General features: G+C 41.2%; 2 protein-coding genes and 1 long non-coding RNA gene across 15 annotated transcripts; all 3 read right to left on the bottom strand.

Moving 5' to 3' along the window:
• Positions 1 to 19,343: 19,343 nt before the first annotated feature.
• On the bottom strand, positions 19,344 to 27,855 carry PPIF (peptidylprolyl isomerase F). Its single transcript, XM_064717089.1, has 6 exons — positions 27,537 to 27,855; positions 25,442 to 25,472; positions 24,499 to 24,587; positions 22,247 to 22,343; positions 21,447 to 21,522; positions 19,344 to 21,032 (listed from the first exon to the last, which is right to left on the bottom strand). Exons 1-6 carry the CDS (start codon positions 27,723 to 27,725, stop codon positions 20,897 to 20,899), a joined length of 618 nt encoding a protein of 205 aa, XP_064573159.1. The 5' UTR covers positions 27,726 to 27,855; the 3' UTR covers positions 19,344 to 20,896.
• An 8,941-nt stretch (positions 27,856 to 36,796) lies between these two features.
• ZMIZ1 (zinc finger MIZ-type containing 1) lies at positions 36,797 to 383,169 on the bottom strand. 13 transcript variants are annotated; one of them, XM_064716344.1, is made up of 23 exons: positions 383,152 to 383,167; positions 323,596 to 323,727; positions 256,274 to 256,356; positions 191,429 to 191,538; positions 174,685 to 174,798; positions 161,666 to 161,771; positions 87,745 to 87,889; positions 72,609 to 72,723; positions 70,192 to 70,409; positions 68,563 to 68,761; positions 67,296 to 67,586; positions 65,089 to 65,271; positions 62,657 to 62,831; positions 61,198 to 61,339; positions 57,783 to 57,993; positions 56,469 to 56,574; positions 55,775 to 55,935; positions 55,425 to 55,492; positions 53,997 to 54,065; positions 53,229 to 53,476; positions 50,295 to 50,458; positions 44,811 to 45,059; positions 36,797 to 41,243 (listed from the first exon to the last, which is right to left on the bottom strand). In XM_064716344.1, exons 4-23 carry the CDS (start codon positions 191,486 to 191,488, stop codon positions 41,136 to 41,138), a joined length of 3,132 nt encoding a protein of 1,043 aa, XP_064572414.1. In that variant the 5' UTR covers positions 191,489 to 191,538; positions 256,274 to 256,356; positions 323,596 to 323,727; positions 383,152 to 383,167; the 3' UTR covers positions 36,797 to 41,135. The 13 variants fall into 13 exon arrangements, with proteins under 13 accessions (XP_064572414.1, XP_064572413.1, XP_064572411.1 ...); XM_064716343.1 differs by lacking the exon at positions 383,152 to 383,167 and adding an exon at positions 373,781 to 373,879; XM_064716341.1 differs by lacking the exon at positions 383,152 to 383,167 and adding an exon at positions 373,292 to 373,384.
• Positions 383,170 to 415,359: 32,190 nt separating this feature from the next.
• On the bottom strand, positions 415,360 to 421,664 carry LOC135449590 (uncharacterized). Its single transcript, XR_010440778.1, has 3 exons — positions 421,536 to 421,664; positions 416,298 to 416,515; positions 415,360 to 415,482 (listed from the first exon to the last, which is right to left on the bottom strand). It is a non-coding gene; the product is annotated as an uncharacterized LOC135449590 (long non-coding RNA).
• Between the last annotated feature and the right edge of the window lie 58,848 nt (positions 421,665 to 480,512).

Genomic DNA, 480,512 nt, shown 5'->3' with positions numbered 1-480,512 from the left:
GCCTGAGATGTGTGTGATTTGCTCTCTCAAGGACTGAAGATGTGAAGCAAATTTAGATTTTCTTTTTTTTAATAAAATTTAATGCACTTCACAAACATATTCTTTCCTTCAACACCTTACCAGTAAATCTGGCTGATTTCAAACAGCTTTCTAAATATGATAAGTTGGAGAAATTGGTCATCTGGGTTCTTTTTGTAAAGATAGACAATACAGCAGGTAGTGATGGGCATTTAAACCTCACTTGCACCCTGCACATATTCTGGTTTTCTAAGAGTTAAAAAAGGCATCTTTTCTTAGCGCAGATACTGTCTAGTCTCCAGCATCTAACCAATCCCCTTTGGGGACGTCTAAGAAAGAAAAAGAAAAGGAAAAATAAATCTGCTATGAATTCACTCTAACTCTGCGTTCTGTTACCCAGAACAAGCAAACAAACAAACAAAAAACTCCCCAAACTAATTTCCTAAAAAACTCATCTGGGTAAAGTCTGCTCAGTGACTGGAGTGAGACATGTAAGTTTAGATTATAAAATTGGTGAACTTCATCAGAGGCTCCTTCACCTATGGATACAGGTTGTGATTGTGCCCAAAACAACTGGAACTGTAAATTTCAAGTCCCTCTATGCCTTGTACCTCCCCACTTTCTCTTGCCTCTCCCAACTCCTCCCCGCTGCCTGTATCTTACAGTTGTTGCTCATTTAAAGTCCAAAGTTATATTACATGCTTTGCACCATCCCTGGTTTTTCAAAAATAAATTTGGAATTACATTAATATGCTGTCCCCTCCAAACATCCTTAATTGTGTTGCCACACACATTCCAGCCCTTGCCCCACACCACCTGCAGCACAGACAAACACCCTGCTGCTCTCCACTGCCAGTCATACTCTTAAGAAACTCTTTTTTTCTGCTGAGGGATGCAGGTAAGTGACCACAGCCACCTCCCTGCCCTTACAGGAACCAAATCAAAGTCTCTGGATTCCAGTCACAATTGTGATTTCTGGTCTTTCTCACACAGTCCCAGTCACTGGCTTAGCAGAGAACCAAAAAAGTCTCTCCAAAAAAATGAGGCAGACAGCACTGCTTTCTAAGGGCTGTGAGCTGAGTTCATGCTTGCTCTACCAGTCCCAGGTGTGGCCAATTGCAGCTGGGTTACAGCCAAATAATCCTGGCTTTTCTTCTCCCCAAAGCTCCTTCTGTCAAACCTCACTGCAAGAGCTCCAGGAGGATTTCCCATCAGGGATGAATCTGATTTTTCTGTCCCAGGAATGGCCTGGTTGGAGCCTCTTTGCTTGTTTTGGTGGAGCCCCTGCACAGCTCCTTGGGGGGGAGCACTTTGCTGCCCTAAGCTTTAGGGAAGACACGTTACACAGTGCAATGGTTTTGCAGCACAGCAAAAACCATCCCAACCAGAGAATGCTGGGAATGAAAACGATCCTCCTGATTTCTCCTTTCAGCACATTTTGTTGCCTAGCGAGAAGGAGGCCGAGATGGAATGAGCAGACGGGTCTGCAGGATCGGTGCTGGCAAACGTGGAAAATTTTACAGCTTCTGGCTCCAGCCCCAGCTTGTCCCCACTTTCCACGAATGCCTAATTGAGACTGTCTGGCTTTTTCCGCAGAGGTGGGAGCCAGTTTCCAGGCAGGGCATATGGGTGTATTCTCTAAGCCTTTGCCTTGTAAAGTGTTAGCACCCAAAAAAGCCTCCTGTCTCCAGGATGATTCAGTTGGCTGGTGAGGGAGTAGCTGCCAGGCAGGGGTGAGGGTTGCTGCTGTTGACAGGAAAAAACAGAGGGTGGAAGAGGGGAAAGAGCAGCTCTCTTGTAAAGAAATGATGCCACAGCAATCCCCTCATTTTGTATGGGGCATGGGCCTCATTCAGGGTACTACACTAAAGTCCCTGCAAGACAGAGAACACATCTACAGGTGCATTGAGGAGCAGGGTGAGGGTGTAGCCACTGTGGCTGTTCATCCCTTGACAACACCTCTGGTGCTTCTGGCATGGTCCATGAGCAGGGCACTCTCTGCTGTCCCATCCCCCAGCACAGCATGTGCCAGAGACCACCTGCAGCAGTCCTGGGACTCACCTGGCCCTGCACCTTCACCTCAGCCTCAGCACCACAGCAGCTCCTGCAGCTGCAGTGCTCTGCTGTGGGTTCAGGGACACACAAAAGAAGAGGTGTGTCTGAGTAGCACTGGGGATGGCAGCAGCTCCCACACCAGAACCACTTGAGCTGCTGTTTCCATTTGCAGAGCAGCAAAGAACTAAGCAACACCATAGCTCAGCATCCAGAGCAGGACGGGGCTGTCCGTGCCACGAGCTTTGCCCCTCACTGGTGTCCTGTAGGTGCCTGAGTCAGTATTAACTCACACCCAGCCTAGAGAGGCAACAAGCAGATAACACCCAGCTAGGAAGCAGTCTGGGCTCCCCAGCGTGCTGTGTTCACACTATTCCTTTCTCAGTGGGACAGACCCTGCACCTGCCAAACATAACTTGGATGATGGAGTGGCCTGGCCTATCATGGATGTTGGGGGTTTATATTAATCACATGGAAATAATTTTGGACAATTAAGCATACAGATGAAAGGCCAACTGGCTGCATATGTTCTGTGGGGCACGACCTAAAAGCAGTCCCAGTCATTGAAATGATGTAGTGTGAAAGCTGGATTAAACAGGTCAAGTAAATTTGGAGCAGCTAAAATAAACTGAACTCTCTTCCAAAACATATGTTGTGCTTGCCATATAATATTTCTGTACTGTGGTAGCATGTCCCACACATGCCAAAATTGTGATACGCTTGTTCCAGGGTCACAGTGCCAGAGGGAGAGAGCGAGGATGGTTACTTTGGAAAAAAGCCGCTCAGAAAGTAGTTCTGTCAAAGTCATAAACTCTCCTGACTGAGCTGCCTGATAAAGATTTGCACATCTTCCTTGCAGCCTACCTGCCCAAATAGCCCAAGCCCAAGGAAGGAATTCAGTCTTACACTGAGAAATCAAACATAAATGAATGTTCTGGCCTTTTGGTTCCCCCTATAAACATTTTCCAGCCAGTGGTAAGCTGTTTTGAAAACCCCCAGCAGCTTGGCTGGGAGCTGGGGACATTTTACAACATCTGGGAACGATTCCTGAATCGCTTCCCTGCATACACCTGTACTGAACTCCATTTGCAGCAGATCTGCTGTGGAGAGACAGCCTGCACTGCCCACCCAGGAGCAGGGCTGGGAGGGCATCACCACTGGCCAGGATGGCCAACTCCTCCTGGCAGGGACCTGGGGGTGGCTGACAGTGTGACCTGCTCGCCATTCCCTTGGGCTGACCTTGCTTTAAACATTCACCAGCAACACACACAGGGTAAAACACTTTATTGGAGTGATGTGGCCACGAAGGAAAAATAAATAAAATAGTCCTCAGCCACTCACAGGCAGGTTAACAAAGCTGGGCATTAATCATTCTGGGAACACAGAGAACCCAAAGTGAGTTACAAAAGGGCTTTGCATCAGCTGCACCCTTTTTCCATCACATGGTTCTCCACATCAACCCTTGCCCAGGTCAGTGCTACCCAGACTTCCACACCGCTCTTGGGTTTTTTCCTACCATTTAATTGCCATATGTTTTGTATTATCTTTGTTTTTACTTTGTCTTGGTCATCCCTATCCTTCACTGCACCAGATAATCAAGAGTTGACAGCAGTAAACAATTAGACAGTAAAACACAGCACTTGAAAGATAGGAAATGTTAAGGGTTGACTTCTCAAATTCTTCCTTGCTTGGAGCCCTGTGACCTGTATTTTATCCATCTTGAACTCATCACTGGAAAAGCGCTTTTAGTCTGTATGTGTGGTTCTAGTAATGTTTCTTTGAATGGCTGTATTTCAGTTTTGTTACTAATTGCCAAAGCCTCATTTTTGGAGCCTTGATGAAGAGTGCACGTGGTGTGAAGTTCCCAGGGCTAGAGAAGGTGGGAAGGGCATGCTGCCCCAGAGACAGCTGGACAACACACTCCTTTTTTCTTATTTCTCCGTGAGAATCTCCAAATGTACCAAAGTTCATGAGTTTGCAAGTAATATTCTATAAATGAAACCTAAAAAGCCATGGAAAACTTTATGAATGAAGAGAAAACTACTCAGAGAAGGTAAAAAAGCTGACTAGAAACATAGGGATTCCCAACTAGCCACGGGTGACCTGAGTGCTGGCCACACTGACTGGCTGGTTGTGTGCAAAATTCCTGGTGCCAAGGTGCCTGCTTGGAGGCAGAGAGAAGGGAAAAGAGAAGGTCAAAACATGAAGAAATTCTGAATCCTAAATGTGTGTGAGTGTTCCTGGAGTGCAGAAATAGACCCTGAAAATAGGAGAAGAAATCAACTGCTGATATTCAAATCATTGTGTTCTGTGTTTTATTTTCTATATCTCTTCTTTTCTAGATCTATTTTCTGTCAAATCTTCATCTGAAGGCTCAATGAATAACTATTTGCTTTGGTTCAGTGCCAGCCCCACTAACCTGTCAGAATAATATAGAGACAAGCACAGCCTGCAGGCAGCTTGGTGCCCACAGGAGCTTTTGGGCAGTGTGTGGGAAGATGTCCTTACCCTCTGCAGAATCCCAGACCAGTTTTTTGCCAGCATTTAGAGAAATGCTCCTTGGCTCCTTGGACACAGGCATCCCAGCCATAAGCAAGGGTGACAGTAAAGCACAACAGATAAAATCCAATCTTTGGGGTTTGTCATGTAGGGATTAGAAAGCAAGTGGGGGGCCAACTGCAGCATAACAACCCAGCATGATTCTCACAAGTCCCCAGACAGTTTCAGCAGCTTGTGCTGGTGCTGGGGGGCTGCAGGGCTCCTGGCCAGCTGCATTTCCAGCCTTTCCAGCCCCCCCCCCGGTACCATGGGCCATCCTGCACACCGACTGCAGCTGTTATTCGCTGCTGTGCTGGCAGTGAGCCTCTGAGGGGGTGTGTTCACTGAGGCCTATTTTATATATGTCCAGAAGGATCTTTGGTAAAATCAAACATCTGAACTATGTCAGTGCTGCATGGTTATTTCTGAAGGCTGTCTCTGGGCTGTCTGTCATGTTTCTCCAGAAGACTTTTGCCAGATGGCTATACAGGGCTGTGGTGTTACTCAGAGCTAAATGAAGACCTCATGCAGGAGCCCCTTAAAAACATTCATGTATTTAGTTTGCCAGAAAAACAATGATTTTCAAGCTGAACCAAAGTTTTAAAGATAAATCTGGATTTTTCTCAACACATTAGAGCTTAGAGCTCTTTTTTCTGAAAAACAAACAGAGGCTGGTGGTTAAGTACTGCAAAATACACTGACAGGCTGCCTGGCTTATGGCAGGATAGCATCCATCATTTTGGTAGGGCTGACAGAACCTGAGGGGTAACACTGCAGCGTGAGGTCCAGCCAAGGCTGAGCACTCCATCCCACCAGTGCCTGCTGGCCAAGAAAAGGGGCCAGGAGGGAAATAAGGGTATGTCTTTAAGCTCTCCTGTGCTGCAAAAAGGAGGAGAGAGAAACCTGTATGCTGCAGACTGGCAGAGCAGCGGGATTTACCTCAGATGGCTGCCCTGTATCAGGTCATCTGGCTGGAAGCACAGCAGCACTTCCCAGCAGCCTTGCAGGGACTGCTGGGTCTCTGCAGCCCAGGACCCCACACAGCAAGGGCTCAGGTCCCCAGGGTGCTCCCTCTTTGCTGGCGCTGAGGTGACACTGGCAAGAAGGGGATTCCACTCTAGGCACCTGGCCAAGGCAAAATCCTCTCCCACTCTGCTTTTGCTTGGCTCTTCCTTTGGTAGAGATTTCCGCTCCCAATGGGGCTTATGGTATGAAAAAGGAGTGCTCTGTGGTTGAGTACCTGCAGCTTTGACAAAGACCAGATTGCCACCACAGCTATTTCCTCTTGCATGTAAAAAGGGAAACTGTGGCATCACACACATCTCTGGGCAGAAATAGCTGACAAATACCAACTTCTTAATGGCAAAAAATGCTGCTAATGGCATCTGGACACCTCTTTGACATGTTAAACTACTAATTTCAAATACCACCCTCTGATGTGAAACATATTTTTAACTGGAGGAATTGGGGTGTTTTGGGGTGTTTTGCCTTCATAAATAACCCCCTGGCTTAGATGTTGACTTCAGTTTTACAGCTGCCACCCAACTCCCTGAGCTCAAGGACAAGATCAAACCAGAGCCCTGCTCACTGGTCAGCTACTTGAGCAACACAAACACACACAAACTAACATCTCTGGACATTTCCAGGAGCAATGGAAACTAATAATTCTTTTGGACAGGATGGATTTCCTGCTGAATTTAATAACAACAATTGGAGACAACTGTCTGGATACTTGCTGCTTTGAGATAAAGAGCCAGTTAAAAACTGTAGTGAATTTCCTTGCAGAAAATTGGTGTGTGACAGCCAGACGTGTGCTTTCTTATTTCTAGTCATCAGTGTGTATATTTATAGAACCCCCACCAGAAAAAATACTTAAGATGAAGGAATAAACTCAAGACAGCCCACTATCAGCAAGCTTGCTTTTTACGAGGTTTTCAAAGCTATACCAAATTTCAGGGCTCTGGGTAAAGGCTTTCACAAGGTCTTTGTTTGGCACCCATTTCCCTTTGAATTCAGATGAAACTGGGAGACTAACTCCCTTCAGGACCTTTCAAACTGCCAGTTTTGTCTGCAGTGGTATAATAAAAACACAAGTGGAGAGAAAGAGAGAGAGGGAGAAACTCCTCCAAGAACAGACTGAGAACAAGAGTAGAAAGAAATGATAAGGAGTGCTGGGAAGCCAAGATTCACATCAGGGAAGGGGGGTTTAAATGCAGTCAGAGGCCACAATGGAGTGTTAAAGCATCTATTGTGCCAGCTCATATGCTGCAAGTCATTATATTTCAGCCAGTGACTCCAATATTATATAGCATAATAACTCTTCCAGCACATCTTCAAAGAGAGGAACCTATCCTCATTTCCTAGATGAATTTGCACACCTCAGATTCCAGGTGAGTGCTTTCATACAGTAAATTAAGTACCTGGTAATTTTTTTCCACATTCCACCTATATGATGTCACTCAGATATTTCTTTCCCTCACTCCCATTTTATTCTCCTCTAAGCTAAAGAGTCTCTTTAAGTCATTTTCTTTCACTCCAAATAATTTCTGTTGCTCTTTTCTGTCAATTGCCTAATTTTCAACAGCTTTTGAAAGCATTCCCTGAACCACAATGAGCATACCTTTGTTTGTCTCTCCTGTTTAAACTTCCCCTCTTTCTGCTTCCTATTCCCAGGAATTCCTGTAGGCCTTTTGCCACAGCACCATAATGGAAGCTCGTGCTGGGTTTTGACTCCACAGCAGCCCTTAACTCCTTCAGATGGGCAGATTTTAGGGTGCTAAGCTCATTCTAAACGTGCTGCCTCCTTGCTTGCAGAAGTACAACTTTGCAGCTGGCTGTGTAAAAAACATCAAGTCACTCTCATTATTGTCCCGGATTTTCCTGCCATCAGCATCACCTGTTTATCATCATTCTGTCCCTATGTTTTACCAGCAGTGGTTTTCTGTTGGTATTGATGAGAAGAACTGATTGGAATTGGTTAAGATGTTTAATCCTTGTGAGATGCCCGTGACTGCCTGCAGGGAGCATCAGCCCGTCTGTACCTCAGCATCGCCCAGGCCTCCAGGGGCCCAGGGTGGAGGTCACTGCCCTGGGACACAGCTACACTTGGGTGGGTGTGAGGGCAGACAAGCCCATCTAGCCCTGGATGTGGGACAAGCATGAGCTCATTAGGAGAGACTGCAGTTACAGCCCAGCCTTCCCTCTCCACGGAGACAAAGTCCAGCAACACGATGTGCTCGGAGACAAATGAACTGGCTTCCCCTGGGAAAGCTTCTAAAGACTAATGGTGTTTGAGGGAAAGCATAGCTTGAAGGAATTAGACTTGATTCCAATCTGACCACAATCCAAAGTGAAAATTAATTCCATTTTAAATACTAGATTTCTTATTATTTCTTTTTAGTTACTGAAAAAGACTCTGAGTTGGATCATCATATCTTTTACTGGGTCCTCATCCACTAGAAGCAGGATCCTTTTACAGCCCTTTTTTATCTGACAAGGATTAGTTAACTTCCCCACTGAACTATCCCAGGCTGCTCCTCTGCTGGAGCAGACTATGGAGAAAGAAAAAAAAAATAAATAAATACCAGCCCAGGCTGGCAGGAAATCCCAATAACACAGCACATTTTGCTCAAAAGCCAATACTTCTGCCAGGTCATTTATAGGCACCTTTGCCAAACTACAAACTCTTCAGGAAAACTTTGGGTCCATGAATGCTCTTTGGTCTTTAGTACAAAAGGGTCTCACAAAATGAGGTCAAGAGAAAACATTGGTATTGCAAATCAAAGTTTATAGGTGCCATTTCAATCACTTCAAACCCTTCACTTTGCTTTATAAAACTCATGCAGTAATTCAGCCCTATCTGTCAGTGGCTGCTTTTAGTTGAAGCCACTCATTCACCAGTGGAGATTTCTATCCCATTCACTTATCCCTAGAGAGTCCTCTGTCTCCCCATTAATTTGTCACTAAGGATTCCTATCTCTCCTCCAAACACCCCTGCACCAGCCTGGAGATAAGCCAGCAGCAGGGGATCTGCAGGAAGAGCAGGCCAGTCCCTACTCTCCCAGGGAAGCCTGGCACTTATCCCAGTGTCCTACCATGGGACAAGATGACAATATCTAACAGTGTGGGGCTGCATTACCTCCTCTGAACAAACCCTCCACAGGGGCTGCCAACATAAAAGCCAGCCATCACTCCGTGCAGTCCTGGATGCCCTCACGGTGCGGGTGTGAGCTGTGCCCAGGGGCAGTCGGGGCTGTCACAGCCCCCTCCCAGCTCTTGGTGGAGATGCCACCAGGAGCAGGATCCAGGGGACAACGGGCCAAGCTTGCCTGGCCAGCAGCTCGTGGGCAGAACCAGCAGCCACCAGGGTGGAGTTACCCTCAGAGGGCAGCCCAGCAGCACAGGCAGCTCCTGGTCTGGCCACGGTGCACTCTGGAGCTTGGCTAACCCCTGGCAGCTACAGCAGGAACACAAAGCACAAGGAACAGCTCCCCAAAATGCCAAGTCAGCAGTTTTCTTATCAGAGGGGACTGAAATACACTGGGACAGTTTCCCACTAAACATCAACTACTAGGCCTTTATTTATAGCTTATAAAAGTAATTGCATTTCAAATCTGTCCAAGGGAAAGAGGGCCTGCTTTGTTTTTTTTTTAATCTATGAATTTTGTTACCAGAAAAACTGCTATATTAAGCATGAATACTGATTTTTAAAAAGCAAAGCCAATAAAAATGATCTAGAGGACAACATTCCTTAATAGAGACCATAAACTACAAGGACAGGAGAATAGCAATATGCAAAAAAGTGATAGGAAATGAATACTTTTTACTGCCAGTTGGTCTTACAAACAGAACAAATCACATCCGTGGACCTAAAATAAATACATATATACTTTCAAACTCAATATTGATCATATATGCTTGGGAAGAGTTTCAGGTGGCATTGAATTTAATCCTGAGACACTGCTAACCACACTGGGCATTTTGCCTTTAAGAGAAGTGGGTAAGGAGTTACCCCATGAACCCAAGAGCTTTGTATGTCCAGGTCAGGGATTCTTGTTCAGGGAGGAATCTAAGGGAGGAGAAATGAGAAGCTGTTTGCTGTTGTATTGGGCTTGGGTTTGTTTTAAACATTGGAGACCAGTTTTCAAAAGGTGCAGGGTTTGGATGCAGCCATTCAGACATAGTTGGGCAGTGGTTTAGTCTAGGTCCATTTCCAGTTTTAATAAACCAGTGGCTGTAAAAAAGGACGAGGAACTTTAAAGTGTGCAGGGCTAGGATATAATATTTTATAGTTCTTTCTGCAAGGCAGAAAGTTGATATCTCACTAATGCATACTAGAGGTTGTTGGAGAGTTTCCTAAAATAAAGGACCTAGTTATTTTTTTTGTTTTTATTCATTCTGCTCTATAGACTGTGGTTTTGTTTTTCCAGTTTTCCACTGCTCTTTGCCAGAGAGTACATAATCCATGTAAAATACTCTCTGTCCTCATTTATGTCAATGGTCTATTGGTATCAATGAAACCACTTCAGCACTGGGACCCTAAAACTGGGGTGCCCCAGCTGTAAGACTATTGAAAAAAAAGCTAAGAAATAACTGCTCATAAATTAAATGCTTCACCAGGAGGAGAGAGTCTTGTCCTAATGAGTTACACTGGACTGGAATTGGATAAAAATGTCACTGACTATTGCAGGTCTGTATCAGCTTAAGGATCACACCACATGGCCACAAGTCAGAGAATCACAGAATCAGAATGGTTTGGGTTGGAAGGGACCTTAAAGACCATCTAGTTCCAAACCCCTGGCCAAGGGCAGGGACACCTTCTGCTAGACCCGATTGCTCAGGACCCCATCCAGCTTTGCCTTGAACACCTCCAAGGATGGCACATCCACAGCTTCTCAGGACAGCCTGGTCCAGTGCCTCACCACACTCACAGAGATGTTTCAAATCATTTCTCCTGGTGTTTTTCCCCCTTTGGGACCACTGCCATTTCCCAGCACATCCCACTTACATGACTAGACAGAAGGGAATGAGTAAGAGACATCTGGAGAGGGGACAGAATCCACCTCAGCACTCTGATGATCAGCAGGAAACTGGCTCACCAGGTGAATGATGTCAAATACTGACAAGATCAGGACTGGCTTATCATCCAACTCACATTTCTGCCAGCTTTTGAGAGAACAACTAAAGAATACATGTTGAAGCTGTGACTTTGACATGGGAGTACTAAAATAATAAAAAGGGTAAAATTCAGGATAATGAATTACATCAGTGGAACAGGAACAATTTGGGGTTTTGTTAAGCCCAGGATCTTAGTCAGCAATGACACACTTGGGTAATATTATTTTAACCCTTTGACTCCTTGATACAGAGTTCAGCCTGCTCTTGGAGGGGCCCTGCTCTCAAAGAACAACAGGGTACAAACATGTGTTATCTGCAGGCTGTAAGGAGCCATTGAAAAGCTGTCAGCTTCATTCCTGAGGAAGCAGCTTCTGGAAAGGTGGAATGGGCCATGTCCCAAAAGGGGAAAAAGAAGGAACTGAGTTCTCTTAGGTGGGATAACAATGGCTGCAAAATTCCACTGAAAGCAAGGCAGAACCCTCACGCTATAAGTTTAAGTTATATTTCAAGGCTTGGGAGGCAATGCTGACACACTCACCAGTGCAGAAGATGTCAGCTGGATGGGAACCACCAGCCCAGCTCCCAGAGCGACCCCCAGCCATGCTGGAAGATTCTCACTGCCATGCCTTCCTCCCAGCTCCAGCAGGCAGAGGAAAGGGAAAGGATCAGAACTCAGATCTGCAGAGCCCCTCACTGCAGACAAGCAGGATGGCTCAGGCTCAGGCAGTGTGAGGACACCTGTGAGCCAGCATGGACAGGAGGAATGGGGATGTGGGGATGAGAAGCTTTATAGCCCTGCAGTGTTGCAGGTAGCTGTGTGCCCTGCTTGTGTCTCCTCTGCAGCTGCAGGTTCAGATACAGCTGATTTCCAGGCTAATGCCTCACTGCTCTCATTTTTTAATTTTCATGGCTCCTAAAGTACATTTAGTTTGGCTTGTCTCAATGGTTTTTTCCTTAAATAATGCATCAACTCTTCTCCTATGGATATAAAATATTTTCTTCTATATTCTAATGTACTGTATCCATACTGAACCCTTTGTTTCCAAGTTTGTTTCACTGACCCACCTGGCACTCTGGTGTAGGTTACTGCAGCTTTGTTCCTCTTCCATCTGACACCCTTGCTCTTTCACTTGTGTTTGAGTTCAGAAAGCAATGAAACAGAAGGTGGAAGGAAAATGTTATTTTGCCCTTGCAATGCAGGGTGCTGCTGACACGGCTCAGGTGTGACACTGGCAGCAAAGGACATTCCCTCCTGTGCTGTGGTGGGTGGAGGTGCCCCCTCCACTCTGCTCCTCAGACACCCTCTGGAACAGCTTTGGAAGGAGATTACAAACTTCATTAACTGAGGCAAGTCATTAAATAGGAGTAAAAGTATCATCAGCATCTGGGAAGTGCTGCTGTGCTGTCCACCTGCAGAGGTAACCAGCCCCTGCCTCCCTCTCTGTGCCTCCTCCACCTTGGCCAGGAGTCAGAGCATCACAGCAGAGAGAAGCACTGGCTGCAAACTGCACCAGCCCCATTTCTGAGCATGGCCAAGAAGGGGGGTTGTGCAAACAGGGGCTGGCCACGGCTCTGGGTTTGCGTTCAGCAGGACCCCACAGGAAGGGCATGTCAGCCAGCTGTCAGGGTACAGTCTGGCTGTCCTCTCTTGTGAATTGTGTACTGAACCAGATGCAGTTTTATAACTCTGCTTAAGGCAATCTGGGCCAGGATGGTTTCTGGAAAATTATTTCATATTATTGTGAAGAGAAAAAAACCATTCCCTTTCATTTTTTCATGAAGGGAATGGTGCTGAAAAGGTGGAGAAGAGCAAGATGTGATTGTCTTGCCCACTGTCCCACACCAGTTTCTATGCTTTTTGTAACTAACCATCATACAATCCTCCAGTTCACCCCAGAAATGAAGCCATTCTTACAACTAAAAGAAACATCTAGCTTTCCTTTTTTATGTGCACTACTTCATCTGTGCTCATGAATACTATTTCAAAAAATCCATGGGCATTAAACCACTTTTACAATTAATTTCAAAACAACAGTCAAAGAAACAGAATTAATAAAAGCACTAGGAAAATGAACTGCTGTGCCTTGACCCAACATGACAGACTAAGTCCCAACAAGTAGTTTGTAACAGCAGCCACCCCAGAGACAGCCAATCCCCTGATGATCTCCCATTTGGTGTCTCATGCTTCAAGTTTTCAAGCTCTGTGTGATCCTGCTCACGCTGCAAAGGAAAACATTTAACTCTCTGAGTGGATGTTTTTTCCTCCACATATTAAATCCTTGCACCTTTTTTAGCTTCAGTGATTTGGGATTGATGCTTTCAGACAGACAAGCCACCCTGACACAGAGGGGAGCATGCCTGCAATTGAAAGGGATGTGGGAGCACAGCTCAAAGCCAGGGCAGCTGCATCCACTTTTGCCCCCCAAAGATGTGTCAATGACAAAGGTCCAAGAGCTGCAGCCATGCCAGCAGAACTCCCTGCAGAATGCAGACACCCTGGGCCCCACTGGGGGCACAGCTACGGCATGAGGGGCACAAACTGGCAATGGTCAGCAAACATTGCGCATGCTGGGAGCTGTTTGCATTTCACTGTTGCATTTAGTTGCTGGGCTGACTGGAAAGAAGATGGTATTAAGATGTGATTTCAGGCTGGTGATTTACAGGCAGCCAAAGGAATGGTGTGCTCTTGCTGCAGACTGGGGGAGTTACTTCAGAACAGGGCAAGTCCAGCTGGATGTCAGAGGGCGTGCATCTGCAGGCATCCCAAGGCCCAAGTAAGGAAAGCACAAGAAGCAGCACATGCGTTAGCTGTGTGACAACCAGCAGCAGTGACAGCATTGCCACCATAACATCCCTCTGAGCACACGGCGCTGCCTGGCCCCAGGGCCAGCCCCAGCTGGGGAAGGACAGGCAGCACTGGCCGCAGCCACCATGTCACAGCGGCCCTGGGGAGCAGCACCTGCAGGGCCCACAGCCTGCACTCTGCATCCAGCCCTAGCCCAGAACTCGGGGTGCTCCGGAGGTGGTGGAGGACACTCAAGCTTTCAGAGGGCACATCCGAGCACACTTTGTGCTCACAGCGCCCAACACAGCTCTGCCTGCAGCACAGTGACCCCAGGGAGCCACAGCACAACCAGGAGCTCCAGCAGAGCACTGACTGGCAGCTTTCTCCGGGTTTCTGCTGCGGGGTGGAGGCAGTGGGTGCCTCAGGGACTGATCGGTGTGGCCTCACAGCAGGAGTCTCCCTTGCAGCTCCCTTGCTGGACATCACCGGCCGTACACAGAGGGAGAGGGCGGTGGCGAGCAGGGAGCAAGGAGGGAGCCATCCCAGCCAAGGGGTGTTTTTCAGGCGGCTTCCAGCCAGGAACTGCTTGACCTGGAGTACGCACACTGTGCCCTGCAAAATTTGCCCCAGCTCTCGATGCGAGGCGCCTCCACAGACCCGAGAGTAATCTCAAAGCCCTCTCTTGTCATCCCCGGTAACCAAGGCTGCCGACACCCACCCGGGCAGCACTCGGCATTGTTTCCCAGTGCTCAGGGCCAGCAGCCAGCAGTGAGTCAGGGGGCCCGGGGTTAGTGGGTTAACAGCTCTGTAACGTCGTGGTCAGCTCGGGCGGGGACCCGGGCTGCGGCCAGGGCTCGGGTGTAGCTCTGTGCTGGTGCAGCTGTGACCCTTCCACCCTGTCCAGCCAACCCTCTCGGGGCGCTGCACGCTCCTCCCATGAGCTGTGCGTGTGCGGCCCCCTACCAAGCAAGAATCAGACCAAAGAATGCAAAGCTTGAGCTTCTGCAGTTTAGGCAAGGAAATGTCCTTTTAAAAACTGCAGAAAAGCGTTTATAGGAGCCTGGCAACATCAGCAAAGCACGTGAGAGGCTGCAAGGCTGAGACTGCGTGCTGGCATCCCCCAGCTCTTATGCACAGAATCACGCAGCTTTCTCAAAGGACACTTCGCACTCTGTTTGGCCTTGGCAACCATCAAGTTAATAGCAACGCTGCTTCCAAAAAAATAAAACTCTAACCAAACACTTACTTTTGTCAGGGAAGAAAAACCCCAACATACTGCATAATTTGGAGCATGCACTGTTTAGTACTAATGCAAAATTTATTGCTCTGGCAAAACCTAACCATTAGCAGCTGCTGCCTCCTCCTCGCACTCCTCTGCATCTCCAAGGGCCTCGTGTCAGCTGTGCCAGGGGCGGGGTCGGAGCAGCGAGCGAGTCCCCCCAGGGCTGGAGCCGCGGCCAGGGCTCCTCCCCGGGCCGGTCCCGGCGGGGCGGCTGCCGCTCATCGCTGACAGATTGCTTGGGCTGGCCGCTCTGCCAGGGACACCAGCGACACGAAAGCCTCTCGGGAGGAAAGTGCAACCAGCTGGGGATGAGGTAGGAGTGGAGGGGGAGAGCGTGAGCAGGAAAACCGCAAGACTCTTGTGCCTGCTAAAAATGATTCCCACCTAGTAATTTTAGCAGCTGTTGTGTTCTTCTGCCTACCTTCCCGGATGAATTTTAAGTAGGAGGTGAGTGAAAATGAGAACGGTGACAAAATTTCCCCCCCCACACTCCCCCAAAACCTCTGTATCTGCACATTTTTAAGTTCCCCTTGATCCCATCTTAAAGACACAGTCAGCTATTTTCCCTAGTTAAGTAGTTTTCTTGTCCTGGCTGGTCAAAAAGGAATGAAAATTCACACCAGTGTTTCTCAAGGGTGATTAAAAATAGTGACCTGTCAGGGAAGGATGAAGTGACACAATACTTGCACAACACCTCAGACCTGCAGGGCCAGGATGTGGTTGTGAAAAGAAATGTGGCTTTCTAATAAATAAGAAATGAAGGGTGCTATGAAGCCATGGCTCCCTCCCACCAGGTGAAGGAGGGTTTCTCTCCAGCATGTGCCAGCATGGGTCCCAGCAGTGCCCTGCCTCTGCATAGAGCTGCCCCAAGGAGCAGTCCCCCAGGGAGGTCACTGTGCCTGTCCCCTCACCCTGCTGCTGCTCACTCCCAGGTGCAGTGCCCGTGCTTTGTGAGGATGGGGGAGGACACCTGGAGAGGCCCTCCCAGAGCCCTGTGGTTAAGCAGGTGCTCTGCTGAAACACACACACACACCAAAGCTCTCACAGCAAGGGCTGCCGGAAGGGAACTGACATTTACACACAACCTGAGTTTTAGTCCCCCAAAACATATATCTGCATAGTGAATGCAGGCTAGCACCAAGCAAAGTGCATGGAGTGCTACCAATCCAGATGTTGAGGTGCTCCCTCAGGGGGGAGAGGTAGCCTGGAGCAGCAGTTCTAGAGCCTGAAATTCAGTCACCTGCTCATTTATACTGCTCTTTCCCAGGACCTTTGGGGCCTGACTACTTTGCTGAATTCCTGAGAGATGATGAGGTGTGCCTCTGACTAAGTTATCCTCCACTCTTCTCAAACTCTATGAATCCCAACAATGATTGAATTTTAGGGGTTTGTTCACTTAACCAGCTAATAAATAACAAACACTTTGAGTCAGCATTATCCTCTGATATGATTGCACAGAACTTAAGCCAAAACCACCAGCAGTTTTATTTCCAGCTATGCTGCATCTTCACCACCAACAGAGCAAGCAGCAGGTACTGACAGCCCTCTGCAGCAAGGTCCCTCAAACCTTCCTCACATAGACATGGCATCTACAGACAAACAAGCTTGTCTGCATTCAGATCCACTGTAACAGAACCAGTTCCCTCTCCTACCTCACAGTTACCTGCCTTCCTGTTCCACCATTTAGAGCTCACAGTGAAGGTCCTCCTGCACCCCACAGCTCTTAAATCACATCCTCACCAGTTCCTGACACCCTTGGCCTCAGCTCTGACAAAAGTAAAAAAAGCACCTCTCTGCTCCTGTTCACCTCCCAAAACAGGGAACACCTGCCTCTGCAGGAGCAGCTCTAGTGTGCTACAGCTCCCCCAAGCCTTCCTCTCCACCGTGCCAGGCACCATGAGTGACCTGTGCTGGAGCTCCTTCTCCTGGAGTATTTGGGGAGAGGTAAAAATCACTGCTGATATCCACGTGCTCTCACCCAGCTGGCTACTGCTGGGAAACCAGTTTTGGTACAACAAGCAAAGTGTGCTCAGTCCCCTCCCATGAGGATGGAAATGAAGAACTGGGCTCTTTTCTCCCCCATGGGTCTGGCAGCTCACCCACAGCACGGTGCAGGCTGGGGGTGGTCACAGTCCCCCATGACAGCTGTAGGGACCACATGGAGGCAGGAGAGCAAGGAAAAGGCATAGCCAGAGCTGTACTGGAAAAATCAGAGCTGGTACTGGAAGAGTAATGTCAAGGCTCAGGACAATTGTTGCCAAGCTTCAGTTTTCAGTTCAATAGTGCAACAAATTGATGTTTTGGGCTGTGAAGATCCAGGGCAAAAATCCACCCGTGACCAGCTGGTCCATACAGTGTTTTTAACAGTCAAACCCAAATAAGAAATCTGCAGATCAAGATGTGAAACTTTTTCACTTGAAGGTCAACTGCTTTTTAGCCTGGTTACTTCTAAATTGGGTAGAATGTGCTTGTTCAGCTACAGTTTCTCAGCTATCAGCAGGACATGCAGATTGGCCTTGAAATGTCATGTAAAATGATTTTTACCCTCAGTAATTCACTTCTTTGAGGTTCTGATTGTTGATATATTACTACCAGCAGAGTATACAGCATTACAAAAGAGAACAACACTTTGTACCTCAAATGTCTTGACTTCAAAGCATTTACACTTTATAAACAAAGAGATATAGCCTCAGTCTAGCACCAAAGAAAGCAATTTATGTAAGCAGAAAGTCTGGAACAAATAATTAAAACACGAGACTAAACAAAAACATTTGTGAGTTTGTTGAAACAACTTTGAAATATAAACTAATTTTTTCTGTGTATATTTACTTGCACTTTACCTAAGGGTGTGCTTTCTAACTTGTGTTGCATCTGGAAGCACATCAGTGGTAGCCACGTGAAGCTCTCTGCAGGCTGTTTTCCTGGAGTGCCCCAGTCTCATTCCACAGGGGGGCTGGATGTGCCAACCTCTCTGACAGTGTACAGATGTTTATTCTAAACATCCAGGTGAAAAATGGCAGTAGCACACCTGCCATCCCCCTGCTTTTCTCAGAGTCACTTCTCCATAGTGAGTACCTCTGTCCTCTGTGACCTATTAGAGTTATACAGCATTTCTAAACACTAGTTCCCCAAAAAACTGTACTGGAAGATGCACTCAGCATCAACATCTTCCATCACACTTCAGTAAGCTCACAGCGATGTACAGCCGCGGCTGGGAAAGGCACTGCTTTACTTTTTGTCTCATCCCGAGGAGCTGAAGCAGCCGCTCAGGGACAGTGGGGGCAAGACACACAAGGGCAGCGTTGGGGCTTCAGGAGGGCGGGAGGGCCGCTCAGCGCACCCGGGCGGCGCAGGGAGCCCGCGGGCACCCACCCGGCCCTGGCCCCGCAGGCACACGGCCCCGCAGGCACACGGCCCCTCACGGCGGGACGGGCCGGGCCGGGCCTGCCACGGGCGCGGGGCGCCACCTGGCGGGCAGCGGGGCCCGCACACCGAGCGCTGCCCCCGGGCCGGGCAGGCACAGAGATGGAGCGGGACCCCGAGCGCTGTGACCCGGCAGGACAGGGACACACAGGGATGGAGCGGGACACCGAGCGCTGTGACCCGGCAGGACAGGGACACACAGGGATGGAGCGGGACTCCGAGCGCTGTGACCCGGCAGGACAGGGACACACAGGGATGGAGCGGGACTCCGAGCGCTGTAACCCAGCAGGACAGTGACAGACAGGGATGGAGCAGGACACCGAGTGCTGTGACCCGGCAGGACAGTGACAGACAGGGATGGAGCAGGACACCGAGTGCTGTGACCCGCAGGACAGGGACACACGGGATGGAGGGGACACGAGCGCTGGAGACCCGCAGGACAGGCAGAGAGGAGGACAGCAAGCGCTGTAACCCAGCAGGACAGTGACAGACAGGGATGGAGCAGGACACCGAGTGCTGTGACCAGCTGCACATGGATGGAGCAGAACACGAGTGCTGTGACCAGGCTGCACAGGGATGGAGCAGGACACCGAGTGCTGTGACCAGGTAGGACAGATATTTTAGCCCAGTAGTGAGAGGCAAAGCAATGCACCATCACCCACTCTCTTGCTGGCTGCACCTGAATGACACCATGGCTTCTCAATACCAGCAGATCAGACCTGTTGTCATCTTATCACAGGGGTTCCATACTGTTATCTCTGTATCACAAAAGTTCCATACCTTCTTGGTGTTCCTTGTGGGCAGCTCCTCAGAGCACTGACTCTTTCTTCTTCACAAAACAGCCACTGACTCCAGCTCCCCTCTCACCCAGTCACCCCACTCTTTTATAGCATCTTCTTCTCCTCATTGGTTACACCTGTGGCCTGTTAAAGTCAGGCCTGCTCCTGATCTTTGCTAATTGGCCCAGCTGCAACCCCTTAGGGGTGAGATTACTTTCTACACTACCTTTATTTTCTTATATTCGATCCCCCTACACATACCCATCACAAAGTCAACAGCATTGAACAGCCCAGGTAAGCCCAAGAGGTTTCAGCTTCTCATATTCCTGCTTTCAAGAAAGAAGCAGACTTTTTTTTTTGGTGGCAGAAGTGTATTTAATAATTTTCATATACAAATTAAGAGAATGCACAAAAAATTGTTTTGTATCCAAGTGAAATAAGCCAAACCAACACAATTTAATATTTAAAAAATACTACATTGATTAAGCAGCTACAGTGGAAAGAATGAAAAGCTTTTTCAATTCCATTTTTTGCAAAATTACATTCTAAATATTACCTTGCATACACAAGTGGAACCCCGAGTGCAAAAATCATCCAGTACAAAATAGTTTTAAACCCACATATTATCATCCTGCAATGAAAATAAATTCACATTTGAAGAAAGCCATCACAGTTTTTCTCTAATGAGATTATTGCACAAAACAATCATGTGCTTTTTCCCACATTGATACTTTACAGCCTTAGTGATTCCAAAGGCAATGGTGTGAAATTCCAGCATTTGTTGCTGCCACATAGAACAAACATCCTGCTTTATACAAATGAAATGTCTTGAGCTGATCTGCTGAATTCTTTCCTTCTTGTGCATAAACCCCAACAATAACCATTTTGCTGCACTGATTAGGCCTTGTGATTCTGTGGTGACCAATTTTGACTGATGATGATACATAAGAATCATAATGCAAGTAATACCAAAGTTGGGCTGACTTCACAGGATCAACATGACAGAAAGGCAATCAAGCCTATTTCTCACTCAAGAAGCTCACTATACTGATTATATTCTCAAAGTACAAAAATAGGCCATATATTGAGAACCGAGCTGTATTCCTCACAGAACCGGATCCCAGAGCAGAAGCACACTTTAAGTTCACAGTTCCCTAATAATAAAAGTCCTGAGATCTTTGGCTGGATTGAGTTGAGGTCCTATTGCCAGGCAGAGCTTCAGTAGTAGCCTAACTCAACCTAAAGCAATTTACTTAACCCAAAAGTCAAATTGCTCCACTGAAGCAGGTAAGGTAGAGTTTATTTTTAAAAAGTAGTCTGAGACTGTAAGAAACCCTAAACCAGAATTAATTTTTAAGAAACCCACAGTCGCTCATTAAACCTCTTGGATAGAATTTAACTGAGACACAAAGAAAATGCCAGTGCTGTTGCAGACAGCCTTGAGAGCACTGGTCAGTAGTATTGCTTCAAAATGATGAGACAAGCAACAGAATAAGAATTTATTAGCACCAAAGGAAACACCACATTTCTCAATTTATACCTAACCCCCAACTGCAGAACCCCAGCTATCAACTCCACCACCCATTGTAACAGCTGAAACATCCAAATACTAAGGACAGTATCAACACTGCAGTCAGGTACACCCTGGGTGACTTCAGCACTTGCAAAACACAAGGGGACTCTACCAAACCAGTGTGACTACCATGGTGGTGCACTTACAACATGCTTCAGTTACTATTTTATGGTTTTAATCAATATTATTCAATATAAGTATAAAAGTTGGACCAAGTTAAATAAAAAACACAGTTCTATAGGTGCTACTTGTGAGATAAGAAATGTTTGGGTGTTTTTATGACTCATTTTTCACAGCATCCAAGTTGTCATGAAGAGTACGGCAAAAGGTTAGGACAGCTGGCCACAGTCAGTAATGACAATCTTTTTGGAGGGTTTTCCACTCTTGGAACCAAAGCTCTCAATTTTTTTCACTACGTCCATTCCTTCCTTTACATGCCCAAAAACAACGTGCTTTCCATCTAGCCTGTAAAACAAATACACAAAGGCAGTTTTACTTAAAACATAAAGACAGTGTTAGCAGATCTTCATAGCTCTCACCTGCTGACCAAGTCTATGACAAAAGCTCAACTGCCCTAAAAGTGACATTCTGAAGCTTTCTAACAGGACTTTAGCTCTGGACCTTAGAAACATTCTGAGGGATAGCAGCCTTGATGCTGTCACAGCTCTTCCTCCCCCAAGTAACAAAACCAATTTATTTTTCATTGGAATGAAGTAATCCGGAAGTAACAACAAAACAAAGAACCAACCAATCAAACAAACAAAAAAATATCAACCCACAAGCAACAAAAAAAAAAAAAAAACAACCCCTAAGAAAACCCCAAACCCTTCAGATTCAGGCATCAACTAATGAGGTTAATCTGCAGGGCTGGGAACCTACCAGTCAGTTTTTGCAGTGCAAATGAAGAACTGGGATCCATTTGTGTTGGGTCCTGCATTGGCCATTGAAAGAACACCTGGAACAGCAGCAGCAGCTCGTTAGATTGGTGTAACAAGTATGCAGTGCAAAAGACACTTTTCCTCTGCACGTTTAGACTAAATGTGATAGTCTCACAGTATCTCCATATAATTTCTAATGCCAGCTTCCTGCCTTGGATTATTCCCTCCTGCCCAGCCCCCCCCCCCCCCCCCCGGTTCCAGAGCAACAGTGTTAGTAAAGTAATTAGCTGTACACGCCCTGAACGCAATTAACACCAGCTAACCTCTCCTGTGGTTCAACAGCTGCAGCCTCCTGGGACAAGGAAGTAACAATGCAAATAAGAGAGACTATAGAATGCAATCAGATATTCTTCTGTATGGCCTGTCCTTTGCTTTTTCTGGTGTTAATTTGAGTTTAAAAGACCATACCTGCGTTACCTACTAAATAAGAAATTCCAGATTGCTTTGTTTTACTTCTGCAGTAATTTTCAAGTAGAAATTGAAGTCTATGACTTATGAAAGCAGTAATTTCACCTCTGAACAATTTTAAATCCCCTTATTGGCTGGCATATTTTTGTAGAGCAGTCCACACAAATAAGCATATGCCAGGGACAACACACTGTTAAATTTATTTGATACTTCTGTAATTACCAAGTGACCCACAAATCTAAAAACCCTTATTTTTTTACAACCACATCTTCATAAACAATGCTTTATTATTGGTTATAGTCTTCAGAAGGTAAAAAGAAAATGTTTATTTACCAGGTCCTACATGCTTAAGTATGAAATTTTCATCTGGAAATCTACTGCCATAAATGGATTTTCCACCAGTTCCATTATGATTTGTAAAGTCACCACCCTGAAACACAAAAAGGTATTAACTCTACTAACACACATGGACTATTTCATATCAAAAGTGATGCTATTGCAAATACACACACTTGCTCTAATTTAAAAGTGACAAAATTAACAAATTTTCTTCAGGTTAAGGATGAGCATGGCCACTCAATTTAGAACCAGATGAAGGTATAATCAGGCTAAAAGTAGATTTCTCCTCCAGATATGGCTGATATTCTCTATCTCTATAACTCCTACAACCATCTCTCTGTGTTATCAGCCTTTCGTCCAGAAGTGATGCAACAAACAGCAGTAGTTTTAAGAAACACCTCAAAGGCCTCAAAACCAAATCGCCAAGTTCATTACCACAGGCAAGACCTCCCAACTCCTTTTTCCCCCTCCTTTCTTCCAACAGGTATAAGCACTGGTCAGGATCTCCATTATTACCCTTTACTATTTCTAGGTTTTGCTGTTTGTTACACCAGAGCTGTTAAGGTTATGTTAGCTGACTCCATGCTGCTGGCCAGAAGAGATGTGCCACCTGTCCCAGGTTAAGCACAAAAAACCGGTTCAAACAAAAAACGCAGCCACGGTGACTCGCGAAGGTGGCTCCCAACCACTGCTCCCAGGCACATGCCATCTCTGCAGGAGTGACACCACCTGTGCCAGAGAGAACTCATACCCAACAGGGACTGCATGTGACCCTCAGCTTCCCCTTGTCACCCTGAGTAACCTCCTACAGGTGGTGTCACACTGGTCCCACACAGCCCCAGAGCTATGAGCCGCATGCCGTGTGGGGCCATGGAATTGCAGAGTCCCGGATATGATGGCCCTCAATTAGGCCATACCAACTGCCTGAATCACACCAACAATCCATCTCAGCAAGTGCAGAAGTCACTACTGTTTTCTCTCACTTGACAATTGCTGAAACTCATGACAGTATTTCCACTTCAGCAATGACCTCTGAGTAATTCCTAAACATCAATTCATTATCTCACCGTACCATAATCAACCATCTAGCATCCTCATTTCCAGTCCAGCTGGGGGGCCAAAGCAGGGCAGGCAAGCAGAACAGACTTACAGGGAACTTCACAAATTCAAAGTAGGGTTTGTATTTTTTTTTTCATTTTTCTGTATTTCTGATCCCAGAAAGACTTCTAAACTCTATCCCTCTGTCAGTATCACAGAACCTTAGTTTGCATATGAAAGGCAAGGAAAATAGGCCCTTTACAGCACACCTGTCCCTTTTTTTCATCTTAAAAACAGGTCATACAACTCGGGCCTCTTGTTCCAACAGATGTGGTTTTTGCTTAAAAAAACAGTTGAGGATGGGAGACTATCACATTCATCAGTTAATAAATAAAGCATGCTTACTTATAACATTCAAATTCTCTTAAAATTTTCTCAGATTTTTTACAAAGCCATTCAACAATGCAATGTTGTTGAAATGTGCCCTTTTTTAAGGTAAAAGAGGACCACCAGAAATTCCATGCACTACAGCAGCTCCATCCTGCTCATCTGCCAAGCACAGTACAAAAAGAAGCTTTCAAAAAGCCTGGTTGTTATTTTAGTTGCTGCTGCTTAAGAAAAAAGATGCATGGGCTGTTGTCCAGAATTTCAAAAGATCTGTTCTTTAAACCAAAACAAAATCCATCTCAGATGCATCACCCCAAAAATCAATCCCAAGCAACCCTTTTGGTTTCCTTGTCCCCTCCCTATTACAGAGACATTAAAAAAATACTAAAACACTAAAAATACTAAATTGTCTATTGTGAACAGATTATTCTGCTGGGAATAAGGAATGGACACGCTGTTTGTCAGCTCACAGAGAACAGTAAGGTGATTGTCATTCTACCCACAAGTGCTTCTCCCAAGCAATGCCATGTTGTCAGCTCTGCCCCACACTAAGGTACACTGCTCTACTACAGCAGAAAGCCTTCAGACAGGCTTCTTCTGACCATCTACACATAACTTACATTTATCTGTACAAAAGATGAGCTAAGCAACAGCCATTGCAAAATTATCAGAAATGCAAGTCATACTGTCAGTTCTTTGTTGTTTGTTAGCAAAGGTTAGAGCAGAGCCATTTCAAATGTTACTACTAGTCTTTTTCTAGAAATATCTAAACAATATAAAATTAAATTTAATAAAAAAATGTTTAAAACCCCAAACATTACCTGGCACATAAATGAAGGAATCACTCTGTGAAAAGTGGATCCTTTATACCCAAATCCCTTCTCACCAGTACAAAGAGCTCTGAAGTTTTCTGTGGAAACAAAGCATAAAGTATTATATTCAGCATCATATGTGGCAATACAAACACAACTGGATTAACCATGGTCCAAGATTATACACTTCAAAAACTTGATTGCATCTTTAAAGTGTTATCAATCTATCAGTTACTTCCATACTTCAAAAAACCCTGGGATAAAGCCAAGAAAAAAAACACCTTATTTAGCCTCAGGACAGGGTACCAACATAAGTCTTTTCCATCTCATCTCCCTTTTATTTTGCTGTGACTCCAATTCCCCAACTCCCCCCACCTTTGCCTGTAGTCACAGGTTTCATTTTCTGACGTTTATGCCTTTGCTTTTTATAGCAGTTGTGAGGATTATGTCTTTTTTTAAGGATATTTGTCTACTAGGTACTAAAAAGTAAAAGTTTTTTTCAGAACCACTAAATAATCAGATGAGGAAGGAAACAAATGTTAAAGCACAAGAACTTTCTAAAATTAATTCACTAATCAGCTAGTGACCAGAAAAATAAAACCCCATATACTCTTTGGAAACTCTAAGAAAGACTACCCCTTTGATTTGCCCTTCCCCATTTGCTCTGGGGTTTGATTTTCATGTCAGCTACTGTGGTTTAAACATATTTACTCAGCACCATTAACCCAGTATATGAACTGTACTGTCTTGGTGCAAATTGCAAAATGAAACTACCTGGAAAAACAACAAATTCCATCTCCTCACTAACACTTCCTGTCATATTTCTCCATATAACAACTGGGGATGGAACATGGAAAAATAGTTGTAAAGGGTAAAAGGACCTTCTCATTCCTGAAAATCACAATCTATAACTTAAGTATTTAAGTATGAAAATCTGAAGATGCTGCCTCACCTGCTGTCTTTGGGACCACGTCAGCTTTCAGCTGTTAAAGAAAAATAAACAGACAAATTCATAAGTCAGCCTTTTCAAATGTACATAAAAAACATTTACATGGGAGACTGCTACAACTGAACTCTCCTCCCAAAGTGTTGAGTTATCTGAAATCACAAGCCATCCAAAATTCCATGAATACCTCAAAACTTTCCAAGCATTTGGCCAGCAATGAAAAATATCCCCTCAATGAAACCTTTAGTCAGCTATTGAAGAGCCACTTGAGCAGGGTCTAATAATTTCACTGATCAATACATAATTGAGCAGTACCTAAGAAGAATCTTTACAATAGACCCCAAGGATCAGAGTTTGGATACAAGTAGAGAGATCAAAGTGCTCCCCCATCCCCTGCACAGAAGCAGCTGTTGAAAATGACAGTAAAGGAAACAGAGCAGCAGAAACTGTACATCAAAAACAACTTATGATGTTACACATACATTTGCAACCAACGAAAACTTCTGATTTTGATTACTGTACATATTTTTACTAATCTTAAAAAGGGACATAAAACTGGCCATACCAGCCAGACCAGTTTTACCTAGCTGGACATCCTGACTGTGACCTAGAAACAGCATGGCTGCGGTAAGAATTTAATATTCCTTCCCTAGGCCACTCTTCTCAGATGGCTATAATTTGAAGCAGAAGACCACCACAGCTCAGCCAAAGATTCAAGGTGATGCTGCAGTGCATTCAGACTTTCTCTAAACTGGGCACACTGAAAAACTTTAGCATAGAAATTAAATGCTACCACAAGAAATACAGGAACATTAATGCTATTTTTTTAATAATACCACCCAGATTTTTGATTAATGAATAAGGAACTTGAAGAGTAATATTTTTACCTATGACTCCCTGAAATGCTACCTCCTGAGAGCACAACAGCTGCAACAGTCCAATTTATTAATATGCTAACACTATCGATAAATAAAAATATACTGGGCTCTCGTCTCAAAGGAACCTCTTTTAGAGAGAGCTCTGATGAATTATATTTTAAAAAAATTCTACAAATACAGACCCAAGGTGGGTGCTGGAGGCAGAAGGCCACACTGACTTCCCTCAGCAGGCAGCATTCCTAAGAGCTTCGTTCGCTCTCCAAGCCGTGGCTCTGGAGCACAGCCCTCGCTCCTTCCCATACACACCGCATCTATCTGAGGCACATCCCGGCCCGAGGGTCGTATGTACATAAGGTTGTACACGGAGCCCACGGCGTTTTTTTTCCTTTAAGAACAGATATTACAGAAGTTTTCCTCTTCAGGCCTTCTTTACATGGCCAAACGTTTCGGAACCGGGATTTTTCAGGACGGAGCCAGCTGGTACCCGGCTCTTGAGCTCGCTGTCCGCAGCGCGGTGCCCTTCGCTGCACGTGGAGCCGGAGGCTCGAGGAGGAGGCAGCTTCAGGGAACTGACACCCTCAGGATGGCAGGAACCACACAGCGAGCACCCAGCAAAACTCAGGATGAACCCGGGGGCGCGGCTGAAGGGCTTCCCGGGCTGGCTGCCCCAGGAGCAGCGGCCGCCGGCGGGAAGGCCAGGGACCCCGGTGCCGCTGGGACACTGCCCGCCCCTCTCAAGCCAGCGGTACACGAGAGCAGCGAGTTCAGTCTTGTTCAGTATTTCTGCTTACACACAATGCAACTTCCTTCGAGGCTCCCAGCCACACCAGGGCCGTGCCCTCCGCCCCGGCCGTCCCGTGGGATGGCCTTAGGGACCGCCACAGGCACAGGCGCGCCGCGGCTCAGCGAGAGCCCCGGTCCGAGCCCAGCCCGCCCCTCCTGGAGGAACCGTACCACCGCCCTCTCACCCCGGGACAGGAGCCCCAGGGCAGCCAGGCAGCGGCTCCGGCAGGCGGGCGAGCCCCGCCATCCCCGGGCCGCTCTCCCGTCCGCACCGGGGTTGTGTGTGCCCCCGTCGCGGGCCCTGGAGCCGGCGCAGCCCGCCCGCCCTGACCTTGCCCGCTGCCCAGCCGCCATGCCCGGGGCCAGGCCGCCCTCGGCTCCGCAGCACCGTCCCCTGGGCCCCGCGCCGGGCCGGCTTCCCACAGCCCCCGCGCCCCTACCTCCAGCACGACGCGTCCCAGCGGCTGGTTGTCGGCGCCCACGTCCAAGTACACCACCGGGTTCGGCGAGCCGGCGCCGGCCCCGCTGCAGCCGCGGGTACCGGCCGCCCATATGCAGGCGAGCCCCGGCGGCGGCAGCAGGTCCCCGGGCGGGCGAAGCAGGCGGCGGGCGGCGCTCAGCGCCAGCATCCCGCGGGCAGACAGAGCGCAGAGCGGTCGCTGCGAGTCACAGACAGACGGACAGACACAAGGACACGCCGCCGCTGCCCCGCGGCCTTTATGGGCTCCGCCGCGGCGCCGCAGCGCCCGCTGGTGGCGGCGGCAGCAGCAGCGCAGGGCGAGATGGCGGCTGGGGCGGCGCGGGCTGAGACGCCCTGGGGCAGCCCAGCGGGCTGAACGCGGGGCCCGGGCAGTGCCCAGCGGGCTGGAAACACAAGATGAAGCTGGAGGTGCGGTAGAAGGGCTCCACGGGCCGGCCGGGGAGGAGCGGGCTGAAGGCGGGGAGCCGGTGGCCAGCGCCGGGGACCCCTCGTGCTCGCCCCGGCTGCCCTCAGTGCTGCCCCCTCCCCGCCCACCATTGCCCCGCGTTTGTTTGGGGATGTTTGTGGGGATCTCGTTTGTCCGTTTGCGTGTGGGGTTTTTTAGGGTTTTTTGCACATTTCCTCACAGCTCCCTTACCCCAACAGAGACGGGGAAATTTCTAAAATTTCATCATTCCACACAATGACTCCGGAGAGCACCTTGGCGGGGAAGGCGGCGCAGCTGTCACAGGTGCGGGATAATTGGGATCGGCGGGGACACGGGAGTCACGGGCAGCACCCCAGAGTTTCGGCACTGACGCGTCTCGAAACGCGGGTGTCCCTGAGTCACCCCCAGCGCAGCCCCGGCCGTGCCCTCAACATCGCTCCGGAGCGGAGCCCGCCTGCGCTCGGGCCGCAAACCTGCCCCAGGGAATACAGTAATAGCAGTCCCGGTGAAATATAGTTTGTGTTTCATATGAAAATAACACCACATATAATTTTACCTTTTCTTAGTTTAGCTACTTAGATGAAAGTACTCAGTACATATTGGTATTACTTTTTAGATATTACTTTGAATTCTCCAGTTTCCATCCTGATTTCAGGTATAAGTACTTCCAAAAGTTCTTCAAATTCTTAATGCCATAAGATGTCTAAAAAAAAAAAAGAAAATCAAACATTATTCTAATAGTTTTCAAATTTCTTTGTAGGGGGATAGAAAATAAGAAAATAGTGTGGACAGTAATCTCACCCCTAAGGAGTTGCAGCTGGGCCAATTAGCAAAGATCAGGAGCAGGCCTGACTTTAACAGGCCACAGCTGTAAGCAATGAGAAGAAGATGCTATAAAAGAGTGGGGTGGCTGGGTGAGAGGGGAGCTGGAGTCAGTGGCTGCTTTGTGAAGAAGAAAGAGTCAGTGCTCTGAGGAGATGCCCACAGGAAAACCCCAAGAAGGTATAGAACTTTTGTGATAAGGAGACAACAGTATGGAACCCCTGCAATAAGATGACAACATTTCTTGCATTATAAATTAGAGTTATTTTAATGAAGCTTACAGTAATGCAGCAATGTAACACAGTATAACAGAATGATAACAGAAACAAAGAGAGCTTGTATGTGAGGGATATGTGAAAGTAAACTTTCAATCCCACCTAAGTTCTTTGTGTCAAGCAGCTAAAAGAGCCTTCATTGGTAGCATTCACTGAATGAACAGAAAGCTGTCAATCAAGGCACTGCCATGACCACAAAGATCAGGGCAGAACTATAATGTGCAATTACAAACAGCTGAGAAATCCTGGACTAACACCATTTTTCAGGCACATGCTCCAGAGAGGCCCTTAACTGCTGATGCTGTAGGGATGACTATAGCACATACCACACTCTGTAACTACAGAACCATATAATCCTATGTAAAAAGGTCCATTTTGTCCTGAGGGGTCACAGAAATGCCTAAGGAGAAGTGAATATCGGGGAGAGGGGTGTATTATAGGCCAGTATACTTTCAACCTGATACTGCTTTCACTCCAGAGAACTTCCTGAGCTGGCTTTGCTATGTGGCCATCTTTTTTTAATTCTGTTACTCCTCCCATGTACTTATCCACTCATTGGACTGGTTTTAAATCAGCAGCTTCCTTGGTGATGAACTGGAAGCTGCCCTTCCACAGGCCTGCTGCCCAGAGCATCAGGGATCTGTTTGAATATTGCTCCAATTGCCTTCATCAATGTGCCTTACTTCTTGTGCTGGAGGAGACAAATTGTTTGTTATCTATATTTGTCATACAGACCTACAGCTCTTCTCTCATTTCAAGACTGAAGAGTCACAGCTAACTCAATTGTTATTTATAACAAAGCTCTTCCATGTCTTTGGATCATCTTTATTATCCTTCTCTGAGCTGTTCCACTTTTACAGATTTTTGGGATAAGAGGAGCTTTGCACAGTATTCAAGATAAGGATGAACAATTACTTACTTTGTGCATACATTGCCATGCTGGTATTTTCTGTTTCTTTACCAATAACCTTAAGGTTTTTGGTTTGGTTGGTTTGTTTGTTTGTTTTTTTAATAGGAGCTAAATCAGCACTTCTACCTAGCTTGTCATATCTTTTCAGCGTCAAGTCCATTTTTGGTAAATTTTGACTTCTGTTAATGTAATCATCAACCAATTTTTTAGTAAAAAACCTCACACTCCTTTTTAATAATGTTTTAATTGAAGTAGCCACTAGAAGCCCAAATCAAAATTGTTCTGTTTATACCTAGAACAACGGACAGCTCTGGCCCTGAGGGATTTATTATTTAACAAGACAAAAGATGAACAAAAGAAAATACCATATTGTTTTACATTTAGGAAACACAGTGAGACAGCTTTGACCTATTTTGCTCAGAAGAGTTCACAGACATCTTTGGTAGAGCAAACAATAGAGTTTTGCTCATTTGCAGGCCTTGGTGAGAAGACAAAACAGCAGTGATTCTTGTATTTGAAAATATGGACTGAATTATTATCTCTAGGTTTATGCAATAGAGCTACTAAATCACTGGTTATGGTCTACTCCTGCAGAGTCAGATGAATTACAGCTCATTCAGACAGTTTGACTAAGAACTTGTGAATTACAGAGGTCACTTTCCAAGAAGGACAGAGAAAAAGGTCTCCAAAAACTGTCAAAGGCCACTATATCACTGCCAAATGAGGGTTAGAGCTAGCTCAGCAAACTGATACGGTTTTAGGGGAGCTTTGAGCACATCCATTTGTAGACTTGTTCATCACTGAAACTCTGCAACACGTGGCAGGGAGATAAGTGCATTTAGCTGGAAAATGAGTGCACCCCACATTAACTAGATAGGCAACAGAGCTGCTTCAGCAGAGCTCTCGTGGATATGGGTACCCGCCCTTACAGGTTTCATCAGCCTCTCTCCCTTCCCCCAAAACTACAGAGAACTTAGATATGGATAAAGAAGGAGGGCCCTTTTGAAATTAGTTTCTAAATTTTAAAAACCACTTACCAAAGGACCCTTCTTATGTTGTAGCAGAGAAATTTCTGCACAGGAAAAAGAACCTTGAATGATACAATAACAGAATTTCATGCTGATATGTTACTTACAACTTGAAAGTCTTCATAAATGCTGTTCAGTAACTGGTTAAATATTACCACCACTGTGCCAAGACAGCCGGGAAACAGTAAGAGTGGTCAAGTGGCTCTTCCAAAGAAACAGAAGGACTAAATGCTTGAAAGCTGACCTAAAATTTAGGAATTTTGATTTTAAAGGTCTTGAAATGGTGTTACCCCAGCAGACAGTGCACAGATAAAAAGGTGATATGCATTCCTGATTCTAACTGTCCAGCAGCATGCCTGCTCATTTGTGGCACAGGAATGTGGGTTAATTGTTAATCATGGATTGATGCTGGTGGCAGATGTGATAAGATAGGATTTTGCAATCTACCTACTGCAAGAATCCAACTACATGGAACTCAGCATGGTCTGTGGCCCATTTTGATATGCTCTTCATGGGGCTGTGTACTTGGACCATGCCAATAAAATCTCAAATAGAGGCTGCAGCAATCCAGCATTAAGTGCATTGCACAGGAACATCACTTGATACTGTGACACAGGGAGTTCCTATGATACTGGTTCTGACACTGACAAGAATGAATGCACATATGGGACATGGTTATCTCAAGGACTCTGCTAATCAGGGCTGTTAGAATAAGGACAGGTCATACAGGTACTCAGCTTGATTTTAAGTGAGGAGAGCAGGAATTTGCAGTGGGCATTGGCACTCTCCACCTGCAGAGCCTGGATGTGTTGCACTTCAAAAGACTCGGCCTAATTTTTTCTTCAAGGTTTTGGCTAAGCTAGAAGATGAGTGAAGAGCTGGAAAGCAACTCTGTGATCTCTGTCTGTGATATGCATTTATTTATGAATGGGGACTGGAGTGGGGGAGATGGTGAAACACCTCCATTACACTCAGTGATTGCAGTGTGAAATTAAACTATACAAGAGCTCAAAGGGCATAGAGTGGCCACATAGGTACACTTAAGGATAAAAAGAAAAAATGCTAATAAATATTTCCCCCGATCCAGGTTTCCTCTTAGGAACTTGTAGTACCTCAGCTCACGACGTGAACATTCTCTCCAGCACACGTTGTACTTAAAGGAGCAGTTTCCCCACATGACTTCATTCTAATTACCTACAAATAGTCATACAAGAAAAACCTCAATCCACTCATGCTCTTTACAGCTGTGATTAGCATTTTCATTTCAGAACTTCTGAGTGGCATTGCTTGCCCAGAATTCATTACTCAATCTCCCTGCATAATGCATGACAGCCCGCTGCTGGTGTGTCACAGTGCCTCTGTGCAGTGCCCAGAACACTGTCCATACACTGCAACAGCTGCCAACAGATAGATCACATCAGCCTGGCAAAGCACTTAGGACATTTAATTTGCCTGGTTTTAGTTTCTAGGGAAAATGCAGTTACTATACCCAGTGGCCTCACAAATCTTCAGGACATCAATAGGTGGTTCTGCCTGTGGGTGGCAGAGACACTGCATACTTACAAAGCAGTATTAAGAGTTACAGGAGCCCTTCTACCTCTAAAACCACAAAAATTTCTATTGCAAACACAACTTGAAATTTACAGGGATCAGTTAATTTACCACCTCTGCTTTGAGGAACAAGTAATTAGGGAATAGTATCAGAAATACTTTAAGAATTGGTTAGTCATGATACTTCATGCTGTATGAGTAAGATAGCACTGGAGCTTTAATCAGCTGCCTGGTAAAGACTTGAGTTTTCTTTGCATTTGTCTTGTGTCCAAATCTATAAATATATATCTAATATATACATATATATACAATACAGATCTATACCTATATTTATATACATAATACAGATATAATATGCATTTTGTATAGCATATCTTTGAGGTAACAGCTGTCTCTGTACCTTGTACAAGATAAATTATCCTGTCTGCTCTAAACTATTTCTAAAATTCCACCGGTTATTCTGTAACAAACCACTCTGCTGGAGCAACCTCACTACAGAGGATCTGAGATTCCTCTCTGCTTTTTTGCCATTTCCCTACTGAAAGCTTTGCTTCCTTTCAGCATGTACCAGCAGCACTACCTGAGTTAGCATGGAACCTGATGACGTCCTTGTATGACATAACTGCATGTGGCCATCACCTGAATACACAATGTGCCACCAGCTGAGCTCTCAAGTTGTCATATGCAAATTAGCATGTGTCACATTTACAGTTCAAGAACATCACCTCTGGATAATGAAGTGTTTGTTGAATTATTCTGAAGCTAAGGGTAAGAAATTCTCTTCTCTGACTCAGTGGCACTTCTGCACGTTTTGCCATCAGTTTGATAGTGGCCTTATGGAAGCCATGCTTCTTCCCAGAAGAACTTGGAAAACTGCTGGGAGTTATTGTGAAGGAATGTATTCTCAATGACTTTATGAACTGGCTGTTACAGCCAGTCACTAACTAGGAAGCTCACCAGATGTGTTAATGGGTAAAATTCACTGATTTTCCATCTCTTGAAAGCATACATTCTGAGAAACACAGAAGTAAGAAAGGGAGCACTGATTATAATTCTGAAATATAAAAAAAATTGAATAAATTTAAATATGCATTAAAAACATACTCAGACTTCAACTCCAGCATTTGTTAAATAAATATAGGAAATTTAAATTGTTTTTGTGAACCAAAAAAAAAAAATATATTTCTCTTTTTCTAGTGTTTAACTAGTTGAAATTTCTTAAAATTAGCAACCTGTCTCTGTGTTCACAATAATCAATGTCTTCATATGAGACCAAGGTGATAAATTAAATGTGCCAGAATATTTTTAGCAAAATCTAAAACAACCAGCATCATGAAACAGCTATGGACAAACTAGAAAGTCTAAACTAAAATTCAATTAAAAATAACTCTGACCTAGGGGAAAACCATAACTGATAATCCTAAATCTAACTCTTAGGATGTCTAATAGTCCCAAAAAGGTGCAGAGAAGCCAGTGTATTTAGGAGTGGCAAATACTAGCATTAACTTTGCTGTGTGTGACTGGATCTATCAAAAAGAATATGAGTTCAGTATTTGGAAAGATACTGGACAAACCAAGCAGACATATTCAACAGACAGGGGAAAGAGCCTTATCCCATCTAGTCCACAAAAGGGAAGGGTTTTAACAGAAGGCTGTACTTACATAGTAGGAAAGCAGTTATGGTCTAGGCAAGGAGTACCTGGCAATGCAGATGAACTATGTAGCAAACCAGCCTGGCAGCCCAGCTGTGCCACACCGTGTGCTAATGCCTGCACGAGCTGTGACCCAATTGCTGGCTGCTTGCTTTACAAAGAAAATTGAATGATTCATCAGGTTCCTTGGGGGCCACTTTTGTATTCCCCTGGAAAATTCTGCAGACTGATGGAAACAAGATATCTCAGCAGAAACTTTCAGTGGTCTGCGTGAGACAAGAAAAATCTCGTGTTCTTTTTACACATAACAAATATGAGTAGTGCATTGATGCAATGACAGACATTAGGAGCAACATCCTACATAACAGTCAATAGCATTTTGGTGACACAAAATGGAAAACTGTAATAAGATGACACATTGGTAATAATTAAAAATGTAAAAAAAAAAGGTTCATGACTGGAAGTTCATAATGCAGGAAGATTTGTACAGATATGAAATTTAAGCAGATAGAAGTCAATTCTGGATAATTACACATACAAATATAAGATTAGGTACACAAATGTAAAAACCACATGCTTTAATTTTAAAGGGAAACAGAGGATAACAAATTAAAGAATTATGTATAGAATATCAGGTGAGAGTTGTACAGCTGTTTTATATGCTGACTAGGTTACTTTAAATGAAAACAAACAGCTCTGTGCACAGGACTCCCATCCCCAATGTCCAAGCAGAAAAGAGACAAGGGGTCTGTCCCCCTTCCATGTTCCTAATTGTTTCCAATGTGTTACTCCTGTAAAAAGCAAGATCAAGTGCATGGCAACAGAATACAATATGCATAACAAAATAACATGAATCAGAGATCCATACTGATGAGGAAGAGGAGAGAAGAAATGCAGGGAAATAAGCTTGTTCTGAAGTTGTTCAACAATAGATCAGCATGTGGATTAACACAGAAGTCACAGACAGATACTTGTGTAGGTGGCTCTCTGGAAGCAGAGCGCACGACACACAGAACACACCACCAGGACATGGGACAGGAGACACCAGCATCAACTGTATACACACATCTTACCTAGCCTGGGGTCCTCAGGTGACAGCTGGGAGAAATTCCACTTTCAGGATTGTTGCAGCCTCTGCAGACTTCAAAGTAAGCTTGAAAAATGTACAGTGCTTAGGGACATCACGAGCTTTCCTCCAGCTGTACAGTACCAAAGTCAGTTTGCACAATGTCTTGTTGACACTTCTGGGGAGCTTCCAGGAAAACAGAATACCAAAACCAAAACAGTTATTAATTATGGGCTGAAATGGATAAATACTTTTTGATTCATTGCAGTGTACACAGTAACTCCATTCTATTATGTTATCCTAAAAAACTCTACTGGAATGGGTAGTGCCACCCAGGAAGGCAGAAATTCAGAGTCAGAAACAAATTATTTTTCCCAATTTTGAGAAAATAAATCTCTAGTCTAGATTTACACATACATACATACATATATATACACACATATACACATACTTGTGTGTATCCCAATCAACAAAGACTAGTGCCCTTGTGGAGGTGGGGAATAATTGCTATAAGTGCTTGCATAGATAGATACTCCTATTGTGAAATAGTTGTTTGTTCCCAGGCATTTGAATGTATTTCAAAGGTGGGTTCTGCCTAAACGCCTTCAGAAATGCCATCTGCTAATCCAGAGATACTCAGTAGATTGTTAACCCAAGTTCTCAGATGCAGTGAGTGATGGCTGTGGCTCCATTCAGTGCAGAACTCCACCAGGACAGGACCTGTGTGTGTTTCTGCTATCCTGTGAGTACTCCTTGTGTCACCATTCAGGCTGCTTACAGCTGGACAGGTAAGTAAATTGAGCAGATTTGTAACTCAAAGGTTGCATTTAGAAGCCAAATGCTTCAACTTTAGGATGGAGATGCATTAAGAAAAAAAATTGTCTAATTTCACTTTAGTAACAGGTTCCAATTGAAAGAAAACTATCAAATTTGGAAGAAGTTAAAACAAAGGTGCTAGTTGTTCAATATCTCCACATGTGCCAATTCCAGAGAGAAGACATCTTTTCCTCTTATTCATATCACATAAAGATGTAATTTCAAAGTAATTATTACTTGTCTGAGAGAGAGGCAGTGCCCTGCATACTGAAGAACAAGTTACCAATGCCTTGCTTGGCAGGGACTTTTTTCTGTGTGGTACCTTATTTGCATTCATAATCTTTTCTTTTATCTTCGGTCTCCAGGGTGGTTCCCACCTTTCCCTTCCTGCACCAAGTCCTGCTCTGATAAAAGGTACACCTCATGCAACTGACTTCCACATTAACTCAAACCAGGGAGAGCAAAGGGGAAGTTCATGGTTTCAAAATGAAACTCAAAATTTACAAAGCAGCTGCCAATTAGTCAGACCTTAATTTTGCAAATTTATTTAGGAAAAAAAATTTAACATGAGCAAATGAGAATACTTCAGTGTTACAACAGAGTATATAAATGTCTAGCAATAGTCAAATAATTTGATCTTTAAATACAAAATAACCACATGAACACCTAATATACAGGTTTCATCTGAATACATATTTATTAGATAAATATTAGGTTGTCACATCATCTAACTACATACAGTTTTGCAAGACTAAAAATCACAATTATTTTTTCTGACCAGTTTAAAGTATGAAATGATTGCATTGTACTGTACATACAATGTACAAACAAAGACAATGGCCATTTTTGCATGTTACCTCAGATTGTACTTTTTTTTTTTTTAATTCTCCTCTGATCGTGATATCAAAAATTGTACAAAGTATGAATTTGGTTACAATTTTTTTTCTTTTTTTTTAATCCCCGTATTTTTCTTCATTATTTCTGTAGCACCCTAAAAATACACAGGTGATAGACTAGTACACGTAAGCTAAATATTACATGTAGATAAAACAAAACAAAACAAAGGATCAGAGTATATTACAGAAGTGAAAGTGGAACAAATGCTGAGACTCCACAAACGCTAACAAACAGGATTCATTTTCCACATAAGATGGAGCTTCAAGCTTTTTTTTCCTGCGAAATAAAAACAATGCACATTCCAAGGAAAATGAATGCATTTCTGTTAACATGTCTCTATTTGTCATTTACATATGTACAGCTGTCCCTTGAGTCTCCGCTGCAGACACTGGCGTGTACTGTCAGTCCTATAATAATGTCTTGGCAGCAGAAATGTAGATCTCTGTGGGTTCTTTCCCAGATGAACTTCCATAGGGAAACGATTAAAAGGTAAACCAACAAAAAAAAAAAGAAGAAAAATACTACTGGAATCTCATATAATAATTAAACTTTAAAAGAAATTACTGTGATTACCCTATTTGCTAGGGTTTTTTTTCTCTAAACTTTAGTACGGCAGTGAACAGATAAAAAAATAACTAAATTTTCAGAAGCTTTTTCATAGTGACTTCACTATACAGTACCTGATTTTAGGTGACAGATAAATTTTAAAACTGTCTCAAATGTCCAACATTTGGGTGATGGGTAAAAATTGTACTTTCTTTTTTAAGTTCTGCTTAGAAACCAAACATTTCTGTAAGTTTAAAGATGTCAACTGTCCGCTTTAATTATCTACTACTGTACAAAGCAGATGCCAACACTGCTTCAAACATATTGCTAATATCTATGGGGCTTTTTTTTCCCTTTATGCTTTCCAACAGGTACTTTTAAATGATACATTTTAAATACTAGCAGTTAGCAAAAGGTCAATCCTTAACATACCTGGCTTAAAATACTAATATTGTATTTAAGAGAAAATTCATTTTAGGTGACTAACTTAGCTGCTCAGGAATCAGTGGAGAATGAAACATGAAATAGAATCAATTAAAAAAATCAGAGCAACCAGTTCCAACTAATAGTGAGAAATCTTCTTTATTCCCAAACCTATGGCTTAAGGAACTTACCCCCCAAATAGAAAAAAACTAACTCTAATGGCGTAAAGTCAGTTTATCATTAGCCACCTCTGCACATGACTTCCAGACCTATATAAAAAATGCAGCAAAAAACCAGGGGGAAACTACTACAGGAAAATGGCTACACAACACATCTGTATCAGTAACTGAACAATGGTCTTTCCTAGGAATTGTGTGATAGCAGCACCACACCACAACCATATTACCATGTATTACACCAAGGTATCTTTAATATTCTGCACAGATCCTCTACAGGTTGTCAAGCCTACATAAGAAAAAAGACATTTCTAAGCAGAATAAAATATACTATACTGTTTCCCTCCCCCACCCACCAACATCCCTAAGTGTCTTTGCCCCAGTTTCAGAGACTGGAGCACCAGTACAGCGATATAAATACGGTACCATACAGATTTGCTGCTTGCCTTAGTGCAAGATCTTTACCTGGTCAGACAGCTGGTCCTACGTGTTCTGCTCATTTGGGCAAATGAACAAACTCTGCCATTACCAGCTCATGATCACCCACAGTCAATGAACACTGGTTGATCAGTTGGGGTTACTTTTTCCCTAGGCAAACACAATTATGTTTCCATGACAGAGCTGGGCCCTGATTATCCAGGTACTGCCTGATGTATCAATTCATTCATCACATAAATGGATATGAAATTTGGGCTAATTTACCAAAAGAAAATAGGGGAGAAAAAAACCCAAAACCCAACTCCCTTATTCTGTTAAAGAACCCTCAATTTTCTTTTTTAAAAAAGGACCCATATTTTTCTTCAGACAAGGTATTTAAAAACACCAGCAAAAGTATAACCAGATCATGAAAATGTTGAATATTATCAAAGACGATACTAAAATATTCACAAAGATATTTACAATAGCAATTCTTAAAATAATTGATTTTGCATAATGAACAGCGCCTTTCTTAAAAAAACTTGAAAGAGGAAAAATATAAGTGTGGGACCATTTCTACATAATACGTTTGACAGATTCAATACTCCTACTGGAAAATAAAAGAACTAAACCGCCATTTCCTTTAATATCTACAGCAAGGTGCTGCTGACTAGCATATATATACCACAACGCATGTACAGCAGTAGTGGGAAATGTTAACAAACAGAGCAAAAGAAAACAAAAAATGCAGAGAATTTACAAATATGACTTTGGTGAGGAAAGCAAATCCAGAGTCGTAAGCACAGAGCATGCCATTTACAGCATTGCAAACTAAACACAGAGGGCTAGGAAGCTAGCTAGTCAAACTGACAGGAACAAACAAAATTTTGCCTGGCACTTCAGTTTAAAATGCATTGTGGCGAGCAAATGAAGGGTGTTTGATTGGATTTGGGAAGAGGAAAAGGAGTAGGGTCAAATATGCTTTAGTATCAAAAGAAACAAAACCAGTAACTGTACAGTGGGGAAAAGCTGAAATGTTGCACCACGAGGGCAAAGTTGGCACACATGCACTTCTTACACAGCTACTGTACATCATTTATAAGAGAGAGAGAGAGACAAAGAGCACAGAAATGGGCACAGAAGCAATAGGAAGCTCATGCAGGAGCAGCAACCACACGAGAAGCAAAGATCACAGGGGCAAGACAGTAATTGTGGCAGCAGGGTCTCTTGAGGGCAGTAGCAATCTACTGACAGGTACTTATTCTCCACACACTCGGTCCTTCAGAAGAAAGAGCTCATCCCAGCAGCCAAAGTTAACAAAAAGAAACTGAAGGAGAAGAAAAGGAAAAGGCGGAAGTATCTGTAACAGTCACGAAAACAGAATGCAAAGCAAAACTAAAATGAAGCTGTAAGACGTCTGTCCAATGTCAATGCCCCCTTCTCAAGCTGATTATTAAAAATAATTATGCAGAAAGTGATGTTACTCTCCCTCCATCCTGCAATGATTTCCTCGCTGCCTTCAACCCAGCTTGTCTTACTATGCATTGTGCAGTACAGACAGTGACACAAACTCTTGGGGCACCGAAGGCTGTAGGTAATAATCAGGAACAGTTTGGTTTGCATCCCCCCTCCCTCTCTTTTCCATTATGTATGGCATACATGGCAAAAAGATCTATGACAGCAATCTCTACAGCTGGATGTTAACGCAGTCAGAAACGGTACTGATCTGAAACCAAATCACGAAAATCCCTAAACATTGCAAACTTTAAAAAAATTTTTCCTGGGTGCTTCCAATCTGTGTGCTGGGCCAGAGGAATCCTCTGCAAAGAGATAGTAAAGATCCCTGCACGTGCAGAAATCCCGACACCCACGGCTGCGGCCTGCAGAGCTCAGGCCGTTACTGAAGTGGCATTAGCTACACTGCTGGCTCCCTCTGACAGGCCTGTGTGTCTTCCCTAACTCTGCCACTTGACTGCAGGATTTGTGCTTTTTTGAGCTTTGTAGGTGGTTTTTTTTCATTTTGTGTGTGGCCAGGACAATTATTCCAACGCAAACCCATGGCTGGAGGGGGGTAGAGGAGAGGTGGGGTAGAGGGAGATACAGTTTCAAAAAAATGGAAGAACAAGCATTGTAAAGACACTCTGAGACGGGTCAATTAAAGACAGTTCCATTCTGTTGATTTTTCTTCCCTTGCCAAGATCCGGTTTTGCCAAGATACTTCACACTATGTTTATCACAGAACTCTCTCTCTAGAGGATGAACACCAAATGGGGTTTCCAATAGCTGCACAACTGTCTATGCTTCTTTGTCACATGTAGCATGGCAGACTCAGAGATTACTGCACTTATTTAACTTTTGTATTATTTTCTCCCGTCACTTTCGCAGTCTTTGAAGCTAACAAAAGCAGTTCTGAGATGAAGAAAGCGGGGAGTGCACCATTGGATCGAGTTGTGAGGTTTTTTCTTCTCTTGTGGAAAAGGAGTGTTAAGATTCCTCGCTGTGCAGCCACACACGTGTGAACAAGTGAAAAGGATGGGAGAATACACATGGTTTCAGTTGTTCTCAAAGAGAGACAGAAGGTCATCATTGCTATTGCTTGGCAAATCAGGAGGATCCAGGTATGAAAGCAGCTCATCTGGATTTGTGAGTTCTGGAAGCAGCTATAAAATACAAAGATAAAATAAAAATTACAGATAACAGAAACACAACTGAGAAAAGAAAGGGATTAAACACCACACATTCCTGGAATCTGATTTTCATAACAATATAGCCAAATAAAACAGAAGGCAGTGTCACAAGCCTAACACCCTCAGATGATGCAGTATCCAATTGCTTGTGAAAGTCTCTGTGACTCAGTTTTCACCTGTGAATTACATTATCATCTCAGTTAGGGTTCCTCAATCCACCTCCCCATCATATTTCCTGGCTCACGATGCCGACAGAATCTTCTGGACAAATGCTCATTATGGATGTTTCCTATAAAACACTGCGTAAACGTTTGAAACAAGCACTTGGAGTAATCCACATTTGAGCTTCAAGGTAGATGGGCAAAGGCTGGTCTGGCCCTCACACATCAGTTTGATGGCCACTCAAAGCCTGCAACTCTACAGAAGGAGGCAGCCCTGTCCTTTCCTCACCCCAGTAACTCCTCAGTGCACTGATCTAAGCTCTGGGGCAGTGACCTGGAGCAAGGAACTCACCCAGGGTGTTAAAGCAACCAGCAAGTCAGGAAAAGTGGAAAAAAAAAACAATTTAGGAGGAGAATGGAGAGAGGAGTGGCAGGGTAGCTGGGCGAGTCCTTCTCCTTTCTGTGGCAGGAATTTACAGTGGTTGGAAGTACTTACTTCACTACAGCATTACATGCAATTCCAGACATTTTAAAGGGTCACAGGTGTAACACTCCATCCAACAGAAGATGACCTAATCTGCACAGTGCTTTAAAGTATCAAAATGAATAGCTATGGGACTTCAATTTGTATTTCCATGAAAATGGAAATAAACCATCACAACACATTCTTTTTGATCTGACAGATGACAAGCACATTGTAACGCCTGGGTTGTGCATTAGGCAATGTTTTCTGCTCTGTAATGCATCTTGCCCTTTCCTAGGCAAATATAAAAGTGTCATATATAAAAAATTGCAGGGAACAGTTTGTAATAAAGCCCTTTTATGTTCTGCATTGTTTTAAATACAGAAATATATGGACTGTTTTAACAAACTTAATAGTAGGTACATGAAATTAATTTTAAGTTGTTCAATGTTTTTCAAATATTATAAAACCAAAAGCTTGACCACTTCAATTTAACAAATAAATACTGTATTTACATGCTTCTATTACTCTTGTGCAAATGAAACTTCATCTTCTAATATTATATGGATAAACAAATTTTTCAATAAGCTAAACATGAAATGCCAAAAAAAGTTTACTGCTTTCTAAGCATTTAGAAAAAACACAATGTCAAGTTTACATAAACAGAATCTCCCAAAAGAAATCTTCTTCTTAAGCTACCACCTCATTTTACTCATGGCAAAAATGCTATTGTCATTGTATTGAGATGTGAGACTTTTAAATGTACTTCACCTCCTATTAGAATTTTTTATGAGTATATTGTAAAAAAATCCAAAAAGAAAAAAAAAGTCCAAAAGCAAACAGCAGCCCCACCAAGTGTGGAGAAATAAAAAAGTTATTAAATCTGTCCTACAATTTTACAACTTGTTCTTAAAAATTTGAATCATCTATGAGACTCATTCTTGTATGTCGGGGATTTTTAAAAAAGTTTAAGAAGAGTGGAAATTTTAAGTAATAAGCTCAGTATGTGAAGTTGAAGTCTTCTGAGTTGTGAAGGTGAGCTCAGCTTCCCTCGGCCAGAGGGGTCAGGCAGCAGAGCTGGCCTCCTGCCCCACTGGTGGGAAACCCAGAGAACTCAGGAAGGACTCGCTGGGAACTGAGAGTGCTGTGCTGGAGCAGCGACAGAAGAGAGAGGAGTGCCAGGGCCTGTGAGGGGGTGATGGGGACAGAAGCTACAGGAATGTGCCAGATTTAGGGTAGAGTTTGGAGACATGTACCCTGTGCTCCTGAAGTGCAAATGGAGAGGTCTAACCAGTGATTTCAGCCTTGAGCCTCTGCTGTCTGAAGTACCCGTGCAGATCTCCCCTGTCTGTGCCTGCATCCATAGGAGGTGGATTCTTTAACCCAGGTTAAACCTCAGACTGCATCTCACTGAATTCCTGCAGAATGACTGTGACTGTGCCAGGAGGGAGTGGGTCAAGTTGCCCACAGTACAGTGCCCTGTTTGCTTTGCTGCATGGGACTTAATTCAGCCACAAGAGACCCATTAAAATAATCCATCTGATCAGGATCACAGGTATTTCAAGTAAGTTTACTTCCCACACTGTACAGCACTTGCCTCCTGTTAAGAAACCAGCAATCCTTCATCAGTGATAACCACAGTACTGTATAAGTGTACAGATTTTTGTACTTTGCTTCTCACCAAGGAATGGGTGCCTGACCCATAACAAAATACTGTATGTTTCTTAAATATTAGAAGAAAAAAAAGAGACATTTTTATTTCACCTTTCAGTATTGCTCAGACAGGATCCTTAAGGGTTCAGAACTTGAATTGCCACATGAACTATTGTTCCCAAAGCATGTGCACACAACCATATTGTGTGAAATAGCAGAATTTGCCTCACTGATCACTGTTCCTGCAGCACCCTGAAGCCTCTATCTGTCCCCTAGCCCCTTCCCTCCCCTGTGAGGCTACCTGCCAGCCCAGTGCTCCTGTGTGACAGGGGAGATGCAAGTATACAGCAACAGCAAATACAGATATAAATCCAAGGCACAGAAGCAAACACATCTCTAAGGAAATTAACTGTGCAGCAGCAGACTTTGGAACAGACAGAAGATACACATACAGGAATGCACGACTCAAACAAAAATCCAATCCTAGTGCTGAGGATTTATATTTTGGGAGGTAGATGGCTAACCAGAGAGATATACCTCAAGTAAGTCACTTACAACTCCACTGAATCGATGTTAAGAGATGGAAGACTACTTTTGGCCTTAAACTAGACCTCAGTTAGTTGTGAGCTGCCTCCCATGGTGGCTAAGGAGGCAGCAAATGTCCGTGTTGTTTATGTCCCTGTGTGGTGTACTGGGAAGAGGAACTTATGCTGCTGAGCCACCCACAAGAGTGGGTTTGGAAGGGCACAGATGGTTTCTGGCTGCAGGGAGCACGGACTGTGTCATAGGGTGGGCCAACACAGACCCCACTCCTGCTGGCCAGGACATGCTGCAGGGCTCAGCACAGAGCTCACGTGGCACAGCAATGCCACGGCCAGAACCTCACACAGCTGTGGCTCTCCTCCTGTCCAGGCACTGCAACAGCTTCAGGGTCCAGGAGAGCACAGTCCAACCAGCGCCGAGGTGGGAAAGGAGGAGATGGCTCCCGGCCTGGTGCCCGAGGTGCTGCCTAAAGAAGCGCCTGCCTCGGTGCCAGGAAGAGGCTCATGGCTCACACACCACACAGCTGCTCCAACAGAGCCATCCGTTCTCCCAGCAGGTCAGGAGTGCCCTGTCACCTTGGCTGCAGCACCGGTGCCCATGTACCAAAGCATGAGGGATGGCATGTGCTGTGGAAGCGGCCCCGGCCCCTGCCCTCCCCGCCCTCCCGCGCGATGGAAGCACACGCTATGGCAGGCAGATGAGAGTATGACACAGACTTACATCCAGCGAGGGCTCCGGCATGTCGGGTGCTCCCTGTCCACCAGCCTGACCCTCTAAGGCTGAGGAGGGGTTAAAGGTCAGGTCACTGTGTGGATGGTTGCTAGAAGCGGCCGGGGGTGGCTGCCGGGACTGCTGGGTAGGAGGCCCGCTGTGATGTAATGGCTGCCCTGACTGGCTGCTGGGGTGAGGGACGTGCAAACCTTGCTGCATGGAAGTATGGGACTGATCAGTGCTGCCGGGATGAGGGATCTGCGGAGGAGGAAAAAAGCAGGAAAAGAAAGTGAGGCCACAAGGTACAGTGCTCGCAGTGCCTGACTCTGTAACTGCATGTTATAAAATGAAATAAATTAAAAAATGACACACACAACAAAAAACCCCAGCAAAACCAATCAACAAACAACAACAACAACAAAAAGAAAAAAGCGCCACTGGAAAAGGAAACTCCATATCCCAAAGCTGGAGGAAATGTTCAGCTTTTTGAAGGTTTTCTGCAAGGGGAAAAACCACATTGAACTTGAGCTGTTGGTTTGCTTCCTTGTAATGTGGAAAACTGTATATGAAGATGCAAAACAATGCACCACAAAGAGAAGGGAAGGGGGCTTATGGGCGCTGCTCAGCATTAGTAAGGCAGATGCTTTTGCCCTAAAAAATGTTATGAATGAACAGAGAATTTGTTGAATGATCCCTATGCCAGGAAACTCATTACCTGAGAAAATGCATCACTTCTGCTCAGCTCCCCTGTTCGGTAGCTTCCTGACACTGCAGCCTATTCCTGTCTCAGCTCTTTACAAACATCTTGCAAACACCAGCTCTTCCCCACTCCTTCCCTCCTTTTCCTCTCAGAATGCCCTGTTAACCCCTGTTAAAGGCTGAAGGCTTTCCTTGCTGCCATTGCTGGGTTCTGATGGCTGACAGAACCAAGGCACTCAGGAAGCACATTCCCCACCATGAGCTGAGCTGCTGTGGGTGGCTGCACGCCTGCTGACTGCAAAGTACACGGCCTTAGCTTCAACGAAGCCAACAATCACACTCTGCTCTGTATTTGTGCTGTGGATGAATTGTCTAGCAAGAGCTTAGTGTTTTTTATGTTTTCTGTGGGGAACAAGCTACCAATCCACATGTGTCTTCCTAACCCTATTACTGAATGAGGGAAAAGTCTTTCTCACATGACAGAGAAGCAATAAAAATGCACAAGTCCAATTCTTCCTTCTGCTGCATGTCACATTTAATGCTAGTGGAATCTCTGGGGCTTGACCTTGGTGCCATGAGAAAGTAGTGTCTGCTTCAGAATGAGGTATCTCATGTTAATTGGGCATATGGAGAAACAAAAAATGCAAACATTTTTTGAGGAATGCTACGTATTGGACAAAGTGAAGCTGAAATAAAGGAACAAATACATACAACAACAGCATGAAATTCATCCAGCCAAGCCAACAGAAACCAGCAAAATGCTATGTCAGTATTCACCCTTTCATATCACATAAACTGCAAAGTTATCTCAACTTCAGCCTTCAGCTTCAGAAAGCAAAAGGGAGGTTATTAGAAAACTTAATTAAATATTCCCATAAAAATTAGAGAAACAAATATTTTAAAAAATACTTTTCACCACTCTTAGGAAAACTGAAACTTGAATACTGATCCATTGGGACAGTCACACTCAGCTGCATGGAGGTACTTTTCAATACTTTGGTATTACAAAGGTTTGTGGAAATGGTTCTACTTCCATGATATTTGGCTTTCTGTCCATATGAGATTTGTACAAATAAGCAGGTCAGAAACACTACATTGTGTTTATACATGCAAGGATTTAAATACATATTTAGCTGATAACACAGTCACTTGGGTCTTTAGACAATGGGTGTATAGGGACTAATTGTTTATTGTAAGACTGAAGGCAATCACAGTCTTTGAAGAGCCATTGCAGATTCCAAATCCATCCAACTTAGGCCACTACTCCACCAGCCCCTCAGAGAAAGCAAAATGCTCAGGATGGGAACATTTTCTATTTGCATTCAGCTAACTGATTATAATTTTGCTATGGTGCAAACACATTGTAAGCAGCACACTTTGGGTATGTTTAGCTTGCACCTGCAACTCCCATCATTTTATTCTGAAAGCACTGACCCTCACTATGAATGCAGAGTCTAACAAAGTTGCCTTTGCTTGCACAATAAGATAATTCCAGAGCTGTTTTTAGCAGCAGAAGCTTCGGCACTCAAAGTATTTACAGTCTATGAAAGAAAAGCTTTGAGCAGACAACTACATCTTCAGCTTAACAGCACAGAGCAGCACAGCTCTACAGCCCAACAGTGACCTCTAGGAGTGCTAAGATGTACAGCTGTGGAGCAACAGGGCCTGCCACTGCACAGCAATATTCTTTCTGTCTCTGAAGAAAATTATTAGTGGAGAAAATATCACCAGGTTAAGTCAATGGTTTATATCTCTCTCCATGACCAGGGGCACAGTTTTACCAACTCTTCTGCTGTGTTAGCTACCAAAACTGTTAAAAGATGCCATCCTGCCTACCCTGCTGATGTTCTTGGCCACTTTTCCCATCCACCTGTTTGCCATGTCTGCAAGGTGAAACCTTGTAGACATGCACTGAATTTCCCCACCCTGCCCCTGAATTAGTTTCCAGTCACATCAGTACCTGGGTCCAGATCACTTCATGGCTTCAGTAACACTTTTGCTGAGAGGGAGCAAAAGTGAAAATAGAAACAAGGGCAATGACTTTTTACAGTAGCACCAGCTCATATCACCTCCCTGAGTGTATGAACCTATGGTGTCATCATCCATTGCTCAGTCCCTCCTTACACTGTCTGCAAGAAACACTAAACTAGACCTAACTGAATTCCCTGTTGTCTAAAATGTGGTTACAATTTCTGAAAACAAACAGGAGCTGCCATGATTGTGGCAGCTGTTCTGCAGCCATCTTGCACTGCTGCAATGTGGTATCTGTTCCACAGCTTTCACAACACTGTGCTGGGGAAGAGGTATTCTGTTCATGTTTCAGATCCTGGTTTTTTTCCTCTTCTATAGGAGTGGAACAGCAGTGTTAAGGGAAGGAAATTCTGACTGATCCATCCCTGGTTACCTAGCCCTAAATACACTGGGCAAATATCTGCATTTCCTGGAGTGACCTACACAGTATGTCTGGAGGGATCAAATTTCTCTGCCTACCAACTGTGTAAGGGCCACCACAGAAATCTTCAAACTAGGACTGCTAGGAACTTCCTCAGCAGCATTCAGCTCCAGTAAGAGAGACCTCAGGTCTAAAAGGACAGAACATCCAATCCCAACTCACCTTATAAATGGCCAAAGTGAATAGCATGTGCAAACTACAAAAAGCTGCTAACTTCGTAAAAGGAAAGACAAAGCCAGAGAACAGCACAGGAGATACCTTAAAACCTCGGTTCAATCACACAATTTGTTTATAGTTGTTTTTGTATGAAGTGTTTCTTTAAGGACATGCAACTGCACAATTTAGGCATGTGTTAAAGGCATGTAATTTCTCTAAAAGCAGTCATTTTAAAAGATGTCTTTTCTTGAGTGTCTGCTACAGACAAACAGTTCATTTTGAGAGAAAAGAACAGAGGATAACAAAGAGAAAAGCAGAGATTTTATAACACTGAAAAGGCTGTGCAGGAACACTAAGAGTCCTCAAATGTGTACTGAAAAATGCACAGCCACATTGACAAGGTTAATCTAATTCTCCTCTGCTAAAAGACCTGAAAACTGATTCTCATTACAGAAAACCAGCCACTGACATAATGTAGGAATCTGGTTTAGCACTGCTTGCTATTCCCAAATGATATTGCTTGAGTAGCATGATAGATGAGGGAGAAGTGAGGCAAAGGTTTACTTTAATTGTCAGCTATCATAAGCAAGTATTAAATTTGCTACAGATTGGCCCACAGAACTGGAAGTCCATTAACATTTGCCTAGATACACCCCCACAGCTCTGGAAAAGCACAGCCTTGAGGAACTTTCACCTCTGCTATATGTAAACAGTGCCGTTTTCAGAAAGCTACAAATTCTTCACTTTTACATTCAACTACTTCATATCCTACCATTACAAAAATTTACCAGGGCAACAACTACAGCAAAGGTATGCCTGATGAAGTCAGGAGGCAGGTGCCAGATAATGGGAAGCAAAGAATAGTTCCTTGTGACTTTGATTTGAGGGAAAGCAGCTGTGAGTGGTTCAGGCTGGTTCACCCATTTCCTCTCACTACTGTACTCTGATAATGTGTGGTTGATTCTTGTGCAGAGAATTCTGACCATTCTGTGCTGTGTATGCAGTATTTGCCAATGCGAAACTACAGCATGTTTGTCCTCATGTATCAGCCTGTAAAGTGGTAAAGTCATTACAGTTTCTGGACTCTTCCTCTGCAGACATCTTGGTACCTGGACTCTCTCCAAACTATACTAAGAACTCTTTCTCCACTCTCTTCTATTTCTCACCATCCTCCTTGGAAAACCCACTGCCAGCTAGAGGAGACATTGACTGAGTAGGCTTTTGCTGAGCATCTGCTACCACATTTCCTCATTACATTCTGAAATTGTACTTTCTAGGATTCACTAAAGACACGGCACATATGACTTGTCAAGTTAAACATCCTTCCTGTGCAGTAACAGTGCACTTTAAACCCCCTGCTCTGCAACTTAAATGAACATAAAAGGATGTATACACACCCCACACACAGAGTTAAAATAGATGACTAACCATGCCTAAGAGCTAAATGCTGCTGGTAGCTTTTCTATCACCTAGTTGCTGCAGTACTGCATTTTCTGAAGATATATAAATTTCTGGAGATATATAGAAAGTACAGAAAACTCAGTGCTCTGAGCAAGCTGCTTTTCCAATACACAGTTCTGCCTCACCATCTGAGACCTGAGGAACCTCTACTTTTCAGTCTCCAACATTGATATTTTCAGACCAGTGGCAGTGTCTCTCCTTGAAATCTGCAAGCTTGTCCTATTACCAAAAGTTTAAAAGTGCCTTTCATGCTACTTGAGTAGAATTCCCCCACAAAATGCTTTGATGCAAATTTTGCCCTCAGACAAAAAGCCAGGGAAGATATTGTCCCTGCTCTGAAGTCATCCAATATCTTGCTTTAACAAGCTGTCTCTTGGAGATGGATATTCACAGTCCTGCTGGCCTAGAGAATGAAGTACATTTTTTTTCATGTGTCAGAGCAAAGCACAATGATTAATACAAGCACACTGAGCCAGGTTCTTTCTTTCAGATAAACAAGCTTAAATGACAAGTCAAAAAGTGCAGAAATGCTTCTCCAAAAACTCAAAATGGCCAGAAACTAAAAACTGGCATTTCTGGCATTTCTCAAGACTACTCTATTTCACCAACTTCCCAAGTGAGGAACCCACAGAAAGTAAAACCAGTTCCTAAGGTGAGTCCATCGGCTGGATGAGAGCTCCTTACCCCCACCAAGGAGAACCTGTGTGCCCAGCACCATTACTTACAGATTCCTGCATGGGGTGACTGAGAGGTTTGTCCAGAGCTGCCATGCTGCTCGGCATGTCTGGGGGATGTGACAGCTGCGGCCCATGCATGAAGTCATTCATAGATGTGCCACCAGGATTCCCATGCGGGAAGTCAAAATTGCCATGACCTTGGTAACTGTTGCCTGAAAGAGAAACAGATGTGATTTGTTTCCAAGGTTGATCTCTGAGTATCTTGCAGGAGCTGTGTGATGTGTGCCCTCCCTGCACAGCACAGGGAGCTGTGACACTGAACTTGACAAAGCTGTGCCCCCAGTGGTGAGCGAGTGGGGACAGGGCACTTGGCTTCCAAACACTGGCTGCTGCAATAATTCATTTATGAGTTGGAACTAATTGAAAACTGCTGACATTTTGAAAAACTATTGCCAAGTCACCACATAAACTTAACCATGCTGAGAAGTAAACAGGATATTAAATTCTATGGGATATTTGTATCTGGAAGCATCTCAGTGTAACTGAGACTGACTGCCCAAGTCCAGGATTATTTATAGGACACCTGTGTTATTTATGGCTGTGCTTCACAACACTCAGTAGGACTGTAGCATTGCTTCAGCTTCTGATGAAAATAATTGACAGAAGAGAATCTGGAAGATGCCACAATACCAGTTCATAGCACAATCTCTACTCTATCCCTTCATAAAAGGCATAGAAGAGGTGTTCTTATCTAATTGGGGCTCCCACAAAACTTACAAAATTCACTTGACTGACTGGATTTACACACACATCTTGAAGCCTGGAGTCCCCTGCTGCTCTGCAGGACAAGTACTGTATGACCACTGTCCATAGGGATCCAGCCCACCTCAGCCCAGGGATCTCCTGAATTCTAAAGCAAGCACATATCCCAATACAAGGATTTTACTCTTCATATTTTTTGTCAAGATTCCTCTCTTAACACTTCTAACTCAGATATCCGCCCTAGTGGCTTGTTTGCTATGAAAAAGTGAACTAAAACCATTCACCTATTTCATACAAGCAACTGAAGTGGATGATACTGAGCTCTGAAATAACAGAACAGCTTTGGAGCTTGCACAGAGCGCCTGCAGTTTGTCAGCAGAAGTACCACAGTTTTAAATATTCAACTCAAGAAGGGAGTTTGACAAACTGAAGTAGTTGCATCATTTGCTCTTTAGCACAGCTTCACAAACAGAAGTTTAATCTTGGAGGAATAGTAGTCATTAGCCATGTAAGAGTACTTCTCAAAGACGTCAGGACTTTGATCTATCATGTAAATACTGCAGAGCCTTACTAATTCTCATTTTGTTAATCTGCAAACTGGATGAGTCTCACAGAACATAGCTGGTCTTGCCTTGCATCAGGAATAATTAATTAGCAGGCAGCTGGAATGTGGTCTTGTAGCACTGAATATTTGTTATGTTTGCAAATTAAACCTCAGTATGCTTCCTGTCAAACCCAAATAAACAAACATAAACCACAGTAGTAATACTACTACGACTATATTGCTCTGAAGAACTGTTAATCAGAGGACATTATGTAATTGCAATCACTAAGTTTCAGTGCACGTATTGATGGAGAATAAAGATACAAGGCACTGTGCCCAGGGGTTACAGCCATGCAGCAGCAAGCTCCTCTCTGCAGCAAGGGCAGAGCCACGTGCTGAGGGAGAGACCTGTGAGGCATTTGGGATAATCTGGCACAGTGTGTGACATTCCTACTGCAGGGCAAACAGGTGGGGTTCACCTGCCACAGGGCACTCAGGGCTCCAAGGAGCAGTCACTGCCTCTGCTACAGGACCCATGGGGGAAGGCAGCAAACTAACAGTCTAGGCAGCAATGCTCACACCAAGCCCAAACCCCACATGTGACGTGGCTATCCTGTCTGCTCCTGAGCATGAGCTGGAAATATGGTGAGGAATAGACAGCTCTGTTCTCAGGCTCTGACTGCACTTCACTCCTACTAAATGGGGGGAAAATATGTGATTCAGTGCTCTTGGCTTTGTTATAGTAATCATTCATCTGTTTGAAAACCTTCTAAGTTTTATCATCTGTCATCAGTTTTGCAGTCACTGGAGCAAATTAACCGTATTTTGCACGCAATCTATATTTTTCTTCAACGCCTGCAAAAAGCACATGTATCACCTTGTAATCAATTTGGGGATTCTGATAGTGTGAACAGTTGGTCTTTTCCCAGAGCTGAACTGACTCATATAATGTTACTTGCAAAAGAAACAGTCTCTGGTTTCATGTTTTCAGAATTGTCACTATAATTGAGTTATTCACAACATACCAGTAATTTGAAAACCTATCTCCATTGCCTGCATTTAGTTCCCTGTTCCTCAGTCTGGCAGCACACAGGCCGAGGAGCTCAAAAGTAATTTTCTAATGCAAAGGTGTTTGCAAAGCAGTTAAAAGCTTTTTACAAGTTGTCCCTTTTCTGGTGGCCTATGGAATGTCACTCACCTGGCCACAAGTTAACCTAGTGGCCCAAGTAGCAGGGTTAATGGGTCAGGTTTTCTACTTATGCAGTACCAGATGTTTTCACTTGAGAGTGGAACAGAAGGAAAATGCACAGAAAAAAATTTGCAGAAATATGTCTATTATGGCAGGCCATGAATAAAGAAGGTAATATACAATGTTTCTTGATTCAGGGAGGGCTGCATGACTATGAGTATGACAAGCACAAATATTTAAAATATTAAATAAAATAATTAATACTATAATATATAACTAAAATATAATTCTTACTAAAATATACACTCCATTGAACAGATGAACCTTAACTGAAAAGACCTACTCAGAATTTCAGAATTGCAGCCATATCATTTACTGTCCTCATGTATCACTCTGAGAGGATGCACTGACACACCTGAATCACAAGGCTGACTGAACCCCTGAGGGCCAGAGAGAGCAGCTGGGTGCACAAAGCCATAGCACTAACCTTGGTTACCATATTCAGTGGAGTTGTTGCCTCCTGGAGGAGGGGGTAGGGATGGGTAAGGTGACGGACCAGGACCCAAAGCTGCAATCATCTCCATTACATTTGGCATGATCATCTGGCTTGGACTCATTGTCTTAAATCTTTTTGAGGGAATGCCATCTGGGTCATCTTTGATGTGAATATCTGACTTTATAGGGACCGGCCTCCAACTGCAAGTTGGATCAATGGTAACTTCTTCAAACTCGGAGCTGTAAAACAATGTGAAAATTTAGCATTCAGTTGAATATTTTTAAATCAATTCTGCTGAAGTTTCCATAAGAATCTGCATGGTAACCAATGTTCCAAAAAGCTCTGGTGTAATACAACATTAAGATCTCTTACTCCTCAAGAGTGTGCTAAAAGCAAATTTAAAATAAGGCAACCATGAGAACACATTTCTGTGTTTATCCACACAATGAAATCCCAACATCTCAATGTGGTTTGTCACCTCTGAATCAGAGGGACTGCTTGTAAATACAAGAACGCATTTAATCCTCCATTCTGGCTCTTCCCTCTGCTTCACTGGTGAGGCTGCCATTAAGAAATAACCCAAACAACATCTACAAAGAAGATGGAAACTGATTCACTCTGTCCCCTGCTCCCCCAAGACACCATGCAATGGAATATTCAAGTTCAATCACCAAGATCTATTTTGGTGTGACTATCTCAGTACTCATTGCCATAACTCCTAGTTGCTTAGTCTTGGATATCAGCAGGGAGATCACTTACTTTTGTATGGCGTTCAGAATACCCCACATATACTGGTCAACCTCCAAGCCCTCCAAAAGAGCAGTTTTACTAAAAAGTAAAAAAATAAAAAAAAACAAAACCAAACTTCATGTTAGAATATTGCAAGGGAAAGAATGATTTGGGGAAACAGTTTTAGTTCTACATCTACATTACCAGGATATTTAAACCAAATAGATAAGGATACATCTACTTGTGTGTGTCCACAAGCTGTTCACATTCTTTAAGTAATTTTTATTAGTGAAATACAATGCAAATTTGAAGTATCTTCAAACATAGCAGATCTCTCCTGTGAACATCAGTTAGCACGATTTTTTTAATTAGATCTTTCTCTTTTTTGAGGTCCACAGTACTACTGCAAAGCAACTAAGTGTTACAGCTACTCTACTTAATGGGTAGCACAGATGGGGACAGAACAAAATAAAACTGGAAATGACTTAGCTATGTAGACAGATCTGAATGCAGGTGCTCATGCTCAGAGACACAGGACAAAAATTTAGCCTAGATGCATGGATACATGAATTAAGAAGGCAAGATAACCAACTCTCATGATATTTTTAGCCAAATGTAGCAGACAGAAGAGATTTGGGCAATTTGGAGAAAGCACTTGTGTGTTAGGGCACAGATCAGCCGTGGACAGTAATGGAAACGAGCTCATCTCCAGCCTGCCATGTCCTCAGAGCAGCCAGAACGGGCAATCCCCACTGCTGTTTGTACCTAACACTGGCTGGCAGAGCAAGGACCCAACTGGAGATTGTGCAGGGCCAGGCCAGCTGTTACAGCCACAGCTGCTGGAGCTGAAGAGCCCTGGCTCCTCTGCTGAGGCTGGAGCCCACTCCCAACCTGCGCAGGGAGCACAGGAGGTGACAGACACTGAACTGGCCTGCAGACATTCTGCTGGGTTTTCTGCCCGGTTAAACAAGGATGGACAACCTGTAACCACTTACAAGTTTTTCTTCCATTTTTTCTGCAGTACACTAACTCATTGGTCAAAATATTAGCTTGAAATTATACCAAGGTATCCATCCCTCTTTTTCTCTAAGCAACAACTCCAGCTTTTGCTCCTTGGAAATTTTTTACTTTTTTAAAAAAATCAGCCTTATTCTGGATTGTAGATATCTATCTTATTAATGTAAATATCTGATCCTCTTTTGAACCCCACACAACCCATTGATGATCTGTAATGAAATCTGGTGAGAAAATATATTGTTACATGTTTTTTAAATTTCTAATAATCCAGGGTGGTAAAATATTGCAGGAATTCTCATTGGACTTTATGCCTTTTAAGTACATGTGATATATAACCTTATTTCCTAGAACTTCCTTCTTCTCTCCTTTAAGATCTTAAATATGATCTGAATTGGGTCAAAGTGTGTACAACTGCATTTTATGTAGTATGGATGCACTTACTTGCATACTGGACACCGCCAAGTTCCTCTTTCACAGTTCAGTTGCAAGTAAGATTCCAGATCAAAGCACTAGGTATCATAAAAAAAAACAAAAAAGGAAAAAAACAAACCAGACAAAACAAAAGGAAAATACTGTATTAAATGAAGCAGTTAGACAAAAGTAAAACTGACATGAAAAAGCCTCCTAGCACTGAGAACTAAAACAAACAGCTTACTTTTCTCCTTTACATTAAGCATCATACAGTTAACTACTGAGGCTTACAGACACAAATGCCATGTTTAGGTGCTCCCACACTGAAGGTACTGCACCACCACGTGGCTGAGGGACCCTGCAGGCACTGCCCCCCTCACCTGCACGTGCTTGCAGTCGTGACCCCTGGCCGGGAGCTGGATCCGCCGGAATGTGATTGGACACTTGAGAGACACTTTGATAGCAGTCTGCTCCACCCCATCCTCCCCATTTAGTGTTGCATTGCCAGAGGAAGCTGCTACGCTGCTGAAGTTCCTCTTGACTGTTTAGGAAGAAGGTGAGAAAGCACAAGTGTATTCCAAGTTCTAACACAGAAATCTGAAATTTCTTCAACATTTAAGAAATTACTTCAACATCTAAGGGACAATTGAATGAACAACAGGCCCACAGAGGTGTCTTCTGAGTAATTTAGAACATTCTCCTGAACAGAAAAACCATCATACATGCATATCAGCTATATTGTTAATCAAATTAAGTGTCATACAAGTACTGAAAGCAGCCCTAGATAAATAAAGAATTAATCTTTCTTTATTGGTGAGTCAAAGACAAATATAGGGGAAAAGCCAGAGAGATTCTTCTGGAATAGGACAGTCCTCTTTAGGAACTAAGCTTGTGTCCTTGAAACTTTGTTACCTCCACCCAAATAGCCATTCATCTATCCACACCATGTTCTGCAAATTCCTTAAGTACAGCTTAAGGTTATCAGCAAACAAGTAAATCTGGCGTAGAGATAGCTTATCACAACTGAACACAGACATTCTGGGAAATCATCCCCCCCACAGAAGGCAAACTCACTCTTGGTGATACAATGCTCTGCTGGGAGGAGGCGTTTCTTTAGTAGACCTTGGAGTACGGAGCGGACTGATGGCCGGTGCACCAACTGCAACACGAACAAGTGCGACTGCAAGGAAACACTTCTTGTTAGGAAGGGAATCCAGCACACAGGTTAAACGTTTGGGAGTGTTTAATGCACTCCCAAATTGAGCAGCACTCTTCCCTTGGACACTTGGTTTCTGTGAGAGCCTGAGGCTTAAACATAAAAGCTGGTTCTGCTCTGCTGAGCACACACGCTCCCTTATGGATATTCTGCACACTGTGCACTTACTCCACACTTAATGTAAAGAAGGGCTTTAAAAAAGCAAGGATTTTCTGCATTTTCTCCCTCCTGAATATTCAGTATACATTCAGCTGACATATTAATCTCTGACTTCAGGGTTTATTTTTAAAACCCTGGACTGTCTGACACAGCCTTGCCTACCTGCCTGCCCTCAGACTACGCTGGAAGTTATGAAAACAATTTGCAACTGATGTGCCTGGAATCAGCTGAATCTTCTTACCCAACACAGAGCTCGTTGTGGATTCACAGGATGCTACCCCCTGCTCTTTGCCACCAGATAAATGACATTATGCAGGCAAACATCCACGTGAAGTAAAGAAAAATGGGTGGATGGCTTCTTGTCAAAGTGCCTCACACCATGACCTTGTGAGAGCTAGCAGCTTGCTTTATTGTCAGTGACAAGAGAACAGTCAGAAGCTCTGACTGGATTTGCAGAACCGTCTGCATTAAAAATATAGTACTCATCCCCAAGAGTAACTAACCCATGGAAAAGGAGAAAGGGGAAAGCTGAATGGTCTAGATTGCATCTTTGAATATGAGTTTTTCATCTGAAAAGGTACTGAAAATTCATCACCAGCACCAATGTTGATGTTTTCATGACAAACCAAAGACTGTATAGTTTAATACACTATGTAAATGAAATTAGTACCATCAACAGTCTTCATTGCAATCATCTACTTCTACATCAACAGACTTCAGCTCCCTTGTTACACAGGCACACATGAGAAGGCAGGAGATAAAACTCCCTCCCCTAGACCATGAACCTTGTCAGAGACATTGGAAGGACGCCACTACATTCTGCAACAATTAAGCAGCAAAAATTTCCATATTAGCACTCTGACTGTGTCAACATCATTAAGTAAAAACCTTACCAGAAAAAGGCATGGAAAAAAAATGAGAGTAAGGCTCTTTCAGCTAAGGCAACATTTGCAAACTGCTGTAAATAGCAGAGTCAGCATGAGCAGCTGCGGCCCTGAGCGGAGTGTACTTACACAACAGCACGCTGTGACTGTGATCTGAATGGTGTTTCTCCCTGGCTGGCAGACGTGCTTTAGGTGCAGAGGTTTATGAGATGTCTTGTTGTCACCACGCTCGATGGTAAGTGGGGTTGCATTAACGCTGACCTGGACTGAAGCTGGCCAGTTTGTGTTCATTTGTCTGTCTTCATGGTGATAGCACTTAAATTGCAATTCCAAGTCAGACCTGCACAACAACCAATAAATCTTCCTTTAACTTTGCTTTCACACTGCACAGGATGGTGGTTTTTATGCTAGGAACATTTTTCTTGATCAATCAGATTATTTTTCTTGAATTATTGCCATTAAGAATATAACACACTTTCTTCATAAAAGCCCTGAACAAAAGCAAGTCACGATGAATTAATGATGCAAGCATGACCCTAAGTTGTTCCTATTTTACAATTTTAAAGGACTTTTCAAGGAAACATCTCAAACCTCTTTGCAAATCCAGACCATGGAGTGATCCTGCAGAAAGAAGAAGGTCAACATCAGGTAGGTCCTTTCTGTCTTAGGAATTAAGAATGAGAAACCAATATGCTGCAATGGTTGTGCTGGAAGTCTGGATTCTTCACTACCTCAGAGCACTCAAAGAAGCATTTGAATGAATACATGTCAGACAAAATACAAATACAGCTAATCCTGCCTTAGAACAAGTAAATTAACTAAGATAAAATGGCTCCTATATCTTACTCCCCACCAAAATCAGTTTTCTGTGATTCTAAATTAACATGGCTGTGGACTAAATCTATCCAATTTGGACCTTCTTTCAGGGCATGAATTCCTCCCACCTTCCCTATGATAACTTCCACTCACTATTTAGCTCCTCAGAAATTAGTTCTATAACACCTTCAAAAAATGAAAAGGCTGAGATGAAGTTAATTAAAAATTAAGTGGGTAGAGACTATGACTTTAGTTTCATAAGTGTATGTTGACCTTGTGTTAGGAATGAGTAATTTCAAGAAGAAATTTAAAAGAATACAGAAAACTGAACTGAAATGTCAGAATTCTGCTGTTCTTGACAGCCAAAGACATGTCAAAGTTTATTGTGCTAACTTTAAATGTACATTCCTGAACAATGTATGTTGCCTGAAAGAAGATATCTTTATAAGATCCAAGAGGAGCAGCTCATTCAGGAGATTAACATCCTAACTGCCATTTTCCTTACAAAGATTTCAATCTGACTCAACACCATCTTTTCTGGATTCCAAAACATCAAGATTTAGCAGTGGACACAAACATGTGTGTTTTTTAAAAAGCAAGTTATAGAATACAAATTACCTGAGCTTTCAACATAAGCCATCTGCATGAAGTTTTTTCAGGCTTTTTCTCATTCTTTTATTAACCATTTTCTGAAAGCTCAGTGTGCAAGTTCCACTCAGTTTCTCACCTCAGGAGACACAGCGCAGTGATCCTGGAGGGGAGCAAGCCTTGGTAGCTCTGATACACGAGGCAAGCAGGAAGGTGAGCAGGCCTGCTGAGTGTCACAGGGTGACAGAGCTCAGGACAGCCCCGTGCCCCCAGCACACAGCATCTCCACCATGGGACATTATTAACAGCACAGCAGTGTGAAGGCTGAACCAGCTTCAAGGAGATATTTTCCCTGCCTTCAACCTTTCTGTTTCTCGTAACCATGAGAGGTTCCCATGGGGAGAAACACACTTGCATTGCTATTCATTATGTGTGTGCACGTGAGAGGTTTTTCCGAATATTTTAACTAGCAGAAAAATATTGAGAATTGGCTCGGTTCCACCATTCTCTATAAAAACCAAAATCCATCCACACATGTGACTAATTCATTTTTCTGGCATCCATCCAGCCCTGAGCTTAATGTGAAATGACTTCATTACAGGACTATCCATTCTCCCCACTATTAACAGGCTTTTCAAAACAGCAGACCTGAGCACAGTTTACCTATGAGTCTTCATTAAAATAAGTTTAAATAAAGGCTATGTGTTTGGTGAGGGAAGGAAGAAAGAACAGATATTAAGAAACAGCCTCATGCCTCAGTGCAGCACTATAAATCTACTGAATGAGCCAGCACAATCCCCAGTAGTGATTACTTATTAATAAGAACTGGCAAATAACTGCCAAAACTCCCCGTGCTGCGAGTACTCCACAATAATGAAATGCAAGTAAGCAATAACTGACCTCAAAGTTAGGTGTTAATTATTGGATGTGGTCTGCCTGCAGTCTCCCTCCCTCCCAGCCCCCAGGCTCCCTCAGGGCACAGGGGCACTGTGGTAGCAAGGACTCCTGCATCCTGCATCAAGCCTCAGCTTTAGAACCAGACTCTGTTCCTGGCCAGGGAAGTAAGCGCATCTCTCTGCCCACCTCACACTCCCCACACCAGGAAAATACAAATCTCCAGTGGATTCCAGTGAATGGGATGAAGATCCTCACAGGAAAAAAACCCAAAACCTGAAGTTACACCTGTAAGCAACCTCCATGCAAGACTCCAAGCAACTAACCAGCCTCCACAAGGCACACAGAAAGGCTCAGACAACACAGGGTTTATCCTGGCTCAGCAAGGAGAAACACAGAGACACTTTCTGAGAAAAACCAAACAAGGAGACAAAATTATTCTGTAGTATTTGAAAATATATAAATTTTTAAAAAGTTAAGGCTCTGATTGTCGTTTGATCTAAGGCCCTTCGATGAACATGGTGCAATCAAAACATACCCAAGAATCACTTACACAGATCTACATTAAATTCAGGAAAGTTCCACCAAGGAAAAATATTCCTCTGTACTGGAAATAAAGACTTCACTGCAAGCGAAACCCAGAAGCCTTTGTATGAGGAAACCTATGCTCTCACATTTCTGAGCTGTGCTTACTTGTGGAGTCAGAGAACAGGGGAATTTAGGAAGTTAGCTTCTCAGGTTTGGAGGATTTAAGCACTTGTCTTTCCAAATTATTTTACCAAGCCTCTAAATCAGGTCCTTACTCTTAGTGGGTTATTCTTCTTTATCAGATAACTCTGCTCTATTTAATTTAGGCATAAGATCTAAGAGCCCTGCAGAGCTAACACTACAGAGGTCACAAAGCACCTGGGTCACTTCAGATTCCCAGATGGAAGTTTGCAGTGGTGTGGGTCAGGGAAAACCCCACTCCTGTTCCAGCCAGAGCAGGAAGGATGCAATGGTTGCAGTGGTTTTTCAGACACTGCTAGGAGCTATCAGCAAGGATGTGCAATACATGTTGTGAAGCATTTTAGAACGTGTTGTCTCTGGAAAATGACAGGTGAGAATGCCTGTGAGCTGAAAGGACATTCTTCCTACCCAGGCTACAATTTTGAAGTGAAATTCCTGGCACACCTAAGCGCAGTGCCTGTGGGCTGGCACTGCTCCCTCAGGGATGCCTGAGTCCCCTGGGCAGGGCTGAGCTCACCTCCACATCAGAGTCTGGTGCACGGTGGGGCGCAGGTGAAAGACGTGGTTGCTGACTGCCAGGTTGTGCTCCAGCCGGAAGGGCTCCAGGACAACCCCGTCCCGCACGGGGAACGTCAGGCGCAGCTCGTCCGTGTGGTTGGCTGGGATCGGAGAGGGAGAGAAGGCGTGAACTTTCCCTTTAGCATCTGCAGTGCAACAATAACGTGTGTATTTATACAGAACGGTGACAAAGGCACAGTGATCTGTACTGGCTCTAACTTAGCAGGCTCACACACACACACACAAAAATACAATCAGAAGTAACTCTGTCGTCTAACTGATACAAGTGACAAGGCTCAAACTGAGCCTCTCCTATTGTCACCCACTTCACATTAGGGCCATAGCATTCCAGCCACCAACAGAAACCAGGCATGGCAAGAATTCCTGGTTTTTATTACAGTATAGGCTTTGTGTCCAAGCTTACTCTGTTGGCAGAAGACTGAAACAAATCTCTTAATAATGTCAAACTGTGATAATGTTTGTTTTCCCTGCTTTGAACAGGGATCAACATTACCCAATTAGTTTCAACAGTTTCATCAGCTGAAACTATGTGATGACCAGACACTGGTATTCAATTACTATCTGAGCCCATAAGAGGAGATTTTGAGGTAACTTACAGCTGATCTATGAAGTCCAAATGGCTTTAAATCCTGTGTTCTTGCCCAAAAAATACTGCAGCCCATCTTCTTCTACTTGATTTCTCAGCTATCCTGAACTCCAGAGCTGCAAAGTGCTAATGCAGCAGCAGTTATTTTATAGAAAACATAAGGTTCTCCCAGCTCCCTAGTAAATGATAGCTCCCATTGTTCATCAGTCACTTCAAAACCTCAAACATCTCATGCTAGTATCCAGTCAGAGAGATCTTGTTATTCCTGCCCTGTTCCCAGCCAAGTGTAGCGGTGACGTTCAGTGGCTTTGAAAGGAACATATATCAATTTCTGGCACAGTACTGAATATTCCTAAGAAGCCTGTATGGATCACAATAGAGATCACTGCTATAAATATTCACGTTTTATCCTACTCTGCAGTGTTGTTCAATGAATGGCTTTGCCCTTGAACAAAACAGCCCAAATGGAAGTTCATACAATAAACAAGCCTACAAAGCACACACAGCAAAACATGAAATCAAGTGTTTTCTCCTCAGGAAGCATATTAAAGGAATAATTCTGGAGTAACATCCTTACAAGTTTAACCTGGAAGAACTTTTCTGATATTCTATTTTAGAAGAGCATAGCAGGGTTTCTCTATTCTGTCCACTGGCTCAAGTGACCCTACACTGTGCATGCCACCTGTTACCAGTTAACAACTCCAGCCTCTCCCAGAGCAGCAAGCAGAGCTACTCTCCAGACTTTGAAATGCATGTGGCAGAGAACAGAGGAACAATAAATTACTGTAGGGGCTTTCTGTTTGCTACTCACTCGGAGGTGGTGGTAAAGCATTGATATTTGGTTTAATGTCAGGTGGGAATGGTGGTTTGACATCCTGGTTGGGTGACAGGTATGGAGGAATATTGCTCCCTGGTGTCATGGGTGGCGTGGGGTTTCCTGGAACAGGTGAATGAGGGTAATTTGCCACAGGTACAGGCCTTGATGGCTAGAAAATAAATAACATCACATTGTTATTGCAGTCTTGAAATAAGAACAATAAGTCTTGTGAACATCACTGTTATCAAATATCAAAGACAACAGACAAGGGAGGGAGGCCCCTCTGTTTCTGGAGAAGAAACCACAGAATGTCCCAGGAGGCCTTCAGGGAAGAGGCACACTAGGAGAGCAAAGCAGGAACTGAAACCAGCAGACCAGCCAGCTTAACTCAGGCAATGACCAGATACAAGCAAGGCTGCTAAAAGGTTTACTGTGTTCCTCTGAATGCTCTCTTTCCAAAACCAGCCATTTGCTTCAGTTTTTCCACTGAGCCACAGCCCACCCAGCCCTTTGTATCCCTCTGCCTTCCTCACAAAATAGCCCTGGTGCACAGAAGCCTACACAAAAAAAAAAAAATAAAAATCTAAAGACACACAATTAGCCAGTCTGTGTCCTTTTTACTTCCATCTGTCCTTTCTTCCATCCTTGTTCAACTTCTCTACTCAGAGTTAAAGCTCTGAGGGTCAGGGGATGTTTTTTGTTCTGTGCACCTACAATTTGATTCTGTTCCTAGTTTGCTGCTAGCTAAGAAAAACTGATAGAAAAAGGACAGTTAAGTATGAATAGTAGCTATGTATTAAAACACCTTTGCTTTAGTTTATAATAATTAAGGAGATGGTTACAGTCAGCAGAATAAACCAATAACCCTGATGTGAAGGAAGCTGACATTAAATAGAATTGCAGCTGCATGGCTCATGTACCATAAGCAGAAACACAGGAGAGTGTCAGAAAACCAAAATCTTCACAGACAGCCCAAGAACTGTGACTTCAAATCTGACTCTGTATCTAAATGCTGCTCTGCTAACCTAAGATACTTGAGACTTAAACATTCAGGTTTCCAGCCATCTTTGGTTTTTATATTTGGCACACACAGTTACTGTCTGCACAATCACTACAATTCAAAGGTTCAGGTTTTGATTGTGGAATTTTCCCCCTAACCAGGATAATCTGCCTTTTTAACAAGATCTGTTTTTTTCCTAACTGTTTCCAGAGAAGTCAATATTGGAATACAATACAGGGGGTTCATTGTAAAGAAACAAATACCCTGTCAGGAGTATCCGGCAAACAAAAAACTTAAACCCCATCTAAAATAAATGTACATAAAATATATTTAAAATCTGTCACTTCAAAATTTGACAGAGATCTTCTGCAGCTACTTTAGCATAAATGACTGCACTGGAATGATTATACAGAAGATCTGTCTATTCCTCATGTTTTTCCTGACAGTGACCTGCAAAAGCTGCCATGGTCCAACAGGCATTCCTTTGGGTACCACAGTGGACAGCACAGCTACACACAGAACAGATGCTCTACAGAAAAGGGTTTTGCTTTCTCTCTTTTTTTAATGGTGTTTTCTGTGTGAATCACACCAAACAATTCCAATTTAACAACAATGTGCAAGTTAGATTCTTTCAGCCTACATTCAAATTCAGAATGCAGTCCAGATACTTCAACAGCTAACGCTTTAAGCAGGTCAGAAGATCAATGGTCCTCCCCATTTTTATACTCACTGGAGTACCTGTGTGCAATAGGTCATTTGTGGGCATTTCAAAGGTGGCAAAGCTCAGCAGGCTCTCAGTACAACCTCTGTTTGGAGTATACAAAGTGCTCTATCTATAAACAGGTTTTAGGCAACATTTTAACAACTCTAGTTCTTGCCCAAAACAAGAGCACAGAGGGAACAAACTAAGAAAAAAAAAGGAGGAAGAGGTTGGAAAAAGTCACAGAAACTTCAGTTCAAAGGTGAAACCCACAGCTGGAACACCTTTTAAGTTTGGCCTGGCTTAATCCAACAGTGACCACTGTAGGTCCAAAACTGGAATGCTGCAATGTGGAACTTGTTTATTACAGATTTCCATGCTTGCATTCTTGCAGGGGACCACAAATAGGTGAAAACATTACACCTGAATTCCATTAGGTACTTCTTTTTACAAGCTACTTTAAAAGCAAACCCAACATTTTCTTGTAAAAGCCTCTAATGAGATGCAGCAACATTCAATTTTGTTTATGAGCTGCTCTGAAGTTGCAATGCAACTTGGCCAATTGACTGATTCTGTGATACCCAAAACACTAGTAAAAACTTGGGTGTTTTTTCTTTTCTATCTTTCCCTGAACTACATAAAAGCAGTATCTATGAAACCACTAAGGTGACTTCATTATTCAATGGCCTCCAGAACAGACCAAGATGATAATCTCAGGATTCCTACCTTGTAATACTGCCCCATGTTGACTGTTGGAGGAGGGTACTGCCCTGTGTTTTGCTGGCTTGGCATCCTCTGTCCAGGATAGTTGGGAGATGTGAGGGGTCTCGGAGGGTTGGGCGTGGGGTACTGACCAGGCTGGTTTGGAAACTGACTGTTTGGTCCATACTGCTGGTTTCCATAATTGGGCTGTTTCAGGGATGCAAGAACACAAAGCCATGTTTTATACAAACAGCTTTCTTGGATGGATTATTAGCATACGTTCAGAAGCACAATCAAAACAAACAAAACAGATGAATACTTCTTAAAAGCATAAAAATCTTGCAAACCAAAGGGGGGTAAGACACACACACTCAGCCTTGTAACACTGGCAAAGGGCACTGTGCTTGAAGAAACCAGAATTACAACCAGATGCAAAGTTCACAAAAATTCTGTGTTTTTTAAGTGCTACCACATCCAAGCCTGGGGCTCCTTTTTCAGATGTAGAATGGAAGTACAAAAAGAAAAAGTTAAATAAATAAATAACTAAAACAAAACCCTGGAAGGGACAAGAGCACAGAAGATGTGCTGTCCACGCCTGCCTTTTCAACCCAACTGCTCTGCTGGCCTCTTGCCAGAGTGTTCAGCAATACTTTAACAGCTAAAGAGAAGTTCTTACTAGACATAAGCACTTTGCTAGTGCTAGCTAAGACTGCCCTGCGGTTTTGGAATTGAAGTAATGAAAATTGGAACTCCAAGGGTAGTAGAATGTCAATTTGAAAAATAAACTTAATGATAAGGCATTTCCATAAATGAACCCTACAATAAACAATAGGCAAACATCATCTGCAAAATTCCAGCCCACCAGTCAAGCAACATTTATGGGACTGTTCAGAACTGACTTGTTGGAAACATGAACATACTCACTTAGAATTAAAAACCTGATTCTGAAGCAACAAAAAACAGATTTAAAGCCATTCTTAAAATATGAAATCTGAAAAATCAAGTGAATAAGCTACATTTTGTGTTTTCTTCACTTACTTGCAAACAAGTTCTCTTAAGAGAAGCAACTCCAGCAAAAGCACATCTCTTTTTTATTTCTGATTAGTTTTTTATTTAGAAAAAACAGTTTGCAGAGCAGGAAAGAAATGTAGCTCTGTAGAGCAGGCAGAAATGTTTTCTGTATTTTCTGCATGCCACGGTCCTCTTTGCTATTTCTATAAACTTTATTTTCTATAATCTTTATTTTCTATAAACTCTTAGTACCATAATTATTGCCAGGGCAGTATCATAATATTCAGAGCTCTACACTTGCTGCTGAAGTCTCAGCTGAATATAGAATTTCACCAGGAAATGATCTCTGAAGCTACTAAATGATGGCTAGATTTGTAAAAACATTTAGGTGTGGGTAGATGCTGGGAGCTGCTGGAATCCTAAAAAGCCTCTACTGCCCAATTCATGCTACCTTGAAGAATAAAACACATTAGTGCTTTTCAATTCCAAAAGCTCATTTGTCTGCATCTTCAGTTTTCTAAATTTCTCTAAAAATCTGAGCCTAAGTGTTTTGCCCTGTCATAATACAAGTCAGTGGCAATGTAATTTTGCCTATAAAGCCAAGCAGATCTCCTGTAGCAGCATGGGACCTTATCACACTCCACAGAAGCTGGTATTAGATAAATGCTGACAGAGAGGGATTTGAGTTCAACATTATTTATATTTATCTTAGTGACTATGAAAATCAACACTGAAAAAGTTTAGAAAGCAACTCTTCTCTAAAAAATGACTGCTATTACTACTGGTGTTACAGTACAATGTCTGTCTTGTATTTGATTAAAAAAAATAAAATCATCCAAGAAAATGCAGATCAGATATCTACTGGGCTAAAATGAACCATTTCACCCTCAGTGTCTCTTCTAAGTTGCCACATTAAAAGACTCCACTTATGTGATGGAACCCTGCTTAAGATCTATGAAGTCAGCATGAGAATCTTAGAATGATATTCTGGTTTGGGGCCTTTCTTGGACTTAGTGACCATCATATGGACTAACACAGCAAGGGGTAACCTGAACACTTCAGATGCTAAAAATGAAGAGCTGCTCCTGCTAATATTTTAATGGCTGCACTCCTACCGAGGCTGGAACAAAGATGCACCTATCTTAGAGGGATGTGCACCACACCTTACCCAGTATGCTGCCACTTGAACAGTGTTCACAAAAGATCATTTCTTTTATTACCTCTCCTGGGTATGGTCTCTTTATGCCCTGTATAGGCAAAGACTGGGGGCGTGGGCCTGGGTAGGCCTGCTGAGGCATCCTCTGCCCATGGGTGCTGAAGGGGCTCATTCCAGGAGGCCGGGGCTGGTTCATGCCCATGGGTGGCCCGCTCATGCTGGAAGGTGTCATCCCTGCTCCCATGCTTGCTGGGTTCATGTTGCCTGGCATGGAAGCAGGACCACGAGGACCAGGCTGGTTCATAAACTGGTTGTTGTAAGCCTGAGTTGGACCCATCTGGAAAGAGGAACAAACCTTCAACGGAAGAAGAAGAAAAAAAAAAAAAAGAATAAAATGCGACATGCATTTATAAAATGGAAAGAGGGAGCTGAACGTGCTTTTGGGGAAGGGAAGAAGGGGAGGATTTATGTCGCATTTTCCTTCAATGGTCTCTAACATTTGATGGGCGGTGAAGTTATTTATAATAAAATTATAAAATGCCTAAGAGTTGAAGACAGATGTAAGCCTAAGGTGACAAATTAATTGTTTCAACTGGCTGGTCTAGAACTGTAAGGTAACAGATTGGCTGTGCAAATAGAGCACAACACGACAGTTCCTAAGACCTTGTGCTTTTCATCACCTGGCATATGGACTCTTACACTTCAGAATTCAGAGAAGTAAAAAAGGTAAGAAGGAAAAACCTGAATGGATCAAGACCCTGTTGATTTTAAGAAAACAATTATTCCATGACATCATAACAGGCTAGAAGTTATGGATCACTGGAAATGTATCTCTCACATAGCTGCCCATATAGACAACATTATTACAAACCAAATTTCTCTTCTGTTGTTGTTTCCCTGTTTGAAGGGAAATAACCCAAATAACCAACTGCAGTTAGCAAAATAAATAACTGTCCAAGAACTACAAAGCCTATCGCAAGATTCTAGAACATTTCCCTAGGTACTTAAATTTAGAGGGTTGGCAAAGACAGCAATAATGTATCATGTCAGATGCAGCTGTAACTGAGAAATCTTTCATTATTTTCAAGAGGCAACTCCTAAACTTCAAAATACAGTTAGGCAAGTTTTATTGGGAAAAACATGGGGACTGACTCATACCTACATACAAACATTCCAGCAGTTTCTCATAAGCACTTCTAACCATGCTCATGCACCAAAACAAAGAAAAAAATACAGTAGGCACCCTAACAAACACAACAGTGAGAAGGAAGCCAATTCCCTGCAATGGTCCAGATCAGGCAGGTATGGAGACATAAGGGTTACTCTCTTACCGGTCCATACTGGTTCATGTCCTTATTCTGTGTTTCCTGAAGGGCTGCCACAGTGGCTGTAGCTGTAGCTGTTGCTGTAGCAGCTGCAGCTGCAACTGCAGCAGCGGCAGCAGCTGCAGCTGGCTGGGTGAAATCAGCTGGTGGCCTCGTGTGGGGGGGGATCCCCATTCCTGCAGGAGTATTTGGGCCTCCAGGGTAACTAACAGGGAAGAAGAGAAGGGAGGAGAGAATTAAGATGTGCCTGCTGGATTTTGTTCTGAATGTTGGTGTGATCCTCACCTGGAGCCATTCCAAAAACACATATCAATGACTAATGGAAGCCAGCAGGCCAGGTAATTAGGTGTGTACAGGAGACATGGATGGCATCTACAGGTTACACCTGCCTCCCAGGCGCAACAGTCACAGGGCTGCCACTGGGATTGCAAGGCATTGCCAGCAGTCATTTTGGGGGCAGTGAACTTCTTTGCAGCTCTGTAGCTTCCTGCAAAGTAGAGCTGAACTGCTGAAAGGAAATGCTCTGTTTCTCAGTAGTGTAGGGGCAAATGCACAGGAGCAGGAACAGCAAACTTCCTCCAAGACAGCACATTAATCTGCCTCAGTGGTGAATTATGGCAAGTGGTCAAGACAACATAAAAGCATTTCTCCCTGAATCTTAGCAGAAAGGCCAGGAGAGACCCAATGCAATCGACTCCACTGGATCCCACTGTGTGCTCTGCAGTTCCTGCCCATCTCTTCTATTGATCCTGAGATAAACCAACCTAAGCCAAACCACGCCTTTCCCACTTCAAATATCTTTGTAAATATGGGCCAATATACTGTGTCCATTTCAGAGATGCTAATACAAAGCTGAAGAAACTTTTTGGCTTGTTCAAGGTCACTCAGTAGATCAGTGGCAGAGATGAAGGAAGAGATAAACTCTCTCTCTCTCTGAGTCCCAAGCTTATATTCTTCACACTAGACTGCCTATGCTAGCAGCAGCAGTCTCTTCTGCAGCCTTTGCACCATAAATAGTGGTTTCAGTTAAGTGCCCTCACCACCCCTGTTTACAAAGTATAGACACAGAAAATCATCATGTAACTAATGCCAGGCTATTACTTTCGGATTATATGAGTAATGCAGCATTTACTTCCCCAATATAAATACACAACACAACCATATTTTTTAACAAACATCTTCATTACTGATTCTTTTCAAATTCCTGCTGTGGAGTAAGTCTTTGGGCAGAAATATTCTGTTGCATAGCAAACTACTTTGCCCAAGCTTACTCCTCCATATGCACATAGAAATTATACCATCAATACCTTTCACATCCTGGCCTTATTAAATGTTAATCATTCCTAAGCCTGTGGTCTGTTTAACAATCTCTCTTAATTAAAACTTTATTTTGGGGGTTTATTAGAGCTAATTGATTGACCTAAGCCATTTCCATTTACTGTGATGAATTTCTTTGCAGTTTGGGTAGCTGATTTCCAAAGCTATAAAAGCAGTGTGTGCTTCAGTTAACCAGCAAAAAATAGCTACTGAGACTTTATATAATTAAAATAAGCCCATGACACTTCTTCCAGGTCACTAAAACAAGCTTTATCAAGTATTTACATCCATTTTCCACCTCAGAGAAGTACATCTTACCTGCCACCAAACCCTCCACTTCCAGGATAATTGGGTCTGCCATACATGCCCTGCTGTATGTATGGCTGAGTGGAGCCTGCCTTGGCTGAAAATTGCTGCTGCTGTCCAGCAAACTGAGGGGAATTGATTCCAGGGTTGCTGGTTGTCATCCCAGAAGCCATGGGATTTCCTGCTGGGTTCATAGGGTTGTTAGCATTTGCCATTGGATTTCCCAGCACCTGCAAGAAGGAACACGAGAGTAAGGGGCTGTACCTTGAACTACTTCAAGCAAATTAAGTTGATTTGCTGCAGTTGTTAAATTAAAACATAACCACCTGTACTCTGAACTCTAATGAGCACAGACCTCGTTGACTTCTAGGTGCACATTCCTGGTGATTTCTACTTCTGCCATTTCCAAACAAACAGGCGATTTTCAACTAGATGGAACTCAAATTAATATGCTTATTAAAAATATTTATGAGAAAGATCTGCTACAACCATGCTGTGACCATTCATCTGAGTAAATGAAAGGACATAGCTTTTTTTTTTTTTCAAATGGGGGTGTGAAGGGGTGAGAGATTTTTTGTTTGGTTAATTGGTTGATTGGCTTGTTTGATACAGGACTTTGAGGTAACTTGGAAGTAGTCAGTCCCACTGGCACAATGCAAATGGTACTACAGATAGAAAAACTGTGAAAGAACATATTTCAGTAGTTTAACCTATTCTTGACTCCCTAAAAGACTACTGATTGTTTTTATTGCTTCTTATAAAAGAGTCCTCTGTTCTCTGTATAAAAGGACTTGTTTTGCTTGTTAAAAGGATTGGTTTTCCCAAATTGCTATGATTTCCATGGAGATGTAAGTGTGGCTGTCCATGGATCACCTGCATAAGATTTCCTGGAAAGTCTCCTACTTGGGAAGAAACTCAGGTTTTTGCGGAAGACTAACTCAACAGCTTCAGGCATCTGACAGAAGGAAGAACCCAGCTCATTCCTTTCCCTCGGAGAGCACAAAGACTTACATGAAACCCTGACATTCATTTCAATCTGCTCTGAATAGCTATAACCAAGCTTCATGTTCTAGAGTCTCACACCACTCCTTTGCAGTGACCTTCAAAGTCACTGCATTTTCTTTCTTCATGCAAGAGATCTTTTTCTTCTATTGCACCTTCATCTGAAGTACCATGAAGAGTTCAAGTAACATTACAGTACTCCTATGACAGACAAAACTCAGAGTATTTTTTTATCTTTCCTTTTGCCTTTTTAAGTGTAAAAGAAACTATATTTTCATTTTCTGGCAAATATAGACCAATATGTTTACTCAGTTATTTCTCTCCCAGATGGGATACCTTTTCTTTCCAGTTGTTAATCAACAAAAATAAAACATGTTTTAGATCCTGTAACTGTTTCCTCTTCTTGTTTCATTGAAGAAAGATTTTACCATAACCAGTGCTTACATAAATGCTGTGTGAATATCTATATGACTTGGCCTCTGAATAATTTCTTTTTCAAATGGCTCATTCCATTACAATTTCATTTTTAATTTTCTTAGCAAAATTAAAATAACAAAAAAAATCCCCAGAAAATTTTGTATGGAATCTAGCACCACATGGTTGGAAAGAAGTAGAAAAGACAGGTTAGATTTATGTACCATTTGCACTCATTAAAGATGGTAATGTGTTTTTTGAGCTTTTCACCTATGGTGTAAGCAAAAGCCAGACTGTCTGCATGCTTAATTTATACCACATCCCTGGGAGTGCACTATCACAAGTAATTGGTAACTTCTTCATAAAAGCTGCTTCTTTTTGTATAGTGCAATTCAATATACAACACAGAAGAAAAAGAGAGTTAATAGTGGAGAGAACCAAATGAAAATCCAGGAAGTAGGACTCTCACCTGGGAGCCAAGAGCCCATGCTTGTGCTCCAATGCATGTTGAAACATTTTTACCAAGTTAGCACTAACAGGAGAGACTGGAAAGAATACAGCCTAAAATTGGTAGTTAGCAACTCAGTGTGGGGTAGACTTGGTATTGAATTTCACCAGCCCACAAGTACAACACAACCCCAGGTAAAAGCAACAACTATCATTTGGTGAATCAAGCTAAATTTTTTACTAGAACACAAACAATCTGAATTCCCAAGAGGTTTGGGAATACTCAAATCCCATGTTTTTAGTGTTGAAACCATGCAGTGTAAAATATGAGGTAAATCCAAGCCTGACATCTGCATGCAGCCAAAGGAGTGACTGACTCAAGCTCTCAGACACCTCTTGTTCAATGCCACCAAAGAGGACATGACTGGGAAAACAATGCATCATATACAACAAAGGAGACAGACCCTGCTATTGATCCCAAGAGGATTTTCCAAAACAGCTTCCATTTTACAAACATTAGCAGAAATGCATATTTGGAGGGAAGGAGGCATAAAAATGAAGCTTACCTGGCTTTGAGAGGTGTTAGTCACACCCCATACTGTGGTGACCACTGACAAAGAGCCTGGAGGCTGGTTGGTATTTTGTTGCCAGGGAACAGAATCATAAGGGAAAGACCCATCACTGCAAAAACAAACATTCAGAAGGGTGAGATTTTGGAAGTTTAAACTGTGCCAAGTTGCAGGTGGCAACAAAGGAATGAACGTCTGACATTACCTTAACTCTCCACACTTCCTCCACTCTTAGCTTAGTATTCTCAGAGGCATGAAGTTTCTTTAACAGCAATGGGATTGTGTCAAACCACATAGAATGAATGAATTCCTTAGCTATATTGAAGCACAGGGCTTTTACCACAAAAAGGTCTGTTAGCAGTGAAAGTAAATTCAGGGGCAGAGTTTCAAACAAGGACACCAAGTTACTCAGAAGCATGCATTTTTTTTGCAATTCATCTCGAACTCTTCAACAGTCACTGCTTCAGCTGCCTTACATCAATTCAATTAGATTTTGAGACCAGACTGCAGCTCCGCTGTCTGCAGCGGGTCCCCAAATGGCCAGAAAAGCCTTTAAAGCAATAGCAGTTCAACATCATTTGGAAAAGTAAATTGAAATTCAGATAGTGTTCTCCCACACGATGGATAAGCTGCATGCCAAAAACGGTATTAGCTAATCAGCATTCTAGAAAATCAACTGCAGATATACAACACATCTTTCAGATAAATATGTGGATGAGAGGATTGGGTTTTTCCATTAGCTTTGTCCACAGATACAAGCAAACATTTCTTACAGTTCTTTTCATACAAAAGCGCTGGTGGTTTCAGAATGAGCCCAGGATAGGCACGCACTTAGCGTAATTAATGAAATATCTTAAATCCAGTGAAAGTAACTATCAATCCTATGACCATAAAACACATTCCACTTGAAATTTACTCATTCTTGTACTATTAACTTGTAAATTAGATTTCAATTTGCATATACATACACATACACTCAGGTGATCCTTCCTCGTCTAGAGATATATATATATATATATTAAAAAATACTGTTTAACAGACACACATTGCTCTTTCATTTTCAAACACCATTCATTTGTGTTTTATATCAAGAACTGCATTTTTGTCTTGACTACCAGCTATCACCAAAAATTCTATTGAGGGCTAACTTGCCTAAAGAATCTCTCCAGGCTCTACATGCACTCTATCAATGTGCTTCAAAGCCTGCTCACTCTCCCGTGACCCCAGACAGTGCTCCAGGCTTGGACCACTCCTTCCTTTTGTGCTGGGAGCCAGAATCAAGGACTACCCCTGCTCATTCTTTAGCCTGTTCATAACGCCAGGTGTGAATCATTTAAGAAAGGAATTGCTCTGCACAAAGTGTGCATGTGTGTGATAAAAACTGCCTCTGTCCTGAGTAACAAATAATGCAATAACAGCAGCAGCAAATGTGTAAATGAAGCAGTGAATACATTTCACAAACAGCTAGGAAATTTCAAACAAATTCCACAATTCGTCTGCCAGCACACCAGCAATGTATTAGAACATAACTGTGAATTCGAACTGACCTATTTGCTTCAAAGTACCCATATTCAATCAAGGAATAAAATGACACAAAAATTTAAATTAGATAAAAGAATAATTTCCCTTAACAGATTATTAGAGAAAACTAATGGTAAACCATAATTCTCTGTAAGATGTGTGACATGTCATGTTCACACTGACAGCATCCACATAAACCTGTGTGTGAATAAGGGCATACTGAACACCTGGCAGCCACTAAATCCTGCTAGCCCATGTTTCTTTAAAATATTTTCTCTCAGAATCTTGCCCCTCTCACTCAGAGGCTCAAACAATGGCTTCAGTGACTAACATTTGCAAGTGACGCAATGCAAGTCCCTCCACCAGCATGGAGACAAATGATGACTAACCCAGAATTTGTGACTGCTATTAAGATTTCCTCTTTTATCCTGCTCTGAATGATGCCTCCTACTTTACTTCCTTCTCTGATGATGTCTGCTCTGTGATTTGTTTGGATATTTATGGCACATATGAGTGTTCATGCACTTCAGTGACTACAAAGGAGCTCTCTCCATGACATAAGCAGTGAAAGGGCTCACTGCAGACATTCCTCTCTATTCCCCACTGATGTGCTGTGGACAGGTAATAAAACCTGAGGAGCAAGGCAAATATTTTGCAAGTGTATGAGTAAATAAGAAGGGTAATGACAGGCAGGAATCAAACCACGGAGTCACTAAAGATTCTTCTAATGCAAATATGCTGTACAGTTTGTAAACACACTCCAACTTAGAGCAAGCAATGCTTCAGCCTGCTTTTAAGCAGTTATAATTATTACTTCACTTTCTTTGCCTCCTGAGCATGTTCCTCTTAGCCATTCCTCTCCTTTAGAGTATGCAGAAAGGATTTAATGTATCATTCCTCCATAGTTTTCAGTGATAGATCATTTGTTCAGTGGAAGGCCACACTGGGTTCTCAAACACTATATAGTCACTTAATCCTAATTATAAATACTGAGTAAATCACTCAGTTTTTACAGTATTACAGTTGAAATGGGTGACACCTCAAGAAATCGTATTGTTGACAAATAATAAAGCCTCCAGCACCACACAAAAAAGCCAGGAAAAGAGACCAGCTATAGATTTGTTGAGAAATATTCATTATGCACATTGAACCACATGACTACCACATAATCCAACACAGGACCTAGTGTTACATCTCAAACATTATTAATCACAAAAATTATACAACACTGAACTAGTGATAGGTGTGCCTCGCAGAACATGAACTTAAATAGCCTGATATCCACTCACTGCCCTAAACCTCATCCCTCAAGTTTCACCTCAGTCACCCCGTGAGAAATCCAAGGCAATCTCATGGCTTGCATTCCCCAGCATTTACTCTGGCCCATCACCAATTACATGCATGTCAGAGTACAACTTTTGCCATACTGGATACAATACCTCCCCTTTCTCCATCACATGCAGACTTCCTTGGCTTCAAGCAGTAAGAGATGCTGAAACTCATGCCACTCAACTAGAGGATTACTTGTCCCTCCACCTCTGCTCTTTCAACTTCCATTTCTGTCCTTAAAACTACCCAAAGGAATATTCCCACCATCAAAGGAAAATCCATGTAAGTACTGTAATGAAACGTGACCAATCCAATTCTCATTTGCAAAGAGCAGTGCTTTTCCCCTGTTATTACACAGAGCTGTGAATTATCCTGAAATCCCTCTCTTTAAACTTGAAAATGGCAGCCAATAAAGAAAGAAGCTTGAACCTCTTCAGCCAAAGCGAAATGCTGCCCATGACATTGTTCCTGTTGAACTGTACAAGGGTAATTAAGTCTCTCACTGCACCCTGGAGGGCAGTGAGTCAGTTTGGACTCAGCTGGAGCCCACTAAAAGAGTATTGACTAAATTTACAATAGTGCTAATGAACCTATACATACTACTGGTCAGCATTAAAGGCCAAACAGCAGAGGAAGGCACAGAGCAAAGAGGAAGAGAGGGAGGGAAACTATTTCTCAAAGTAATGTTTCACTACTCTGAGCTAGTAAAACTGCTATAAAACAATGAGGAAGGATTTCTTAGCTACTGGAAGATGTACTGAACCCACCAGTAATATAACACTCATGTTGAAGAAGTACATTGGTAGTTAGGTCTAAAAAGCTTCTCTTAATCCCAGTACTAGGCAGACATCCAGTCTCAAGGAAAAGTTACAGACTTCATGTCAGACAGAGACTGATAGATAATTCTAATAAAAGTTGCTTAATAACAAGTGACCTTTGTAGAATAAATTAATACAAGTGAATTGCTGTAATTTGTACATGATTTGTGGCATTATTTGATGTGTTTTAAATATGTTTATGTTGTCACTAGAGCAATTGTATATGTATCTGATACTCTGTTTACATGTCTTCATTCCTTGAGGAAGGAAAGATTCAGATGGTTTAGTGAAGTATGCATCCCTAGAGCATTGGCACTTTACATATAGTGGAGGAGAGTGAAAACTGGAATTACACATTCCTGGTGATTTTCCACATCACTTTTTGAGAGGGCCAGGTCTAAAACACTACCTTCATAAAGCATCTACCTCTGTTTCAAACACTGTAAATCTGCCAACTACTGCACCAGGTGCTGACTTTCCAAAAAAGCCTTTTCAGTCCAACCACTGACAACCAAGTTTCCCACAACTGGGCCTCCAATGGCTACTTTCTGTTGCTTATCCTCAAGCCAGCTTTGCAGTTTTGCAGGGGTCCCCAGCATCTCTGAAGTGCAGTCATCCCACATGAAGGGTAGCTGACACACAGAGAATTCACTCACACCTTTAAATCTACCAACTCTATCCTTTCTCAGTTGACACCAAGATGAGCAGGTAATTGCCACTGGAACACTGATTGTCATTTCTCCCACATCATCTTTTGTCACCTATGGACACCTTGAGAGGAGAGCATCTCATGACAAGGTGTCAGGTCTCAGAGAACAACAGAGGCCAAACACGTCTTTGCAGTAACACATGGCCAAAAAGCAGAACAGGCCAAATACAACCCAAAACTGGGGCTGCTGATCTGCTCCTGCCTGATGGCACCTCTCTGTGTCTGCACCTTGCTCTGCCTCTGGGCAGGTGTGTGCTCAGGGTGCTCAGCACCCCCTGCCTGTATTCTTGGTTGGAGCCTCTACGAGACACTACTTCAATACAAACAAAACCATAACAATTTCCAAACAAGCTCCTTGCTCCCCTCTTTCCACCCTACAACCTGATGCATCTGCAGTGGAAAAATATCACAAATCCCACAATCAGAACGGGCAAGAAAGCCCCAGATAATTGAAGCACCAAGACATGAGTTTCATGTCTAGGTTGTCTCACAAGTTAGGCAGTTCAGCTTCTTTCATTCAGGTTTAGTTTTTGTTTTATTTGGATTTCTTGAGAGAACACCACTCCTGTAGCTTTATTTATTAATATGGATTCAGTTTGTAAGCCTTCTTGGTTAGGACACCACCATGAATCTAACACTAGAAATTAGGAAAAAAGATTGGGAAAAAAAGTAGCCTAAGTCCATTCTGGAGCATTTTAGTATTTCATACCAAAAAGGCAGTTCAAATTCAGTATTTGCACTGCAACATGCAAACTTCAGTATGACTTTATAAGCTATGAATCCCTGACAACCTATTCAGAAATTACAGAACAAATGTATTTTTTTTTCCTTTTGGTCAAAGTTGCACCGAAAATATCCCCAGCCTTGAGTATTAATTCAAGAAAACCCCACTGTGACAAGTGAAACCCAGAATTTATTTTCACTTACTGCCAATCAAAAACATTTTGGAGATCTGCTGTTATTTTCTTTGTGAAAACTACTAGATATTTAGAAGGAAACTGACCTGTCATTTTTCATTGAGATTCTTTTCCAAAGAAACAAAGCCAGCATCTCCTCACCTGAGATACATGCACCATCTTCATGCACCTACAGTGCTTGGCCAATGTGTTTCAACTCCTGAGATGAGTTTAAAGCCCAGGCGACAGTTACTATAAACACATTACTATTCAAAAACACAAATTGCAAAATTTAACCGAGTTATCCCCTGTCCTTTTGTGCTGTGTTTTCCATAGGTTCTGTAAATCACTCTATGCAATCTGCTGTCTGTTCACACAGAGGAACATGGCAGAGCCAGGAGACACCAATGTGGAAGAACATGAAGACCACTCACAGTCAGCAAGGATATTTGATGACACATTGTAAAGGAACCAAAGACTAAGTACCTCTGCACATCACACGTGGTGTACAGAACCAAACTAAAAGCTGATGTGTGCAGGTACCATAAACTTTTTGCATTCAAGACGAGGAAAGCAAGAGGGTGGTGTAGTCAGTCTGTATACTAATCACTGACTTCAGATGGCTAGCAAGAACTAGCTTTTGATTGATGCCATCTATGTGATTCACATGTTCCTGAAATACATTCCTCTATTTTGCATTATTATCTGAAGATGTTTACATTGTATTGGCATAAATCAGGGCACCATCCTGCATTTCACTAAGCAAACACCTAAAACACAATCCCATCCAAACCACTGGGTGTTTTTATGTAATTTTAAAATGAAAAAAGCCAATTTGGAAGTACTCTACAAGACTTTATTTCCCTCTACTACTTAATGATGTGACTACAAACATCCAGATTTTACAAAGAAAATACACAGTTCCAAAAAATATCTCATCATGATTTCTCAAGTCTGTTGATTCCCTCCGCTCTTTCCAACTAGATGAGTATTGTTCTCTAACTCTTTGCAAAGCTTTGATTCTCCCAACTCCAAATGTACAGCAGATCCAGACCTAGTCCTTGACTACCAAGAAAGAATTACCTCAAGTGTTGTTTCAGTACTGGATGAAAAGGAAGACTGAAGGCAGTTAGAAATTTCATAATTCACTGTAAAAAGAAGGAGGCTGTTTTCTGGCAAACTGTATGCAAACACTGAAGCACTCTGAACCTCTTCTAGGTGAGCAGATGCAGGCAAAGCAGTCAAAAGGTGAAGGCAACAAGCCATTTATCAGCTCAGTGGTTTGGATGGCACCTGCTGCTAGCAGGTGGCTATCACCCCGTGCCTCTGCTCTTTTAAATATCCACACACACATTGATAACAACCATTCATGCAGCCACACACATATGCACAATACGGGCGTTTGCATGGAGACTGAGACAGCAAAACCGAGCTGCAGTTCAGCAGGTGATACAAAGTACCTCTGGAAACTGAAAGACCTTAACTTTTTTCTTTACATTTGTGACAAGGCCTGTGAGGCCTGCATGACTTATGACTGCACAAGGCGGGAATGCTGCCTTCCATTTCACACTGGGTTGCTACAGATTGGGCTGTGACACGCTCGCTGCTGTGCTTCCTTACTCTACACTCAGTGTCATCACTTAGAGCCATGCCTGCAAGTCTCATGCTGCTCAGCAAGAGTTACTGCATCTGATTTTAACTCTTGCTGAAATTAGAAAAATGCATTAGGCCAAATAATTAGATTAATTCTTAAGTTTTTGAACCTGCAAAACCCCACATTTCCCCTGCATGCACACACAGTCCTGCTTCACTACAGATTTCATACATGTCCACGCACACGTGTGTGCACATGCAAAGATACAGAGATAATGCCACTTATTTCTGTCCATGTGGAATAAACGATCACAGCTATGCAGGTAAGAAACAAAAATATTGCTGAGACCCACTCCTGTCTCTAAGAAGCAGAGGGGGTTACATTGTCTGACATGGGGACTACAGCATCCATCTGATAAAAGGAAAAAAGATTAAACCATCACGCCCAGCTCTATTGTCACACAAGTAGACCATGCAATGCATTACTACAGCCCAGATTACAGTTACAAAATCCACCGGTAACAGCCCTGCTATTAACATGCCACCTGTTACCTTTTACAAAATGCTGAAATTATCTTATGATCGTTTTCAGCTTGACAAATGCAGTTTAATCTTTATTGCATCTCACAGCACAGACCTGCTTCATCCATGTCTTATTTATCTCACGTGTGTCGGAATGCAACCCCGAGCCCTCAGTCCCCCCCTGCCACCAGGCATTCCTTCTGCTCTGCTTTATCAATATACCTGGGTTTCCATATCCGACTGCTCCTTTACAATAAAAAACACACCCACCCAGTATTCTACCATTGCCTGTTGCCTTGGTAATCCAAATGCCTGGGTACTCGCTGATTATCGGCGAATGAGACTCGCATTGTTCACACCGCAGCGCGTCTGCTATGTTAATGTGAGATAATGGCAGCCAGAAGACTCCTTTTGTTCCCAGCTTTGCTGTTTATTCATAGTGCCTGGAGGTCAGCGACTGCTACAACAACCGGGGAAGGAACCGCTGAGAGCGTGAGCAGATTCCACTTGTGCTTTTGCCTCTGAGACAGGGGGAACACGAGCAGCCCCGCACAGCGAGAAGGGCACCGGGAGCTCTGCAGTCTGACTCACGCAAGGTGTAGCAGGCGGCTCGGAGGAAGATGTGATGGACTTGCACTTCCGAGATTTTAGATGAAGCTGATTTACGCTCCCCGACAACAGAAAAAAACCCGCTTTCTTCGAGAGGCACGGCGGGAAGGGAGGGAGGAGGGGGCAGCACGGCACCGCCGCAACTCACGGGGAGCGAGCCGGGCTGGGGGCTCGGGGCTGCCCGGGGAGCAGGGACAGCCCTGCCCAGCCCTGGGGCAGCGGCCGGGCCAGCACCGGCACCGGACGGGGGGAGCGCCCGGAGCGCGGCGGGCGGGGACGGAGCGGCCGGGCCGGGCAGGGCAGGGCAGGGGCAGCCCGGGCAAGTGACCTGGCCGGGGAGGGACAGCGCAGGGACAGGTCTGAGGAGCGTCTCCCCGAGCCGTCTCCGCGCTCTGCCCGCCTGTCAGGGTAGTTTGGGAATGCTGTTGGAGACACAGGGACACGGGCAAACAAACAGTCACATCGCATCTCCCCTGACGCGTTAAGTGGAGCTGAGAGCACGAACAGGCTGTGGTACCTTCCCCGCATTCCCAGCTCGGTGGAGACGAGGACATTGAAGACGGTGCCTGGCTGGTGCGCTGTTCCCCAGCCCCGGAACAGCCCTTTCATGGCAAGAGACCACCGACTGCTGCTAAAGGCACTGCCAGTGTCTAATTAATGTCACCGACCCATCTGCCCAGGTTGCTGATGCGCTCTGTCTGCCGAGCAGGCTTTGTTGTCATATCTAGTGAAAACCAGCCGAGAGTGTCTTAGCTCGAGTTGCTAACCCCTTTTTCTTTTTTAGGGAAAGCATTAAAAAAGCCCTCCACCACTGCAAATAGTAATGACTATTTCCTTCTCAATGCGATTCTGAGAGATTTGAGAATCCAAGTGTACGGGAGTAGCAGGAATACAACAATTGACAAAACTGAGCACCGGGAATTCACTCCTTTTGTAATCTATTTACAGAGAAATCCTGTGGAGGGTGACATTTTCATGTAAGTGAATGAATAACAGATACATGTAAAGAAAAGGCATCAAGAAACATATCAAGACTTAAACAAAATATACATCTGTGATCCTGCTGCCAAATTATCCAAAAATACCCCCAAATCGTTTAAAAAGACAAGGTATTTGCTGTAATTTATGTCCGTAATTGTTACGTGCCAGACTGTGAGCTCCCTCCCTGCTTAGGAGCCATGTCACCTCCTGGCAGGCAGGCTGGAGCGCGATGCTCGCAGCGCGGGTACCCAGAGAACAGAACCCACACTGAGCTCCCCTGTGAGCTCCCTCCCCGGCCCTTCTGTGCCTCAAAGCACTGCTGCACCTCTCAGGTGGGGCTGATGCTGTGCAGGTTGAAGGGCACCGACTTGATTCTGCTGTGCCCTATCCAAAGGCACTCAATCCAGTTAAAACACTCCCAGTGATTTCAATTAGTTTTGCAACAAAGGGCTAGGCAAAGTGTAGCTTTCAGTGTCACCACATGCTTATCGTGCTGACAGTCAAAATGGTTAAAAACCAGGGGTGCTGCCACAGTTAAATGATTTTTAACCCTACTGCCACCAGAAATCAGTTGGTTTCACTGAGAACAAGTGACAGAAGGTACCTTTCCAATATGCTTGAAAGGGAAAATCATGTACGCTCAGCACATACCACCTGCTTTTGAGAGCAGACCTCATGCAAAGAGCCATGATACCCCTGTGATAATCACTAAACAGAAATGAGCAGACGTTTTCAGGAATTTGTTGTTCAATATGGCCCAAACATGAGAATGATACCTGTCTATTCTAAGCTGTTGCTGTATTTTAAAAATTAACATAGCACAAATCCTGAGAAGATCAGATTTTGCCTCAGTCAGCAGACAGACCTTAATATTTGCCTAGTGTTTACTTATAAAAATATCAGCTGGCATTTTATAATTAAAAAAAATCACAAACTAACACCATAAGACTACAACATCTACAGGAAATATACAGAGTATACAGCCATTTATATGTACTTATCAGAAAAAAATCCCACAAAATTATAGTAGTCCTGCTACTATTAGTTTTATTACAACAGCACTCACTTTGACTCATCAATCAATAGAGAAGACCTGTTTTCACATCTGTGCAAGGTGGTGTATACAAAAGAAAACATGATCCTTATCCTATACCTTTTACCAAGCATGCAAAGAAGACATATTTGAAATCAAGTTACCCATTGCTGTTTCCTGTTACCACAAGAAATGACCACAAACTCATCTAAAATGAAATGCAGATTTCCCACATGAAAATATGAAAATATTCAATATTTAATTATCAACAGCTAATGGTTACACTTACCAGTTTTCAAGGAGAAGGCAGTCATAATTTTCTTTTAGCTTCAACAGGCTCAAGGTTTTTTTCCACCTCCTCCCCATTAAGTGTATGTGATAAAATGAGTATCAGTAGTTTTACTTGGAGGATGAGATGGGCAACTCTTGGGACATTACTTTGGAGCAATTCCTAACTAGTTTCATCTTTGCAATGCTTAGAGCATAAGCAGATTATTCTGAAGAAATTTTTCTGGGGTCTTTTTCTTTAAGGAGTGACTCTTCTACAGAAACATTTCTTGATTCTGAATTCTTCCCTATTCTCTCCTGATGGTAAATATTAACATTTCTTGACAGAAAGGAAACTGGAAAAACCAGCAAAGCTACTTTTGCAGAATCAGAAGTAATATAACGTTTATTTACTGGGTATATTCTTTTATATTAGGATTTACCATCTGTTCAGTCCCTAATTATATTTATTTCACAACTCCACAACCAGAAAGATGAAAAGGCTTTGAAACAATTTTATCTTTTACCTCAAGAGTTATGAATTCTTTTGCAAAGTTTGTCCCTGCAGGCCAGAGACACGTGACATAATGGAGCAACCCCTACTTCAAACTGATGTATAAAACATGCACAATGTGCCTGTTTTCATACAAGTGTGCACTGGGGCTGAACCTGACCTCACCCAGACTTTTTTGAAGTGACTATCACTGTTGGTCAAAACAGCCTATGATGCAAAATTGAAAAGGTAGCAGCCTTTACAGAACTTCTGACACTGTTGGTACTAGTATGTTATAACCAGTTCACTCCTGATTGTTAACAATGCAAGAGCCAGTCCTTATCACTCAATAAAAACTTAGACAGAATTACCATTCTTTTCCAAGAGCTCCTATGAAAGTTTGAAAGTTCAGCTCTTAGGTTTAAATTGGAAGAAAAAAAGGACAAAACAAGCATTAAAAACAATCACTCTTTTAAAGCAAGTCTAGCTACTAAAAGGTATTTATGATTGCCTGAACATAAAACATTAATGGTAATAAATAACACATCTACTGTATGATTGAATTAATGCTTCATTTCATCTACCGTTCAATTTTCTCTAAACGTTTGGCACTAAGTAATTTGTGATAAAAACAACATTATCTTCATATATTTCATCAAGCATCACTGCCCTATAGAGGCATTACCAGCCTTTGGTCACTAACTGTGAGACAGCTGGCAATTAATGCATAAGACCAAAATTTGGAGCCAGAGTGAAGACAGTAAGAACCCTACAGATGCTCATGGCAACACACTAAACTGCAACTAACAGCTGTCTATTTCTAGGTGGTTTTGTTGACAAATAAGCTTTATTACAAGCTGTGCAAGAAATGAGAAGCCCCCCAGAGCTTGCCTGAGTCAGACTGACGTGAAAATGAACCAGGGTGCAATTCCTGCTGGGACTGATTGGAACTGTACCCATTTCAACCAAGATTCAATTTGATACACACACAGAGGTCCACCACTTAATGTAATGGAGTTAAGTAGGAACTTCATCAAAGCATTGGAAGGTGTATAATGACAATAATTTATACTTATATAACAGCATTTGCCAAAGACCTTATATTTATTCAAAAATCAGCCACCTTGAGTAGTATCTGTTATTACAGACAGTTTGTCAGATTGGAAAACTACAACACAAATAATTACCTGCAAGCTAGAAAGCAGGAAATTTCACGCCCGTGCAGAAGGGCTAGCCTGAAGACTAACAGCTCTCCTTAAGTCCCCCTAAATCCATTAAGTAGGACTTTAATTAGAAGTTATACAGGATTAAGGAGGTGGATAGGTCTTACATTGGTCCTTCAATACAGGAGTAAAGTTTACTCACATTAATCAATAAAAAGGTCTAAGGTGAAAATAAAATCTCACACTCAAGTTTGAGCTGACTATTAGACTGCAAAGACTTAAAAAACCCCTAAGATTGGGAGGTTCTTTTTGACAGCCCAGTGCTCATTCTGTTCACAAAGCACAGGAGTTTGCAATCCAGCCAACTGGCCTACATTAGACAGTAGGTATTTAGCTGACTTTTTTCTGTATGCAACAATTGATCATTCTGTTAATGAAGAACTAAATTTAGAAAGAAATTAACAAGACAGTCTCTACTCTGAAAGCATTTATTGCATGTGTGCACATCCTCACATGGCTTTCATTCTGCTCTCTGTAAGTACATTTAACCAACAGTAACACTGGGAAAGCCCTCCTTGATCAGTCTACTTCAGTTTTCTTTCACAGCTCAATTAACTTTTAAAAATCAAAGATTGTTCTTAAAAACAGGCCAGGCCTGAATTACTTCTAGTGTAAGTGCCCACAGTTTATTAAATATAAATCCTTAGATTTAGATTCTGGTGATACATTATTGAGTCACAATTTATTTTAAATAGCTGAGCCCCGTTTCAACTTTGAAACTAAGCAGCTGTGTTTCTGTAGTGCCTGCTACATCAGGATTCTAGTCCCCTGACTAGAGTTGTGGGTAATTTTGTTGCTAGTAAAAGGAACAGCAGAAAAAGCTCTGTGTGGAGTACTCAAGATCGACTGATGACAGGGAGGGATTTAATTGTGTGTCTCATGATAATCAGCAGCTCACATATATCTACATTGCCTTTGTTAAGTAAGGTTCTTGCATATGGTCTTGGTTGTTCTAATTTAATATCTAGCTCTTTTACAAAACTTGAAATAGCTGGCTACATTAATTGTTTAAGGAAATACAAAGCAAACTTTTTTTTTGTTTGAATTAACAGAAAAGTCTTGTGGATTAGAGATAAGATACTGTGAACTTTAATAGTAAGCTTTTGACCCAATTGTAATCTAATGCAAATACAAATGGTGCTTCATCAACAGGTTCATCACTGATTGTAGTTAATACTGTACTTAATGGCTTTTCATCTTTTGTTTAATTAAAACAAATAGAAGACTCAATTCTTCTTCACACCATACTTCACTTCTGTCTTACAGACTGATTACAAAACATGCATGAAAATAAACAGTTCCAGGTGGAAAAAGAAGTTGGAGAGCCACAGGATGTCTCATTCTAATGTACCACCTGAGAGACTTTGAGCAGTTACAATAAAATTACAGACAACAGCGCACACCAAAGCAGTGATGCAAACATTCCAAACCCCAAAGTGGCTGCTGCAGTTATTGTATATAAGAAGTGATGCCACAGAAATTTTGTTTCTAGAGGGGCATCTCATAGGTAAAGAGGAGTAATTTAGAAATTGCTCCCCGTGTCTTCCCCAGTAGGGCAATTCAAGGGCAACACTCGAGAGAAATATGCAGGGACTGCCTAACACTGATCAGGCTGCTCTGCTACAGGCAGGATATTGTATGACTCGGTGCTGCTGGAAATGCTGGTATTTAGGTTTAGTAGAAGAAAGTATTTCTTTTTTGACATGTGACAGTTTCTGTGGAAAATTGCCATGAAAGAAGTGAGTTGTGCCTATCTTATCTATTATCTAGTAATGTAGCACACAGCCCCTGTGAGATAGTCTTACTTTATAGACTCTAGAGGAACAGAGGCTAAAAGGTCAAATGAGAATCAGGCATCTAAAAACTACAAAACTACACCTAAGAGAGCACATATAGTGCACCACACTCTCATCAGACTAGCCACTAATTTCACTTTGTCTTCTTAAAAGCTGCTCCCAAGTGTAAAATTATTTTAAAATATTAAGTTTTCTTTGGTTTTTTGGAGTTTTTTTGTTAAATGTGTTTACAATCAGTCGTTTCATAAGCAACTAAAAAAGAGGAAATCTAGGTACTCTGAAAAGCCAGTGATGATATATTAATTATACTTCAAAAAAAAGGTCTTCATTTATTCTCAAGGGCTGAAGTAAAAGACATACTTATTGCATGGTTTTCCCATAAATGCAACAAAAATAATGAAAAACTATCCAACCCAAACCCCCAAAACTGTTTGCAAACAGATTTGCATATGCAAATGCACTGGTACAAAGATGTCCCTAAGCTTCACTCTAACACAAAAGTTCAAGTTAGTTAGGCTATCACAGAACTTAGGTACAAGGAATTTAGACTCACTGCACTCTCATAGTCCTTTACTAACAAAATAATCCTACATAAAACAAATTTATACTATTTGTGATTTTTTTTAATGTGATGCTGAGGTAAATAAATCCTTCAAAAAAAACTCCCAGAAACATAAAGCACTGAATGGATGCTCAATCCTGTCTACACTTTGTTTCCAGCTTTTGCTTTGACCTAGGTTGTGCAGACAAGAATTACAAAGAGTGATCCTCTAAATAATTTGGTAATCAAAGGCTTCACATCATCTTCTTTCAGTGTCCTTTAACATCCATGTTTTCTCTATATTAACACAAGTGCTGTCTGATCCTCACCTGATACAAGACTGTACAGGACATCCTCTGATCTATGGCTACACCCACAGGACAATTGCTTTGCATGTAATACATTTCCAATAATGGTTAAAACACAGAACATCAGCGAAATGTTTTCAACATCAAGAAAAGCCAATTGTATTTAAATAAACATCGGGCAGATGTCTGATGAGAGACACGAGGTACAAGTTCATCTCTAGGGCATGACTTGAAGCTTGAAAGCACACCCACTTCATCTGAGCACAGATTTGAAGACAGAGGTGTCACTTCACTATGCATGGGGCAATAGCAAAGGGAAAATTTGAGTTTCTTTAGTGCTTGCTGTAATTACAGATACCCTGTTGTCCCTAGTGCTGAGCAGTGCATGAAACAGCGTCACTGCCCCCAGCAGTGGTACCAAGCATTTCGAGGAGCAGATCTGTCACACAACACGCTGTCCAGCCTGCAGTGCTGTGGGTTGGGCCCACACTCACCTGTGAGAGAGGGTGGGTTTCATGGAGCTCATAGAGTTCATGGGGGGTTGCATGGGGAGCTTCCCGGGAGGGTCGTTCTGCCGGCTTTTCTGGTGGCGAAGCAGCAAGAGCCGTCCCAGCTCCTCACACCACGATGAAAGCAGGGCTGTGCAAACAGAACAAATGGCAGTGAGCACATATCTGAGGAACCAGCACAGCCCCCTGCAGGTGCAAGCCACTGTAACAGGAGTCATGACCTAGACAAACACCATGAATGCAAAGCTGGTCCATGAACCACCACTCAGAGTTTTATCCTACCAAAGTGAGTCTCTAATTGCCATACACTATCATAAGAACATTTTTACCCAAGTTACAAACATTCTGCATAGCTCAGGAGGCACAAGACAACTTTTATCCTATCAAACTCAGTCTGTAATTGCCCTACACTACCATTAGAACACTTTTACCCAAGTTACAAACATTCTGCATAGCCCAGGAGCACAGAGGCGAAGAATGGATGAAGCAAAAGGACATGGGATAGCTGTTACAAGTAAAGCAAGATGCAGAATAATTCATTTCACACTAACAGAAACATAACAAAAACACAGAGAAGACATCATTTGCAGAGGTGAGCAAAGAAAAAAAGACCTCTTTTCTATTCAGCTGGTTTTTTTCTTAAGATTAATTGGAGAGAAACCCATGCGCACAAATTAATTTCCAAAACTGCTATGAGCTACCAGTCTTGAATAGATAAACAGGAGAATGATGTATGGATACAAAGTTAGGCACTTAAATCTATATCTGACCCAACATAACCCCTAAATGTGTATTTCCATTATGTGCCTAATCTTGTAGTCAATGAGGGTAATTCTGTGCTTACAGGAAAATCATGCTTATGAACTATGAAGATGCAGAGATCTCTTAGAGGGAAGAAGAGCTTGCAACTCAAGACATGAAAGGGGTCATTATTCCTGAAAATGTGGCCTCTCCCTTATGCACCCACATTCAGAAAAGACCAGGCCCTGTTATAGAAACCACCTACTCTGCAGTAAGCAGAGCCCCAGAAATTGACTGCACTGCTCCGATGAGCGCACCCAGCCAAGACACCCCACCGAAGTCCCCAGCAACATCCACCCGAGCCTTAAAGCTGCCTATTTAATTCCAACATCAGAAGTGGCTCTGTTAAAAAGTCATCCAGGTATGAGAACACACTGAGGAGTTTAACTGGAACAAAGTGCAGACTAATTGAAAAATCCTGCAGTGGAAAGAAATCAACTTTTCAAGTGGAAGTGCTTGGGCTTTTTTCTTCTTTAAAGGATGATTTACAAAACCCTCAGAACAAAAAAACGCTTCATGTTTAATTTTTAACTACGTGCCTTCCTGAGGTGTTGCAGACTGAACACAAATCAACAGATTATATGGGTGGGTGAGAACCAGAAGACTACTGAAAACCCAAGCTGCCATAGCGGTTTAGGGTAGTAACAAACTCTAGATGCAATTTCAGGCTTGCTCATTTAAAAGAGACAAGTGCAGAATCCTCTGAAATTGAGGCTCCTGTTTTCATGTCTTAATTTTCTAATGGTTTTCTTTTCACCAAATAACAATCATAAGCAGTAGCTAACTATCATTTCTGAGTACACCATCTTCTTTTCCCAGCAGCTACTCACATGCACTGTTAACACAGAATAAATTCCAAAGAGACTAACTGTAAAGTCATATTTGTGGGGCAGAAAAAAGAACCTGCTTTACCAAAAACACACGCAAGTATGGTAAAAGAAACAGTTGGATTTTCTCAAGTTAAATGGCCACATAAGAAAAATACTTATCGCCTGGGCCACTGCTGTGAATTAATCACACATTAGCACAAAGAAGGGGTAGTAATTTTATTGCATTTGGACAAAGAAGAGGTAGCAATTTTATTGCATTTATCAAGCAGAAGGTCAAGAGAGGTGTTTAGGGAGGCATTTTAGAGCTCTGCTGTGACAAAAGGGGGCCATCGTTTCTTTATGTAACTAAATATGGTCACTGGGAAACTGTCAGCCTCACACGGAGCCTACAAAAAGCATTCCCTCCAGCTCTGTGAAGTATTCCAGCAACGAGTGTCAGTCTAAGCTGCTTCTCTATTAGCCAAGGAATCTGTCAACAAGCATTTGATCAAATTATACTCACCTTTTATCCCTGGCATATCATTACTAATGTGCCAGTGACAAAGGCCCCCCTCCCCCTTTCCAGCCGCCTGGAAATACAAATTCCTGCCTCACAGGGTTTCTTCCCTTGCCCACAGCCACTTGAGCTCGGGAAACACGAACAAAGTGTTCTGCCGAACACTTAACGCAGCCATCACCGAGTAATAGTGGATGAGTAATAGTGGATGCTGAGCACTTCCACAGCCGAGTGTAATTACTACAGAATCATCCATCTTGGACGAGGCTATGATGGGAGAAGGGAGTTGCTCCTTCTGCACACCTATGTGCACTTGACAAGTAAGATAAAAAGCAACAACCCAAAGGATCTGAGGGCATGAATCTGCAAACAAAACCCAAACCTGCTTGGAAAAAAAGCAGTGTAACTCCCGGAAAAAGAATGTGCCAATGAGAGCATTGCTTTGGTGAGGTGAAGGTAAGAAAACATCTTAGTGAGTTGTTATTATTACCAATATCCAGTACACAGATTTATAAAGGGAAAATGTAAACCATCAAAGAAAAAAGAGGCCCTCAAGATAAGCTGGATGGTTTTATTCTACAAGTTATCTGGAGAGGACTCATGTTTTTAGAAACTTAGAGACTGCAGGTAAAAACCTAGGAAATTTACTCATCCCTATCAGCACTCATTATAGTTCAACCTTTCCTCCCTCAGGACATTTCAACTCATGTACCATGTATAATAATCACACTCTTCCCTGCGTTGGTATTTGTGTATGGAATGAAAACAAAGCTGTTTGTAGCCACCTTAGGAGTTAGCAATTCCCCTCTGACCTGCTCTATCCTCCTCTAAAGAGTCTGCTCCCTTCTGCTGGAACACACAGGGCAGCCTCCCATCTCTCCTGCCCCATCCACCTCCAGTGCTCTGCTCTCTGCTCGGTAAGATGAATATATACCCTGCCAACACACATCTGGTACAGCTGGCTTCTGGAGAACATCACTTCCTGGGCTATTCAAGCAAGATAAAACAAACTCAAAATGAATTTACAGATTACACTATTCATCTTTAGTGTACTTAGTTACTGCTTTTTATGCTGACAGTATTAGGCGTATCTCAACTCATTTACACTCAAAGCACGAGAATTTCAGTATCATACTATAATGAACAGATAAAGCAGCAAGCACAAAGGACAGCTACAGATGGTGCCAACAGTCAGTCTCACCCTCTCATAGCACAGCCAAGCAGCTGCTTTTTCTCCCCCTCGGCCCCTCCTCCTTGTACAACAGGAGCACAGATTTTGCAGATGGACCATCCACACCGTCTCTCGCAGCCCCTTGCTGCGGCAGTTTAATGATCAGATTTAAATCGAGTTCCTCTGCTGCATTGCTACAATGTCCCTTGCATACAATGATGTGCCTTTCCTGCTTAAGTTGAACTCAACTCTTGCAGCGAGAGGAAAGGAAGAATGCTTGCATGTGCACACAGCCCCCAAGAAGCCCTGTACACAGCCCAGGTGTAAAATACAACCTGGTTAATACACCAAAATTGACATTTTCCTTCAACTCCTGTTCAGTCATAGAGGGCTCTGCTAGCTCATGCAAAAAGATACAGAATAATGGCAATCAAATAACGTACTGACAGTTTAAGTGTATTCACACATTTATTTGGCTTAAAGGGACACTCTCTGGCATGATTGGTGTAATATTTGACCTACTTTTCTCCATCTGCAAAACCTGTATCATTCTTAATGGGATTGCATTTCACTTTTAGCACTGATCTATTTCCATAGGAATAAATCAATACCGATTTGCTAATGACGACTGCGTTAAGAAACCAGCACAGACAGAGCAGCCTCAGCTTTCACATTTGTGAAAAGCAGAAATACAGATTTAAAAACAAGAGAAATTTCAATTACAACTAGCCCAAGGGGTTTCCCTAAGGAAGCAAGAGAAAAAAATCAGTTCAGATATATTCAGCTTGCGGCTACCCGGTCACATTTTTGTTTTTCTATTCTTTGAAGAGGACCAGACATCGCAGAGTGGGTCTCAGCACAGAATGTGACTGACCTCTCCTTAAAAAACTCATAAATACTCCCACGCACCCAAAGTTGGCAACACTTTATGTCCTTCTGGATGTGTCCAATAATCTTAAATTCTTTCATTGAAAAAAAATCCTAAGACATGGCAATGTATCCACATTGGGATCCTGGGGACAAGGAGGGGAAAGAAGGCTGGAAGGCAATTTTTATTTTTTTTCCCAGTCAGCCCAAGTCACATTTTAAGCATTTCTCTGCAACCACAGAGCTAAGCCTTACTTGAAAGAGAAAGGAAGCAATTGTTATTTAATCCCCTGCCTCTAGGAGCCAAGTCTTTAAGAACATGCCAAATATCACAAGATTTGCGACACAATTATTAGGACCGGCCACATCCCCTGGTACTGCTCCTTTCCTGTAAGGGCCCTTTTGTGCCGAAAACCTGCCAGGCAGTACAGAGAGCAAGGCCCCCACTGCTCGCTCTGTGGCACCTTTCCATCCCTTACAGCCACGACTGCCCATCACCCAGCAGCAGCACAGCTGCTTGGTAAGTGCTGGGGCCCTTCCATTCGGAAAATCAAGGAGCTTGAGCTGGGTAAGCCACAGATCATGCCCAGGCTGCTTGCCCCACTTAATACTTCTTGACAACAAATGATGCTGGTATACCTGTAAACATTACATGATGGATGCTGAAGATGCAGGTCAAACATGATTTTATAGCCATAGCACAGAAGATTGGTACAGCCCATGACAGCCCTTTTTGGGCCAGGGACCAGAAAAAGTAAAGCAACCAGGGTGTGCAGCCAATACTGCCCCAGAGAGGCAGTGCTGCATTTCCCCAGCTGCACCCAGCCCGGCCCTGGGAGCTGCAATCTCTGGCACTGCAAAGTGCCACAGTAAGCACCTCGAGTGCAGGAGCTGCAGCTCCCTAGAAAGCAAAATACAGAGAAGCACAGTGCTAATCTATTTACCCATTATGATACCCTAGTATTAGTTACAGCTTATCACCTCAGTAAATCGCTGCCTCTTGTTAGGGAACGTGCTTAAAGGTGCAGCAAACTGTTATTTACAGGCAGACACTATATTTACAGCCACAAAGACAGGTGAGGAGGGGATAGGACAACAGCTCAGTAATTTCAATGCCTTCTGCTTCCCGGGAGACTGCTGGAAGAGCACAATAGGATTACTGCTTCCTTGCTGCAGTTAAGCTGCAGTAGATAGTTCAATAGGCAGACTGGCAGATCCGTATTTCTTATTTGCTGCAATGAAAATATTAGGAAAAAAGGAGGAGTTTGATTTGGAGAACTATCTGTTCAGCACCATCTCACTAGATTGGTTTCATGTCTCAGAAGGAAATGCATTTGGCTGAAAAGATATTTACAGCATAAGTAAGAAAATACATCATTTTTCACCAATCATATCCATTAATTTTATATTGCTTTTAGAAACAAGTCTGTATTTTTTTACATGGAGAATTCCAGATAAGTAGAACACAGAGCTACTGAGTGCTTTCTGCTCTCTCCTCTACAGACTGCAATCTAAATACAGTTTTCATAAAGCATCCAGTGAGGTAATGTGGTAGGGAGGAAAGGGAAGCAGCAATGAGAAGAGAATGAGAGGAGTGGAAATAACTATTGTGTTGGTTATTCAGAGCAGTTATTCTTTCTACATAGAAAAATGGAGACTATATCATGTTTGGAAAAATACACTGAAAATGTTAACTACCTAAAGCTGAATGTGCTGACAGCATTAGAAAAATAAGGTCAATTGCATTAAAAGGATGGAATCTTTGCAATTTTGTGAAACCGAAAATCAGATGTTTCCCATGTGTTTTAAAAGCCATTTTGCTTTTAAAGAGCTAGGAGATGGAGAGAGGGAGAAACCGCTAATGTCAAACTATTTCAAGGACTGATTTTCCTGCAGCTCTCCTCCCTGCATAGCCCAGCAGAGCCTGGCAGTGGCTGGCTCACCTGTCGGTCAGGGCAGCAAAGCAAGGCCACAACCCCAGGATGTGACAGTCCATTAGCAGAGATTTGTGTTTGTCCCTCCTCTGCAGTTCTCTCAGGGTACTGCTCCAGGGCCTAACCCTGTGACAGAGGAGCCCTGCCTGTCATTACACCAGCTTCTGCTCCTCTGTGTGTCTGCCTCAACGCTGACAGCACAAAAGGAGTACACACAAAGCCAATTACAAGGCAAAAGTACGAATTTCGCAGCAGTCTGGCTGTTCAGCATGGACTCAGAGCAGTTCCCAGGGAGTCCATCCCTCCTCCCAGGCCTGTCTCTCTAGCTGCCAGCAGATGCCCACTTTGCACACAGCAGCTCACAGCACAGAGCCAGCGCTTATCCCAGGTGTTTGCTGCCACCTCATCCAGGGAGGCATGCACCCAGCTGGCTGCTTTTATGGAGCACCTGAGGATTGTGGCTGCTCTTCTTCATCAGGCAAAACCAGTGATGTTCGCCTAGAAGTCCAAGTAAGTTGGATTAAATGGACTGATTTTATCTAAAAAGTGCCAACACAAACCTGCCCCCTGTAGGGAGGAGAACCCCCTCCAAAGGCACACAGATTTAACAAGTCCTCGTCCCAGCAAACTGCATGGAACTGAATTCCCCAGCAGAGCAAGGGGGCAGCTGGCACAGATCCTCATTCAGGAGGCATGAACTGCCCTGCTAATGACAACAGGAACACCAAGTTGACAGCCACAATTCAACGCTGTTGAACAGGACATGATACACATTTCCACCCCTAATATCTAAGTAATGCCTTTTATCAAGAATGCCTCCTTCATTACTATAGCTACAGCTGTGTCCTGCAGAAATATACAACTCTGCCTCAGTAGGATCTATAATGCAATTATGTATTACAATTAAAATACAAAAAAATCATGCAGGTTTGTAGGAAAATAGCTAATGAAGGGAACACCTAATTAAACTGAATGTAGTATCACATTAATTAACAGAGGTTTTATTCAATAAAATCCTTACTGCAAACCTGAGAGTTACTCAGCATGTGCTTTCAGGACTGCTGCACGAGACTGACACCATGTACAAAGTCTGGTCTTGAATATGGGTCCAGCTTGCCTTGGCATATCTTCAATTCTCCACAAATACCTCTCAAGACACATCTATATGTAGGCTTCCCCAAAGGCTCTTGCCAACTGGAATAGTACATGCTGGAGACACAGATTTCAATTCTGCTATCCTCACCCCATGCCTTCAGTGGAACTGGGATTCCCTAATTTCCTTCTACACTTGCCAAAACTTGGCAGAGGATCTTACCAGATTCACTACATTAACTTTGAAGTAATACATCACAAAACATAGCAACAATGGCTCAATTTGGCAAGCACAAAACACTCTGTACAGATCCAGATAAAATACGCAAGCATCTCATTGAGGCTTAGCTCTGCCCAAGCTGCTACATCTGAAAATACAGCCCATTATATAAAGAGAAGACAACACTGGTGAAAGGCTACCAGCAAGCGAATCTTGGATAAGGCTTTTCAAGGAAATGCACTCCAATAGCATTAGACTGCTTGTTTTCTTACTCATCCAATTGTTGGTTTCACTGCTTAGACTTCAAACAACAGCATCTTTCATTACTGCTGTATGCTTTTGTTTTGTAATGCCAGTGCTAGTCATCAACAGAAATCATACATAATCCAGACATCTGAAAAACGAGACTGACACACTTGAACCCATCTTTGTCTACAGATAAAGCAGTGACCTACAGGTGAGAGGCTCAGTTTCATTTAATCCATCTTCAGCCCTCCAATTACTACTGTAAACAACTCCTGAGCTAATACCACTACTGACATCTGAAAGTGCTAAGAAAAAACCCAACAGATGAATTTAACAGGAGCTGGAACACAAGGGAGTCATGCACGACCACCACAATGATGGAAGTCTGGAAGAGGGAAAATCTGGTGTCTATCCTTAAACGAAAAAAAGGAATAACTGCAGAACTGGAGGTTCAGCTTCTTGTCATGGAAACCTAACCCAAATAATTCACAAGGACCAAGAGGAAAGTAAAAAAATGAGTAACAACCAAAATTGACTTCTCAGAAACAAATAATGCCTTACCTCTGTACTTTCTTTATGTAACAGACAACAGACCCTGAGTATAGATTAGTTTGATTTCAGTCAGGCTTTAGTGCTGCTTAACATGACATTCTCATAAAAAAACAAGGGAAATTAGGTCTAGCTGAACACAACACAACATGGCAGGAAACTTAAGGCTTACCAAACTATTAAACCAACAGTCACTAATAGAAATGAGCATTACCAGATTGCTCAGAGGGCCGACGAAGGCAGTAGCTGTGCTTCCAAAGCACAACCAGCCAGCCTGTTTGGCTGCATGAGTGGGACTCAAGCTTGGGAGGAAATGCACAGTTCTCTCTACCCCACCACAATGTATAGCCACAGAAGGAGGAGAAAAGTAACCAGAATGATTAGAAAAAACCCTATCAATAAACCCTGCAAGAAATGAATCAGGGCTTTCGGTGGGTTTGGTTTGAGTTTTGTTTTTTTTTTACAAGAGGGAAGACTGATAGCAGTGTTATGATTTACAGAGTAACAGAGCATTAACTGTACAAACACCAACAATACAGAGATAAAAAATACACAGGTTAGATATTAGGAGCATTATAATGCTTTAAAATACCCTAAGGGGTAAGGTGAGGAATTTCCATAAATGGAGATGCAGAGCAAGAGTCAGATACAGATCTAGGGAGAACGGATTCTTCAGCTAAGGGGGCATGGCACAGATCACTTTTTGAAGTCTTCTAGAATAAAATAAAATCTGTGTTTGTGAACAGAGGAAATTCAATCAGTCTGCATTGGGAAAGTATTTAAATCCGGCTTGTATTCACAACTATCCCAAAAAGACATCTTAGCTACAGTGTGGGGAGCTCCTGTAGAGACTGCTGAAGTGGCCATCCAGCTACATAGCTTACTGGCTAAGTTTTAAAGATGAAAGAAACTGAGAGCAGGTGATGGTCACATCATTTGTGACAGAACAGAGTCCCAGAACAGAGGGGATCATACACCTTCCTCTCTTCACAAGGAAAAACCACAACCACCACATCAAGGGGTTACTGCTCTGTGCCCGCAGTCTCTGTGCCTGCCATGGAACATTTTCAAACAACAATTGTAAAACATCTGGAGAGGCTTTCAAGGAGAGGAAAAAAATTACAAAAACCACACAACCAAAATTTATAGCAGAAACGTGTTTCCAAAGTTAACACTGCACAGCCAGAAGTCTGAAGGACCAAAAGCTATTTTCGGAACTTTAGGCTTTTTGGTTCTGCCATCTTGCTTTTTGTTTTAACTTTACATGATTTTAGTTTTTTACAGGAAAAGAATGTTTTATCAGGTGTCCTCGGTTTTTTTTATTTTTGTATGACTAGTATAATACAAACTTTGCCAACTTCTCTATAAGTGCTGAAGGAACAAAACCGCTTGCTTTCAAAGCTGAGGGTTACAGGACCATTTTTCATATTATCCAAACTTTGTAATTGAACAGAACTAAGCTAGAAGTACCCTGACCCTATCCTTCCACTCTCTACGTGCTGAACATGAAAATAGTTAAGGACAGCATGAAACAGAAACTCAGCCTAGAGCAGTTTTTAGCTTAACTAATTTCTGCTCAAAAATACAAGGCAGACAGACGTGGGCATGCACTGCAGTTTCAAGGCATTGCTTCCCATCTCACTGCCCAGTTGATGAGGTAGTTTTGTAACAGAGTCATTACTTCTCTTTTTTCCCTCTGAGTCCCACCAACCCCACAAACCTTGTCATCTTCCTTTACTAGCAACCTGCTCTGCTCCTCTGGTACTAATCACCTTTTCTTGACAACTGCCTAATTAATTAACATTCAATTAATATACTAAAGTCAAATACCAAATAATTGTTCCCAAGCTGCACTGGGAACTTGGTAACTAATCTGAGCAAGAGGAAGGCTTCTGTATCCTTAAAGTTTCATTTTCTCTAGCTGTGTCTTCTGGGCCAATGAACATTTCCCACCTGAAACACAGTAATATTACAGGAGCAGACTTTGTGAGCCATGGATGCTCTTGCTAAGGCATTCTGATACCCCTAAAGACTCCACATACACTATGTTTATTTCATTTATAACCAATAAAGCAAAAGTAGTAAATCATCAATGCTCTGTTACAATTAGGGCCACAGAGCAAACCCGAGCTGGCGCAAAATAAGAAACATCTAAACAACCCTACCCCAATCTTCAGATTATTTTAGTTGTAGTTTCACAATACAAAGTGTTCAGCAACAGCACTGCCCTGAGGCAGCCCCATCTTCTGCTGTCTGTGCCCATGCTCTGCTGCAGCCTGCACACTCCCAGCTGTGCTGAAGCATTTCTTTGTGTGACCACCCTGTCAACCCGACAGCTTTTTCTTTCATATTCATCTTTTTTTTTTTTTTAAAAAAACTTCTTTTTCCTCGTCTCCCTTAAAAATATTTCCCCCCGACATGTATTTGGTTTTTCCCCAGCCACATGAAGCCCCAGGCTCGGGCGCTCAGCAGAGGCGGGAGGCGGCAGCTGCTGCCCCACGCCGGGGCTCCAGTGCCACGGAGCAGCCTCAGCTCAATTAGCCGAGCTACAAGCACGGAGGGCTGCAGCAAGAGACTTTTATTTAAAAGCCTAACGATGAACATTAGTTTTAGACAGATTAGAAATTGCTGTTTCCTTGTCTTCAGGGGCATGTTTATCATTTTACACAGGTAGAGAGAGGTTATCTGTGTAAGAGGGGAGAGGTGTAAAAATGAATGTGGCTAATTGCTTTTTACAAGCATCTAGGGAAAGAAGCCAGTAGAAATCATAGCCCAGACTGATTTTTCAATAGCTTTCGTTTCTCTGTCTGAAAATTAAAAGAATTGGAGGAGAGGGAAAGGGTTATTTGTGACCACCTTTTCTTCTGGACATTTGCAGAAGAGCAGCCTGCCTAAATTCTCACAGAGGACACCTGGCCACCTCTCCCTGCACACAAGTGCCATAATTTCAGGGCTGGAGTGCTGTAAGATAATGTCATCACTGCTCCTGCCATCTATAAATAACTGCATTTGGATCTAGCCGAGTCACGTGGAAAAGCTGGCCAGCAACACATACATGTATGTGAGCGTGCCTTTGGAAACCCAAATAATTCTAATAATATTGCATGGAATAAGCTTTAGCCTTCCAAATTTAGCTCTGGTCCATGCACTCAAAGCAGCTCACAGAGGACTGCTATTATTTCTTTTTTTAAATACTATTCTTCCTTTGCAAGCTGCTGACTAGGGCATTAGCGGGGTGAAAAAAAAAAGCGTGCAAAATCGTCTCGTGTGCTGCTGCGCAGACAGACTGCTCGGAGAGGCAGACAAGAATCAATTGCTCCGGCAGCTCGGCGAACCCGCCCGCCCCTCTCATTGACATCTCCTCTCAGCCCCTGAAAAGACGCATGGGCCCGAGCGCGGCGGCGAGAGCAGTGGGCGGGCGCGAACGGCAGGCAGACAGCACAGCACGGATGGCACACGCTGGAGCTGCTCCTGATGCAGCACAGCACGGATGGCACACGCTGGAGCCGCTCCTGATCCAGCACAGCATGGATGGCACACGCTGGAGCCGCTCCTGATCCAGCACAGCATGGATGGCACACGCTGGAGAGGCTCCTGATGCTGGCTCCTGGCCCAGCCCAGCCCGGATCCCAACCTGGAGCACCCTGCAGCAGCCGGTCCACCTGAGGCTCCGATGGCGGCCGAGCTGCAGCTCCAGCCTGCTCTGCCTCCAGGATGGGTGCAGGCTGGGGAGGCAGTGGAAGTAACACACCCTAATCACACACGGAACCAGATTTTAGCATCGATTTTTTAAAGCAAATCTGTCAGAGCAGTGCAAAAGGATGATTTCAAAAATGAAACAAATTTTTGGATGCTTAACAATCCCATGGCAGTAGTAACAAACACGAATAGGAAACCATTTCCAATGAGCTGTATGGAGCTCCTCGGGGCATTTTCTGGGAAAATGACTGGAATACAACCTGACATGACCAACAGAGCCTGCAGTTTAGGCAAGGCTGTAATACCCACAAGACATTATCGGCGGAAGATTTTCATCTTTGGAAGCTAAAACTAAGGAGAGCATGTACTGAGGAGGAGAAGATACAGGAAGAAAGAGGGCGGCAAGGGACACTGAGTATTTCCCAAGACTTCAAGCACTGTTAATTCTGTCCCTAGAGCATTTTCTAGGGACAGAGATTCTGTGACACTGCCTGTAGAAAAGCAGCAGTTTGTAAAAAAAGCACTGAGCAAACATCCTATCTAAATAGCAACCACATCAATTTCATGTTCCCAGAACATCTGGAAAGAAGAATCACAATCAGAATGGACATCAGAACATCAAATATTACTGTACAGCACACAGTAAGATGCTGTCCAAGCACATGGTGAATAAAATTCTACCTTCTTGGTCAAAATAATTTTGGATTAGATCCTACTCCTACTGAAGTTGGTTGAAAATATTCCAAGTAATTTTAGTGGTCTGAAGCTCAGTCTCTTACATTACATTTACACAACCTCTACCAATACAATCTTTTCTCCTTCAATACACTATTTCAAGTGCATGATACAAAATGCAATTTCTCCTTAATACATTAGGAAATACTTCCATGTTAGTCTAGCAGATGATATTTTTCATTTTACTCATGTAAACTAAGAAATGTGGGGAAGTGGCTACAATAGAGGATAAAACCCAAGAGAAATTAGAGCAAAAGATAAGATAGTATGTTAAAGATCAGGTTTCTCAAAGGTTACAGATATATTATTGCATACAGACTGTGCCTGGCTACTTAATGCCTGGGGCCTATATAAATGGCCTTTCACAAACACATAAGTACTGGTTCCTTCCATAAAGAACTTGAAAGAAGTGCAATAAAATTTCAAAACCAAGATGCCATGGACAAAAAATTCTCATGGAAATTATCACAGGAATGTTTTCTGAAAGGAGCTGGTTGAATGAAAGAACAAATTTGTAGTCAAGTAATAAGAAATTTTCTCCAAAGGGAATAGATTGTGGTAATTTTGAAAACATAAGGGTGGTGGAAGAGATGAGGAGAACCCTCAAGAGTAACAGAAGCCCAGGGAACAAGGACCAGACCTGAGGGTGCTGTTGACTTAATGAGAATAGAGAAGGTAATTAATGGGCTTCAAGAAGGTGGAATTTTATCATGTACTCCCACATCCTCCCTCTTGCTGCATACTTTTCATCCTATATTTTACTTTGAGAACAAGTTTCTACTACATTTTCTTCCTGATCAGAGGTTTTCCATGTAAGAAAGGCCTCCAAAAGCCAGATTATCTAAATTTGGCCCAATTCAAATAATATTTTAATGCAATACTCATCTAATCTGGCCTATTCCAATATAAAACAACCCATATTAGCAATCTGCAGTTTGATGCTTTGAAAACTAGGAATTATAACAGTTAAAAATATCACAGTGTTGAGAACATCTTGTTTGCTCTCTCTTAGATTTCTCATGGATTGTTAAGATCAATTCAGGATACCAGCTCCAGTTCCACTGGCTGTCAAGAAGCAAAAGAAACAAAATCAAAAAGGCAGGCATTGCAGCTTGACTGTGGTGTTGGCCAAAACAAAATGGTAAAAAAATCCCTTTTTTTAACTTCCTACACAACATAGTTGTTCTCTCTCTGAGTCATATCTGTTCGTGTTACCAAGAAAGCCCCACAGAGCCAATATGGCCAGGGAAGAACAAGATGTATTTTCAACAAGACTGCTAGCTGATTCCAGTTGCTGCAAATCCTTTTTTACCAGAAATTATAAAAGATGCAGAAGAAACACTCTGAATTTCAGCTTCCAGCTACTATAATTAATGAACTAGGGATATTTGGTGTTGAAAGCTAACAGCAGACATTGACTGTCTTTATAGGAAAGTAACTTTTGAAAGACCTTTCAAAAGGTTTCCTTCTACCTTTAGAAGTACTTACTTAGGCCAGAAATATTGTTTATATTTCCACAATGTTCATGAAAATCCTACGTGTCAACACTAATAGAAAACATTTTAAAGATAGCAATAATAATAATAATTAAAAAAAAAAGAGAACAGGACAGAATATTTTCAAACTGTAAAATGCTTCAGTTTTCAAGAAGCGGTATTCACTTCTAAATATCTGCGCACATGTTAATAATTATCTGTATCTGTATTCTACATCAGATGTTTCTCTAATGCAGAGTTGAGCACTACCAAGTGATCAAGACCACACATTCTAAAAGATATACATGTAAACAAAGCACTTCTTTTATCTGCAAGTTGCTGATAAACACTGGCTAATCCTCACCTAATCCTGTGAAGAGAACATCATCCCAGCTTCACAAAGGGGGAATCTAAGGCAGTGAACTAATCCTTTGGGGATAATACTCAGGTTAGAATGCCAGGGAGACAAGTGAGGGTGAGGGACACTGACATACTGACTGGTAGGCTATGTGAAGATTTCTGCTGCCAAGACTATCTCCACTTCCTGAGGAACCTCTCCGAGCAAATGTTTACAAAAAGACCAGGAAGGAGAGAATGAGTTTGAACATCAACACGGAAACAAGATTTTCACATCTATACACCAGGGTGTCTTGAATGGAGAGAAGAACTTCTCCGGAGGAGGATAATGTCAGTCAACAAGGACATACATTCACAGCATCCTGAAGGGAAGAGGATCAATGCACTCAACATCAGATGAGGGATTAAAGGCTCTTTTCCTAGCCTGGATGCAGACCACTAGACCATGCTAATCTGACAGGAGGAGTTTCTGCAAGGCAGCTGAAAACACCACAGATTCATGTAACAGAAAATAAAACAGGCATTCTAAAAACTCACTGGAAATTCTTGCCCAAGCAAACACACCACTGAATGCTGGAGAATAAATAAAAACAAAGTGGCAAAGCCTAAAAATCTTCCTTTTTAAGTGGCCTTACATGCACATGCATGTTCTGGGAAAGCATTCCACTCTGCAGCCTGTGTGACACCCAGAGCAGTGATCACAGACAACTCCAGCACCACTCCATCAACACAAGCAGATCATTAAACAGAGAGGAGAGCGTTCAAAGCTGAAACCTACCATCAAGCAATCAAAGCTTTAAAGTGAAATAGTCTAGTTCACTGCAGTATTTATAAAAGGTACTATCTCAAAAGCTTTCATGGAGTAGAGACTTAAGCCCCTGCTATTACCGACTGGAATAAACTAGTAGAGAAGGTACATTTAAGAAAACCTTGTAAAGCAAAAATGTACTTCATCCTGGAAAAATCTAAGAATCAAAAAGGATAGCGGAACACAACATGAGTAAGCCAAAATGAACAGCTTGGTAAGATAAAAGGGATGCGTTAAAAAAGGCATAAAGACTTCATAAGAGAAGACTGGAAGAATGTTACATGATTTACAGCAAACATTTCAATAGGTATCCTGATGAAACAAATGACAACTTTCTGTCAGGTTCTTGACTAAAAAGTTTCTGCAGATAGACACTGATTAAGAAACAACCAGCAAAATCCACAACTGGACCCCTGTGGGCTAAGGTGAGGGAGAAAGAGTAGAGGGACTACAGGCACTGCACTAATGAGCAGCAACAAAAGACCAATTAACAAAGACAGTTGTTATCTCTTGGAACTGATACTGCTGTGTTCCAGACATGCTACAACTGGAAGTCATAAGGTCTTTACTAGAGACCTCTTTTAGTAAAGATGAGAAACTGCAGTGGATGAACCAATGGTCTCTTGAGTTCACAGTGTATTTTCCTCTGTCCAAGGCAACGGAAAAAGTATTTCCAATATGCTTTCTTCATCAGATGCACCTTATAGGGGTCAGAGAAGACCCTTCCAGTGTTTGGACAGGCAACATCAGCTCAGAAATTTAAATAATAATCTAGCACACTTGTAGAACTGAGAACACAGCAATCTCAATCCCAACATACATGCAGGAAACTTATAATTAACTCCAGATTCTAACCCAACCTTTACAAAGCAGGAAACATTCCTTTTTTAGACAAGCTCCCAGCAGGGTCTCACTCAACACAAGTCTTTCAACATCTTTATTCAATCTGATGATATACTGGGGTTTTTTTTGTTTTTTTTAATGCTTTGGGAAGTTGCATTTAATCCAGATAAAAACTGGCTATCTCATTATCACTTCCATTACTACAGAAAGGAACGAGCGGCATAAACATCCCTTAGATAAATGTAGCCAAAGTGCAAAAAAGGCAGCATTAAGTAGTAAGGTGAAAAAACTAAAGTATTAATCTGCTCCACTCTTTGGAGAAGAGATTGTCTCTTCAAAGATGTTTGCAGAGTGCTCAGCACAACAGGCACTCTGATTTAGATATGAGTGCTAACCAAATAATAATACCCAATAACAGCAAATACTTTAACCTCAAGTTCTTTTGTACCTGGTACTAAAGTAATGGTGGAAAGAATGAGGATCATACAAAGAAACAGCCCAATGAAATATTAAGATATAGTGCCTATATCTGGTGAAATCTTTTAGCATTCTAAATTATTATCAAAATCGTTAAAAATACTATGTTATCATGTATTTTTATGGTGCAAGTCATGTTGGCTCATGACTTGCACCATAGGGACTTCTCAATTTTGTGTTTATCTTGCTCAGTTTAAAACTCCATATTAAGAAATATTTTAGTTATTAATAGTAAAGTACACAGAACATGGCATAAGAAACTACTGACAATGGCTACAAGAAAAAGATTAGCTGCTTGTTACCTTGCTCAGAACATGGTAAAAATGAGTAGCTAAACCAAAGCCTTAACAAAAAACAATGTGCAAGAAACAAAAGAGCAAACAGAAGAAAGGATGGACACAGTATGAGAGAGTGTGGCTTCCATGTACTTCCATGCACTTAAACCCCTGACAGGAATGGACACAAGAAGCAGGAGGTCACTGCTTGTGTTTGGAAACAGTGCACAAGACAGACCAGACCTGCAGATCAGCTCAGGAAAGAACAGGAGAAAAGGGAAGGAAGCCTGGGGGAAAAAAAAGTTTGTGTGAGCAGTGGGAAGTGAAACAGTCTCATGTTTCATGAGCTCTCCCATTATTCCCTTGCCCACCTGCCATGTCCCAGTGTAAGAACAACTTGTCTACCAAGGCCCAGAAAAAAATGAGCTCCCAACAGGCACTGGAGGATGCTCAATTCCCAGACCTGCTAACCCCTGCAGGCTGAAGGAAGCCGTGAGTCAAGTCAGCAGTGCAAGCAGCAATTCAGAACACTAACTGCACAACTCTTAGGATTTTATTTTAACTAGCCCATGGTATTTTTACATGCACAGAAGTTATCTACAGTGATTTCTTTGCACAAAGAGTGATTAAATTGGTTTTTTTTTTTTAATGATTTATAATTAACCTAATTTTTCAGTTCCAAACAAATTCAAATCTAACTGGTGATGACTGAACTTGAGAAAATTTTTGTATAAAAATGCTCAAGCATCTTGGATATTTGAGCAAAAGTGAAGATACGAGCCTCACTCCCCCTTTCTCTAAGCAGTCACTGTAGTTCAGAAAGCAGATGGACCCCATTTAGATTTAATTGAGACTTACTTCAGTAACTGCAAGTCAAGCCAGAACAGAGGTGTACCTGAGCTGACCCTGACTGCCTGTGTACCCATAGGAGCCAGAGCCTCAGGCAGGGATGTGAGGTGTGCACACCTCTAACCAGGTAGCTCAAGGAGCAGACAGGGATGTGATGGAATAAATGGCACCACAAATATTTAACCTTTAGAGGAAAAATTGAGATACTATGTCATGTTATTCACATGAATTCCAACATCTCTATTGCTCACAATATGATTTCAGGTTTTACAGCTTGCTAGAAAAGTGAACTATGAAGAATAATAACAAAAATTCATGTAACTGAACATTTAAGCCGTGTATTACTCCACTATCTGTAAATTAGTATTCCATTTTGAACAGCTACACTAAAATAAGTTGCAGTCAATTTAAATTAGATCAGTTCAACAGTAACATATTCAAAATAATCCACTTCAGCAGTCTCTGAGCTTCCATATTTTTTCAGGTGGGAAATATCACATACTTTTGATAGCAGAACACGCAAACATCCTGACAGGAAGCACAGAACAAGGGATGCAGTAGAGGAAATGCTGTGATTTTTCTGATAGATACAGCATGCAGCTGGAATGCACAGCTCTGTGGCAGACCCTGCTAACACGGCTGATTTCTGTGTTGCTGTGCCTGGCACTGCTGCAGGGCTCTGGCCTCCCTGTGCTGCCTGGGCTCTGCCTGCTCAGCTGGGAAGGCGAGCTGGCGCCTGAGCACGCTGCTCAGCAGTCAAAGCTGGGAGCACTTCAAACGTGGCCAGACACGAGGAGAACTTCTGAGATTTTCTCTTCTAAAGCCAAGGAGGTCCCTTGTGAGTACTTACAAACCACAGTTATTCAGCTGCATATCAGCTTAGCCAACACTGGGGAGATTGTTTTTTAAAGACAAAAGAATCCTGATGACTTTGCTACTCAAAGGCCACCATCTTGCCAACTGGGAAACACTGCTCTAGAAGGAAAAGATCAATAATTTTTCTTCTTCATAAACGAAGTCCTAGCCTGCTCTCTGAAGTACATATATAGTTTTAAATACACACAAACACATTCCTTCTTTCCTTCCTCATTTTTTCCTTTCCCTCTTTTTTTTCCCCCTTCAGTTTTAGATGCCTACTTCATTAAATTTCAGCCTGAATTGTTAAAATCCAACAAAAGAATAAGTCCCAAAGCCAGTCTCATGATTAGTATGATGAGCCCTAACAATCCTGCCTTTATTAGAAATATACCTAAAATTCAGCTCCAATGTACTGATCCATGTAGGACTAATTAAAAAATGCTCTGACAAGCACTTTAATTCCACAAAGACTGAGTGGTAAAATTATCTTTAGAACTGCTGAAATAAGTCTGGTGGTACAATATTGGTTAGAGTATATGACAAAGATTTTCTTTTTACTATTGCTGGTGATTCTGCCAAAGAGACACTTAAACCAAAGAGTCAATCCATAAACCAAGTGCCAGAGGAGTCTGTCCATTTTAATATTTTTTTTTCTCAAGTTACCTCAACTTGTTGAACTGCAATTTTCACTTTTAACTAGATACTATAGTTTTTCATGAGACATCTTTTGATTTTTACATGTCTGAAGACTGGACTTTGCAATGCAGATATCCTGAGAAACTATCAGAAAGGGCTACATAAAGCATTTATTTTAATAGCCATTGCAACACCCTGGAATTAAAAACACAATACATCACAAGTTTTTTTATGATGGTCAATAAATGTTGTCATCTCATTAGATTTTACTGCACGTGTGTTTTTAAAGTAAAAAAAAAGATGAATTCTCTCAAAACCTGCAACAAAATTGGATTATTCTCACATGAAAGGCAGGTAGGCAAAACCACAAAGGTAGCAACTGATACCTGGAATAAGTTGTAAGATGAAACACAACTGAAGACAATCAAGGTACATTAAACTAGATTTCCACTGGCTTCAGAAGCTGAAGTTAGCATATTCCAAACTGAAAGATATGTCCTGAGGTCACAGAGGCCCCTATACTCAGAGGAGGTGAGCATGTGTATTATATTTATGCACTTAATGAAGGATAAAACCGTAATTTCATGGCATTATTTGCAAGGTGCAGCTAAAGGTAAACAATAACAGGCTGAAATCTGAATTTGATTCTGCTTCTAATTTCCTCTCCAAGCATGAAGCAGTTCTCAGTAGAAAGATGAGATGCCAGAGAACAAAATTCTCCTAAAACAGAGACACACTACTAGAGAGGCTCAATAGAGCCTTGCTGGCCAGGAAGATGGTCTGTGGTGCTATCACAGACAGGGCTAATTGGACACTGGATGTTTGACTCAAGCCCTCAGATTACTTTCAAGCAATCAATCATTATATTTTTAAAATAATAACAAAATAAATAGAATAAACACAGAAAGTGTGCTTTGGAGAAAAGCTAGTTATAGCAAAAGTTGCTTTATTGGTGAGTCCAAAAATACAGCTTCACTCACTCAGAAGAGAAACTCTTCATGGACAGAAAGAACACTGCATAATTTGTAGGTCTTTGCAGGGCTCCCCCCTCTCCACCCCAAGACTCCCTTTTCCTCAAAACAGCATGAGCCAGACAGAGCTTTTTGCCCCCCTACCAGTCTTGAATATTTTAGGTCTTGTGTGAGTGAATCGTAAAGAACTGGGACACAAAGTTCAGTTTAGCCAACTGCCAAACAGGAAAGCACTCATTACTCCTTTAAAAGCATCCTTTGTGCAAATGACTACAGTAGAGCATGATGAATCAAAACAAGAAAAAAAATCCACACAGGCAACATGACCAGTCCATCTCTCCAGCCCAGTGCAAGCAGCAGGCAGACAATACTGCCTCCTTCAGCTGCTTTCTCAAACTGACCTCCTTGAGTGTGAAGCCCCAGTACCATATTTATAAAAACAGCGTGCAGGGGCAGACAGCTGGCTTGCACTAGAATGTCAGCAAAACCCCTGCTTTTATTGCTGATGTGAAATTTGAGTCTTATGAACAAGAAATTTGAAAAGCTTGTTCAAGGAGAGGTGAAACAATTAATATCTGCTAATTTCAGCAGTTACAGCACCAGATCAGAGCTCCATGAGTTTTATTTACCATGTGCCTAACAATTCAAGAGGGTGTAGGCTAATTGCACTCTGCACTGGCAATAGAAACAACAACAGAAACAACTCCTTCATGGTGCTGAGTTTAGCCCATTGCTTTCTTCAACAGTGAAACACCTGAGGTGTGCAGAGCCCCAGTTCAAAGGGTTTCAGATGAGCTCACTGAGAACACTGAACTGACCATAGCAGAGGCAAAGCAGCACAGACCTTGGGAGGTGACAGTGAAGCCAGGCCTGAAGTAAAGCTTATTCATGGAGCTCAGCTGCCCTTTTGGACAAATCCCCAGCAACATGCTCTCCAGAAGCTTGTTGTTCATGGGATCTGCAGCAAACTGCACAGTCCCCCCTTGGAGCTGCTTAACAGGAACACAACCAGAACCAGTCCTGAATACAGAAACAATGAACAGGCCATGGGGGACCAAAATCACACAGAAAATGAAAGATGTTTAATGCATTCATCCAGTCTCTGGAAAGAATTTAATAGTAACATGAAAGAGTTGCAGATGGCATATTTCTGGGTTAAAAAAAGACAATATGGGAAAAAAAAAAGGGAATGGAGAAGTGGATGACACACTACATTTTGTTTTGATGAATATTGACCATTTGTACAAGGTTAAAATATGAGTGGATTTTAAATATGTACAACCTTTCAGGATAAGGCACAGCACTGTAAAAATTACTCAAAATCATCAATTTATGATAATGAATAGAAACATGGGACATAAGACGTAAACAACAATAGTACTTTAATTACTGCTACTAAAGTCAAAGGCTCATCGTTCAATGAAATGGTTTTTGTTTCTCTGTCTTAAAAAGCTAAGCAAGCAATTATAAGATTCAGAGATCAGCAAACACAACTGAAGAAACACAAAGACACCTGAGTGAGTAAACAACAAATAACTGCATTATTGCTAAACACCGAGAATCATGGAGAAGTTACACTTGATAGAAAGGTTTCAAAATTATGTTACTGGTATTCAGAAAAGACGACATGATTTTTTACTACTGCTAGTTTTTTCCTTCACACAGTCAAGTGCATTGAAATACCTATTACAAATATTTATGAAGCCAAGAACAGATTGAAGCTCAAAGTAAAATTAAGCATTTATATGCACACATGGTCACTGACATTGGAAAATATAAATGATATAAATGACATAAATGGACATTTAACATTAGCTCTTTATAACAAGTTTCACACATTTGTCACATGTGACATCCATAATCAAAAGTGCAAGAAAAAAGTAATTTTTTGAAATGTAGGTTACTAACTTCAAAAAAGACCTAGCAATTATTCTTACCTAATGATTCCATTCAATGTTTACCTCTCCAATGAAAGCAACAAACATAAACTTCATGTATTAGCTAAAAATGAAACAGACTTAGCTAAAAAAAAAAGTGACAAACTGAAAAATCAGGATTAGCAAACTGAAGGCCAGAAAATAAGAACTGAATCATACTGATGCCTATATAAAGCGCTGGAGCAGTGCATTTTAAATCAATCTGTTCATTCTAGGCAATATGTATAGTGGGACAATTATTTGTTTTCTTTTCTCCAATGTTTAGTCACCATAAAAACCCTCTACATGAAAACAGCTTGTGCTTTACAGTTCTAATGAAGCTCATAAAAAATTAATAGAATGCAAAGAAGGAAACACGATGATGCATAGAGATCATATGGCCAAAAGAGAAGTATGTGCAGGTCACATTGGTAATATGCTTATCTTACATTTGCATCTAAGGCAACATTTGAAACCTAAAGGCTGAATTATAGAATGCATATCAGGAATTGGTAGCTATCATGTCTAAAATGCACACGAATTGCAGAGAATGTATTCAAGTTTCTATATTATAGGCAATGGGAGAAACAAGTACAAGAAAATGAACTCCCCTGGTGAAATCTTCAGTGTGCCCAGAAGAATGGCAAAACCGACATCAATTGCTGCAAGGATGGGATTTTATCTGTTAAAAATTCTGTTTACTTTTCTAGGACCATGGATGTTGATCTTGCCTTCTCCATCACAAAACAACAAGCCTTTGGTTGCTGGGGAGAGTGGAAGGTACAGACCTGTGTCAGGCTGTCAGCCTCACTCCACACCCCAGTCCCACATGCACACACTTCCCATGGTGGGCATTAGAATTCCAGAGAGCCACTCAACCACAGCAGCTCATCAAGGAGGAGACAGCAGTGCAGAGCTTATTCCAGTCCTTTACCCTGGAAAACCAAGTGACTCATAAAGGACAGAATCCTGCAGTAAATTTGCTATAGAGTCTTCTCTGCTCACCTGGCATTTCTCTATATCCTCCCTATATAAACTCACACAGGGTTGCTCTTTCAAAACCATGTTGAACTGGCCCAGTAGAATTATTTTCTGTCTTCCTAGCAACAAATGGTAAGGTTGCTAACATTTGCTTAGGCTAAATTGCGTTCTTATGTCTTATTTATGATACACTATTTCCTCCTGATACCTTAAGAAAAAGTGTAAATACACAAGCAGCAGCAACAAATCAGATTAAAAACAGTATTAGAGAATGCAGTTCAGAACTGCATTTGATTCATAAATCCTTAGCTTATGCTATCAATCAGGGAATCAAACTCTGATAAGCAACTCTAAAGAGGCTTTTTTAAGGTTCCTCATTTATCCTCTTCAATCTTTAGACTGCCTGTTGTAAAACACATGATGAGAATAGGAAACTACTGTGAACTAATGTTCATTAACCAGAGGTTGGGGAAGAAAGAAATCAGGTGCAGGTAGCAAATAATGAGAATCCCATTCATGTTTAAGAGCTGTGTTTGTTCAGAACTAGATGTGGTAGATTGCTGACAAGGAAAAGAAGATGATCAGACATAATAGTAGGCATTGTTTTCAAAGATGCTCTTCTCTAATAAAACAATAACCTTCTAGACTTCACTATTCAGGATAAAACTGAAAACAAAAAACTCCTCCCTGACAGAGGAAACTACATCTCTCCACTGCATACGCTGACACACTCCTAGTATCTTTTTGAATGAAGTATGTGCAACTCAACAATATATCTTGCTATAAACTGTCTACATTATTACATTTGCAGCTGCCATTTCTCTGTAATTTAATGCTAATTCCTTCATGTTTATATTTGGTGCTTTTAATACTATTGTTTTCTAAGGCATTTCAAAAAAGTATTTACCTCAATGAGTCTGTACTGACGAAATTAAATTAAACAAAACAAAAACAGTTGCATGAGCCTCTCTGCTGTCGACACTGACTAGACTGTCTACAAAACCAATCTGCAACATTCCTCAAGCATATTAGTAAGCAACAGGCAAGTTGCTAAGCTCAAAAAGGATGACATTACAAATACTAATGAGTCATAAGAAGACAGATAGACAATTTTACAAACTAAAATTGTAAGTTGATTACAGATATCCTTCCATTGACAGGAACAGTGAAAGCAACTGTAAGGCACGTACTAATCCAGTTCTACCATAAACTGGTTAAGACTACTGGTGTCAAGATCAATCATTTCAGTCTTGTTTCAAATCATTCTTCTCTTATGCCCTTTTGCTACTCACATCTGTCCTAACTATTATATACCTGTTTATTTAAAGAAAAGGAACATATGGCAGCAGAGACAGAGATAGCAAATGCAGACTAATGGGTGCAGCTGTCACCCAGGAAAGGCAGGCAGGTACATTCGCCCATCTGCCTTTGCACATGCAGAGAGCAGAACATTGGCCACTCCCTTCCCTGAGCAGCAGAGAAACCTTGAAAACCTGCTCTCAAAATTGAGACAAAATGCTGCTATCTCCTTGTACATCAACTCTTCATAGGTTTTGTTAGCTGAACTTTTCAAAGTAAGTCACAAACACTCTTGGCAAGTATAAGCATCTAAAGCAAAAAAGCACATCTGAACTTCACTACTGCTACTAGACACTTGATTTTCCCCTCACTTGTTCCTCGTATCTTCTTTAACTTAAGGAGTCCTTCCTCAGCCTGACTAACATCAGATTCAGGTATGTTGCCTGTCACTTTTGGTATATTAGCATTTGTTATTCCTGTGCTCATGGACTTCAGCTATCCTGCTTAGGTTTTGGATGTTATGACTCTTTACTCAGCTGCCTTTATTCTGGAACTGGATTACTAGCAGCAGCTTTAGTTATGCAGCCCTAAAGGAGCACACACAATATCTTTGTTGCTGACAGACACAACCTTTCTGCAGAGAGAAAACACACTATCTCTGGGGGAAGGACTGCAGGGAGAGTCATGTCAGTGAAGGAGTGTGCAGGGATCAGGATCACCATGCTGGCTGCTTGCAACAGCATGTCCCAGTCCTGAGTGCATTTCACTCAAGCTGAGCTTTTTGTAATACTACAGCTGTCAAGTTTTGCCTGAAGTTAAATTCTCCCACTTTCTCCGTTCCAATGAAAACAGAAATTTTTAATAGTCATTAATAGAAATTAAAGAATTCAGTTTGAGATTAAGAGCTGAATTATACAATTACTGAAACCAAATCAAATTACTGAATTGTTTTTACTCTAAATTGTTAGTTCAATAAAGGAGCATGCAGATGAAAACACGATTCATTTTCAAATGGAAAAACTACCTACAGCATACAATCAAAGTAATCTGCACCGTGGCCTCCTCCCTGCATGCACACAGTGCACAGAACAGGTGAGAACTGACAGGTTACATTCCTGAGTTCAGCACAGGCTTCCTCAGGTAGGGAAAGGACACTGCTCTGCAAACAGGCTCCACACAGGAACCAATTTCAGCCCCACTTCGGGTAACACCTTGGTTTCACTGAACTGTAACATCAACAGTCAACTCCTCCTAGATTAACAAGATTTTTAGAGAGGCTAAACATGAAATTCCACACAAGTGATTGTCAAATGCTAGAAAGAAATAATTATCACACCTAAAGTGCTAGAATATGGGGAGATCCAAATCTTGATCTATTTGTCAAAACCTAAAAGACTTTGAAACCAAAATACAAACACATCTCTACAGAAGCAAATCGACATAAAGAAGACCAGCAGCAATACTATCTTTGAACAGATCTTTCAAACACAGTTAAAGACCATTTGGCTGGAAAAAAGGACCACATCAGTTTTTTGGACCACACAATCATTTTAATTCATTTACAAAAAGCTTACAGATGTGGCTTAGACAGGAGTTGCTCAAGTTGCAAAAATGCCCTGCTCTGGCAAGTCTCAATTTTTTCCCAAAGGGTAGGTCACTGCACAGAAGGACAAAAAAACACCCAACCAAACAGCCTTGGGAATACATGAAAAACACTTTTCACTCAGAGCTAGAATTGAATATTTTTATACTGAAACCAGGCTAAACTGCTTCTTGAGGAAATTATCAAAGGCAACATAGCTGAGGTTGCTGAAAGAGCAAGAGGGGTTGGGATGCATTTTGGGCAACAGTTTTGGGCAACTGCAAATTCAGTGAATATGGAAGATGTTGCTATCAATAATGACAAACCCATTTAAATTGAGTTCATACTTTCTTTGATAGTCCTTTGAACCTGAAACTCAAGACAAAACTTAGGATGGGATTAAGTCCTCCTGGACTGAAACCTATGAATTACATACAGAGCTGCACCAGACTGATCCTAAAAACCCCTCTCAAGGAGTAAAGCCATATTTACATATCTCCATAATGCTGAGAAGATCTCCTGAGTGAGTGAATAACATTTTGGTGTAGTTCAAATGATTGCCAGTCTTTTTACCAGCCAGCCTTTCTTTGTCCCTACAGAATTTGTAGGCTCTGAGGCAGGTTTGCCATTATTCACAGATGATCCATGACAAAGAAAATGATGCTGTGGGCAAGGGGACTATTTCAGAGAGATATACTGATGTGCATCCAGGAGAGATTCTTTGGAAATACATTTGTTAGAACACACACCTTAACAAACCTTGTAAATTAGCATTTTCGTGGCAACTACACTGACCAACAAAACACACAATTCCAGTCTGTATGCACAGTATCAGATAGCAACAGAGCACGGGCCAGAAAATAGCACCCCAGTGAAAACCTCAGAAAATCCAAACAGGCAGTAAGAGATAGTTACTTCCAGAAGCATGAGTCTTGTCCCTTCCATTCCTTGGGACCATTTCAATAGATATTCTACCAGCACAACACCCCTCAAAAAGTTTAATAGGTGTGCCTGTTGTAAATATGGGTTGTATCAGCAAAGAAAAGTGATCTGGGTAGTTTATAGCTAATACTGATTCCTTGAGTGAAACAAGCAGCATCAGCAAAACAGCTTTTTTATTGTAGAATGATACCTATTCTAGCATTTTTGCCTGTATTGAATGTTGTAAATAATCACAGTCCTTAATGGCATTTTCATGCACACACAAGTTTTATGTGCAGATCTTGCTCCAGGTGATTTCATCCTCACTCCACAAACTCCTTATCATTTGTACCTAATGTCTTTCTTCCAGGTTTCAGAGAAATCACTGAAATCAGGTAATAAACTATCTCCCAAAAGGTACATGTCTTTCACATCATGTAAAATGGAAATTCAGTGGAGAGCAGATAAGTTCTCAGAGCTCAGTCTATAAAAAGGGAAGCATATGCAGTTCTGTAGAAAAACATGAAGGAGTAGGGTAAGGTAGGCAGAAGTTACCAGTCTGACAGCTAATTTCTAGCAAAGTTTAACTTGAACTTATGACTTTAGTAATTCTGTGACTATCAGAGAATTGTTGACATGGTAGCCTTCTCTTCCCCTGCATTTTCCCTCTTTTCTCTACTTATTTGGAGGTGTGTTAAATCAGAACACAGGTCTATTCTATTTCCTACACAGATGGAGTTATCTTCCTGCTTTTGAGAGAGAAATTTCCGTTACTGGAGGAAATCTGATTATGGATTATTTCACTGCTTGAGTCACTACTTGTGTGTAGATGTTAGTACTCATGCAGTATGAAACACAATCTTCAATCTCTACTGTAATTATGAAGAAAAAGGAGAGTTAAGGACAGACCACAAATATCTTGATCATCAATGAAATCTGCAAGAGAAGCTTCTGGAGACACTTAGATATTTTTTTCCCCCTTGGATGCTTTGATTCACCCAAAATTGATCTCAAAACAGATTACAAAAACAATGAAAATACATATGGGAAAACTCAGCTGTAGACTCCAGTTTTAGATGGTGACAACTGGTAACATTTCTTTAAAATGCCTCAGTCTGTTAACAATCTAAAGCCCTCTGAAGAAGACTTAAAAAAATTGCCAAATACTATGAGTGAAACTGTACAATAGCTTGAAATAGCATTAATTAGAAGGGTTGTTCACAGTGGTTCCATTGATAGAAAATTGAGAGCCACAATCACCCTTCACTTTAAAGGTAACAAGCACTACTCAGGGTTAAATTTTTGAAAAATTATCAGCTGTTTGACATGCTTTGTGAAGATCAACAAATACAGAGACATTTCAGTGCAGAGACAATGAATAATAAATATTACTTTCACACTAAGACATTAGCTTCCATACTGCAGTCAGACAGACATTTTGACAGTCAAAGTACTGCACAAACACAGGCACAGGAGCTAAATGTTAGGGGAAAGTGCCATTATGTAAACACAGAGCAGAAAGAAGGCAGAACTGAGCTGCACTGGGAATACTCAGGCTACTACTTAGGACTCCACTGAAACAAGAAATGTTGAATTCTCATACAGTGTTGTTTTATCAGCCTCTACTTCATTCAAATAAATTCCCTCATTTCAGTCTCCCTGATGCTTTGTGCAATTTGTACATCCTTGAAACTGATGAAATGGCTGGAAAGACAGATGCCTATTTCAAGTGAAGTGTCTGTCACCCATTATTGTGGATGACTTGGCCAAAGTCTGTATGCTCACAGGCTCATGTGCTCTGACTACAGGAGACATCCAATTGAGAAGTAGGATCCCCAAAGTGAAGCAACCAGTAACAGAAACCATTGCAACTGGGAACCAACACGGAGGATTAAGTAACCTAAACATTGTCAGAGCTCCCATTTTTCAGTGCATCAGCTTTACTTCACTTGACACTGAGAAGAACACAGCAGACAACCAGGACTGGTGAATCTGGCCACTGTGGAAAGCTGCTTGTCTGACTGCACAAACTGTTTTCCTAGTTGTTTACTAAAAATTTATTTTAAAATAGGCATGATGTCTTTGCAATCCAGCTAAATAAACCACAGTAAGTACTGAAAGAAGACATTCATTGCTCCTCATTTTTTTTTTTTTCACACCATTATCACACCTTTGCCATGACAGCAGAAATAGCAACAGTTCAGGTACTTGCTCTTAGAACAATTAGACAACCCTTAAAACATCAATTTCCCAGGAGGCAGAAAGAATCCCAAATTTTCATGAAGAGGCATTTGCTGTCTGAGACAGGTCCTTCTCCCCTCCCTCCACTAAGAAACAATTTCCAAAATGCTGTGGACAATTACATTCAGAAAGAAAAGTCATTCATGCCTGATACTCATGTCCCAAGAGAAGCACAGAAAAAATTCCTGTCTTGCTACCACAGGCGCATCTTTTTTTGCATCTGCTAGCAACAACTGATGAGATCATTCACCAGACTATCATGAAGTAAAAATATTAGCCATCAATATACTCAAGCTCCCGGATCAGAAGAGACAGCCCATCTCAAGACACTCACCAGGGCTGCCTGATGACAGCTTTCATTCCTACATCTCCATTTCTTCTGCTTAGTAGTGGGTGTCCTGGGAGATTCTTGAGATTTGTATACCAAAACCAAAGAAAAAAGAGAAATACACCTGTAGGAAGGTCACAATTTCAGAGCATTTCAACTCAGGATTTAGTATTGATGCAATTGCTCTAAAAACTGTAACAGGAGTTACTTTTTGGGGGATGGGTATTTGTCCTCCTTACCCAGGAGGCCAATTTATTCCAGCATCTATCCCAATTAAAGTCACCGCTGAAAACCTAATGTATTTTTTAAAATTAGTTTTATTTATGGGGCTAACGCCTGCATGTAGCCACATTTTTTTACCTTGCTTGATTATGCTATATGGGAAGAGTAAAAATGTAAAAATAAACTCCAAAACTGCTGTAATATAAGGGCTTTTCCTTGCAAAAGAAATGGCTGCTCAGTGTTTCCCTCTATCACTTATCTGATAAGTCACAAATAAGACAGCATTTTATTTGCTTTATTTTGGAATAGCATTTTATTAGCTTTATTCTCTTTCCTCACCTTGCATCCCACCCTGCTGGTGGTAAGAAACTGAGTCTGCATGGAACTACTTCAGAAGCCAAAGTTGTATCACTCCTCAAAAACAAAACAGTGTTTAAAATGCTCAGTAACTTAACTAAATGGCTCACATACAACCACTTCACAAAGAAAGGAAACTACTACGAAGTGAGGATCAGGCTCAGAATAGGTGGCCTGCCAGACTTGGCCACAGGCTGCAGGTGATACTGTCAAACTGCCTCTCTATGGTATATTTCAATTTCTGTTGGATATGATACGTGCAGTATCTCTCTGCTAATTAACTTGTGGTGCTAATGATCACAGGGACACCACTAAAATGCTACAAAATTACTTTCAGCATTTCACAGGTAACTGAAAACGAACTAGCAAAAGGTAAACCATCTCAAATTCTCGTACTCTCCTCTGCTCAGATTAAAGCACAAAGGTGGTAACTGAGTAACTGCAGTGTTACTGCCCTTCCTACAGTCACTCTGCAGAGGACACTCATTTCCAGAGGTGTCGGTTCAGCACCTTCTGTGAGCACTTGGTTGAGTCCAACCTCCCTCAAAGCAAGCCTGACATTCCCTCCTGCCTTGTGCCAGCCCTCAGTGAACATTGGCTAAGGCACATAATGAAGCATCCTTATGCCCTTACTCAAAGGAACAAGTTCCCACAGAAATATCTCCAGACTTTAATAAGAGGAAAAAAAAAAAAAAAAAAAAAAGGTTATCTGGGACAGAACTGAAGAAACTCCTCATAAAGATGCCAAGGAAATGAATTTTTTTTTCTCCCCTTGCCCTCCCCCAGTTTAAAAAATATTAACAGGAAGTAAAAACAAAACAAGCAAGTAAAGCCACTTCAACCAGGTCAAATGTGTGTTGAAGCAAAGGTAAGAAACCACTTAAAGCTCTCACAGGATTATAAGCCCCTTTGACAGGTCTGATAATTTTAAAGGCTTAATTCCATTACAGTATCTGGCAGCCTGCAAGGGCACATTTTACTAACCATAGGCCACCAGGTCATAATAGATGCTGACAGAAAACATCAAAGGTTAAGTAGGCTGTAAGACCATAAAGCATTTCAAGCTGCACAGTGCCAGCAATGTTAACTGTGGAGCTGTTTGAGAGGAGAAAACAATGGCTGAGTCCTGCCCCCACCTGCAGTCCCAGGGAAGCCCAGCAGAATGAGCTGGCCAGGATGGCCAGCACAGACCATGCTGCTGTGACATCAAAGTGTTTTTGGCTGTATCAAAGCCCAAATTTTCTATCTTACTTAAAACTCAGAGTGCAAGATCAGATTAATTAAGCTGAAGAAAACATATCCACACAATAGATTTGTCCTCTTCATCTGGCAAACCCAGTGAGCAGCTGCAGCTGGAGAAGCGGCCAAGCCACAGAGGAGCAGCAGAGCTGGAGGCATCCTGGCAGCCCAGGTCAGGCAACCTGCAATCGCCTCTGTGCAACACTGGAGCACTCTGACTTGGAAAAGCAGCGCTCAGATTCTTGCTGCCATGAAGATCTAAGCCAGCAGTTAAAACAATTTAGCAAGAAACAGTAATTTTGCCTTCAATATCCCACAAAACTTACTCAAGCACTGCAACGTAACCACTGCAGGTGGCAACGCTTGCTTCAACTCCCCCTGAGAGTATTTATGCAACTTACACATGCAGTTAAAGCTCCAATATGTAATTTGGATTGCTCACTCTTGAGGGGTGTCTAGCTACAGCAACAATGGCCATAATCACAGACTTAATCTTATTTCAGCCACTAAATATGAAACCTAATATTTGACATTCCAAACTAGCGGAAAGAAGGGCAATGCATAGATCATTGCCTGTGTGCATGGAAGAGGCTTGGAAACTGCTCTCTTCTGCATACTGGCTTTCTACAAGGCATTATGATAATATACACAAACAGATCTTCTGCTTTTTCTCTTCTCTATGCAAAAGAGCTCTCCTGAATGACATCTATCTGGATAATAAATTGCCAATACCACAAACAATTAAATTAGAAGCAGTTCAAAATGTAAGGGGGTGGGAGCTGACTACTGACCAGATCTGACATACAAATAGCCTGCTAATTTGTCAGCAAGCCAAAATAAATGGAATGGGCTGGCTACAGGTGCAGGTAAACGCCTCAGAAATAGACATCAATAAATCATTTAGCTCGCTATAACATTTTAGATTACAGTCATTTAACAAGAAGGACATTTTTGCCTTTGCAACATGATTCATGAGTGCTTCAAGTGAGTCATTTAAAGTCAGCACTTAAGATGGGACTTTAAAACTTCCATTTTTTGATCTCCTCTAACCTACACTTAACTTAGCAAATATTATAAACTGTATCCTCTGTTCTGCTTAACACAAAATCCAAAATTCAAGATTATGGGGTATTGCACACTAATGATCAACTCTCCAAACCCCAAACTCTCTCTGTGAGAGAATTCATCTCCCTGATATTTTTTGCAGATGTAGAGACAAAGAGGAAGGTTGCTGCATGTCAGGCAAGCCAACATCCTAGTTTTACTAGATGTGTCTACACAGACAGAAACATGATAAAAAGAGTGGGTCATCACATATTATAAATGTGTTGCTTGCAAGTAAAAATTACTTGGTCTTCATAATTTTCCATCTCAAGTACTTCTTCAAAAAGTCAGCCTGCAAATAACTGTTCTGTCTGCTCAAATACCATCTGTGGGGCTGTGTTTCTAGCAAAATGATACAAGGTGTCATAAACAGTAACAGACAGACACTTAACTGCATGTTCTAAAGAAGGTCAGTCTTGTACTAAAGCCAGAAACACAAAATACACAAGGACTACCTACACTTCCATTTTGCAAAGACCTTAAAAGCACATTTACAAGTTGTAAAGTCATTAAGTAAAAAAAAAAAAATTAAATCTTCTATTACTAATGGACTAAGACCATATATAAACTCACATGAACATTTGTTTCTAACCTGATTCTACTGCAACTTTGCTCTAATGAAGTGAACATCTTGACAGACACAAATGACTTCAAGGACCTTCCAGGTAAATAAGGCCATTAAGGAATTACAGTATTTCCACCCCAAGGAATAGACAGAAAGCACATATAACCATTTGTAAAGTGGGCTGAAACAGGACAATTTAATAGTACTCGTCTATGTGCAAGACAACTGGTTTCTAAGTTTCTTCCAGACTAACCTCTCAATTGCCCTGTTGCTGGAAAAACAGAAGGAATGCAAAGGTTATAGGAACATGAAGAACTGCTGGTTATTTCCCAAAATGTGGTATTTTATTACACCTAGCATAGGAGGAGTTTTTACACACTTACAACCTCACATGACAGCCAGGCACATTGCCAAACACACATTACAAACCTGAGCTAACAGCCAAATCAGGACAGAACCCCAGTTCAGCACCATAGCTCATTAAGGTGCTCCCAAACTTCCTGAAAAACACAAGCAGTGTGACACAATTCTGCAGACTATCTGTCTGAGCAGGAAATCTGGAGTTAAAACCACTGACAGCAGCAAAATGAGAAGGCTGAGAAGTACCCGTAGCAGACCCCGCTAACAGAACCAGAGAGACCTACAAGCTGCTCAAGGCAGTCAAATAACAGCCTGTGATCAATAGAAGCAAATACTGCTGGCAGATCAAGCAGGATCAAGACTACATAAGCCACTGCAATCTGTATGAATAAGTAAATCATGACAGGCTCCTCTGAAAGCCATGCTGCTAGGCTGATGCTTGAAAACCTTAACTTTCTAAAACAGTTGGATAGTGTCAGTAGATAAGACAGTAAAAGTACTGTTAACACCCTTCTTTCAAGTCTGGCCTGCTATACGGATAAGTAAGTGGCACTAAGTGGCACAACAACCCCTCCCCAGTATTTTTTTTCCTTTCCTACTACATATTAATGCAGAAATAAGGTTGTTAGTAAATGTTAAATATACTAAATCACAAAAGCAAACAGCAGGTCAGTAAAACTGGTTAGCACAGCTAACTGAGAACTGAAGTGAGTCCGGTGACAAATTCCTCTTAGTTCTCCCTGTTACCTTCTAAGGCTGACCACAAAAAGGTAGTCAAGAATAAGTAAAGGAGTGCTTTTTGTAAGAATCCCAGTCCTTCCCATCTGCCCTAGTTCTGCTTCTACTGAAGCTCTACTCACTTTATTTGTAACTAAGTTAGGTCAGAATGATTTTGAAAATCCAGTACAGATAGTTTTAATGATAAGATTGTGAAAGAATGAACCTCTCCAGGTACTGTAACACTATATCCGAACAGCATTCTAACAAGCTTATATTCAAGATTTTGTCTTTGTGAGATTTTGTCTGCTTCCAGGATCTCAACAGAGAGTCCAGCTTGCCTACTGTCTGAAACTTAATTTAATAGATGCAAGGGACACTGAGCAGGCATAAAAACCACAAACTACTAACGACAAAATTCAGTTTGAGGATTAGAAGTTTATAAACAAACATTAAGGATTACCCATCAAAATGTTGAGAGCTGTACTTTAGTCACAATAAACAACAAGAATCAGAAGCTTAGCTGGCTGTCAGAACATTTTATTGGTACCAATAAAGACAACTGAGAACAAAATTAACTTTTTTTTTTCTTTATGAAATAGGTAAAACTGTCATTGGTTGCACTGGATTACTGTCAATAGAATGATCCCAAACAACCTAAGACTCAGGATTAGTAACATGCAAACTTTCCAGAGAATATGAAGAATGATCCAGGTCAAGAACTGAAGAAATGTATAGTATTTATTAGAGGTGGGCTGAGTGGCAGCCTTCCACACTACTGAAGTAATTACTGTCCCAATGCCACCAATTTTTCTTTATAACTATACTTTTTCTTGATTTTAAGGAGAAAACTCCTCAAGTAACTTCCAATTAAAAATAGAAATAAAAAAAATCTTTCTGGGTTTCTCTTGTTTCTTTCCCGGATTGTCAGTGAAAGCCAGACTGGCTGGCTGCTTTCTCCCCGATGATGAATGGATACACACTCTTCCCCATGCCTTGAAAGCTATTACTGCTTTGCTGCACATCTCACAATTAGTGAAGCAGCCATTTCATTTGAAGGCTAGCTCAACATTTTACATGCTGGTTTAAAAGGCTTTGCTCAGTAACTTGAAATTGTTTTTAGTTACTTCCAAAGCAACCGTTTTATATACCAAAACATTGTTTTCCTTCAGCATTTTAGAAGAAGGTATACCCTGTGGAATTTTGGTTCCTATCCTGCTGTTAGATGAGCCAAATGGTATTAACTTAATATAGTCTTTTAAGTGTGTTAACTTCTAGTTATTTTTAATTAATTTATTTTTAGTTTTGCTTACTTCAAAGAAACAGCCAGTACAGTGAAACAGATGTCATGTCTACTGGTTTATTTCACAGAACTTTCTGGTTACCTCTGGAAAGGCAGTACAAGGAAAACAAACTGTAAGAAATTCAGGGGACACACAGTGGGGTCATTTGTTACGTGATTTTTTTTAAGCCCTCTGGATATGTCTCTGCTGTGTCTTGCAGGGTACCAGAAGTAGTGAACCATCTGCTCAGCCTGCACAGCTCTCCACATGCCCAGCAAGGCTTCTGAGACTTCAATTAGATCACCCAGCTCCACTTGCACTGAACAGCAATGCAGCGGTAGCTGAGCAGCGCTGGGAGGAAGCAACTTTTCCCCACCTTTTTTTTTTTCCTTGAGCAAAAACCTTGCTGTCCAGCTGCTTGCAAGCAGTTTCAGGGCAGTCTGTTAGGCACAGCTTCTTCTGCTGTTCCACCCTAGAGAAAACACAAGTTCCCCTAGGCAGAGCAGCCTCAGAGGAAGGTATTTCCTGTGGCCCTCTCTGTTCTCCAACTGAGAGGAACCAAACCAGAGAGCACCTTCACTGAGATCTCTGAAACATAATTTTAACAATGTATCACAAGATGAAGTGTTGGGGTTACTTATTTTCTGCTGGTTAGCTCCTTCCCTGGTTAGCTCTTTTGATATTTTTAAATATAATCTACAGTGTATTCTTTTGTTATGAATATGAGAAAAAAAAAGTTATGGTTGTGCCATCCCATAGAGTGACAGTTTCCTGATGGCTTCACTCTAATGATTTTTGGTCACTGTTGATCAGCAATATCCCTTTTGCTGATGTAACAGTCATGAGAAAGCAGCCTTGCATTGTCACAGTTCCAGTGACAACTGAGGATAACGTGGGAACTTCTGTGTCCTCAGCTTACCTCGTGACATAGAAAAACACTATTCTCTTGTCTTAGTTACACATCTTGTAATTGCAGGGGCTTGGGGCATTGGATTCAGAGACTCTCTTGAACTAATTGCTGCACTAACTCTTATGGCAACAGCAAGCCTGTTTTGCCAGACTATTCTCTCTAAACTATCTCACTGTAATTAATACAGCACCTGTTACTACAACAACAAATTGTTTATTCACTGAGCCTAAGTGCCCTCTGTTTTCCTCTCATTGTTGGTTTGCATGCTCTGCTTCTTTGCTTTGTAATCAAAAGCTGTCCCCTGTTCACTTCATGTGCACAAGCTTTCCTGGATGTTCCTGGAGCATTCATCCTGCATAAGGGTCCCAGCACTAAATGCTGCTTTCAGCACAAGTAACACCAAGAGAGTGCCTGTGTTTCACTGAAATATGAACACAGCAACATGTCAGCCAGGATCACAGAGACACTGACACGCACAGCTGTGACATTTGTACCCATTCTACTCTGATCTACACAAGATTAAAGGCTTATGACTACATTTCAAATCTCACTTACGATCAGTATTTTCAATTGCTAACATGAAACTGTACCTCACTCATTCAGATGAATTCTTTACTAGTGAAATTTCACTGCACTTGCAGACGTATTTCCCCAGGGATTTTCTGATGGCTCCTCCAGAATGGGGTAAGGGTGATGTTAACTTAAAAATGTTAAGTAGTTGTTTAAATCAAACTTTGACCATAAACTTGATACCAAGCCTTTGGTAACACTCTTCTGTTCACTTAAACTGGAGCATTACTGACTGAGTTTGACTGAAATAAATTCACATAAACCCAATTTTTTTTTCCCATGTTCTATTGCACTTTAGCTGCCATATCAGTTTAAATGCTAAGCAAAAAGAGGAACAAAATTCTGCTAAGTAGATTGGTGACAGCATGGAGAGAAATGCTTCTGCTCAACTTAGAGGCACTTCCACTTTTATGCATGATTAGATGCTGATGATTACTTTATTACCAATATATCTGTAATAAACTTCTAACTTGAACAAAAACCACAGGAAATAGTAGGCAACATAGAGCAATTTTAGCTGGATCTTAGTTTTATGTACTTCCATTTCCAAGTAATGCTTCAGTCACGCTAATTGCTTTTCCTAGGTCACCCCAGCCTAATGACCTGGTTAGCTTAACCTGAGACATGGCTTCTTGAAAGAAACTGTCTCCACAGTACCTTTAAATTCTAAAATCTACATATTTGCAGAGTGAACACTGTCTTTTATAGTATTATGAGTCAAGGTAAATTGTCATAAATGTGGGTTCAATTTAACCAGTTCACCCCATGAGATGTCTACAGAGAGCATTTATTTCATCAAAAGATGACAGATAGTAAGGGATTTTTAACTGGGTCTTAAAATGGGCTCACCTGAACTCAGGACAAGCAGTTTGTATGACTGAAGTCACAACTTGTTTTGACAGTGGCTTTAGTGGCTCCAGAATCACTGATGCTACTTTATGCAAAGTCTATTTTACCTTACACAGCGATTTTACCCATTCAAAGAGCTGCTATCTACAATAGCAACCTCTCTTCCCCCAACAGACCGTGCTGTCAACATCTGAATTGCAAACACTGAAGCTGTATAGATCCTTTGCATTTTGTTTTTGGCATACATTGATATATGCTATTTTATTAAGTTCTAAAACACTATTTGCATTAAGCCGACTAACTAAACTGAACAATAAAACTAATGTCCCAAATTCCAGTCTGGCATCACTAGTTTGAAACTTTATGATAACTCCTTAAACAATATGCTAATTAAGTAACCTTTTCAGTTTTTTGCACAGGAAACGAATAAACAAGACACTTGCTACTAGTCAGCATAAGGGGCAAAAAACTTGTCAACTGGAATGCCCGAGACTGTCACTGATACTCATACTACTTTGAGATCTTCTATGAAAGCACTCGCCACAGATGTGAGTTCTGCACGGCAAGGTCTTTATAAAGACGGCAAAAATGAAATGGTGGCAGCAGTATTGTCACTGCTGTTTGCAGAACAGCTTGTCACGTTCTGGCAGTGCCAGGCAGGCCAAAGTTGCGGGAAAGGCCGCCGCTAACCGGCGCTGCCTTTGGGCGGTGCGGGCGCAGCTGCAGGCAGCAGGGCGCGGGCCGAGCCGCAGGGTGCGGGGCAGGGCACAGCCCGCTGCCATCGCTGCCAGCCCCGCGCCGCCGCTCCCACAATGCACCCGCTCCCGCACACACACACACAGACAGACACACAGACACACACGGGCACGGGCTCTCCCGGGGCCAACACGCTCCAGCACACGGCCCCGCTCCCGCACGCACGGCCGCCGCCCCCCCGGAACCAACTTACCCCCGAGTTACATCCCATTCACCGCCCGGCTTCCTCTGCCGCCCCTCCTCTGCTGCTGCAGAGAGGCCACATATGTCTGCAAACACTTCTAGGCAGAAAGCAGCCAGTGCAGAACAAAGACAGCCGGGGTTGCCTTCATCTCAGCACAAGGCAGCCAGTAGCTATTTTCAAGCTTGTTCGCTCTCCCCCTCTGAGGGCACCCTGCTCTGTTTCTCCCTCTCTCTCTTTCCTCTTTGCCTGTCCAGCTACTGCACAACACGCATCAATTATTCATTGCTTGTCTCCCGGTTTCCAGGCAAAACCAATCACAGATGGAGTCTTGCTAATGGGCTCATGCCGTACTTGCCAACAGGCTATTTGTGCTCAAGCTACAACCCTCTAGAGACAATAAAGAGAATCAGGTTAAGCTTTAAAACTTCACACGTACGCGAACAGACCTAAAACGGCGGTAGACATGTAAGCATCCCTATGACATTGCTTAGGAGTACGTCTTCGGCATACAGCATGGCAGAAGGCTGCTGTAAATCTTCCGAAAGGGCTTTAAGAAAATCAAACACTCAGAAAAATCTCACCTCAGCTGCATGTTACTGATATTGATGGTTCTCTTTTCTGTCTCTAGTGATCCATGTCTCGCTTTCCCATTACACAGAGAGGTATGTCCTTCTCTCATTCTCGTGCACACACGCGCACACGCACGCACACACACACACAGCCACAGCCACTTTGCCAGAAGGAAGAGAGAGAAAGAGAGGAGGAAAAAAAAAACCACCCAGGCAGCTCACATTTCAAACTTGCAAGGAGGGGTGGTGCTTAAAACGCTAGGACAAAGCCTCTGTCTCTGGCACCCAGTCAAAATACTAAAATAAATCCCCTCGATCAATTAATTGGAAGCAACACTTGCTCGAGCCCGCGTAACAAACCATTAAGGGCACTGGGGCTGAAAAGTCTTGAGATTTGGGAAATCTCGTACCCTCGCTTCCCCCTACCCTGTTTGCTGAATGCTGTTGACTAAATCCATCAAACTAGTCATGCTAATTAGCGTCCAGGGCAGCCTCGGCGGCGGAGCAGCGCCCGGGCGGGCGGTCCCGCCGCCGGAGTTTCCTTCCGGACCGGCCGCCGCCCCGCGCTGGGCACGAGGTACGGGCGGGCCGGGCAGGAGGCTCCGGCGGGGGAGGTCGCTGGAGCGGCGGCGCCGGCTGCGGGCCCCAGGGCGCCCCAGCGCTCCCGCCCGGCGCCGTCCCTCCGCCGCCAGGGGAAACTGAGGCAGGCGGGCGGGCTGGGGCTGACACCGGAGCCGCTGTCACCTGCGGGACAGCCCGGCCCGGGCAGGTGCCTTGGGCTGTGTTTGCGAGTTCAGGTCTTCAGCTGGGCCGGCCGCACACCGCTCCCCAGACAACGCCCGTTCCCACGGCACCGCCTGCTCGGGGCTGCCCATGGAAGAGTTTTAAACACGTCCAGCTGTGCCTGCGGTGGTCAGCGTTTCAACTGACAGCGCCGAAGGGAAAAAAAAGGCAACAAACAATCAACCCCCAGGAAGCTAATGTGACAATTCTTTGCTGCCTGTCAAAGGGAAAACTGGCAGTTTAAGTTGTGGCCAGCCGAGCACCAGCCTTTTCCTGCCACCCTCCGCGGTGCAGAGCCACTTCCTTCCCCGCACAACCTGCACAAAGGCACCTCCACCTCTTAAAGGCGCACCCGGCCCCCTCGCAGTGAAGCAGCCGGCAGGTTCCAGCGAGAAACAAACAAAATACAAACAATAGAAACAAGAGCACTTGAAAAAAAATACTGTCACTCCAGCAAAATTCCTTTCAGTGGAAAAATGGCCCCAGCTTCCCTTGCCATGCTTACAGTCACTTAACTGTGCTTCCCAAACACCTTAGCAGAGAGTTGGCAACATGACAGATCGGAGCAGCAAACTATCACAGATATCAAAGAGCAGCTCTTCTCTGAAAAATGATTCCACAAAAAAGCATTGTCAGATTTCATGTTCTTTTTTTTTCCCTCCAGGGAATCCACTGCAAACAGCTAAGAGTAATGTGTGCTCTCACTTAACTTCCACTCCTGATGCAGGATCTCAAGGTCAGCCTGTCAGACAGGGTTATTGCTTTCTCTCCACAGCCATCAGACCAAGCAGAACTGCAAACCAAACCGTCCACACTTTGTGCAATCTCAGAGCTGCTCAAGTGTGGCTGAAGGAACACTTCACAACAACACAGCTGCTACAGGTGGTGCAGGACTCAGTGCTGGTTTAGTGTCCAGTCTGTACAGCCTGGGCAAACCTTCAGCTGGGTCCTTACAGATGCAGGTGGACCCACGGGGCTGCTGGAACCAACTCTTACACAAAACGTAGTTTTCACTGCAGTTGGTCAAATTTCAGATTCAGTCACTTGGAAGAAAAGTACAGAACCTTATACAATTTTTTTAATTGCCTTTCAGAGTAGACAGATTGTTAAGGAGGTGTAAATTATAGAGCTAGACTGGCAGAATAGGTATAGAAAGCACAAGTTTTAGGAGACTGTCAAAGAGTTCAGACTTGGTGGATGTGAATGAAATTGATAATTGCTCTAAAGCTACATGACTTCTTGATCAAATGAACATTTCCATACTTGTTTCAGGTTTTACTGCATTTACAGAGTTTTCACACAATTACTAAGCTATGATGGTGTTTTGTTGTATTTTGAAAAAAACATAAAACAGCAACAAGAACATATTAGGTGGTTGCGAGGTCCCAGATACTGAGACTGGCTCCTTCCTCATAGAAACCACGATTAACTTAATTTCTGGGTGAAAAGCAATTTTATTTTTTCTGTAGAGAAAACAGAGTCCCCAGTATCCTATGTTTTTTTCTCTACCTACCATCATAAGTAGTATCTCCCCAATTAAATTGCTCTTTCTAGTGCAACAGTGTAAGTTTCTCTTTTAAAGCTGCCTGTCTTTCAGAGGAAGTGGTTTAGAGTAGACAAATCACTTATCTAAAAATTATGTACTTACTTCTCCTTTGACAAATCTTTAGCAGGTTTCTAATCCCACCCTGCCACTTGAAATATCACTTTCTGTGATGACATTTGAGTCACAGTTGTCAGAAGCATCAGGCTCTGTAGTCAAATGGATTAAATCACACTTCATAGCATGCAGTATTTTGAAGGAGGAGTGGTTTATCATTTGTAGAAATTAATCATAACAGTTTTTTCTCTAGGGCAAATTCCCAATCATTTTTAAAGATTACTATGTTTAAGCCCCTCTGACAGCAGTATGTCAAATTACATCACAAGGAAGGTTATCTCAGGCAATGATAACTATTAACACAACTCACTGAAGACACATACTACTGGGAGAAGCAGGTCTGTACTGGGAAGCACCTTTTTATATGCAGGGGTGGGAGAGCAGGCTCTTGGCTGTGCTTTGGCTCTGCTGAGGCCCCAGGATCTCAGTGTCTGGGGGTGTGCCTGCTGCTGGCTGTTGTCCCAGCTCAGCCCCACAAGGGAGGGGAGACAAGGACTTGAGTTCTACAGGGGGGGAAAGAGGAGACCCTTACCTGGACCACCTCTAGCTGATTAAGGGGAAGAGTTGGAAGATTTTCAGAAAAGTCCTGTTTATCTCAAAGTAGGAGGCAACCTTTGTCTGTTCAGCATACGCTGTCAATGCACAATAATATTACTGACAAACTTCCCAAATCTCAATCCTGTCAGTCACTGCATGGCACAGAAGCAAACCATGTTCTTATGTACTGCTCTTTGCTCTCCATGCCAAGACACCTCTCTGAAGAGTGAGTTTTTAACAAATCAGAAGCCTGTCCCTTAAGCTGCAATGATGCAACAGACATGCCTATGGAACACGAATTTTTTATGGTGAACAAGGTAATGATGTGAACACGTTCATAAACAGCATGATGCTTATCTTCAACTGCTTCAAGTGAGGCAGCCTTTGGGCGTAATTCTCACTTCTCTCCTGCCTTGCCTCTCTTTGGAAATATTGCAAAAACTTAATCAAATAGATCAACACCTGTAATAAAAATGCAAACCACCAACAGCAAAAGAAGGAGAGGCTGCAGAAGGGTGGTGAGAAAATCACCCATTTGGATACTTCAGTATCAAGAAGACTACAGGAGAGGCAGCATCATGTTCTACTGTAACAGCATTGTGAGAGGTTTGCTGAGAAAAGAGCAGGGAAAGAAAGCATAAATGGGTAAGGAAAATCTCCTCAAGCAGCTGTAATAGCAGTTATTGCCCACTGAGTCATAATATAATCCTTTAGCAATGCAAATTTTCTATGACCAAAGATTTAAAGGTTTATCTCAGGGGCCAATCTTTATTCATCTGAGTTTTGCTGCACTGCTGAACACAGCAGGGTAGTTCCTTACAATATTTGTCTAGAGCAGGTTATTTGCCCAAGAATTAGTTCCCTGGATATGTATATATTTTACTATTGATTTAAGGGATTCAAAAAACTCTTTAGAAGGCTTACAATTACATAGTTGAAATACACAGAACACATGGATCAGTGGCCTTGTCGATTTTTCCTGATGTTTCACAGTAGGTTCAATCACCTGAAGCTGTAATAAATCCAAGGGCTGCATCCCAATAAAAAAACAACCATGTACTTGAAAAAACAAAAATTAAAATCCTTTGACTCTGCATCAAGTGTCTTTCATGCATAACCCATTTTTACATAATCAAATAAACTGCTTCCAAAAAGAGGTGTGGAAGGAAAACCCAGTATTTAAAAGCACAGTAAAAAAAGACCCTTTCACATGATTGAATCCTATCCTGTATAAGATTACTATACTGCAAAGAACTCTGTGAGTAAGGTACATACCCTTTGGCCACCTTCTGCATTGGGATTTATAAAACAAAGGTAGGAAGTTACAAAAGGTAGTAACACAGCATCTGCTTTTTTCCCTGGTGCCCATGACCACTGTTTGCCTGTAGCCCTTGGGAACTAAATGTTTTAGTTAACATGTAGTTAACTCTGATCTGAACCTGGAAACACCAAATGCTGTTTGGATGCACACAGCAATTGGACCAGAACACTCAAAATCCTCTCAAAGCCCTTATGCCCTATTAACTTTCAAGGGCCTGGACATGCTCATGTTCTTGTTACCCCATTACAAAACAATACTCCTTCAAGCCTCTGCAAAGACTCAGGATAGACTTTTAGGCACTCCAATGAACACCTCTGTCAATTGACAAAATATTTGGAAAGGGAGATCTACCTTAAATCCATCTAATAATGTTGCAATTTTCTAATCTCTATTTCCTTCATTCTTTCTTTTCATGTCTTTACCATGTGCAGAAAATAAGGTGCTCTATAAAACTACAATGGAAAAAAACCCTCAGAAATACACAGAGAAGCCATTCATTATGTTTGTACCTTTGGTTCTCTTCACAGCTATACTTCTATGGAAAACTGCAAAGCAAAAGTAACCAAAGCATGCAGAAATCAAGAGCAAAGCACATGAAGGAAAAATCACATCTGTAATGCAGTGTGGCAGTCAGAAGAGAGGCTTTACAGACCTAAGGTGTCACTGTAGTATGGCATCAGCCCAGAGTTGTCCCCAGCTCTATTTCACACACAGCAGAGCCACTGCAGCTGCCCCCTCACTACCCAGCTTGCTCATCAGGCAATTTTAAAGACAGATACAACATACCTCACCTGTGATGCTCTGCCCTTATTTTAAGGTGTCTAATTGCTACAAATGCCAATGTATGTTTTAAAATCTGCTTTTCATGACATGGGAGCTTCATTGTTTTTCTAACTTTTGGATGCTTCTAGTGGAATTCCTTGGTAAACTGGAGCATGGCACAAATGGCTTTCAGCGCCTCTTGATACCTGGGCTGGAGCTCATAACATCTCTAGCAAATCAAAAGGAAATCAAAATTAAGTGAAGCCTTTTCCATTCAACATGCATTTTTTCAGCATGATCGAGTGGATTTCTAAAACATCCTGATTTTTCACTAAGTTTTGATAAAATATTTCTATACCACATCTTGCAAACTGCTTGAATGTCCTCATAGAGTTTAGACATTTTTAGCCTTCTGCCACTTTGGGGGAACATCTGATGAACTGTTCCTTAGATTTCAAACAAACCTTTCAGCATTCATATGTTCTGCAAAGTACTAAAAACTTTGTTATAATAAAGCAAGACTCTCAAGTGTAATGAGGACTACTACCTCTCTAAGAAAATTTTAACATGCACTTCACTAAGACATTTTTTCTGCTGCTTTTCAAGATGGTTAAGAATATATTCTCCTGAAAAATGTTTGGTTTTACTGAGCATTTAGCAGAAGCCCCACCTCTGGCAAGCTGTGGGTTAATTAGAGCTAAGCTTTCTCTCTCCCTGATTAATTGTTCAGGGGAATAAGAAGGCAGCTCTGAAGACAGCAACTTAATCAGGCCTCCCTGAAAGAAGATAGAAAACTATTAGAACAGCAGCTTGTGAGGCAATGTAGAAGTAATGGGATGCAAAACAGTAAATGAAACTGAAGATTGGGAAGTGGAAGCCCTGCTAGGGCACCTGAACATTTAGCTTTTCTGGCTTCTTGGAGCTGTCTTCCCCTCCACATGGAGACTCCTCTTGGTCCCATATCACTCAGCTGCCTCTACTCCAAAAATCAGTTTGAGAGGAAATCTAGGCTCTTTACTTATGTCCTTTTTTATTACTACTTTTTAAAACCAATCCACTAATATATGGAAGGTATCAGCTGTGAGAAGGAATGTGATACAAACATCCTGAGTGGGACAAAAATGCAGTAAGAAAAGATGTAAAGAGAAGACAAGTCCTTCATTACCCTCACAATTTACATTCTATACACAGGAAAGTTCATGACAGAACAACTTCTCTGTGCTGTGAGTGAACTGTGAGAGCATTAAAGTGACAAAGTTGAGATGCAGCGCTTTTTTATTTTTATTTATTTTCAAAAACTCTATAAAAACAACACCAAATGTCACTTTCTTCAAATCAATTGTGGAGTGTAGAAAATCACTGAAAGTGCATTCAGATATTTCATGCTGCCATATCAAACATATGAGGGGTTATATGATAATCAAATAGATAAGAGTCCAAAGTTACAAATTAAAAGATAAGTTATAAATTGGTGGCCTATGCATCACTGTCTTGGAAAGCATCCATTCTGGAATACAAAGACATTTATCATTTGGAGGCCAGCTCATGCTTCTAGCTTTGTATTTAAACAACCCCATGTACCATCATCATAGACTTTTTATATCAATGTGCCAGAAAGCCATACAGAGCTATTTTTAGAGGACTCTGAGATGAAGTACAGTTTAGCTTGCTAAGTAGCCTAATAAGGCAAAATGCTCTTGGTGAAGACCAAATGCAGTCACTGTCACTCTTCCCTCATGCTGTAATCAATTTCTAAGAGCATCCCTTAATTTTTCCCACTTCCTGAGGATTACTGTATTAGCAGCAGGATAGAACTAGAGGGAGAGAGGCATTCTTTATAGTTTTCTCCACTTTGATAATCAAACAGAGTGATTGATGAAAAAATGGAATGGTCTGAAAAGAAAGTGGGTTTGCTCAGAGTTAAAGAAATCTCTTAGTAAAAAATCATTTTAAGAGAAACAACAGCTTAACATCAGTTTTTGCTTTCAGAAACTAGCAAACTCAGCTCTCAGTCAACTCCAAATACTTCAAGGCCTCAAGGTTTCCAAGTGGACATAAAGGACTCTCAGAGAGTATTGGTGTGCTTAAACACTGGCAAGAATTTTAAAACTAAAAAAGTTCCCAAATCTACTAGATTACTTATGATCTGAGAAAAATACTCATTTTGACATGTTAATGCTAGGAGGAGGGTGATGGTTAATGCTAGAGGGGGTGATTCTGTAACAATTTATGAGAACAGGATTAAACCCAGCAATTAACAGAGGTTTCTATCTTTAGTAATTATTCAAATACCTGTTCAGTTGATTATAAGTCATAGCTCCAGGCTGTCTGCCTGCTCTGCTAGGACACAGACAGCAACCTTTGCTAAATTGACTCCACTGGCTACGCTCATGCTGCAGGAGCTGTTTTCAAGGACAGATCTACAATGTTATATGGGTAAAGAGAGGAGCAAATTAAAGATGGGTGTTCTGTCAGGAAAAGGACTGAAGAACTTGTGTCAGCATTTCTCTACATTATTAGGACCATAGATTTTTAACCAGTCACTGCCTAATACTTAGATTTAACAAGAACTTTCCTTATTATAAAGATAGCATAATTGCATCTTCTCAAATAAAATAATGAAAATATAATAGGAACAAAATGCAAGAGCCCTCAAGATAAATAACCATATGCCTACATATAGATATAGAGGAATTCCAGTAAGTGAATCCCTTCTTAAACTGTGCTTCATTTTAAAGCATTATAGTTTGTGAGTTAAATAAGCTGAGTACAGTACAACATGAAGTTACCAAAACAATTACTACACAAAAGTATCACTCACTTTGACATCACCAATATATACCTTGCACATTACTACCAAATAGTTACACTCATGTTTTTGTTTTTCTTATTACCATCTTCTGTATATTTCACTTTAAAGCAGTCTATGTATTTCTTGAAAGGATGCTGAAAGACTTCTAGGCCTGAGAAATCTTTAGCAGTACAGCCCTGCTGCCAGCTCCTACCAAGCACAGACGCAGCTCATACTGACAGGAGGCTGTGCCTTATACTGCCCTTACTGGGCTCTCACTGAAACCAAATTTAAAATTGAGGGTTTCTGTGATACCACAGAGGTATCACAGAAAAAGAGGACTTCTGGCATATAAAAATATCCTACTTTACTAGAGGACTTGTAGCATAGATCTATCCTACTTTGAGTCTAAGAGCAAGTCTACACCTTGGAAAATTCACACTTCAAGATCTTCTAATAACTACATCCATCTGTTAAATAATTTACATTCTGACAGAATATAAAGCAATAGTATAGCAACAAAAATATATATATTCTGGAAATATATCCAACAGTATTTAATGCTGTTTCTTACTTCTCTCCTGCAACATCACATGGTAAGTTTCACAGAAGTTGTGCTTTTATGATTTACAGGCACCAGAACAGAATCTTGTCCCAATAGATCCTTTGATCAAGTCTAGAATCCTTCCTCTGTCAATGACAGAAACTATGCCTCTTTTTAATCAATTTGCATCAGTTGAGGCTCTCTGTCCACTGTCACCTTGGTGGGCTGACTGTCCACAGTCAAAAGACTGAGTGTTAAGGATTAAATATTTCACAGCAGGAGCTTTAAAATGGGAAGTTTGATGGCAAGCTATTTTTAATGAATCCTTCAAAGTAAAATCAGGAAAATTTTGCATGTTTCCTTAGGCCATAAATGTGGTTTTACTTTTTGTTTCATATTTAAATCTTCTGTTAAGTAAACATTACAGTTGAACATGTTCTTTGAAAGCTTAACTAGACAACCGTATTTTAATCACTTAATTTCTTTTAATTACTTAAAGTATTTCAAGAACACACACTCAAGTATCTCCTCTAACTTCAAAACCTGAAGTGAAAGTTCAGGTGCAGTGAGACCAGCTTAAATAAGAGAGTACAATCTGGAGAAGATGAGAAAATGAAATTTTGGTACTTCAGCTTCAGAAAGCACAATTGGGTCTGATTTTCTAAAAGTGCTAAATCTCCTGCTGCTACAAGCATCTTAACAGATTTTCAGTGCAGCACATCCATGAACTGAGAAACCACAGGTCACTACCACAGCTTTTAACTTTTGGCCAAACAGTCAATGTCAACTCTTCAAACTATTTACTGGCTAGTGCACCTTTATAATCAACATTTTCAATTCAAAAGTGCTGGCAGGTTATTTAAGTGAGGCATAACACACTTTGTTGTTACTCTGTAGGCCACTTATCTGGGTCTGGAGGACTTGCTGATGGAAAAATGCTGTATGGAGTTAAGAATGCAAACTCATGTTAAATTTTTTTCTTAAAGGAGATGTCATATACTTTCATACCTACAAAGAAAAGCTAGTAGAGTGAAAGCAAACTGGTTTTTACTAATGTTAACAGAAATAAAGCTACAAAAGTTACATTTCTTTTTACTTCAGGCAAGGCATGATTAGACATATTTACAGAAATCAACATTAATAGAAAAAATTATTCTGCTTTTGCTTAAAGATGATTTCTCTGATGAGGTATTAGAAATTACAAACCTTTATGAGGCAGGGACTTTCCAGAAGGAAAGATGAAACTTCTACAGTGCCTCAGATCTCATCAAAACCATTTCTATTTTCTCACGTATAGGATATCCTCTCCAAATTGCCTCTCTCTTGCTTTGAATCACCTTTACCTCTCTGAAGACATTCTTCTGAGTGAAGACCTATGATTTTAATATTTATAGCCCTGACAAAATTAGGGTTTATATTCCAGAGCTATCTGCACTCTCATCTGCTGTTTCTTTCTGGGATTTAATGGTAGCTCTTATCTCTACTGAAGGAGCCAAGTTTAGTGACCTGAGTCTCCTCACTTCAATCAGAATCACGGGGGTCTGCCATAAACTCCTGTATCAAAGTCACAGAGGGGGAAATGGAAGTCAGCTTTACAAAGCCCAAGCAAAGAAGTTAATGAGCAACTTTCAATACCACTCCTCAACAGCTTCCTCATTTAGTAGAGGGAAATGACTATTTCAGCAAGCTGAGAAGACTTATATGCCTTCTAACTCTCTTGGAAATCTTGTCATGCTCCTGGGACTAAGGGGGAGAAAGAGGCAAAGTTTGTCACTTTTTTTACACTGGTGCAAAAGGGCAGATGGGAGAGAGATAACCCTGGTTTCTCAATAACCCTCAATATGTCACTTCTGTGCTCCTACTCCCATTCCAGATACATCCCACTGACTGCAAACCCTGCCACACTAGAAGCAAATTATTTCAAGTCTACAGCACAAATTTGTTTTTCCACATGAGGAAAACAGACTTTTGCTTGGGTTTTCTATGAAAACAAAAAGCTTTCACTTAATTTTTGTTAGCAATACCTCTACAGAAAAGACTTTAGGAAGTAGTGTAGATGGGTATAGATGGTTATTCTTGCTTCAGTCTTTTTACCGGCTTACAGGGAATGTCATATATGATAACACTTCTCACCCAGTGCATGCCTATTCACCGGTGCTCTCTCCGTTGGCCTCCAGATTAAAAAAAAAATAAAAAATCCACATACACACATTCTTGGTTTGCTTTTTTTCTGTTGCAGCTTAAGTTACATTACGGAATACCTTTTCCAAAATAAAGCAGAGCAATCACGAAAGAAACCCCATGTATCTTTAAATTTCAAGTTATGTAAAAGCAAAAGCAGAAAACCCATGCAAGCAGTTTCTGTACTCTGGGAATAAACATGCAAATTCTGTCAATTTATGATGAGAAATGAAGAAAACAAAATCACTGATCAAATCAACATTTTGTTTTAAGTATCAGCAGTGCTTCAGGGAGAGATGAACTAAACTGAACATGTATGGGTCCTATGTAAGTAATTTTCTTATGACTAGTCACTGGAATTACACTACTGCCCAGAGACACAAGGAGGATTAGAATCTCATCATAACAGAAATGATCAGTACTTTTTATTAACTTTTAGTTTTAAAAGTACACTGAATTCTTAAGACTTTGACACTGCCTTACACAACAGCAGGAATAATTCATGGGCATAAAAAAAAAAGGTCTAAACCCCTACAGAATGCCACAGGAAGGCAAGTAACAACCTTAAACCTACCAAAATGTGTGACACAATTTACATGATTCTGATAAAATATTTATATTGCTTTCAGACAAAGTATTGACTGAGAGATCTTATTTCATCAAAAACATGAAAACATTCTCTAAATAATTACATCAGATTAAAGAGCTGGTATTTAAGCAACAATGCTCTTGCAGGGTACTCATCCTGCAGACAGAGGAATGCAAAGGTAAGGAGAAAAAAATCTGTGGGAAAACAACAGTTCTGTAGTGTGCAGAACACTGCTGAAGACGACTGTGTCAATCAGCTGCAATGCAAGCTAGCAAGTAAGCTCCAACATGGACTGTAAATCTGAAGGAAAATCCATACATTCTTTTAACTACCAGAGCAGTAAGTGGTGCCCTTGGGAGGAGCAACCAAGACAGAGGGAGCAGCCACCCCTGTTACCTTCTGGGAGGCAGCAACAAGGAGAAAGAACAGCTTCTAAGACTGAGGTGTGCTCTGGGGAGGCAGCCACATCGGGGCTTCCTCCAAATTACCAAATTAGACCAAATTCTCCCAAGCAACCTGGCACACTTTGCTTTCTGCATTTAGAAATGAAAGAAAGACGGAGAGAGAAAAGAAGGCGTTTTTGCCCAGCATCTTATGAAATAAAAGCAGTATCCAACCCCAAGTACAATTGGTCTTATTTACAAAGACAGTAAACAGAGAGGTGAACAAGGGAAGGAGTCACTGTGATGCCACTTGAGCCCTGTTGGGAGGAATTCAGCACATTAATGTAATCGATTACAGCAGTGCTTAACAGCAAATCCAGGGCTCACCTGTATCCTCAGTGCAGGGAGCAGCCACTGACTGCTGGTACATCCCACAGGCAGAGCGTGAGGAGGTCACTGCTCTGGGGGCACTGAGCCAGCACTGACACAGAGCACTCAGTGCCCCATGGCAAGGCTGGCCCCCTTCTGGCACTGACTGCACTGCCCCATAAAAACATCATCCTTAAACCGAGATCCTCAGTTAAATTGGGTTCTGACTGCTCTCAGACAAGACCTCACAGTGGCAAATTGTAATTAGTGTAAAAGCTCATGTAACTGAGTTAACACTGTCCATTTCCACAGGAGGTTTCTCACTTTTAAAAGGACAATCTCAAATACAGGAGGAAAAGTCATGAGCATAAACTCTGTAAATTCTTTATCTTCTTTCTCAGAAAAGGCATCAGCAGAAAAACAATGGTGAGACAAAGGCAGGGGGGAGACTCAAGACAGCAGTTCCCAGTTCTCTGACAGGGTTAACTCAGTTCCCACCTCTTCTGTTCCAACCTTTGCCTTCCTTTACTCTCTTTCCTGGCTATCTCAGTAAAAGTTATTCATAGCAAGGCCCTTCAAAATGTGTGCAGAGTTTCTTAGCACAAACGGCAGTGACCTCATATGGGACCTATGAGAGTACCAGAGAGTAACATCTACACTAGAACTACACTACAACCAGTGCTGCATCAGGGCACCAGAGAAACCACAGATTACACCCTTAGAAAATTCTGCACTTTCTTCTTTGGCGACTGCAGCGCATGATGTCACCTCCTTAGGACATTGACTACAGCTGGTAATTGGTGTAACAAATGTTTAGCTCACTAATAAACACAGCAATGCAAGAGCTAATTTTTTCAATAATTCGTTTAAGAAGGTAATGTTATATATTTAAGAACACTTTGAGTGATATACTTCTTTCTTTTAAAAGGACATATCATTATAATCAAGAATGTGACTTAAACAATTGAGTTTCAAACTGTTCACTTGGCTACGTGGTCTTTTGCTACAGTTTGGGTTGTGATAAGGCCTGGGTTATCTTGTTACCATCAGGAGCTGTTCAGCTGCACAACACAATGAGCACACTGGTCACAGCTCAGCTTTCATGCCTATGAGATGGTCAAATTTGCCATCTTGAACTCAGAGATTCTTGCTTAGGGATTCTGCTTTCACAAATGTTACGTTTATTATTTCACTTTACATTTGTCATTTAATGCTTAGTCAGGAGGCTGCATCCTTAAAACATTATGCCATAGATGCCTGCAGACTCAGATGTAACAAAAGGAGTAACAACCTATAGAAAGATAATATCTAACAGCATAGTGGCTCAAAAACATGCATACACAAACTCTTGTACGTATTTTAAGTTCATTTTCCATATAAGTGTTAAGTTAGTCATAAACTGACCAATTTCTATCAGCAAAGGTTTTTTTTTTTTTGCTACTGCTTCCTTTTTATTGGTTTCTCCCCTATGGCACAAACCCATTATTTTTCTCTGACATCTTCAGAAATTAATCTCTTCTAATCTTTTGTTACCTTTACATAATGTCATCAATATTCAATATTCTACCTCTGAAAACCAAATTTTAAAAAATCTATTATTTTCTCCATTCCTCACCCGGTTACAGTACTGTTATTGCCATTTATTCAGTCTCTTTTCTCTTGCATACTTCTACCCTGCCACCAGTCCAGGAAAAGACTACTAGGCATTGATCAAAGACTGACACTGGCTACATTAGTCCTCATTTCGTACAACACACATACTGCACCAAATTTTAAAAATAAGATAAAAGTAAAATATAAATAAAATAGAGGTTTTATAATATGAAAATAATGGAGTTTTTAAATATTCCCTCTAATTAAATAGTGAAGTCACCATATCAGCTCAAATCACTACTTTTGATCTAAAAAGAGCCTAAGTGGACAGCAGATAACCCTTTGATGATAGAGCAAGTGACAACCTTGAACAAGAAGCATCCAAAATACTTACACGGAAGATGCAGGGCATTTTTAAATGTGTACTTAAAACCAGCAGCAGTCTCCCCCATGGAGGTCAATAAGTGGAGCAATTTCTCACTGTCTGTGCATTAAAAGCTCAAGCAAAGGAAACGTTTCCATCATATCTAATAACAAAAACTGTTGCTGTATACACTGGCCTTTAAGACGTATGTGGTCTTACACTTTGTCACTTTGGAGCAGATATTTAATTGGGAGGAAGTGATTTTAAACATCTGGAGACAACATCTGAGAAGGTGGATGAAGACCACACAGAGCCTTGAGGAAACGAAAAGTCTATGCAATTATGTCACTTCCTAGTATGAGTATTTAGGAGAATTTAAAAAATAAACAAGACCAGAAGTTTCAATAGAGAATCTTCAAAATGCTTCCGCTCCTCTCACTTGCCTTCCTGTGCCTTAGAAAATAATTGGTAACTGAGGAGATATAAAGTCCATTAAGCAAGGTTTGACCAATAAGAGATACTGCATTCCTTGAAGGAAAAGAAGTGGGAAAATCCCACCAATGGAGTACCAAGTCTTTAAATTCCTAGGGGAACTAAGCAAAACAGAGTAAATATTTGAAATGTAAAACATTACTCAGTTGTAGTGGGTCTCAGGTGTAGTGCAACAGCCCAGGTTTAGCAACGACACCTGCAGCACAGAGAGCAGCAGAAGCCTTCCACTGAGCAGAGCCAGGGGACACTGCCCAGAGCCCAAGTGTCCCACCTGCAATGGCAGTGCTGGTGATGGCCCCAGACCTGAGCAACTGGCTGCCTCCTGATTTCCAGCTACATCTTCCAGAAGCCAGGTTAGGGTCTTCACTTCACAGAAGAGCCCAGATAAAAAAGAACATCCAGCTAAGGTTTTTCTGTTTGGAGACATGATACACTGGGAAAAAATGAGGGGACAAACAGATCAGTTCCTATCACTGTGAGTGGAGGTGGCCATGAAATTCAGTTTCAGCAGACATTCAGCAAGACTTCTATTTTTCAAAACTGCTTTCCTTAAACACAGCATCATCTACAGAAATCAGACAGTTACTACATCTCTGAAATTCCAATTTCAAATTGCAAACCTTAAAAAAATTAAAATAATGTTTAAATAAAAACACAAATTCAGCCTGGTTTTCCTACCCCTCCTTTCTAGAAGTCTCTTACTGTTGTATTGTACACAGGCTGGGACTTTGCACTATCAAACATGTAAAAATAAATGTTACTTTGCTAGGAAGATTACTGATTGAAAACCTTAAATTTAATTAGGATCAAGTCAACAAAATGGTAATAGTTCAGCTCATGCAGAGTTCATAAATCAAGAGGAAAATCACAAGGTTTCACAAAAATTATATGACCAGTAGGTATTTCTCTAAACTGACAAAAATCAGTCTTTAAAAATCTTCCCCAAGCGGATGCCAGACCCGACAGCAAAGAACTGCTACATAAGAATCACTCTAAGTAGCATTAGTAAACCAATGGTGTCAAGGAACATCAAAAGACCTTGTCATAATTTACAGCCCATAAAACTGCTGGAGTAGCTCCATGGCAGAAGTGAAAGACTTGGAAGAGGCCAGTATGGTGTGTTGTGCCATCACACATTCACTCATAGCTGACATGCTTTGGCTTGACAGTAAAAAAAAAAAAATCTTTCTTAGAATTAAGCTACAGACTATGGCTTTATGAGAATAAAAAGGCAGCTCCAAAGAGCAAGATGCTATTGCACAACATACATTGGGGAGGGTACAACTCTGCTGTTTGCAAGCCCCCTGGTGTTTAGCCTTCAGTGGGAAGTATCTGTTCACCTGGAACAGCAGGGAATGCACACCTGACACTGACAGCTTTATCAGGGGTTTCTGGATCACAAGATTGTCTGGAAATTTCTGTGTACAAATCAACATATTCAAATCACCAAATTCACATGCCCTGAGTACCAAAACCAAATACCACTTCAAAGTACTGCAGTGTCTTCATTCCAGTAGAACTGGAACACAGAATGAGCCCCAACACAAGTAGCAAAATTTCCAAGAAAAAAAAGTATTGTTAAAAGCTCCATGAAAAACTCCCATTTCTGTCCTGCATGAAAATGTTACCTCAGCTTTTTGTATGTATTTTTTTTATTTAAAAAATTAATTAATTAGTAGCTATTAATTAGCAGTCAAAGACAGAGAAACAAGAACGCTCTCTCATCTCAGAGGAGTTATGATGGTACCCCTCAAAGCTGACTCAGGAATTAATGTAGTTGTTTCAAGAAACAAAATAGCAAAAGACTCAGTCTTTGGCAGCTTTTAAACCATCTGTTCCACACTATTTTAATCACTTCTGCTCAGTACAGAGATTACAAGTTTCAGTTCATTTGTGACGGAAAAACAAAGAATGCTGCATTCCTTCAGCATGTGGGGGGAAATCCAGAATCCTCCCAGCTACCCTGAAACTGGGGTGTATGAAGAAAGTGAAAGGTTTACTGGGTTGCATGCTTGAGCATGATAAAGCCACCCTCCCCCTCCATGTGGGATTCCTCCCGTGCTTCCAAGCAAACGCAAATTACAATGTGCCACACTGACCTGAAAAAAGGGGGATGTGGGCAAGGAGCTCTTATTAGCCACTTTATTTTGGCAAAACAATTAGTATCATTCTTTCCAATGAAGAACCCAAAAGTTCCCATTGCTATTGTGGGAAACTGCTTATTAATGTGAAGAATGCGTTTCCTCTTCTCAGAAGTTACAGACTTACAATGACCTCCTTGTAACACTAGAAGCTCTGCAGGGTAGAAGCAGTAGGTGGGTTGGAAAGGATGAGCCTATCTTTGTAACACAGTGATTTCTTGTCCCCTCTCCCCATCCCTGAAGAGAAAACAGTTCTCCAAGATGACAAACAAGCACAGAAGTCTGGTCCCACAGTGCAGCTGAAGGATCTTCAGTTTTAGGTCTGCTCTGTGCGGGTGACTGCTGGATGAACAGGGCACTTGTGTTTACCTGCCCAAACTACAGAAATGACTATTCCTCTACACCATTTGCATCTCCCCCAAGGAACTGTAAAGTGCAATGCTTCCACTGTGGTGTTTCCTCAGCAGTTTGAAGGGGATCAGACACAGCTCTTTGTGCTGCAGTTGAAATGATATGTCAGTTCCTTCTCAGGGCACTGAGGGCGTTCTCCCCAACATCCAAAGCCAACGTGGTCCTCTTGAAAACATCAAAGACTTATCCAGACCTAAAATGATTGAGTCTGTGATTTGATTAAGATGTAAGTAGCTGAACAGATTTACGAAGTGGGAACTTGACCTCCACCTAAACATGTCAGCTTGCCCAAGCTCAATGTCCCACTGAAAAGGCTTCTTCTATTGTAAAAATTAATTTTTAGTATTCTCGTGATCAGTAACTCCCATATGTTATCATTTTATACTGATATTAAATGAGAAATTCAACTACATAAAGGCCAACATGAATTCAGCTAAACAGGATTGGTGCATTTGTTCTGCATGTCCTTGGATGAGTGACAGTGTTGGCTGGAGAATAAATAACTGCATTATGCAATATTTTATTTTCCTCACCAGTTTTCAACCAGTGCAGTGTAAATTCACATTTACTGCCTTTTACAGTCATCAAAACTAGCAAGAAACTGAATATATTCCTAAAATGCTTGATTTCTGCATATAGACAGAACATGCTCAAAAAAAATAGAATCAACAGTTTACCTTCAGTGTAAAAGAGAAAGCATTTATTATGGTGCAGAATACACCCCTATGCTTGTAGTTAAGACTATAATAACTCTTAACTATGTAAATCAGGGAGATAGAAAAGATTCCCTGGTTTGCACAGATTTGTGCAGCCACTTCCCATTGCTGAAGGATCCTCTAGGTGGATTAGTCATCTCTGATCTCAGCAGACTCAGATTAAGCTGTAGGTTTCCACAGGAATTATGTTCTATTCTGCAGCAAACAAAAACACAGTGAGGTACTTTCCTTCCTCTTTTTCAACCTTGTTTTCCCAATTTGAGGCCTTGAGCATTTATTTCAACTGGATATCCAGCTACTAAAACCCTGTAAAAATCAAGACCTGTGTGAATATCATGTATCCACAGAGGGTGCTGGTCTGAACCAGAAAGGGATTGTAGTGTTCTATTTTTAGGACAGAAATGTCACAGTCAATAGTGAGGCACATATCCTGCTTCACTCTGCCCTGGAGGTAACAGCTTTAAAGGTCAGACAGCAATGCTTTCTCGAGATACCCCACTCCAGCTTCTGCAATAAGAATGTGTGATTTCCCTTTTGAATCTGTTACCCATAGTGGCAAGACTTCAAACCGCTCACACCCTGCACACATGTGTACTTTGCACAGTTGTTTCCCCCTATGACAGGAGTCTTTCCTAGAGTCCATAAGATGCTTGCTGCTCTCTGCAATGCAAGTATGAGAGACAAGATTGAACTGTCCCCTAACTGCCACCCAGAAGCAGAAAGAAGGAAAAGAATGAAGCCTGGCATTTTAAAGAGTCTCAAATACTGATATTTGAGACACTTCCAAACAAAGATTTCAAAGCCCTCATGTTTCAAGAGACTGCAGGGTCGGCTGTAACAGCCTCCTGCTACCACCCTCTGAAGCACCTAGGGAAACTGAGAATGGAAATCCTGATAGAAGGCTGTGAAGAAGAGAGAAAACAAGTCTTTATTGAAGCCCCAGCTGTGACTCAAGACCTTCAGTAACGTGATCCAATCATAATTAAATCTGCCCAATTAGGTAATTTTATTACACATTCTACTGTAACCTGTTACGCATTTTGACAACTTCCATGTACAAAATGACTGTGTCCCCACCTTGGATCCTTGTTATCATAAAGAATAGACATAGTTTGACACTTATATCATGCTTCTATGCAAAATATGGAGATATGGAGAAAAAACCTAAGAAAATCAGTGAAGAAATATACTGGTTTAAATTAATTAAATCATCATCTTTGAGAGACACATTGAATGCAATCACAGAATAACGTACATAAAAAGATAGTCCAAAAAATCCACCATTCAGGCTTGATCTTTCCTTCTTTTGCTGGCAGAGATGATGTCCAGCAAGAAAGACAATTTATACTACATCAGTGAGAAAGCTGCTTGCCTGATGGGCTGCTTCCCTCCTGTAACTCCACTCACACACTGTCAGCAGCTGCTCCAGCTCTTTACAGTCGATACTCTTGGCCTGTGGCAGGATGATGAGCTGCTGGCCCACAGAAAAGGATAATGTGGGAGACCCAACAGAGGAAAGCTGAAGCTTTGTCACTGACAATAGCCCAGTTCTCTCATCCACAGCTGCTCCCTCTCTCCCGACTTTACCTCACCTAGCAAGGGGAACCAAGTCAAACTGAAGCTCTGACTCGACTCGAGACAGCTGTGGGCCCACGGCTCTGGGCTGTGAACACAGCAGCCAACTGGCATGGAGTGAACTGCACCATACAGACAAATACTGACTTCGAGCTGCCGGCACAGTTAATGGAACACTTTTCCAAATGCAATAGCTTTCAGTCACTACTGGCAAAATTGATGCAGGTGTCACTAGGAAGAAAAGTGATTTTTAATTGTTCTTTTTAAACCACAAAGATATGAATACATAAATTAATACATGTCATTTTCTGGAATCTAAATGAAGATGAAATTAAGCTTTAGACTCATGCACCAGGTAAAAGGGATTAGTAGGCATCTAAAACACAACTCTAGATTTATTTGGCTCTCTTACTTGCTTTTCTCTCCTGAACTTATTCCTGTTGATGACTCAATTAGCTTCTCTTGCAGACTGCAAGTCCCCATGGTGTGAGTTTTACCAAGTAAAAGAAATCTGATCTTTTGGAGTGCACTTCCTTGATTAATCCCTTGCTACTACATCAGGGCAACTCTACTGTGTTACTTAGGCAGGGACTATAGTTAAAAGCTCACAACCAGCCCCAGCTCTTATACACAAGGTGGCTGAAATTCCCATGTGTGCTTCTCTGCAAGAAGTATCATGTTGTCCTTCATACTACAGGGGAAATTCTTATTAGGCCCTTAATGATCCAAGAGCAACAAATAATAGCTTATTTATTTATGCCATCATAAACTAAAATAATCTGTGAAATCAAGGGAATTGAAACTGCTCCTATATGTCAGACACTCTTAATTCAACACTTGTGTCTAGATATTTTCTTCATTTTTTTGTTATGAAAATGAATTAGTAATTTGCCTTTCAGACACTGGACAAAGGGATTAATGTCATAGAAGTGGCATCAGAAAAACACAAAGCTGGCATGATTACTGTGCTGGGCATAGTCCTGCCATACTGCAGAACACACCACATGGAGGAAAGATGCCTTCCTTAAAAGTACTAGAGATCCAACTGTTGGGTTTGGGTACTGTTAGCAAACACTCTAACCAACTTTAGCATGTTGACACATGCTTTCACTACTGGGACTCAAAATGCCAGCAGGCAGACCTCAGAAGAACTGATGGAAGAAAGGGGGAGTTTAAACTCCTTCCCACCCACAAAAATCATGCTTTGGACCAGCAACGCTGTCCTATTATTCATTGGCTCAAAAATACTGATTCAGCAAAGAATTTAAGCATGTGCCTAAATTTAAGCAGTTTAATTAACTCTGACGTCAGTGAGCCTACTTCTGTGCTTATAATTAGATATGTGCTTGCTGAAGCAGAGCCCATCTGAATAGAATCTCGTTGATTTTAATTTGGCCCTTTGTCTTTGCCCCTCATTTATTCTTTGCAGTGACTGAAGGATTAGTGCTAAGGTTCTGGTTCAGGAATGTACTTGAACAACTCATCTTCACTCATGACATGCAGAAAGAAGCTGAGCATGTCTCAAAAAATAAGCACAGACCTAAGTGCTTTCCAGAATAATGATAGTTTCATGGCTGAAGAACATGTGGTGGGGCAGTCCTTCTTTTTGTTAGTCAGATTTTTTTTTTTTTACAAGATAGAATTTTTTTTCCATTTCCATAAAGAGTTAAAAGTAGTGTTCCACACACTACAAATAAAAATTGACAAGTAAGCAGCTATTTCACAGAGAAATTAAACTTACATAGGAATCCTTTTGCAATGTTGTTAGTTCTTGCAATGTGTAAGAGCCTACTGTAAATGTCTTATTTGTTCATTTGAATGATGGCCTTTAGGTCCCAAAATCTGGGATATTTTAAGGTCAGGTGAAAACAGTCACAAAACAGTAAAGAATTAAATTAATTTAAAAACCAAAACAAATAAACAAAACCAAACCAAAGCAAAGAAAAAAAGCCAAATACCAAAACTGCATGGAGAATGAAGAACATGAACATCACAGATCCAGTCATCAGAATAAAGGTTCAAGTCCCTGATGTAAAAAGACAATGAGGGACATCCAGAGCACACCAGAGCAAAACAGCAAAGCCAAAGATTCAGCTTCTGCCAGGTATTTCTGCTAAACACCTCTAAAAGAAAATCTGATGTCTTTTAACATGCCCACGAATTGGATTCAGCACACAGATAGCATCTTTAACAAGCCTTTTAACTCAGCTATTTTGGCCCATTTTTCCATGTTTATGGCCTCTTAAAACCTGGAATACATGACAGTCACTATTAACTGCAGGCATTCTACAATTAAAGGTGGCTCTAGAAGGATACAGCAGTGCAGGGGGGACAGGAAGACAGAAGGAAAACCAAGAAATGAGTTCAGTATGAAACACACTGCAGGAAGAGTTACTCAAACAAGGAACCCCGAAGAGCATTTGTGCTGAAGGCACTGCCATCCATCACAGTCCTGGTCTAGAGAGCTCGTGCTGATAATTACACAGCTCAAATACCAATGGGTCTCTGAAAAACACCTATCTGAAAACCCACTGATTTCAGGATTTTTCAGAAACCCTACCCACAAATGTGTGCATGCAGCAAGATGGCTAATCTAGCATTTACTCAAAATCTGTTGTCACATACCTAAATTTCTGCTGTCAAAAGAGCATTGGAAGAAATTTTAAAAAGGTCCAGCCTCAAATTAAAACTGAAGAGAAAGCTGGCAATATAAAGAAATCAACTATGTATCTACTTCATGAGTGTATCTGGAGACACAAGCACAGAATAAGAATGTCCCAGTTGGATTATTAAAGCAATACGCTCTAAGTGACAAGTGTCAGTTCTTTTAAAACCTAGTGTCAGTTCTTTTAAAACCTACTATCAATGTCTTCAAAGTCATTTAGTGTGTTGAGATAGGGTGACATATTGGGATTGAAGGAGAAGTAGAAAAACCCCATCTAGCTAGTAATTTTGGGTTTGAGGGTATTATTTGCTTATTAACTTACACATGCCATAAGGAGAACCTGCAGATATCACAAAACTTCATTATCCATCCCCATTAATTTCAATTTTGAATTAGCACATGATTGGGTTTCCCTGGACAAAAATAGATTTTTTAATTCTAAAATTTATATTTTTATCCTAAGGTGCAGCCTCCCCCACAGTAACTCATTTGTCTGAAATCTGCCAACTCTACAGGCAGAACAGGCATTTGCCATCCATTTCTTCTGCTCCCATAGTGTGACCTCACTCATCTTTGCTCTGTTTCTTTTTGCTACATCAGAAAAAGGAATAAAACTATTTCAGCTCTGTCATCTCTACTGTTCTACTGCTTTAAAAACATACAAACAGCTGCCAAAAGAATGGGCACTGTTTATTGTGTGGGACAGATGATGTTTGGTCTGGGCACACTGAAAACACTGAATCTACAGTGTCTCACCATCCTGTACACAGCAATCGAGGTTTTTTCTCCAGGGAAGAAGCTTAGGAGTTCATCAGTAACAAATAATTTTCTCGGCATAGAACCTTAAAAAGTAACTCCAAAATTGCTATGTAAGACAGCTATTTCTGCACACATGAGCTTTCTCAAGCACGGTTTTAATTTTTCGATCTCTCTGCAACCTTTTTAGCTTTATTGACCTCATGATAAGTAGAATTTTGGACAGAGAGATGAGAGTCAGATAAAAACATCACTTATTGCAAATAAACACAGCAACAGAACAACGATCCAATACAGACTTTTTTTTCACTCTTGTAGACTAAATGGCACCTGCAGAATAAAGTTTCCTTTCATGGGGCAATGCATCTAATTCATAACTGACTATTCCAAGTTCCCAGTATGTTTTCAGACCACAGTCCAAATGTATTTACTTCACAATAGATACACATATATGCTCATAGTCTTTCCACATCCTTAGTTTAGTTTTGTCGTCTTTTCTCTACAAAACTCCCCTCCAGAGTGATTTGTATCACTCTGAGACTTGTCAGCCACGTATCAGTGTTAGCTTTTTGAAGACAATCCTTAGAGGTCACCACCCTTCTACAGACTTTAGGATTATATGATTGACTAAACGTAAGATTTACTTACATGTGGGGCAAATACATTTGCCCTACTCCCAAGATTTGAAAATATAATCCATCCCAGGGTTGGAAATTCTGGCTCTTGCACTCAATCTGAGTGAAAGCATAGATTTGTCACTGAAGTACGAAGATGTGAATTCTACCAGAACAAGAAAATAAGAGGAACACAGCAGATACTTTCAACTGCAGAAGCCTGGCAGTCTGTAGTGCTGACTGAACTAAAGGGACTGTGCCAAGCCAGACATGGAAGTTAGGATTTCCCCTCTCTGCTTTTCTAACATTACCTTCAGTGTTTGCTACAACACATATTGCAATCAAAGAGAAGGAAAAATTGCTGACATGCCTCTGCACACATAGCTGCTCCAAAGGGACAGTGAAAACCACTCTGCAGTCCTTCCAAAGGATTGAGGTCTGTTTGAAGCATAGCTCCCAGCAAGGATTCCACAGGAAGACTGGCTCCTGAGCTCTGCTCAGCTGACTTCTCTGCCCTGACACAGGGCTTGGGTTCTCAAATTGGCAGTAAAGTCACAAAATGTTTGAATTTTGGTGTGTCAGCGATATCTCAAAATATCACTGGTAATCAATCACCAAAGGATCCCAATGAGCCCCCAGCAGGGGTGCGATGATCCACCAGCTTTGCGTCACTGACTTGAGAACTTGGCTCTCAAACATTACTCTTGTTTCTCATTCCACCTTTCCGTCCCTTTACAGGCAGCGAATGATTCTGCACAGGGCTGATTCTGCTTACACAGAACAGGACAACACTTCCTTGCGCCCATCTATCAAGATTCTCTAGAAGGCAGATCAGTGCCCAGATCCTGCTGCAGCACATGCCTCAGTCCAGATGGCCACAATACACAGAGTATCACCATAAAATATCAGAAAGCTCCAACCCATACAGAGCAACACAATACCTCATCAGAAGGCTTCAGGCATCTGTCCATACAGAGTAACACCATTCCACTTCAGAAGACTGCAAGCATCTGCCCCTCCTGTTCTTCAGCCCAGCCTTTTATCCCCTCATGCTGATGCACTGCCCCTGTGTGCCTTCTGCTCCCTTTGGTGGTTGGTCAGTGCCCCTGGGCACTCCAGGGCTCATCAGCTCCAATGGGATTCACCTGCTGCTCCCAGCTGTGCCCATTGGGGATGAGGCTCAGCCCAGTCCCACCCCAATTAACACAAAACTGCACCTACAAGACCCCACACCAAGCACACAGCTTCACACAATGCCCTTGATGTGACCCAGTGGCTCAGAGGCAGGAGCTCCTTGAGTGACAGCTGTCACGCTGCTGCCACCACCCTGGCCAGGAGCTTCTGCTCCTTGATCACTGCAAGCTGGGAGCAATGATTGGCCACAAAGAATCAAATAAACACTGAATTTCCTCCAATCAAAGACTCTGTCTTTACCTATTATTTTTCCACACATTGAAAGAAATGAAAAGTATCTCTCTCTTTTGGAACATTTTTTTTTTCCTTCCATTTTGACAGTTGTTAGACCAAAATGTCAGTCTAGCTCTTCTCCAGCTCATCTTAGGTAATGAATGTCTAATTAGCTAAACTGCATAAAAATTTAAATCAGAATTTTAAATCAATTTACTGCCCTGTAAGACATGCTAGATTTTGTAGCAGAACAGAGAAAGGAGGCTTGCACAATTTTGCAACAAAGACTTAACAAAGGTCCTACCCAAATCTTTGGTTTTGCTCAAGACAGCACAACACTGATACGATTCCAGTTCCTCGCTACTTTTGCTTTGGTCAGGACAGTTACTGTAGCTACTGCTTATTATTTCAAACACATTTGGTTGTAATACTAGAAAACATCCAAAGCAAAATCCCTTTACTGCCTGCAATGGTATGTAGCTTTTCAAGGACCACTAGGTCCACTACAACATTCCTACTGGGAGACAGCAACTGTTATAAATTTCTGGCAATTAAACTCTCACAATCTTATTTTAGACCAGCAGTGCTTCATTTTTCACGCTGGAAACTTAGAGGTCTCTCTGGTTCTTTGCCTTAATTGAAATTGCTTCTGTAGTAAATACACTAAATAATTTCATTTTGTTTTTTCGGTGATGGAAAGACAGTATCTTCCAGAGTGAGCAAGATTAATGTCTTTTGGGTCTGACTCGGCAGTCATAAGGGAAACTATCACACATGAAACAAATACCCTGCTTTGTACACAGATGTTCACTGTTCAATTTATTTCCTCAGGAGCAACTCCTGTTCAGCTTCCTATTATTGAGTTCAGAGCCAAGTCAGTCATACTTGCCTTTAAAAATGTTTAAATTTATGCCTCCCTTGAGAACTTGCTTTAGAAGATGCACATTTTAAACCATTTTGTGAACCTGAAACTAAGGATCGATGTCTGTGTCTGCAGGTTAGAATCTACAGAGCCCTAAGCAGGGCATTGGGAAACAACAGCACAAGGCAGGCAGGATTTAAAAAACTGTAACTTTTTCTATCCACTGAAATTAGTAGCCTCAGCACACCTTAAGTGCAGGCATTTCTCAAAGAAATAAGGAATATATGGAAGGAGGTTGAATTACTCATTAGTTTGATCACATATTTCATAGGAGCCAACATTCTGCAGGAAATGCTACTGCTTTAAGTTTTGCTGAGAGTGAATCTCAGAAGTTGAGTAGATACTGAGTTCATACAAAACAAGAAGGAACACTGGTTCTTTGTAACAGCGCACATAAGAAATACATACAGCAGCAAAGCAGATAACACAACTGAGATAGCTACTAGACAGCTAAGAGTCAAAATTATTTCCTTAGGACTCTACAATATCCAGGCATCTCAATGCTCAGTCACTTTATCCTTCCATCACACTAGGAAATGTTATATATGAGCTTCAGCCCCAAAACCAACTGCAGCTATACGAAGTCTTTTAGTAGAGACACACTCACTGTCATGTATTAGTTTGTTGGGCTTGACACCCAGACTTTCCAAAAAGCCTGGTTTGGGTCACAAATGAGATTCAAACCAACTTATTTTTCGAGTTAGAGTCACACCTTTTGGAGTTTATTATTGCTAAGCTACTAAACTTCATGAGGAACATCTTATTTCTTCCATGTATTCCTCAAGTCAAGCGTTACTGATATCTGCTACAAAGCATGATTTACCTTACATGGAAGTGTCAGGAATAAAGTCTGGATTTATGGGGATATTCACAGAAGTGTCTCACAATGATGTGTACTGTTGCATTTTCACCAGAATACAAAAAAATAAGAAGGGAGTTATTTACCTTGGCATCCAGAAAACCTGCAGATGGGAGCAAATGTGATGGTTTTCTTTACATGTTTTACTGGAAAAAGCAGGTAGAGGCAAAACCAATCGATAAAAAGGAAACAATCCAAAAGCCTCATCAAACATGAACATACTGACTTCTACTGAACTTCTCAGAAAAACAGCTCATGTTATAAGGAAAAATATGCATTTTTTTGGGAAGATATTACTTAAGAATTCTCTTCAAATCAATTTTCCTTTATTCTGTGGTCTTTCTTCTTGAATCCCCTCACACAAAATTGCACAAAGACTGATAGAAATTATAACTATCTCTGATGATGAATCTTTACGGTTTTTTGTTTATTCTTCACAGGTATTTAAATGCATTGTATCACATAAAACTTTTCCAAATACTGTGCTATCAGCACACTTTAACAGGTGTGCTTAAATAGGAGCATCAGAAAAGATGAAATAGAAACATTTTTTCAAAACTTTATCTATGGAAATCTCTTTTTAGAGAGAAATACTACACATAACATCTTACCTATTAATCATTGTGTTTTTCAGAGTATCATGTCTAGAGCACTCAGAGCAAGAACTTTCTTTAACAGTCTGACTCCATGCTGCATATGAGCCTGGAGGAATTAGGGCTGGATCTGAAAATGTGAGCAGTGGAATCTGAATTGTATTTAGGAAGTGAACTTGCTGTTCTTGGAGCTTGATGATCTGATCTATTCACACAGTTCATGCTTTTGTGGTTCAGCCCTCCAGCAGCACAAAAGCTCCCAATGGAAGCCCCATGGATGTTGCTGTGCTCCTGTTCTCATAGCTGGACTCCTCACACACTTCTCTGAATGCCTCCAAGACACACAGGCTAACAAGAGAGCACACACAGGCACCGAGGGACATTCGGAGGCACTGCAGCTCAAAAGGGAACAAGCTTGGGACTGCTTGCTGTAAGCTGAGAAAAGGTAACTCGTAAAGGGCAAATGCCTTTCTAAGAGTTTGCTTTCTTCTCTCCCATGAATATATGCAGGCTTTCACAGCTGCCTCCCCTCTTACTTGCCATTTGTGACTTACCTCAACTTCAGAGGGAAGTTACTCAAAACAATATAAAACGAAATATCAAAATTCACACCCAGACCAAGACCTAAGCTGTATCTACTACCAAATCTTCAGCTGTTCTCAGCACATATGGAATCCCTGAAGCAGAAGACAGAAGACACTGATGGAGATCAACAGAATTCTTCTCTGGGGAATGCAAGTTCCAGTCCAAGTGGAAGTGTGTTGCACACTTTAGGGAAAGATTCTTCCCAGGAATTGCATGGTAAGTTAATGCACTACACATCAAATCTGCTGCAAAGAGAGCATTCAGGTAAGTACCAGCCTCAAGAAATCCAAGGCACAGACTAAGAAAACAGCAGAGCAAGCTTGTTGCTGTAGCTGAGTGTCCACAATTTCTTTAAGTGCTATAGTAAAGGCATTAGAGCAAAAATGTTCCAACCTGGCAACAGTTTTACTGTGACATCTCTCAAAGTCAGAATTGGTACCATGGTAACAAGAACCAGTGAAATGTCAAAAAGAACAGGCCAGATACACCACCTGGTATTTTGGCTAGTCAGAATAAAGAAGCAGCAGCTCAGCCATGCAACCTCCTTTATTACCAGAGGTGTTCAAGTGCACAGTAGAACAGCGAATGCCAAAAATGAACTGAATTTTCACCAAAACAAAACCTATCTACATTGATATGTTATGAGGTCCTCAAGCTCCCAGTGAAAATGAAGAGGAGTTGCCTAGCTACTAGGAGGATAATGAAAATCTGACACAAGTATGATCATGTTTCCCATGAGCAGAAGGCAGATCAAACGCATGAGGAGCAGACCTCTCAGGAAGGGAACAAGAACAACCCAAACAAATAAGGCCCAGTGGGGAAAAGCTTCTCATTCCGCAGGCTCTTAACCTCAACACGTTTGAGAGCGGACTACTGACATGTCTGCCATGTGTCAAGCCAACCTGACAGAGGCTCAAGGTACAGGATATAATTGCCAAACTGCAGGTCTGACAGAGCTTTGCTCTGAGTGAACTCATGGGTGGGACAAATGTGTGAAGGCCAGTGCGCCTTTTCTGCAGCCAACCTAAACTGGCTGCCAGAGACTACACACCTGAATTCATGCTGCTTGCCACCGAGCAGCTCTACTGACTGCTTCCTTTTGGTCAAGGGAAGTTGCCCTTCAACTTCACTAAGTGAATGCCCTATCAACTTCATTAAGTGAAACTAATACCACTAACCCCACAATCTAAATGGATTAAGATTTAATTACTCATTTATTTGTAGTATCCATACTATAAATCATTAGGACAGAAAGACTTAGTTGCAACAAAGGTGTATCCTTCCAATCTATGTGCCAGAACAGAATTATTTTATCTGTACGACAACAAAGTGTCCCAGCTAAAGCCACGGCTCTGTTGCACTGCATAACTACCTACAGAGGAAGAGGTAGATTCTGTACCGCATGATACTGAATTTAATTAAATGAGATGGAAGGCATATTATTATCCTTGCTTCAAAAATAAAGAACTACAAAACTGAGAACAAAGCAGGCAAGGGCACACAGTGAGAATCTGTGCTAAGAGCAGGGAAGTGAACTTAGAGATCACCTGAAATGTAGTCAGTTTTCAATACCAAAGGCTGTTTCAGAAGGTATCAGCTGCAAGACAATAATACCTTTATTTTAATGAGAATTGTCAAGTGAATGGTTTTTGGAGACCAACTCTAACTACCAATGGATTAGGTATCTGCATGGAAATGTAGTAGAAATTTAGGACAACACAGATAAAAGGCTCTTAACCAGCTTCCCAGCTACATCAAGAACCACATTACACAATTTCATACACTGAATTTCATCTTTAAAAAGGCTCTTTCACTTTTCCATTTTCCCTTGCTCTGCTCCATCCCTCTCCACTGTCATTCTAGCTGAAAATATTTTTTAAATGGAACTACCCTAATAATTCTGAATTCCCCACCTATTTCAGTGTTTTATTCAATTTACAGCATTATGTTTTTGTGTCAATACCATACTGTAGTGTAATAGCTCTTCTTGTTCTGAGTTGTTCATTTGTTAGTACTTACATACATTTTGTAACTCTGCTCAGCTTTCACTTCACAAACAACCCAAGCTTTTATGCTGCTCTCATAAAGCTGCTTACTTATTCTTATCAGCCACTTTCCTAAGTGCAGATACAGCATCTGCATTTCTTCTTCAGTCGTATAAGACCATTTTGACTTGACTTGCTGGAAATCTTTGGTGTGAGGCATGAGACTGACAATTTATATGCTGTTTCTTTTCTAACACAGGCCTGTCAATCATTTGGTCCTTTCAAGATGGAGGGATGCCATCAGCCTTGGCTGGAGTAATTTCTATTCTATACTTGTAATCCTTTTAGCCACCTTGCCTTGCCTCCACAGATAATGTGAACATTATTACTGGAAACTTAGTAAAAGTGTTAATCTAGCCCTATGGTCCCCCCTGATCTAGAGGTCATCCTTACTTTCTACCTTTTTATTCATTCACATTATGGCATCATTTCTTCTCTCCTTTTATATAATTTCTGGGAGTTTGATTTGATAATACACCAAAATACTCTTTGCCCAATCTCTACTATTGCTTTGAAAATGTATCCTGATCAGGACGTACCTTCAGACTCAGTATCTTGTCCAGTAATGTTTTAACACCTCCATTTGCCAGCACTCTCACTGCAAATATCCCTGTTAACCCAGGACCCAATTTAATTACAGCTTTGGCATTCTACTCACAAGAACAGCCCTCTTATATCACAGCTTCAGTACAATGACTGAAGCTAAAGAACTAAAACCCCCCATAATACAGAGTACACAAATACGATGGAGTTTTAGTGCATACTTCATATAAAATCAAGATTATTAAATAATACTGCTCTTGAGAAGTGAAATCAGAAGCACACCAAGCACAGCCTAAGGGACTGAAAGCAAAGTGATATCAAAAAAGGTTATTATTTCTGCTATCAAACAGCCAACATTTGGCTGCCCGTCCAGGCTATCACAGCATTTGTTTGCTGTAGCTGCTCAGTGCCTGCTAAAGTACCTTTTCTGCACAGTTCTGCCCTCAGGCTTCTTCCTTCCTCTCTCTCTTTACAGAGATAGTGAACACTGTCCTTTTCCGACAAAGCTCCCTGTATGATCTCATCCTGTCGTCCCCTTGTCTGGCCTCAGCTTGGCCTCCTGACAAAAGCAAAACTAGAAAAGTAGCTACAAGAGCCATGAAGTTCAGTAGCTCGATAAAGTACCTTAAAAAAAAAAAAACAACTCAGAACAGAAAATTGTTCTCTCTCTTTCTCTTCCAGCCCCCCTATTTTTTTTTAGTAAACACTTTAACTGCTGAACTCCACCTTATTTGAACAGTTAAAAGAAAGCTACCAAATGACTTAAAATCTTCTACAGGAAGGACAAAAGCATCAGATATGCTGAGAAAATGTCCAAGCAAACACTGTTCAGAGAGAAAGGATTCAGGTTTAAGGAAGAAAAGCCAGAATACATAAACACCTATGCACTCACATACTAAGAGCAACTCAGGTTTCTGCAGTCTGGAAGCAAATGAGCAAGCAGCCAACCTGCTGGGCCATTCCCCATAGGTGTCACAACAAGGCAAAGGAATTTGCAGTGGAAGGTCTGGGGAGCAGCTGTCACCAAAAGAGACACATATATTTTTAAAGGCTTTGTCATTTGTCTTCAGGGTGGGAAATGCTGTGTTTGACCTCCTGCTGAGGCTGCTGCCCTGCTGCAGCAGCACAGGCTGGAAGAATAAAAGGCAGCAGCTATTATTTCAGGTACAAACACCAGAAAGCAGAGACAAAAGGCACAGTCATTAAATCGTCATTTCTATTTAAAAACACGCAGGGCAACTTATTAATACTTTTCATGCTGCATGAACCGCCCCCCTAGGCATTCTCCAAAACAATTTGTATTAGCTAATTGCTAACTATCTCAATGACCAAGTAAAACAACACCAAAAAGCACATCAAACACTGTCTTGGCAACACCAATCAATCCTGGATGGGAGAAGCCAAGGACCTGACAGCTCTTGGTCAGTTGCCCTGCCCTTCCCCACCCAGCTGCAGCCTCCTGCCCTCCCTGCCTGGACTCTGCTGTGCCATCTGCACCTCCCTTCCAGCTTAGCAGGGAGGCACCACCAGAACAGCTCACACCAGCTGGGATGAAACAGCATGAGGACATTTCCAAGAACCATGGGGTGGTTTTCCCACAGAGTTGAGCCAATTTGGCAGCTGGATGCTCTGCCCTCCAGCCTCAGGCTCCAGCCCACTTCCATCAGGGATAAGTGAGATCCCCAGGTGCTGCCATGGGGACCCTGACTCTCCTGGGGCCCCGCAGAGACACAGCTCAGGGAGCAGTCAAACAGGAAAGAAGCCATGCCAGCAAAAGCTCTTCTGCCAGAGAGCTCCCTGAATGAGCTTAGGGTGGGAATTCTGGGGAACAGGAGCCGGATACTGGTTACACTGGGTCAGGCATCTGTGCCATCCAGCAGACCTGAGGGACACTGGGCTGCAGGGCTCCACCTGCTCCACACAGCAGAGCTGCCAAGGCTGCCAGCCACCACTGCCAGCCACCACTGCCAGGCCCCTCCAGGCTCCCAGCCTGCAGGACATCCCTCAACATGCCTTGTCCCCAGCTGTAAGGAGGTACCAACAGTGGATGGCCCTTGAAAGGATTTGGTGCAATTATTTTCCCCAATGTTCACCTACTCAAATATGTTTTAATTAGAAAGTCTCTTTTTTTCTCCAAGCATTTAAGAATGTCAGACACTAAACAACATGGATTAAAAATGTTTCCAGAGCGATCCCATTGGCAGCATTAAATTCATACTTGGAGGAATGAATGCAAACCATTGTAAATTCCCCTTAAGCCTGGAGGAAGGGAAAAACAAATTCTTATTCATTAAAATTAATGCCATTTGATATCTACATCAGGGATTTCTGCAGGAATGCGACTGGAAGAAGTGTTGAAGGTGTCTTTCATTAGATACAAAAGAAAACAGAAGGAGTTTCTCAAAACAACCTGCAAGCATCCCTGACAACAACTTAAGCAAGTCACAAAAAGCAGCTTTCAATGAAGCACACTCTCTACAAGCAAAGCAAAGGACAAGCACAACATTTTTACCAAAACTGAACGAAGGAGCAGAGCCACTGCTGTACGAGAAATCAGGAAATATTAATGCACTCTGATGTGGAAAATAACCCTTTAAAACAAGTCTGTGTGTTCTGAAATGACCTCACATTTGTAATCCCAGTCTGTCAGTCTTTCAAAGCTGCCTATTCAAGGATGTAGCTCTCAGAGCCCCTATGTGAATGTGACTTCCTTAGAGTAGGGGCTATATGGGAAATTTCACAAAATATGTTATGGTATGCCCCAAAATATGAGTATTTAACACAGATAGTAAGAGCACAAAATGCATAGTGTAGATGGGCATGATGAAACCCCAGGAAGACCTGGTGAAACAACTGTACACACAGTAAAACCAAAGCAGTTGTGAAACCAAATATTTAAGGTTATTGAAAATAAATTACTTCTATATACAACTGAGAAATAGGAAGTAAAGGACTGCGAAGGGTTTTAGAATATATCAAGTGAAGAACATGTGATTTACCAGCTTTCCCTGTATTCTATCAATTAAAAAGGGAAAGAGTGAACTCTGTACAGAGTGCTAAGTTAAAGAGAAATCTCACATGTGTTCCTCAAAAGAAGTAATTACTGGTAGAAATCAAACACTGACATTGGGTTTTTCTAGACCATGATGACTGACCAGCAGTTCTCAAGCCTACTCTCTCAGTGAGCCCTAAAAGAAAAGAACTGCAACATCTGACTCTCCACCTCACCTCCTCTAACACACTGATGGAGAGACACATCAGGAAGAATTACTAAGAGGGGGGAAAAACTAATTTTTTAAAGAAAATTTAATGCTGTCATAGGTGGGAATTCTTCCTTGATAAGCTTTGAAAAAAAAAAAACCCAAACGACCAAGAAGAGATGTGATAGCTAACTCATGGATAAACTTAATAGGAAGTCAGAAAAAAGAGGCATTGTGCTTGGTCAACAGAATGTTTTATCCTCCACACAGTTTTCCTGGATGAAAACCAGACAGCTTATTCAACATTTAGTAAGATTAATGGTTCCTTCACATACAAAAAAAAAAAAAACAACAGTAAGTCCAGTGTATATGCTTTGATGTGAAAGTCACTTTTTCATGAGGAACTGCTTAGAACACTTAGGACAAAAGGTAGCCATGTTTGGGCTGATAAAAACTGAAAAGGAAGATGAAAAGAAATATTAACACCCAATCAGTTGGCCAAAAGTCATTGTTTTGGAAGAAGTTAACCTTTCCTGATGTTCCAAAATGAGGACTGCATACCAGTTTAGTACTAAGCAGAAAAGTTATCCACGCTCAGTCTGGAATGAAACAATTATCTTCCTGTTTTCCAAGCCAGTGAACATTATGTTGACATTCATCAGCTAAGAGAAGGAGAACCAGAATTAAATGCTCCAGTTAAATCAAACATGTGAGAAGCAGAAAGACCCTTAAGTGCATTTTCTACATCTCTAGAAGGAGCAATGGCAATACATCGTGATCAAATATTGCTACTTGATCAGAGACCTGTAACAGATTATTGCTGTAAAATACTGGAAAAATGGCTACTTGTTACTACAGCACTAGAATTACTACCTACTCTTGGCTCAAAATTGTAATTCTAAGGACTACATGTACAAGGAACCATGGTACTTATTTGCACAGGCACATGAAGTCAAGGAGTACGAGTTTTGCAATAGATATACCAGGGAGTGCAGAATGGATGTGAAAGATTTAGAGGTTGACACATGACAGAAAATCAATGGTTTACCAAGACAGAGGGGTCTGAGTATGTTCATTCCCACCATGAAATTACTAAACATCTGTGCTTCTGGAAGCAGCATTTCATCCATGAGATCAAATAGGGCAACAAACAGTTCTAGCTGGGGAAAATATAAATTTCCAAAGTCACATATCCTCAGAAGAGCATGCCATTGAAATGCTAAAAGCAACAGAGCTATAAGCACCAAATACGTGTTTGCTTCTGATTTTGTTCTTTTACAGAACGCAAGACAGTCATAGGTAGCATTTTTTACAGAATATGATCATTTGAGAATCAACAATACATCAAAAAAGCTTTTCCTACCAGCTGATTTTGGAGTGAATTTGTCCCTGTTGGCTGCACATACTGCCAGTAGCCTGTATCCAAGATCCAAGTCAAATCCTTGCTGAGCTGCCACTCGACTTACCACCTGCAGAGGGAAAGACAGAAAGCTTCATTAGGGGTTACTTGAGCTCTTGACAAAGTGACATTAACCTGCTTAACAGCACTAATGTTTGACATCTGAATCTGCTGCAAGAGCACAGTAAAACATGGTATGAGGCAGTGCTCCCCAGTAGTTTCCAACACAAGCACAATGAACTGAGCACAGGAGTATTCTGGTGATCCAATTATTTGACCACCTGTCAGAAGAAAGGCCTGGTAGTTCCATGAAAATTGGAGAGACAAAAGCCAGAAGAAATAATAGAAGAGCAATGTATGTAAAGATTGTATAGAATACACCTTAATGCATTTGAGATGTGAGGATGAGAAATCCTCAGTCTCTCCCTCTGTTGTACAGTTCCTGGCCCTGTTCCCAAGGGCAGTGCCCAGGTCCTCTAGGTTAAAATGCCCGCTCCACACTGCTGGGCAGGGTTGTCCTACACTGTGCTCAGTGTCACAGTTGCTGCATTTCAACAATACTGTATTGGGAAGCACATTTGCCACAGTTTTAGAATGAACAGGCCTGTGCAAGAAGCATTTGCCAAACATTAAATTAGGGTAAGACTGCTGTTGTTGTTGACTGATCTAGAAGAACTAGCAAAACCAGGCAAATTGAAGACTGTAGTCAAGGACAAAAAGCAGTCAACTGTTTCTCCAAGCCAGCAACCCAGCTATCAGCCAAGAACGTATCCTCTTAAAATCTGCACAGCACAAACACAATCCCACAGTCATTCTGCCAAATGATGCTAAAGTTATACACAGCACAGCTTTTCTATTGCCTTCCAGTGGCACATGATGACTTCAGACTCAGAGGCACAGATAAAACAGATTATTCTTAACAGTGCCATTACTTCTTTCCATTAAAACAATGAAGGAACTGCACAAGGGCAGAGCGCCATTTCCTGAGGCAAAAGAAAGTCCCTATCTTTAACAGCTTACAGTACAAGAAAATATCCTTCTCCCACCCTTTCTTCATCTGAAAGCTTCTTTCTTAATGGATGACACTGCAATTATGTGTGTCCAGGACTGCAAAAAGCAACAGTATGGAAGAGAGTGAAGAACTAATGTAAGTGTTAGTTAAACATTATCTTATACTTTTTCCAATATATCCACTTTTCCTAATTAACAATTAAGAACCAAATTTATTTCTTAAAAAAGAATTAACATGAATGAAGTTCCCAGGTAGATTTTTTGTTCTGTGCTCCTGTTCATTTAAAAATTAGATGCTCATAAGACTTAATCTGTGGGAGTGTTCTCTCCCTAAATTTAACCCTTCCAATCTCAAAACTGAGAAGAGAGCTTCAGGGAAAATAAATTAAAATTGAGGATGATCAATACAGTAATACACATCTACTGTTTTATCACATTTCTTTACAACTACAGCTTTTAGATAGAAAACTGAAAAGGAATAAATAAAAGAAATAATGCAATTTTTTTTGATAAACAAAAAACATTTCCAATTTGGTAGATCAGCCTTTAATCCTTTAATTTTAGAAGTCCAGTTGTTAGCATCCTGGCTAAGACTCTAGGTCCAAACTTGCAAAATTAAGAAAAAAAACCAACTTAATAATAATAATCAATTAATTAATTAAAAATTATTTAATTAATAATTATTATTTAATTAATAATTTAAAAAATTAATAAAAACCCACCCAGAAAACCATTAAAAACAGAAAAACAAGAGGAGAATATGATATGTCATATTTCACGCAAAAATAGCGATAGGAGTGAAGACTGGTGGGCTGCCATGAGATCTGGAAAACACTGACATACTTGGAAATCTGTTTCCCTTTTCTACTTCCAGTATCACTGTACTTCAGCCACCCAATAGTAGATATGGGGGGTGGGGGATGATAAGAAAACAGAAAAAAAGCTCTTCTGATAAACCCAAAACCACACCTTGCAAAAGGCTCCTGAGAACAATGTCTCATTAATGTACAAACATTATTTAAACTCCTTTAGCCATCGTGTATTCTCCCATCACAGAGGAACAATTTCAGAGTGCTAATCAAGTCTGTAAAACAATAGAGAAAGGTCCCTCCCATTTTCTGTTTTGAAACAGCATATAAACTTTAAACCTTTTATTTTGAAGCTGGAGAAAGGCAGATAGACCTGGCCATCAGTGAGCACACAGCAACTCAGAAAATGCATTGGCTGCTTATATATTCTTAATTTGTTTTAATACATGAAGCTACAAATCCTGAGGCTGTCCTAGCAAGAGGCCAAATCACTACTCTCAACTGACATATTGCTAATTATGGAAAAATTCTACGAAGTAACTCAGGAAACAGAGAGAACTGTAAAACCCACAAAAGCCAAGTTCTGCTTGCCCTGTCTTCACTGAACACACTGCAGAGCCTTGGTCAGTGCAGTCCTAACCACAGGCTGACTCCTAACTTTCTATTCTCCCACATCACATCAGTTTCCTTTTCTTCATTTCCCCTGCCAGAGGAGCAGTGCCATGAAGCTCAGAGGGGTGGAAAGCAGAGATTTCCAGAGCAGGCATCCCAAGGCTGAGCACACCCCAATGGGCACAGCCCTGCCTGGCAGCTCCCACCTCCTGGCGGCTGAGGCAGCGCCCCAGCAAACACCACATGAGGACTGAGCATGAGAAGGCAGAATCTGAACTTGACAGTGTGTAGAGGTCAGCCACTCAAACAGTTACTTACTTCTTCATACCAAGTGTGAGGGAAAACAAATTGGAAATTTGGAGTAGCAAAAAAAAAAAATTTAAAAAACAATAATGTAACTTTGAAAGAAAGTGCTTCCACTGACAAACTGCACAAAAAGTCCCTTCTTTCTCTCAAAAGAAACTTAATAGAAAGCAGATATTTCTAATAAAATTTCTGTTTTGCCAAGAGTCATTTTCCATCTACAGTTTTCTTGTATGCACTCCATTAAATGCAGGAAGAGGGTCTATTAAACAAACTGGTGGACTTGTGTTCGAGAAGGCTTTCTCTGGTCCCTTCTGCCTCAGCTTGCTCAACATGAATAGGGCAGTACACATCTATTTCCTTTACAAGGAATGGTTACGTCAACTATGGTAAGTGCTTACAGCATTGCAGAATGAACTCATGGTTGAACACATGGTGCCAGCTGCATCTTGTCTGAATTTTCTAACAAGGCTTAAAAATATTTGCATTGACTGTATTTCAAATTTTTCTTTTAACTGTGACAGGTCAAAGACTTTTATTTCAAAATTAAGGTCAACGGAACAGATCATACATCCTCCTTCCAAGACCCTATTTCAGGTTGTCTACAATTCAAGTCAGACATGGCTCACTTGGTACTTGGCAAACTTTCCTCTGTATGCAAGGGACCCCTGGCTTTTTAAACAGACAATGACAATTCTCAGAAACAAGATGACAAATGCATCATAGGAGCACGATCCACAGAACACAAAGAAATAGCTACAAGACATTTGGCAAGTTTAATATATTCAGGTCAGCAGATCCTGGTGAAATTTACCTTTGAGTGCCTCAAAAGAATTTACCTGGACAAACAGTGTAACTGCTAATGATTATCTTCAGAAATTGATTCAAGACAGACAGCTTGGAGATGTACCAAATCTGGTTTAAAGATTGTAAAAGGTGACTCTCAGGAAGTACATATACCCAGAGAGACAACAAAAGCAGGTATTAAAGAAGTACTAGGTGCGCAATACAGAACATCATCATGAATACATCACAAGTTACCATATCTTTAATATGTCTTTTGACATTGTCTTATGTAACACTATTGTAACAAGGGAATATAGCCCAGATGACAGAGGTATACATTTTACTCATATTATTAATTACTAGTCCTTTGTCAAATTATAACTTGTGCTTGTTACAGCTAATTTCTATGTACTTAGTCCTGACTTGGACAATGAGTGAACTGCAAAACCTCTAGGTGGTTTTGCAGGCAAAAGAGTCTGCAAACACCTAACAGGAGAGGGTAAGAGTTTAAAATTACAATTATAACCAGGAAAAAAGTTGCAAAAATGAGACCGAAGTCACACATTAAATACTACAGATCAGAAAGAACGAAAAATTAAATGCCTAAACAGAAAATTAGGAACAGATATTCATCTTCTCAGTGTATATGTGACTCACTGGGAAAATGTTTGAAGTATTAAAAATCAACTGGCACTGGAAAGACCTATCTATCATTCTCTGGCTTTTGGAGGGTAAGGGGATTTACAGTAGACCAGACTGTATCTGTATCACATCCTGGCTTGGAGAAAAAGAGTAGACAGCAAGGTCCCTTAGGTCTGTCCCAAGCCAAACCTCAGTGATTCCAGACACCTGCTGCCTACTGAAGCCATCCCGCTCAGCCCGAACTCTGTCCCAGGAATTCTAACACATTTGAAACCTTCTGTGATTTCAGCCTTATTCAGGTACCTGCGCAGATCAGATGGGATCAAGGCAGCAATTTCAATAATCCATTAAATGTTATGGCTAAGGGATCATGATACCATTTGCAAACATACTCTTTCTCTAGGTACAAATTCAAATCCAGTGTATCAGCAAAAACTCGGACAGTGTGTAGCTGGCACCATGTGTTCAACATGACTTCATTCTGCAATGCTGTAAGAACTTATCTTACTTGACCTACCCATACATAACATAGCATTCCATTGAAAAGCAGTCTATTAAAGAAAAAAACAACAGACATAATTTCCAGTACCACAACCATAAATTGAGATCACCGTCCTTTGTCATGGGTGACAGAGATGCTTGGCCAGCTCAAGGTTCAACACCTAATATTTCTTTATGTTATTTTACAATAACGTTCCAGACAGCTAGACTTTATAAAAGCTAGCCTATTTCCTAAACACACTTGCAACACCTAGTTTTATTTAAATTTTGATAGGGCATTAACAGCTATTTTAAGCTGTCTTTAAGGGAATATATACCCTATCTGCCAACAATCATTATTATAACATCAAATGCCAGTAAGAAAATCTGATCACTTCAAACCTCTGAAATCTTTAATCTGAATAATTCAGATAAACAGCTTTCAAAAAGGAGACATTGCATTCACTGTCTGTGACTCAGCTCTGCAGAGATCCAGATGTCTGAACTCTCAGGGTCATTGACAGTGAGGAGAAAATGATGAGAGTGAGGTTTTAATTACATGAAAAGCAGACAAATATGGCTACCAGCATCTTTTCTTTGCTGAATTTACCTTCAGTATTTCTCCCTCCTCCCCCCGCCTCCTTTCTCCTTTTGCAAGGCTAAGAAGCTTCACCACGGAGCTTCAGTCCCTGCCCTGCTTGTCATCACCCCACGAAGTACTGGAACAATGTGGCTCTCAACCTAACAGCCCTGTTAATCAAGAGAGCTACACGACTGCTTATTTCTAAACTCCCTTCCCATTATGTTGCACTTTCAATGAAACTCTTAACTAGCAGCAGTCAAGAGCACTCCCCCCTGCTGGCATCAGAATGAATTTTACCAATTCAATTTGCTGGTTGCTCAAAACTAAAAATGCCAGCTGATTGCTAGTTCAGACGGCTCCGTGTTCAGCCACTTGTGCATACTTGAAATTATCTGAATGCAGTTTGAAGACTACAGCAGAAATTTTGTAATTAGAATTCTGCAATGTAGATGGTAATTTTTCCCCCTCAGTAACACACAAAGATCAGATAAACAGGAAGCAAATTGAGGAATTTTGCAACATGAATAGTGATCTGCCTCAAACAGAAAAAAAAAAAAAAAAGGGTAGGAAAAGGAGGAAAAAATCTGTGATCTGAAGTCCTGATCTGATGAGACTCTTACACTCCAGTTGTAGAAGGGCTGCCTCAACAATAGAGACAATCAAAGCAAGTCAGGGAAGTTATATATATCACTAAATAGTTTCTTGCCTTTGATGCTTGAAAACAGACATTAAGTAGGTTCTGGTAATATAAGAGACTTTATAGAGTCCTTGTATTCAAATTAAGAGGTTTCTTAAAAATTATTTCCCACTCTATAAGGTGGATAAAGGCCATATTTGCAAAGTAAGACAAGCCAGTATGCCTGCCATGTACTTTGTGATGCTTCCTGCAATGGTGACATAACTCATGCAGAATAAGGGTATCTCCTGCTGTACATCCTCTTCCTCTCTGCATGTCTCTATCCACCACAAACATCGAAGAGAAGGTCACTATACTCAACCCTCTCCACTGAAAATTGTCCCAGAGGAAAAGAGGCAGGGACTGTGCTGTAATTAAAGCAGCTGATCACTGGGTCACTGCAGTACTGCTGCCACCTGAGTCCTGGCACACTCTGAACAGTGATTTGCATCAAACACACACTGCTCATACAGAGTGACAAGGGAATTCCAGAAACACTTCACTTTGGAGAGCAGGGATCTCGATGAGTTTTAGATAACCCATGACAAGCCTACCGAAGTTGAGGTTGAAAGGGCTTCAGGAGAGCACAAAGTGAAAGGACAAGCAGTAACACTGAGTTATTTGGTAGCACTCAGAGCTGCTGGGAAGCAGAGTGTTCTGTGCCTGCCGGCTGTTCCCTGGCAGTACAGCACGTACACAGCCCTGGAGTGCTGTGCTGCTCTGTGTTCAACAGATGCCTGGAGAGCATGATGGGAGCAGGATTTCTTCCACGTGAGCTTTTTGCTCTGGAAGTCTTGGATAAAAAGAGTAAATGTAACATTTCTAGGGCTCTCATGGGCAGCTGCAACCTCCCATTTTCCGGGTATAGATATGCTGAACCAACTCTTCCACCTAATTAATCACATTTAAATCCTGATCTGATTAGAAATCTGATTTTTGGAATGTCACAGGTTGAGTCTTGATTATGTACTTTTCTGCATTGAATCCAGGCAAGCATTAGCTGCATTTGCAGTCTGAGGCATCCTGTTATTGAAACTATGCTATTCTCAGTTTTGTTTTCATCTTTTGTTGGTTTTTTGTTGGTGTTGTTTTTGTTTTGGGTGGGGTTTTTTTTGTAACATATATGTCTTTTTTTTTTAACCAATTATGCTCTTCTTATACCAAATCAGACAAGCTAAAATAGATTTCTGTGTTATGAAACTGAGAGCAGTTAGGCCTTTTTTCTCCTTAAAATGACCTAAAATAGTCTCAACAGTCTCAATTCCAGGATTTTCTGAAGAGAACCGCAATTCAAAAGATTACTGTACTATTGTATTGGTATCATTAGAACATGAAGTTTTAGCAGATACTTCCATGAGTTTATCATTGATAGTTGTAATTTCAGCAACGCTTATCTGCAGTAGAGAGTTGTAGTAAGAACTATAAGCAGAACAAAAAATTTAAATGAAATCCGTAACCTTTAGATGAAGTACAGCTAGGACTATAGCTTTGTGTTTTGTTTGCTTGCTTGTTTTAATTTAAAGAGAAATATTCTTTCACAAACACAGGTAAGTTTCCCACGTCTCATGACTGAGGCACTCCCAGTATTTGGAGAGGAAAATCTAGAAAATTAAGATTTGGGGGAAAGGCATTTTTAATTACTATTTCAATTACTATTTTTGTGGACAACCTGAGGTAGAAAGTCTTTCCATCTCTTGGATGTAAAGAGAGACTCAGATCCCAGCCACAGTGGTTAGAGACAAAAGCTTTCCCTACAGAAGCTCTCACATTCAGTGATTTACCAGGAGCCAGCTCAGGTAAGCACATCCTGCTTACCTAAACTCTTCCTACTGCCCAAAACCATTGTAGTGATGGATTTTAATTTCTCAGATGAAGCCCCCAGGTACAGCCACAGAGCAACTGCACACAGCTTTGCCTCTCTCACTCTTTTATTTCTTGATTGCACACACTGAAGAGCCCTAAAGAACAATAAACTTGGTGCCTTGTAAAGCTGAAGCACAGCAAGAGAACAAGGCAGTGCCTTTACGGTCCTTTGCTGAAGACAAGTCTGTAAATCTGTCTGTCCATTTTGCTCTCAGCTGTCTCCTCATTTCCATTTTTGAGGCAGCACCAACACAAATATTACCCAAAGGTTCAATAAGACCATTTACATGTTAAACTGCTTGGCAAGAGCAGACCATGGGATGAGACTACACTGCCCCTGAGAAGGGGCAGAAATGAACAAAACAGCCTGGGCCAAATGCCGACTGGAAGTTATTTGTACTGCAGTCTACTTTAAAGCATTCTTTCCTGAAAAGCTTTTGAGCAATATTTTGCTTTTGTATCCCATACACAGAGATATAACTCAATTATGGTGTAACTTTTTGCTCAACCTTACTGTTAAACATGACTTTTAGTATCCACATGGATTGGGAAACGGTTAGGAGAAAAGTTACCCTGTGAGTGATTAAAGTACTTGGATTTCTCTGCTTGGACAGATATCTGATTTGGCCAAAATAGGGTAATTTTTTTAAACTGCTGTGTAGTAACTGAAGATGTTTATTTCAGAAGACTGTAAGGTAATTCCATATACAGTACATTTTTAGAGAATTAAATGCTTAAATTTATCAAGACTGTCAGCCTTGCCATAATATATTCTAGTACTAGAGTAAGAAATTTTTTCAATCTTAATAAAAACACAGCTGTGCCTGGCTTATAGAAGTAGTATTATATACAAAAGAATACCATATCCATTGCCATCTCAATAATTTATAGAATCAATGACTTCAATTATAATTCAGTTTCTGGCCTACACACTGTCTATCTGATTTGAAAATAACTACTGTTGAAAAAGAGCACCTAGCTTTTCTTGGCAAGTTAGAAGAAATTTTATTGTCTCTGGGAAAAATCATAATTTGTTTGCATGAGCTCTGTAAAAGCTGTTTAAGGGAACCTTTCCACAGCCTGTAGCTTGCAAGAAATAAAACAGATCCAAAGCTTACCCCTTTACCCCTGACTTATTATTTATCTTTTGAAATGAGCATTCTTTATAAATTTTTATTACCCACTCACTTTAGTGATTTTCTGTAATGGGTAAGCACAAAAAGTTAAGCTCTAAGATTAGTGTCTGTCAGAACTGTTTGAACATAGCAACATGATGCACTTGCATGACATTTTGGTCAGAAGAGGCACAGCTTTTGGGGCTTAGTTAATGAAAAAATATTTTCTATTTATGGCACAAGTAATTGGTTTACCTATGTGTCCTTTTCTATTTGACTGTTTGCACTGCACAAAATACCCCAGTTTTGTTCATAGGCCTTGGCAGCATTAGCCTGATTTTTTCATCACAAAAGGAAATTATTTAAACTCTAAATGAGTAATCATTTAAAGTATCTGTTATATGAAGTATTTGACTACCGAAATGAAGTTTACATACCTTATTAGGTACCTCTCTGGCAAAATTTACCTATTGCATCAAATACTGAGTTCCTTCTATAAATAAGAAAACCATTCCTATTATGTTGCACACAATGTCACTGGAGCCCACAGTAGCAAATGTAACTTCAGAATTACAAAGTACTCTGATGTGGAAAAACTATCTACTGCAAATAGCCAGTTTGCATACTGTGCACAGATTATTAAAAAAAAAATCACCAAGGCAAGACAAACACTAGACACGTGTTATACATGTTGTTGTTCAACAGCTGCTGTCTAGCAAACTCATGAAATTTTCAAGTCATCAAGATTTCTCTAAGTGCTGGTATTACAATTTAAGAAAACCCTCTGCAATGGGTTTCCTATATATTATTCTGTATATATTTTCTACATATTATTATCAAAACCATAAATGTTTTTAATGGTTCAGTAACTCCATAAATGAAGGTGGGAGCTCCTCTACTACTGACAAGGCAGAGTATTTCTAAGATCATTCTTCTGCAACTATTCTAAGACAGACAGCAGGAATACAACATCCAGGTGGTTATCCAGTTACCAGACATTACTGACAGTCCCAACACAAAGACAGCGTGTCAGGTAAACAGAACTACTTCTAAGAACCACTTCTTAAATTAAAGCCTTATTTCAAGATTGTGAGCATATTTGTCCTTTATTAATCAGATTAAATCTAATTGGTTAATTTTTACAAAAGACTTACATGATGCAAAGGGTCTGTTATACCTATTATACCTATGTTTTGCTGATCTGTGATACCCTATTCAGCTGGCTATTCATACCACAACAGATCTGTTCTGCTGCTCTGTCATTACATCTGATGCATTTCAGCTCTGCAGTGTGTGAATGACTGTTTGCACATTCCTGAGAGCGCCTGCCTTTCTGCATTCATGACATCCTCATAAGTTTCAATTTGGATTAGTATATGTCGTGTTACCACTCGCAGGACATGATCATTTCATATTTCTTGATGGTTCCAGAACAGCTTAGCATACACCACTTTTTCCCTGGTCAGAGAGTTAATGGAACAGAATGTCATAAAAATAACAAAAATCATTCTCAGTATTACAGAAGAGAAGCTTTATGAGCAAGCAAGCATTTTTAGTATTTGTAGACTTTCCAAATTAAATGCCTTAAAGAACTACACAGCTCAAATGTTGCAATGATGGTAGAGATCACTTTCTTTAAAAGAATATATCCAAAAATATGGAAATTTTCAGGGATTTGACCATTGAAGGTCATTTTAAAGGCTAGCAAAATAAAACAGTAATCCTGTTTCAGTGATTGAATACTTTCATATTCTTTTTTCATTTTTCTTTTAGCATAATCCTCACAAAGAAGCAAGAACTGGTAAACCTTATCAACATTAACAAAAATAGGCTCCTGATAGCACAGAACATGAAGCTATGCAATCTAGTGTTAAATCTACTCATGATATTCCATTATTTCAGCTACCTTTGACTTATTTGCAACTTTCTGAATAATTTCTCTGAAAACAGACTAAAGTTCCATCATGTTTGTTAAAAGTAGACAAACCCCTTTTACTGTAAGGAAATGAAAAATCCATGTTTGCTAAATTATGAAACAGAACATATTAATTAGAAAGAAATTATGTATGAGTAAGCTTAAATAGAAAAAATATACATATAAGGAGAAAAAAAATTAAAAGAGAGACCTTGCCCACTGTACTGCTAATGTATGAAGATGATACAGGAAGTACAAACCTCTTGGGATACAACCATGCTGTTAAGTCTGTTTAATGGGAAGCAGGAAGAGGGATGTACACAACAAGAAATTAAAGAATATCTTTCTTAGAGGGATTTTAAAATTAAGAACAAGAAACATCTTCATTGCAGTTTATAGGCATTCTGCAAACCCTGTGTATTTATCAAACACAGAACAAGCCACCTGGTTAAGTTCCTGTGTTATTTCCTTGTCAGGAATGTAATGAAATTACAACACATGATAAAGATGCTGCTGCCAGTCAGTCCTACACTGCAGATAATTCTCACCCACAACAAGCTTGGGAAAGGGGCATGCCATCCTGTTCAGATTTCAGGGAGAAGTATGAAGCAAAGTAATACATGTGGTTCACATATTAACAGTACTTAGATGGTAATACTGGTTATTTTATTTCATCCTTGACAGAAGAAAAACAGTATTTTTATTTCAACACACTGAAAACCACGTATTGTGTTTTACCTCACCAGTTTTCATGGAACATTTCCTGCCCACTTTCTGTACATTGTGAGGAGAATGAATCACTGGCAGTCAGACCTTATTTTGACCCTTCACTTGGGCAGGGCTGAAGATCTGCTCATGTAGAAAGAAAAGATTTAAACAGCAAGGAAGTCGCAGGTCAGACTCACAATGTTCCAGCAAGGGCTGCAGAGAAATACTGTGCACAGATTGCCCAGTTATACCTGAGGTGAATACCTGTTTTCCCAAAAGCTACCCTGAAAAATGCTAACAAAGTTGTTAAAAAGCCTAAATAAAATATAGTTATGGTCTATTAGACATGATGTGCATTTTCTCATAATTGATGCTACTGATAACTTTTACTTCAAACAGGATTGTTAAATAGTCTTTCTTTGGACTTTACCATTTTTAACTTCCTTTATTTTATCTTTTTCCAGCTGGAAGATTATATGCATCTCCTATTATAACTGGATTTATTCTAACTTTCTGACATACAAATCTGAGGGATGCTATACACTGGAGCACACTAAGATGGAGCCATTCCTTAACATTTGGATTTCAGGCAACTCAATTTCAGTCTTAATGTCTGTTTCATGTATACCAGCTACACATTGCATGAAAGTAATCCATGCACTTCTGCCCCACAACAAATAAAATCATAGTCCCTTCATTAATAATTTCAGAATTTCTGTTACTTTTGTGACTATTTATTTAGATCATCTTGCTTGGCAAATTGCAGTGAGACTTTTAATCCTTCTGCTCAGTCAGAATTTAATTAATCTAAAGTCTTAACTCTGCATAAAAGTTCTGGACTGCTGCTGCTGGAAAACAAAAGTTTCAAAACCAAAATGTACAGAAAAATATCTATTTTAATGCATTATAATGAAGTTGCTTAGGAACTACAGTGGTCTTAATGAAAAGTGAATGAAAAGAAAAGCACTGAAATCAATGGAATTGTTGGAATTAGTATGTCAGGATGAGACCTGCAGTCAATTCATGTAACAAAGTAAGCTAAGCAGGCATGTCAGAAACACTGGTTAGCTGGATGCACAGCATACATAGAATAAAAGGCAAGTGGTCCTTCAGCCCTACCAAAAATGCCAAAGGAAAATAAATACCTGGGAAGTTCATCACTCTATAAAAACATTAGCAATTTCACATCATGAGATAATACTGTATGTGTATAACAAATAAACCAGCCTGTGCATTTGTAAGTAATCTAACTAAAAATGTTTAGCCCTCTTATGCTCCAACTTCTTCTTATTGCATTTGGCTTCCTGTTAAGCAATGGAGTCAAATAAACAGGTCTTAGGGTCTGGCTTTATGTATTAAAGGTAAAATGACAAAAATTCCCTTAAAATGCAGATTCTGAAAATCAAGTTCCCTTGGCCACGAGAGAGTGAACAGAGAATAAAACAGAACTGGAGCCCCTGTGACAGCAGGGTGGACATACCGTCAAACAGCCCATCAGGCTCTGCTCAAACGGTCTCTGGAAGGCTCTGGGGTCTCCACACCAGTCCAGGAGCTCTGTTGCTGCATTATGGAAGTTTGCTGGGTTCTGTAAGTGCTGCAAAGGAAAGGCAAAGCAACATGGTAAATAGCATATATGAGGGCTGACATATTCCTTTCTACATCACTTTATTGCAAAGTCTGGCAACTAGGAAGAGCACCTAATTCAAAAGCAAGACTTTCAACGGCACAGTGAATGCAGAAAATCCTGCTTCATTCTTATTAATACTTACACCATTCACTGACATGACTTGAGTTAGAGACAAGCTGTAGCTGAAATACCAGAGCTCCCCAAACTCTCTCTCCACAGCACCACCTCTGCCACCTGCAAATCATAGTGGATTCCACTTGGAAACCCAAATTGTCTGAGCCCAAATTAAGGGAACTTTTAGTCTTGGGTTCAACGTCTTTGATGTGTGTTTATGCCCCACTGCTGGGACATGGCAGCACAGCACCTTCCAATAATCAAGATTTCAATCTTTGCTGCTGGCCAATGAGGCAAATGTGACAGACTCAGAAATGCCAGTGCCAGTGAGAAGCACACTCACTGTACCAATCCCTTCCAGGAACCTTGGCTTCACTGCTTGTGACATCATTATAAGCAATTAGGGTGATCAGCTTCAGCATCATGAAAAACTGAGGGTTATTTCTTAACTGAAAATGCTTTCACACGCACAGAAGGCATGCAGACATTTCAGAGGGGAATCCTACCTCTCCTGAAGAGGGTGGCAGGATTTTGAAAGGGGAAAAAAACTAAATCTGATTTTGTTTTGAAATTTGCATCAGCAATGGATTTTTTATTCTTGACTACCACATTAATTTCTGCCTTTTTACTGAACAATAGGAAGTCCTGATTTTAGAGGCACTTAGTAAACTTACCTATACTATTGTTCTCACTGTCTACATTGCCAAAGTATTCCAAAATTTTAGCTGCAGGAGAGGGATGGCACAGAAAAGAAGGAATTCAATTTACAACAGTAATATTGTTACTAAATTCTCCAGTTCTGGTGATGGTAGATGTGTCAGTGAAAACTCCAGAAACAACAAGAATAGAGAGCATTTAGGAATTGTTGGGTTTTACTAAGTAGTGGTTTTATAATTCTTGGAATTGCTGAGAAAAATATGAAAATGATATGAGTGTTTTATCTGGGAGGCACAAATCTCAGGGGCATAATTTTTAAAATATATCATTACTTTTAAATCAGTTGCATAATTTGGGAAAACATGACTGCTCATTTCTAAGCATCGGGATCAACTATAATGTTCACAACCTATTTTTTCTCCCTTCATCCCCTCATGCCTGAGTAGCTGCATATATTAACATCATGACAAATGAAGGGGAAAAAAAATTCCTGCTATGGCAGGTTTTCAGGATTTCCCAGTCTGTGAGCTTTTGGACCACATTCCATTAGATAATTCTTATTCAATAAACGCTCTTGGTCAGAGGCCTTGTTCTAACAAGGGATGACTGACATGCAGGGCATGGATTTTTAAAACAATAGCAGAATTTGAAAAAGCAGACAGGCATTGTGCAAAGTGGGTTTCTACCTCTGCTCTACCAACAGGGGTACAGCTCACACAACCAACCAGTGAGAGCTTTACCTAGGCTGCATTTCAGAATTACATCGCTACCTGATCATATAATTATTGGTGGAGGAGTCGAATGAATGTGTATACAGATGAAAGGCAAGAATTCAAGTGAGTACATGTAAGAAGCCATATTGTAAGGCTTCATGTAAAAAAAATCCCATGAACAGAGCCAGTAGTTTGAGTTATGAATCTTCCAAGTAAAAGGGAAAAGGATTCTTTTTTGAACTCTTCACTTAAACCACCAGAGAAGTGACTGCCTGACACCAAATCTCTGAGTGAATACAGCTCCTTCCACAGGCCACTTTGATCTGCAGGGGAAACAGAAGTTGCTTCAAACCTCTCTACAACAGCATGTGTAAGCTCTGCTAATATCAAATACACTATTTCCAGAAGGCAAGAGAGGCACATGAGCTGGTGAACAAAATGCTGAATGCCTACTGTACTGATAGGACTTAGGTCACAGATCTCTCAGAAGGGAAAAAATAACCCAAACCAAAACCACAGAAACAACATAAAGAAAAAGTCACTGAAACCTATGCAATTTTGTATGTGAAATAGTTTATAGTAACTCTTCTCTCCTTGTGGGAAAGGAAATGAATTGAGAGCCACTAATCAAAAATCCAAGTAAGACCTACATGATATTTATTCCCACCAGTGTTGCCGCTTGCCAGACACACACATCATCTGCTAAAGCTTACAATGAAATTTCACAATTGAGAAACACACTACACCTGAATGAGAACAATTTTTTTAGATACAGGCTAACCGATAGAGAGCAGGGCACACCCTTATCCACATGCTGTATTTTCAGTGTAGCACCACATAAGGGTAATTTGTACTTATCATAACACCACTGAAAAGCAGTATTTTTTCCCCCCTAGATTCAAGTTTCAACATGTACTAAACTTGCACTTTGCTATGGCAGAAAAGGCTACTTTTACTTGCCTGTGCCAAGGTAGCTGTGACCTCAAAGACTTGGTTTTAACTGTTTGTTCTGCAACCCTCCAGCAAGTTACTTCACTGCATCAGAACTCATCCATGAGGACACTATCAGAACCCACTTAAATACAGAGGGGATACTGAAATCCTGACTTCCTAAATGCAACTGCCCCACTGAAACTTGGTTAGAAACTCATGGGCAAGATCAGCAATTCTGTTAGTTCCATCACAGACTAAAAAACCCCAAACAAAACACAGGAAAAAGTCAGAATACCAGTGGGTCCTGCCTCTGTGCAGTGGATTTGAGTAGTTTATGGGATGAGATAAAAGCTGGTCCTGAGGACATTTCTTGTAATGTTGCACAGAATTCTGTCTGGGACATATTTCTCACAGCTTTCTGACTTTCTAAATAATTTTAAATTCTGGTTCTCCTCCAGTTTTTCTTTTTCGCAGTCACAGGCTAAGGCTACTTTTATGGAAAACAAACAGAAGATCCAGCATGAACCAAAGCATGAAGGCAGGTGCAATTCCTTCCCTCAGTTACATAAGAAAACATTCCAAATGCCTGCTGTGATTTTTATTTATTGACAACTTAAACACTGTATGTGGAGCAAAAAGCCCCAGTGTCACTCACATCCTCACAACAAAAAGCCTGCCTGAGAAGAATATTACATCTACCATACTCATCAGGCAGGAAATAAAGAGATATTCTCAGTTCTCAATCCAATAAAAGAAGTACAAACCAAAGCTTATGCCAGATCCATCCATCAGCTTTGTTGTGAAGCATTTTACACGCATGGCTCTATCCTCTTCAACTGAAATTATTGGCAGCATTCTGAAGAAGCAAGGCATACGTCTGAAGAGTCTTGTCTGAAACTGTGCTTCTTGTAAACAAGGGGGAAAAAAACCCCACCTCATTAGGAGCTGGTTTAGACAAACGTGACAATGAACCAGATCTGGATAAAACACATCTTGGTGAATCTTCAAAGCTGCTAGTGAAGGGCCACCTAACAGCACCATGCTTGCAAGCAATGATGTTTTTAGCAAGTGGAGAGGATTTGTATGAATAAAATCTGAAGCAAAAATGAACAAAGCCAATGAACTGAATGAAACAGTTATTTACCAGATTGCTTTCAGTATTATTTGCTTTTCAGAAGACTATTAGCAAAACATGACAATTCCTATAATTGAAAAAACTTAAAAGATTTTCAGTCTAATCATTTATAATACCCCAAATCTAATATTCTCTTAGCCTGAATAGAACAGAAATCACAGGAATACTTGATGCATGTGAGCATATCATTATTGGGGGGATCACCATGTGATGCTCCAAAGAGAGAGTCTGAGTCACAGAGTCATATTTGATCTTGCAAGGGATCTCTTCTCTTTGTAGCTACTCAATTAACAGTCTGGTGTAGGGGGATAGAGAGAACAGCAGAAGACTTTGCTATCCATTTTACTATCTCCAAAGAAGAGTGAACTGAACCAGCCAAGTCCTTTTCTGAGGACTGCTGACATTATACCTGGCTTCCAGGGAAGATGGGAACATTTACTGCTGCTCATGATCACCTCTGGCTTAAACGCTCTATTTACCTAAAGAACAGACCACCTTTGTAAATTTGTGTGGACATACAGACAGAGGATGCAGGTACAGTAGGACCCAAGTTCACCAGATTCCACTGCAACTGTGTGCCCACTCCATGGTTTATTGCTCTGTCATCTCCTGGGGTGAGGGCAACAATGCCAGTGTTTAGAGTTACATACAACAGCTGACATGTGGCAATTTTTGGTCCCAACGTTTCAGAATACAGCCACCCATTGAAATTGTTACTCCCTTCCAATCAAACAGTGATCAGAAAGTCTTGATATACAATAAAAACTCTGCAAGGGGCACAAAAATATAAGCTTCATTCCACATATGAATTCAGGCCCTTATGAGTTAAAAAGGTATATATAATAAAGATATTATTTAGAAGGATACTAAAGCACAACTGAGTACTCTCTGGGTGGGTGGGTGAAAAGTGGGTGAAAGCATTTCCTGCAACCCAAGATTCAATACGATTTTGGAGAATGAAACCAATTACCCACACTGAAACATGGCAATGATGATGGCCTTATCTTCTCTAAATATAGAAGACTACAACCCTTCTCTACACCTGTGTACCTTAGAACAGTCTAGTAAGCAATGCAAGAATATCACTCAAAATTAAGAACAATTACAGAGTTTTAATATTATCTCACATCAAGAAATGCTAATGTGATGGCAATGGTATGGAAAATGAATCATTTAAACATGAAATCCATATGTTCCTCTTTGTGGCTATAGAAAAAAAAAATGCTGAATTTCAATTTACAAATGACATCTCTAGTGGAGAGTTTTTTCCCTCTTTTCTGTGGAACACATCAGACTGAAGGCAGAGACCTAATTTGCCACAATTTAACCTATTCAAAATGAGATGTCATGCAGTAAGTTTTTGAGCAGCAAACTGTTTAACTATGCTAAACAAGTTATTGCATTTATTTACGTGATGTCGCAGCAAATTATGAAGGCTGACTCAAGTTGTCTGTTTGTTTTGCCGAGTTACGTCTGCTCTGTGTCTCACTCCTTGATTTAATTGAACTGCTGAAGATAATATAACTTATCACACAGACATTATGCCATGTTGTAGATTCTAGGTTAATTAACAGTAGCCTACAGTCACTGAATTTCTCACATGGTTAGCCACTTGGACCCTGTCTACTGTCTAGCTTCACTAATCAACGAGTCTGGGAATTTTACATCAGCGGCACAAAACACTGGCAACACAGGGAGCTTTTCAGTGCACAGAAAAAGAGAGCACAGAGAGATGTAGGTAGCCTTTTCTTTGCTCTGAAATTAACCCTTTCCTACACACCATGTGGCAAGGCTGCACGCTTGACAAACATTCTGGTCCATCAGCTGGGGAGAGTGAATCCAGGAGGCAGCTGTTCTCCTGCAGGACACAAACTCTGGGCTGCTCTTCCACAAGCACTGGGGGCTGCCAGCGCTGGAAAGCTCCTGCCTCCCTCTGCCTTCTCCTGCCTGCTCCCCTGCCCAGCACAGGAGGACACAGGCCTGCCTGCATGGTGAATTAGCCCCATTCTGCACTAACAACCTGAGCTGCCCTGGCCCTCCAGGATGGCAGGCAGGGCAGGTCCTTGAACCTTAGCCCCAGCAGGGGAGGCAGCAGCAGTGTGAGATAATATTAAACCTCCAGGGGAGGCCCTTCGGGAGCCCATGGGAATGAGCACGTGTTACAGCACAGCATTTTTCCATACCAACACTAGTCTGAAGCTGACCTAAATCCTAGGACACAATTGTTGGTGATGCTTAGTCCTATGGCAGGTTGGTGCTGTGAGCTTCCTTGCCCAAACACGCACTTCCAGTATTCTCAGTGCCTCAGACCACACTTGCTGTTCTGACTGCGATCTAACCTCCCAAATGCAGACTTTCAGTCACCACTCACAGTGAGATCCCTTATGTGGCCACACAATCATTCGACCCGACTCAAAAAAAGTGGCAGCAAACAAAAGGTAGGGCTGGGAAGGTACCAAGACTCTGCTCTCAGCAGCAGCTTTGGATTAAACGCATGGCGAAACTTCTCCCAAAGGTGGAGCTGTATCATCAATGTAAGAGGATGACACAGTTAAGTTCACATCATAAACACTCCTCCCGCCTCACAATACCCTCCTTAAAAAAAAAATAACTGTACTTTTAATAATTTCAAACCAGATAAATATTTTGTTATTAATATTCCTCATTATTTTACATAAACATAATGCATACAAAGAAAGGTGCCAAAAGGAAACACGGATTTTTAGTGTTCTGATACTGTGCATATTTACTCTTGAGGTAAATATGAGACTTCAGTCAAGTTTAGACAACAGGTTCATCTCTATGCTTTCAAAACTTTCCAACAGGTCAAGAATTGCAAGGTATATAAAACCCAGCACAAAGCCCATCTCTCCCAGACCATGAGGCCAGATACTCTGCATGACATAAATTTTGTATACATTTGAAATGCCTGTGTACAACTCTGAGGTTCACATGAACTGCTTGCTATTTTCAGCTGCAAGCATGCAGGTTTTCAAGCCTTTCTTGACAACAGTGGAAATTAAAAATCTCATATGGTTGTAATTCTATGAATTTAATAACAAAACTGGAAAAGCATCTATCAAAATTGATATATAAAAGTAGGTATAGTCAAAACTATAAATACAGGACCTATAATTCCTTTGGAGCTAAACTGATTGATAATGTGTGGTGAAGGAGCTGACCTGCTTCCCTTGTGGTGATGGAGCTGATTCCATGCCTACAGTACTTTTTTAACTCTGGTGTTATAAAAGAGTATGGTGTATCTCTGGAGTATCTCACTCTGACCCTTGAGCTGGGATTTGGTGGCCAGGTGCTTTGGCAGATTCTGCCAGGCAATTCAGACTATTTTTTGTCCATCTTAACGCTCATCCAGACATGTCTGCAGTCACGTGTCATGAAAACGCACTAATGTGCTGAAGAGGGGTAAATAGGGGAGTAGGGAAGAGCAGCACCTGGAAGAGAAAGGGCAGAGAGAACTGGCAGAGGTTACATGCCCTTCAGCTGAAACCACTGGGAGCAGAACCACTGTGCTCCTGCTCGTGGGGCAAAGGGCACTCAGCTCCCAAAGAAAACCAATCACCACTCTTAGGACTGTAAATAGGATTCCTGGTCAGACACCCTTGACAGAGCACAACCACAGGGCCACAGAGCTGGTCTCTGTTACTCAGTGCACAGGTACCCTGCTGCCAGGCCTGAATTTGATGGCTCACTCAGTGCCATGAGACCTGCAAATCAGCAAGAGCCATTTGCCTTAAATACATTGATTGAGCCTCTATTACTCCAAACCTTGAGCAAGCTCTGTGAATGAGCCCAACCATGAGCCTGTCTCCCCTCCTATGCAAAGGCCTCTACTTCAGATCCCCATCCACCACTGGCTGCCAGAAAGCTCCAGATACAGACACAGGACAACACTACCCAAGAATACACTTTAAACATAAAAAATGACATGACCTGAAAGAGATGGTTTCTCCATCTTTTTTTTTTTTACTGTCAATAGTGATTACCTTGACCTATCCATAAGCAGCCATACTCAATATATTAAAAACTCATCTGCAATCAATATTCAAAATAAATGGTCTTTTTCATGAGGATAGAGGGGAGCATTGAGCTCTTCACTGTCTTTTGGGAGTGTGATTTTTGTTTATCTGGATATGAGTATAGATAGTTCAATTCTCTACAGTTCTTTTCATAATCAAAGACTGTTTTATTTAGCAAAAAATTAAAAGGCTCAAGCTGTGCACTTTGCATTCAGATAATCCCCCCCTCCCAATTTTGTGTTTGTGAGATTGAGAGATCCCTAATTAATAGAATTATCTTGCACTTACATGGCTCATTCCACTGGAGGTTTTATAAATATTTTATTAGGCTCACATTTTGAGAGGCACTAGATATACTAAGAGAGAGAGAGATTAAGACCATGTTAGCCATTCCTACTTATGAAAAACAGAACAAATGGAGTCACCTTTGCCCCCTTTGTCCTTTGCAGCTTCTTTTTCAAAACTAAACACATAGTGAGCAATGACCAGCACCTCTATCAGATGTTTTAACATCAAGAAATTACTGTGCAAGATCACTTGCTAAACAAATGAGAAAAAGAAGAAATAAAAAATATGAGCATCACTGAACTGAAAAAAACCCAAGCTGTTCAGTTGTGAACTGTAAGGAAACAAAATCTATATTAATGCTGATTTTAATTGATGCTTCTCTGATACACTTTTAGTATAAAGTGTGTGTATAATTCAGTACTGATTGCAGAAAAGGTGAATGCCTGGTAATTGAGCAGCCCTGTTCTGCTGCCTGGATCTCCTGTACCATGAGTTTTGTGAGGATGACTGCACACCTATATGCATGTGCTAGAGCAAAGAAAGGATACTGCAACCTTGGCTTGTCAATTAGTTTTACACAAGGGTAAGGAATGGATTTAACATCTGAACCTCAAGAACTATACACAGAAGCCAGAAGAGTTGAAACAAGAATCATTCCTTAACTGCTGATCAGAACTGCAACATTGTCTTCCTTTCAATCTACGCAACTGCACTGTATTTATGATATACTTTGATAAAACTTTATGTTAAGTAAGGGAACATGCAGCAAATTAAACTCCTTTAGTCACAACCTACTGTTCCATCCAGCCTCCCCTGCTCAGCAGGAAACTGTTTCTTGGGGGCCTAAAGGCTGTGATCAGACGTGACTGAAGATGGAAATGGGGCAGACTAATGGCAGTGTGTCTTCATGTTCATCTCCTGATTGCTGGTGCAGGCTTTGCACCTTCCTTACCCCCAGCACCTGCACTACCATGAGTCAGCTGAGAGCAGTGGAAACAGTATGGTTTACCAAGACTCCACATAATCAGAGGGGTCAGAAGTATTTTCCTTAAGCACTCACAAACTGATTTTATAGGATAAAAGTCACAAGACAAAGGTACACTGTTTGCTCTTTCTTCAAGGCCATGCTCAGTCATGCAAGGCTCCAGTCTCTCTTTAGATTTGTAATTACAGCTCAACAGAATTATGAAATCAGTCTGCCTAACCAGTTCACTTGCTCTTCTTGGCAAATGAAACAACCCAATTTTCCATTAGTATCTCCCTATTACACCGTGCCAGCATGAGATGTCTCTCTGTGTGACTGCAGCAACAATCCTCAGGCTTCTGCAGCCTTAGCAGCATTCCACTTCACTCCAGCAGGCATTGCAATGATACAGGAGCTTTCTTCTCAAACACCCTTGTGATTTTCAGTCAGTAGTTTCAGTCCTAAATATCTCAATGTATCAAGGAGCTAATTTTCGCCAAGCAGTGGCCATACTTTTTCTGTTACAATACCACTGCACTATTAGAATAATGTTTCATTATTACAATAATATTTACATAAATTGGTAATGGATTTTATTGATAAAAATAGGCTTATTTGTGCTAGACTTGCTTACCTGCTGCAAGGTAAAAACATTTACTTTCATAATGTGTTTTAGTAGAAGATTAGGTGAAGGACTCGGCAAAGTGGGATGTCTACATAAATACTTCTGAGTTGTAAACCATCTAATAAAAGTGAGTTGATGGCAAGGGGGGGGGAAGCACCAACTCCTCTGATATATGTACTGAATCAAATTTTAAAAATTAATTAATATATACATTTATTAATTTTCTAAATTTCAGAAGAATAAATTCACTGGTTTTGAAAAATATCTACTAGTCTTCAGTATATCCTGTTGAACAGCAGCACATTTGTTGGACATACTTTGCAATTCATTTTTTTTACTCATTTGAGTAATTTACTTACTTACAGAGCTTTTTATAGCACTTTTAATCAACTGATTTAATCTTTATTATTTTAATCTCTTAATCTATGCAGAGATAAAATCTCAAGGTGACTACTTAAAATGATGACTACACAAACTGCTACCATGTGGAAGATGTAAAATTCTCATGACATATTCTCACAGGTCCTACCAGCCAGCAAGGCATTACTGAGATATTTGCAAATCAAAAGGAAAAATGCTTCCCCAGACAGTTTTTCAATTACAGAACTGCCCACAGCACCTGCTGTGTGACCTGCCCACGTACAATGTGTTACTGCACAGAGGCAGGAAGGAGTGAACACCACCAGAGAAAAGACTTTTCCTTCAGGAGATGATGGCAGAGGTCTGCACAGCTGAAGGCTCTTGGTATTAACAGCACTTTGGCCACTATAACTCATTTGAAAACACCTACTTTATAAATGATAAAAAACTTACCTGCAAACTAAGGCATACTTCTATGGATTTGCTATTGCACACAATAGCAGCAACTCAAATAGCAAGTGTGTATGTTGGAAGGAAGATCCAGAAATGGCAGGACAGAAGTCAGAGATATCACCAGCTGTGTCACACTTTCACTGCAGAGCTTGACCCAGCTGCTGACAAAAAGCACTTCCTATGCTCATCTGACACCAAGGTGACAGGGACTCCACTTACAGAATTTTCAAATATTCATCCTTATTTATCCAAAGAATTTTAAACCACAGGCCAGATAATTTGTTGCACAAGAAAGAATCAAATTATAGTAAATTCTATGGGTACTGGAGGTTTTCTGCCTGAGCTTAAAATGTGCACTTTCCATGTTGAAATGGAAATCCTAAGGATACTAACACAACTAATATTAAGAGTGATAACACCCCAGCCCTCAAGGACAGGTGCTGCAGTAAAGCAGCAGAACTGGAAATGGGCAAAGTGAAGCTGCCACAATTTCACCAATCCACCTCACATGATGGGTTATGTTCCACCCACTGGAACCCTGTCAGATAAACAAACCAGCCAAATACTGCAAAACAAGAAGGTGCTCTCTTCCCCCTCCCCACCAGAAGTGCTTCCAGCAAATTGCCTCTTTGCTCCTTCCCTTGCAGCTTCCCTACCAGGATGCAGGATCTAATGAGCAGGAATGTTGACTGACAAGTCTCTAAATGGACTAGAGGAGCCAGGAAAGCTGGTCTGCTGTCAGTTTTTCCTAAACATACTTTAGTCTAGCAGAGGAATATTCCAACAGACAGAGCACAAAAGCAGACAAAGAACTTGTGGCTATAGGCCTCAGAAAAATAGATACAAAAAAAATGTAGCTACTAACACAACACTGATGGATCATTCAACCAATAAACTGTAAAACTTGAGCCCCATCAAATGTCTTTTTAAGGAAAAGGTCTTTTTCCCCTTTAGCCTTGTTATTTCACATTTAGCTGCTAAAACCCCTGTAACACATATAGGATACAAAAAAAAGTATATTCTAAATAAATGCACTCTTCATAAAAATACTTCTAATTTTCAAAGTTCTTCAAGAATGAAATTTTTATGAAACTACTGTGGGCAGTTTTGTAAGCACATGCAAATGAAAAAAATGGGAAGCATTTTTCTTTTTTTTAAAAACTCTTCAGCTGTAATTTCATACCAGTCCTTGGTAACCAGTCTAAAATATACTAAAAATGACATGTTTAGGACTGCTTAGCATTTACATGAGTTTGCAACAACAACACTGAAGAGCAGAAGAATTAGTTCAAACACTTCAGTGCTTAAAAACAGTTATGTAAATATACAAAGAATTCTATTTTCCTCTGAATTGCAAGCTACCAAAAACCTAGCTGCTGAGTGATGAAAGAAATGGGCTTGCTTGTTTCCAATCTGAGCAAGAAAATATCAACACAAACACACAGCAATTACAACTTTTAGCATATCTCTCTGAATGGCTGGGTAGGCACTAAAAAGCATTGCTAGGCAGCAATTCACAAGCCTTCTGGAAGGAAAGAGGGGAGAAATGCTAATGGCTTTCTGGAAATCAGCTGTGTGACGTGTGTCTCCAATTACGTGGTGCTCCTGCACCATTTGATGATACAGCTCAGTGTGCCCTGATGTACCATGACACAAGCAGCAGAACCAGCCTTGCCTGTTCCCACCATGATCTAATACTTTTGACACCAGAGAGCCTTTTCACACTTCTCCTTAACCTGCTACTAACATTTCAGCACAGCTTTAGAACAGAGCCTAACAGCTGTACTCAGCACAGTGGGAAGATATCACACACACCCTTTCTGAAAGGGGAGACTTCCTCATAATTTCAATACAGAAAGGGTTTTTTTCATCTACTTCTTTGCAAGAATTTCAGAAGAAACATACAGAAACCTTACAAAACTGACAGCAAACAGAGACACAAAGGGTAGAAGTCCCTAGATTCATTATAGCTCCAAGTTTTTCAAGTAGACCCATTAGAATAAGAGTAGAGAGATGTTACCCAACTCACTGATTTTGCCTGGTATTTGCTTCCATCACCTAACAAATGCAGTGGGCAGCATCTGGTTAAAGCCACACCTCTGGACTGCTCTGAAGAATGCTTTAAGAAAGCCAGTCAATTCTTTACTGGGATTTTCTATGCAGCAGGAGCCAAGCTGGTTCCTTCAGAGGGCTGTGCCTGGGCAGCAAGGCAGCTCTCAAATTCAGCTCCATGCCTGCCTGAACCAGCTCCTGCTGCCCCACAGCTTCATGGACATTGTGCCAGAGCCACCTGAGCCATGAGGAGATAAACAGATTATTACTGCAGCCTCAAATATGGCAGGGAATTCTCAGGGGCCATCAGACCTTTGCTCCGCACAAAAGTAATTCTGTGGTTTTGTTTGCATGGACAAAGACTTAAAGAAAAAAGCCTGAACATGCAGCTTCCTCCAGTGTACCCTGAAGAGTCTCCTGTGTCATGACAAACTAATTGCACGTGTTAAGGAAAGCTTGTTACTTTGGCTTTTTCCACTGTACATCAAAAAAGCTATGTTTGATTTTAAAGCACACACACTTACAAATACTAAGGGAATCAGCTACAAAGAGACCACACAAGCTGTTCCAGCCTTGCACAGAAGTCTGGGTTTTTTTAAGCATAAATACACAGCCACCTCTTCAGTTTGCCCTTTCATCTATTCTGAAACACTTCTTAACACACACTTCATTTCCTAACTAGCTGATCATATACAAGTTTTGGGTTTGTAGCTTTAAAGCACTAAAAAAGATGAAGGTAAAGCACAACCTTGATCCTGGAACAGAAGTCAGCAAGGATATTGTGGGTGTCTCACAAGTCACAGAGCTGGGAAGAAAGAAGCCTGTCCTGACCCTGTGCTGAAACCTGATCTAGTTAAAGAGGCACACGGATTACCATTTATAGCATTTCTCAGGGGCTGGAGTGAGGGGCAAGGAGGGCTGCAGACAGCTCTCAGTCTGGCTGCAGGAGCCACATGCTGCCAGCAGGGTTATAAAACTAGCAGATGCTGGGTGACAAAGAAGGGTGGCTTTCCTCCTCCCCCTGCTGCAGTGCACCTTCCACACCACTGCTGTGTCAACCACCCCAAAAGCACATGTGTGCCCAGGGGAACAGCAGCACTGTTGGTTCACAGTCTGGGAAAAGGGAGAGACCAGAAGAAAAGGCAGACACATGTTTGTCTGCCACTGCAGTTAATCGCCAAAATAGGTGAAGATAATTTTTATGGCCATGCAAGGAAGGGCTTTGCTCCCAAACTCAACATGCACAGGGCAGTGTGCAGTCCAGCTCTCAATGGGTGAACTGGAAATGACTCTTTCTAGTATTAGCCAGCTAATGGCCTGTCTCAAAGAACAAGGTAAATGTCCTCAAGTTGGAAATTTATGACCCTGTGACAGAGAGCTGAGTGTCTTCCAAAAAGAGACAGAAACTAACTGCCTTTCTCCACTACAGCAAAGATAACAGCACAAGAGTCTGGAACTATGAAAAAACAAACAGCAGTTTTGATACTACTTTCATCAACAAAACAAATTCTTTTTAAAAAAAAAAAAGTCATTCCACTCCAACAAAACTACAAGTAGCGCCACTTGCACAAAAAAAAAAAAAGCTTTCTGAGACATATTTTCAGTGTTCAACCACTGTCTTAATTAACTACAGATTGTCATGAGTTGAAAACAAGAGTTTTCACCTTCTCTTTTTTTTTGAGCATAAACAGAATGGCAGAACCAGGAATTCACAAGCATTCCCAAGCAGGACAGCTCCTTTACAGGCATCCTTTGACCTCTGACACAAAAGCATGCTCCTGGTCTACCCCAAGCTTTCTTCCAGGATCAAAGAAAACAGACAGTGCTTCACAAATTATGGGCAGCCTGACCTTCCTCCCTTCCCCCGGCCTTCATCACTGAAGAAATATCCAAGCTGCATATGCAAAACAGCACTATGTATAAATGAAGTTAGTGGTTTAACTGACAGAGTACCCATTACATAGGCAAAATTATCTCTTTAAAACTTTAAGAAGTGTAATTTGATATTCTCTTATCTAATTAAAATAATATAAATTATGTACAGAAACTGACAGCTCTAGAAAAAGGAGCTGAGCAGCATCCTCCATTTGTCTCCACTTGATGTAAAGGTCTGTTCTTACAGCTAGAAGGTTAAATTGTTCTGCAATTTAACTTTCATTCTTCATCCTATGGGCTAGGATGGCCAAAAAGGACACCAATTTGTACCAGTCAAGGCCATGTTTTTTCTGAACCAGATAGTTTTTCATAAGAAACTGGGATGAAATCCTCAAATTCATATTTTCCTCAGGCCTCTGAAGGGCCATTAGATGCATTAACTTTCACTGTAGAGTGATGAAAGAGAGACACCACAGAGCGAGGATGGATTACCACCAGCAATTCTGCAGGAAAAGATTCCTGTTTTCTGCTCCTTGACCTATGAACTAGCTTTGTTTGATTCATTCTGAAACCCTCTCTTATAAAGGAAATATGGAGAGAAAAATCATCTAGTTTAGGTGTGAGCTATAATCTTTTTCTGTATCACCCAAAGCATCACCTGCAAAACCCGAGATATTCCCCACATAGAATGCATTACAACACATTCTAGAAAATGTGAACTTTCATTAGTATCTAGGAAAAGCTATAATAACATAATGATGGAAGATTGATGAAACTGAGCAGATAAACACATTCTTATAGAATCAAAGAATATATCAAACTGGAAAGGACCTCTAAGTAATAATAAGGCCAACTTCCTGCTCCTTGGAGGACTACCTAAAATTAAATCATGTGACTAAGGGCATCATCTGGATGTTCCTTGAACTCTGACAGGCTTAGTGCTGTGACCCCTTCCATAGGTAGCCTGTTCCAGTGACTGACCATGCTCTCAGTGAAGAGCCTTTTCCTAATGCCCAGGCTGAACCTCCCCTGACAGTGCCACTGCATTTTCCTGTGCCCTATTGCTGCTCACCACAGAGAGATCAGCACTTGCCCTTGGCTGCTTCTCTTGAGGAAGTTGTCCTTAAAGAAATAAATTTAAAAATCCAGAGCTACTCATCCAGTACCACCCCCACACTTATCTTTTATCAGTTCCTTTGATTTAGGGTGCTTGTGTCTACAAGACAAATCTATGAACAGAGAAATGCTGTGCTGCCTCAAGAAGCAATATGCATGTGTCTTAGGGCACAAGTAGGCAGGCAGGTTTTTCACTTAGCTAACACAAATAAAAAACTAAAGCAGCAGGACTCTGCTGTGACCCAATCTGAGAAACAAAACTGCCCAGACAACAGTGAAAAAATATTTGGGAACATTATTTCATGGAATAACAGGTTTCTATTTTTCCAGTGTAATTCAGAAAATTTCAACCAGTCTGAAGAGATGAACTTTGGAGCTCATCTCCTGGATCCAGGTGGGATCTTGAAAATATCTGTGTGCAACTTGCATTTATGCACCTGTTTGCTGCATGCATGCATTATTTTGAGATAAATACAGGAAACATCAACATGAAAAAACACTTTCTTGCTCACCTCCTCTAAAAGGACCATTGCTATGAAAACTCTGTTTGTTGCATGTGGATAAGAACACATATACACAGCCTGCAACCCTAGAGAGCAAAGTTCACTGAGAAGAGTAAAGCAGGGAAAGACAGTCTCTGCCTCCCTGCCGTTGCTCAGTTATAAAAGCATTTGCAGGCACAGTTACAGTGGGGAAAATCTGTAAATGAGACATAATTCACTGAAAGGCAGTGGCATGTGAAGAGCCCTTCATCTTCACAAACAGATGCTTCTGAAAATTTTACCTCGCAATCAGAAGTTTTTGCAATCTCCATGCAAACTGATTAAGCAGCACTCTGAGCACTTGGAGGCATGCCAACCATCCAAGTTCTGAGTCTCCAGGCAGTGCAGGTCTCAGGTCAGCCACTGGATTAAAATCAAAACTGGCCCATTGGAATTGTGGATTACTGTGCTCAGAGCACTAGAATGACAGCTGCCCGCTGTGACCCTCCAGGGCTGAGCTGGCAGGACAAGCACCACTCTGCTTCCAGCTGAGACAGATTTGTTGAGTCTCCAGGCTAAAGAGTTCTTAGAAAGGTGTACAGGAAAGTTTGGCTTTTGAGGTTAATACACCAGCTCTCACAGCAGATACTCTCTTCAATGAGATTAGTGTGCTTCATTGCTTCCCTCTGAAGGGCAAGGACACTCCTTCAGCAACAGGACACTGTAATGTGCAACACCTGGCACACCACACCCAGCCCCGCATTCAGCAGCAATGGCCTCCACCTTCACTCACCTGTTTTATGCACTGCAGCCGGTCATTGGTCTGCTGTATGTGCCTGTCCATAGAATTCATTTTGATTGTCTCCACTTTCTTCTACCTGAAAGCCATTAAAATCCCTCAATCTGCAAGACAAAAAGGACAATAAAGATCACTGAACATGCTCCATACGCTTCCGCCACCTGAACAATTGAACAGAGATGCTTGCAAGAAACCCCTGAGCACATTGTGAGATAAAATAATAATAATAATCCCAATAACAATGACAGCCTAGCTTTTGCAAGGACAAGGGCATGGGGATTCTTCCTAATCTTCCTCTAAGAGAAAATACCTCCCATAAATATTAAATGAATCAGACACAGCAGAGTATTACATGGCCAAAAATAGCACAAAATGTGTGTCCTGAAGAATCTGGATTTCTGCATTGAAAATAAAAGCAACAGGTACATTTTGGACTCTCTTCTGACCAGCAAATCCATTTCATGAGCCCTTGAAATGGCCAAGATCACAAGGCAGGAAGGACTGGGATCCACAACACAGCCCAGACTTTAAGAAAGACAAATGTCCAGATGTACAGCCTAGAATAAATCTATGGAATAGGCCTAATCTTCAGAGCAAAGGGCTGCACAGTTCCTACCTTGTAGAAAAACTGTGCTCATTCATGTATCTACAGCTGAACAAACTACTTGTTACTTCTGGAAAAACACGGCCTGTGGTCTTTAGGTCCATCCCTTCTACCACCTGAACAACTGAACAGAGATCCTTGCAAGAAATCCCCGAGCAAACTACTTGTTACTTCTGGAAAAACGTGGCCTGTGGTCTTTAGGTTCATCTCTTAGCAATCAGTGTGATTTAAGGCAAATTAAACCTTCCTGTAACATTAAAGAAAACCTAGAAAATAAAAATTAAGGCTCAGAGTAATGTTTGGAGTTCATGAGCAATGAGTGGGCACACACACATATACCCAAATGCACCACCAAACTATTTACACCAAACTTTATGGTAGCACAAGCAAGGTCCCAGTCTTGCACAGAAACCTCTCCCTCATGAACCTCTTCAGTGGCACTGAGTGGTTTGTTAATTTGGAGCACTGTTCATGACAAAACTGTTTTCCACTCCCTCCACACGCATAAGAGAGAGCAAATTATTCAGATACTTGTCTGGTTAGAGAAGCTGACTGTTCACCACTTCTGGTGCACAACTCAACATCTCTTCAGTTAAACAATTCCAGCACTGCCCATAGTCAACCTCCTTGAGGGGAAGAGGACGTTCCGTGGTGGGAACCTTGATTACAGAGCTCTCACAATGAGACAGACCCCAGACCACAGATCTGCAGGCATCCCACACACCCAAACTGCTGGAGATTTCTGTACCTAGCTGATAATGTTCTTTCATGGCTCCTGTTGGATTAGACTCAGGGGAAGAAATCTTTCCTGCTAGACAACTAAATGAGGTCTTAGAACAGCAGCTCAAGCTCCCCACCTCCAAGCTCTAGACACAAAAGGGCTCAATAAAGCATTCCTGTCAATAAAATATAATACTTATGAAACAGAAGAGCCAAGTATGCAAGTATTATCTTCTGATTATGCCACTGCCTTCTCAATAGCAAGTGCCATCCAATGGTCCTCTAGCAAATGTAAATTGATGTACTTTATTAAAAGCCCGTTACACAGTCTTATCTGCCTGTAGGACCCCCAAACAGACCTCAGCAGTCATCAAGTTTAATCTCTCAGTGGACAGCAGGGGTATTTATCAAGAGATAAGCTAGCCTAGACATGACAGTACTTCACCAGCGATCCATCTTACAAGCCAGGACACATTATCTGCATTTTAATTGAACATCAGCACAGATGGAGAAGGGTACACTGAAAACAAATACATATAGCACACAGACTTTTGTTGAAAAATTTGAAGACATGCAAACTGAGGCACTTTTTTTTTTTTTTCAAGAAAGTCATGACATTTTTGAATTACAATTTCATGTGTACACATGTAATGCCACTCCAGTTTACTGCCTTACAGTTAACCATAAACAAAATCAGAGTTTGCTATCATGCCATCAGCTACCTGAGCCACCACCTTCTATAGTACTTGTCCAAATTGCCATTTCTCCCACATAGCAATGGGGCTTCTTCTCAAAGCCCAACGAGGCCCTTGGAGGCAGGACTGGGAGTGCAATCCCCTACTCTCCTACAGAGACAGGGCACACAAATTCTGTAACAATCTGATCCATTTCAGTCTCCAAAACAGTTCTGGTTTAAAAAACCAATGGCTCTAATAGAAAAGCTTTCTCTAACTTTCACCCTTCCCCTAGTGGGTAGAAGAATTTTCACTTCCATGCTCAATTCCACTTGTTCTCATGACATTAGCTCTATGGCTGAGTCTTTGCCCTGCCAGGCTCCCTCTGCCTCTTCTCCCTCCCAGCAGGGATGGACAATCACCCACCAGCCCTTCCAGCTGACAGTGTGCTACTTTCACAGCCCAATCTCATTTATTCTCTCCTGGTCAAGAGAAGACCCTCAGCCCACTACTCCCCTGCACAGCAAACATTTGTTGCATGAACCAAGCAGCCAGAATTGTACACATGGAGCCCCATCACACACAATGACACAACACTTGGTATTTGAAGTGCCCAGCCTCACCGCCGCAAGACTCATCTTTATCTTGCTCTCAGACACATCATAAGAGCATCAAATAGAGTAATTTTTTTCAGTGAGCTTACTGGCTCTAAGTAATTTCTGCTATAAAAAACGCAGAGCTTATTAGTGGGAAACCATTATTATCTGGAAATTACTCTTTCATGGGCCTCAGCAAGAATTAAAAGATTAAACATGGGAAGTGAAAATTATCATAGAGATCAGAAATTTCACCACAGCAGAATAAGCATTTTGACACGAGACCATTTTGGCTGGAAGAAAAATAACAGCAGAATTAAATTTCCAGTAACTATACCTATTACATGGGTATTGCTGTACTTTGGCCTTGTTCCCCACATCCACGTCCTGAAATTTAAAAAAATACCCTTTCTGTCGATCTCATCCTATTTTAAAAGCAGCAGCAAGATCACCTTAGTCGAAAATAACAGTACTTAAGATACAGAAAGGCCGTCAGGGCTGAATAAGAACAGACTTCTATTCGGTTAAGTGCTGTGCACTTATCAGGTCACAAGTGAAAACTACTTTGCAGGGTCCCTGGCTGGCCTGCGGTGTCCCTGCATTGGACAGCACGCTGAGATCCGGGCCTGCGAGCGGCTCAAGAGACAGCAGGGGATGTTGCTGATCAGGATTAAGGGTACTGGCAGAGGAGGATAGAGAAGGGAATTTTTCCTGGTGCTTTGTAACAAATCCCCTCTGTTTGGTGCACACATTAGCCGGAAAGGTTGTACACTACTGCTTTACATGCTAACCCCATCCAAAAGGATAAACAAAAAAAGAAGTAGTGTTCCCAGCACCTTCTGGTAATTCAACAATAAAAAGCCCCATTCTTCTTTCTTTTCTGAGGCAAAGACCCAGTCTTTCTCTCTTAAAAAAAAAAAAAAGGTGAATTATTCTTCATTTTTCCCTCCCTCTAGCATTGAGAGTTTATAGCCCTAGGCAGTAATTAAAGAGGCCTCATCTACATATTTATGATGTCTCAAAAATGGAGAATGCGTTTTTTAAAGGAACAGATGTATCGACCTGTTAGCCTTTTCTTTTTTAACCCTAAACATACTGACTCTTTTAAACCATTACTACAAAACCCTCTTCCACACTGAAAAATGAATGAAATTTTTCACTGGCTCCATGAAAGAGAATTTCATGAGATTCTACTACACTCTGTGTTGGATGACAGCTCAGGTTAGGAGACTGCAATTATTATATCAGAAATGGAACTTCCAAGCAACACAATTAAGAAAACAATTTAGTAAAACATGGTCCCCACCAGTTCCTAAGGCAGCCTGAACAGCCTTCTAGAGAGGGAGAAAAAAATTAAGCCAAACATTTCATCACTACTTCAAACATTCCAAAAACCCTTCAGCATTTGGAAAGTTAGTGTGGATTTAGTTAGTTAGCGTGGATTCTGCTCTGGGCTGAGCTCTCCTCATGGCCAGATCTGCCATCCACAGTGAGAACTCTGTCCCCGTGGGACCAATGGACCAGGGAAATCTGCTGCTCTGCAGCCAAGGGAGATCTGAGCCATCACTGGAACAGGCCCAGCCTTGTCCCTGAGTCTAGAGAGACTTCACATGGTGCCTTGTGCTCTTGCTCCCCCAGGCTGCCCACCCTCACTGCCGGGCAGAGATGGAGCTGGAGCGGTGCTCACTGGAGCATCAGCTGCTGCCCAGCCCCAAGCACTGCCACCCACCCCCTGCCCTGCAACAGGGCGCCATTGCTCCAGAAACCAGGTTTATAGCAAATCATCCTCCCACCACAAACCCATTCTGGGGGCAGGGGAGGAAAGGCAGCCCTTCCCAGGCGGCAGGGGATGCTGCTGTGAGCGGCACTCGAGGCCAGCAGCACAGTCTCACGCCCGGTCTCCATTTCCACAGGGGACCAGCCACCCTGCGGGGGCTGCACCACACAGGATCTAATCGGGAGGCACTTCGGACCACTCAAGGCAAGAAGGCCATAAATTAAAAGACACGGGAAATAGCTTTATCGGTTAAGAAATTTTAACAGTAGGTGAGAAGGGAGAATGAAGATCAGTTCCTTAAGCAGGGATTCAGCACAGCAGCTCTAACCATCCCTGCCCCCTGCCGCCACAGCACACAAGTTGGTTAATGCTGTTTATTCAATCAGCTAAAAACTAATAATTTCCTTCAAGTCTCCGGCATGCTGAGGGTCCTACGAGAGGGCAGGCAATCTGTATCTACCAAGTGACTTTGATGAAGCAACAAGCCAGGCGGGAGCGGCTGCGGCGGAGCGGGGCCGGGGCCGGGCGAGGGCAGGAACCGCCGCGATCCGCCAGGGGGCGCCGCCGGGCCGCGCCACCGCCCGCCGCGGGCACCGGGGGGGACAGGGACAGCCCGGGGGGGGGACCAGGGGGAAACCGGGACAGCTCGGGGGGAACCAGGACAGCCCGGGGGGAACACGGGGCCCGGGGCAGTGGTCCTGTGGAGGACACGAGGTGGAACAGGCGCGTTCCGTCGTCTGAAGCACGGACCCCCGAGGAGCCGGGTCGGAACCAGCACCGCAGCTCCCGGGATGGATCAAAGAATCATTATTTCTCTTAACGCCCTGTCCTGGTGGTAAAATTTGTCGGTCCGGACACAAAAACCATCTAGTTCCACTTGACATTTCCCTTGCCATTAAACATATTTTAAGAAGTTGTTTCTTGTACTATCAGACCGCACCTCCGTGTGTACAGCCAGGTTTAACGCTGCTAATTGCGTGTAATTGCAGGGATCCTCCGCCCCAGCCGTGCCCGCCCGCGGCACAGCCCAGCCCCGAGGCGCAGCCCCGGCAGTCCGCACAGCGCGGGCACAATGCAGCTCCGCACGTCTGCACCCAGGCACATGGCTCACTCAGCATTCAAAGGGCTCCCAGCCCGCTTTTCAGTACGAGAATTTTCAAAGATGCTTTCAAGGATCATCTGCTGGCAAAAGTTTAATATCTATCCATGAGAACTAATTTATTTCTTCTACTAGATATGGTACAAAAAGTATAAAATGTCAGGTGAAAAGCTGTTTTCATCATTAAACACTTGAAAAAGGAAGTTGTTTTAATAAAGCTTTATTTACCATAAGCTGTTAAATAGCTACTGCTATTGGCTTTGAGCTATTAAAAAGGGCCAGATGTGAGACAAAGCAGCGTTTGTTATGCTGGGTGAGGAGAATAGATATTTGTGCTGTGCTGCTTTCCATTGTTGCTCTACAAATGTGCAGTAATCCCCAGAAGACTTTCTATCATCTTTGACTGCGAGAGCAGGAAAGCGAGTGTGTATGCGCACACAGCGCCCGGCAGGCACAGCTTCAGGGAGGTGGGAGCAGGTTTTTGTAATTTATGGTGGCTTGAGCTGCAAGGGCTGGCAATTTTGTCGGGTTTAAGGAAGCTGTTTCCGCAGCCGTGTGCTTGGGAACGTTTTTATACACAGAGCCCATTATATGCAGGCACCAACAGCCAGCCGGATACACACAAAAGCAAACCCACACATGCTTTTGAAAAAAAGACAGCATGACAGCTTGCATAAGCAAGCCTGCCCGACTCCTCTGGGAGGAGGAGCGGCGGTGTGCACAAGTTGTTCAATCATGGAGCACATCTGCACCCTGATTACAAAAGCAAAGGTGGTCAGGCTAGCTGGAAGCACACACACAGCACTGGGATATGACCTATACTTAAAGTATAGGCATAGAAATATAAAATACCTCACACACTGTGGAAGAGAGAGCTAAGGAGAGAGCTCCCTTGAGCCTGGGCAAGCTGGTCACCAGCCAGCACTAACCATTAAGCACATGAACTGCCTTTTGCACCGGCAGCCCTCACCTCCAGCCTGCTGGCTGAAAAGAGTGGTTTCCTCAGACCCAGAGCAGCATCTGCAGATCACAGGTAATTGCCCTGCTGCAAGCTTGTATTATAAGGTTGGTTTCCCTGCATTCCATCCAGCTCCTAGTGTCATCAGCTCTGCCAGCTTGTTATCTTTAGGGAGAGCAAGGAGGTAAAAGGACACTGCAGTTTAAAACAGCAAGAGATAATAACACAAAATTAAAGGCAAAAGTGTGTAGAAGTGTGCTACTGGGGAGCCAGGGCTGAGAGCCCTGCTATAGTGCTCTCAGAGGCTTTGCACACTCCAATATAGACAGATCTGCTAGAACAAACATTGACAGTTCACAGCAGAACCCACTGATCCAGAGGTTTACTATATGTACTGTAGCTTGCAGGTAAGAAATACTAATCCTCATTGGGACAGCTACAAGCAAATGAGCCATCCCTAAAAGCTTGCTAGGTTGTGCTCAAATGATTTCATAACCAGTGCCCCTGATCACTCACACAACAATGATGTAAAAAATCTCTCCCTGATAAATTGCCTGTCTCCAAACTGAAGCAGAATCAAGCACCTCTTCCCACCTTCTGGGCTCAGTGGGAGGAATTGCAGAAGTCAGGTGAGCATAAGAACAGAAAAAGGTTTGCATTCTGGCATGCAAGGCTTGCTTATTTACCTAATGAAAGCTGCTTCTTTCAGAGGTTCTGTGGTGAGATGCAAAGTATTTGCTGAGAATCCATTGTGTCTGCCTACCAAATCCTGCAAACAGGCATGTAGCATAGCTAACATCACCTGGCTTTACACCTTCTGGGGGCTGAGCCTAGAGAGCTGCAACAAAAAACATCTATGAACTGGAAACTTTTTCCTACTTTTGATAGACATTTATTAGCTACTAAATGAAACCAGCTACTTTAGACACAAGCACCTAAGTTATTTGCTTAAAATCTGAGAGATGAGCTACAGAAGACAACCAATAAGCATTTTCTAAAGGTCTAGAGGAAACAGTAATGACCTAGCCAAACTGTGAAAGACAGTCTCAGAAGGAGGAGAAAAGGACAGAGGAGAGATGGCACTAGCAGCAAATATTTTTAACAATTTACCTGTCAAAAATTGAAGATGTTACTCCGTGTTTGCTATGCTCTGATAACAACTCTCTTGCAGCAGATAGCCTGCTATATAACAAAGAGAGGTCAAAATCTCCTGGGTCAACCCAAAGAAATGCTCCTAGCAAGAACTATCTCAAGCCCACTGTGAATTAGAAGTGAGAAGGATTTGCATTCTGACACTGAAGGCCCTCTTACTTATCAGATGAAATCAGGCATGTTTTGGAAGTTGAACTGTAGCATTTGAAGGAAATTGCTGATTTCTTCTCATGATACTGCACCATCACAACTTCTATTCCTCATTCCTGAGTGGCAACACAAAGAATATAACAATCTCCTATGCCCAAACTATATTGCACCTAGTAAAGCAATGAGGATAGATTTGGAGTACTTTTTTTTCCCCCCACTAAGTTTAGCAACATAAAGAAGACAAATAGTCAAAGTAGATGGTAATTTCTCCTTATTGTCTATAAACTAAGATCTATTAATATTTTCTTTCCTTTTATGAGATAAGAAAGTCTTCCTAAAACCAATGATTTCTCATAAGCCACTAGGGAGAGCATCACTGCTTTGCAGAAGACCACTCAGGGAAAGGGAAGGAACAGAGAAAAAACATTAGCTCAATCAGCAAAGTCTCTGGAGAACAGAGCAGCTGAATAGCTGCTTTGAGACACATGCTCCAACAATTTTGACATCAGCCATTATTCTGGCCTGTTTTGATGAAATTTAAATATTTACCAAGCTCCCCAGAATAGAAGCAATATAAATTTCAGGAGGACCAGCAAAACCTGGAAAAACTAAATATACCTGAAAAAGTAAAGTAGATGTTGGATGGCTGTTAACTTCTATAACTGGAGAAACAGAGCAGTTGCTGGCATCCAAATTACATTGCCTGCACTGCTTTTAGGTGCTATCCAAATGGGGCTTCTCACAAACTCTCCACTTGCTTTGAGTTATGACAATTTACTGCTAGAGGGTTACTTTCATTTAAATAACTTAAACTAGAAATATTGGGCATCTAGACAAAACAAAACTACAGGTTTAGTAATGTCTATAATCTTTTTTATCATCTTCATTTTAAGGCAACTGGCTGGATAGCCATCTATATGAATACTTCTGGACCTGCAGAATATACATTAAAAACCAAAGGATTTGGTTTTACTGAATTGTCAATACAATTGGATAAACATTCAGTGTTTCAAGTCGCCACCAAATCCTAAATTTTAAGAAACTGTACTGGGAGTTTGGGTAAATTGAGCCAGGATTGGACAAGCAAATCAAATAACTGTGTATCCCTCATGGAAAACTCTTCTGTACGTACATAATCAAACACAATATCCTGGAAGACTTGAAATGTGACTGCTGTTTATGTTAGTCTCAACAGCTAGTATTCAAGGACCTGAAACACACCCAAAGGGACAGATGCATTGCTACTGAAACTTTATCACAAAGCCCAGAAATACTTTGGACACCCTAGAATTGATTTTGAACACAACATATTTTAAAACTAGTTCCAAATGCAATGCTTTCAATTCCAATAAAGTCAAATCTGCACACATCTCTGCTACTTGCCTATCTGTAGTGTAGTCATTCGTGCTTTCCAAGCCCCAAAATTCCAGTAAGATAGGAATTCTTCCAGACACCTAGATTACAAAATACTGCAGGAGCTTTACACAACAAAGCCTGCTGCCTTCAAGAAAGATTTTAACTGAAATATCCATGATCCTCTGCCCCATTTGGTTTTCTCACCACCTGATCAATGGAGAGGAACCTTTTATCTACAAACTGGCCTCTAATAATTACCAGTGTCCCACACCTCCTTTAGAGGCAAATAAAGAGAACTTTACACTTACGATAAGTTTCCTTTTATCAAGACTCTTAACAATTTAGTTTTCAAAGGTTTATGAATTCCATGGTTAAAGATCTGTCATGTGCTCAGTTCACTATCAAACCTCTTGGGATAATCAGGAGCAGATTTCAGTAGAATTTCTTCTGAGAGCACAGATCTCTGTTAGCTGTACCTCCACTAGGTCTCTCACCCTCAGGTGATAGCACAACAAAGCTGAAATGGCATTTGGCAGAGCACAACACAGATCTCCAGCAGGTTTTTGAAAATCCTCTCAAGTATTTGAAAGCAGCAACTATAAAAATGCTAAACTTGGCCAGAAGACAAGTTACCTTGGCCAGAACAAAAGCTACCTGCAAAGACTAGGAAGCAATGTGGTATCTCCTGTTAAGAAGAGGAGAGCACAGTTCCCACCATCCCCACTGCTGTTTCGGCTGGAACAGACCAGGAGCGAGCCTGACAACTTATGAGTGACAACTGTCTCACAAACTGAAGCAGGCAGACTTCCCATTTTTATTACAGACGATGTAAACAGGAACACTATTGATAATGAATTATTTATGGTGTGGTCCATAAACTAAGACACTTAGACTGCCTAGCATTTTTCATACCACCATCATTACTACAAAGTATATGCCCAGAAGCTCTTTCCCATAACTGCGGGACAAAGCCAGCCCTGTGAACAGAGACCTGAGCTCCTCTCAACCCCAAAGGCTTCACTTCTTCAGCTTCTCTGGCTTTCCAGTTACACCCAGTGGTGCTCTGGGTGGATGCCATCTCCACCAAACACACACAGTGCCTAACACGAATCACAATTCAGGCTAGGGCTGGCACAAGCCAGTTTAATATGAACAGTGAAGTGACAGTGCAAAATCATTAATGAATGCATTACTCGAAGTTAAGGATAAAACATCTGATGTTACCCTTCCTGCAATTTCAAGACAAAATTTCCAGCATCCAGCCAGACTTCCAAGTACAGAATTAACTTGATAAACTTTGACTGTACATTCAGGTGACAGCTGGATAAAAGCAGTTAAAGTCCAGATGGTATTTTCTTCTACCCATATCCTTCCTTTCTTATATTTTTTTTTTTTTGTTTAAATGGTTATTATAACACAGTGGAACAGACCTCAAAAAGCTGCACACTTTTCTTCTTTGCTCCCAACAGCAACACTACAGACTCCAGAGGTCAGCTTTAGAGCCTTCAAGTTTTTCTGAAGCCCTGCCTGATTAGACATACTCTGGAGTGGCTTTCATTGTGATCAAATGTGATGTGCTGGTGACACGCATACAAAGCTGGCAGAGCAGCCACACTGCAAAGCCTTCAGCAGGCAGGAGTCAGTGTAATGACTCTTGGAAACAACACTCGGCTACCCTGAAAAGGAAACAAGTATCCCCTCTAAAAAGGTTCTGATGAACTCAAGGAGAGACATATTATTGTGACAATATCAAACCTTGCAGAGAGTAAAACCCTATCCTACATCTCCTTGTCTTTCGTTCTTGATTTTTGTGATCCTTGAGTGGTTACATCTTGGCACTTCTTTTTTTTTTTTTTCAGAATAACTGAAGTGCATTAGATCTGAAATTTGGAGGGATATATTATGAAAGATGGTTCATTGCTTAAAAAGCCTAGCTGCCCAATATATTATACTACAGGAATAAAAAGGTTTCTGCTTATTGCATGACTGATGCAGGCAGGGATATAAAAAGAAAGGACAGGCTGGCATGAAACAAGTCATGTTCCAGGAGCAGTCCATTTGCTCCTGTCCCATTTGAGATAAGGGAAGCAATTCAAACAGTATCAGATGTGAGAGTTATTTTTTCTGATTTTGTTTCACTTGACATACCCCAATTCATGAAGAAGGAGTTATTTAGTAAACAGCAGTTCTTCCTTTCCAATCAAAAAGCCATGTCACAAACTTGAACTACTTCAGATTAAGGACTTTTTGACCCATACTTTCCTACCTTTCCCATAGGTAAGATACTGAGCCTGACTCCACTGTCCCTTGTAATACATTTAGATACTCACCAGTCCTGAATAAGGAAATTTCTACTCTCCTATCTTTCTATGCTGTCTACCAGCTGGTTAAGACCTAGGCACTTGTAGCTTTTCCTCCTAAGGTGATGGTGGTATTCAAAATGGCAGACAGTAAACAACTAAACAATGCAGAGCTCTTGCTTTTGTCTATACACTTGTCAGCTTCTAATTTCACTGTTTCAACTGTACAAAGCATAAGAAGCAAGAAAACACTGGCATAAACACGGTCTTCCTCCAACAGCAGACTTCTGGGCTTTTGGCAAACAGCAAGGCAGCAACAATTAAACAAGTCCTTAAGTCAGATGCAGAAAATAATGATTTTAAAATAAAAGTTTAACAGAACAAAATTCACCAACCTTTTTACAGGTTGGCACAAATACTGGAGAGGTACAGACAAGCCAGATTGCTATAATAGAATACATGACAAAATATTTTTATGAAAAACCACAGGACAAAGTATGACTTCCCAGTCCTTTTCAACAATCACTTCTCTTTAGAAAAATAAGAATTATTTGACAACTTTTTCTTACCAGCTTGAATACAGAGGTATTACTATAATACTAGGCATTATGACCATCTGCATGGCAGGAAAATATCAGAGCTTGAACCTTTCTTGACTGCACAAGATCGTGTTCAGAAAAGAAGCTGTAAGCCAAAGAAGAAGAAAGCGATACAATGTGTAAACAGAACCCTAACTTGAAGACCTGGAGACCTACGGCTGCCCAGCAAGACACAAAAATACATGTATTGAAAGTAATTTGTATTAGCAACCAATCAAAAAAACCCCAAAACCAAACAACGCTGCATCAAAGTCTGTAGAATGTAAGTTAAGCAACATTAATCACTTTCCTCTGCAATCATTAAAGCATTACAATGATCTTTCTAAGATTTTCAATAAAATATCAGTGTTTATTAAGCACTTATATGAATTCAATCATATACTTGTTAACAAGAAAAGAAAAACAAATAAATGGAAACCCTTTAGGGTACCATAAGATCAGTAATTGACTGTAAGGTCAATTCAGTCCCTGAAAATATCCCATGATAACAGTCAAAAGTCAGTGGATCTTGGTTCCACAGAATGACACACTACCACCTGCAAGTGTTGTAAATCCATTGGACAAACTGCCTATTTTTACTTTCCATGAGAATGGATCCAGTTTCCACATAAATTTCTTTTTTAACTGCCTTCAATAAGCCTGAAAACATGTAGAGGGATGTGTATGATGTTATAAGGCAACACTGTGACTTCTGCTGAGAAACATCTGCCACTTCATACACTTTTCAAAAATGCTAAGTGGAAAGGTATTTTGCTCAAATGTTGACCTTATTTTAGGGAGCCAAACTTGCTCTCTACTAGAGTTTTGTCACTCTGGTCTCTTCTACAGCAGAGATACATTCGAGGAGCTCAGTTGCATGCTCTCTAGGTGATTTGTCCAAGGTGTCAACACAGGCAATTTTAAACCTTTCACTTAAGCCCCAGACAGTGTCCTAACAACTAAGTCCATCCTTCCTTCCCTGTCTGTCACAAGAAGCTTAATGTTAATAGATTGTCCTATTCTACTTCCAGCTGACGTCAGGAATACAGATTCATTCTCTGAAATGGTTTGAAACCCGTTTAGATACCTGTTTCCTGGGATGACTCTAATTTATTCAAGTCTCTCAAGTACTGCTGAGGACCTAAGTTAGTCTATTGCTGCCCCCTCTTCAGGCTGTCAGAGCTGCCATCTCCGCTCCCCCCTTGCCTTAGCTTCTCCTTCAGGATTGTTCAGATCTTTAGAAAAGATTGGTTTATATTACCTGCAATTCAAGTTTTTTTAAACATGGTTATGTAATACAAGTGCTTTTAATACACCACACCTGTCAGAGTCAAGACTCACTAATGAGCTGCATAGCAACTGCAGTGCTGTTGTGCAGCTGTGGGAAGAAAACCTCTGATGGGTGTTAGCAGCAAAGTTCTCAAGAGCTTTCTGACTAGCCTGTGAAAAGCACCTCACCAGCACAGAATTGTTCAATAAGCCTCCTTCCTTGTGAAAGCCAACAGATCTGCTACTGATTGAGCTAACACATGCAAATACAGACATAAGCATACATGTGCACACAGAAAAGGATGAAATGCTGGGGAAGAAAGAATTCATATTACAAACTCAGGTAAACGCTTGGTTGCAAGATCAAACAACAAATCCTGAGTGTTACAGTACCTAGGAGAAAGCTCACACAACTGATACTCAGCAAGCTTGTCCCAGAAACATGGATTTTATTCTGCAGCTTAATTCATCTATGATGCAGAGCATGCCAGTTCCAGCCTATGTTTTTATGAATCATCCCATGTACTAAATTGTGAGGGGAAAACACGGAAATGTGATATATTTTGTTTGATGCATCATATTGCCATGGCTCTACCTGCGAGAAATTGAATTTCTAAATTAGTTTAAAACATCCATTTAAGAAAACATGTCCAAGAATTGAACAAGCAATTTAACACTCAACGGAATAAAGCAGCATTTAACCCTGAGGGTGACCCAGCAGCCTCCTCACAGGTTCAGTGAAGCACAGGCTGCCTTGTCAGTCTCTGAGAATGAGGCAGGGCCAATAGGTAGAAAGGAGCTGGTTAGGACACACACTGGCAAGGAAAATATCAGAGTTGGAAGGTCATGTAAATTGCTAGACATGGAGACGAGATCTGTCAAAAAGACAAACTACCTAACAATTTTAACCTATTGGCTAGAGCTGTCCGTGTCAGCATAATGTTAACATATATTATAACCTCATCACAAAAATATCCACGTAGATGGAGGAGAACTGCAGCTAAACCCCCTCTCTTATCTTCTGTTTAGACAGGAACTCATTCTAACAGAGGCTTAAGGAAGAATTTCTCTGGGTTTAGGGTTTTTTTTTTATCTAAACCTAACATATCGAATATATATTACAAGGTAAAAAAAGCTGGCTAATATGCTAAAAACATAGCTGTCAATTCCTCTACAGCTAGAGAGTTTATCAAAGTATCCATCACAAGCACCTCTATTTCCAGACAACAGTGAGTTTTTTACTTATCACTACTTTGAAATAAAAGCTTTTCTGAACAGTCACTGAAATATTTAAAATAGAAAAGTGGGCATTTGCTAGACAGGAGATTAACTTTTTCATATTTTAAATTGTCTGCGTTTCTCCCAACTATTACGACTAACTCAATCATAATTATGGAGCTGTGATTTTTCCTCTACCAGATGTTGATGACTTTCCATTTTAATGTAAAATCAAATCATGGTATCTCTTCTGATGAGATCCCAGACTTTTCCACACCACATGACTTTTACTGGCTGCCTCAAAGCCCCACTGCTTTGCAGAATCTTGCTTGTGTCCGCTCTGCCCTGGCCTTATTTGGATTGACATTAGAGAGAAGGCCTTCGGGAAGGCCTGGAAGCATTCATCAAGTTAGTAGGTGGGACACTTCCCTGGGAGAGAGTATTAAGTTAAACCTCCAAGAGTACTCTCAGGGAATCCTGATATTGCTAATCCCCCAGGGTTTATGCATGAAATGTGACATTTGAGATTAGTTCAGAAGCATCTGTTCATAATGCCGAGAACTGAACCTCCAAGAATGCACCACACATCATTTTCAGAAAAAAGACACCTCCCCTAAAGCTTCATTTCCCTTTTGAGCCACTAAGGCAAAAATCTGATGATTATAAAACTGACCTGTTTATCACATTATGACCCACTAAGTGACACATTAAACCCAAATGACATGCCTCCTTCCAAGTTCCATTAGGTTAGATTCTACTTATGGTGCACACCCTACTTCCAGTAATTTATTTTTTTTTATTTTTGAAGAGTAAGTCAGGATTGCTCTTACATTTTAGGATTATTCTTACATGTCAATTTTCATGGCAATCAGCCTGTTGAGTATGGCAATCAATGAAGAAAACCATAGCCAGCAAACAGAAAATGAAGAATTTGTGGTTTCTGATTTTTTGTTTGGGTGGTTTTCTGGTTGGCTTTTAGGTTTTTCCCCTTTTGTTTGGCGTGTGGTGTTGTTTGTTTCCTGTTTTTTCCCCTCCTAAATACAATACAAGCAGCAGCCTATTCTGAAGGATTTGTAAGGGCAATGTATATTCACTCCCAGCTATTCAAGCAGGCAGCAAATATTCATGAATTCTGAGAGATGCACGTAATTATGCCTGAATGATTATTTATCTAGAATGAAGAGCAACTGTGAAGCATCTATCACTCTTTGTTCCAGGTCAGAAGTTTCAGATAGCCATTTAAAAAGAAAAAAAATAGCATCATGTGGATGAAGCAACCAACAATATAGCGAGCACCATGAATACTGAACACAGAAATCAAAGGGTTTCAGCTCAAAAGTTAGAACTGTTTGTCATGTATTGCTCAACATGAAAAATTAGTTTGGTTCACAAAAGAAACATTAACAAAAACCACCAAATCTTTTAAAAGATGCATTATATGCTTAGGGTAGTCATTTTCTACTGATAGTGACATCTGTCCTGTTAATTTCTTTCACCCAGACAGTAAGCAGGATATAAGAGGAGATCAAGTACAACCTATAGATCAAGGAGCCCATACTGAAGTCCTGACAACATGAACAGCATCCCATACACCTACAGGGTCTAGTTCCCGTACTGCATCACCTTCAGAAGGTCAGAAAGGTGCTAAAGAGCTGTAACACTTAGATTCCCACGGCCTCTGGCTACAGAGCTCTCCAAAATGTGCTATTTCTATTCGAAAAAAACCCTAAAACTTTAGCATACTCTGTTTGGTACCATTTTCAATAGAGCTTTCCATTGGCCAAGCACCGTCTGAACCAAGGCAGTATGGCCACACCTACATCAGGGATTTCAATTCCCTGCCATTATCAATAGTGTTTCACATGGAGATGGATGGAAAGGAAAAGGCTATAGGAAAGGACAGCTAATACTTTGGAAATCTGCAGCAAGAGATGCAATTTTACTGCTGTGCCATTCTGCATGCCTGTGAAGCACGGGATCTGTCTGCACCAGGGCATCCAGCATTAGCACCACTGCTGGGGGACCAGCAAATGGGGACAGTGGCAAAAAACCAGTTTGTCTGAAGTAAATGAACTCAGACCTTTTGTCTTTCTTCACTGGTTACAATAGCACAGAACAAACCCTCATTCTCCATTAAAAAAAAAAAAAAAATCAGCAAAACAAAGGATGGACTTGGTTTGACTAACTTTGTTTCACTGCTTTGATGTAGAAAATCAAGCCAAAAAACAAGACCATGGCAGAAAGCTGGAATTCATTCAAGTAAAAGGTTGCTGGTTTCATGCTACCCTTTCATGCACCAAGACGAGAAAGGAATATTAACCAAATTCTAATCTCAACCAGGACAGTTTAACGCTCATTTTTAAATATGTCATCTAAGAAAACAATGAATGAGTTAGGCTTTAAATTTGTTCTTTCTTCAGGGAAAAGAAATAGCAAAGGTATTTAAAATTAAACAGGACATTCACAATTAATCTGCTTTTTAATTAACTTACTTTGCTGCTGTAAGTGATTCTGCATTTACTCTCATTCTTTTGAAAATTCCAAAGTGCTACTTCTGACCTGTGATTTACTGTTGCCGTACATCTTTATAAGCAGTACTTTAGTTTAAGTGGCAGTTGCATATTAATTACAAAGTTAATTATGTGCTATGTAATCATGCTGTAATTCATTAGTTTACTCCACAGTGTGAAAGGATAATGCTAAATGGAAGACCTGATGCAGAGTATTTTAGTAATTTACATTTTTTGCATCAAATATTCAAAATATTAACCAGAAAACATTGTCTGCACTTAAAGAAGCCTATAAACCAGCTCATCGTTATTCTAGCAGCAATTGTGTTAGAACCTTTCCTCCTTAAAACAGTTGCAGCAATTTAAGTGGGGTAAAGTATCTTCTCTAAAACCAAGTACATAGTTTCTAAGACCAGGGCAAAAAATCAGAAATATTGGACAAGTACAAGAATCCAAATTTGATACTTAACATGACTCATTGTCAAAAGAAGTGCTCTCTGCTTTCTCAAATCAGTGTTTTAAAGATGTTTCAGCTTAAAAACCTGACCGCTGATGCATCCAGTAGTATAAATCGCAGGTGAAGATATTGGCTGCAGGCTTTTATGACTCTTCATTACTGACCCTTTGCATGAAGTACTTATAGCCAGGTAATTTACTACTGGTTTCTGCCCAAAATCTGCAGGGAAATGCAATTGCTGTTTGCACTGGTCTCAAAATAACACTGTTGCTACAGATCTATGTTTCCTAACAGAAGTACTGAACACAAATGTAAATATTTATTTTTAATATAATGATTTTTGGTGAAAAATGAACTGGGCATGATACCATAAAACTGTGTCTCTGTCCCTGGTTTAATTATCCCTGGAACTATTCATCTTACTCTGATCAATAGAAATACAAGACCTAATTTTTACAAAAATGCTCTTAGACATGAAGAATTCCTCTTCTAAGGGCACCCTTCCAAAAGTATTCCAGCATTTACTGGTCTTCCTCAATCAACATTAGTTTTTAAACACCAGATCTTGAGAAGTTCTAGTTTTTCTCCTTCCATTAGCTATCACCGAGATGTAAAATTATGCTTTTTGTCTGATATTTAAAAATCAGAGGTAGGAGTTTCTCCTTCTAAAACTAACGCCATAAAACCCATGATAAAAAAGCACTTTAAAACCCATGATAAACAGCAGTTCTATCACTTACAATTAGAGACAGACAATGCAAACGATCTATGTTTTTCAGCACATACACTTCATGTCTACATTGCAGCCATATTCACTTCCTAAAACAAAAACAAGGCTATTTTAGCTATTGGTATATCTGCAGAAAATCGAGACATGCCATGAACAGGGTAGTCAACTTCTGTGCAGTGTTTTTACCGCACAATCTTTATTATCAGGCATATTGCATCAATGAAAGGAAGCCCTAAATATCCAAATAAACATCAAGAGATCAACAAATCCGTGACTGAGTTTGCAGCACCTCCACAATTCTGTCTCATGGGCTGAACAAGTTTCTCCTTGAAATCATTTGGGAAAAAAAAGAATCCATATTTTTACAGACAAATTATGACAGTAAAACTACTTAGAGCTTTTCACTTCTTAAAATTCTAAAACTGTTGTTTAGAAAACATCATAGGGACCTCAAAATATATACAAAATGCACAAAGACTAACTGAAGCTCGAGTGGGGAAAAAAAGGAATTAATGATACAGTACTACCAAAAATTTAAATACAGCAAAAGAGCATGCTGTTTTATGCTACAGCAATTTGTACACTACATATATAATTTTGTGGGCTGGAGATGGTTACTTGAACTTTTTTAAACATCAGTGAAAGGAAATGCACATGTGCCAGTGTCTTTGTAAAAACAAACCTGAAATCTGTGTAGAATCTTGGTGTGCTCTGTTGTGTCTGATAACAATAAATAGTTCTCTTGCTTTGAGCAAAATGGTTCTGGATTTCCTAAGAAATGGAGCTGAAAAATTAATCTGAAGCACTTCTAGAAAAAACAATATTCTGTCTAATACAAAAGGAATTTTTAGGATTCCTAATCAGCAGAAAAGCAATTTTACTTGCAAACCTGCACACAAATACCGCAACAATTAGAAAAAAATCCAAAACCCAAAAGCATTTACTCTCCCTTTAGAAAGAGGCACAAGACATCTCCCTGGGTCAGTAAAGCTTGGACTTGCTGAGCTGTGTAATTAATTTAGGTCTGTAGGGACTGGGTTACACAACACACAGATCTCCAACCAGCTCTGGCTTCTATTTCAGAGCAGGTATCTAACATGTGTTGTTAAAATGTGTATGGTATGGACAGATGCCTGCACTGGTTTTACAGAATCCAGAACAACGCTGGTTTTTGTGAATGTATGATGAAATCCAAAATTAAAAAAAAAAACCAAAAAAACAAAACAAAACAAAACAAAAAAAAAAAAAAAAAAACAAAAAAAAAAAAAAAAAAAAAAAAAAAAAAAACAAAAAAAAAAAAACAAAAAAAAAAAAACAAAAAACCAAACCCCAAACGCAGCTCAAATTCTCTTCAACATTTAGCTCATGGCAGGAAGTATTAGCCTTCGAGTTCTATATGGTGGTATTAAAAAAAACTTTTAAGAGCAAGTAAAGCTTTGAAAAAATACTAAGAAAATTAATTTTATTTATTTAAATAGAATATGGTTGTCTGGTTGACTCATCCTTTTAGCTTTCTTGGTGATTTCTGCACAGAAAACAAAGAAACAAACCAAAACTTCTGGTTAGTGATTTTTCACCTACTTTAGCAAAAGGACCAATAACTTTGGCCTGGATTCTCAATATTATCCATTTCCAAGAGAGGTTTTAGCCTTAGCTAACCATCCAGGTTCCATCAACAGTCAACAGAGCAGTACTTTCCAAGGACACTTTGTCCTTCACCAAGATAGATGTCAAAAATGGGTGGCACAAATTGCACCCTGGAGATACCTATTTCTGATTACAGTGATTATAGAGCAAGTCTAGATAATTCCTTAAGAAGCCTGACTCTTCACTGACTTCGAGGACGATGAAGACTCTTTAATCCCAACCTCATTTTTGAAAACAAAACTTATTTCCTAGATATTTCTGAAATTGTGTACCAATATTACAAAATGCATTAATTTTAATTTGGGCAGAATTAATAGTATCTGATATTAGAATTCTTAATTGTTACATGATACTTGGTTTCTCATTACAAAAATACAGCAAGTTTTTCTTACATAATTAATAAGACCTACATCTAATTGCAAATTGTAAATATGTATATTCTAGTTGCCCGTTTGTAAAATGTAAGCACACTCTCTTCCAAAAATCGTTAAAAACAAATATGAAGAGACCTTTCTTGAGGCTTGACTTTTGTAGAACATGGATAATTTATGCAAAATAATCAGTAATTTATATAAGTCTCATTATCTACACTAACATGTAGCTGCACATGTTTCATACATAATAAAAAGGGAGAATATTTTCCATTATTTGGAGTCCTAGACAAGGGACCTGGGAAGGTACATTCACTTCCCCATCACTCCTCCCATGAAGTCTGGCAAAGTCATAGGTTCATCTATGCAGTTGTTTAACAGCAGTGGAATAATACACTTTCCCAGGGTGTTTTGGGAATAGATCCATAAAAATTATGATCTACTCAATTAGCCCAATCACACAGGTAACATTAAAGCATCTAGATGAAGTGTATTGCAATACAAGTGTTTTCTTCAAATTAAATACATCTCTCTCAGCCATGCAATGAAGCTAAATTACAAAAGCTCCCTAAGACAAATATCCTGAAAGAAAACAAGCCTAGAGTTCAACATGATGGATAATCACCTTTAATTATTAAAAAAATAATAAAAATTACAAAACTCTGAGATCACTTAGGCTCTTTGCCTTTATCAACAAATTTATTCTAGAGCAAATTTTTAAATAGAGCCTAAAACCACCACACTTTAGGCAAGACCATTAGCACATTCTTGTTTGTCCTGGTACAGCCTTAAAAGAAGAGAGTGCTACTGATTTACAACTTTGAAAGTAAACAGGACTGCAAATCTCTTGCACATATCTTCCTTATCACCCTTCTCAGGACATGCAGGCATGTAATGAATCCCCAGAACAGCACAGGCCGCCACCTTGGCTCACCTTTGCTAACACAAGGCTTGCATTTCTCATTTGCTGCTGGCTGTCCTTGCACACCTTTGCTCCTCTGACGGCTCCCACCAAGGGAAGGGCAGCACACAAAGGCTGCTCCCAAAGCAGTGATCGTCCCAAAGCATCATCACCCAGCAAGCAGGATGACACTGCATTACCTCATTACTGACACCTGGTCAAGCTGGGTTATTAAACAAAAAGGACCCCACAGTTCAGCAGTTCCGAGTTAGTCTGAAAGCTCAAAATTTGTTTCTGAAAAAAAGTATATATCCACTAATGGCACTCTAAACCTTCTGTTTTTCCTTAGTCGTGTTCTAAGATGAGCTACAAACCTGGGTCTGTTCCCCACAGAATTCAGCAACTTGGTCTCATTCTTGCAATAAATTACTCATGAAAAGTAATTTCTGCCCACTAAGACCAAGTGTTGGTTACTCTTGTTATCATTCAACTGCAATAATTATCAATGAAGTAAGAATGCTGAGTCCTTGCTCAGTACAGATGTAACAGTTCACACAGCATGCTCAGTGTGAAAAGTCATCAGAAATTTCCTTCTCACCACTTCTGCTACAGGCTTCTCTATCACAACTACAGCTAGTAATTTCTGATCTCAAATGTTTTGTTTTCATTGGACCCCAAAATAACATATCTGAGTCTTGCATCTCAAGATGTCTCTACGCTTACAATATTTTAAGGTTCAATTCTCTTCTTCCTATGAAAGCATCTTCCAAGACCTCCTTGTTTGTGAGACAATCTTTCAAAGGTTTACCAGTCTCCATACTCACGGTGGAGCATCCAAAGCCCCTCGAGTAGCTTGCCCCAGTACCAGCACAGAAAATGAAGTTAGTAGGAGAAGTTTTTAATGCTAAAAGCCAGGACTGTCCCCTGGTGAGACATTAGTCAGGAAGCACTTCATCTTGCTATGTGGTCTGATCAGTCAGGAGCATAATCACTGCAACATAGCTCCCTGCTGCCAGGTCCAGCCTGGGACAGCAGGAGCAGACTGTGTGGGTTTGTGCAGCCCCATGGGGCACGGCTGGCACGGAGGGGCTGCCTGGGAAATGCTGCAAGGCCCAACCTGGCCCCACTGCCGAAGGCTCTGCTCACCTCAGACACAGCCTTACTTCACACACATCAAACACTAACTCATCTAACAGTACCTGCCCTCTTATTACATGCTTTGAAATGCTTGCCTCTCATCTTACAACCTGCTTTATTCTTTTGTTCACCTTTAGAATATTAAAATTACTAAACTGGAAATGATGCCTAAATGAAGAGATCCAGACACCACTGGAGCAGATAAAATGAAGTATACATGATCAAACAGGCAGTCTGAGAAACTCTGCATCCTGGTGTTTCATACTCTAGAACTGCTGATCCATCAGCAACTCAAAGCAACTGGGAATCCTGCAGTGTGCCTGGCAGCAGGGCTTGCAGCCTAAGCCCCAGGGTAACTTCTAACTTATTACAGACCTCTTTTTGTCAGCTCATGATGGCTGTTCTTTCTAGGGATAAATAACTTGCATATCCATATTTGCTACATCTAAATAGAAATATAGTCCTTCTATAGAAGTCGAGAATCAGAAGCACCACTACTTTCCACTTCCCCCCAACCTGTTTGACTGATGTTTTCAACAAAGAAGTGTAAAACAAACTTTTTGCCTTCAAAAAATACAGGGGTTTACAAATAAAGAGAAAAGAGACAGAGAAAATTATGTACTAGAGGCCACAGATTAATAAAAGTAGTGTCACAGTACTGAATATGGATAATTACACACACACACACAAAATCTGAAGAGATAAATAGGTATAACACCACCAAAGAAAAAGTTATGTACTTTAGGTGTGTAAGTCAAGCAGTACACAACAAGAGAATCACAGGGATCACTGTTTAATCAGAAAAAGGTCTCTCAGGAAAACTGTTTGCTAATTCTGTAAGAAAGAAATGACAGCAACAAGTATGAAGGGCACACACCAGAGAAAGAGAGAGAAGGGGACAAATTGCATTTTACAACAGAAAAAGCCACCAATTGTTCCTGAGACGGGAGCTTGGAATGTGGTTTTGTTAACATGAGAATCTCCAAAGAGGCTGCTAACATGAAGAGCTGACAGAGTTCACTATAACACAGAACAATGAAGGAAAGAACAGATGGAGGAGAAACGTCTTCTTTTCCTTCACGTATCTGTGAGATGTTTGACTTGACACACATCCCAGGTTAAGCATCAAAACTAAAACTAAATTTGATGGCTCATATTCCTAATAGGATACAGTGCCCTTCACCTTTAGGTCAAGAGTTCAAATGCAAGCCCAATCAGGGGGGACCAAATGTTGTTACCATCTGCCTGTTTAGAGGCCTAGACAAAAAAAAAAAGGTTGTTCAGCTCAGTCCCATTGTTAATGGGCAGGTGTCTCCATCACTGCAACAACCATCACGAGTGTTACTGACTGGAAGTTGAGTCAGAGAGGTCAAGAACTGAATGGGCATAAAAACTATATTAGCAGATTAGAGAGTCCGTCTAGATAAGGGTCAAGGCAGTTGTGTGTCTAGATAAAGAGCATTTCAGTCTTCAGGGCTTGCAGTCACATGCCTATCCCTGAACCAAATTATTTTTAAATGGAAATTGAATAAAATTATTTATAATTTGATTTAAATTTAGCTATTAGACTGGTTTCCATTTTCTTCAGCATCAGCTGGAGCTACACAGAACATATGCACATCTGAGGCTTATGCAACAGCACTGCTGAATATCAGTATCCTGACTGTTCCAAGGATTTCACATCCTCCAGCTTGACAGGTAGCAGACATGGCTACAGCCAGGGCTATTCACACAGTGCAAGTGGGTTTCATGCAGCAGACTTGGAAACCCATCTGGGCTTTAAGTGCTGAGGTTTGTAGTGACTGTAGCACTGGAAGGATGCAGTAGGCTGATATCACACACAAACAGGAATCTGTATTCTTTTCTCTTGCAGAATGTGGCATTTGCAAAGAAAAAGTGATAGCAGAGCTACCTTCACTAAACTCTTTAAACTGATACTGCTAAGAAACTCGAGTTAGTTTTTACTCTGCTGTTTATTTTTAATTCCTCTATGTACAATTGTAGTTCTAACAGTGTCTCAAAAAGCTAAGGGGCTTTACAGACTTAGTTCAAAATGTTTTTCTTTCCTCTACACATACATGTATTTTTCCCTTCTACTTAGATCCACTGAAATCTGATGATAATTACTTTGTTTTGATTCTCACAGTAAGTGTTGTGCTGGAGTAAACAATGAAGCAGGAATATATCAGATGTGCAGAGAAGATAGCTTGAAGCATCAGCTTTGAAAAATTCTGTACAGATAGTAACTCTGCTCTCCTCCCTGCCAGGAGAGATAATCTGGGCTCCATGCAATTTAAAGCATGTATATGCATATGGACCTTTGGGAACATGAACAGGAGCATGAAGTTTGTCCAAGGAGGAGGAGCTAAGTCTGATTGCCCAACAATTCCCATATTACATGCTGTGAATCAGATATTTTCTCAAATCAGATCTTTCTCCTTGTCCTTGTACACAACAACACCTTTCAACATCACTTTGGGAAACACAGGAGTGCTCTTTTCTACCCTGCAACTCCCACTGTTTCTCACTGGTATCTTACTTGGAGCATATTTTTGGATGCTTTCCACAAATCACAAATACAAACAGTATTTACCACGAATATTTCAAGCAAGGAAACAAAGCAAAAATTCTTATTCACAAAGCTGTTTGAAAGAGAAAAAAAAGCCAACAAGGACATGGGAACTTGTTGTTAATCTCTGTACAAAGTCACAATAAAATTGTAGTTTATGTAATTCTCACTCTGCACTGACACACCTCCCAGTAAACTATAGTTTCTTAAGATAGAAATAAAACAATTCCTACTCCAACTTTTTTCTTTCATCCGACTTGAAGGCAGTAACACAATTGATGGAAAGTAACTGTCCTTCACAGATTATACCTGGGCTTGGCAAGGCACTAACCTGCAAGAATGCATTGGAAGGGGTGAAGGTATGACTTAATACAATAAGTTAGAAGAGATCTCAGTAAATAAAATAGTTTTATAAAGTATTTATCTCCAAATACTATTTACATTCCAAAGACTCAGAAATAGCAGCAATGGGCAACATCTTTATTGTGACAGTGTAAAACAGTCTCCAGGATGAAAAGGGCCATTCCAAGGAAATGGGTAATTTCAATCATTGCTTGTGCAATTAACCACCAATTCAACAGTGGAGCAACACCATATGGCTATTTACACCTAGGCCACCACACAACATGATTTTTCCTTATTGAAAGGCTTCCTTTCCACGAGAAAGGAATTTTCATCCTTTTACCTTCACCTTCTCTCCTACAATCCACCTGTCTAGTAGCCTCTTAACAAATAATGGCCTCCAAGTTATTCTCATTCACCACGATAGAATGGATATATTGTACTTTTAGCTTCTTCTTCTGGCTGCAATACAATCCTGGGAAAATACTTTTCTGTTACTCCTATGCATTGGTTATTCATACTGCCCCTTTGGGACCAAAACAATCCAGTATTTCAAGACTATCAGATACAATCTGGTCACAAATGTTATGCTCTACACAGAAAATTTATCCTCAAGTTCTCTACTAATTGCTATAGGAAAATAAATCCTGTATCTGCTAAGGGTTAGGTTCAATAATTCTGATTATGCCTTCCTATTACAAGGTTCCTGGGAACTGGACACAGCAGCCTGTTTTAAAGAGTTAGGAGCAATTTTCTCCTATTTCAACTAAAGTTTGAAGATGGTGCTTTAGCAGGGCCTCCCTTCCTCAGAAAGGGCTTCTCTCTGGATACTCTTCCTGCATGGTTGAGTGCACTGGAATGCAACATGGAAACTACTGAAACCTACTGAGACAGTAAAGCAACTGAACAAGATGATGCCACTGCAGTAAGGAAATAGAAGTGATCTTACTGCCATGGTTTGGATCATTTCCCCTGCTGTGCCTCTTGAAATATGCTCTGCATGCTTTGCTAAAAAGAATCATTTAATTCATTTTCCAGGTCATATTTAATAAAAGGAAAGACTTCTGCCATTTAAACTGCTCCAAGTTAACTATTTGTTTTGCTATTCTTGCTAATCTTTACTGACAGTATTAAAATATTCTAAGCATTCTAAAATCTGTTAACTAATACCCTGTTAAAAACTGAAAAAAGGAGAGCACTCTAAAGCTGCCCATAACTAATATATCTAGTGAAGTAATTTTTCAGTGAAGCTACTGAATTACAAGCTCCACATCTAAGATGCCTCACAGGAAAATGAAGTATCTAACAACTGCTTCCCAGGCACACATCCATCATCTTATCCAGCTGCTCAAACTACAGCACTATTTCTTTGCACCCTGCCTTTGTATTACATGATGCTTAATCTCACTGATGTACTAACAGCAGAAAATGCAAGCAGGAAGCATGAATTGCTGAAGACACAGGAACCACATGCTCCACCCTGTTTACCAGTTGTACAGAAGAATGAGAGAAAAGCTTTGAAAAAAGCAGGTACTAACTGTGCTGTGTAAGCAGCAGTGCTGAGGTGCCTCCAACGTTTCAGTTTGCAAGTTCTCATCACAAGCAATGGTGTGGTCTAGAACACAGGACAGCCATCCATGGGTCTCACCTATCTTCCATGACTAAATGTGCAAGTGCTTCCAGGATGTGCAAATGATGGTGAAAGGGATGAGGTGTGCAGGATCTCAGTATGGCTTTGTGATAAGAGTAATATTTGTATAAAAGGTGCAGCGAGAGGCCCAAGACAACCCCCTCAGTTGTGCTGAAATATCTCAAAGCTACAACCTCAATCTAGTAATCAAAACAGCCTGAACCGCAATCTGTACGCACCAGCTTGTATTAGATACATTGCTTCTAGAATCTGCTAGTAACACAAAAAATCAGCTCTTTTAGAATCACTTTTAATTCCACAAAAACACAAGAGAAACGTGTTATTAATCACAGTCTAAGAGAAACGTACAGATGTCCGTTTCACAGCTACGGTTTTTGATAAACACATCCAATCCATTTAAAGTTTTTAGAAAATATAAGTGGAAGTACATGTCTGCATAGTCCACTGACAGTCCTCCAGAGATCTCCCAAGGCCCCATGCTCAGCAGATTGCTAATTGATAGCATTGTAAAGAGAGAGCAAATCCTGGTCTGTTTGTTAGGCTGCACAGATAGCTGTGGATTGCTCTCTGTGACATTAGATAAAAGGGGATGCAAAGCCTTAGAACACATTGTGCTTTCACAGAATAAAAACAATAACACCAACAAGAAAACAAAACCCTTCACTTATGAGTGTCTCTTGAAAACTTTCACAAACAAATTCAGAAAGGAAGGTCTTACAGCATTCTATCTTCAGAGCAATCAGAGCCACACCTATTGAAGGCCATAGCTGACAGCCTGGCAATAGCCTCCATGATAAAAGTGATTTTTTGCTATCTACGAAAGTTTTTGCTATTTACTTTAAGCACAACTTCATTATGTCACATTTTACTAATAAGACAAATCTAATAGAACTAGTGTGAAAGCTTAAATTGGTGAGTATATATAAAGCGCACAGGCATACATATACACACATAAATAAAATTAACTGCTATTTTCTGAATCTGTCTACCACTTTGGCCTTGCAAAGACAGCATTCTTTATGTTCATGATTTGTGTTAGCTGTGTTTGCCTTTTGCCTTACAGTTTCAACAAATCTATCTTTGTTCTTATACTATGAAAAGAGACTAAATGATTGGCCTCCACACTATTCTCTACTTCATGTTCTTCCCACTCTCCCCCCTGCCATTTAGTTGTCTTCTAAACTCAATATGTCAATCTTTAATTTTCTTCTTCCTCTTGAGTAATACTTTTGTTGCCAGTATTTAAATCTTGTCTACCCTGTCTATTCATAACCAGACAGAAAATAAGTTTTTATTCAAGGTGAGGTGGCCTGTGTTTCATCTTTGAGTATTTCAATACTATACTTCAAATATTACCTCCGTCCAAATTTATGTAAGTTATACATGAAACAGCCTTGTACTTCTCATTTTGAAAATAAAAAATAACCCCTAAATTGATTGTACTTACAGAACTTTATTGATGAGAAATTCACCTTGTCATGCCATTCTAGTTTTGTGAGGATGATTAACAAAGGAATATGCCTGTGTAAAGAGCCTGAAAATACACTGTATTATCTGTGATACATATTGCCACCATTGCACCACTGGTAAAGAGCTTTCTTGACATTTGCAACTGGTCACTAATTATTATAACCCTTCCTTCACATACACAGGGTATATAAAACATAGTAATGAAAACAGGTGAAGTTTGACAGACTCCATCTTCACAACCAGCTTCCCACGATAACAATTTTCCTATTATTAGAGAGGGGTTTGCTTTCTCTCTCACAAGGGCACCAACTCCCCAGCTGGTGCAGCACACAGTTTACATTATCACACCACTAATGTGCTGAGACAGTAACATGTTGTGGGTCTTATGTTGGAATTAAATTTTTAATTTTTTGGTATTTTTAAGCTACATACCACACAAAACCAAGCACACAGAATTTTTCCAGTCTCCAGGACCTGCCAGAGAGAGATTCTGGTATCCAGCTGGTGACTTGAGCCTCCAACCCAGGGTGCTCACTGAAGTAAAGCACAGCGCAGCCTCCCACAAGCAATCCCAGTCCTGAACCCACTCCTGCGCTTTTCCTCCCATTGCTTCGTGGGCTGTTTAGGACACTGCCCATGGATTGGATTTGTGGTGTTTATTGTCAAATCCAATGTGGGGGCCAGGAGAGAGCTTTGTCACACCACCCCTCTCAGCAGACGCCTTCTAAGCCCACTGCCCACACAAAATGCAACCTGCATGTGCTCCTTTTCTTGCCTTTGCCTCTTTATGTCTCTACACATCAGACAACACTGAGATTGGCAATGGCATTTCAGTCAGAAAATTATGACTTAAATTTTTGTGTAGGACTAAGGAGAAAGAAAATACAATTACACATACCAGACACACACCCCCCTCATCTCTATTCAAGGCAAACATTTCACAGTCAGTTTTTTGGCATTTTATGTGAATATATATTAAGTCTAACCAGGCTTTATGTTGAACATGTCAACCATGTCATACATAAAGCTGTCTGTCACAGACTTTCAGGAGCAACAAAATGGTGAAACAAACATATTGGGGCTCCTGACTACTTTCAGGTGCTGCTGAGTAATCAGTGGAGGCTCATGACCAAAGTCATGTAGCTCTCCAGTATCAACCCTTGGACACACAAAGCTCCAAGTCCCCCTGGGCGTGAGCTGCCCACGGCCACCTCAGCCCGTGGGCACCCTGCCATACCAGCCCTGGCCCAGCTGCCCCATCCTGCAGGCTCCCACCACTGCTGCTGCTGCAAACACAGCACACATCAACTCCTGAGACTGACACTGCTACCCCAGGCTGAGGACAGACTGTGGTTTGGCTCTTCAGCTCTAATTATTTCTTTTTCCTGAAGAATCATCTTTCATGCTATACCACCAGACAGGAAAGTTTAAGATTATGATAATTTTCTGTTATTCTTCTCTGGCCATGTCTGATACTTCCTTATCTGCATTTCTTTTGCTAAAGACATTTGCTGATCTTAAACCTGGCTTGAATGAATAGCAATTGTTCCCTTCTGGTTTTGAAGGTACTTTGTTTGTCTACCCCATTCACTGGCCTGAAATCAGCAAGGCCTCAGATGGCTGTTGCTATGGCAACTCTGTTCATTCAACACTGGCATATAATGAAGACAATGTGTTTTCCATTTAGATGAGTTTTAGAGCAAAAGAGAGAAGACTCCTGCTTAACAGTCCCCGAGAATGCCAGGGTAATATAATCAGGGCTTCTGTAGTACCAGTAAAACCACCATGTGCAACTAAAAGAGGGAAGGAAAGAAAGAAAGAAAGTTACGTTGCTATTTCACAATAATTACACTCTGGGCAAATTAATCAACAGTGTGACTGCACTTCTTTACTCTTTAAGACCTTCTCCACCAAGAATAACTCAGAAATAGATGTTTTGCTTATACTTTTTCCTAGCAGAGTGGCAATTTGGACACTACTGCCGTGCTAATACGACACTCAAAACCTTCTCTCTCCTCCATTGCTTCCTTAACCAAAGGAGCACTTTGAAAGCACAAGATGTGTGGCTAAGTGCTTGTTTTCAGAACAAGTTTTCATGAACGCTGACAGGCAGAATTACTAATGCAACAACTTCCTCTGCCTCCTCTCATCTGCCAGGTCCTGGCCACGCAGGCTACAGCAAAACAGAAACAAGGAACACAGTTATCAAAGAAATGGCTCCTTAAATACAGATACCATTCACTTTTCACATCTATGCCCCTCATTTTTCTACCTACTTCAGTTCTGTCAAAACCACGTGTAATTAAGTGTGTGGTAGGAGAGAGGAAGCAGAAAGGGCTCCTGATCACAGGGAAGGGCTGCTCATCACCCTCTGGGGCTCACCGTGCTCCATGTATCATTAGTGAAGAGGGTGTTTTGAAGAGATTCTTACAAATGTGAACATTTCCAAAAAACATACCACAGAAACTTATTTACTCCTTCAATTAATGAAGTCCAGACATTTTCTCTCTCTCCCCACTCTCCTTCCATTTCTCTTGCTCTCGCCCCCAAGCCTCTTCTAACTTTTTATCTGGTTACCTTGTGGGCTTCACTCAGGAAATGAAAATAGGGATTCTTAAGATCCCCAGCAATAACAACCAAGAAGAAAATGGAAACTAGTTCTTTTTCTATTTACAGTGGAAACATTGACTTGAAAAGATTTCTCTTTTCCACTGTTTTTGCAGAGCAGCAGGGAGCTAACACTTCCTGAAGGGAAAGCCAGCTTTCCATACTCAAATGAAGTCCAATGTTTTAAAATTCTTCAAACAGGAAACATTATGTTTTCAACTGACATGTCATTCATCTAATCAGGTTATCTCCTCTTTATTTTACTCTAAGGAGGTGAGTGAGCTTCGAACTTACCTCTTTTCTTTAAAGAATCACATTTATGTCACTATTTTTTTAAATGGCAAAGTGAAAAAAAATCCTATTATCAAGATGGAGTAAAGATACAGGATCTACATTTCTCTGCCTACAAGATAGTAGCTTTTGGAGGTTTTTTTCTCATTGCTGAAGTTAAGATTTCCAGGAGTAAGGAAATGGCCTGTTTTAATACACAGGACATTCTGTTCATACATGAAAGGGTTGTGCAATCAAAGTCAAGAAACCCTGGGTGTTCTTGGTAATTTCAGCCTGTGACAGCAGTCTGTGAAATCACACACACGCACTGCAACATGCCAACCACCCCAGAATTTCAAATATCTGCGCCACCACATTGCTTAAAATTTCTGAAAACAAAACAGTATTCTCCATATAGATGGCCACAGTAAAATTTCTAATTTTCTCTCAAACATAAGGTTTCCCCTTAGAAAAGGGGGAGCTAAATAATATTTCTCTGTCATCCAAGTGTGCTGGGCTTTGATGGGTTATAAAACTTGGTGACTACCCATACATTTTGTAACACTATCTAAGGAGGAGGATGATGTATGTCAAGATCTGTGTTTGTTCCTTTGCACTTCTACAGCTGAAGAAAGCAGTCATGTTTATGTCTGTCAGATCTTTTCTGGCCCTTCACTTGTGCTGACAGCTTACAGCCTTGCTTCAGTTCCTACAAAGCTCAAAACCTGCAGCTGCACTAGCTGGCATGCCCTTTCTCATTCCTCCCCTCCACCCCTTATCTCCCCCCTTTCACACCCCCGTCATTATTTCTAACTCGTTTTTGTCTCAATCAAAAGCATACAGTCACCAAGCCTGACCAGGCTCCATGGAGAGACCAGATTTTAAGGCACAACTACAAACATGTTGTACATGCACTCCTGCTTTCCTCTGATTTCAAACATCCAACCCTGAATTCTGAACACTAGCTATTGCACTAATCTCACTTATTGCCAGCATACCAAAAACCAGCCATCATTTATGCAAGGAAGACAGCAATATAAATCAAGACAAGTCCAGGGTACTTGAATGTAGATTCACTGTCACTCCAGACCTTGAGACATAGCTCTTTGGCTCCTGTCAGCTAAGTCAAGATCCAAGGTTATGGTTCCCCAGATGAAACAGACAAAACCCATTTTTTAGTATCAGCCCAACCAAAGGGTGGTTTTGTTTAAATCCAGTAGCACCAAGTTTCCTAACAATATTGTAAGAAATAACATCAGTTCTTACAGAAATCTCTGTATTACATACAAGATACAAAACCACAACCTGCTTTTTAACAGGTACAAAGTCTGCATGAAGAATTGTATTGCAGAGTTTGCAGAGCACCTGTACTGGCAAATGAAGTTACATTGAAGTTTTTAAAGAATAAAATACCACAACAACATTCAGGTCAAACTTTTTGCTGCAAGATGAAATTGTTTCCTCTCCTCATCTCTCTTCTGTAGACAAAGTACTGCAGAAACAGTGTGAGTAGGGCAGAGCTGTAAAAGAGCCCAACACAAACCAAATGAGCAGAGTGTGCAAGAGCAAAGGGCTCAGAAAGAAAAAAAAAATTGCTGGATTTCCTAGATTCAAATGCCCTGGTTAACCCAAACAGACAAGAAAGCAGCAGTAAGCACTACTGCCTCAGAAACAAAGGCAATTTCAACAAGATTCAGCAATGAATCTGCCCTGTACTTCCGTATCACTTGTCAGTGTTTGTACCATGCGGGTGTCTCAAGGCTCTTGGCACAAACCAGCACAGGAGGTGCTGCAGGGCCTGACTGTAAATGTGAATAATCCCACAAGCATCAAGGGATTATTCTGCACGGTTCAGCCATCTCAGTCTTTGCACGCAAGGTGGGGGAGAGGACAGGGCGGCTCTGCAGCCTGAATGCAGTCCGTGCCCATCGCTGTATTGCAGCCTGTGCCCATCCCTGTAATGCAGCCCGTGCCCATCCCCATAACGCAGCCTGTGCCCATCCCTGAACTGCAGCCTGTGCCCATCCCCGTAACACAGCCCGTGCCCATCCCGCCTCACAGCACAGGGGTGACACCAGCCTCCCGCTAGGACTATTCCCCACTGGACTGAGCTGAGGTGCCAGCTGCCTGAATGAATGCACCCATCATCCTTGTGTGCGGAGCACCCTCCCTCTGGCAGCCAGGGACCCCGTGGTGAGCAGCACAGCTGCTGAGCCAAAGTTGGCAGGTCAGGCTTCTGTGGCAGCCAGAGCTCCCTGTGCTGTGCTGCCAGCACAAGAGGGAAGGGGAACAAATGCCAGTAACATCTTCTGGGCTCATCAGCTTATGACCTGCACAGCAAGGGGAATCACTGGAAGATGGGGCACAGTAGGGTGGCTGCTCTATGAGGTATTTCAGATTACTTACTCTTTTTACTCTGCAGTGAACCTGCTTCTGTAAAAGGGCCAGCATGGGTGCATGGACTAAGGGAGCAGGGAGCGAAACACCCCGGCCCCAGGCTGGTTCTGGGGGACCAAGAGACAGAAACACAACCTGAATAAGCACAAGGCTAAGGTCCTTAGAGCAGAGCCCAGCACACAGTAAAGCATGGAAGATGGGGGGCTGCTTAGAAGGAAAAGTGGCAGTAATCACCTCAAAGATACACTAGGAATTCCTAGTGTAGAAGGTACTAAAACTGGAAAAATCTTATTTATTGAAACAAAAGGAAGTAATGTATTAGCTAATGTTTATTGCCCTCATTTCATCTACTTTTATGACAACGTGATTTATGCATATCAGTTTAGGATCTTTCCCAAGATAGTAATCTGCACTGAAACACTGCAGGTTCTTGAAAAACAAAACATTTCCTTTATATTTGAAATTGTTTTCTTCCTTGTATCATCTAGGTATGCGTACCATCTAGCAAACTGCAGTCAGGTCATAGGGGAGGTGCCTCCTACTAATGTTATAAACAATTGAAAGAATTGTTTCAGCAAAACCAGTTAGAACAGGGGAAATAAATTTGTTCTTTTCACTAATGCACTAATAAATAGCTACAACAATAAGAACAGAAGCAGCAGCAGCAATTTGATGATTCAAAGTTTACAAAGTTATGTAGTTTTTAAAAATTTCCAGGAAACTTTTAAATTCAGACAAAGAAAAATGTTTTAATTTCAAAAGTTTCAACTATCTGTAAGCAAGCTGCTCAGCCCTTCACTGACTGGGCTTGGTTTTGTTAGAATGAGCTGCTGCATACAGAAGTCTGTCCCACTGAACATCCACTCAGAATATAACATGTTCCAGTAAAATTCATTAGCACTTCCCCCCCCCCCCCCCCATCGTATGCATAAATACAGATGTCATTCTCACTCACACATTCTTCCTCACCTCAGGAACAATTACTGACCAAATTGAAAGCTGAGATTTTCAAGCAAACAAAAATTTTCATCGAAATTATACAGATACATACAGAAGTCAACAGGATCTAAGTCCACATTAGATAATTGAGTAATTTAAATATTAGACAAAGTTATTAATATTCTACATTCTTGCTAATTGTAATATGTGAGTCACCACTATGAGAATTTTGAGCAAAAGAAATTTTTTTGTAGAGAGCAGGATTTACTTTGGTAGGTAGTCAGCAGCTCTAAGCTATTCCTTTGGGTTACAATACTGTGCACCAGCTCATGACTTCTGTCTAATAAAGATACTATAACATGAGCAAACATCATGGCTAAACTAAATCCTAATGTAAACTACTGTTGGAGGGGTATTACATTGTTTTCATTTGCTCTGTGAGTTGCAGACTTTAGGATAATAATATTGCTCAGTAATAGTGATAGCTTAATTTCATGTTGTAACACCCTAATGACTTTATTGTTTCACTCCCATTCCAATTCCAACAGCTATTACCATTTAAACACCTGTATTATCAAAGTGCTGTGGTTGAGTACCTTCCAGATAATTTACTTATGTTACAAAAGACTAATTCAAAGGAAGGCTGCATGTTTCTCTAACTGTTGCACCATTTATCTTTTAGCATTGGCAGAATCCATCAGGAAGGTATGTGTTGATTAAAACCAGCCAACAGTTATACTTCATGAGCAGGATATACCTCTCTCAACATGATGGTGAGGGAGAGAGGGACAAAAAAATTTTTATTGTAGGAACAATTTCTACAAAATTTCTAGGCCAGCAAATTCATATTACACACAATTAAGACATTCTTATTACACACAGAAAACAACTGCCCTCTGGTTAAAAAGGTAAAGTTATATTAGCTTTTAATTTCCATTTTCAAAGGTATGCTAATGAAATCTTTAAATTTGTAATAATTTTTCCCACCACACACAATGACTACTGTGTGTTCTCTCTTGTGTTCCCCATTTGCCTACTCCAACCACCTTCCATCCTGAATCTACATCATAAATATAAATTTTGGTATCTGTGAGTGTCCATATATAATAAATGGAATCACTAACCTAACACAGAGGAGTAAAAACCACCCCATTGAATTTCTCTGCTTTTTCTCAGAAATGCATGAACCATATGAAAGGACCAGGATGCTGGATGCAACCCAAAGATCTGATTGGAGAAATTGCTTTAAAAAATACAATTTCTACTATTATATTAAAAATATAACATTGCAGTTTTAGAAAGTGAGCTTCTTAAATAAGGATTTTGCATTTCATTAGAACATTACACAGATTCTTGCAGAAATTCCTATGCACTGAATTCATTACTTGAAGCAACCAGCACTTAAGCAGGATACCTCCTAAGAATGAAACAGCAAAGCATACTACCATGTTTAGTGAGACACAGAGTTTGCACAAGCTGAGGCTCAAGAACTATTTATTATTCCACATGCTGAAATAATTAATATCTTAATGATAAATTTCTAAAGGGAGTAAGGGGAGAGAGCTTTGCTTAGGCTAAAAACCCCACTTACTTTCTAAAGGCAAAACAGTCTCAAAACTTCTCTTGAAAATAACATTTTTGTGCAGAGGAAATCTGAAACACTCTGGATCAGTTGATTCTGGTAAACCAGTCTTGTTTTTCCTCTGTTTCAAATTCTTAACTTGTACTCTTCCACAGCAAAAACCCCTCCACCTCAGCATCCAGAGATTCCCACCAGTTGTGACTCCCAACCCAAAAGTAATCTGCTTAACACCCAGCTTTACCAACAACTGTACAAGGAGATAGCTGCCTTAAAAAAGGAAGTAAAAACATAAAGCCAAATTAAAAAAAAGAATCACTAATCTAGTTCAATACTATTTGCCCAAGCTCAGTTGTAATTACTTTCCAGCATGGCACCCACAAGGAAACTGACACGTACTGAACAGTCCCCTACAAATGAAAAACAGAAGCAAATTTCAAGGAAGGCATCACATCCAATTTTGCAGCTTTCTGGTTTTCTCTGAACCAACTCAAGCTCCATCTATCAAAGTGCCTTTGGTAGTTGGTTGGCAGCATGGCCATTATGGACAACCAGGGGCTCTCCAGGGCAGGATGATGGAATGATAAATGCCAGCACAGCCATCTCATTCACCTAAGAGAAAACTCATGGACACAACATCTGAGCGTGTGCATGAGTCTTTGGCATTTAAAAATTCCAAGTGCTAAAAACATCTTCCTTCTGATATAAATCTAATTGTGAGACTAAAACACCAAGGTAAGAAAAACCTGATTTGCAAAATTACTTGATGGAAGTACACAATGCATTTTCCACCTCTCGTCTTTTGGAACAAACAGCAACACTACAGCACCCACCTCCAGAGAATAAAGCCAGACTAAAACCTCTGGGTTTTGCATTCTTACATACTCTTACAGCACTTCAGCTTTTGCATGGCTTCTTTCTCAGCTAGAGCCAGCTATGGCTGGAAGGGAGCTGACAGCTTCTCATGCATCAAAGAGCAAAGCAAGTTACCGGAGCTCTCAGCAGTAGCCAGCCTGTGATAAAGGCAGTACCCAGGAAAAGGATGTTCTTACTTTAAAAGCAGCAAGGTAGAAAATTTGCCACAAGTGTACTAGCCAGGGAAGATTTTGGCACACATATTAACAGCACTGAAAGAAAGCTCAGTGTAAGATTCAGTGGAGTCTGAGATGACAGCCACTCAGACTGCAGTGGATGGATATGGGTACTACAGCTCAGCCTGGCCTCTGCAGAGGGCCAGGATGGGGATCACATGGCAGCTCACTCACCACAGGGCACAGGGAGGCTGCCAGGAACCTCCCTGGCCTGGCTGTACCCGAGGGCAGGGAGTGCCCAGCCCTGGCACAGCCCTGTGCCAGGACCCCCCTCAGCACTGCCCTGAGCCTGGCCAGGCTGCACGTCCTTATCTCCTGCTGACAGAAACCTTGTTTGGCGGCCACCAGGCATAACAGAGCTCAAATCTCACTCGTGAAGTATTCCATGGCTTCTCACAGAGAATAATAACAGTATTTAGGAGATTCATTTCCCCCTTGATGTGCCCAGACTGTCACACAGATTAGTACCTTCAGTGAAATGTTGCAGTTAATACACTTTTCAGTCCAGCTCAGTTTGTTCCAATCTGATTCTCAGAAAATCACGTGGGGACTTTTCAGCTGTAAGCACCATTTCTTGCACTGTGTTATTTAATTACTGTACAGGAGCTGCTTACAGACCTGATAAAGCACTGCAGTCTCTAATTCTCTTGACTTGTATCTGGCCTTCCAAGTTAAAAGCTAAATAAAGGTGCCATTCTTGGTGGTATTTCCACAATGTTAACAGTATTGCACAACTTGAGGAAGAAAGCCATGACCTTGCATAACTATGCAACAACATGCAGTCAGCAACAGCATTCACTCATTACTGACTTATCCTCAGACTGATTTTACCAAGTGAATCATTTAACAATGAAGTCTGAGACCTCTATTTGGCTAAGACTTAAATGAAAAGCCAGTACTTACCTAACTAAATTTTAAGATCTTTTTCTTTGGCTGCTAGATAAAATGTTCGTTTACCAGGAATCACAAAACTAAACAAAAAAGCATTAGACTTCTATAATGCTCCAAGTTTTCACTTAACCCTGAGACACCAAATTAGCTTAACTTCTCAGTGCCTGATAGTATTTCTCAGGTTATCTACTCTTAACTTCACAGTTAGCTCAAAATCTTTATCAATATTGCCAGAAACCAGGGTGGTAGGGGGAGATGGACTTATCCCTATTTATTTCTCATTCCCAAAGAAAAGAGGTGGTGATAAACTGCATGCCTGTTAGAACAACACGATATAAAAATTTACAGCAGAATGAAGCTCCTGTTGCACCGCCTGGTTAATAAGCTGTCAGTTCATTTATTAAGAACTATAGAGATCTGATGGAATTTGGGCAAGCAGCTGACAGCCCATCATATTTCTAATTCTAAGGTACATCCTGTCATTTAGTAAAGTTTGAATAAAACAATTCCACATGCCAGGTTTGAAAGTGAGCTACACAAAGAACAAAGGCAGTTGGGAGGAATCTACTTGTAAAGACCTAAAGCTTTGTAGAGTATCTAGAGAAATGTATCTGTAACCAGGCACTGGATCAGAGTCATTTTCCCTGCTACACTCCCCAGTGCCTTTTCTCCCATCCCTCCTCCATCCCACACAATGTTCTTCACCACAAATAATTTTTGAAGTACATTTACAGAAGGTAATCCCTGGTGGGGGGAGGAAGGGTAGGAGTTCTTCATTTCCAAGGCTAAATGAATGAAGTTGACCTTAATGGATAGCATCTGCAACTGTTCTCAGAGTGAGAAGGGGGTTTGGAATAGCAGAGGAACAAAAACAAGTCTCAGCTTAAGCCTAAGAAAAAATGGTAGGGACAAATGGAAAGAAACATCCTTAGGAGTTGTGATTCTTAGCTGTCCAAACTGGCATTTGGGAAAAGGACTGCCTACCTTACAAGAACTGAAAGTGATGTAAAACTTAGTAGCCTTATTGGATGTTTTATTACATCCTCACCAGGATCTTCATTAAAATCCTACTTAAGATGAAGTCAGTGGCTGGTTGCAATAGCAAAGTGGCACCCCTGGGATGTTGCCCAATGTGATTAAGAATCACACAAAACAGTGCCACAAATTGTAGCTTTTCCAGCCCGGATTTCCCAGTGGTTTTGTTTTCATTTTTAGGGAAACATCAAGAACCCTTTTAATTAAAAATATACCAATGGTTAGGAAATATCTTCTGCTAGGAGAGAAAAGGTGTGCAGCATTAGCCTGTGGGACTGGCACTAACACAAGCAGCTCTTCTGCTGAGACGAAACAGCACCAGAACCAACAACCTGATAAGTGGAATCAGGGGAACCAGTTCTGTTTCTGAACATTTCAAGTGCAATTAACATTTTATGAAATACCAAAAAGCATGCACACAGTCTTCCTTATATTACACAATGCTGGAAGACCACACATGAATAATGTTCTGATTTATATATAAAAGATCCAAGTCCGTCTGCTGCTGAAGTCTTCACAGGCCTCAGTTTTATTTTCAAGATTGTCAGCTGGCAGAAGAAAAACAGTTTTACCTCTTGTTGGTAGGACAAACAATAAGTCACAGAAAGTTCCACTTATTCCCCTAAAACCACACAGGAGAGTCTGACTGAGCCAAAACTGAATATAACACATCCTGGTCAGAACAGGCCAATCAATCACAAAAATACCTACCTTTAACTCTTGTCATGAAAGAGAGTTTTGCCAAGATTCTCTGACTTAAAAGTCTCTAAAATCTGGAGTTCTGAAAATGGATTCATCTCCATGTCATGACTAGTTCTTTTTTGGTTACATGATCTACATTACAGCTCCAAGTCAGGACTACCATATATAATTAGATTTACACTAAGTACTCCACAAAATAACATCATATTTAAGTTAAACACATGTTCATGTTCTTTGCTAAGCTCTGGTCTTAAACGAGACATAAGAGTAAATATTTTTATAGCTCAAAAATCTCAAAACTTTTACCAGCTCTTTTAATCCATACTGTTGTAGGCATTATTAGCTAAATGCATTTTTTTTATAAAACCAGAGAATACTGTTTTTGCTGTTATTATAAAAAATATGAGCATGTTTCCATTTTTGCAACTGTAGGTAATGCACAAGGGACCAGACCTTGCACACATTTTATCACAGAGTATTATACAACAGTATTTCCCAAAATTGCAGTTTATTTTCTCCCTTAAAACCAGAACAAATGCTGACCGAACAAAAGGGAAGATACACCTGTTCGCCCTGTACTGTAATGTTTTGGGGGATTGCCTGTTTTCAAATGCAAACCGCTCAGAATAACAAGGTAATTTGCAGAAACATACAACTTCACAACAGTTTGAGTTTAAATATAAACAAACAAAAAGTGACTGTAAAACCCGATGTAACAGTAAGAACATTTCTTTTGGTAAGTTACTAGCAAAACTTTTATCAAAAACTGCTCATCAGTTACAAGCTTTGCCAAGCAAACAAGCTTGCCAGTCTTTGAAACCCCTCAGAAGAAAAGCATGGTAAGGGGTGGGAGTTCCTGTTTTCCTCCTGCCTGCCAGGATCTGCAGCACCCCTGGATGGACAGCCCTTCCACAGCAAGGTCCTGTCAAACAATGCTGAGGTTTCCAGAATGCTTCAAAAAGTCCTATGGGACCCTAAACTCAATGGCTTTAGCTCTACCCTTGTGGAGATACTTTTGAGAAACTCAGCAGAGGCACCAAGCCTTCATGAAAATGCCACACAGGGGCTCCTGCTTGCTTGCAGCTCCTTGTTGGATGCAGACTCAGGGTTAATGAGTTACACTGGCTTTCATGATGAAATAAAAATTTCTTTACAAAATGCTAGTTAAACATGAAATGTCCAATAATTATTAGCACTGGGACTTGCTCCTGAGTCAGTCATTAAAATAAGCTGGGTCTTGGTCAGGACTGCCCAGCCACTACATCTCCTCACAGCTCAAGCTACAATGCAAGTAGTACGCGAATATTTTTGTTAACAGAATGAAAATGGTGATGCACTCAAAGCTAATGAAAGACACTGGAAGATGACAGCATTCTGCATCATGTAACAGAGACCCATTTCAAAGCAATTTTTTGTAAACTATTTTTAGCAGAAAATTTGGAAGACATGGATTTTCCAGTTAATTTGAAATGGAAATTCAGACTGCCTGGAAAATCATATTTCTCATACATTTCTCAATTTCAAAATGAAGATTTTCCAAAGTCTTAAACTTACAGCGTGTTCCACTGTAAGCACAGGATGACAACACAAATGAGAAAAACCAAAATGTATTTTAAACATCTTATCATCATTTACAATGTTGAAGTTCTAATAGGGTTAAATGTTAAGAGAAATGCTTCTGCAAATAAGAGAGTAGAATACTGTTTAGCATGCTTAATATCTCTGCCATTGCCTAGGTAGCTTGTCACAGTCTTGTCTTCCTAAATCACTTTCATAACTCCAGTGCTGCAGATTTATTGAAAAATATAAATGGAGAGGAGGAGTAAGTCAGGGTAGAAGAAACCAAAATCATATTTCAACTCTCAAAATGCTTTTAAATATATTATGCTTTATCTATCACAGCAAGTTCTCCTTTTTCAAAACCTGAATCATGCATCTTTTTTCAGGCAGCACTACTTGCCACTAGCATTGTGCAAACCTCCAAACTTCCAGAAGTTTTAGGCCAGAAGTTGACACCCTTACTAGCATGTCTTTGGTCCAGAAATCCTGGGAAAGTTTCAATTTGTCCCAATTTCAAAATGGCTGTAAATATTTCAAGAATTGCCTTTGCTGGGGTATTACTCCTTCCTCTTCCAAGAAAACCCAAACATCAGTTCAAAGGCATGTGACAATGCAGTAAAATGCCTCTTGTGCCTTCCTTAACCACCTAAAAGGATCAAAGTTTTGGATAAAGGTTTGTTTTTTGAAGCAGGATACACAACAGTAACCCATGACAAGCATTATTAATGCTCTCTGAAAAGTTCACCTCCTTTTACAGCCCAAGTGGGAACATGTAAATCTTGTCTTCTTGGAGACAAAATCTTGTTGCACTTGCACCTCTTACAGCAAAGGTCAGAATTTCACACACTGTGCTCTCTCATTTACAAAAAAGATGTATCTTTTTCCTTATTTCCCTCATAGAAGTTACTGGAGCCAACAGATGATTTGTACCTTTATCCTTCTGATAACCTCACAACAATGACACTGCCCTGCAAGGAACTGAGCCTTGCTCTGCATCGATTCCAGCAAGAAGCAGCTTTTACACAAGGATGCATTATCTTTCCAAGACTGAAAAAGATTTATATAATAAAACTTTGATAAAAATCAGGTCTTTAGAGCAGTTACAGGATAAACTCAAAGGTCTAAGCGAGGCAACAAATAGGTTTAGAGCCACATCGATACAACATCTACCAAAGCCAAAAAATATCACTGTATCATGACTAATTTCAGTGGATGCATGGTCCCATACTTGGCCTCAACTACAGACCCTTTGTATTTGTGAAATCAGGGGATAACCCAAACTTTTGCTGACCTCCTAAAAAAACAGCAATAATTCAAGAACTCTATTTTACAGAGATGAAATTTCAGCAAAAACAAGCTGCCTTTAAAAAGAAAAACAAAAGAAACCCCCAACCAACCAAAAACAACACAGAGGTTTTTGCTGCCAGTGACTCACAGTATTACTTTTTTCCTTAACTGCCCACAAAAACTTCATGTCAGACTATAATTGTTTCAGCCTTTGCTGAAATATGTTCCCACTGAAAACCATCACTGCATCATCATTCAAGGCTTAACGTAAGAGGTATCATAGACAGACCAATGCCACAAAGTCCATGCTGCCAGCAGCCCTGCTTCTGGTTTACCTTCCTATGGCAAGCTATGACTCCCAGCAGGCCAGCAGCTGCTTGGTGAGCAGCTCTGGCAAGCCCGCAGGAGCAGAGCAGGGCTCAGAGAAAGGAGCAGGAGGTGAAAGCAGCTCGGGCGCTGCTCTCGGATCCCCGGCGTGAGTCACGCTCAGCCACAGCCACGGCACCGCCGGGCACAGCTGCACCCAACTGCTACCAAGGTGCTCATTACAGCCCTGGCTGCTCCTTTTGTCTCCCACAGCCCCTAGCACTCCCACACCAGCCTGCTTTTGAAAATCACTCTTACTATTTCCACGAAAGCCTTGGCTTTTGGAGGAATAAGGTGTGTTTTCTAAGCAACATTTGGGGCCTTTCCAACCAGCTGATGATAGCTGAAAGTCAGTGTAGCTGCAGTATGGCATATCCACACTAATGCAGAAAACCCACCATGGTTTTGGTTCCATGAGGACAAACACATTTTAAACCTGCCTGTATTCGAGTGATGTTGTAAGCTAACAACAAACCTTTTATTTATAAATGTATACCACCGCCCCAAGCTTAAATTCCAGAATGACAAGTGGCAAAGTATCGCTCTCTTTTAGACAGTGGGACTAAATGGCTTCCCTAAAGTCCCACAGCTATCCAAGAAGTGTTTTGTCTGTGCCTTAAGCACAAAGCACCCATCCCCAATGTGACACCACAGGACATCCTCCTTTGTTGGCTTCAGCAACTCCACCAGCAGTCCTCTCTGTCCAAGAACTGCTGCGCCACATGCTCTAAGCTAGTGCTGGCAAAGTGAAAAATCTCAAAACTGTTTGTAAGGTAATTAGCACCTTGCTAGCACCACCTCCATATTTACTTCTATTTAGGATGTAATTATCAGCAAAGACCTCAGTCAATACCCTCTGTGCCATTAGCAAAGTCACGCCCAAGGAACAAACAGGAAAAGCGCAGGAATATTATCCAGAGTAAGTTGAACCACATGTACATTATATTGTATTCATGTCAGGTATCTTCTCTTTGTACAATCCTCATTTTTTACTTTTTAAATTAGTACATCATCTGACATCTTTTAAAAGCTACAACAAATTAAACAGCTTGACAGAAATATTATTGGAGAGGAGACTCTAAGCTGTATGCAGGAGCACAGATTAGACTTACATATTTATCCTTTCTGACAATATAAAACAATTAAAAAGCAATCTTTCTTATGTTACTTCAAATCAAAGTGTTATTTTGTAATTAAAAAGTCAAGTTCTAGAATTAAGTGACTATCACCTGTAAATTTTAATTTCTCTCTCTTTTAAAAATTTGGTAGTGCGTCAGCAGCAAAATACTTGAAGAATAGACTTGCTGTGTCCTGAATGGCATAGAAGAAATAACCTCAAAAACAACAAAAGAAAACCACCCAAAAACTTTTAAAAAGATATATATTTGCTCCTCTACATTGCAACCGGAAGCAGGTAGGGTTTTCCTCCCAGTGACAAGCAAATCCATGATGTTTTAACTATTAAACCCTGCAAAAGCCAGAGCTGAATTCCCACGGCTGAACCACACCACTCATCCAGCACAGGGCAGGGAAGGAGCTCGGTGCAGAGCCCCCAGACACCAGGGCCACACCAGGAGCTCTCCTGCCCAGCAGTGGCTGTGGGGCCTGGCTGCACCTCAGTGAGCTGCGAGGGAGAGCCTCCCGTGCCAGCCTCCTTCCCGGCAGGAAGGGCATCGCAGCCAAGTGCCAGGCAGACTGGAACAAGGTCCATCACAGGGAATAAGGCAGCTCCTCTCCCTGAGCAGCCTGAGCTGAGCTCCTTAGCACGCCCGGGGGTTAACAGTGATCGCACTGATCCGCCGCTCTGAGCCACAGCAAACAGACTGCCACCACAACTAAAATGCAGCTTATACAGCAACGCCACAGAAAGCCTCTACGTTATTTAAAAGACTGCAAATATTCATGTGTTAGGTTTTTTGCAGTTTAGAATGCATTTGCAAAACTTCTCAAGGATAGCACAGTCACTCACATTTATTTAGTTGAATGAATAGCAAATTTCATGTTCGAAGGTTTTTACTGCTTGGAAGGTGACACAGTGAATGAACTTTTTTGTAGATGAGTGGGCAGCAGAGCAAGCTTAAAAAGAAATCCCTATCTCCATCGATGGCTAGTGTTCCAGAAAAAAACCCTTTTATCCTTATTTCTATTATTTGTTTTACAATGATATCTAAAAGACCCTCTGCCAGATACAAAAGCAAACTGCAACAAGCATCCTCCCAGCAGAGATTTATAATGTAATAACAGGATATGGCATAGGTGAAGAGACTTGTCCAAGGTCACATAGTAGATACACGCCACAAATAAGAATGTCAATGCTTCCTGACACTCTCTCTAGCCTTTTGCTGTCTAATTCACATTGCCTTTCTACACCTTTTATGACAAACAAGCAAACAACCTATTTAGCGTGGCAGGAAGGGGATGTGCGTAATCCTTCAGATGAGTATGAACCATTTTGCTGATTAAATAAAAGGTTTCCATTTATCCTTAAATTGAATAGTCACAGGTACAGTTTTTATTTGCCTTTACCACAAAAACCAGTACAAGTCATATCAATAAATTTATCTACAAAAGTATGTCAAAAATACTTTTATTCAAAGATTGATTCTTAAAAATGGAAAAATCTACACCAATCTTCTTTTTGTGATATTTGTTGCTGCTAATTTTCAACAGATTTTTTTAAGGAGAAGCATTAAAAACATAAGCTTACCTATCCTCCTTCCCTGCCTGCCTTTGTTTACCATGTAAATTGCCACCCACACACTTTCCCATATAGAGCACAGTGGGGTACTATTCACCAACACAGGGCTTCAGCAAATGCAGCTCCTGTCCCCAGCAGGAATAAGGGTGCACCTGGAGTTCACTCTTTAGGTCACATAAATTTATCAGAGGGTAACAGGAAAAAAAAAAGAGGCCTGATAAGAGTCACTGAGCTAATCCAACTTACACCTAATGGACCTGAGGGTGGGGGAATGGAGGGAGATGCAGAGCACAAAACACACAGAGAACAGATCACCTCAGGAAAAGTAATTTTAAACCCATGAATTTACATTTTACTGAAGTTCCTTCATGACACACACACAACCAAAAATGTGCCAAATCAGGAAACCAAAAAGTAACCCAACATTCCAGAACTATGTAGGTTTAAACTTCAAAACAACACAAATTTTTAAGAAATATTTGAGGAATGTCTTATTATAATATTGCTTTCTTCCTTTCAAAGGAAGTACTCTTTTTATTCCTTTCCTTAACAAATGCTGTGCAATCTCAAAACCCATTTATGAAGCGCTGTCCTACCACTGTACCCTCAGTGAACGCACATGATGTTACTCACCTAAGTATCAGCATTCATGTTTTTCTGCATTCAAAGCAACCCCATCTGTGTGCCTGCAAGCTGGAGGTTTGTCATATGGGAAAGGAGCTCCAGGAGCAGCTCACTGCTCTCCCCTTCCTGCAGGAGGGAGAGGCAGGGAACCCTTCCTATGCCTCACTCTTCCTTTTGGTAAAGCATTAGCAACCTCTAGAGAAGAGAAATAAGACCTCGACATGGCTGTATACCACAGACTGCAAAGGAGAAAAACAAACACACCCGTGAGCTTTGCACAGGGAAAAGTATTTTATCCCAAGTTCTCAATGCAATACTACTGCAGGGGAAGACAGGTGCTAAAAAAACCTCACATGGAAGGAGCAGGGAGAAACAAAACCAAAACATTCTAGCATCCCCACCTGCAGCATATCTCCTTTTAGAGGTCCACATGGACACAAATGCACAATCAAAACCTCTACTTAACATCAGCAGACAAAATGCATGTTGCACAAACACACATGTAGCACTCCGTGCACCCATTTACTACATTCTTACATTTAAAGTGGAAGAAAAAAAATCAACCAATCCTGATTTAAAACATACAAAAACTTAATGCAAAGTGTTATGAGGATTTTCAAGTATCACTTCTCCAGTTACATCACAATAACTTTTGTAATTTTGAATTTCCATGATGGGGGTATCCCTTGCAGGTTTCAATTAGTAGTCTTTACTGTCTGAAAGTCTTTACTTTAATCTAATATTTTTTCCCCTGCAGTGAAATGTTTTGCCATTAAGCAAAATGGAGGATTAGGAATAATGACAATTAATGGAGCAAATGTTTGTATAATGAAATCATGCTTGTACCAGCAGCAAAGAGAGAGACTCGGGATAGCCTTATTCCACTCCTGATTTTACACTGTGCAGCTTCAGGTAGTACAGGAAAACAATTTAAAGCAAAAGATTATCCTCTGGCTCCTGATCTGGCATTGTGTTTACTAAGGACACAGAGAAGTGTTATTATCCCAAGTGACATGTTAGGCAAGCTTACAACTTAGATTTTGTTCTCCCTCTTTCTTTTTCACTCCCTTGAGAAGGTTTTGGGGAACTCAGATTTTTAAGACTACCAAGGAATTTTGTGGCTGAGGAATTTAGAAATTTAGTTGCCCATTGTCTAGATACCATATTTTTTTCAGGGAGACTGCAGTGTGCTTTTAGGTCTGTTTTCTGATCTTTTAACATCTATTTCTGATTATTCTTATCTCAAAATGCTTTATCCTAAGAACCAGAATGGGTCTACAGATCAGACTGTGGGCTTCCCACCCACGACCAAAGCTCATGGACAAGATACAACAGTAACAGCCACCTTCCCACTTCCATGAAGAGAGTTAGATAGGAGGTACCCACTGAGAATGCAGCTACAGAAAAATTTCAGTGTACACCCTCAGAACTCCACTCTTAACTATTCCCAGGTTAGCTTTGCCCCAGAAGTGGCATCCCCTGCATACAGTGTCTATGCAGGAGGCTGCAGAGACTGCTCAAATCCCCACAGGGGCAGAAGTGAGAAAAGGTGACACTCACTGACACTTTAATGCTGTTCTTTGCATTAAGAATTAGACCTCGCAGAATGGATGGAAAACAGCCTGTGCTGTAAATATCAGTATTGAGTAAGGGTCCTTTTCTTAGTGCCAAGGTAACAATCTCTGTGTGAAAGAAGCTGTGCTTGGGACCTTGAATGTTAAAATAAAGGTATTAATTTTGAAGAGAAGAAAAAGTCAGTAAAAAACAAATTCAATCATCTTCAAAAGACTTCAGTGCATAGCTCAGAAAACACTGGCAGAAGACAGATGCCTTTATCACAACAGGAGGACAAATGAAAATACATATTGGAGAGGGGACCTTGCTTTCTTGGGAACTTTACTGTGAGTTCCAGAGGCCTTTGTTGCCACCAAGTCAGAACTTAACAAGCTTCAATCCAGCTTGATATCATTTCAGTTTTAAAACACACTCCAGCAGTCTTTCTTTAAAGGTTAAACACAAACAATTTTCAATAGGCAATTTCTGACACTTTGACAAGACTAGTAATGCGCAACATGGTCAAGTCTGGCTAAAGCAGTATTCCCAAGAGTTCAGCTGGTTTTCACCTGTCAAAAGCCTCTCGGAGTTAATTTTTATCCTCTTCTCCCCGAAAGTGAGCAGGTAGCCATCCAAAACACAGCAACTGACACAAAGTGTGTGCACTTCACTAAACTTTACTTCTTTGCCCGATTGATACCACTGAACACTGCTTTTAAATAAATATTTGAGCATACCATGTTTATTTAAAATATATGTATATAAGCAGGAAGGACTTCAGAGAAACAAACTGCTCTTCCATTCTCTTAATTCCCAAGTGCCTGAGTAATGGGTCAACTACATAATTTCTTCTTACTCTCTTTTCCCAGGAGATGGGAGGCAAGGTATACACTAATTTTCCACATGCTAAAAAACTCCAACCAATTAAAGATAATATGTGCACACACATGCACAAAGTATGCTTTGTTTATTCCTTCAACTGTTTTAATTGGTTTTCTTTGGAGTCCCAAAGACATATCTAGATTTAGTTACTTCTGCCAACATGTCTGTACAACATAGCTACTCAAAGTAGTGTGTTTTATGAGATCAGGGGCTGCTTATGCTTTTACTTAAAACTGCTGACATTAGTATGATGTAAGATGTACAGAAATCAGGACTGGTAATTCTGGAGATAGGTACTAGGCTACACTGGAATTTATTGACACTCAGGCTGTCCACAAAGGTAAGGTTTAGATCTGCTCTCTCCCAAATTCTGACAAATCAACTGCAAAACTGACTTGTGATAAAATTACTTCTCCCAGCTATACACACAACAATTTTTCTTTGGTCAATCATCTGTGCCACAACAACATGAATTCTTTTATATATGGTGTTTTATAGTTCAAGTCTTCTGAACAGCCCACTGAGTTAAACTATTCAGTTCAAACAAGTTCTTTCACAAATTTTGGCCATGTTATGGCTGGTTCTTCTTGAGTGCTCCAACTAAAAGATTCATCATTCATAAATGCACACTGAAGAGGTTACAAATCCATTTCTAATGGAAATTTGGGGGTTGCTTACCTTTTCTATGGGCCATTTCCTTACCCCAGGTGTATGACTGGACACAAAACAAGCACTTACTATGGCTACTACATTGCTGGCAGAGAAAGAACACTGCCCATTCTTCTTTAATTCCCCTTTTCTCCTTTAAGAAAAATCTCAAAATCAAAAATATGTCTCGATGCACAATTTCAAAACCTCTTAGGCTAGAATCTGTGGGACTCCCTCAGTCATTAACGCTGTAACAAAGAAGCCCTGCTTATCCATGTACTTCAGAGACTATCATGACCCTAAGCCTGATTTTATACTCTGATTTAGTTAATATTTTTGCATTACTCAACAGCTTTTTCCTAGCCAGAGCACATTCTCAAGCACACACACACAACAATGTGTTCTTAATTACTCTGTTGGTGGGAAAGTCTGTCAGGTTTCTTACCTTTTATTTTTAGCCACTTGCAAGTTCTTTTTGTCCAAGTCTGAACCGGGGAGCAGGGAGCATTTATTTCTATTAATCAATCAATGATGGCAGTGGTGGTGCACTCTAGTTTTTCATTCTGACTGCAAAGCAAAATTAAAAGCTATATTTTGCAAATTTACGCATTATAGATCGTAGCAGCAGCTGGTGGACTGCTGCTGAGACAGACCGTCTTTCCCCTTCCAGTCCCCTGTGACTGAGAGGGAAGAATTACAGGACAGCACTAGCAGCTGCTGCTGCTGCCCCAGAAGCAGCAAGCCAAGGTCTCTAGAAAAATAATTGGGGAGGCGGGGGAAGGGAAGAAGGGGGACAAAGAAGTTGGGGAGGGGAAGGCATTGCCAAGGCTGGCGGCACAAACAATGCACTGCACCTCGCCCTCAAAAGAAACAATTGAGCTGCTTTGGGCTTCCTACAGGAGACACAAGACTCTTAAACCATTATGAGACTTGAAAACACTACCAGTTTTTGATAAGGACTTTCACAGAATTAAGAAAGAGTAAGAAAAGGCAATATTCCTTCCAGTCTGATGACTGCAGCGGTTTGCTCTTGAATCCTCTAAAAATAAAGCACAGTGCAATGAGCAACACCCTTCCTTGCAGCTTCCCAACAGAGTCATTCCATGGAGCACTCTACATTAGCACAGGCACAGCCTACAAGTCAATTCATGCCCTGTCTCCTGTAAAACAGGGGTAACCAAATCCCTTCTCACACACATGTAGTTGTGAAGATTAATTCATGACTCCAAGATATCATCAGTGTGAAAACACTAACAATCATTCATTTTTAGACAGATTTGAAAGTGGAACTAGTGGGAATTGTGCCCATTATAAAAAAACAAAACTGCTCAGTGCAAAAATCAGCTTGCTTATGTATTTGGTCACCTAAACAGCAGCTCAGTGCAAGCAAGTAATGCCCATCTATGCTACTCAACACACTAAAGCTCATCTCAACAGGGTTGAAAAAGACAAATACACTGACTGACCAAACCACATCTACCCACATCTGAAAATCTGAAGGTCACCCCAAGGCTTTCATGTTTCCCAGTGGATCTCCAGGGTTCAGGCTGACCTCTGGGGTCCCACTGAGTGGGACAGCAACATGCCTCACTCCCTGTGAATGAAGAACACCCTTCAGAACTGTGACTTTCAAGAGAGCTGTGAATGCTCATTTTCAAGAGAGATAATCTATTACACACAGATCACACAGGGGCCAGGCATGCACGTCTCACTGCTCCTTCTGCTAAGGGACTTCAGTGCAAGGTACTACTTGGTCCAGTGGACACTGCTTCATTTTCACAGCAGTGGCAGATTTCCAGATGATTATATAATATATATTTATATATATATAAGAGATTATTTGAAGAAAACGTTCAGCTATTCCAAAAGAAAAAAGGAAGCAATCACCACTGCCATTGCAACAGATGTAGCTTTCCATGCCTTGTTTAGAAAGACTAATTCAAAAGACATACATTTATAGTTTAATTCCTGTATGTGAGAATATGCTTAATTTTAAATATATAACTTATATTTTATATGGAGGACCCCTTTTTAAAACAAAGAGGGGAAAAAACCCAAACAAGAGAAAATATCTAAATTTCTTCGAATTGATCTCACACACATAAGCCAAGAAATACTTAAAGTCAGAAGAAGTACTGGTGGCTAAAACAGTTTGCATTGGTTTTGTTGTGTGTCAGAACCCCTCTCAAGATAAGCCAAGAATGCTGTATACAAGAGCAGTACTATTATAAACAGGCACAGCCTTCTCTAAATGTTGGTATTTCACATTCATTTTGGGAAGCTAAGCTAATGATTGATACCTGAAGAAGCAGCTTTTGATATAGCATCAATTTCCTGAAGAACATATCAGTTTATTGAGCAGGGGTTTTCAGACTCTTATCTCATTCAATAGTATTATGCCTTACTTTTAAAATTTTTTTTTAAACTATAGTTAAAATATTGAGATGCTAGTAGAAGACACTTCCTTACAGGTATCAGCTGCTAAGATTATCAGGGACTCAATCTGTTTGCAAGTTTTTGAATAAAATGAAATAAATTCTTTCTCCTTGGCATATTAGATCCTACATTGTTTCTAAACCCAGAGTATTTAGTAAAGTACTTGTACACAAGTCTCAGATTAAATCCACTACCATATGAATTTTTCATGCATATAGGAAAGAAGTTTTAGCAACGTTTAACTATTTCTGTTGCTACAAATGCCTCAAAAGTTATGACTTCCAGATGTTACAGTGATGATAAGGATTAGAACACATGTCCACCATTTATGTCAATTTCTAACTATGTGAGTAAACAGCTGAGGACAAGAAGGGTTAAATTACACAAAAGCCTTCACTGTATTCCTAGCAGTCTTAACCATTTAAGGAACAGGGCAGGTTTTTTCCTCCATAATTCATGAGGAAGGATTTATGGAATGGCTTGGAATATTGCCACAAGAAAACCAAGGCATGTGGCCTCAAGTCCCAGCATCACACCCATGGAAATGGAGGATCAATAGAGACCAATAAATAGGGTACAATGACAACCTGCACCCAAAGCAGCCCATTTCTGGTAGTGATACCATGTGTCAGCACTATACTGAAAATATTAGCTATGTCAGGCCTCTTCCTCAGCAGCAGCTCCCTCAATGACATCCCAGACACTCAAATGTGATCTGAAGTTACTCATCTCAGTGACTACACTGTCTCTTTCTCCTCCCTCCTTTTTGACCCAAAGCTATTTTTGAACTTGACCTTCTTTCAGTCTCTCCAGTAAGAAAAAAGCCTTTGATTTTTCTCATGTTTGGGATCATGATGGAGAGGTAGGCACTATCCACTGTTCTGTGTGTAAGAATGCTTTTTTTTTTTTACATCATCTCTTTGTCACTCATTTATTTACCCACAATCCACTTGTTTCATTTATTTAACAGATCACTATACCTGTATCTTTCTTCCCCTCTTGCCTGGGAGGCCTCACAACACAAAAACTTTAGAAAACCATCTACTTCATGAAAATTAATTCAGCAGATGTTTCTCCTTTGCAGTAAGTTACTTTGGTGTGAGTGGTTTTAGACCTATTAAATATAAACACACATGGAGCTATTTAAGGTATTCTGTCATTCACTTCACTTTTCAGGACTGAGAAGTCTGAAGTTCAAGAACATAAGAAGTTTGTTTCGAAGACAACGTAGCCTTACCACACACATTTTCATAAGACACTTGAAATCGCAGACTGTGCCCATACTTCACGTTTCACACCTACAGCTTCTACACTTGGACAATTACCTCACATTTCATGCAAAGGGCATTAGAAATACGACACCTGGGCTCACCCATTCAGCCTGAAGCTTCAGGCAGATAATGCACTTTGTGTGACTATGTGAGAATGCACATTGTCCATAAAAGAATCAACTGCAAGCTTACAAAAGGAAGAAAGCAGACAAACTGCTAAGTACAGCTTCTCCATCAGAGAGCATTACAGCTACAAATATTCTACAAGCACTTACTATAGCTACTACATTGCCATAGTAAGTATATTCATGTTACAAGTAGTAAAATGGGTTTGGATGTATTTACATCCAAAATTGTAAATTTAACAGCTACACAAAACCTTCCCAAAAATGCTGGATGCTATTATGGGTACATTCTTACACCACTATCAAAACTGAATCCACTCCATTCAACTGTTTTCAGAAGTCAAGCTGCATTTTGGCAACAAAAAGAGCAAAAATAGTTGATCCCCTGGTTTCATGCATAAACCCAAAATATCAAAGAACCAGGTGGTTATTACTCAATATATTTAATAAGACATAATTTGCGATTAATATCTACAGTCCTACACCACACTGGATGAAGGGAATAATCATTTAAATGAAACTCCACCACAAACTCTGTTTCTAAAACACCTTCAATTCATTATTAAGATTCATTTTACAAAGAACTGGAAAGTAAACCTGATATCAGTTCAACTTTAAATAAACTTTGACAATACTTAAAAACACTTTGACAATGGCTATTAAAAGGAAAATTCTATTTTTGCCAGACCTATTATTGAGCTTCCCTACTGAGGAACATAACAAGTTGAAGGCTGATTATTGTATAATTACTCAGAACTTATCATATACACATCACCTCATAAGGTCATGTGGCTTGTCCTACAGTCTTCCTATTTTCATGACCCATCTTTACAAGAAGCTAGAGGCACAGGTTGGTTTGGAGAGTTTCTGGATCAAAACAGTATCTCACAATGCTTCAAACTGATAGCAATCAAAAGAAGTCACAACAGATTCAATGGCCAAGGACAGTGAAGCCTATCCTCCAGATGTTTGCCTTCATGAGATGGAAGGAAAACAGGCTTGAGCTGTGTACCACCAGTGAGAGCAGCAGGATTATTCAATTGAGAAAATCAGATGTTGAATTATCTAAAACTTAGTGCAACAAGTGTTGCAGCATCAGCAAATACATTGAAAAAGCAGTACAAGTGGAACAGCAACATGGGCATCAGGCCACTATGTATTTCTAGCATGCATCAACTGCAATACCTGGTATACAATATGCATAACAAAGATCTCTCCTGATCTGAACTTCATGGTATTGCTCACTGCTGCACCATGATAAGTAGTACATGTCCCTCATTTAGGAAAAGAAGCCCCAGAAAATGTCCATGTTAATTTATTTAACTAAATAGCTGGAATAAAGTTCTCTTCACAAGGGTATAGCCTTATGACTTCACACATACTTCCTCAAGACCAAAACTTACTTGTTGTGGCACATTAAAAGGAAAAATGTGACTGAAATCTATTTTTATCTACAAGCTCCTGGAGAGCTAGTATACAGATGTACATTTCTTGTACTTGCATACGTAATCAATATTTTACATTTTCTATTTTTATTGTAAAATGACAGCTCACAGGAGTAACTGCTAACTGCACAGATCACTAGAGACACACTCTGGGGAGTTCTTTTTCTGTGGACATTTTTCAGGAAAGCCCATTGCCTTTAACTTGAAAAAGAAATGGTTGGACAGAACTGGCTTCCTGATACATATTTTAAAACAAAAGCTGGTGACAACCAAAGCAAAATCAAGATCAAGGGAGAACAGTCCTCAAAATCTAAACTGAAACTTTGCCCTCTGTGAAAGTAGTCTATATATGAAAATAAAAGTTTAGCCTTTTCTAAAGAAAAAAAAGGAAGCAGAAGGTATTGAAGGAATTTAAAATACAGTGAATATTTTAAATATTTTGACATATACGAAAGCAGTAGGAACAGAAAACATGCTCTTGTGGGTTGATCCCGTCATGCCTCTAAGTGAGTATTCAGAGCAGAAGACACTTATGTAGGCAGGGTGCAGGAGCCCAGCTATTGTCTGTAGCTCACTGCCTTACCCCACAGTCAGGCAGCAGGAGGAACAGGAGCTTCCCTTCAGGAGTGCTCCCAGAGCTGTTGACCACAGCCGTGTTTAACCTGCTCATCTGCCCTCCCAGCCCCCTACAGCAGCAGCTCTGCCAGCTAAGGCAACTCTGCCACTGGCATAGCCAACACTTCTCCACAAATACCAGTCCTGGCACCACTCCCTAGTAAGACTTTAATGCTATCTTACATATCCTTTACAGGAAAGGCCTGTAAAAATAATGTCCAGCTGTCCAGTATCCTCACCACTCCTTTTCAGTACTGCTCTGCAGCAGCCAGGCACACCTCTTGCCCATGAGACTTTTCTGAGAATTTCCCACCACATGGAGTGCAGCAAGAAGAAAACAGGTATTATCCTATAACAAATTGACCCATCTTCTAGATTAGAGAAAACTAGACAAACTGTTGTTGGGGTTCCCCCCTCAACTACTTGGGGCACAGAAAGATCACAGCCATGCACCCCATTCCTATGATGGCCACTCTGTTATCTGGAAAGGCTACGAACCCCTGACCAACCAGCATGTTACCTTGCCATTTCCACCACTGGATGATAAACATCATTTCAGCTTCACTCATTGTCAGTGATCCTTTCTTATCACTGTTTTTAACAAATGTTCCCGCCACCCCAAAAGCTGTAGTTTAAACAAAGTGAAGGAAAGACGAGGGAAGACTGATGTGGTGAAATGTGCTGTTAGACAGCTAGGCTACTTGTGTCATGATTATCTGTTTGTTGCAGAAAGAATGATCCAAAGCTACTATTTACATGTTTAAACTAATCCAGCCCAGTTTGTCTCCAATGGTGCACAGAATAATCATGTGAACTATCTAGATTGCAGATCTGAATGGCAGCAACTTCTGCCAGAGGCAGCAATGAGCTGCTGAGAACACATGCTTTTCACAGCCTAATACTCTCCCTAAATTCAACCAGAGCTGTCTGAATGATGACTACATTTGAAAAGAGGTATCAAAATCATTATGATGGGCCACACACATGAATTTAGAAGGAATTTCTAAAGCACAAAGGGGAGAGAGGCATTCATCTCCCTTACTATATTCAACCACAAGAGTGCCCCTGCCTTGTAGTGTTAGGGATCTGCTCTGGAAACACCCACCTTGGAGCTCAGAACTTCCCATCATTCTGGACACCTGCTGACACCTGACACAAAAGGCAAATACTTGAATTCATGCTTATCTATCAGTTGCTGTGATTCATACAGAAAACCCCCCAACCTTCAGTACAGTGCTCTCTCAGCATTTGAGCCATCTGTATCTATTATTCCCCTTCCCTTCCCCTCAGGGTTTGTTGATCGTGCAAGTGGTGCACAGGTGATACACTGGGCTGAGACAGGGGAGGAACACTGGTGACCAATGCGTCATTTATTTTTTTAAACCCCTAATCTACATATTTGGAGAGGCAAAGAAACAGAGAATACATGATTCACCCTTGACATTCCACTAGATCACTTCAATCCTGTAAAATGCCCCCTAATGACCTGAATATAATACCATGGTGTTACAGTGTCACTTAAATACTGCAGGGTTCTTCCTCTGGCAGCGCAGTCTGCAGACTTAATATGTAATGGTCAGGATTATACTGCCACTAAAATATTACTTAGTGCTGATGAAATTTCAAATTAATTCTGGAAGCTAAATCATTATTCAACTCTGCCTTTGCAGAGATACATTCCCCTGGTTGTTTTAATAACAGTGACTGTAGAAGTAGAAGGTTGTTACTGTCTCTTCAAGGCTTGTTTAAAAGGAGAAGTGGCCTCTCAACTGTTAACAAGCAAGATAATGCAGTGATGCCTGGATGTTTGCAACTAAAAAAATAATTTGAGCAAAAAATGGGCTCAAATATTAAGAGAGCTCATAGCAATGTGGCTCATGAATAATTTTATTATTTAGCAATAAGTTAAGATACTTAGCCCAGTTTTCTCTCTATATATATACACACACACATACATTCTCCCATGTTCCCATCTACCACCACCCTCCTCCACAGACAGAAGATTTCATAATAATTGAAGGGGCTTATTCTTGATGAAGTAAACGACACAGCTGCTGGTAACTGATGAAACTGATCTTTGCCAGTGGAGGATGTGGCTTTCAAGTCATTCTGAGCTCTAGCTTTTCAAACCTAAATAAACAAACCTGAACTTTTTACAGCTCTGGGTTTCTTCTTCCTGAATAATTCCTGTTACTAGCGAGTATCCTGTACTTTTAGGTAACTACAGCACTTCAACACTAAGATGGGCCAATCCTTGACACTGCACTGGAGCCAGTGTACACAACAACTTGCTAACATATGAAGTAAGGGAAGATGAAAAACAGTGGATGGGCTAACCATAAAAGCAAGTTTCCATCCTCTGAATGTTTGCCCATTTTTTAACATTGTGTTTAGATTCATTTCTGTTTCTCAGTTAAAATACCAGGCTGCTCACTTCTACAATGAGGTTTCTTAAATCCGGGAAGTGTTCCCAAGCTATATTGGAAAAAAACCCCAAACCAAAACCCCCACAAAACCAGTGGTAAATGAGGAACAACACAGGGCCAAGCAGGCTGAAAACAACTTGTGGCAGAGAGTCTAAATTAGGCTAAAATAACCAAACTTTCTCCTTATTAAACTGTTACCTACTTCCTCATTCGTTAATATTGTCGTTGTTTACACTTGCAGCCAGGCCAAAGATTTTCCCCTCCCTCCAAATATAATTTCCTGCTATTGACAGACATGTTCAAGTGCTGGATGTGTGTATGTCTACATGGCATACTGCAGGCAGAGGCGAGCCTTCTTGGCCACCATCCAAGCCAGCTGTAAATGAGCCAGCTCCAAACTGGAAGCTGTGTAAGCACAATTAGCACAGCAGTAAGCCTGATCTAACACATCCTGCCAAGAGACCGAGCTTATTAGCTTGAGCCCAACACAATGCACACGATGGATATGGGGCTTCTGCTTTGGCTCCACACAGAACGTGGGCAGCTGAAGCACATCAAGCTCCTATCTGCCCACAAGACATGCTGTAAGTACATCTCTCTTGGAGCATACCCTCTGCTGCAAGGACCATCATTCCCCTCTGCATCAATTCCCAAAACACTCTGAGTGCTGTGAGCAGATGGAGGGAACAGGGATCTCCAAGTGAGAACATCTGAGGAATAAGTCACCAGGGAGGCGTTTAGGCTCCAGGCACCAAAAAGGCCAAAGGGAAAAGTGAGGGAAAAGCAGAGCAAAGCAGTGCAAGACTCTACAAACTGATAAAGAGCTCCACTTCTGGATTCTATCAGGTCCAGAGCAATAATGACCAAAAGCCATTACCATACTGTAGATGTTAAATGGGCTCTGCACAGGTGCTCCTACCAATAAAGAATTAATTATTTTTGGCCAACATTTGAACAGTCCAAAAGAGGAATGTGCTCAGAGAAGGAAATCTGTTAACAAACTGGGACCCAAGAAACCAATGCTCCCCTGGTGCCATGGATTTTATTAGAGTAGTGACAGTCTAGTGGTTGGCAGTAGTAGTCTGAGAAACTTATAAATTCAGAGCAAAATTAGACAAAAATCAAAGGGTAGCAATGAAAATCATCGGCGGGGGAGGGCGGGAAATAAAAGGCATATTTTAAGAAGAATGTCTGAAGAGACTGGGAATGTTTACATTTAAAAGGGCAGTAATAAAATGGTCATTGCTAAACTATAGCAGAAACCAACCTATACGAGTGGGCTTCTGCCCACCCATCAGAGAGCACACGGGCAAGCAGAAATTCTATTGAAGTGCCCCAATCAAAGGCAACAAAAAAACCACCTTATTCAACACATAATTATTTTGTTGCATTCTGTGTCAACAGACTGTTCTGTAGCAAACACTCAGGATCTTTGGAAGGTGGTGGTCATGCCCGTTTTGTTTTCCCTCCCACTCTACTGTAAAGGAGTATTTTTAGCTTTCAGTTTGAGCTTTCTGATGTATGGGACAGGTATAAGCAAGAGAGAGAAGGGACCCCACAAGGTGTGGCAGACACACTCCTCCACACATTCAGATTCTGCATATTTACTATGTTTATTTTGACTTTTGAGATTTTTAGATTACATTGTGTATATGGAGGTTTTCCATGATTTGCTACCTTAAAATATTTTCTTTGAAAAGGCTTAGTTTGATCTGGGGTGAAGACTACACATCCTCAGCAGAGTACAAGCAGTTTATATACGTGTCCCTGACCCTTGCATGATCATCAGTTTGGGCTAAACACCTGCTGGAATTTCACACAATTTCTCACACTCTAGTAACACAGATCTCAGGCAGATATATCTTTATGATCCAAGGCAGCATTTGAATCATGGATACCTGCTTCAAAAGAGTGTTTTTCTTCCCTTTTCCCTATCCTTTCATAAGCTTCTAAAAACATGACCAAATCAAACCAAATTAATCACACCAGGTTAAGAGACACAGACAAAAGAAAAACTAAGAGCTGAAATTACACTTGCATGGTTCTTTTGTCTGAGAAGGAAATAATTTTCTCTCTGTTTTCCCACTTGAAGGCTTGAAAAAGAAAGCTATGCTGTCAGAAATATCAAGGCCTAATGAAATGTGTGAAAAACCAGTCATACCTTGAACTTACTAACTTCAAGAAGGTGAAATAGAGAAATGTATTTAAATACTATTCGGTATGAAACACTTAGAAATAACACAACAGTATGATTACTGCAGGTTAATTTAGCCTTATTTAGATTTTTCAGTAATTTAAAAATACATATATAATCATCATCCATTGTTCAGACAGTGACAACTGTTCTGAAACAAGATCTCAATTTACACACACATCTAATATATCTAAAATATACAGTATACATGTGTACAGCACATAAAAGTCAAATAACCATTCAGTCCCTTTACTTACACACTTCCAGTGAAAAGATAAAATCTTGGCTTATAAATCAGCTGAACTAAAATACCCTAGAAGAACACACTTCTAATAGAAGAAAACGGCGAGGAGATAAACACAATTATGGGAAAAGGGAGGGTAGAGAAGTAAAATATTTGCCAGTTAACTCTGAATACTTTTGTATTGAACAAAAATAAATACTCAATCTGCTTGTTATTTCTTTTGGAAGTACTTCTTTGCAGAGAGGAATGCAAGTTAGCATCCTTTATAAGGCCATAAGAATCTGGTACATACCACCATAAAGTAGGTCTGGTACAGAATACAGCAATCTCCCATGCAGTGACATGATAAACAGAATCCTTAAATGCTGATTTGGTCTCCCTTTAAAGCAATACTTATTTAAAAAAAAAATAAAATAGGAAAAGAATCAGAAGCCATCTGCAAAGGAAGTACCTCAGACTCAAATCTGTCTACACTCACTATGTGTACATTGCTTTTTGTTTAGACAAAGTAAAACCAGGAGAGAATGCAATGTATCTGCAGAAGGTTCTTCTATTTTTAACTAATACTGTCCTGCCAGTATCAATTCATCCAGATAGAAAATCCTTCATTAAAAATATAATTTACTTTGGTTGCTTTTCACTGTGTTGAAGTGACATCTTTCCCAAATGCTGTCAAAGGCCATTAGGAACACAGAGATTTGAGAACAAGTTTCAACCATGACACCCATTGGCCTCCTAAACACAAGTCTCCTTAGGAAGGCTTGGGAATCCTTAGATGGGAAGGGGCAAAGCCAAAGGGCATGAACAATATTATTTGGATATACATAGTACCATTACAAAATAACAAAAAATCTTTGCACTGTCTCATACAGGCAAAGTGACAAACCAGTGAAATATCCTAAAGAACAAGACAGAACTTTGGAACTTTTCACCTGAAACTTGGGGTGCTACAGCATTTTACTAAAAAGTACAATACTGAAGACAACTTAAGCAAGAAGTTACCAGCATTTCACTCAGCTATACATATTTTTATGTGTCCACCTGGGAAAAAAAACCCCAACACATATATAAGCAGATAAACTCAAATTAAAACATAGCTTGCCTTTGGAGTCATGGCTTACTTTTAAAAAAGATGGCTTATATATACAAGAGCATTTATATTTAAGCCAATATTTTAAACTCTGTTCTTCCCTACAAATCACAGTACAAGAGTTTCTGAACAACTTCTTAACTTTATCCTATTCCCTTCTCATTCAACTGCTCTAGCTAGAGACCAGTAGAGCAGGAGTCAGACAGTGAGACAATCTGTAGCAATCAGACATCACAAAACTTAGGGAAACAAAATGTAAGATGTACTTTATTAATGTAAATGACTCTAGACATTTCAACACTAAGAGAATATAATTCAAGAATTAGTCACACTTAAAGAGAGAATACAGAAAGTTCAGTAGGGGACAGGACAAAGGAGTGAAGAAGCCCTTTCAAAGTGCAGAATTCAAGCCCTTGTTCAATTCCAGATCCACCTCTGCTCCTCCTCAGAGTGCCAGTTTGGGGCCTGAAGTTGGGAAAAAACCAACTCCACTGCTTCATACTTAAAAGGGAAGCTCAAAAGACAAACTATGTTGCCTTTCTGTAACTTCTGATGCAATAAATAGTCTGATTCAGCAACAAGCCTCTCTTGATAGGGTTATACACCTCCCACTGACCACAGTCTGAGCAGCCTCATGGAATACACAGGCTCATTGCTGGGGGATTTTTCACAAAGGCAATCTGGAACAAGCAGTTCCTATCTCTGGCCACTTGTTACCAGCTCCTGTTGCGCTGCCTTCACCCCACCCCTCCTGGGACAGCTTCATGGTGCTGCACAGAGGGACTTGGTGAAGTTAAAAATAGTCCATTCATCCTCCCTCTCCCTCCCCATTTTTGCCAGGTTATTTTTAAAACAGATACATTCTCTGCTCTTGTTCAACAGGCAGCTTGGCAAGAAGGGGATGGGAGGAGGACAAGCTGCAGCTCTGCCAGTCCAGGCTGTAAGAGGGCCTGCAGAGCCCCTTCAGTCCACCTTGCCACTAAGACATCACATATGCATGGCATTACAGACACACAGAAGTCCTCATAATCCCAGTTTAAGCTGGTGTTTGCAAAGTCTGAGAAGGAGCACGTACTATTCCTACGGTTAGACGGAAGAGGTTTGCATAATCTTATCCCTCACATCCCAGGAGCCAGAACTAATTCTGTGCTTTTCTGATTTGACTTGGGGATTCTACGCCACCACAGCAGGACTTAGAAAATGGCTCTTCACTGTAACCTTGTCTGAGTGCTCATCTTTTGTTTGCATTACTCTGCCTTGCAAGATGACAGCTATCAAGTCAGATTACTGAATGCCACTCACAGTGACACATGCCAAAAGTAAACCATTAAGACCATCTAAATAAGAGCCAGGCTTAATATGTAGGTTGCCAGGTATTACATCTGGTAAGAAATCATTCTAGACAAGTTCAGCAATTAAAAAATTATCAAATATTTTAACTTAGTTCTTAAAATTCACAGGACTAATCAAATAAATTCCCGAATTCCTAAAAGAACCCCGCATTTCAAGCGCAAAGAATTTAGGCTGTCAGAAAAAAAAAAGGGTTGGGGGAGGTGGGGGGAAATGCAACAATTTTTTTAAAATCCTCCTAACCCCTAGTGTTTTTTCTGTGTGTTTATGAAGCCTCCGGAAATACCATGGCAAACATTCCAGCCCTACAGCAGCGAGGTCACATGACCCCAAGGCACAGCAAGGAACTTCTCTCCCAAGTTCCCTTACGGTAAAGAAAAGTGATCTTTATTTTATTTTTGAAAACAAGGGCCCAAGTCCAGGGAAATCTCCAGGAAATTTTCAAAAGTACAGTTTTAAAAACAGAGTGTTTCTTGATGTGGTGGGGCTTGGTGTTGTGTTTTGTCATTTATTTGCTGCACTTCTTTGCCTGCACATATTACTGGTATTATCCAAGATGAGCATCTTATACCATTAGACCATATTCAGGGACCATTAAATACAGTATACCATTTAAGTCACCTCTAAAAACTACTTGTAATCTTTTAAGTAAAAATTACTTGTAACTACTTGTTCTCTAAATCTTCTATTAAAGTTAAAATCAGTACTGCTGTATTTCTTAACACAGCCATGATCTTTTCCTGCAAAAATTATGGCACTTAAAACCTCTCCCCCTTCTTGTCTTTCAGGATTATTTCAGCTAGCACTACTAATGAAAGGATTTATGCAAATAAGCTTCGCTAAACATGATTTAAAAAATACTCAAAATCTGAACCTGAATCACAACCTTACATTTTTACAAACAATCACATGTACATACTTGGAAGTAACTGAAATGTAGGATTATTGATGAATCATAATGTAATAGGTGAGTATCAGAATTTTGTGGTTGTCTGAAAACAACATAGAAGAAAGCTTGGGGAAGGGAAACAGTCCTGCAGTCGAAATGCACAGCAAATGGCAGGCACTCACCACTAACTTGCTTTGTAACCATGTCAGAAATGCTTCTAATTACCAGAGGTAAAAGAGGGATGGCATTTCTGCTGGAAGCAAGTTTTACACTTTAGTCTTTCTCTCCTTTCTTTTTCAGCCTATAAATATTAGTCTTACACATTTTTCTCCCATACAGCTCTTGAAAAGGTTGAGTTTTTCAAGGCTGAGAGCAGATAGAAATGTTCATCAAGAAATGCCTTGAGGTCAACTGTCTGTAACTCATCAAAATGCAGCACTGAAAATATGGATGGTGGATTATATGAGCATGGTAAAGCAGATTTTAAAAAAAACCAACAAAACTGTGTTCTGATGATCAGTAACATTTTTTCTGTTTGGAAATGGGTTCAGTTATGTACCCCCAGTGGTGATGGTCACAGGGCACTGACTCCTCCCCTAATTTCAGGTGCATTCAAAACAACTACAGATGCACAGAAGTGACTTTACTGCTATTTCCCAACATATGGAAATCCCACTGGGATATGACAAGGATCAAAAATGGAGAAGAGTCGCACAGCAGTGCAGTGTAAGGAGAGGCAGCTGGTCCACAAGAAAATGATGATGTAGGCCAAATTCTAGAGAAGCACTGAACTACACTGAAAATAATGCAGAGATGAGCTTACCTATGGCTTTATAAACTACTTAAAAATATCTTTAAAAAACCCCACAAGCAAAGGAAAAGCAGCAACAGAATAAGTCTGCAAAGATTATTTTTCTTAAGTGAAGAAGGAAATAGATACCCTGGAGTGCCCACTCTGTGCTTTTTAAAAAATTCTGTACAACAGCTAGACATAAGATATTGAACATATTATTGAAACTACTGCTCACTTCTACTCAGGGATTTCTGCTTAGTTTATTATAAATGCACATTTATTGGCAGCAAGTAGAACATATTATTGCTCTGTTTTATAGCTGGAATGGCGCACACACAGAGTAATTTGTTTGTATTCTGTATCAGGATCAATACTGTGCCAGGGATAGCCTGAGGAATGTTTATGCTGAGGGCTTTGCTTGCAGTGTTTTGTTGTTGCAATCAATTGACCAAACAGGGCTGCTTCTTAAAACAACAAATAAACTATGATAGTGACCAGATCAGCCATTCAAGCATCAAACACGACACAGTGTCTGGAAAAGGAACGAAGGCCCACAAGTGTTTTTACTGCTGGATGACATACACAGCTTTCCTACCTGAGTATTTCCCACCGGCCTTTCTTCCTCTCAGTAGCTGGGGACTGTTTCCTCAATGCCCTCACATAACAAGATCCATTTTCCTGCAATAAAAATACAGACACATCATGCTTCCATTCTCCTGCAGAACACAGCAGCATTTGAATCAGCTCAGTGAAAAGACCTGAAATGAATAAAGAGCATTTAGGAGTTCAACAACCAAGCCAGGAGGACCAGATCTGAGGCTGTGTTGGGGTTCTAGCCCAGCTTTTGCCACCCCCAAGCTTCTGAGACTCACTCAGCAGTTTAAGTATTACAGGTTTTCATGCCTGTAACAATGAAATAAGGAAAAGATAATGAGAATTCTGTTGAGGTTTATATCAAAATTTCCAGAGCTAAATGGTAATTTTTTCTCAGTTAAAGGTCATGCTGAAGTCTCTTTTATTCTCTTTATAAAGGGTACTCACTGACTATTGTGAGCAAAGTGCCATTAAAAAAGATAAACCAACCTCCAAACACTACTTAAAAAAATACACCAAAATACCTCAGAACCACCATCCTCTCTGCAGCAAAACAAAACAAGTTTATGGATTACACTGGCACAGCACTGCAACTTCTAGGAAATGTTTTTTTAATTATAAAGAAAGATTGCAAAGGGAGACGGGGGAATGTTTACGGGTAGTCTGTATTTTGTTACATGCTGTTTCAGCAGGCAGACAAGGTGTCCTTACAGCATTATACTACCAAGCCCCAAAACTCAGCAAATATTGAGAAAAGGAACACAGTGACTACATTTTGCCTCTCTTTTGACTGACTTCCAAATAACTTCTGTGCAAAAAAAAAATCCCATTAAACATGAAAAAGCACATACTATTAGAAAACAACAACAAAAAACCCAAGCAAAAAACAACACAGCAAACCCCACACAATTTGCAACCACTCCAGGTTCCTCCCCAACTACCAGCTGTGAGAGCAGACACTTTCATAAAAACTCAAATTACACAGAAGTGACAGGTGACTTTTAGAAAAGCCTCAAGTTATTACAAATAACTTGTTAGTTGCATTCAGTGTTTGTTCTGCAACCATATTTATCCTTTTCACTGGTAATTCACCAAGAATAAAAACATGACTGAAAACCTTCTTAGAAACAGTCATCCCACCCCAACACACCCAGTGCCACCACGGGACTGTCTGCTTCATACAGGGACACTGCTGGTTTTCTTGTCTCACAAAAGGCAGTTTTAGAGAAATTACATATTGACAAGCACCATGGGTGAGTGTTTGGCTTTAAGGCCACATTCAACTGTGAATGTTTTTGCCCAGAACACGTTTATTCTCTTCCAGAAGTTTTCTCCAGTGCTTTTCTTCTGCTGATGCAAGGTAGGAACAACACTTTAATTGATTCAAATTTAGTATTTGTTAACATGACTTGCTCAGCCAATGCAGACCAGGCTTTAATGAAGTTGTAATTAGTTATTTTAGTTTGTTTCTCCAAAGGAAAAGCTTTTTTTTCTGCCTGCCCTAAGATCTGGGTACCATTCCAGGTGTAACTGGATTGGACTTTTGTCAGATCAGGCTACAGCATTTACCTGGACACTTGAATTTTGCCTCTCACTCCTCCCCTCCTGGACTCTTACTTTCAACACTGCATTCGTGCAGCTGCATGGTTAGCTGGAATGGGGCAACTAATTTCCTTCAGCATGTTGTCTCAAACAGCTCTGCCAGCACAACACAGGGAGCAGGGCCAAGACAGGAGTGATCAGCCATCATGGCAGAGGGTAGAAACAGAGCCTGTTTAAGGCAGCTTGAACTGCACTGCTGCACAACACAAACCCAAGGCTTTGCTCCTCTGCTCTATTCTGCCCATCTGTAAAACCAGCACCACAATTCCTACTTTGTTTTATAAAGCACCTCTTAAAATGAAAGGGCTAGCCATTAACATTTCTGTGAATTCACAGTACTGACCACCCACCCCTTTCATAAACCAGGTCCAAGCTGGTTCTAAGGACACTGGCACTGACCCCACCAGCATCTGCTCCCTGGTTTCCCTGCACAGCCTGCTCAGGGGTTGTACAATGTCCCCCCCCTCCACTCCAGCCTGTTCTGTGCCCCCACGCCAGCCCTAGCTCTGCCAACACACTTCACAGGGTCCTGCTGGGAACAGCAATCAGCTTCTAAAAATAAAATTAGCTTCTTAAAGCCTGGTCCCTTCTCTTATCCTGTTTCTAGAAAGATCCCAAAACAGTCTCACTGGCAAGGTCCAGGGTTTAGCGGGCTACACCTGAGAATGAGACTAGATGGTAGAGAAGAAGTGCCAGCTGGAAAGCCCTTACACCTGGCTTGCCTCAGCCACCCTGTCCAGGTGTGTGCTAAGCCCTGCTGTGGCACAGTAACTCGGTGCTGCACAATTGCCAGCCTTTCCCACATCCACAGCCGGGGCACGGCCGGTTCCGCCGCTGCAGGAGCGGACTCGGGAAGCACCGAGCCCCATCCGCAAGCACCGAGCCCCATCCGCAAGCAGCCGCCCGTGCCCGGCTAGGGAGCCGGGCCAGGAGGGGAACCAGCAGCGCTCCAGCCGGGAGCGCTTCCTGCTCCTCCACATCCAGCAGGGGGAGCACAAAAACGCACAGCTTTTTTTGGCCATAAAAGATTTTTTGGCTACGAACCGCTGTATCGCAAAGCTGGACACTCTGCGTTAGGCTACTCCTACAGCAATGTGTATGTGGGGCATGACAAGTGCACCACGGGCAGAACTCCTGCTCCGGGCAGATCACACCACAAAAATCAACTCTGAAGGAGCCACAGACAGGCCAGGAAAGCTGCAGGAGCCGGGGGCAGGAAGGAGAGCCTGCACAGCAGGGCTGCCAACGCCAGCAATTTTATCCTGTCCCCTGCAGCACTAGGAATTTTTCCTAAAGCCAGCTCTCCAAAGTCTCATCATCACATAAAAATTTCAGCTTTCAGCTCTTTGTTTGTTTTTTTTAAGGGATATATTTATCTCTACGTTCCAAAGTTCAAAACCAAAGCTGTAAAAACAAACCCCAAAGATTTAAACAACAGCAAAAGTGATAAAAGAATCCCTCAAATCTGTTGTCTGTACATCATGGACAAAAGAATCTCAACTCTGGGAATTCCACATAATTTTCCTTAATTTACAATTAACTGTTGAGTTACTGTTTCAGAAATTGAGGAGGCAAAAAATTTCAGAAATTGAGGAGACTGTTCAGCAACCACTGAGGGGAACTCTGTTCCTGCTTCCCAAGAGTGAACATCACCCAAAGACCTTTTCTCACCCAACTCCCCTGGTTTGTGCCATGCCTGACCCTCAGCCCTGCGCCTGCCTCTAGCACGGACAGCCGTGGAGTGTGTCTGCAGCACCTTCTCTGCCTGCTCCTCCTCCTTCTCACTTGTCCTTGGGCTATTCCTTGCCCCTTCGTTTCATCTCCCCTGTCCCAGTCTTCCCAGGGATGCCCTTGCTTTGGGTGACCCTCACTGCGCTCTGGGACAGGCATGATCCCTCAGGGACCCTCCTGAAGGGCAGCCCAGGCAATGTCCCCATCCCTGCAGCCCCAGCTCCTAAACCCATCCATTCAGGCCCAATGTACCACATAGTTTCAACATCTTTTCTTATAAGATGGTGCTCTGTTTCCTAGTGATTTTGTTAAAATTAATGGAAGTGGTCTATATATATTGAAGGGAAACACCCAGAGCAACATGTGCCTTACAAGTCTTAAAATTAAAGCATATAAAAATACTGTAAGGGTGAACTGGAGGAAGTCCAATAGGGAAGTATCAAGGAATTCACCTTTAAATCTCCTAATCTCAGCTGTATCACTGCAATGGACTTTCCCTGCTTTCTTATCATATCCTGGTCCCAGCTGGTGGCCACCAGATCTTGCAGAAAGCAAGAGCGAGCCCAGGGTATCTCACTGTCTATACCTTGCTGGACTTAAACAACTGTAAATAAATCAATCTCTAAAAGTAGCCAAGAGTAAACCCTTCAGTTTCCATACACAAAATATCATATGGACTCCACATACCCAGACAAAAATGAAGAGACAGCAAATAGAAAACACCCAAACAACAAATATTGAAAAACAAAAATACTACTAGGATGGACAGTTAAAGAATGTTGTACAAGCTTCCTATAGAAATGCATAAGGCAGGTGCATTTTAGAGTATTTTCCTACTTTCACAAATTATTTTGAAGTTCCAGCATTATTCTCCTTGAACTGTAGAATATGTTGAAACTCAAAATTCCTATAAAACCACAGCATGTCAGCAATCCCAACTTCTCATTTATCCACAGCTGTAACTGGGTCATAAGTGAAGAACACGAAGTGCTGCTCTTCCTAAATAAGCTTACTGGTCAGCAAGCGTACTTCTGCTATGTGAAAACATTAACAAACTTTACAGAGAGTTTAACCATTATATGCAGTCCTTATTAGGTATCATAGCTCTCTATCAGGACATTTTAGAAACTTGGGCTTTCTTGAAATTCTAAAGTAACTCAAAATCAACAGTGAGTGCATGTCTGACAAGCATCAGATGCCATCCACACTGACCAAGAAACAGCCTGCTAGTTTAATAAGAGAAAAGCAAAAACTGTTGTTAAACTAAGTAATGCAAAATAGGTGAGGGTTTTGGAGAGGGAAGATGAGAGACAGACAGAGAGTGTCTGTGAGAGGTTGAGAATGAGAATGTCTGTGCAGGTTGGTGACTTCCTTCCTGGGCAGAGACAGAACAAGGGAGGAAAGGAAAGCCGGGAAGATCTGTGTGGAGGGAAGCAAGACTGCAGCTTCAGACAACTTTCAACTTTGCCTACACTTAGACTTGGTCCTCAGTAAAACAAGAACCAAAAACCACTCAAATACATCACACCAAAATGCAGCAGCCACATGGCTGTAAAATACAGCCATTTATCTGATGGAACAGACAGGATGCACACTCCTTCCAAACACAAGTAGCAGAAAGTCACAGAAAAGGCCAGGCTGCGCTGGAACCTGCCGTGTGCCTCACCTGGCAGCACCCAACACATCCCCTCCCTGCCTGGGGAGCCCTGGGGCCTGCCTCCTGCCTTCACCCCAGCAGGGCTCCTCATGCCCTGCAGAGCCCCAGGAGAAGCCTGGACCAGCACTCCTGTGCTACCCCATTTCCTCCTGACACCTTTTGTTCCCAAAATAGAAGAAGCAGGTTCTCACAGGGGGCTGCTGCATTGAGCAGTGCAGCCACTCAGACACTCAGTCAAACTGGTGGCTCCTGTATCACATCATTACTGCAACCAGTCCTCCTGGGAGATTTCTCAGGCTCACCCTGTTAGGCAGAATGCTACAAGGGCACAGCAAAATATGAAAGAATCACAGGAATAAGTATGTAAATTTTGCTTGTGTTTTTTCTCATCTTCTTTCTCACCAGTGTATAGAAGCAAAAGTTTTGTTTATTTAGTCAATTTTCTCAATTAGTTTTCCCAGTTTAAAAAACCAAACAACTACCTTTTGTTTTTTTCTCTGCAGCAACAGAAAGAAAGCCTTCTCAAAATTGTATTTCACATGATTTCAAAAAAATAAAACATAACTGAAGTACACATTTTCTCAGTTGCAGAAAGCCAAGAATTTGCAATTTCCTTATTTTGAGATGGAAAGGAAAGGTCCAGGTTGTTGTCATAATCTATGCATTTAAGGCTTAACAGCAGCTGTTTGCACTACCATGATCTCCAGTTTAGAACACCAATAACAACACAATCCTTTTCCTCTCCCAAGTTGTTCTCCAAAAATCTAATTACTGAAAGAACCGCTTTTCCAGTCCTGCTCTGTTCTTAAGGCTGCATCTAAGATGGGTCCAGTGCACCTATAAACAGGGCCTGAGTAGGCCAAGATTGCTGTAAATCTGTGTCTCTGCTCTCTTGTCACAGCCCTGGTAACCCTGAAGTCCCTTGGGCTGTGCTGCACCCTACCTCCCCTCCCAGCCTCCTACCCCAGATTTAAGGGGCTGCACATGAGTCAGTAGAATAGATCAGGGGTTTAAGCAGCAACAGGGAAATAGGACTAGGAGGACAGGCATTTCAGCACATCTTGGTGAAGCCATAATCTGATGGAGGTGGCTTTGGCCCAAGCCGAAATAAGAAAATTTGGTGTGGCTGCCCGCTGCAAGGCAGTCCAGGCAGCTCCTTCTCCAGCGCCTGCTCCAGGCCAACAGCAGCCAGCCAGCTACAGTCAGAGTCAGTCTGGGGCTGGAGGGCCCAAACCAACAGAGGTTTGCAATTCACTGTCATTTCCCAAGTGGCCGTGGCAGTCACAGCTCCTCCCTGGCCACAGCGGGCAGCAGCACATTAGACTGCATCTGTTTGTGGCAGAGCACTGAGCTGCCAACTCACAGGCACAGGATAACAAGCACTATTAATCTTGGCTTAAGCGGAACCATTGTTCTGGAGATTGGACATCTCTTATAAAATCCCATTATTAGAGACCATTTGCCATCTATTTCCGTAGAAACTTTTTTAGTGCGCTTTGTTCTGTTTTAGAAAAAATTTCCCCCTTCCCTTTTCCTTAAGTCCTATTGTACTTACAGAGCCTTAAACAATAATCCACTCAAGCACAACCATGGAAGTGGCTTGAAGGAACAAAAGCTGCTTCTGGCATAGCCAGTGCATCTGACTCTCCCTGCATACAGCTGCCTGTACAGCCTGTACAGCAGATTTGCAGCGCACCAGCAGCTACCCATTTCCCTCTGCTCCTCCTGTGTGTTGGATACAAAATAAACAGTAAACATGAGAAGTCTGCTCAAATTATACTTGCAGCATCAGCTAAGGGTGCAGGTGAGTCACAAGCAAGTTCTGCAGCCTATCTTGCTAAAGGAATAGGGAGAAGACTGACCTTAAAAGAAAGCAGTAGGCATGAGTAAGACAAATTTAAAAAAAAAAAAAATCTAACTCCAGGGAGACAAGGCATTGGAAGCAAAGTGTCTAAGGCTCTGTTAAAGAAGATTATTGCCACATCTAGCAGTTAGTACCCACCCAAGTAGAGTGCCATCAACCTAATTCTCAAACAAGACTAGCAGAGCAGCGAGACAGGATTAGACATGCTTGTTTTTAACCATTCTTTGCTCTCTCTGGTGTATTACTATCAGCACAGCATTGGCATCAAAATTACTACCCTTCAAAATGTGCAGAGCACATTTTTTAATTTTACATGTAGCAGTTATGTCATCTGGGGTTATTTATTTTTTTAATATAAAGTGGTATAACATACTTAATCTGTTTTGAGAAAAGAACAAATTGATTTAGTGAGCAGTTCAAGGCTCTCCCTGGAGACACTCAGCCACACTCAGAAATCTGGATATAAGTTGAGACTTTGCTAAAGTAATTTTAATTGTAGGTCATAAGAAATGTCAAGATATAAACCACCAAGGAATACTAAAAATTAAGCCATCATCTCTGAGAGTAACAAATGTCTTATATTTGGCAGTAGAATAATTTCTACATCTTTACAGCATTACTACTTAAGGACAGTAGCAGAGCAAAGGGCTTAGAATTACACACAACATGTGTGCATTCTTTTTGCTGGGGAGGGGCAGAACCCAAAAGCTGCATGAAGCAAAAAAATACTGGAGTGAAGGAAACTTACACCACCAATAACAATATAATGGTTTCTTTTTTTCACTTTGTTTCACTACATCTTGTTTTACTAATCTTCTGTTAATAAACAAGTTTTGGTCTGTTTTGGTCTCAAAATGTTCTTCCCTATGCAGTATGTGTACACAGCAACACATAAGTGCAAAAATGGAGACCAAATTCAGGAAGGCTGGTTTTTAAGAAAACTTTAAAAACAAACAAACAGAAACCTCTTTGTAGCCTTAGACCACTTCTAGAGCTTTGTGCCTAGGTTTTACAAGCAAAAAGTCTTCATTTTTTTCTTAGCTTAGAATTACTTAAACAGGTGTTTTCCTGTAGAAGTTACACCCCAACTTCTGCATTTTTGAGATGGATCCCCCATTTACGGAAATCCTTTTACAGAACTTAGCTGAAATCCCCCAAATTTTCCTTTGCCCACTTACCTCAAACAACAGTGATAAGACAGCTCTGACCTTAACAGATGTAAGTGAAAACCCCTCCAGTTTAACCTTCTTAAAACAGAGGAGGTTAAAAATTAAGTGCATTTTTAACACCAAAGAACACTGAGACCTCTTACTAAAAGCATCTAAAGAAAACTTATATAAACCATTTCATTCTCCCCACGTTCTCCAATGTGAAAGTTAAAAGATCAGCAATGTAAAATCAGGAGCAGGTTTTTTTACCATCTCTGCCTAATAACCTCTTAAATTTGATCAACATACACATTTCCTTTCCTGCCCTTACCTTCTACTCATGGGAGTGGAGATGAGAAGGCTATTTCCCTGATTTTAGTTAAATCATAAAGGAAGTCACCAGTGAACAGCAATTTGAACAGAAAGCAGTTCAAGCAATGTGAAGACCCATATTAAGGGAAACAAGCTCATGTATGAGGAAGGAGAAAAAAAGTTATTTAACATCCTATATTGCTGCCAGGCAACTCATTTATGAACATCTGTTTTGTTTGGTTTAGCCACTGCCACTAGCAGGTGTGCCAAGACTAATAGGTGAAATTCCATTCCTCTAAACGCAAAGGTAGGCATTTCACAGAAGTTTACATCTATCCTCTGCCAAGTCCATTTTCTTCAGCACCTTCACATCAGCTCACTGAATACCCTAACCACCCTCTTCTGTAACACTGAACACAGTGTATATCCAACCCCATGCCTGCACAGGGTGCAATTGCCTGCTTTGCCTGCTTGAGTGGTGCTGTCATGGCAGGGAAGTGAAGGGCAGGAAAGCTGCAGCACTATGACCCAAATAAGATGCAGGCAAACACAATTTTAGACATCCAAGCCTTTAATGCAAATTAATGTCATAGCAATAAAAGCTCCAAAAGGAATAATTGCACAGATGTCTCAGAGAAAGAGTCGTATCTTGGGATTTAATTGCTAGAAGCAGCTTCCCCCCATCTTCTCTTCAGGTCATTTGGTTTCAACAGATAGTGCTCCTTGCTGTCTATCACACAAGCTATTACACAAGTACTCTCAAACTGGTAGCCCTGGATCCTGGTTTTCTGGTCCCCCGGAGGGCTGCAGGAGCCTTCCCTGATGCCAAGCCCTCCCAGGCTGCCCATGTTAAAACTCGACGCCCTCCGCAACATCAGAGAGGCAGCATTACACAACTCATGCTCTGCATGGACATCTGAGCTGGAAAGACAGTAATTTCAAAGCAAGATGCAGTTTGCCTCAAGATCTCCCAAGTTTTACTGCAGGCTGTTCTTAAAATCTTCCACTGATAGCATTTGTAAAACTAGAATTAATTTTCTGTGACATTGAAAGAGGGAGGGAGAGACCCCAAACAAAACCCCAGTCCTGCCTCACTGACTTCACTCCTTATATCTGCACAAATATTCACTCGTTTCCGTGCTGTCCTTGAAAGCCCTTTCTCTGCAACACACCAAAAGCTTTTAACCCGTACTGAAGCCACTGTCATCAGCTCAGTCCAAACAGGCTCTGCTGTGCCAAAGCCACTGCTCTGTAAGAGGGGAGCCCTGGGAAATCCTGCCCAGCCAGTGGGGCCATTCTGTGTGTCCCTGCAGCAGAGGGGGGCTGCAGCCCGCTGGCCAGGGGCTCACCCTGCACCTCTGCTTCGCACTGGCACAGGGTGCGAGCCAAGGAAAAGCATTTTGTACAAGAAAGGGGACTGAGCTTCAACAACTGAGGCAAACAGGGCCTTCTGGCAGCTCCTCTCCGGGGGTGGGATGGACATCCCAGCAAGGGCGAATTAGAGGGAGAACAGCTGTTTGTTCAGTGAATGAGTCACAGGACCCAGCTATTAATTCTTCCTCTCAAGAGAATATGCCCCCATACCAGCCCACCCACCATCCTATAAAACAAACAAATACATAATGGAGGTCAGGGACAGGGAGCTCAGTAAAAGGAAAGGGAAAAAAAAAGGAAAAAATAGCCAAGCATTTAATATTTACATAAGAATAAAATGTTTCATTAATTACATATAGAATCAATTTGCAGCTATTTTCCTTAAATTTCTCAGTCAAACCCACAGATTTGAAGCACTTTGAACTGTGCTGCACCAGTAATTGTGGATGAATATTTTAGATCAGTCTTGAATCACTGTAGAGCACACAGCAAATGAACTAATAAGCTATTCATGTGTAGACTGCTAATGTATTTTCTTTCTTTGCTAGACAGATGGAATACAGTCTAAAATCAGTTGAATTGGCTACTGGTAATCTTCAGAAAGGCTTAGAAAAAATCTTTAGTTCTACTGTTTTACTAAAAACACCACTCAATAGCCTGCATGCATTAGAAATGAGCTGGCAATATACAGAAAATCCCAAACAAGTTTTAAAGATAGGAAGGAAGAGTCAGGCATTTCATGTGACTGTAGCTAGCTTCAGAGAGTGGCAATGAACGGTGCATTGTCAAATGTTTTTTAAAGGACTACTGCAAAGCTGGACACCCCTGCCATCTATTTGATATTTATCCCAATACAACCATTTATGGGCAGTCATTTTAAATCACATATAGCAATCTATCAGTTCTATAATCTGACAGATGTGTTCTAGTTTTCAGAAGCATCTGTTGAGTCATCAGGACATCAGAATAGTTAATTGCACTTTGGGGATGCTTTCAGAGATTAAAAGTTGCCTTACTTCAAGCAAATTTTAAGTGTCCTTATAGATTAAACTCCTTTTTCATGTACAAAATTAACATATGTACCCACACTCCAGAGAAACTAATGCATGAAATGTAAAGAATAACTTCCCTCAGGGATCATCTGTTTTCTTCCGCCTCCTGTGCATTGCCTCACACTGTGCTCAGCAATATGGAACAGAAAACAAAAATACAACTTGAATCATGCATGATTCTGAAATATAAACTAAGACATGGCCTACACTGTCTGGGCAAAGACTACAGAAGAAGCTGCTTTGGGTCAAGAACTTTTACAAATTTTCAAGCAGAGAGAAAATGGGATATGATGCCTGTTTCTTTTTTTGGCAAAATGCATATAATTATATTTCAGAAGGTTTTATTACTGTTTATTCTAAAAGGAACGTTGTACAGGCTGTACCTTTCACCACTACAAGAGTATGTGACAAGCCAGGAGAACCACCCACAAAATTAAACATGGGCAGATAGACACTGAGCCATCCTCCAGCTGAAGTTATACCAATTGCTGCCTATACACAGCTAAGGAATGGAAGCAAGCAAACTCCATCCATACACATAATTGAATACTTGAATTAAAAAGAGTAATACTTGTGGAAGATTACTATGCATTTTCAGCATGTGTAAGCAGATGAGATCTTCCCTGCACTTCCAGTCTGAGTTTCCTTGCAACTTCCTGGCCCCCACAGCAGTAAGAGGATTAAGGAAACTTATTTCTTAGAAGAAAGATCCATCTTACAAACTCTGATTTAAAACAATTTAGCAGTGCATTTCTCATTTGTTTGGTGCTTCACCAAAAAACCCCAACAAACCAAATGAGTCAATCAAAAAAGGTCTATTTGGCTGTTTCTCAGAGGTGACTGAATCCATCTGGTCTGTAGTTCCCAAACCACAGGGATCCCATGATTAATTCAATGAACTATTTAGTTTCACTCAAGAAGTGATCATAAAGCTGAAGTGCAAGTGCATAACCAAGAGCACCATACAAGAACACAGACACCAACACTGCATCTGGGCTTTGCTTCCTATAAATCCTGAAGTGACAGCACACCTCAACCTAAGTGGACTGTTATTCTTTAGTGTGGAACAAATCAAACTTGAAGTGAGAGTGTAAAAGTTGAGACAAGCACTGCAGTCATGACCATGCTTTTAAAAGGTGCCATACTTGTGAAGTTACAGCATATTCCCTTGCTACTAAACCAAACTGAGATTGCTGTCTCAGTTGCATTAAATTATTAGCTAATTAGCCCTGACTAAGGACAACAGTATGTTGATGCTGGCAAGCTGTGAAAAGAACACTTCAGCAAAGAAGATCAATAGCATTTTTTGTCTGGCTTACAATAAGAAAACTGCTGGCCTAGGTTATGAGTTTAAGCCATTTTTCATTTGGCAGACAAGACAGTACTAGTGACAGATCAATACAGTAACTTTATGATAGGCTGCTGCTCCTGCAGATGGAAGGACCATAAACAGGCATCATTTTTAAAGCCTGAAGCAATCCATTACTTGGACAGAAACCACCTGACCTTTTATAATATTTACAGTTTTCTACTAAAAAAGGAAAATCAGAGAACAAAACAAGGGGAAATCAGCACAATTAGCTGTCCTGCAAGACAGAAGAGAATATTGCTTGTTTGAAAGTCAGTATTTAAGTTAACAAGCTTTATGCTATTCGGGAGATCACATTAAAGCCACAAGGTTGGCACCAAGGAACTACTCATCTCTTCAAAGAGAAAATGTTATTGGGGATCACATCTTATACAATGCAATTTCCTTATTTCCTGGTAATGTGGGCTAACAAAATAAGTTATTTATTAATTTTTAAGGAAAAAAACCCCAAACCAATCAACCACTTTAATATGCCCTTAAAACATTAAACCAGTTCCTTTTAACACCTACAATTACTAGGCATTGAGAGAATTCAGTTACAAATGGGCAGTTATTTTTCCCATATTGCAGTATACACACAGTAGCATTTGCACATACAGCTTCTTATTCTGCATCAGTATTGGGATTGCTGGGATTGACTATAGTGTCCCTCTATTTTAACAAAGGCAAAGCAAAACAAGAGAAAGGTTTTAAAATTCTGGAGTTTTTTATGGCAAGACTTCTAGCTGAAGAGAATGTAAAGGAAAGAACCTTAATAAATTATTCAGGCCACATCTTCAGATAAGGACCCAGGTGGAGCATCTGGCCCTATACTTACAGTCTTGTCTTTACAATAAACATGAAATAACCACAGAATATGGTGAATCAATCATACACCAGCTTGCCTTTGCCTCTCTGTCTGAGGCTGGTTTGTGTCAATTACTACAGAAATATCTGCTTAAGCAGGAAACTAATTTTACAAAAGCACATTGGGTTCATGGGCTTTCATCAATACTTTTTGGTTGCTGCAAATAAGTAATTAACATTAATGTCAACATAAAGGATAGAAGGAGGAGGAAAGTATTAACAAGCACAATATAAAAACTGAGCTGGCTGATTCTTCCCCATACAGTACTGCCATGTAACCGGCTCCTAGTCCATGCCTGAAAAATGAGTTCTTATTAATTTGGTCGCTAATTTTACTTTGCATGATGTAAGCAAACAGCACTACATTTTCCCCTTAACGAATGCCAATTATACACAACATCAGTTTAAAATACAACAGAATAGCACACAAACCAGAAGTCTTTTGACTGGGCTCCACTCATGCTAAGAATAACTTGGCAAACACGTACATGATGCTAAATCTGCCAGTGATTTGCTTCGCTCCAAAACTCCCCCCTCCGCATCTTCTACAAGATCCTAAATACATGAAGCTGCTTTAAAGCAGGAAACCTACGTATTGAACCTATTTTTAAAACAAATTTAATTTCTTTGAACTCAAATGCAAGGGATGGTCTCAGCAGTTTCACGTTTATAATCCCCTGCGTTTTCAGCAGGCACAAGGGCTCTTTATTCCCAACCGTGCAGACGCTGCCCGCCGCATCTGCCAGCCCACAGCACTTGGGCTCAGCCCAGAGACTCTGTCAGCCTTCTGCAAAATCACTGCTGCAAACACACAAAGCAGCAGCCTACGGTTCTGATTCACAGGACACAAAACATCCTTAGAGATAACGTCCCCAGGACCATGCTAAAAAGACACTAAATAAATTCAATGGCTTGGGTTTTGTAATTTTGTTTTGTGATTCTGTTTATGGGGGAAGGGGGTTTAATTTTTTTTTAAAGGGTACCAGGCTTTGTTTGCAAACCCCCTCCCACTCCCCAACATTCATAAGTAAAACAAAAATTGCAACACTCAGAAATAATCACTGATGCCTCTTTTACAGTGCCTCAGTGATACTGTGTCAATTTTAGGATAATCCAAAGCATTTCCTTCATGCCATAGTATGTGGATGCAGATAGCAACCTCACACTGGCTGTTCCAGAACTCTGGTTCAGCCTCAGCACACCTGGGATGCACATCCCATTTCAGCTGACTGCCACCTCTGGGAAGGAGGGAGGGCAATGGGGTTTGGCAGAGCTGAGCTGCATGGCCACAAGCTAAAAGCAGTGTTAGGGGGGATTATATAACCTGGCATGGGGCTGCTCACAGAGTTCAAAGGGAGGCCAGGGCTGAGTCTGAAGTGAAGGGGAAGAGAGCCCTCACCACCAAGAGGGGACAAGGCCATGCTCCTCCTGCATCCTGATGGGTGGTTACTTTCTTTTTGGTCCACTGACTCCTCTGAGAATATGCCCATATTTCCACTAATGCTTTCTTTCTTTTTTCCTTACATCCTATTGCATCTATAGCATTACTCTAATTCCTTTTCAGTAAGGTCCTCACAACAATGAGAACTTTATTTCTCTTATTTTCCCTCTGTCACTGTTAAGATGCAAACTAAACCCTTACATCCAAACTACTCCTGCAGATTCCTGATCTCTCTCTTCTTCCATCAAATCCTCTGGACTTTTCGTACTGAGTTTTAGTCAATAATGATACTAACTCCTCTTATTTCTATTTTACTATTAAAATGACATAGTTCTTGTCTGAAGATAAGACCATATAAACAACTTTATAGATTTTAACATTAGCATCAATGAAATGTCATTGAAGACCTCAGCAATTTCTTGTAGAAGAAAGACTATATATAGTCACAAATCCACAAATAGAAATGACCATGTAGCCACTCTGGAACTGTTCACGAGGTTAATTAAATTGAAGAGAAAGAAAACCAGGCTTCCAACATCATACCAAACTTCCTTGTCATTATAGTTTCAGACTTCATATTAGCTACAAAAACCGCAAACAACACCTCATTATCTCTTTTTCTTTCCTAGAAAAACCTTCCTTGAAAAGTTATGCCTTAACACTTGCTTTACATCCATTCAAAAAAACCTCAAAAACCCAAAAGCACCCCAAGAAAACCTCTTTGTGTTTTGAAGATTGCATTGATGTGAGAGATATTCAATATTTGCTACTGTAATAAAAGCATAAACTATTAGTTGGATAGTAGAGCACTTATGAAAGACATCACCTCTTTGTTATGTACAGTCCCACAATCATATTTACCTCCATGATGGCAACCACAAGGCAAGCTCACAATGCATATAACAACCCAAATCAGGAAACTCCAACTAGTGCATTCACGTTGCACATTGTCTGCACCACCATCCACCAGAGCCAATCCTTTCGAGCGTAATAAAGTGAAGGTATTATAATTAGAGAGTTCATAATGCCATTTAATCAAGTGTGGAGCTGGAGCACAGTGGGTTGTATACCAAAGACAAAACCACATGAAGCAGTACAATGCTGAGTGCAAGAAAGGGCACACATATTCTTCAGGGAAAATAACAAGTTACTACAAAGCCCTGTTTGTTTTCAAGTACTCAGTCTAGAGTTTGCATACTAGGTAATTTTGCACCATGAAAATAAGTTATTTCATAAACTGAAAATGAACTGAGACCACAAAAATGTCTTTTGATTCTTACAGACAGAAAACCCCAGTTTCAAGTTCTTAATTTGTGAATTAATTCTTTGTAGTTTTACTGGAAGAATTAATTGTACTTCAACAATATTATAATTATTTTTTTTTACTACAGGTTATGGTTTACAAAGTGCTGTATAATAACTAACCAATTTCTGTGACACCTGTAGCAGTCTCCATGTAGTGAGGCTGAGACAGCTGTATCCTGAGCTATCAACAGAAGAACAGCAAGGGCCAGGTGAAATCAGGAACAAACAGAAGACTTTTCCATAATCAGCCCATTTTTCCAGGGGTCACATGCTTAGCACAATCAAGATAAAGATGCAAATGCTCTTTTCTGTGTCTCAAAACTGGACTGGGAACTACCCTGATTCTCTCCTATGAAACAAAGTACATTTAAATTTAAAAAAAAAAGTCAGAACTCAGGAACACCCCTTTGCAAATGGGAAGGATCAGACACCGACTTACATGTTTTAGATGAGGTTCCTGAGAGATCTGAAAGATCTTGCAGATCTGCCAGCCCAGAACTCATGTTGCTGGAAGGCAGCAGTGAAGCCAGCACACAAGGAAGGACTCTGATGAAAATGGTTGCAGCTACTGCTCGCTCCTTCTCTGATACAGATGTCTGGCACTATTCTTTACAGAAACAAAGACTACTCCTGTCCTAAGCAACCCATATTTTAATCATACCATAATGTTTTTAGGAAAACATCAAAAATAGTTTCCATTTTAGGTACAGAGAAACTTGCTTGACAAACACAGGAGCACCATCACTGCATGTTCCAAGAAACCCTCACAAGAATAGGAGCACAAAATGTAATAGACTGTATCTTGATCTTGATTTGGGATTGTCAGAGTTCAAATACAATTTTTCCTTTCCACATATAAAGAACAATAAATATCCCTAATCTGTGTATCCAAAATATCAGGTAAATCTAAAACCACACAAGCAACAGTTGGAAAAAATCTAGCAGAAAAATGATGTGGCAGCACAAAGCTTCCAAAACTACTCGTGGACAAGCGAGAGTCTTCAGACGGAAGCATTATTTAAAGATTACACATATAACAGCACATTCTCAAATGGCTGCAGATCAAGGAATGAAAAGTCTGAGCTAAAACAGAGTCTGATTTAACAGCCATTAAGGTTGCAGAAAAGACTCCCATCGGCTTTAGCCAGCAATGGTTGTACTCTGGTCACACCACACAATTTCCCTGTGCCTTTCAGCTTATTTGTGTGTCAGCTCCGCCTCTGCCGATCCCAAAATAGCGAAGTGCGACCTTTCATCTGCCCGGCTGCTCTGCACAGACACCAGCACAACGCTCCTGATGGCTCAGAAAGGACTCTGCAGAATGAGACAATCCCACCACACACTGTAGAGTCCCACACAACCTGTGCCTCCTCTAGAGAAGCACTGGATCATAAACCATTTACCTTACCATATTTTCAAAGTTTTACAGACTAGTTTCTTCCTCCTCTGCCAATCATGCTCAAGTCCTTTTTCATAATTGTATGCTTAAAGCAAGACAGCCACAGAGATCACATGCTTTTATCACTAATTCCCAAGTAGTTCATTAATTTAAGAACTTGCATTGATTTTATTGGGTCATTTACACATTTAAAATACTTAGGTGCTTAAATTCTGTAGGAATGAGTATTCCAAAACATCTCCTATTGTCCTGAAAGGGAAATTATATGTTTGCACATCTGCACTCTAAAAAGTATTACTTGAAACATGGGAGAATGTTTAAAACAAAAGAAAAATACAATTTAAAGTACACATACAAAAAAAAAAAAAAAAGCAGCAGGACAAATAGTTTAGCCCTCCCCTAACAGACATACATCATAATTCACAGCCTTGAAATGGATGAAATAAAAGTCTACTCTTTATCAGTGGAGAGAAATGTCTGTCACCTTAATTTCCAATATGCTTTTTTTCCATAACTATGGGGTATATTCCCAGTTCAGTCTGAGGAATATTGAGGCACCTGATGCTAAACACAAAACTTGAGGAACATGAATCAAGTCAAAATGTTGTGGAATACTTTAGCCAGACTGTAACTCCCATCAAACAAGACACAGCTGCGATAAAAAGCATGTTGTTCTAATAGCCTTAGGGGTTTATCCTGCCAGCACTAACTGATAGCTTTGCTTATGAGAGACACTGGCAAAACAGAGCAACAATAAGGACAAAATGTACCTGAGATCCTTTATTGAAGCAGGCAATTTTAATGAATGCTTCATTCTACTGCTTTTGACTGTGCCATGATACTAACCTGTTTAGATTCCCATCCGTTTCACTCTGCTTGCATGTGCAGTGTTGATTGCACAAACATCCCACGAGGCCATTTACACCAAAGAGTATGCTGGCTGTACTGATTACATACCTCAGATGCCATCCATGTCTGTCTTTCAGAAAGACTGCAGCACCTTGTTTCAAAGTCAAGCTTTTTAAGAGCTACAAGCTGGCAAACTCAAAAATCAGCACCCAAATCCAAAACTGAAGGTTCCTAATTTTTTTGTATGTTCAATAGAAAATTTTATTATTTTCTCTTGCTCTGATAAATGCTATCTAAAATATTAGCCCTTTACTTGCACCAAAGTTTCTTGTCAATACATCAAAGTGAAAACCAAATGCAGCTGTTTGATATGGATTAAAACTATTTGGCATCCAGTTCAAATAAGTGAGTGTTCCACACCTAAATGCATTGCATCACACCTCCTGGTTTTTTATTTCAGTCACTTTAATTTTCCCTTAGGCAAGACACTAGAATAATCACTTAATTGTTACAATTACTGACAATGACCCTCAGAAGGTGACAGCATTTTGATCCCATTTGATTACATTAGTCTTAATAGATCCTAATGAAAATACAAGTAAATCCTTTTTCTTATCACTCATTCTCATTACTTTCAGCAGTCACTATAACTTAACCGCTCAAAGGTTTTAAAGCGCACAGAGCTCAAATGAAAGAGCTTGCCTTTTAGATACATCTTTTATTTAATTCACTGAACGAGTTTAGGGAAACTCAAAAAATGAATTCTCAAGTGTCCCAAGATAGAGCTGTCACAGTGCCAACAGGGGTTAACCCTGTACAACACTGACAACACAGCAGCAGCCCACATGAGAAAAGACCCAGGAAAGTGTCTACCCAAGAGCTCACATTCTAAGCAAAATCAGATAAACAGGGTGTACCTAAAAGGACATAAAAGAAAATAAGTGTAACTATTATTATTGACCAACTTCTTGCTGACACTGCAGAAGTATTGAGGAGTTAGGTGGAATTTGAGCCAAGCAAGCAGGGAAAGGAAAATCCTGTAAGGAAGCATGTCCCATGTGCAGAAGGTGATGCCAGCAAAGCAGTGAAGACTGGCATGGGAGAAGCAGGTGGCCAGAGCATCAAGACTCACATTACTGAAAGAACAGCCTTCTGTCAAAGATGGTCACCTACAGGTGCTCACATCCACAGTGCCTGGTATTGCTCTGGCAAGCCAAACACAAATGCACAGCTCCAGTGGGTAGCTGTCATCTGTATTCCCCTGTCTGATGGCACCTTTAGAAAACAGAGGTCCTGACGTGAGGAATCAGAGTAGCCCACAAATGAGCCAACTGTGCTGAAATCTGGTTTGACTGCGGAGGTCAGGACAGCTCATCAGCCAGCTGCTCTGCTATGGAAGTGTAACGAGACACTCACAGCTTGCTGCCCCTCCAGTGTAATTGCACATCTTGTTCTTTGTAATCATCCTTACCACTTATACACTGCTGTAGAGACAGAACTAATCCTCCCAGATCCCACTGAGACGCAGGCAGAAAGTATCACCATCTCCATTTTGCAAATGGATAAAAACACCTATTACCTACAGGAGTCAGTTAATGTGTGGAATAACCTGATGCACTTCACAGGCCTGGGAGGATTCAGCCTCCTGCTCACCAGTGGCCAACTTGGCCAGCAGAGATCAAGCCATTTGTCAAAAGCCATAGAGTGTTATTGGGAGATACAGGACAAAACCTTACAGCACTGAAGTGTGCATTGTTCTCAGGCTACTGTAAAAACCAGACACAGTAAATACCTTTAGCAGGTTGATTTGTGATTTTTTTTTCCTGGAGTTTGGGGGCCTAAAGGTTTTTTGTCATCCTTTTCGAGTTTGTTTGTTAGTAAACCAATCCATAAGGTATCCTAATTAAAAATAAACTAAAAACTTGGCTACAGTTTCTCAAGTAGAAGAGAAACTATCCATAGTTCTATCAATCCAAAATAAGTACAATTATAACTTAGTTTCTGCAGCATCCAGGAAATAAAATGGTAGCTACTGCCAGAAGAGAGAAAGTGACTTATAAATGAAATGTGTAAAAAAAAAGAGGGCAGCTATATACAAATGGCCAGATGTACATACAGGAAATAATAAAATGAGAAAGCAGCATGATATCTTTTTTGTTGTTACAAGGCCACAAATGCCCTGGTAGATGGAGAAAGTTTCAATAGCCCTTTTTTATTATTTTTAAGGTCTCAAAATTATAATTGGATAAGTGTAAATGGCTATTTCTGTGTTTAAAGCCAATCATGATCAATAATAACCAACCATCCATCCAAACTTCCATGACAATCATGAAATAACATTAGTTGTTCCTTAAACTCTTCTGCAGCACTTGATTTACATTTTCCATCTCTTATGGATTTAGCATTGCTAGGAATTTTGGGACTGGAAAATGATCCTATATCAGCTTGGTTTAAACGATCATCTGATTCCAAAAAGCAAGGTTTTAAATACAGTTTCCAACACAAGGCCAAGAGCGAGGTTGGGGAATTGACACCACATTATTTTCAGATCCACTGCAATTGCTCAGTCCCTTTTCAATGTACATCACCCATCAAAGTAGGAGGTATACAGCTTACAACCCTGCCCTGAAGTTGCTTCTCATTAGCAGGAAACATTCACAAAGCCATTTTAAGACACAGATTGATAGTTTTAGCCAGGTGCACAGACAGAAACATCAACACAGTGGCTAACTAGAATAATGTTCCCCCCACTCTGTCTTTATGCTGCTGAGAATTTTTCCATCCTTTGCTAACGTTCTTTTTTAAAATCCTCTGCTTGAACAAAACACAGAAAGGCAATTTTTCATCACCGTTAAAGGAATCCTCTCCAAACACCTTAGACTTGGGTAGGAGGTGAAAGGAGAGGATATACCTCAAGAACTAAACTGAGGAGGCAGCTGTTCCAACCAGGCTTTCCTCTGGTAAAGCACAAGCTAGAACAGCACATTTCCCCTTTCAGCACTGAACAAACAGCTCAATACCTGCTCATCTCAGGCATCTGTACAAAAAACAAAACAAAACAAAAGAAGCATGATGCTTGCTTGTTGGTTGCTTATTTTCAGGACCTGTGCTGAAGGAAGCTTAGGTTTCATGGAAGGCACTGAGGTTTATTTTCTGTTTGTGGATGCCAATAGGATTCATTACTGTAAAGTAAGATTTCTCTGCTTATATTTAAAAACCAAATTATTTGGCTTTAGAAGTAGATACAGGATTGAATATACCTTACACAGCTGAACTCAAAAGACATGAAGGTGACACTATGTATGTGAAATCCAACATTAACATAAAAAATAACTTTCAGATAATCAATCCAGCTTGTTTACTGAACTGCCTGGCTAACTGCCAAAAGAAAGTGATTTCAAGGGGTTTTTATAGATTCACTAAGAAAATAAAAAATCCATTTCCTAGAATAGGACTCACAATTCACCAAGTCCTTAAGACAAAAGAAATGGATTAGAATGGTACCTTTTTTCAGTCTTCAGTTACACAGCTTTACAGTCGAAACACACATCTCGGGATAAAGCACCTCGCCTGTTTACATTACCTTTCATGTTTCCACATGCACAATTTGCCTACCAGTTTTTAGGGATTATGTAAATAGTTATTAACGTCATGTGGTTTTAACTACTAGGAGAAAATCCCAGATAAAATTGCTCACCAAATGACCTTTATAGCTTTCCTTTAGCATGCAAAATTAAGCAAGAAAGTCGTGTAATAATCATATGTGCTTTTTAAGTAACATTATTTCAGAGGGAATGTCTTCTTTTTAAAGAAATAAAGCTGAGTTTGCACAAACCACTAAGACACTCAGATCAGAAGACACACTCCAAAAAATCTAGAGTCAAAGTACATAAACATAAAACATTTCCACACATTTTAGGGCCCCCAGAAATTATAACAGCAATCTCCTAAACTGATCTAGCCACTGCCACTAAGAATTATTCAGTACTGCAGGGATCTCTGAGCCACAGTGCACTTGGATCATTCCTGGATTATGCAGCACATAAAGACACTTGAAAAGTTTGTTACAGGTACAAATATATGTATATATACAATATATGTATTATATATGAAATATAATGTAGTATGTATACTACAGGCCATTACAAGTCTACTAAGATGAAGTCAGAAAATACAGTACTTTTGCTCTTTTTAACAACATAAAAGTTTTTGCTTTTAATAGCAAAAAGAATTCTGACTTCTGATTGTAGGACTGTAAATGAAATTCATCAATCGTTTGTTTGTTTTTTCAAGCAGAAAAGTGGAACTATTTTGGACGAGAAACTGAGAAGGGAGGAGGGGGAAAAGGAAGAACAGCTAAAAAGCCAAACCAACCACCCTTGTAACAATACTGAAAGTTTCATTCTGCTAAGATGCCAGACCTGGCAGCATGGCAGAAAAGGGCCAGAAAGGGGCCTTATTAGGCAAGGGCGTGGCTGTGATGTGAGCCCAAGCACAGCCTGCCAGTCAGCACCCAACCCCAGCTGTTCAGAATGGCACACACAAGCCTCCTGCCTCAGTTTCTCCACCTGAAGCAACATTTACCCACCTTACACCAGAGCTCTGAAAAGGGTGAATCATGTGTGCAAAGAGCTTTTAGAACTAAAGCACACTTTGTCTCCCTTCACAGTGGCAGTCAACCTGGCAGAAATGTGAGCAGCCGGGGCCTTCCTATTCAGGCAGTTGTAAAAGTCACGGCTCTCCTGATAGCTCTGCGTGACCCACTTCTGCACCTCCTGCCCGCCACAGCACTATTTAAATGTCGAGGAGTTTATCAGTATAAAACTGAAATGTTAAGGGGGGAAACGTATTAGTGGGGACAGGAAAAGGCAAAATTTATGACACATAAAAGGCACTGCTTATTCAGATGAAATTTATTATATCCCATTTGAGTTAAAATATCACATATGTATGAGACCTTAATGAAACCATAATCCAGACGGGAGCGGGGAGAGGGCTGAGCGAGCTGCGCACTTGTGCAGAAGGAATTGGCTCCCAAAGCCTGGCAGGCAGAGGCAGAACCAGCTGCCTGTGTGCTCATGGCCAGCGTCAGCAATGCAAAAACAAAGATCCCTAAGGCCCTGGAAATTAATGGAAGTGAATTGTGCAAACAAACCAACAAAGGAAGATGTATCAAAGGTTTCAAATCTATTCAGTATTAGATGTTGCGGGGTAAAGGCACAATGAGTCACAGCTGATTAGTGCTAAGCCTGCTCTCACTGCCTGCGTGCACAGCAAGTACCAAGACAGAAACCCAAACCCTGTGGGATGCTTCAGCAGTTTCCAAGACAAAAATGTGAAAACAACCATTCCCAAAGAAAGGGCTATTCCACAGATTATTTAAACCAAGAGGGTTTAGTCTATTCCATCCCTTACACAGGAGGCTTGGAGGAGCCTTTCCCTTACCCTTCCTGTGGATGAGGCGTCGATACCGTTGCTGGTTATTTGCAGATGAAGGAGTAGGAGGACAGCAACTGGATTCCTGTTTAGTCCCATTAAACAAGTAGTGCTATAAGCAGAGCAGGAGTCTGGCCACTGCCCTTTCTGCTGAAGCTGCCAGTGACTCACTAGCCAGGACACACACACACTCACACAACCATGTACAAGATGCACTACAACTGAACTCCTGTGCCTCCTTTTCAGAGGCTTCCCACACTGCTGCTCCACCCCCCTCATCCACCTCTGACCAGCACAGGACTGTACAAGGGATGTTTGCATTTACAGCCCGATAGCTGTCTCCAGCACCAGTTAACCAGGAAGCCTGAAAGCACTTACAGGAGCCACTCTTATGTCAACTGCTCACACACAGTGTTACAGACAGCTGAAGCTCAGAGACCTGCAATAGCACATCAACTGCTGTCCTGGGAAGGCTTCTCCTAGCACTCACTGGCATGCTCTATCTTGTCTCATTCAAAAAGCAAAAAAAAAAAAAAAAAAAAATCTTACTGTTTCTCATCCTTATTGCTAAAACAATTAAACCACAAAAAGCCCAGACATATGTCCCTGCAGAACACAAGACAGACAGTTCAAGACAGACAAACTTAACTCTAATTTCCCTCCTTTTGAACATGGTGAAAGATTTTGAGAAAATCCATATGAGGAGAAGTATTAAATCAATATACTATGTTTGGCTTATGCCTGTTTATGAGCCTCATACTTTGTTAAACTTGCAAGCTGATATTAAGTGTTATTATTGAAGCAAGTAAATATGGACATTATTCTTCAAGCAGTAAACATGTTGCAAACTCAACCTGAGACATATACTGCATTCGTAAATAGCAAAAAAACCCTGTTGATATATTTCTGAGCATCTAACATGAATTTTCACTTCAAAAAGACTAATTTCTCCATATGGGCACACACACATGACTGCAGGTGCAGTTAGAGATCTAACGCACAGGGTGGCCTCAGCAACAATGGTGAGAATTTAGGAATTCTTGAAATTAATGTGTCATACAAAGAATGCAACATTGACAGCTAAGAAGATTATAAGCCTTCTTAAAATGCAAGTTAACAACAGCTAAATTGTATTAATGCTTTTACATAATTATTTTCTGAAATACAACACACACCTACTGTAATGAAAACAGGAACTTTTCAGGAAACAACAAAAAATCCGGTCTAGGTCAGTGAAAATAAAAAAAGTACAAGAAACAAGAGTCTTGGCATGGGCAAATATTAAAAAAACGTCACCAAAATGTAACAAAAAGAAATACCATATCAACCAGCAGTAGTCTGTTTTTAACTTTTTTTTTAAAATTCATACCTTAATTAATAATACTGGCTTATAGTTGCTTTGAGTTAGAATACCAAATATATGACTTCACCATAAGCTCCACTGAAAGCAATGCTTCCATCTCCAGGAGTTTGGTGCTTATCTGAGAAGACAGTATCTAGAATATGTGGCCACTGAAGCAGTAACAAGCAGCAGACAGAGGATTTTCCTCTAGATACCTTCCTTGAATTAGCTTGACTTGCTCTGTACAAGCATCTTAGCTGGTGATCTTGTCTGGTAGGAAATCCTGTCTCTGAGTCCAGAGGAGCACTGGGCTACCATTCCCAAATGCCTAGAGAGGGGCCAGGTGCCCAATTCCTGGCCAGACACAGGCCTGGTGGCACTGCCTCGTGCTCTGCAGGGAAATGAACAGCTTGCTACCAGACTGTGAGTTTTCATCATCCCTTTTAACTCACTCACATCAGGAAGTGCCCCTAGATAAGCCAAGGTGCAAGAGGGACTGGCAGAAGTAGATGCTGTGATTTGTGCTAACGAGACAGAAATAGCAGCATGACTGGGACCCGAGTACATGAGGTGACACGTGCAGCTGTCTCAACAGCTCTGCTGCCACTGTCACTGCCTGCTAATGGCATTCCCTTCTGCTCAGCCTCCTCTCTCCACTTTACACAACAGCTTCAAAATTCAGGCCCTTCCAGCTCCACCAGGATGAACCACTTCTTTCAGCAAATAGGAAAAATAGCCACACAACTGATTAAAATATCACTCTTTTGGAAAGGAGTGAAAAAAAAGCTTGGAGCACATGGCAAAAACTTCCATAAATATCTCTTATTTAGGGTGTATTAAAGAAATGGTGGCAATTTTTTGGTTTTTATTCATCTTTATGGAGGTCCTTTTCAAAGGAAAAGTAGTAGGAAATAAAAGAATTCCCATCATCTATACATTAACAATCAATGAAATATTGTTAAAATATCAAAAGAGGAATTTTTGTTTACTTGTCATCTCCTTAGGAACATATTTTATTAGATAAACTACTTTGCGGTGAAGTACTGTGTGCATTCTGTGCACTTTCACATCTGAAATGTCTTCGAACAATTTCAAGCAAAAGAACACAAGTTAGAAACATCTCAAGTAAATTATCAGTTCAACACATGTATGCCCATGGTGCTGTCAAGTCTCTTAATTTTAAAATCTTACATTAATTTCAATTTTAATTGCATTGTAATCCCAGCATAATGTTGGATGCAGCACTACTACAACTTCAGTTTCTTCTTCATACTACCTATGAAATTATAAGATCTCAAGAGCTAAAAATGTCAGTCAAAAGACCTTTCTTCTCTAAGTGATTATGTGTCCCGACAAAAGACATTACTCCATGCCAGAAAAATCTAGGTCAAATAATTTCAGGATGTTTTGGGAGCATACATGTTTGGCAAATTCTAGATGCCATCACAGGAACTTGGATCTAGACTTCTATTTTAGACTCTAAACTGGAGAGAAATTTTAAACAGACCAAGACAAAACCCAGAAGCTTATTTGCAATTGGATTGTGGCACCAGAGTATTAGTAACCAGCTTAATACAGTAAAATACACACAGCTTTTTTAGTAGCCAACAAGCAGGATGCTAAACCAGAAATTAATCTACCTTCTAGCATAAAACATTTCTAGTGGAATACAGGGCTTTTCTGGGTCTGTCACCTGCCAGATGGACTCTGCTGAGCACAATAAACAGAAGAGCTCCCACCACAGGCCCCAGTGATCAGACAGGGCAATCAGTCACCAAAGAGCAAACCGGGCACTGCTGGGCCTTCTCCTGAAATGTCTGCATGGCCAACAGAAAGCATCTGCTCCCAACCAGTATCATTTGGGTGCAGGGAGGCATTACTCCAGTCAGCTTTGGTAGACATGAAAGAAAATGGAAATGGTCAGCTCTTGTATATGAGGGCTTTTACCAGCTCTAAATTCTCTTAAGAAAATACCATTGCTCCAAAGGAAATTAAACCTAGATGTCAAAAACAATGCTGAAAATCACTTCCCAAAAACAAGCATTTCTTCGCCAGCATATTGACAAAGCACCAAATGCATTCAGAGCCCATAGAAATGCAGCAGGCTGAAGACTTACAGATTCTTGTTAAAAAAAAAAAAACAACAATGCAATCCAAACTACCTTGTATGTAGCTTAAAAGGGAACTGCATATATAGATCTAACATTAAAGATAGAGCCATTCTATCTCAGGCAGTTGGAGAAAAAAGAAAAGCAATCTTTATGCCTGCCAGCCTAATACAAAAGTCAGAGCCCAAGATTGCTACTCGGCCTCAGCTGCAGGAAAAGTTTATATCCCATGCAAGGAGAGCACAGTTACCTGTGCATTGCCCCACTCAGTGCCATGGGGCATTGCCCACTGCTGGCACCTGGGCAGGAAGAACAGGTGAGGGTGGGGAAAGCCAAGTTTGATGGAAACATTCAGCATCTGTGCAAATTAATGAGTTCAACTTAATTATCTCCCAACAGAAAGATTAAATAGGGTGTAACTGGTGATATGAAATCATTCTAATGGGTTCCACTGCTTGAATCCACCACTCATCAAGCTGAATTGATTTTTAAACAGTGGAAATTCAAACAACTCCCATGAGAAAGTAACACAATTCCCATCTCAATCAAATACATTGTAATAGTTACATATGAAATGTGATTTTTCAAGAGGGAGAGGAGATTATTTCTCCATCTTCCATTTCTGTAGGAGATCTGTGAATTGATGGTATTATCAGTCAATGCTGGAATACCAGAACACACTGAGGATGTGAAGTGTACAAGCACACAATGAAGAGTATCCTGCAAATAACTCAAAAGTGTACTTTTAAATAAAGGCTGTGGTTAGGCATTACAGGCACTCGTTTTTCAAGCAGGACAGTTAGCATATTGTTAAGGTCTTTGTAATCCCAATCTTCGAGAAATAAACCTGCAAGTATGCAAATGTCCTTAAAGTAATTTAAGATAGCAATTAATTTATATTTAATACTATGTTCCCACAGCAAATATTTCACATTCTGCTGCTAATTTTGAGTATCCAACTGAGCTACTTCAAGTGTACCAGAATTCAGAATGTATCATAAATCCTTTACACAGTTTTTTCTTCAGCATGAACAATTTTTGAGCAAAAATCACTACTGAGTTCAAGGAAGCCCTGATTTCAGAAAAAAAAAGGCTGCATATTTTAATTAAAAGATCCCCTATTGTTGTACAAAACTAATCCACATCTTTTCACATGTATATGAGAAAATTTCTATATAAATACATGAAATATCATACCTCTTTCTTGAAGAAGTTTTTCTGCCATGACCTCTGAGGACAGATTACCGTCAACTATTTCCACTTAATTTCATCAGAAAAAGATAGTAAAAAAAACATATCTACAACTGAAAATAACTATCTAGACCTGAGATGCTGCCTGACAAGCCCTATCTCAGACGTGATTAATGTGCTGCCAATTTGCCAAAAGAGGGTCCATTTATCTGCTCAGTGGGCAAGCAAACATTTGTGAGAACAATTGGTATCTATGCAAGACAGCCCCAGACTGAGTGGTCATCAGGTGTTAAGTAGCAACTGGCATTTTAAATGGAATCCAAGGGCTGCCAGCATCAAAGGTTCACTGAACCGAGCAACTGGGAGAAAGGTAAAGCAAAGAAAGGTAAAGGGAAGGGAGCAAATGAAACAGCTGGATGTCTTCTCAGTGGTACCTCTGTCGAATCTTATTTTTGCTAATCAATACCAAAACAATAAAGTATTTCCAATATTGGTTTTCTGTAGTAATTCTTCATTACATCATACTTCCATGAAAGGAAATCAAACTTACACAGCTTTAGAGTGAGGCGCTATTCCAGGTGACATCAAAGACTAAAACAGGAGGGGAAAATAAAAAGAAAAATAAGAAAAAAACCCACCCTGTGCAATGTTAAATACCTAACAGGAGATGATAAATCAAATGGGAATTACTGTGGTAAAAACATAATTAAAAACTTGATTGAAGTTAAACAGAATTTACATAACACTACAAATTAACTTTATGCTGAAAGTATTCACTGGGAAAGCAATAAAAAGGCATTTCATTAGTAATCTATATTTAAACAATATGTACAATAGAGTTGTTCTAATGAGAAATGTAGGGTTTTTAATAACAGCAGTTTCCAATGGCTGCCAGGAGACACTGCTATCATGGAGATCTCTGCACATAAACAAACAATCTTAGGCAACACCATGTGTGGATTGTAGCCCTGAGACCCAGCACAGGTTGGTGCTTTACAGCTTCTTGTTATAAATTAACTGCCTTAAAACACTGGTACACAGCCCTGGGCTACCCATTCATACTGGGCCTCCTGACCTTGGTGAAGGCACAGCCCAATTTTAGCAGAACCAGGATCTCTGCTTTTCTTTACGTTTTCCATCTTAAAAATATATTACATTTTCAGAACTACACATCTGTTGCTATGACATTTCATTCCCATTCCTTTAGAGACACAAACTATTTGTGATAGTGATGAAGAAGCACATTGCAATCATTAACTAAGTCACATAATACTAAATTACTGGTAAAATAGTAATAATGAAAATAGTACTAAGCACATTAAATAGAAACTACCCAGAGGTATATCATTCACTGCAAATGCTAATGACAAAACAGTCAGAAGAAATGAACTACTAAAATCCCAAGATGGAAACTTCCTACAATCCATGATGGAAAACAGAAATAGAGTTCATCCCAGACTTCAGAAGGAAGCCAGAAAGATCTCATTCCCTAAACAATTTCTCACTTCTTCCTTGTATCAGTCAAACGTGTTTTGATATTTTTCAAGCCACAGATTCTTCACAAATTCTGCTGAAAGTTTAACAGGCTTGTGGCAACAACTCTGCTCGGTCACCTTTTAATCCAGTTGTCTCCTCAGGTCACCCAACCACAATCTTAGACCCACAAAACTAATGGGGTAGTTAACATCAATACTGTTTCCAGATTTTTACTTTTTAAATCTAGTGGCAAAGTCTAAAATTTCAAAAAAAAATTTTAGCTGCCTTCAGGTACAGGTACTCCTGACAGCTTCTGACTAGAGTTGGGATTTTGACACTTGGAGGCAGCTTGCTGCCTTTCTCTACTAAAAACACTTCAGGGAAGTCCAACCCAGGCAAGAGTAACTCTGGAATGAAAATAATCAACCAAGAGAAGAAAATTAATCAAAATCTCTGTTAACAAGAATGAAACATAACAGCTTCTCCTGGCACTTTTTGACCTGTCCCAACTATTTTTGTACCTTTCCCATAAATAAATGTTGTGTGTTCTGACACCATAAAGTAGAATCTAGTAAAACAAAGTAAAACCTACAAAAGCAAGATTTGTTCTGTCTCTTGGCCCGACAAACATCAGAGAGCTGCAGGTGAACAGGGGCACTGGATACTATGAAACTATAATGCTGAAATGGATGCTACCTTTAAATGCACTCCAGAATATTCAGAATAAGACTTGATTCCTTTGTTTGATGTGCTTCTCATCTAAACGAAAGGACTTAAATGAAATGGCTGCAAGCCAAGTTTGATTTCCCAAAGTGCCCAAACACAAGCCCTAAGAGCAAAACTCAAGGGAGATGCTCTGCAAACTAACCAGAAGCCTGTAGAATAAGGAGCTCTTCTGAGACATGGGAATGGATTGCAAGGTTTCTGATCTCTGCCGGACTACTGCGCTCACTGAGAGACTGTCTACACTCAGACCCCCAGGTTTGTTTTAGGAATCAATATTTTAATTTTTATGCCATTAAACAGACAAATCATAAACAATCTAGGTGTTTGGGACATGTTTTCTTACCAAATTGAGTTTATTTTGGGGTTTTTGTCAGTAAAAAATAAAACAAGCAAATGGTGCTTCATCCTGTTTTGGCTGCTGAACTGCATTAAAAATATATACATAGAGATTAGTTTCCTCACATTTGTTCAAAGTTTCATTGATAATATTTGTTAAACACTTGTGCACCATGCCAGTTTCACTTTTCCTGTCCAACCCCCCTCCCCAAAATTTCAGAATTATTTCTTTCTCTAAAACATGCATATTTGTTTTTAAAAAAACCAAAAAGCAAAATAAACCAGACCTTGCCTAAGCATATGAATACCAGTGTCATCTCCACAAATGGGTTTTCTTGGAGAAGAAAGGAGATAGCCAGCTTACAAATCTAAGTAGATGGCAAGTCAGGAAAGATGCACAGTAATATGACAAATCTCACCAGAATCTCTTTCCTGGTGGAGCAGATCCTCCCAGCTTGTTGTGCCAAGGCCGGATTTGTCCAACTGGCAGAGAAGGGAGGAGGAGGCACATTGTCCCCGGGCTCACCCAGGAGCAGTGAGCTCAGGAGAAAGGAATTGCCCCATCAGTTCCGAGAAGAGCATGGACACACTAGAAAGCAGGCTGCACTCAGCTTTTCCTTTTTTAACACAGTGTATTTATACACAAGAGAATGCAGCTCACATGTAGTATCGACCCAGGTTGGGGAGACTGCACTTTCACCACAGAGGACATAGAGAGAAGGCACATGCTTCTAAAAGCTTTTTCTATGCTAGCCTTATTGTGTACCCTGAGGACAATATGCATTCTAAAGGGGATGCTGGATTTCGGGGCAGAATGACTTAACTAAAGCTTGCAGTGGGAATGAAAAATATTAAAAAATGTTGCAGTAAAAACCACAGGTCCAGCCAAGACTGCAAGTCCATTGTGTTATGCACTGTGCAAAGCCATGAACACAAAAAGGTATTTCAAAAGGTTTGTAATTCAATGAATAAAGAGAGACAATCCATAGTATTTTTAAGGCCACTTGCAAAAATACAAATGCCCAGAAATACACCAAGAAATGGGTTTTTGTAAAGTTGTTGCAAGCTTTATATTTTTATTTAGAAGAAAACTATCTAATCAATTATTTTTATTTGCTTTTAGAAACTGGAAAAAGCTATAACTCTATGTACATATGTTGGGAAAAGGGATATTGGGAGAAACAGAGCCCGTGATGAGCAGGAAACAGGATATTCCAATATGTTGATTACTGATTATAAGTAACTGACAAGGCAGGCAAACTTCCCAAAGCCTCTAACAGCTGTACCACCTCCCTGTCCTCAAAGAAATTCCATTCTCTGCTCCCTCTTCCCAGGGTGTGCTGTGCTGGCCAGCAGGTAACTGCAGTACAGCCATTGTTCAGGCCTGAGAACAGGATGCTGTGCTGTACAGCAACACTGCCTGCTGGCTCGAGCTTGGAGAGCACCAAGACAGCTGTGTCTGTATCATGCTACATTTTATTTCTACAGCTCAAATTGTTCACACCAAACCAGCTAAGCTGTATCTGCAGAGACATGGAAAATCCGAAGCACTGTCTTCCCACACATCAAATGTTCAAGAGAGCCCTATTTTAAAATATTTGTTTCCAGATTTGACCAACCAACACTAAGCACTTGGTACCTAAATCCTCACCAAGTGGAATTGATTAAGAAGTGGTAATAATTATGAAATTGCTTGCTGAAGCAAATGAACAAAGGACAAGATGGGCTAGGTCCTACAACTGCCACCAACATCTCCTTGCTCATTTGACAACCTGGAACTATCTGCAACCCACATTATACATGAGGAGGCCATGTGGCAGAAGAAACCTGGGCACACTGGGAATCTTATGACTTCTGAGAAGACTTAGCATATGCTTTTTTTTTTTTTTTTTTTAATCTGTCCTATCTGAAATGGGGACAGGGATAGCAGCACAACTTCTGTAGGAGGCCCCAGTGTAGTTCGACCTGCTTCATACAGCAACAGCCACTACAGCAAATCCTTAGAGAAAATAGCAGAATAGAGAGGAAGCAATAGGAACAAACAGCTCATCCAGCAAATTGTGAAGAACTCAGAAGCCAAGTCATTTGCTCTTCCTGAGTCTGAACACTGCTGCTGCTCTCTCACTCAGTTCAGCTCAAAACAGTGAGCATCTCCAGCCACGTGCAAAGTCCTCTCAGCATCCATTTCCACAGGACCTCAGAACGGCTCAGGCCTCTGCAGAGCCCAGCCTAAGCAATGTCAGTGCCCATCTGTCCCTGCTTTACCTTGCCCACGACTCACACCACTCCTCATCCCTGCAGGCAGATCTTCATGCAGTCCAAGGTCTCTACAGACAACAACCTGCGACTAACTCTGCGTGTGCAAGGTGGCAAGGCAAAGGCAGGCCTTCCAAAAGTGTCGAATGTCCAGACTAAGGAGCTCCTGAACTACACTGTGGGACAGAGGGACTGCCCTGGGACATGGTGCAGCTCAGCATGGCATCCTGGAATGGAGGAAATGCTTCCTTCTGCCTTCTAATCCAAGAGCTCAGCAATGCTGCTTCAAGACAGCAGCCATGGCAGCCACTGAGACAATTTAGGTGAAAAACCAGAACATGCATCAGGTGCAAACCAAGGCAATCTGCAATTTTTTCATAAGAGAAGGAAGAAGGCTTTAGCTTTCAGAGACACAGCATTTAGAAATACACTAGTTGTTGGTTTAGAGTCACTTGCTGGATACTGTTGGCAAAACAAGCAAGCTGAGGGCAAGCTGATCTAGTATAGCAAATTTGTGTAAAATTTTTTATTAAAATAACCTGAATTATGGGTTAGAAGAAGTAAACAAAACCCAACACAACACCATCCTTATGCAAAGACAATCTGTATCCTCATTTGATGTGTTGTACAGGTAAGATTTTTTTACTAACTATGGGAAAACTCACTTGCTGGATTTTATATAAGAAAATCAAAAAGTAATCTGCCATCTTTGAAGCTGCTAGATGTTGTAGGAAAGAGAAAGAATAGTATTTTCAGCTGACTGTACAAAATGCTTTTGCCGTCTTGCTCCATGGCTCAGCCTTGCAATCATCTCGTGTCTATAGCCACCTCCAAAAGTACACTCTGACCTGCCATTAGGTTCTTTACTTACCATGAATTAGCTCTGAAATCTTTCTTAACCAATATTCTTTGTGCATCTATGCACATGAGTGCATACATATTGTGTGATATTACACAACACTTTAAAATAAAATAAAAATATGTGTTAATGGCAAGATAGAAACCTCTGGTAAATGCTCTCTTCCCACTTTCAGCAAGATTACTGGAAATAACATCAATTCAGCAGTCCATGGCAAGTGAAAGTATGAGTTAGTACATGTTAGCTGATTCAAAAGGCTTTCTACAAATCTAATAATTATATTTAATTTCATATACAAAGGTCAGCATTAAATTCTCTACAGTTTTGTATTTCAACAGATTAAAACTTCAGCAATAATTTACTGAACATAAGAAATAAACCACAACATTAATTACCTGCAAACAGGAACACTGCACAGATTTTAGCAGGGTGTATTGGAAGCTATTCAGTATTTCAGCTAGTGCACACACGCTTCAGCCATTTTTGGACCATATTATTAAAAAACAAAAAAAACAAAACCCAAACCTGAATTCTAAACCTAACAATTTATTTTAGTACTGTAAGTAAAAATAAAGGCAATTTAGTTGAAAAGCTGAATAATTTCCAGTTATGAGAGAAGAGGAAGTAATAACTGTACCTGAGGTTGAAAAGCAGTGACACAGCCAGCCTAGAGCAACACCACAACAGGCAGTTTGCATAAAAACCAAGGCTGAGCCAAAGACTCCTTAAGAGGCATTACTAAACAGTTACACCTCAACAGGGCACTGCCATCATGTAGTAAGATGTCCTCAAGTTTCAGTATGGCTGTGAGAGAAGAAGGGGATATTTATCCCATAATGATCCTGGCTTCCCCACCTCTAATCTGCAGGCCAGGCTGACAAACCAGAACTGACAGAAATGCCACGTGAGATGAAGCAGGTTGGGGGACTACTACAGAGTAGACCCAGAAAGGTTGGCTAGCCTGTGAAAAGGGGAAGAATATGTTGGCATCATTGCTTATACTCAAAAAAAGCCTGTACTACTAAAAGGTAGGGGAATACTGTGAGATGCAAGGATGTAAGTTTACTTTAAAGCACAAATGGGAAAAACCTATTGCTTCTGATTCTCCTGTGCAAGCATTTCAAGCTTTGATCCTCTGAGCTTACAAAATCACACCCAGATCCATTCATTTCAGTGTTTTTATTGACAGGCTGAAAAAAACCCCATCACTTTGCTGCTACTGGGCCTAGCACTTAAATATTTAAAATAAAATATTGAAAAAGGCATTCAAAGTCTACAAAACTAGGCAACATTGATCCTAACATTCTGGAAGTGGAAGAGAAAGTCCAGTATACAAACAGCAACCTGAAACAGCATCCCACTGGCACAATGCTGCCACACCTCTGCCTTTCAAAGCTGTCATGGAACTGAATTTTAAGAAAACCATGATACACCAAACAGCTGCTACAAGTGGTTTAATTTTCATGCAGGACAATGATAACTAAAACCAATAATCCTGATTTCACGTTTTCCAGATGCACAACAGCTAAACAGAAGGAAGCACCAGCCCCAGCAGAAGATGCACGTGCGCAATGGAGGGCACAGAACATGTGCGTGGGGCTGGGGGTGAGCGGGTGTGGGAGGCTGGGATGGCAGGGGGCACTCGGGAATGGCAAGAACTTGGCTCTCCTCAGCCAGATGGGTTTACCACATGGAGCCAGGTCTGGACAGTGAAGCTGCAATTTCTAAATGCTGAGGCAGGCCAAGGCGAGTGGCATCCCCTCCAGCTGCCAAATTCCAGGCAGTTAGAGCCAGTGGCGCCCTCGGCTCCCTGGTGGGTGCCCGGGCAGAGGCACAGCAGCAGGGAAGAGCCTGTAACTGGGGTAGGGAGAGGAGGAGTGCTGCTTTATGGCAGCATGCTAAATCAATTGCATTTTTTATTTCCACTGCTGAACATTATTATGCTCTCTGCATGGCTTTTATGAATGTTTGCCCTACCATAATCTATTTGCCAGAAATCAATAGTCTCTTATCCTTGCAAACCAGTAACCAATGTCACCATCTTTGCAGCTTGCAGATCAACCTAGCATTGTCCGCTGCATCCAGAGCAGGAAACCTGCTTTCTTAATCGCCACACTTCATACAAATCTTCAGCTAGGAAAGCAGAGAAATACACCTACTTCAAGGCAGCTGCCAACAGCTTTTAAATCAAAGCCTGTGTCCTAAACTACGCTTTTCCATTGTGCAAGTACAGAGGTACCATTACAGGCCCCCATTAAAGAAATAGTTCCTACCAGGAATATCAGGATTTTGAATTGCCACATCAGGATGTGCTGGGGATGGTTTACTCCCAAGAGAATTAGAAGGACGGGGAAGATGCTTTTACACAATTCATAGGACAGTAGTAAAAATTGCTATTCTAAATGTAAGTAATATAGAAAGGATCAAATGTGAAAGGTGCTGCACATTTTTTTAACAGATTTAAATACAACAAACTTTTAACTTTCATGAGAAAAAAAGAAAAGCAGAAGAGATGTAATTAAATGCAATACATGGAATTTAAACATTAAAAAAAAAAGATTCATGATACTCCACATATCTCATTGCTATCTCCACAAATTCCTTTCTTCCTCTATCAGCCCGCTGCTGAGTAACCAGATTCCAGTCTCCAACCTTTGCTCCAAAGTTCAGGGCAAGTTTCCTAGAATTTCTTCTTCTGGATTGTTGCTTGTTTTTCCTTGTAATTCTTTTCTTCTTTCCTACAGAACCTCCCGAAGCAGGAATAATGTTTTAAGGTAATATATATATATATATATGCCCCTAGCCTCCATATTCTTCTTAATTTTGCCTTTGCTTGGTTTAAAACTTTTCTCTACTGTAAAGGGGATAATAGCCATCTTTTCAGCCTCTCTTACTTATCTCCATTTACTGTTTATCCTCCTATTATGTATCTCCCAGCAGGCAGCATCTGTGAAACAGCTCTTCTGACCCCCTCCTAACACATTTGCAGCTGTGGGGGTTGTATGGAGGAGCTCCACTGTGGCTGGCTTTCAGAGCTTCTGACTGCTCCCTCTGACCCTTATTGAAATAAAAATTCATTGTCCAGGTGATGGTGCCTCAGGGTCTTCCAGAAAGTATTGAGGAAGAAGGGCTTGCTCATCACCCAGAAGAGAGGATATCTTTGAAAAACACCAGCCTTTACTGGGACATGCGAGACTGCAGAAGGTTCTCTGCTCTATGTGAGCAATCCTTTTTTCTTCCCATTGACATGGACTATATTTTAGCAGAAGTTCCTATGACTGGGTGCTAAATAACCCTAAAACTTAAAATAGCCAAGAAGTCCACAAGTAGTGCAAATCGGAGCTTCTTTCCTGTCTAGATCACTGAAGAAACAAACCAAGAGTGGGTTTTATATACAACTTCTGCAGGTAGTGCAGCTACTGGACCTGTATCAGAAATGAGCTCCAGTTCCTGCGTGCACAGCTGTGTATCCTCAGCTGCCTCGCTGAAGAACATCTGCCACAAGCCCAGCACAGAGGTGACTGTACCCACCAAGCACTGCCATGCTCACTGCCCATCGTCCACCCCTCCCGAGGGCATCACCCAGCTAGAGCAGAAAGGATCACCTCCTGCTCTTGCCCAGCTCTGCAGCAGGTTAGAAGTCCATCTGTTTACAGGGATGCCTTTTCCTGTGACCATCTCTGAGCACAAAGTGCAACCTTGCTAGTGCCCCTGGCAGACACAGGAGAGGAAGCACCTGCTTGCTGCTCCTGTGAGCAGCCCCCTTGCTCTGTCCTCAGGGAGCTCTCTGCTGCTGTCTAATACCCTTCTGCAAACGGGCAAGTGCCAATTTCCACTCTGTCAGGCCTAGTAAATTTTATGTTTGTAATTCCTAGTTGGTGAAAAGAAAATAACAGTCTTGCCCGTGAAAAGCCCAGGGTTGGTGGTACAAAACAGAGAACTAACTGGGAGGCTGCTTTGAGCAGCTCTGGACCCATCAGGCTGGGCTCAGATTATACCTCTACAAGGCCATAAAACTGCTTCTGTGGGGGAGAGCCATCATTCAAATGACAGCCTGAGATAAACCACAATCTGATGACTGTCACAGTCCCTTTGACACCAACACTTACCATCTCCTAGTGTTTACAGACTAATCAGTTTAGCCTTCCCAACTGGCTGCATACAAGGCAGCTGCTCATCATGACTTGCATTTTCTTAAAGCTTCACAGAGCAGACACCCAGGGCTCTGTTATTTCCTCCACTCCTCGGTCTCAGACTACCCAAAAGGACAAAGAAAAATACATTCATCTGTACAATTCCTGTGTGGTTCTCATTTCCAGGGAATGCTTAGGATTTCACTAGCTATTGATTAAAGAACAGCCTTTCATATAAACTCAAAAATTACTAGCAATTACAGAAACAGTAAATTTATAATAAATAATTACAGAAAGAACTTTAAAAATACTTATATTATCAAATTTTAGGTTTTCTCAGATGCTGAAGTTCATATGCTTGTAATATACACAGACATCTTGCTTAATATCTAACTTTTTTAATAAATAAATTATATAAATAGGCCTCTCTGATTGCTCAGAGCATCCATCATTAAGTACTGGGGCATAGCTTTAGGCATAATTGTACTACTGAATTCATCAGCTGCTTAATCATCATTCATTTTGCATCTATTTCTGCTAATTAAAAAAACTCCTAACAACTTTTACATAAATACTGTATTTGTTCTCCACAAAGACACAAGCCTAATTTACCAGTGATTAACTGATTATCTAATTTTATAGCTGTCACTCTGTAAAGACCAGCACCCAGAGCCACCAGCAAAGACCAAGCAAAGTCTGTCAACCCTTACCTGCTGTCCCTCACACTTGTCTGAGACGGGCAGCAAGGGTGGCAGCCTTGGCACAGGCTGTGCACACAGGCTCTGCTGATCCTGCTGGCTGCAAAGGACAGGTCCTCAGTCCTTTACAAACTCCCTTAGCTTCTGGGAGCTTCAGACAGGGACTAAATGACCCAGTGAGAGACCAGAGACCTGGTGGCCATAAAAAAATCTGTCAGGGGCACTACACAGCACAAAAGTTCAGGGTGGTTATGCAGCCTTGCAAGACCCTCAGCAGCAAGTTGGAAATTAACTTCAGTGCGTTCCCTCTGCCCTCACCCTCCTGCCTGAAGCTCAATATAATGCAGACTGCAGCAGCATCCCCTCTGCTTAGACCCCTGCTAACACCAAAATCTTTCACTTTCAAAGAACAGCTGTCAGCATTTAGAGATCTGCCTGGCCAGCACTTGGAAGCAGAGGAAGAACAGCCTCAGGTACCACCTGATCCCTCCAGGTGCACGTGCCCTGCTGAGAGCAGAACCCAACAAAACCGCATCCCTGCCGGCTACTGAGACCTCCAGGGTGAACTGCAGCGCTCAAGAGGTGACGCAGAACAGCCCTACAAGGTGCAGCTTTTTGTTTTCCTCATAACCCAATTATGTTTAATTGGCAAATCAAATAACTTGAGAAATGCACCTTTAGCCTGTGCAATTTTCATGAATTTTCACCAATTTCCATGCATAGCTGTTGCCAACTTTGTCCTGGTTCCAGGGGTACATACAGTACAAGCAGCTGTTAAAACAAGAACGAACAAGGGCAACAGCACCAACATTAATCTGGTAGGCAAGCGCTGTTCAGCTCTCCATAAATTTCCTATTAGCGTATTAATTAGAGACATTACCACTCCCAAACCCTCCACTCCCTGCAGGTGACCGCAGGATAGGCAAATTACTTCCACAGGCAGGGACAGGCATTTAAGACTATTATGGCACCTTGGATTTTTGTAGCTACATATTTCAAAAGCAAAAGAGGAAAAGCCAGCATAGTCATATTCACTTTTGGTAACAGGTGAGGAATGACTTCTAAATATTCATTTTTTGACCAAAGTTTGTAGCATTCTCTAATAGGAGAGGAGGTAAGAAGGAGAATTTATTTCAGCTACAGAGCTACATGATCATCTGCTTTTTTCATAAACTGGACAAAAGAGAGAATTGGGTATTTCCTGAGGTGCTTCTCTTGCCATTACTGAAAGCAATTCCCATCCCAGGGAAGGCATGTACAGCCTGTTCCCAGCAAGTGACCAGGAGAGTGCATCCTGGACCCAGCACACGCGCACCGTTCCCAAAGCCTGGCTATCACCGTTTGCATTTGCTGCAGGACAGAGGACCAAACCAGACTGTGATCAAACAGTAGCCCTGCTGTCTGCCCTGACCAGTACTGACTCACAACATGCAATCCTGTACTACTTTTGAAGGCATAACAGTCTGTCAAAATCAAAATTTTCATTATGATGCACTAAATTATGCGCTTCAACACATAACAGAGACAAAACAAATCAGTTACCTTGGCAGACTTCCTCCTAAGTGAATAACCAAGGTGAGGGGATGGTGTTATTTGAGGAGGGGAAAAATTATTTATTATGAAGAGAGAATCCCATGAAGAACAGCACGCATTACACAACTCTAACTTGATGCACCAGAGAAGGTGCAACTCAGCGTAACTCTCTGAGGAGGATCTGCCAAACAGTGCATAAAGCTGAGCGTAAGCATGAATGCATCCTAGTGGACTATGTAGAGAACACTATTTAAAGCAGCAATTAACTGCTCCATAGTTAATACAGTTCCTGGAAACAGTTTCACACTGATAGAGACTAAAATCAACTGACACCCTTTTATATATGAATACTGAGAGCACTGAAAAGCACTAATTCTGAGCTTGATTAAAAAATGGAAAAAAGCAGCATGCTATTCATAAAAACCAACTTCTTTGCCTCCACTTGACACAGAAAGCACTTAGATGCAAATTTAAATATGCAATATTAACTGAAATGATTGGCATCTACCATTTGTTTAACACCACAGTGAATGTGATAAGAAAGACAAAACACTGACGTAGTAAGTGCAGGTTTTCATCAATATTTACAGAAAAGACATGCCACAAACACTTCAGACAATACGTATTTACAAAATGCAATACATGGAGCTGACTGTCTAGCCCAGCTAAGGATAGATTATAATCTTACTTTAAAACTTGAGTAACAGATAGTACTTTAGGTATCAACTAGAGGATATAGTAACATTCTTGGTAAATTTATGCCTGAAGAAATAAAGATTCAATTCTCATCAAGTAAAAGCAGATCACTTATAGATTTCAAATTAGATTTTCTCCACACAATTTCTTGTATAAAAATCCAGTGCATTTTTGAAACTAATCTAGGGACATAAAACAATAACTGACACAACTTTATACACTACAGCCATGCACTGCATTTTAAAGGTACTGAAATATCTACTAAGTAAGATATATGCATTTTTTGTCAAGTGGCTCATGCTGATTTGTGGATTGCAGAGCTGTGTACAAGTGCTGGGCTGAAGCAGAGGAAGAACAGTTTTGGTATGAGGATCAATGCAACTGAAATGTTCAGGGTTCAATGATGTTTTTCTAAATTTTAAAGCTAAGTCAATGAACGGTCTGGATGCAGGAAATGGGGACGTCAGGCTTTAGCTCTGCCATATATTATTACACAAATTATAGTCCACTTCTGCACCTGCAGCATTTATCCACAATAAAGGATATTCTTGGATATTCTTCTTCCCAACTTATTTTGATGGTAAGTATTCCAGGCAAAAGCAGCCTGTTCCTGAGTACTACTATAGCTGTTAAAAAGATAAAGAAATCTTGAAGCTGCTGGAATATAAACCACAGTAGCAAACCTAGGATTATTAATATCAAAAATGCCAGAGGTACTGACTAAAATGTGTATTTCTAACTGGAAGCAATTTGAAAAAAAAGTAAATATATAAAGTAAATATATTTTACTTAATGTAATATAGTTATTCTATAAATTAAACACAAATTCAGACCTGAATTTCAAATCACAGTATTAATCATGGTGTTAATGACCAGAAACAGAATAATACAAATTTTATTAGAAATTACTAAATTTTTGCTGTTCCTCTTTATCACAAATGTTGTATTAACGGCCACTTAAAAAATACAAATCTGTCAGCAAAAAGATACACGCTTAGTTATGATATTAGAATTCTATTTTAGAATTATGTGTGATATCTGAATATACACACAGGTGATCAGAAGAAATAATATTCATTAACATTTTATTATAATATTCCTCAATGGAAGTAATTCCTATTTAATACCATTGTACAATTACAAATTGTACAACAGTGTTGCCAGATATTATAATAGACTGGAAAGAACAATTTAAACTTCAAGAATTTTTGCAACAGCATTTCATGTCATAGCATGAAATTTCTTAATATTTTCATTTTATTACCATTATGATGTTAAAACTATAGGGTTCCTCAAAAAGCATGTAAAATCTGAAAACTGTGAAAGAAAGAAATCACAGACTGAATTTGGATAAAGTGTTCTTCTCTTTGCTATAGCAAAGTGAAATACATACACAACTGGAATATCTGCTTCTTCTCATTTACTAAGCAATCTTTTGCACCTCTCCTGTCAGCTCCTCAGAGGCACTGCCTGGATCTTCTTTTGGATTCTACATTTGCTAGTGAAATCACTGATGGACTGAAGCCAGTGGCAAAATTCCTACAGCAACTTAATGGGACCAGAAATTTGATTCTGAACATTCATAATCTCCTCTCTTAACTTTTCAAGTGGCAAAGTCATTCCCAAGTATGGATTTCTTTTCAGAAGTGGTTGACATCCTCCCACCCCAGCAGCAATAGAGCTTAACACATGCAATCACATATGGTGCTCAAACATCCCTGCCATCTGAAATCCAACAACTAATAGTTAGCAAGGAACTGGAAGGGGCTTTGACAAGGCAAAATTGCTGAAATGCATTATCGACTGAGATTTTTATAATCCTTTGAAATGCATGCTTGAATTACGAAAGAGAGTCATCACAAATGCTTACATTTTTTAGGTCTCCAAAAGCCGTACCTCATGGTATATTTCAAATCCTTTACATTTAGCAGGAGAAAGCAACCAAAGAGATGTGAGAATAACAAGGATTAACATGTTTGCTCTTTCTTCAAAGGGACTGAGTCCCTGCGAGGGTTTTGTACAGCAATTAGTTCCAGCCTACAAGAATCTAAGACATCTATACGACATTTTCACATTCTCCTTGCCAAACCAGACACTGTACTCTGAGCCCTTCATTTCTAAATCGAGTTCACTTCTAAATATATCCTGACATGCATGCACATGAAGGCTACACACCTGTAGTCTTTTACCACTGGCTAGCTCCAGTCCTGTGCCAGAGAAAGGGAAGGGTAGCTGCTGGTCTAGGACCTGGCAGCACATAAACTTTTCCAGTGATGGGGGCTCATTCCCAAATACAGCAGTGAAGAGCACAGACTTGTAGCAGATGGACAGAAAAGGTCCCTGCATGGGGCAGCTTTTCCTTCTGCCCGCTGGCCTCAGCATGTGGCCACTCAGTGCTCCTTCCAAGCTGTCAACACAAAGCCACACAAGGCAGGAATACCACCCCCCCCAGATCCCTGCATCTATCTTTTCTTACAGACAGCCCCAGCACATTGCCGGGGAGCCCTGTGGCAGCTGTGAACAGGCAGGGAGGTTTCCTTCACAGGGTGAGGAGGTGTTACATCGGACTGCGCGTGACTTGGCTTCTCCCTTGAACTGTGCCGGGGGAAACTGAAAGGGCCTTCCAAAATGCTTGGACTGGGTAATCCTGCTCCTGGAGGTCTCACCATGCCTCAGGCAGATGGCAAAACCAGTTTCCAGTCTGCAGGTGCAAAAGAATCAAGCCAGAACTCTTCAGACACTCAGCAGACATCTAACATCCCTGAGTGGACACTGCCTTGACTGTGTGTGCCAATAACCCTGTGCGTGACTCCCCTGGGGCTCACGCTGCCATCCTCAGCTACTTGGGCATGCTGCTGCCCCAGTTAATACAAGGCATCACCCAGGGATCAGCACTCACCCCTACTCTTCTGTGGGAACAAAAAAATGCAAGTACTGAGCCAGACATGCAAAGTCAGACAAATTACCCAAACTCCACTAGCCGCTTATAATAACTTGCTTGCCTCTGGAACAAATCTGGCAGCTTTTAAAGGACTCCTGCCTCATGCAGGCTGTGGGGAAGGTGATATGCAAAAGGAAGAGTACTGTGCAAAGTAAGTTCCTCCATGTCCTCATCTGTGTTTCACTCTCCTGAAGTCTTCACTTTGTGCTATGGCCAACCATTCCTCTGAAGACCATAACACACATATGGGGAAATATGGAGAACACATACTGAGCAGCTCCTGTTCTTAACACTGCATGTAAAATGAAGCTGAAAGAGTGAGGTTTTTGCTAATGAGACAATCGAATGGCTCACTGCTGTCCTAAAAGCTGGTTCCGCTCCTGGCCACGCTCTTCTGCTGCCAGCCTTGTGCTGTCTCTGTCATTCAACAGACTACAGAAACCCATTCACTTCAGCTCAGCAAAGACTCAGAAGGGTCGATGTCTTTGGGCAGTTTAGTGAGCTGATTCAGCTACATCAGGAAGACTTAATGGTGGGCAGCTACATACTTGCACAACTGGAGGGCTGACCTACTCAAGGGGATGCAGTGCAAACACAGGGGCAGGAGATCCATCTTCCCCTTAGTTGGTGGCTTCAGTTATCTTGCAGAACTTCACTGAATATGCTAGATCACGACCATCCCACAACTCTTTCCTTTAACCTGACCTGAGATACTTGCACTACCGAAAATATAAATAAGCATTACAATTACATATGTTTGCTCCTTTATCATCCTACAGCTCTCCTCAAAGTGCAGACCTTTATTAGAACATCAGCTAATGTGTTTATATATTTCCTTGCACAATAGTACCCTATCTTTAGTCACAAACAAAAGACTGACAGTAAAGATGACAGCACTTTTCCCAGCATTAATATATTATTCTACAGTTATGTTAACCTCTCAACTCTCTCTTGTAGACCAATACACTTAGAACAATCAAAGCCTTTTTGTACCTAGTATTTCTTGACCTGGAGTTCTTAAACTCTTGTCATGTTCTGCCCATTTCCACTGCTGAAATGGCTGACATCCCAGCTTTTATCTTCTTTGATGCTTTCTTTATCCAAATAACAACCTAACCAAACTGCCCAGAAACTTGCTTTTTACTTGTCTTACAGATTACCACACAGTCTTAAGTACACAGACTGAAAGGAGGGAGTGAAAAAAAGTATCCTACAACATCTTCATGTTAAGTCTTACAAGATTCTGATTTCTCTGGATACACTAGAGCTCCTACTCATGGGAACACCATGAGGACAGCAAGGGCAGGAGAAAAAAATTACCAAAAATCAGACAAAAAAAATTCACATTTTCTGTAAACTTCACTATGCTTTTATGTTCTTGCATTTGAACTTTCTGATGAACAAAATCAGAAAAATATTTTCCCTCTTGTTCTTCTAATTCTTCGCATTTACTCTCAGTAGAAAAACAATTCTTTCAAAATCCAGTATTTGGAATAATAAAAAGTAGCATTCAAACAGGCAATCCAATGATTTGAAAAAGTCTGTGTTTTTTCAACAATTATTTAGTTGAGAGCAATTTCAACAGTTTACTGTTCTTCCCCCTATGCTACCACAATTATAACTTCTCCTTGTACAACAGACAATATTACATGTGTTGTTGCCAGAGACAGATTGCCTGTACCTTTCCAGTACGCCAGGCTTCGAAGATATAGTCAAGCTCAGAAAATCTAATGCATAAAAATCCCACGAGCAGATAAAAGTCTGAAGTACATAGATAATTGATAGCAGACAAAGCAATGGCCAAAAGCAGCCCAGGCTGCTGCCAGAAGGCACAGGGCTGCCCCACGACTGCTGCTGCAGCTCTCCACATTGGCTGAACAGTAATAGTAGTAGCAAGGGGAATGGCCGGCGAGGTGGGAAGTTTTCCAGAACGAGATTTACAGCCCTGCTATTTAAATATACCTTGCATAATAGCAGATGAAAAGGGGTCAGTACTAGGACAATACTCTGCAAGACTCAGTTTATAAAAATAAAGCAGACAGCTTGAACATGAAGTACAATTTACACACCACTATGGAGAGAATTCTTACTTTTTCAGCACCATGTCACCTTTTTTGTCTATTTGAAAAATCTTTAGTTCATTTCCACCCTTCTGCCTCTGAAAAGAGTTATAAAAATCTGTAGCTCAGGAGAAAGGAGATTAAAAAAATTAAAAGAAAAAAATCAGGAAAAAGGAAAAAGAGAAGGCAATGTCATGCACCAATTATTCTGAGTGTGTGTAGAGAAAGTGAGTGGTGGGATGAGGCTGTGAGCAGGAGAGCAGACAGCCCTGGCTGATGGGGCACCACTGACCCCAGCAAAATTATTCCCTCCATCACTCGGGGATGCGAGTGCTGCTCTTTCTCTATCCTCTCAAGAGGTCACCATCTCTCACAGGCTACCACACCAAATCCCCAGGCTTCTCCTAGGCCAGGCTTAAGGAAAAGGTTTACAGAACCCAGAAAGGAAGGTGGGAACAACCACAGCTACTCCCACCAAACACAAAATTTCTATCTCCTCAGTCTCTCTCATCTGTACTCAACTCTGGGGTTCGTTTTTTTTCCACAAGGCTGTGAAAAATCAATGAGATTTGTGCTGCAAACTGATCATTATGACAGGGAAAGCTCTGCAATGAAATTCATTTGTGTAACTCTAACACCACTACTTAAACTCCCCCACAACTTTAGGGAGCAGACACTCAAGAACTAAGACAACAAGGTGTGAGGGCTAAAGCACCTTTCTAAGCTGAGTCTTCCTTATTAAAGAAAATTCGCTTTGAAACAGTTTAAATTAAAGAAAAACAGCAGAGATGTGGAGTGAGAAATAGTTCCGTAAATTAATGAAACCAGACTCATACATTTTCTAAATTACATGCAGCAGCAAAGATTAAAGATTCTGATTTGTCCCCTGTGTTTTGTCCTCATTTCACCTCCTCACAAGTGTAGCACTTGACTATCTGTATTTCCATAAAATCTCAAACACTAAATATGGAAAGTCTAACATGAATATGGAAAAGAGAAAGCCATAATGAGAAACAAAAAAGCTGGCTGACATTTTAACCCACAACTAATAGTTAAGTAGCTTGCACCAAAATAAGTCCACTCTGAATCAAGCGCCTTGGTCAGTTCAGCAGGTGCACCACACAATAGACGAAGCACTGAAGCAGGAATTGAGATCTGTTTTCTGTCTTTAACACTTCACTTTTCAACATGATTTGTGACAAACTATGTCTCTTGTGGAAGGAAAAACAGGGACTCACAACTGCAGACTCAAATGTTGAAGTTTTGGGGCACAGACTGCTTGTTGCTTTGAATGACCAAGATGGGGGTCATCCGCCACTGAAGATTAGTCCCTGCTGTAATAGAAATGGTAATGAAAGAACTACAAGCGGGTCTCATCATTTAAAGCACTTGGAGCTACAGCCTGTTCTTCCTACAGAAAGTGCTCAGCTCTCTGGGGGAAGTGGCACATATGCACCAGAACTCCATGTTCAGTATCTGCAGTGACATCAAACAGCAGACACCAAGTAAGACCACACACACGTTCCAGCATTTGGGAGCAGGACAGTACACACATCACAGTGCTGCACCTGATGAACAGATAGTGTGCATCTGAATGGCATCTACCTGACTCACAGAACAACGAAGTACAAGTCCAGACACATGTGATTACAGGTACAAAAACCCTCACAACACCGCACAAGAATCACATATTCATTTTACTCTTCCACAGGCTGTATTACTAAATTGCTGCAAATCCTAACCCAAATCAGTAGAAACTTTAGTACATAATAAGAGACTGTATAGCAACTAAATAATGACAATTATCAGTTACTCAATAAAATATTTTTAAAAGACCAAAACATACAAACCCCACCCAGTTTCATTAGATTAAATGACTTTATCAGACAAGGTTTGTCTCCACTACCATTAATTAAGGAGGTTTGGAACACATTACAGGAACAAAGTGACCAAGCCCACCATAATGGTTTGCTTTGCTTTCAATCTGCTTAGCTGCCCTCCATTCTGGGTCAATTTGTACTTATTCCTAGAGAAGAAGCAGAAAATACAACCAGAAGAGTAGATATCCCATGGCACAAATGTCTTCACCATAATTCTTTTCCTCCTATTACCACACTAGTGGAGCTCAAAGATCGTGCCCACCACTCCTCAAACATCAGGAACATATTGTGCAAATGTCATCAAGTGAAGGAGAGAGTTCAGTTTCCCCAAGAGACACTTCCACGAGAGAAAATGATAGACTTCATAACAAGTCTGCAATGCAAATAAGCAAGTTAAAAGCCTTAATGGTATGACTCAACACCATTTTAAGTGGGCAGAAGTGTTCTGTTACGTCCCATTGCTAATTTCTTCTTAAACATTAATTATACTCTAGTGAGAGGAATTATGTATTTGCAAGCAGGTATCAGTGGCCTGTTGAAACAATCATGCTGTGGTACATTTCTTCATAACAATGGAGGAATTTCTGTTCTCTTAAGACCACATTCATTGGTAAAAGCATATAATATATAAACATATTTTTAAGCACACAAAATGTATCATAAGAATTTTTGGTCACAATATTCAGGAACAATAGAAGCTACAGACATGCAATATAGTATTTAATTTCGGCATTACACATTATATTTCTTTCAGAAGTGACTGGATTAGTGGACCCCTGTGAAAGAAGACAATTCATTCCCACAGAGAACTTTTAAACATACTTAGGAAGGTTTAAATACTGAGTTTGGAGCAGGTAGAAGCTAAGGCAAGCAGCTTGGTGCCCTCAGTTTAAGAACAGACTGTAATGAGGAACAGAGTGCAAATAAAACTGAGCCTCAGAGAAAATGGAAGGAGTTTCTCAGGGACAGAAAAGACTACAAACTGTTTTAGGCAACTCAGAAATCCACTGAGTTGGATAAAATCTGCTCTCAGGTTAAGACCCACCTCAGAAACAGAGCAGAAAAGAGCAAGTTGCTCATAAACTCTTATTCTCACTTTTTCAATTCAGCATGCTTTGCATTTCTTTTTTCTATTTAAAAAAGCAATTACTCCAGTACTTATTTTAATATAACTCTTGCTTTCAGAAATTAAAAGCTTTTATGTTTTTTTAGAGTAGTTCACCATTGGAAAAGGTCTAGGCACATCCAGCTCTGAGCTCCAAGTAATTCAGTATCCTCTTGGTTCCCCTACCAAAAAGATAATACCTAGCAATCTAGATTGATCCTAGGACCAAATGCCAAGTGGCTGGAATTCTTTTGGATGAGGCACTAGCCACACAGGCATATAATAAACCCAAAATATTACCTCAAATGCTTGAAATCATGACCTTGTCTTTATTTCAGAAGTCAAACTATTGTCAGACTGGATTTTGCAGCATAAAGGAAATGGAAAACCCTGAGCAGGACCTCTAGACTAGAATCTTTGTGACTTCACCGTCAAAACCAACAGTTCAGCAGGACCAGATTAGAAAGGCTGAGCACAAAGACACCACATTTTACTTGCTGTTTAACATACCATTCTTAAAACACATGAATAAAGACTAAGCCATACATGGTACCCCTTTAGGAAGAGTGCTTATCCATGCTGTAAGAGCTGAAGTAGTAATACCAAATGCTGGCAAGAGCCAAGTTCTCCTCCTGTAGACCTCAGGTGTATGATTACACTGCTCTGACATGCCCATGCTATTCCCGGAACAATACAAATATTTCTGCAAAAGGTTGTGCTATGTGAACGTACCAGAGGAGGGTAGTATTTGCTTGGGCATCTCTCTATGGCATGCCATTGTGTTGCTTAGGAATGCCCTAAAATAGCAATCAATTGCTGAACAGTTTTGTTAATTTGCATGTCAATGATTTTCTCAGTGTCTTGGTCCCATACAAGTCTACCATCAGGTTTTGACCCTTTTTTTTAATCTCCAGATGACATTCAGGTGGGAAGAGTATAATGGTCAGGGCATCTTCAGTTCCCTCCACATGAAAATTTCTGATGGAAAGTTGACTTTTAATGTACAGAAGAGTGACAGATCTCCCAGACTGTAACCTCAGAATATTAGAAGATATATTTGGACATTGTACAGGGGGGCCAATCTACTTTCAAGAAAGTCTGTCATTTCGCACTAAAAGATTAACAACAAATCTTGTACTACGGCGGGACTCCCTTGTTCCTTTCTATGAAAGGACATTACCACTTATTCTTCTGTTCCCTCATTAACATGAAATCTGGAGGTTTGAAATCTCAACAATTATGACAGTAATCACAATTTACAATCAAAATAAGATTAAAAACTGGTTAAATTAATATAACATGCTGTTTTCCTCAAACAGCAAAAGCTAGAAGCCTGCTGAAATGCAGCATTCTCATCACAGCAGTGAGCGTTCTGTGCTTTATGCTGCTCTAGCAGCTGCAGCCCATCTATTTGTTTTATTTGGCCTTTTGAACATCTGCATAACTTGCATTCTTCAGATACTAGGTTACTTCTTTCTCTGGATGTGGGGGTGGAGAAAAGGGAAGGGTGACAGAGCCCAACAGCATACCTGATTTTGAAATCCACCATACCTGAAGTCAGACACACAGACTTCCAAGCCTTAGATATTTTATACTCATAGAAAAAATGAATAAAAACCTTTATTTTCAGGTACAACTTTTAACAATTCGCTTCTAGATATGTATAACAAAATTATTAGTAAGAAAGCCAGCATAACAACCATGCATTCACAGCTCCAAAAACATTAATTCAGCCAACTCCTATGGCTTAGTGGAAGTTATAGTCTGTGAAGAGCTAGAAGAATAATTAACAGATCACCTCTGACCTAAAGTCTGCTAATTATTACAACTAAGTCCCTTAGCACAGTGATAGCACAATAAATGGGCATAAAATATGCAGGTCTTGCTATGGACACTGTTTAGACTATTGCAACCACTTTGTTAGAAGTGTGGGTCCAAACCCATCACCGAGAATTATTTGCCCTTTTTTTTCCCTCCCCAGCCAGTACTTCTCAGGCTTCACTGCCTGCTCCAATGGCTTGTGACAAGCACAGGAAATGAGAGAATGAGAATCACTGACACCGGTGACAGAGGAAGCCAGGCAGTGAGAAGTTTGCAAGATTGTTTGCTGCCGTAATTTGCCTTGGTGCATGAATTAATACCACACCAAATTTTACTCAATCCTACCTACAGTCATATGAAAACCAGCAAAAGCTGCCTCTAGACTCTGAGACAGTATAATCTACTGAAGGAAAGTACAAATCAAAACACTGTTCAGATTCACAGATCAGATTCACTGTAAACTACCAGAGTTCCAGCAGATTCACATCAATTTATATAATTTATCTTATGAGTCTAAATAATGGTAGCTCACCAAGTCTCTAACACAGACTAGTAAAGAGACTAGGAAAAACCCTGAAACTAGGGTAGGCAGTGTCAACTCTCCAGGAAAGGACAGGCATATTATAGAAAGGAATAACCAGAGCTGCAGCAGTAGCCATCAGCTTCAGAAGCAGCCATGATTAAATAATACATCAAATTAAGATACACATAAAAACATGTCATATTTCCCACTACAGTCCAACTGCATTTGTTTAATAAAAAATAGTTTTTTTCAAGAGGTTTCAACTTCTTTCAAAGTTACACCTCATTTCTAGTTAGTCATGAAGTTCAGATTACAAACTACCTGGTCTTTTCACACATTGCAACACTCATTAAGAGCCAATGACTCCTGACCTTGGATTAAGAAATCTGAGGCAAGTTAGATTGTCAGCCTGAAATGAATGACACTTAATTGCTCCATCAAAACATTAAATGTAACTCTGAAGAAATGTTCACATCCACAAATAATTATTTTTCCAGCTGCACTGTTTGACCTAATTAAAACCCCTCTACCTACAAATCTTGTCCTGACAATTAAACAGAAATCCCTCTGTCTCTTCATTTTCACACTAAGTACCAGTTTTAAATTTCTAAAGCAGAGAAACATCAAACCAAAATTGTTTCTTAAGGTGATTTATTTCTCATTTTTGCTTCGATTTCTTTAATGAACAACTACAGCCCTCAAAAGATGACAGCAACTGGATAGAGGCATTACAACAATTCCCATCTCTTTTCATGTGGCAAGTAGGTAATGCTTCAAACATCTTTAATTTCCCATAGCCACAGGGGACTTTAAAGGAATCCAAGAGAAACTTGTAGACACTACTGAAAATCATCAATAATTGCAGCAGCCTTCTGGTTTCAGCCATATTGACCATTCATATCTTCTATCACATAGGGAAGAGTGGTTGTGGATGACATCAGACATTTCAAGAATCATTTCATACACTTAGCTCTTCCCTGCAAACAGCTCATCTCCATACATGTGAGAGAGATGGAAAAAGCTGGAGGAACTCTTAAGCAAGAATGTTTTGCTATTAAACTGGGCAAGTAAAACCTATTATAACAATTCACAAATTACTGAGAAAAGTCTCAGTTAAATTGCTTAAAATTTCCTGCATAAGTAATTCTCTGACTGGGAGAGGTTGTTTTGAAGAGGAAAAAGAAATGCAAGAGAAAACAGATGAATAGCTGATATCACAGAAGCAGTTGATTTGGACCATTTAGATAATAAATCCAAAACCTGTAAGTGGGCTTCTGACTTCATAATGGAAGTGCCAGTCAAGTTTAGCTGTCCTCATCCACAAAAAACCCAGCCTCAATACACAGCCAATGTGTGTGTGTCACTATTGGTAATAACACTTTTGCACTAATAAACAATAAATTACACTTTCTCCTTTCTAAAGAAGCTGGTTTTTAAAATCAACTAGAACCTGATCTTATTGTGATGTCTTAGTACAACAAATGTATGAAGGATTTTGATTCCATCAGTTTTATTTTCAACCCTTTTAACCTATTTGATTCCATATAAAATACTAAAGAACTCACTTAAGCAATCCCTTGACTTCATTGGGGAACACATTACCTACACTTCTTTTAGCACAAGCACACGTTGAGCACGAGAATGCTGCAGACATTGAGGTTCTAAAAGTTGTTTTATTATCCTAGCAGCAAGTCACGCTATGAACTGCAATAAATTCCCTTAACATGTTATTCATATTCACGGTCATATTAGGTCAAGTGCTTGTGAATAAACTCTAGAGGACAGAGGTCTGGCTTTGAGACCATTGTTACCAATTGGTTGCATTTTAATAGATCTATTATCCAGCTCAAATTGCAGAGCTGTGACTTAATTTCATCAGGGACAATGTTTGTAAGATAAGTTTGAAAAGAGCAAGAGGAAGAAAAATAAATTTGCATCTACATAAGTATTCTTAGAGCCACCCAGACACAATAGAAGATGATGATGTTCTGGTAACTGTGACACCACACTAGTACACATGCTTCAAGTCACTCCGTTAATAATAACGTTTTGCCACAAAAAATGCAGACCAGTGTAAGTGATGCAACCATTTACAATCTTCAAATATAATAACCAAAAGCATACATCTGCTCAATACAAAACCCTTGTAAATACTGCTGCTCCTCAACAATGTGATACAAACACAGCATCTGAATTTCTTGGATACCAAATTTTAAAAGTCCATCAGCTCCTTACAGGATAGCCAATATCCTTTTTTCTCATCTTAATGCTAGCCAGTTTGCTGCAAGTGTTATTTAATCTAATTATGGAATATATCTCATAGCATAAATATTCCAAGCTCTACAGCAGGCTTCCATTTGTAACTCAAGAGCAGTATAAAAACAAGAGTTAATTGCCTGTACAAATATTTCAGGGTAGCGTTTACGTAATCTACAGTACATTAAGTACCAGAGTTGTGCTCTACTGATAGGTGAAAGAACAACTCTAAAAGGCAACTGCGTTGCCAATTAGCTTTCAACAAATATGTACACAAGCTGTGCTTGCAGGCTTGGGCTCAGCTTCCTCATTCTCCTCAGACTGCCTGCTTTTATAGTGGTGAACTCCTTTCTACCCAAATGCCCAGCTAACTTCACACTGAACAAGGGAAGATGGCATACTTTATTTAGTTGGAGTTGTAACCCATCCAAATTTAAGATCATGACCTGTGACCAAAACCACACTTCAGTCACAAGGACTGAAAACAAATTCCTTCATCATGTTAGCAGGGAAGAGAAATAAACAAAAAAATTAAACTGAAAAATCTTCTGTTGTAGTTAGTCCAAAGAGGATGAGGATCTGTTTGATAAAAGCATCCCACAAGTCCCAGCTTTTGTGTGTCAGTCCTCCTCAAGGAGGCTGAGCCAAGAACATGTACACCCACGTGCATTAGCTTCTGCAGCAACACCATGTTTTTACCCAACAGAGTTGTACACAAATTAAGAAATAAACCTAAGTTCACAAAACCACATGAAGAAATTAATGTTTGCAGTCTTTGGGCAAATCTGCATGGTGCTCCACCCAGAAAACAGTTAAACTTCTTTTAACTCAGGAAAGCTGATTACCTTGGGCAGAGCCCTGTGCTGAGGACACTGCTGCTTTGCTTTGGGTACCCAGATTTTATCACTGGGCAGTAGTTTGGGGGTCACTGGACAGCAGTGTGCAAATGCATTGCTTTCTCTTCATAACTTGGTGTGTAGACTACAGCTACCCACATTGTACTGTAGTAGGTCGAAAAGAAATCATTTGCAATTAGCCTTCCAATAAATGTTAAAACATTGCTTTCTGCAAAGGTTCAAATATCCAGCCCTTTTCATAAAACATTTTAATCCCAGCTCTCCTGTTCCCCTTCCACTCCCCCAAATTTAAAAAAAAATTATTGCAGTTACTAAGATGGAAACATTCTGCAGAATCAAGAGAGTTAAACCAATTCCAGAATTCTGCTTCATAAATTCCTTTGGCTCACATAATTTATGTTATATAAATTATAATTTTGATAATAAGGCAGCTGAAAATAAGTCTAGTCTTGTAAGTTGTGTGGGTGTATGGTTATGCTTATATAAAAGTTTAGTTATCCACATTACTTCATAAAACGTATGTTTAAGTATGTTTTCATGGATATCTATGCTCTCTGTGGGCATGTTTCCTTCAAGTATTTAAGAAAAGTGTCACTATGCCATATAGTGAAACTTCAAGCTTGTGAAACCTTTTTGTTAGGTAAAAGTCAGCAAAGCCAGTTCTTCAGCTAGTAACCTCGTTGCTATTAAACCGGCTGGAGAGGGAGAGAGAGGAAGGAGGCATGGTGAGACATGAAAGTGGAGCAGGGAGCTGTGTGCCCGTGCTACTGCTGAGCTAGAAAAGTAACTTCCCTTTCATTTTCTGTAAAGCAGTCCATATCTGGACTCTGTTACAACAGAAAGGATTGCCTGATGACCGTTCTCAAACAGCCTAAAGATACCAGAGAATAACCAGCTGTTCCTTTGATTCATTTATGTGCAATGGTCAGTTTAACATACTGACCATGTGGGTCCTTCGCTTGCTAATGCGGTGAACTGCACAAAAAAGCCCCCCCTACTTTTTTTCTCTTTTCAGTGACTCTTTTGGAAATGCATTGCTCTCAAATGCCAAGCTGGCATGTCTGTTTCCCAGAGTGGCTTATCTGCCTACAACTTTAGCCTTTCTCCAAACAGGTATTTGAACTTCTGTTGAGGGACAGAGATGCATTTCAACAAAACAACACAATCAGCTTAAATTTACCTTCAAGTGCAGCAATACTGAAAAACAACTCAGACCAGCTTGTGTAGCTTAGGTTGTGTGCCTGAGACAACGAGCACCTCCTTGCTCCTGGTGTGACAGGCCACTGCCTCCCTTTAGGCAGGATGAACAACAGCAGTCCCAGTGCCACTGTGCTGGGACAGAGCTTTCACACCTCTGCACTTTCAGTGACACTTCCTCCAACAAAACCCCAGCTGTTCACATGCCTTTACAGGTCTTTAACAACAGGCTTTAAAGACCAAGTTCAACTTCTCAGATAAGGAAGAGGACTCAAAAACTCATTTCTGATGTATCTCTTCCAGATCACAGAAGCCTTGAGATGAGTAACATACCCATGCACATGGTGGGTTAAAGAAGAAAAGCTATATACTGCTAAGTACACAAATTACTTGGAATGCACTGCAACAGAATCAAAATAAAAATGTAAAAATACATATGGTGACTGGACTAAATAATTATTAAAGAAGGGCCATAGGAGAAGAATAATTTGCAGAAATGATACAAGCCTTGTAAGAAGCTATGTTATTTTTATATTATTTTTTAGGTTTCAAACTATGTTTGTATATACATATAAACATACAGCTTCACATATCATACTGCAGTATCTAAGTAGTCAGATATTTTATTATCTCCAATTACTCACACAGTAACATATGTTGCTGTTTTAGCTTATATTTAGATGTACATAATCATTATTCTCCATACACTTCAAAACTTCCTTGTCCTTCCCCACACACTACATACACTAGACCTTTCCAATTATATCAACTGCAGTTTTATTCCAATATAATGATGGCACAACTTGTACCTTATATATATATATAAAACAAGCTATGCACCAAATTTTATTACTTCTTCCTAGAAAAAGGTCTGAAGAGGAACAAAAGATTTATGCTGCTGCTCTTCAATAAAATACAGTTGTATCCTTTAGTTTTTATTTAGAATTAAAAACACTCATTTGGTTTAAGAAACATGTGCTTTAAAACTATTTCTAAACTTCTCTTTTAAAGTTTCCTTGTATGTTTGTGTAACTGTCAAGTTTGTGATTTTTAACATTATTATAGCAGTAAATACATGAAGAGGAAAAAAAAATAGACTTAAGAAACAGGAACATATCCAGTCCTCTGCCATTCCCTCTAATCCTTTACACATCAATATAACTTGTGGTTAATGCTAAATATCTAGTGCTATCATGGAAGGCAGCACTTAGCCCTATCCATGTACCTTGATATTAAGTGTTGTCAAAACGCTTTCCTTGCTACCACAGTTTAAGAAAATTAAACTGATGGCAAGAGGAAAATTTTGGAAAACTAAGGATGTTCACACACAAGGATCTCCAAACTCTGAATTCAGAGCTATGTGAATAGAGTATCCACCCAAATCCCTAAGAGCCAGAAATGATGCCAGTCACCGGAACTCAGGTTTCCCCCGGGCAGCTCACTCACTGCCCAACAGTTCATCTACAGAAAAGCTCCTTGCAACTCCCCACTCCTGTCTCCCCTCAGAACCACAGCCAACTCTTCAGACAGTATCCTGGGCATTCTACTGCTTCCACACTGATGACAAGATGAATGTGGCAGCACGCCCTCAGAATATCACTTGAAAAAATAATGACACGCAAAACAACCCAACTATGAGACTCATCATTTTGATAGCGTGCTGCAGATCAGAAATCAGCCTACATCTATTTAAATATATGTAAGGTGGCTGTTTGGCAGATGAAAGTCAGAGCTGCTTTCATCTGTCTTCCTGCTTCACCACCCCTCCACTATGAAAGACAGAATTACTTCACTGAAAACACTGGCAGGTGAAAGCTCGCACCAAAACAGGGAAATCCGTAGCAAACCAGAGGCAGCCCTGCTCCCTCCCTGATGTTGATGGGCATGTAGAGTATCTGGCATGTTACCTTCTTCCAGAGTTCCCCCTACACCCTGCACTAGGAGCATCCACAGATCTTCTGTGGTAACACAGAACCAGGCCCTGAGATGGGTGCTGGGCTCCACTCCCAGCAGCTGCTCTCTGCTCCTGCTGTGTGCATGCACAGCTGGGGAATCAAGGCAGAAGCCAAAGCTGAACAGGGAATTTCAGGGCTCTCTGCCCCTGGTGGGTTCACTCCAGCAGCTTTGTCATCAGAGTGGCAAAGGTTAAAAACCAAGGGAAGGAGAATGAGTGGCAAGAACAGCAAATGTTGCTCAAAAGTATTTCATGTTCCTTCTATACGCAATAAATGTATAGAAAGAACAAGCTGATTTTTGCACCTTCACTCTCCCAGGTTTAGTTGCATTCCTTTTCTGCTAGTTCACTCCTCCCATATCAAAAAAACCAAACAAACAAAGCCCACAGCAAAAGAACCCCTAATATCTGCCCTAATTTCAAAGTCGGGAATCCTTCTTTGCTTTAGTTCCAGGACCCAAAGCTGCACTAAGTTTGCAGAATTTTACCTTTCTGATGCATCACATCAGTTTTAGACAGTTAATATTTGTCTCTCAGTAACACTGATCTCTGCTGCACTAATTTTACAACAATCTAAATCAATGCTGAAAACTGAACAAAATTATTGAAGCACCATTGATAAAGCTCAGTTAAAATCCTGTGCTAGCTTTTCTCAATTGATATTTGAAACCATACCACTCATCAATATTACGGATTAATATTGACTTTTACTCTTCAGCTCACAGTATTTCTCCAGCTGTATTTAGTGGCTATTACTAAAATTATCTGCATTTTAATTTTTCAGCATTCACATTTTTCTACTACTTTTCCAACAGATTTCTTTTATTATCATTTTTTTGGCCCACTGCCCTCCCTCACAGTGTCCACAATCCGTGGAGAAGAGATTGCTGATGGCCTTATCACAGGCAAACAGAATGAAGCTAATGGTAACAGGCACTCCTTGCTAGGTAATTATTATAGGAGAAGGAATGCAAATGAGCCCTAATCTGTCTCACACAATGGCAGAGGTCTCAGATTTGCATTAAACCTTTTGCAGCTCTCCCAGATTGGGGACTGCAGATAACAATGCATCTGCAGCCAGGCTGCCCCAGTGGTTATTACATTGTGCCCCAGCAGGTACAGTGTCCCTGAATGACTCTCCCCTCCCCCTTTATATCTCCAGTCTCCTCTCCTCTCCTCTCCTCCCCCCCCCCCCCCCCCCAGCTTTGCAGAAAAAAAAAGCATGCCATTTGGCTCGATTCATGTTTACAATGAAGAAGAAAGCAGCGCTGTTTTATAATTATAAGAGGAAAATGGACATCAGGAAATCTCCATTCTATTCCCAGCTATGTAGTTCCCTTGCCAGGGAACTGAAGGAAAATAACTTCGCTTTTTTGTGCATCCATGTGTTCAGTTAGAAATACAGGGTTGGCCCAATAGACTCTTATTCTACAGAGGCACCTGCTGAACACTTCCAGGAAGCTAGTGCTAGGCTTCAATTGAATCTCGGCTGAGCTCATGATAAGCTGCGGTCCTTCAGAAGAACCACTACCTAGATCTCAACTCCCCATCTGATAATGGGTTGTAAAGAATGATATTCTTTTTCAGCATTGCATTCTGCTATAAAAACACCTAAACTAACACCTGCCAGCTGAGGCCATGCTCAGGGCTCACACAGGTGTCTGCCCACTAGAAGATCTTAAAAGAAGGTGTAGGAACTATGATTGAGATGTTCGGATCACAAGCCACATAGCAAAAGGTTTTCCCAAACCTTATCTTTTCTAGCTTCTTCCGTGTGGCTTGTTTGGATTAGGAGCATTGGAGTCAAACGTACTGAACCTTTCCCAAGTGAGTCCCTGGTCTGAGGTCAAAACTCCTTACCACCATGAACAGACTTTTTCCAACACTACCGCCTTCTTCCTTAGATGCTCATTTTCTCCTGAGACATTTTTGTCAGATAGGGTATTTCCCAAATTGATCTTCAGGAATCAAAGTTTCTGCCATAGAAATGCAGACTAGAAAACAGACTACCAAACTCTACGTGGGCATAAAAACTACTCAGCATATTAAAACCCAGACAACAACAATACCAACAAAAAAACCCAAAACAAAGGAAAAGAACCACCAAAAACAAACCAAACAAAACAACAACCTGCTCCCAAATATCAAAACAATAAATTATTGCCAGAAATTAACAAATTTCTTTTTACAGCAGCAATAATTAAAAAAACACACCTGTAGAAAGTGCTACAGTTTTTTTTGAACAGCATAGAACAAGTTTGTTTTCAATAATCAAAGTTTTGCTTATTTTCATCTCATGGTGCAGTAGGTAGGGCAGTGCTACTTCTTTATACAGTTACTGGAATACATTATACATGTCTCTGGGATGGTCTCTGATAGCTGGTATCCTCAAGCAACAGTCATCACACCTAAACAATCAGTTTAAAAATGCATTTATTTTTAAACAGTGCTATGGCTCTGTTATGATATTGAACAATCTTCTTCCAAGTGGCAAGAACCTTAAATGTCAGTGCAAATGGAAGGACTGATAGGGCACAACATTATGAATGATCAATCTTTACATAGAAAAGCAAAAGCTGTCTTTCACTGGTTAGTTCCCATAAAACAAGAAGGGGATTTCCACTCATCTGGGACAAAGCTGAAAACATTTTCCCATATAGTCTGGGTACTAACTTTGCAACACTACAAAGCATTTCATTCAGAACACAAGAAGAGGGTATTATTACATTATCAAGGCATGGCAAGCATCAGAACCTGCAATTTAAATTTTAACATACTCAGGATCAGATTTGTCACAGATCTCTAGGCTGCTCCTTCCCAGTGACCAGTTACTACCAACTGCCCACTGGCAGTTAATTTTGTGCCATTTATACATGCACAAAAACTTTGTTCCAAACCCAGATGCAGTTGTGAAGAGCCTGATAGACTCACCCTCACTTGGACATAAAGGATTACCACATTGCTGCTGGACCAGCAAAAGCACCAGGGCAGAGAAAGTCAGCAGGACAGCCCAAACCAATTTTACTGCCACCTGAACACACCCAGCTGACCCTGCCTGGAGTGGCCTCAGCTATCTCATCTCCTCCTGCAGATCTGGGGCAGTGGAGGGGGAAAGGGAGGAATCCTGGAAGATAAGGAACAGGGAGCACAGATGTCTTCATGGGGAACTACTGCTCACTCTGTGACCCTTGGCCCATCACCAAAGCCATGCACTTCAGGACCACTCTCACATTAAGCATTAACTCAGGCAGTTCAGCTGTGTTGCTGAGTAGCCAGTCAAATATTTACAAGGGTTTCAGAAGGTGCAAGATTAACCTCATCCTTTCAGTGTACAACCCAATGTCCACGATTTCATACCCTGTTTTGCAAAGCAAGAAGTCACAATTCCAAAGCTTTGAGACTTGCAACACAAAGTCGTTAGAAAGAATAATCCAAACAGGAAAAGTAAGAGGGACTCAATGCACACTGTAGACAAAATATTGGCACCACATACAGTGCTGGCAAATAGAGCAGCATGCTGTGTTCCTAAGGGAGAGAACAAGTAAAATCCAGCTCCTAGAGTGGTGATGGCAACCTCACCTGAACAGCAGCCTTTCCTTTTGTCCAGCTGCCTCCAGGTCATTTTACAGTAAAGACAAAAACTGTCACTGCACTTTCAAGGATCTCAACAGCTTTCCAGCCCTGTGCTCCCCCCCACCCCGCCATTCTCAGCTGCCTTTTGAGAGTTTCCCTCTATAGCAGCATTCTCGTTTCAGGGATTCAACCTTTCAACTGAAGCATGAGAGATCGCTTATACTGCTGAACCGGTGGAGCTGCCAGCCTCCCCTTTGTTGCACAAGGATTTACACTTGAATGGCGCTGAGAAGCAGTCTTTTAAGGAAAGGCTGGTGGGGGGAAGACAATTTCCTTGCCAGCATCCTATTCGCAAATCACATTCACCTACCAGCTCAGCTTCTCCAGTTCACATAACTACCGGAACCTTACCGAACTGGTAGTTTCTAAGTTTACTTCGAGGTGACTTTAATGAATAATTTGTTAATTTTAGCTTATTTCAACAAAGATACACATAGCCTTAAGTAAAGTTCATTTCGAGCCTAAAAGTGGGCACTTAATGTAATTCAGTCCAATGTAAATTACGTCATTATCTTAATCTGTGACTCATTTATGTATTTCCTATTATAGCCGTGCACATCATAGTCCATCGAATGGCTTCTACAGCTTTTCCAGAGGGACGCCGGGGAACAGCACAATGGCACAGATGCACTGCAGAAAGCCATCTGAAACAGGAGCATGCAAGCCTGCTCCAGTTTAACAGTGGCACGCTGGCTTTGGCCCTCTACTTAACCATTCACACAAGCAGCACCAGCCTGGTACATTTCTGTTCTTAAGTTGCAAATGGGTGGATAATTACTCATTGGTTTCAGGCTATGTTAGCAGTTAGCAAGCAGGATCATATTGCTGCCTTTCAAACAGCGGCACTCTGGTAAATCCACACAGCTTTTTGTTTGTCTGCTTGGAAGCATAAAGCCTGCTATCTCCAAAGAAAAATAACAGCATCCGAAGTTTGAAAATTGGCAAATGCTAATCTGGCACAGAAAAAGATCTGTGAGGAACATTCCTTCTGGTTTTAAAATATTACACCTGCTTCTGATTAGACTCTATTTCCTGAATTCTGAATTGGCCACATGCTGAAACACACAGACAGCAGAGCCGGCAGAGTGCAGCAAGAAAAAGGCTAGCACAATCCAGAGCTGGTGGCAAACCACAGCCCCCATGAAAACCACATGTGCCAGAGACCAAATATTTTGCGTTTTGCTTACTGCTAATAAAGCTGCTTCACTTCATTAAAAGCAGCTTATCATTTTATCTACTCACTCTGATTAATTAGCCTCTAGTTAAAATGAATGAGCACTTGATTCGAGGATTCTATTAATGTGACACTGGTGAACCACCACTCACATATTTCTTCCATCCTTTTCCTTTTACTCTCTATCCTCCCCACACCCAGTGTCTTATCAGATTGACATTTCCAGAGGCCTTTGGGAATACCAAAACACTTTTAAGACAGAGGTGAGTATGGAAATGTCCCACAGTCCAAAATTCTTCCAAGGCTCAGTTTTCCTGCTGGAATATACAGATGTATGTCATCTACTTCTCACTGTAATTATGATCACAAGCTTGGAAAGAAACACTTGGAAAAAAGAAAGAGACAGGGAAATAGATTGTGTTGCTGGGAACACGGGCAAAACAACAATATCTTTAGTACATACAACTTATTTGTCCTTCCAGAATAAAAATTTTAACTATGAAGCACAAACAGCAGTCAGTTCCATCAAAAACCTGACTTTCTTAGAGAGCGAAGAACTTTCTCCCAAGCCAAATACCATGTGCTGTATATGCATAAAGACAGCTTCTGCTACAGTATATGCCTACAGATTTCACAGTTGCATATGACCGCCAAAATCTCAACTTCTAGCAGCAAAAAACGTATGTCACCATTATTTAGCCAAGCAACTGAAGACTGAAATACATCCTAGCTGCTCATTTTGCTGGAAAACAGTGCTTTGCTTCATATACCTAACCTACTTTGTAATCAACTGATTTTATTATAACTGTTAGAAATACCCAAATGTATTTGGGAAACTTTAAAAAATAAAGAAAACCCAAAGCCACACACCTTCCCTTTTCCTTCTTTAAAATGTTAAGCTTCCACTCTTGCACAACAATGCCCACCAGAAGACTGAAAAATCATAAGGCTTCAAACTGCAACAAATCTGTATTTTGATAGAGGAATGGAAGGAAAGAAGGTGAGGAGAAGGGGAAATAAAATTTCCTGGGTCATTCTACCATTTAGATCTAATCTGTTTAATCAAGAATAGTAACTTAAATAGTAAGGAAGTGACTGGAAACTTTCATTTATGTTACAAGCAATTTAAGAGATCTCTTTCAAGAGAAGAGCTTGGTTAGGGTATGAACTGCAGACTACAAGCACAAGCTTGAAATTCACCATCCAGCCTGAAAGGCTGTATGCAAGAAGGCACCAAAGTAAGCTCTGGTTTACATCACACAGCAGGGCAGTAACTGACCATGAGTCACTGATGCACTTCATCTGGCTTTTAAGGCCATCAGCACCAGATAAAGATGTTTTAGGACACATTTTACAAAGCACTTTGCAGTATAACTTTGCCTGGCAGTTCAAATCTGCACAGAATTTTCTAGACAAAATGTATTCATGGCAAAGCTTCCAAGATGAAATATGTTCTGTCCTGCAGCTGGCAAGATATTAGTGCAGCTCTCTACTGTAATGACTGGGCTAACTGAACAGGAGTCTTCCCGTGGGCTAAGCCAAAAAGGGATGAGACAGGATGAATGATTTCTGCTACCACAGCCTGGGCTGCAAGTAGTACCCAGCCCTCACAATACCCTAGGCAGCACCACATAAACCCACGTGTATGCCAAACAGAGGTGAAAAAACAAAAACCCCTGGAAAACGTGATTTTGAAATATCAACTCATGATTGAAGTTATTTTTCCTTCTTCACTAAAGCTTGAGATTTAAGTCTTCTCCATATCAGAGTAAAGAATTAATACCTGTGACGTTTATGAAATGAAACTCCGAAAAAAATCAAAGGTTGTCATAAAAAGCAAGAGAGGGCAGGCTTATTGTGAAGTTAATGAAGTACTTAAAGACCTTAAGCAGTGGCAAAGTCCTGATTTAAAGTGGGACATGGTTAAGGGTTTGCAAATTGAGAACTCTGGAAGAACCTGTCATCCTCTCCTAAGGTGCAATACAGCTTTGACAGGCACATCATTTTACTGAATACAGTTATTGAATGAGAAATACTAACCTCAGATCTCAAAGGATTTGAGAGAGAAAAAAATCTACGACCTGAAACAAACACAGTATTGAAATGCTCTACAAAAGCCCAAGAACCGTGAACTTGATTTATAAATGAAAAGAAAAATACAATTAGGGCAAACTTCCAACTGACAGCTAAGTTATTACAGAAATGGTGTTTAACATGCAGTGTCACCCACCCAAAATGTTAGTTAGTAGCAGTATCACCTTTCCTTTGGAGATGGCCCAGGTTGATACAAATAAAAACAGAAAATTGGGAAATGATGAGGGAAATAAAAGTTCTCAAAAAAAAAAAAAATCAGTGTGAAATAGTCATTCCATATGCACTGATACAAAACATCTGAAAAAACCTGAATGGAGGTAGGATTCCTCTTTTAACAAACAAGAAACTTGAAAATTATCTTTGCCCAAATTTAGTTAAGAAGAACGGGCAGAGAAAAGCACAGCATTGAAGGCAAAAAACAAAACACAGCAAACTGTGGCCCACTGGACAGCCTGATCTTCTGTTGCCTTTTCCTTGCCCTGCCTCTCCCTCTCCTTTCTGATTGCCTCCTTCAACATTTCCAAACTGAGGAGGAGTATTTGTTCCCCATCCTCCACCTCTACTGAACCTGCTCTAGTCCAACACATGGGCAAGAATTTCCTCTTGCTTTGGTTCTCAAATTTCACTGTCACATCCAGCCTCTCCCCCCAGAGCTTTTCACCCGAGGACTACAGTCTGCATGACTGCATTTGATAATACAGACTCTGCTGCTTAAATACCGTACATTTGCAGACAGTTAAAGCATGTTTTACAAAGGTACCATAAAGGGGCTCAGCACCACACACTTCCTGGGCGTGCAAGCCTGCAGCAGCTAGAAAGGGACCCTGTCCAACACAGGACTGTTTCCCTCTCCTCACTAGGATGAAAAGGAGCACACAGAGACAAGGCCTTTGTGCTGGAGCCCTTCCCAAGCCACAGCTTCAGAGCAATGATCTGTCTGACATGTTGCAACTCAGGAAGCATGTACAGGAAAAGGAGGAGGGGAGCAGCAGGCAGGGATTCCCCTCCAAATTTCCAGGGCTGTGCAAGAGGGACAAACAGATGTATCCAGCCAGAGAGAAATAGCTGTGCACAGCCCCTCAGCTGATCCTACTGAACTGAGCAGTGGCATATGTTGGGAGGGAGACGATAACAAGAAGCGATGCTCACAATCCTGCAAGAGAGATCTAAAGCTTCCCTCAGCCCCCAGCCCAGGGAGTTTGAAGGCATTCAGAAACAGTACAAAAACTCAGCTGGAGCTATGAATCCTTATAGAATCCTTCCTCCACACGTGCAGCTCAGCCAAGCCTCCCACATCTCAGTGTGCCCCAAAATTTTGTGTTTCAAAGGAATTTTAGAGCCTTTGCTTGTTTGGGAGAAAACACGTTCAGAAGCCACAAGGCAGCTCCTGCAGGTTCCTCTCAGCATGCCACAGCATCAGTGGTAAAGGCAATGCCTGCCTGCAACAGGCAGCTGCATTCTTTAGTCTGGCACCAAGGAGGAAAGCTATCATCCATTTCTAAGTTAGATTCAGGGAACCAGCTGGGGACCAACGATTGCCATTTCTGAAGTACACGAAGAGGAGTGTAACCAGCTTTTCCATAGTAACGAAGATTAGCAGCCTTGAGTCTGACACTCCTGCTGCATTAAAAGATAGGAGACAAAGAGAGAGACAGGTAATTACATAGAAGGAGCCCTGGGGAAATTGCAAACTCCTTGAGAACCCTTTAGCTGGTCTGTATGTTTCTCCTTGTCTCTGCTTCAGCTGAAGGTCCCCAAGAAACACTTGCCCATTAGATCATTAGCTTTATTGCAGAAAGTAGCCAGACAGCTGGTAGTGGCTGTTCAATAAAGACTTAGCTTGCCTCTGCAGCAGCAAGAATGAGATGGAGAATAAGAAAAAGAACATCCCAAGGCACATTACCTGTCTGGAGCTTATCCTTGATACGTTAGTGTACTTAGTCAGCGTGAGGGTCTGACAAATGAACTCTGACAAATCTTGCTGGGGCAATTTAAGACACTATTGCATCACACTGTCTTTCAAAACCCTTCACAAATGTTAGCACCATCAAGCAATCCAGCAGGAAAACTTCTATCATGCACTGGCCTCTCCAATTCACAGCCTAGCAAGTTAGCATAAATCCCTTCTCAGTGCTGGATTAAGTTGAGATGTCAATTCTAACCAGAGTGGCTGAGGTCTAGACAGAAGATATTTCCTCCACTACAAAGAGCATTAACATCTATCACAAAGATGGAAGAGGAAATGACATCTCAAAGCACTACAGCTCCTAAGCATATACAAATCTTTAATATTAAAATACATATGCAATTTGTCTAGCAACAAACTTGAGTCTACTCCTGCAGCTCACAATGCTCTATGAATCAGCACTAATTTTTTGGACTTGATATATCCCCAACACAAACTGAATGCCTTGCAGTAAAAAGATGGACATGGATTTTCCGATCACCACATAACTACAAAATTCAATTCCTCTCACACAACACATTTTGCACTTCTGTCCAAAACTGAAAGAAGTCCAGATAGTGAAAGACTTGCCATGTGTTTCACCATTCAGAACTAGAGTTGGGCTTCCAGATAGTTCCTGTCTTATCTGTCAGGGCTACAACCAGCCACAAAACCATGACAGACACCAGAGAAGACATCAAGTTTAAAAAACTAACCAGAACAACAACTAAACCAATCTGTATTTGTCCAATCAGAAGTACATTTGTGATAATAACAAAAGAAGCTTTGAGATTCTTCAACTTGCCTTCTCCAGACCTAACTCTGTCTTTCCATCCAAGCTGATATTCAGGCAAAGATTTAGTTAATCAGTCTGCAATACAACAGTTTTACTTTTTTTCCTCTACAAGTATTTAAAATATATCTCATCTTCTAGATTTTCTCAAGGGACAGTATCCTACACTTAGTAGTAGAGCAAGAAGTGCACAAAGCTCCTGTTTGCATTCCAGCGCTAGAAGGGCAACCCACATGAACCAGAAGTTTGGCTAAACTCCATGAAGACAAACTTCTTCTGCCATCACCTGTCCTTCCAGAAGGAGCAGAGCAGGCAAGACACCTTGAAAAGCAGATAACAATTACCCCTTACCTTTCTGAAGAGGCCACCGCCAATTAGCACATTCCTGGAGCTTCTGAATCAGGCAAGAAGAAAGGAGGGGAGAGTGGGGAAAAAAAAAGGGGGAGGAGAGAGCTGTTTTCTTCCTCAGCACAACAGTATTTCCTGAGGGGAGAAGAAAAAAAGTAGAAAAAAGGAAATAAGCATTAGCTTCCATGATTTTCAAAGAGGCTACTGATTACAGCTCTTGCTTGACAGAGCTACTGTGCCACTACTTCTGCACTTCCAAAATACCAGTTTAGGGTGTCCTGTATTTTCTCCATTGTCACCTTACCAAAACAGGGACTATGAATGTCAACCACTACTAAGAAAAGCAAAGCGATTCCTGTCAGAATGGGAAAAAGCCCCATACTAGAATGGGTTAAAGTCCAATTCAAAAACATTCTGGAGGACTTATTCTATTAAGTAAACAAGCTTCAGCCAAGCTCACACCCACTTCTGTAAAAATTCAAATGAGCCACATTTACTATCAAAATAGTTGGCAAAAGGCAAATTCCAACATGCATACTGAACATACAGGTATATACCAACATTCAAGTGCTTATGTACTCTGCTCTGAGAGGATCATACCTACAATTATGAGGTATTTGCAATTAATCATAAGTTCTGTTTCTTTTTAAGACAACTTCTCTTTTTCTCAAGACAATCTATTCCAACTATATAAAATCTTTCAATAGCAGCAAGAGTAAGCATTTGTGTTTGGTTTTTCTAAAACAGAATGAAGGGAAAAGGATCTAAAAACCCTTTTGACTAAAGGTACCACTTTGAAATTGAGCTTCACTCCCATAAAACCACAGTTCCTCACCTCAGACCATCTCCCTCTCTCTGCCCTACTCCTAACATGACTTTAAAGAAGCTTAGAGATGCAGAGATTTAATGGGCCCCTCCCTACCTCCAGTACCTGCCTCTGATGAAAGGCAGGAAAATCAAGTGGAAAATTATTTTAAAGCATGAATGCAAGACATTAACATCTTTGAGGAAATGGCAATCAAGGTTTTCCACAGGGAATGAGCAAAGGGAAACAAATCCAGTCTGTTCTCCATCACACTTTGTTGGCTTATATTACTACAGAAAAACTCTACCCTTTTCTCTCTTATGGAAAATCTGAACAAGTTCTCAAAATAAGGAAAAAAGTCTATGCTACCTTACATTACCACACACATTTCTGCCACCAAAAAAACAATTACATACAGATCCTAGTCTCATGGAAAACATTTGAATTAAGGAGCCCCAACAGATAGGATACAACATAAAAGGCAGCACTTCTATCACAGCATCTCCCTCAAAGCCACCACGTCTGTCCAATTCTAAATGGCCACAGTTCCTGCATTTCTCTAGGGGACAAAAGCTCTCTTTTTCTCTCCTCCTGTCAGCAAGACTTAAAGCTGCAAGAGTAATTCTGTCCAGATTCCCCTCTAGATAGGCAATGATTTAAAGAATTCATGAAGTGGCAGTGTAAATAAACAATGAAAAACTAAATAAAGATCACAGAAGACAACACACAGAAAATGTGCACTAAAGAGAGAAAGAACAAGCTCAGTGATTCAAAACCTCTTCTGCCTTGTTATGGGCACCCATAAATAGGCGCAGCAATAATTTGACAATGTGAAAGAATGGATCCTGACACAAAAATGTAGCTACTCAAAAACCTGCCTCCTCAACCCTCTGCCTAAAGGCAAACCTTCCCACAGTGTTTAATTTCACTTTCTCAATGTCTTACCCCTCATCAGTTGCATTTCTGCTTTCTGTCAGCTTTCACCAACTTGTACTAATTGATGCAAAGCAACTTAAGCCGAAACCTGGAGAGCTCAAATCAGGTTTTTTTGGGGGGTTTTTAGTTTGGTTTTTTTTTTTTTTTTAAAGGAAACAGTGCTCCAGCCCTAACTGTGGGGATGGGAGAAGAAATGACCCTTAGTGAATTGCTCCTGACACGTGTACATCCCGAGGCTATGTGCAAATCAATACTTACTGAGCAGCTCAGCACAGATCAGGTTGCAAAATGCAAGAAAAAAAAGAAATTGTATCACCCCCTCAAACATACATTATTTTTGTATCCCTATATCAAATGAATCATTTGCTTTTCTTTTTCATTATCAAATCAAAAGAATGCTTTCGACAGTATTTTTCTCCCTGCTAAGAACCCTACCCCTTGCCCTCCCCAGATTTCCAGTAAAGTCTGTTAAGAATTCAAGTACTGATTTTATTTTAAGCGCTTAAAAATTTTGCACTTGCATTCTATTACCAGTAAGAGGAATAATTTAGAGTAGACATAGAAGATTTGAAGAAAGCATATTTTCAAATTGAACATAAAATCAAGAGGTGGCAAAAAGGAAGTCTTAGTGCAAAAAACCAAAGTTTTTAAACAACATTCTCAGGCAGACAGAAATCTGTCTCAAGTACCATTTAAAGACATAGGTTTGACTTGCTCCAAAGAAAGTGAGATTGGTCTGTTCTCAAATCGTCAGGCAAGAAAAAAATGTAAAGTGAAATAACGCATTAGCTGAAAGTCAAATCCTAAGTGGAGAAACCTCACAAAATGATTTACAAAACCAAGAGACTTGACTAAATTTCTGGCAGGGCCAGAGATAATTCGTATGAAAAAAATGTCAAAATGTTTTGGCTATACAGCCACTGCAGGAAGGAAACAAACAGAAAACTGGGAAACACTGTATCAAAACCCAACAAATCGCTGACATCAACATTAGATAAATGACTAGGCATATGTTGAGTCAAACACCCTCAAGATGGTGTGTGAGTCAACTCCTGCAATGAATTTAGCAGAGCTGCTTTCCTACATCAAGCTTAATAAAAATAATCCTCAATGATTCCAGCTAGGTCTGGGTTCTCATTATATCTCACACGATGTGTGCCCATTCTGGACAGTACCTGAGCTGGAGCAGGGATACCAGAAGGCAGTTTTGACTAATCTTTTCTAAATGATGATACCAGATTTCTTCTTAGTGCTGCACAACAAAGGTGGTGTTTTTTCCAGGCATTACCCAAATGCAGCCCACTTCCTATGGAAAATGCATAAATCCTGTAGGACATTTGCAGGTTCTAGGTCTTTAGTGATCCGGACAATTTATACATTCAGAAAATAAAATTTTGGCAAAGTAATGCCCCTCACTTCCAATCTGCACAAGATGACTGGTGAAGAGCTTGTTGACCTTATCCTGTCTGACCCCTACAAGGAGCCCCCATCAGCTCTTAGAGCAATTCCTGCTCCCAGGGTACACAACCAACCTGGATGGTTTTCTGGTTTATTGCATTTTCTAGCTCCATGATGGCTACTAATTGCATTACACTGAGAAATTAGATCAGAGAACTGCTGTATGCAACAGAACCCTCCAACACCTCTTCAAATTTACAGAGAAAATCAAGAAGTGTTCTCAAGGTTCTCCAATCTACATTTAACAGCTACTCTTCTTCAGGTGAATTTTAAGTACACTCAGAGCGTACCAATATCGGTCAAGTTTGTATCAGCAAAAAGTTCTTTTCTTTCTTTTTCTGTTGATTTTTAACCTTTTGCTCTAGGAGAGGTAATAAAACAACTATTTCCTTAACACCTATCGAGGGAAGTAGCAGTCTCCATTTCTTAGTGAAAAAAACAAACATGCAAGCTCAGAAAAAAGAAGATTAAAATACCTACTCTAAAATAGCATGATGAAACTGAACAAAACCTCTCAGCCTTGGGTTATGAAGTCAGGAACCTCTCCTGCTTCTGAATCAGGTTCTTTCTCCAAGCTATTTTCTACTATCTACAGCTGGCACTGAATCAGATTAAATAGAACTCACATGTTTCATTTCATGAAAAGACAATATAATGTTTACCTACAGCAACAAGAGAACAAGCTGGAAATTAGCAAGTTCTCATTTATTTTAGTATGAATTAAAAGCATATCCCTATTATTCATGCATATGTGTGTGTGCACATGTCACACACATACACCAGGGTAAGCCTTCCACCACAAACACCTGTACTGGATACATTTGTGAAAAGAAGAAGCTTCTTCAAACATAAATACTATTTTCCCAGAACTGTATCTGCACAAAGACAGGAAGCTCTACTCAAAGCTCTTCTCAATCTATTATCATTGCATCTATTACAAAAAGCCAAGAAAAAGTAACCAAAACATTGTTGCAGAAGCACAGACAAGGCATAAAAGCATGGTAAGAGACAATGAAAACACAGGTCTCCTAAATAAATTGTCCTTTCATTTGCCTTAGTGAGCTCATGGGATCCACCACCAACAGATGTCTAAGTAAAAGATTAGACTTTACTTACATGAAATATATTTCTTAAACAAGCAGTGTAATTTTTATTAATTTGAACAAACTTTAATTCAAATGCCTAACTTCATTTCTATATCTTTGAATTGAGGTGTTCACACAATGGTTCCCTACGGCTTTAATGTTACAGCTATCTGTATTTTCCCACCTGCTTTCCTTGGATCCTGAAAAGCTCTTCCCAAAATGACATTTGTCCATGCAAAAAATCTGTGCTTTCTGAAGCACTATTCACATGGATGCATTTAAGTAACATGCCTATTAAAGCATACCAACCTCTGTACGACATTTACCTTCCAGTCTAACTGCAATGACCCCACCAAGATGGAAAAAAAATATTTTATTTTCTCTTAATCACCTGAAAAGGTACCTACCAAGCACAAGTAAGATTTATACCTCACATTTTGTATGCAAAGTCTCGAGGACCAAACTCAGTGCACTGAAGCATAATGAGAGATACTAGTCACTTGAAAAATTTAGTCTCTTCCAAAGAAACAGTGTGGGAATAATTTTGCCAAGCATTTATTTCTCCCTTTTAAGCTAGATCTAGAAGGAAGCAATATCTTTGTCTAAAAGCCTTGTCCCTCAACCTTCCCCTGGGTGACAGAATGCTGACAAACCAGCTAAAATAACTGGTGGAGTGGGGCCCAGGAGCCAGGACATAAGGGACAGCAGAGACAGGTGCTTGGGCACATCTGGAAAGCAGCGTCCTGCTGGGGTGGCAATCACTGCTGCTCCCTGCTGCCAGGTGGTAACCTGTGTGCTGCTGTCAGTGGGCTAGTGCTGACCTAGCAATAGCCCCAAGGATAAGGGGGGTATAAAAACATTATTTTGCAGCAACTACCTCTGTCTTACAAGCCTGATTTAGTGTTTTTCCATCTTATTCTTAATTAAAAAGAAGATACACTTCATGCTGGAAATGGGTATTTTTTGAAGTTTCAATCATTTAGCCTGTTAAACCCAAGCCTGTAATATGGGTGTTATTTCTTAAAAACATACAGTAAATGCATTAAATTATTGATAGTCATTAAACAGGAAAAAAAATTTAAACAGCTCTCAGCTTTTATCAATCATTTATGCAGTTTCCACTTGCACATCTCACTGGGTTGCTACCATATAGCACAGAGCAAAGAGTACAAATCCTGAAGGCATGAATTCATTTTCTCTTGATGTAAAAATATTCTTGGCAGCAGGAGAGAGGCTAAAACATGAAGCAGAATGGTTGAAAGGAGGCTTCTGTCTTTTGCAGTAAACAGGTAGCAATACCAGGGAGCAGCAATTTGAGGCACCAAAGCCCATCCACTTCTGCTGCAAGGGCCAGTAACAACGTCATCAATCACCTCCAACACCTGGCAGCAGATACAGCCAACCCGACAGTGTTTACAAATTTGATCCCTATTTGAAATACATGTTAATTCAATGGTGTATGGGGAAAACAAGGAGCATTGAGGTGAATAGCAAAGCATCCAGAAACTTGAGTGAGATGAAGATTTCAGCCCAAGCTGCTCACCAGCTCGTGAGCCACTAAGACTGATGATGTACAGAAAATCCCAACTTGTCACACTGACAGCCTGAGCTCAGAAAAATGGCAGAGACTCGGATAGTCTCTTGAAGCTAATATGAACCTTCACTGGGGCAAGTTATAACTAGACCTAATGCTTTCAGCAGGTCTGAATGACTCATGTCAACATGGGGAATCTGGAGATAGATGCCAGTTGGAGGCACCTTGCCTGGCTGCAACAGGCCGACTATCAGTGAAGAGATCATCTTCATCAACATCCCATTTTTTGTCCATTTTATGCATGGAATGAAAACTTGTCGTACAAGAGATGCTCTCTTACCTTTCATCCCTGGCAATTTATTGAAATTCACCACTTTACAATGTAACAAAGACAGAACACAATCCACAGCAACAAGTCAGGTATGATTGCAGCATGCAAGGACCCACCTGACGTACTGCTACAGCAGCAACTGTAGGTGGGCCATAGCCATAAAAACATCAATGCAAAACACACAATCCCCAGCTCTGGCTGGATATTCAGACAGTGAAACCTTAGCCCTGCAGCAGGCCTGCTACTGGAACCCAAATTAATTTGTTTTAAACTACCTTGTGTCTGTTTAAATGAGCTGTAATAATAGCTCTGAAGCAAAGTGCAGACACATCCAAAAGCTAAACACAATGCTGAGGACTGCTGGAGAAATGCGAGCCCACACCCAGATCCCACTTAGAAACTACTAGCAGGAAAAACTTGTCATAATCCAAGTGTTCCACTCCCAACAATGGCTTCAGTCTCTTCAAAAAACCATTTCTGTCCACAGAGGGAAAAAAAAAGGATGTTAGAGATTAGGAAAAAGTACAAAAAAAAAATCATTGTCTGTTACCAAAATCTAAGTCCTACGGAGGTTAGTATTTTTTCCTGAAAACGATTCAAGAATGCTCTGAGTTGAGCAACTAGATAATGCCAAGTGTTGATACAAAAGCAGCCAGGAAAAGCTGCAGTCACTGGAAAACATTTTCTAGCCTGATTGTTTACAGGCAACTATGTTATAAAATACAAAAATATTCACTTCCAACCATCATTAGTGCAAATCTACAACATGTTAAAAAAAACCAGTCAATTAAGACACACATCTCATTACACTGAGTCCCAGGAAAGGCAGTACAGTATTTAAAGTAATACTATGAAAGCTATTACACCACTGAATTGATTTCATCATATATCAACAAACTAAGTAATTCACAATAAATTTCAATATAATATTAATCCTTATCTATACACAAAACTGTTAGAGTAATAGCCCATTAGTATTATTAATGCAGCACACAACCACAAGCAGCCTTCACACTGGTCCAGGAACCAGTACCAAGCTCAGAGAGACGCCCACTTCTCCTTCAGGCCATGAGCAGTGTTCCACTGTGCTACCTGCCAAGATAAGGACAATGGAAATCACTGGCAGGAAGTGCTTGGGCAGCTCCACAGCTGCCTGCCTGAAGCTGCTGCTGCAGCTGAGGGAAGCACAGCCTGAGCCCCCAGCTTTGCCAGGGCTGCTGCCCCTGCCCACTGCCACAGCCTCTGAGGTGAGGCAAGGAAAAGGTCTGGTTTAGGTGGGTGTTTGTGTGCATGTGAAAGTATTCACTGCTTGTAATGCATGCTTCTTTTTTTTTTTTTAATTATTTTTTTTAAAGAAATAATTTTTTTAGGCCACTCAAGTTCCTATCTCCTCCCTACACCCCACTGAGAATGTTCATCTCAAGCAGCTACCAGTGCTATTTAATTTTGTCTGGCCTGTAAAGCACATTAGTCTTCCTATGAAGTATCTGGAATTTTTATTTTGAAGCCACAATCTGGATCTCTAGCTAAGAGAAGTGGTGGAAGCACAGAATTAATTCCCTAGCATTTCCCCTTCCTAACCAATGTGAGGCTTGTATATGACAGCATAAGCAAATGCTACAAAACAAACTCAAATCCCCAAACAGAAGTCTGATTGCAACTGCAGCTAAGTCTAATGAAGAGCAACTCTGAATCAGTAGTTAAAGCTGTTCAAAATCTCCTTCCTATTTGTAAGGAATACGTTATCAGCGGAGAGAGATGCACCTTTAGTACAGAACTGCATGTTTAACTGAACCATCACAGATTCACACTCAAGGCTTAACTACTTGAGTTGCAATAGTTTCAGAAGCAGGGCCTTTCTGTTGGACAGTTGGGTTCAGTACAGCAGTCTCTGTGCATACTCACTACCTGCCCCTCTTTGTTTTAATAAACTGATTCCGTGATAAAAGCCATTTAAAATAACAAAGCCAAACAACTGTCAAACTACCACTAATATGAGCCTTCAAACAGGTTTCCATTTCATAAATCATTTTGGTGATCTAGTTTCACACCACCCCAGGGAAAGTTACACACATAACAGAGAAAATTCACTATCAATATGCAGAGATCATTTGGCAACCATATCACTGCTAGTAAAGACCTGTGCAGTGGCACCATGCTTTCCATGCATTGCATATGCAGGACAGAAAAGCTCCTTAAAACAAATGCTTTAGCTCCAGGCTTGCAAAATCATCAAGACAACCAGTTCTGCTTCAGGTGCCTGGTCATCTACTCTTCCCTGAACCAGCACATGGTGGGCATGAAGAAGGCAACAGAGCATTAATGGAGGGTACCAACTTGCCACCCTTGCCAGGAAAGTAATGTGAATAATTTTCAAGAGATTTGCTAATGACCCCAAGGTTCAGATAATGAACCCAAAAGTTCAGAGATCTCAAATATGGAAGACATTTCTCTGCTAGTTGAAACTTTTTCCATGTTTCCTGTTCAAGACCATGCTAAGAACATCATTATTATTATAATGTACACTACACACATTTTCAGGTATTTATTACATTAATACATCCTATCATTTTGTAACAATAACCTACATTTAAACTACTTCTCCTACTTTCTTTACCTCTTAATAAATTAATTCCCTTATTCTGTTCACAAGTTCTGATGTCTCTCTCCTTTGTCACAGACCTCTGCTATCAGTGGTCAATGAACAAGACCTAGTATTAGTCTCCCAGAGGAGGAAAAAAAATAAATCAGTGAACCATGATCTGGGTGTGCATATATAGCAGGCTGTATTTTCCACCTCTAGCACATTTCCTTGTCCTGAAGCTCAGATAGCCCTTACTCAATATTTTTCCTCTGGAAATTCATCCAAGAGCTAATTTCTCATTACAAGAAATTCAGCCTCAGGAATTTAATCAGCAACCAAAGCAGAGGGGCAAAACAACTGTCTCCAAGGGACTCTTTACGTGGATAATCTCCTGAATGAAACTCTTATTACTGACAATTCTGATGCTCCTAAAACAAAAATATAGCTGCAGTATATGAATGCCTGATACAGTATGATACAATTCATGACTTAATACTATATATTACTCATGCTCCAAGACCAGAGGCTTTTCCATAGCTCATACTTCTCATGTGAATTATTTCCTCCTCTCATCAAATAAACTGAAACATTTTCAAACAGAATAGAAGTAAGTTGAGCAAGACGTTAACTGGTTACCTGAAGTTATCAACTAAAGCAAGTATTTTCATAATAATTGCAGTTATAGCCAATGGGAAATGTGGAACTAGAATTCCTGTAAGAAGGCTTCAGCTGAATGTCTTCTGTGAACAATAACAAAAATGCAGTAGACAAGAGAGGATATTCAGGATTGGGGAAAGAAGTAACTGGCAGAGCAGCCAGACCCCAAAACAACCAACAGGTAACCAACTGTCTTTCAGCCAGAGGCTCCAAGTCTGCAAAGAGCACCATAGTAGGAATCACTTGACTTCCCTGGGCTTTGTCCAAACCAGTTAGCAAAACCAAGGTGAACGTGGCTGATCCTGCAGCTCCCATTTGTTCGATCCCTTTCACATGTCAGCAGTGGTGTCTAAGAAATATCAGCTGCAGTTTATATTCTATCAGTTTCAGGTAACACAGACCAGAACCACTGCACTTCCCCAAAACTTGCACACCAAATCCCTGGCTATTTTCAATGGTACCACCTGCTCCCTGCTTCCCCAGCCAGCAGCCCCATGTACTCGTCATGCAGCATCCCACACTACTGCAAAGGCCTTGAGCAGGTGGGACAGGGACAGCTGATGGGTTTGTTACCAACATCTTGGACATCAGTTCAGAACACAAAATTTAAAAGCTTCATTAGCTACAGGTCCTCTGTTTATGCTCTGTGTCAAGAGCGGAGTCAGAAGAGAATGTTTAGATAGAAAGAGATGGGGAATTTTTCAACACTACCTATCTGATTTACAAGGCACAATCTCACTGTGGATCACTTGGATGTATTGAAAAGCTACTTCTGGCCTTTTCTTGTTATTCTATTAGATATAACTACAAACTATCATTCTAAAATTTATGCACAAATATCACTTGTCAATAGGATGTTAAGAAGTAGAGAAAAGGTGCAATTTTTACCACTCGGACTGCGAGAGAATTTCCAATCACACTGTGGCACATATGCAAAGCTTCTCAGCAACTTGTTCCGCGACAATGGATTTGCAAAGCAACAACTGAGGGGATTATTTGATTCAGCATCTAGTTCAAGTAGCCAATTCCTTCAGCAATCAATACTAATCAGCAAGCTAAAGCCTTGTAAGAAAAATCAGAATCCTTCCTGCTGCAGCACGCAGGGCTCTGAGTCCTTATGGTCCAACACAGACACCTCAGCCACTGCAATTCTGAAAACTGAATTTTACATGGGGTTCCAAATATACCCCATACTTACTTCTAAATGCCAAAACACAAAAGATCACCTTTTCAATGAAATTCTGAGAAGAAAAATACATATACACAACTAGGGTCTAATATTTTCTATTTATTACATTGCACTTCGGCTGTGCAGGAAACACTTATTAAAATGAGCACAGGGGACCAGCGAATAAAAGCAATACATTTTAGAGCAAAACACAGGCCATTTTCATATGCACAATTTCTCCATTAATAACATCAGAAATTTTGCTTTTTCCTATTATTCATATATTTCAGGAGGAATTATTAAGAGATATGAATTACATAGCTATGACAGTATGCATGGGGAAAGCTTAATGTCAAAACTTTAATAAGAGCTTTAACAAAACCCCAGCACCTTTGGGTCCTTAGGAAAACAAAACAAAAAAACAAACAAAAAACCCTCACAAAAGGGATTTCTGCTAGGTTTTCAAATGCCCCTTCTGTTCAGTTAAAGCCCATGTTTCATGCACTTCTATTTCCATTGATAGCATATTAAAACAGAAGCCTTCATGTCATCAAGCAAACCAGAGGGCCTTTGGCAGCTGTTAAGGCCCAGTATTTGAGCTGTGTTTTAACAAACAAACCTGTGAGCCCTTGCTCATCTGTCTTTAAAACGCAGAAAGTACACAAATCTGTTTTCCCTTCCATTATACGGTCGCTCCAAATCCCACTGCACTTACTCAGTAATCCTTGGCATAGCTGTATGAAAATGACCAAACCTACATTCAAAGCGAGTAAGTTACTCTCTCGGCAGGCAGGCCTTGGGGAATAGGTGGAGGGGAGGAGTTGGGAACACATTGTTTCCAGGAGTGCCACACACTTGGACACTAGGGCAGAAACCGGACAATGCAATGATCTGGTAGAACAGAATGACTTGTCTGGGTTTATCAGGGGACAGCTTGCTTGGATAATAACAGGAAGCATGATGACTTCAAGCTGTAAGAGCTGCCAGAATCAGAAGGCAAAGTACTTGGGTTTGGGATTCCTAGAAAACAGCTGAAGAAAAGGAGCTACAGTCTTGTAGCTATGGACTGCTTTAAGCAGTCCATAGCATAAGCAGCAATAAGTCTGGCAATGAGGAACAGCTGGGCAGATCTGAAACAAAAATACCAGCTTTCCCAGAAATTCACCTTTAGACTCAGCAGAGTCTGACCCACCAACAAAACCTGGATTTTTGTACTTTAAGTAAATCTTTAAGAACAACTCAAACATGTATTTAAGTTACTGTGAAAAATATATGAGCAGATGTTAAATGCTCTGTGCTGAGCCACTGCTAATCTGCCAGCACCCAATGCTCAGTTCTGTGCCTTACTCTTCATTCACCAAAACATACACAAATTGTTCCCAGTAGATAAATAATTTCTTACACAGCCCTTTTAAGATTGCAGACAAGTAAATTTGAATGTATATACATTATAGATACATTCATGTTTTTAGACGCTTAATATATGGCTATACTTTGTACCTATTTACATGCATTTGCTATATAAATTCACACTTGTTTATGCAAAATAAAAGCTCAACATTTTAGAAGTGACCAAGTTACAGTTTTTGCACTAGGCAATGATGATTAAAACCTGAATATTTCATAGTAGTGAATCACACTGCCAAGTCTCCAGAGACAGAGCAATTTGAATTGGCATAAATGAATGTTTCCCAGTCTTCTGCTGATTCTGTAATGAGTTATCTTCCAGCCCTGCCAATCATTTTTCGGAAGGGAGCCCCAGTCTCCAGCTCTTCAGCTTTATTCACCACTCACAGGTGCTGGGAAGGCTGTGTCTGCTTCCACAAGTGCAACAGCACTTGTCTACACTTCGGTCCTTTTGTCAATGCCATCCACGCACATCCTCAGCGTTTTCATGACCCTCATCTGCACAGAGCCCATTCTCCCATCAGCTTTATCTTCCCAGATCGCCAAATAAAATAACTTCTAGATCAGCAATGATGGAAAGAACGCAAACAAAGCAGTTTCAATCCCTGTACCCACATTTAAACTGGCTGCCCTCTAGACACAGGCCATGAGCCTTTTCACACCAGCAGCTCTGCCAAAGAAATCTCTGGAAGCCTTCTGATCTCCAATGCCAACACATTCCCCTGATGATACAAGTTTAACCTCATGAGAAGGAAAGAATGAAGCTGCCCCACACCGGTTAAACTGGAGTTGTGCCAAAATTGGGTTACAGCAGCTTCTTTTTTTTTTTTTTTTTGAAGGTACAAATGGGTTCACACATTCAAGTTTCTTTTTGAGTTTACTGTGCAATTACCTGAACTACTACCAAAACTCTGCCAAAAATACAGAGTTGCAGGGACTTGTAGGGACTTGCCTGAATGGCACAAGAACATTCTGGCAAATGTGGATATAGTTTTGCTTGGGGGGTTCAAACAAGTACACTTGCAGATTACTAAAATGGATGGGAGGTTAAACTGGAGACTACTAAACTCAGACAGCTTCTTCTTCCAAAGACTGACACGACATTGTCAATCTGCTTTATGGCGATACACTAATTCTATGGTTAATGAAGTCAACAATTTTGTTTCTATGTTAACGCACACAAGACAAATTTTGCTGATACCTAGGCTTTAACTTTTCTTTTAAATCTCCCACAGGTCCTCAGCCTGCAGTTCTAGCAGAACATGTTACTTCTACCTTAAAATGACCTTATTTAGGAGAGTATTCAAATTGCTGACAAGACACACTGCTTCAAGCTGGCATCCTCCCTCCTACTGCCATCAGTGCATTTTTATTATCACACAGCTATTATTTTTTTGTATTTTAGCTTTGGTTTTGGACATTTCTTGAGGACTTCAAGCACAAAATCCAAGGTTCAAAGACTATAGGACAACAAAAACCCGAATAGTGGTGAAAAGCACTGAAATGTATTGATTTAATAAGAGGTAACAGGTGCCATCATTTATGAATACAGTGATCCTGGGTGTATGCATATTCCAGTATATTGACTCCAATGGTTGAAATAAAAAAAAGGGGAGGGAAGGAAGAGGTCTTTTCAGTTATTCTAACAACACCAATGTCAGCCTGTAAAAATCACTGTTTTCAGTAAATTAGTTATCAGCAAGTTAAGTTTTGGTTCTGGAATGGAGAAACAAGAAAAAGAGGAACTTGCAATGGAAATTCCTGTAAGTAATAACCTAGTAATAAAAAGTCAACAGCATTTTTAATTCATGCCAACTCCCAGCCCCCCAGCTGCTAACAGCTGTTCATTAACACATCAGTTTTGAGGCCCCATACACTACCTCTCCTCCCTGCAACTCCAGCTGTGCAGAGAGGAAGCACAGGAGCTCTCTGAAGGATCACATCACTAAAACTGTTTTCAATCCCCTAGGAACAGTGGTCTTGCTCCACCCTTTTTATTACTAATATTATTTTGAAGTCAGACACAAGATGGTCCTTGATCAAATTTTCAGAAGTTGAAACTTCAGCAACACCCTGGGAGAAAGCCCAGAATGCCTAAATAAATCAAAACCACACAGAACGTGTATCCAACAGAGCTGTGTTGTCCATTTCCTGACAGCTTCTATCTAGCCAACAAATTACTACCAATTAAGTCCTTTGCAACAAAGTTTGCTGTTTACTGTAATGCTGAAGGAGGGGAAAAAAAAAAAAATGCTAGGAGGCATTACTCCAAAGGTATTAAAATAATTAATCCATCCACAAACACCACTGGAAATTGCCTTGGGTTTCTCCAAAGGACTTCAGTTTTGTTATTGTATGTAATTATAGTAATCAAGAGTTCCTAACCAGGTTCTGCAAACATTAGGTCAGTTACAATAAAGGAAATTGATTATTTCTTGCAACTCCTAGTCCTTCCCTTCCACTAAAAGAAAACATTAAAAAATTGACAAGTAGATCAGTTGTTTACTCCTTTTAATCTAAGATCCCCACGTATGACATAGAAAAGCCAAGCTCATAACACTATCAGCATCTTAACTTCAAAAAAGCTAAAAAAACAAAGCTCAGCTTCTCCATAGGACACACACAAAAAAAGGACCAAAGTCAAAATGTAACTGGACTAGCAACCGGAAACAGTTATTTTAGAATTTCTAATTTTGAAAATGTAAACCTAATAATAAATAAGTGCTTGGAACCTTTATCATGCTTCCCCAATCCTAGTATCTCCTCACTGTTAGTCTAAAGCATTTTGCATTCAAATGACAAAAACCTTCATGTTCTTGAGAAATGCTTTTATTAAAAGCAGTTTAGTACCTGGTGGTGCAAATGAGCTTTCTCTTCCACATAAGGAAACTCTGGTGACATAGCTGAGTACACAGACACTTAAACGTTAATCTAATGGTCAAAGCTAAAAACACTTTCTGAAAAAGGTGAGTTACCACTGAATGCAAACAGTTTACATGCTCATTTTATAAAGGCCTTGATTCACAGTATTCCATAACCTATCAAGCAACTACACTTTTCTTGAAGAGATTTCAACCTTTTCAAAGAGAGACACAGAAGAGAAGCAGAGACTAAACCATGGCAACTTGCAAGAGGCCTTCTTGTCCCGCTCACAGCTTCGCTCGCACTGCTGCCAGCACAACACAGCACAGAACCCCTGCCCCCTTCTGTGCCCTCCCAGACACAGTGCAAGAGCCCCCTGGATGTAAATAATGCATTTTGATGCATTCAGCCATGGCACAGATAACCTCCACTGCTTTTTAGATTTTCCTGAAAGCAGATCCTCAAAATGCTCCAACTGCATGAGGGCAAAGGAGGGCAGGCAACAGGAGCAGCAGATCTTGCAGGACAAAGAGGGTGCTTCAGAATCAGCTCCCTTGTTTGTCACCTGTGTGATCCCTGCACACTGTTTAATACGGGCCTTTGTCCCTGGCCTAAATTTATGTGAGCACTGTAAAATGTTAAAGCATACTTTTCAGAAGATTTTAAAGCTCTCACAGAAACATCTATGAATCTCATGGTACAGCACTCCAGCACCAGTGAGCAGGTTGTGAGTCCCAAAGCAAAGTTAGCTAACTCAAACAGAATGACTGTATGATTTCAGAGGACTCTGGATAAAGAGCCCAAGAAAGTGTTTTGTTACAATGGTATACCCCAAAATTAAGGGACAGCTGAAGAATAAAGCTTTCATTCCGATATGCTTTGCTGGGTGGAAGAGCAGCTAAATAATTATATATATTAAATAAAAAACAAAAACCCCAACTCAAACAAATAAAAACCTCCCACCCTATACTGTCCATCTTTTTCACTGCAAGTACTATTTGTAAATAGACTACCAGATTTCCATTCTTGACTTTTTGCCAGAGAGCTTTTGCAGTATGTTTCTCTCAAAAAACCCCCGTATCTCTGAAGGTTAAAACAAGCTTAACAATAATAGTCAGATGCCATTTATCTGCACAACAAATTCAGTTACAAACCGTCAATATTTATTTGACATAAATCTCAAGCCCTCTTCCAAGTTACAAGTTATATAAATTAATCTTACTCAAGATATTCATCAACATATTTTCTAACTTTAATATCAATACAAAAACACACACCAAGTACCCCTTGAAATAGAGAGCAGCTGTTTGCACTTAGCTATCTCTACCTTAATCTTATATTTGGCTAAGTTAACAAAATTAATATTCTAGCTTCTTTTCTCTTAAGCTTCAAGGTAATACTGTGCCAAGTTAAAAATATGAATAATAAGTTATTAGTAACATACAGAACTTGCACAGATCGGAGGAAAACAAAGCAATTGCAGTGTAAAAAGCACTGGATGTTTTAAAAAATGTAACAAATTCAGAAAGAACTTCCAATTACAATGTAAACCTTTGGATCTTCCAAAAATACAGCTAGGCAAATATTTGGGAAAAACTATAGCAAGTAATACCTTTAGAAAGGACGGACAGATTTTTATAGGGCTTCTCAAAACTTCAATATTAAATTGTCCAGTGCTCTGATATTTTCACCAGCAGTTATGTCACTACATGAAGAACGCAGAGCCACAGACCAAGTTCACTGGTTTCCTCAAGCCCAAAATGAGACAGCATGATGTATTTGCAAATTCCTGCTCTACTCCTAAAATTCTTATAGCATCAAAGATATTCCTATACCCACCTCCTGCCAGGAGGCACAAAGGCTACAACAAAAGCAAGCCAGCAGAGCACCTGAGGGTTTTCAGAGTTTAATTCAGCAGCTGATGATATTTAAGCATATGGTCAATGTAAGCACTTTTCTGAGTAAGGACAAACTTAACATGTGCTTGACTGAACTTGAGCTCAAACAGATTTAAAATTGAACTCAAAACTGGCTGAATTAACAGTCACACAAAACAGACATGAATATACTCTGGCTCCTTCTACATACTTAGTTTTTAGAGCATGAAACACTCTTTCCTCTCTTTTTAGAGGTTACCATCCATAGTCACCAATTGCCACTACTGATTTAACACACAAATACTTTGGAAGAGAACACAGTCCCCCTGAAGATGTGATTTTGAGGATCTACCTCAAAGCAAATGGCTCTAGAACAATACTCAATTTACTCTTCCTGCCCAGCACAAAGACTGCAATCTGTGAGAAGTTTCTTCCAAAAGAAACAAATCCAATCAAACAACTAAATTATTCTAAGCAGTTTTAGGATAAGTTTACTCATTGCTTATCACAGCACTCTTATTCAAGGTATAACTAATAAACTTTTGCCCAGTTCTGAAGCCTGTAACTCAAACACCCTGAATGCATGCCTCAAGACATCTAAAAATACACTATCTACACACTTTTTTTTTTGTAAATATAGTGTACAGTGGCACAGAGCAGCTTGAGGACAGCAGCATTGTTGTGCAGTGTCAGCAAGCTCAGTGAAACAATTTAGACAAATAAGTGTTATCTTCTGCTCATCAACAATGATAATTTAACAGTATTTTTCATTCCTGTAACACATAGGGAAAACTAAAGCTATGTTTCAAGACCAATAATTACATGACATATTTTCAAAGAGAAACAAGACAAAGGCAACTTCATCTTATTCTAGCCCTTCTCTATGATCTTTTAAAAGTTCCATCTCTTTGCTTGTTATTACTTTGTCTTTCCATCTCAAAAAAGATACAAAAACCAGTTTTAATTCAAGGCTAATTCAGTCTCTAATTAGTTTGGAATCTTAAAGTCTCTGATTCCATGTGTTAAAACTAATTTTTATCATGTCCGATACTTCATGGATCACGGTGAAGTATCGGATCACGGTGTCACGTTCTTGCTAATCTGGATCAGCACTTTTGGCAAAATTTTGTTATGAGTAGAGTACTATGGAGAAATTTCAAATATCAGATCTTGTGAAAGTGCACCAGAAAGCAAGCATGAAAATAAAGCAGCTCAGTCGATTTAAGGGAGAGAAGTCTTCTTCCCAAAAGAGAATTAGAGAAGACAATCCCCTTCCACAGTTCTACATCAAGTTGTCCTTTGACCTTAAGAAAGGGTAAGAAATATATATAAATTCAAAACTTCACTCTAGACACTTTTCTTAGGTGCTGCACTTGACCACTACAAGTAAAATAGAACAGAGATGCTCTTTATTCTTAAACCTGGTTTTGAATCAATTGCAGTCTACAGAACAGCACAGTCAGATGGAAAGAGGATGAAATACATGTCCTACTGGAGCAAGTTTGGTTGACCCAATCGACATGATGGGTCGATTTGTTGGGGCTGTCTCAGTGATAGTGAATGCACTGAACCCAAGGAGAAGCAGAATTTCATACTCCCATTACATACTCTCATCTTCCACTAACAGCACCTACTTTAAAAGCAGCTTCAAATTTAGTCTGAGCCATTAGACTTGGGCACACTATAAGATGTGAAGATGTTCTCAACTGATTGGTACTACCTCAGTGTAGCAGTGGGTGAGCACGGTCACACACCACTTTGCCTCTCAAGAGAAGGTTCTTTCCAAAATGTGACCGGTGCAAGCCAGCTGATCAGGCACATGGTAATCAGTCCAAAAGCACCATAAGGCTTGGCACCACATTCAGTATTTCCAGAAAGGAAGCCAGATGTATATTAATAAGGATAGAAGAATCCAGACAAATGAACACAGGTCAAGGCAGCAGAGATATATGTTCCACATCACCCCTCATTAGACCTGCCTCAAAGGGATGATGCTTAGCTCAAAAAATCACAGAGTCAGTTAGGTTGGAAAAGACCTCTGAGATCTTCAAGTCCAACCTACAACTGAATACCACCTTGTGAACCAGACTGTGGCACTGAGTGCCACATCCTGTCACAACATATGCCACAGTCAAGGCAGCCACAATACAGAGAGTATCACCACACAATTTCAGAAAGCTTTAGGTATTTGCCCAGAGTAACACCATACCTCATTAGAAGGCTTCAGGCACCTGCCCATAGAGTAACATCATTCCACTCCAGAAGACTGCAAGCATCTGCTTCTCTCGTTATTTAGCCCAACCTTTTATACCCCTCATGTTGATGCACTGCACCTGTGTGCCCTCTGTTCCCTTTGGAGGTTGGTCAGTACCATGGGCACTCCAGGGCTCATTGCTGTCAATGCTGCTCACCTGCTGCTCACAGCTGCAGCCAATTGGGGATGAGGCTCGGCCCAGCCCTACCCAATTACTACAAACTGTGTGCCTACAACATCCAGTCTTTTCTGGAACACCACCAGGGATGGTAACTCCACCACCTCCCTAGACAGTCCATTCTAATGTCTAACCATCCTTTCTGTGAAGAAATTCTTTCTCATGTCCAACCTAAACCTCCCCTGGTGCAGCTTAAAACTGTGTCATCTTTTCCTGCCAGTGGTTGCCTGGGAGAAGAGACCAATTCCCAGCTGGATGCAACCTCCTTTCAGGTGGGTGTAGAGATTGATAAAGGTCTCCCCTCAATCTCCTCGCCCTCAGGCTAAACAACCCCAGCTCCCTCAGCTGCTCCTCACAGTGCTTTTGTTCTAGACACCTCAGCAGCCTTGCTGCCCTTCTCTGGACACATTCCAGCAGCTCAGAATTCTTCCCAAACTGAGGGGCCCCAAACTGGACACAGCACTCGAGGTGTGACCTCACTGGTGCCAAGCACAGGGGGATGATCCCCTGCCTGGTCCTGCTGGCCACACTTGGCTGATCCAGGCCAGGATGGCATTGGCCAGTGGTCAAGCAGGCACCCTGCTGGCTCACATTCAGCCAGCCATTAATCAGAACCCCAGGTGCTTTCTTCCTGGCCATGGCCCAGCCGCTCTGCCCCAGCCTGTAGCACTGCAGGGGGCTGTAGTCAAAGTGCAATACTCAGCACCTGATCTTGTTAAACCTCACATCATTGTATTCAGCCCATCCTTCCAGTCTGTTCAGGCCACTCTGCAGAGCCCTCCTGAAGATCAACACACCCCCACTAGCTTGGGGTCATCTGCGCATTTTCCTCCATATTATGCAGTGAGAAACTGAAACCTATAACCATTACAACAGGGGGCTGAAACCTGAGCTCCTGTTTGCTGCTCTGGCATGCCCTGAACCCCATGAAAAAATCCACTTGAAGTATTGTTCAGGCCGGAAATTTGACTGACAGATTTTAACTCCACTGAAATTTTCATGCCATGCTGAGGTATAACTTCACATACTCTGGCTCCACACCTCTGCAGCAGACTGCGTGCAAAGTCTTTCTGCTCATCTGCTAACAAAATCACTAACTTTAAAAGAATGGTTTCACAAACTCCTACAAAAGGAAAACAAGTGGACTTGCACATGTACTCAGTCTAAGCTGAATTTGTTATTATGAACTGGACTCAGTGCTTTCTTTCACATAACACTCAGCCAACTGTAGGGTTTTATAAGGTGCCAGAGGAATGTATTTCCTGTTATCTGAAACACATCACTTCTAGAGCACATGAACGACAGTTTGTGTCGAGTGTCTACAATAAACTAAGAGGGCTGTCAAGTCTGATGGCATATTAGTTTGTCACTTGTAACAGGCAAAGCTGTGTGAGCAGATTAGACAATGCTACATAATTTAATAATTTTATCATGCATTCCACTTGACATTACCAGCTATTCCTCATGATTTCATCTGCCTATGAGACTACAAGCCAGATGCAGAGCCTTTTTACTAAAATGAATACTGTCTATCCATACACAAACAACACTGTCTAACCCACAAAAGGCAAGCTTGGCAACACCAAAACAATTCAACACCAAAAAGCCCCTTCAACTTTAATTCCTGAAAATTCACACATGGGGAAAAAAAAATCATGCCATAGCAAAAAGCCTCTGACAGCATCATTTTAAGAAAATCAAGTACCTAATATATAGAACAACACATAGTATATAGAATACACATATATAGAAATCCTATACACACAGACATCTCTATACATGCATACAGTTATCATGACCTAAGGAAATAGGTCGTTATCAATGAGGAGAACAAGAGGAGGCACTTCATGGGAACCAGCAATAGTGTTTAAAAGAGTAGCAGCACATATGCCACATGCATGTATTTGCAAGCATTGCAGCTTGCCTTGTGAACAGCTTCCAGTTCTAAGGCTCCAAAGAAATGGGAACAGAAAACATGTAAGTTGCAGACCTTAGGAGGAATTATAGACACATTGAGTGAACTACTTATAATGGGAATTAAAATTTTCCCTGGAAATACTTTCTCAGAATTATTTACTCTGCTTATTACTCATTTCAAAATACAGAAGAAACAAGAATTAAAATATTTTGCTCCAATTCTTTTGCACTTGACACTTCTCTGCAGGTATTCAATATGAAAAACGGTTTTGTACCGATACAAAAAATCCCAAGGGGGCAAAATGGGCCAAAATATTTTGCTCAAACTTTTGTTAGTTGACCACAACTCACAGAATTGTAGCTAAAATGGCAGCAAGTATAGGAGTATGGATAAGGCATTAGCAAAATGCAAATTACTGAAAAATCACTGGGTTATGCTGAAAAAAATTCCTCTGATATCTGCCCATAGAGAATCAGCCTATCAAATTTTTAAAGGGCATTTCCTTTAACTAAACTCCTGTAATATATTTTATGCAGAGTTACATTACTAATAATTTCCATGGGATTTCACATAGAAGTACCAATTACATCCTCCCTGTAAGAATCTGTGGAGGCAGAACAAGGGACAAATCATTATGCTTTCGAGTTTTATCTATAAAGCATCTGCACACTCACATTTTTCATGTCAAAAATCCAAACAAGAAAAGCAGTTTCCCCCAAAGTTTGCTGAGATCACAACAACTCTGTACAAGGAGTGATGGCCTCCCCTGCAAGAGCAGCTCAAAGTGCACACCCTGGTCCTACACTGCTTGCAAGCTGCTTCAGCTCGCTCAGCCAACTTTGGCCCAGAGCCACCCAAAGCTATTGCTAATGTGATGCAGTCACAAACTTATTCTTATGATGAGCAAGGATTTGTTTTGTGCTCTTAGAATCTCATTTTGTTTTAGGAGTGTAGAGAAAAACTCACATCCCAACTTTGTGAACATATAAATCAGTGTAGCCCATAATGAAAACTTGTTCCTCACAGCTCATAAGTGCAAAGTGTTCAGATGCAAATGTCCTTATCAATGTTTACTCTTAGCAAACTCGTTGGTTTATTTTTCCTTTATGTTGCAGATATTTGTGTCACTTTCCAGCTGTTTATGTAATTCTGATCTAAATCAGGGTTGATGGCAATTTGCAACATCCCCATTTGATTTTTTCAAGTAACTGTTCTAGGAAGTCTTTCAAATTAGTTATTCTGAAGATGTAGAGAGTTTCTGATTTACTAAGCAGTTTAAAACAAAAACATGACAAGAAAGAGTCAGAAGGACTGGAAAAGCCACTCATCCAGTTCCCCTGATACCTCCCTGGTACAGGTAGTTAATCAAGATACTGAACAACTGCCTTCCTATTGCATTCAGACAAGTTCCTTGATGATTAGTTCTGCTTCCAGCTTCCATCTGAAGTTATTATAATGACTAATAAATCACCAAGTGTATATCAGGCAATCACTGCCTTACATTTCTAATGTGATGCCACCATATACAAAACAACATATTTAAAAGCAAACTTGCCTCTTCTTTTAACCTCTATTTCTATTACTAAACATTAAAAAGGTGCAGCTATCATTTCAGTCACCACCAGAAACTGCAAGGAAGACCACATATGTAGTGAACATAAGAGACAGAAGTGACAGAAATTGATAAAAACTTCATCACATGGCTGACACCCCATATATCAAAGCCCTAAATCTCATTCTCTGCTTGCCTCCAATTTCCATCAAAGCCTGCCAGCTGCACATTTATTGAGAAGTTTGTGATCTGACAGCTACTGTATTACCAACATTAATGATGCATCAGTCTCCAGAATTACTGGGGAAACAGTCCAATTGATTTTATTATTATACAGAGTTCCTCACATTTCATTTCAGGCAGCTTCCTACCACAAATTTTAGCAATAACTAAAAATGCTACACAGCTGATGCACAAAATGCTGGGGCGAAAGATGGTTACCACAGCTTCATGCCACTCCATTCTCCCTCCAGGAGAGCTCCAAATCACTCAGACACCACTGTGTAACCCATGAGTTATTGGTCCATAGCTAAAAGGGCTTACACATTACAGGGCAATAAACAGTGCAGCACTAATATTCACTGATTTGCCCAAGAAAGCTACGAACAGATACATGATGTCATCAGCTCCCAAAAAAAACCAGTTTTCTCAAAGTCTTCTAAATCCCATTCAAAAAAAAAAAAATTCCCCAGGGCTGTGGCAGGCAGGCAGAGAGAACTTTCAAGGTATTTCCATACAGACTGAAATGGTTTCCACAGGTGCCATAAAGAGAACAGATTTTCTTTGCAGCAAATAGCCCACTTTAGTCTGTCCTTTTCATCCTAGAAAGGTCTCTTCACTTAAACAAATAATAACCACAGGTAATAAAAAGATGCAATACAAGAAATCAAGCTTATAGAGGCTTTTTTCAATCATGACCAAGTATTTTTAATATATACATAACTTGAAATTTCCAGAATCATTTAGGAAAGGATCTCTGTGAAATACACAGCATTTGTTTCCAGCAGTTCCCAAAGTTACTGTGTCTTTTTGTTTGGTTTTTTTACAAGCCTGGCTACAACCTAGCAGAGAATGTTTCCTGTCACTTTTTAAGTTTAAAAGAGAACACATAAATGCTGTCACAGTTTCAAGGTTCTGTATCTCTGGGGAAGGGGGGAGTTAGCAAGATAGAAATACAGTTTTCCTTCTCTATTTTTGATCTCCTAAGTTCAACTTTTCCAAAGGTCACGAACAAAATATTTTTAAGCACTTGTATTAACAGTGGCTTACTCATTTCCTTGGATAGACAAGGTCTGCAGCATAGTGACAAGAGAAATACATCAGATGGAACAAACAAGAGCTGCTGCCGAAGTAGAATGAGATCCTTTCACATTTACCTTTTTTAACTTGACAACAGCAATTCAGTGATGGTGAGTTTTGTAAGAAATGAATTTGAGTTATTAGAGGAGATAGACCTTCAAACGAATCAATACTAGTGCTTTAAAAAACCTGCTACAAAAGAAAGTACTATATCTACTTCTATAGAAACTCCTCCCTAACTCCATATCAAGATCTCAAATTAGAAGCACTAGAGGAAAAAGAAGCTAATCACTAGCAAATGCACAGAGAGTAGCAAGCTGCTTCCAGATGTGCAACACAACCCAGACCTTACACAAATAAGTGGTACAAAATGCTTGTTCAATTTTTCTTTCTTGTTTTCTTGCAGTCCACTCTTTAAGGGGCATGCAACATATTCATCTGAGAGGAACAGACACAAAGTCAGCCTGCATCCTTCCCCCAGGCTCTGCTGCCCAGGCAAAGAGCAAACATATCTGGACATAGGCATTACCTATATTAAAGATGGGATCACCTTAAATGGATCCCAGTCTTAACTGAGCTCAGATTCACAAATTCAGATTCAGAGCCATGCTCCACACTGCCCACCTGGCACCTGCCAGAGGGACAGTTCGGCTGTGATTAACACCTTACTGATCACAGCCTGCAAAGCCAAGGGCAAATGGAATGGGCCCTCGTTCACTTCAGTACAAACAGCTCAGCAGCTCCGGAGGAAGGGGCAGTGTAGGCCAGCCCTTCTGAGCAGGAAATCGAACAGACAAGTCCAAAGCAGCAGATTTAGTGTGCATTGGTTGTTTTATTGTTTAGCTTTTGGTTTGCCTTTTTTTTTTTTTTTCTGGGGGGGGGGGGAGTGGTTGTTTTGGTTTTCTTTTAAGTTCTACCAAATTACCCACTTACATATGTATAAAACTTTCACCAATACTTGTATCTGACATCACGTGCAGCAGACACTTTCTTAGCATTACCTTTTGAGGTATCAAAAAAAAGAAGCAAACCTTTCAGGAAGACAGAATTAGTTTGAGAAGGCAGAACTTCTAAAGTATCTTCCTGAGTGCAATGAGCATAAGTTTAAATATCCACAGACAGTTTAGAGAACAGTCCCAACCAAGTCTTTTTACTTTACTGGGACAACTTACATTTAAACACACACATTAAGAAAACCCCAAAACATTGCAATTATTTTATAACAGATGTAACAAATTGAATGTAGGAAACTAATACAAAAATCATTAACTTGGGAACAAACAGTTCTTATAATTAGCTACCAGAAAATATTCAGCATGCATTTACAGATTTATTCTTGAATCGTGAAGTACAGCTCTAGGCACTAAGGTTGAATACCTTGGAGGGGGGAAGGGAACAAAAACCCTGAAGTATTTAAACTACCATCAGTTACCCCATGATTTCCTAGATAAAGAACCAAACTTACACTGTTTATTCCTGCATACAACCACTCCTGTTGTTAGAAAGCTGTTTTTCACCATGCGAAGTGACAACTTCTGTAGGTTGAACACCAGCATGAGTAAGCTGATAAAAATCATGTTAAACTGAGACTTTTATCTCTCTTATACAGCTGGTGCAGATGCAGGCAGTCATACTACTATTAAAGTTTCAGATTATTAAAAAGACTGCTTAAGTGGAAAACGCTTAATATTCAAAAAATCTCTAGTATCTGGTTAGGTTCTTCCCTCTCCTCTGCCTTATGCTTCACTTATTACATTTTTCACCTGGGCCAAAAAATGCAACTACAAAACCACCATTCTTTTGCTTTTTAGCAGACACTCAATGTTGCTAAATAGAAAGGGATTTCTTTCCTTTTGGAAGCTGGAAAGGAACATTTACTCGGCAGAAAACATACCCAGCTTTCAACTTAAACCAACAAATACTTTTAACGTACACTGACTTATGGCAAAAGCAAGTCACACTAACGTAATCTGTTCTGATAAGCCATTATTACATATTATTATATTAATAATTAGGCTCCTGGGAACGGGCAGGAAGTACACAGCAATGGAAGATGGGCCCTGGGAGACTGCACCGACCAACAGCAGCCCTGAACCCCACATCCTCAAAGCAAGGGTTCATGACTACTGTGCACAGATTACGTGATGCCAAATAAATTATACCTCATGCCAAATAAATCCCCAGGGGAGAATGACGACAGGAAAAAGCCATGCCTAACAATGAAGGCCACGATTTGACCCGCACAGCAAATTTTATTATTACAGTTCATGCAGCTTTCTGAGGGCTTAGTAAATGCATAAATGTCCTTAAAGTATTAACTTTATCTCCTAAAACAACCTTGTTCCATCACAACCACACCTTAAACTGTGGCTCCAGTAGGTTGCTGTGTGAAAATAAACTCATTTGTGAAAGCCACAAATCTGAGCTGCATCCCATCGGACGCCCCTGGGCCGCGCGCACCGAGCTCCACACCAGAGCGCAATGGTTTGGGTGGGAAGGGGCCTTTCCACCTTTCCCTGCAAGATGGGAGTGCAGGGTCTCTCGCAGCCAGGGGCTCAAGCCCCTTGCCCCTCAGTACAGCCATGGGGCCCGCTCCCCACAGGCACCGTGCCCGGCCTCAGCCGGACCATGCCCAGCCCCTGCTGCCGCGCCCGTCATGGCTCTCTCCCCTCAGGATCTTCCTCTTTTAATTGCCTCCTCTTTTAACTGCCCTCACTCCAGAGCAGCTGCAGGGAGCCTCAGAGCCCCTCCACAGAGCTGTGCCCCACGTCCTACACCCCTCTGGACATGGGGTGCTCAGGGCACCCGCAGCTCTGCCAGAGTCCTTGGCATGCCCAAGACACCACTCATCCTCTTCAGGCCTCCATTAAAAAAATAACCAAACTTATAGCCTTTTTGGAAATAAACATAATAAATAAAATTTAAAAGATGTCTCAATTTTAAGAGTTAATACAGAAAAAAAAAAAGAGAAAAAAAAAAAAGAGGTGAAGTAGCTTAAGTTCATCTCCTCAGTGGTAATAAATAAGGCCTAAGCTTGGAGGCAAAGTTAACCACAATCCTGGGACTCGATCCAAGTCTCCCATGACAATAGGAAAACATTAGAACTCTAACATTCAAAATATTATTTAACTTTTAAAGCCTTAGCACAGTTCAAAGTCTCCTTTGTGGAACAGCGCTTTTGAAAATGTCGGTTGCCTTCCAGAGACCATTTCCTCCTAATCAGGCCCGGCATTATTTAAATAGCGAGGAATACCAGCAAGAATAGGAATCGCTTGGCTGAGCCAGGAAGGGAGAGAGCCTTTAAAATGACTGCAGAATTTTTAAATGCTGGTAAAAGGCCTAATCCTATATAATCATTTACAAAATGACAAGAAATATAGATTTACTGTGACAGTTTGAAAGGATACCAACATAAATAAAATTACTGCTCACATGATGGCAGCCCCCCCACTGTCCCCTCAGTGGCTTCTGCACCCATAACCAGAGCCCTTCACCACCCAGGCCTCTCTCAGAGGCAAAGCCAAAGAAAAAACAGAGCAACTTAAAAAGCAAATTATTTGCTCCCAAGTCAGAAATTGTTTCCAAAGCACCAGCTTACTCTTGCCAGTGCAGCAGTATGGTTAATCTAGATTTAAAAACAAAACAAACAAAAAAAGAGACAACTTTTAATCCCTGTCTCCTCACAAAAAAAAAAAAAAAAAAAAAAAAAAAAAAAAAAACCACAAACAACTAAACGAAACAACTCCAAAAAACTTAGACCCAAGAGTTTTGAGCTTTAGTTTTATTCACTGAGTTTCCAACTACAGCAGTGTGGCTGCAATACACAGGGCCAGAGCACAGCACCAAGTATGTAGAGACCAAACACACCCAGCATTTCTCCAGCCAGTAAGTGCAATGTGGGTCAGGAAGGCCTGGTACCATTTATTTATGGCTTTTAAAATATGTATCGATGGCATACAGCCCCATTTAAACATTTCTCAGCTGAAGGGCAGATGAGGCAGCAACAGGGCTGATGCCTCATGTGCCCTCCCCACCATCAGGCCCCCGTTGCTGTGCTGGGGTCTGCACAGCCCAATTATGCAGGTGCTGAGGGACCAGTTCTGCTCTGCTGAAGCAAAGCCATTCAGCTCCCAGCTGTCCAGCAAACGCACCCAAGTGTGCAGGGAGGGAGCAGCTGCTCTTCCCTGCCTCCACAGCGCCAGGCAGCTGGGCTGTTGCTGTCCACAGGCAGGCCCACCCCACAGCAGCCCACACCCCCAGCTCCTGCATTCGCTTTCCTGCGGTCTGGATCCTTCTGCATCCATACTGAGGGGGGAATCCCTCTCCTGAAAAGGGGCCACCCTCCTCCTCCTCGATGCTGTGTCCCTTTATACTGCTGCACTCACTGCCCCCTCACAGCCAGTGTCGAGCATCTCCTGTAATGTGAAATTACTGAATAAATATGATGAATGCTCCCTCCCCAGCAGAGCCATGCCAAAGACTGTAAGCAGGTCATTAACTGCCAAGGTCATCTTGTTTGTGAAAAAGAAAGGAAAACATTACCATTAAGACTCTAATATGGTAAAACAGCAATGACGGCAACAAGGAAACATAAGCTTAATGTTTCCTTTAACCCTCACTTAAAAACACATCTGAAGTCATCTGATTCGGCCACAAGACTTTGCAAATTACCTTTCATTGAGCAGGTCTGGGCTGGATTCAGCCCAGTTTCACACTTGTACCACACAAGAACCCCAATATTTTGTGCAGGATCTGTAAACCTTATCTCAAAGCAGAAGGCAATGAATCAATCTGATGTTTCAAAGTCATCAGGAGGGCCACCAATCCCCTCCCACCCATTAGCTTTTAGGGCACATTACTGAATCTTTGCATGGCCATGTGGGACTTGCCTGTGTGCAGCAGCAACTGCCCTGCAATCCCCAGCAGACTCCCCAGCCTCCCCCCTTTCCTGCAGGGAGCATATAAATTTTTCTCCATCTGAGCCTTAACTACTGTTTGTCTGCAGACTTGTAAAATACACTAAGAAATGCCTAATGAGACACTGATCTGGCATCCAAATGTTCTCCCCCTGCATTTCCCCAGCGGGCCGTTGCCTGAGCAGCACACACGTTGAGGCTGTAATTTGTTTGCCAGCTCTCCAAGGAAGGAAGGAAGGAAAGTGGGCGGGTGGGTGAGAGTTGGAGTCAGTGCAACATCAGCACATGGCTGGCTTGCACATGTTTTCAGTCACTCACTACCAAGAAAATACATACACACACACGCACACACACAAAAACGCTGAAGGCCAAATGAAGACGAGGAGGTTGCTAGGATAACATCACTTCCTTCACACCAGGAGCTAATAAAATAAGTAAAAAAACACAGCTCTCAAGACAAAGACTGATGCATGCTAAGATTTTGAGAGCCTATGAAAATGCAGTCCTTCCCAGTTCCAGGTAACTGCACTTCTATACTACCAGGAACCTTGCAAATTATTTATCTTACAGTAGCACTGTAAAAGTAGCTTCTGCACACCAACTAGGGAAGTCCAGGCAAGAGATGGAAGATGGCATAATTAACCTCGTGTGCTGACTTTTTCCTCATCACCACAAATCAATTAATGCGAAACCAGCGCATCATGTTTTATTACTGGGGACACCCAGGCACGTGAAGCAATCTTTTCCAAGTTACTTTAGAAGTTTGGAGGGGAAAAATTAGCTGAAATCAGACAACCACAACCCAAAGCCAAGCCTCCTGCCCTCTAACTGAACATTTAACTCTTGGCGGAGAGAGCCTGAACATGTAGACAAAAGCAGCTCACAGGTCGGTGAGCTGTTCCCTTGACTGCTGCTGCCAGAAGGAGTTACCCATGTGGCTGGGTTTCATCTTTAATACTGCAGCATAAGACCTTGCAGTATTTAATAAAAAAATTTTTAAAAAGTATTTTTGAAAGGACGTTAAATATTTTAACGTTCAATATTTTAACGTTAAATAGGTTCCAGACTACAGGTATTTACATACATTCTTAACTTGATGTGTAAGGAGTGTGACAAAGTTTAAAAAACCATTTTTATGTCTAACCTTAACAATGTATATAAATACTTACAGGATTGTGACTTTGATTTCCCTCGCCTGTGCCTAATACATCACCTGGCTCTTGAGTGGCAGGGGTCAAGAAGCGAGCTGCTTTCTCACTGTCATGCATTATCCCTATCCTGCATTGCCTGGCTTGCTAACAGAGGAGGAACAACTGGGAAATCCAAAACCTAAAACTCCAAGCTGCTTTTAAGTGGTTAGCATTCTGCAAAAACACTGTCAAACAGCTAGACTGAAACTTGAATATTCAACGGTACGTTTTCTGAAACCTCATGCAGATTAATTTGAGCAGGTATTAAAGGGATGCTGTAAACCCATTTTGTTCTCTTCTGGCAAAAACTTACACTGGAGTTACTCACATGGGAGTTAGCAATGAGGCACCTCATGTGGCCTCAGTGGTGTGCACACAGATAAGTCTGTGACCTCTAAAAGCAAGGCCATTTAAAAAGCTTCAGGATTAAAAACAAAAAAAATCAAAACAAGACCCTAAAACTTTTACTAGTTTAATCCAGGTTTTATTCACAATGATCAAAATTTTGAAAGATACTAAAGAAGTTCTATGAGTATGAGCAGCAGCACTCCCTTCTTGGTTCCCAGGAAGCAGGGCTCTGCCTGCTCTTCACCTTCCCCATAAACCCATAGCATACAGATGGGAAAAAAAAAAGAAAAAAATTGCTATATGCAGCTCAGTTTCCACTATTGCAACAAGGCTCAATCAGTTTAAACAGCATACTCACCTCTTCTTTTTTGGCATCAGTCACAAGACACATTTAAAACCAGTGAGTTGTTAATACAAATGTTACTTTCAGAGGTTTGTTTATGTGTTTGACAGCACTTAGGCTTCACAACTTTTAACTATTTCCTCCCAAAGTTCATCTGCCAGTTTCCTCTGTTTGTGTAGTCTTTGATAGTGAAGTAGGACAGAAAAAAAATTAAATGCTTTAAGTGCATGCATTTTTTTTCTTTAAAACCATTAAGCCTGGGAGAGTGATTAATTAACAGTCAAAAACCCCCAAACCATTTTCTCTTTAGAAGAAAATCCTGTATTTATTTTGCACTTCAGTATAAATAATATCTTCTATAACTTTTTATTAATTTGTAATGCACTTAAGTCTCACCAATAATTTCTGAAACCTGTACAGTTCTTACAGCTACCAGAACACAGCATCCCATCAAACTGGAGTGCCAATTTCCCTAACATGACATTAATGGAGGATGCAAGCAGTCTCTTAACTTGGGTAAGGCTAGAGATGCAAAATCAAATGTCTGTGTACAAACTGATTTCAATAATATGCTATCAGAGTTTAATATATTAATGAAAAGGATTTTAAACAATACAATTTCTCTAAATTCAATCAGTACTGCTCAACAGATACAGTTACGAAGTATCATAATGAATATTAATGGAAGAGGCTTACACTATGTTATTCTTGATATCCTGACACACAAAGATTTCACTATGGTAATTTGCTTGGAATATAATTAAAAGAACCAATCACAAAAAAAACCTAAAACACCTGCAAAAAAGAATCTGTGCCCTTCATTTCTAGAAATAGTCTATAAACTTGAAAAACTTCAGTGAATTTGGAGATGTTTGAAAGTCTTGCTTCATGCTATTTGAAAGTACCAAATTTTCAGAAAGAGCATGCACTGGAATAGGGATCTCTTTCAGGCATTTTACTTTATCAGTTGCCTTAAGAAAAAAACAGCATTTTTCCAATAAAAAATTATTTTTAATAAAAACAAAATTTGGAAAGAAAAATTACCATGAGACATGAAGGTATTGCAAATTTCTGTTTTCAACCATAAGTCATCCTATTTTTTTCCTAAATTAAGAAAAAATTCATTACCTGGAGCTATTAAAAGTTAATTTGCAATAAAGCTGATGCACAAAACATCTGTGTACCCCTTTTATCAAAATATTCTGTGTGGCACCCCAAACAGCAATCTACTCAAAATCCGTTCACAACATCAGGACAATGTCTAGACCAAGGTCACAGGTCTACTTCACTGAGATGTCTAGAGTGCCCACAGTAAAATGCACGCAAATACTGGCCAGTTAAAGGTTCTGGCTTGCTTTTTAATTTGGGGAAATTTTCTCCAATACCTGAAGATGACTGATTTACACATTTTTGTTCAACAGAGGCTCTGGCATTTCATTTTTGTAAGGCATGAAGAGTGATAACATCCCTTAGTAACAAACCCATGCACAGTAAACAGAGAGAACATTTAATTCCATGGGAGCATGGGCACCCCACAGATGTAACACATCTACACCCACAAGGCAGCCAGAGTGTGATTTATTGCACACTCCCAAGGGGACAGGGCCACTCGTGGTCTGATCCCCGAGCTCCAGCCCCCGCGCCCGCAGTAACAGAACGCCTCTGAAAATACAGATCAAAGAAACACAGTGTGCCATGGGCTTTAGGAAACATAACAAAAATTATTTAAAATCACAACTAGCATTTAGACAACACGCTCTGTTTAATAATAAGTGTTATTTTTGTTATCATGGTGCCCAGGAGCTCCAGGCACCAATCAGGGCTCCCACCGCAGCAGGACTGCACACCATGCACAAGGCACCCTTTTAGCACAGCTTCTGCTGCGGCACTTCAGCCCCCGAACGAGGCTCCAAAGCTGCAGAAACAGAGCCGGGGAGGCGCAGAGCCAGGGGCTGCTGCCAGCTGGCCGCGGGGAGGCCACGGCTCCCGGAAAGAGCCGCCTGCGCCGGACCGCCCGCCCCGCCCGGGCACCCACGGGAGTCACCCACAGCCACCGGCTCCCCCCACCGAGGGTGGGAACAGCAGATGCCAGCAGGAACGCTTTGGGGCTGCAAGCTGCAACTTGGCTCTCCCTTACAGGTTTTAGTTTTCGATCTTAGTGCACAATTTGTGACAGTACACAGCTGCCTTTTCTGCCAGGGGTAAGTGTGATAGAAGTATCCTGTGGCCACACCAACCACAGGGGAGGATGGGCTTCGAGCTCCTGATACCTCCTCCCTGACTGTACAGTGCTAAGTTCCCACGACCTGGTATGACAGAAAAGGAAATAATCCATTTCAGTTGAAACACAGGTTGTTCAAAGGAAAACAAAAAAACATCTCCTAAGACCTGCATATGGGCTTTTAGTCTGTGGAAAGCAGTCACCTTCTGCAAAACAGAAGCCTCAGAGCTGGGGGTACTTAATCCAAACTGGAAGAACTAACCAGCATGATGTAGCACAGCTGGTTTCAGTGCCAGTTCACACACTGTGTCACAGAACATACAAGGGCATTTTAAAAGGCTCAGGGTCTCCAGCAATCCCAAACTACCCATCCCATCCCCAGGACAGCACCAGGCAGCATGGGGAGGAACAAGGCTTGAGGGAGACTGCTCTGTGTGATGGGCAGCCCTGGCCCTGTCACGCTTCCCCAGTGCCCTCAAGCACAGCCCAGCTGGAGACGCAGCTCTTCCAGCATCTCTTCACTTCTCCAGGACAGGTAGCTGGAGATAGCTGAGGCCTCCAGCCTCCCACGATCATCCAGGGGAAAGGATAATCTTGTTGGGCATGGCCCTGCAGAACCAAGCTCCCTTTGTTTGGATCTTGCTTTCAGGACTCCTGAGCAGTTCCAGAGGCTGCTCTAACAGAGGACAAGTGGTGCCCAATGCAGGGAAGGTTACATGCAATTCAGGTTTTCATTTAGTGAGAATCTACCTGCCCCCAGCAACAGATGCTCTTGTACTAATAGGAAAACAAGTTTATGCAAATCAAAATATTGTGGTTTTAATCACTTGATCCAATCTATTTACAAGCTGGGTTTATTATTTTCTGCTAATTGTGAGGCTGTGGATCTGTCTTATTTTCCTAGGCAGGAGAGCTAGTTAAAGCAATCTTTCCTGACTCCATGTCTGCCACAGAGCTCTGCTTCCGAATCCTCTGCTGCTGCCCATGTGCTGCCCATGGGCAATTGGTGCAGGCACAGAGGGAAACAGACTAGGGAAAAAACATGTAAGAAAAACAAAAGGGTTTTTTTGTTTTCATCCTCATCAGTTCAGCAGTATGGTTCATTGTGCACCTGCACAAATATTTATGCTAACACAGCATAAGGATGGGAATAACATGCAGCAGGGAACTAAGAGGCTCAAGTAGTCCTGACAGCACAAAACCACAGGATGGAAAGAGGGATTGTCCACCTTTCTCACAGAGCAGCATATTCACACTGGGCATCATGGTACAGTTCCCCTCAGTATTAATGGCATCATTTACTCCTGTCCAGGAGAAGTGAATGCAGAAAGCCATAAAAGATTCTGACCCATCCACAAGCCATCCAGCTTGGTGCAGTGATGGCCCCTTGCTTCCATGCCACCCTACCTTTCCTGATTGCCATCAGCCTGTGTCAGTGGCACACAATCAGCACCACCTCCAGGACATAATTTATCTATTCCTTTGAGAGGCACAGGTGGGACCCAGCACACCTTTCCCTCTGTCATTCCTGCTACCACAGAGGATGGAGGAAAGGTGAGGAACGTGGCCACGCCAGGGACACCACAGTCAAAGCCCTGTGTTGCTAGCACCAAAGCTTGCATTCTCCAGCTTATCTTCCAAAAGTCATGGGACTTTTGGACCATGCCACCAGTTAATGAATGGTATCCTTGAGCTAGCTCAATATTAAATCAGGTGAGGCTGGTAAGAGGTATTCAGTTCAATGGGACTTAAGAGGAAAAAAATGCACATGAAGGTGCACATTGGCTATGTTACATTAATATAAAAACTCAGAAAAATAGCTTCTCTTGTATACTTGTCAATGTCAGAAAAATATTCTATAGGAGAAAAGAGTTTCTAGAAAACCAGGTTTTTGCACAGTTCTGAAGGGTATTAAAATAGTCTTCATTTTTGGGGGGAACTGCAAAATGCCTGGACACTGAGAAAGAAAAATGTCACGGCCTGAAGCCTGTTGAGATGAGCTGAAAGGGAGGTCTTGGCCCTCCATCTGCTTATCTGAGGTGTTCCTAATGTTCCTTTCATTGATGCAGAAACCAGGCAGTCATGGATAGGGGTATCAATCGTTGCTAAGTCAGCTGAAAATGAAACTTGACAAGAAAACAAACAAAGAAACAACAAAACCAGCCACAATGAAAACATTCCAAAACCACAAGAGTCTTCTCTCAATCCAATGACCAAATCCTCCTGCCCAGTGGGGGAGAGGGATGGGGTGTAAACTGGGACACAACTATCTCATATTTATATGATTCTATTCAAAGGACCATTTCTAATGAACACTTCATTTGTATGATTTATGTAAACAGTTTCAAGCACAACACAAAGACAACTACATTCTAACCATAAGCACAGCAAAACTGTTGAGAAATCCTCACAGATACTCAAGTTCCCCTGTCCCAGAGGGGACAGGACAGGTCCCACCTGCAGCAGCACTGGGGCAGTGCTTGTTAGGGCTCCTGGCGTTCACCAGGATGTGCGCTGCATTCTGGAGCTGTGCTCCCCAACACCAGAGCCAGACACCCAGCACCCACAGCTGGGCTGCCCTGCCCACACTGCAGTCCCAACACAGCCCCGTGTGTGTTAGCAACTTCTCCCATCATGGACAACAAACTGATGGCACAGGAGCTCCAAAGGCTACTCCTGCAGGACTGCATATTAAAGCTGTGAATGAATGTCTGCCAGCTGCAGCACCTTTCTGGAGCAGGGCACTGGTGTCACATTCACTTGCCCAAGCACAGTGGCAGTAACTTCCGGTCATCAAAACTTCTAAGCCATTAATTTATCAAGATTAAAGTCTATTCACCAGAACCCAAGAGATTAAGGTTGAATTATGCATAAAAGAAGATTTGAACATTTTAAAACATATTCTGACATGTTATGCTTTTAGCAATAATTACATTATAAGACATGTGTTTGACACTTATTTTCTAGTGTTCAAAAATATTTCAGTTGCTAGCTCTTTGCCATCTGTTTCCCATCATTATTTCATTAAAATAGTTTTCATCTCCCTTATAGTAGAAGAGCAAGACTGCTTTCTATGTGACTGGATTACCATCTCCCTTACTTAACCAGAACCATCCCAGTATTTTTTTTCTTCATTTATTTTTTGAAGAGGCATATGTACCTCCTCCAAACTCTACCCAGCAAGGGTTAACAAAGCAAGCTTGTTAAAATCAGCCAAATACATCCCCTTCTCTCTACCTGTCAACAACACTTGTCCAAAGTCTCTGAGGAAGCTAAATCAAATAACTCATCTGCTGCAATAAGCATGGGGATTTTCCTCCCTGAAAGGTAAAACTCACACTTGAATACACCTTGGATGAAAACCAAGGTCCAATGTACAATTTGTACCTTACACCACACAAAACACCATTCCCAGGCAAAATACTAGAGCTCAACAGCTTACACTGCTGTGAGTACCTGTGCAGGGGCAAAGTTGCCCACATACAAGGAAGAGGTGGTTTCTGAGCAGTTATCAGGAGCAAGTGCAATAATTCTTACCTGGAAAATGCTGTTTGCAGCTGCTCACCGATTTGTCAGCACACACGCTGCTCTCACCTCATGATTTATGATGCTCTCTCCAGCACTGAGACTTCTATTACTGTCCTCGTTTATTGCCTGCAGCTGTCATTCTCACCAACAATTCTACAGTTGTTTGTAGGTGAGGTATCAAAGGTATTTAGTGTGCACCTAGAGACGTAATTTTAATCAAACCTACTCACAGGCAGTATTTAAATGTTAGAACAACTGCACAGAGTGCAGCAATTAATGTGAACTTGACCAACCAAAATTATGACAGCCAGAAACGTTTACTCATAAATGCCTCAAAAGGATGGATGTCCGACAGGCCTGTGAACACCTGCTGATTTGTAAATGAAAATAAAAATAGTACCCATAGATCACAAAGCCTTCCGACAGGTATTTGAATACACAATAAATATTAACACAAGTTCAGCAATTTCACTTTCCGTGGCCAAAATGTTACTATGGCAGTAAATGCAGCTACATCTTTCTCACCACTTATTTTTCTCAGCCAGCTATCTCCCCCTTAAACTAGTCAGGTTTTCCAGCATCTTCTCAAAAGCTGCTGAATCTGCCCAGTTTAGAATAACAACAGTGGAAGGGGAAAAAATTTTACACCCAAAAATTTCACTTTTAGAGATGTCAGCATTTTCTAGACATTAAAATTTTGCAAATCAGGAGTTCTGACCCACTGAAGTCCTTACTTAACCTTTTTGGAAGCCACAAGTTGCTCAATGATGTGAAAAACATGCAAGCAGTGTTACTAAGTGTGAGTACCAATAGCGCTACCTTGTTTTGAGAAAGGGTGGCAAACACCCTCCGTGGGTGAACTGGACCTACCACGACCTAACATGGCATGGAAATGCAGCAGAAAGTGAGAAACAAGTCCTGGACCTAAGCCTAATAGTACTTTCATGTGTACTCTAAAGCTCCAGCTCCTTAAGTGAGCCAATTACAACAGCATCTCTGTCCATTTAATTGAGTTTCTAGTGCTTGTGAGCCAAGATGAAACCTGAAAATATGGACCCTAAACCAAAGGGTACCAAAGACAGACTTTGCAAAAGAATTTGAGCTTATTATTATTTAAAATTATTTTATATGCCTGGATTCTAATGGCTGACTATTTTAAGGCTGGTAATCTTAAATTAGTCTGATCACTAGCCTAAGCACCAAAATCCACTTCCTGTATTAAAAGTTGTTTCATTCAAGACTAACCACACTGCATAGCTTGAAAATGGCACTCAAGGCAAAAACAATTGTGAATTTACAACCAAAAAGTAGCCTGAAGGTCATCACTGTCACAGTCAAACTTGATTTATAGCTAAACAGATAGTGTCAAAATATGAACTACAAATTAAACACAACTCAAGCAGAAAAAAAATGGTTTTACACCATGGTGATAAACTACCAAAGAAGCTCTGGTGTTTCTAAGTTGTTAATACTTGCAATATATGAAGATATTGAGTGATTCTATTTCACCCTCATGCTCCAGTCCCTTCAGCCAAGATGAGGGGGTCATATTGAGAGAGTTGTGCAGAAGATGCACTCATTAATTGTGAGTCCACATTACAGCGTGAGTGGGTGTGCAACAGTCTCCTTTCAGGTTAAGGAATAAAAGGTACTCGTATAAACAATGAGCACATTTCAGAGCTCATGAATCTCTTAGCTATTTAAATCCACAATATACCATTTGTTTCCCACAACATTTATTAGGAAAATAGATCAGAGTTGGTCATATATGCCTCATTAGGAAAAAAATTCCACCATGAAAAAACTGACTTTACCTGTATTTTTAAACTCAAGGCAGCTGAGAGGTCATTTAAGCTATAATTTTCTTAGATTCAAACACAGATACACATTCTATCTTCAGATGGTGTCTCTAGGATCTGATCACTCAAGCATGTGTATGATTCTTCACTGACAAACCACCTGACTCCTCTACTTGTGCAACCTGCATTACTCATAAGAAATCCTTGGCAGAGGCAGACCAACATATGTTAATTACTGGGCTGCATTATAATAGGTCTGACATCTTGTTTCTCATCCAGGGTTTAAAATAAAAGGAAACAACAGTCTCTTTCAATACAAAAGTACATATTTCTGCATCTCAGACTAAAAATATTCTACGTTAAAAACACAAATAGATCAACTGCCAAAGAACCCCTGCCTCTTCAGTGTTCCTTTGGGGGTTTAGCCTTATTAAACAATGCAGGAAAGCAAAGAGGTTGGTGTGAATGTATTCACCTTTCATTTACTAGAAAATATTCCCAAATTCGGTGCAACTGGTAAAATGGGAGCTTGACTCACCAATATTTTGTTTCTTTTATTAACAGCTTCTCAGATAATGTTGGTTGCCAGTTTCTTCAGCAAAATAAGGTATAAATTCATGAACACTGAAGATGAACATAACTAGAGCAAAATACATACCTTAAAAATATTTTTTATTTTTCATACATCAGGAGATATGTACTATTTCTTTATTTTATTATTTAACATGCTGGGATATTGCTAGGACAAGATGTTGGCAGCATTACAAGTATTTTTGATTTACATTTTCCTTTATTGAAAAAAAGATACTGAGGGCCATAGCTCAAATTTCAGAAAAAGGAGTAAGACTACACACTGACACGCTGTTTCTTCTTCCTGGGTGACCAAATTAAATTTTTTAAAACTGAATTTCAAATTATACGTTGCCATAAAATTGCTAGAAACATGTCAAGTGTCCTTTAAATTTTCAAAGCACTAATATTCCAAAACCAGGCACTGGTAACAGATTTTCTTTTACAAAAAGCGTAGCAAAAAGTTTATGCATCGAATGATTTTACAAGCATTTAGGATGCAAAACCTTTAAGAATACACTGAAAACGCTGTCTCAGAAGTCTGGGATTTTTTGCCCGAAATGATTAAACAAGCGTATCACACAGCTATGACCAGGAACCTGCTGGGTATCCCTGCTCCCCTCCCTGCCCAGCCCAGCCCAGCCCGGTCCCTCTCCCAAGGCAGAGCGCCAGCCAAGCGGCTCCAGCCAGGAGCAGACAGATGGTGGCCAATAAGGAAACCATCACAGCGTCTTAGTCACCATGGCACAGCCCGGGCACCACACAATAGCAGCCTGCCTGTCACCGACTTTATCCTCCTTTCAGCTCGTTAATGTGTTTACCTGCATGTGCCTGGTGCTCCCAGCTCTGGGCATGCAGACACCCAGCTGGAGTGACCTGGGTGAACCACCCCAGGCATGGGGCTTACAAGGACCCATCACACCCTATCAGAGAGCTAAAGGCAGATATCCAAAGGTTACAAAACGCTGCCTTAGATACAGCATACTAACCACCACTCTGAGGGAGAAGCTATGCTCTAGAGTAGCTAAGAGGAAACATACCGAAGTCTTAAAAATAGATGTCCCAAGTACCAATTACTTAACAAAAGAAACATCAACAGATGAATCCTAAATTTTCAGCATTTTTTGTATTTATTTGGGGACATAACAACCTTACTTAAGGATAAGAGAAGCAGCACGACCCTGAATTTAAGGCACTTGTTTCCCCCCAGCCAGTTCCTCAGAGCTCCACTCTGAACCTTCCAGCAGCAGCCACCACTGTCACCTCAGCCTTGTCCTTCTCTCCCCTGCAGATCCTACACCTCTCAGATGCTTCTCAACTGGTTCCTTCACAAAAGGGCAATCTGTGATGAATACAGGTAGAATAAAAATGATTGCAAATATTTTCAGAGCCCGTTTTACTCAAAAAAGCTCTGAAGTGCTAACCATGCGCAGCACTGCCCTTTGCAGAAAGAGCCACTGCCTCACCCAGGCCTGAGCAGCACCAAGCACCATCTGCTCTGTGCCCCAGGGGGCCTTGCCACTCTCCCAGCCTGCACAGCTCCAGCCACTGGCACTGGAATCCAGCAGCTCTGCTTTCCCTGCCGCACAGACTTTGAGGACACAGCAATTTCATGTGGATGTTTTAAAATATTTATCTCCTGTCCTGTTGCTGATGCCTTCTGAAGTATAAGCCATCTCCAAATGGCCATCCCTTGGGCATACACAAGGATCACTCAGAATGCAAGGACTGGTCTCCAAAGCAAGCATTTATAATGCTCACACAAGTCCAAGTATGGCATCTTTCATATCTAAACTGTACCTTTGCTAAACACCAGGTCTAAGTATTTGCTATTGACAAACATTGCAAAGGTTCCCCGGGATTCTTTCTGTACCCTGTCTCTTGCTGGTCACCAACAGCTGGCGTTTTACTTGTCCTCTGCTAACAAATAAGGCAAGGCCAAATGAAACTGACTCCTGAGTTACACATAAACAAGCAAGGGCCCGCTGCAGAGGTGGGACTTTGTTTAGCGCAGTTTAAGCCCTCCTGGGGATCCAGCTTCCCGCACAACTCCTGTCTGCCTGCTGCCACAGAGCCTGGAGCAGCAGGACCACAGAGCCCCCCCAGTTTCTCCTTCCTTCCAGTGGCACCTCCGAGCATCTGGGACTGGGGGGTGAAAGCCAGGGCTGAGCAGTGCTGAGCGTGCCCTTCCTCTGCAAGGGCTTCCCACAGCCACACGAATTGCTGTGGCAGAGGCAGGTTCAGAGCCAGCCATGCAGCCCGAGCAAAGCAGAGGGCAAATGACTGAGAAAGGACACAGCTCCCACACGCTCATATTGCCAAAAAGCTGCAGGAAGATGGGAGCCCAAGTGTTTTAACTTGCAAGGCTGATTTAACGAAGTCTGAGAGGGCTCTGCTAGTGACCCAAAATAACTTCTCCTTACATAATACTGTTATGATTTTAATGTGAGAGATGTCAGAGTATTACAGTGCCAAAAGCCAAAGCTACGCATTCATTTGGAAAGCTACTAGGCGCCCATCTCTAATGGTATCTAATTCCAGCTGGACTGCTTTTTAAAACAGTGATGTACATTTCTGGAGAAATTTCACACTTGAGAGAACAAGCAAAGACTCAAGTACAGTTCCTGTAACAAGCATCTAAAAGCAGGACTGATAGCTGCTTTAAGTCTCACCAGGTGAGACATACCAGAGTGGATATCTCAGAATCAAAAAGGGATTCGTGAATGGGATCAATTTGAACACTAGTTTGTAGAGAAACAGCCTTGACAGCACAACACACATTGAAGTCACCTTTTCAGTAACAGAACTACCATCCACATCTGCACATAAATGCCCACTGCAACTCAGCATCCTGGTTTTCTGTGAACCAGAAGGGTAAGTTTTTGTGGTTTTGTAAAGCACCTAAAGGACAGTGAACTGAGCATACAGAGAGTACGATCACAAAAGCATGTACAAGATGACAGTTCACTGGCCTGACATCCCTTAGAACAATAACTCCAGTTAAAAAAAAAGTTTAATTAAATGTAAAGTGAATCAACCTGTGCTAGGTGGAGAAGAGAAGCTTTACTTGAAAAGGCTTGGGGAAAGACTTGGGTTGCTTTAAGGGAGACCTAAGCATAAGCTATATAACAGCTGTAGAGAAGTAATTTCTGTGATCTCACTGCTGGGAAAAGAGTTATAAGCATTAAACAAACAGAATTTACAAGAAGGACACTAAGAGACTGGGTAGACTGCCTGACAACCATATCATTCTTCTTTTCCCCTGCAAACCTGCGGGATAATAACCACTGCTCTCTCTCATCTATGGGTAGATGCATAAACAAACTGCTTTTCCGAGAATTCAGTGTCAACTCAGTCTCTAAAAGTGCTTTCGAAAGCATTTTCTTGCCCCCTTTTTTTTTTCGCAGGAGGTAGGGTTGGCACAGCTTGGCAGGACAGGCGAGCTAATCAAGGCTCTTCCATTCACCTAAAAACATAAAATAGTTTTAAAACTGAAGTGTAACAGTAAACTATTATTGTCAAAATAGTTTAGCTGCAGGAACTTGAATTTTGCAATGTATTTTAAGAAAATGCATTCTCTAAGAAAATTTTCATGTTTATAAGGCTTCTTTTTGTCATTTACAACAGCCAAGATCTTAGAGATGTGCAACACTAAGGAAAACTAAGGCTTAGTGTGAAAATAAGGAACACCTTATGTATCATTGCTTTCACATATCTCTGGAGGCATCCCACCTTCAGGCTGCACAAACAGAAGTGCTGTTCCAACTGGGCACAGACACAGCAGGACAGCAGTTGATGAGTTTCTCTCATTTCCTCAAGGAAGTGGCTGTAGTTGGAGTGGGGGAGGTCTTGCAACTCAGTGCTCAAGCCTCTCTTCCCTGTCATTCAACTCTCTTGTGGTGGATTTTTTCCCCTCACACATCACACTCTCACAGCTCCAAAATAACCAAGAGCAGATGGTAACCTTTGAGCTGGAGAATGCCCATCTAGCAGGCTGTTGGACAACAGTCATGTCCCAGAGAAGAGCACAGGGGAAGGGTCTGAGTTTCACACAAAATCAAAGTCATAAAAACACCTTACAAGCTTACTATGATTTCTGCCTTTGGTGAGGCAGGCTCCCTCTTTGTCAGTATGAGACCAGACAATTTCCAGGGAAGCCCCATCTCAAACCTTTTGAAGCACCACCTGCCCCACAGTGTCAGCCTCAGCACTGTCCTGCACTTTTCCCTCACCCCACAGTGCCCTTATTTACACAATAAACCAGTATTAAATCAGTTCATCTGTTTCCAGAATGAGTGTTCAAAAATACAAGAAGAGAAACCTGCACAGCAGAATTCACTGATGGAGATACAGAGGTGTGTATTTCAGAGCAGACCAAAAGACTCCACTGTTCTCAGAGGGAATCAGGAATGTAGCCAAGAAACAAACAGATACACATCAAGGGAACTGTTTTTGCTACTAAATGGCCAATTGAAGCACCTACTATTCTGTCATATATCTATGTCACTGCAGTCCCAATAAATAATGCTTTCTGATTAGTTATGAGACTATCTAGAAATCTCTAAGACAGATACTGTTCACTGTGCCAGCCAGTCAGTCATCGGAGCCCTCAAGTCTCAAAGGAATGAAAAACTACTACATGAATCCAAAAGACAACACAAACTTGTTGTAAACGTATTGCTTTCTCTCTTACTCCTCAAACATGTTTTTACCTAATCAGCAAAGATGACAAATGGTATTTCACAACACAAAGAGCTGCCATACAAATGAGGCAGTTTCCCCACATTTGTGCATTTGATCAAGCAGTCAGTATTCTCTAGTTAATGCTATCTGGACCAAGCTGATTACTGAACTAAATCACCAGAAGAACTGACCAGTTACCAGGCAAAGAGTTGAGAACACGAGAATAAATAAGATTTGAAGAAAACCCAAATAAAGACAACCATCTCCATACTAGTTTTGCGTGACATTATCAGATGCTTCACTTCTGTGGCTTTCATTCTCGTGCTATCGCTGACAACACATATGTATTATCTACATGTTAGAGTTGTTCCCCTTTCTAGTCAGGCCCACAGCAGTGCTGCTTTTCCCTGGAAATAAAAAGGGCTTACAGCAACCACAGTCCCTCTGTGCCCACAGCCAAGACTGACTACCAAAAACTGGCATACAGCCCTACAGGAAGAGGATAACACAACTGGCTTTGGATCAGGCAGCTGGACCATCGCCTGGGTAGGTTTCACAAGTCTGAAGGAGGATGTCTTAGCACGAGGACATGAGTTATAAATCAGGTAAACCACTGACATAAGCCAGGACAAACAAGCAAACATAAAATTAATAAGAAACCTCTCATATAGACTAACAATGAGCAGTAGAGGCAATACAAACTCGCACTTCTATGAAATTTGCACAGGTTTGTAGCACTGTGCATATAAATGGGGTTTTGAGCAATTTCTTTCCCTCCCTCCTGCTGCCTGGTATGGAGCCAGGAGCTTTCCAGCTTCACTTTGGGAATCAAGTCAAAGCTGGTCTACAGAGTCAAAACAAACCCTGGATTACTAACCAGGGCTATGCTTCCCACATTTATGTTAATGGAATGTTACTGTGATAGTTTGTACGTCACTACACCAATATTAGTACACTAAACAAAATACAAACCAGCACGATCTATAGAATTCTCCATGCAAAGAACAGAAATCCCTTCCCAAGCTCAGATACTTCACTAAATACTAAGACTTATTTTAAAATGCATCAACCACTATCAACATCTTATTGCAGGGTTCCACACTGTTGTCTCTCTATCACAAAAGTTCCATACCTTCTTGGTGTTTCTCGTGGGCAGCTCCTCAGAGCACTGACTCTTTCCTCTTCACAAAGCAGCCACTGACTCCAGCTCCCCTCTCACCCAGCCACCCCACTCTTTTATAGCATCTTCTTCTCACTGGTTACAGCTGTGGCCTGTTAAGGTCAGGCCTGCTCCTGATCTTTGCTAATTGGCCCAGCTGCAACTCCTTAGGGGTAAGATTACTTTCTACACTACCTTTATTTTCTTATATTCTATCCCCCTACAAAGCACCACAAACTGGAAATGATTTCTTGGATGTTACACCATTCACTACAGGAGTAAAAATTACTTCCCCGTCCTCTGCTACAGAACTAAAATGTATAAGCAACTGAAGGAAACTACACGTGCTCCAGAACGAGTGATCACCTATGTGAGCTTTCAGAAGGGCAAGTTCTTTTAAAGAATGAGTCATTCCCTGTGGAGTAACTTAATTTCTATTGACACTTACAGTAGAAATTAGGCTGAAAGTGATTTTGTCTGTCTAAGAACAACTTTGCTTTTTTTACTGGATACCTAATACTCATAGAAATCTGCCCTGCTCCATAAAGGGAAGGGCAGAGGACTGTACTGAAGCCAGGAAACTTCATCTTTGCAGGCAATGTAGACTTCAGTGTATCTTAAATTATTAGAACCAAAAATAACATGTAACAAGTGTAAGGCCATCTCCTACTCTCATAATACACTACTGCCTCCAACAGTCTAGCTGTGGAGATCCATTACAACTCATTGCCTGGACATTTCCCTAGCAGCCTATATTCTCTTTAAAATATTCTAACATTAGCCAAGCTGAATATTAATGATCACGTGAAACCTAATGGAAGTGAAAAACTGAAAACTGCTACATAAGAATTTTCTGCTTTATAGTAAGAAGGGGGGAGGAGGAAATCAATACAGCAAAACAACCTTTTAAGCCAAAGACACCATTTTAAAGCTGAAATTATTTCTAATACCACTGACAGCCTCAACTTGTCATCAGCAGGAAGGCTTACATACACTTGGAGTGAAGATGTGAACTGAGTGTAAGGAAAACATACAATATCTGAGCAGGAGGTCTATCTGTGGTGGATGTTTTGCTTACTGTGTTTTCCCATAAAACACACCTAAATGGATCAAGAGGGCTTGTGCTGCTTGTCCTACAACAGACACTTGACAGGAACAAACACAAACCAACATAAACTCTTCAGCAATATTCTCGCCGCTTTGCTGTAATACAGGATAGAATTTCACAAAAATTGGTCTAACTAGGAGTGAACAAATTAGCCAATTGCATAGTGGTCAAATTTGCTACCACAGGCATTAACTGCAGTCCTACTTATTTATGAGAAACAGGCTTCCCAGGTAAAGCCATAACAAGCCAAGCTGACGCCTCCTGCAGCATTTGATCACCCACGTTGTTAGAGCAGCACAGCAGGCACCACGAGTTCCTGGCCAGCTACTACCTCCATTTCCCATCGTCACATTATCTTCTGTGGGACTGCAAAAAGGCTGGATCCCTGTTGTTCTGAAACCTATCAACAACACTGGGGAAGTCAAAAGGAATTCCAACTCTTTCTCCTTTCCCAGATCCATTTTTCTTCCTTTTCAGGAGAGAAACCCCGAGCTGCTAGCAGAAACATTAAGTTGCTAAAAACCTGCCAACATTGTCTCCAACTATAGTATCAGTGATGTAACTGCCATCCATGAGGGTTTGGGGTGCTGGTTTGGTTCTGCTTTTGCCTTTTTTCCCTCCCCAACAGAAAACCTTTGGAGCCCATAAAAGTGGAAGAGATCTGGGGCAAAGGGCAAGCAACTCCCAAGAAAAGTTATGAATGAAACTATGCTACGGAGAGCCTTGCCTTTCCACTCCTTGTACAGGAGAAATCATTCAGATGTTGCAAAAACTGATCCATTATCTTTTGTGGGTTTCTTAAAATAATCTAAAAACAGAAGTGTACGCCATACTAAGATTGCAGATTTATTTCATCCCAGAGAGTACAAAACATTCTCTGTACATATACACAGCAACTGACTTCTTTCCTGAACTAAAGTTTTCATTGATCCTTTGCCACAGACTCAATTATTGTTTCTAATCATGATCAACGTTTATTTAAGGTATTGTGAACTGTAAACAATGCAAACAATAAAAGCATCTGTCCATGTTGACGTGAATGTAATTGGCAGGTTAGATACCTATATCAACTGGTCCCAAAGGTGTTCTTCTTAAATTCAGAAAGCCCAAAGTAAATTTAAGTTACAATTTACAGAATAATCTTGAAATCAGCCACTTTTCAAGGTGATGTTATCTTGTGTAGATAAAACTCACAATCTGTCAATTCAGTCCCAGGAAATTCTTCATTGTTTTAAAATATAATCCTAAAGACTTTTTTTTTTAAAGCTTCTTTCTTTTTTTTATACAGTGGATTATGCAAAATTCCTGGTCCTCCTTGCAACCACGGGGAAAAATAATCTTCCTCTTGTAATGTAGCAATTATAGATACATATGTAAGAAGAGCAAAAATCAAGGCACTTTGAAACAACACTTAAAAAGATAAAAAAATACTTGAGTATGGGATATTTAGGGGATTTCAAGTCAGCTTTTCCATAGCCTCACTGTAAAAATAAGCGACCTTTTCCTTCTCCTCTTCCCCACCCCAAACTCTGAGGAAACCGGCCACCAAATGCACTCAGCTAGCCTCAAAGTCACACGTGCTCCACTGCAGATCTTGCTTTCAATGTCTCTTTTGTTTGATGGCTGGTGTTTCAACATCCTCAGCTTGGAACAGAGAAAGGTCAGAGCGAGTCTTCTGGCATTCACAAACCTGCACCAGGCCCCGCCAATAGAAGATTGATGCCATAGTACATTTTCCCCAGTCAAGAGAAGGAAGTGGAGCTCTGAATCCACGACCAACCATGTTCGTCAGAGGGATTTGTTTCCCAAAGGTGTTTAGCTTTGCTACATTCCTTTGTGAAACTTTTCTGCTGGTGCTAGTAATATTTTTGAGTTACCCACTGTACCATGTTACAGCCCCAGTATCGTAACCTGAACACGTTCCCACCAGTAAATCGTTTTAGCTATACATTCCAGCATACAGCCTTTTTTTTAAATTCCCCTCCAGATTTTGCTTCACCCCTACATTGCCCTCCCACCTGCTGCCCTCACCCTTCCTCCCTTGTGTGGGGAGGAGAGGCTGCACCACTAAACTTCCAGTGTGCAAGGCCAAGGTCCGTTTCACAGCCAGAGAGAAGCTGTTGCTAAAGATTCCTTAAAAGCTTTGGCACTTCACGGCAGTTGGAACTACTCAACCAGAGCTGGGAGCCAAAGCTTTGCCACAGCATTAATGGGCTTTTGCCCTTTTAAATTTTATAAGCCTGTCGCCTTTCTGATGTGCGCAGTTTTATTCAGAGCCCTAAATGGCCATTTCATATTTAAAAGAAAGCTTGCATAGGTAGCACCCTAAAACTACCCCAGGTCATTCATCACCCCAGCACTCCTACAGTCTCTTAGGAAACCTTTGATAGAGCATTTGTTCAGGCTGCCAAGTTAAATCCTCTTCTCTCGTGTCAATGCATTGAAAAAAGCAGTCAGAACACCAGCTTCACTCAGGCCTGCTGAAGTAAATGGAGAAAACCAATTCCTCTGGCACTACAGAGCCATTAAGCCGTTTGCAGATTATTAACTGAAGCACAAAAATACACACGGCGCACAATCGGAGGACAGAGCAGAGCTATGCCTTGAGTTTGCTTGGCTCTCGATAAACTGACGATACAGCCGCAATTTGCACCGAGTAGTGCAGCTGCCGGGCTGACGAGGGGGACCCCGGCAACCCCAGACAAAAGCGGCGATGCGGGGTCCCGCTGCCACGGCCGGGCAGGTTCCGCCTTCAGCAGGGACGGCGGCGGGGGCTGCGCTCCAAGGGGCACCCCCGAGGCGCCGCCCCGCGTCTCTCATCGCAGCCTCCGAGGCGGCACCGAAATTAAACTTTGCACGTGCAAAACAAAGTTTACAGTCTAAAACCCCGATTATAGTAACAACTTCCTCCCCCTGTCTCAGGCTGCCGTGCTCCTTCCCCGCTACCGCGCCAGCCCAGAATGCTATCCCGAGCCCCGCGGGGGGGTGGGGGGGGACAAGAGCGTGGCTGGATGGCTCCTATTTTTATGTTTACATTCCTGAAGTGTCTTTTAACTGGCTGCCATTCTCCCTCTCCCCGCGAGCAGCTCCGCCGGCCGCCCCTGGAAGCGCTTCCCCCGCTCCCCTCGCACAAAGGCGGGCGAGCTCCGGCCGGGTCGGGCACCCCCGGCCCGGTGCCCCCGCGCCCCCTCCCCTCCGCCCGGCGGCTTCCTGGACAGATGCACAGGGGGAGGGAGGGGAAGAGAGAGGGAGGGAGGGGGGCTGCTCCTTCCTCCTGCCTGGCGAGAGAGGCCCAGGTCCCAACTGGCTCTCAAAACCCAGACGCAAGGAATTTACACCCAGGCAAGCTTCCCGGAGCCCCGAGAACGGGCGCAAGCTCCCCCCCGCGTCTCCCGAGCCCCGCACGGGCGGCCGGGCACGCACGCACGGCCGGCCGGGCACGCACGCCCCGAGCCGCAGCCCCGGCCCCGCTGCGGGGCTCCTGCCCGCCCCGACGGCGCTCGCCCCGGCCGGGGGCAGCCGCCGCCCCGGTCCCCGCAGCCCCCTTTGTGCTTGCGGCGGCTCCGGCGCCCGCCCGCCTCCCGCCGCGGCTGCTCCAAGTTCGCCCCGGGCCGGGTCCCCCCGCGACCCCGCGGCCGGCCCGGGAAGGGCATTGCCCGGGAGAGCCGCTTCCCCGCCGCCGGGCCCGGCTCCGCCGCTGCTCGCTCGCCCCGCGCCCTCGGCGGGGACAGTCTGCCCCTTTAAGAAGTCTCCACACATTTTCTCCCCTTGCAGAATAAATATGTTGTTGTTTTCTTTTTTTTTTCCTCCCTGTACACCTTTTTCCCCAGTGTGGCCGCTCCATTGTTTCTGCTCCGCCGAGACGCAACCCCTGCCCGGCCGCGAACGGGGAGGTGCGAGCAGGGAGCGCAAATAGACGCGAAACTTACCTACGGATTGCAAAGCAGCCTTGCAGCAGCAAAATAATAAGGAAGAAGGCAGGCAAAATCCTCTTTCCCAACTGATTTGCAGCTCTACTCGGGTGTTTTTAAATATATAATTTTGTTTATTCCCCTCCTTTCTTCCTTCTCCCCCTGCTTTCTTTTTTCTTCCTTCCCCCCCCTTTTTTTTCCCCTTGCCCACAGACAGTGAAAAGGAGCTCAATGTTAGTGGGTGAGTAAGTGAATCAACTAGCAGAGAGCACAGCAAGTTGAAGTGTCAAATTACATTGGCTATTCTATTACCAAAGGGCCATGCTTTGTGGCTGCTGGCAAAATCTGTCCCAGATTCCTATCTGAAAGGGAGCTGCCTCCTACAGGGATGTTCTTCCCTTCGCCCTCTCCCTTCCCCTCTCCCCCCGCAACACACACACACACACACCCCAAATCACACCAAGTTAAAAATCTTAGATACGAGTTAAAATACAAATATTGTCTTACAGTGTCTTTTAAGGCGGGGACTCTCGTTTTAGTCGTCCTGAATACCAAGCACTCGGAAACCCTTCCACTCTGGAAACTGAAAGCTGGAGAATATGTATACTCCCTTCGGTGTTTTTGTATTATTAAATAGGGGAAAACCACCCTGGACCCAACACACTCTCAAGCATGAGGTGTCTCCGTCTCTGTCGTCTTCACGAGAGAATTTTTACGGGCATGGAAGGAACTACCGGGCGGGCAGGGGGATTACACGGGAACGCCGAGACATCCTGCTGCTCCGTTATTGCACTTTAGCCCCCCACCCCCTTCCATTTATCGCCACCACCCCCACCCTCGGGGCCGCTGTTATTTTCAGAGCCCGGAGCTCCCGCCACCCAGGTAGGAGCGGGGTTCTCCCGGGGGTCCCCGCTCAGCCGGGGAAGCCGGGCGGGCGGCGGTGCCCGGCGGGGCGGGCCCGGGAGGCGGCCCCGCCGTGGGGGGGGCGGTCAGGGGCCGGGGCCCCCCCGCCGCCCGGAGCGCGGCCCCCGGCGCTAACAATAGGGCGTGTTTTGTGCTGTTTTTCTTCCCCTGCGCTCCTTAGGAAATCCAGCCCGATTTCCAGGGAGAAAATAAGAAGAAACCGTCCTTGTCTGACGAGCCCCAATCTGCTAAAAAACATCTCCCTCGACTTCTCTTCCCCTTGATAAAACACTTCCAGGACAATCAATATTTTATGATGAGTTGTTAATAAGCCTAATATATTCATCCCTGCTCCAACGGGGCTTGTTAGATTATGCAATTAAGATAAGCAATTTAAACAGCACTGTGTAGCTTCTCGCTGGTCACATTCGTCTTGTTGTTGGAGGAGGAGAACGATCGGGACTGTAAAGGGATGTCGGATCGCTCGGGGAAGGGGGAAGATTGTCTAATTTTTTCATATTTTTTTCAGCTGCGTGCAGGCGGAACGGAGCGCTCCTGCCGCTGTCCGCGCCGCTCCCCCCGCGGGGCTGCCCCGGTCCCCGCCGATATGCGCGGGGCTACGCCAACCCCGCGGGCAGTGCCCCTGGCGCGGCCCCCGCCCGGCTCATTTACGCCTTCGTGGCTTGCCCAGAAAAAAGACCCCTCTTCCTGCCCTTCTCCCTGTGCCTCCGGCCGCCCCCCGAGCGCCTCGGGGCGCGGGGGTCCCTGCGGACGCTGCGCCCGCCCCCAACGCGGAGCCAGAGCGGCGGCCGCCCCGCCCGGCAGCGCCGCGGGGGGAACCCCGGGCGGGCAGAGCCCCGGCGGGGACGGGCAGCCGGTGGCGGGCGGCTCGTCCCGCCGCTCCGGCGCGCTCCGGCTCCGCGTTTTGCGAGCGGCCGCGGTGTCAGCCGGGGAGCGCCGAATAACAAAGGCAAGTTTGAGAGCAGCCGCCGCCGCCGCCGCCGCACAGGCTGCGGTGACGTCAGGGAACAATACCGCTGCCAGCCCGCCCGCCCGCCGCCCCTTAAAGGCGCACGGGGCTCTGCCGGGGGCCCCGCCGCCGGCCCGGGGGATGGGGTACCTGTGCTGGGCCCCCCGCCCTGCAGCCCCCGGCCGCCGCCGGGTCCCTCCGGCATTGCCTGCCCGGACTGGGAGCGGAGCAGATTGTCCGTCTCACGGCTCCTTCCCTCCCTCCCTCGCCGTGCCCCGCGCGGCCTCCACCGCCCTAATCGCTGTCTTCAGCTGCCCGGAAGAACCGGCGGCCGCCGGGGCGGGAGCACTCGGGCCCCGCCGGGCCGGGCCGAGCTCCCCGCGGCGCTGCGGGGCTGGGCGGGCCGCGCTCCGGGCAGTGCGGCCTAAGGCCCACTGCTCTGGCCGCACGTACGAGCCCCGGGACCCGCCAGGGAAGTCCGGCATCTCGGGGGCCAGAACCTGAGCGCTGCCAGCCACTTCGGCGACCCTCGCTGCCCCTGTCACGGTGCGCTGCCCTCCTTCCCGAGCCACACCGGCCCCGTGACTGTAACCTGTTGTCCCCAGGCTTAAGCAGTCAGTGCAGCCCATTTCACTCCTGCACAGCGTTAGATGTCTCATCAAAACAGGCACAGAAAAAGCCCAGCCTTTTAGGTGACCTAAAAGGGCACTGTAGCAATACAGTAATCTCTTGATCATCACGCACATCGGGGCATCATACCTTAAGAATTCATTTGCAATTAATACCTTTTTAAGGCATCAAATTTAATATCTTTTTAAGGTGTCAAAACTTCTGTCTTGGGCATGGGCAAAGTCAAAGTAGTAGGTTTTGGTGCTTTATTGCTTGAAACCATTTTACAGAAATAGAATATTAGAAAATTAAATCTTTGTGCAACAGCACTGTTACAAGGTTACAGGGCCTGTCCATTATATTTAAGCACATGCCACTGATACCATCCAGGCTGAAAACAAATTGGTAAACACACATTTACTTGTTCAAGCTTTTTGTAGTTTTCCTGCAGACTATGTTCCACATGAGCACATCATGCACGATTGACCAGCTACATCACCCTGCTTTCTTTCAGTAACCAAGTGGCCTGATCAATACAGTATGTGGCCAGGAAAATAAAGGTCTTGCAGGAAATCATTGTAGTGATTTAGCAGGTGCCTTTGTGCCCTCTGAACCTGCCTCTGCTAAACTGGGCTTTGCCACACACTGTTCAGAAGCACCAAAGGGGTTGGAAGTGCTACCTGTCCCCAGGGGATGTGCAACCCTAGCAGCCTTTGCCACTTGCAGTCATTGGAGCTCCGCCACCCCTGCAGTGACAGCTCATGTTAAGTGGTGTCACAGCCAGATCCCAACTGCTACACCTGCCCGCACAGGGCTCTTCACTTCTACCATGGCAGGAGACATTTCCTGTTTCCTCCATAGGATGTGATGGTCACCCATGAAGTTTTGCCCCAAAAGTGGTTGCAGCAGTCAGTTTATCTACTGTATTTTTATCAGTTTGTTTGTAAATTAAATTAATTCCATGAGGATTAGGACAACCTTAGTTTTCTCTGACCTGTGCTGATAGCATTCATGAATTGAGAAAAGTGCCACTAATGCATGTTGATGTGCTTTTTTTCAGCCAGGGACCAGGCTAATCCACTACAAAGAACTTTTATAGCTGCTCCAATTCACTGCCAATTGCCTGCTGTGGCATAAAGGGTGGACTGGTCAGTTAGGAAAAAAAAGAGTTAGGAGGTTACATGTGTGGCAGGGTCGCTTAGGGTATTCAGTATTGCCCCAAGAACACCCCTCTAAACAAAGTCCTCAGTTAGGCCAATCAGGCTAATTATCCAGCTCAGTTGCAATGTCAGAGCAAAGCAAAAACAGTATTCACAAAATGACAAAGGATTGGGCCCTTTTTGTTTATTCTAAGAGACCAGGCTGCTCTTCGTGTTCTCGACAACTCTGAGACCAAGAGATCTTGGAACAGCTTTTGAAACAGAGGCTGCACAAGCCTCAGTGCCCGATCTGGGATCCCGGCTAAACAGCATTCTGCTGCTGCAGTAGCAAAGCCATCAGCAAGCATGCAGACAGACAGTTATCCACATTATTCCGTGCTCTGTGGTGGGCCTGTCCACAAGGGATTAGACCAAATCTGCTAACCTCATTTCTGTTATATAACCTAAGACAGATCTGAACTCTTTTCTCCAGAGGATTGTATGGTAAACCAGAATATCACCTCCCCCTAGCCCTCTTCATCTGCAGTTCAAATTAGGTTTTGCTGCTGTCATAATTCATCCTGTACCATAATGAAAATGGAATTGATTGAGATGGCATGTAGACATTGTGTCTAGACATACCCAGGTTACTTGTATATACAAATTTTATCAGGTAACTGCTATCAATGCAGCTCTTTTTGGAGTATAGGGTTTAGCACAGACCACAGAGGCCAAAAGTGAAGAGTGCATGCTTAGATCCCAAGTCCACACTGAGCTATTGAGTGCTACAGCCACTGATAACTGGGCTCCCTAGGTTAACAGCTCACTCAAGCCAGCCCCACAAGGACTGCAGGTGTACAATATACACCAAAAACTGCCTGGGATCGGTGCTGATCTCAAAACAGGCTGACATCAGCATTGCCTTTGTGGTGGCTGTTTGCTACACTCACATCCCTGGCACCTCACCAGCTCATGCTCCCCAGGTACACACATTTAGAAGTCTTCTGAACCCATGGAACTATTGATCCATCAGCACAAGTCTCTGATCTGCTCCTCTGTCATAACCCATGGGTTTAGCTTAAGCAAATTCTTACTCTGATCAATAGTTGGGTTGAAGTTTAGCAAGTCTTTTTCTGATACAGCAACAGCAAAGGATGCCAGGAATACATACTACTGGATGCAGTAAAATTACACCTACGTGAAAGTGAGATTAACTTTCAGTGAGGCTGCAGTTAGGCTATACACATTACTCCATACACATGAGAAACTGATATTATGCCCATTTTTGTCTTTTTATTAATAGTACGGGAAGGAAAACAGGGTTTATTTGGATTCATAAATTAGAGATGAAATTACTATGCAAAGACATTAAGGAAATTTGCAGTTATGCAACTGGAGTCCTAGAGGAAAAAGTAAACAACTTTACTGAGAAAAACAAGTTGGAAACAATTACAAGACATGAAGAGGAAAGTAGCTGGTGGTTTGGACTTTTTTTTTTTCACTTTTCCTTTTGAGGCCTGAAAATATCTGCATATTGTCTTAAATTTCATGCCTAGGTCATTCTCAACTTATGCTTCCTAAGTCACAGAGTCATTTCTGACTCATTTGAGGGACTGGATTCCTCCAAAATAGCTTTCCCATGGCGGGCCAGACAAGGAGCATCAATGAGACATTTTTTGGTCACTAAGGATACACATCTTGTCTTTTATGAGATTTTACATTGACACATCCTTTTTACAATCATTCTTTCTAAACCAGACTGCTACTCACACCAGTCTTCTGCAAACTGTTCTCTGGACTCCAAGCCCAAAACTCACTAGGAGCTTTATGGGGTGCCACAGTAAGGCAACACAGACACTCAGCAAGCCTCCAGTCTTACAAACACAAGCCCCAAGTAACTCTGACTGCTGAGCAACTGCACCCACGCCTCAGGTATTCATGGGTATTCTCTGAGGAGGATCAGAGCTACAGTTTATAGCATTGTCTTCAGCTCTCAGCTGCACATCATGCTGGATTATACAGGGGATTTGATCAGTTTGACAAAGAGAATAAAGCCATTAAAAACTACACGGGAAGATAACACTGAACACCAAGATGTATGCCTTCAAGAGGCAAAATTACAGCTTAAATACAAAAACAAGGGAAGGAAAGGATAGGAAGAGAAGGTATGCCATGTATAACATACTGAAAAGGAGCTTAACATATGTGAGCTGAGGAAATGAAGCATCGTAAACCTGCTGTTTATATAGTGCCAAAAGGATGCTTTTATGGGGATATAAACATTAGGTACCCCTGAGCATGCAAGGTAACCTTCTTAAGAAGAGAAAGACTCTGCCCTGTTAGAGTCAAGCCGAAGCCCAAATTCAAGAACCAAGCACGTCTCCACTTAGAGAAATCTCAAACCAAAATTTGTCCTGGGCTGAAGTCACTTGACTCATCCAAACCTTGTCCTCAAAGCACATAACTTCTAGCCATCCCAGCTGAGATTGGTGAGCAGGGACTGTAATCACTTCTGTTGTTATTAAATGCTTTTCAAACTACACTATTACAGTTTCAGGAGGAAAAGTGAAAAAGGAAACAAAACCTTATCCAAGCTGAAACTTAGGGGACTGTATTCAGAATATAATTAGCAAACTGGAGGATGGCCAGCATGAAATGTGGAACATCATAACAAAAAAAAAACAAACCCAAAGATTTTAAATGACCACAAGCATCAGGACCTTATTTTTAATCTGCTCCTTCTAAAGCAATCAGATAACCTGACATAACCCCAGATATACTGTAGCTACCTTGAGAGCACTTCACTTGCTGTGTCAACTGAGATGTCCATGGTATGGATTTCCATTTCATAAACGACAGAGGAAACACTACTCCATCTTTCTATCATCTGACTACCTACTGCCAGATTTTGTCAGGAAGCAGGTCTTCTTTCAGCCTCACTAAATTTTAATGGAGAACGTTAATGAGATCTAAAGAAAAACAAATTAAACCATGTGTAAAACAGGAATGTTGCAGTCAAAGTTGGACTTCTGTTTTTCCCCTTGCTTTCAGTTTTTGTGTCTTGCAGTCAGGGGAGACAAAGACAACAAAAACCACCAAGCAGAGAACTTGGGTTCAGCTCTTCTGAGCATCTGTGAGAGATTTTAGTCTAAACTGGCTAGGCTGACAATGTGAAAGGAGGGCAAACAAGTGTAAAATAAGATGTTACTCTCAAGACAGTGAGAACTGCTTCCTATCAGCCAGAGCTTGCCAGGGCACTATAACGCTTTGTAACACAGCCAGTCATGCTAAATAAAATGTAGCCTTAAACACACTTAGGACTGGATTCTCAATGGGTCCTCCAACTTAGCAAGCAACATAATCTATTTTTTCCCTAACCAACTGTATTTAGTACCACAAGGGATAGTTAATAGAATTTCCAAAGAAGAAAAAATAAATTCATAAAATATGAATAAATAACCATAGGTTATTTACATACAAAAATGTTCTGGAGCATGGGATTTTATTCACTAACTGCCATATTGGTCATAAAACATGCTTGAGAGCCCAAAGTGTTACTTTATTGCATTTAGCAGCAACAATTAGCCTCTCCATTATTCACTCCCCTAACAAAGAGTATGGTTTTCTACTGTCTAAGAAGAGATGAAAAACCAAACCAAAACAAACTCCACTCTCTTCTGTCAGCTGTACTCTGCAGAGGCATATGTATATGCAAGTGACACAAAAGGCCACAAAGGCTTCATCTGTGGTCAATGAAGTGAAGGAAACAAAACAAAAAAATTGCAGATTAGTTTTTTTCCTATTCTGGAGGACTACTGAGGGCAGAAGGAGCAGTGCAGAATTTCATAATAAGGCTCTCTCGCTGAAGTACCACAGGCAACAAATTCCTTACAGCTGAATAGGAGAATAAGTGCAAAACTGAACACAACAGGAAGAGGTGTGGTCCCTAATGCATCATTTGCTGTATTTTATTGTATGTGAGCCAAGAAAAGTAGAAGGCCACTGAAATTCCTAGAGAACACAAGAGCCCAGAGAATTAGCAGGCTTTCTAATGCTTGGGATATTTGTGTTAAATACTTTCTATAATAAAGTAAGCATGTGTTTTGCAAGAAAAAGCATTCATGAGCTGAAATTCCCCTCATCATAATTCAAAGATTAATAAAGATAAATAATATAATTAAGTAATTTGGAAACACTTTTTTCCCCCAGTAGTAGACATTCAGCTTGACATAACAGCCAAGGGGCATGTCATGAGGACTCCAGTCATGCTGACACTTGTAACTGGAGGAAGAGTGCAAATGCAAGAGAAATTTGGAAATTCTATTCAGGTGAACTACAGATGTGATAGAGGATATAGCTACAACTCACCTATAGGTAATCAAGAATTGTGAGTACTTGACTAACTGCAGAAGCTGTAGCATCCTGAAAACATTGCTGGAAGTATGTCTTGTATTTTCATCTCACTAGAACTCTAATTTGGACAGCTTATTGACCTACTTTCTGTATGCCACTGCTTTCAGCATATTAACCCCTCCTCCTCAAACACTTGGGGCTATTTCAAATAAGTGCAAGAAAAGGAAAGACTGTAGTGCAGATGTTGCTTGTGCATACAATCAATGCATCCCTCCCCCACTAAAGTTTAATAAGGATTGTTAGTACATCATTGTAGCTGGTAATTGTGTAGGTACACATGGTAATTGCATGTATTTGCACTAATTATGTAAATGCACAATAATTAAAGCTCCAGGGTTTTCATGGTAAATTTTTAAGACACTCATGGATTTGTCATGGCAAAAGTGTCAGTCATGTAACCTAGTGGGAAAAGGGAGGAGGAAGAAGTTCAGGAGAATATAGCTCTTAAATAAAATGCAGATATTTATATATAAATAAGTAGATAGAGGACACTATATTATCAAACACAGCTGTCATGCTCAGGCACACTTTTTTTTCAGAGTCTTTTATCAGACTTGAAAAATAAAACCTAGGAAAAACCCCAAAACACATGGAGGTTAAAACTAAAGATCAAGTACACCCCCACTTTATCCACCTAACATCTCATCCTTTTCATTTAACCAGTGAAAGGCAGAAGTGAATTTGTGCTCTTATTGCTGTTATTGTGATCACTTCCTAATATTACCAGGTTTTTCCCTCTCCCACAGGCCTTCTCACACTCCACTGAACATGTCAGTGGAAATATCTTGGTACTGCTTGATTTTGGATCGATCTCCCAGCACGGTGTGCATTGTTAGAGCTACAATCATACAGTGGAAATTCAAGTGTATGAATTTTGGTTTGGGGTTTTCCCCCTTTTATGCCTTCCCTTAAGACTCCAGGCATTCTCCTTGCCCTCAAATCTTCAGATACACGCTTGCAGGTTTCCTCTGGGGAGCACCCAGGCCCTCCTGCAAGCGCTTTCCTGGTGCAACAGGCAGGAGCTGCCTGTCTGTCCCCACCAGCCCATGCTGCAGCCCCGGCTGAGCCTTTGCTGCCATGCCCCGAGGAGCTGTAGGCTCTGGGAGAGCTAACTACACTTTAATGACTTCAGGCACATGAAGGAAATGCAGCTGTGGAAACACACAGGGTACATCTCCTCTGAAACCAGCAAAGCGGGACACGCACGTTCCAGCTGTTTAGCTGGTTTCAGTCACCTCTGCAGCCAACCTGAGCAGCTCCCTAGATTAATCCCATTATCCTTATGCCAGGATCACAAGGGGCTGTTCAAGAAGCACAGCAAGGTAACATAAGGTACTATGAAGTCAGAGCACCACTAAGCACTTCACACTAAAAAGCCTTCCCTTTCAAATCACAGCGGCTGAGATCTTAATCACTTAAGTCAAGTACTGGGTTTTTGGCCATTGAAAATTGTCTGCATTCATGAGACTTCGAGCAATTATAAAGCATCAACCTGATTGCACTTAATGCAGAAATAACCTGTATACCAGCACCCCCCATTTGATTGTGGGTGTGCATGTTGGTTCCACAGCACAGCAGCAGTTTCACAGTTGCCCACCTTCACTCATGGACACCTCAACAGAGTCAGCACAAGGGTTTTAAGCCACTAAAACTTAAGAGCTTAAGCCAAGGCACAAAAAAGACCTTCCTCAGGATTTACAACAAAACTATGAAAAGATTTATCAGGCTCAAATCCACACATCACTACTAATTTAACTCTGACCCCATTTGGATGGGTCAGAAAGCTCTCTGCCCATCTCTCCTCCCATTGCTGTGCCCAGCACAATGCAAGCTGCACTCCTCACCTGGAGGACTGAGGACAGGCCCCTGGGGTAACAGAAGATCCCAAACCACAGCCTACAGCCTTGAGACACTTGTAAAGCTGCACTCCAGACCTTCCTCCAAGATTCCCTGGGGTGTACCCAGCTGCTGATTTCAGGAGGGCTTTTAGTACAGCTGTTTCAAATTGGCTCCTCAGCCACAGCTGGGGCAATAATGAGCTCTCTCTTTAATACTTCCTGGGCTGGAGGAGTTGTCAGGAATGCTGTTACTTTTTTAAAAGCTTATTTTTGAACATCCAATCTGCCAATTGTTTTCTGCTTTAAAAAAAAGCCAAAAAAACACTAAACAAAAAACACAAAAAGCAACCTAATTCAAACAGCCCCTTCCCCCTGCAAATGCCGTGGTCCTGTTTCTGAGAAATGGACTAATAAACCTAATTCAAACAACCCCTTCTCCCTGCAAATGCTCCAGTCCTGTTTCTGAGAAGTGGACTAATAAATGTTTCTGCACTTACTTAACAGAAGAAAAAAAAAAATTACCGGAACTACATTTCGTACTGATACTCTTTCACTGATACTCTTTCACTTTTAAAGCTAAACTTAAAGAAAAAAATGTAGCTATGAGATAACAGTGGGTCAAATCTAACAAAAATATATGAAACACAGCTTTTAATTGGGGTTGGGTTGGGGTTCAATCCAACAAGAAAACCTGTTGGGTACTGAGTAATTTCAGCTTTGTTTCTAAAAACAGTTGTATCTTTGAGGATTTTTTCCTCCATGTTAGTAAAAATTCCTATACTTGTGCTTGATGGGGATTAAAGATAGTAAGGTGTCATTTTAAAATTTTCAATTTGCAGTAATGTTTTATAATTAAGTGAGAATCTTTCAGGAGCTGAGGATTTCCCACAAATGCAGTCTTTCTGAAAAAAAGAGAAACATTGCTAAAACAGTGATCTGCTGTATTAATTTGCTTTAATTTTTCAGTAAATTTATCTGTTCTTCAGATAATCGATGATGGATGTCTAAAGCCATGGAATATGGGGTTTGAGGGCATGAGTGGAAAGCAGACGAGGTGGGTTACAGCTGGAACCCATTTTCTGTGTGTCTGTAGGGAATTTATTTAGCTTGTCTTTGTTGTAGAGCAGCATTGCCAGGTTAGGTTAGAGCTTTAACTTGTGTGAATGCAGGACCAAAGGTCTTTCGGATGTTTATGTCTGGTGGTAACTTGTATGATAAACACTTGCTTCCAGCAAAGGACTTCCCCAGCTGAGTAAGCCTGCCATCCAGTAAGGTCCCCTGGACCCAGTGCTGCCCAAATATATTTGCATAGACAGGAAAAACCTCATGCTTCTGTGTGGGGAAGATTTACATTTCACAAGGAGAAAAATTAATTTGCCTGGGCTCGAGGGATTTTTTTAAGACCTAGTGAATTTAAGGCATTTATGATATCTGCTAATATTATCCATATATGTCCTTTGGATATCTCATACTCCAGCTGTGAGCTGCAGCACTGGTGATGCCAGGCCTGGTGCACACACAGAGCTCTTCTCTTGGTATTGTCTAAATGTCAGTGTTGCTTTTCCAATACGTTTCAAAGATCTTTTTACCAGCAAGGTCAGTACCAGCATCTCCGTTTCACAGGTGGGAAAACTGTATCATCAAAAGGTGAAATGATTCAAAAAGTGAAATGAGTACAATCACTTAGAAAACCAATAGAAGGAGGCAATGTTTTAGTGCTAGTCCTACTCACTCTTTACTGCTCCAGTGCAAGCCCATTTTCTTTGTGAAGCACCTCTCTGGTCAGTGCCTAATTTATGGAAACAGTTTTGGTTAATCAGATTAGCAAAAGCAGTTTGATGGTGCAACTGAAATTCACATTTCTTAGCAAGAAAACTTGCACTCCACTTGTCTCAAAATCATGTTCACAGTGTCTCAAATTGATAGTTTGGACATGAAAATATCTGCAGTTAGCAAACAGTTTATTTGGAAATTAAACATCTGTGTGATTCTTTTGGCCTGCCTGAAAAATATGAATAAACATTGTTAAATACAAGTAGATCTAGTAAATACAAATACATGCATATCAATGAGCCTCACAGGTGGTGGTTGTGAAATGAACTGGTTGCTCTGAGATCCTCACCTGAGAAATGCTGACACAGCAGCTTATTAGCAGAGACTCTTGGAATATACAAACCATGTCTGTTTCAAATTGTCCCCTTACGGGATATTTGCAACCCGAGCACCCAGCAACAGAAGATACTCTCGTGAGTCCAGGCATCAGGATTTAGTCAAAAATCAGTGGCTGATGCTTGACCAGATCCTGCACCTGAACCTGTTTCTGAAAGGGAAACTGCATTGTCAAGTGCCTTGTTCCAACAAGTCGGCAACAGTGTCTGCATATTTTAAATGGCTGTGTTGAGTCATCGTCATTTCAGTGCAACTTAAACCACCTAAGTATGTCATCCTTGCTAAACTCCTGCAGACAGCTGTGGAGCTTTCCCCTTGCAGGGCAGGCACAGCCCCACAAATTCATCCCTGGTGTGAGCCAAAGCTGGGCAGTTATTTTCTAGTTGTTGTATCACAATATATGGGGGGAAAGGGAAGTGTACTAGCAGTAGTTTGTTTGCTGTGCTTGTTCTTTTAAAGAAGAATAATAGCACTATTGTTCAAAGCAAAATTACACTTGTTCCATTTTCCCTTCCCCTTGAAAATTTGAAAACAGAAAAGTAATCATTTAAGTAATCATTTTTTTAGCTGGGGGGTTTTATTTCATTTAATCTCTATACATAGACATTTTTCCAGTACACACACTGAAACAGCAGCCATTTGATTTCCTGTTAGTGATTCTACATTTTCTGTGAGTGTTTTGTTTGAAACAGTGGCTCATGCAGCAAGTTTGACCTAAATTAATGGCTTCCTGACTTTTGATGAAATTCTTTTTGTGAATGTGACTTTTCTGTATTTTTTATTTTCTTTTGGCAACTGGCATGCAGCAGTTGTACCCTATCAAAATAGTCCCAAGCTGTAGAGTCCCAAGCTTTAAGACCACTTCTTACTACACCTTTAAACAGCTGAAATAGTCCCAAAAGTTGGAAGAACCTATAGCATACTTTGTATGGCTGTCACTAGGGTTTTGTTTAAATACTGAATCAAATTTGTGGATGGAAACAAAGTTATTTCAATTCACGCTCCATGATTTCATGGGATGGGAAGAATGGAGGTTACCAGTGACTCCTCCGACCTTATATTCTACAATGGCTTAGTAGGACTTGAAGATAAGATCAGTGGAATACAAGGTACCCTCATCAAAGTCCTGATATCACAAGGCACGTTACTAAAGGAAGTCTTAGTGAGAAGAAAGCAGCATGAATTCTCATGCTGCCTGTACTGCTTCATCATTTCCACAGGTGAGAGAAATCCCAGTTATGGGCAATCCTTGCTAATGCAGCCCATCCTCTTTTCAGTGTTGTTTCTTTCTGTGAAATTTTAAAATCAGTCCTTGGGGACTAGAGGGAGACTTTGTCTGGCCCGACAGAGCAGGGAAAAGACAAGCAGAGCAACCATCCATCTCTGTCACAAATGATGGAGATGGGAAAAAGTAAAAAAGTGATAAAAACAATCCCTTAGCCTGATATGAAACATCCATCCTCTCTTGTTTTAAATTGAACTGGAGGAAAGGGTAGAGAGAAGTGTCTGATCTTTTAAAATATATGAACAATCTTTTTGCTGTTTTATAGCAATGTGGATGACACATCTTGCCAGAGCTGAATTCATGTAATTCATGAAATATTTAGACGTCTGTAGTGAGATTATTTTTCATGTTTTAATTTGAAAACCCTGTGCTTCTCAGTCTTTTTTGGTGTTGAGACTACTGAAGAAGGTAGGAATTTCTCTGGGGAAAATGTATGTGAAAAAACCTGGCAGTCTGGCCCAACAGTACTTAAATTTCAAGTATCTTAAAACATATGTCGCAAGAAGGCTGTTGCTTTCTTTTCAAGGAAGATGAACAATGAATCCCTCCGGGCATTGATGGGAGCAGAATCAAACTTCCCTCCATTTCATTTTTATTCTGCTTTTGTGACATGAAGTTAAGGCCCAAGTTGTACAAAACGCTCAGCAGGGAAACTTACACAGCCCAGTGCCTTCTCTAAGGCCTATTTACATACAATTTGTTGCAAGATGAGAATCAGGTACTCTTTGCTCCCTGTCTCTCCTTAAATTTTATATTCCTGTTGTTATGTTTTTCTTGGTACATTTTAAATGGGTGTCCACTTCTTTAATTGTTTGGCTGCCAAAAATCAGCAATGAAGAGTTTGACTTCAGAGCAAGATGCAGGCTCATAGGAAAAGTGATAATAGTTTATGAGATATGTAAGCACCCATTTCTGCAAGACTGAGTCAAGTCCTAAATGATCTAAGAGTACAGAAAAACCATGGGACATTCCCAGTGAAAATGTAGCATCCAACTTTAGCTGTCCTCCTTTGAAAGAAGTCAGAGCATTTATGAATATCAGTCAAGCAGAGAAAGATCTGCCCCTTTTAAATGGTCTTTAACCATTCACGAGGGGTACTTGGTAACACAGAGGACAGACTTCTGCTGTCCTGGAACAATGCTGCAAGAGAAAGCTGCTCCTCTGAAGTCAGTGGAGCTCCTTTGAGTCTGGCTGCCAAGTGGTATATGTCTAATCTAGTTCTGTACATCTTAGTTTGATGGTAAGATTTCTACTTCAGGATTTGTTTTCATTCAAAGTGTGAATAGAAAACAGTTGGCACATTGAAGATTTCTCATGCATATTTAAAAAATCATGCTTGTCATCAAAATATTCAACAGTAATATCAATATTGCAATACTTAGTATACCATAACATTGGAATCCAAAGAAATTGAAATGAGTCAGCATGAAATGTTATCCTCTTATCAGAATAAATTAGAGTATTGAAATAATGCATTTCTGCTCTCTGCCTTTGAAAATGTCATTGAAATCACCGCATTCTCACAAAAGATTTGGATTTTCCTTTCCACCTGAGAAGTGTATGCTGTATGGTCTCCATCAGGTGAGATGGCAGAGAGGCAGAAGGAAAGGGTAAGCTGGGCAGTGCAGATTTACACAGGAGTAAGAGAGAGCAGGCAAGTGCTCTGTGCGGTGGGCTAGTGGGTGTTCATTCACACGTACCTGCTTCGAGGGATCCGTGGGCAGCTGAACATTGTGATGTGTTCAATTTCTTTCTGTGTGAGTAAAGAGGAATATGAATACTTGAAAAGCCGAAGCCTGTGCTGGAGTAGAAAAGCCAGCCCTACTACAAAGAAATTCTTGTGCCTCTAATTACCCTTCTTCACCTATAGGTGGAATTTCCACTCCAACAGCTTTAGCAAGGAGCCTGTCAGCCTGGGAGGAGATTTCTGTTTGTCTTTGTACAGCAAACACTGGCTCTGTTGTGCAGCGCCAGTTTCTGATTCTAATGATCTCCTGAATTCATTCTCTTTTGTACCTCAGGGAAGGAAGAAGCGATCCTCTTGAAAATTCAGATAATTGCTTTTATTTGATTTTTATTAAACCTCATTCAAGAATAATATGATGACTTTTTTTATTACATTGTTCATCACTGTGGCATTTTTAAATTTGCTTTTCTAAAATAAAGAATTTACTAAGTCAAAGATTTAATTCTATGATTTTTGCTGAAAAAAAAACCGGGAGCTCTTTTTGAGGTTTGTTTTGATTTCAAACACTTTTGTCATATTGGTGTCTATGTACTATCTCTGCTTGCTGTCTTTCACAGCCCAGGCTCCTTGCCCAGCCCATGCTGTGGTTTATTGCGGGTGCGTCGCGAGCTGGCTGGGCTGGCACGGCCCCGGCTGGGCCGGGCTGCTGCTCCTTCTCCCCTGCTGTGGCTCACATCGCCTGGGAGACGCTGATAGCGGCCCTGGGGAAACTGCAGGCTCCAGCTCCATCGGGAGATAAGCACGGGCTCAGGCACAGAGCTGCCATGGGCGTTTTTCCACCACAGAGCAGGAGGTGGGTGACCACTCAATCTTCCTGCTGGAGAGCAGGCACGGCTGGCAAAGTCCTGTTCCTTGCTTCCTTCCTCCTTACTCCATCCCTCCATCCAGCCCTATAAATCTCTTCTGTAGCTGATGTTACAGGTATTTTTCTCATTGTATACACAGGGTGACTGATTAAGAGAAGCAAAATGTTTTGAACTTAGGAGAAATAAAAGTAGACAAAATTCAGGACCGACCACTTGATGTTCCTTACATATAGTACAGAATATGGGTCTGGGAAATTTAATCTATTTAGCTCTTTGCTGCCAGTGTGGCATCATCCACTGTCCTTTAATAAGTCACATACAGAGCTACTTGATGTGTAGTTTTATGAGAGCCATTATTTTAAGAGTTGGTAATTTAAAGGTAAGTGTTTAGGAACATGAGATTTTCATATACTTTTAAAGCAAGTTTTCCCCTTTTTCCATTTTATCACAGGAAATAACATCTCCAAATACTGTCAGGACTTTGTAAAAGGCTCTTTTTACTCGCAAAAAGTTTTTAACAAGAATCCACTCATCTTAGTTAATCCCTTTAAACCATGTCAATATTTACTTTGAAGTGGAGTTTCAAATACTTGATGAGCTGCACTCTTAGTTTATTCAGGACAATTCCCATTGACTGGGAATCACAGCTGAATACTGCTGGGGTTTACCTGGGGTCCTCCTAACTACAACTGGTGATGGCAGTAAGGGTGATGGGATGTCTGTTGTTAGCACATGCATCTGTCCATGAGTAAGTGGGTCCCCCAGGACTGCTTTTAGTCAGCTGCTGGGCTCCTGTCACATCTGTGATGTTCTCTACCCCCCACAAGGTTTCCAGAAGGGTCCATGGTCATTAAAATAATCAGCATGGGACTTACAAAACAGTGTGTTCACCCTTGTCTGTTCATCCGTGGCTTTTTGGGAGATATGTGGCAACTTGGCAACAGCTTGGCCCCTGCTGAGAAGGGTGACAGAGAGGACCAGTCACAACCCCCAGCACCTTGTAGAGGGTTACGTGCCCTGAATGAGCAGCTGGTCCCCATCCACAGGGCACAGTTTTGTCACCGAAGGCCTGTAAATACAGACAGGATTCAACAGCTCTTAGAGGATAATGGGCAACTACAGTGGCTTCATCATAGGTGTCTTTGACAGAGCTAGATAGACTTTTGTTTTCTAATTTTGATGGAGTAATGGAAACAGACTTTGCACTGCAGGACAGAAGACAGGCAGATGGAGCACCATTGCATTATATAGGTACCCTATTTCCCCTTCCCTTTCTTGAGGCAAGGGACAGGTTGTTTCATACCACATGGGACAGCTTGCCCTTGCTCTTCTCTGGTAGCAGACGCTTTTGGATCAGAGAAGTTGCTTGCTCCAAGATGTGGCTGACATTACATTCCTTAAGTTATCTGGTCAATGTGTCCTACTCACATTCTCAGTATTGCTAAGAAATTTCTGTTCCATTTAAAGCTGGATTTTCCTTTGGTTTTTTTCTGCAACATGGAACAGAAAACAGTTGCTGTCTGTAATGGCTGGGAAGGTTAATTCAGTAAGTCCTCTGTTACTGCAGTGGCACAGGGTATTCACAGTACTCTGATGCCCTTCTTGTCTGTCTGTGATAAATCATAAGTCCTTGGCCTTTTTTTTGTTTGGTTTGGTTTTTTTTAACTGGAGTTCTTATTTATCCTGGGGAGCATTAGGAAGCATTTCCATAGTGGAGGATGTGGAGTCATCATGCTTAGGAGCCTCCTGTCATTAAATATCCTCCCCACCATTGTGGGAGTCACTTTGGGTGACTTGGGTGTCCTCTTCCAGTCCCACATCCCCAGCTAGGGGACATGTTTCCTATCTGGTAACATGGTAACAGAGAAAGGCCTCACCTCACTCTGGTGATCTTCAGTGAGAGGCACCACAGGGATATAGAGAAGGCAATTGAAGAAATTAAAACCTTGCCTGGCTCCTCAGGATAAGGCCTGACTCGGACGCCATGTTCCTTGTCATTTCCCCAGCAATGTCTAACTCGGTCGCACACTGTTTGCTCTTAATGTTGGTGAAGCAAACTGAAAATTGTAAAGCTATGGCAAAGATCAGAAGGCATATAAATGTGAGTAAATATAAACAGTGAAGTGAAAGAATGTGACTGGAGAGCAGCAAGTGCTAAATGGTGTGTTTCACAAGAATTTGAGCATGTGCTTCTCCAGGAACCACACACGTCTCTGCAACACAGCTCTTAAGTCTCCAGCTAGTCACCCTTTTCCTTCCAGATTAATACTCATTTTTGGACACCTCAGCTTCTGGCTATGGCTGGCTCTAAGGTATTTATTTTCTGAGAGTCTGACTTTCACATCATGTAATAAATTGCTGGGATATATGGGGCATGCAGAGAACTGCTGGGTGCATTTCAACTAAAAAAAACAGACTGGATCAATCTCTCTGCATAGACATATTTCATTTTGTGAGTAGGAAAAGAAGCTATAGATGATCTTTCTGGGTTTTTTCCCCACAAAGAGAAAAAAAAAAGTGACAACACCCTCTCTTCACTTTTCATTTCCTTTCTGGTAGAAGTTTGCTAAAATTAAACATTTTCAGAAATATTTTAAGCTTAAATAACTTTAAAATAGATCTGGATCTGAAATATAACTACATCAGAAATGCAAAACCTTTTCTCATTGCTTTCTCCCAATGTTAAAGATTCTTCATATAACCATGATCCAGTATTTTGGGATGCTGAGTCACCGCACAGAGTGACTCTGGAGTCCCCATCCACTGTCACAGCTGTGGCAGTTCATACCATACTGAGTTTTCTCCCATGTTCTAACTGCTTTGCAGTATAAATGGGCAAAGGCACTGCTTCTTTGATTGATCTCTTTGGAATCACTCAAAAATAAACCAGCACATATCAGATGAACCCTACATGTTTTGTCTCTCAGATTCTTTGGCATCTGGAACAGTTTCCTTAGAGCTCAAGAATTTTTTCCTGAAGACCACCCCCCACCAGGCTACTGAAGTATACTTGTCCCTTCCTCTCTCCTCTCCAAAAACTTCCTTTTGAACATTATGAGTCAGTTACACGTTTCCTTATTATTGTCTGGTCTCATGGTTGGTCAGAGGAATGTTCCATGTCAAAGTCTGTTTGTTGTCCTTTAACAGTGCTTGAATGGATGACAATCAGTTCCAGTGGATTCCCAGCCATGCTGGCATTTAGGAGAGCAGAGCAGCTCTGCAGCAAATCTCTCCATCATTCCCATTTATCCTGTGCTGGTTTCATTTGCTGTTTTGGTACATATGAATCATATCCTTGTGAAGGAAACTAAGCCAGAAGTTCTACTCGAGGTTCATGCTAATAGTGCTTCAATCCCTTTAGAGAGAAAAGAGATCCATGGCCTACACTTAAACCACATGGACGTCCAGTCCAGTAAATCAAACTAAATGCAGTCTGAAGTGAAATGCCAAATCACATGCACTCTAAACGTGACTGTGAGCCCTCACAGCCAGCTGCACTGTCCTGCTGCTCTGCTCTCACTGTGTCTAATGGCTCACTAATGTGGGCAAAGTCAGAGGCGCATAAAAGGTACAGCAGTTTTATATCATCAGCTTCCTAAAATCAATGAGTTCATAAGTTTCTGAGACCATTTAAGCTCCTGACTTATGTCTTCAGGCAGCCAGCAATATACAAATCGTATAGTCTACAGTACCTGCAGAGCTGAATTTGTTAGAAAGTGTTACAATAATTAATGGATTTGTAAGTGATAAAAAGATGGGGTGAGCAGAGCGATCATCTATCAGTATTTCACCTGTTGGGAGCTATGATTAAGTCCTTGAAGCTTTGAGATGTGGTCAGGCTGCAGAGCAGTTAAGGATAACAAGTGAAGACTGTTATCAGGTCCAATTACTCTCTAAAGGAAATTAAGAGAGGCAGAATATAATTACTTGAACTGGAATGTAGCCAGGGTGTTGGGATGATCATTTGCTATATGACCATTAATGACTGTGGTAGAAAACTGTGGATTTAATGCCATGAGGTAAATATTCAGTCTCACCAAGGAGTCTGCTCGTTAAGAATAATATGGATGCAGTCATAAAAGAATGTTAATTGAATCTTGTGTTTGGGTGAGCATTCATCTTGTGAAACTAAGTATCAGCACTAACATCACTCAAAATACATGGAAATGCTGTTTAACATCTGTTGGGGATAGAGAATCCAAAGGGCTCTCTATAATTTTTTTGGTTCTGATGATAAGGGATAAGATGAAATTTCCATAGTTAGTGCAGACTGGCCTCTTTTGGAAACTACAGAAGCAAAGATACAGGGATGAAAGCAAAACTGCTAAACAGAATGGATTTAAGGAATGGCTTATCAGAAATACTAGATATAAAAATAAGATTTCGAGATTTCATAGAAGCCAGAGTGTTTAGCAAATTATGTGCTACTTTGCCTTTTGTCCTTCTTCTGTCCTGAAAGTAATAACAAGGTTTTGTATGTCAGTAGTCTTTCATGCATTTAGATTACCCTTCAATTGAGTTTCATAGTACTCCAAAACAGAAGGATAAACACTATATGATAATTGCTTTACTTTTTACTGCAGTGCAGCAGACACATAACCACATCATCAGCAGAGGTGAGAAAAAAATCAGTGCTTGACAATGCTTGAAGAATTTGAGATGGTAAGAACCAATTTTATATTTTTAACATTTGAGAATAAAATCTTTAGTCCTGTGACTATTTCTGTGCAATACTTTGGACATCAGCTACCAAGATGGTCACATACCCAACCTAGTAGTTCATATCAATACCCCTTAGGATGCTGAGCACTCCAGCAGTTGCCAGACTTTGAAAACTTCTAAAATCCTCTGCTAATGAGAGGTGATTTGCTTAATTAATGCCCACAGTGGCCAGGGCTTCACAGCTCACCTGAAGAATGTGGAATATGTAGCTGCTCTGTGTCTCTCTTCACATAGTGCACAGGTTCAGTCAGAAAGATCCCTCTGCTGAAACAGGTGAGCTGTATCCACAGATGCTTCACCTAAGAAAGAGCTTAGAAGAGGCATCTCTGAGTCTTCATCAGCTTGAGGAAGATCCTGAAATTATGTAATACAGGTACAAAACTAAATCCTAATATCCTCTAACATAGTTTATTGCATCGTTTATTAGTAGACCTGAATTTACTCAAGAGGCTCCTGTGCTTGCTAATTTTTTTGCAAGGAAATCATGATAGACTGTGAAAAATGTTAAATACAGCTTGTGAAGCTTGATGGTAAAGAACTGGCCTCTTAAAAATACATGAGACTTGATCCAAAACTTGAAAGGAGACTATCCCAATTCCATGGGATAGTCTCCTTCACATGGCAGGTGAGGATTTTTTGTAAACTGATGAGCTTGCAGAAAGGTTCATCCAAACCCAGAGAAAATGGTAAAGACATTTGTGAATGAAGACAGGGGAGAGAGAGAAATGGCATTTTCTCCTCTCACTGCTTTCCTGAAAGTCCCACAAGCCTTCTTGTACTTCTGGAAGAGCCAGAGGTAAGAGATCTGTTTGATTTAAATCAAGAGAATCTTGTTAAAAATATTCAAGCCTCTGAGAGAGCTGCTTACATTGGCATGATTATTTAGTCTGGAAAAAGGACTACATTGCAGTCATCTTTGGGAGGCCCAGAGTGCCAGCTGCAACTCCTGTAAAAGGAAATTCCAGCCAGCACAGAGAGTGCTCCTGTTCCCATTGCCCAGAGTTCCCTGTGCCTGGCCAAGGCTTCTGCAGGCTCTGAGTCCCTCTCACCTACTGCTTTTATACAGAGTCAGAAGAGTCCTGTCATAAACACACACCTTTCCTGAAAGAAAGGACCAGACCTGCCTTCTGAGGCGCCACTGACAACGTTAATAACTTATCTGGCAGAGGACAACCAGAAGAAACCGGATCTGGAACTGGCAAAGGGACCTCAAGGTCAGCCCTATTTCAGCACATTGCATTTCATAATGGAATGTGAACAATAAATCCCATCATGTCTTTAATAATTCAATAGTTAGCATGCTGGGAGAGGAGAAAATCTGTGGTCTAGTGCATCAAGTTTTATTCCATTTTCTTACTTCTGAGCCTGTAAAGGCAGCTAACAGCACTTAACCCAACTGCTGCTGTTGCTACATAGGAAAACATTCATTAAACTGCACATCTCTGAGAAGAAGAACCCTTGATTCATCAGCCATGTACATCAAAGGGGGATCTTTTACAATATCATTACATGAAGGGTATATTTTTTTTCTTTTTTAACTGAAATTATGACAGGTCAGTCCCTCAGGCACCTTGTAACAGTGGTGGCCATGCCACAGGTTGTGAAGGATTTTATTAACCATGAGGCCTTTCATACCACTGCCTGGAATGAAGAGGAACTTTATTCTAGCAGAAACATACAGGATATAGTGAGCAAACATGGGTGCTGGAACGTGCTGCCTTGTGCAGAAAAGAACCCTCCTGTGTACCCACAGGGTAAGTTGACAGCTCCATGGACCATGTCTGATGTTGTGTGGTGTCAGATGCTGTGCATGGGCAGCTGACATGCAGGCATGTTCCCTAGTACTGGTCAGAATAGGAGTTTGTGAGAAGCAAATGAGGATGTAAGGCTTGGGTGGGTGGGTTGGCTAGAGAGAGGAGTTTTAAATGTAATTGCAGTTCCCAAATTTGTTGCTCAGAGCAGCTAAAGATGATTGAGCAGAGAGAAAGAGGCATCTGACTTTTTTAACAGGTATAGGCTAATACAAAATGTCTTCTTCCACATACTTGTCTTATGAGTTTCCAAAGGTGTTCTGTTTCCCTTCTACTCTATTGCAGTCAAGTACCCATACTGAGGCCTTGGAGCAAAGCCACAGTTCCAGTCTTTATTTCTAGCCTCCTGGTATAAATCCATAGATAAACCCCCTTATGGCAGAGTAATCTTCAAGAATGCCCCAACATGAATAACCTTTTATAGCAAAACGTAACTCCCTGCAACTCAAATGAAGCTCATCTGATTTATCTCTTTTGTAACTGTCATTGTGGACCACACTGAGAGTGACCAGGTTCCCCATTTGCTGGCAGATAAAAGACCCAGAGTACAAGAGATAGCAGGAGGCAGTTCAGTGGCAGAGCACTGGCAAAGCCCCCTGGCACAGGCAAACCCTTCAGCTGCCTGGGCACGGCACTGCCGCGGCTGCTGGGGGTTTCTCTGCCTCCTGCCAAAGTCTATGGCAAAAGGAAAAAACAAATAGGAAGTAACATTTAAGTTTGGTTTTAAAATTAAGATGCAAATCTGCTACACAAATATCCTACAGCAGGCAAGTCCAAAGGGAGCATGTTTCATTTTGGATCAGCTTAAATTTCTTAAACTAACTTCACTGACATTTGTCTTGTGCTGGTTAATTTACTTATGTCTGCTTTACACGCTCACACTAAGCACAGATAAAGTTCTCCACACAAAGGTTTGCACTGGCATGACAAATCTTGGGCTGTAACAGAAATGTTTTTGTACCACACTGGCCCTGTGCAGCCACCACTGTGCACGGTTATTTGCTCTTGGCGGAACATTTGCTGTGTCACAGGCAGGCTGGGAGGAAAACGGGAATCAGCCTTTTGCCAAGGAAGATGCAGAGCAGACTTGAACAGCTGAAGGGAGGAATGGAGGCAGTTGAAACCTTGTGGGTAATTTTTAGCTAATCCTGTCTTTCTTTCACCAGAAAACACTAATTTAAAATATTTGATTAATATGGGTATTAAAAATATAGAGGGATTTCAATGCCCTGTGAAACTTGTAGTGATTTTAGGAGTAGAAGAATAAAGTTACTCTAGAAAGTTAATCTAAAAATTTGTAGGGATTTTTTTTCCCCTCAAAAATTATCCTGCTCTAATCAGTTCTAATTCTCTCTTTATAAAGGAGAAAGAATGAGTTCTGTAGAGTATTTTGAGAAAGGTAAAAGTTCTCAATCTTCACTTCCCAATCCTCCCACACCCCCAAAATGCCTTTACTTGGAGAGTTACACAGTTTACTTATCCAAAAGAGAAGTTAGAGTCCCCCTTTCTGATGCACCCTTTCATCCAGTGTATCACAGTTCCTATCACTCCTTATGGCTGCTTCTGCCTTTCACAACAGATAGATAAAAATAAACATGTGCTTCAAGTTCTGCTTTTTAAACCATTAGAACACATAAGCAGAACAATAACATCAAGAGCTCAGTGGTTTTTTCCTTTGCACCATTGTGCAAATGCTGAGTCTTTTGGGGAGCAGCAGTCAGCACTCCCCATGACAGTGACTGAGCAGGGTCTGTGGGGACAAGGGTCAGTCTCCCACCTTTGAGGATGGAGGAACAGAAATGTAGAAAAAGCTCCTGCTTGTTTAAGGGCAGTAAGGAAGGCAATTTTTTCTGTTCTAAAGCAAACTGCAATTTCAAGCTCTCTCTGAATACCTTTCAAGTACATCTGCTGTAAAGCCTTTGGAGCCACTGTTATTTACCAAGTAGGAAAGTGCAACCAATGCAGATTATAAGAGCTCTTTTTCAAGAAGAAAGCAAGAAGTATGCACTCATCCAGCATCCTACCAGGGCTAAAATTATGGTGGTTGCACTTTTAGGCAGGCAAACAGTCATTTAGCATAGTACTTAGCCTGTACACTCGGTGCTTGCAATGATTAATGGATAGGTTAATTTTCTCTATTTCATTTTAAATAAATAGCCCTTTTGGTTAGTTCTCTGCATATTAAGCTATGTGCATGCCATGTGCAAAGCCGTCCTGGTATATCCTGTCCCCAGGCACTACAACACTTTCATTTCCCAAGTTTATTCCAATCTTGACCAAATGAAGCAAAGGAAATATGAATAATTTTTTCCTTTTCTAGTTATTGTCCCAGATGTTTTCATTGTCATTACTTTTCATTTCAGCTGTTGAGTGAATCAAGGGTATGGCACTGTTCAGAGTGATTTTTTTCTTCTTCTGGTCTTTTACCTGCACTTACAAGGTTACGTTTCCTGAAAACATCTGCTATCACAAAATTGAGCTTTAGAATTTAAATATATTTGGGGCAAATTCATAATAGAAACAAATAGGTATGGATCTGACTTAATGACTTCAATTTAACCTCAAATAATACAGGAATGAGCTGCATATATATGAACTAGGAAACCAGGGAATTATTCTGCTGTGTTCTCTAGGTCCATTCTACCCATGATTTATTTTAAATTACTTTGGGTAGGGTCACCTTCTTTTAGCATGTCACTATACATGACCATTTGTGCACGCAGAAGTTGATCATATCATAAGTAGCTGTGGTGCTGGGAGGAAACTATAAAATTCTTTTAAGGTGCATCTTTACATTGTCTTCACACCAAGGTTAGAAGTTCTGTGAGATGGAGGCTGCATAAGAAAGGTCTCTGAAATAAAAGCAGAAAAACTGGCAAAAACTTCACTTTCACTGGGACCTGGTACTTTCCCAACTCAACAAAGAAATCTCATTCTCTCTCTCCTTGTTGTCCAGGACATTCTGCCATGCAAAATCCTACATTTCATCTGTAACATTTTATGATGGTTGGTTCAACTGTGTTCTGTCACCGCAGAAGCATTAGTGATTGCTAACTTCTCACATGCCCCTTCCTCCTTCCCTGCTTTAAATGACAAATCAACTCACTGGGAGTCAGACACCAAAACCATTTATTTCTTTAAATGCTACCAGGCATCAAGGTCTGTCTCCAGCTACCTTTGTAATTTTGGCCTGACTGCACTTGTCACTCATAAGATCTACAGTTGTGGAAACTGTCAGCAGTACAGCGGTATAAAATTCAAACAGTCTCTGTGTGGTAGTGTCTGATAAGATAAGAAAAGTTATTTTGTGATTTCAAGATAGTTTGTCTCCTCTGACAGCTTTCATTTCAGTGTTAAGGAGTTCTTGCACAGCATTTGTCTATACTTTTGGGAAACATAGTTTAGGAAACAGTTTACTTGATTTTTTAAAATATAATAAAACTGCCAATATTGATTATTAAATGAAATTGGGATTCCTAAATTAAATATACTTAATATTCTAATATGTGCATTTTACTATTGCATTTCATCAGGTTTCACTCTATTTCACTGAAAAATATTCAATCAGAAAAGAAAAAATCACATGATACAGTTTTCACTAAAGTACTGTTATTTTTCAGATTAGTTGAAATGTTGAGAAATGATAGTGAGGAAGAAAATCTTGAAAATTTTAGGTTGCCTTTTTAAAGATTTGGTGTCTTTGGAATGGTGTAAAAAAAGAAAAGAAAAAAAATGCAAAATCTGCAAAATAAGACCTTCATTCTGCAGTTTCATTCTGGCTGGGGCTCATGTAAGAACATCATTTCCTGCTTGGGAAAAGGCTCTACTTTCTCTTTAACAGAGATGGTCCTGTTCTCATTTTCTTTATTTTCTGTTTATTTTGGACCAGCATTTCTAGGACTTCCCAAGTGTGTTACAATCATGAGACTCCAGTACATGCATTACCTGCTGCAGGCAGTGCCCCTCAGTTTCATCAGTCTCTCTCCTGGGATCAAAAGGTTTTCTCTAGGCAAGGTGAGGGCAGTATGATCTCACAACTCCCTCTAAGACACTACTGCAGAAAAAAAATCTTGGTTTATATCGTGATAGTTTGTGTTCTTCCATGTATTCTCCAGTCACGAATGAGGTCTCCTGAGTGCCTTTGTCATGAAGCAGAGCTCCCCTGAGATTTATTAAAGGTGTTCTGGAGCACTGCCCAAGTGTATGCTGCCATCTCTGTCCATAGAGCATCTCTGGGCTCTGCTCTGCAGGGTCCTGTTTTCAAAAATCAGTCTCCCTACGGGCAGGGGTGCCATGAGCAAGTGAGCTGTGAGGAGATGCTTGGCCACGTTCTGATAAAATATTAATGAGATCAATTGGAAATCAATGTCAGTTTTATACTCCTTGCAGAGTCACTGCTGGATTTAAGCTAATGTAGAGCACTTCAAAAGTACCCAAATGCACAAAGCTTTACCTGCTTGCAAGGGAGAACCTCACAGAAATGAACTGCCCCACACAAACCAAAGTTGCTCAGGACTACATGCTCTCTCTCACCAGCATCCACAGTCTAATTCTTATCCCACCTTATGATCATTCCTAGCAGTTCCCTTTCTCCTCCTGCCTGCACAGCTGCAGTGTGGAAGTTTCCCCATCCCTGCTCAGTCTGCAGCTCTCCAGGAGCCGTGCCCACAGACACGTTCACAGCCTGCATCTCGGCACTGCTGCAGGACACAGAGGGGCCACCCAGGGCAGCAACACTGCCCGGCCACACTGCCTGGGACAGCTGGGATGGGAGCTTTCCTCACTGCTCCTGTCCTGCCTCTCAGGCGTGGGTGGAGGTGTGCTGTGACCTTAAAGTCCTCCTGAAAAATATGGTTAAACAGATTAAGAAGTTTGCTGTAAGTCATGTCCATTTCCAAATTTTCTCTGTTAAAGAGAAGGTAATATGTGGGTTTTTTCGAACAGGACATAGCATTCTCTGTCCAGGGGTTTTCTCTGGAAACTAAGTTTACAAACTTTTGCTGGCAGCTTAGAAAAGTGCAACAGCATAATAACATTTCCTCAGTATGCCGCCTAACTTGCTGCTTGGGCAGGCAAGTTTTGGAAATTTTGGACAAATGTATGGAGGGCTGCTGGAATTCATTTTAGCAGCTAATATGCTGAACTTCTAAGTAAGATTGTGCTGGTATATTTTTTTAAAAGATTGAACTATTTTTTTATTACATTGAAGATTTGTTCTTTATCAGAATGAAGAACAGAAGTGGTTTAATAAATGCTCTTCCCCCCAGAGTCCTTTCCCTTTGAAAATTTTAACTGCCCTGACATCTAAGGGTCCAATTCACAGACCATGGACTTGGGGACAATATTCTTCTTTAATGTAAGGAGAGGTCTGACCCAGGTCCCCAGGAGAAGACCAAAGCCATCATTACATGCAATGCTCATCAGCCTTAAGTACCAGCCAGCAGACCATTGGAACAGGTTTTGTGTGGGGCTTTTTGTCTTCAGTTTCTGTGGTGTGTGACCGAGCTGAACTTTACAAATATCAAACAGACCTGTGGCCAGACTGCTGTGGCTGCAGCATGTACAAGGGAAAAAGAGAAAGGCACTCTTTGAAACTTGTAATTTTTCTCTCTTTGCTTTCTGTGCATTGTACTTTTAACATTTTAATATCCATGTCTATATTTAGAGGCACCTGCCAGCCTCTTGGGCTGCAGCACCACGGATATCACAGCCAGAGTGTGCTGGCTCCACTGCCACTGGCTTTGTCCTCTGCTTTCCTCTGCCTCAGGTAACTCTTGCATGTAAATATATTTTGCTTCCTGTTTTGTAGAACTGAAGAACCACAGACTAGTTAAAATGGGCAAAAGAGCCTGCCAATAATAAGTGGATGTTTCAGAAACATGATTTAAGAAGTCTTGACTGGAAATCAATTAAAGTCCATCACAGAGTACTTGAACTTCAAGACATTTTAGTATGAAGTTGAGGCAGGAGGGAGCACCATCAGGGTCCTTTATAATGGAGAGATCCAGTGTTTTCATAAAGAGATAAAAGCAGACTTCCCAAGGACAGAACACACTCCCTCAGACTTTTGCACAGGATTCAGACTAAACAACCTGAATTTAATCGAGATTTTCCTTTCTCTTTACACATAAGCCAGCAGCCATACTGTGCAGATCTGTGTGGTTTGTGTAAGCAGCAAAATCAAGGTGTTTTCTTACATTTCTAATAATAGTTTTAACCTCCATTCTGTGTATGTCCCAAGACTGGGGACATCAAAAGTATTGTAATCTGCTTGTTCCATTTATATTATTTTTCAATGTGCAAGTGTGCTTATGTTTTTTGATAAAAAAAATCAGCCTGTTAATTACTCAGAAAGGTTTATATTAAACATATATATTAAAGAACTTGTCATGTCAATCACATCTGTGGCCTACTGGCTCATCCTTACCCAACCCTTCACAGTATAAGGGTTTTCTGGGAGTATTCTGGTGTGATCATCAAGTGCAGTATGTGATCATAGTTCAGAGAAAAAGAAACAGGAATTGTATTTCAAGTCACCATATGAATGTAAAATTGTTATTTTAAGTAATTTTTTGTGCAATTGCTTTAAACTCTTTTGGAGATTACTAATTTCAGAGTTTTAAGGGCATTCCTCTAAAAAATAGTGGTCACAAATTAATAAATGCAATGATTTAGGGTCCTTTGCCCCATTTTATTAACAAAATCCCAGAACAATTTATTTTAACATTTAATCACTGCTTTAAAATTTTTTTGAAAGAAGGCCATCATGTGTTTCATGTGGGTGCTGGAACACAGTGCCTCAGTCTGACTTTCTGCTGTTACCAGCACAGAGACTGATATACTGAAAAATAATTCTTTCACTCCAGGGCTTTCTTTACTGTACTTTATGTCCAAATATCTTTTCCCTGTGGCATAATATCCTAATTTACTTAATGTGTACTCAGTTTCAAGGTCCAAGTCTCTTGAGTGGTTTGTAGGATATTGTTCAGTGATAGTCTACAATATAGGAGACTGACAAAGAGTACAAAACATACACAGGAATAGCAGGGGTTGCAATACCAGGCTGCAGTACAGAGCAAGAAATAACACAGGCAGCTTTAGAGTGGAACTTGAAACTAACAATGTTTATAGTGTAGATTTAAAAAAATATATAAAATAATAAGGCTAGTTGGGGAAACAAATGTCTGGTAGAGGAGAAGTGCAAGAATGGGGAAGACAGTTCTCTAGGAGTTATCAGATTGCACTTGGAGAACAGAGAAGCTAAATTTAACCAGCAAGGAGAAGTTTGCAAGAATACATGCTTAACAGTGGTTAAGCAACATAAAAACACTGAAATCAACCAGATTCTGATATTTAATGCCTCATGTCCCAGGAGCTGACTCAACAATAGCACAGTAATATTTCAACATACATTTTACAACATATTTCCCTTGCCAATGTGCTTAGGCCAATCTATAATTAGACATAATAATTAGGAGCCAGGTAATATATTATTTGAGTTGAATGAATGTTTTGCAGTAAAGACAAACACTTTTCTTGCTTGAATTTTCCTTAAGAAACCTGTATTTCCTAGGGATTGCCAGCTTACTGCTTTGATTACTGCTTTGTCAGTTTTCTTGAATTGCAATGATTACTGTTTGTCTGGACTATTCTCAGTCACCTACACTTACACAGGAGCTAAATCATAGATAAAATAGAAGCTGAGAATTTGAAGTTTTATTTTGTGTAGTCCCATTACATTATGGTTGTTACACATGTGGGTTCTTTTGAGGTTACATCTCTAAGAAAGTGAGGTCAGGTCTTCCTGTCAGGGCTATCATTTAAATCATCAGAAACTGTTCTCTTGACATGTTCAGTGGAGGCCACATCCCTTTCAGGTTTGTTACCTTCTGCTGGCCTGTGATCACTGACAGAGGAACTGCACATGGACACAAACAGCCCTGCCTTGCCTTTCAGCTCCTCTTCAGATCCATCTGGGAACCCCTGGGAAGGATGGAGGCAAGGATCTGCCTGTGTTTATCAAAAGGTGGCCAGTATGATTGGCCATTTTAATCTAGAGTCCTGGCCACCATGCTTAGGACTTCCAGGATTTCTATGCTGCCATGGAAACACATACAAAGATTTACCAAGGGAAGAAAAAAAAGGAAGAAAAAAAAGACAGAAATCTGGGAAAGGCAGTAGTGTTCAGGGGATGAAGTTTAATCCTCATTAACTGGTGTAATGTTGAATATGATTTGCTGTACTGCAGCTTTGTTAGTCAGCTAACAGCTTGATTTTACAACTGTGAGCACATACAGTTAACATTTTTATTTAAGAAATCCCAATAAAGGTAATATGCCTTCTCCTGTAGCTATGGCTTGAAAAATAACTGAGTTAAAGCTGAGTTTCTTTATATGGTACTTAAAATTTAATAGTGGTTTTTTTTTCGTTTATTGATCTTTTGAACACTTCATTTGATACCGAAAGTAGAAGGAAGCTGAATCACCCGTTCCAAAGCCTTAAGGCAAGACTGGGCAGCCCAGATCTAAACTGAAATCTGAATATTGAAAGATCACCTTTCATCTATGCTGCTAAAACTAAACCTCCATTTCCTCCTCATCTTCCTGAACTTTGGAGTGGCTGATCTTGTCAGCCTGTGTAGAGACTGTGGAAGGGAGCACCTGAACTGTCACACCAACCTTGGCTACGAATTGCTGCCTCTTCTAGACAAGAGCGTTTTCTTCTGTATATAGCATACCCTCTGCTTTTACTGTGAAATAATTAAAATGCTGCAATAGAATTCAAATAGCACAAGCACCCTGTGTGGCCCCATCACCTGCAGCAGCTGTGGCTCTGCTGCTGGTGGCATTGTCCTGTTGGGGGCACATTTGCTGTACGTGCAGCTCTACAGCCAGGATGGGCTTCTGATTTCTCACCCTGGCTATGTTACACAATGTGATTAAATTAGATCTCTTACATTGTTCACTGACTTCTGGTAAATTACACCTTTGATTTCTGGTCCAATGAAAAGGTGCTAATTATCTTTTTAAGTGCTCATTTAATGTTCTGCAGTGACATAAAGCATGAGTGCTGCCTCCTGTATGCCCAAACCTTCCAGAGGTTTCTCCCAGGCTGCTCACTCTCATCAGCCTTTTTCATTTTTCCTCTGCTCCTTCCCTCTGTCCCTCCAAGGCACCTGCTGTGTGCCAGTTCTGCAGCTGAATAAATCTACAGTGTTGTTTGCTGCAACTGGCTCCATTTTAACCCATGAAAAAAAAGAAAATTGGCATCCTGTCTGCATTGCCCAGCTCGAATTACTGTTTTTCTCTTAGATGGAGTTTAGCAGACCTCTCTTTGCAAATGGCTGCCCCTACTCTTCCCTTGAGAAAGAAGTTTATATGGGGAAGCATTTCACCCATGCCTTACACAGCCTGCACCTGCCCTTTATGTAAACAGTTTATGAAAGGTCTCTGCTGTTGACTGTGCTTTTGTGCGCAGTGGCCCTTGGAGGCCAAGGTGCCCAAACCCACCCACCAGGACACACACAGCCCTGGGGAGCAGCTGCTGCCAGGGGCTGTTATCTCCTGGAAAGCAGCCCATGGCCTGGGCTCCCCACGCCCAAAGTGGTGGAACCCTGTTAAAGTCCGTGAATGTCCCTTGGGTAGCTGGGACCCTGTCCTGCTCTCAAGTTTCTCACTTCATTCCCTGTCCCCAGACCTGGATCCAACCTCAGCAGCTCAGCTGAGCTGTGCCAAAGCTGTGGCTGCTCCCCGGTCTCCCAGCTCTCACATGGGGACATGGCAGTGGTTCTGCAGAGGGATTTTCACAGCAGCTTTCTGGCAGCCCCACCTCCCCTCCTCAGGGAGAAACTGCTCAGCGCTGGTGGCTCCCTCTCTACGGCTCTGGCCTCAGGTTTTCCGTTGTGGCTTTACTGCAAGGAAAGCAGAGGCTTAAAATGCAGTTGTCACCTAAGTGCATGTAACTACATTCTGTAAAAAACCTGCCAGATTCGAACAGTCTGTATTTAAATAGTGGAAAAACCCCAAACATTGCTTTTCCAATTGCTAATGCTGTCTCTGCCAGCTCTCCCTGTGTGTTCTGGTAGGTGTCCCCAGAGCATCAGTGCCCCACAGCTGTACACTGGGCAGGGTCTGCCCCACACTCTGGGTTACCCTGCCCCTGGCAGGCCCCAGCCTTTTGACAGGCTGACAGCCAAAAATGTTTCAGTTTGGGTACTATAGATGGTGAAAATCCAGCACAGAAGCAGAGTGGCACTGACAGCACCCAGTGCCCTGTCTCTGTGGGAGAGGCCTGCTGATGAACCCACTCATTTATTACAGGTGGACCAGGCTGAGGCTGTTTCACAGGAGATTTTCCCCTCTCAGTCTGAGCACTGTGAAACCTTTTCCCTGCTAGCTCTGTTGGCTGCAACCTGTTGGCTCTGTCTCAGCAGGGGCTCTGCTCACAACTAACAGGCACAGCCGTGCTCCCAGCCTCTCTCCCAGGACAAAATCTGTTTGTGGAGCACAGCAGTGGCCAGGTTCAGCAGGGCTGGCTGGCATGTGCTCATCTACTATTAGGTTTCTCTTTGAAAGCACTCTGGCATATTTTTTGTTGTTACTTCCAAAGACGATTAAATATGCCCTAGTTTGAACTTGAAGAATTATTTTGCTTTCACTCAAACATCCAGCTATGCTATATGAAACCCAGGCTTGTGAGGCTGCTGCATGAGAACTGGGTTGCCCCCACCTCCTTTTGCAGAATCGTGCTGCCAGAGGTTTTATGCCCTAATCATTACCAAGACAAATATTCCCAGATGTCATAGTGAAACACAGTTATTAAACAAAAAGAAAGGGAGAAAGAAAATAAGCTACAAATCAGATTTCAAACAGCACTTAGTTTACTTTACCATCACTTGCTTGCTATGTGCCAGGGAACCTGTAGATGTTTGTAGGAATCAAGCCACAGCAGTGAAGCTGCTCTCTCTGGCTGAGTGTGCATCGGGGCCATGCACCTGCTTGCCTCAGTTCTGGTCCTAGACTCAGTTTCTCCAGTTGCCCCCACCCTTAGACACATTTGCTACCGCACTCATTCATGGAGATCAAGCCCATACAGAGTGGACAACTTCACTTCCAGGCACGACACCAGAGACAAAAGAACTTGGATTACATCTGTTCCCTAACCTAGGCTGGGCACAGAGTAGCTCACTGGGGTTTGTGCTCTCCAGTGTCTCTGCAGCTCCTCATGCCCCACAACATTCCTGAGGAAGCAGGCTGCTTTTGTGCCATGCTGTGCACCTTAGCCCTTTGGGCACCTTGAATGGAAGTGTCTCTTTTATGTGGTGAGGGCACTGGACAGACTGGAGAGGCTCACAATTATGTATTTTGACACAGCCAATCTCCTGCAAAGGACTGAAGCCCAGAGCACTGTAGACACAATTCAGTGCAACCCCACTGACCTGTGCTCCTGGCTTCCCTCTCTGGTGTGGGCCCTTGGGATGGGTTGGGTTAAGAGCATTTTCCTGTTCATTGTCATCACTTCTTCCAGCTCATGCCTCCATCAGGCCTGTCCTGCACTGGGCCCTTGCACACTGAAATAGTTGCAGACATATTTTAATGAGGCCATGGGGGATGTAAGGACATCCAAGGACCAAAATAAGAATTTTTTTTCCTGGAATAGCACTTCTCCTTTACAACCTCTTTTAATATGGCTGCACTGAACAGTAAAACAATATTGATCTAACCACAGCAGTCTTCAGAATTTGGTCTCTACCAAAACTTTTCACAGTCCTTTATAGTTTGCATATCTCTTCACAGGTCTCAAATATGCAGAATTGAGAATAAATAAGACTATGTCAAGTAGAGAGATCTACCCAGATAGTAAGAAAGATTACTCTATATATAGACCTACAGAAAAGACAGATTTATTTGTTTAGATGTAAACTGGGGAGAGTTTGTAGGTAGCAGTGATGTTTATGAGCTATTTATGGCCAGCTTGTGAGTGAGTCATTGTTGTTTTATTTTAGAGAAGGGAAACCTTGATGCATAAAAATATGGGAGTGTGGTTGAACTTATTGGAGGCACAATTTTTCTTACTTAAAATGCATTCTTACATTTCAACCAATGCAATGTGGTTTAAAGGAATACAGAGAAGGTAAGTCATTCTTTCAGGCTAGTAATTGTTTTTGTCCTAAGAAGCTGTGAGGTTAAATTGTTAACACAAGATTTTTGATATATGTGTGTGATATATTAATGACCCAATCCATTCCCCCAAAGAGCCATTTGGTTTCTAGCTTTTTAACTACTTTTTTTATTTATATTGAGGAAACAATCAAACTCTCATCTGGGACATTTTGCATTGACATCGGTATGATTGCTTTGGGCTTTTATAAAAGAGAATTAATTAAGGGCACTGATTCATGATTGAATCAGTTTCAACTTTGGTGGCTAAAGAGGTTACTTCTGAGGTGATAACCTCAGCTCTTCTGAACCCAACAGGAGTCATGAACCAGAGATGCCTCCTGCTGCAGCTCACAGCCCAGCATGTTAACATAAATTGAAATCAATAGATGTTGGAATGAGTACACTGTGTGCTATGAACTGGGGTGGTCCCTTCTGCCACCCTGCTCCAGTATCTTCTGCCAGAAGGGTGGGATGGACATCAGGAAGTGATAGATTTTTCCATGGTCCAGAGCCTGGAAATCCCCTCTGTGTTGTACCATCGAGCTACAGCATGAAAAGCTGGATATTAAATATCACATCAAGCTGAATTTTTGTTAGACTCCTGTATCCGTTTGGCTTGGCTAGCACAACTAGTCTGGTTAATTTCAGAAGGAGTTTTGTGGAGGTTTATGGCTCTGCAAAACAATAAGCTAAATTCTGTAAAATTTTAATTTGAAATAAGCCAGACAAAAGATATTCTTCCCAGTTCACATCACCGTTCCCTGCGCAATAAGTATTTTACACATGATTTTAACTCAAAGGTGGGAAGAGTGCCAAGAATGAGTTCCCAAGGTATACAAAACCTTACTAAACTGGAGCGTAATACTAGGAAAAAAGTGCACATGCAGATGTGAATTGAACTGATCTTCAAGGGGACAACGTTTGCTTTTCCAATCCTGTTCTCATTTCTACAGCTGCTGGTGATTAAAGCCCAGACTGTTGTAGCTACCACCAGTAAAAGAAAAGCCTAAATGTAAGTAGTGTCTCCAAGACAGGAAAAATTGAAAACAAGGTGCTAGTGTCTGGCTGTTAACAACTGAGACAAAGACCAGAAATACAGGTGGGTAATTTTTTCAAGAGAAGAGACTTTCATCACAGAGGAACATTAAAAAAAAACATAGTTCAATGTCAGTCAAAGTTAGTTGTGAATTTGTGCAAAGTTCAGTGAAGTAGGTTCTGCAGATTTTCTTGGAAGAAAACAACATGTGATTACATTGCTCAAATGCTTCTATTTTTGTCTAAAACTTGAGTTAAATATTTGAATAATGAAGGAGGAAAAAGACATCCCAAGTAAACCAGATGGTTTAGGTACTTTTGGAGTAGAGCAGAGGTAGGGACATTTTCTCAACTGCTTTTAAATCCATGACTTATATGCATATAAAGTAGCAAATTTCTTTGACATTAATCTCAATTTCTGAAAATTTTGTATGTCAATACATAGCTATTTATCTTAAATGAATTTGGCCTGGAAACTTCTATAGATTTCACCTAATATCTACAGACTGCATTTGATCTCAGATCTGCCATATAGTCATTTCAGTAAGAATATATGTGATGGCAAAAATGTACAGCATTCTTATAATTAGGCATCACAAAAAATTTGTCACCATTACTGAGTTGTAACTTAGGAACTATATTGCAAAAAAGTGAAAGACTCACCCAAAAGAGCATCCTCAGTCATTCTTCCCAGCACAGGCTGATCTCTGTCAGGGATTTTTGACTGTCATTATCTCATCACTACGTGCAGCCCTCCCTCTGCTCACTTTCACTGGGAAGGGCGAGGTGGATGAGGCACAATCTGGTTCCAACCAAGGAATGACCAAACCACCACAAGTCTGTCTGGTTCTGCCAGCCTCCTCAAGGCTGCAGTTCCCTGGGCAGTCTTGTATTAATTGCCAAACCTGGTACCACTCAGGCCATGGGATTATTTTTAATTCAAGAAGTCCTCAAGGTTTTCACTATTTGCAGAGGGCTGCCCCCCATAGTGATCATGCTTCTCTCTGCAATGAGTGATGATGCAATTCCTACTGCTTTCTTAGCAAATGGAGAGAGGTATAAGGAGTGGCACTCCATTTCTTATTTGTGTTATGAGTCATCAGCTCTCACCTTAAATACTAGGGCGAGGTCTCCCAGTCAAAAAAAAAGTTGCTCTAATAATGGAAGAAAAGTAGCCAAGCCTGGAGAGAAGGTTTAAACTGATAGTTGTGACAAGCTTTAGTAACCCCCACATGAATTAAGCCAAAACCCCCATAGGAGAGGATATTTTGTTGAAAAAGCAGGGCCTCTACTGGTTTAGAAAACCCATTGGGACTGCACCCACTCATGTAACTCTGCGGCATCTCACAGGATTAGAAAACTTGTTTTACACTGTATTCTTTCTGAAAAATTAAGCCTTCTGTTTCTCCCCCCCATCACCTAAATTGCTGATAATTATAGCAGTACTAGAGTTGCTAATTCTCAGGCTTCTGGAAATCAACTACCACTGTTCTGAAGCAGAGATCTGGTGCTCATGCAGAGCAGAGCCCCTGACCCAGCTCCTCTGTGTACAAACCTACACTGAGCTGTGCAGGAGGCAGGAAGGGATTCTGATTTATAGCATCTGAAGGGCCGACCCAGAAGCTGGAGTAAATGGGCTTGATCTAGCAATTCCCAACATCCTCACACTCCAGCAGTATTAACGATCAATTAGGAGGCACTTTGTTTCCATACCGCTGCAGCAATAGCTTTAGCCCTCCTTTGAAAGGGCAAAAAAGGGCAGAGGGCAATGGCTGAGCAGAGAGATGACAAAATAAAGTGGGGAGAAACCAGGGACTCTTAGGAACCTAACTGCAAATCTTGTAACAAAATGCAATTGGACAGAAGGGACTTGGTTTCAGATGTAAAGTAAGCTAAATAGGTGAAAGAGTTCTCTTTAAACTGTCATCATTAATTTAAGCCAAACTTAATTAAAAAAATAAACTGAAACAGCTGGGTGTAGGAAGTTGCTGGCTGACCTCAGTACTGAGGCTGTTTTCCTTTCTCCTTTTAAACCATTGTTCATCAGCTTCCACTTAAGGCAAACCAGAACCGTCAGACTAACCACAATCAAAACCATAGGGCTTGCTTGCATCTAATATTTCTCTCTGTGTCATGATATCCATTAAAAAAAGTAAGGAGTATCACTGGAAATGGTTTTACACATTCACATGGTGCCATGCTATGTTACCTGAATGAGAGGACCAGTGAAATACTTAAAGCCTCAAAGACATCTTCTATTCCAGAAGATCTTTGAATGTGCTTAAGTGTTTATAATGCTTGAAAAACCATTATTTCTACTTATTCTACATAAACTTCTGAATAAAAGCAAAATCACTGTTTTGTCCCTGCCTCTTACCCTAGCCATCCTTTGTCAGGCTGAGGTAAATAGTCAGATCTTTGGGGTAGTTGCTATCTTATGATGTGTGCCTGCAGAGCCTCTCCTACTGCATTTCTGCCTGGCTGATCCATGCAGAGCTGCAGTCCAGGTCCATGCTCATGGCTGAAAGGTGGCCTGCTTCAGCTTGGGGGAAGAGCAGTGCTCTGCTCCTCTGGAGGGCACACAAACCATCTCATTTAGTTGATTTCCAAATAGCGGGAATATAAAAAACCTGCCCCAAAAACATTCTAATGCTAATGTCAGTGTGCTAGTCCAGCCCAGTGGCGGGTTTATTCCTGCACAGCTGTCACCATGGAGCCCTCTCAGAGGGAAGGACTACTTATGGCTCACCTAGTATTGATTTTCTGTTGTGGGATGTCCAACAGAACATCTGTTTCTATGGGAAAATACTAGAGTGTTATTGAAACTCATCAATTCTGCAGTAGGAGATTACTAACATACAGCACACTCCCTATACATTTCAAATACAGATCAAGTGATAGTTTCTCAGAGAAGTTATTCCACAAGTAATCAATTATCCCTGTGAAGGAAACAAGATCTCTCAGCTTTTTTCTTAGCTGATAGTCATCAATGCCCTCAAGCACATCCTTTTTACTTTGGTGGGACTTACTAATGTGTCTGAAGTTAATAATATGTTTAAGACCCATATTTCAAGAGCCTGAAAGACTTATATAATGCAAATAATCATCCTACCTTTGCAGAGCTTGTCTTAGCTTGGAACAGCCATGAGAAAGTCATTCAGGAGCATGTTTTACCACACAGAGAACAGAACTTAAAAAAACATTTAACACCACACACAAAACCCAGAATGGACTAATGTATGTTCTTGCAGTAGTGAGAAACCTTAATCTCATTCATCATGGTAACAAAATGGTGGTTGCATCACAGCTCCTGCTGCAGCAGGGAACACTGGTGCATGCACATGTGCCATGTACAGACATCAGGTTACAATATTTTTCAGTATCTCAGTAGCATATTGCCACACTTTGGAATTTCTAAAGGCATTTCAAGTCAAACATCCCAATCTGTAAAACTTTCATTTTAAGTCTCTATTTTTGGTATTAGTTATCATGTCTAGATTCCCAGTACCACTGTAACAAAGTAGGAGTTTCTGGTGGTTTTGTGTGAGTTCTCAATCCCTTTTAAATTAGTCTAGTTAATGCATTTTTATCTCAGTGACACTTGTCCTCCCAGCCCACTGCCATGGCTATGCAAGTTGTCTAATGGCTTCGAAAAACCTGCTGTCTTCTCTGGATCATTTCACACATTTAAAAGGACCATCTATCAATTTTCTGTTAAAAGAAACACATCAAACTCAAACCCATGGTGGTTCTGTCTGTGGAAAGGAAATGGTGATCTGCCCATCCAACAAGGATTAAAGTTACCTTGTTCCTTTCTGTTCTGGCTAACTCCTAAAAATCAGCTGTGACTGTTGTGGATGCACTCAGAAACGTGCCAACCACAGCAGGAGCTTGTGCTGCAAAGGGCAAAGTGTTGCTCAGTGCTGTGCCTGGTATGTCCCCCTGTGGGCTAGGGGAGCACTTACCTGGTGCTGCTCTGGGCTGGGGCACTGCTGAGCAGATCCCAGAGCTCCTGTCCCCTCCGTGGTGGGACTCCTGCCACCTGGGAACGTTGGTGTTGCCTGGCCCGTGCTGCAGGGGAGCCCAGGAAGCGTGAGATGAGTGGCACGAGCTGCCTTCCCGGGCTCTGCAGCACCCTGCGTAGTTGGAGCAGTAGTAGAAAAACATCAGAGGGTTTTTTTCCTGAAAAGCTTTGAAATCAATATTCCCGTAAATCATCAGATGCTGAAGAATAAACAGGTTGTCCTGGGATGAAGAAATTAATTTGTTTTACTCTTTGACCTGCTAAAATGCAAAAATTGCTGTGGAATTTACTCTGTGTGACACGTTCAAGCAACAGAGCAGTCTCCATTAGTGCTAGTGTTTTTCTAATTACAGCTATAAATAAAAGCTAACCTCCATCCCGATTCAAAATGGATTCCATGGACTGCCAGGTGCATAGGTGATGCAATGCAGAGAGATGAATGCAGCAGCATTTGCATCATCATATTGACTTACAACTCGGGGTTAATTATTGCATTCTTTTGCCAAGTACTGGGACAGCCATTTTTAGTCATTTCCAAAATGCTAAAAAGAATCTTGACAGCTTCTCATTAGATTAGAATAGACAAGAAGCTTGAATCAACAGTGGAATTTTATTAGGGATGCTCAAGTATAAAAACAAGAGTTTTTCATTTTGATATTGTATACTTTACGCTATATTGATTTGGTTTTATTGATTTTTAATAAAAAAGTGTGTTTCTCCAATGGTGTAAATTAATTGTTATTGTGCCACAAAAAACAGAAGACTGCACCACAGTAATTAACATCTCCTGGCAAGGAGACTAAGTGAGCTTGCTGCTGAAATGGGCTTTAAAGCATATTTTGACATAGCACAAAGGCGAGCATATGCCTGCCAGGGGGGATGGCAGGGATGGCAATCACTGTGAGGACTCCGAGCAGGAGCCTGGCAACTGCACAAGGTCCTGTGCCCCTGAGCTCAGCTGGGGCAGGCACAGGCTCCCAGCCCTCCTGTGCTCTTCACACAGCGCTCTGGGGGCGGCTGTAATGGAAGGTGGGGTGTACTCCTCATGTAGCAGCTGTTTTGAGGCAGCTCACCAAACTGCAGAGGTGTAGCTGTGACCTTTTCTGGTGCTTTCAGTTCTTGGCATCCACATTATCCTCTGTCATACCCAGGATGCCATGTGTAGGAGTAGGGGGCTTCTGGGCAGCTCAGCACACAGAGAGACCCTCAGGCTTGGCTGAAGCTGATGGGCACTGTAATGGACTAAGGAGCTTGGTCCCCCCAAACAAGGGAAAATGGAACACCACATCTAGCAGCTATTACAGCATCAGCTGAAATGAGCAAACTGAAAATAAACATCTCTTCTCCTCCTCCATGGGGCACCTTTAGAGGACTTGAACAAACTTCAGTATAATGAAGTCAATACAGCTAATTCCTGAAAGATTACAGTTCAACTAAGAAGGAAAAAAAAAAGGACCTTCTCTCTAAGTAATGAGTAAGGAAAGGAAGATACAGATAGCTGAACAGATTAATTAGCAGCTGGGAGATGAATACTATTGTGTTAGCTACTGTAACTTAAACCAACTCAATCCCTTCTTTTGAGACCATCTACATTACAGACTAATTATAAGCTATGTGCTACAAGACAGGAAGCTCCTCTTAAATAAGTTAAAACACAGCCAGTGACAGTGATAAATCCATTAATAAAAAAAGAAAGCTCTCTATAGCTTTTCTCACACAACCAAGTTTTCTTCTTTTGTACTAAGTTAAAAAAATTTTTGATGAAGTAAATAACATTTTATCTCAGCAAAATGGCTCCACATCACCCAGAAGGTAGTCTGTGTGTACTCTCAGACAGAATGTAAAAACTGCTGGTGAAGACTAATGCTAAAGCTGGAAGTAGCAGGACATGGAATATTTATAGGAATATTTAAAGGAAACTCAAAATGAATAGAGGATGTCTGCAGGAAGGAAGAGTCTGTAACCACCCTGACTACTGCAAGCACTAAGGTCTTCAGATTTAGCTGAGAGAACAGCTAAAGCCCAGCCTCCAGCTCAGGAATCAGCATCCTTTGGCCTCTCAGGGACCTGGTGTATATCTCTTGTCCTAATCTCCAGTTTCAGGGAAGCTTACACTATTATCAACTCCCTGGTTGCTAGTTCTCTGGTGAAGATCCTACATCTTGGCACAATCAGAAGGACATTGTGTAAACAGGCAGAAGATTTCTGTGACTTTTTTTTTTTTTTTGTTGGAAGTGATATAAAAGTGCAAATTGATAGTGCTTTATGTTTTGTTCAGAGGGACATGGGTTACATGGATAGATAAATTTGATCTCTCACCTTTCTCCAAAATGTAACTAAAGCTGAGGTTACTTCTGGATGCTCCATCCCACTGCTATCTCTTCCACTTGTGCAGACCTTCACATGAGGGTCTTGCTGTGGCATGCACATCAGACTCAAAAAGAGTGTCCATCTGTCTTAGCCTTTGGTACATACCATCCAAGAGGAACCAATCTTCTTGTGAGAGCACCAGTGTGGTCCAGCTATCTGGAGCAGAATTCAGTTCCAGGCTGCATTAGAGGCTCCTTTGTGACGCTTCTATGAAACACATTTCAATGATTTTGGACAATGGAACTAGGTATTGTATAAAAGTAAAATTCTCTCTCAAGGTAGTATCTTGCTATCTACTCTTTCTATTGTCAAATTGATTTTTGCCTGTAAAGGGCAGTTATTGGTGTACACATATTCCCAAGTACTTCAGACATCCTGCTTGTTGGTTACAGATGGTTCCAAATCAAAGCCTCAGATTTCCAAACCTTGATATTTCAGATAGATTTAGAAGTAAAGGAACAGAAAACTTTATTCCATCAAAGTAACAGTTTATGAGATTAGTTATAATACAAAATTTATTCTTCATGAGTACCATTTTCCACCCTCAGTCAATTTTCCAGAAGTCCTGCTACTGGATGAATGACTCAGAAAGCTTCAGACCTGACAAGCACGGCCTGTATGAGCAGATGGTACAAATTAAGGAACTTGTGCTCTGTTATTTCAGCCGAGAATCTTAAGTTCAAATTTTTGTCTCTGCTTTTCATACAGTTGTATTTGATATCAGGAGCCTAAATCAGTGCAAATAGCAGCAAAACTTTTACTGGTGTAAGTGGAAGACTGAGATGGGCAAGACTTCCTCCAAACAGGCTCAATAGAAGTCACAAAAGGGACAAAATGTATTAACATGCACATGGGCAAGATGAGACCTATAAGGCAAGAGCAAAGCCATGGGTGATTCTAACTCTGCTTGGTAGAGTACTGCATGATCAAAACTTGCTTTAAATTTTAGGAAATTCTATCTTCCAATCGGCTGGTACAAAAGATATCTATACTGTTAAGTCATGCTGATAAAGTTTTGTTACCCTTATGGTGATCTGTAGGAGAAGGAATGTTTGCCTGCAGAGGAGATAAAACAGTAAAACTGCTCTGCTCCTGTACTGCTGTGATTCAGTGCTCAGGAGCTATTTCCACCATAGAGAAGTTCAGGTCCAACAAAAATCCTCTGGCAGTTTCAGCTAGCGACGTCATGACAGCTTCAGACAAAGCCTTTTGCTCCAGATAGGATATGAATTGAAACAATCTGGTAAAGGAAAACATTCAGTCAGTATTCAATAGAAGTGCAAGTCTAAAAGTCTCCCTCCCCACCAGACATGTTTTAATGAATACATAGTTACAGGATGACTAGTTATCTCATAGTTTTCTTGTGTCATTAACTGAGAAGAGAGTTTTTAAAAAGTGTCCCCACAGAAATCTTGTTCATGTATTTTATTATATGTTCCAGCACGGGCACCACTTTAGTTTAATGGTATGTTGGATGATGGTACAAATTTATAGCCAAAGGTTTACATCACAGACAGCTGGAATGAATAACAATAAATTAATTTAAAGTGCTACAAAAGTGCTCCCCATAGTATGCAGTGCTTATATGCTCGAGACTAATAATTTATAAATGCACATCTTTTATAATTCTGGTCTAAAGTCCTGAAAGCAGCTGGTTAAAAAGCAGTCACATGACATAATTATTTTTATTAATATTCCAAATGCTTGGTTAGGGTGGGCACCATGGTCATTAGCATTAGATAGCTTTCATTTATGATCCAGTATGATGAAGCAATAGCCAGACAGAAACCAGTCAAGCAGTGGCAAACAACCTTTGGGAGTCCTGGGGAGTTCCTGCTGCTTCTTTCACGTGCTCTTTAGAAGCAAGTGATCATCACAGATAAGGCTGTTTCCCTTCCCTTTGCTTCTCTGTTGGGTTTGTCACATTAGACACTCAGAAGGCTCGAAGAATAAAAAGTGCTATAAGTGCAGCCAGAAGCAGCTGTGCATCTCTGCATGGCTTTCCTTGCATCCCCAAACACCAAATAGCAGCAGAAGGTGCAGAACGCAGAGAGGGGTGCAGAGGGTGCTCTAACCCCTGCCCTCATTACACCAGCAGTGCTAATTTCAACACTGAGCAAATTGAACTCTAGTACAAACTCCTGCTTGGATGCGGTAGGTTACCTGAAAACCCTTTACACTTGCTTTGGGATGACACATTTTTGGTTCTGTATCAGGGAATAAGAGAGAAGTGATGCCTCCAGGCAAACAAGTATTTGCAGTAAAGCATTGAGGAGACTGAGGATCAGGGCAGGCCATAAGCTTTCCTTTTGGGGAACAGGACTATTTTTTTCCTGGTGTAACAAAATGTCTTTCTGCAGTCTTCCATGGTGAAAGGGTAGATTCACTAGTACTAGTGAGGGTAAAAGAGAAACCAGCTCAAATAACTTGGGTCATGTTGCATCTTTTTCCCCAGTACAGCTCTCTGGCATACCTCACTGCAGGGATGTCACTTGCTTTAATACCACCCTTACTTTCTCCAGGCAAATTTGGCTGCTTTTGACCTTTCTTGGTGAAAAGAATTTACTTCTTAAACGCAGAGTTATTAATCTGAGGTTATAGAAGGAGTCCTTCACATTGAAAGAAGGATCATGAATAATTTCTGTGTCTCTTCTTTTGGGCCACTGCCACATATTAGCCTACATATTTGAGTCATGGCAGATTGAAAAAACATGCACCACAACCAACCCCTTTCACTTTGGTGGTTCTTTAGCAAAGGAAGTGGAGTGAGACACAAAGTGGGCAGAAGTATCATCTTCTGGTCCCTCCCTGTGGGAATGTGTCAAATTATGTCAAATGCTCACGCTTACTGAGGAAACTATTGGCCGCGGCAATAGTTTCCTCAGTAAGCAATAGTTATGAATTCCAGCACCTCCCCTCCCTCTTTTTAAAGAAAAGAAAGCTGTTTGTGCTACACAGAATTCAAGCCTCTAAGTAACAATGCCTGATTAACTTTTTTCCACTATCACAAATATTTGCAAGTTTATACTCTTTCTCCTCTTCCTTTCTGGCTTTCTTTGAAAGTACTTAGTAATGTAACACGTTTTTCCAGAGGTCAATGGGGACATATTTGCATTTTGATACACTTCAAATTTTTGCCTGCAGCACGCCACTCAAATGCGCCGTGCTAATCAGAAGCCAGTAATGATCTCCAGTGCTTCAAGCAGGTGGCTGGGCATAGAAAAGCACCTCAAAATGCAAAATTTGTGACAGAGCAATACGCAGTAAAGATAAATAAATACAAAAAAGGGACGATGCTGGCAACAGCAGTTTGGATTTGTGAGCTGAGGGCTGTGCCTGAAATAAGCAGCTAATGTGTTTATGTGCACCACTGGAGTGATAAGGGGATTGGGGGGGCTCCTGCCTCAGCCGGCTGCACTGATGGACTGCAGGTTTCTCCGAGCAGATCACTGGGATGTCAATATACCCAGATGAGGCATAAGCATTTCTGAAGGCTTTTTATATTGTCAGGGATTCCTCATGTTCTGAACAATCCAAATCCAAGATTAGGCAGGATCTAGGAAAATGGGGCAGCCCCAAAGCATGGGTTTAATCTGTGTGGAGGTCTTTTATTTTTAGTGGTAATAATAGGTTTACAATCAAATTTGCCTGCCCAAAATGAGGGGGGGTGTGTGAAGCTGTATGGGAGAGAAAGAAAAAAAACCCAGAACCCAAGAGATTATTTACTAACAATATTTTTTTTAAAGCTTGAATATCTTTGACAGACAGAGTCAAAACCTGAGCACTTCCCCAGTAACCATTGCATCAGGAGAAAGACTCCCGATAAGCAGATGTTGCTTAGGCAGCAATCAGCCAGGCTGTGTGTGTGTGTGTGTGTGTTTGTGTGTGTGTGGAGGGGGAGAGGGATGGAGAGAGAGCCAGGCAGACAGGTATTAAGGCACTGTGGTGAGTGTGTGTGTGGCTGCAAAGGATGGCAAACTGTGTGTGAGAAAATGACATATGAGTGAAACCAAGCTGCTCTGCTGAGTATTTTATATGTATTTTTAAGAGAAAGCAGCAAGAAGAAACGAGGAGAGAGAGACTGAAAAGACAAGGCAGGAATGACCAAGCAATTGCATGTCTGGGCTAACAGCAGCATAAGGCAAGAAACCCAGGCATCAGGGAAATCATCTAAAGCCATATTGATTCGTTTTGGAGGTGAGAAAAAGCAGATGCACTTAGCTACTATGGAATGGCTCTGACAGCAGCTACAGCTGCTTGATTTTTTTTTTTTTTTAAACGAGTTTCATTCACAGAAAGCTGGCACTGCAAACCCAAAGCAGCCTGCACCCCTCACTGTGTCACCTCTTTCCAGCTGCCATCAAAGCGTGCCCCAGCCAGGCAACAGAGCCCTCAGGCAACGCCGGAATGGAAGAGGAGAAAGAGAGGGACGGGGGAGGGCAGCGGATCAATGGCTGAAATTCAGCAGCTCTGGCCATTTCCAGAGAGCTGGCAGCGTTTGGAGGCAGGGCAAGCCCATCCATCTTCCAGACAGACAGATAGACAGCCCCAGGAGCTCTGCCCATCCCCAGCAGTGCACAACACAGGGCTCAGAGGAGAGAGGGATCCAGGACTGGGCACTGCTGGTCCTTGCAGCCACAAAATGGGAGGTGCACACGGCATGGAGAAATCAGGGGGTTTAGTATTCTGTAGGAAATCTTATGTTGGGGAATGGGGGTCTCTGCATGGAGAGGATGGGGGTTCCTACATGGAAACACAACAGGTGTTGCCTGCACTGCTTTCAGTGAAGCAAGCACTGTGTCAGGAGGGCCTTTGCTCTTTAGATCTGCACTGACACTTTAATTCTGCTGGTCCTTCATCTATTTATCCAAAGATGTAATTATAGAATTCAGAGACACCATGGCTGAGATCTTCAAGATGCTGCTTTTCTGGAAGGCCTGTGAAGGTGTGCCCTAGGTGACACATCCTCAGTCACAGAGTGAACCTGATGCTCAGCCAAGGCTTCTGAGTCTTCCCCAGACTCGGATTTTTCTCATGCAATCAGCTTATTCTCTATGAAGTGTGGTTTCAGACCTATAAAATTAAGTTCAAACTGCAAGCATAGTTACATCATGCAGTTCAAAATTTTCATTTTCTGTTTAAAAAGAAATCAGACTTCACAACAGTGAGGGTAAGGGATGTCCAGGAAGGTTTCCTTAAAAATAACAATAGTATGGTTTTATTCAGTCTGAAGTGAAATTTGGTGTGGCTTTATTATTTCTGGAAACAAAAATCTAGGTGCTTTTCTGAATTAAACCCCACCTGCCCTCAAAGCACCTCAGATACTGTCCCATCCTTCCTGTTTTCTACACCAAGAACCTCAAGTATAACTAGGTAGGAATGTGTACGTGTGTGCTCACTGGCTTGGTCTTTCACAAACATCTGCTGAGGAATATCCTATCTGTATGAAATGTGAGTTTGGCATAGAAAAGGTCAGAAAATTTCTATCAGGACAGTTTTCCTAAAGAAAACAGCTTTCAGGTAGATGGAATGCTTTGCAACTATATAAAATTCCATTTTTCCATAGAAAATGGTAGTCTGGTAAAAATTTAATATTCACTTGACTGAAGGTACATGGACAAATAATCAAACATTGTCCTAAGTGGCACTTATTCACATTTTTTGTTGGCTACACTGTGGAGTGTAAATCCAGAGTAACTTTCTTGGCCTCATTCAAGTTAGTTTGACTTATCCTGTTGCAACTAAGTTTGAAATCTCAGTCTGGTTCTTGTGATTAATATCTTTACCTTGTGGGTTTATACATACAGAGAAAAAACGTAAAAAAAAACTCCAGTGCAATTCAAACCAAGAGGCTTAATGGATTCTGCATCAAGACTGTTTTAAAGAGTTCCAACTCCCAGAGGATTTGGTTTCAGTACCAGTGGTTAGAAAATGTCAGAATGTGTAAATTTATAATTAAAAGTAAAAACATACAACTAAGTACTTAAAATAATTTACAACTATATCTTTATCAGCTATAATTTGAAAATGTTCAGTGTTACACAGAACACTGGCTCAATTTTAAAGGTTAGGTACATCTTCCACTAAATTAAACATAGTCTAGAATATCTTTAGATCTGATGACTGAGTAGTTTAACAGCATCTTAGTAATATTGAAACATCTTTCTAAGTCTTTAGATTTATTAGTAGGCCAATATATTTTCTTTTTCACTTGCTAAAAAAATTAATCATTTGCTTTAGATAAAAGAAACAAAAATTACCATGAGATAGAGTATGTCTTGTCCTCAGAAAACCTCAGACCATTCCCACAGAAGTCAAACACTGGGTACAAAGTCTTTGTATTACTGGAAGTACTTTAGGATCTGGATTAGGAGTCAGTGGTAGTTCCCTGCATGGATTCAAGTGGAGAAGTTAGTTATTAATATGCAAATGCTACTTTTTATTTTTAATTCAGCGGGTTTGCAGGAGGCCAGATCACTTCATCTAAAAGTATCAATTAAAATGATCACGAGTGCTGCACAGCTTTAGTGTGACAGCTATCACCTTGAGCAGGATCTCCTGTAATTGGCTTTTAATGCTTTTCCAAAGGAGTGCCAGTTTTCTGCATCTGATAAATAACTAAGTTGGGGCAATTCTGTTCTCCAAGGCAAATATATAAAGTGAAGGAAACAGGATGAGAGCAAATTAATCCCTAGTGTAAACTCACTGACTTCAGTGCTATTACACTAGAAATACTTGCAGATTGGGGTTTCTTATGCAAAAACTGACATGAATTGTGTCTAATAAGAAAGTACCTTAAATCATGCCTTGGGCAAAATAGTTCAGTTAATCCCAAAATGTTGTTGCAAGAAAATCCCTTCCTTTCCACAGTTTTCTAAGGGAGCTATAAGGCATGTTACATAGCCAAGCTTTCCAAGGACTTTAAATAATTTATTTTCTTGATTCAGATCAGCCTAATATTTTTGTGAAGCATTTTATTGGTCAATTTTCATCTCTTTCCCCCTCCCAGCCACATACCAAATAGATTTATGAGGTTACTTACTGCAAAACTTCACAGTTTTTCAGTCAGCTCTTGCATATATTACAGAAAATGCCAATTCTGCTTCCTTGTCTCTAAGCCCCTAAAATAATCTGGGCCCCTTTTTAATTCTGCTTGTATGAAGTCAGGAAACATTTTCCTAGAGTTACATGAGCACTAAGTAACACAGTTGCCCGGAAATTATTTTTTAAAATTTCAGTATATAATAAAACCAAAAGAAAATGAAGTGAAAATGGCCAGTGTGAGGAAACATTGGCACTCAGTCAGAAGTTAGGTGCTGAGTTTTACTTTCACTCTTCTGCCCTATCCTTTCTAAAATGAGAGAAAATAAACACTAAGATGACAATACTGAAATAAGCCCTAAAACATTTCAGAAAAATCTCTGCTATGATTTTTTTTTTCCTTTGTAATTGACATATACACTGGTAAATCTTTTTGACAAAATAATGTTTACAGGCAAAAAGGATTCTGTCAAATAATTTTCAGCCAGCTTTCCAAAGGAACACTGCTGTGAAAAAAAAAAATCCTTCCCAATGTGTCTGTGTGGTGTGACTGTGCCCATTTATGACTAACCCTCGAGCCCAAGAATTTCAGGTTTGCCCCAGTGCTGAGTGATTGCTTTCTTTCCTACCATTGCTTTCATTTCTGAAGATGGCAGCTTTCACATGAACAGAGCATGCTGCTCCCTATTCCCTTCTCAGCACTTCCACGTGCAAAACAGCAGCCACACACGTCCCATCTCTTTGCTAGTGACGCGCTACCATCAGACCCACTTGCAGTGCTGGCAGTCTGAAATATTGCTGAGTAGGGCCAGCAGGAGCTGGATCTTAATGATTTGCCCTCTCCCAATCATTTGGGTTCATTGATTTCTCTAATTAAATATGCATTCCAGTTCACCATTATTCCCAATGATCACATTTAATCTCAACAACAGGGCCAGAGGTACGAGGGCCTTTGCTTACACACTGCTTTTGCCAGCCCTGCTGTTCTGCAGGGGCCCTTGGATGCCTCCAGGTATTTGTCTGGTGCTGTTTGGCTACATCCTCCTTTCCTCATTGAACTCTTTTCCCCTGTGTATTCAAGCCTCTCTTCCTTTCAGCTGAGCCTTCCAGCTTTGCTTTGGAGGGCTGGGGCTGCAGCTCTGTCTGACAGCCGTGTATGCAAAGCTGATTTATTTGGCTGCTGTGGCTCTGCGCCAGGGAAGAGGCCTCTCAATGGTGAAGCTGTTAGGAAACTAATTGCATGATGGACTGCAGTTACAGGAGAGTCTTCACTGTTTGCTTCATCTAATCACATTTGCTACCAAGGATGTTTCTTGTTTGCCCCTTTTCCATTGTTTGAATTGGAGGAATACCAGGTTTACACCAGGGATGGGCTTGGCTGATTGCTTCCCAAGCCTGTATCACTAGCTTGTCAGTCCCTTCATTTGTTAAAGAGACAAAAATACTGTCACTGGTGTGAGTGTTCCCTTGCTTGCTCATCTCAGACTGGGAGGCTCTGGACTTGCCAACTCTAAGTTCAGCACTCTTGTTTGTTCTTCTTGTGCTGATGAAGTCACTAATCTCTAAATGAAGGGCAGGGAGCTGTTTGGGTTAGCAATTTCATCATCTTTAACAGAGAAAACAGAAAGCTTTGCAATACAGGTGGGTTAACAAGAAAAGGATTTCCCTCTGCCTTGCTTTCAAATATCTTTCTGAACAGTCAGCCTGAACTGAAACCTTGGGTTGCAAAATACCAGCCAATGGAAAATCACGGAAGAACTCAGTGCCACCAGATGACCTTTATGTGGGCCATGCTCCATTTCCTTGCCAGCAAACATCCTCATCAGGCATTTACATGAGAGAAAAGCAGCCACCCTGCTGCTCATCTTCACTGTTTCTCCTCTGGGAAGGAGTGTTGGTAAATGGTGGGCCTACTCACGAGCTAAGTGATTTCCATCCTAAAACCACAGCTCCCTTGGGGCCAGTGCCAACCACTCCTCCCCAGCAGCACCAGCTAATTTGTTACCCTGCTTGCCTGGCGGCACTGATGCTGTTTCCATGCTGCTGCTGATCACATTTTTCATTTGGCAGCTTTATGTTCATCCTCCTTATGGCTACAGGTTCAAGTCACCATTGACTGCTACCAAACTAGAGAAACTTGAGGTGAAAACTCTGAGTTTCTCATGATTCCACCATAAAACTTTCTCCACAGCCACCACCAGCCATCTCCTGGGAGATGCATGCTGAAGTTTGAGCCCACACCACACACTGGCAGAAGGGAATGGCTAAAAATGGCTTTGTGCATATTTTGCAGACCCTTATATGAAATAGTTTCAGAACCCAGCCTTATTTAGTCACTTTCAGGTAACCTTTACCTGTTACATGTTTCAAATTGGACATGTATCACTCAGCTGTTCATTCTTAGCTAGTGTTACTTTACCTTCTTCTTTGCATAAAATAGAATGAATCTGCTGGTTCTTTCTCTTTGAGGTCAAAGGAAAGTCTCCCACCAACTTCACTGAGCAGTGAACCAGACCTGCTAAATTTCAATTGTCAGGGCATTTTCCTCCCCTCCTTCATGTTCTCAAAGACCAAAGGCATATTGGAAGGTGTGTGCTTGCAGCAGTCTAACTGAGCTCTAGGAGATGTTCCCTCTTAAAACCAAGAACTTCAAATGCACCCAGCAGTAAGAGCCAGCAAGCAAAGGGAGCTCAATGCAAAAAGTCAGTCTGAAAACTTTGCTATAGCCTCCCAAAGAACTCAGAGAGAAACTTTTCTCAGCTGAAATCTTATTTACAACACCTGGTGCTCTTTCTGCAAGGAAAGAGTAATTTTTAGAGCGAGATAGGCTACAGCTTTCTCCATTTCCTAAGACAGCCACTAAAAGCTCTGTACTTAAGCAGTCTCAGGATGTTGCAAATTTCTATCTAGTTCCCTCATTCATGAATTTCAGCCCAGGCTTGAGGAAGTTCAGCCAATACATCACCTTAGATCTTCCCCATACACTTCCTCATGTAGGAAGCTGCAAACCTTGTCAAGCCCCAGGCAGGCACCCTTCCTTTGCAGGGCTACACTTCTCAGCCATAAGGGGCAGGATGACTCTGGAAACAGAAATATTCACAAAACAAGATAGTCTTGCAGAACTTCTCAGAACTTGGACTTCTGAGTAGGAAAGGTTTGGGGAGTTAGGGTATCTGAGTAAAGTGGGAAAAATGAAATAATTAAAACAGGATGATGAGTAGAAACTTACTTTGATATACCAAATCATAAATTGTAGACGAGAACCAAAATCTGGTTGTCCTTGTGATATTGCACATCAATAAGCCAGGACTGCTTTGTGATATTCTGTACAAACTACACCTGATTTGTCTCTCCTTGCCCTGAATTTTTCAGCTCAAAGAGAGACTGCAGATTTGATAAGCAGGAAAACTACAAGAAAAAGCTAGATCAAGACAAAATATATATGCTGCCTGGTCAGATGATGGTAACAGTAGATGTAGGAGCCTGAGGCCATTCAGAACATTGCAGAAACACTGCAGAAAAGAGCCAGTGGCCATGCCACTGCACTGGTGGCAGCTTTGAAGAGATCAGGTTGCTGTAGCAGATTTCTTCTATGCAGTGAGTACCAGCAGTACAAAATGCATGGATGTACATTTTTCACAAACCCATTTTCGATCACTGTGTTTTTGTGCATCTCCCTCTAAGCCCTTGCATAGTTTGAGCTGCACATCCTCCTCACATACCACACTCCCCCAAAAGATTAGCCGTGCTTATCTCGTGTGTGCCTGGGGAGCATGCGCCGCCTGGCCGAGGGAGTTCTTGGCCAGCCCATAGTCATTTTTCTGGGTCCTCCTTAAAAGCAATTAGCAGCTTCCCCCTTTAACTTCAGAGGGCAAATTCAATCACAGAATAACTTTCCTGCAGTCTGCACAATTAGCAGGAATGCATTTGACCCTGGCTTCACCTTTTCCGAAATGCAGTTCCTGGTACAAAGTGTTGCAGGGCTCTTGAGAGTGACATGTTATGAGTAACTGGATGTCAGGATCATTGTGGGAAAACAAACAAATCCCCAAATAACTGGAAAGTCCTGAACCAGAAACTGGCATAATAAAGGTAGAAATAATTGCTATCTTCTCCTTGTTATTTCTCCTTTCTCATAATAAAATACCAGTGCAATGTACCACAGCCCTCACCCCAAACATGTTCCGTTACCTATCAGGTCTTGTCACAGCCAAAAGTTGGGGTTTGATGGCTGCTACATTGTGGAAATGTAAATACCTACTTTCACAGAGGCAATGACTGAAGCACGTCTCAGTGCCATGAAGAAAGCAAACGTTTTCATTCGTATTTTTCTTATGCAGCTTGATATTTAATTCTTTTTTCCTGAGGAAACAACAACAACAACAATCTTACACAGCAGGCTTACACTGCTCCTCTATTCATGTTTGGAAAAGAACCATCTATCTTAGAGCTAGGAGGCTGGGATTCCTTAGTCAGAAGGAAAAGCCTGGACACCCAACAGGCCAGCAATGCCAGCATGTGGCACCCCCAGTCTCAGCTGTGGGGTACCTGAGCACAATATTCTTATTTCTTGAGAAATACCACACGCACTGCCCTGCCCCTTCCATGATGTATGTACCTCTCTTTTCCATGTCATACATGGTCTAATCCTTTTCCTTGAGTATCATTTGCACAGTAATCCTTTTTCTTCTGTGACAAAACAACAGAACTCCCTTTCCTCCACTGACACTTGTAGAACAATCCCTTACTTCTAGCAGCATGCAGGCAGAAATTCTTTATCTTGGCAAACACAAAATGAGCATCTCTAGCTGGCCTCCAATATGTTTAACAATGCAGCCCTTATGTTAATTTCACAAAGAACACACCACAGTCCTTTTATTCCCAATTTATCCAAACACAACTTTCATCTGACCACTGCAGAGTATGAAATGCAGTAGTGAAAAATGCAAGGTATACAGCCCAAAATTTTAAATCTGTTTTAAAAACTTCAACTTTTCAACTGCTTAAAGAGAGAGACAAAACAAGTATATACAGGAGGAAGATAGAAATTAGGCTGTAACTCAGAACTTGAACCCAAACTCAGCCTTTTAAATTACTCTGGCTTGGGTACTTAACACGTGAAAGATTTGTTTGGTTTTTTTTTAAGCTAAAAAATGTTTTGGCTCAACACACACACTCCCACCCCACTTGCATCAGACCAGTTACCAAAGCAAATCAGAGTGAGAAGATAAGAGAGCAGTGACCAGGACTGCCAGTGTCATCAACTGAATAAGAAATGTAGCCTGCTTTACCCTGAGCCCTATCCAGACTCAAACAGATACCTGCTTAACCAGGGCTTAACAGGAAGCCCTGCCTGTGGCTGATCCCCTGGGAAGCTGCAGAAAGACAGGAATCTGATGGGGGGGTAGGAATCAGCCCCCTAATTTGATATCCCCTGTACACAGCAGCATTGCATTAGTGATGATTTGGATTTAAAGTGATCCTGTTTATTTCTTTTGGATTCCTATTTCCACCCTGCTGCACAGCATGCTTTCAGAACAGAGCTCAATTAAATAAATGCTAAGCATGACCTTTTTCAGGACCCCTGGTTTAGACCCATTGATTCCCATGGGGTGTGCTTGCTCTTGGAGTGCTACATGTCTGCCAGGCTTGGTTTGGCACTGCAGCCAAACTGCACTGAGGTGCAGATTTCCTCCCAGAGTTGTGCTTGGTGCCTTTAGCTCCTGACTGGTACAGCCACAAGGGCTGCTGAATGAAATTCCGGGTGGAAAACCACCACTGCATTTCCTGCACAAAGATAATAATGATGGTAATTGTATCACTTTAGCATTTCTTGCCTGTGTTTATGAACAAATCGTGTGAGCCAATGAGAACAGCAGCTTCTTCCCTTCAAATTAGTCTGTGTTTTGGAATAGCAGGGTGGATAGGATAAGACTTTTAGTTTGCTATATTTTCTTCTGCATTGTTTCAGTGGTGCATTACACATTCACCACAATTCTTCACCTCTACTGTCACTTTTATGGCAGTGTTTTCCTTTTCCTCCTCTTCAGTCATGGGCATGCTAATCTTTTGTGTCACAAGCAGCACAACCCCTCCTTTATATGGGTCTCCTCCTGCCTCTGCACAGTCCCGAATTATACAGTCAAAAGAAAAAATAATTTCCCCTGCAAAATGTAAAACATTGCAATTTTTACCATTGTTTTTTTTAAATTTCCATTACTACTAAATCCTGTCTGGATTGAATAATTAAGCAGCTATTTGTGTCATGGGTTTCAATGCTGAATGTAACCCATTAACCCTGCAGGAGCAAGGTCCTTGAATTCTGAATAATTCTGGGACTAAGCTGTGATGAATCAGGACTGAAATAAGAGTCATGCATCTCTAAAAAAATCTGGAGCGTGTTCTTGGCACTCAAGGCTTTTTCTGTGTTGCAAGCAGTTTCTGCTCTTCCTTTTCTTTTTCTTCCCTCATTCAACTGACTGTCATGGGAAATGCAGAAAACCTCTATTTAGAAAAAGTGTTTGTAATAGTTCATTCTGTTATTTTCTTATTTTTCCCTCTGAAATATTTGTATGTAAAGAGCACCTTACCATTCTTTGAGGCTCATCTGTTCAAATTGCTTATTCTGTGCTTGGAATTGTCATAAATCTCACTCTGGTCTCATTTTTCCCTTCAGATAGAGCCTTATTAGCTGTAACTAGTCTTGGACATGCTGATACAGCATGGTTGGGTGAGCACAATCAGTAGCAGCGTTCCTGGCACCAGTATGAGTGTGCTGGCCTGTCTACCTAGCAAGCTGTGGGGCCAAACTGTAAACTAAAGGTGAGCAGCTCTCTCCCAATACATCAGCTGCTGCTGGAAGTGAGTGAATGTTTTCTACATAACACAGTCCCTTTCAGGATCTCTTCTGTAACACAAGACTTGGGAGGCAGAATGGCAGCTCCACTCACAGATGCACAGCTCTGCAAAATAATTTTTTGAAAAGTACCTCTGGGCATACACAATGCCCTCCCCAGATAAAGATTCATAGTATCATATCATGGTTGGAAGAGATCCACGAGGATCCTTTAAGTCTATTTCCAGGCCTTGGACAGAATTACCCCCAAGAGTCACCCTGTGCCTGAGAGCTTTGTCCAAGCTCTGCCTGAGCTCTGTCAGGCTGGTGCTGTGACCTCTGCCCTGGGGAGCTGCTCCAGCCACCCTCTGGTGAAAAACCATTTCCTGATATCCAACCTAAACCTCCCCACTCAGCTTCAGGCCATTCCCTTGGGCCCTGTCACTGTCACCACAGAGCAGAGATCAGTGCCTGCCCCTCCTCTTCCCTCCACAAGGAAGTTGTGCCTGCAGTGAGGTCTGTCCTCAGTCTCCTCTTGTCCAGGCTGAACTGACCAAGGGACCTGAGCCTTTTCTCATTTGGCTTCCTCCAAGCCCTTCACCATCCTCGTGTCCTCCTTTGGACTCTCTCTAACAGCTCAATCTCTTTTTTATGTTTTGGTCCCCAAAACTGTCCCCAGAGCTTGAGGTGAGACCACCCCAGAGCAGAGCAGAGTGGGACAATGCCCTCCCTTGCCTGGCTGGCCATGCTGTCCCTGGTGGCCTCCAGGACAGGGTTGGCCCTCCTGGCTGCCAGGGCACTGCTGACTCACACTCAGCTGGGCATCGACCAGGAGCCCCAGGTCTCTTTTCTCCGGGCTTCTCTCCAGCCTCTCATTCCCCACTCTATACACACATCCAGGGCTGCTCTGTCCCAGGTAGAGAATCCAGAGCTTGTCTGGTCTGCTGTATAAAAGCAGCCTTACAACTATTTTGCCCCATAATTTCTGTATCAGCACCAACCACTTCTAAACAGACTGTCCCTTTCTGAGAGACAAGCAGCTCTGATTCAAAGACTCTGATGGAGAACTTTCCCATATTTGTGATCAATTACAAAGTTTAGGTAATTGACTGCTTGCTTGTTCTTATGGCTACAAAACACTTATCAGCCCTGTGTATTGGCACAAACCTCATGTGTAGTCAGCAATGTGAAAAGGGCTTCTTGCCTGAGGAAGGGTGGTGCGAGCAACCTTGTGCTAGGCCTGTTAACTCAGGAAATGCAGGCTGTCAGGTTCCAAGGCAGGACTCAGTCTGGGATCTCTGCTGGTCAGGATTGGCACCACCATTTCAAACATGTACAAACTGAGAAAAGTAGATATAGCATTAGAAGAAAATGTTGTGAGAAAATTCATGAGTATATTCAGATATCTCAAAATATATCCTCAGTCCTAATACCAGACTGAACAAACAAAACTTGATACAATCCATTAACATTAGTAATGCAGTTGAAGTAAGAAGTAATCACCATCATTTAATGATTGGTTGTGAGACATATTTCAGAATAGTGTACACTAGTAGTGAGCTTTGGTTTTATCACAGGAACATAGTAACTGCTAGGGACAAAATTCTAAGGAGGGGCAAAGCACAAAAATGAAACCACTGCTTTTCAGACCATAAAGAATCTTAAGTTTTCTTATAGTAAGTTAACACTTTTCAGAGCAGCATGGAACCAGAACCTGATGATGGATGCAGGATTGAGGGCTGGCTAAGGGAATGTGAGCATCAACAAAGGGGAGGGACCTTTGTTTCTTGAAGAAAATTTGACATTATAAGTAATAAAGAGATAAGTTGCCCATGATACCTAACATGAAACATGATGAGCATGCTAGTGAAGTTTAGACATCTTTGCAGTATCCAGAAGTATCCTTTTCCCTTTGTCTTCCTCTTTCTTCTTCATTACCTCATTTTTTCTCCCTGAGCAAGAAACAATAATTTAATTCTGAATAATATGCAGAAAGTCTCCTACAATTAATGGTTAACTTACAGTCAAATAATTTATGAGCCACAGCTTTGGCTTAACGGAATGGCTTCTGTGCAGCTTTACCTTTGCTTTATGGACCTCTAAGCACATAAGGCCTCATCATTTAAGCAGGACCCATAGCTGGTGCTGGAGATTGAAGGGGCCTCCTGAAGTAAGACACTGACCTGTGAAGGACCCATTGTTTTGGGTCAAACTGCACCAGTGTGAAACCTAGAAGAAAACATAACAACAGCAAAAACCAGTTTGAACATCTGTGAGCTGCATCCAGCTCCTCATAAACAAGAGCTGTAACCTCATTGCCAAAGACTGAAAGAGCCCTAAGAGAGACCTGTTGTTCTACTTGCGCAGGAAACCTTATTCCCAGTTTCTCCATAGAAATAGCAGGAGTGGAGAAGTGTCATAGGAAGGGGACCAGGACGCCAGCTGGTTCATCACAGGTCTGGTTTATTGAGGAAAGCATCAAACACTTATACAGCAAATAATAAGCTTATGAATATTCTGTAAGCCAAGCAATCTATTGGTTAATCTATACCATTAACTCTTCCTCATTCCTCAGGGGTTACACCTCTCTTTTCTCATGTCTCTTTCACTGTTTGTTATCATACTATAGCTAGGCCCAAGGACACACTATCTTACAGGTGCAGGACTTGGAATTAGCCACGGCTTTGTACTTTTCCAGTCTCTAGTCAGCTAAATTCCCAACAGAGAAGGTCTGATGCTAACCAGCCCTGCCCCCAGCATCCCAGCCCACCCACTTGCTAGGGAGGCATTCAGTGGACTTCAGCCATCCATGGTGACTGAGTAAGTGAATCCAAAAAATTGCAGAAATAAACTCATGGTGTGCATAACTCAGGGTGCTAATGGTCAATGGCTGAGATGACCCAACTTCATGTACCTGCATATGGCTTGCAGCCTGGGTCACTCTCAGTGGCCTGTGTGCTTGGGGTGAGTCTTTTGCATGTTATTCATTCCCTGAAGCTGTGGAGGCACATGCTGAGAAGGACCTTGCTTCAGCCTTGGGCCATGAAGGCAGGTGTCATACTGCCACCTCTGCCACTGCCACAATGACCCAGGATGTGATGCCAGGATGTGTTTCACTAAGCAGGGATGTTGCTGAAGTGACTCTGGATTGACAGGCAATAGCTGTCCTTTCCCAAACAGAAATGCCACATGCTCCTGAAGGATTGGAGACTGCTGCTGAGATCCCTGGTGTTTAACATGACCTGCCTCAGTGACAGGTTCTCATCTAGCCTGTAGATGTGTGCTTCTCAAGGAGAAAATTACAGTCTGGGGAGGCACTCTGTGGGCTCAGTGTGTACAGGAAACAGCAAACAGAAGGCTGTGGTGTTGGAGAGGAGCATGGCACAGTTGCATGAGTCAGTCTGGTATCAGAGTATTAGTATTATGCACTACCCCCAACCTTAAGGACTGCAGATAATGCGCAGCAATGAAGTTTTATCTGTGCTCAAGTACATATTTTTTATGCAGCTAAAGCTCTGTCGCAGATGTTCTTCACTAGAATAGATTTTGCCTTAGCTAATCCTGTATTAATCTGCTGGTAGAGCTGGAGCTGTGTGATTGCCACCGGGCTCCTTGCAGGGAGGAGCCCCCGGTCGGTAAGGGCACGGTTCCCCGGCAGAGCTGCAGCCGGGGTTGGGGCTGCCTGTGCCGGGGAGCAGCACCCCGTCCCCTTCCCGTGCGGTGCTCTGCCAGGAGAGGGAGCTAGGACCCTGGCATTCAGGGCCCTTTGATGTTCGCTGCTCACAAACCATCAAGGTGTTACGGCTGTCCAACGCTGTCGTAGGCTTAGCTGTGTGGCTGAGTGCGTGTTCAGGTGGCTCAGGATTTTCTGTGGAAGCCACCTAGTGAAGAGGTGTTTGGTTCCTGCCAGCACTCCGAGGACTCTGGTGCTCTGAACTGTGTTTTGAGACTCTCAGTCCCTTTTATGGACTGCTTCACCAGGTGAACTCCAATGGGAGTTTGGGCTGGGTGAGAACAAAGTGAAGCCTACAGATTCTGGAATCATGCAGTAGGTTCCAAGCCACTGCTGCAGGGGAGAAGGAAACCAATGGGTGCATAGCAAGGCAAGCAACGGATGGGAGGAGGGAAAATTTTTGGTTAAGGCTACCATGTGGCAAACAGATGTTGGACAACATTTCTTTTAACCTAAAAACACATCAGCCTTCTTCCCCCCGCAGTATATGTGTTTCATTTTGAACAAGTAACTGGCAGCTGGAGAAAGTTATTAGAAAATGCTCCGTCTATATTCCAGCACTTGCAACAGCAGCAAAATTACCTATTTCCTATTCTGCCCAAGCTTTCTGTCTCCTTTCTTAGATATTGTTGGCCTCAAGTCAAGTTTTGCTTAAGTTATGTATCAGAAAGGGAATAAGTGGAGCTCTAACCTTGTTTAAAGTGTAGAAAAGGGAGTTTAAACAAAGCTGGCAGAGACACTGACTCAACTATTATCTAGGTTCTGGATATGGTTGGGCCTGCCGGTAAAAAAACCCAGGAAATAAGTGAGAAAACAACTCTTAAAAATGTGAAAACCAGCCAAATCTACAGGGCTCCACTCTGTGTTCAAAAGTCTGTAAGTGCTGATAAAGGAGCACACGTGACGTGAAAGTGCTGTGTCATTATCAGCGGCCCTTTCAGTCTTATTATCCTTTCAGTTTTCTCTGAGTTATGAATTCATGTCTGGCAAGGGGAGAGCATGCTAGTGAAATCTGGTAGTGTTTCCTACCTGATTTGAAAGTAAGAACAGAGCAATTTGTTTGGGATAATTTTGGAAGTTAGAAGAAGAGCTTCTCAGACAGGGCTGGGCTTTGTTAGCCAGGAAGGGGCCAAGCTAGAGAAAAAATTGTTGAATAAAGCACGGTGTGAGCAGACACTGGAAACAGTAAATAGTAAGGGAGGCTCCTTCCTAAGAAATGCATTTTACTGGCTCTGTATGAGTCAGAAAACCCCTGTGGTCTGTTGCCCTCGGTGCACATTACCCTGTGGTCCAAGGGGGCGGCTTTGGCTGCTGGTGCTGGGAGGCACCGACAGGCACTGCAGAGCACTGGGAAAGAAGCTGCTCCCAGAGGGGGGGCCAGCAGCCACCAGGGTGCAGCAAGGGTTGGTAGCCAGGCCCCCGAATTTATGGCTCTGAATATTTCTTTCTTCAGAAAGGGCTCTAACTGATAAGGATGAATGGTGTGGAGTTGTGCATGCAAGAGCTGTGGTTGTGACTTCCTATTTCTGTACCAGCCAACAAGTTATTATAAAAATAAATACCTCAATGGCAGCAGCAGCATCCCCAAGGGCCTATTTACTTCCACTGGCATGAACTAATTCCTGCAGAGGAGCTCAAGCCAAATCCTGCAGAGACCAGTGGGAATCTCTCCAGGCTCTTGCAAAGGCAGTTTGCACACTGGAGAAAATGCTGGTGCTTGGTCATATTTATTGCCATGTCAGTTAAAACATGTTGTCAGTTAACACCTTCTCTAACACAACATATATTTTCTAAAGCTGAAGGAAAGTGAGCTTTTTTGCCTCCTTTTATTCTTCAGGTAGTTATTCTGATTTATTTCTGAAATTGCACAACACACCAAATGCTGGTTCATGAAGTGGCCAGGGATCAATTATTACCTTTTCATGTGCAAACCGATCTTAAGGCATCTATCAATCTCTTATAGTCCTATCTACAGAAGATATGTTCAATTTCAGAAAACAGAAAACATATAAGGGGAGCTAAGGCAGGGTGACATTTGCTTTCCTTAGCTTGCTCTCTGGATGTTTGATGGGTGAGTTTATTATCTGTAGGAACAATGAACAAGCCAATACACTCTTTTCAAGGTTTACAGGTGCCTTAATGTAACTTGCTCATTTAATTTGGATCTATATCCTCCTGAGAAGGGCAGAAGATTTTCATTTTCAAGGCCTTATTTAGCCATAAAATGTGTATCCCATTAGCTAAGAGCAGATCTATGAATTTCATTTCATTTGGTGACAGGAGAAATAGCAATGTATGTATCACCCTCTCAATAACTGCTATTAAAAGGTGTGTGTTTCATGAAGAAACAGTGTGTTCCATGTCATAACATCTTTCATGAAATATAATTCAGGGCATTTGTAGCATAGGTATTTGAAAAGTATCAGTTTGCTCTTATTTTGAGTCTGGAGAAAATACAAGCCTCTTTTGTGGCTGGAGCTGGCCACCTGAAAAATTAGGATGGATTTTTTTGGCTCCAACAAAGTCAGTAGGAGATTTTCTATGGCCTCAATGGGGCCAAAAATTCTCCTAGATCTCATGCTATTATAGATATTGTATAATTTAGCCACCAAGGTCATTAAAATGCTATAATCCCTCGTGTGAGACATGATGGGGTAAAAGCACTTACAAAGGTATTGCTTTCTAAACTGGTGTAATTATAGTGGTAATTCCCAGAGAAGTATTGCAAATGCATTTCCAGTTCCAGTTTCTCAATTTTTTTGTCAGTGTTCATTACAGTTGTGATACGCTTCTGTCTAAATCTTGTTGATGTCCTTCCAGAGGGCACTAAAAACCCTAAAGTAAGTAAAGAAAAATTTAGTTGATGATTTGACTGGCTTCTGAATTGCTGCCTTTTGAGCCCTGTCCCTCAGCTCATAATCTATAATGTTTGCTCTTACACTACACTGACTACTTGCTCCTTGTTTATATTCATCCCCTTACAGTTTGTCTAACTTAAAGAGAATTAGGACAAAAAGAAGAAAATTGAAGTCCTTGCCACACCAAATGTGGATGCTTTGGACATTTTCAGTCCCTGGGAAGTTTGCAGCTGGGCAAAGCTGCCTGTGGGGCAATGGGGGCTGCTTTGGCTGGGCTCTGGTGACAGAGCGTGGGGCTCAGCCTCAGAGCAGAGGTGTAGCCCTCCTGGCAGTGCAGAGAACAGGAAGCTTCTCAAGGCACCAAAGAAACACTGAGCTGTGAGCCCTCCTTTTCTGGTGTTAAGAAAGGAAAGGACATTAGGTCTCTGAATTATGGCAAAAAGGATTCAAACTGAGATAAACATGAGTCTTGCAAGGGATGAGAAGAGGGTCTGTTTCATGATGGAGATCCTCTCAAAAATATTGAAAATCAGCTAGAGGTAAATAAAATGAAATTTTGTCTTTATGACAAGTGTGAAACATGATCTTAGGGCCCACTTATTTTTAACCTTGCAGTTACACCATATTCCTCAGTGGCTGGGGATGAGCCACAAAGGTGTTGGAAGCTCTGGTATTTTGCTTTTCCCAGGGCTTGAAATCAGTCTCATGTGCTGTACTTGGGTGATACATGAATTTCCATCTGCTCTGAAGATGTCTAGATGTGCATTTCTCTTTGCTTCATAAAGCCACCTCCTTTCTGCTGCTTAACTCAACTCTCAGATGTTATTTGAACAAAGAAATGCTGTTCTTTACGAAGAAAACCAGGAATAAGCCCAGGGTATTTATTCTTTTCCTTTGAGTGCTTCAGTCCTTTGACTAATGCTGACAGGATTTCTGTTCCTGGTGTACTGCTAGCTTCTTCGCAAGTGCTACCAAATAAATACATCAGTTTGGAAGATGATTTCTTACAACTGCCTGACAAATTGCAATGATGCTGTCAACTCATTCCTCACATGCTTTTATCAGACAGATACCAGACTAAAGACTAAATGAACAATATCTACTTTGATCAGATACAAGATTAAACATCAAATGAACAATACTTACTAGGCCTAGATTTGAAATGGTCCCTGGGTTCACTGTAGTTTTACATCTCCTCGTCAGCCCCTGGAGGTAGCCAGTCACCAACAGAAAACATTGCAACAAGGAGCTTTGTGTCTTCTCAGGTAGAAGGAAACCTGCAAATAATAACATTTCAATTACATAACCCCCTGAAAGCTGGTGGTGTCTCAAATAGATTGCCAGTTTGGACTTTCAGAAACCATGCAATTCCATGTTTCTTAAGAATGAAAAGTATACAACATTTACATCTCACAATTTCATACCCTCTTTTCTAGTAAATAAAGCCAGGAATTTCTATTTTTTCTTTAACAAGAATTTTGATGATGTTTAGTACACGTCTATAATACACAAACAGTCTATGAAATCCTTGTATACAGCTTTGTTGAAAGTTAAAGAGACATAGAGGTGAGTGGATATAACATTGGGCTGGGATTCACCATGCTCCCACCTGGCTGGGAAAGACGCAGTTGCTCCATAAGGTTTTGGATTTTTTTTGTGGGGATTTTTGCTTTTTGACTTGAGGTATTTTGGCTGGCATAGCTAAGAAGCCACCACATTCTAGGCCAGCATCTCCAGTATTTACCCAGCAGATGAGCAGTGCACAAATCAAGCCCTTTAAACAGACTTTATGAAGCAGAGGGCTGCCATATATTTCACTGATGTAAAAGGGCTCACATCTCCCAGCTGGTGGCTTTGGTTACCATAATAAAAATTATAATAAAATTAATGCCTGATATATTAAATAATTTTTTGTGATAAATAGCTTGATTAGTTCTATGAGAATGACAGTAAACTTGACAGGACATATAATCTACTGGGACAGCAGGAACTCTCTGTGGTTACTCATGTATCTACATAGGAAACAGGAAAGCAAGAAAATGTCGTGCTGCAAGCATATTCTAAACAGATCATTGTGCAGAAAAATTCTCTCATCACAGAAATCAAAAGGTTTATGACAGGGAGAGGCAGTGCCTGCTCTGCAGTGACAGATTCATGTTTATTTATTCTAGAAAGAATAAGAAGGAGATACTAAAGTAAAGACAGGATAATTTTATTCCCAGATCAAATAAAGGAACACAGAGTGTGTTCTCCACAAAGTGATTACTTTAGGGGGAACTAATACAATGAATGTAATTAAATTAAACAACTTTTTATAGGGCATCTCACATTAAGGATTTTAGTGTAAGTAATATTTCTGTCAGGCAAAATGATGCAAGACAAAATAGCTTTTATAGATGTATTCCTTAATACAGATATTCCTGTAAAAATGTATTTTATCTAGTATAGTTCCTCTGTAGGAAATTATCACTTTGCTTAGCAGCTCTGAGAAACAGGGATGTCAGCAGCAAGGATGCCTATTCTCCTTTCACTAGATGCCTGAAATCTCTGATTTTAAATTAGCTTTTAGGTGCTAGTATACATAAAGCTGAGGTAAATGTCTGCTCAGCACAGATAGCTGGGAGAAATCCTCAGCTCCATAGGAGCTGTCTTCAGTGCAAATCCCAGCACCTGCCTGTCTGCCCTTCCGTCGTGCGGGAAGCCTTGGGAGCGAACCCTCGCAGGGCTGAGCTCGAGGTGCAGCTAAGCTGAATTTTTTACAGAAACCATGCTTTCTCAGTGCATTCGCTCACACTGGCTGTGGCAATCAGAGCTAAGAATTGAGGACCTACTGCATCTTTTCCCATCCTGAAAATGGACATCCGTATATAACCACACTTGAAGACCCAGAGCTACATTTTATTATCCTAGAATGTGAGAGGTCTCAAGGGGTAATTATGTATAAAATGACTAAAACATCTTGCCTCAGGTGCAGAGTTCTGGAAAGCCATGTCTTCTCTCAGGGTCGTGAGAGTGAGATGAAAAAGCCTGACTGCATCATCTTGTATTGTTCCCTCCAGTGCCTTTGCTGGTAATTTATCAAATCTGTATTTATCTTAGCATTTATATATGGCTCCCATTGCACCACTTTGCAATATTCAATTCCTTTATTCTCACAAGGGCCCTATCTGGTACATTCTGCATCACATCTCATGCAGTCTTGAGGAGAAGGATCACAGCAACAGAAAATGACAGGAATGTAGCCCCTTTTACTTATTTGCTACCTCAACCTCTAAATTGTTGTTTGATGCTTACTAGATAGGGCTTCTGTCTCTCATGTGGGAAATGTGAAATGAGTACAAGGAAACTGAGTTTGTTTAGAAATATGAAGGGCTCAGATTATCCTCTATTCTCTGCTACTTTCTTCCAAAATATTGAGGAATTTTCAGGAACTACAGAATTTACACATCCTGTCACTGCAATTATTTGGTCAAGGTCTATTTCTTTTATTATTCGGGAAATTTGACCACAAAATGCACATGTGCTTTTTTGTGCTGGGGTATAATTTTATTTTCTTAAGGCACTTGCTGAAACAAGACCTGCATGTTTTAAACCAACTTTGTGTTTTAATTCTTTTACTTTCTCAATAAAAATCTAAAATGCTCCTCCCCCCCAACATTCTACACAAAACAAAGAAGCAAAACCCAACAAATAAATAAATAACCAATCCCCCCAAACCTTTTGTTTTTCTTTGTATTGTGGATTTCTAAATGTTTTAAACCTTGCTCTGACCAAACATTACTGTCCCCAAGTTCTGAAATGCCATCTTCAGTGGTCACATGTGGAGATATTGGAGATCTCTTCTCCAACCCAACTCTTCTCTGGGACAAGAGATTTTGAATCTCTGTGGTTTCTGAAGGATCAGATAATCCCAGAGAAAGGCTATTTGGGTTGGGTACAGAACCAAGAGCAAATTGTTGGGCAAGGCAGTGTCTGCCTGTTTTCTTTATAATTCTTCCAAGGAGGGAAGCACAGCATGTGCTGTTAGCTATTTATGCTCATCCTGGCTTCACAGAGTCATGGATGGATGCAGGCAAGTGACATATGGAAAAACAGGACTCAATTCTACTGCTCCAGGAGAGCTTAAGTTGTAAAAGCAGTATCCAAGAACAATGGAGGATATATTTTGTACGGAAAATACATTTCTGATGGGCCTAGGCTCAATAATTAACCTTATAATTCCCCAGGTTTTTATTAGCAGAGCACACTACTTTCAGTCACAGCACTTACAGGGAATGTCAGACCCCGCTGTCAGAAACCACCTGTGCTGACTTCAGTTTTTATTGGTCACTTGCACAAGCTATCAGCCAAACTACAGTGGAACACAGATTATGAGAAAGTCTGCTAGAACTCTTTCAAAAGTTAGACAGTTACCTACAAATATGGAAAAGGAGGTGCAAGCTCTGGCACTTTCATGTCTAACCCTCAAACAGCCATTCTCTCCCTGTTGATTTGATAGTAATTCAAGTTTTGAATAATACATTGGAAAGACTGTGATCTTGAGGACTTGTTACAGACATTTTCTCAACAGTCCTAATCCAGACTGGAGGCTGGAGGCTTTGGCTACAGGCTAATTGTTGATTTTTGTTTACCCTCTGGGCACTTTTCACAGTTCTGGCAGAAAAAAGCCTTGAAGTGTTTGTAAAATATGGAATACATTTGCATTGTAGCAAATGAGAAACGAGTCCCAAAGTCTTAATGCTAACGTTGGTATGAATGTAAATTTAATAGACCTGCAGTTTTTTCTTAACAGCCCTCATACCTTCTCTTTGTGATTCACAAGAGAAAACAGCCCTTCAATAAAAAATATTTTAACCTTAGAACCATGGAAAGAAGTATTATCATTCTGTGGAAGAAAGAACATAAATTCAGTGTTATTTTCCATTTGTTTTCGTTTTATTTTTCACTCATAACAATCTAAGCCTTCCCATCACTCCTGCTATTAACATATGGAAAAGTTCAACTGCAGAATTTGCCCCAGTGACGAGGTTCTCTGACTTGTTCTAAACCACGAATGTAAATGCCCAGATGCCAAGAGGTATCATTCTTTCATTTATGAATGCACATTTGTGAATTTCTGGGGTACTGAGCTGCCTCTGACTACATATTTTGAGATAAGGACAAGTGCTGATGAGACTTAAACCATTCCCTTGGCAGCCTTTGTATTAAAGGGTTTGCAATGCACATAAATGCTTTTATTATAAATAAATGCACAAAAAAGTGTATTAAAAATGTCTCTAATGTCACATATTGATTTCACATCTTGTGTCTTGTTTGAACTCAGATTTAAACCTGGCAAGTGAAACTGGATAAAACATTTCTCACCAGCTTTTAGTTTGAGAGAGATTATTTAATTTACTTTGCTGGAATTTTCTCACTGACAAACCTGAATGAGTACAACTGAAAATGATAGACTACCGAATAGCCAGTGAATATTTATTCATGCCAGGTAAAGAATGGACATAAAGAATTTATTAGCAGGCTTAAGGGCAGGCATTCTCCAGTCTCATTTTTAAAGTTCATTTCTCAATCAAGGCAAATAATAATGAAAAGAAATTAAAAAATATATTTAAAGCTTGCTAAGTTCCTGCAGGTACAACATGCAAGTAATTTAGCTTTCTCAGCACTTCAAGATGTTTGAAAACTGACTATAAAGGAAGCTAGACACCCAATTTGCAATGGAAATATATAAGATGATGAATTGGATTTAATGGTCTCCAGTAAATCATAACATTAATGCTATTGCATGATACTTCACCTTAGCACCAGATTAAAAAAAATCTGTCTCAAGCTGAAAAACATATGCTCTAAACCCTCCAAGTCTGAGAAAAGAGCCAATTACTATGAGATCTGTAAGCATATTAAGCACATCTGACTTTTGGTTTCAGTACAGATATGAAACATGGATGAAATATCCTTAAAAATTTTACTCTTTAAAATTTAATATAGGAATTTGCAGGACTCATAGACCTTTATATATTAACATGTTTGTTGTCACAGTTTTAAAAAGAATTGAAGAGTACGTCTGGTTTTGGGATGAAGAAACATAACCAATTTCACAAATCTCTTTTATCAAGACATCAATCCAGAAGAAAGAGCAGAAGCAGAAAACACAACTATCACAGAGACAAATAATTAAAAAAATGTATGAACTGTGAATCTTGGATTATAACCAACTTCAAAAAATGGCAAAGTCTTAGTCACTTTATTAGGTGCAACTATTTTGCCTGAATATTCTACCTGGAACTCCTATGCTTTTTTTTTAACATGACTATAACATAACTATCTAAAATTGTGAGTGCAGTAGAAGCTTCTGTCATGTGGAATGGAAAGGAAGAAGTATTTTCACAACTGACTAACTAACCCAGAGACTCTCTGCTTCTTAACATTTGGTCAGGATACCTTCCTAAAGCTCCTCAACATGATAAAGAAACCACCTCCTTGTGAACTTCCAAGTGTGAGCTGTAAAGAAGTTTCATACTATTTTCCAATGGCCTTTTGAAGGATAAGGAAACTGTAGTGCTCACTTATTTCTGGCCCTTCCTTCAAAACTGCAGAAGACACTTATTCACGCAAGTGGTGCATATATAATTTAAACATAACTCTAAAAAAGGCTAATAATTTGTCAGCTTGGGAATCTAGCAAAGAAAGAGTTATTAAAATATACACATAACTTTAACAAGTCATAGAAAGGTTGCAGAAGTGCAGGCATGATTACCTAATATTCATGGTTAAGAGAAAGATAATCCAGAAGTTCTCAGTTGTATTAAATCTACAGACTCAAATGAGAGAGCAAAGTAAAAAGCGAAGCATCCAGACCCAGACTGCAGTGAAACAGACAATTCCATCACTCCTAAGCTTGCATCCATAAGGGCCAGACATGTGTCCTGGTGCCTCCGAGCTGCTTTGGGCACACACAGAGCAGGCATGGCTGGGCACAGAGAGGGAACTCCTGCCTCCCCCCTGTGGCCTCCGGCACTGTCTCTGGCCCGTGGTCTCTCCCAGGAGCCACAGATCCACTCCTGCCCTTGCTGCAAACCTTAGTGGGTTATGAGCAGCTGTGCAAAGACCTACTTGTTTTCCCCTTGTTACCAGTGTCCAATTAGACACTACCTAACACACAGAAAAACAAAGCGAAACCTCGGGGAGGAGGTTTTCAGCTGCAGTGAAGGAGCCAAAGCTCATGAACGGTCCCAGAACACGGGTCTCTAAGTGCACATATCAATCATGAGGAAATGCTTGACTGACAGCCAAGTTTGGGGATGAAGCATCATCTTTTGGGTGTGTAATTCCTCCAAAAGACACTGAATACCTGGGTCCCCTGTAGCAGGACAGACTTCCTGAAATAGCCTCTTTCCAAAGGTTTGAATGACTGGGTGGCAAAGACAGCATTGCCATTTTCTGGCATCTTTGGCTAAAGGAGTTTGTTAAATAGCCATTAAAAGAAGAGAGTTAAAGAATTTACTGTTTCTCGTTTTCAACAGAAATAGAGGAATTTCTTCACACTGCTTCAGAAAAGGGGAATCTTTTCTGGCAGAGAGGGAGTGGGAAATGGGCAGCAAGGACAGAATCACAACAGCTGACTGTCTGTGCAATTTATGGCATGATTTTTCAGAGAGAAGTGCCCCATCTGTGCAGACTAAAGAAGCTGCCAGCAGTAGAAACAGGCAAGGTTTTTTTATATACTTGGAGGTGCTGGTGACATTTCCCACTTGAAGCTTAGGACAGAAATGTGGGGTGCAAAAGGAATGGTAGAAGTATTCCATGACCTGTTTAAACATGGTTTTAACAAACTAGGGCTAGGGTCACCTAGGCCATCTACATTTTTACTTCAACTGGGCATTTTGTTTCAGCAGATTCTAAGTGTCACACTGAGAATTTCCATACTTGCTTCCCTCTATGCAAATGCCAGCCTGTTTTTCTATTGTCAATACATATAAGTGGAGAAGCACTCTGACTTGTCTATGAGACATACCAGAAAGGAGATGCATTTTATCTTTGGCAGTAGAGCAAAGCTTTTAACATGCAGTTCACTCATTAACCTGACACCAGCCTTTAAGAGTTGCTGTAGTTATTATTTATCCTAAAATTGTGATATATTTTCTACTGTCTTGTTGGGTATGACAGAAAAGGAAATTACTCAGATTTTGCCTTCAACATCTCAATAGCTCAAAGGAGCAAGAAGAAAACAATTACAGGAAAAAAGGGAAAGCTGAAGCAACCCCTCATAATTATTTTCTCCCATCCATATAGCATGACTGGTATTTGGATTTCCTCCTGCCATCAGGAGAACACCTGGATTTCCCTTTCCATTCTACAATTTATGCTTCTATAATTTTTGCATACCCAGAGCAGAAATATCTGCATGGGTGGCTCTCAGCCAAGTCAGAGGTGGGAGCTTGGGTCCTGTGTTCTGGGGTGACAGACACTGCTCTCAGATCATGACACCATGCTGGATGTGAGGTGGATGTTTGCCATAGAATTTATTTCTCATGTACCACCAGCCCCAAGCCAAGCTAATCCAGGAGGCTGGCTAAGCTTTGGGCAAGTCGGAATGGTCATCGTGCCAACAGATCATATTGTGCTATTGACCTTGATCTGGGAAAGATAATGGGTTTTGTCTGAGTCATTCTAACACTGAATTTTGTCCTTGGATTTAAACCTGGGACTAAGTCCCACTGAAACATTCTTTAGGACACAGAATGGTTACTGTGAACAGTCTTACTTAAAGCCAGAGTGAACTTAGAGCAAAAATATTCACAATTTTTAATAAATGCAGGTAATGGGATCCCTCAGAACAGCAGGAATTGGGCTCAGCCAGATGTGTTTGTGCAACCAGGTTATAAGACCTAAATTTAGACAAGCACAACCACAAACATAAGCATTGTGTAGTGAGTGTTTATGGCCTGCTCATTTATGTATGCCATAATTTTGTCTGAGCATCCTGGCCCCAGAAAATCATAGAATTGTTTACTTTAGATCCCAAAATGTCAATTTGGGCACTGCTGGCTTTTTTTTTCTCCATAGGAAGCACTTCATTTTCAGGAGGTGCTGAAAGAGATCTGTTCAAACTTATTCTGTGCTGGGCATCCATACAATAGGGGATGACAGCCATGGAAATGGTGACTCCAGTCCTAAAACTTCATTGCACTGACAGTTCAAACACCTACTGTAAGTGAGGAGTTCTGTGATCTGGAGGTGCACATGCAAGCCAGCACCACACATTCAGAAATCCACATTTCCCATAATTATTAACCTGGCTTATAATGTTCTTTAAGAAACAGATGTTTGCCTTGACTATAGTAGCCTGTATAGAAACTGACATCTTAGTAAGAAAGGGAAGACTTCAGAAGTATAATGAAAGAAAAAATCAAGCCTCAAAAAAAAGTGAAAGGAAGAACTGAAAAAATCAATGCTATCTATAGTGTAAATATTCTGGATTCTTTCCTGGAAGAGAAAAAAAGAAGGGGAAAAAGGCTCTTCTGTAGATATATGTAAGAACTTGAAGGTTTTGATTTGATCAGTTACTGGCATGATGCCATAACTGACAAGATTCTTCAATAAGTTAGATTATCCACCACTAAAATCTTGATATATAGAGTTATTAAGATCCAAAGTCTTGCTAAAACCAAAGGAATTCAGGATCCAATCCTTAATTCAGTTTAGATTTACAAGGTAGAGCTTTCTGAAGAGCTGAGAATAAATCCTGCAGACAGGTAGTTCTGGCACTGTTCCAGCTCTTATAAAAGCTGTGATGTCTTTTTAAGAGGTCCAGCAACCTGGACAATTTCTGAGTTTGTCTTTTTGAAGATACCTACTGTGGCCACAAATGCTCCTGCTTCTCAAACCCCACTGGAAGAACAACACCTCTTACAAAACAGTCTGGTGATGATAAAACCTCACCTTAAATGGGGGCTTTGTTAAAAAGTCCAGGAAGGGTTTGAATATTCACAGCTTTTAGTGTCTCTTTCTTTATGCCCAGCACACACAGTGCCATTATAAAGCTCTTCCCACTCATACAACAAATGGTGCACTCTGTTGCTTAAAACTCACTCTCTGTGCACTTGCTCTCATTATGAAATGTTATTGTATTTGGAACTTGACATAATGATGACCATAACTGACCTGCCAGTGTAGATCAGAACAAATCATATTCAGCATGGCAGGTAATTGTGATTAAACCTTGGCCGTATTTCATAATATGAACAAGCATCTCAAGACCTGACTGGGAAGGCTTCTAATAAGCAGAGCTCCATTTTCAAAGGTACAGAGATTTTGTCAATATAACAAAAGGGAGACAAGAATGTTAAAAATTAGAGATATCAACATGATGTATGTGCTGAAGGCTGTACTTTAAACTTTGAGAAACACAGCAATCTGCAGCATTTTTACAGAGGTATATAGGAAATTTTTAAGGAAACCAATGGTAAAGCTGTAACTTCCTTTCAGAACATCATCCTGTACATTTAAAATCACCATTGGAGCAAGCCAGTGTTTTCAAGCTGCTGTCTGCCAAAATGCCCAGTGTGTCCTATTATCTACAACAGTATGTGTGCTATTCTTCCACAAATCAAAGCTGGTTTTCAAAACTGGACACATACGAGCGAAAACTAGAAGAGAGTAGGGCCTCAATATGGCCCAGGAAAGATTTTCAGTATTTTTAGATCAGAACATTTTATTCTTTTGGAAGGTGTTTGTTGGTGCTTGTTTTTTTGTGCAACATGATATTCCAGGTCTGGCTCAGAAGACACCGTTCTCACATTTGGAGCAAGGGGATCCAGCCTGCGTGGCTGCACTAGATATTGATCATGTCCTCTGGGGATAGGCAAGGAAAGAAAAGGAGGATTTTTCCCTTTTAAATCCTTGTTAGGAATTATGCAGTCCTCCAGTGGAGCCCCTAGCTGGCTGTATGTGCTGCTTTGTTTCCTGTAGGGAGTGGGATATAAAAAGTGCAGATAACGAAACCTAACTAGAAGGGTAGGCCTCTTAAAAGTATTCATTGTCTGAGGAAAGAGGGAGGAAGGAACTCACCTGACCTTGACCACCCAAGCTTTTAACACTCAAAAAGACTTTCAAAGCTTTCTGAGGGAGATTTACAACTGTGAAAGGACTCTGGAATTACACTGCGGCAGAAGGAATATAATTCACCTTGACTTACTCCCCTCCCCCAAAATCACCCAAGTCACTTCTGCATTTTTAGAAATGTGAATACATAGTTTTGGAAATTGATTGACAGAATCAAAGGAATTCCTGGCTTAACACCCTCACACCGTCTCTTCCTCTAAATTTCTATCTCTTCTCTTACACTGGCTGCCTTTGCTGTGAGAGTCAGCCTCCATGTCCCAGCTCTCTGTGCTCTCTGCAACAAAAGAAACCCATCACCCAGGGGCTGGGGCTGCTGCAACTAACACATTACAGCCACAATAAGTTCCTAAAAGCACTTACTGATAAAGGCAGCTGCTGTGGGCAGGCCATAGTTCTCAGACCTCTGGGCTCTTATTATCAATAGCAGTCCAGTCTGGATGCTCCTTACTAAACTACTGCAATATTATTGCTGGCTCTATCCCCAGAAAGTCCAAACAGGGTTAGGGACCCGCTGTGCTGCACACTCAAAATTCATGGTCTCTAAATTTTTCATGATATTGTTATTGTGCTAATATGTCCCAACAGCAATAATAAAAAATATCTGCTTCCAGAGGCACTGAGAGAATGACTCCAGATCAACCCCTTCTTCAGACCTCCAAGAGAAAGTGGTTTTGACAAAGACTTCTTGAATAATGGGGAAAATACAAACAAAGCTCCTGGAATTCTCAGCATCTAAGGCTGCTGCTTCAGTTTTAACTTGCACAAACACAGGACTGTTCGGGTGGCAAAAAGCAGGTGCTTTTCTCTTCTTATTGTATTTGAACGATTTCAGGGTCTTTGGGTTTTTGGTGCCTAAGGGTACAAAACAATTCATTGCCTCAGAGAATATATCTCTAATAGTTTCCTTCCGTCAGAGAAGCTGCAAAAACTAAAGAAAGTTTTCTTTTTCACTCTTCTTTTCATGCATCAAGAAAATGATTAGAGGCTGGGGCAGCTTCTGGCAGGTGCAACTCCCAGAGGGGCCCTGTGCCACTTGTGTTGGTGGCAGTGATGTGTCAGGTGGCACACGGCACTGCTGCGCTGCCTCCCAGCCGGTCTCACCCTGCTCCTGCCCAGGGAGGTTTCCCAGTGCTGGCATCTCTGAATCTGCTTTCAGGCTTTTTACTGAAGGTGCAAATCATCACGACAAGCTACAGGAATGTGACCTCTCCCCTTCTCTCCTTTCTCTTTGCTATGATGTATTATAATGAACATTCTGGGGCAGATCAGTAGAAAGCTCCTGAATATAGGCCTCTAAACTTAAAACATCAAAATTGCAACTAGGACTGTGTTCCCTGAGTTTTGGGAAAAAATTGTACTGTTTCATTTGCAGACTTTACTGCTAGGATCTTCCTGAATTATTTTATTCATTATGTTTCTTCTTTACAATCAGTATTCATTTCACAAGTCAATAACATATGGGATGTATCAATACGCTCAAGTGAAGATGACACATTCATAACTCATACAGCTGTTTTTTCACACCTGAGAAGGAATATAATGCTCCATATCAGCGCTCATCCGCAGCTGTACCACATAAATAAAAAACCTAGATCGTGTGGAAAAAAGAAACAGTGACTTAAAAGAAAACTCAGCTGCCTAACTGCACAGTGCTGCACTCTTTGGAAAGCTGGGAATCTATTAAGCCTGGCTGGGAGAAGTTGTTCCTTTGAGATTAACTCTTTCTCAGGGAACACTGCACTGCTGACTGTGAGCTGTGATTGGAAATGAAACATGCAAAGCACCAGGAGAAGGAACAGCCATGGCCTGGGCAGGGAGCATCCCTGGGAGCTGCGGCACATCCCATTACTTCAGAGCATTTTAGACCAGGAGGAAGGGGTTAAAGATTTTGCTGCATAGATTTGCGCTTAACTAAAAGTCATTTGTGTCTTTCAGACCCAGCTGCAGCTCTCTAGATGAACTTAAAGAGCCAAGACCCACCTCCCTTCACAGTCTCTCTTCTCAGAGCAAAGCAAACCAACAGCCACTTCTGACAAATGCCAAAACCTCTCCTTTCTTGCCATCTCTCCTCTTCCTCAGCATTGCCTCCTCATCAGGAGAAGCTCAGACTAAGGAACCTTTTCTCTCCTGACAGCACTCATCCTGGCCCTGTCTGCGGCAGGCACAGCCAGGTGCCCCAGCAGCCCTGGGGTAGGAGCAGCTCTGCTGCGAGCAGGTGGGCACAGGGGGCACAGTGGTCCCAGAACCCAGCCCCCTCCCAGCTCCAGATCTTCCACAGTGCTCACGCAGTCTCCCCTTAATATCATCACCTGGTTATTCTGCTTCAGCTTCCTCATGCTGTGTGTTTGTGGGGGCGAGTGCTACACAGCAAATTCTAAGTATTTAGTTCAAAGTACATAAATGTGTCAAGATTTTTTAAAATGGTTTCCACTCTTTGCATTTTTTTTGCCAGCACTGTTTGATTTAAAAAAAGATCATCTGTAGAAAGAAAAAAAAAAAGCCTGTCTTCTAAAATATTTGCCAATTCTCAGACTTTAGAAGATAAAGAACTACCTGCTATTTTTCTCAAACCTAGATAGGACCTAAGCTGTATGTTCCTGCAGCAATTATAAAAATAAATGCCCTGACCCGAGAGAAGCACTGGCCTTTGTTGATCACGTTTGTGAACAAATAAAGCAGCAAAAAAGCAACACAGTAATGATCATATTTTTGCAGGAACAGACAGTAGGGATTGGTATTTACCAAATAGATTAGGAGGCAGCTGAAATTAACATTTTCCAAACTCTTTTTTTTGGGTATAAACAAATAATGGAGACAAAAATAACTATTAGTAAAATTCATTTACTTAAGGGTTATGAAACTCCTTCCTGCTCCTTGTTCCCAGCTGTCTATTACAATCTATTGCAGGACTGTGACAGCATTTAGGAGTTTAATGCCCATGGAATAGAAAGTTGTCACAGGTTGATGGGCTCCTGCTGCTAGATAGTGTCCACATCATTAATCATGGACACTTATCTCCTCTGCCTTACAGGAGAGCCATAGTGACACTTGCTCACTGTACAGTGGAGAACACCAAAAACTATAATCTACCAGAGGTAAATTTACCATGGGATTGTGACAAGGACCACAGACACATACAGGCAGCTCAGGAGCACATTTATCACCCAGAGATGAGGACTCCAGCTGACCTCTGGCCTTACCTACACATCCCTGCTCCCACCTGCAGACCCCACACGGCTGCTCAGCCCCTGTGCTGGGCAGCGGCTGCAGGGAAGCCTGGTCCTTGACTGTCCCTGTGCCAGCACCTCCGTGTGCACTCTGAGCTCATGGACCAGTCAAAACAACAAGTTTTTGTCTGAACAGAAAGGAATTTTTGTCCTTTGCATTAAATCCAAAAACCTCTCTTACTTCCATTTCACATAGAAGAATTTTATTGGGGAAAAAAATATTCACATTATTTTCTTGAAGACATTTCTGATGTAATTAATTTTCATTTTTCAAATGAAAAGGAAAGGTTAATTTCATGCTGCAGTCAAAAGGCAGAAGTGTGTGTAAAAGTAAAAAATTAGTTGAAATACTCTGGAAACCCCGATTAGCTGAAGTCCTAAATAGGACTTGAGTTAACAGGTCCATTTAAAAAGACTATTGTAACTAATGGATTATAAAATATTCTAAGTGCTGTTAGAATTTCTCTTCAAGCTGTCCAACACAGCAGGGAGATAGGGGACACTGCAGTGTCTAACACTGTAGATAAGCTCCTGATGAAGAGTCAAGTCTGAGATTTAAGTAAAGTCAAGTTTGAGATTTGAAAGCTGTGCATAAAAATCAGAGCAAACATCTAAATCCCATTCTACCAAGATACCAAGAAAAGATGTGAACACACACTGTATAATAGTCTGGTTATTTACTATTAGCTGGAACTGGGACAGCAAATACAATAGAGTTAAGAAGAAAGAAAATTACCCACTGCTATGACTTATTGAAGGGAAGGTAGATGGCAGTGTACTCTATTACTCGAGAAAACTAAATCTTTCTACTTCTACACAAAACAAACACATTTAAAACAACTAGATTTGAGTTTGTAGGGACAATTTTCCCATGGGAGATTAATTATCACCCCTCAAAGCTTTTTTTTAGTCAGCTGAAAAAGACTTTTTTCTTGCAGGTCCTACTTTTCTGGAGGTAACTGATAATTTAGCCTGGACATCTCCCTTAACACGAACCAGGATTTCCATAGGAGCTGGAAAAGTGCTAATGAAAAAAGACACCATTATAAGCAAACAGCCCTCTTGATATTTGCAGCTCATATCAAAGGGCTGGTCAGTGTTTTCTTTAGTTTCTTTGGAGCAGATTTTGCATTCAAAAGTCTGAGACTGGATATTTTTGAGTACCAGAGAGCATCACATCTGATTTTGTAATCTCAGACGAAATTATATTTTTCATTATTTCCTTCTCTATTGCTTTTATTTCTTTGCATTATCTGTAGTTATCTGTAGAAAAATAAACCAATTCTTACTGGTTTTAAAAACTCAAATAAGATGTTAGAAAAACTCAAATAAGATGTTAGAAAACTCAATGTTTAAAAACTCAAATAAGATGTCAAAAGAAAAAAAATAAATCGTTATAAATGATAATTCATAAAATAATAAATGAACAAACAAATAAAAGCTAGATGCTATTCATCATGTTAGATGACTGCTCAAACAAGTGAAAAGGTGAGTACATGGATAAGGATGAAGTACTTTGAAATTATTTTGCTTAGAACTCAGTGTTACAAACACTGAAGGTGGGATTTTGATCCCACTGTGGCTTAAAATTGGTGTAATTTTGCTGAGTTAATTTGGCTTTATTGAGATATAACTGAGGTCAGAACTCTATCTTGATGCTGCTGTGAGTGAATAAAGGATGAATCAATATTAAGTTTGTTCTTTCCACGTTTGTGGTTTTTTGATGGCCTGTAACAATGAGACACCAGTGTGCTACTATTATCCTTCATAATGAAAACTTATCTTGACTTGGACTTGACATTTCAGAACTTCCTTTTGATATTTTCAGATCATTTCTCTGTAAAGATATGGATACTAATGTTATGTTGTAGGGGAGCAATAAGATACTGTTCTAGCTGAGCTGCTGACAAACTCATGCAATTTATTTTTTTCTCACTTTTGCCTTCATGAAATTTATATTGCTTGATCTTATTTTAAAAATGAAGCAAATCCAGTGATACCACATCACCACCACAAATAAATGATTCCTTTTCCCTGTCTCTGTAAACCACTTAACTATTTGCTACATGACATAAAAGAAAAATATGCAAACCACATATGAAAGAGAGAAAGATGAAAAGGAAGTGTATGTTCTTAAGTGATTATGACCTGGTCTGTTATGATCACTTGGATACAGTGGATATCTTAATCTTTTCTGCCATCAGGTATCTGTACTACAGTATTACAAAAATAGAAACATGAGTGACCAGAGATGTCTTTTCTATAGCAAAGATTGAAGTATTGGACCAGAAAATAATCATCAATCTTTTGAAAATTTGCAAATGTGTGATTATGAACATATTGTGAGAATACAAGGAAAATTCCAGGCACTTTCATATTTTCTGGATTTTTCCACTAATTGTAAGATTTCAGATATTTTGGCCTGCTGCAGGTACACTTCTAACCTCCTCATTCAAACACAGCCTAATGGGAACTCTCTTGCCACAGATTTACTTTGAAATATATGCTTTGCACATATTTGTTTATTTTAATACCAAATATATTGGAAACCTTTATGAGTGATCATGGGTCAGAGTGGAAATGAAACAGGGTAAAGAGGAGGAATACTTGTTCACCCTGAATTTATTTCAGGTTTATTAATTTTTCCCATGTTTGAGCTTGTCTCTCATTCATCTGGCAAATACAAATGAAACCTAGAATTAGTGCACATGAATAATTTGGTGTAACCACACACAGTACATGAAAGCAAAGCTCAAGAAGAAAGAATTACTTGACATGAATTATGCTGGTTTTCTAACAGTTTTTCTGGCTTGATAAAATGTTAAAGTTGTTTATTTGCAGTGCAGTGTTCCAGTAGCATGTGCTCCTATATAATTCCACTGAGTCTCTTAACCTCAAGGAATAGATCTGATACTTTCTTTCTCATACTTTACTTGAGATATTTAATTTACTTTTCGTTATTTTAAATGCTTTTAAATATTAAAATGTGGGATATCAATAAACTGGTACCATAATTTAGGACAATCGGTTTTTTACTATCTTCTGTGACACTCCTTTGCTCTGAGGTTTAAGACAGAAGGCAGAAAAGCTACATTCCTGGAAAAGGAAAAAATGCAAATCTCCATTCCCCCTGGTCCTGTGCAGCATTTCAAACTCTTTATATCATTAGGAATAACCTTCCTTCACCGAGGGCTTTGGCTTGGGACTGTGGCAGTAGGAAGCTTGTTCAGTTATGTCTATTCAATTTTAAAACGTATAATTGTGTTTGTTTAATCATGGCCTCTGCTGAGACATGATCTTATGATCCTATAATTTTTTTACCAGACTACCAGGCAATAAAAATCCCAGAGAATTCAGTACATTTCACATTGTTCACTTGATTTCAACTTTTGAAAATTCACCATTCAAGAAGTCACTACCCTGGGCTGTGGCAACAAATCACATGAGTGCTCCAGGTCCACCTCAGCACAGGACTGCTTAAATTGCCCCTTCCCAATGGGTCAAAATGGAATCACTTTTTTAACAGCTGCAGCTGTTTCAGGTTAAATATGTGAATAAAACTATAGACTTTGGGGCTTTCAAAGACACCTGAGAGAATTCAGCATCTTGATTTTATGTCAGTCCTACAGGCCTTAAAACTTCAGTTGTGTGTGCTGAAAAACTCATCCTACATCTTTTTAGATACTCACAGTGACAAGAAGATTTTGTATTTGTACAATATATGGGTACATATTGCAGCCACTTAATGAAAGGCATGAAGAAGTGTCTTAAAGAGAAACCAATTCATGTTGGATGCATGCAGCCCTCCATAACATCAGTGTTATGTGTTCAAATACTGAAATTTTATCACAACTTACCTGTTTCCCAGGGAGACAAAGCTCACAATTATCCAACAAAGGTTTATCTCAACAAAATATGATTCCTTAAGGAATAAAAATTAGTAGGAAGCTCCAGTTATCTGGAGGTTATTTGTGAAACCCAGTCACATTTGCATTTATTCCCCTGTCAATTGATACAGGGATGTTATGTCATTATTTTAAGTTTGCTGATAATTGAGGTGAAATAAACATAATAATGAAACCACTGCTGGATTACATTCTGATAGCTGACAAATCAATTCAGTTATGATACTTCCTTTGTCATACTGAGGTATTTTATTATGCAGATGAAACCTCTCAAATTAATAAAACTGTTCAATCCATAAAGTCCTATGTACCAAATAGCACACCACAGAAAAAACACCAATCATTAAAATAATGAAATTGATAAATGGTAGCATGAGAGATCATTTGGGAAAAGAATCTTGCTTTCAAGAGGGTTATGCTGTAACAATGATACACCATAGTATGAATACATGCTTAGCACATCATCTATAGATATGTGCCCACAGAGCTATGCACAGACACTGATGATGTGACCTCTTTTATCTCTTTTGCATTTGATTAGTTCTGCTGGCAGGTACCAATTGCACACTACACAGAAGGAGCCCAGTGAGTCCCAAACAGTTGCATCACAAGGTTATTTAATGCTTCTGTGGTGCCTTTCATTTTTAAATGAAATATGATTTAATAACAAGAAATAAAGCTGTTATTAGGCTCTTTCTAACATGATTTAACTCAAATGGGATTTTGTAAAATTGCTAAACTTGCATAAAAAGAAGGAGCTTAGAGAGACTTAAAAATTATGTAATAATGTATTTATTCACCCCCCCTTCCACCACAGACTGTGTATATCTGCAAATAACTCATTCATGTTGCACAATACACTTCAAGAGGTTGTAATAAAGCTGTGACACCAACCACCTTGTCAAAGATACTGCACAGATGACCCTAGCAAATACAGAGTACAAAAAGCTCTGCAGCAGTACCATTCAAATTTATGATCTCTCTTTAGTGATCCCACCACTAGCAGTCATTTATTTGATAACACTGAAAAAAACATTTTCCTTCTTTAAGCCACTGAGAAGCAACATGGCACAATTCAGGCTGGCCTGAAAATTTTAGGGAATTGACATATCCTAAGGAAACTGAATTATCAACTACTGGAAGACCAAAACTGCCTAGCCAATGAGTCAAGATTAACTTTTAATTAATTATTTAATACATGTTAATGTTTTTTTGCAGTTTGAAGGCTTTCAAAGTGCACAAGGCAATAGTGCTAACTAATATTACAAACAGGTAGCGTGCTTTAAACAACAACAAACCAACCAAAACAAAAAACAAAAAGAAAAAAAACAGAAAGGAAAAGGCTTTTAGTTCTTAAATTTCAGATTTTGGATTTTCAAATGTTCCAATATTCTGTGGTGGGGTTTCAGCTTACCACTTCTTTTTCTCACTAAGGAGTGCATGAATGGACGGATGAAGAGGGGACTGAGGAATCACAAAGCACACTCAATCCTAGCTGCACTTCACAGTTGAATAAATGACAAAACCTACTGAAACTTACTCAGCTTCCAAAAATTGAAATAAAAATGCAAATTTAGATAGAAATTTCCCAAGATTTCCTGAGAAATCTTCACAGCTATTGTATTGCTCAGGTAGCCCAGTTCAGATGGCTTGTGTAAGCAGCCCCTGAGCCCCAGGCCCAGCAGTGTGAGCTCTGCTGGCCCAGCTCCGGTGCTGACTCAAAGGAAGAAGTGCAGGGTGAGGGAAGGAGCAGCCTCAGGCAGCTCTCCTGCCCCCTTCCCTTGGAGCCCTCAGCAAAGGGTGCTCCGTGTATTCAGAGGAGGAGGGAGGCTCTGCATGCAGCACCTGAGTCACCTCTGAGGCTGGAGGAGCTCCTCAATAAAACCACAGCAGGGTCTGTTGGACCTGCACCTCTGAACCTTTAAACAGGGTGGGATTTTGTCCTGTTAGTTGCCTTCCAGCTTGTGTGCAATCCCCTATAGTGCAGAGATGGAAATCAGGATGGTGGAGATTCCTACACTTGTTAGAGGCTTTTCATGTTCCCTCCTGGATCTGGCATTCTCACATTACTTGTCATGTCACAGGTTTACCTTTTAAGAGCCCTTTGAAACTGTCATGTCCTATTTGACACTGATACATCCCCAAGTCAATGTGCATAAATGAGTAGATAGCAAGAGCTGTATTTTTTACCATATGCATAAAAATTCCCAGCACTGGCAAACAGAGAAAAGACAACACATGTATTAACATCCTGAATAGGCTGGTAATTTTTTCCCCCAAACTGGAACCTTTTGCTAGAGCATTAGCAGTTTCACGGTAAGTAAACAACCTATAGTTTCACAGTGATCAAATGATTACAGCATCTTCCCAGCAGTCCTAAAAAAAGCCTTTTAGTACATCATGGGTCACCCAGACCAAATCTTAATCAAACACAATTTATGGTCACTAAATAATGGAAAAGCTGAAAGATGAAGAATTTCTACAATAATTTCTTATTAAACTGATGCTCTGTGAATATGTTTAATGAGTTGCCAAAAGAATCTCAGCCTAGCTTAAAAGCAGTAGAGGAAAATGTGAACTGCCCTGTGGCACATCTGTTGGTGCTGCTGGTACGGGAGGCTTGACTTGCTGGGATTCAAGGCACCAATGCCAGTCTGATTTGCACAGATATAACTCTCTTGAATTTTGAAACAGCAGAAGCACATATAATTCACAATGAAATATGATTCTGTTTCCAAGTGGCACTACAACAATGAAAATATCTTTATTTAGGCATTAAAAAATTATTATTTTAAATGGAAATAGTTTTTTTTTCCCCATGTGTTTACTCCTATTGAGACAGTAGTGGCAATTGATCTGATTTAGTGGAAACTATAGGCATACTTTTTATAAATTCTTCTTGCAAAACCAGTGAGTTAAAATAATTTAGAGTAGGAAGGTTTTACCTGCATCACTTGTGTCAGTGATCTGAAGGGAGGTGACAAATAGGCATATAATGAGACACATGGCTTTATACCTGGCAATCTCACACATAAAAAGAATGTCAAGTGTATTTGACAGAATGAAATGAAACTAAAATGTTAGCATTAATTGCTACTCAGTGCTGTATTACCAGCCCCACAATCCAAATCAATTATGAAGATTTGTATCAGTTGTGAGACCAAAAAGATTTTGGAAGCCTGTCAACTCTAGGGTGTCATTACCTGATGATGATATGACTGCTCTGGGTTCTGCTCAGAACAAGGAGAGTCACAACCACCCGCTTCCAGGACTGCAACCAAAATGGTACAAATGGAGTGTTTTAAAGGAAAGTTGACAGGTGTACGGTTAAACATCAGAGGTTTGAACAAAAAGATCTATTTCCACATGGAAATACAAATCTCAGATTGCTTAGGGGAGTACACCCCACCCTGCCCATCGAAGTTAAATGAGAATTACTTCTGTGTGCTGCTCCAGAAGCCATTTATTTGATTAGCAAAATTAAAACACTGATATGCTGAGACATTATATACTTTTTTTCCCTAATAGTAGATATATTTTAGTACCTTAAAGTAACAGTTGTGTGACGACTTATCGAAGTTTGCTGTGTTGGTCTATTAGTCAAGGAAGTAACTCCTCAGTGGTGACAGCAGAGAAGGTAAAACCTTACAGCAGAGTACTTCTTTGTCACTGAGAAAAAAAATTCCATCTAGAAGCCATGGCATTGGATTTTTGTCACTTCACCCCATCAATGAGATCAAATAATGGTGATTTAGATAACCAGAAGAAATTTCATGTTAAGGAATGGCTTAACATGTGGCTCTTTCCATAGGCCTTCCCATTGGGCTTGCAAAAAGATAGAGAGGATTATACTTGAAGTCCTGCTTTTATTAAGAAAATAAAACCAAAAAGCTTCCTCCATTTTCAAGGGAAAAAGTTGCTCTCCCTTTGGAAGTGCAAAATGCACAAGACTGCCCAGGAAGCGTTGCCTCCATCTTTGTGGTGGGTAGCATCTCATCTCTGTGCACAGTGCATAACACCTCTGCATCCCTATTGAATTTTTTCATTTGAGAGAAGTCTTTTGCATTTACTGAGGAGAAAATATTAAGTAAAGCAAAATATTTCTGTAAAGCAAAATATTTCTGCAAAGCAAGTCTGCAGACTGGAAGAAAGATAAAAGCAGAGTTACCCAGAGGCCCAGCAGCCTCTGTCTCTCAGGGTTTCTTTTCCCACTGAGCTGAGCTGTGATGGAATAGCAGCATGGAGAGTAATCACTCTTGTGTTGGGTATTGCTGTGATGCATCAAACATCTTCTACTTTGAAACTGCACCCTACTGCCCAGCATTAAATGCAAATAACTGGTTAAATCACACAACCCTGAGTTCTCCTAAGAATAACACACCTGCATCCACAGGAGAAGGGAAAGGAGAAGAACCTGTCAATGAAGCATGACTTCCTGAGTTCCAGTGGGTTTTGCTTCTTGATTTTTTGGTGATTTTTTTTTAATGCAGATTGAACAATCTGAGTCTAAATATGTCCCATCTTATGAACATCTAAGCTGTCCCTATGTGTGCCTGATCTAAACTCTATATAAAAAAGAAACAAGCAATGCCAAATAAGTAAAACCTACCACTGGGTGAAAATATCCATTAGAGGAGGATTCTAATTTTAGCATTTCTTCAAGATCATCAAAGTATGCATTATTCTTTAGTGAAAAAATTGCAACTACTTTGTGTTGGCCAAAGTGTACCAAATAAGGATGCACTTTGGATGGTACTTAAAATGAAAATATTCATGTCAAAGCTGAATGAAGCACTGTTTTACCATATATGATTCTTGCTATAGGAGACAGGCTTGCAATTTGCATCTTGGAACTGGCTCATTAGCACTTGTCCCACCCATCAGTTATCAGCTTGCAATATTTTACTGGTGACACTACATGCTGAAGACAGGAACAGCTCAGGAAACATCACTGAGTGAGGGAACAGTATCCTTCATGTTCCCTAGCACAGAAGTCTACTGTCTGCTTCATCTCCCTTCACCAGCATGTAACTGAGGGCAAGAAGATTTAGGACTTTGGAGTGTTTTAGTCAGCCAGAGGAACGTTACCGAAGTCGGAGAAAGAATGAAGTCAAGAGCCATATAACTTTTGCTTGGACCATGTTCAGTGGAAAGAAGGACATGAGCCCATCATATGGAAAAGTCAGGTTAATGTTTATGCATTTTCAGTGGTTTCCCCTCCATATGTAGGCAGTATAAAGATTTGATTTGATTTTTGTCCCTCAAAGCCTCTAAACAGAGTAGCAGTTCAAAATGTTGACTGTGGAGCCCTTGTGATGGCTGGGCTCTGAGTCTCCCACAAACCTTGAGACTTACTGAAAATTGTTTTTTATTGAGCTACATCAAATCCTGTTTTAGCAGAATTTTCTGGTTCTCTTGACTCCTTTTATTCTAAACTGCAAATTCACTATTCAAAAACAGTTAAAATAGGACATATATAGTAAAACTGATAAGAAATGCATGGAAAAAAAGAAGCAATTCCCTTTTTCAATAGTATGAAAATAAGATATAAATGTGCAGAAGTGGAAGTCTTACAATTATGTCTTCCAAACTATATGCTCCTCAGTGTAATTAGAGACCAAGTGTGAAACCCTGACCTTATTAATTCTAGTAGTCTGGGACATAAAATTGCATTCCAAATAAAAAGACTTTCAAATTTACCCAGTCTGTTTTCACTTGCATTTCAGAATACCTTTACCAAGATGATCAGTGCTAACTAGTACTAATTACCTTTGAAATTGTTCCATGAACAAGACATCAGCGTGTTTTGGACATGGTAAACAGCATGACATACCTGGCTTTCTAGTAAAATTTTCCATCTACTCTCTGCTCCTCCCTTTCCCCATCTCCAAATTATAATCACCTTTCTGAAATCCACATAAAAAGTTAGCAGTGTTCCTATGAAAGATTTTTAATGGTTATCGCGTAATTTTTTGGATTCTATCTTGCACACTTTCAGAGAATAGTACCAGGTGCTTAAAAAGGGACTTTAGGAGAAAGTGGGACACATGGGTTTAGCCTAAGTGTCCTGTGATTATGGGGTATTTTACTAATCAAGAACACATTCGTTCACAAGTAATATCTTGTTATATGTTACCTAAAAGAAACTTGTTACACATGGGTGATTTTTCAGCTAATAAGCAACTTTTCTGGTTTCTTCAGTAATTCCTAAAGTCCATGGGGCTTCTTTTTGATTACATCTTTGCATTAAAACCAAACCAAACAGAGCAAGTACACAGAAGCAGTCCCTCAGACTTGGCTACCTCTGCCTGCCCTACAAGAGCAGACTCTGAAGCAGGTTCAACTCTGCCAGCTATCCTGAAGTTTATGGCTCTCAAGGATGAATGGTGCACTTCTAGGAATAAGATTTAGAAATGCACCCATCATAGCACTGTGAAATAGACTGGAAAGATGAATAAGAATCTTTGCTCTGGCCTTTATTAAGTCACAAAGGCTTGAAAAAACATTTCTGGGAGAACAATGACATTTGTCTTTTCCATTACAGCATTTGAGCCCTGAGCATCCAAGAATCCTATTCTTCTCAGATATCTGCTTCAAAACAAAACTAGTACCTGGTGTTAATATCATTGATACTCAGCATTCATATGTGTAAAGAAATAAGAATTTTACCTTACTTTACACAAAAATCCTTTACTGCAATTTTTGATTCTGTAATTTGTAATTCCAACTTGTGGTTGATTGACATGCTCACAGTCTGCTACCTAAGTGTTTTCTATTGCATTTTTGGGCATCCTTCATACACAGCAGGTGACAAAACTTGGTGCAAGCATATTCCAGTGGGACACCAACAGCTCTGGATCCCAGTGCTCCAACACCCAGCCAAACCCAGGCAGGGCTGGAGCAGCACATGCCAGGGGGTGGCTGCTCTGTCCTGGAGCACTCCTGTGCCTTGTTACTGCCTCACATCACCAGCAAGCATTTCATTCCTTCAAGCACCCGGCAGCTTAAGATATATTCCCTCTGAATTTCATGTCTTGTTTGAAAAGATTACTCAAAATCAATGAGGAAGACAGGCTAGGAAAACAAATGTAGCCAAGTAATTTCTTAAGCACGGTTATCTTTACACTGAAGAAAGCACCAGGGAGTTACTAATCTTTACAAAACAAAAAGGATCCCTGAGACGTGCTGCTTTCCTTTGCAGCCCTTTAGCTGATATATGAGCCCAAAGCCTGGTCAACACTTAAATCCAGACAGACTCCCTCTTGAATTCTCTGCACTGGCTTGCTGTTTTTCTGGCAAGTGGCAGCGGGTCTGCATTCAGCCCAGACAGCATCTTGCCTTAAATACATTTTTAATCCTGTTCTGCCACACAGACAGCCTACATAATTTGGACCTTGAGCCTGGGGAAGCAACCCAACAGAATAATTACCCAGTCTTTCCTAAGCAATGTGTCGGGCCAGGCTGTTACAGTAAAATCAATGTTTAGCATCAGCTCCCAGTCTCCACCCCTCCTTCCCCCAGCCTCCAAATCAAGCTAGTTTTTCAATAAAAAGAGGCCCACATAGATTTTCACAGACAGCCAAACAGAGGATTAGAAACCAGAATTTACAAACCAGACCTGGTTTGATACAATAGACACTGACTAGGATGTATGAGCTTTGCTCAGTGTCCTCACTGACTGCTTCTGGTCATTAAAAACACCAGATCCCAGGAGTATTGGTGCCTTTCCCACTCTGACATATTTCAGTGCAGCTCCTGAGATTCTCCCTTCCAAATCTGTCTTTTCTCATTTCAGCAGGATGCAGTATTTATTTACTTCTTGAAGGAAAATTCCTGCTCAAATTGACTGTTGCATTGCATGTCAACAGCATTTCCATTCGATTCCAAGGGGAAGAAATACATACAAAGAAATTCTGTTAGTTGCAGAAAGAGAGAGTCTTTAAATTCGTTAGAAAGAGAAATGCTGAAATAACTAATTTCCATTAAAATGCCCATTACAAAGTGTTTGATCACAACAAAGGCAGATGCAAGAGAAGTTTACCTTTAGGTCAACTAAGTGGCAAAATAGGTTGCAAAGTTTTAAGTGATGCCATGGAAAATGGACTGAAAAATGGGCAATGTTGCTGTACAATTTATCCAGCAATCTTATCCTATTAACTTTGAAATAATGGGTTTGTGCATAAACAGGACTTTACTGCTTCAGACAATATTTCTTTGTGGATTAAAGTACCTACTATGTGGCCTATAATTTGAGACACTGCTCAAATGCATGCACAGTCTCAAAAAGCCTACAAATAACATTTTTGCCCTTTTTCTTTCTTCCCAAATGAGCCCACAGTTTTTTCATAAGTTCTATTCTCGGTATTTATCCAGTTCTTGGTTTGATTCTTTGGCAATTCTAATAAACAAGAAGAAAAAAGGTGAAATTCAAGATTGCTGCCATATCTCCATTGCTGCTTTTAACATCTCTCTATGTTTCAGAACAGTGATGGTTAGAGTAAGCACACAGTGCAGCATTATTTTTACTCAGCCCACTAGTTATATTCTTCAAAGAAATTAGAAATTGCGTTTTCTTGTAACAACAGCACTAAGATAAATGCTGTAATAATAAAACATAGCTTCTAGATTAATAAAAAACAGCTTCTAGATTATCATAATAAAAAAAAAGAAGTTTAAAATCCATTGGAAAATGCAAGTAATTTAAAGACTCTTTTGAAAAACAAGAGCTACTCTGGGCAGATCAGCATTGTATTTATTATTGTAACCATGGAAACAATATAAATTCCCATCTGTTAAGGTATTCGTTTGCTGCCTGCAAATGATGAGTATACTGTACTCAATAGGTGAATGAAATAGTTATAATTTCAATGAGTAGCCAGATATGTAATTTTTCTTCTCTGTAAAACACTGAAGAGAGCTCCTGGATGTGATTTAAAGCTCCATGAAATGTTTGGAATGAAAGCACAAACCCTGGGAAATTTGCCTGGTTCCAACGCTTTGTGACAAACCAAAAACCTGGACTCTGCCTTTATGAAGGCTCCTACTAAGTTTTGAGAACCTGGGGAGAGAGGGGGGGGGATGAAATGAAACCAAAAACCCCAAAACCAAATAAACAAAAAACCCCAACAACCAAAAAGAAGGCAAAAAAAGGAAAAAAAAAAAAACAGGGGGGGAAGCAATAACTTTTGTGCCATCACAAGGTAAGCTCAGTCTATTTGGACTGCTTGATTGAGTCCTGCTTCAAGGTTTGGGCTCATGCAGTGTGAGAATACAGCAGAAGTGGCTGCTCCAAACTCTTTGAACTTTCCACATGCTGAGACCTGGATCGGAGTGTGGGATTTGAAGTCCACAGCTCGATCTGTCTGTGATGGGCTGCAATGAAACAGTTAAACTCAGCACTAGAGAAGCACATTTGATTGTGGAATTCAGGCCTATTTCTGGTTCCAAATTGCAGTCAGAAATTCAGCTATGTGCTTTTTATTGCTCCTCCATGGGCACACTTTGAAATATGTGGCACCTTCCAGACATTCAAAAAGGTGTAGATTTTGTCTATCTGACAAAGATAGACTGTGTTCATCTGACTCTTTTGTCCTAAGGGAGCCAGAAGCTAAAAGATAAGGAAGCTGACAGAACTAAAGAAAGAGGAGAGCAAAAAAATAAAGTTTATGACAGTTTCTAAATTCTATGTAAGTCTAAATGTTTCTTTGACAGATATTCCTGGCAACCTTTGGGATTTTGCAAATAAACTTATTACAATACAGGTGCAATATGGGAAAAATAGAGGAATTCAGAAAGAAGCCCAGATCTGTTGTATAATATTCCTTCTGACTCTGTGTATATCAATATTTTTATAGTGTGAAATAGTGATACAGGAAGGTGGTATTTCCTGGACAGGACTTTTTTATTTGAATGTTTGAAAAAGTTGCTATCCAAGTGATCAACGGCCTAAGCTTTGAAATACAGTATTTTTACTCCAGAGGAAAATTGATGTTGCCAGCAAGGACTTCTGAAATGATCAGAAGATGAAAATATTGAGAATGTCTGAAGAATGTATTGACCGATAACTTTTTTCCTTTTCATACTATCCCCAATTAGACTTAGTATTAAAAAACTACTTTAATTATACTGTGAGATGTTATGCACTGTTGTCTTAAAGAGCATTTTTAGTTAAAGAAATTAATGTCCACAAACATGGAATTAAAAAAATAGTTGAAAAGCAAGAATGCAAAAATTATACATTTGTTACACGTAAAGCCTCTTTCTATGTGTTTTTTTTCAATCAAACAGCCTGAGAGTGAAGTCTTAAGATGACAGACTAAGACAGACTACAATCTTAGGTAGCCCCATGAAAAAATCCCAAGTATAGACTTGCAAACTGGAATTGGTTCTGCTTTTCACATCAAAGGAGTTATCAATAGTGATCAGAAGTGACAAATATTTTTGGTAAAAATATCCACCATGGAAAGAAAATGGATTGGTGTTCAGAAACTTAGGAGAGCCTGCACAGCCAGGAAAAATATGGAAAAAAACCATAATAATTGGATTTTGGGATAATGTGTGGGATCTGAAAAGCCATTTCAATATTAGCATGCATTAAAAATTTCAAGGTTATTAATCTTTTAATTTAAGGGTTGTTTGAAAAATCTTCCTGCTTGCTCTTACTGTGGTTTAGTCCCTGTATATATACAGATCTTGGGAATCTAAAAATAGTTGGAGGGAAAGGATTAAAAGGAAAAGACCAGAGGAGTGCTGAAATACACACCCAGATTTGAAGTTAGAACAGGACTTCAAATTTAGAGGATCCTCCCTGAGCAGGCAACTTTGAGAGTCATCTACATTATAAGCCAGAGAGTACACTAAGATCCTGCTGGATTGAGCCTCACACATAAGCTATTAGGTTAGACAACATTCGCCTTAAATAATTGTCAAAATTTTCACAGAACATCTTTTCAGAATTTGCTGAGCATCTATTTGTACATTCTCTGTGAATGCAAATGGTACTCATGTTAATGTGCAGCTTAATGTAGAAAGATGCATTTGGGGAGCAGCAGCAGATTTTGTGGGCATATTTAAGAATGTTAATTTGAAAATGTGTGCTATAAACTTTGACAATTTTGGAATACACCCTAGAGAACTCTCAAGTGGCAAACACACAACACCTACTCAAAAAAGAAAGAAAAATAAGGAGCGCATCAATTCCATTACAGGCAAGCAAGCAGAGCAGAACAGGAAAATTACCAGGAGGAATTTTACAAGACAATACCAGAATGCCTTGAAAGCCGTCACCGACCTTCCAGACACAACTGATTTATTGTCTGTGGAAGACATGCTTAATTATCATAGAGGGAGGGTTTCTTTCCAGTGATAACTGCTACAGTAAACAGACACCCAAGACACTTTAGATTTTGATTTTCAAGAAGCGTCTGATATTCAGACTCAGATCAGAGATTGCTGGCTTTGGCACTGAGACACTAGGAAAGGTACAAAGCCACTTGTTAGGTAGGGAGCTCTATTTAGCAGCATCTTTCTTGATGGAAATTCAAAGAAAGAGGATCTAAGAATGGCTCCCCTCTCTTTGGAATAAATACTGATGATTCAGTCTAAGAATGACACCATGAGCTATGAACTATGAGCTGATGACTACATTAATGTTACAAAGAGAACAATCTGTGTCCCAGAATAATCTCACCATGTTATACCAGGAGGGCAAACATGGGAGACTCAATGTTTTCTATACTCCCTTCACTGAAAAATACTCATGCATTTTAAAAGATGAACAAGCACAAAACTTGTTGAGTTGTAGAGATTGAAAAAGACAGTCCAGGTAAATAAAGGTAGAATTAAAATACATTGAGGTTTTTCTGAGAAGTCCCATGTATTCTTCTTAGACTCAGTATGCCATCACCATAACTGCAAACTAGAGACCAGATCCGGGTTCATTTGTCACATCAGCAATGTAGACCTGGTAGCAATTTCAAACTGAATCCAAGACCACCAAACCCTTTATTTCAACACGTCTTTAGAAATCTTTAAGTATATGACTGCTGAGTATAATATCTTTCTTCAAAGTAACTAGAAAGAGAAAATCCCTTCTCAGACCATGAAAAAAGGATTATACTGAATCCAAGGCTTTTGTCTTGACTGCTCTGATCATGTGTTCTAATAATTTTTTAGATTTTATAAAACATATATACCACAGTAATAACATAGATATATATACACATATATAAAATATATATACCACAGTAATATAGATAGCATATATGATGTATATAGAGCCCTTGCCTAGACAGCAGTGGGTAGCAGGAGGCCAACAAGCAGAGAAGCAAGAGCTCCTTTATTGTCCTTCATGGCTATTGAAATAAAAGGTTGCCAGACCCTTCAGAAAAGACCAGAGCTGTATCAAGTTGAGACAGAGAACCCTGAGCACCCACACTATGCCTCCTGCAAGAGGTGCATGTGCCATGCAAGGGCAGTACATGGACTTATTATTCTGCTTATACTTCTGAGAGACAAAAAATACCAGAATTTTGAAGGTATTGCAAAGCAGGAAGGTAAAAGTGATGATGTTCAGCTAAAGAACATAAGCATTCATACAGTGCAGGCTCTTTCCCTTTAGACGAGGCCTGAGTAAAATCTTAATGCACACATTATCTGTACGATATCTCATATTCCTTTAAAACTGCCCAAGCAGACATGCATGTACTTCCTCCTTTCTGTAACACTTCTGATACCACTGCTTGTCACTAATGGGGATAATTCCTGTCCCTATAGGGATGGATCCTGTTGCAGCACTCTGAAGTGATGAGCTAATGTATCCCCTTCCTGACTTACAAGAAAGAAGGAATGAACTAATAATTACCTGCAGTTAGACATGACTAAAAGTAGTCTCCACAACAACTTCCTCTTGCCTCATTTTGAAGCACTGAACTTCACTTCTCTGTTGCCCAACTATATAATCAAAAATCATAATGTGCCTTCCTTTGAGAGGAAAATGAAAGAGTATGACCTCAAGTTATTTCAGAAACAAGATGGGGCATTTTTTTGCATGTGTTTCATAGTGCAAATCCCTAGTATTACTCCCACACTGTAAACAATACATCTACTATTGCCCTATAATTTCTGTATCAGTGTGAATAGCAACAATTTTACATAATTAAAATAGGGAGTGATATTGCTCAGGCTCTTGCACTCCAAGAAAAAACATTCTTTTTGGTAGCTCCAAGCTTTAAAGAGAGGCAGGGAAAACACAGGTGACTAACATGTAAGACACAGAAGAGTATGGGATCAAATTCCTTGTATTTGCCAAGTGCTCAGCTCCCTCAGTGGTCCTGAGTTAGATCCTGGTGAAGCATCTGCTGCAGTTTGCTCTTTCTGTTTTGTCCTGTTAGTGCAGGAGAGAGTTACCACACCATGAGAAATATGGTCCATTTCCAGCTACCTCTTCAGGCCCAGGATATTCAGGGGACAATGTAATTGCTTTGCATACAGAACCTAGAAACTGTGCCCTAATCAATCACTGATGGTGGAAATGCTGTGGAGTTAAGGACTGTAACTGCCCGTCCATCTCATTTAGGTACAGCTCAAAACTCACTTTTTTTGTTGTGGAATGTTCCATTTAAAAACCAGATTAATTTCTTAAGTGTGGATGGAATTTTTAGCATAAAAGATGATTATCTAGATTATTCTGCTACTCTGTCTGCATGGCGGTATGATTTAATAAATAGAAACCAAAGCTCTGGCTTTCTTCTTTTTAGGAACATTAAATTAATTATAAAATTAGAGTTAAGATTGCAATTGTGATGCTTGTTTGAATGAAGAAATTGAAAATTCTGTGGCCTATCAAAGTTGGACAGAAAGATATGATTGTATTGCCCAAAAAAAATGTTCTGGTATGATGAAAGCTTGATGATGATTTTCAGTAAGAAGAAAAATGCAGACAGCGTAGCTCACATTCTATCAGGGATGCTTTTTACACAGCAGAAGTTACAGAAATATTTTTTCCCCCAGTTTACACTGTATCCTGAAATTTGAAAACAAAGCTTTTGTTATTGGAAAATGATTATTAATTAATAAAATATTTTGTGTTTTGTTGTTTTGTTTTTTTTAGCTGGACACATCCAAACATTATAATTTATAAAGATAACTTTTCTGGATGTGTTTGTGACTTTTTAACATCCTTATTGTTATAAGGCTATGGACACATTAAAAAAATAATTTAAAGAAAGAAAAACTAATTTTCAGTAGGTTTCCTTTGAGCATTCTCTATATTTTATGGTATGAGGGTACTACTAAATCTTCTGAACAAACAGTGAGGTCCAATTAATTTCTGTTTCAGTGTTTTGAATTTCCTCAAATTAAAATTTATCATCAATAATTTAAATCTATTGTCCTATTAGTGTTTCATTAATCCAACATGGATCTAATTTTAAGCCTATGCTAACTCCTTATTGGCCCAAGGAAGGCATTTAGCAAGGTTTGGGAACAGGAAGAAATGGTGTTTTACGAACAAAATTTATTACCAACTTTTCTCAGAAACAATTTCTTAGACCATTTATTTTGGCTCCACAGTTATTTTTGTGGGTAAGTCTGCCTGTGAAATTTGAAATATGTTTCTGAACTGAAACTGACTGAAACAACAATTGCTGATTGTCTCAAGTGGAGCTTCTTACTCTGTGCAGTTATCCATAGCTTCAAAACCAGTCCATTACCAATGTCCTCACATTTCAAGTCTCGCAGTAGAGTTTTATTATTTCACTGGTCTAAACCAGCTTGAAGGAATTTTTTTTGTTACCAAAAGAAATCTTATTTGACCATATTTCAGGAAGGTTTCCCGAATGTTTTTTTTTTCTTTTTTTTACATCAAATACCTTAGGATTACATCAGAATGTTCTAAACTCAATGAGAAGGTAGGCTGAACACTGTTTATCTAGAATGTTGAAAGGATGATAATTACTTCTTCCAATATCTGAATTCAATGCAGAAACTGGCCACTGCATAACCTGGGAATTCCATTGTAATTCCAGAGTTAATTGACATTGAGCATTAAGAATTTAAACATGGTACTCAAACACAGTAAATTTATAACTACTCAGTAGAGATCTTAGTGTGTGCTTTGTACCTTTCTTACTAAACCCTCACAGGAGTTTGAGAAGTATTTTGCTAGTCCAGAGTAGGTTATCTCTGTATCCTTTCTCTTTCCCTTCTTCTCCTTGGAAATCCTCAGCATGAAAGAGAAAAGACCTCTTACTCCCCTGATACTTGTGACTTTGGGTTTGGAAACTAGGTTAACTAGAGAAGAATTTTTCTTTGAGACAGGTGTACAGTATCTTCAGCTCTGGGATCTGAATTCCTTAGGATTTAAGTCTGCACCAATGGTTTACATCAGTGGTGAATTACCTGGATTCCCTTGACTACCTTTGCTCAGTCTTTACTTTTGATTTTCTCTGGGGCTAACAGAAGACTCCCAAAGCACTTGCTAAATCCTCTTTTCAAACAATTGCCCGACTTTTTCCTCCTGCTCCCACAGCATCACCTTCCTCTCAGTTGCTGCATCCCTGCTCTGCACTGCACCCACTCTGATTTCATGGCCAGCAGGCAAGAACAAAATGGATATAGCTGACAGTATTTCTCTTTCTCTTCCCCATCTCATGAGGACTTTTCATGAGCAATATTCGCTGTCAAAGACACAACCACACTAAGCCTTGTACTGGGAAATGAACAACAAGTGCTGCTACAGATGGCCTTAGCTCCTTAGCAATCACTGGTGCACGTGCTGACAAGTGTTATGATTCATTTGGAGGGCCTGGTTAAGGCAGGTCACTTAATGACAGGGACAGAAAAAGCAATCTCTTAACATTCCACCACATGGAAATAGTAAAGAATTAAACAACAAAGGCACCCACATTTCTCTACCAAAAATTCTTGAGCAAACACATGGACAGGATCCCTTGCAAAAGGTCAGGGAAGGCTACTGCAGTGATATATTTCCAAAGTGGATGGTTCATTTAAGAGATTCAGCCTCATTTCTGTTAGCAAATCCTCTTATATAAGCAATGCATTTTTAAAAAGTGTTTGAGGATTTAGGTATTCCTCAGTTTCATGGCTCCCATTTTAGTGAGCTTTTAAACAAACTAAAATTTTTTAGAAAAAATATTTTTTCAGCACTTTCTGTAAAAAAATGGGTCATTGTTTCGCTGTCAGCCTGGGAGCACCAAAACAGGGCTTGGAACTCCCTACACCAGGCAGTACTGCAAATGGTGTCATTGGAAACAGTGGTTCCCAAGGAGCAAGGTGTGATCACATTGCAGATCTTTGGGTATATTACAGGAGATGTGTGGAGCTCCCAGACCTCACATACAGAGCTGTGACACGACAGACTTGGGGCTGCCAAGGACAGGAGCTATGGATTGGGTCAAAGCCATGGCACCGAGGCGGGGGAGCACCGAACCTGACCAGATCTGTGTAGAACCACTTGTCTTCTCCAGAAAGTTAGGAACAATTGACTGAGGGGCTCACTCCTTCTCTCCTTGAAAATGTTACCTTTCATAAGAGGAGCTAGATCTGTAGTTCAGTTACCTAACTTTGAATGTATAGTATCACTTCTTTCCCCCCACAGCAAAAAGAATTAGCTCCATTATTACCTTTCATCATTTGACAGCACTCTGGTAAACAGTGCTCAAAAGTAAAAATAGGAAGACTTTTAACCAGAATGCTGATTTACAGTTCCAGAGTGATAACTAAGCTAATGCAAATAAAAATAAAATCCTCCATATTGCCTTATTTTTTTTTAAATTAACAATCTCCATAGCTGTAAGTGAGAGAAATTAATTACGCCTGGCCTTACATCATGCTCAATGTGTACTGATGCAAATGCACCCTATTTTAATTCCTCTGACTGTTAATAATGGAGCAAATGAGCACTAGATTATGTTATACAAAAGCAATGGAAGTAATTAAACTTCATTTAATAAAATCATCAGGGATACAGAAGCATTAATGACTTATACTCCTCCTCTGCAGGGAGTGGAAGACATGTTGGTACACAGGAGCCTGAGAACCACTGAGATGAGAGCAATGTAAATACATAAACAGGAATGCTAAGGTAAGTAGTGTATCATATATGAAAAGTCTTAGAGTGAAAGCCCCAGGCTACAATAAATTATTTACTTTAAAGCACCAGGAAATAGTACCATATCAGGCAAATGACAGCAAAAATATCTTCCATCCTCTGAGAGGCAAAGCATCAGCACTGAATTACTTTGTAAGTGCAAAGCTGGTTAAATGTTGTACTGACAGTGTTAGAGAAAAAAATGCTTGAACTGTGAATGGTTGTTCACTTTGTACAGCCTTCTATCCCTCTCTAAATTTACATTCACAAAGAGCATTGTGTTTGTACAACTCCTGTCTGGAATCACTGTTAGCTCTCTGAATGCTCTCACTTGGACACAAACCCATATATTCCTGAGTATTTTCTTTTTTTAAATGCACAAACTTTTTGATGTTTATCTCAGCTCAAGCTTCATTCACCTTTTCACCTTGGGTATATTATAAAAGGCAAACAAATATTTACCAGCACAGAAGGGATTTGTCCTGAGTTTAGCTATGTCCGTATCCAGCACTTTCTAAAAAAAATTGGAGTGACATAAACTGAGCATAAAATATCTGTTAAACAGTAAGTGATAGCTGTGGTATGTGATGAGGCTTTATGGGATTTTCTTGAAAAAAAGCCTTTTATGAAAATTAAGTGTTGGTATTACTGCTCATAAACTCTTGCAGAAATAGAAATGCATTTGGCATAGATGTGACCGTTAAGAAAATGTGTTGAGACTGTGACATATATCAATGTTTTGTGTTATAAGCATCAATAATAGACAATAATAAATTTTCACTTTTGCCAAATCACTCAGGGCTCTCTGCAGCATGGGTATATTAGAAATGCTGCTGCTCATTAGAGAAAAAAACCAAACTTGAAGGCCAGTGGCTGGAGTCTGACCCCAGCTTCACAGGCCAATGTCCGGGGCAATGCCTTCTGCTCCCAAGGAGATACTTTTAGTTTGCATCACTGTGCCCAAGATCAATATCTGTCCCCACAAGTACAGCAAAGGGTGATTTTCCTTCACTTGATGTGCAAAGAAAAAGGGGTCATGCTAGGAACACTGTTCTCTTGAGGAAAGAAAACAGCACAATAAAAAAAAAAGGTAACAGCAGAGAAATGTTCAATCAATCCTGGAGCATTAAGGTGGCACATCAATTTGTGCAGCACTAGTTGTCACTGTGTGGATGCTGGCATTGGTGCCATTGTTTATCCAAAGAGATTTTACTTATTTTTTGAGCAACAAAAACTCCCACAGTACCTAGGACCTCCTTCTCCACTGTGAGAAAGCTTTATTATTATTTCTATGACAAGAGAGATGTATTTCAAGCTTAAGGCAGGTTGGATAAAAACAAAGAGTTCAATCAATAGCAGGATCCCTTTCCCACTTATATTAAAGAATGATTGAAGAGGAGTTAAAGACAGGTTGGTAAAGACAATTTCAGCAGTATCACTGAACTGCTGAGACACAAAGCTTGGCTCTTTTACCTTCCTTTGACCAGGAATTAAATATCTTGTATTTTGTCAGATATGCAGTGCAGGAAACAAGATTGTGGAGGTGTCCTCAGATTTACATCAGTGTGATTGTGATCTGTATTATTATCAGGATAGTGTTTTTATATTGCTGTGCTTCTGTAATTCCCATTGAAGGGCATCTGTTTGAGGTAGTACCTGTTTTGAGAAGCTCTTTACATTTGTTCACTTGAAATATTGATGACTGTTTTAAGCTGGTATAATAGCATATCATATTTCATGAAAGTATTGCAAAACTGCTCATCCACAAAACTGCCTAAAGTGATATCCAAAGTAAAGACTGCAGAGGCTTTCAAGAGTAGCAAGAAACAGCAAGATTTGGTGCCACTGGTGTGACTCATTTCAGAACCTCCTTGCTGAACTTTTCCTTGTACATTGTCCTTGACTCTGCCCTGGTGGTGCAGCACATCTGACACACAAAGCACCCACTGCCTGAGGAACATCTCCAGCTCAGCCTAACAGAAACAAAGGGTGCAATGCTGGAACAAAGGAACACATCTTTAGTCTGAACTCTAGAATTCTGTGTTTCTGTAGGTTTAACACTAACATCCATTCTTCTACCTAATTTCTAGCTTGTGATGCTACATGCTCTACTGGTATTTCAGATATATTGAAACAGTGGGTGGTTTTACAGACCATATGTGCTGTAATCTCTAGACACATTGCAGCATGTTAAAGATGGAGAATCAGATGTAGTCCTCAGATTGAATTTTTGGTTCCCTTGTTTTGTGGGTTTTCAACAGATTCGCCATAAAGTTAATTGAATTCTGCTTCCATTCGGCTTTAAGCAGATGTGTAAGTAAGAACTTTCATGGAATTTGTTGTGACTTGAAGTGAAAGGTGAGATAGCCAGCAAAGAATTGTTTACAATTCAGTGAGAATCAGGATTAAACAAGTGACTTGTTCTTAATTCACTTTGAAAGTTTTAAAGTCACCCTCCTCTTCCATGTTGCGCAACATCAGAGTACAGGATGCTTAGCAGATACTATTAATTTCTACTTTTGTGCACTCTGGCATGCATGATTGGCTCATGAAGTAATGACTGTTTTAGACGACGATATAGAAAGAAATGAATATTACTGTGAAGCCTTAGCCAATTTTAGAAGCAATCTGTAGCCAAATCTTTCTTGCATTTTTTCATGAGAATCTCAGCTTGATTTTAAAGCATTAACAACGTTAAGAACTTCACATATGTTTTAGGGAACCAGTTGAAGTGTGTGGGATTCTCTGCATGGATCCTAGCTCACTTATTTTCATGTTTGTCTGCATGTAGTTATAGAGGATGCTCTTTTTAATATTTTTTTAATAATGTTTATTAAAAAATATAATTGACAATTAGTCAAATAATTTAAAATACCTTTTAGCTATCTCCACAGATTTAAAGATGGTGTCTCTGAAGATTTAAAAAGACCCATGCAGAAACCCTCTGTTGGAAATGAAGCTCATCCAATAACAATTTTGCAAAACTGTTTTTCGTCACCATTTCATTATATTAAGCATGTCAATGCCATGCAGATACAGCTCCAGTCTCTGCCCCTCTTACCTGGATGCTACTGCTGTATTTTGCCTGTGTTTTTGTTCCATTTTCATAATCCTGACTCAATATAAGGAGCTCTTTTCTTCCTTTCCAAAGAGGTGTTTCCAGAGGGATGCTTCCACTGTGGTTAAACAAGGCTTAGAAGAACATATTTACCTCTTAATTTAACTAAGGGCTATAAATATTAAGGAAGTGAATTTCAGATGAAGTAAGACAACACCAGAAAGCTTCTAAGATATTACCATAAAATTATAACCTGGGCAGATTGCAGAAATCAGATGATTCTGATCTAAATGAGTGTTTAGAAGTGCAGTCACTACCTGTTTGTACCAGACCATAACGACTGAAGGTCTGAAACAAAAGCTAAACAATTTAAGTAAATACAAACTCTGCAAGGAAAATTTGTAAGCACGGGTTCGAAATGTAAATAAAGAGTATTGCTCATTTCAAGTTTTATATCCAATGGCACCACGGTAGTGTTAAAATTTGTCTCAGCTGGATTGAGGTGATCCTCCAAAACCTTCACTTATACCTGTCCCTCAATAAAATTGTAAATTGCACAATGTCTTTTGGTTAGCAGCCTGTCAAATTATTGATACTGTTTATAGTCTCTTTAAATGATTACCAATGCAGTCTTTTGAATGAGGAAATCACACCATAGGGATGTAGCAAATCTGGGGGTCCTGGCTTATGGAAGATGACTAAAATGAATGTTTGAACAAGACTGGCAGTGAGCACACTGTAGAAAACATTCAGCTTTAGTTTCAAGACCTTCCATACACCACATTCCAAAATATCTACAAAGTAAGACAGAAGATATTAATGGTATACTGCTGAGACATGACATGCCAGTATATTATGCATCGAGTGTAGTTTATTAAAGATGACCTCTTGTAAGAGCTCTGCTGCAGAGTTCGTGCATTTATTACAAAAACCCATCCCAAGCAACCAGAACCCCAAGCCACCCACACCTTCATGATCAATACCTTTCATTTCAATAATTGCCCTGGATGAATATAAACACAGTAAAAAAAATTAAACAGAGTATAGCACCCCTACACAATGTTACATGGCCACCACTGTAACACCATCAATGATGTTCCTAGGAGTGCTGGGAGGAAGAGTAACTTGAATCCTTTAATTAGGATGTCATAGTGCTGTGAGCTGAGACTCCCACATGATGTTGTGCACTGGACCAGACCACCTATTTCCTGCTAGGTCACAACCACATGCAGGTATTCATAGACAAAGATTTGATGGTGCTGTTCCAATCTTCAAGAAGTGCTAAAATAAATAAAACGCTTAAGTTGCATCTTACCAGTAAAGACTCTGATTTCTGATCCTCTGACTCACTGAAACACACACAGTATCCACTAGTTAGCATTGTGAAAGAGGTGCAAAAATGCTTATCAAATCTGCATATGCAAGGCAGCAATCTAGCCAGAGCCATCTATCTCCAGCTTAAGCAGTTGTAAGGCACCTACCAACTCAGTGAGCAAGGCGTGCTTAGTCATTTGTGAGCCAGCAAGACTTTTGCGGACCAGCATTATTTACAGGAGCTACAGGAGAATTTTTGCTGAATGCGTGCATTTGGGCAAGGCACTTCATGGATATTCTATATAGGAGATAATTTTCCTAATCATGCAAGAACACTTAGAGGAAAATGCACATTTGTATCCAGTGAGATGAACTGGCAGAGCTCCCTCCCCCATGCTGCACCCCAAGAGATGTGGGAAGCCATATAACCAGAGAGGAATATGCCTTCCCCCAGCTACACAACCATCCATCTTTGGAAGTTACACAGGGTGCCTGCCAGCTTTAAACTGGCCCAAGTTACCTAAACTTCATCTGAAATTGCTGTCATCAGAAGACTTGCTCTCTCTCCACACTTATCTGCCCAAAACAGGTTCCCCTCATAATCTTATAACATTATTACACTATAAAGTATAAATTATAACTAGTTCAGGCAATGGTCTTGGTTTCAAATGTAATTTCATTTGAATAGATGACAACTTCAGGGTACAAATAGTTCTCCCTCCTTTCCTTCCCCTTCATTAGACAGACTCTTAAAGTAGATGCTAGGTCTTAAATTAGTAAAATTTCTTTTTCTAGAGATGTAAGTAAAACTACTCTTTGAAACCAGAAGAGTTAAATCAGCAAAACCCCATAAGGATACTTTTGTTTTAAGCCAAATACTTTAGGAACTGTTTCAGCTAAGGTAAAATATATGCTACTCTTACAGCATGATCTAGGGGATATACATCTGTTGAAACAATTCCACAGAAAAACGTAAAATGCAGATGATGAAGCAATAGATGAGTCCTTAGTGCAGTTATTTTCATGACTGCCAATGTTGGTTCAGGTGGTTTCTCACAGTGTAACTCTTGTTCCAGAGTACATAACGATGCAGAAGCTTTTATTGTGGTGATGGGAAACCAAAGGAAAGAAGCCAGCTAAAGATTCACAAGGAAAGAAAATAATTTCAAGAAAAAACTTAGGCTAAGGATTGTGTGGTTGCCCCCATTATGTTTAAACATTTGTCTGCCATGTGGGAATTGGAGAAAAAGGAAGTTTCAGTTAGAGCATGAAATAAAAACGTTAATTGTGAACGACGTCCATTGTTAAGTAGGCCCATTCATTACACTTGTGACTACTAACTTTATAAGTGCCAGCAGCACATTGAGAAAATGCATGGAGAAGGATCATTCCCTCCAGAGCTGTGTCTCATGGCTCAGCTGTGAGCTGGTGAACCCCACAAATCTGACACCTTGACAGAAACAGCCGTGGGTGGGTTTGAGGACTTGCCCTTGCCAACTGGTGCTGGAATTCAGAAATAACACATCAAAAGTATGGGTTGAAAAACTGGAGAAAAAGGAGTAAGAGCAAAGAAAATCCTACTAATATCCTATACTTCTTGCTCATACTTGCAGCATGGTAATAATATTAGATTAAGTATTAAGAAAATACATATAAATACATTCATATGTTTGTGGAGAGAGATATATTTAGTCTAAATTTTAGGAGGGAAGCCCACAATCAGGAAAGCACTATGGCTTTTAAGTTTAAATATGTGTTCTAATGATCAATATTTAGCAAAGCTTACTGCAACACACCGGGTGTCCCAGCGGTGTTGACACAGACTTTGTAAGTTTCTGATCTAAGTGTGTGTTTAGCTGACCTGGATGCATAGGAAGATAAAGCTTGCAAACAGGCTTAGAGACCATAACTTTTAGTGGTTTAGCATAAAAGAGCACATAGAAATGGAATTAAATTTGTGTTCAGTTTAATTTGGTTTTTGGTGATCTTTACCATAAACCTAAATGTAAGTTATGTCCATATACACAAAACAAAACAAAAAACAACCCAAAACAAAAACCCCAAAAAAAGGTAACATGAATTTGAATTAGAACATTTCCTCCAGACTTCTCTTTGAGGCAGGTTCTTTGCTGGTGCAAATTTCCATAATTTAAATGAGTTACAACTGCTTACACCAGCTAGACTTGGACCCATCTATCACCTCTATTATCTAGATAATGTGGAAAATAATCTGTTCAGAGCTTTCATTTTGAAAACAATGTCATGTTACAATTCTCAACAGAGTCAAAAGGCTCCCCAAAGCCATGCATGAAAAATAAACTGTAACCTTTTAAGATTTCCGAGCTGTATGATAAATAATACTGAACTAATAATAACTCAGAGAGAAAGAGAAGCACTGTTTATCTTATTTTTCTGCTTTAGGGGAAAGAATCTAGGTAGCAGATTTTGTCATGACTTTATTGCTCATTTTCTGTTCTGCAGGTTTCTTTCTTTGTGTTCATAGATGGTAATGACTTTTGCAAGAGAAATAAATTGTATTTCCATGGGAGCCGGGGCGTTAGGCAAATTGCAAAAGATGATGATGAAATTTGGACTAAGCTCACAACACGCTCTAGGTCCTGATGATTTAAAAACATTCCTTTAGCAATAAAAATCAAGTCCTTAAGTGCAATCCTAGCAGCCTGCATGAAAACAAAAACATACACAGGATTATTCTGGTTTGATTTATAGTGCTTTTGCCTACTGGAAAACTTAATGCAAGAAGCTTGCCAAGGTCAGTGCTTCTGCTTTCAGATTTCTTTATGAAAAAGGAGAAAGCAAGCTGCATTTTCAATTTTTTTAAAGGCTCTGGCACAACGCCAGCCACTAGGCATTCAAGAGGTGTTCTGTAATCCATTCAACTGTAACAAAGTTTTGTAAAAGGTATGCTAGCATATTCTGCACTGGCTCTGCTAATCAGTAATGTTCCATTAAATTGGCCACTGTCATATTAAAGAAAGATCTACAGAGTTTGTGCCCTCTTGTAACAATAATATTTGACAATAATTATAGTGATACCAAGGTGTAGGTGGTCCAGTTGGCAAGAATAGCACAATATTTCTCTTTAATAGTGACTTGATCAAACGTGTGGGTGCTTTGTTGAGGCTTGAAGAGGATTATAATAGCTGAAATGAGATGAGATAATTTGCTGACAAAGTTGTTTCTTCTTTAGGAGAACACATCCTTCTGTGCATGTGTGTGTGTACATGAACATCCCCCCACACAACCACCTCCCAGAGAAAATAACCCTTAAGCAGCTGTGCACTGAGAATGCTGATGGGGTGGAGCACTGTGCCAGAGGGAGAAGGGAAAGCATGCCAGGCTTTGTCTGTTTGGGAAGAGGCTTTAACAAACAAGGACACAGCATTTCTGCTCTCAAATGAAGAAATGGTGACTGTGACATGGCAGATATTGTGCAAGGACAAATTTTGTTTAATACCACAGGGCCACCTCTCCCAGCTCTGGACAGTCGTGTCTGCCACATGCTACAATTTGCCATACATTGACTGCACCAGCACAATAAATGATACAAGCCAGAGTGCTGGAATGATCCCCTTTAAGACAGGAACCCTCTATGTCCTCACTGCTTAGAGAACACAGGAGTGAGCCTTCAGCAGAAAGAGCTCCCATGCCAGATGTCCTCCCCCCTAGCACCCAAATTATCCCTTCCTGAAGGGCCACATCATTCACTGGGCCAGAGAGCTCTACAGGGCAGCCCCACAAGAGGCTTGGGGACAGTTCTTTACCAACAGCTTAGCTCAGAATTCTTAGTGCTGCTCTTGACAGACCATTGTGCAACAATGCCCTTCTGCATCTTTAGTCTGCCTTGGCATGAATGGCGAGGCCAGTGAAAAATGGCAAAATGAGACATTGCTGCTGATGCTGGAGTAAGCAGCGCTCAGGAAATGGTCAGTGGTGGGAGGTGGAACAGTGGTTTCTATGTTGTACAGAGGTGTGAATGTGTGTGCAAAATGAAAGAAGACTCAGGTTTCAGAAATAAATCTTTGAGATGACACAGGAACACAGAATGCTTGGGGTTGGCAGGGACCTTGGGAGATGATCTAGTTCAATGCCCCTGCTCCAGCAGCACCAGCTAGGACTGGTTGCCCAGTACACTGTTGTCAGGTTTTGAGTATCTCCACAGCTGGAGACTTCACAACCCCTCTGTCCAACTTCACTGTTCAACCACCTCCACAGTTACTGCTCTTTTGTGTTCTGGTAGAGTTTCACACGTGTCAGTTTGTCCCCATTGCCTCTGTCCTGTCTCTGGAACATACAACCTGAGCCAGATGAATGCTCTGTCAATTCACACTGAAGTCTGAATTCATGGAAGTCTGCATGGACACAGCAACCAGCCCAATCAAGAAACCTGTGCAATTACTCTGAGGGGAACCGTATTTTTTCCTTCATTTCTCTCTACTCCTTCCAGTATCCTGTCCAGTTTATCAGGAAAGCCTAATGTGGACATCTGCAAAGATGACAACTTGAATATATTGGAAGAAGAGAATGGGGGCTGTGGGGTGGTTATTCACTGGTGCAGCATGTTAAGGATGTTACCTGGGATATCTGTGGAAGAATCACATTTTCTTCAGCTGTACATGAAAGGTGAAATAACAAGAGCTTCAGATTTGAATTTGCTTAGCCAGTTCACAATCTGGAATTGAATTGTACCATGATGATTTAAATAATTTGGTACTTTCTTCTTTTGTGAGAACAATAAAAATTAGTATTCTGTCAATTTCCAGATGTTTTAGTCCCTTCTTAAAACAATAACATAACTGAAACTGACTGCCCAATTTCAATGAAGCCCTGTATTCAATCCCTGGTAGTGTGTACCCACTGCCTCTAGCATTTTACAATGCAAACCAGTGGTTAGCAATCAGAAAAGAAGCCAGAGCCTGGACTAGTATTTCCCATTGCACTTACTGTGATACCTTATGAGGTTATTGTGAGATAATGCACAAGTTCCCTGTGGTTTCCCCTCCTTTGCCTC

Source organism: Zonotrichia leucophrys, chromosome 6, assembly GCF_028769735.1.
Source record: "Zonotrichia leucophrys gambelii isolate GWCS_2022_RI chromosome 6, RI_Zleu_2.0, whole genome shotgun sequence".
NCBI lineage: Eukaryota > Metazoa > Chordata > Aves > Passeriformes > Passerellidae > Zonotrichia > Zonotrichia leucophrys.
Note: the sequence above shows the minus strand (reverse complement) of the source record. Positions and strands in the feature narration are given on the sequence as shown.

Coding starts and splice junctions, on each gene's coding strand:
- PPIF (XM_064717089.1), bottom strand. CDS start 27,725: ATGCTGGCGCTGAGCGCCGCCCGCCGCCTGCTTCGCCCGCCCGGGGAC. Junction 25,473..27,536: donor TGGGACGCGTCGTGCTGGAG/GTAGGGGCGCGG, acceptor TTTCTTTAACAG/CTGAAAGCTGACGTGGTCCC. Junction 21,523..22,246: donor ACTTAAGCATGTAGGACCTG/GTAAATAAACAT, acceptor CTGCTGTTCCAG/GTGTTCTTTCAATGGCCAAT.
- ZMIZ1 (XM_064716346.1), bottom strand. CDS start 191,488: ATGAATTCTATGGACAGGCACATACAGCAGACCAATGACCGGCTGCAG. Junction 72,724..87,744: donor AAACCCACCCTCTCTCACAG/GTGAGTGTGGGC, acceptor TTGTTTTTGCAG/TGATGGGTCTTTCCCTTATG. Junction 54,066..55,424: donor TGGCGGTGTCCAGTATGCAA/GTAAGTGCATCC, acceptor TTTACTTTTTAG/TAAAACTGCTCTTTTGGAGG.